A 423,702-nucleotide genomic window follows, 5' to 3' on the forward strand; every position below is an offset into this window, starting at 1 on the left:
TCTTTTGGTGTTCAAGAATTTCTTTCATTGATGTTTTGTAGTTTTCCTTGTAGAGGTCTTTCACTTCCTTGGTTAAGTTCGTAGGTATTTTATTTATTTATTTTGTTTGTTAATTTCAGCTTTTAGATATAGGAGTATCTAAAATATTATAAAACAAGCCATGTACAGGCTTGTTACATGAATATATTGTACCCAGGTAGTGAGCCTAGTTACCCAATAGGTAGTTTTTCAACCCACGCCCCTCTCCCTCTCTCCCTCTTTTGGTACTCCTCAGTGTCTATTGTTGCAGTCTTTATGTCCATGTCTACCTGATGTTTAGCTCCCATATATAAGCAAGAACACGTGGTATTTGTTTTTCTGTTCCTGTGTTAATTTTCTTAGGATAATGGCCTCCCAGCTCCATCCATGTTGTTGCAAAGGACATGATTTCATTCTTTTTTTATGGCTCATAGAATTCCACAGTGTATATGTACCACATTTCCTTTATCCAATCCATCAATGATGGGCACCTAGCTTAATTCCATGTCTTTGCTATTGTGAATAGCATGGTGATGAATATATGAATCTGTGCATCTTTTTGGTATAATGATTTATTTTCCTCTGAGTAAACACCCAGTAAAATGGGATTGCTGGGTTGAATGGTAGCTCTGTTTTAAGTTCTTTGAGAAATCTCCAAAATGTTTTCCATGGTAGGTGAACTAATTTATAGCCCCACCAACAATGTATAAGTGTTTCCTTTTCTTCACAGCCTCACCAACACCTGGTTTTTGACTTTTTTTTTTTTTTGAGGCGGAGTCTTCCTCTGTCGCCCAGGCCGAAGTGCAGTGGTATAATCTCCGCTCAGTGCAAATTCTGCCTCCAGGGTTCAATTGATTCTCCTGCCTCAGCCTCCTGAGTAGCTGGGATTACAGGCACATGCCACCAAGCGTGGCTAATTTTTGTATTTTTTGGCACGCCACCACACCTGGCTAATTTTTGTATTTTTTAGTAGAGACAGGGTTTCGCCATGTTGGCCAGGCTGGTCTCAAACTCCAGACCTCAGGTGATCCTCCCACCTTGGCCTCCCAAAGTGCTGGGATTACAGGCATGAGCCACCGTGCCCGGCCCTTGACTTTTTAATAATAGCCATTCTGACTGGTATGAGATGGTACCTCATTGTGGTTTTGACTTGCATTTCTCTGATGATTAGTGATGATGAGCATTTTTTCATATGTGTGTTGGCTGCTTTTATGTCTTCTTTTGAGAGATGTCTGTTCATGTCCTTTGCCTACTTTTTTTTTTTTCTTTTGAGATGGAGTCTCGCTCTGTCGCCCAGGCTGGAGTGCAGTGGCACGATCTCGGCTCACTGCAAGCTCCACCTCCCGGGTTCATGCCATTCTCCTGCCTCAGCCTCCCGAGTAGCTGGGACTACAGGCACCTGCCACCACGCCCGGCTAATTTTTTCTATTTTTAGTAGAGACGGGGTTTCACCATGTTAGCCAGGATGGTCTTGATCTCCTGACCTGGTGATCTGCCCGCCTCAGCCTCCCAAAGTGCTGGGATTACAGGTGTGAGCCACCGTGCCCAGCCAATCCTTTGCCTACTTTTTAATGGGGCTATTTGTTTTTTGCTTGTGGCATTAAGTTCCGTATAGATTCTGGATATTAGACCTTTGTTAGATACATAGTTGGTGAAAATTTTCTCCCATTCTATAGGAGATATTTCCTATGTTTTCTTCTATGATTTTTATAGTTTGAGGTCTTACATTTAAATATTTAATCCCTCTTGGGTTAATTTTTGTATATGGTGAAAGGTAGAGGTTCAATTTCATTCTTCTGGGATAACATGGCTAGCCATTTATCCCAACACAATTTATTGCTTGTTGTTATTGGCCTCGTCAAAGATCAGATTGTTGTAGTGTGAGGCTTTATTACTGAGTATTTGTTCTGTTCTATTGGTCTATATGTCTGTTTTTGTACCAGTACCATGCTGGTTTGGTTACCATGGCCTTATACTATGGTTTGAAGTTGGGTAGTGTGATGCCTCTGGCTCAGTTCTTTTTGTTTAGTATTGCTTTGGTTATTTGGGCTCTTTTTTGGTTCCATATGAATTTGAGAATAGGTTTTTCTAATTCTGTGAAGAATGACATTGGTAGTTTGATAGGAATAGCATTGAATCTATAAATTACTTTGGGCAGTATGACCATTTCAGTGATATTGATTCTTCCAATCCATGAGCATGGAATGTTTTTCCATTTATCTGTGTCATCTCTGATTTCTTCCAGCAGTGTTTTTTTTACTTCTCCTTGTAGAGATCTTTAACCTCCTTGGTTAGCTTATTCCTAGGTATTTCATTTTCTTTCTGGCTATTGTAAGTGGGATTGTGTTCTTGATTTGCCTCTCAGCCTGGACGTTATTGGTATATAGAAATGCTACTAATTTTTGTATATTGATTTTGTATCCTAAAACCTTGCTAAAGTCATTTTTTTAGTTCTCTTTTTGGTGGAATTTTTAGAGTTTTCTAAGTATAGAATTGAGTCATCAGCAAAGAGAGATAGTTTGACTTCTTTTCCCATTTGGATCCCTTTTATTTGTTTTGCCTGATTGCTCTGGCTAGGACTTCTAGTACTATGTTGAATAGGAGTGGTGAGCATGGGCATCCTTGTCTTATTCCAGTTCTCAGGGGGAATGGTTCCAGTTTTTGCTCACTCAGTATGATGTTGGCTGTGGTTTTGTCCTAGATGACTCTTATACTTTTGAGATATGTTCCTTTGATGCCTAGTCTATTGAGGGTTTTTATTATGAAGAGATGTTGGACTTTATAGAAAGTTTTTTCTGCATCTGTTGAGAAGATCATATGGTCTATACTTTTAATTCTGTTTATGTGGTGAATCACATTTATTGATTTGCATTATATTGAACCAAGCTTGCATCCCAGGAATAAAGTCTACTTGATTGTGGTGAATTACCTTTTTGATGTGCTGCCGCATTCAGTTTGCTAGTATTTTGTGAGGATTTTTGCCTCTGTGCTTTCAGGAATATTGGCCTGAAGTTTTCTTTTTTTGTCATTCTCTGCCAGATCTTGGTATTAGGCTGATACTGCCTTCATAGAATGAGTTAAGGAGGAGTCCCTCCTCAATTTTTTAGAATACTCTTAGTATGATTGGTACCATTTCTTTTTTATACATCTGGTAGAGTTTGACTGTGAATCCATCAGGGCTTTTTTTGGTGGTGGGCTTTTTTTGGTGGTAGGTTTTTTTGTTTGTTTGTTTGTTTTTAACAGATTCAGTTTCAGAGCTTGCTATCGGTCTATTCAGGGTTTCAATTTATCTTCTATCCCGAGTTTCCTTAAGATCATTATTTTGAATTCTTTTTCAAGTATTTCATAGATTTTTTTTTTTTTTTATCTGTTACTGGAGAATTATTGCAGTCTGTTGAAGGTGTCATGTTTCCTTGCTTTTTTTTTTAATGGTTCTTGTGTTCTTACATTGACATCTGTGCATCTGGTACAACAGTCACTTCTTCCAATTTTATGGATTGGCTTTTGCAGGCAAAGATTTTTCCTGTAGTTGTATCTATAGTGATGGTTGGATTGGGTATTTTGGCTTCAATTCTGAGTGGGCACAGTAGTGTAGTCTCCATATGATTTCTTTCACTGTAATCAGTGTCATTGGTGTCTGTGAGTTCCTTGATGACTTAGGCTGAACTTGTTAGTGGAGGCTGTGGCGAGGCTTCGCTGGGGATGGGGACACCAAGTGAGCCATCTTCAGGCACCAGTGGTGGTGTTGGTGAGACAGGCATACTGGTCTTCATGCCCCTGGGAAGCATATGTGGGTGCTAGTGGAGGTGGAGGCCCTGTATGGGCACATTCTGTAGCCTCCAGATGGCATCCTCATGTGCTGGGAGTAGCAGTGGTGGGCTGGGAGACAGGCCTTTGGCCCTTGGCTGGCATGCATGGCACCACTGGTAGCAGTAGTGGCAGCAGGTTGGCTGTGGGGCCCCTGGGTGGCACATGTGGGTGCCAGTGGCTGCAGCAGAAGGTGTCACAGACCTGTCCTCGGGGCTGTGGTCCACATGAGTGCTGAGCACTGGCAGCAGTGCTGAATTTTTTTTGTAAATGAAGTGATTCTTAAGTTATTTCTTGGTTTAATAATTATTATTACTTGTCTGAATTTCTCTTGTGAGGCTGGCTACAAAACTCATTGAAGTTGTATCCTTTGTGCATAGAATATCAGGAATGGCATGAGCCATCACTTCCCCTTCTGCAGTCATGGTAGGTGTTGCCATCTATTACATCTCTCTTGCTCTGGATTTAAAACTCAGCTTCAGGATCCTTCCTACCATAGTGCTTCAGGCATCCACTACTAGTTTATCTGAGTTGTCACTCAAAATGAAACCTATTTTTTCTGTCTTAAGCAGTACATAAAGCCGGGCACGGTGGCTCATACCTGGAATCCCAGCACTTTGGGAGGCTGAGGCTGATCACCTGAGGTCAGGAGTTTGAGACCAGCCTGGCCAACATGATGAAACCCCGTCTCTACTAAAAATACAAAAGTTAGCCGGGCATGGTAGTGGGTGCCTGTAATACCAGCTATCTGGGAGGCTGAGGCAGGAGAATCACTTGAACCTGGGAGGCAGAGAATGCAGTGAGCTGAGATTGTTCCATTGCACTCCAGTCTGGGCAACAAGAGTGAAACTCTGTCTCAAGAAAAAAAAATAGTACATAGTTGGCTTCTAACGTCAACCTTCCTCACATTAAGGGGTTCCCAACTTGTAGTCTACAAGTACAGTTCAAACACACCTTTCTACATGATTTACTATTATCTATAATGACACTCTACTTCTAATTAAGTCTAAAAGGCCTAAAGAAAAAATAATTTGTCATCACAACAATAAGGAAATATTTATTGAGTGCAACTGGGTCAGAAGCTGTTCTAAACACTGTCATGTGTTTTTTATTAATCTCCTCAAGCCCCTGTAGCACAGTATTATCTTCCTGTTTTACTGATGAAGAAACAGAGGCTCAGAGAGCTTAAATGATTTAATACAGATATCTATCTGTAGAATCAGGATTTGTGCTGGGATCTCATGATCTTCCGTGAATATACTCTTTTTTCTTATTTCATTTTCCCTTTTATTCTTCCACACCTCTTGGCTTTAGTGAGAAGCAGCTGGCACTTTCGGAGCTCTGCCAATAAGAGGGTGTCATAACGTCTGTGAGCAGATTGACAAGTCACAGCCTGTAACAGGGAGGGTTCTTCTTTTTCTACTGGAGAGAAAGACATTTTGCTTTTTCTTTTCTTTGTTACTTCCAGATTTGAAGTGATTCTGACTGCCAAAAGTCCAGCTAGTCTAAAGAAAACTGGGGGATTATAGTAACTTGTTTTATTTTAGATTAATTTGGTAGTTGGGTCAGGAAATTAAATAATGCTGTGATTATTTTATTTTATTGAAGCAGGTAATCATGAAGCCAGAGGAAAACTATTTTCAACAAGTTAATCATTGATGATTCACTGGTATTTTTTGTAGTGTTGTGTTAGAAGAATAATCATCACCAAAAATGAATGAGAAGTAGATAAATCCAGCATACATGGAGACAGACACAAACACGCCCAACCACACCACACCCACATATACACATATATAATTATTTATTGAAATAAACATGTTTGAAACTATGAACTATTATTAATATGTGTGAAATATCTTTTTCAAGTTAAAATTTTCAGCCACATCAACTTGAAATGTCTGAATATAACATTTCTCAGCCAAAGTGCCATGATTGCTCCCAAAAGAGCAGAATGTGGAATAATCAGACCACCAGCTCCTCTTCAGAGTTCTAGGAGCAAGCCTAGGGTGGCAGGAGCCCTGGAGTTCAGAGCCAGCTGTTTGAGGCTGGGTCTGATGCCAATTTTGAGGTTGAAATGCAGCTTTACTGTCTGGTCCAGGGAGCGTGGGTGCCAGTCCCAGAGCCCAAAGGTGGAGGGCAAGCACTAGTTATCATGCCAGCCTTTCTGTAGTTCTTCCGGGATCTAATACTAGAGAACAAAGGAGACACGGCCCCAAGCACTGGGATTACAGGAACAGCATAGAACCTGCAAGTGAGGGTAATCTTCCCTCCCTCCTTCATTTTCTTCCTTTCTTCCTTTCATCATTAATCTTTTTTTTTTTTTTTTTTTGAGACAGACTCTCACTCTGTCACCCAGGCTGGAGTGCAGGGGCGTGATCTCAGCTTACTGCAACCTCTGCCTCCCAGGTTCAAGCAGTTCTCCTGCCCCAGCCTCCCAAGTAGCGGGGATTTATTACAGGCACGAGCCACCACACCCAGCTAATTTTTTGTATTTTAGTAGAGATGGGGTTTCACCATGTTGGCTAGGCTGGTCTTGAACTCCTGACTTCAGGTGGTCCTCCTGCCTCGGCCTCCCAAAGTGTTGGGATTACAGGCATGAGCCACTGCACCTGGTCTGATTTCTTTTTCAGCTGTTCACTGTTGGCATATAGAAATGCTACTAATTTTTGTAACATTGGTTTGAATGGTTTGAATATACCATCCCATTTTCTCCTGGCCTATAAGGTTCTGCTGAGAAGTCTGCTTAGTCTTATGGTATTTTTTTTTTTTTTCTTGAGACGGAGTCTCGCTCTGTCGCCCAGGCTGGAGTGTAGTGGCGCGCTCTTGGCTTACTGCAAGCTCCGCCTGCCAGGTTCACACCATTCTCCCGCCTCAGCCTCCTGAGTGGCTGGGACTACAGGCACCTGCCACCACACCTGGCTAGTTTTGTTTTTGTATTTTTAGTAGAGACAGGGTTTCACCATGTTAGCCAGGATGGTCTTGATCTCCTGACCTCATGATCCACCCGCCTCAGCCTCCCAAAGTGCTGGGATTACAAGCATAAGCCACCATGCCAGGCCTTATGGGGGTTCTTTTATAAGTGATAAAACATTCTTTTCTTGCTGTTTTTAGAATTCTCTCTTTGTCTTTGACTTTTGACAGTTTGACTATAATGTGCTGTGGAGAAGATTTTTTTAGATTATATGGATTTGCGTGTCGAGTTTTCTGGATGTCTAAATCTCTTGCTAGACTTGGGCAGTTTTCAGATATTATTTCATTAAATAGGTTTGCTATACCTTTCATTTTTTCTTTGCCTTCTGGGATACTGGAAAATAAATATTTGGTCTTTATGGTGTCTCATACATCTTGTAGACTTGTTTCATTCTTTTTAATGTTTTTCTTCATTTTTGCCTGACTGGGATATTTTAAAAAGACCTGTCTTTAAGTTCTGAGATGTTTTCTTCCACTTGATTTAATCTATTGTTGAAGCTTTTGAATGTTATAATTTTTTTTTTTTTTGAGATGGAGTCTCGCTCTGTTGCTCAGGCTGGAGTGCAGTGGCATGATCTCAGCTCACTGCAACCTCCGTCTCCCACGTTCAAGTGATTCTCCTGTCTCAGCCTTCCAAGTAGCTGGGATTACAGATACCCACCACCATGCTTGGCTAATTTTTGTATTTTTAGTAGAGACAGGGTTTCACCAAGTTGGCCAGGCTGGTCTCGAACTCCTGACCTCAAGTGATCTACCTGCTTCGGCCTCCCAAAGTGCTGGGATTACAGGTGTGAGCCACTGTGCCCAGCCTGAATGTTGCTTTGTATTTCATTTAATGAATTATTCAGTCCTCAGTTCCAGAATTTCTGCTGAATTGACTTTTTTTTTTTTTTTTTTTTGAGACAGAGTCTCACCCTGTTGCCCAGGCTGAGACAATCTTGGCTCACTGCAACCTCTGCCTCCCAGGTTCAAGAGATTCTTGTGCCTCAGCTTCCCAAGTAGCTGGGATTACAGGCATATGCCATCACACCCAGATAATTTTTGTATTTTTAGTAGAGATGGGTTTTTGCCATGTTGGTCAGGCTGGTCTTGAATTCCTGGCCTCAAGTGATCTGCCAGGCCTCCCAAAGTGCTGGAATTACAGGCATGAGCCACCATGCCTGGTGAATTGACCTCTTTATTATCATATAATGACTTTCTTTGTCTCTTTTTATAGTTTGTGTCTTAAAATCTATTTTGTCTGATATAAGCGTAAGCTACTGCTGCTCTTTTTTGGTTTCCACTGGCATGGAATATCTTTTTTCATCCCTTTATTTTCAGTCTATGTGTGTCTTTATAGGTGAAGTGTGTTTCTTGTAGGCAACAGATTGTTGGATCCTGTTTATTTATCCATTCAACCATTGTATGTGTCTTGATTGGAGAGTTTAGTCCATTTACATTCAATGGTAGTATTGATGAATAAGGAGTTACTTTTGCCATTTTGTTATTTGTTTTCTGATTGTTTTGTGGTCTTTTCTTCCTTCTTTCCTTCCTTTCTTCCTTTTTGTGAAGGTGGTTTTCTCTGGTGGTATGTTTTAATTTCTTGCTTTTTATTTTTTATGTATCTGTTGTAGGTTCTCTGATTTGAAGTTGCCATGAGGTTTATAAATAACATCTTAAAACTCATTATTTTAAACTAATGACAACCTAACACTGATTGCAGAAACAAACTACAAACAAGCAAAGAGAAAACTAATACAAACTCTACATTTTAACTTTATTCTCCTTCCCCCACTTTTTAACTCTTTGTTGTTTCTATTTATATCTTATTACACTGTCTATGCCTTTAAAAATTGTTGTAGTTATTATTTTTGATAGGTTCATCTTTTAGTCTTTCTACTCAAGATATAAGTAGTTTACACACCACAATTTCAGTTATAATATTCTGTGTTTCTCTGTTTACTTACTATTACCAGTGAGTTTTGTGCCTTCAGATGATTTCTTTTTTTCTGTTTTTTTCTTTTTTTTTTTTTTTTTTTTGAGATGGAGTCTCGCTCTGTCGCCCAGGCCGGAGTGCAGTGGTGCGATCTCGGCTCACTGCAACCTCCACCTCCCAGGTTCAAGTGATTCTGCCTCAGCTTCCCGAGTAGCTGGGACTACAGGCGTGCACCACCACGCCCAGCTAATTTTTGTATTTTTAATAGAGACGGGGTTTCACCATGTTGGCCAGGATGGTCTCAATCTCTTGACCTTGTGATCTGCCCGAACATCCTTTTCTTTCAGATTGAAGAGCTCCCTTTAGCATTTCTTGTAGGACAGGTCTGGTGTTTAAATCCCTCAGCTTCTGTTTGTCTGGGAAAGTCTTCATTTCTCCTTTTGGTTTGAAGGACACTTTTGCTTGATATACTATTCTAGGATAATTTTTTTTTTCCTTCAGCACTTTAAATATGTCATGCCACTCTCTCCTGGCCTGTAAGGTTTCTATTGAGAAGTCTGCTGCTAGTTGTACTGGAGCTCCTTTGTATGTTATTTGTTTCCTTTCTCTTGCTGCTTTTAGGATCCTTTATTTATCCTTGACCTTTGGGAGTTTGATTGTTAATGCTTTGGGGGTAGTCTAATTTGAGTTAAAGATGTTTTGTGTTCTATATCCTTCTTGTACTTGAATATTGATATCTTTCTCTAGTTTTGGAAAGTTGTCTGTTATTATCTCTACCCTAATTTTTCTCTCTACCTCCTCTATAAGGCCAATAATCCTTAGATTTGCCCCTTTGAGGCTATTTTTTTTCAGATCTTGTAGGCATGCTTCATTCTTTCTTCTTTTGTCTCCTCTGACTGTGTATTTTCAAATAGCCAGTCTTCAAGCTCACTAATTCTTTCTTCTGCTTGATCAGTTCTGCTGTTAAGATACTCTGTATGTCTTCAGTATCTCAGTTGCATTTTTCAGCTGCAGAAATTCAGCTTGATTTTTAAAAATTATTTCAATCTCTTTGTTGAATTTATCTAATAGGATTCTTAATTCCTTCTCTGAGTTATCTTAAATTTCATTGAGTTTCCTCATGATTTTTGAATGCTTTGTCTGAAAGATCACATCTCTCTGTCACTCCAGGATTGGTCACTGGTACCTTATTTAGTTTGTTTGGTAAGTTCATGTTTTCCTGGATGGTCTTGATGCTTGTGGATGTTCATCAGTGTTTAGACATTGAAGAGTTAGGTATTTATTATAGTCTTCACTGTCTGAGCTTGTTTGTACCCATCCTTCTTGGGAAGGCTTTCTAAGTATTCAAAAGGAATCGAGTATTATAATCTAAATATTTGGTCACTGGTGTTTAAATCCCTCAGATTCTGTTTGTCTGGGAAAGTCTTTATTATCTGTGTTATGGGGCACCCCAGGCCTGATAACATTGTGATTCTTGCACACTTATAGAGGTACCATCTTGGTGGTCTTGGGAAAGATCTGGGAGAATTCTCTGGATTACTAGGCAGAGACACTTTTTCTCTTCCTTTATTTTCCCCCAAACAGAGTATCTCTCTCTGTCCATGCTGGGCTACGTGGAGCTGGTTGAGGGGTGACACAAACACCCCTGTGGCCACCACCACTGGCCCTGCACTGTGTCAGAGCCAAAGCCAGCATAGCATTGAGTCTTGCCTGACCTGCAGAGACCACTGCCTGGCTACTGCTGATGTTCACTGAAGGCCCAAGGGCTCTTTAGTCAGCAGGTGGTAAATCCAGCCAGGCTTGTATCCTGTTCATGGCAGCGAGCTCCCACCTCTGGCCCAGGGCAGGTTCATAAATGCCATCTGGGAGCCAGAGCTTGGAGTTCAGAACCTTAGGATTCTACTTGGTACTCTATTCTACTGTAGTTATGCTGGCATCCAAGCTGCAAGATAAAGTCCTTTCCACTCTTCCTTCTCCTTTTCTTATGCAGGAGTGTCTTCTCATGGCCACCATTGCCCCAGGGCCACTGCGAGTACTGCCTGGTTAGTGCCAGTGTTCACTCAAGGCTCACATGCTCTTCAGTCAGCTTGTGGTGAATGCTGCCAGGTCTGGGTCTCTCCCTTCAGGGCAGTGGGCTCACCTCTGGCTGAGGGTGGATCCAGAAATGCCATCCAGAAGCCAAGGCCTGGAATTGGGAACCCCAGGAGCCTGCTTAGTGCTGTATGCTACTGCGGCTGAGCTGATGCCTAAGCTCTATGACAACGTCCCCTTTACTCTTTCCTGTCCTTTCCTCAAGCAGAAGGAGCCTCTCCCTGTGGCCACCAAAGTTGGGAATATGCTGGGTCACATCTGAAGCCAGCAAAGCCCTGGGTCTCATCCAAGTACTGCTGATGTTTATTCAAGGCTCAGCAGCTCTTTAGTCATCAGGTGACGAATCCTGCTAGGACTGGGTCCTTTACTTCAAGGCAACAACAGTTTCTCTTCTGGCCTAGCGTATGTCTAGAAATGTCATCTGGGAGTTAGGGCCTGGAATGGAGGCCTCACGACTGCCTGGTGACCTCTTCTACTGTGGATTAGCTGGTATCCAAGTTGCAAGACAGTCCTCTTTAGTCTCCTCTCTCCTTTCCTCAAGCAAAAGGAAGAAGTCTCTCCTGGGCCTGTAAGCTACATTGTCTTGGAATGGGAAAAGGGTGATTTAAGCATTTCTTTGGCTGCCCCATCTAGTGTCTCACTGAGTTGTGTGTACCCCAAGTCCACTTGTTCTGAGCCCAGAACAGTACCAGGACTTGCCCAGGAATTGCAATCCTTGTGGCCTAGACTGACTTTCATGTTTATTTAGGACCCCGGAGTGCTTTAGCCTGTGGTGGGGGGGCTAGCTGGAACTCAGGTTCCAACCACTGGAATGGATGATTCCCCTCTGTCTAAGGCTGGCCTAAATGTTCCTTCATAGGTGCTGGCCAAATTCTGTCCTAGGTTTCTTTCCACTGTGACAGGGCAGTGCTGAGTTCCAATGCAAAGTCCCACAATCACTGCAGTCCCTCTCCCCAAAGCACACATATTCTCTCTCCATGCCACGTGGCCAGTGCTGGGGGGAGGGAGAGGGGTGATGTCAGCAATTCAAGACTGTCTGTCCTATCTTCTTCAGTGCTTCTTTCCTTTTTTTTTTTCTTTTTTTTAAATTATTATCATTATACTTTAAGTTTTAGGGTACATGTGCACATTGTGCAGGTTAGTTACATATGTATACATGTGCCATGCTGGTGCGCTGCACCCACCAACTTGTCATCTAGCATTAGGTATATCTCCCAGTGCTATCCCTCCCCCCGCCACCCGACAACAGTCCCCAGAGTGTGATGTTCCCCTTCCTGTGTCCATGTGTTCTCATTGTTCAATTCCCACCTACGAGTGAGAATATGTGGTGTTTGGTTTTTTGTTCTTGTGATAGTTTACTGAGAATGATGATTTCCAATTTCATCCATGTCCCTACAAAGGACATGAACTCATCGTTTTTTATGGCTGCATAGTATTCCATGGTGTATACGTGCCACATTTTCTTAATCCAGTCTATCACTGTTGGACATTTGGGTTGGTTCCAAGTCTTTGCTATTGTGAATAATGCTGCAATAAACATACGTGTGCATGTGTCTTTATAGCAGCATGATTTATAGTCCTTTGGGTATATACCCAGTAATGGGATGGCTGGGTCAAATGGTATTTCCAGTTCTAGATCCCTGAGGAATCGCCACACTGACTTCCACAATGGTTGAACTAGTTTACAGTCCCACCAACAGTGTAAAAGTGTTCCTATTTCTCCACATCCTCTCCAGCATCTGTTGTTTCCTGACTTTTTAATGATTGCCATTCTAACTGGTGTGAGATGGTATCTCATTGTGGTTTTGATTTGCATTTCTCTGATGGCCAGTGATGATGAGCATTTTTTCATGTGTTTTTTGGCTGCATAAATGTCTTCTTTTGAGAAGTGTCTGTTCACGTCCTTCGCCCACTTTTTGATGGGGTTGTTTGTTTTTTTCTTGTAAATTTGTTTGAGTTCTTTGTAGATTCTGGATATTAGCCCTTTGTCAGATGAGTAGGTTGTGAAAATTTTCTCCCATTTTGTAGGTTGCCTGTTCACTCTGATGTTAGTTTCTTTTGCTGTGCAGAAGCTCTTTAGTTTAATCAGATCCCATTTGTCAATTTTGTCTTTTGTTGCCATTGCTTTTGGTGTTTTAGACATGAAGTCCTTGCCCATGCCTATGTCCTGAATGGTAATGCCTAGGTTTTCTTCTAGGGTTTTTATGGTTTTAGGTCTAACGTTTAAGTCTTTAATCCATCTTGAATTGATTTTTGTATAAGGTGTAAGGAAGGGATCCAGTTTCAGCTTTCTACATATGGCTAGCCAGTTTTCCCAGCACCATTTAATAAATAGGGAATCCTTTCCCCATTGCTTGTTTTTCCCAGGTTTGTCAAAGATCAGATAGTTGTAGATATGCGGCGTTATTTCTGAGGGCTCTGTTCTGTTCCATTGATCTATATCTCTGTTTTGGTACCAGTACCGTGCTGTTTTGGTTACTGTAGCCTTGTAGTATAGTTTGAAGTCAGGTAGTGTGATGCCTCCAGCTTTGTTCTTTTGTCTTAGGATTGACTTGGTGATGCGGGCTCTTTTTTGGTTCCATATGAACTTTAAAGTAGTTTTTTCCAATTCTGTGAAGAAAGGCATTGGTAGCTTGATGGGCATGGCATTGAATCTGTAAATTACCTTGGGCAGTATGGCCATTTTCACAATATTGATTCTTCCTACCCATGAGCATGGAATGTTCTTCCATTTGTTTGTATCCTCTTTCATTTCCTTGAGCAGTGGTTTATAGTTCTCCTTGAAGAGGTCCTTCACATCCCTTGTAAGTTGGATTCCTAGGTATTTTATTCTCTTTGAAGCAATTGTGAATGGGAGTTCACTCATGATTTGGCTCTCTGTCTGTTATTGGTGTATAAGAATGCTTGTGATTTTTGCACATTGATTTTGTATCCTGAGACTTTGCTGAAGTTGCTTATCAGTTTAAGGAGATTTTGGGCTGAGACTATGGGGTTTTCTAGATATACAATCATGTCGTCTGCAAACAGGGACAATTTGACTTCCTCTTTTCCTAACTGAATACCCTTTATTTCCTTCTCCTGCCTAATTGCCCTGGCCAGAACTTCCAACACTATGTTGAATAGGAGTGGTGAGGTGAGAGAGGGCATCCCTGTCTTGTGCCAGTTTTCAAAGGGAATGCTTCCAGTTTTTGCCCATTCAGTATGATATTGGCTGTGGGTTTGTCATAGATAGCTCTTATTATTTTGAGATACGTCCCATCAATACCTAATTTATTGAGAGTTTTTAGCATGAAGGGTTGTTGAATTTTGTCAAAGGCTTTTTCTGCACCTATTGAGATAATCATGTGGTTTTTGTCTTTGGCTCTGTTTATATGCTGGATTACATTTATTGATTTGCGTATATTGAACCAGCCTTGCATCCCAGGGATGAAGCCCACTTGATCATGGTGGATAAGCTTTTTGATGTGCTGCTGGATTCGTTTTGCCAGTATTTTATTGAGGATTTTTGCATCAATGTTCATCAAGGATATTGTTCTAAAATTCTCTTTTTTTGTTGTGTCTCTGCCTGGCTTTGGTATCAGAATGATGCTGGCCTCATAAAATGAGTTAGGGAGGATTCCCTCTTTTTCTATTGATTGGAATATTTTCAGAAGGAATGGTACCAGTTCCTCCTTGTACCTCTGGTAGAATTCGGCTGTGAATCCATCTGGTCCTGGACTCTTTTTGGTTGGTAAGCTATTGATTATTGCCACAATTTCAGATCCTGTTATTGGTCTATTCAGAGATTCAATTTCTTCCTGGTTTAGTCTTGGGAGAGTGTATGTGTCGAGGAATTTATCCATTTCTTCTAGATTTTCTAGTTTATTTGCGTAGAGGTGTTTATAGTATTCTCTGATGGTAGTTTGTATTTCTGTGGGATCGGTGGTGATATCCCCTTTATCATTTTTTATTGCATCTATTTGATTTTTCTCTCTTTTTTTCTTTATTAGTCTTGCTAGCAGTCTATCAATTTTGTTGATCCTTTCAAAAAACCAGCTCCTGGATTCATTGATTTTTTGAAGGGTTTTTTGTGTCTCTATTTCCTTCAGTTCTGCTCTGATTTTAGTTATTTCTTGCCTTCTGCTAGCTTTGGAATGTGTTTGCTCTTGCTTTTCTAGTTCTTTTAATTGTGATGTTAGGGTGTAAATTTTGGATCTTTCCTGCTTTCTCTTGTGGGCATTTAGTGCTATAAATTTCCCTCTACACACTGCTTTGAATGTGTCCCAGAGATTCTGGTATGTTGTGTCTTTGTTCTCGTTGGTTTCAAAGAACATCTTTATTTCTGCCTTCATTTCGTTATGTGCCCAGTAGTCATTCAGGAGCAGGTTGTTCAGTTTCCATGTAGTTGAGCGGCTTTGAGTGAGATTCTTAATCCTGAGTTCTAGTTTGATTGCACTGTGGTCTGAGAGATAGTTTGTTATAATTTCTGTTCTTTTCCATTTGCTGAGGAGTGCTTTACTTCCAAGTATGTGGTCAATTTTGGAATAGGTGTGGTGTGGTGCTGAAAAAAATGTATATTCTGTTGATTTGGGGTGGAGAGTTCTGTAGATGTCTATTAGGTCCCCTTGGTGCAGAGCTGAGTTCAATTCCTGGGTATCCTTGTTGACTTTCTGTCTCGTTGATCTGTCTAATGTTGACAGTGGGGTGTTAAAGTCTCCCATTATTAATGTGTGGGAGTCTAAGTCTCTTTGTAGATCACTCAGGACTTGCTTTATGAATCTTGGTGCTCCTGTATTGGGTGCATATATATTTAGGATAGTTAGCTCTTCTTGTTGAATTGATCCCTTTACCATTATGTAATGGCCTTCTTGTCTCTTTTGATCTTTGTTGGTTTAAAGTCTGTTTTATCAGAGACTAGGATTGCAACCCCTGCCTTTTTTTGTTTTCCATTTGCTTGGTAGATCTTCCTCCATCCTTTTATTTTGAGCCTATGTGTGTCTCTGCACGTGAGATGGGTATCCTGAATACAGGACACTGTTGGGTCTTGACTCTTTATCCAATTTGCCAGTCTGTGTCTTTTAATTGGAGCATTTAGTCCATTTACATTTAAAGTTAATATTGTTATGTGTGAATTTGATCCTGTCATTATGATGTTAGCTGGTTATTTTGCTCGTTAGTTGATGCAGTTTCTTCCTAGTCTCGATGGTCTTTACATTTTGGCATGATTTTGCAGCGGCTGGTACTGGTTGTTCCTTTCCATGTTTAGCGCTTCCTTCAGGAGCTCTTTTAGGGCAGGCCTGGTGGTGACAAAATCTCTCAGCATTTGCTTGTCTGTAAAGTATTTTATTTCTCCTTCGCTTATGAAGTTTAGTTTGGCTGGATATGAAATTCTGGGTTGAAAATTCTTTTCTTTAAGAATGTTGAATATTGGCCCCCACTCTCTTCTGGCTTGTAGAGTTTCTGCCGAGAGATCAGCTGTTAGTCTGATGGGCTTCCCTTTGAGGGTAACCCGACCTTTCTCTCTGGCTGCCCTTAACATTTTTTCCTTCATTTCAACTTTGGTGAATCTGACAATTATGTGTCTTGGAGTTGCTCTTCTCGAGGAATATCTTTGTGGCGTTCTCTGTATTTCCTGAATCTGAACGTTGGCCTGCCTTGCTAGATTGGGGAAGTTCTCCTGGATAATATCCTGCAGAATGTTTTCCAACTTGGTTCCATTCTCCCCATCACTTTCAGGTACACCAATGAGACGTAGATTTGGTCTTTTCACATAGTCCCATATTTCTTGGAGGCTTTGCTCATTTCTTTTTATTCTTTTTTCTCTAAACTTCCCTTCTCGCTTCATTTCATTCGTTTCATCTTCCTTTGCTGATATCCTTTCTTCCAGTTGATTGCATTGGCTCCTGAGGCTTCTGCATTCTTCACGTAGTTCTCCAGCCTTGGTTTTCAGCTCCATCACCTCCTTTAAGCACTTCTCTGTATTGGTTATTCTAGTTATACATTCTTCTAAATTTTTTTCAAAGTTTTCAACTTCTTTCCCTTTGGTTTGAATGTCCTCCCGTAGCTCAGAGTAATTTGATCGTCTGAAGCCTTCTTCTCTCAGCTCCTTAAAGTCATTCTCCGTCCAGCTTTGTTCCGTTGCTGGTAAGGAACTGCGTTCCTTTGGAGGAGGAGAGGCGCTCTGCTTTTTAGAGTTTCCAGTTTTTCTGTTCTGTTTTTTCCCCATCTTTGTGGTTTTATCTACTTTTGGTCTTTGATGATGGTGATGTACAGATGGGTTTTTGGTGTGGATGTCCTTTCTGTTTGTTAGTTTTCCTTCTAACAGACAGGACCCTCAGCTGCAGGTCTGTTGGAATACCTTGCCGTGTGAGGTGTCAGTGTGCCCCTGCTGGGGGGTGCCTCCCAGTTAGGCTGCTCGGGGGTCAGGGGTCAGGGACCCACTCGAGGAGGCAGTCTGCCCGTTCTCCGATCTCCAGCTGCGTGCTGGGAGAACCACTGCTCTCTTCAAAGCTGTCAGACAGGGACATTTAAGTCTGCAGAGGTTACTGCTGTCTTTTTGTTTGTCTGTGCCCTGCCCCCAGAGGTGGAGCCTACAGAGGCAGGCAGGCCTCCTTGAGCTGTGGTGGGCTCCACCCAGTTCGAGCTTCCCGGCTGCTTTGTTTACCTAATCAAGCCTGGGCAATGGCGGGCGCCCCTCCCCCAGCCTCGCTGCCGCCTTGCAGTTTGATCTCAGACTGCTGTGCTAGCAATCAGCGAGACTCCGTGGGCGTAGGACCCTCCGAGCCAGGTGTGGGATATAATCTCGTGGTGCGCCGTTTTTTAAGCCCGTCGGAAAAGCGCAGTATTCGGGTGGGGTGACCTGATTTTCCAGGTGCCCTCAGTCACCCCTTTCTTTGACTCGGAAAGGGAACTCCCTGACCCCTTGCGCTTCCCAAGTGAGGCAATGCCTCGCCCTGCTTCGGCTCGCACACGGTGTGCGCACCCACTGACCTGCGCCCACTGTCTGGCACTCCCTAGTGAGATGAACTGGGTACCTCAGATGGAAATGCAGAAATCACCCGTCTTCTGCGTCGCTCACGCTGGGAGCTGTAGACCGGAGCTGTTCCTATTCGGCCATCTTGGCTCCTCCTGCTTCTTTCCTTGATATGATGTTCAAACCAGGTACTGTGACTACTCACCTGATTTTAGGTTCTTATGAAGGTGCTTTCTTGGGTGGATCGTTGTTCAATTTGGTGTTCTTGCAGGGGGGATGATTGCTGGAGGGTTCTTTTCAGCCATATTGCTCCGCCTCCTTGCCTGAATTTCTGTTTCTTTTTAATGATTTCTATCTCTTTGGTAAATTTCCCATTTATTTCCTGAATTGTTTTTCTGATTTGTTTGTATTGTTTTTCTGTGTTCTGTTGTATCTTACTGAACTTCTTCAGCATCAATATTTTCACTTTTTTTCTGTGATCTCATAAATTTCTTTTTGCTTGGAATATGTTATTGGAGAATTACTGTTTTTCCTGGAGGTGTCGTATTTCTTTGCTTTTCATGTTTCTGTGTCCTTACACTGATATCTGTGCATCTGGTGTAACAGTCACTTCTTCCAGTATTTTGTATTTGCTTTTATAGGAGAGGACTTATTCCTGAAGATGTATCTATGGTGTTGATTGGGTAGGGCACTTGTGCTTTGATTCTGGGTGCGTGCAGTAGTGTAGTCTCTGTATTATTTCTTTGGCTATAAACAGCAACAGTGATGTCTGTGATTTCCTCACTCGTTTTAGGGTGCAGTTGTTAGTGGAGTCTGTGGTGAAATTTTGCTGAGGACAAGAGCACCATGTAGTCCTGTCCTTGGGCCCCAGTGGTGGCAGCAGCAGGCAGAATGTGCCTGTCCTTAGGCCCCAGGGCAGCGTATGCTGGCACTGGCGTTAGCAGGTCCAGGCTGGCCGATTCTTGGGCCTCCAGGCAGCTTACTCAGCTGCTGGTTGTGGCAATAGTGGACAAGTTCTTCAGGTCCTTGTGGAGTGAGTGTGGTGTGGGCAATGGCAGTAGTAGTGCTGAGACAACCTTCTGACTCCCAAGCAGTCCTTGCTGGAGTTGGTGGTGGCTGTGATGGGCTGGGTAGGCTGGTCACCAGGCCCATAGGTGGCACATGCTGGTGGATTCCTGCTATGGTGGTAGTGGCAGGCTGAGTGAGCCTGACCTCAGGACCCTAGGAGGCTCAAGTGCCAAAACTGGTAGACTAGTCTGAGTGGTCCCCAGGCCCCTGGATGGTATGTTTAGGCATTGGTGGGTGGCAGAGCTGGGATGGGTGGACCTATCCTCAGGCCCCCTCGTGGTGCATGCAGGGACTAACTATAATAGGCAGAAATAGGGTGATTCCCAGGTCCTAAGTGAATGTTCAGGCGGGGGTGTCAGCAGCCCTGCTACTAGGGAGGGTGGGGTTGCTTTCAAGGACAACAGCTGTATGCAGGCAGCTAAGGAGCATACACTTTGCTTGTGCTTCACACACCCCACCCCCCCACCCCCACCCGCCCCGCTGTGGTGGCAGCCTGCAGTGGTAGTGACTGTGGGCAGAGGAGTTTGTCCTCAGGGTTCATGAAAATTCATGATGGCTTTGCTGCTGGGAGCAGTGGGGATGTTGCCAATGGTTTAAGCTTCAGCCTTGGCAGCAGCAGCCAGCTATGGTGGTGGCTGTTCTTGGTGATGTTAATGGGGATCCAGGGATGTGGAGATGCAGGTGCTGTTGGGCCCCCAGGCAGGATGCAAGCTGGTGGGGCTAGGCTCTCAATATAACACCATGATGTGTCTGCTTAGGACTTCGGAATTGTTCGGGACCCAACATAAGCTCCCTCTCTGGAGCAATACTGTTGCGTGGTCTCCAGGCAGCTTCCTATGTTAGTCTCAGGGCGGCCCACAAGGGTCAATGGGCTCCCCTGTGGCTAGGATTGCAGGAGTCTGCTGTGAGAATGTGGACTGCTGGGGATCTCTCACCCTTTCCCCACTTTGGGGAGCCTCTCCAGGCTCCCAGCTGATCCTGGTTAAGAAGGCTGCCTTGCTTCCTTCTTCTTCCTTGCTTTAAATGTTTCCTGTCATTTCTCTGTTGAATTCCAGTGTTCTCTTTTAGATGATCTATTCAAAGTGTGATTATCTATTACTATTTTGGTTCTTCTTTGTGGAGGAGGTGAGTGCTGGGTGCCTCTAGCCAGTCCTCTTGAAGCCCTTACTCACCTATATTTTCTCGTTAGAGTTTTTATTTTTTTAACTCTTACATTTAAGTAGTTGATCCATTTTGTGTTAAAGTCTGCATATAGCACGAATTAGGGGCCCTGATGCATTCTTTTGCATGTGGATAGCTAGTTGTCCCAGCACGATTTGTTGAAAAGACTATTCTTTCCCCACTGAATGGTCTTGGCAAAGATAAATTGACCATAAATATATGGATTCATTATCTAGACCAGGGGTCCCCAACCCCTGGGCTGTGGACTGATACCGGTCCGGTCCGTGGCCTGTTAGGAACCAGGCCGCACAGCAGGAGGTGGGCAGCTGTGAACGAGCATTACAGCCTGAGCCTGTCAGATCAGCTGCAGCATTAAATTCTCATAGGAGTGTGAACCCTATTGTGAACTGCATGTGCAAGGGATCTAGGATGCGCGCTCCTTACGAGAATCTAACTAATGCCTGATGATCTGAGGTGAAATAGTTTCATCCTGAAACCATCCCCTCAACTGTCCATGGAAAAATTGTCTTCCACAAATCTGGTCTGTGGTGCCAAAAGGGTTGGAGACCACTGATCTAGACTCTTGATTCTGTTCCGTTGATCTATATGTCTGTCCACATTATCTTGGTTATTGTATCTTTGTTGTAACTTTTGAAATTGGGAAGTGTGAATCCTCCAACTTTTTTCTTCTTTTTCAAGATGACTTTGGCCATTCTGTGTCCATTGCAATTTCGTACAGATTTTAGGATAGGCTCATTCACTTCTGATAAGAAAGGCAGTTGGAATTTTGATAAGGATTCAACTGAATCTGTAGATCACTGTGGGGAATATTGCCATTTTAACAGTATTGTCTTCTAATCCATGAGCACAGGATGTCTGCATTTACATAGGTTTTCTTTAATTTCTGTCTATGATGTTTTGTAGTTAACCTTAGCTTCTTTGGTTAAATTTATTCCTAGGTATTTTATTCTTTTGGGTGGTAATGTAACAATTAAGAAATTGTTTTCTTAATTTCATTTTTGGACTACTCATTGCTAGTAGATAGAAATTCAACTGATTTTTATTTATTCATCTTGTATCCTGGAACTTTGCTGAAATAATTAGCTGTAGTAGTATTTTTGTAGATTCTTTAGAGTTCTCTATATGTGAGATCATGCCTTCTGCAAATAGAGGTAGTTTTATTTCTTTCTTTCCAATCTGGATGCCTTTTTTCTTTTTCTTGCCTAATTGCCCTGACTAGAACCTGTAATACAATGTTGAATAGAAGTAGTTAAAAATGAACATAGCAAGTCTATCACCAGTAGGTATATGTTAACTATGGAAAGTTTCCTTCTATTAGTTTGTTGAGTATGTTTACCATGAAATAGTATTGGGTCTTGTGAAATCCTTCTTATGTATCTATTGATAACCACACTTTGATAAAAGCTTCAAAAATTAAAGTTTTTGGCACTCTGAGGACGCCCTGATTAAAAACTTCCAGCTGATTTTCAACCAAGTACAACCAAAATTTAGAGATCTTATTTATGTAAAAGTTCAATGCCACTTAGGATACTTTAGTTGATTTCAAAACTAATTTTCCAACGGCTCAGACATTTTGGAAATCTAATTGATGATGGATAGTAAAGAGAAAAAGTATGAACTGTCATACTGAAGCATTGAAAAAAATACAACATCATCTTTATCAGAAAATTTTGTACTGTGTATATATAAAATATATGTAAACTTTGGTAAGTACAGATGCTGCTTCAATCGGTAGAATATCCTGGTTTATGATATTGAGTTATAAATTATGTATGCACCACAATCCACTCAAAATACATTTTTGCTCAATCTAGTAAGAATATAAGTTTTATCACAATGCTATATTCTACCAAATTTGTATTTATATTATCATTGCAAAAATAAATAATTCTATCCTTGATGCCAAATTTTTAATTGAATTTACAATAATATTTACAACAAATGTTTCACTTTTGGCAAAATAAACATTTTAAGACTTAATTAGATGAAAAAAATTGAGGCATTATGGGAATTAACTCATTTTATATTTGAGTCATCTAGTGATGCTGGTATTAAGCTAGGCATCATTCAACTGTTTGCAGTATACTTCTGCTATTAATTTACCTTTTGTCCATGCATGAGAAAACTTGGAATCAAAAATGAGCAAAATTCATTTAAGGGGAGAATCATTTGATCTAAGTGATAGGTAAACACACCTTCTCCAGCTGCATATGGTGTCTTTGGGTGCAGTCTTCTTAAGATAATTGCTAATTTCTGAAGGAGATGCTGATGCTGCTTCTAATTCTCATGTGATCATACTATCACAGAGGTAGATGGTAAATATAAACATTCTGTGCAAGTTGCGTATCCATCAACTTTCTCATGAAATGGAAATTTGATTATTTAATTTTCATTAAATTTTTATTTTTTGAGCTCAGTGCTGCTGAAAGGATTTACTACAAAATATAAAATTGTTGCCAAACAGTGAGATAAATAGTTATAGATTCACATCATGTAATAAATGAGAAAACCAAAATATCAAGAGCATTTGGGAAACTTTCTTTTCATTTTCATCTTTGGTTTACCCTTGTATTTCATGTACACCAACTCCAACAACTTTTCACTGACTCTTCCAATTAGTGGTCTGAATGCTTTGTGCATTGAAAAGGCTGTGGCAATGGCCATGACATAACAGGCGGGCAAGAGTGACACATACTTTCACCACAACCACCCAAGCCCAGTAGTTAACTGGTCCTAGTCACTGGCATAGGAGTGCACTTAGTTTTATCAGTGAACACTCTGCAAACCAATTTTGAAAGGGATATGTTAATTACGTTGTATCATAAAAAGTTGGAAAAGAGATATGAGTGTAGATGGCCATCTTTCAATGTGTTAAAATGAGAAATCTGTTCACTGCACATGAGTCTCACACACCATTACCTGAAACTATGGTGGAAGGTGGAAGTGCAAAGTGGAAGTCTACCAAACCTATCCCAGCTCATTTTAATACAATTGTTGATAATACTTCATTATAAGATGAAAATTCCAGGACATATGCTAAACAAGATAGGATGCCAGGAAAACAGATGTATATTGGGATTGTCTTTGGCAAATCAGGATATATGGTCTCCCTACCTCTAATGGCCTGTGGGGAGCCCACTGGAGTAAGAGAGGACATGGGCAAGGGTTGATCATATTTATTCCTCTCCTTCATGTTTATTCAAAGACCTGAAAAGGATCAAACATTTCTTTGATGCCTACTGGGAATCTAGACTTGTTTCCATGGAATACAGTGACTTTTTTTAATCTTTTAAGTAATCTATAGAGAAATCTTTACCCCTAAACTGAGAGTCCTGAAAAGGGAGGTTACACGTAAATGGAGGTGGTAACATGCCTACAATCTACAATTTTTTATTCAAACTGGACCTCCTGAGCTCCTGAAAATAAGTTTCTCCTCTCTATCCCTCCTGTTCTAAGGGTTGGTAGCAACCCCCTGCTATTGCTAATCTTTGGGGTGCATCACTGTACCCTGTTAGACTTCTCAACTCTTTCCATCAACTCAGTAATCAATTCCCTGTATTAAATTCTATGTTCAAAATTTTGGGAGTGATATATATATTTTTAATTTTACCTTAAGTTGTGGGATACATGTGCAGAATGTTCAGGTTTGTTACATAGGTATACATGTGCCACGGTGGTTTGCTGCACCTATCAACCCATCATCTAGGTTTTAAGCCCCACATGCATTAGGTATTTGTCCTAATGCTCTCCCTCCCTTTGCCCCCCACCCCCCTGGAGTGCCATTTTCTTGATTGAACCTTGGTTGATTCAGATCTCCTTCTCTATTTCCTTTTTGTCATAATTCTTAGGTGCTTAATGTTGCCCACTTCACCCTATTATAGTGTGAAGTGGGCAACATATACAGCTGTGCCAAGGGGTTAGGGCATGATAATGGATTACTGCATGTCCTTCTCAGTATTCAAACACTGCACAGAAATGTATGGCCACATAATGCTCTACCTAAAAGAAGTCCCAATGTTAGACTTTCAGGCTTTTCCTGGGAATTCCTAAAACTTCACCAAGCATATAGTCATTACATAAAGTTGGTCTTTTCTGCTGGGAGACTTCCATTTTCTCAAAATGACCAAAATTTTGGAAGCTGAGAATGAAACAAGATGGGCTCAGAGAAACAATAGACTGAAAACAGAAGAAGTGTTTTTGGCATTTGTTTATCTGAAGTGGACTTCCAAGCAAGGCCTGCTGATTAACAGAATAGCTAAGTCTTATTCTTTAGGGGTATACATGTAGGATGGAGGAGGAATTTGGGTTTCATGGCTGGGGAGAGGGCAGGGATGGGCAAGTGGAGAAATGACAGGGCAAGCAGTTTGTGTTTGAGCTCCAAAGCAATCAGGCTGTAGGGACAACTAGAACAAAGATAGAGGCAGAGAAAGGAGAGGGGCAGGAAAAAAGCAGGAGCAAGTACCAGGCTTTATGAATCCTCAACTGCCTCCAGGCTACAACCTGAGAACAATGGAAACCACTCTTCACCTAGGAAGTGATAATGACCACACTCCAGGATCATCCTCCTCTTAAACAGCCATCCAGAATTTTTCTAGAGGAAGGAGTAATGTCAAACAGAGTGACCCACAGTGGGAAATTCTTCCAACGCTCTAAAAGCAGTCATTACCCAAAATAGGCACCCAACGTGTTCATTTATGACTTGCCATAAATACTAGCATTAGCAAGACAATATTATCCTCGTATGAGTTGACTTTATTGTGCTTCAGAAAGTTACAACATCATAAATATCTATGAACGTGTTATTTCATCTGCTCTCATAATTTGTCTCTTCCAACATGGTTCTGGCCAATTTTAGAAGTTTCCATGTAAATATATAAAAATAATGATAGGAAAAAATGAGGACAGAACAAAAAGAGGTCAAGTATCACATTTAGTCCACAAATATTATGACAGAATATGAAATTGTTTTATGGGTGGTTAAAGCAAACTTTTTATTTTTTTTTTTGTGGTGGTGGTGGTGAAGCTATGTGTATTATCACCAGTCTAAAAAGAAAGGATGCCTAAATAGGGAATGGAGCAGGCATCTTTAGAACCTCTTTTAATCTCTAGTTAATGATGTTGTAAACCAAAAATAAAATTCTAAGGCCCCCCACCCCCCAACCCCAACCAACCATCTGAATGGACTTCCTCCTCAGCCAGGGCTCTTAAAGTGTAACCTGAAAGACTGGTTCAGGCCATGAAGGGAAGTGGGGGTCAGACATGCCTCATTATACATCTCTGGCATTAACATCAATACAGATTTTAAGTCTGATAGAAACATTTTACAACCTATTCTCTCTGAAGCCTGCAAGTTAAAGCTTCATCTGCATAGTAAAACTTTGGTCTCTACCACCAAACTTTCCTTTCTGTTGATCCCAGGTCTTTGGACAAACTCAACCAATTGTCAACAGGAAATGTTTAAATTTACCTATAGCCGGCCAGGCAGGGTGGCTGACGCCTGTAACACCAGCACTTCAGAAGGCTGAGGCGGGCGGATCGCCTGAGGTCAGGAGTTCGAGACCAGCCTGGCCAACATGGTGAAACCCCGTCTCTACTAAAAATACAAAAATTAGCCGGGTGTGGTGGTGGGTGCCTGTAATCCCAGCTACTCAGAAGGCTGAGGCAGGAGAATTGCTCGAACCCGGGAGGTGGAGGTTTCAGTGAGCCAAGATCCCGCCACTGCACTCCAGCCTGGGCAACAAGAGTGAAACTGTGTCTCAAAAAAAAAAAAAAAACAACAACAAAAAAAACGCCCCCCACCACCCCTGACCCCACCACTTCTAGTTGTCCCGCCTTTCTGGACCAAATCAATGTATTTCATAAATGTATTTGATTGATGTCTCATGCCTTCCTAAAATGTATAAAACCAAGATGCACCCCGACCACCTTGGGCACATGTTCTCAGGACCTCCTGAGGGCTGTGTCACGGGCCATGATCACTCATATTTGGCTCAGGATAAGTCTTTTCAAATATTGTACAGAGTTTGACTCTTTTGTTGACAATGTCCACTTTTATAAAAGATTTGGTGGTGGTCTAAAATACTAGGCCCAGAAAATTTATGTACACATAAATGTATCCTGGCACTTTAAGAGTAACAAACAAACAAACAAACAAACAAAAAAACATTATTTTACAACATGTAATACCCTGTGACACCTCTGGAAGTGTGCCATAAAAGAAAATTAATTTTGAAACAGAGTTGGTTCCCATCTATTGTCACTAAAAGTTATTTAGGTGAAAATGAACAGTTTGGATTCTAGGAAGGTGTTAATTAAGGGAATGGGTTAACAATTATTGTTCACTTGAGTTTTCTAAAACATATGCCTTGGGTTTGAGCTGTGATTCTCTCTTCCGTCCTTGAGTCTGGAACCCTCTCCTGCTCCCAGGTTACTTTTCCAGCAATGTGCAACTCTCGAGAGAACTTTCCCAATGCCTTTGATTTCCACATGTGTTGCAAGTTGGGGATCACACAGAATTCAGGTTGAGAAGGTTCAAGTCTATATTTTCAGGAGACACACCAGGAAGAGTTCAGTGGCTGTCTGAATGTCCATCCATGTTGTTTAGGTAAATTGGTGATGGGGTAGATTAAAAGGGGACCTGTTTAGTGGTTTCCTGGCAATTGCTCTGATTTCCTCCAGACTTCCTCTTGACAGCCGAAAGTAGACTCAATAAAATTATATCCAGGAAGGTATGGAAGTGGAGGTGGTGAGGCTATTGATTTGGCGAACACATGGGATGAAGGGGAAGGCCTAGGTCTGAAAAACCTGGTTCTCCCTCCTGAGACCTCTATTTATAAAGATAAGGGATAAGACTTTGGAGACAGGTATGTGCCATATAATCTGCTTTGGAGATTAAGCAGCAACAAATAGGGAATGAAAATGTACCATTCAGTAATGTATTATTTACTCTAAAAGAAACAACTATGCCTTATACTGCACCAGTTCCTTAAACAACTTATTTTATTTTTTTAAATGATGGCAGCTCCAGGACCACACTGGATAACAAATATCAGTGACCAATACCTTTTTAAATGCCTCCTGCTGGAGAGTTTTTTCTCTCTTGTCTCCATTTCAGGGGAAACTCAGCAACCTCTGGGCCCTTTTACAATGCACAATTAGGGGCTTATAAAGAAAGAACTGCTGCAAGAGGTGTAGGTACTCATGCTAGATATTCAGGGAGGCTTGAAGGCTGAAGGTGAGATACAGTGAGCTTACGGAACATGGTGGAACTCAAAGAAGGGTTTCTGAGATAAACACCCTTATTCAAATGCCAGAGACACACTGTTTCTCTAAACAGAAACTCTTAAGGCCCGGCAGTTTTTATGTTGGAGCAAAAGATTTGGGTCAGAACCAAAGTTTTAAAGACTTTTTATTGAAGAAGTTCAAAGATTCCTTGGCCAGCAGCCAAGTGTGGTCTGATTTGTTTGCATTTCCTCTGGGAACTCACACACAAGTGAGGAATTGGCCAGCCACCACTGTGAGGGTCACCCACACCCCTGTGGGCCTTTTCTCCCTGAGCAGTTCCAAGGTGGGGGAGGGAAGCCAGGGGGAATCAGATCCCTACAAAGGCCGAGAGTTCAGCAGCCTGGCCAAGCTGCAGTTCTTTCCTGGGTGAAGAAGTATCTCTCCCAATAGCTGCAGTATCTCTTCCAATACACCAAGATGGTATTGATTAGTCCACAAATGAGACCCCTATGACTCAGGAGGTAAGTGAGAGGCATCAAGGGGAGAGGTGGGAAGTGAAATATCACCTCTTCTTCCCTCCTCCCAGTGATGGTAGAAGGACTTGCTCCAGGCTGGGAGGCATCAAGCATGTGTGCTAATGGGCCAGTTCTGCACATTCAAGATCCCGGAGATGTTAAGTTTATCCAAAAATCTTTCAAGCAATCCTGTCGTTTGCAATTAACTCAGAGGGAGTTTTGAGAAATTTGTCAACTGGATTTAATTTTAAAAAGGGAAAATATATCTTTTACTATGGTTTTGGAAGTTTGAAAAGGAGTTGCTTGTGTAACCACACACGTGTGCACACACAAACAGCATGAAGGTCTCTCCTCTCCTTGGGATTTTGATCACAGAGGTAGAAAATTAGGCAAAGTGTAAAAGGATATGTGATTGTCAAAAGGTGAGGAGTTAGAGGGACTGAAAGAAATGGGTCCCTGGTTCTCCTGGACTGATGGGTCCCAGCATGTGACTGATGCCCATCACTGAGCAGATTTCATGACCTCTTCTTCGGTGAGCTGAAAATCCAAGAGAGAGTGGAGCAGGGAAGCTGGAGGTCACACATATATAACCGCGACAGGGGAAAGGGCTGAGTAGGCAGGAGCTCCAAGAGTGAAGGTGTCTGTTATTGTGTTGAGCAGTAGGAGGGAAACACTTTCAATTCCTGTCCCTCCCAACTAAATGATAAGGGAAGGAGCCTCCATCCATATAGAAGGAAGAGAAGTGCCCTGCTGAGTTCTGGGCATTTGAGTTTGTGGGATGACCAGGGTGTGGCCTGATACCTGAGCTAGCAGCTGGTTGATCTCTCCAGAAGTGAGCTGCCTGTTGTCAGATTAGAGGCATGAGATCAGGGCCAGCCCTCACTTTTGCAGGGTCTTACTCAACCCCTGACAGGAATGGCCTTGTATGCCAGCACCTGTAGTCCTGCCCTGTGCAAGGGGCCTGCAGTTTAGGGAGGCTTGGGAGCAACAACTCCCACACAGGGCTGGGCTCCCCACATTGGTTTTTTTTTTTTTTTGTTCATTGGCTGTAAGTTCCTTTTCTGAGATGAAGCCTTCTTCCCTTTTTTCAAAGAGAGCTTGGTAAGGGAAAGCTAAAGGGATTGGTAGCCCTGTTCAACTTGCAACCACATGGAACCACATGTACATGTTCCTGGAGGCCTCTCCCCTCTGTCCCTGTGTGTCCCTGGTTTCTCTTCTGTCTCCCATCTGGGAGTCTCATGGCTGGCTGATCTGATCCTGGGTTCAACTTTTATAGATGTTGTTTCTCCATTGGCTAAAAGAAAGGTATGTCGCCTGGGGTGCTCTTTCTGCCCCCTTTTGCCTCCAGGTTCCAGGAGTAATCCTGCTCTACACTGGGGTTTCCAGATCATCCTACATTACTGGAAAGGAGGCCTTGGAAAGAAAAGGGCCAAAGAGAGGCCTGGCAGAGGATGATATTTACCTCAAGGGGTAGGGACTCTCTCTGTTTATTCTTTATATATGGGTCAAATATAGTTCTGGAAATAATATCTCCAGATCAGCATCCCAGGTCATTGACCTTAGAAGAAAATTTTTAAACAGTTACTAAAGGTAATTAATTGAGAGGTGAGAAATGGAAAAAATGCAGCAATTGCCAGGACATTAGGGGCCAACTGGTGCCACTTTTCTCATGGTTCCCATGGCTCTTCGCATTGGAAATAACTGCCTAAAGATAGCTGTCCTTCAGGCACTTGCAGCTAGTGAGAATAGGGCTTGCTGACAGCCCCAGGATGATGACAGCATGTGAAGAATAGTGGGGTGAGCACACGCCCAGAGGTTGCTTCCTGAACACAAAGGAAGAAGAGGAGATGGACTCAGTTTCAAAGCTGAAAAGGGTGGGAAGTAAAAACAATTCAGGCAGGAGTTACAATTCTGAAAGCCACAGAATTTGAGATGCAAATGATTTCAAGTGGAGCTCTCTATACTGGGTCAGCAAACTTTACTGTGTCTAAAAATCACCAAGGAGCTTTTTAACTATTCGGGGTCCCAAGCCCCACCTCCAGAAATTTGGAGCTGGTAGATTTGGGGTAGGACCCAGGATTCTGCATTTTTAATAGGGCCATTCCCCATCCCTGGGACCTCTGATGCAGGTGTTTCACAGTTTTGAGATCCTCTGCCCTATGTAATGCCTGAATTCCTTCTATGGCAACCCCAGCACATGGCTATTGACTCTGCATCCTCAATGGGGCTGCAGGATGATGAGGGAGTGGCCAGACTCTGGCAGCCAGGTTGTCCTTAACATTTTGCAGAACCCACTTCCCCACAGAGGCCACCCCTGTTAAGAGGCTGATGAGGCTTCATCTCAAGAGAATGTTGAGGTGGGGGACATAGATGGAGCTTGAGGCTCAATCTAGGATGCGGTTCGGCAAAATGAGTCAGTCATGCATATAAATGGGATTTGCTTGATCTGAATCTAAGACCATAGAGCAGTTACAATATTGAGAAATTCTTATTTGTGATATTTTGGGGAGAAAATCAACTTTTATGTTGCTAATAAGGTCTCATGGGGGTAGAGAGGTGATTGATAAGGTATTGGGCTTCTTTCTGAGATAATGAAAATGTTCAAAAGTTGCCTGTGGTTAGGGTTGCACATATTAATGAATACTCATACACTGACAGGGATTCATTCTGAGAAATGCGTCATTAGGTGATTTGATTGTTGTGCAAACATCATAGAGTGTACTTACAAAAACCTAGATGGTGTAGCTTACCACACACCTAGGATATATGGTAGAGCCTATTGCTCCTAGGCTACAAACTTGTACTGCATGTTACTGAACTATATACTGTAGGCGACTGTAACACAATGGTAAGTATTTATGTATCTAAAATACCTAAACATAGAAAAGGTACAGTAAAAATACAGTAGAAAACATAAAAAGTGGTACACCTGTATGGGGCACTTAACCATGAATGGAGCTTGCAGGACTGGAAGTTTCCCTGAGTGAGTCAGTGAGTGAGTGTTGAGTGAATTTGAAGGCCTAGGACATTATTGCACACCTCTATAAACTATAAACAATGTACGTTTAGGCTACACTAAATTTATAAAAAATATTTTTCCTTCAATAAAATTAACCTTAGCTTACTGAAACTATAAACTTTTAAATTTTTAAAAAATATTGACTCTTGTGTAACAACACTTAGCTTAACACACACATTGTATAGCTACACAAAATGTTTTCTTCCTTTATGTCCTTATTCTACAAACTTTTTCTATTTTTAAAATTTTTACTTTTTAAACTTTCTTGTTAATAAACTAAGAAACAAACACACACATTAACCTAGGCCTACAAAGGGTCAGGATCATGAAGACATCACCAAGTGACAGGAATTTTTCAGCTCCATTATAATCCTATGGGATGACTGTTGTCTATGGGGTCAGTTATTGACCAAAACGTCCTTATGTAGCGCATAACACATCACAATTCAAAAAACCATTGAATTGTACTCTCAAACTGGTGCATTTTATGTTATGTGAACTATATCTTTATAAAGCTATTTCTAAAAAAGGACTGAGAATTCCATAAAATGTTTCATTTGTTGGTGGAATGGCTTCATTAATATATTTTAAAATAATTCTCATAGCATCCTATGATATTTGACTCAAATCAATATTGACTTATTCATGACTTTGCTTATACCCTGTTCTCTGTCCAGAGACCTATTACTGGAGTCTGACACAATTTTGATCTGTAATGCATGTCTCAGTAGAGGGTTGAGCCTAACATTGAACCCCAGCGGGCTCCTGCTGAGTTGGCTAATTGGCTGACTCCCTGGGCCAACAGTGTGTAGTTCTCTGGTGTTTATGGAGTCTTGATTTTACTTTTCATTTTTCTGGCTTAAAGCTTTTCCCCTTTGAAATCCATCAACTAAGATCTTCATTCAAAAGTTCTGAAGAGGATCATTGAGGAGTCATTTTTCAATTCGGAGGCTATTGCTCTGTTGAATAATGAATAGGTTTTCCTTCTAAGAGACCTACAGTGCAGAAATGCCCAGAGCTTCTCTTCTATGCTGCTTGGAAGAACTATGGAACTGGAAGGATTCTTAAAGACCTTGTACAACTCCCTGCTTTTGCAGTTGAGGAAACTGAGGCTTGGAGAGGTGAAGCATAAGGAAATCCCTGGCTAGTGGGCAAGCTAAGACGAATCCTCCTGACCCATGGCTGGCTCCATGTTCTACATTTTCTGTTGTCTGTGAAAGCTGAAAAGACAGCAAACCCCAAAATATCCATCTCCCTCATCTCCCCCAACCCAAAGCCAACAATCTATTTCTAAAATCAAGTTGTCACTATTTCTGAAACACAAAGTAGGGGAAGCCCCATCCCATGGCTGAGAGGAAATGTGACGCTCTTACAGGGAAGCCAGCTGCTGGGAGAAGTGGAAAGAGCCCAAGTCCCTCCTCGGGGACCAGCCCACAAGCTCTTCCTTTACCAGTGACAGAGCCTGAGAAAGTGTTTCTCTCCCTAACATAACCTAATTGCCACTTCCCCACTAGCCTCCGGCACTCACTCTGTGCCAAGCTCTGGCTCCTGCCCAGCTGCTCCTTGAGCTGGGAGCCAAACCCCAGACTCCCTTGTCTCAGGAACTGGTCCAGAATGGCCTTAGTAGTCAGCTAAGAAGAGCTCTATATGAAGGCCTGGGAGGGCTGGCTGCCCAGACTCTGGCTGCCTGGGTGGGCTGCCAGGACCCCTCCTCTGTATAGACCTGCCCCAGCTCAGCAAAGGAAGGACATGTAAGGAAAAGGCAAGGCTACCAGTGGAACTGCAGTGCTGTTGGGGGTGGGTGTGAGTCTTTGCACCAGCTGACCTCTCCTTTTTCTGGGGCTGGAAGGAATTTGATGTCACCAGTATCTTAGAGCCACATGCCTCATTCTTCAGGAACAACCTCTTGGGATCCTGGAGGCATACAAGGTCTCCTGAGGCCTTGGACTTGTGTCTGCATGCCAGCAGATGAGGCTGGAACTGTGACAGAGTGTGAGCACGTGCAGGTGACCTCTTCAAATGCTTCTCCCTTGTTCCTTTCCTTGGGAGTCACACTGCCTGATTTGTCCAGTGGTGGACACTCTTGAGCCTTTGAGGTTTAGTATTAGGATTGCCAGCATAGGTTGGTCAATTTTTAATTTGATTTCTATGTTGATATGGTTTGAATGTGTGTCCCCTCTAAATCTTAAGTTGAAATGTAATCCCTGGTGTTGGAGGCGGGGCCTGGTGTAACGTGTTTGGGTCAATGGGAATGGATCCTCCATGAATGTCTTGGTGCTGTCCTCCCAGTAATGAGTGAGTTCTTGCTCTGAATTCATGTGAGATCTGGTTGTTGAAAAGACAGGTTGTTAAAAGAGAGCATCTCCTCTCTTGCTCCTTTGCTCCCTCTCTTGCCATGTGACATGCCTGCTCCCACTTCACTTTCTGCCATGAGTAAAAGCTCCCTGAGTGCTCACCAGGATCACATGCTGGCACCATGCTTCCTGTACAGCCTGCATAACCATGAGACAAAATAAACCTTCTGTCTTTATAAATTACACAGCCTCAGGTATTTCTTTATGGCAATGCAAGCAGACTAACACATATGTGGTAGCTTCTTTTGGCCAGGTTTCAAAGGGCAGGCAGAACATGTGGCAGCTGACCTGCACATAGAATGCAGACCTATGTGTGCTTCAGACACATGGCTCACCTCTCAACCTTCAAGCCCCCACAAATAAGTCACTGTTTAGGGGAGGGTGACATTCATTCTCTGCAAGCCTCCACATTCGTATGTCGTAGCAATGTTTCTCTAAATTGAGTACTCACAGACCCTGCAAGTTCCCCCTGCAGACCTCTAGGTGATGTCAGACCTTAAACACATGAAGTTAAATTCTTTTCTTTCACCTGCCGTGCTCAGTCAGCATGAGTGATGTTGTAAACACAAACTCAGAAACTCAGACTGAAGCCAGATGGCACCACATGGCTATAAGGTCATTCCCAAATGATGTGGAACATACTTATGTTGATTTTAATTTTTTTAAAAAGTTGTCAGAATGAAACAAAAACTTAAAAACTTATTTTGGAACTCATGGACTCCACCTACCCCTTCTCCCCACCTTGCCCTCAGGACTTTCAGAGATTCATAGATGCTATTTTGAGGAATAGTGTTGTAGAAGATTCTCTCTCCCCTTCCCCTACCCTTGCCAACAAGCAAGACCTCCCTCTAAAGAAAGAGCATGAGCTGGCCCCAGCTTGGGCTGTGGCTCATGTAGCAGGGTCAGATTAAACAAGCAAAATCCAGTTGACCATTCAACTCCCAGTTGGGAGGGCCTTGGCAACCCTCTTCTCGAAGGCCATCTGATTCATAACTTTATTGTCAACATTCTGGTCCATTGTTGGATAGCTCCTGTTAGTGCAATGTTTTCACAGCTAAAGTTGAATTTTCACTGATTGGTTTTGGTCTTGACCTCTGGGATCATGTTGAATTAAAAAAAGAGAAAAGTCCTAAAAATATTGGGGCAAGGCTGGGCACAGTTGGCTCGCTCACGTCTGTAATCTCAGCTCTTTGGGAGGATGAAGTGGGAGGATTGCTTAAGGCTAGGAGTTGGAGACCACCTTGGGCAACATAGCGAGACCCCCGTCTCTACCAGAAAAAAAAAAAAATTAGCCAGGCGTGGTGGTGCATACCTGTAGTCCCAGCTACTCGGGAAGTTTAGGCAGGAGGATTGCTTGAGCCCAGGAGTTTGAGGCTTCAGTGAGCTGTGATCATGCCACTACACTCCAACCTGGGTGACAGAGGAAGACCTTATCTCTAAAAAGTAAAAAAATTAAAAAAAGATATTGGGACAGAGGGCACATAGGCCTGATTTGAGCTCTTTTCTTTTTTAAAATATAAATGGATGCAATAAGTTCATTGGAGCAGCCAATGAATGTACTGATTTGATTCTATAAAATGTACAGATGGGAGAGATGAGAGTTTGAAGAAGCACAGATGGAGAAGTCTTTTCATTTTGTCACTGAGCAGAGACCTGGAGTTACTGAGGGTGTCAAGACCCACAGATGCAAACACAGAGAAGAGTGGTACAGACACATGGCAGGTGGCAGCTGGCAGGGAATGTGTTTCTGCAGGGCTCAGATATATGAGGAAGGACACGCACAAAAGGGCTTGATGAGGATTTCAGCACAAGTCCCTGGTGTCCTCCTGTGGGGACAGAGCTGAGTGTTCAGGGATGGTTGAAGACCCAGTGATGTTTCCAGATGACTGATGCAAGCTGCTCCTGCCACTCCTCAGCCTTAAAGAATGTCACACCCCTACCTGGTTTGCTGAATCAGGCATTGCTGTCTGAAGTCTGTGTGGGGCTAGATCAATTGAGCCATCTTGTACCATTGCTTCTTTTGAAATTACTTTCCCATCACTTTGCAAAATGATATGTTTGTTATTGGGGACCTAAAAATGTAGCTATTCTAACTCTGCTTTTGTGGGTTCTCATATTGAGAGTTTTGTACAGAGCTCTGAGCACAAATTCACATCTAGAGTCCTGCTTTCCAAAGCATCTGCTGGCCTCTGTCACATTTTTTTCAGCCAAAACAGCCTTTCAGGGCCACCAGGTGATGTGGTTAGAGTACTTAGGATAAACCAATAGGACTGTATAATGAGAAGCTAGCTTTGGTCACTAGACTGTTATGTAAAATATTTGAAATTTGTAGGCCTTTCAGCTGCTTGATGAAATTCAAGAATCACTTGATTTAGATGCAAATCGTATGTTTGAAATGTGCACATGGGATTGGTTTTGGCTTTGTATTTTTAGAGGAGTTCTTGTGCCCAGGTAGCCCAGATCCCCACTGGTTGCTGCTGCTAAATCTGGGGGTCTTAGGTAGACAGCCCACTGGCTCCCTCAGCGGAGAGCCTAAGGTAACAGAAAATGTTTTGGTCCACACTCTGCCATTGCACTTGGTGAGATTCACTGGTGGAGGTGCTGATCCTTCCTTGACCAAAGCAGAAAGGACCCAGTTTCCTTAGAGACTTGTGGGCTGTCAGAACCCAACTCAGCCTTCTTCCTACACCATTGTTGTGCTGTGGCCTGCAGAGCCAGGAGAGAACCCAACACCTTCTTTAGCTGAGGATCCTGCTTTCTTCCCCACTGTATCTCACACGGACAGAAGACAAGTTCACTCATTCCTCTTGGGTCCGAGTTCTCTGTAATGGTCCACTTAATGAACAGTGAACCTACTTCTAGAACCATCTTTTGAACAAGAAAACAGTCTTTTGTCAGATAAATACATCAAGGCAAACCTTGAAGACAGCATGAGAAAATCCAGCACTGCTGGACTGGTGCCTTGCAGGCAGGTGGGAAGGAAGGGGAGCCAACTGCCTGTAGTTCCCACCAGCAGTGCCAAATGACCAGCCATCTCCCCAGCCCAGGTGTGCACAGGGCATCATTGTTCAGCCCTTGGGTTTGAGTAGAGGGCTAGGCCATGTTTGTCCAATATGGAGAACAGGGGTTGGCCTTACTCCTCCATATTCCATACTGAATAGCCTTCCTATGAACTAATTCTGGCTGCGTGGCTGAAGAACGTAACTAGATGGTTTGCTATGATGTTGACATGAGAGCCAGCTGAGGCTGAATGGCCAGCGAGGCTCAGTGGACATTGTTTCACACCTCCCCACAAACCATCTCTTGATGCTCCTGCTGGAGATAGACTGTGGGGTGGGATGAACCATAGGGCTGTGCTAGTATGGTATTTTTATATTATCATTAGAAGAGAAGCAGAGGAGGATGGAAGGAAAGGCAAGAGGAGCAAGTCTCTTAATGTGGCACAGTGTTGAAAGGAAGTACATTGTTGCTGACGTTGGTTAAGACTATGATGAAAAGATGTCAGAAGCTGCACTGTGAAAGCAAGGCTGTGACATTTGGAGAAGGTGGTTTGTGTCTGTGGACTAGCTCCCCACTGACCATCTCACAGATCCACCCACTTGTGCTCCCCTGAATCTACCTCCTCTTGGGGTTCGAGTGCAGAACTCTTGCTCTTCATTTTCTTCTTCTTTTCAATCCTGTTATTCTTAACACTGTATTTAACTCCAAGGAATTTTATTTTGAATCACAACTCTAAGATCTCTTGTTTGGAGGGCAGTTTCAATTTATTAATGAACCAGAGAAAACAGCACAAAATGACTGAAAAGCCAAGAAAGATGGGTAGGGGTTCATTCTGCCTGATTCTCCCGTGCATATGGAATAAAGCCTCCCTGAGCTCCATGCCCCTTAGATAAGGGAAGGCTGGTCCTGCAGAGGGAGCACAGTGCTTCTCTGTTTCTATATTGTGGATGGAAAACTCTCTCTCCCCACCCCCCCATGGAAAGTTTCCCTCTGCAGGATCATCAACCTGAACATCTAAGACCTCAAAAACACCTCTTTTTAAAAAAATTATTATTATTATTATTATTTTTTAGAGACAGAGTCTTGCTCTGTTGCCCAGGCTGGAGTACAGTGGCGTGATCTCAGCTCACTGCAGCCTCCATCTCCCAGGTTCAAACAATTCTCCTGCCTCAGCCTCCTGAGTAGCTGGGATTACAGGCGTGTACCACCACGCCTGGCTAATTTTTGTAATTTTAGTAGAGATAGGGTTTCATCATGTTGGCCAGGCTGATCTTGAACTCCGGACCTCAGGCAATCTGCCCACCTCGGCCTCCCAAAGTGCTGGGATTACAGGTGTGAGCCACCATGCCTGGCCAAAAAGACGACTCTTGAAACACATTTTTCCAATTTGCAGCTATACTTTTTCACACCTTTGGATTTCACTTTGTCTGAAGCAGTGCATTTAGAGAGAGATTGCAAACCCAGTCCATTAGATTCTATTGTTCTTTTCTCCTATGCTGCTTAATAGTCTACATCCAGGTTTATCCCCTCACACTCAGAAGACAAAATATTAAGACTTTAAATTAGAGATTCCAAAAGTATGAACATACATCATCTCATCTGGTCCTCACAACAGCCCTGTGAGGCAGGCAGGCAGGCATCATGGTTCCAGAATGCAGAGGACAGAGTCCTAACTGGTTAAGCTGGAAACCAAATCCATGTCCTCTGTCTCCTGGTTTAGTGCTCCTCCCACTCCATGAGATGAACAGCACTCACTGTAATGAACAAAACAGCCTTTCTGCTTAGAATAGATGAAATGTCCTTTGGGCTTGCACACAGGTGATTTTAAGTAGAAACCTTGCTAGAAAGCTTGGAAGAAAAACACACCTGAGCTCAGTTCAGCATCAGAATCAGCATCAGAGGGATGAACAGGAAAGAACATGGACATCTTTGACAAGGGTTTCTGCTTATGTTCTTGATTCTCACCCAGATCATGGTTGAGTGCTGTAACTTTAAAGCAGCAAAGTCCAGTAGGAGGGAAGGCATTTAAAGGACTTTCTCATCTAGCAACTTATTGATTCCTTCACAAATCCTCTTGAGGTTGGGCCTACAGTCTCCATCCAGACTATAGAGGGTGGAGAGGAACTCCACATCGGCAAAGTGGTTAAAGACGTGGTTGATGCGCCCGTGGGTCCTGGGCGTCAGGTGCCGCTGCACCAGTTCATGCACCAGGTCCTTGCACTCATGCAGGAGATTGGAGAGCACGTTCCTATCGAAGGTGTATTCCACCTCATAGAAGCTGACAATGGTCATGGCGGTCTGGTTCAGCTTCTTCCGGAACTTCTCCACAATAACCAGCTCCTCTTGGCTAAACTGGTTGTTCCGGTAGAGGATCCCGATTTTGATCGCCACCTTGATTAAGTCTTTCATGATCTTGTGGGCTTCCTTCTTGTTGTGTGTGTGCTCTTTGGTGACTTTGTAGAGCTCATCAAAGATCTCGCTGCTGGTGTCATCAATCAACATGTTGGCCACAGTTTTGCTGGCTATTTTGCTCAGAATCTTCTTCTGGGCTTGAAGCGCAAGACTCTTTGAACTAAAAACATCAGGACCTATGGTAAAAAAAATATATATAAAAGTTTTAGAAATATAAGAACTGTCTGTTACTTTTCCACAAGTAAAACACACTAACTTGAACTTATGTTCTTAGAGCAAAAACTCATGTCTTTATATTCCCTCGCTCCCTAACTAAACCCCACCCCAGCCTGGTTCCCCCACTTTCCTCTCCACATGATATGCTTTGTTTACCCTTTTTAATCCTCTAAACTGTGCTTATGCTCCTTCCTCTGCTGGAGGTCATCTCCTCTTATCCAGGCCAAATCTTACCTTTTTAAACCTACTTCATTCATAAAGCCTTCCTGATTCTACTAGCTCACAGAGAACACTCTACCACTGCTGTCACGCTGGAAACCATTCAGCTTTGCAAACTATACAGGAGCAAATTATTGCTTAATGGCACGAATGTAGCCCCATTGTCAACCCCATTCCCAGGGCAGACATGGATAGTTGATCATGACAGTCATTTTGACTGAGTCTCAGAACCCACATATCATTGGGTCTAAGAGGTATTCTTTTGCTTTTGAAATATTGAAAATTGGATGGGTCTTTCAGTTACTGTTGCCAGGTAGCTGTTGTGCTGTGGTTGTTATTACCTGTGTGCACATCAATTTACACAAAAGTTGTCAGAGATTTGGGAGAAAGTCAAGAGAAATTTTTGTAAGAAATGTTGCCTCCTGAATACTCTTGATGGCATAGAGAGTTGTACTGTGGGAACACAGACATCAGTAACTCCAAATCAAAGATGCTAGAGATGAGTAGTACTCTGAAGGTGAAGCAGCTTAGGAAAACCAGACCCAATTTATTTTGCTGTTATTTTCTACTTTATGAATGAATGAGAGCAATATATGTTTAAAAAAATCCACAATATTATATGCAAAGAAGTCTAAAAAGCCTCTTTCAATAAGTATAAATAAAAATTCTAACTAATAAGAAAGAAATGGTTCATAATTTATAGCGTATTTTTTTCTTAAGAACACATAAAATGGCATCTTACAATTGATGGTGTTTTGATTTGATGAAATACTCTACAAGGCCACCAATTAGCTGGAGCTGACATCTGAAATGAAACCCACTGGCTATCCTCACTCTACAGTATGTATGTATATTGTTCTTATCTTCCCAAGGAGATTCAAATTGCCCAAGGACAGAGGCAATGTCTCCCACAGCACCTAGCTCGTTCTGAGCATAGGGAATGGTGCTGTTGAGTAAAATACAAGAGAAATGCAGAAGAATAAGAAAGTAGTAAAATACAGTGTACACCAAACTGATACTAAGAAAAACCAATATTCCTTTTGAGAATTGAGGGTCCTGGAGAATCCCAAGAGCTTTTGTCCAGTGCTTTGTGTCCACACAGGAGTGACTGGATAGGCAGAGCAGACAGAGCGACGGCCACATGCCCTGGCTTCTGTTGTCCTTGTCTGGTCCCTCCCTCTCTGCTCCTTCTGGGTCAGCAGAACTAAAGCAGCGAGCACCAGGGGCCTTCCACAGTCCCAGCAAGCTCTCTTCCAAAGTCTGAGACCATAGAATCTTTAAGCAACTTCACACCCAAGTGACCCTGACATGGCCAGGCTTTTCCCTTCTGCCTCAGTGCTAAGAGGAATAAACACTCATTGTGCAGAACATAAAAGGAATGAACAATCTCTCCTGACTCTTCTTTACTATGAGAAAGCTCTGACTTCCTGACTGATGCTATTCCAGAGTTTGAGGCAAATGATATTCCTGCCCAGTCTCATCATCTACCATGATCACTAGAGCTTTGTGTGAATAGCTTTTGTTCTCTGCAAAATCAAAGTTGTTCTCCAAAAGCAAATATTTACAAGCACTAAGCATATTCAGAAGATTGCACTGTATGCTTTGAAGTCAATTCCACAGATGAAGCTTAAAGACTTTTGAGTAATCGTCCTGTCACTGAAATAAGTATATGCCTCCTCAGGTGACTATTCTAATAGGAATAGTGGAATGTAGATGGATCCATTCTAGAATATAAAAAAATGAGTCATGGCTTTGTAGTCACAGCTTCTAAAAACTGCCCAAGAATAAGTCTTTAGACTCTCTAGAAATGCAGCCAACATGCATTTACACAGAAGCAGCAGGTCAACTACATATGCATCCAGTGGCAGGTTGGTGCCTGAGGGCAGGGACTTGTGTCTAAGCCTGATTACCCCCAATGCCTGGCACACTGGCCACACACAGCAGGTGTCGGCTGAGCGAAGGGAGTGCTGGTTCTGTGTCAGGCGCTGTTTAACCCTTTGGGCTGGGTTAAGTGGGCATTTTCCCGAGGCTTTCCTGCTGGCCTGATTCCATACCCTGCTGTTTGTACTGCCAGCATTTCCTCTATTCTGCTCTGGACCAGTTGTCAGAGCTCACATATCCCCATAAGATTTATTTTAAAAATAATTAATTGGCTGGGTGCTGTGGCTCATGCCTGTAATCCCAGCATTTTGGGAGGCTGAGGCGGGTGGATCAGTTGAGGTCAGGAGTTTGAGACCACCCTGGCCAACATGGCTAAACCCCATCTCTATTAAAAATACAAAAATTAGCCAGGCATGATGGCATGCATCTGTAGGCCCAGCTACTTGGGAGTCTGAAACACGAGAATTGCTTGAACTGGGGAGGCAGAGGTTGCAGTGAGCTGAGATCGTGCCACTTCACTCTGGCCTGATCAAAAGAGCAAGACTGTCTCAAAAAAATAATAATTAATTCAATTTATCAACATTTATTTTATTTTGTTTTTTGAGATGGGGGTCTCACTATGGTGGCCTCAAAGCTGGCCTTGAACTCCAGGGCTCAAGCAATCCTCCTGTCTCAGCCCCAAGTAGCTGGGACTACAGGAATGTACACTGTGCCCAGCCCATATAAGAAATTTTAAAAACTGTGTACCTCCTTGAATATTTTAAAACTTGTCAGCAAGTATTTTGCATGTTAAGATTAAATAGTTAGGAAAGATATAATTTCTAGATAATGTAAATAGTGACATTTTCAAATTAGCCTGTTAAATCATTCTTTTAAATGTGTCCAATGTAACGTAAGTACCGTTGTTATATAATACCCATTATTGTACACTTTAAAAATGACATGAACAAGGTCTTCTTTAAAAATTGGAAATGTTACATTTTTTTCTCCTTGAAATTGTATCTCTATTCTACTTCACCCACAGCACTTTAACTTCATGTATGTGCTTTGCTTGAAAATATTTATCAATCCATCATAATTCTCTACAACCAAAGGATGCATATGAATTTAAATTTAAATGAAGAGAAGATTCCAGGGACCATAAATCTCTAGGCAAAAATTAAAAATTTTCCTTTGGAGCGAGTTATCATTTTAATTATTTTAGGTATAATATAAAATATCAAAATTTTGATAACTACTTACTAAACATAAGAAATGAAGTTTTATTGGAAATGCACCTCTAAATAAGAGGGGCAGGGGTGAGGTATGGTGTCTTACCAAAAGAATCATCATTGGCAATGTGAATTTCACATCAACTCTTTGTTTGCCAGGAGGTTTTGTACCCCCAGGGCAAAATGTCCAATTAAAATTTTTTTCTTGGCCACCACACCCTGTAATCCCAGCATTTTGGGAGGCTGAGCTAGGTAGATAGCTTGAGCCTAGGAGTTTGAGACCATCCTGGGCAACATGGCAAAACCCTGTCTCTAGGAAAAATACAAAAATTAGCTGGGTGTGGTGCCATGCACCTGTAGTCTCAGCTACTTGAGAAGCTGAGGTGGGAGGATGGCTTGAGCCCAGGAGGTTGAGGCTGCAGTGAGCTGTGATCATGCCACTGCACTCCAGCCTGTGTGACAGAGTGAGACTCTGTCTCAATAAAAATAAAATAAAATAAAATAAAATAAAATACAGTGAAAAATTAGCCAGGCATGCACCTGTGGTCTCAGCTACTCAGGAGGCTAAGATAGGAGGATTGCCTGAGCCCAGGAGGTTGAGGCTACAACAGTGGAAGAAAGGGAGATCCACCATGCCTTGACCTTAGGTTTCTTCTTAGGTAGATGAGTTTGTATATTAGTATGTACAAAGAATACGTATTGAAGTTGTCAAGAGGAATTTGGATCTATAACTGAGTTCCCTCAAAACTCTGTACATGTTGTGGAATGTCTCTGGACTCTTGCAGTCTGCCCATCTACCATTCTGAATCCTACTTTTCTGCAAGAGCAGCAGCCTTCCATGAAATATTAAGTGTTCCTTGGGATGAAAAGAAGAATTTCTTGATTACATAAATTTAAAAAACACTGATTAAGCAAAATGAAATAGCTTATTTTCTGTGAGATTTTAAAAATATTTATTTAATACATTAAGGTGTTCTATCAATTCCCAGAGAGAAGTGGGTGTGGTAGGCAGACTAATGACCCCCAGAGATATCCACATTCTCATACTTGGAACCACTGGATATGCTGCCTTACTTGGCAAAAGGGAATTTGTAGACATGATTAAGTTGAGAGTGAAAGAGGGAAGTGGGAGAGTGAGTTAGAGAAAGAGATGTGATGATGAAAACAGAGGTTGGAGTGACATGGTGGCTGGCTCTGAAGATGGATGGAGAAGTCAGAACAAAGGAATGTGTCCTGTAGAAGCTGGAGATGGCCAGGGAGGGGATCGTTCCCTGGAGCCTCCAGGAAAAAAACAAAATGGAGCTCCTGCCAGCACCTGGATTTTAGCTCTGTAAAATCCATTTCGGACTTCTGATCTCCAGAAATATAAAATGATAAATTGGTGTCTTAAGCCACTGAATTTGTGGTAATTTGTTACAGCAGCAATAGGAAATGTATTCAGGTGGGTAGAATGAGATGTAGCAGTCTTGATTTTCTTTGATTAGGGAACTATTTTTGCCTCCTGAGTGACCAAATGCCCAGTTTTCCAGCAAGGAGGGCTTTCCCAGGCAGTGGAATTTCATTGCTAAAACTGGAAATGTTCCATACAAATTGGGACAAGTTGGTCATCTATTCCTGAACTACTAGCGATGTATATTTATCATATGAAGAACGAGAAGTAACGAAGATACAACTTAAGAGTGGAGGAAGATTATACCATTTAAGAAGCTCCTATCTCAGCAGGGGAAGCTGAGTACCTACCCATCTTGCCACATTTACCACCTGTTCTACCTGCTTTTTAATTCTAGAGCCAACCTTTTGTCCCTTTTAGACCAAGGTCCCCTTTGTCCCTTGTTTTCTCTGCAATTATTGAGCATTTACTCTTAGTGTGGCTATGTAGCAAGTGCTATGAGGATATCCCGAGAAAAGTATTCAATTGGGTCTTGCTCTGAATATGATCCTGCAAGGAGGCTGGATATTGACAATGAATCAAAATACAGAAACATGTGAAACAGCCCACACTGGCATGAGTGAGAGTAGTTGGGGAAAAGTCCATGGGCTCTGAAGGTGGATTTGCATGTAGGTAGGGACAGCTATGACGTTAGGAAGTGGTTTCTAAAGTCATGGATATAGGCCAGTACTTTTCCCCAAGTCACAAAGTCCCTGGGTGGTTTCCCTGATAAGCTTCCAGCCATCTATCTTGTATAAGAATTTGTTATTTACCTGCAAGTAATTTGGGGTACAAACTTCTACAGTGAGGGCTCAGGAGGGTCACCGGGATAGCATCTCTGAAGCTTTAAAGATCAAAAGTGTCATGTAGAGGAACCCAAATGTTATGGACCACCAAAATTACCAGGAAGGCTTTAAGAAAAGACAACAACCAAGTAGATTTCCATACTCTACCCCAAATTGTCACAAGCTCCCTAAGTGATTCTGACATGATGAATGTAGGACCCATGATTTATAACAGTGTCCTCCAACATGTATCCTATAGAGCACTTGTCCTGTTAGATGCTCCAGGAAAGAAAGTCTTGAGGTCAGTTAAATGAGTTTGTAGATGACAATATATCATGGTTTGCTTTTGATGGTTCACCATACCAGGTAGCTTATTAAGGCTTTGAGAAGTCCTACAGTAAAGATACCTGCATAGTTTTGTTTAGTCCACCACTTCTCAAATTTACTGGACATATACATATACATATGAATATATATATATATGTATATGACATATATATATCACATTCTCTGGTATGCATTATAGGAAATACTGGGATAGGATTGAGAGAAATAAAATCAAGACACTGGTCAACAGAACACTTTCACAACTCTCAGAGCTTAACGGGGAAGCTGGGGAGATACCATTGTTTCCAACATGCATACATAATGTTACAAATGATTTAAGGGAGAGAGAGGGCACTGAGGGAGCAGTCCCATTTGCAAGACTTTCTGCACATGGAAATCTTGGCCTTGCTTTCAACCATCCTTCTGCCTCAGCCTTCTGCACAGGGTGCCTATTGGTGACCCACCAAGGAGGAATACTGCAGGCTGAAAGAAACAGCATGAGCTAAGCTTTGGGAGTCAAGGTCACAAGTGTGCTTGGGATATTTGGGAAACAGGCCTAACTAGTGGACCGTGTTTATTAATGGGGAAACACTAAAAGATGGAGGATAGGTCTTGGTAAAAACTTCTCCTTCTGTATACAAGTCCTAGGAAAGCTCTTTTGGCCAGAGATAATTCTTTTAACCATGTTTGAACAAAAGTTCCCATTTTCCAGGCATGAAAGGTAATGGATTGTTTATAGTACTTCGGAATCTCTGAGAATAGACATAAAAATGTGATTATGTAGCGATAGCAAATTCATCCTGGTAGAAAGACAGGGGGCTTCCTTAAACCAAGATTGATAGAAGAGCTCAATCAAAGATAATATGAAGTCTCTGAGAATAAGGACCCTTCGATCATTTACAAGAAAGGAAACACACCAGGACTATGTTGGGAGAATGGTGTGACAATGGCAGTGAGCTAGTTTGGAGAGAGAAAGCAAAAGATAATTTAAGGGGGGAACTTCACTGCATGGAAAAGTGCTGGGGTCAGTCTGAGCTGCTGCTTTTATAAATGATGTTCAGCCAGAGTACAAGTGATGTTTCCATGTTTCTAGAAAACACTAAGCTCTCCCAGATGGTGAAATGCCAAGCTAATGGTGATAAACAACAGGAAGATCTTTACCAAGCTGGGTGAGTGGGCAGAATAGCTTCAGCATGGTAAGAACAAGGTAATAAATTTTGGGAAAAATAAAGTAAATGATGGTTATAAAACATGACAGGCTCTGAGCTCTCAGCTACAGCCCAGAAAAGGGCCTCTGAGCATCACTCTAGGATGTGGGAGTGGACAGGGTGAGGGGACAGCTATTCTCCCCTCTTTTTCACAGGACTTGGAAACTTCTCTAAGGAGTGTGTGGAAAACTTGAATGTAAGTGTGGATAGCTGTGTCAAAATTATAAAATGGGAAATTATTTGTAATAGTCAGTACACATCAGAATTACTTCATTTCTCTAAATAGCTTGAGATAATGGCAGGGAAGAGAATTAGCTAAAAATGTTAAGCAGAAGTTAAGAGTGAAGATGGTTCCCAGAAGAAAACAATCTGGAGTGCTTAATGGGCATCATTTGTCAAGGCAGGGGACCCAAAAGACAGGGAAGGTGGGAGGAAAGGCCCAAGGGGTGGGGTAAGAGCCCTGGGCAGAGGGAGATTCCTGGTAGTCCAAGTTTCTGGCACTCAATCACTTACACTTAATTGTTAGGGGGAAAAAAAAAAACAAAAAATGGAAGAACTTCAAGCAAGTCTCCTTAAGACGGAGCAGGCTCACAAACTGCTTTGAACTTGAACTTTCTTTCCTTTTTTTTTTTTTTTTGAGACAGAGTCTCACTTTGTCGCCCAGGCTGGAGGGCAGTGGCACAGTCTCAGCTCACTGAAACCTCTGCCTCCTGGATTCAAGCGATTCTCCTGCCTCCGCCTCCCGAGTAGCTGGGACTACAGGTACACACCACCATGCCTGGCTAATTTTTGTATTTTTAGTAGAGACGGGGTTTCAACATGTTGGCCAGGCTGGTCTACGAACTCCTGACCTCGTGATCCACCCGCCTCGGCCTCCCAAAGTGCTGGAATTACAGGCATTGAGCCACAGCGTCTGGCCTGAACTTGAACTTTCATGATGAGCAACCATCCTTCTGCTCAGTTTATGCAGCCAGAAAAGCTGACTGAACCTGTCACGTCTCTCATGCTCCATCTTTCACTACTGATAAGTGGTCAGGAGCGAGTGGTGAGAGTGATGGCCTCCCCACCCCTTCCCGTCTCCTTTTCTGTTCTGTGGGTGAATGATGAGGAAGGTGTATGCTGTAGGGGTGAGGCGTGGTGGTATGCAGGATGGGATATCCTTGACAATGATAAAATGCTTCCTCAAGAAGACACTGCTTCTGCTTTAGGTTTTGGATGTCCCTAAGTAGCTGTGGGGGCAGGACCATTAAGGAACTTTAAGTAGTGTTTTGAAATGTGAACCTAATACAGTTGTGGCTTCCAGAGAGACTCATTGAGTTGTTGCATCTCCAGTGGATTCAAACTAGAAAACATTTTCCATCCCTTGTATAAAACTGTTGTTTGTATATTCCTAGAATTCTAAAGAAAGAACATGGAGCTGGAGGAGGTAGAATGAAATGAAAGCCTTAAGGGATGGTGGGGCCTTTGAGTTAGAGACAAACAAAAAAAAACCTTGATCCTCCCCTCTCCCATGGAGAAATGATCAAAGCTTAGAAGCTCATGAAAAGTGCCTTTATTGGTCCAATTCCTTTCATACGTGAGAGAGGGTGGCACTTCTGAGGCTTACAAAAGGCATTTGGGAACACTTTAAAAGGCACCCATGGTAAAACTTAGATGATTTAGAAGGGTTAGGGAATGGATTTTTCAGACTCAGGGTTAACTTTGCAGCATATTCTTGAAGACTTCTTGGGTCTGGTCCCTTCCCAACCCTCCAGAGGAGCCACCTGCCTTGAAGACAGATACCCCGAGCTTACCCCTGCTTCTGGGAAGTCCTGAGGTCTCCCAAATTTCCACCACCTGCCACAGGAAGCAGGCAGCTTGTGGGACTCATGGGGGACACCATGACTTAAAGGGTAGCAGCCTCCACTAGGCACCACTGGTGGGGTGCAAAAAATGGAACTCTTAGAACCTCTATTTAGGTTTCCTTTTTTGTAATGAGATAAATTAAGCTTTACTAATATTTAATACACAGACAGATTTGGGCCCCACTGTTGTGTGGCATTCTGAGGGATGAGGGAAACATCCCCCACATGGGGTGGGGAGAGGTGCTTAGTCTATGCCTCACTCGTTTGTTCTCTTTCAGCAGTTTTGATTTATTTCAGCATATGTTTATGTGTGCTTGGTTAAACAGACTCACTGATTATATTACTTCATTCTAACTAAACTAGCCCTTGCAAAATAGCCCAGTGATTTCAAAAAATGCCTGAAAGAAACAAAACCGAGGACTGAAGATGAGCCGCTAATCATACAGGCACATGTGAACAGCAGGAAAACACAGAGTGGACAATTATCCTTCCTCTTGACAAGAGCTTTCCCTGCAGCCCCACTTTAAGGGAAAAGTAATGATCTAATCAGATCTGACAAGAAATGGGCCATCTACATTTCAAAAATTTCCATGGGACAACTTGAAGAATGGATTTCAAATACTTTTACTTGCCTTGAGATATTTCCCGAAGGCAGTAGGAAGCCATGGCAATTAGAAAGATAGTTAAATGCTTTGTATTTAAAGATAGTTAAATGCCTCGTGTTTCTGATCTTTAGCTTGTCCTCTAGGTGACAGGGAGAGAGCAGAGTAAGGAACAGCATGGGTGATTGCTGGGGTTCAGGGATGAGTCAAGGATGACGATGAGTTGTTTCTTCTAGCTTTAGAGACAGGTAGGGTGAAAGGATATAGAGGTGCCACCAACTGAAATGGACATCTTGGAGGAGGAGCCAGCCTGTAGGGAAGATGAATTCATCCCTGAGTTCCAGGTACCCATGGGGCATCTGGGTGGAGATAGTGACACCAGCCTGTCTAGCAGGACACTTCAAACCTCACCTGTCCTATACTAGTCTTCCCATTTTCCCCTGCAAACCCTGTCCTTTTCCAGTAAGGAAGAGATGATGAAAAGACCCATCTTCCTGAAATAATTAGCCCACTAGAGATCTTGAGGGATAAGTGGGCTCTTCCTTCAAAATGCAAACACGTCCATTTAGCTGGTTAAAGTGGATTCTCTATTCACTTTAGTCAGAGCCACACTGTATCTCTCTTGGGTGTCTCTCTCCCCTTTGTCGTCCACCATCAAACCACCCCTCCTGTTTTTTTTTTTTTTTTTTTTTTGCAAGACAGAGTCTTGCTCTGTTGCCCAGGCTAGAGTGCAGTGGCACAATCTCAGCTCACTGCAACCTCCGCCTCCCGGGTTCAAGCGATTCTCCTGCCTCAGCCTCCCGAGTAAGCTGAGATTACAGGTGTGCGCCACCACGCCTGGCTAATTTTTGTATTTTTAGTAGAGATGGGGTTTCACCAGGTTGGCCAGGTTGGTCTCGAACTCCTGACCTCATGATCCGCCCCCTCGGCCTCCCAAAGTGCTGGGATTACAGGGGTGAGCCACTGCACCTGGCCTACCCCTCCTCTTCATAAAGAGAATGAATTATTTAAAAATTAGGGTAGGGAGGGAGAGGCAGGCTTGGGTGCAATAGGACGGGGGCAGAGGTTGGAAGGATGAAGGAGTGAATTACCGGAGACAACCAAATGCAGAACAGGGGTGCTGATTCACCAGTCTTCACCCCCTCTGCCGTGTGACCAGCTTTCCTGACTCCAGCTCTGGCTTAGGTGCCCCTGAGATCCTGCCTTTGGCTGGGGCCTGCTAACAGGCAGAGAGCTTTGGCTTTGCAGTTGGTAGCTGCTCAGTCCCAGAGATTCATTCATCCACAGGCTAGGAATGGGGATTTGTGTGTTTTGGGGGCACCAAACATGACAAAATTTCCCAACTCTTTTGGACATTTTAAGGGTGCTGAATAAGAACATACAAAAGCAATGGCAGTCAAAACAGGATGCAATTTCAGATTGCTTCAATGCCTTACATTGAATAATTACACTTGAAAAGCAGCATTTAATTGTCTTCAAGATGAAGACCTTTCCCCTACCCCAATTCCTGGGTCTTGAAGAGAAGAGAGATTGGCAGGAGGAGCTGTAAAACCTTTTAGCTCATTATCTCAGCTTGTTTTAGAGCCTCCAATCCATCACCCATCAGCACTGAGCAATCTGTAACTCAATTAATGATAATGTCAGAGATAAGGACAACTGCTGAGTACAGATTACGCACATGAGGTGGTATATACCATGTATCTGATCCTCACAACAATTCCTCAAGAGAGGGACTGTGAGTTCCATTTTATAGATGAGGAAACTGAGGCACAGTCAATTTAAGTAATTCACTGCAAGCTAAGTGGCTAGTAAGTAGCAAAGCTGCAGTTGGGCCCAAGTTCACCAGACACCAAAGCCTACAGTCTTTGCCTTCCTGCATCTGCCTTCGAAAAATTCCCCTTGGCTCCCTAATGACTGAGATTTCTCACTTATTTGAAACATTAAAGGCCTCAGTTTGAATCTCCACCTACCTAGGGGAGTTGTATTTCATCACTTTTTTAAATACAAAAGGGCCAGTCTTATGTGATAGAACATACTCATCAAGACTTGAAGATAGATGTAGCTTTCATTTTTAGAGGGAATTCTGTATATTTCAACAGTTACATATTAATGTTGCTTTTCATATTGATTTTACAGCCAGCTCTGAAAAGTGAATGAGTGTTTGATAATTTTACTTACCAGAGCTCACTGAAGCAGATACTTGTGAAGCCACTGGGGGGTGAATCATCTCCAAATCAACAGGTTAATTTTGGAGATCTGAGAGATATTTTTGGCTCACTGCAGAAAAGTAACCATCACTAAAAACAACATCTACTTACATGATTTCTTTAAATGAAGCTTATTCATTCCCCCAAATCCCTTGCATCTAACAAATAACTAGTGTCTTTCTGAATGGTAGATTATATTCAGGCATAATAATAATAAAGTGCTTGCTCTTCCATGTGCTTTATGCACAGTTAAGCCATCATATTCTTGCAACAACTGTATCAAGTAGGCACTAATGTCAGCGATAGCAATGGATGCAGCATTTCACATCAAGGAAACCAAGGCAAAGAGAGATTAAGTAGCTTGTCTGAATCCACCATTTAGAAAGTGGCAGAGCTGGATTGGGCAGACTCTGCCCCAGAGTCTGCCTGAGTTCAGTGCTTCAGCCTGCCACACTGAGCTGCGATGCATGGGGTGACAAACATCAATTAGTTTAAATGTTTTCTGAATTATTGCCCACTTTAAGATGGAGATTGAGCAGTATTTTTCCCTCACAAGAATTAATTTTCTGGCCGGGCGCGGTGGCTCACGCCTGTAATCCCAGCACTTTGGGAGGCCAAGGCGGGCGGATCACGAGGTCAGGAGATCGAGACCATCCCGGCTAAAACGGTGAAACCCCGTCTCTACTAAAAATACAAAAAAAAAAATTAGCCGGGCGTAGTGGCGGGCGCCTGTAGTCCCAGCTACTTGGGAGGCTGAGGCAGGAGAATGGCGTGAACCCGGGAGGTGGAGCTTGCAGTGAGCCGAGATCCCGCCACTGCACTCCAGCCTGGGCGACAGAGCGAGACTCCGTCTCAAAAAAAAAAAAAAAAAAAAAAAGAATTAATTTTCTAAAAACCACCAAGTGTTTCAAACATATAAATAGATAAAAATATGTAATGCCTAAAAACATATACATAAACATAAACAAAATAGAAGATAATTTAACAAATACTGTGTAGCCACCACCCAGATGGAACAATTGTTAATATTTTAAATATTAAGCATTTCAAACATATGGCCAAAATAGAACATAATTTAACAAACACTGTGTGGTCACCACTCAGGTGGAAAAATTCTTAATAGTTTACCCTCAAAGACAGGGAGAGGTAAAGCCCTCTTTGCTTTCAACTCCCTCTCTTCTGCTTCTAGCTCCCAGATCAAACTGCACTACAGAAGTTGTATTTTTTTTTCATCTATCCACGTTTTTATGCTTTTGTCTCATTTCATAAGTATGCATGCATCAACATCATGTTTAAATTTCACACAGAAGGTGTCATACTACACAGATCCTTCTACAACTCTTTATTCCACATCCTGTTTTCAAGATTTATCTTGTTTAATCATTTAGTTGCTTATATAAATATATATCTTCAAGTTTCCTCCTGATGGACATTTAAGTTCTTTCCATTTTCTGCAAGGAAAAAGTGTCTCCTTGTGCGCACACACACAACAGTCTCCTGGGGTCTATACCTATAACTTGATTGCCAAGGCCTGCAGCAGCAAGGGCTGCCAATGGCTCTCCAGAGAGACTGCACTCATTTTCACTCCCAGCAGCAGTGTCTTGAGTTCCTGTGGTTGCACTTCCTCATCAACACTTCAAATCATCCAACTTTTTAATTTTTGCCAATCTGATAGGTATAAAATGGTACCTTGTTTTAATATGCATGTTCCTGATTGCTGGTGAGAGTCAATGTATTTGTGTTTATTGGGCATTAAGGTTTTTCTCTTCTGCAAATTGCTTGTTCATATAATTTACTCATTTTTTCAGTTGAATTATATATATTTTTCTTTTTTGTATATTTTGCTTATGATTCTAAGCCTCTGCTGATCACAGGGCTGGCAACTATCTCTTCCCAGTCTGTAGCATTACATTTTAACTTTATTATGGTGTCTTTAATCATACAGAAAGCTATTTTTTTTTTAGATGGAGTTTCACTCTTGTTGCCCAGGCTGGAGTGCAATGGCACGATCTCGGCTCACCGCAACCTCTGCCTCCTGGTTTCAAGCAATTCTCTTGCTGCAGCCTCCCGAGTAACTGGGATTACAGGCATGCACCACCATGCCCGGCTAATTTTGTATTTTTAGTACAGATGGGGTTTCTCTATGTTGGTCAGGCTGATCTCGAACTCCTGATCTCAAGTGATCTGCCTCCTCTTAGCCTCCCAAAGTGCTGAGATTATAGGCATAAGCCACCGCGCCTGGCCAGAAATCTAAAATTTTAATAGTCTAATTTATCAATCTTTTCCTTGATGGTTGGTGGTTTCTGTATCTCATTTTAAAAATTCTTCTCTTGCCATGAGGTGATAAAAGATAACCATATATTTTCCAGAGGTTTAAAGGTTTTGTTTTTCACATTTAGGTCTTTAATCAATCTGAAAATTATCTGTACATATTGCATGAGGTTGGGAATCTTTTTCTCCCCACGATTTATTCTATTTATTGAATAGTTCATACTTCTGCTACCTATCTGGTAGGCCCCTTCTTTTCATATCAGGTTTCTATATTGCATAGATCTGTTTTTGAGTTTTTTACTCTGTTTATTAGACTCTGGTCTATTTCAGTACAAAAACCAAGTTTTCTTAATATAACTCGTAAGTCATGATAGTCCAAAGGGAAGTGCCCCTCCTCACCCTCACTTTATTCTGCTTAGAAACTGTCTTGATTATTCTTGCCTTTATTCTTCCATAGGAATTTTAGGATAATATGATCAAATGCCATGAGCACTCTATGTTGATCTGAAGTAAACTGGGATCCTTTTTTTTTTTTTTTTTTTTTTTGAGACAGAGTTTTGCTCTTGTTGCCCAGGCTGGAGTGCAATGGTGCAATCTCGGCTCACTGCAACCTCCACCTCCCGGTTTCAAGCGATTCTTCTGCCTCAGCCTCCTGAGTAGCTGGGATTACAGGCATGCGCCACCATGCCTGGCTAATTTTGTATTTTTAGTAGAGATGGGGTTCCTCCATGTTGGTCAGGCTGGTCTCAAACTCCCGACCTCAGGTGATCTGCCTGCCTTGGCCTCCCAAAGTGCTGGGACTATAGGCGTGAGCCACCACGCCCAGCCTAAACTGGTATCTTTATGATACTGAATCTTCCTCTCCATTAACATGACATGTCTCTCCATTTAGTCATATCTTCTTCTGTGTCCTTCAATTATGTTTACAGTCATCTCCATAAATCTCTTGCATATCTTTCATTAGATTTACTTCTAGCTACCTTACAGTTTTGGTTGCTGCTGTTAATTTTTTTCTATTACAGTTTCTAAATGGTTATTAATGATGCATAGGAACCCAACTGATCCCTGTATACTTATCTCCAATTGAGACATTTTGCCGAGCTCTGTTATGAGTTCTAATTTATATAGCATCTCTTGGACTTTTTAATGTAGACAACATTGCCTACACAAAATGATTGTTTTCTTTGACCCCCTATTTCTTTTTCCTGCTTTATAACACCGGTAGAAAACATCCAGCACAGTGTTGAATAGCATTACATGGCATCCTGGTCTTGTTCCTAACTTTAACAGGATTGTCTCTAAAATTTCCCTGAGTATGCAATGTTTGCTGTGGGTTTTGATGGATACCCCTTATCAAGTTATCTTCCTTTTATTCCTATTTTGCTAAGGCATTGTTTGCTTTTAAGTAGAAATGTATCCAATTTTAGCAAACAATTTCTTTGTATCCACTGAGATGATCATATAATTTATCTTATAATATGTAAATTTAACCAATTATTCAAAGACTTTTTGATTTAAATCATCATTATATTCCCAGGATAAGCCCTACTTGGTCAATGATGCATATGTATTTACTATACTGGTGAATTCTACTAGTAAATATTGCATTTTGCAACTATACTCAAAAGTGAGATTGGTCTATAACTTTTTCATAGTACTATCTTTGTCAAATTTTGATGTCAGAGAAGACTAGTCCCATAAAACGGATTGAGTAGCTTTCCTTCTTTTTCTGTGTCTGAGAGTGTTTATGTAAGGTGGGGATTAACTGTTTTTTGACAGTTTTAGTAAAACTAGCCTGCATTTCACTCGACATTCTGAGGATATCTTTCCATGACAACAAATGTACTACATCATTGTTTTTTGACAATAGCACATGCCACCATTTTCTCTACTGGTCCCCTCTTGGTAGGTTTCAAACTGTTTCCAGTTTTTGCTATGAAGTATCTGCAGAAAGTAACAACCTAGCAGCAGGCTGCCTGTTGGGGAAAAGGGTGCCTTTTGGCACATGGTAGGATTCCCTTCTAATGCTCCTTCCTAAGTAACAAAGTAACAGGAGATACTGAAGAGGAGCTCCATGAACAGACCTCTGGCTCTGCCCACCGGATCCCATCCCTCCTACCAGAGGCCTGCTTGCCCAATTCAAAGCCAAAAGGAGGCTCAACTCTTCACAAAAATGGTTTTGCCCTAACCCAACTGGCTGAAATAGTCGGGATGACAGCCAAACAGTACCAGAAGTCAAGCCAGCTCTCCCTAAGGGTGCTGCCCTGGCTGCCAGCCATGCCCTGACTCTCGTGCCATAGCTGAATCCAGTGGACCCTCGCCCAGGTGGAAGAGGCACAGCTGACAGGTTGTTTGTTGCCGCTGAAGGTCCCCTCCCACCATGAGCCCCTGGCCAACCCTTATATCCCTCTTGTCAGGGAGGCTGGCCCTCACACCTAGCTCAGTGGTAGCCCTGTTCCTGTGCTGCACTGCGACTGGCCATCTACTTTCCGCATCCGGTGCTGAGTTCTTAGGGATTGATGCTCAGAAGACCTGTGAATCCCCATAAGCAGAACTGCCTACTATGCAGAAGTTACTCAGTATATGTCTTGTATATATGTCTCAGTAAATGAATGACTGATGAATGATTTTAGCGTGTTTGTTCTTGTTCTTTGAGGCTCAGATTCCATCAGTTCAGGACCCACACCTGGAAGGAGGTGCATATTCACAATGTGCAGGTGGAACTGAATGTACTCAAATGCCTTCTGAACTAAGCACAAGGTCCACCCTTTGCCTTTCATACGGAGCTATCTGCTTGGCCCACTTGGGTTCTGCCTGTCTTTGACCCAACAACAGCAGCATCACCTGGGGGCCAGAGGGATTGCCCACCATGCTCTCAGTGTTCAGTTCCAGCAGTAAACCCTTTCTCCATGGCAGAAGCACCCCTCCTTCCTGCCACCCCTGGAGCCTCCCCATTTACGCCCCTTCACACTCATGAGCTATTTTAATATACTCAGGAGCTGTCGGGCTTGGAATAGCACAGTCCACGTTCTGTCTCTCTGGGCAATCCTCTCTCTCTCTGCTGGCAGCTCCCAAACTTTCTCTACCACGGCAGGCACCCAAGAACTCAGGCTCAGAACACCAGACTGCTAACAAGGACACCAGTAGGATGCCACATTCAGAGCCATGGGAGCATGCCAACACCGTAATATGTGAAATTAGTAAACAGTCTAATGCAATAAAAATGTCAGTCTTTGGAATGCTGTAATTTTTGGAGGATGGATGCAGAACCTAAAATGTGCAAAACAATAAAATGGAACAAACTCGTCTATCTTGGAAAAAAGAAACAAAACATGGCCTGTGACAGTGGACTGAGGCTACTGGAAGGTGCTCTAATTAATTAATGTAGTAACATGTAAACCCTCAGCTTAGTGAGCTTAACAACAACTAGACAAACTGTTAGCTGTACTTGAGAGGTCAGAACACACGAGGGAGAAGAAACCAGAAGGTACTTCTGTATGGGAGATGATTTGGCAGACAGCATTATGGCTTCCTCAGTGTTCTACTTGATTTTTTTTTTAGTGAAATATGAATCCTGAACAATGACATTTTTGGATTTCAGTCAATCTGAATGCGGAACAGCAGGAAAGGGACATGTAATATATTGCTTATAATCTCCCTTACATATACTCTGTAGTAAAACTGGTTTTGTTTACGGATTTAAGACAAGTCAAGCCACATTTTTAATATCTGCTGGTGTCATGGTCAATATCTGGCCTGTGGAATGACAGTGTTGAGGGATGTTGTTAGCAGATGGGAGGTGGGATGACACCCGCAAGATCTCCTGAGGTTGGGCTCCTAAGCTCTGCTGGGACCGCTACTGTGATGGAACCACTCTGAGTCCAGGGGGAATCCCATTCACATCACGTAATGGGAGGGGCCAACTAGCTGTGGAGGCTTAACTTCCTGGAAGTTTCTCAGAAATGTGACTTTCTCTCAGGCTTCCTTTCTAAATTAAACTCTAAGGCCACAAATGGCTAAGAATAGAATTTTTTATACTTCATGGTAACGTAAAGAAGTACCACCAAAAGGTTTCACTGTTTTCCAACCAAATCACCAGGTGTGGTCACTCAAAGATGCTGAGAATGGCTGTCCTGCACAATCAAGATGCCAGGGTGTATCCATGGAGTAGCTAGCTCCTCGGATACAGGGAAAACGAGAGAGCCCAGTCCTGGTCCTGACTTTTGCCACTGAGCCAGCAGCAGGAAGTGGAAGACAGAGCCCGGCCTCCAGCCCTGCCCTGCCCCTGCCACCCCCAGCGCACTCACTGTGTGCCATGGGCCCATCTCTTTACCTGCTGGTTTCTGGGTCTGTTAAATGAGAAAGCAGACTAGAAGATTCTGCTAATTTGCTTTCTCAATTTAATAGTAACCCCTTAAGTATGATAAATTGAATTTTTGTCATCATCTGGGCACGCATCAGATGTGCGCTGATGCCTGTGGAGAGGTCCTCCGCGTTCCTCCTCTCCCGTGCTGGATTCCTGCCGCCCCCCATTCTACTCCCGCCATTCTTCGTAAATGGAATCCTCCTGCTTCTTTCTCACTGTGTAACACCTGGGGCATCGACCTTGGAGCCTCCAGCTTTCCTTATCTGTGACTTCCCTCCAAAATGCTGCTCCCTCCCCTGTTTCCCTGGGGCCCTTGACTCCTCCATTAGACCTCAGCCTCCTCTGTCAGTCCTTGGCCTGTGCTCGCCACAGAGCGTGCGGTCAGCAGGCGTCATGCTGGCTCTCCCCAAGGCCTCTTCCTGTGTTGGCCTCAGTGCCCACAGACCAAACCACAGACTGCCAGGCCCCCAGGCCCCGGCAGGCCGCCCTGTGCTGACGTAGCTGTGGGTGGGACTCGTGTCCGAAACCTCAAGGCCAGCCCTTCCCGCTGGTCCCATATCCCAGCTGCCCCGCCTGTCTCCCCAGCCTCTCATCCCGCTTTGCTCAGCGCAGCTCCTCCCTAAGCCAAGCACGCCCTGCTGCCCACCCCGCTCCCATCTTATGCAAGGGGGCCTAGTCAAGGAACCCCCACCTGGCTTCAATTGTTTGTACCCTGGCAGTTCCGAGAGGGGAGACCTTTGATAGAGACAGGAGACAGCCAAGGGGTCCCTTGCAAAACACCCCATTCAAGCCTAAAACAGTCTGAAAGCTGAAAGACCCGACTGCCGGTCCCGTAAGAAACCCGCAACCCAGAGGGAGAACACCCTTGTCTGCCCTCCCTTCCCCGACAGCTTCTCGCTTAATAATATGCACATGCGCACTGGGGGAACAGGGGGCGGAGCCTCAGGATTTCGCGCCTTGGGCAGGGGGAGGAGCCTGGACTCCAGCTCGAGTGTGCTGGCCTGGAATTCAGTCTGTGAGGTGGAAGCCTGTTAGCAGGACCACTTATTTTTTTCTCCGAGAGCTTTCTTTTAATAAATTCTGCTCCCCTCACCTTTCAATGTGTCTGCGGACCTCATCTTTCCTGGTCATGTGACAAGAACCCCGTTTTAGCTGAACTAAGGGGCAAAAACTTCTGCATCACCTTAACTGTCGTGTTCACCGTGGCGTCCCTGACATGTGCTAGGAACTCAATAATATACATTTAAACCTCAAAAAATAAATAGTGATTGGGCAGCCCCGGAAGAGGCCTGAGGAGGGAATGGCCACGGCAGGACAGAGGAGCTGTGGTTTTATTCTTCCCTGGCTTTCACCACAGACTCCTTGGTAACCGCTCTCACCAAGGTCACCAAATAATCTTGTAATTGGCCCTGAGGAGTGTTTGGAAACATGGGAGGGCATTTTCGGTTGTCACAAATATAAGCGGGGGCGGGGGGTTCTAAAGGCTGTTTCCGGGGGGCAGATATGCTAACTACTTGTAATCCTGGAACGCTGAGGGCACCCCGATACACACGGCTTACCTGGTCACCAGCAGCAGGGGACCCTCTGTTGGTCTTGCTTTCCTAACCCCACCTCTTCTGGCCCTCCTTAGCCTCCTCCAGGCCTCCTCCTCCTCTGTCTATGCTTCATGTCTGGGTGTCCTCCTGAGCTCACTCAGGGTCCTCTTCTCTCGCTAGACACTTCCCAAGTGTGAGATGCCACCCCTGTCCCATGGACTGACCCCTGCCCCGCATGTTCCCCAGTCCAGGGGACTCTCCCATCCATAACTGCTTGCCTGATCCCTCCCCCTCCACATTCAACATTTCTCTCAGCTCCTTTCTCCAACCCTCCTGAAGTCCTCTCCTTGTATGATACGTGACTCTGCCACCGGCCTGTGTCCAGACAAGAACCTGGGGACCATCCTTGCCTTATTTCTCTCCCTCACCTCCCATATCTAACGAGGCCTCCGACTGTCTATTCAGCTTCTGTAACATCTTTAAATGCACCTGCCTTCCTCTGCCTCTCTTTCGCTACCTCAGTACAGACCCTCATGGTTTCTTCCCCGAATGCTTGTCTGTCTCCTTGCTCATCTCTCTACCCCAGCTACTGTTCTATTTTCCACACCAGGCTGACAGCAGGCTTCGATGATGCTGCTCCTCTAGAAAAGGCCTTGAGGGGATTCCCATAACCTTCAAGACAGCCCAGACAACTCTTTAGCATGGCACACCAGGCCACTGAACTGACATCTGTCTTCTCTTCACCCTCTACAAACCCTAAGCTCCCAGCTCCAGGCCACAGGCAGGTCTCACCTGCACCAGGCCTGGGTCCCCTTGCACTTTTGCATTTTCTGTCCCTGTGCTGGGACACTGACCTCTTACTCTCTTCCCAGCCCAATTCCTGCTTAGCTTCCAGGGCTCCATTTGAATGACTTCTGACTTCTAGGCAATTTCTTTTTGCAATCACCTGCCCTGTCACTTATCACCTTGTGGAGCAATCAGTCATCCACTAGCTGGATGAGGAATTTTATCACCCACTGGTCTGTGAACTCCTTGAGGGCAGGGACCAAGGCTTATTTATCTGGGCAACTGTAGCTAGGGACTGAAACAGAGAATGTTCATTGCTTGAATGCATGGCTCTCACTCATGACATTTTATTGAAATGCATTCACACTCATGTCAGGAACAATAATGATAATGAGAGCTGGCATGTCCTCCAACCAGGGGCCTGAGACACTCTCACCTGGGAATGGTTGCCACATCACTCACCAGGTTGCTCTGTCACTTCTTTTCTTTTTATTAAGAAAATTATTTTCAAAGTAATACAGGGTACAATTATTTAAAAAGTCAAATCAGACTGAGCATGGTGGCTCATGCCTGTAATCTCAGCACTTTGGAGGCCAATGTGGGAGGTTCACTTGAGGCTAGGAGTTCGAGGCTGCAGTGAGCTATGATCATGCCACTGCACTCTGCACTCCAGCCTGGGTGACAGAGCAAGACTTTGTCTCAAAAAAAAAAAAAAAAAAAAAAAAGAAAGAAAGAAAAAAAAGAAAAGTCATTCCACAAGGGAGGCTTATAACATGATGTAGCATCCCCAGCACACCTCTGATGCTAGCTACTTACAGACAAAATAGTTTAAACTATTTTAGCTGTTTCAATGAATAATTACCTCTCTATATTTAAATTACATGCTTACACTGTTAATTCTTGATTTTATTTGCTTTTAACTGTCTACTACAGAAGGTGAAAACTTAGCTTTCTTTCCCATTCATTTCTCCTTCCACCTTCCAATTTGCTTCTCTTTCAACATTTGGTTAAATCAAACTTCAGCGATGACATTACTATGATTTAGCTATCATTCATAGCCAAGTCATGTAGTGTCCTATAACTTCCATGCCTGCATTTCCTTTCTTATTCATCTTGTTTTCCCAGGAGTTAAACACTATTTTTTAATCTCCTGGTTAGTTTTTTATCTGTCTAGTGCAAATTCATTCCTAAAGTTCGTAGCAGAATAGAAAGTTCTTCTCAATAGGTTCAAACACATCAACTAATCAACTGCTTCCACTTTTTTTTTTTCTTGGAGATATCTCTGGCAGCCCTCTGTCCCCCAACTCAAGTCTGGGCATGTTTCTCTTGATGCCTGACACACGTAGTCATCCTGGGTCCTCCCTTCACTCTTTACCCCTTCTCTCCTGTGTCCATCTCCTGTTTCTTGGATCTCACAACTCCTTTTTCTTAATTTGGTCCTCGGTTCAGTGGAGCACTTGGTCTAGCACAGACTTCGGCAAACCGCCTTAAAGAGCCACAGAGTAAAGGAGAAAAAGGCAAAATAGAGGATATTGTATAGGTACTTAAATAACCATGTAAAGTGTAAATAACCATGTAAGGTGTACTTAAAAATGGAAACACAAAAACAGGTGGCAGGCCAGATTTGGCCTGGGGGCCTCAGTTGGCTGCCGCCTGAGTAAGCAGCTATCTCAGGAAGAGGACATGATAAAGTCATTTTTTGGTATCTAACATATCATACAATGACTTTATTCCAACCACACCCTTGATGGATGGTTTGCCTTGGTCTAGAGCTCTATGTTGGAAATCATTTGCCTTGAGAATTCAAAGGCAGGGCATCATTGTTGTCTAAAGTTCAGTGTTGCTATTTAGAAAACTAGTATACATTGGTAAGGGCCTGTTTTTTTTCTCTCTGGAAGCTTTTAAGATTTTTGCTTCGTGACTTAACTCCAGGAATGGCCACAAGACTTGGCTTTTTCACTGCCTTAGTCCCTCTAACACTCAGGAGGGCTTGTGGGGGTGGGTGGGGGCCCAAGGCAGTGGAAACGGAGAGCAGCATCTGGGCCTGAGATGGGCTAGGGAAGGGAAGACATCTCAGGTGAGGCAGAGAGCTGGGACCAGGGAGATGGGGAGGACAGGGTGAAGTCAGGAGGAGATATTAAGCTTCTGGAGTGTGGACAAGATGGGTAGGGCCCATGGGGGGCCCAGCTTTTCTGGAAGTTTTAGATTCTTTGAGCTTAAAAGAGGCTACCCTCCAGGTGGAGGGGCTCAAGAAAGCTGGGGCAGCCATGACGGGACTCAGTGACTCATGAGAGAATGGACTTGTCCTACAGCACTCCTGTCATGTGCCCCATGACTCCCTGAACCACTGACCAGCTGCTCTTGGCCCTCACCTGGCCTTGATTCCACCTGTGTGCTGTCTTAGCACCAACCTCCACCCTCTTCACATGCTGCTCAGACCTCAGCCACTCTCATTGAGTGATGACAATTTGGCAGAGCTACTTTTTACATAGTTTGTTTTTTAACAACAACACAACAGAAAACAAAACAAAACACTAAGAATGGGTGGAAACAGGCCTCCTCATCCATTCCCTGAGTCTCGGCACATCACTGACCTCCCTCCCAGGATGAGGAGAAATCCTGGGTAGAGGTGGTTGGTAGCAGCCCTTGTGCTTACCACGCTTGCTGGTCTTAGGATGAGCTATCCATCATTTTGGGCACAATGCTCCCTTTGTCCAACAATTTGCTCCTGTCTCAATCATTCTCCCTCTCTTATTCCCTGATCTCTCCTTTTAAAATCACAGTGGTCATAGTCACTCACTTGCAAATAATAAGAAAAGATGGCTCCTTCATAAAGGCACTAAATAAGGGAACTTTCCTGCTTTCAACTTGAAAACTAAGAAAGAGTGAATTTTTTTTTTTTTTTTTAATGAGGGGACTTTTCTGGAAGCGTGAAAAAGCATAGTCAACATAGAGTCATGAGTGACTTGATGGGGCTACGTTCTCAGAAATGCATTAGGGGATTTTGCCATTGGGTGAACATCATACGGTGTACTTATACAAACCTAGATGGTCAAGCCCACTACCACCTAGGCTATATGGTACAGCATTTTGCTCCTAGGCTACAAACTTGTACCGTATGTTACTGTACTGAATACTGTAGGCACCTGTAACACAATGGTATTTGTATATCTAAACATGTATAAGGTACAGTAAAAATGCAGTATAAAAGATAAAAAATGGTCTACTTCTCTAAGGCACTTAGCATGAATAGAGCTTGCAGGACTGGAAGTTGTTCCAGGTGAGTCAGTGAATGAGTGGAGAGTGAATGTGGAGGCCCAGGACATAACTGTACACTACTATAGACTTTATCAACACTGTACACCTAGGCTACATTAATCTTATAAAAAACATTTTTCTTTCTTCAGTGATAAATTACCCTTAGCTTACTGAAACTTTTTTACTTTATAAACTTTAAATTTTTAAAAACTTTTTGACTTTTGTTGTAACACTTAGCTTAAAACACAAGCACATTGTATAGCTGTACAAAAATTATTTTTTCCTTTATATCTTTATTCTATAAGCTTTTTTCTATTAATTTTTTTCTTTTACTTTTTAAACTTTTTTGTTAAAAACTAAGAAAAACACATACATTAGTCTCTGCCGACAAAGGGTCAAGATCGTCAAAACATCATCAGGTGCAAGGAATTTTTAGCTCCATTGTAAGCCTAGGGACTACTATCACGTCCAAAATATCATTATGCAGCACCTGACTGTATAATTTTATACCTGAAAAGGAGTAAGGATAAATCATTTTTCATAATATAAACCAAGAAAGTAAATAAAGATAGACAAAATCCTGGCTGATGGGGAATACCAACTATTAAGGGTGATTGGGGCTAATTTAAAACTGGGTTAAAAATTCTGTTAAATGTGAATCTAAATGGTGGGCACTTCCTTTTCTAGAAGCCTCCTGACTGGGCTACCTCTGCTTGGGAGGCTAGAGGGGAGTAAGGGATTCTGGGGCCACCGTATGATCTCTTATTTTTAGCTTCAAGATGCACAAGGAATCTTCAATTAAATTTCAGTCTAATTCCTTCAGAAATAGATTCACATTATATTTAATATCACACCACTCCTCAATAATAAATTTTTTTGGAACGATGGACTGACGGTGGTGGTGGCAGACCAATACCTCCTAAAAGCTAACAATCCCGTTACAACAGGCTTTTAAATGTCGTTGTATCCCCCTCTAATTTAAAAAGTAATAAAAACACAAAATTAGTATAGGTAAATGAAAATGTGGGAAGTGAATGTCACTCATATCTGGAATAGAGGTCAAGGACAGAGGAAGGGTTGCAGAGGGCATGTGGGTCAGAGCTGCCAAGTGGACCCCCTGCCAGCCAGCGAGCAGCAGCGACGCTGAGTTTCAAGAAAGCCAAGATGGCTGAGTCCACAGGCTCACCCACGGGTGCGTTTAGACTGGGATGCTGCAGTGTCCTTGGCCAGTCTGTAGGCCTCATATTTACAAGCTCTGACCCTGTTCATGGCATGGAGGCCCACAAAGGCTAGGCCAGGTGGGCTCAGAGCAGGAGGTGGTGATGGGGGTGGAGGCACCAGAGAAAGCAAGGGCTGAGGCTAGGGCAGGGGGTGAACAGGGCAGAAGGCTGGATCACCCCAGGCAGGGGGCTGGGCGGAGCCAGTGAGGGGGGCCACAGAGGACTGGAACACAGGGAATTGATGGAAGAGCAAATTTCAAGGGAGAGGACGGAGGGGCCTGGGACAAGCCTGCAGGAGGATGAGCTGGGGAACAGGCACTGCAGCTCACTTGGCTATTGTTTATAAAAGCAAATTACCAGCTGAAAGCTGCATGTACTCACTGAAGACAAATCTGGAAGACTACAAAGAAGACAATTAAAATTACCTATGCACTCATCACAGAGTGGTTTATTTTGCTCGAGCATTAACAAAAAATCTCAAGTGTTTACGTGTGTGACTGTGAGGGGAGATTTCTCCCCCTCTCCATATACAAAGGGGTAGATGTATAGGGGTGTGTGTGTGTGTGTGTGTATGCACATTTATGTATATACGTACATACAGAAAAACAGGGATCACAGATTATTGAGCCTTCTTTGACAATGTTATAATGTGAACATTTCCCTATATCATCAAATGTTCTTCAAATTAACTTTCCTTAACATCTGAATAATATCCCACTGTGTGGAAATGTCATTATGTATTTAATCATTCCATAAATATTTGACTGAATATTCAAGTTGTTTATTTAGGTTTGTTTCTGCCCCCGCCCTGGCCAGTTTTAAATAGCAAAAATCTGCCATTTACTTTGTGATTGGGATAATTTAATCTCTCTGCATCTGTTTCTTCATCTGTAAACTAGGAATGATAATACCTGCTTTATCCATGTCATGGTTTTGCTATGAGAACATGTGTGGAGGAGTTTTCACTGTTCTATGATTTCACAGTCTTTTAACTTCGAGTGACTCGGTGGCTGTCAAGGCCACCAGCAGAGTTGGGAAAAAGTGAGGGAAAGGTGATGGCCTGGAGTGGGTGTGTTGGGGTGTCTCCTAAACAGTGAGGAGGAGGGGTCCGGGGCCTTTAGAAGACAGGATTCTTGCTCAGGAAAGAAGACTGGGCTAGAGTACAACTTTGGGAGCCTTTAGCTTCCCAAAAGCTTACAGCTATTGTTATAAGAATGGATGGTCTTTTCTAATAAAGTATTTTGTCAGAAAAAAGCAAGGCAAGAGCTCCATCTTAAGGGACATAGTTAGGAAAAAGGTATTAATGAGGGATGCAGGAGGAGCAACTGAGAAGGTACAGAGAAACCAGGATTATACACAGAGAAGTTAGAAACAAAGAAAAATAGAGTCACAAAAATTCAGGTTTGATACCTACCAGATACTGCTGTGGGCTCTCTAAAAGTTGACCCTGTATAAATTTAGCTCTGCCTGCGTTGTTTGACTCAGCGAATTATGAAGTTAAATCCTAAAGGTAGAGAGACCAAACATGGATGAACAAACATGCCAGTTTCTTTACAATAAAAAAAAAAATCAATCTAAAGAAAGATAAAATGTAATTGGAGAACTAGTGGCCAATAAACTTTTCTTGAAGCTGGTAGCTATTTAAGCTCAAAGTAAATTAACCTTTGCAATTGTCACTGGGCATCTGTAAAACCTACCAAATGCCTCTCAAGTATTAAAAAAAAATGCATTAATCTTCTGAGGGCTTTGTGGAGGGCTCTTCTGACTAAGAAAGAGAAGTGGGCCTGACCCAAGGGAAGGAGGCCCCTGGGCAACGTGCTAGCGTGGGCCTGTGCTGGTCTGACCTGTGGCAAATGGGCCCAGGATGGAGAAACCTAAGAAAGGAAATGCAGGTGATGGGAGGGAGTGGCAAGAACACAGTAGAAGGTGTCAGAAGGAAAAACAGCAAAAGTCCTTTTGATATCTCAATACCTGGAATAGCTCCGATTCTTTTTTTTTTTTTTTTAATTACATGTTTTGGGGTAAACACAAAGAAGCCATGGGATCTGGCCTCCAGTTCTGGTTCTAACACTGCCTGACAGTGGAACAAAATGTTTTTAGCATCCCAGGTCAACATTTCAGAAACAGGACTCTCATTCTTTTTAAACCCTCCTCTCTCCCTAAATAAAGCTCTCACATCTTTTTCAAATTGCTTTTGGACCACCTTCTTGGAATAGTGCAGTCTTCTCTTAGGGCTCAATCTAATTTTCTTCCTTGTACTGTTTTCACATATTCTACCATGAGCTTGCACTTTTTTGGTCAGAAAATAATGTTACTGACAAGCAATAACTAAGCGACAATGCTTGAAACACAGACCTGAGTCATCCAGCTCTGAATGTCAAGTTCTTTTCACTATGTTGCACTCTCACCTTTTGAATTTTCTCTCCTCAAGTCCTGCTGGTCACCATGTCCTGGGGATTGTATATCTGAAATGATTCTAAATGCTGGGGTGAAAAAAAGGGCTTAGGACCCAGCTTAAGCACACTTTGAAAAAGGGTGTATTTGACTTTGGTATCTCTCTTAACTCTGCTTTTCAAACCTTCTTCTCTCCTCTCTCACCAGGCCCATGTGATCCAGAAGAAGCCCACGGCTGGAGCGTCCTTCTAGGGCCTTCTGCCTAGCAGTGGCTTTGTGCTAACTCTCCCATCTTCCCTCACAGATCGCCCTTTACCATCCCCTGATCTGGATCTGGAGTCAGCCAGTCCTTCCCCATTTTGTTTATAGGCTAATGCAGGGAATGTCTGCAGCTTAAAGCAGGCCTTTGTGGAGGCAGAATGCCCTCACCTAACAGAGGGAGCCTAAGGGTTAGGGTTCTGGGAACCGTGGGAGCTGTGTGGGGGATGCAAGACAGCCTGGTGGCATCCGTGAATCTAATTACGTAGTCTACCTGGTGCAAGAGAAGAGTCTCTGGAGTTAGACTGGCTTCATTTCTACTGACAAGCTGTGCAACCCTGAGCAGGTTACTTAACCTCTCTGTGTTTGGTTTTCTGTTCTATAAATTGGGGCTATTTATAGTACATAGCCCAGAAGGCTGGTATAAGGATCAACTACCATATAAACAATTAACCCAGTCCCGAATACATTGTAAGTGCTTAATTAATATAGGATAAATAAAAAGTAAAACATCATTATACTTTTATGTTCAGTAACAGCCCTCTGGGGCTGACCTTGGGCTGGCAAGGATCATGCCATCTTATTTCTCATCTTGTTTTGCTACAACTTCTTTTTTTTTTTTTGGAGTCAGAGTCTCTCTTTTGCCCAGGCTGGAGTGCAGTGGCACGATCTAGGCTCACTGCAACTTCTGCCTCCCGAGTTCAAGCAATTCTCCTGCCTCAGCCTCCCGAGTAGCTAGGATTGCAGGCATGCACCACCATGCCCAGCTAATTTTTGTATTTTTAGTAGAGATGGCTGGTCTTGAACTTCTGACCTCAGGTGATCCACCCGCCTCAGCCTCCCAAAGTGCTGGGATTACAGGCGTGAGCCACTGCACCCAGCTCACAATTTCTTAAACCCTGGTTTCTCTTATCCTGTAACCCCCAATCCCAGCCTTCCCACCCTCACTTTCTCAGTCTTATCCAAAGGAAACCAAGGAGCCATGACTCAATTGTGGCAGGAAAGAGCTGCCACAGAGGCCTGCTGGGCAGATGGCTCCCCTCACCTACCTCCCGTATTTGACTTCGTATTTGCCCACCTTCCCAGCATAACCCACAGGCTCCAAATCAGGAGTGTGGGATGTGTGTGCTCACTAGCAACAGCTCCTTCCAGAATCTCCTCCCTCATGTGAAACTGGATGCTTCTACTACAAAAATATAAACCAGGAGTCTCCATGAAGCTACGTATGGCTAACATGCTTCCTTTCATGGCCAGAATATTTTCCCAGAAAGCACATTTTACTTCTGAAACACAACCTAGAAGCCAGTGGCTGCCCCTGTGGTTTTTCAATAGTTTAAAGCAATATTGGACACCACCAAGTGTCTCCTTTTTTTCCCAGAGAACTGAGTTACAAAATACTGGTTTCTATTAGGGTGTGTCTAGCACTTTCTGTGCTGCCAAGCCTTCCATTTTTACAGTATGCACACTGGTAGATTTTCCATGAACAGGCTCAAATTTATTCCCAGGCAATGATGCTTAGGAAACCCAATATGAACGTGAAGATTGTTCTAAAGCAGACTCAGAATTTGTCCCATGCCATTGCCTAAAAAGAACATTTCTGATATGTAATAAAATAAAATTTTTCTAGCATACCTTTATATATATATATATATATATATGGGAAGGGGGAGGATATTTGCTCTCCTGATATGATTTTTTGGATTGGATTTTTAGAGGAAACTTGTCTTTTAAATTCTTCTTCTCTATCCTTTTATTTCTATATTTGTATAGAATACAGCCCAAACATCCACCTACATAGGCATTTTACATAAAGAGTTGGAAGCCAAGTGACTGAAAAACAAAACAAAGTTATTTATGTAGTGTCTTTATAGAGATTTACATGTGAATTCGAATGGGAGCCAAGGGTAATGCTGAAGGGAAATGAACCAGTTAGGGAACTATGCTAATAGAAAGTGTGACTAAAATTTAGCTTTGTTGACAAATAAAAAGGCAAGTGCTGTATTTTTTATGAGAAAAATAACATAGGAAATAGAGCTTTCCATGTATATATTCATATACACTCAGTCTTCACCTTAAGAAGCCTTCCCACTAGAATTCCAAATCACATTGCCCTATGCTCCAAATCCTGCACCAATTACTGCTGGTGCTGCCCAGTTTTACAGATCCAGTTTGAGGTGGGTTTTCTCTCCCCAATATGGCTACAAACCTCTGGAAGGCAGGAGCACATCTAAATGCATTTCTGTATACTATCACAGCACCTGGCACCACTCTGAACACAAAACAGCTGATCAGCCAGCATCTACTGGACTGTGTGGATTGAACAGTTGGATTCAGAGCTATGAGGTCTAGAATGGCCACTTTAATCTGGCAACCGAAACTGCCCCAAAGAGGTCTAGACAAAGTTTGCAGTTCAACAACTATCCCCTGAATTCTGCTGGTAGACAGGCCTGCCATCCCTAGTAAACAGTCCTAAAGATCTGTGGAGGCCACCTGTGGTGACCACTGCCATGTGCTGCACGGACTCCCCTTCAGGAACAAAGGACTTCCTCCACAAGTGGCTGGTAGTGCTACCTGCAGAAGCCCTCAGCTGGAGGGAACAGCCTCACTCAAGGTTATTCCTAGTTCCTTGAAATGACTTGCCTTTAATGACTGCTTATTTTGGGGGTGTAAAGGTATAAAGACCTGGCCTCTCACCCCAACTCAGAATAGTTCTGATGAGCCATTCTAGCTCCAGAGTTCCCATGGGCTCAACTGAGGCTGTTGGGTCTACATGGTAGCTCAGCTTCTCTGCCCAGTCCTGCTCCCTTCCCTTCCCCCTTTTTTCCCTTGCCTTCTACAGTTATTAATTCCAAGAGAAGTCCCAAATAAACCTTGTACATGCTGCTGACCTCCATCTCACAGTCTGCTTCCTAGCAAACCAACCCACAACACCATCCATTCATCCATCCATCCATCCGCCCACCCACCCACCTACCTATTCAGCCAGCAACCTGCCACTATGCTTAGGGGACATGGGTGGCATGGGCTGATACAGATGAAAAAGACCCAGTCCTTGTCCTTAGGAAGCTAACTAACAGTCCAGCACAGGAATAACCATAAAGTATGCAATAGGAAGGGCTGGTGTCAAGGGATATGTGGTTGTGGATATGATGCCAGGTAAGGGAGGTGAGGAGTCTTCATGCACTGGCTTAGGCTGTGGTCATCAGTAGACATACCCTGTCTCCTCATCCAATGTCAAGTCCTGGAGGACAGGGTGAACTGTGTCCTTATCTCTCTTTGCATTTCCCATAATTCCTAACACAGAGTCCCAGACAGTACAGAAATCTTAAAACACTAAAACAAAACAAAACACTGAGGGAAAGCCTTGGCATCCTGTCTACTTTATAGGACAGGTTTCTGGCTGCTGGTCTGGCCTTTTAGGGCAAAGTTCTTAGGAGGTTCCTCAAGATGCTCATTCACTTACTATGTCCATAAAATCCCAGGAACATGAAGAAGCACAAGACAAGGTCCTGACTCCGAAAGCAGCTACAGCTTACTCTGTGGATGAGGCAGAGATCCGTGCAAATTTCAACAAACAGGAACAAGAAATGGGAATATGACTAATAACCAAATGGCACATCATTCCCAGGCTGTCCTTGCCCTTAGCAGGCCAGCCCATTTATCTTCAATCTGTCAGTAGACAAAGATTACTAAACAGCCTCTGCAAGGAACCTAGCAATGAGAATCAACAAACCCTCAAACCTCACAGTGCCTCAAAACTAATGCACCTGAGAAACTTAATGTCAAAGGGGAAAAGAATCTTTACCCCAAACACCACTGCTAAGTGCCTGAAGGAAGAGGCAGCGTCTGTGGGGTGGGGGAGCCTGTCTCCTGCATTTCCCTGCCTCCAGAGAACGTTACCCAACACAACATGTCACTGTCTCCTTCAACTCTCCCTCTCCTTTCACTGCTTTTGTACAATCTGTCACCAACTTCTGTTGTTGATTTCTCTGAAATGCCATTTGCACCCTCCCTCTTCCATCTTGCCTTAGTGCCACTACCTTCTCTGATGTTGTGGCCATACCCTGGGAGTTGAGGTGCCAAGTCCAGGCAAATCTTGCATCTCTCCATCTCTGCCAGATGTACATTCTGAAAACTCAGCTTTCATTTGGTCACATCTCTGCTCAAGAATCATGGGGGCTCCAGAAGCCCTGCCAAGACCAACTTACTCCCTGTACTCGCTTAGCTTTATCTCCCAGAACTCCCCAGTATGCGCCCTCTACTCTAGCTGCCTTCCTGTTTATTTGTGTCTTTTCTCAAGCTGTATGACTTCTGGAATGTCTTTCCCTTTCACCTGCCACCTCCTCAACAGGATCCTATTGAATCCTATCCATTCCTTCAGTTGGTTCATGTGGACCAAGCTAAGCATGTAGGGGAGGAGAGGGAGAGGAAGGGCAGAGTTAGGGGCCTGGTGTTTTCCCAGTCCTGTTTTTCTCTTGTGGTTCCCCTACCACATTCTGACTCCATCACATGGAAATGCTTTTCTGCAGCACCGACCCAGGCACAAGGGCACCATCAGCTTGATTGCCCTGGACCATCTATTTGTGGGAGGAAGGAGCTTATCTGCCCTCAGCTGGGTAGGCTGTCTTGATCTTCCAAGCCAGAAAGGGGAAAAAACTGACGTCGCTGTTTACTCTCCTGTTGCTTCTTAGGAAAGACTTAACCACTCCCAAGTGAATACACCAAGCTCTAGGATTTCTGAGAGATGGATGGTGGGTTTGCCAAAGGAAAGAGTGCCAAGTTGGGTCTCTGGAAAGAATCCAGTGTTCCATAAACCTTGCCTCTTCCCTAATCATAGAAAGATCCATAAAATGACAGAAAGGCAGAGGAGAATGCAGGCAGCACAATGACATAGAAGCATCATTCTGTGCTTCCTGAAAAACAGAAAATGCAGATGGAGACAAATTTCATCCTCCGCCCCACCCTCCACTGCAGCGTGTTGCTCTATGAGAGATCTGCTCTGCACGCACAAAGTGGGGGGAACTTTGGAAGAGTCTCTTGAAAGTAGTACAGTAAAAAGTGAGTTGTCTTTGTCCTCTGCCAATAGGTGACTAGAAAGGTGACCATGATGGTTCCTGCCACCTTGAAGGGAAAAGGTTTACCAATGGAATGTGGGAGGTGGAGGGCAGGGGATTGCCTCCTCTTCTTCCACTTGAAGCACCATGAAAGAAGAAACGCTTTCATCTCCACATTAGCAGGTGGACTGAGTAAGGGGTTCTGTTTTTTTTATAACTTTCCCTAGAGGCATAGGAGAAGCTGGTGAAAGCAGCAGGTTGGAATATCCCCATCTTCATGCCTTGTGCTGGAAGATGGATGAAGATGAGAAGAGGTAAACTAAAAAGACCTCCTCAAGCACACACACACACACACACACACACACACACACACACACACGTGCACACACCAGAGATAATGAACAAGAGACTGAAAAGGAGAAAATTCAAAACAAATCTCTTTAGGCAGTTATATTAATGTGATAATAACAGCAGCAACATTAATTGTTTTAAACATGCATTTATATTTTAAAACACTAGAGTTCATTATTTAGCAGTATTCTTACAACAAATAATCCAATCAGGTAATAATCAAAATAACAGCTACCATTTACTAAATGATTACCAGGAACACCTCTCGTGTTATTATACTGAATCTTCATAAACCCCTGTGGTACTACTGTTATCCTCATTTTACAGAGTGGGAAACTGAGGTTGGAGATGTTAAATAACTTGCCCATGAGGTGCAGACTGAAACTCAGGTCTGTTCAATTCCAGAGTCCAGCCTTTTACACTTACAATGTCCATCTTATGGCAGGGCTTTTTCATAAATTCAGGAAATGGAAAGGCATGGATGAGGAAGCAGCCCTTATGTCTCAACTCCCTGTGAGGCAGGTACACACACACATATAAGTACTCCAAGAGGTCCCACTCACTCTGCTGTACTTCTCAGTTACACCCATTCAGCTTTCATAGATACAGGTCCATGGATGAATGTCAAGTTTCTTGTAGAGACAAAGGTCAATCTCTAAGGAGAACACACCTGTTATCTAACCTGTATCTGAATCTGCAACAACGGTTTCCATTTGACAGGATGCAGCCCTAGCAAGGTGGTGAATTAACATCCAGCTTTGAAGCACTGTCATACAGGAGAATACTTTAAGATGGAATATAATGCGTGAGACTGACTGCCATTTAGCAGAATGGCTTGTGACATTAAAATACATGTTCAACGTGTGAGATTCAAGCACACGCAGAAAGAAGAAACAACTGCAGAAAACAGTAAGGTGCAAACAAATAGTGACAGCTCACGAGAGCTGTCTGCCCTGTTCTTCATGGGGCCCATCTGACCTTAGTGATGTTTGCTGTCAGCTACGCAGAGGCCTTCTGACACAAACTGACCGTGAATACAACAGGGATATTAAACACTGGGTCAGGCTGGAGAGAGAAAACAACAGGGTGCAGCAGAATTCTTTTCCTTCCCTTTCACCCAAGTACCAGGGATTCTGAAGATTCTCCTCCCTGCCCCCGGCTTCTCTTCCTTCCTCTTTCTCTAAGCCTCCTTATCCTCCTCCCGCTTCTCCCTCAACCCCTTAACTTCAACCAGAAGAAGAGATAGAGGGTTGGGCAGGGGAGCACAGAGAATGTTGTTCTTAGGATTTTGAGAGAGTTAAGCGTCAGGGTCAATGTCCCCTTCCCGCTTGCGCTCTCGAAATAGATACACACAAAACATCTACTGGAACTTTTAAATGATGAGAGGAGATCCACAAGTCACCTGTGAAGCAAAATCTCAGCACTTTATAGTCACAGAAACATACAGGCATGCAAAGGGCTCATGTTTATGAATTATATCATACCTAGGCAAAGCAGGTGGCACTTGCACACACACAGGAATCCTTAAATACACGCATCTTGGCATTTCCTTTCCGCCAGCCTTGGCCCTTCCCACCCACCCAAAGGTGCGGGCCACAGCCACCCTCTGTGGGGTCTGATGCAGGGTGAAGGGCGTCACTGGGTCCTGGCTACTCCCTGGCTGTGAGAAGTGGGCAAGCCCTTTACTCTATGGGAATCTCTGTAAAATGAAAATAACTGCCTGGCCAGGGGCTGTGAGGATGAAAGGGTATTAATAATATACGCAGGGCACTGTCCTGCTTGGTTCCCGAACCTCTCTTTCCTACACCCACGGCTGGACTGATGGTGCCTTCTGTTACTTGGTCCCCACCGTCAGTACTCTAGTGTGACACTGGGAAGAGTGGGGGCTTAGCCAGGGCCGCGGTCTGTACAGGAGGGTCCCAGCCCGCAGGTCACGGGTCTGCAGGCCCACAGCTAACCTTCAGAGCTGCACAAGCGCCGGGAGCTGTGGGCACGTGAGGAGGGCGAGCGGGTCCTAGGTGCGTAGACCCGTGGGTGGGGGGCGGAGCGGACCGGTGGAGGTGGGCAGAGACCGGCGGCAAGTCGACCCACGGCTGTGGGTGGCTTCCTCCTGTTGCTCAGTATCAGGGAGAGGCGGGGGAGGACATTCATTTTTTTTCTTCCCTAAGTAAGCATCCACCTATTGCTTTAATAACTATCGATTGTGAAAAGCCGGCGGGGCCTCTTAAAGGCGAAGTCGGGAGGCGCGCGCCCCTGCGTCTGTGTTCGGGGACCAGTCCGCGGGGACCTTCTGGACCTTCTCCGCCGGCTGCGCGGCAGCGATGGACCCTGTGCATGGGCTCTCCTAGCAGCCTCGGGAACCGCGGCCGCAAGCTGTGGTTTGACCCCTGCCCCAACCACTCGCGAGGCCTTTTCTGTTCAGAGCCCCCAGTCACGTTCTTGGACCCAGTCACCTGCGCCGCAGCGCAGTCCCGGCGCCCCAGGTTCGAGGACCCGGCCCGCGCTCGGAAAGTTATTTCAAAAGGCAGATGTGTTGCAACCCTCTCTGCAGCAAACTACAGTACGCGGATTCCCGAACCCTTCCCCGCCCCCACCCAGCCCGGGCGACCAGAGCCCGCCGCGGGAGACTGGCAGCAAGGAGAGCCACCCCTAAATGCACCTTCCCTCCCTCCCGCGCGCCCAAGTGCAATGGGGTTGGGGGAAGCCCCAAAGCAAACTCACGACGCGGAGCAATCCCCAGTCTTGGCCTGGAAGGGGTCGGGCTGCTGAGGATCGGCTTCCCGATTTCATGCCCCAGCCTCCCGTCCTCCCCAGCCCCAGCCCACCCGCCTGGGCCGTCGCGGCCCCTAGGTACCTGCGGCGGTCACGGGCTCGCCCTCGCTCTGCTCCCCGGAATCCGAATCCATGCTGCGGGCTGCTGGCTGGGCGTCCACGGCCACCCGCCCGTCTGCGGGGCGCTCGGGCAGCCGCGGCGCACTCAGGGCGGACAGCGGGGCGGCTGGAGCCCGGGCGGCGCGGGCGGCGCGGGCTGGGCGGTGCGCGGCGGCAGCGGCCAGGGGGCGGCTCCGCAGAGGCGAGCGCCGCCGCGCCCCGCTCCCCGCGCCCGCCGGCCGGTGCCTGCGCGCGAGGCGAGCGCAGGGCGGAGGGTGGGGCGCTCCGGGAGACAGCCGGGAGGAGGGAGGGGAGGCGCGAGCGCCGAGGAGCCCGAGCGTCCGGCGCCCGGCGGGCTCCAGGCTGGGGTTAAATATCCCGGGGGCGGCGCCGCGCCTCCCTACCCGCGCCCTGCGTCGGAGCCCTTGGACTTGCCTCGCGCGGCGAGGTTGTGCTGGTCTGCAAGGCCGAGCCCCTTCCCTAGGGTGAGGCCAAGTTTGTAAAATTACTAGGTGAAAAAGAGCTTCAACTCGCGCAGGAAAGGAGAGGTTCCGAGTGTTCCGACTTATGGGGTTGCCAGGGTTCGAGTCCAACTCCTCCGCTCAGAGACCTTGGACGAGACCTGTGTTTGTTTTCTCACTAGGAAGATGAGGGAAGGGGGGCGGGGAATAAGGGAAGGGGAGCGGGGAATAAGGGAAGGGAGCGGGGAATAAGGGAAGGGGGCGGGGTGGGGGGAGATGACAGTTGGACTGTTGTGGAAAGTAGTAAGACAAGGCGTGTGCGGGACCGAGCGCTGGGCCTGGCACCTAGTGACGAAGTAAACACACAGGCAGGTAATGCTAACTCCGGCTGTTTGAGTCTTCTGCCAGCGAGGGCAGGGCAGGTGGGGCAAGCGGTGGTGAAGCGGGTTCCGGGGGCTCGGTGAGTCTGAACACTGGCTCGCCTGGAAGGTTGGAGCCACCCTGCCAATCAAGCAGCCGTGCTATTTCGCGCCCTCGACTAGAGGGGCCAGAATTAATTTTAAAAGCTTTTCTTTGTTGATGGGATTAAACACAGAGTGCTAAACTTCCGTAACACCATCCTTTATGAAAGGAAAAAAAAAAGCATTTGTAAACCTATTTACTAATTAAGAGCCCAAACGAGGGGGGAAATGCACGGAGCACCGAGGCCTTTTTTGTTGTTGTTAATTCTTGGTTATCTATATGCTCTTATTGCCTCCCTATTATAGGCTCCTACACTCACAAAGCCTCAAGCTGGGTTCTCTGCTTGTAAAGTCTGCCCAGAGAATGCAAATTATTGGCCAGAGCAAAAGAAAATCAAGAAGAAAAAGTCTGCTAAAAAGCGCCACTTACTGAACATTTCCCTTTGTGTCCTCATCTAATCTGTACAATGACCCAGTGAAGAATTTAGGTTGCACCATTTGAAAATACTTTTTGGAAGTAGAATATGGTTGAAAGTTGGCAAGTTCATAGAATTCAACTTATTTTCATTCCCATTTTACAGATGGGAAAAGTCTCAGAGACAGCAGATGATGTCCCTGTGGTCTCAGGTCGTCCAGTAGGTGGGTGAACTGGGACTTGAAATCAGGTCTGATGTCCAGATCTGCTCCTGACTGCTATGGTACAGTGTCATAAGTGAGTTTTGGCTTCTGGTCTACCTGAAGGCTGCCGTCTTTAGTGAAGTGTGGGCTTAACAGAGTGCAAATACCACTCTACTTTGTGTTTTCAGAAAACAAAGGATGGCCAAGCTCATGGACTCTAGTGATACAAGTTGGATGGATATTGATGAAATGGTCAAAAGAGCCCCACAGTGGATGTGTTATCTTGGGCAAATGGCTAAACCTCTCTCGGTTTCCTCAAGTGTTGGTGTCTCCTTCATAGGGTGTTTGTAAATAAATGAAATAATGAGTATGAAAGCTATTACCCAATGCCTGGCACACAGTGAATGTTTGATAACTGGAAAGAACACTAATTTTTAGATTGAATGGATCCCATTTAGAAAAACAAAATATTTTAGAGTTGCATTTTTTAATGAAAAGAAAAAAGTGGGGGCCGGGCACGGTGGCTCACGCCTGTAATCCCAGCACTTTGGGAAACTGAGGCGGGTGGATCACCTGAGGTCGGGAGTTTGAGACCAGCCTGACCAACATGGAGAAACTCTGTCTCGACTAAAAACACAAAATTAGCCAGGTGTGGTGGTGCATGCCTGTAATCACTGCTACTCGGGAGGCTGAGGCAGGAGAATCGCTTGAACCCAGGAGGCGGAAGTTGCAGTGAGCCGAGATCGTGCCATTGCACTCCAGCCTGGGCAACAAGAGCAACACGCTGTCTCAAAAAAAAAAAAAAAAAAAAAGAAAGAAAGAAAAAAGTAATGGCAAAATTTGGATACAAGATGATACTCGAAAAACAAATAGCTGGGATCATTTAAAAAGTTTGCCATAATAGCTTTTCAGTTATAAGGTAAAACAACAATGATAGCTTCACAGAACAGAGCATATGGGATTCAAAAGGCATTCAGCTTCCTCTAAAGGTTGTGCCTAGATTCAATAACAGGAAATGTGAAACTTTCCCTGTTTCCTTAGACCTCCTTTCCTTGCACTTCATGGAAGCTTTTTTGGTTTTGCTTTTGTTTTAATGGACAGGTAGCCTGGGTTGCAGTGTGAGGGAGACAGACCACAGAGACATGTATGAATAACAGCAAAAAGGAAACAGAGAAGCTACTGGAATTTGATCAACAGTAAACAATGTACTGAGAACACACATTTACAACACATGTATGCTCATCAGTCGTCAGGTCTTCATTAAGTATCTAGCACATTTTGACCCAGAGATAAATGCTTTGGGCATGGGGGGGAGAGAAAGAACTGGTCAAGGTATCCTGAAAAGTCTTTGAGTGAAGTTCTTAGATAATGCCTATTCATTTACCTGCTCCTATATTCATTCATAGTATATTTCTGCTAAACGAGGCAGACATAGAATGAAAAATTGAATTGAATGTGGAATTAGACAATGGGGAAGAGAGATCCAAACTAAACAAGGTCTCGATTCCAATTTCCTATGATGTACAATCTGTTGTCATGGGACAGCAAGACAAAGGGAAATGACTACTGGCATGCGTGTGAGTTTAATGAGGAACATTAGTGGAACATACCTTATCTCTCCTCCCAGTATGGAAAAATCTGTGTAAGAGAAGGAAGTCCTTAAAATAGTATCCTATGACCATCAACCCCACTAAAACAGTGAAATCTGAGGTGGTGAATCTCCTTTTACAAACCAGTTCTGATATATTTCTTGTGGGGGGGGAAAAACTCTTAAGAAAGAGAAAAAGGGAAAGGGTTTCTGTAGTTCCTCTGTATATTTTTAGAAAAATGGCATCACTTTGCAGACTTGAATCTAGAGTCTGAGGGTTATAAGCCACCTTCCTCAGTGTTTCCACTACATCTTTTCAGCCTGGCAGCTCTTCAGATATACGAGTTTCTACCACTCATTGGTCATTTCTTAACTAGAGTGAACAAAATTGTTGGCTTTTTAAGGAAATTGCCTGTCTGGTGGGTAAAGCGTATCTATTTGTAAGGTGTCAAGAAACAGATAATAAAATAGATCCATTTCTGCTAACACAATAATACTCCTTTAATCTGAGCCAGTGCTATGACTCATCTGCCTGTCTCCTCTTGTGGGATGGAAAGGGAGCTGTCTGCAAACCTTCAGCAGTGGGAGGAGGGAAGGAGATACTTTTCACACGCTAGGACTGCTGCTCTGCTTTGAAAACCCACCAGCTCTAGAACCGCTGTTTTCTGTAGGCTGAAGTGGCCTTTGGTCCTTAGAGGTGAAAGGTTGGCCCTATTTTTAATCATTTGTCTCAAGGTAGACTTTGGTCCCAAGGAAGCTTCTACCCAGAGCTGAGGGGGCCTCCATGGGACTGTAGGTAAGCTGGAGAGCAGGGTCCAAGCTAGCTTGATATCCATCTAACAGAACATGGTGCTAGAAGACAGCCTTGAGAAAGGGAGCTTTCCTATTTCTTTCTTGCCAGTAAAAATAAGCTTTTATTTGTCTCCCCTCTTATTTAAAAAGTAATGCAGATTACTAGAAAAATTGGAAAATACATATAAACAAAAAAGAATATAAATTAATTCGTAATTTTACTAATTGCAGTCACGGTTAACATATCTTTTGAGAAGTTTCCTTCTGTGTGTGTACAGTATTCTGCTTTTGTAAATTGCTTTTTCCTTTTAACAATATGTTGTGAACATCATTTCATCTACTCTTTGATAACATGATTTTTAATAGCTGTACAATATTCTACTGGATGAGTATACCATATGTATTTAAACAATCCTCTATTGTTGAGCAGTTAGGTTGTTTCCAATTTTCTGCTATAATAGCATCAATCAATATCCTCGTGTCTAAATCTTTGCACACATCATTAATCAATGCCTGTGAACTTTCAGCCTCCTTCGTTTTCCTTGGGAGAGAGAAACAAGAAAGAAAATTGCAACTAACAAAATAATTGCTGTATATATCCCAAGACTTTAAGGTTATCAAGAATTTTCATGGGTATAATCTCCACTAGGCAGCAGGTGGGTTATTTGAGTTCATTCTTGCATTTGTCCAGCATCAGTTGAGCCCAGAGGAGGTTTAGGAGAAGAATGCAAAGTTTCCTTCCACACTTTCTTTGTGGGCAGTGTGTCCTCTGCACAGCCCCATCCAAGTCCAGACCCCTTGTAGGAGGCAGAGGGTGGATGAGGCTGGCAACTTTGGCATCCAGCTGTTCTCCTGGGTTCTTAGCTTCTGCTTCCTGAGCTGCCAGCAGGATAGCTTTCTTGGTGGTTAATGCAATTATAGTGACTCAAAAGCACTGATACAAAGGGAGAGGGAAATTGAGAAGGAGAAAGGGAGAAGAGAAAGAGAGAGAGAGAAGAAAACTCTATGGGCCCAACCTCTGTTGTGCCCTAGCCCAACCCTATGGGGTTATTTATAAGCCCTTTAAATAGCAGCACCAGGATCTTAGGTTCACTGAGAGCCTCCCTGATCACACATGGTGTGTGATCTCACTTGTGGCATTCATTTTGGCTATGGGATGTGACTCCACTGCTGCATGAGAGCTGTTCTTACAAGCATCTACACAGCTTGTATGTGGGTACCCTAAGTGACTGTTGAGCTCTGCCCAGTGCCTTCCCATATTCCTGGATCCTTACACAGCTTTGTGGCATAGAAAAGGTCAGTATTATTCCCACAGGAGAGAAGACGGAATCAAGACCCATGAGGTTTCAGCGGCAACTAGAGTCTTTGTGGTTTTCAGGATGATAGGAAAGTACCCAAAGACTGGGTGGGGCAATGTTACCCCAGTTCTCAAAGGGAAGAAAGGAGTTGATTCCGGAAATAACCAATTGATGAGTTTTTTGTTGCTGTCTAGCAAAAATCTGAAACAAACAGGTTTATAAATGGTTAAAGAAGAGAATGGTGATCACCAGCAGCCAACATGGGTTCCTTACCATGTCCTGCTAAAATAACCATGTTAACTTTCTTTAAACAGAGTCATGAAGTATATAAATCAAGATAATTTTATTTGACTTGGGATGTATCAAGTATTTGTTGAGTATCCTCTGTGTTTCAGGTGCAAAATGAAGGGAAGTGACTGTCACAGATACCATATGTTGTGATTTAAGTTTTGAGGAGGTCTTACACAGTTTCCTTGCTGCTAGGTGGATCTGGAGTAGGTTGAACAATCCTACCCAGTGAGCTTTGATTCATGGCTTTGAGTTACCTAGGAAGGAGGTATCCAGTGGAGTGACACAGAGCTCTGCCCTTGGCTCTAGTTTATTCTACTTATTTTTTTTTTTTAAAGACAACAACAAGAGTAGTGATTTAGAGAAAGAATTTGATGCTTGTGCTTATCAATGGTATAGATTACCATACTAACACAGGTAAGAGAAGACAAAATCATATGGGAAAGACATGTGGGTCTTAGTTGTCCATAAGAGCAACATGAGTCAACAGTGGGATAATAGCTGTATTGCTACAATAAGGGCAGGAATAGTTCTTCTGTATTGGAGCTAGTCTTACAGACACCTGGGGTCTTATGAACATCTGGTGCCACATTTTAAGAAGACATATCAGGGATCTCCCCAAGGTGGGGGAATCAAGATGATGAAAGAGGTTTGGAAACCATTCTGTATGAGAAAGTTTGAATGTCAGGCTGGAGAAGGAAAAAAAACAAACAAACAAGGCATGACTGGATGGATGTCCTTAAATGTGTAGAGACTTAGATTCTAGGCTGATGTGGGACTAATGGATAAAAGTTATAAGAAGGGAGAATTTGGATCTTGTGCCAGTCCTGGCCTGCCTGTCCTTGCCCTTTCCATCCTCTGTATGGAAAAGGGGCTGACCCCTACAGGCTGCATTTGCCGGGCCCCTGTACTAGCTGTTTTCTAGCTGGATACAGCCAGTGGGAGGCACTGGCAGAAGATGGGCAGGTCAGGGAAGGAATATTCTCCCCTATCCTCTATCCCTTAATCTTGGCACCTTTGACAATTGCTATATCTCCTCTGTGACTCCAGCTCCTACCAAATGGACCTGCTGTGGTTCCAGCTTTCATGAGGTGACCCCAACCCCTTGGCTCCAGTAACAGCACCTCCTCCCTTTCGTCCTTCAGCCCAGGGTGGCAGTGACTTCCTGCTGCTGCTAATGCCTAGATTACCTCACTATCCTCTGTTTGGCTTCTCAGACCTGTGTAGCCAGTTACCTGCATTGCATGATCTCCTTTGAAAATATGTAAAATAGTGCGGGGCGTGGTGGCTCACGCCTGTAATCCCAGCAGTTTCGGAGGCCAAGACAGGCGGATCACCTGAGGTCAAGAGTTCGAGACCAGCCTGATCAACATGAAGAAACCCTGTCTCTACTAAAAATACAAAATTAGCCCAGCGTGGTGGTGCATGCCTATAATCCCAGCTACTCGGGAGGCTGAGGCAGGAGAATCATTTGAACCCGGGAGGTTGAGGTTGCAGTTAGCTGAGATCCCGCCATTGCCCTCCAGCCTGGGCAACAAGAGCAAAACTCTGTCTCAAACAAAAAAAAAAAAGAAAGAAAGAAAGACAGAAAATATGTAGGCTGGGCGCCGTGGCTGAAGCCTGTAATCCCAGCACTTTGGGAGGCCAAGGTGGGCGGATCATGAGGTCAGGAGATCGAGACCATCCTGGCTAACACAGTGAAACCCCATCTCTACTGAAGATACAAAAAATTAGCGAGGCGTGATGGCGGGCGCCTGTAGTCCCAGCTACTCGGGAGGCTGAGGCAAGAGAATGGCGTGAACCTGGGAGGTGGAGCTTGCAGTGAGCTGAGATTGCGCCACTGCACTCCAGCCTGGGCGACAGAGCAAGACTCTGTCTCAAAAAAAAAAAAAAAAAAAGAAAAGAAAAAGAAAAGAAAATAAGTAAAATATTTTCCTAGTTAGACCTCATTGATACAGACATGTACCAGTGGTACAGGAATAAGAAAGTGTTTTTTAATGATTACAACTAGATGACCATGGGTAGGGGTATTGTGGGAGGCTGGAGTCCACGACTTTTTGGATTCCTTTGGAAACTGAGACATGGAAAGGAAATGATGTGTCCAAGTCCTGGGAGTGGCAGAGCTGAGACTAGAACTCAAGGCTCCTATTCCCCAGACAGGCATGCTTTCATCTGATGCTGACTCTCCTCCTGCGCATGTCTTTAAAAGTATCCTCTCGTGGTTTATGTTAATCATCCTTCTGATCTATGGAAGGGAAAATTGAGTCTCCTAAATTTGTTTTTTTCTTTTAATTCTCTCATGTTTATGTGACAACCCAGTTCAATAATGCTTACTCACTAATTATTTTACAGAACAAATATCGCTCGCCAAGTGTTGAGTGGAACCTTTTGTTCCTCCCTTCAAAGCATTTTCTACTTAGAAAAGCTAAATACATGTTCCAATCTGGAAGGTTCCATTTATGTAAGTCTCTGATTTCATAACATCTACACCCAGTCGAGGGCTGTAGAAGGGGGAAGAAATGTTCAAGGTCACCTGGTCTAACCCCATCACTTTAGATATGAAGAAATAAATCTAGAAAGGTGAAGTGGTTTGCCCAGAGTTAAGAACAAATGGGACCAGAACCCATGTCTCTGGCCCTATTTCAGGATTTCCCATCATATTACCATGCTCCTTTATAGCCCTTCTACTCCAGCCCAGGACAGCAGTGACTTCCTGCTACTTCCTTTACTACATCCAGTTTTCATTTGGTTTCCACCCTCACTTCCCAAATCTCTCTCCCCATTACTGATCTTTCCTCTCCTTTTACCTCCTGTACACCAGTGTTCTACTAGACCATATACATCTGGAGTGGAATTAACAAAAGCAGGACTTGACCAATGCCTCTTTTCAATTTCTTTATCTTATCAAAGACTCTCTCCCCTCTCCTCCCCTTCTCTTCCCTCAGCTTCCCTCCATCTCCTCCCCTTTCCCTTCCCTTTTCTTCTTTTCTGGGTCTTCAAACTTTCCATTCCTCTCTTCTATCTATCCAACATTTTCTTTCCCGCCAAGTCTTCTCTTGGCATTGTCCTTAAACGGATCCCTCCCTTCGGTGTTCAAAGCAATCTGCCTGGTTGAAGCTATCAACCCTTCTAAAAGAGGAATCTTCCATGCCTGGTTGCCATAAGCCTTTGCTCATTCTCTGAGGAGGCATAAGTTAATGTTATCCCTTAGTAAGACACCTGGGCCTCTCTCCATTACTTCTCTGGCCTCTTGACTGTGCCTGTGGGCATCTTAACACCTCAAACATTATTGCAGAGAAGGGAATTCCTTCCATGGCCAAGGATATCAACTTTATTTCATTTCAAATCATTAACAGACATCATCCCATGAGAGTTTCCAGTGTTTTAACAACTTTCTCCTTTGACTGTCACTATCAATCTTAGCTAGTTTTTAGATCTTGCCAAATTTGTGTTATCTAGACATTCATGAGTGGTTAGATTTATTGAAGCTCTTTCAGGATAACATTACAGCATAATGTTTGAGTCACAGTGACCTCATTCAAGTGGACTGGTTCTCCTCTGAAACAGACACATTGACACCATATTTCCAGTTAGTTGTACTGTGAACTGTGGTCTTCTATCCTTCCAAACTCCGTGTTACTTTCTTCTAATGTATATTTTGTCTCAGTCACATAGTTGTCGAAAACCCAGGAACTCGGTTCATCCTCCACATTCCTGTAACTCATACTTTAACTTCTCTTGATGAAATTCGTAAGTCCAAGGATCAAATATTTGGGTTCTGTCCTAGGAAACAAGCATGTGGGACATGTGCCTACTTCCTTAGTATAGGTGATATTGCTGCAAGAGTTAAGAGGAATGAGAGTTACTGGCAGGAAAGAGGAGAGCCTCTGAAACCAGGAATCACTTCCCAACGTGCTCTCCTCCGCTAGTGCAGAGTGGAGGGTGAGGTCAGTGCAACCATTCTCACCTCAATCACGTCTTTCCAACAATCACATCTCCATTGTACTGAAGGTGCCAGCAGCCTCCCAGTTCCCCAGGCTCATAGTCTCCAAATTAGTGCCCTTATTTCTGTCTTCCTTGCTTCCATGCTGCCATCCAAAGTCCTATCAACATCTGATGCTATTTCTACCATGAGTCTCTTGATTTTACCCTTTCCTTTCCATCTCCACGGGCTCCCTCCTCCCAGCTCTTTCCTGTGTCTTGATTGCTGCAACAGGACTCTCTTGGCTGTCTCCCCTTATCCAGCCTTGCCCAAATCCAGCTACACCCAAGCCAGAGTTCGAGCTTTCTCAGCCATCCTAAAGCCGGCCTCTTTACTATCCTGCTATGCTCCCCACTCACAGGAGAGTCCTGAATATACACCAAAACAAAGAACTACCCAGAGTCCACGCAGCAAGGAGTTTGTCATACCCAGCCATGTCCTGCATCTGCGCCATGTCAGTCTGTTTCTGCTCTCTGCCCTGCTCCTGCGTGTCTTTCCCCTGGCTCTCTGTCTGCTGCAGCCTCGTCCCTGATGAGTGCACTCCTGGCCCCTCCTTCCCCCAGCTTAAGGCTGTCTCCTCCCTGCCAGTGGATGCTTTGCTGTGATGGCTGGAGGTTTTGGCTCTCTGACCTGGCCTTGGGCCCTTCTCTCTGAATTATCCTCATGGGACCTTCTGGCCAGCGTGCCCTTGTGTTCCTGGAACCCACATCCTCTTAGCTTTGCCTCTAAGTGAATCAATGTTGAGTAATTTCTGCTGTGTTGGAGTGAAGACACCTGGATTTTTATTCTGGCTGTTCATGAATTTGATGTGGGGCACTAAATAAGAGATGGGCTGCCTGTGCTGGCCCTCTTCAGATGCCAGCTCTGTGCATCCTCAGCTCGCCACCTTGCATGCTTTGCACAAGCCTCCCCGCCCCTATACTTCCTTCTCTGCCAGTTCCTGAGCCAGTGCTGACCAAGTCCCTTTCCCCTCTGAAGATGAAAAGATAAGGGGATGAGTCTTGTTTGTAACGTGGCATCCCTTGTGCCTTGGGTCCCTGCATATCCGTTGACCCACAGTTTCCCCTTTGGCTCTGCCTCACAGAGTGTGGAAACCAGTGTGCTTGGGTTTTGCCGTGGTTTCCCCATTTGGACTCAGGTGTCCTTCTTGGGACAGTAGCCCTAACTTGCACACTGACTCTTTAGGAGGTCTGGTCGTTTCCCATTACTTGAGGTAAGACTAGCAAGTCAGTTTTCATCTCTAGGGAGTTTACCTAACACTACCTGCCATTTAGTGGACTCTTACTTTGCTTCAAAAATTAATTAGATTGGACTTTCTGAATGACCAAAAAAATTTTTTTAACTGCCAGTTGAATAATAGCACCTTTAAAAAATATGATCAAGAACCAGGGAGAAATCAGAAAGTAAAGACCCCTAAGCTATCAGAAAAGGTATCTTTTACTCAGGAGAGAGTCCTGCAGGCTCTCACTCATAGTCTAGTTTTCTTTCTTTACCCCAAAATTCTATCAGGTATGGGAATAGGAGGGCAGGGTAGAGAGGTGCTCCTGTCCACACCCACTTTACCTCTTACTCACCTGATGACTTCCTACTGCAAACAGCTGAAGGCTTTTGACAGTTCCTGGGTGTTAAGGGGAGTGGTTCTTAGAGAACGATGGGCAAGATTTGGAGATGAAATCTAGGTTCCTGCCCCTTGTGTGGGACACTTCTGCATAGTCTTATAGAAGTTCCGGCAGGATTGAAGCCCAGCTGTCCACAGGGGTTAAATAAATAACCTCTCAGGAATGCACCTGGATGGGCTTCCTGGTACTTCCTGGGATCGCCTCCCAAACAACTAGCTCTCAAGTCCTTAACTCAGGGTCAGCTTCTGAAGAAACTTATCCTAAGGCATGCTGCAAGAACGAAAAGCCAAGAAATGATGGAAAGAGAAAATAGCAGAACTCTGAAAAAATACAAACAACTAAAGTATTTTGGGGTCCTGGAGCCCTTTAACAAGGACCATTGGGACACAAGGATATGTGGCATAGTTTCTCTACACACTGAGGGCTGGAGTATTGTGATCTGGGTGGAGTGTATTCTTTTTAAGAGGCCCCAGGAATAAGTACGATATTTGAGAAAAGGTTCTATATGAAAAGTGAACATAGGTTGTGATACTTAAAGGAATGATTTGTTGGCTATCTAGAATCTTGAGTTTCCGAATGCCCCTTTCCCTGACGACCAGGATTTATTGGATTTTTAGTTGAAAAAAATTCTTTGCCGTTAAGCCTCAAAGCTCCCAGTTCTAGCAGTTTGGTGCTTTAAGATTCATTTTCTTTACGTTTTTCAGTCTTTGATGTTGTCCCTTTTCATCTCCTGTTGCATAATGGAGTTAGTTTTTTTTTTTTTTTTTTTTTTTTTTTTTTTTAATCTGCCTTCCCACAGAAGCCCCCTTTCCTTCTTGGTCATTTCAGTGTCCTTTCTTGAGCACCATTATCTCATTCCTGGGGTAAGGGGATCAGCTCTGCATTCAGTATTCCAAAGGCTAGTGCAGTGCACTGAAATTTATACTTCTGCTTTGTTTCCAATCCAAATTGATTATTTTTTTTTCAGTTTTCATCCAGATGTTTGATATCATGTAAACACAGCTTGAAAGTGTTCCTGAACTGCTTACAGATGTATGCCAGTGACACCCTTTCCAAATTATATATAATGATTCTCTGGGTCTATTTATATCCATGTCATAGTCTCTGGCTTGAATTTTAGCTATAAGACTAAGTTGACAGAAAGTGAAAAATTCATGTGTATGGGTAAGTTGTCCACTTGATTAAAGACTCCAGATATTTGGAAATATTCAGGGATTGATGCCATTTTCCACTGAATGCTGACATGTCTGTAACCATGATGTTATGCCTGGATATTCGTGTCCATTCCAAACTCACATGTAGAGGCCTAGCTTCTATGTGATAGTATTTGAAGAGCAGGCCTTTGGGAGGTAATTAGGGTTAGATGAAGTCACGAGGGTGGGACCCTTATAATGGGATTAATGCCCTTATAAGAAGAGACACAAGAACTCTCTCACTCTCTTTGCTCACAAGAAAGGTCAGCTGAGTACACAGCCAGAAGGTGCCCATCTGCTACCCAAAGGTAAAGCCTCACCAGAAACCAATCATACTGGCACCCTAATCTTAGACTTTCCGGCTCCAGAATGGTGAGAAAATTAGTTTTTGTTGTTTAAGCCACCTAGCCTGTGGTATTTTGTGATGGCAGCCTGAGCATGCTAATATATTTGAGGACCCAGATTCTGTTGAGCCATTTAGTTTACAGTCACAGTGGCTCTCAAGTGTGCTGTATACCTATTTAGACTATTCATCTAGTGTTTGACACCAAAAAGATACCCTTTAAGGATCAAGGTCTGTCAATTCTTATCAAAGGCTTTATTGCAAGATACAGTATGTATAAGTGATTGCATAGAGGATGTTGTAGAAAATTCTGTTTTCCAAAGATGGTGGCAACCATATCTCCCATCCACATGCTTTTTTATAATGTGATGACATGCCTTCTACCAAGAAGTGGGGTCTACGTCCCCTTTCTTTGAATCTGGTTGGGCTTGTGACTTGCTTTGCAACCAACCAAATTCAGTGAAAGGGACTTTGGATAACTTCTGAGGCTAGGCCAGAAAAGACTATCCAGCTTTTGTCTGGCTCTCTGGGACATTCACATTTGGAGCGCTTAGCTGCTGCAGAAGAATTCTGATTACTGTCAACCTCCATGCAGTGAGGCAGCCTGGGTCATGTGGACAAGCCATGTGTGAGTGCCCCTGTCCCAGCCAACAGCCAGCACCAGCCATCAGCTGTGTAAGTAAAGATGCTTCCAGATTCCGCCTTTCACATTGCCCCTATGTGAACACCAAATATCGTGGAACAGAGCAAGCTTTCCTTGTTGTTCCCTGTCCACATTACTCTTGCTCAAAATTGTAAGCAAACTAAAATAATAATTTTAAGCTACTAGGTTTTGGGGTAATTTGTTATGCACCTATAGTAACTGGAACAAATGTACATCTCACTGATTCCTCTTGCCAGGAAGATCCCACCCCTGAATCACACTAGTCCAGCAGAAACCTACCTTGCTTAGATCTTGTCTTCAGCTGCTCTTGGGTGTGGTGCCCTGGTTTGTACCAAAAGGCAGGATCAGAGGCAGCTATTCTGTAGAGATACTGTTGAGGACAGAACAGAGTTCATTTAGGGCTTACTGCAAGAAAAACTGCTTTCTTGAAGCAACTGGCATCTTGCAAATACTGTGAATCTTATCATTGCTCAGTTTTCCCTCTTTGCTTTGGCTTCTCTGATGCTTGGGACCAATTTTGGAACCAACTTGTAATAATTAATCTTATCTCGTTGTATCCTGCTATATTTATTTTTGTAGCCCCCTCAAAATACTTCTGGAACAACATGAGGTAAATGGATTAATGAAGGGAACAAATGTCCCTCAAATCACTATAATGTTTGAGATTATTATTAGACTGAGCTAGTTCCAACATATAACTTTATTGCAACTAAAAACCAAACATAATCTATACTCTCTAAAACAAAAATGCAAGAAGCTAAAAGGGGTAGTCTAAGCCAGATGTTAAAAGAAATAATCATCACTGCAAGGCAACACAATATCATGTAGTAAGCAAAATAATGAGATCCTTAGACAGGAAAAATAATATTTCTTGAGCACACACTGACTCCCAGGTACAGATTTTCTAGGTCCTTTAGGTACACAATTTTATTTAATCCTGATAAAACAGCTCCATGGGCTTGCAGCTATCTTATTTTGCTGAAGGCACAGATCAGATCCTGTTCATGTGAACACCATGCAGATGTGATTTTCGTGGAGAGGGGGTTTCGTTGTAATTAGTCATGGCCCAGAAGAAATTCAGTGCCCTGGTAGGGAAGGTGTAGTCACAAGAAGGAATAGTGACATTCCTGCAAGGGACAGTCTCTTACACAACCATTACTTTCTGAGCTCATGCTTTCAGAACAGGATGTTTCATTTTCTTTCTCCTCTTCCACATTATCACCACTGTGCCCTGACCTCCTCTGGAAAATAACACTGCTTCTTCAGCGAGGCTCCCTGGAAACATCTCAGATGTCGGCTAGACTGTGGGTGAGGCTTCTGTCATTCCCAACTCTGAGAGCCTGCTTGTTTCTGGGCACTGACACACAGAGGCATGCCATTTCTCCCCATATATGGACGGGAACTGGGAAATGTGTTCTTGGTACCAAAATAATTCCTCTCAATGGATTCAGTCATGAGCAGATCAGGCAAGCATCATGACCATGGGCTTCTGGGTGGGGCTTGGACATTCTTGCATTTTGTGTCATGAATTGTTCACTGTAATGATACCCTACTTGCTGCCTTCTTGGTGAGGCAGTGATTTTAAGCACCAGAAAGGAGAAACCCTGACCTGTGGGCAAGAACTCCATCCAAGACCTAACCACAAGCTGCTGTTTATCTGGGTAATACTGCTGAAACTATGACTTAAATTCTCAAATTTCTCTAATGGCTTGTCTGTGTAAATGATCTTTTGGTTACTACTGGAGTTATAAGTAGGTATGAAGTGACTCAAGGGGTGATTTGGGTGAGCCAAACAGCTGGACACCTTCTCCCTGCTGGCCATGGCGCCTGAAGTTCTGTCATCAGTGCTTCACATCACTGAATCAAAAGGAATTTTTCAGTGTCCAAGAGTTCCCTAATAAAAATTTTCCTGGATTGATACTTGAAGCAGGTAGATGGGAGTCAAGGTAGGCTACTGCCCTCTGTAAACTCAGCCCTCTCCTCCCCAGTTCCCAACCTACTAGCAACTAGTACCTGTGACCTTCGTAAGGTCCTGGTTTTGTCTGTACCAGTTCAGGATGTTAGTGTCCTTCACATGCCAGCAGATAGGGTTTGGCAGTTCACTCACTCATTATTAAGTCAGCAAATAGTTATTGGGCAGGTCCATCTCAGGGATCAGGCATTTTGGCCAGACTCTGGGCATACTGGAGTGAACAAAGTCCCTGCCTTCATGGAGCACACATTATAGTGTAGGAAGTAGAGAACAACAAGTTCACCGGTAATATACATTGGTGATATGGTGGCAAGTACTGGGGAGACAATGAGGTGGGGCTGGAGAGTGAAAAGGATGGGGAAAGATGTGAATGATATTGTATATGGCAGACAGAGAGGTTCTCTTGGCTGAGGTGACAACTGGGCAGAGAGCTATAAGCAATGAGTGAGCTATTGGGACCAACCAGCATGCCAGGACAGGGAGTGGCTGGGGCAGAGCCCCTGAGTGGGAGCCTGCTTGGTGGGGCTGAGGAACAGCAGGAGGCCCAGGTGGTTGGGTGGAGGCATGGAAAGGGTGGTAGTGAGGAAGTCAGAGAGGTGGAGTGACAGGAGCAGTTACTCCTGATTCCCCAGTTTGAGTGCCTAGAAGGCGTGGAGTAAGCCCTGGTAGAGCACTCACTCGGGGGCTCCATCCTGAGCCCTGGTGACCTGGATGAGGCCGTGGAAACTGCCTGTCGACTCTCTTAGGGCTATAACCCCATCCTTCTCTTCTGTATCAGCAAATATCATCCTGGCTACAGGGTGCTTTCCAGGGCCCTCCCTGGGATGACCTCTATAGCCTTTGATTGGCCACTTCCCACCTGCCCTGCACAAGCAGTGGGGGCAGGCATCTCGCAGGTGGCTCCCCTTTGCCCCAGCCCTATTCTGTCCCAGCTTCTGTGCTACCCCATAACCGTCCCCCACAACCATCCTCCCATCCCTTTACTGAGCTTGGACCTGTTTGCGTGAAATTATCAAGAGCTGTGAGAGCAGTTGTGGGCAAACACCTTCCACCTAGCCCGCCCTGGCTAAGCCTCTCCCGCCCTGGGGAAATGTACTGAGTGCTTGCTATGTGCCAGGAACTGTGCCTTTCATATGTCAAGATTTCATTTAATCTACCCCACTTCTCAATGAGGTAATACTACTAAGTTTTAGCCCAATTTTACAGATGAGGAAATGGCTAAGTAATTTGGCCAAGGTCACACAGCTGGTAAGTGGTGAAGTTTTGGTTGAAACCTAAACCTGTCTTCCCCAGAGTCCTTCTTATTGAATGTGTGCAGGAAGAGGTTCTGAATGGAGAATGATAACAGGGACAGTTCTATTGCTCTAGGCATCAAGGAGCTGATCTATGCATCCTGCTCACATTGTTCGCCCACCAGGAATGAAGATCCTGGAAACTCTCCCATCATCCTCCACCAGTGACAGCTCTACTATTCCAGCAACAAAAACGGCTCTGCTTATCTGGCCTGGAGTTCCCTGATTCCAAAAAGAAAAAATTCTGCATTTGTAGTATTTTCCCTGATGTATAAATATTCTTTTTCCTGGCCCTAATGCCTAGCCTCCTACATCCAACTTTCATTGAATGCCTGGTGGGTAGCAAGGGCTGGGAACACAAAGCCAGTTACAGCCTGGCCCCTGCCATCATGGGGCACCCAGAGCAGAGGACCAAGTGACCTCTCGAGGCAGCTGCCCCATGACCCTGTTTTCCTGATGGAAAAACCACACTGCTGTCTTCCCCCACAATTCCCCTCAGATCTGCAGGTTCTCACTGAGCAACTATTACCTGTCAGGTATGGTCTTGGGCCTGCTGAGGACACAGTGAAAAATGAGACCCTTCCAGTCTTAAGGAGTTAATAGCTGGATTTTGGGGGACAGGAGGCAATGCAGAGCAGGTGCAAGACAAGTACCCCAAACCCTCTGCCGGCAGGCAGACTATAAGGCGTCTTGTTGCTGAGCTATGTGTTTAAAAACAAAACAAAAAGTAAATAAAGACAATGCCATTTCAACAAGAGGAACCTGAAATGAGAATGGAAAAATATTTTAAAATTTTCATGACATTCAAACTGAAAATTATTTTGAATTAAACTGGTGTTTTGAAAAAGTTCCACATTTATCTCACGTGGCTTTTTGAGAGCTTTCTAGTAGATTAGGAAGCTCCTGTGCAACTGGTTAGTTCTGTTTTCACTCAGCCTCCAGATGTAGAACTCATAGGGAAAATCAACCCTGTTTCCAGGAGGAATTACAAAAACATAGATTTGAAGGCAACTTTCTTTGGCTCAGAAAGTATCATTTGTTTTCTGTTGTGGTTTCATTTGGGTCTCCTCATTCCTCAGGGAGAGCCAGGAGAAGGCCCAGTGTCCCCAGAGCTGTGAGCTACTGGGCACTGTTGGGAGATCACTTGGCACTCTGAAGTGCCAAATGTCCTCTCTGCCACCAGGCGTGTTCCTCATAATCTGCTACAGTGCCTAAAATTCTACCATGAGAGGTTTGCTGATTTATTTGACAATGTTTTCATCACACTACCTCTGGAGGCATCATCTCCAAGCAGCAAAACTTTTTTTGCAGGGGGATGATGGTAATGCAATGAGCTTTCTGCAAATGAACTCTTGTACCAAAGGCCCTGGCATACGTAATTCAGATGCGAATTAGGGATCTCCCTCTCCTTGCATTCTAGGTGAGATTCTCTAGACATCTCTCTCTCCCCAACTCTACCTACTTCCACAGGCTGATGAAGCCCCGGGGTGTGACAATCTTGTGGTCCCCTCAGCTTCTGGCTTCTGCGTCCCATTTTCTTTTCTTTCTTTCTTTTCTTTTCTTTCTTTTTTTTTTTTTCGAGATGGAGACTCACCCTGTCGCCCCGGCTGGAGTGCAATGGCATGATCTCAGCTCACTGCAACCTTCGCCTCCTCGGTTCAAGAGATTCTCCCATGTTCAAGAGATTCTCCCACCTCAGTCTCCTGGGATTACAGGCATGCACCACCACACCTGGCTAATATTTTGTAACTTTAGTAGAGATGGGATTTCACCATGTTGGCCAGGCTGGTCTCGAAATCCTGATCTTGTGATCCACCCGCCTCGGCCTCCCAAAGTGCTGGGATTACAGGCGTGAGCCACTGCGCCCGGCCCCCATTTTCTTATACATCCCCCTGATGCAGAGCTCAGGCACACTACAGTTACCATGGGCACACATTGTGGTGAGTGTTTTGTGAGTTTTGTGGAGATCCCTGAAGATTTCAGGGATATCTCAAGAGAGTTCATTCTGTTGCCAGGCTCATCCTTTTGTCCTTTGACTTCTCACACCCAGATTCTCTTGGGGCTCCACATTTCTCTCTCTGCACTTGGACTACCTAACTTCACCTGGCCCGAGTGAATCCCTCTTCCCCGCCAAGAAACACACTCCCTCGCCAACATCCACTCACTGCCTAAGCCTGGGACCGGTCATCCTTCTTTCCTTCTCTCTCTCTCTGTGTCTCATGTCCAAATACCAAGTCATATCTACCCTAAATACCTCTATTTCTTCAAGCTGGATACCGAATTTCAACATGGGAGTGCTCAAAGAATATCTGCTGCTGGGAGGGTTACAGGGCTGGGGGCTCATTTCCTAGCCGTAGGAGCATAGCTAAACACTGCTTTGAATTTAACTTTCTGTTTATTGAGGTGACTTTCGGAGGTGCTTTGATCGAGATTATGGGAAGTGGTTAAAGACCCCTAACCTCTCTGCCATCACTGTTCCTTCTCTCAGTCCCTGCCACCACCATACCCCTGAGGGAGGCAGGGCAACTACACAGCCTCCCACACAGAGTCCCTGCCTTCCTGCTTCTTCTGACCCATTCTCCACACAGCCCCCAGGACTGGCTTTCTGCAAGTTGAATCCAATCCTGCTGTTTCTCAGCTTCAGTGGTCCTTGTGGCCCTTCAGCTAAAAACCCAAATCCATTACACGACCTGCAGGGCCCACCAGTCTGGGCCCACCTCTCCAGCATCAGTCCAGCCTCCCTCAGATCAGCCACGCCAACCTGTTTTCAGTGCCATGGGTGCCCCTGTGGTGTTTGCACAAACTGTTACCTCTGCCTGTAACACTCTACATGCCCTGCTACCTGGTGAAACCCTTTGGATCTCTGCTTACCCGCCCAGCTAGACATCACTCCCTCTGGGATATATTCCTGATGCCCTAGGCTACCGCATAGGGTGCTGGCATGGAAAATTTTTGCTGAAGTTAATAATAATAATAGTCCCTAAGTCGAGGGCTTCCCTCGCTGACTGTATTGCCAGCCCTGCTTTCCAGACAAGCCATTTTGCCCAAAGTTCTATCCCAAGTCTCTGACACAAGCCTGGCAGATCATAGGTGCCCAGTAATTATGTGCTGAATAAATGAGTGAATGAATGAATGAACAGGGTGCCAAAGGGATGTTTCCATGTGAAAACAGATCTCACGATGTTTCATCTGGAAAAGAGACAACATGCAGGGGCAGGGAGGCTGTGCATGATCACTACCTGAGGTTGCTATGAGAGATGCTGGAGGATTAGAAATGAGGTGCACAAAGCCTGGGACCCAGTAAGCTTTCATGGAAGAACACTTCCCCACCCCCGTACCCATCTCCTCATTCCTTCTCCCACTACCCTCCCTGAGTGCATTGAATGAGGGGCAGGAAACACAGAGGTCAGAGAAGCAGGTTTCTGGCCCTGAAAGAAGTTTTGAACAGACCGTTCTGGAAATGAAACTGGATCCTTGTGATGGTGACATCCCTGCCCTGCATCATATGATGTTGAAACAGGGGTGCCATGTGCCAGAAGAGGTGGGCAAGGGAAAAGACCAGATGGCCCTTAGGTTTCCTTCTCTCTCCAAGAAGATGATTCAATTATGTCATCTTTTCATAAAAATCTTCTTTTGTTGCCTTGATTTAAAATAGGTGTAGGGATGCTGCAAATTTAAATGTGAGAGAAATCTCAGGAAAATTATGTTACTAGGAAACCAAAAAGGTTTGGCATTCTTTCAAGAGGAATTTCTATTCTGTCACCATGTATTGTTCCTGAGGTCCTGCCAAACCGAATTCTTTATATGCGGCAAAGTCTTCTTTGGGCTGGATTCCCTCCAAAAATGGCCAAGGCTCACATCTCTGAGCGCCAAAAGCTACTTGTTGGTTATGGCCTTTCTTGCCCTTTTAGGAATTAAAGCCTAAGGCAGGGTTTTAAAGTAAGCTTCTTATTCCAAGCAAGAGTGTGGATTTATTCTGGACATTTGGGCTCTGTCAATAAAACATATAAAATTTCTCCACATTGGCACTATGGCATTTTGGGGCAGGTGGTTCTTTGTTGTTGGGAGCTGCCCTTTGCATTGTATGATGCTGTGGCAGCATGTTTGGCCTCTACCAACTAGATACCAGTAGTACCTCCCCACTTGTGACAACCCAAAATGTCTCCATATATTGCCAAATGTCTCCTGGGGAAGCAAAATCAACCCTGATTGGGAGCCACTGATCTAAATAAAAAGAATGGAAGTAAGTTGTGTAGATGTTCAGTTAGTCTAGGTAACTAACCAAATCGCACCTGGAACCCAGCTTTTCTGACCTCATAACTTGGGCCTAGGAGGTAGGACCTTGATGTGATTAAGATCAAGGACCCAAAGTCAAATGACCTGCATGCATATCCTGGGCTTACTATCTCAAATTCTCAATCTTTGTGAGCTTTAGCTTCTTCATCTGTGAGATGGGCCGATAATTGTACTTATCCTACTGGGTGGTCAAGAGAATTAAATGAGATACTGTTTGCAAAGACTTATCATACCACCTTAGTAAGGCTACAAGTCTTGTGACCTATTATTGTTTGTGACAAAAACTCTGTAGGCCAAAAAAGATAATCTATTCTTTGACAAATAACTTAAATACCTGCATGCATTCCATATTGGACAGCATAGGCTAACTGCTATAACAAACAACCCTGATGTTTAAGCGGCTGAACACAATAAAAGTTTATTTTTCACCCACCCACTAGTCCATCACAGGTGTTTCTCATAGGGCTGCTCTCTGGGAGGCTCAGTCCCAAAAAGTGAGTCAGGAGTCCAGGCTCTTTCCATCTTGTGGCCCTGTCTCCTTTAGGATCTTTCCTAAAGCATGAATGTTCTGTGCAAATTGAAAGAATTCTGAAGTCAAATAAATTTGAGAAATAATACGCTAATGAACTCTTTCTTGGAAATTCAAAGTGCCATTAGCATATGAAGGACTCTGATAAGTTCTGCAGTAAAGAAACCTGTTGGGCTTTGTTTAACCCAGTGTTTATTAAAAAGTTAAACTTCTGGGCCAAATGCAGTGGCTCACACCTGTAATCTCAGCACTTTGGGAGGTCGAGGCGGGTGGATAATTTGAGGTCAGGAGTTCAAGACTAATTTGCCCAACATTGTGAGACCCTGTCTCTACTAAGAATACAAAAATTAGCTGGACATGGTGGCGTGCACCTGTAATCCCAGCTACTCGGGAGGTTGAGATAGGACAATCGCTTGAACCTGGGAGGTGGAGGTTGCGGTAAACCGAGATCGCGCCACCGCTCCCTCCAGCCTGGGCAACAGAGTGAGACACCATCTCAAAAAAAAAAAAGTTAAACTTCTGTGGGTATTGACTTCCCCTGCTATTTAAAAATGCTGTCCTATCGGCTATTAACATCTCCATGGGACAAGCACCCTGTGGGAAATCTGCATGTTGGTTTTGAGCAGAGGAATGACATGGTCAGACCTGTGTTTCAGGAAGGGAATTTCAGAGACAAATATAAAGTAGCTTGTAAAGACAAGTAATTGGACCCAGAAGGTGGCCTCTGTCACAATCTAAGCAAGTGATGGCCTGGCTGGTTCAGTACCCTTTGCACCCTGCTTTTTAAATCTTATTCTGCACACTTTTTCATATCTATTCATATGATTAGACATCATCATTTTAATGGCTTCATGGCATTCCATTTTATGGGTATATTATAAAGAGACTAATACAGAATTATGTTCCTTACAATACATGATTTTTAAAGTTTTAAAAGCTAACTGGGGTTACATGCCCTCAGGACAAGACACATAAACACATTTTGTAGACAGAAAAAAAAAAAAGAAAAGAAAGCAGCTCCATGTTCTGGTGTCATCTTGGAAAATAACTCCATTGTTCAGTTGTTTCTACTATGGTTCCTTTAGGAGCTGTTTGTTCTCCTTTTTATATCTAAACATACTTTCTGCAGAATCATTCTCTGAAAAAACACCCTGTGTAATTTACTTTCAAATAAAAATACGCTTCCTCCTGATATGAGACATTCAGAAGAACCCAATGGCATTACTATGTGATGCTAAAAGGGCATAATCGGAATCTAATGATGATGAAACATCAGAGAAAGCCAAATCTGGGATATTCTACAAAATAACTAGTTATTCTTGCAACTTTTCTATAAGTCTGAAATTATGCCTAAGATAAAATAAATTTTAACGAGAATACAAACATAAACTCTTTCATTTTTATTCCTCTCAGAAGACCTAGACATGCAGCTTGAAGTGTTTGGATGTGGTTGACTGGTGACTCATTAACCTTGAGAAAAATCACAGAAATTTAGCTTTCCTTGTCAGTATTGCCAATAATTCACCATCTTTGGTGTCAGCCCTGATGACACACAATCTTTCAGCTCACCATTCTCTCATGCTTGCCCTCCTCTCACTGAACCTGTCCATCCAGCCATTGGCTCCCAATCATAAAAACACTGCATCATGCCCATATCTACCTGACTATGGTTTTGCATGTACCTGTCTAGGATTCTCTCTGTGTTGATCATAACAGTCAGGATTTTGGAGAATACTCAACATCTCTGGGTCAGATCAATAATTGTAGACATTTTCTTAAGACGCTATTTTTTCCTCATACCCCATCTTACAGTGATGAGATAAAATATATTTAGACTTGAATATTCCCTTCTCTCCTTTTGATTAGGAGAATGTTGTCTTTATACCTCAACTCTTGCTCCCTATATCTCATCCCTTCCCCGACTCCCCAACCCCAGTTAGGAGTGCTTTCATTTGTCTGAAGGGTTCCAGGACTTTTGCGACACAGAAAGGTTGGAACAGAGAGGTTAGAGTGGAAGGGGAACAGCTTAGCCCAAAAATTGAAGTTGATTTTTATAATAAAGTGCAGGAAGAGAGGAGAAAACGAAAGAAGTGAAGGAGGCGATTAGGCATATAGCAAATAAAAGATTATGGAGTAGTGTGTTTGGAGGAGGAGGGGGAAAAACAGGGATTGAAGAAGAATTGCTGGGAGCTATGCATTGGAGAGATGGAAGTAAAAGACAGGAATTTTTCTTCTTTTTGGTTGATTTTCACTGTTTGGATTGTGTTTTTTATTGTTACTCCATATAAAGCCTGGACACATGGATCTGGGATTTATAATGGTTATGTTATTCCCAATCTTTCAGTAGCTTCCTATTGCCTATAAAATAACTTGCAAGCTCTTTAATCTTGTCATTCAAACCCTGTACTCCATGTCCAATCTGGCTCTTTGCAACCTTCCATTTCTTGTAGGAACCCTTTCCTCCAACGAAATTGGCTGACTTCCCATGCTCCCAATATGCCATGTGGTGTGCTCACTCTGTGCCTCTGCTCACCTTCCCCCCATTTGCAGTCTGGCTTAGAAGTCTTTCTTCTCCTTAAAAACTCCCTTCCTAGAACTAGAAATACCATTTGACCCAGCCATCCCATTACTGGGTATATACCCAAATGACTATAAATCATGCTGCTATAAAGACACATGCACACGTATGTTTATTGTGGCATTATTCACAATAGCAAAGACTTGGAACCAACCCAAATGTCCAACAATGATAGACTGGATTAAGAAAATGTGGCACATATACACCATGGAATACTATGCAGCCATAAAAAATGATGAGTTCACGTCCTTTGTAGGGACATGGATGAAATTGGAAATCATCATTCTCAGTAAACTATCGCAAGAACAAAAAACCAAACACCGCATATTCTCACTCATAGGTGGGAATTGAACAATGAGATCACATGGACACAGGAAGGGGAATATCACACTCTGGGGACTGTGGTGGGGTGGGGGGAGGGGGGAGGGATAGCATTGGGAGATATACCTAATGCTAGATGACGAGTTAGTGGGTGCAGCGCACCAGCACGGCACATGTATACATATGTAACTAACCTGCACAATGTGCACATGTACCCTAAAACTTAAAGTACAATTAAAAAAACAAAAAACAAAACAAAAAAAAAACTCCCTTCCCTGGAAGCCTAGGCCTTTCCAGTGTCTCATTCCTTTGTACTTCTATAGCACTTCTTGTACATCTCGCCCTGTAGTTCTCATTCCACCATCTCTTCTCATTAGTCACCTTTTCTTTGTGTGTGACTGGCCTCCCACTGGCTTGATAAGCTCCCTGAGGGCAGAAATGCCTCCCCTGTAGTGTCTAGCTCAGTGGCTGTGGCTGGTAGGCTGCAAACCCTTCTGTGATCTTAGTGGCTATGCCGTCTGACTAAACCACTTCCCACACCCTGAGTCTGGTAGCCAGAGGCTTTCTTAGCTCTATTCTCCCTGTTGAGTGAGCCAAGCACTACCTACACGGCAGCCCCTTCCAGACCTTTGATTTAGTTTAGGAAATTCTAGCAGATATTTGTAAGCAAATTCTGCTCCTCTCCCACATAGTTGTGCCATTGGCCGAGAATTTCACTCATTTTATTTGCAGATTCCACCTTTAAGAAGGTTAATATCATCTCTTCCCATGTATTAGATATGCTGGACCCAGACCACAGGGCTTCAAACACATGATCTGTACTCTAAGGCATTGTGTGCTTGAGATCTGCTTCTATTCATGACATCTTCGGTCCTTATTTATAAATATTCTTCTTTATTAAGGCATTTGAGGTCTATTAAGTACTCCCTATATTTAAAGATAATATTTTATAGCAACTTTTAAAAAAATCAATGTGTCAATATGTTGCTGTGTTATAAATTCCTCCTTTACCTCCTGGAGTCACAGCTATTCCTCGATGTCTTATTCTCCATCTTTGGGCTACTTAGCTTTAAGATTTTTCTGGACTACTTATTTTCCTGCACCAGAAGCTTCAAATGGTTTCCAAGTCAACAAAGGAAAAGTCTTAACTTTGCTTATCTCTCTCCATATCATCCCTCCCTGTTACTCCTGCCTGCCCTTCTCTTTATAATAGGAAAGAAGACAAAGTTTGTTTGTTTTTTTTTCCAGAATATATCTGTGCTGAGAGCAGAACAGACTCATCCAGCTAGGATCTTTCCAATCCTGGGATATTTTCTCAGTGAATTTAGTTCCCTCCCTCCCTTCCTAACTTTTCGAGAAGCAGCCCTTCAGTTAACATGGATCCATCACCTCTATCGGCTTTGTGACCAAAACCCTCTGAGCTGCCCTCTCCTCATTGGTAAGACAGGGACACGACCTTCTTCCCTGGGTAGCTCTAAAGATTAAATGAGATATGACATAATCTAATAATCTAAACTATATAATCAAATGCCTAGTATGGTGCTTGACATAAGGAAGGAGTTGAAGAGATGTGAGGTCTTTTCTCTGTAGGGAAGAAGAAATTTCTTTCCTCATCCATCAATAGGTTCATGCCTGAGACCTTTATAACAAAAGGCAGATTAACAAAAGAAAAGCATACACATTTATTTAATATGAGTTTCATGTGACACTGGAGCCTTCAGAAATAAAGACTCAAAGAAACAGAGGAAACTATATTTTTATGGACAGTCATGCAGAAGTATGATTGGAGGACAGAAGGGTGTGATTTACTGGTAATAAACTGGGGGGAACTTACCATGGCCTGTTTGTTCAGATGCTTCTCTGTGTCTCTGTGTGACATTTCTTTCCTCCAGGTATAAGGAGGATGTCTCTGGAATGAGGCTTTTATGACCTACTTTTAGAAGATTAGAGAATTCTTTCATGGCCTGCATCAGGAGAGGAGGGTGGGAGAAGGCCAGGGAGACCTTCCTGCCACTGCTGTTTTCTCAAATGCCAAGGTGCCATATCTTGGGGTAGTATGTCCTGACCCCCATCATCCCCCTCGTTCTACCTAAACAATACCTTAGAACAGTGGCCCTCAAACTAGGGTTACAAGAAACAAATGGGGTCCTTGAACAAAATCAGATTCCAGGGTCCCATACCTAGAGAGTCTGACTTAGTGGATCTGAATGAGGCCAAGGAATCTGGCTTGTTCGTCAGGCCATGATTCTAATACAGGTGGTTAGTAGATCACGCTGTGAGAGACCCTGCTTTAGAATCATAAAAGTATACAAAGATAGAGCTGGAAGAGACTCTAAAATATTTCATCCTACACCTACTCCCCATTCTGCTGGAGACAGACTGAGGTTAGGTGACTCACCCAAGGTCACAGAGGGAGGCAGTGCAGGGCTAAAACAGGAACTCATGTTCCCTGACTCACAGGGTGACTTGGACTACACCAGGCGATCACCTCTTCTTTATCAGGAAACAATGCCTCTCCTGGCTCAAGCTGAGGTTGCCCTGAGCAACTCCTTGGCAGTGGCTTAAGCTCTCAGCCTTCTTAGTCAAAAGTCCTTCTAGAAACTGTTTTCTGTAAGGATTACTCCTGTATAGCAGCCTACACATCCTTTCCATAGCCTTGTTGAGTGTGTCTTCAGATTAGGAAAAAATTTCTTCAATTATTTCTTTGATTATAGTGGATACTTTTCTGCTCTTTAATATTTTCTTCCAGCATCCTTATTAATTGAAGATTGAAATAATTTTTACTGGCAAAACATTTCTTTGTTCAATTTTGATTGTTTTATTATAAAACACAAATATGGAAAATGTAAAACAAAAGAAATGATAGCTTAGAGGATTGTTATAAGGCAAACATCATTCTAACCTCCTCCCAAGTGAAAAAACAGAATTCTGCCAGCTACCCTAGAAGCCCTTTCATGGGCCCTGTTCCAATGATGACCTCCTCCATCCCTCCAAAAGTAACCATGATCTTGACTTTTATGGTAACCACTTCCTTGCATATCTTTACAGTTTTATCACTCCAATTGTGCATCCCTAGACACTCAAGTTTAATTTTGCTCCTTAAAGAAATCTGATATGTCTTTTAAATCTCTTTCAAACTGCAGATTCCCCTCCATCTCTTTCTTCTTCTGACAGTTTATCTTTTGAAAAACCTGTTCCATTTGACATATGGAGATTTTGATAGTCATGGTTTTGCAAATTGCATTCTTGCGGTGAAATTCAATGTTTCTCCATCCTGTATATTTCCTACAAATTGGCAGCTGTATCCAGAGGTTTGATTGAACCTATATTTGATCCCTTTAACTGGATTGTTAGTGGTGTGTGTTTTTTCATTAGGAGGCTCATAATGTCTGTTTTTCACTTTTTTATCTTATATTAGCAGCCATTGGTGTTTGATGTCTAGATCCAGTAATTCACTGGAGGGTTGTAAGATGGTGATATACTTTTATGTCTTTTTCACTTATTTACTGGAATAATTTTATACAAAAAGACCCCCTCCTCCATCTACTATTAAGATACCTAGCAGTATAGTTTATATAAGAAAGGCAAAACAAATTCTTTAGTCTTTTATGTACCCAGTTTTCAAAATGACCAGCAGGCTCTCTGTCATCCTCTGAAGATGAGTATTATTTTTTCTTAATGTAATTAATTATGAACCATATTTGATTGGTTTCAGTCCATTGTAATGTTTATCCTTATTGAAACTCAAAATGCCCATATTTGGCCAAAGATGATTCCTCAGTCCTTTGACATGAACCTCATAGACTTTGATAGCTTCCTTGCTGTCTGGCATGACAAGGTGTCTGGCATGACAAGGCCTTGTAAGGCTTATTGCGTGTATTTTCTGCCCCAGAACAAAAACAGACCATTTCTCCAAGAAATTGGAGGTGATACTTCAAGTCCTCAATTCTGGGGGCTATATTGGCCATTGGGTCATTATTTATGTCTTTACAGTAGGCAGAGGTAGAAAAATGCACACACACACACACACCCACACACACACACACTTATTTAAAGATAAAACAGCTTGTGATTTCATTTGATGTTCCAAATTCAAAACAAATTAAAGAAAAATTTAAACACATTTTTGTTTTAGGATAATTTTAGATTTATAAAAAAGTTGCAAATGTACTCTGTATGCTTATGGAATAAAATGTTGAAATGTTTGATAATAATCAGGTTTTCTTTTCCTTATAAGTCATTTGCTCTTTTGCCTAGATGCCAAAGCATTGTTTTCCTTTTTTAAAAATTAGAGTCCAGTCATTTTACTATGGTATTCTGTTCCTTTGCTTTAGTTTTTATCTTTAGGCACTTCTATTATCAATTTGTTGGATCTTCTTTGATATCTTCAATATTTGTTTTTTTCCTGTCAAATTCTTTTTGTCTGTTTTTTTAAATTTAATAATTATTTTTTTCTTTTCTCCATCTATTTTTCTTGAGGAATTATTTATTGTGTCTGTTTGCTCTGGTGGTACTTGAATATATAAAAATATATTTATATAGATATGAAACCTTTCACTTTTATTTATTTATTTTAAATTTTATTTCATTTTATTTTAAGTTCTGGGATACATGTGCAGGACGTGCAGGTTGTTACATAGGTAAATGTGTGCCATGGTGGTTTGCTTCACTTATCAATCTGTCACCTAGGTATTAAGCCTAGCATGCATTAGCTATTTATCCTGATGTTCTTCCTCCTCCTGCCCCCCTGACAGGCCCCAGTGTGTGTTGTTCCCCTCCCCGTGTCCATGTGTTCTCATTGTTCAGCTCCCACTTATAAGTGAGAACATGTGGTATGTGGTTTTCTGTTCCTGTGTTAGTTTGCTGAAGATAATGGCTTCCAGCCCCATCCACGTCCCTCCGAAGCACATGAACTCATTTCTTTTTATGACTGCATAGTATTCCATGGTGCATATGTACCACATTTTCTTCATCCAGTCTATCATTGATGGGCATTTTACATATAAAATATATTTTATATTACATAACTTATGCAATATAATTATATAAATAAATACAATTACATATTTTACATATAAAATATATTATATATACAAATATTTAACCATAAATATATACTGTATAAATATGAAATGTTTTTCTTATTTTAAAAATTCTTTTACATCTGTCACTTCTTTCTTTTTTTAGAGCCAGGGTCTCACTCTCTCCCCAAGCTGGAGTTCAGTGGCACAATCATAGCTCACTACAGCTCAAACTCCTGGGCTCAAGCAATCATCCTGCCTTGGCCTCCTAAAGTGCTGGGATTACAGGTGTGAGCCTGCACTTGGCCTTAAAATTCTTATTCATGTTATTCTTTCATATCTTGTATCATTTTCTTAATGTTCCTAGTCTTGTTTTGAAATTGTATATAACAGCTCAGATATTTAAAGTACATTTTTCTGGTATGCTTTTATTTTCTAGAAAGAAGCCATTTTGCTCATCTTTTTAATATAGTAACCGTGGATGGGATTTGACATTGATACTTATCTTTTGCCCATTTTTATATGAATTTAGTTTGTCTGAACTTTGAGAAGGAGACTTGGTTCAGATAGCTTGTCTAATTCGCTTTTCTAACTTCTTTGTTTTCAGGTGGTTTTAAAACATATGGCAGCCTGCTTTCTGAGATTTACTAGCTGTGTTCCCTTCCTTGCATCTATCTGAGCTGCTCTTCAACTCTTTTGACCCTGTCCTGCTTTATTTTTACTCTACTACAAGCAGTTTCTTTTCAGTGTGGAACTGAGTTATTTTGTCCTGGAAGGAAACCCTGGCTGTCAATTTAGAGCATTCCCAGGGCCTCTGGCTGCTCCAGCCTCTTTAGTCCTTACCCCAATATATGACTGGGCACAGCCTCTCCCAGTTTTTGCCTCAGTTGACCCACCAGGCTTCCCAGTGAATATCTGTTGGCTCTCTGGGGGTTCTCTCAGGTCCATCAGAAGCCCTGATGCTGCCCTCTGCTTCTTCTCTGCACATATCCATAACTCACAGATCTGTGGTTGTTGGTGGCTTGTTTCATCTGCTTATGTTTTGGGCTTCCTTGGGACCCCTTGCCACTTAGTTTTGTTGGAAATGTTGTTTATGGGTTTCAGTTTTGTTATCTATTTGCTCTATTTTATGCAAGGGTTCAGGAAGATCCCCAGCCTGCCAGCCTGCCACTGCTGTTGCCAACTTTCCAGAATCTGTTAACTGGTTTTGAAGTTTGTTTTCTTGGTTCTGAAATTTCTCATATTTAAATATGTGGTGGAACCAGAATTAGCACTAATATCACTTATTAATAGACTCAGTTTCAGTTTTCTCACTTGTAAAATACATGTGTTTATAATCCTTCCCAATTTACTTCATCCATTAATTCACTTGTTCAGTCAGTGACCTTTAGTGAGCATCTAGATGCTGGTGAATGAGATAGAATGTGCCTCAAAGGAGTTCACTCAGTGGGGATTAATAATAATATTTAATATTTATAGAGTGTTTACCAGATTCTGGGTTTTATGTGAAGCATCTTGCATATATTATTTATTTATTTATTTATTTTGGAAACAGGGTCTTACTCTGTTGCCCAGGCTGGAGTGCAGTGGCATGATCTCGGCTCACTGCAACCTCCACCTCCTGGGTTCAAGCAATTCTGCCTCAGCCTCCCGAGTAGCTGGGATTACAGGTGTGCACCACCATGCCTGGTTAACTTTTGTATTTTTTGGTAGAGACGAGGTTTCACTGTGTTGGCCAGGCTGGTCTTGAACTCCTGGCCTCAAGTGATCCTCCTGCCTCAGCCTCCCAAAGTGCTGGGATTACAGGCATGAGCCATTGCACCTGGTCTGCATATATTATTTAATTTAATCCTCACAACAACTCTCTAAGATAGGTACTATTATTATGTCCATTTATCAGATGGGGAAACAGAGGAGTAATTTGACTGCTCTGTCAAATATACTCAACACATGTTCATTAAGGCATATGCATATAGTTCTGAGCAAAAATATACAAAGGTTTTTCCCATATATTTCTTATCATTTAGTTGGGGAAATAGACATAAATCCTCAAATCACTCAAATAATATGTAATCACAATAATGATAATTGCCTCATCTATTCACTTTCGTTTTCTTGGTAGCACAATCCTACTTTTTAGTTGTCATTTGAGTGAAAGACACATTCTCAGCATCTCTTGCAGCTAGTTACGGGCATGTGACTACGTTCTGGTCCATGAGCCAGAGGAATGGAACAATCGGAGTGTCTCTTTAAAGGAGAGGAGTTTTGTCTGATCTTCCTTCCTGGGGCTTAGAATGCTAATAATATGTTGGTTGGGATTTCCACAGGCATTGAGCCATAAGTGATTCTGGAAGCCTCCTGTTAGGATGGTGGAGTGGGGAGTAAGAAGGAGCCTGGCCTGGGTTTCCTACTTCTGGACTTCTGGTTATGTGAGAGGAACATATACTTCTTTCTGTTTAAACCACTGTAGGTGGGTTTCTATTAAATGCAGCCAAACCTAATCTTGACTGAGTACCCTTCACTGATACCATTGAAGAGGTGCCAGGGGAGCAGCAGTTAGGGAGAATTACCTGACCAGGTCAGAGAAAGTTTTTCTGAAGAAGTGATGGCCAAGCTGCATCTTAAGGAAGATCAGGAGGTAACTGTTTGAGTGGGAGCCTGGGATGGTGTAAAAAACCTTTTGACAAAGGAATGATTTGTACAGGGTTTTGTGGTGGGAGGGAGGGAGTGTGGCAAATTGAAAGAACTCCAAAAAGGTCAAAGAGTAGCTGGATCTCGACTGAGAGAGAGGGTGGTACTCACGGTGGCTGGAGAAATGAGTTTTATCTTTTTCCTAAGAGCAATGGAAAGCCATGAAGTATGTTGAGGAGGGATGAGAACCCATCATCCCTTGTTAAAAAAAGACTTCATTTTTGACAATGTCATTGTGGCTGCTGTGTGGAGAAAAATTGGTGGGGCAAGAATGTGTGTGGGGAGGCCAGTAGTCCAGGTGAGAGATGATAAACTAGGTTGGCAGGATGGAGCTGGAGAGAAGCGAGCAGGTTGCGGAAATATTTAGAAGACACAGTAACGTCTTCTAAAATAATGAACTGGAAATGGGGATAGGAGGGAGAGGAAGTTGCCTGCACTGCTTGTGGGTTTCTGTCTGGTGTAACAGGATGAAGGTTGTGCTAAAATCAGGGGAGAGGCTGGTTTGGATGATGAGATCATGAAATCAGATTTGGTCTTAATGGGCATGAGGTATTAGTATTCATTTGCTCAGCCTGCTGTGACAAAGTACTACAAACAGAGTGACTTCAAACAACAGAAGTTTATTCTTTCACAGTTCTGGAGGCTAGAAGTTTGAAATCAAATGTCTGCAGGGCCGTGCTCCCTCTGAAGACTCTAGAGGAGGACTCTTCTTTGCCTCTTCCTGGCTTTTGGCGGCTGGTGGGAATCCTTGGCGTTCCTTGGCTTGCAGCTGTGTCACTCCACTCTCAGCCTCTTTCACCACACGGTGTTCTCCCTGTGTGTTGGTGTCTTCTTTTCTTTTTATAAGGACATTGGCCCTGTTAGATTTAGGTCCCACCCTAATAAGTATGATTTCATATTCACTCGTTAGAACTACAAAGACCCTATTTCCAATTAAGGTCACATTCACAGGGACCTGAGGTTAGTACTTCAACATATCTTTTTGGGAGGCATAATTCAAGCCACAACAGTGCCTTTGCACTATCTAAGTGGAGTGGCAAGTGATCAGTAGTCTGTATGGAACAGTAGAGACAGGGCTGTGGAGAGAAGGGAAGACAGCAAGAAACAAATGGTGACAATGCAGTGTGGAAGATGCTGAGATAGGTATATAAAGAAAATGTAAGTGGAGGACTAGGATGCGGGGCTGTGGGGGAGAGGATAGAGGGGAGCCACACATAAGATGTTCACATCAAATCCCCTGCTGAGTAGGATCCTCCCAGGAAGACAAGGAGCAATGCAGGCCTGAGCATGAAGACTTGAGCATCATGGGTAGGCAGGGGACAGTACAGTCTCCAGTGTGGCCAGACTGTAGGGTGTGGAGTGGCAGTGGAGGGGCCCTGGGTCTTGAGGGATTTGGGGTTTGTGCTAAAGGCTCCACATGTAACCCTAAAGGCAAAGGTGAGCTGCTGAGTGGTTCCAGTGGGATCCATGAGAACAGATCTGGATTTTAAACAAAGGAGAACAGATCTGGATTTTAAACAAAGGCTAGCCAGCTCGTGTTGCAAATGGCTGATGAGGTTTTGGCAGAGGTTTGGTGTGTATGGAAGGGCACCTTATCCCACACGTTCCTGACTCTGATTCCTGACACTCATGCCCACCTCAGGCTTGCTGACCATTTGGCCTGGAGGCCATACAAGAGTTTTGGCTTTGTTTATCCATCTCACCCCTCCCCTTAGGAGGAAGAGGGTTTTCCACAGTCATGGGGTGGTGGTGGAAGTGGAAGAGGGGCCAGACATGAACAAGGTGATTCGCATGAAAGCACTCTTTAAACCAGAAGCCTTTCATTCAAATCTGGTTGTAGAGTCAGCTAGACCTGGGTGCACTTTTGTTTTTTAAAGCAGCTTTATTGATATCATTTCCATACCATAAAGTTCACCTGTTTAAAGTGTGTAATTCAGTGGTTTTTTTGTATGCCCACATTGCACAAGCATAACCGTAAACTAATTTTAGAACATTTTCATCATCTTCAATGAAACCCCATACCTGGAGGCACATTCTGCCTCCACCCTTCCACAACTTTGTAACTATGGGCAGCTTAGCCTTTCTGAGCCTCAGTTTCCTCGTCTTGTAGGAACAACATGTTACTGGGAACAGTATCATACAATTTTATGGGCTTATTTAAAGATTGAATGAGAGAGCAAATAATACTTTTAACACAGTGCCTGGCACGGGGTAGGCCCTCAATACACTTCATTTTCCTGAATTAATGTTGGCAGTTGCTTTTCTGTGGATTAGTCAGGAATCCCCCTGAGCAGTTATTCATGAGTCAATGTCACTGCATCCAAACCTCATCTGGAGAGCTCATAGTCCTTATGCATTTACACACACACACAGACACACACGCTAACACACCACACCTCCCACATGCATGCACAAAAATGTTAATACAAGACAGATAACTAAGCAAGCTTTGAGAGAAGTTCTGGAATTATCCTATGCTTGTAAAGCTAACTGCTCTTTAAATATATCTATCTGTATCTGTATCTATATATCTCATGTAATGAATGTCTATAATTTGCATTTTGAAGTGAAAGGGCTTAGTGTCTGATGGCGTCCAGCAGAGCTATCACAGGCAAAATTGTAAATTAGGCAAGGTTGTATTTTAGGTTAATATATATTTAGGTAATATTTAGTTAAATAGTTCAAGGTTATGTTATTATCCTTGAGTTAATAATTTCTTGGGCCAGTCCCATGCACCAGGTTTAGGATGAAATATTTTACATGTATCTTTATCTTTGCCTTGACCCTGAAAGCTAGGTAGGTATTCCTATCACAATGCAGGAATTATTATCACTTCCATTTTGTAGGAGAGGGGAAAGGAGGCCTAGAGAAATTAAGTTACTTACCCCAGGGCACACCTGAGGAAGTGGAGAAGACTGGGTATGGGCTCAGAACCTCCCACACAATACTGGGCTAACCCAGCTTCAGTTTAGGCTATTTCCAGGTGTCGCTAGGAATCTACTTTTAGGAGGCAGGTTAGGTTACTCCCAGAGTTGCTTCCATTGTGGCAGGGGCTGCCACTTTAATATCCTAAGCAATACTCTCCAATCCTGGGATGCAGCAGAATAACCCCAGGGAGCTTTAATAAGATCGAGATTTCCTGGCTCCACTCCAGACTGCTTGCAGCAGAATTTTCTAGGGTGGATCTTAGAATCTGTACTTGTAAACAGCTCCCCAGAAACCATTTTACACGGAAAATATAGAGGCTATAAAATGCAGGCATACAAGAAAATATAAACATTTTACAATTTAAATTTTACTGCAAGCACAGTCATTACACAAATGACAGTTGGCGGAAACAGTTGTAACACATATGGCAGGTGGTGGGTGTGTTAGTTAGATTGGCTCTGTTGTACATATAAACCCATTACACCCTATGGTTTAGCACAATAGAATTGAATTTCTCACTCATATCAAGTCCATGATGGGTGATCCTGTTTGGCAGGCAGCCCTCCTCCAGGCAGAGATTCAGGAACCTGGGCTCTTTCTATTGTGTGCACCGCCATCTTTAATATGTGGCTTCCAAGATCCTTGTGGAAGGGAAATTAGTAGGTAGGCTCACAAGTGGGTAGTTTTGTGGGCCAGGCCTGGAAGGGTAATACTCCACTTCCACCCATGCTTCACTGACTAGAACTGAGACTATGGATATGCACAAGCGCAAGAGAGGCTGGGACATGTGGTCTGGCTGCTCCTATGAGGACAAAGAAACAGTTTAGGTCAACCACTAGCCAGTCTCTACCCCTCAAAAGTTAACATCTTACAAACTGATAAGAAAAAGGCAAAAAAATTCAATTGAAAATGGGCAAAGGATAAGGGCAGGCCTCTCAACAGAAGCACAAATTCAAATGACGAATGAACATTAAAAGATGCTCAAGTTCATTGGTAGGGAAATGCAAGAAAAGTAACAATGGGCTATCAATTTCCACCTGTCAGGTTGACAGAAGTTAAAGGATGATAACACCTACTACTGGTGGGAGGCAGGAGAGAGTTTACTTATGCACTATTGGTAGAAATGGAGATTGCTACCACATTGTGGAAAGCCATCTGGCATTAGCAATTGAAATTAAAAATGCATGTTCTTTCAACCTGGCAATTCCATTCCAGGGAATCTCTCTGATGGAATAAAAGCAGTATGTATGGATAAATAGGTCCTCAGATAGTTATTGCAACATTATGCATAGTGACAAAAATAGAACCTAAAGTTCCCTTCAAAAGGGGAATAATGTAGTGAATTGTAATTATCACCATTATGGAATATTTTAGTTTTTAAAAAGGTGACTAAGAAGTATTCCCATGAGATATTATTAAATGAGGAAATCAGGAGCCAGAGAAATGTATATTATTCCTTTTTTGAAAATGATACATCAAGGGGTAATCTCTATTGTCTTTTTAAACTTTTGTCATCATCATCTTCATCATCATCATTCGTCTATATCTGTCTATATATCTATGTATGTTGATAAGCGTAGAGAAGGTTGTTAACACTGGTGACCTGGACCAAGTTGTGTGGATGAAAGGAAACAGAGGAGGAACAAGACAGTAACCAAGGTCGCCTTCCCACCAATACTGTTTTTAAAGAGGTAGCAATGAAAAAAACAGCTTGTGTGATAAGACATCATAAAAGCTATATATATATATATATATATATATACATATATATATATGTATATATATATATATATATACATATATATATATACCCATGTGACCTTGGACCCGTTACTTCACCTGGCTGGGCCTGTTGCAAGGAAGGGAGATGATTCCTGTGGATTATATATATATATATATAAAATACATACATATATAAATATATATTATATATGAATATATAAAATATATATTCATAATGAAATGCATGGATTTAGGTCATCAATGTATCAATAATGGTAATCTCAGGGTAGGATTTCAGGTGATTTTTTTCTTCCTTTTCTCTTTATATATTGTTTAAAATTTTAGAATAAATATAAACAGATGGAAAAACAGTGAGTTTTTCATGATATAAAAAAAATTAAAAGCTTCCTGAATGATTCTGATAGCAACCAGGCTTCATCACTGGGGTTTGACTTAGGAAGTTCAAAAAATGGAATTTCAAGCATTGGATAGCAGAGTGGTAGAAAACCATTTCTGAGTGAGGGTTCTTGCTGGGAGCCCAGAAGCCACTCTTCATGAATCACTTCCTGCAGGGGACTGGGAAACGTGAGGAATGATTCCTAAGAGGTATCAGTTAGTTTGGGCTTCAGGTGCCAACTCTTAGCATCTGAAAGTTCTAGGTTGGGGATGGCATCTGGTGGAGAAGTTGGTGGGAGGAAAGCAGTGATGCTTGAGGGGTGGGGCAGGAGTTGAATCTGGGCTCTGCCACTCACTACCCATGTGACCTTGGACCCGTTACTTCACCTGCCTGGGCCTGTTGCAAGGAAGGGAGATGATGCCTGTGGATGCTAGGGGTGGCCCGGTCAGCTTTGTGTGTTTATCAGCTTGTTGGAAATATCAGGGTCATAGTCCTGGTGAAAGCCGTTGCTCAGCTCAGTGGGCAATTGGAGGAGCAAGAAGCATCATCAAGGTGAGAAGTGGGGGCTGTCTCTTGAGGAGAGGGGCTGGGGCAAGCCTGGGCTTGAGAGGCCCTAGTCTCCCATCTCTCTTGACCTCTAGACCCAGCTTCTTGTCCTTTTCCTCCCCCATGCTTTTGGTAAATTCTTGTGAGTTGGCATTAGGTGAGTGTTATCAACTGAATGTTTATGTCTTCCTCAAATTCATATATTGAAGCCCTGGGTCACAGTGTAGTTGCATTTGGAGATGGAGTCTCTGAGGAGGTAATTAATGTTAAATGAGGTCATAAGGGTTGGACCCTGATCCAATAGGATTACTGTCCTTGTAAGAAGAGACAACAGAGAGCTCTCTCTCTCTGTGTGCACACACCAAGGAAAGGCCATGTGAAGATGTAGTGAGAAGGAAGCCCTCTGTAAACCAGGAAGAGAGCCCTCACCAGAAACTAAGCCCTGTTGGACCTTGATCTGGGACTTTCCAGCCTCCAGAACTGTGAGAAGTAAATTTCTGTTGTTTAAGCCATGCCATTTTTTTATGGCAGCCTGAGCAGACTAATACAGTGACGCGTTCATTGTAAATAGTAAAATTCCTTTATTTCATTGACTACCAACAATCTGCTGCTCAAGACAGGCATAGAACCCATGACCCTCAAAATGCTCTGCGTCCAGCAGGGAGACAGATGAGTAAACAGAAATGAATGCTCTGCCGGACAGAGGAAGTACAGGATGGTCCCGGAGAAAAGAGAATGGGTTAGACACCCAGTGCATGTGACTCAAGATTTGCTAACTAGGGCTCCTAAGTATGTTTTCTTTGGCCCCAACAGTGTTTAAATAATTGGGAAACAGAACATAAAAATCTAGGTTTCTATTTTTGCTTGAAAAATCAGTTTCTGGTTGCACTGGGCCTGCATTGCCACATGGAAGCCACTGGATGGCGCAAAGGAGCAGCTGCCACCTTCAGAGACACTGTGAGCTCTCAGTTCAGCAGTGTTCCCACTGCTCCCTAATGTTTCCTTGCTCAGCCTGATGCCCTCACTTATGCCACCTGCCATTTGAGATTCCTGATGTAAACTGTTGCTTTTTTTTTAAGAGCTCGCATATGTGCCCAATTAATTGTAGATTTCCTTCTCTATGTTAGTCAGTGAACCAGGTTAACTCAAAGTACGTCCAAAGCTATGATGCCGACACTATGAAGGTCATTTGGCACCATGTTGTACCAGAGACTCTGGAAATTTCAGAGCTGGGAGGGACTTTGGGAATCACACAGTCTAAGCATCTCATTTCCCAATGTGGAAACAGAAACCCAGAGAGGTGAATTCCCCCGCCCCAGGCCACACATCTGGATAGTGGGTAGCAGAGCCAGGAGAAGAACTCTAGTTCTCTGAACCTTGTCTGCTGCTTTCTGCTCTGAAAAATTGCTTTTTTCCTCCTATTATCTTTGTAGAAAAAGAAAAGTAGCAGTTTGCCACGTAGATTTGGGAAAATGTTGTCATGTGATATTTAATCCATGTTCAGGCACTTTTCTTCACACTGTCAGAGGAATTATCAAAAGAAAATTATTGGAAAGTATTAGTCGTGTATTATGGTTTCCAAGCTCGCAAGCACAGATGTCCACTGGCAAAATTGAAATGAAATTGGAATAAATTAAAACCCATTTTGTTTTCCAGCCCCTGGTAATAAAAAATTCTTGCTGCAGATGAGTGATCGAGCCCAGTCTCCTCCCCCTTATTATTAAACAAAAGCAGAACACAATAAAAATAGAAATGAATGCAGAAATCTGCTCCGGTTTCCTCTTTTGTGTACCAATGTTTTTGTTGGTCAAATCACATTATGAAGCGTCCATTACAATGGCTTATCTTTAGAGGCCCCAAAGTAACTAGTGAGGATGTGAAAGATGGTCTGTTGTAAAGCAGGATTATGATAGCCCCATCTCTTTGGGTCGCTTCATCCCCAAATTTGTGGTGGGAAGATTAATTAAGCATGAAATCCACTAAGGAATCAACAAGATGAGAAGCTGTGTCATGTGGTGGGTAAAACTATGGGTTTGACGCCAGACTTTCTGGGTTCAAATCCCAGCTCTGTTATTGGCTGGAAGTCTGACTTTGGGCAAGGTACTTAACTTGTTGGTTCCTCATTGGTGAGGTAAAGATGATGATCCTGGTCCTTGCCTTCCAGAGTATTTTGAGGACTCAGAACACCAAGTCCCAGTGTCTGGCTTCATAACTGTTATCTGGACCTTTGTGGCAAGTGACAAAAACTCTCCCTTTGACCAGACTTTAGTGAGGCTCCTATGAGCCTCTTCTCAACTGGGCCTTGACCTTGGACTTCTTTGTCTGTGTCTGTCCTTGCCCAGTCAAGTTTTAGTAAGAATCCTGCCAAGTCAGTTTAGGGAGAATCCCCCATGCTTGATATCTGATCACATTAGTTTGTGTTTAGCAAGAATCCTGTTAAGTTGATTTCACAAGAATCTCCTATCCTTGATGTCTTCTCTTAGCAACTTTCCATATCCACTAACCCTCTCACTCTGTTCTTGGCTGACAATCCCACTTGTCCTTGAATTTGAAGTTGAACCTGATCTCTCACACCTATTGCAATACTCCATTGCAATAGTCCTGAATAAAGTCTTCCTTATTGTTTTAGCAAGTGTTAGAATATGATTTTCTTTAACACAGAGAAGAGGGTCTTGTTGAGACTGAGGACCCAGGTGAGTTTGGGGGAGTTACTGAGGACCTGGTGGGAATTTTGTTTTTAGTATGATGAGAGTGAGCAGAAAACAGGTGTGAGCAATTGGGGCTGACTGCTGGCTGTCCCTCACAGGATATCTGCAACCTGATTGGGGTCACTGTGGGCCCAGAGTCTCACCCCATTTTCACACATTCAGAGGTTTGATTCATCAGAGTACTCAGGAGTCAAGGAGGTGTTAGAGTGCAGTGTATGAATCTCACAAAAATCCCTGTTTCACATACACTTGAATTCTGAGTATTCTTCTTAGTAGCTATGGGAGCTTGGCCAGTTCATTTAATTTCTAACTCTCAATTTTTCTATCTCTAAATTAGAAATAACAAAATCTTCCTTTCAGGCGTTCTGATGATTTACCACAACATGGGTTGAAAGCCTCAAATAGCTAAGCAGCTAATAAATAGTCATTATTCATTGGGCTCTGGATAACCTCATCTAATCATTAAACTCACAAGCTAAACTATGATGTGAATTAGTTAATTCACAGGAAGTGAAACACTGTCCAGGTACCAGAGACCTTGTGACTGCATTCCACCCAGGCTTTTGCTTTTCTCATCACATATCTTGGGATGCTGGATCACCAATCCAAGGCTGCACACTGAGCTGGGAGCACATGCAGCAAGGTGACCACAGTGTGGGCATCTTGCCCACACCCCACGCTCACTGTACATGCCTGAGGGCTGCCTACTGCAAATACCTGCGACTCTGCCCTGGAGCTTCTTTCTGGCCATGGGAACACCCTCTGCCCACACAAGGAACAATCTGGAAGCACCTTAGAGTTATTGCCCTTAGAGGCGGCCCCCAGCCAACTAACCAATTAACCCCCTAGGTTAGCATAACTCTGAGCTTCAGTTGTCCACTGTAACTTGCTTGATAACAAGCCCCTTATTGACTTCTTTCCCCTCCCTGTCCCTTTCTCCTCCCTATTTCCCCATGCCCCTATCTATGTTGTCTGAGGTCATCTCCCAAATAAAGTACTTGCACTTGAATCCTTGCCTCAAGGACTGCTTCAGTCTAACACAAAGGGTGATGATCCTATAGGTGTTCCAAGTCGTGGTGCAACGTCTGCGGTGGGCCTACACTTCCTTTGGTATGACATCATACCAGCTTCATGTAAGAGGGTAATGACGGTCTCCTTGAAGGAGACTCAGCAGATATCCATGTGCTGTCTCCAAGGCATGGGCTGTGCAGCCGTCAACGATGTGTTCCATCTTCTACCTGCTGCGTCAAGCTTGCCTGTCAGCACTTTCTCCCATTGTCCTGAGGTTCTGAGGTTCTCTTTCAAGGGGTTAATGGCTCTTGCATTAATGAGCACAGATTTCCTGAACTTGGAAGGGGCTAAGCTGGGGGATTTGGGACCTGAGGGTGTTTGAGTCAAGGAAAAGTTACTGAGGACTTTACTTGACTGGACACGCAAGGGAATCTTTGAGAATTGTGTTGAGGTAAGAAATCCAGCATGAGAGTGGAAAGGTGATCTTTGCTTCCTAAAAAGAGTGTTGAGCTGTGGAGAGCTGAGGCAAGAAAGGGAATTTATTTTGTTGAACCCAGGCAGTGTTCGGGTCTCCACCTTCACTTGCATTTAATTTTCACACAGAGCCTGTGGGCAGGCGTTAGTTCCCAATTTCACGAATGAAGGACTGGAGTCAGATGGTTAAATGACTGTCCATGGCCAACTGGCTCGTCTGTGCTGAAGCTGGGGTTGGGGCCTGGAGCCTGTTCCCTTCCCCTCTGAACTCCTGGATTCAAATGATCCTCCTGCCTCGGCCTCCCAAAGTGCTGGGATTACTGTCAGGAGCCCCTGTGCCCAGCCTGAGTGACCTCTCCTGCTTGTATTCTGTGATGTCTTGGGGCTTGCTCTCAGCTGGCTGCCAGCCAACTTACCCAGGCGGCGGGGCTGCATGTCAGCTTGGTGTGGTCAGAAGGGCAGCCTGGCTGCAGAGCTTAGGAGGTCAGCCTTACTCTCATCTGTGCAGGCCCCCTTCTCAGAGGTCAGAACACAGGTGCACTGAGGCTTAGAGGAGTAGGGGCTCAGGTGGAGAACCATGAAAGGGTGCTGCATGGGGTCGGTAGCCCGAGTGCCATCAGACGTTGAAGCTGCTTTAGGGAAGCCTGGGGCTCACCCAGCAGGCCCTCCAGAGGCTAGAAGTCCCTCCTGCTTATCCCAACCAGGCCACCTGGACTTGCCTGTACCCTCTTCTCACACTGTCCCTATAGCCATTCCTCTAAGGACCAGCCTTCTTCATTCTCCCACAGGACCCACATCTCCTGCTCACTTTGCCCATTTATGAAAATGAAAGTACAGTGTCACCTGAGAGTGACACGTGAGCCCTCTCCAGGTTTCAGCACAGCCCTAGGACCAGGGGGCTCTGTCACATGCCAATAACATGAGTGTGTGGGTAATAGTGTCTTTGCCTGTTGTTGCCAAATGCATATTCCTTCATACCCACATATCTGCTTTGATGAGGTCTCCAAAAATGTTTGCATCCTATATTTTAGGATGCAGGGAACCTGTGTGTGGGGGCAGTGTTGGGGGAAGGCCACTCCTTGGTTTTCCCTGTGGAGCTATAAGATGTGAGCCCCTCTAGACTCCAGGATTGGCCATAGCCCAGGCTCTAATTTCAAGAAGATACTGGGCTTCAGACCCATCTGTAGGATAGCCCCAGTGGATACCCCTGAAAACATGTTCCTTAACACCTTAAAGCTTATTTCTCTTAGCTTTGAATCCTTATGATCCCTCTTCGTAACCAGTGTCAAGCAGAGTATTTGGCATGTAGTAGGAGCTTAATAAGTGTATGTGGAACAAATGAGGTTTGGATGACTGTTAAATGTTTCAGTCATGTTTACCATAATGTAAAGGAGTATTCAATTTATTCCAGAAAATATGCAGGTGGCAAGGCTGGACAGGGTGACCGAAGAGAACCCCTGTCAGTTTGGGAGTTGGTCTGTGTCAGACTCTACTTACCCCTCCAATCAGGGATGCCAGCTGCACATGACTTAGCTTTTAGCTAGTGTCAGGAGCCCATACAAGACAGCCATAAGTGGCCCAGCTCAGAAGTTCAGGGGAGAAGGAGGTCCCCACCCTGCTGGTCTCTCAGTCACTCTGGGATCTTCTGAGGAGTCTGTACATAGTCCAGGCATCACTTTCCAGGTCGCTGCTGCTTCCCCTCCTGTAAGCAGCCTCAGAAATGGGATGGCTGCTGTCACTGGTCTCACAGGGCCTCCCAGGAAACTGGAAGGTCTGTGGATGTTTCCCTGGTGATGTGACACAATCTCTAAGACGGGAAAAATGGTTATTGGGGAACATGAATGTCCCCTGCAGAATCTTGGGTGGCAAAGAGAGGAAGGAGAGCAAGTAGGAGCTTGTTTCACTCTGCCTAAGGAATTTCTTTCTCTCTGTCTTAGAAAGAATGAGGCAAAGGCCGACAATCCCATTAGCTTCAGAAGCTGCAGGGAAAAGATTGCCGTAAAGACCACACTGCTCAGCATGAAGTGGGAATTTGGCAGATGAGGCTGTCAGACACGGAGACCATCAGACCTTGAAGGGACCCTAGAGAGCATCTGTACTGGCCTCCTCATTTCAGATGTGTGTTGCTCAATTTCCAAACAGTTGGGGATTTTCTTATCTTTTTTTTAAAAAACCATTTATTAAGATATAATTCACATAGCATACCATTTACCCATCTAAAATGTACAATTCAATGGTTTTGATGTATTACATTAATTTTTAAAAACTGTGGTAGAATATGTATAGCAAAATTTTCCATTTTAACTATTTTAAGTGTACAATTCAGTAGCATTAATTATATTCCCATTGTTGTACAACAATTACCACTATTTCCAAAAACTTTTCATCATCCCAAGCAGAAACTCTTTGACCATTAAACAATAATACCCCACGTCCCCTTCTCTCCAACTCCTGGTAACATCTATTCTACTTTCTGTCTCTATGAAATTTTTTATTCTAAGAATCTCATATAAGTGGAATCATACAATTATTTGTCCTTTTGTGTCTGCCTTCTTTCACTTACCGTATTGTTTCAAAGTTCATCCATGTTGTAACATGAATCAGAACTTCATTCCTTTTTATGGCTGAGTAATATCCCATTCTATATATATGCCAGATTTTGTTTATCCACTCACCTGCTGATGAACACCTGAGTTGTTCCATCTTTTGCCTATTGTGAATAATGCTGCAATGAATATTCTCATACAAGTATCTATTTGAGTCCCTGCTTTCAATTCCTTTGAGTACATATATACCTAGGAGTAAAATTGCAGGTCAAGTGCTAATTCTGTTTAGTTTTTTGAGGAACTATCAAACTGTTTTCCACAGCAGCTGCACCATTTTACATTCCCACAGTAATGCACAAGAATTTCAGTTTTCCACATCCTCGACAACACTTGTTGGAAACATGGAAAATAGCCATGTTTTTGGCTATGGCCATCTTAGTAGGTGGAAAGTGGTATTTCATTGTGGTTTTGGTTTTCATTTTCCTAATGATGAATGATGTTGAACATCTTTTCTTTTTTTTTTTCACTGAATTCAATGTTTTTATTTTTTTTATTTTTTTTTAAATTTTATTTTAAGTTCCAGGATACATGTGCAGGACATGCAAGTTTGTTACATAGGTAAACATGTACCATGGTGGTTTATTGCACCTATTAACCCATCACCTAGGTATTTAAGCCCTGCATGCATTAGCTATTTATCCTGATGCTCTCCCTCCTTCCACCCCCTAACAGGCTCCAGTGTGTGTTTTTCCCCTCCCTGTGTCCATGTGTTCTCATTGTTCAGCTCTCACTTATAAGTGAGAACATACAGTGTTTGGTTTTCCATTCCTGTGTTAGTTTGCTGAGGATAATGGCTTCCAGCTCCATCCATATTCTTGCAAAGGACATGATCTCGTTCCTTTCTATGGCTGCATAGTATTCCATGGTGTATATGTACCACATTTTCTTTATCCAGTCCATCATTGATGGGCATTTCGGTTGATTCCATGACTTTGCTATGGTGAATAGGGCTGCAATGAACATACATGTGCATGTATCTTTATATCTTTATAACAGAATGAGTTATATTCCTCTGGGTATATACCCAGTAATGGGATTGCTGGATCAAATGGTATTTCTGGTTCTAGCTCCTTGAGGAATTGCCACACTGTCTTCCACAATGGTTGAACTAATTTACATTTCCACCAACAGTGTAAAAGCATTCCTATTTCTACACAGCCTCACCAGCATCTGTTGTTTCTTGATTTTTTAATAATTGCCATTCTCACTGGTGTGAGATGGTATCTCATTGTGGTTTTGATTTGCATTTCTCTAATGATCAGTGATGTTGAACTTTTTTTCATATGTTTGTTGGCTGCAAACAATGGACACAAACAAATGGAAAAAAGTTCCATGCTTGTGGATAGGAAGAATCAATATTGTGAAAATGGCCATACTGCTCAAAGTAATTTATAGATTAAATGATATTCCCATTAAATTACCATTGATATTCTTCACAGAGTTAGAAAAAACTACTTTAAAATTCATATGGAACCAAAAAAGAGCCCGTATAGCCAAGACAAAGTCAAAGCAATCTTAAGCAAAAAGAACAAAGCTGGAAGCATCACCCTACCAGACTTCAAACTATGTTACAAAGCTACAGTAACCAAAACAGCATGGTACCAACAGATAGACCAATGGAACAGAATAGAGATCTCAGAAATGAGACCACGCATCTATGTCCATCTGCTCTTCAACAAACCTGACAAAGACAAGCAATGGGGAAAGAATTCCCTGTTTAATAAATGGTGCTGGGAAAATTGGCTAGCCATATGCAGAAAATTGAAACTGGATCCCTTCCTTACACCTTATACAAAAATTAACTCAAGATGGATTAAAGACTTAAATGTAAAACCCAAAACTATAAAAGCCCTAGAAGAAAATCTAGGCAATACCATTCAGGACATAGGCATGGGCAAAGATTTCATGACAAAAACATCAAAAGCAATTGCAACAAAAGCAAAAATTTACAAATGGGACCTAATTAAACTAAAGAGCTTCTGCACAGCAAAATAAACTATCATTAGAGTGATGATAGTGTTTGGAATAGTTTCAGAAGGAATGGTACCAGATCCTTCAGAAGGAATGCCAGCTGGTTATTTGTACCTCTGGTAGAATTCAGCTGTAAATCCATCTGGTCCTGGGCTTTTTTTTGGTTACTACAGGCTATTTATTACTGCCTCAATCTCAGAACTTGTTTTCGGGCAATTCAGGGATTCAACTTCTTCCTGGCCTAGTCTTGGGAGGGTGTATGTGTTCAGGAATTTATCCATTTCTTCTAGATTTTCTGGTTTATTTGTGTAGAGGTGTTTATAGTATTCTCTGGTGGTTGTTTGTATTTCTGTGGGGTTAGTGGTGATATCCCCTTTATCATTTTTTATTGTGTCTATTTGATCTCTGATTCTTCTCTCTTTTCTTCATTAGTCTAGCTAGTGGTATATCTATTTTATTAATTTTTTCAAAAAACTAGCTCCTGGATTCATTGATTTTTTGAAGGATTTTTCGTGTCTCCTTCGGTTCCACTTTCATCTTAGTTATTTCTTGTCTTCTGCTAGCTTTTGGATTTGTTTATTCTTGCTTCTCTAGTTCTTTTAGGTGTGATGTTAGGGTGTCGATTTGAGATCTTTCTAGCTTTATGATGTGGGCATTTAGTGCTATAAATTTTCCTTGTAACCCTGCTTAAGCTGCGTCCCAGAGATTTTGGTACATTGTCTCTTTGTTCTCATTGGTTTCAAAGAACTTCTTGATTTCTGCCTTAATTTTATTATTTACCCAGGAGTCATTTAGGAGCAGGTTGTTCAATTTCTGTGTAGTTGTTTGGTTTTGAGTGAATTTCTTAATCTTAGTTCTAATTTGATTGCACTGTGGTCTGAGAGACTGTTACGATTTCAGTTCTTTTACATTTGCTGAGGAGTGTTTTACTTCAAATTATGTGATAGATTTTAGAGTAAGTGCCATGTGGCACTGAAAAGCTTGTATATTCTGTTGTTTTGGGGTGGAGAGTTCTGTAGATATCTATCAGGTCCACTTGATTCAGAGCTGAGTTCAAGTCCTGAATATCTTTGTTAATTTTCTGTCTCGATGATCTGTCTAATATTGACAATGAAGTGTTAAAGTCTTCCACTACTATTGCATGGGAGTCTAAGTCTTTTTGTAGGTCTCTAAGAACTTGTGTGATTAGTCTGGGTGCTCCTGTATTGGGTGCATATATATTTAGGATTGTTAACTCTTCTTGTCGAATTAATCCCTTTACCATTATGTAATGCTCTTCTTTGTCCTTTTTTATCTTTGTTGGTTTAATGTCTGTTTTGTGAGAAACTAGGATTGCAACTGCTGCTTTTTTCTGCTTTCCATTTGCTTGGTAAATTTTTCTCCATCCCTTTATTTTGAGCCTATGTATGTCTTTGCACGTGAGATGGGTCTCCTGAATATAGCACACCTATAGGTCTTGATTCTTTATCCAGTTTGCCAGTCCGTGTCTTTTAATTGGGGCATTTAGCCCATTTACATTTAAGGTTAATATTATTACTAGTGAGTTTGATCCTGTCATCGTGATGCCAGCTGGTTATTTTGCAGACTAGTTGATGCAGTTTCTTCATAGTGTCATTGGTCTGTGTACTTCAGTGTGTTTTTGCAGTGGCTGGTATTCAGCATCTTTTCATGTGCTTATTGGCCTTTTGTATATCTTCTTTGAAGAGACATCTGTTCAAGACCTTTTGCCTGTTTTTAAAATTTAGTTTTTAAATTGGCAAATACAAATTGTATATATTTATCATATGCAATGTAATGTTTTGAAATATGTACACATTGTGGAATGGCTAAATTGAGCTAATTAACATATGCATTACTTCACATACTTTTTTTTGTGATGAGAATACTTACAATCTTACTCTCAGCAATTTTCAAGAATACAGGTGAGGCTGAGGCAGGAGGATTGCTTGAGCCTAGAAGATCGAGGCTGCAGTGAGCCATGTTCACACCACTGCACACCAGCCTGGGCAACTGAGTGAAACTTTGTCTCAAAAAAAAAAAAAAATTACAGTACATTGTTATTAACTATAGTCACTCTGTTGTACAATGGATCTCTTAAACTTATCTTGTTATCTTTTTGTTTCTGATGCTAGCTTAATCCTACTGTACATGGTCAGAGCATGTACACTATATGATTTCAGTCCTATGAATTGTGTTGAGACTTGCTTTATGGCCCCATGTACAATCAATTTTAGTAAATATAAAAGTTCGGAAAAACAGGAAAAAGTGTATATCATATAGTTGTTGAATGCAAATTCTTTATAAGTTAATTGGGTCAAGTTTATATATTGCAGTGTTTAAATCTTAGATATTTTTGTGATTTTTTTCTATCAATTATTGAGAGAAGCATGTTAAATCTTCCAATATGACTATAGATTGTTTATTTCTCTCTAATTCTGTCTAGTTTTGCTTCATATGTTTGAAATTGTTATTAGTTGCAATCAAATTTAGAATTATCATGGCTTCCTGGTGGATTGGATTTTATCATTATGAATTGTTCCTTTTTATCTCTAGTAATGCTTCTTCCTCTAAGTCTACTTTGTCTGATATTAGTTCAGTTCTAGAGTTTTCCTTAGGTTTGTGTTTATATAATACATCTTTTTCCTTCCTTTACTTGACCTTCCTGCATTGTGATATTTAGATGTGTCTTTTATAAGCAGCATATAATTGGGTTTTATGAAAATTTCTGTCTTTTGTTTGATATATTAGGGCCATTTACATTTAATGTAAATTATTGATGCACTGGATTTAATTCTACCATCTTGCTTTTACTATTTTTTTTTTTTTTTGGTCCCATCTGTTGTGTATTTCTTTTCCTCTTTTTTTGTTGCCTTCTTTTGGAGAAATCAAGTATTTTTAACATTATTATATTTTTTATTTTTGTTGAAGTGAAATTCATCTAACATAAAATTAACCATTTTAAAGTGAACAACCCATGGCACTTCACAATGTTGTATAACCAACACGTCTATCTAATTTCAAGACATTTTCGTCATTCCAGAAGGAAATCCCATATCCGTTAAGCAGTTGCTCCACAATTTTCCCTTTCCCCTGTCCCTGGTAACCACAAATCTGCATTTTGTCTTTTTGGATTATGGACAAATCAAGTATTTTAATAATTCCATTTCCTCCTCTAACCACTTGTTAGTCATACATTATTTTACTGTTCTTTTAGTGATTACCTCAGAAATTACAACACACATTCATGATTTCACTGTAAGTTAGTACTTTTATTGCTTCTAGGGCAAAGAAAGCATTTAGCACACACTCCAATTTTTGTCTCCTCAATTCTGTGCAGCTGCTGACAGCTAAGGTGAGCTTCCTAAACTCTGAAATACCATCCATCCACTTACAGCCAACTGCTTATGAGTCAGCAAGCACTTTGTTGGGGAAAGTGCTGGCAGATTGTTGAACTCACGTCAGTCTGGTTCCCTTCCCCCAAGGTCCTATCTCCTCAAGTCCTGGCTGACAAGGCATCTCTCCAATACTTTTTGTGTGTGTGCGTGGCCTTTTGTATCGTCTAGTTTTTTAAGATATTCTCAGTGGGAGGTTGGTCTTCAACAAGCTGCTCTGCTGTTATTTTTTTATTTTGTACGTTTTATTTTTTGAGACGGAGACTCACTCTGTCGCCCAGGCTGGAGTGCAGTGTCACGATTTCGGCTCACTGCAACCTCCGCCTCCTGGATTCAAGCGATTCTCCTACGTCAGCCTCCCGAGTAGCTGGGATTACAGGTGCATGCCACCAGGCCTGGATAATTTTTGTATTTTTAGTAGAGATGGGGTCTCATCATGTTGGCCAAGCTAGTCTTGAACTCCTGACCTCAAATTATCTGCCCAACTTGGCCTCCCAAAGTGCTGGGATTACAGGAGTGAGCCACCGTGCCCAACTGCTCTGCCATTATCAAGGGCAGAAATCTGGCTTCCTCATTTTATAGCAAGGAAACAAAGGTCTGGAGGGGAGAAGGGGCCCATCTAATTTTAGCCTGCTAATTAAGGCATAGCTGGACTTAGCACTTAGGTCTCCTGATGCCCATTCCAGTGCTGTCTACCATAGCATGCTTCACAACGATGCAATCTTAGTCTATCAAATACTCATCCAAACCATCACTTATTTACTCAAAAAATATTTCTCAAGGACCTGTTCTATGCCAAGCACTGGGCATATAAATTTGTCTTTTTTTATTTTTTTCTGACCGCTTTCAAGATTTTTCTCTTTGTCTTGGTTTTCAGCAGTTTTATTATGATGTGTGTATTATGGTTTTCTTTGTATTTATCCTGCTTTAGTTCCTACAGCTTCTTGAATCTATGGCTTGATAATTTTTTTTGGTCAGTTTTGAAAAATTCTCAGTGATTGTGTTTTTAATTATTCCTTCTGCCTCACACTCTTCATTCTGTTATTTGGGCATTTCAATTACACGCATGTAATACCTTCAAGAATTATACAACCTCCAGGTGGGGATCAGAGGTAGGCAAGTATATTATTTAAGAAATAGGCTTAGCTGCATGTTACAGAGACACAGAATAACAGTTGCTTAAATAAAGTGGTTTCTTTCTCTTTTACTTAACGACTACAGCTAGGCTTCCAGGGAATAGTATGGAAGCTCTTCTCCATTGGATGTTGCCCTCAGCTGCTTGAACCAACATGGTTCACCACCACCTCTCTGGTCTCCTCACAAGGATGGAGAGAGTGAAAAGATAATAAGCTTCCCCTTCAAAGTTTCTCCCTAGAAGTTGTATACCTCACCTTCTTTCTATTCACATCCGATTGAATGAAAGTTGATCACATGGCCACAGTGAACTAGAAGGGAGACTGGAAAATTGAATCTTTCTTTTTTTTTTAGAGATGGCCTCACTCTGTTGCCCAGGCTGCAGTACAGTGGTGCAATCACAGCTTATCACAGCCTTGAACTTTTGGGCTCAAGTGATTTTCTCACCTCAGCCTCCAGAGGAGCTGGGTCTACAGGCACAAGCCACAATACCTAACTCATTTTTAAAAAATTTTGTAGAGATGGGGTCTCACTATTTTGCCCAGGCTGGGGAAATGTAGTCTTTTTTTTTTTTTTTTTTTGAGACGGAGTCTCTGTCTCCCAGGCTGGAGTGCAGTGGCGGGATCACTGCAAGCTCCGCCTCCCGGGTTCACGCCATTCTCCTGCCTCAGCCTCCCGAGTAGCTGGGACTACAGGCACCCACCACCACACCCAGCTAATTTTTTTGTATTTTTAGTAGAGACGGGGTTTCACCATGTTAGCCTGGATGGTCTCGATCTCCTGACCTCGTGATCCACCCACCTCAGCCTCCCAAAGTGCTGGGATTACAGGCGTGAACCACCGCACCTGGCCGAAATGTAGTCTTTATTCTGGGAGATCACTTGTTGGGCTAAAATTTAGGGAGTCTACTGTTATGGGAGAAAAAATATAATAAATATTGGGGGACAATTAGGAGCCTCTTCCACAGCAAATAAACACAATACAAGGCAACAGTTGTTAAGCTGAGGCCTCAGAGGAAGAAGCTGGAAAAAGTGTCACAAAATAAGTCACATTTGACTGGGCATTGAAGGGTGAATAGCAGTTTATTGAGGGAAAAATCATCAAAGGCCATTCCAAACAGGAAGACTGGCATGAGCAGTTGACTCCTGAGTGCAAAGCTACCATACTGTCATCTATTTAACCCCAGTTCCTGGCACATACTATGCTACTATGCTACTATATAGATGTTGTCAAATAGAATCATTTTTGAGGGCAGAAGGAAAGGGAGGGTTTTACTCTGGGGGTTGGACGTCTAGAGGAATCTGAAAGGCAGTTAATAAGTGTCACTTGTGGGGCTGGGGAGAGGATTCATGCCATTGTAGACGCAATGAAATTTAAGGTGAAAATGGGCAGGCCAAGTTGAAATTGCTGTACGGGCAGTGGGGAGACAGCCTGAGCAGAAGTGGGGATTGGAAATGTGGGCTTGGGTGGGAGCTGCCTATGAAGCGTGACCATTGAGGCTGTTAGAGAGGGTGCTTTCTTCTAAGAGAACATATATTGACAGTAAAGAGGATTGAACCTTCTCAAAGGAAGAAAAGAAAGCAGAAAGGACTGCCACATGGGGCAAGCTGTCCCCAGAGGGCTTTCTGAGGCCTCTTTCCTCTCTGAAGGGCTCCCCAACACTTCCCAACTTTATCCTCTCCCCTACACCTGGCCACACCTCCCTTCTTGTGTCTTGATCTTCCCTGGATCCTTGCTAGCCTTCTATTAATAAGTAATTTAATATCATGCTCATTAAACTTTGATTGGTTAGGTAATTTAACTTCATTCATAAAAGGATTTGAAGCAATATTGTGGTTTGATTTTTATTTTATTTTAATTTTTTTTTGAGACAGGGTCTCACTCAGTCTCCTGGGCTGGAGTGCAGTGGTGCTATCAAGGCTCCCTGCAGCCTTGACCTCCGGGGCTCAGGCGATCCTCCTGCCTTAGCCTCCTGAGTAGCTGGGACCACAGGTATGCACTACCATGCCCAGCCAATTTTAAAACTTTTTATAGATATGGGTCCCCCCATGTTGTCCAGGCTAGTCTCAAACTCCTGGGCTCAAGCAATTCTCTCACCTTGGCCTCCAAAAGTGTTGGGATTACAGACGTGAGCCACTGCACCTGCCTTCTCACTTAATTTTTATTATAAACATAATACATATTCATTTTTTAAAATATCAGAAAATATGGTCAAACAAAATAAATAACATTAAAATCACTTATAATCTCTCTCCCAAGATTGTTAACATTTTAATACTGGTGTGTCCATACTTTATGCTCTTTCTCTCTCTGAAAAAATTAATATCAACAATTGCTATTTATGAGCTCTTGCTATGTGCCAGACACTGTTCCAAGTTTTATATCTGTATTTCATTATTGAAACCTCGTAGCAATCTACAAGGTAGTTGCTACTATTATCCCAATTTTCAGACAAGGAAACTGAAGCTCAGAGAAGGCTGGAAACTTACCTAGCATCACTCACATGGTGTTACTCTAACTTTTACATACATAGTGATTTGTTTTTTAACTTTTGATTATGAAAATTTTTCAAATTTATACAAAAATAGAAAGAAAAGAAAAAATGGTGAAGTTTTGTGCAGCCAACAACCCAGCTTCAACAAGCATCAACTTATGGTTGATCTTTTTTTATCCATTCTCCTAACTAGCCCTCATCCCAATTATTCTAAAGCAAATCCCAGACATTATACCACTTCATCTACAACACATGTGCCTACATAGATGAGGCCTGTTTTTAAATGTAACCACAATGCTATTATCACCACCTGTCCAAATGAAAAATTCCCTAAAGTCATCTTTCTACCAGTGTTCAAATCTCCCCAATTGTCTCATCAATGTTTCCCCACAGTTTGTTTGAATCAGGACCACACATGCTCTTTTATGGAGTTGGGGCTGTAATTCATACCCACATTGGTCTTGCCCCAAACCCATGCTCTTTCCAAACACCCAGCTCACATTATGGATGGAAGAATCTGTATGCTTTATATAACAATTGACTTGTTAACATATATGTGTATGCAACCATTTATAAGTTTTAGGTATTGACTTAGGAAGTAAAACCAAGGTATTAATTTGTAATTTTTCTTCACTAAGGAACTAGTAAAAACCATTAGTATAGTCTCTCTAATCTCTGGTGCAAATCTCTTCTTATGACCTGCAGGACTCTTTTTATTTTTTATCGCAAATGAGTTTCTATTCTATTTTTGTCCCACAGTAGATTGTTCTGAGGTTGTTATTTCCTTATATCAGGGTCTTTATTATTATTTTCATTAATCCACACAGTCATCCAACAAATCAATTGAGCATCTATTATTTGCCAGAGAGTGTAATTGACAGATAGGGTCCCTATTCCTGTGGACTTACATTTTATGGGTGAGACAAAAAATAAGTGGACAATAATTAGAATAACTTCAAATTGTGATAAATACCATATGAAAGCAAACCAGGAGTGAATGTAGAAAAATAATGGTGGAAACAACTTTCAAAGGCATTTCAAAATGATCTGCTTTTACTTGCTGGAAGTTCTTTTTAAAAGCAGGCTCCATCATTGGTATTTAAAAGATATTGCATCTTTCAATATGCTTTTTGCTAACTGCTTGCTACTAACTACTTATTACTCCCCAATGGCTTCCCTTTCTTTATTTGTGTCACTGCAGTTTTGCTTCTACAGCTCTTTAATTTGAACACTCAATATTATAACTCCAACATGGCAGTGGTGGGGCCTTCATCCTTGATTTCTTTGGTTAAAAGAGTAACTTCCATATTGAGTCCAAGCAGAATGCAGATCTCCCATGAGGCAAAACATGGTTACCACAATGCTTATTGAGTCATTCCTTTTGGTGATGGTTGTTCAATTTGTGAAAATATTTTTAATTGAGTTGGTACATAGTCATTGAAAAATGCAAACAATATAAAGGTTTATACATGAAATAAAGTCCCTATCAAGCCCCCCTTCTTCCACTCCTCATCCCCAAGTGAAACCCTTAATGGCATTTCAGTGTGCCTTTTCCATCTTCTCCTATGTGTATGAGGTCAGCTAGAATAGATTGTCCAACAGGGCCACCACCAACAGATATGTCTGGATGGAGGGTGTCTGGATGCTAGACTTATTTTGAGAACCTTCTGTGCTGAGTATCCAGAGTCTTCATGGTTATCACACTCCAGGGCACTGTGAGCTTCATTGGTGTTGGCCTACACTGTTAATGTTCTTTGGGAAGTTTGCCTTTTGAGCTGAATACAACTTAGTACAAGCTTAATCCTTGGCAATTTGGGGAGATAAAAATATAATGAAGTGTGTTTATGACCATTTTGTTACTGTAGGACTTCTGGCTATTATCCAGATTGAAATAAACCATGAAAGGAGAGGATCTGACACCAAGTCATCAAGTCTGACAAAACAGGCCATCATTGCAAGGCAATTTTAAAAGAGATGTTCAAATAATATTTCAGCAGGCACTAAAAGTGCTAGAATAATATGAACATGCAAAGGTAAATACATTGAAGAATATTAACAATGTAATTACCGATTATTAAATAAAATGTATTTAATTCACTACTCCCTAAATGCTTTGATCTCATTTTGGGTATATGTGGATTTATACATAATGTTCTGCAACTTTCTGTTTTCACTCAAGAATATCCATATTCAAAACAGTCCTATCTCATTTATTGATAGAAAGCATAGTATCACATAATATGAATATTCTGTACTGTATATAACCATTCCTCTATTGGTAGACATTAAAGATGCCTCTAACTGTGCACTATTATCAATAATGCTGCAAGAAATATCTATGTACAAATATCCTTGAATGTGTGTGTATTCCCAAAGGGTAGATTCCTAAAAGTGAGTTTCTGGGTCAAAGCGTAGATGAAATGTTAATAGACTTGATCAGATTGTATTCTGAAGACATTCAGACAAAGCACAACATATGGGAATGTTCTTTTCAGCTAGAAAAGTCAAAGCAATCTTAAGCAAAAAGAACCAAGCTGGAGGCATCACATTGCCTGACTTCAAATTATACTAGAAGGCTACAGTAACCAAAACAGCATGGTACTGGTACAAAAACAAACACATAGACCAATGGAACAGAATAGAGAGCCCAGAAATAAAGCCGTACACCTACAGCCATCTAATCTTCAACAAAGCTGACAAAAATAAGTAATGGGGAAAGGACTCCCTATTCAATAAATGGTGCTGGGATAGCTGGCTAGCCATATGCAGAAGAATGAAACTGGGCCCCTACCTTTCACCATATATAAAAATTAACTCAAGGTGGATTAAAGATTTAAATGTAAGACCTCAAAATACAAGAATCCTAGAAGAAAACCTAGGAAACACCACTCTGGACATGGGCCTTGGGAAAGAATTTATGACTAAGTCCTCAAAAGCAATTGCAACAAAAACAAAAATTGACAAGTGGGACTGAATTAAGCTATAGAGCTTCTGCACAGCAAAATAAACTATCAAGAGTACACAGACAACCTACAGAATGGAAGAAAATATTTGCAAACTATGTATCTGACAAAGGTCTAATGTCCAGAATCTATAAGGAACTTAAACAATTGAACAAACAAACAAAAAATAACCCCATTAAAAATGGGCAAAAGTCATGAACAGATACTTCTCAAAAGAAGACATAAAAGTGGCCAACAAACATATTAAAAAAGCATTTATCATCACTAATCATCAGAGAAGTGCAAATTAAACCCACAGTGAGAAACCATCTCACACCAGTTAGAATGGCTATTATTAAAAAGTCAAAAAGCAACAACAGATGTTGGCAAGGCTGCAGAGAAAAAGGAAATGCTTATACACTTTTGGTGATAATGTAAATTAGTTCAGCCACTGTGGAAAGCAGGTGAAAATCTCTCACAGAACTTAAGATAGAGCTACCATTTGACCCAAAAGAAAATGAATCACTTGACCAAAAGGACACATGAACAGATATGTTCATTGGAGCAGTATTCACAATAGCAAAGTCATGGAATCAACCTAGGTGCCCATTAATGGTGGATTAGATAAAGAAAATGTGGTACATATACACCATGGAGTGCTACACAGCCATAAAAAAGTGTGAAATCATGTCCTTTGCAACAACATGGATACAGCTGGAGACCATTATCCTAAGTGAACTGACACAAGAACAGAAAACCAGATATCATGTGTTCTCACTTACAGGTGAGAGCTAAACATCAGGTACTCATGGACATTAAAGATGGCAACAATAGACACTAAGAACTACTAGAGGGAGGAGGGAGGGGGATAGGTTTGAAAAACTAACTATTGGGTACTATGCTTGTTACCTGGATCATGGGCTCATTCATACCCCAAACTTCAGCATCATGCAATATACTCATGTAACAAATCTGCACATGTACCCCCTGCATCTAAAATAAAAGTTGAAAAAGAAAAAAAAGTGCTCTTTTCTTTCAATGCTTCCACCATTGGATATTATCAGGCCTTTCATATTCCCAATATGAGGGGTCTAACATAGCACTGTGTTTTAATTTAAATTTCTCTGATAACGACTCTGATATCATCTTTTCACATGTGTATTAGCTATTTGCATTTCTTCCTCTGAAATTTTCTTGTCTATATCTTTTGCACATTTTTCTGTTGAGCTGTTTGTTTATTTTCATATAGATTTGTAGAAGCTCTTTTTGTATGGTAGGGACACTAACTTCTATATTGTAAACATTTTCCAACTGCTTTTGTTTTCAAGTGTTGTTTAATTGTGCATTTTGCTATAAACAAAAAAACCTTTTCATTTTAAGGAGTCAAAAGTTAAGTCTGTTTCTGGCTTCTGGCTTCTGTTTTTCCCAAGGTTAACCATCTTTCTTGGCTGTAGCTGCACCAGTGCCTCCTATTTTTCTACTTCATGCACATTAAGAGATGGGCTACAGCCAGAGATGGGAGAAATGAAGTGGGGTGAGGGAGGGGAAAGAGGAAGAAGGAAGAAGAAGGAAGAGGGAACCCAAGCCAAAGACTCTCAGCAGAACTTGCTAGATCTCCCTTTCCTGGCGCTAACCTTTGAATGGCTTTTGCTTTCCTGGCAGATCTCAGGAAAGCTAATGGGAAGGATGGGAGAAGTTGCACTTGATCAGACTCCATTCCCTGCCACCCTGGGGGGCCCTGTTTGTTGCAACCTCCCTAGAAATGCTCCAGATTTGCTTCTCAACCACAACCCCCATTTCTCAGGGCTCCTCTGGGGTGGAGGTTTGGGCTCTTTTTACAAAAACAAGACAAGCCCTGATTCTCTACCAGAGAATTTCTTTACTGAAGGACATGTTACGCTGCTGGTGTGGAGGTCATTTTAAGTGGTTCATCAACCCACTATATAATAACTTTGAATTGCAGGGTGAGAAAGTTACGCCCTTTCTAATTTGTTTCCTAATCTTTCTGATTGTATCAAGGAGTATTTATCATGGTGGTAATGTTCTCCACACCTCCCTAACTCAAGCTAGAGTCTCTTTTTAACAGACAGAAAATAGGCCTCAGGCTCACATTTTTTTGGCAGACAACTATTTAGTTAGAATTTAACAACATGCTATTGTTCTCATTGTATTTATTTTCTACAGTTATATTCTATTTTTGGCAAATGATTCTGGTAGGGATTTAGAATGGATATATAAAGTTTCCTTTTGAAATATATTTAGTTTTAGAAAAACAGTCAGTAGTGGTGCAGATGGCACTTGAATATAACAAAAGTCATGCTGGCGATTCTCCTCGAGTTGGGGCTTGGGAAACCTAAATCCAAGTCTACTCGGCCTCCCAACAGCTCTAGTCTCCCTTACTGCCCCCCTTACCTACAGGCCTCCACTGCCTTCTCTTTGCTCCCTGGATGCCTCATTCTCTCCTGGCCTCCACCCTCCCGCCCCCAGTCATATCTATACTGACCTAGTCTTGGAGCTCCCCACCTTTTTTTTTCTTTTTTTCTTTTTTTCTTTCTTTCTTTTTTTTTTGAGATGGAGTCTCACTCTGTTGCCCAGGCTGGAGTGCAATGTTGTAGACATGGCTCACTGCAGCCTCGACCTCCTGGAGTTCCTTTCCTAAAAAATTTTATGCTTGGGTGTTAATGGGTGCTACCTGTTCCTAGTCATGATAGGCTCATTTTAATAATGACCTTGGGGAGAGGGTTTCTTAATATGAGAGAGATAGTGGTAAGAGCATATGAGTTCAGTGCTCAGAGAGATCACAGTCTACCTCCTGCTTTGACCAAATATTAGCTGTGACCTTGGGCAAGACGATGAACCCAAAAGAGGAAGGTTAGCATTCCAGGAAATTGGGGCTCTCTATTAGAAGAGAGATGGATTGTGGCAGGATGATCCAATGCCACCCCACGAATGATACCAAATGGGACAGCTCTTCCTAGAATCTTTCAGAAGACTCCATGGTCCCAACTTTCATTGTCCTTCTAACCTGCAGGGAGGAAGACAGCTTTGTGAGGACACAGGCAGAGCCCTTAGAAAGTCTTCCCTGCATAATAGCATTATTTTTAATAGCCCAAACTGAAACAACTCACATGTCCATCAGTGGGAGGGTGGATAAATAAGAGGTACCTGTATGAGGCTGTTCTTGCATCATGGTAAAGAAGTACTCAAGACTGAGTAATTTATAAAGAAAAAAGATTTCACTGGCTCTTGGTTCTGCAGGCTGTACAGCAAACATGGTGTGGGCATCTGCTCTACTTCTGGGGAGACCTCAGGGAGCTTTTATTCATGGTAGAAGGTGAAACAGGAGCAGACAGGTCACATGGCAAAAACAGGAGCAAGAGAGAGTGGAGGAGGAGGTACCACACTTTATGACAACCAGATCTTGCGAGAACTCACTCACTAAGGGGAGGACAGCACCAAGCCATGAGGGGTCCACCCATGTGACCCAAACACCTCCCACCAGGCCCCACCTCCAACATTGGGGATTACAATTCATGACATTTGGCACGGACATAGAGTCAAGCCATATCAGTACCCTAGTTTAGCAATGGAATACTATATAACAATGAGGGTGAAGAACTACAACTGCAAGAAACAGGATGGGTGAAATTCACAAGCATAATGTTGAGTGCAAGCCAGGAACAAATGAATTCTCACTGTATGACTCCTCTGAAGTACAGCATAAAACAGGCTAATGAATCGGTGCTGTTAGAAGTCAGGATAGCACTCCCCGTTGGTGGGAAGATAGTGCCTGGAAAAGGCCATGGTGGACTTCTGGAAGTTACTCACACTCTATTTCTTGACCTGGGAGCTTGTTTCACAAGGGCGTTCACTTTGTGAAAGTTCACTGAGCTGAACACATGTGATATATATACTTTTCTGGATGTCAGTTATTCTTCATTAAAAAGTTTTAAAGAATGTTATTATTATAAAAAATAAGCCCTTTTCACTATATGTGGGCACAGCTCCTTTTGGTGACAGCAAAATGGGGAAGGATTATCCTCTCAAGTCATAAAAGGGAGAGGAAAATGGATTGGGAAAAAGTGGGGGATGGTGAAGAGCAGGGCACAGAGGAGACAGCTGAGGGGCCCGCCTGGTTTGGGACTTGCTCTTAGGAGGGGTTTCCCTCATGGCTCTGGCAGACAGCAAGGTCTAGGGGTCCCCGTGAAACGGAAGTGTGACTGTTTTTCATGGAACTGGTGCCTGCCATGGTTCCTCCTCACCTTCCTCCTCATTCCTGCGGTCCCACTTTCTCAAGGAGGATTGAGATCCAGGTGCACCAGCCAGGAATTTAAAGGTCAGTGAGTCAGAGTCCAAACACCAGAAGCTCAAGTGAAATTGCTGTGGCAGAGTGGAAATTGGCCCACATTGGATTTCCAGGGAGCCTCTGGGTTAATTCTTCCTATGAGATTTGAAAGAATATTCGTGGCTGCTCTAGGCATCTGCTTTGTTAGTTATTTTTGCTGTTGTCTCTGTGGTCTGGCAGCGCTGAGAAGCCTGAGGGCTCCCACAAAGAAGGCAAGGGTGTGCGGACTGGGGAAGGAATTGGGGGCCGGTTGGGCCAGGCTGGTTTTGGAGGGAGAGATGTTTGGGTCCCAAGAGGCAAGGAGTGAAAGAGCTGAGGCCGGGAGGGGAACAGGAGTGTGGGTCCTAGGGTAGGGCCGGGAAGAGCAGGGTGGAGGGCCCCCTGCCAGGTTGGCTGGCCTGAAGGATGTTGTATTTCTGTCCCCAAGTGGTTTTGTTTAAAAAACAATTTAAAAAAAATTATGAAGTTTACACTGCCCCCAATATACATGCCTTACAGCCAAGCCTGTACCTCTCTCATTTGTCACTTGGCTTTGGAACCCCTTGCCTGCCTTCCACTTTAAAGAAATCAAACAGATGGACAAGTCAAGGCCCCGCCACTCCCTTCCTCTCTCTGTGAGGTGGCTGATCTCCAGAACTCTATGCTCAGCCTTGCAGGATATGTTTTTAAATGTTTTCTGCATCCTCCACTGGCATCTCCGGTGGGTGTTTCCATAACCAGAGAGTCCTTTGTGCTGCAGGAGTGATGGTTTGGGCACACAGGCAGAAACAGGAGCTTCTGGGAAGGAGGGGTTGCTCAGGACCAGGCAGCTGTTGGAGGCATCAAGTGCCTGGGGAAACAAGGAGGAAGCAGACAGGTCATGAGGGCTGCAGAACAGCTGCGGGTGACGGCTGTGCAAGGACGGACGTTCCCAAGGAAATGCGTGAGCCCTGTGGTGTGGTCCCTCCTGGTGACCCCATGAACCAAAGAAAGTGAAGTGTCTGGTGTGATGGATGGATTTCTCAGGGAAGCCAGTGAAGACTCTGTAGTGTGCCTATGCTGGCGGCTGTGGGGGGCACAGGGGGTGCAGGGGCACAGCTGGCTGCTTGTTACCCTTAAAATGCTGCTCTTAGCACAGGAATGTGTGCACCTGGGGCTCTCTCCCTGTTCTCCTTGTCTACAATGCTGGGTCTGAAATGTAGAGGGTAGAGACTCGTACTTATCTGGAATAATTTGATAATTACTTAATGATTCCATTCATTGATCCAACAACACTCATCCAATGCTGTATCAGGCACTGGGGAGTGCACAGAGATGACCAGGATGATGTTCTTCCCTCTTCTCCTTTGGGGAGACAGGCCTGTGTTACAAACCCCAGCAAGAGGCCTGCTGTGGGAGAGAGGTCCAGGCTAGCATGGAGGGACCACAGAAGTGTGATAGGCTCCCATGGATGGGATGGGAAGAACTTCCTAAAGGAGAGGGACCGTGAGAGGGGAGGATGTCTCTGGGTCCAAAGAGCTTTGAAGCTGACAGTCAGTAGGAGCGAGGGCAGGAGGGGATGAAATACACCTGGAGGAGGGGGCAGGGAGGGATGAACCAGAAGGGGAGTGAGGCCTTATTGCACACTTGGGGCTTGGCTATCGTGCCAAGAAGTGTGAATGTTACCTGTGGGTATTTCTGAAGTGATGTGATTCAATCAATTGTCCCCCCCAAATTCATATGTTGAAGCCCTAACTCCCCATGTGATGATATTTGGAGATGGAGCCTTTGGGAGGTAGTTAGGTTTAGATATGGTCTCAAGGATGGAGCCTGCATGATGAGATCAGTGGCTTAATAAGAAAAAACAGCAGAGAGCTTGGTCTCTCTCCCCACCACATGAGGCCACAGTGAGAAGGCAGCTGTCTGCAAGCCAGGAAGAGAGTCCTCACCAGGACTTGACCATGCTGACACCCTGATCTTGGATTTCCAAGAACTGTGAGAAAATAAATTTCTGTTGCTTAAGCCACCCAGTTGTGTTTGGGGGGAGTCAAGTGAAGAAGCTGTTGTAATCTTGCAAGTGGGTTGCATGAGGGACTAGATAGGGAGAACGTTGGGGATTATCCAGAGCAGCCACTGCTTTGCATGTTTACCAAGGGCTCCTTGCATGCCAGGCGCAGTGCAGAGTTCTTTACTCGAGCCTTCTTATTCACTCCTCCATAGAAGGGATTGTCGTTCTGGCCATTTTACAGATGAGGAAATGCAGGCTTAGAGAGGTGTAGTAACCTGTGTGAGGGACCAGATGGGTAAGTGGCCAAACCAGGATTGGAAGGCAGATCAGGCTCCACATCCTGCTTTAACTACTCTGCCATTCTAATCTGTGCTGAATTCAGACCTCCCAAGATTCCACCTCTCCTTGAGGAAGGAACATTCCCCAGTCTCCTAAAGGGTCAACAAAATCACAAATGTCTACCACTAGGGATCTGCATGAAGTATGTTCCCTCAAATCACAGCACCCTTTGTCATCATTGCAGGAAAATATGACCTGTGTGTCCAGGACAAAGTGGGAGGCAGGGCTGGGGCTGGCTGGGGGAGGGGTGGCAGGGTGGGCGCTCTGGGGAAAGCAGCTCGGTGAGGGCTCCTGGCTGACTCGGAAGGGAGGTGCCTGGGCGTTGGGAACCACAGACAGGTGCACCTCATTTTGAAAGGCACTGTGATCAGTGAGAGGGGGCAGGAAAGGAGGTATCAGTCCACACTCAGGAGAGCCTCCAAGGCCAGAAGCCAGCAGAGAAAGGGCTTCATGACGGTGATGGCCGACTGCCTGTCATTTGACCAGAACATCTTGGAGCCCCCACTCTTAGGGACCTCTTTGGGCTTCCTCATGGCAGAGTGTATGGGGGCAACTGCAGCCTCAGCGGCCTGAGGGAATCCATGAAACCCATTAATGGGAACTCCTGAATCTTACTACCTTGTTAGCCTCCTCCTGCTTGAGCACAGTCTTAGCAATCCTGTTAGAGTTCCTGCTTCCCTCATGGATTTCTGGACATTTTAGTAGTGTCTGATGTGGTCCTAGGCCTCTGTTGCTTCAAAATAAGGATCTCTCCCCACCTCCCACTGACTCCCAGTTTGCCCCTAGGAGTTGGAATCCTAATTAAATGCATGATTAAAATGTTTTCTCCTAAGGTTCTTAAGCTCCATGTATAACAGGCAATACAACGATGTTTGGATGTGTCACCTAACACCATCCATGAGAAGTGTATAGATCTGAATGTTGTCCCCACTGGGACCACTGACATGGAGTAAGAAATGGAGAAAGAAGGGTGTGGCACCTGCCATAATGGCAAGTCTCTTCTGGGCAGCTTAGGCATCTTGCCGATGTAGTCCAACTCTTGAGGTAGATATTAGTAGCCTCATTTTGTAGATAAGGAAACTAAGGCAAAGTTTGCACAACTGGAAGACAGCAGACCTGGCCAGGGGCACTGACTTCCTGGTTTGGAAGTCCCTTCTATCACGCCCTCTTGTCCCTCTTTTCCCCCCCACCTTCCTATGCTGTAAAGAAGGAAGTACCGCCAGGAATATGGTCACATGATTTATAGGCTGAGATTGGCATCTGGGGAGTTGGGTTGTCTAACAGGAGACCTTAGTTCTTGTTGCGACTCTACACATCCCTCTGGGCCTCAGGTCTGTCATCTGTCAAATGGGAGGGTTGCTCTACTCATCTCCAAGGTCCTTCCAGGAGTGACAACATGACATCCAAGGCCTATGGAAGGTGCAAGGACAAAGCAGCTTGCTTGACCCATTCCTCCTTGGGACTATGAGGCCTGATTTGTGGCTCTGCACCCCCTATCCTTGCCAAGGATGATGCCATCTCCAGATGGGTGAGCCTATACCATAGGCAGGTGCCCTTCACACCCTGGAGTGCCACGTACTATGCCTGAGCCCGGGAGGGAGGGCGATACTGGGGGGTCTTCTCGGGTGGGCCTAGGCTGCTTCCCTAGAAAGAGGAATCAGCAAGGGTGGCTGGAGAGTCTGGGGCTGGTAAAGGGATCTGCCCTCAGGTGTTTTCACCTTGTTCTTTGATAAAGGGGACATATTTTCTTCTTTTTATCCTGTATATAGCCGGCTTCCTAGTAGAAAGTAAACAAGCACACAACAATTAGACAAATAGATATGGTATGGTTCTGATTAGCCAAAGCAGGACGAAGCTAAATTTTAAGGACACTAGGCAGCCACTGACCAGCTGAGAGACCATAGACATGTCATTTTACCTCCGTAGGTCTCAGCTTCCTCCTTTGTTCAGGATGTGTCTGGATTGGGTGATGGGAGGCCTGGCATTCCTTGGCTTCATGAATGAAATGGTGAAGTTGAGTAGGAGCAGGGCTGACTTCCTGGGCGTGCAACCCCGGCAGTCACACAGGGTCTCATACTTAGAAGAGTCCCGTGCTTGGTCTAATGCTTTGCTGCACCACTTTGAAATGCATAATATTTTTTTAGCAAAGGGCCTCACATTTTAATTTTGCACCAGACCCTGCAAATTATGTAGCCGGTCCTGGGAAGCAGTGCCCACTCTCTGCTCTTAGACACTGGAGGCTGAGTGAATGTCAGGCCTGCCCCTGGCCAAGTTGTAAGGTAGAGACACTTGTCCCTGGCCCTTCGTCTGGCCTTTCTGAGTCTTCACCCATCATTTCTTGGAGCTAAGGCCTCCTGCAGACACTGGGTGCTTCTCCAGAGTGTGCCACCATATCCTCCTAGGTGTGCCTGCCTCTGGCGTCACACCATGCACCACCAAGACTTTCCCAATTCTTTGTAGTGAACCTACCTCTGTGCTTGTCCATGCTAGGGGCTTAACATTTATTCACTAAGGTGATTGACTAAATATGTGATCAAATAATATGCGATGAAAGCAGCTCGACAGAGTGTCCGGTGCCAAGGGCACTGGCCTAGGAATCCAGTCTGGGCTCTGATCACCTCACTTCCCTGGACCTCCTTTTCCCATGGAGTAAAAGAGGTGCTTGGTGAGATGGCTGGAGGTCTCCCCCAGCACTCGCTCTCAGACACACCTTGCTGGTGCCTCTGAAGTGACATTGCCAGGTTCATCTCAGCTGACAGGTAAGCCCTGGGTAAGATGTCTCAGCTGATCAAGTGGACCAGAGGGCACATGTGTTCTCCCTGATAGACCTCTGAGGACCCACCCTTCAGAGGGGGGCAGGGATATGGTGTGGGGGCTGAGAAGATGGATTAGGGAGGAGATAAAAGTGGTGTAGGGATGGGAGCAAGTTTCTAAATTCCATTTGAAGTCAATTTGCAAAAGCAGAGACTTGAGGAGCACTCCCCACCCAGAGAAACACCTAGACTGTGAGAGACACTAAAAGTCTATCTAGAATTCCACATTTACAGTGGAGCCCAAAGGAACCAGCTGGGCTCCTGGCCCCTGCCCTCGGGGACTGGCAGCTGAGTGGATGCCCTCCCATGGCACTGAGCCGGCTGGGCGGACACGAGTTTGACTGGCTCTTTTGTCTATAATATGTATCACTTTGCTGTTGAGGCTTTCAAGTGAAGTCATAGAGCAGTTACTGGCAATACCATCTCCTTTATTCCGAGGGGCTATTTATAGAAATTCTTGCTCTTAAGTATATTGGCAATATCTCCTCACAGGAGGGCCTTCATCTCGGCTCACCCCCGGGGGAGCTCTCAATTCCCTTAGTTGTCTTGCTTGTGAAAAAGCAATTTTAATTTCCCAAACAAATTTCCCAAACCTCTAGGGGAAAAGAAATCTATTTCCTAGTAGATTTTAACTGAGCGAGGGCTAAACTGGGGGAAGCAGAATTGTTTTTCAGTTTCCTCTGAGTGAGGTCTCTGGGTCTATGTCCATCCTGTAGGATCTTGTTTGAATGGGAACCAGGCTTCTTAAGCTATCTGTTGTGAATCATTCCCTGAAAAGCAGACTCTGAGACAGATTTGTGTGTGGAAGTTTGACTGGAGTATGCCCTTGGGATCAACATTGGGAAGACAGAGTTGGGCCGTGATGCAAATGTGACAAAGGTTTCAGCCAATCCCACTGGGGGTCTGGATCTAGGATGGTCCCTCAGAGTTTTGCTGTACGAAAACCAGGGGTCCAGGCCTTGCCCCCTGCATCTACCCATCTATTAGATGTGGATTGTCTATGGGAAGGGGTTATCTATTGGAAGGGGACATATCTTTCGGTGAGGCAGCTCTCTGTAACTGAGAGCAAGTTGAAAGTGAGCAAGATGAAAACTCATCTAAGCCATCATCTGCCAATGCCACAGCTGGGAAATCAATGCCTCAGTCCCACAACTCACACTGTTCGGTCCACACAGTGACTTGTAGATATGAGCCTTGCTTCCAGAGTCGGAGATGATGACAATGGCTGGGCCCAGACAACCCCAGCCAGATCAGTGCAGCGGCAGGGGAAATGAGACTCAAAGTGACTGCATGGGATTGTATTCATTTGAAACCTCATTATTAGTTCTTGTTGCCTCAGGGAACCTCAGGAATGTTAAACCCACATGGTGGGGATGAACATATGGCCATCACATCCAGTGTTGTGGTTGGAATCTGGGTCATTATTGCCCTAGCTGTGCACCTCCTTTCCTGGGTGTGCAGAAGGACCAATGTCCCTGACCCCTAACTCTTCCATAACTCTGTGCTTTTTCATTTGCCATTCCCTCTGCCCAGAATGCTCTCTGCTTCACATTTCCTTCCCCCTCCTCTTGCTGATAAACTTCTATCCATCTTTCAGCATCCAGTATGAATGTCACCTTCTCTTGGGAACCTCCCCTGGCCAGCCTCTCCCTGCTGCCCAGCAGAATTGGTCTCACCCTCTCTGGCTCCCCAGACACTCATTAGCCCAGCCTTAGGCAGCTGTCTCCACACCCTGGGTCTGCTGGTCTGTCTTCCTCATGCTGAGCAATTTAAGGTCAGGAACTGAATCCCACCCCTGTTTGTATCTCTGAGCACAGGATAATGCAGACTCCTTGGATGAGCTGCATGGATGCAGGAGGGAACTTTGAAGGATTTTGAGTCAAGGAATAAAGGAGAGAAGTCAGGTTGAGGAGGCATGGTGGATTGAACTGGAAAGAGATCATGCTGCTCAAGCCCAGCAACGAAACTATTTCTTCTTCTCCACCTGGGCTGCCTATTTAAAGCCATCTGTAAAGATGTCCTCTCCTGATTCCACTGGCCATACTGGCCTCTTCTCTCTACAATGCTGCAGCTGCAAATAACAGCAGTCGGTGTCCAGTCAAAACGTGTCGAATAAATGAACGAATCCAGAATTCAGGCCATAAAGGTCAGGGCGTGGCTCCAGGAGGAAAAGGGGTGAAAAATATTTTTTTGGCTTTCTAGACAGGCCTAGATGACAGGCCTTAGTAGCTGGAGAAGTAGCATGGTGGCATGTCATAGGTGAAGGCAGGGTTGGAAAGCCAGAAGAAAGAACCAGTTTCAGGTTGGGACCTAGAATATGGTCAGCTCAAATGGTCCATATACTGGATTGAATGTTGAAGTCAACAAAGCAGGACTGTGGTTAAGGGGAATATATGAAAATAATGTTGGAGAACAGACAGGGATCAGGACACATGGACCAGCTGAGACCACACCTGGTCTTAATCTGTGATGCTTCACTCTAGGTACAAATGCTAAAAGCAATGTTTGAAGATCTTTTAAATGAGATGTGCTTCTAATCAGAAATGACACGCAATTGTGGGTTGGCCTGCTAAGACTGCTTTGGCCCCTCAGTGGCTGTCACATGTCTGTCCTTGGTGCAATGTGACTGGGGGCTCCAAGTGCCTATGGGGAGCCTTCTCCGCTGGCTCCCATTTAGCAATGTCCACTAGGTGGCGACAGAGACTCACTTGCCTCCCCTGCAGAGAGCCTGCTTTTTTGAGATACAAAATTAGCCTCACAATATTCCAGCTCTATAAAAATAGATTCCTCTTTGAAAAAAAAAAAATCCCATAAAACTTCATTATATAAAACAGTGGAAATCTTAGCAAAGATATCGTCAAAGAGTGGAGAAGCCATTTAGGATAAATATACAAACAAAAGATCTAATTATCTCTTTTATCTAAGCAGGCACTATGCAGCCTGATTTTCCGTTTAAGAGCTCATGACTCATTGGGTTCTGGCAGTTTCTCTTTCGGAGTTCTGTCAATCTGTCTCAGCTTCTCTCCTGTGGTTTCATGGAGTTTATTTCTGCCTTTTCCTGAGGTTTGGGACACTACACCGTTTGTCTCTTTCCTCCTACCTAGATTTCCACACAAAACAGAAGCAAAGCCTTGCTCTGCAGGTTGCTTTATCAACCATTGGAAGATGGACAGAGGTTTTTTTAAGCTGTGTGAACAGAAGCAGACAATTTTACTTTGTTATTTTCCCCTGTGCTACCCAGATAGCAGCAGCCACCCTGTAGTTGGCCACCCCCAGGGGCCACAGCCAATTATAGACGTTTCTGTCTCCCAGCTGTGGAACCTCAGGCAAGCCTTTGAACCTCCTTGATCTCAGCTTTCTCACCTGTAAACTAAGGATTAGCATAACACCTCCCTCTTGAAGTTATTTTAAGACTGGATAAGGAGAGGGCAAGGGAGACCGAAAATTGCAAATCACTTTACAAATGTTGTACATCAATAGATCTCTTTTAAAAAGGGGCCGCTCTTGAAGAAAAAGTTGATTAATTTTTAAAAGCATGCTAGCTTTGGAGGGTTCTTGTGGCAAATGCGACATTTGAGGAGGATCCATCTTTGCTTACTGAGTGTGGAGGGGCATGCTCTAGCCCCTCCTATGGAGTCAGGAAGCACCCCCAGTGGCCATTCTGTGAAGAAGCCAACGCGGTGCCCTGAGTGCCTTGTGCCCAGGATTATGTGCCCAACAGCTGCTTCACTGGGAGGAGGCCATTATGAAATCAGTGGTTTCCTGAAGCTGGTCGTGTCCATAATTAAAGAATGTTAAAACTCCGTAGTTGATTTTCCACTTCTGTCTCTGGCGGAAAGCAGGCTATTAATTGTCCCGTTAAACCGGGGTGGTGATGGTCAGCCTAGAGTCCAGAGCTGGCTGAGGCTGGAGTCTACATGGCTTGTGCTGGGCACTACCTTAGCATGGAGAGCACTTTTCACTGCTGTGGGCTGCTGGGGTCTGCCACACAGCATGGCCGTCCAAAGTGCTGAGATTACAGGTGTGAGGCACTGTGCCTGGCCAAAAAAAGAGTTTTTTTAAGGCAGTGCAACGATTGCAAAGGCCACACCCCAAGTGGATGTATGGTTATAACTTTTGACAAGTACTGCAAAATCTTCTTCCATATCTCACCCCTCTATCTCTCTATCTCATCACTAGTATTAACTGGGGCTGATACAGTTAATACAAGTGGAAGCTGTTTTTATTTTTTCTAAGATTTACTTATTGAATAGTTATATGTACAGTCTAAAAGCCAATTTGCTGAATGTTCTATTAATATTTCATTCTATCAAGAAAAGAAAAAAGAACTGCCTGAAGTTCTTTTTGGTATGTAGCCTGAGATTCATTTTCTACCATTATGGTTGGTGATTGTTATAAGAAAGAAATTAAATTCTCTTCCTCCCATTAAGTAATATGCTTAGAGAACCTATAAACCCATTTAACTATATATAAATAGCAATCAGGCAGAAGACAAGATTGGAGAAAAGAATCCATTTGTAATAGCGATGAAACAGATAAAATACCCCCCAAATAAATTTGTCTGCTGATGGCCACGGCTCTCTGAGGAATGGTATTGAGTTTCTCAGCATCACCAGAAGTATTGTTTTCTACTTGAAATTTGAAAGTGTAGGTGCAATAGCACATTGCTACTTTTTTTTTTTTTTGAGACGAAGTTTTGCTCTTGTTGCTTAGGTTGGAGTGCAATGGCACAATCTCGGCTCACTGCAATCTCCGCCTGCTGAGTTAAAGCGATTCTCCTGCCTCAGCCTCCCATGTAGCTGGAATTACAGGCACCTGATACCATGCCTGGCTGATTTTTTGTATTTTTAGTATAGATGGAGTTTCACCACGTTGGCCAGGCTGGTTGCGAACTGCTGACCTCAGGTAATCCGCCTGGCTCAGCCTCCCAAAGTGCTGGGATTACAGGCGTGAGCCACTGTGTCTAGCCCACATTACTATATTTTAATGAAACTTTAGTATACTCATCCTAAAACTCCACATCCATGTTGCTTTATTGTAAAAAAAAAATGTCCAGAAATGGCAACAAATGGGGGCTGGCTCTTACAGGACAGGGCAAGAAGACACAGTGGTCAGCTCTTGTGAAAAACATATTAAAATGCTCTTTTAAGCTACGCAAAGAAAGGAGACACAAAAGAAGCCTTAAGCAATGGAAAGGTCTACTGTTTGAACGTTCATACTTGGGAAGATTCAATATCATGAAGATGTCAAGTCTCCTTAAATTAGTCCAGAAGTTTTTAGGCATGTCAACTGAATCTAAAGTTCACATGGACAAACAAGCAAGCATATTCTTGGACAGAAAAATTGTGAGAAAAAAAAGAGTAACGAGGAGGGAAACATCCTACCAGATATTGAAACATATTATAAATCTATAGTAATTAGAACAATGTGGTACAAATGCATGATTAAATCAATAATACAGACTAGAAAGTCAAACCAAATACATATGGGAATTTAGTATACGATATAAACTACACCCTTAGGGAAAATGCGGACTATTCATTTAATGATATTGAGACAAGTGGATCATCTTATTAAAAAAAAGCTGGATCTCAGGTCTTACACCAAAATAAATTTTAGGTAGATTAAATATATAAACATGAAAAGGAAATCATACAAGTAGTATATAAAAATGGGAGATTTAACTAATAATATCAGAATGGGGAAGGCTCTTCTAAGAAACCACGCCCACACACAAATTAGTAAATTCGACAAAACAGAAACAACAAAAAATTTTGTGTTAAAAGTAACACTAAATCAAAATGAAAAGATAAAAGGCAAACACAAAATTGACAAGGATGCTTGCAACTTGTGTAACTGATAAAGGGCTATTTTCCTGAATATATTTCTCTATTCTATAATTACTTTCTTTAATATATTTTAAAAACTTCTGTAAGTAAGTATGAAATAGACAAATGATAAGAACAGTTATCAGAAAATGAAATACAAATGATTCAAACATGAAAAGATGCTCGAGCTCAGTCTATAATAATAGACCCTTAAAAGTATAATGAAATATCTTTTTTTAAACCCCTATCTGATTAGCAAAGACCAGCAAGTTGGAAAAACAGAGGGCTTTTTCAAAGATCAAGCTTGTGAGCCAAACTAAAGGATTCTGTGCTTTCAAGAATTACACTGTTTAGAGTTTGGACTTTTTGAAAAAAATGTACATGTCTATGAAATAAATTGGCCTTTTAAAAAAGAGTTTGCAGCAATGCTGAAAGTAGTGGCCAAAAGCATGATCAAGAGATAGGATATTCATCTAATCTCAAACCATCTCCCTACAAGCTATTTATCAATTACAAAGTGAAAAATACTAACTGCACAGTGGTGAATCCAGGTAGCCACCATCCTGTCAGGAAGCCCAAACCAGCCACCTGGGGAAGGACTGGGGTTCTCGGCCACACACAACACCCAGTGCTGTCATGTGGGTAAAGGAGTCTTCAGATGATTCCAGCGTTTAGCCTTTGAGTTTTTCAACTAAGGCCCCTGACATCATGGAGCGGAGACAAGCCATCCTTGATGTTCTCTATACAAATTCCTGATCTCTAGAATCCACAAGCATAATAAATGGCTGTTTAACGGTGCTGAGTTTGGGGGTAATTTGTTATGTAGACAAAGCAAATGGAACAGGGAGTGTCTGCCAAATTTCTCCACCATGTTACCATTTTCTCTTTTGTAAGTAATAAGTAATTTGAGGGGAGATGCATTGAGACTGTAAATATTCTGTTTCTCATCAACCTTTCACCCTTATCAAACTAGTTTTGGCAACCACTGATGATTTTCTAATTCTATCATCCCTTCTATATTTATTAGTTGGCTTTTTTTGTTTTTTTTTTTTTTTTTAGACAGAGTCTCATTCTCACTGTCGCCCAGGCTGGAGTGCAGTGGTGCAATCTCAGCTCACTGTAACCTCTGCCTCCCAGATTCAAGCGACTCTCCTGCCTCAGCTACCCGGTTAGCTGGGATTACAGACATGCGCCACCACGCATGGCTAATTTTTTTGTATTTTTAATGGGGACAGGGTTTCACCATGTTGGCCAGGGTGGTCTTGAACTCCTGACCTCAAGGGATCCGTGTGCCTCAGCCTCCCAAACTGCTGGGATTACAGGTGTGAGCCATGGCACCCCGCCTAGTTGGCATTTTTCTATCAGTGTGCTCTCAGGGATTCCTATTTTATTCAGTGAAATAGAATACATTATTATAATTGATGCTCAAATTGTCCCAGATGTAGAAGAGTCCCTTCAGTGGCCCATGGAAGTTCCTTCAAGCTAATCCTGGGTCCTATTGAATGTTCCCCATTTCTCACTGAGCATCTTCTTAGGTTCTTGTGAAATAAGATATCCTAAACTCATCTTGTGTTTCCACACCCCAGTCCTGGAATCCAAGACTTTTCTTCAAGGACTCTTCGTTCGTTTTAGTGGAGAATGGTATTTAGAAACCAAGATCTAAGTGCTAGATGTACTCACTGCTGCAGGTGTGTTATTGCTCCCAGACACTTTTGGTGGACAGAGCTAGGAAATATATTTATCTATTCATCTATGTATCAAAAAACACAAGTTCATACTGGTACCTCTAATTCCAATCCATAAACTCAGAGAACACTCTAATTTTCCCCTTTTTACATATTTGTAACTCTTTTTTCTGACAGTAAGAAACATGGCTCCTATTTTCCTCAATGTATTTATTCATTTGCTCAAGCATAAGATACACAGAAATTAATTTCAGAATTGCTAACCCACACTGCTGAGAAAAGCAAGCCTACTAGTAGAGTACAAAATTTATATATAGTAAAATACACAAATCTTAAATATATAATCTGGTATGTTAAAAAATTTTTAAGTTGACAAATAATAATTTCATTTATTTCTAGGGTACATAGGAATGTTTTGATACATGTAATGTATAGTGACCAAATCAGGGTATCAGTGTATCCATCATCTCAAACATTTACATTTCTTTGTGTTGGGACTATTCAATATCCTCCTTCTAGCTCTTTGAAACTAATAATATGTTATTGTTAGAGTCATCCTACAGTGGCATAGAACACTAGAACTTCTAAGGAACATATGCTCACTCCTGTTAAGGCATAAAACATTTCTACCATCCAGAAAGTTTCTTTCTCAGTCTATCCCCCCCAGAGCCAACCACTTTTCTGGTTTTGTTTCACTATAGATAGTTTTGTCTTGTGTAGAACTTCATATAAATAGACTCATATAATATGCACTTTTTCATAATTGGCTTCTTTTGCTCAGCATAATGTCTATGAGACTCATCTATTACATAGAAGCAGATTTTTCCCGTTTGTTGCTAAGTAGTATTCCATATTATAAATGTACCACAGTTTGTTTATCCTTTTCCCTGGATTTGAGTTGTCTCCAGTTTGACTGTTATAAATAAAGCTGCTATAAATATTCCTGTACAAGTCTTTTTGTGGATATACATTCTCATTTCTCTTGGGTAAAAACTTAGAATTTAAGTGCTGAGTCATTGGGTAGGTCCATGTTTAACTGTAGAAGAAACAAATCTTTCCAAAATTGTTTTACCATTTTACACTCCCACCAGCAATGGATGAACATTCTGGTTGTTTCACATCCTTACCAACATTTGGTGTTTTCAGTCCTTTTATTTTTAGCCATTCTAGTAGATTTAATTTTTATTTCTTTGATGACCAGTGACTTTGAGCATTGGTCCAAGTGAAGTTTTTTAAGCATGGGCATCTCCAAGGCGTGGGTTTGGTTCTACTCTGTTCTCTCTCTTCAGTTGGATTTGCTTCAGGGAGTGGGGGTAGTGCTATGGTTCTTAAGATTTTTAGAATGAAGCTTGAAGAAATGGATCAAAAAGTTCAAGAATGTTCTTTACATTCTTAATTCAGATTTACATAAGTTTTTGTTAATAAGACAAAAATTTTGTAATTAATCACGTGCATATAATTTACTTGGGTTTGTTCTGTTTTGTAAAGCTGATTTCAATTATAGATATTTATAAAGAAAATGAATATCTGGCATTGTTTACATGCTAACACTTCCAGAGTTTTTATGAAAATTATACAAGTAGAAAGATGAATTTTCATAAAATTTTCTTAGCAGCCTTTTTTATTTTTAGAAAGTAATACAAACTGTTCAAGGCTAGCATCAACATATTTCCAGACTAATTGTACTTGGTGTTTTCATACTTTTCTTTTGTGCATTCATTTATTATGCCCACCATATCCCTATTTGGTATTATCTGCATTTTACAGATGGAGAAATGGGAGTCTCAGAGAGGTGAAGCAATTTTTGCCTAAGGTCTCACAGTTGGTAGCAGATCAGGAATTAAAACGAACAGGTCTGGGTCCATGCTGATTTTATTAGGAGTTGTCTGGGTCTCCTCATGAGCCCAGTGTGTTCTTTGACCTTATGAAAGCAGCTTGTTTGTTGGCTTCCTTTAAGTAGCACCATGAAACAGCCTAGGGGGCCAGATCCAGCCAGGGATAGGGAAGGTCTACATTTGGTTACACGGAGGAGTGGAGGACCCAGAACTTTCAGGAAGGGGCAGATGTCTCTGTTGGCTTTTCATGGAGAGGGACTCTTCTACAGAGCATCAGAGGAGATCAGCAATGAGAACTGGGCCTCCTTGACTCTCCTTGGAGAAACAATTGCAGGACTGGGGGCTGGAGGAGGTCCTCTTTTATTCCCAGTTCTCAGGAAACTCTGTCAGCATGGCTAAGGTCTGGGTTGCAATGTCCCAATGGGCTGAATCTATCCTCTGCTTCTGGATGCAGCATTAACAATGTATTGACGGTCTCTTACGTGGTTCTCTGGTCAGATAATTTCAGCTCATTTCAAGGCAATTTCAGTCCATAGTTCTAGGCCCTTCACCTGGGTCCACATCCTGGTAGTAACACTCTTATTCAGCTTTTTCATTCCTTGTTTCCAATTAAAAGGGACAGCTCAGGGAACACCCTCCAGCTACAATTTGCAAATTATTTGCCCAAAGGAAGTTGATATTGGTATGTCTAATAATATACTTGTCCAGTATAGGTGTTTCTCAGACCATGGAACAACTTTGACTGGAATTATAGCACAGAGAGACAAAATAATTTGTGAGGAAAAACTCTAGAAAGTATTGCAAAGAGATGTGACTATATCATTTGTTAGTACAGACTTTTGTAAAATATAAATCTAAGGATAGCTGCATGGATATCATTAAAATACAGTATCATTTGATGATGTAAATTAGTCTGCACTTATAGGCATGAAGTATAAGAGCAATTATGCTGAAGTACATAAGAAATTGTTAAAGAGAATTTGGCTACAAATTGAGAATAAAAATGAAAACACTTAAAAATTATTGTGTTAGAAATGAAATCCTACTTTGTACAGTAAAATCTCAGTTATGTGACAAATATAACCCTGAAAAACATAATACTTGAAAGCATTTTCTTAGACACATAAAGTCTATGGGAAGTTGGGAAATGGAAGTGTGATTTGATGCTTGTCTTTCATGTGTTGGAAGTCTGAGTAGTGTAGTGAAGCCAACAGTGATACTAACACCTTCGTTGGTAGATGCAAAAGGGCGTCTCAGGCAGTGGGAGTTACTGGTCTTAGAGACCAGATAGAAATAAGGGCCAGGATGAGGTTTGGACCTAAGAAGTCCGGAGGGACAGGGTGGGGCAGTCTCAGGCCTGGGGCTTCGATAGGGAGAGAGAGGGAGCAGAGCTATTGTGGAAGTCAGCATTCTGGGCAGACAGGCCTGGGTACAAATACCAGTGTGGGGACCCTAGCACAGTATGGGAGCTCTGGAGCTTGGGGGCTAGTGAAGGAAGCCTGGAAGCAGGAGCTGGGACAGGGAGGCCTGTCTCACCTCTCTCCCGCTCCTCCTTTCCTTCCTCCTCTGGAGCTGGTTGTTTAAACATCACAGGGAAATTTGCACAGCCTGGTGGGTTCTCCCTACAAAGTTTCCAGCTTACAGACTTAGTACAGACAGAAACAGCTCCATGATGTTGAGCCTGTTGCTTGTCACAGAATGGGACTTAGTACACTGGTGACTACGATTAAAAGGGAAAGAGCTTTAAAAGGAACCCTGTAAGAGGGTTTGTTCTGTCCTGGGCAGTGTCGTCTCTGTGACCCCAGCGTGGGTGTTGGGAAACATGCCATTCAAAATGAATAGCGGTGAGCTACTTAGCGGGATTACAATCAATACACACAGGGCTGTTTGCTCTCCTTTCTCGTCTGAGACAAGCCTCAGAGCATCAGGAGGAGGCATTTGCCAGGGGTGAGGACCCAGGTGGGCAGAGCCAGTGGCTGTCATGGTGGACCACTGTCGTCCTGGCCTATTCAGAGCACCCTCACCCCACCCATGGCTTCCACTGGGGATTTGCTCATCCTTGCCCCAAGCATGCAGTACTCACGGGGTACCACATAGAGCCTATCTCCCTGCCGTTCCCCAGCTCCAAGAGATCTGGTCTAGAACTGAGATAGAGAATCTTTCCTGGGGCCAGGACTTTAAAGGGAAAGACTTTCTTAGAGCCAGAGGAGACTATTTGCAACAGGGTCTTCTCAAATATGCCCCTGTGCTATTGGTTTGGGTAAGATCTAGTAGGTCACATCAGTAGTCAGAGAGCTAATGGTGTTTACACATTTTGATCTTCCCTCAGCCAGGGCTAAAGGACTACTAATAGCTACAGGATGTCAAATCCTGCAAGAATAAGAATGTGGATAGTAGAAAGGGAAATTTTAACTGCCGTTAGAATCGTAAAATTTAATCAAGTCCAGAAATTAAACAGCTGAGAGAAGGCCAAGTTTGGGGAAGTGGAATACAGTGAGTTATTCTCCTCACCTGGCCTCTGAAGACACAAGATCAGAGAGTGTTAGTGGAGGCACTGGCAAAGTCTAAGAGAGAGTTAAGGAGAATATGTGGAATGTGGTTGAGTTCCTCTCTCCCTCCCTCTCTTCGGGGAAAGGAAATGAAAGTTGGCAGCAGGGTGTATATATTTTTGTACTACTTGAATTCTTTATCATGCCAGAGCGCTGGTTTTCTATAAATAAAAAGTAACGCTGTAACAGTAACATTCAGTATGACTGAGTTGGGCTGAGATAGCCTTTCTTAAATATTGGCAAACAATGCTAGAAAGTAATTTGGCAACATGTTTCAAAAGCCATAAAACATACATATCCCTTTACTCTGGTTTTACTTTTAGGAATTTATCATAAGGAAATCATCCTTGCAGGATTTTTCTAAATGGAAAAATTGAAAACCACTTTGGAAATACCCAACAATAGGGAAATGAAAAATCAGATCAGATACCAAAATGTGAATGTTGGTCATCTTTGCATGTGGTACAGGACCACAACCTCTAACTTAAGACTTTTTGGGCATCCTGGCTAACATGGTGAAACCCTGTCTCTACCAAAAATACAAAAAAATTAGCCGGGCATGTTGGTGGGCGCCTGTAGTCCCAGCTATTCGGGAGGCTGAGGCAGGAGAATGGAGTGAACCCGGGAGGCGGAGCTTGCAGTGAGCAGAGATCGTGCCACTGCACTCCAGCCTGGAGCCTGGGCGGCAGAATGAGACTCCATCCAAAATAAATAAATAAATAAAAATAAAAGACTTTTTGGGTCAGATGGTGTTAGAATCCAGAATCTTTTGGAGTTCAGAAAGGTTAACATAGACCACTGGGGCTAGGAGAAGTGCCCTGTTATCAAACTCATTAATAGTTCTGCCTTAAAATATAGGATATTCACACTAAGTGGAATAAATGAAAGCTATGAACATTTTCCATCAGTTCAGCTCAAGTTTCCTCACCAAATTTTCCATCTTCAGAGTTCTCACATTTCCCACTTCTGCATAGAGAGTGCCCCAAGGCAAGGCTACCTTCAAGGGGCTGGTGGCCACTGAGCACCCCAGAGGCTCCTCTGCTAGTGAGCAGGTGAACCAGGGACTGTGGCTCTGTTCTGCAGACCTGCCTTTCAGGTTTAAGGGAGCCATGTGACGGGGAAGTAGAAAACCATTTTATTTCACATTTAGCATTTTCTCTGTGCAAACAGCTCTCTTAGCAGCAAACTCCAGAGGGTAGAATCTGGGCATTCATCCTAAACTCTCAACAGACCTTTGAGTTAATATTTGGGGGAGGAGCCAAGATGGCCGAATAGGAACAGCTCCGGTCTACAGCTCCCAGCGTGAGCGACGCAGAAGACGGGTGATTTCTGCATTTCCATCTGAGCTTTGAAGAGAGCAGTGGTTCTCCCAGCACGCAGCTGGAGATCTGAGAACGGGCAGACTGCCTCCTCAAGTGGGTCCCTGACCCCTGACCCCCGAGCAGCCTAACTGGGAGGCACCCCCCAGCAGGGGCACACTGACACCTCACACGGCAGGGTATTCCAACAGACCTGCAGCTGAGGGTCCTGTCTGTTAGAAGGAAAACTAACAAACAGAAAGGACATCCACACCGAGAACCCATCTGTACATCACCATCATCAAAGACCAAAAGTAGATAAAACCACAAAGATGGGGAAAAAACAGAACAGAAAAACTGGAAACTCTAAAACGCAGAGCGCCTCTCCTCCTCCAAAGGAACGCAGTTCCTTACCAGCAACGGAACAAAGCTGGATGGAGAATGATTTTGACGAGCTGAGAGAGGAAGGCTTCAGACGATCAAATTATTCTGAGCTACGGGAGGACATTCAAACCAAAGGCAAAGAAGTTGAAAACTTTGAAAAAAATTTAGAAGAATGTATAACTAGAATAACCAATACAGAGAAGTGCTTAAAGGAGCTGATGGAGCTGAAAACCAAGGCTCGAGAACTACGTGAAGAATGCAGAAGCCTCAGGAGCTGATGCGATCAACTGGAAGAAAGGGTATCAGCAATGGAAGATGAAATGAATGAAATGAAGCAAGAAGGGAAGTTTAGAGAAAAAAGAATAAAAAGAAATGAGCAAAGCCTCCAAGAAATATGGGACTATGTGAAAAGACCAAATCTACGTCTGATTGGTGTACCTGAAAGTGATGGGGAGAATGCAACCAAGTTGGGAAACACTCTGCAGGATATTATCCAGGAGAACTTCCCCAATCTAGCAAGGCAGGCCAACAACGTTCAGATTCAGGAAATACAGAGAACGCCACAAAGATACTCCTCGAGAAGAGCAACTCCAAGACACATAATTGTCAGATTCACCAAAGTTGAAATGAAGGAAAAAATGTTAAGGGCAGCCAGAGAGAAAGGTCGAGTTACCCTCAAAGGGAAGCCCATCAGACTAACAGTGGATCTCTCGGCAGAAACCCTACAAGCCAGAAGAGAGTGGGGGCCAATATTCAACATTCTTAAAGGAAAGAATTTTCAGCCCAGAATTTCATATCCAGCCAAACTAAGCTTCATAAGTGAAGGAGAAATAAAATACTTTACAGACAAGCAAATGCTGAGAGATTTTGTCACCACCAGGCCTGCCCTAAAAGAGCTCCTGAAGGAAGCGCTAAACATGGAAAGGAACAACCAGTACCAGCCGCTGCAAAATCATGCCAAAATGTAAAGACCATCGAGACTAGGAAGAAACTGCATCAACTAACGAGCAAAATCACCAGCTAACATCATAATGACAGGATCAAATTCACACATAACAATATTAACTTTAAATGTAAATGGACTAAATTCTCCAATTAAAAGACACAGACTGGCAAGTTGGATAAAGAGTCAAGACCCATCAGTGTGCTGTATTCAGGAAACCCATCTCACGTGCAGAGACACACATAGGCTCAAAATAAAAGGATGGAGGAAGATCTACCAAGCAAATGGAAAACAAAAAAAGGCAGGGGTTGCAATCCTAGTCTCTGATAAAACAGACTTTAAGCCAACAAAGATCAAAAGAGACAAAGAAGGCCATTACATAATGGTAAAGGGATCAATTCAACAAGAGGAGCTAACTATCCTAAATATATATGCACCCAATACAGGAGCACCCAGATTCATAAAGAAAGTCCTGAGTGACCTACAAAGAGACCTAGACTCCCACACATTAATAATGGGAGACTTTAACACCCCACTGTCAACATTAGACAGATCAACGAGACAGAAAGTCAACAAGGATACCCAGGAATTGAACTCAGCTCTGCACCAAGGGGACCTAATAGACATCTACAGAACTCTCCACCCCAAATCAACAGAATATACATTTTTTTCAGCACCACACCACACCTATTCCAAAATTGACCACATAGTTGGAAGTAAAGCTCTCCTCAGCAAATGGAAAAGAACAGAAATTATAACAAACTATCTCTCAGACCACAGCGCAATCAAACTAGAACTCAGGATTAAGAATCTCACTCAAAGCCGCTCAACTACATGGAAACTGAACAACCTGCTCCTGAATGACTACTGGGTACATAACGAAATGAAGGCAGAAATAAAGATGTTCTTTGAAACCAACGAGAACAAAGACACAACATACCAGAATCTCTGGGATGCATTCAAAGCAGTGTGTAGAGGGAAATTTATAGCACTAAATGCCCACAAGAGAAAGCAGGAAAGATCCAAAATTGACACCCTAACATCACAGTTAAAAGAACTAGAAAAGCAAGAGCAAACACATTCCAAAGCTAGCAGAAGGCAAGAAATAACTAAAATCAGAGCAGAACTGAAGGAAATAGAGACACAAAAAACCCTTCAAAAAATCAATGAATCCAGGAGCTGGTTTTTTGAAAGGATCAACAAAATTGATAGACCACTAGCAAGACTAATAAAGAAAAAAAGAGAGAAGAATCAAATAGACACAATAAAAAATGATAAAGGGGATATCACCACCGATCCCACAGAAATACAAACTACCATCAGAGAATACTACAAACACCTCTATTCAAATAAACTAGAAAATCTAGAAGAAATGGATAAATTCCTCGACACATACACTCTCCCAAGACTAAACCAGGAAGAAGTTGAATCTCTGAATAGACCAATAACAGGAGCTGAAATTGTGGCAATAATCAATAGTTTACCAACCAAAAAGATTCCAGGACCAGATGGATTCACAGCCGAATTCTACCAGAGGTACAAGGAGGAACTGGTACCATTCCTTCTGAAACTATTCCAATCAATAGAAAAAGAGGGAATCCTCCCTAACTCATTTTATGAGGCCAGCATCATTCTGATACCAAAGCCGGGCAGAGACACAACCAAAAAAGAGAATTTTAGACCAATATCCTTGATGAACATTGATGCAAAAATCCTCAATAAAATACTGGCAAAACGAATCCAGCAGCACATCAAAAAGCTTATCCACCATGATGAAGTGGGCTTCATCCCTGGGATGCAAGGCTGGTTCAATATACACAAATCAATAAATGTAATCCAGCATATAAACAGAGCCAAAGACAAAAACCACATGATTATCTCAATAGATGCAGAAAAAGCCTTTGACAAAATTCAACAACCCTTCATGCTAAAAACTCTCAATAAATTAGGTATTGATGGGATGTATTTCAAAATAATAAGAGCTATCTATGACAAACCCACAGCCAATATCATGCTGAATGGGCAAAAGCTGGAAGTATTCCCTTTGAAAAGCAGCACAAGACAAGGATGCCCTCTCTCACCACTCCTATTCAACATGGTACTGAATGTTCTGGCCAGGGCAATCAGGCAAGAGAAAGCAATAAAGGGTATTCAAATAGGAAGAGAGGAAGTCAAATTGTCCCTGTTTGCAGATGACGTGATTGTTTATCTAGAAAACCCCATCGTCTCAGCCCAAAATCTCCTTAAGCTAATAAGCAACTTCAGCAAAGTCTCAGGATACAAAATCAATGTACAAAAATCACAAGCATTCCTATACACCAACAACAGACAAACAGAGAGCCAAATCATGAGTGAACTCCCATTCACAATTGCTTCAAAGAGAATAAAATACCTAGGAATCCAACTTACAAGGGATGTGAAGGACCTCTTCAAGGAGAACTACAAACCACTGCTCAAGGAAATAAAAGAGGATACAAACAAATGGAAGAACATTCCATGCTCATGGGTAGGAAGAATCAATATCGTGAAAATGGCCATACTGCCCAAGGTAATTTATAGATTCAATGCCATCCCCATCAACCTACCAATGACTTTCTTCACAGAATTGGAAAAAACTACTTTAAAGTTCATATGGAACCAAAAAAGAGCCCGCATCGCCAAGTCAATCCTAAGCCAAAAGAACAAAGCTGGAGGCATCACACTACCTGACTTCAAGCTATACTACAAGGCTACAGTAACCAAAACAGCATGGTACTGGTACCAAAACAGAGATATAGATCAATGGAACAGAACAGAGCCCTCAGAAATAATGCTGCATACCTACAACTATCTGATCTTTGACAAACCTGAGAAAAACAAGCAATGGGGAAAGGATTCCCTATTTAATAAATGGTGCTGGGAAAACTGGCTAGCCATATGTAGAAAGCTGAAACTGGATCCCTTCCTTACACCTTATACAAAAATCAATTCAAGATGGATTAAAGATTTAAACGTTAGACCTAAAACCATAAAAACCCTAGAAGAAAACCTAGGCATTACCATTCAGGACATAGGCGTGGGCAAGGACTTCATGTCCAAAACTCCAAAAGCAATGGCAACCAAAGCCAAAATTGACAAATGGGATCTAATTAAACTAAAGAGCTTCTGCACAGCGGGGGAAACTACCATCAGAGTGAACAGGCAACCTACAACATGGGAGAAAATTTTCGCAACCTACTCATCTGACAAAGGGCTAATATCCAGAATCTACAATGAACTCAAACAAATTTACAAGAAAAAAACAAACAACCCCATCAAAAAGTGGGCGAGGGACATGAACAGACACTTCTCAAAAGAAGACATTTATGCAGCCAAAAAACACATGAAAAAATGCTCATCATCACTGGCCATCAGAGAAATGCAAATCAAAACCACTATGAGATACCATCTCACACCAGTTAGAATGGCAATCATTGAAAAGTCAGGAAACAACAGGTGCTGGAGAGGATGTGGAGAAATAGGAACACTTTTACACTGTTGGTGGGACTGTAAACTAGTTCAACCATTGTGGAAGTCAGTGTGGCGATTCCTCAGGGATCTAGAACTAGAAATACCATTTGACCCAGCCATCCCATTACTGGGTATATACCCAAAGGACTATAAATCATGCTGCTATAAAGACACATGCACACGTATGTTTATTGCGGCATTATTCACAATAGCAAAGACTTGGAACCAACCCAAATGTCCAACAATGATAGACTGGATCAAGAAAATGTGGCACATATACACCATGGAATACTATGCAGCCATAAAAAATGATGAGTTCATGTCCTTTGTAGGGACATGGATGAAATTGGAAACCATCATTCTCAGTAAACTATCGCAAGAACAAAAAACCAAATACCGCATATTCTCACTCATAGGTGGGAATTGAACAATGAGATCACATGGACACAGGAAGGGGAATATCACACTCTGGGGACTGTGGTGGGGAGGGGGGAGGGGGGAGGGATAGCATTGGGAGATATACCTAATGCTAGATGACGAGTTAGTGGGTGCAGCGCACCAGCATGGCACATGTATACATATGTAACTAACCTGCACAACGTGCACATGTACCCTAAAACTTAAAGTATAATTAAAAAAAAAATAATAATAATAATAAATATTTTATCAAGGCACATGTTGGATATTTGCCCAATATAAGTTGTTGGTCTTTTCATCAGATCACTGTCTGAAAACACCAGCTCTCTTGCGCCTTCTCTTGTTTATGTACACGTTGGCTCTAGCGTCACTGTTACAATCTCTCTTTATTGTCCTTTCTTCACTAGGTCACACTGCCCTGCATGTGCTCCCCTGCTGCATATACACATTGTGACTAAATATCATTTAGTCTTGTTTTCACATCTGTCTTAAATGTCTAAATCCCCAACTTAACTCTTTCTCATTTAACCTTTTTATAGGTAGAATTGTTTCCCGTATAGAGTTCACTTTTCTTCTCTAGGGGAAGGTAACTTTTTTGAGCTTCCTATTTATAGTCATTAAGGTTCAAAATTTATAGCATTAGATGCTAGCTTGCAGAAAAATGGAAGGGAGGTGAATGATTTTTGCCTGGTTGAAGTGAAAATGCTTCTGTCTGGTAGAGGAGGGAACCCCAAGAGTGATGGTTTTATTGCTATGTAGGGCATTAACTAGTTTCATATCTAATTTAGCAATCTCATTCCCCTGTTCTCTTTTTATCACTGACTCTCTATATATATCATTTCCTTGTGTCATCCTTTGAGCCAGTTTTTTTCATCCTGCCTTCTCTCATTAATGAATTATGTAAATCTTTTGACACATGCTCCTTATATATTTATATGAAAGTTACATTTTTAGCATTTTGAAATTATACTTTGACACCCCCAAATGTGACTGAGATTGAGTTTCTCACCACTCCGGAGAGTCGTCAAAGCTGGATTATTCTGAGTTAGAAAAATGAAGTAGTCTGGAATTCTTGCTCCTGAGTGTGGTGGTTTAAGGACCAGTTTTAAGAGTGGGAAATTATCGGGCCAGGGAGCCGCCCCTAAATCTCTCTCGAGGGCAATGTTTAAAGCTTAAAAAAATAAAATGGAGTGGGTGGGATGGTGTTCCACTGTGCAGTGCATATTACATATTTATTCATTTATCCAATCAATTTACTCACCCACCACACGTTTATTGAGCATCTACTATTTGCTAGGCACCGTTCTAGAATCTAAACGATGGTTTTGGGAAGACAGAAGTGAAAGTTCTGTTCTCCAGAAATCCCCAGAGTAATGTGGTGGGTAGAGGCCTAAGAGGTCAGTGATGTAAGCATGGTGGTCAGTGCATAGAGGGTTATGAGAACAACATGGTGTGGGTGAGAGCATGGGGATCATGGGAGCCTGCAGCACTGGCTCCTGACACATCCTGAGAGGTGGCTCCAACTGAGTCTTAATGTAGGAGTAGGACTTAGCCACATATGAAACTGAGAAAAGACCATTCTGGGCAGAAAAGCATTGAAGAAAGGATGGAAGAGAAAACATCTTTGGATGTGTGGATGTGTACGGAGGTCCTTGTCCCCAGAGCATCAGGTGTGATCAAGGAGTGGCATGTGCTCCATAAATAAGCTTTTATTTATGGTTAATTTTAGGTGTCAACTTGACAGGGCTTGGAATGCCCATATAGCCAGTTAAACATTATTTCTGGGTGTGTTTTGAGAGTGTTTTCAGATGAGAGTAACATCTGAATTGGTGGGCTGAATAAAGCAGATCATACTTCCCAAGGTGGGTGGGCCTTATCCAACCCCTTGAAGGCCTAAGTAGAACAGAATGGCAGAGGAAGGTCGCATTCTTTCTCTTTGCCTAACTGCTGAGCTGACACATTTGTCTTCTCCTACCCTTAGGCTGGGACTTGCACCACCAGAGTGGCTGGTTCTCAGGTCTTTTGACTAAAGTTTACACCCTTGGCTTTCCTGGGTAAGGAGGAAAACTTGCAGATGGCAGACCATGGAACTTCTTAGTCTTTATCATCATGTGAACCAATTCCTTATAATAAATCTCATTTGAGAATCTATCTATCTATCCTCCCTCCTATTGATTCTGTTTCTTTGGAGAACTCCAACTAATACAACTTGTATTCTTAATTGATGTTCTCCTCTACCTCTACCATGTGCTCTTTTTTTTTTTTTCCTTCTATCTTGTGGACATTCCTCTCTGCCAATGGAAGGGAGGGAATGAGAACAATTCTTCTCTTTTCTAATGGCAATTAGGGAAGAGTTAGCATCTTCTTTGAGGGGAAAGAATCAGAAAACAAGCAGCAGCACATTTCTGGTTTCACCTTCAAAGGTCTCTTACACAGAAGAAGAGTTTTCAAGAATTACATGAGCATATTTCCCAGCCCCTCATATTGGAAATAATTTTCATGACTTTGGGGAAAATAACTTGAGTTTCCAGCTCAATTCTCTAGTTCCAGAAATCACAAGGGAACCAGTTTCAATTAACATGTCTAGTTGTCTACTGAGGAGGCCAATGAGGACTGCCGCCAAGAGGCAGTTGGCTGCAGGGACTCCGTTCCCCCAAACTTGGCTCAGCATCCAGCTGACACCCATGGACAACCCACTTTCAATGGCCCAGAACTCTGGAGGCCCACTATATAACAGATGGTGGGGCTGGGGTGGTGAGGGGTGAGGTGGTGTGAGGCTGAGAACTCCTGCACCTGGGCAAGTTGGGAGGAGAAAGAGCCGGCTGAGATCACTCCTCAAGTGGAATAGGATGGATTGACTTCTTTGATTACAGCTAGCACCAGTGTCTGCAGTCTACAGGAAGGGTGCTGCATGTCTCCCACATGTCCAGACGGAGGCAGTGAGAGGAGGAGGGAAGCTGTGCCTCTCTGGATGGGATTTCAGCAGGTTGGAGAGTGCAGGTCTTTTGGGTGTCATGTGTGGTCATTCCAAGTTGCCTCTTTAGGTTCCGTATCAGTTGGGAATTGAGTATGTCTATGTATTAGTTATTTATGACTGTATAATAAATTTAGTGCCTTAAAACAACAATAAACATTTATTATCTCACACAGTTATTATGAATCAAAAGTTTGGGAGCAGCTTACTTGGTGGTTCTGACTCAAGGTCTCCAGTGGGATTGTGCTCAAGATGTTACTGGGGTTTCAGTTGTCTGAGAGCTTCATGAGCCAGGGGCTCTGCTTCCAAGTGTTCATTCACAGGGCTGGCAAGTTGATGCTGACTATTGGCAGGAGGCCTTGATTCTTGGCCATGTGGACTTTTCTGTAGGGCTGCTTGCGTGTCCTCATGACCTGGCAGTTGCCTTCCCCTAGAGTGAGTGATCCAGGAGAAAGCAAGGCAGAACCCACCATGTCTTTTATGACCTAGAAATCACAAATTGTCATTTTCTTAATATCCTATTGGTTACACAGGTCAGTTCTATTCAACATGTGGAAGGGCTATACAAGAGCACAAATCCTCCCAGTGGTCCCAGTGAGGACCACTGGGAGCCACCTTGGAGGCTGGCTACCAAACTCCCCTAATAACAGGCCTGAAACAAGTGATAGGGCTTTATTTTTCTCCTACATAAAATAAGTCTGGAGGTGGAGATCGCTACCACAGGCACCTTTTATCTCTCTGTGCTCTCATCCTTAGGGTTGCCTCATGCTTCCAAGATGGCCTCAGCAGCTCCTGTCCTCATGTCTGAGTTCCAATTAGCAAAGGAAGGAGGAAATGCAAAAGGGCTTCCCAGATGAATCTGCTGTTTCTTTAAGGAGCTTTCCCAAATGCCTCATTCAGTAGCTTATGCCTATATATTATTGGCCAGAATTTAGTTCTGTGGCCATCCTTATCTATAGGGTAGGCTGCAGAATATAGTTTTTCTTCTGGTCACATTGAAACCCTGAGTACCAGGCTTTTGTTGGTGAGGAAGAAAGGGAAAATGGATTTGGGGAAGGCTCCCATTCTGCTCCCACCCCTTATCTAGGTCTTAAGACATCATGAGTCCCCTCCCACTGACATCCCTCCCACCCTTACGGTCCCTGCTACAGACTTGGAGCCCAAAAATGCTCACTCAGCTCCCTACGTTCATTCAGCTGGCTATGGTTTGGTTGTGACCTGGCAAGGAGGTTGTCTTCTAGAATCATCTATGGTTAGGCTTCTAAGCTGTAAAACCTGGGGGTTAGAAGTTACATCATTTAATCCTCATGACATCTCCATAATGTAGGTAGTATTATCCTCATTCTCCAAATTAGGAAAGAGATCCACAACTGGTAAGTGTGAACCAGGGCTTGAACCCGGTCCTGTCTGGCTCCAGAATAAGTGCTGTTTCCACGACATTACTTCCCATGGACTGGGAGGGCTATTTCAGGCGAGGTAATGGCAGTAATAAAAGGACCTTAACAAGCTGTTGATAAAGGGTGTGGTTTGCTTGTTCAGAGTGGAGTTCATCAGTTAAGTAGACTTTTACGATAGTCTATTTTTCCAGGATGTAATATATTTATACTAGGCTTTTGCACAGATTCCCCTTGCTCCTTCTTTAAGGGAAATCCATTGGTTTGCTCTGATTATGTTGCAGGCCCATAAAACAAGGTAGATTCACGTGATAGACTGAGATCAAACCCTGATGGCACAGTCATGATCAGTGTGGCGAGTGGATTCCAGAGGTAGCCTTGTTGTTGTCGGGGCTTCAGGGCAGAAGGCAGTACTATATTATTTATCATTCAGTCATCCATCAAAATGTGGGATTTGCTCTGTGTGTTGTGTGCATGGAGGACGGAGCAAAAGAAGAGAAGTTGTACTTCTGGAATAAATACATGAAAAATTAATGGTTTTTTATAATTTAACCAATATAAATTAGTTGATATGTGGATTGGAAATGGTTCCTGGCCTCAAGGAGCTCATGGTGGCATATCTTCCACCCTCTGGGTGCTCACTGGTGGTCCAGGCTCCTCTCGGTGCTTCTCAGCTCCAGGGAGGTGTATATCAGCATATCCTTGGAGGGGAGCTCTTCCATACTGTCCCCCCGCAACATCTTTATCTATTTTCACTCTTTCCTCAAAGAAGCCACCCACTCTGGAGTTTGCTTACAAAGTGTTGCTTCCCAGCTGTGCATGGTCATCCTGTTGTCTGAAAAGTGTGGAGGGGAAAGGGCATGGTATTATTGAATAACATTCAGATCGATGCTTTAGAAACATGAATTCCAATGGAGGACGCTCTAGGACCCGTCCCCGGGGGCACTTACATTGCTCTTTCAGAAGCTTCCTTAGCCTCTGAGTTTCGGCCCCGACGTTGGCACATCCAGCTGTGTGCATACCTCGCTGCCCAGCTCCTGCACCTCCTCCCAGCTAAGTCGGGAAGGCCCAGCCTGGTGAGGACACTCGGTATGAAACAGAGATGGCTTTGCTGTGGTCTTAACCTCCTTTCTCCTCGGATAGCCTCGACTTATGTAAAATCTCTTTCTCATGACTTTGTGGTCAATAAACCTGCACGTGCCAGGTCTGCTCCAAGGCTCGCAGAGTTTTTCCTCTGGCTCCTGCATCCGTGTCATGCTGAGTGGGCTACTCCCCTGGAAAGTCCTCCTGATGGCAGCCGGGCCTTCTGGTAACTTTCCCCATGCTCTCTGGCTGTCCTCACCATCCACTCCATGGCCTGCACACGACTCTTTTCCTTAATATCATCAGTTCTCTAATGTGAAATCTCAATTGGGTTCTCTAACAGTCATCCCGGGTTCTCAGACCCGCAGTTGGAATCATGTTAACAGCTCCTAAAACTTACAACTGTGGAAACAGCTTTTATTAGTCCATACTTGCTTACAGTGTTATAAACCACAGTCGAATGCCCACAGTGGTAATAAGAGTTGCCGTTTATAGAGAGCTGATGATGTGTCCGGCACTAGCATTTTATATGCTTTTAAACTTCAAGATAACCCTGTGAAGTAGGAGCTACTATTTACAGTTGGAGAGACTGAAGGTCAGGGAGGTTAAGTACACTCCTGAGTGTCACACAGTTAAGTGTCTGTCTGAGTGTGGGGCTCAATACTCCCTGACTGCTGCCAGGGCAGCCATGCTGCATAATATCCCCCTGCTGCAGCAGCTGCGACCTGTTGCCGTCTTCTGAGCACGCCACACCCAGAATGGCTGTGGGTGGAGGGTGGGGGTCCAGCTAAGATCAGTCCAGGTAAAATTAATGTTAAGACTCCTCCTCACAGGACCCAGAACACCAGTCCTGACTTGAGCATCTTTTCACACTGCCATCTTTTTTCTCCCATGTTGGCTATTGGGAGAAGGAATGGCAGGGAGGAAGTCATGGCCAGGAGTTACTTGTGACTGAAAGTTGGCATATTGCTGAAGGTTTTCAACCCTTGGTATAGGCAAAATCATGGTGTGTTTGATGGTGGAGTCGGGGAGAGGGGAAAGCAGTTTGGTTTTCTTGATTTCCTCAAGGGGAGGAGGTGATGTTTGTCTCAGCCTCAGAAACAGCCGCTATCTTTCTTGTTTTCATATCAGCCTGGCTGTGCAGCCAGTCAGTGGCTAAGGGTGTTGCTAAGGCTCTTGAGAACATAAGAAAGAACGTTATCTGTCCAAATAAGATATGGGCCAACTGTAAGGCATTATTGCAAGAGAAACTTGCCTGTGCTTTATAATTCAACATATATGGTAATTCTAGTAGCTGTTGTTCTGTCCTAGGAGGAAGAGGAAGGTTTGTCAAACTTTCTCAAGAAGTGAATTGCAGCACAGAATTCTGTTGACCTGTGTTCAGTTCCCTCTTGAAAATTCTAGGCTGTCAAAAGCAGACAGCTTTTCCAACACAGCTGCATTATCCACGACAGCAAGACAACAATAACTCCCGCTGCCCTGGCTATATTGCTTGGGGAGTTTGTGGGTGTGTGTGTTTCTTATTCTATTTTTCCATCTGGTGACTTTTGTTTTCTTATAAACGGTGCTGTTTAAATGCTTTCCACAAATGCAATCTTGAAAATAAACACATTGAGTGAACAAGAACAAAAGAAGATCCATTCTCGATGCTGATCACTGCTGAGAGGTTTCCTCAGCTGCAGGGAGATAGGAGATGAGCGGATGAGCAGATCATCAGTGTGAAATGCTGCTCACGGGTGCTGTTGGGATTGGATCCAATCGGAATGGCATTAATGGTGCCCTGGCCCCTGTACATACAGAAGGCTCAACAACTAGATACCCGTGAGCTACCAGCGGGCCTTGAAAATTTAGGAAGCTCATCTCCCAGTTGGCAAGTCAAAAAAAGCCCTGGTTTCATGACTTCTGGAGCTTCCTAGTAAAAGAACCCTGTGGCTCGATTGTCACTTCATCCTGCAGAGATTATCGTCAATCTTTTCCCATCTTCTTCAACCAACCACCTCCTTTTGATCACTGCCTTAGTTTGGGCCCCCCCGGAAGTAGATGCTGAGACAGATTTGAGCATAGGCAATTTATCTGGGAGGGGCAGAGAATGTCAGTAGGGGAGGGGGAAATGGGGAAGTGATTCAGGAAGGAAGGCAGCCAACAAAGGATGCAGTTCCACCAGCTCTCATAGCAGGCAGATGGAGCTTAGTCCTGTGGGGAAGCTCTGGAAACCAATATCAAACACACACCTCAGAATATTACCACCCGAGGGAGAGGACGGGGGTGTTTATACAGCAGCTTCCAGGTGCATTGGTAGAAGTCTGCTCCCTAGGGGTGTTAATTCTCCCCCACTTCTGGCTTTCGTTGCATGTGAGTTGAGGGGTTTTCCACAGTTTTGGAAAAAGTCCCAGGCACAGGCATAGAGACACACAGTTTGAAGTTGGCTGAAGTCCACTGAAAGGTCTGAGGGATGTGTCTGGGACACTAACAGCCTCTTTTTTCACCATACGCACGGCTTCAGGTGAGCAACTCCCTGGGAGTTAGAGTGATGGGGCCATGTCTGAACGGTTTTCTCCTCCTAGTATTTTCCATTTTTTTGTTTCACCACCATCAAGTTACCACACATCAGAACTACTCCCCACACACCCCCACCTCCATTCCCTGGGTGTGAGTTCTTGAGAACTGCAAAGAATTGATTCCTTGCCTTTATGGGGGAAGATGCCGAGAATCATGTCTTGACAGCTCATGCATGAACCACCATAGGGACCCCTGATCCCAGCTGCCCCAGGAAGCAGCAGCTGTCTGCTGGCAGCAGGACATCAGTTGTTGTGGGTGGTGATGCTCCAACCCTGGCTTCCTTCTCCGGAGTATGCAGCCACAGAGACGTGGCAGATCAAGAGTGCTGTATCAGTTATGCTGCCTTTAGCGGCAATAACAGAAAACCCCAACTTGAACTGGTTTAAGCAATACAGAAAATGTATTTGATTTCACCAAACAGGAAATTTGAGGTAGAGTGCCCCAGGTTAATTCAGGGCCCCTAGTACTTTCCACCTCCTCATCTTGCTATCTGCAGCATGGCAACTTTGTTTTCTGGTATCTCCATTGTTTGCCAGGTGGCTGCTGCAGGGTCAGGTCTCATGCACATAACACAGGCCTTCCAGACCCAGCTACTGTGGCGTGGAGGAAGCCCACACCACCCTATACAAGGAGACCATAGGGAGAGGCCAAGTGTAGATGTTCTGCCCAGTAGCTAGCTGAGATCCCAGCCGACAGCCAGAACGTGAGCAAGGACAGCTCCAGGTGATGCCAGCCCCTGTCATCCGTCAGTCACCCTCAGCCATTGAGCTTTCCCAGTGGAGGGTCCAGACATAATGGGGCAGAGACAAGCCACCCCCATGGTACCCTCTCAGAGTTACTGACCCACAGAATCCGAGAGCTTAAGAACATAGTGCTTTATGTCGTAAAGTTTTAGGGTGTTTTTAAAGCAACAATAGAAACTGGAACATTGCTCCTGGTGGCATTTGCTTTGTTTCTGAGGAAAATCTGAGGGGAAGTTAAGGGGCTTTCGATGTTCATTACCTGCCACTGTTCATGTCTTAGAGAGGGGCCCAGAATCACTGGTGGATAGAGAAAAAGCTGGCCCGGTGCCCGGACACGTGGTAGGGGCCAGAAAGGCTTCTTTTTCATGGGTAATGTGTTCCATTATCCTGGAGACACCAGGAGAGGGCTTTCCAAGAAAGGTTATTGGGATCAGGCCACATGTTGGAATACCCCTCAAAGGATAGTCTCAAAGGTTTCTGAAGACTCCCAAATCCCAGAATCTCATTACTTCTCCCGAAGCCCTTGCCATTCTGTTCCAACTACCACCGTCTCCTGTCTGAGCTACTGTAAGTGGCTGCTGAGTGATTTCCTGCGTCACCCCTGCCCCACTAGACTTCATTGTCCATGAAGTGACCAGAATAGTTCTTTTACCTAAGCCAGCCCGTGTATTTGGTCTGCTCAGGACCACCTTCGAGTCACTCAGCATAGAAGGCCCCTCTGGGTCTGCACCTCCTGCCTCTCTCCAACACGTCTCTAACATGCGTGCCCTCATCCACTTTGGTCCAGCCACAATGGCTTCCTGTTGCTCCTCAAACATGACAAGTGTCCTCTCACCTTAGGGCCTTTGCACCGCTGTTCCCGCCATCCAGAATGTTCTTCTCCCAAAGAGCTGCATGGCTTATTCCCTCACCTCCTTCAGGTTTTACACAAATGCCCCTAAATGAGGCCTTCCCTGACCACCCTAAGTACACTTGCACACTCTACCCCCACCCCTGGCTCTCTGTATCCTTTCTCTCTCTAATTTTCTCTACCAATCTTATCCCTAGCTAACATACTATATGTTTTACTTATTTATGATGTTTAGTATCTAAATGCTCCACTGAAATTATAGCCCTATGGAAGCAGGGATTTTTGCCTGTTTTATTCAGCCTAGAACAGTGCCTGACACATAATAGGCCCTCCATTAATATATGCTAAATGAATAACATGTCTGACCTCTCCTTATCATCAGTCCTACATTTCAACTTCTGGCTGGACAGTGCTGCCCGAGGTCCTGCCAGCATGTCAGATCCACCCTCACATCCTAGCATCTAGGATCAGGCCTCTCAGCCTCCTCCACACACAGTGGGGCTGATTGGCTTAGCCTGGGTTTAAATCCAGCTCCTTGTCACTTCCCAACTAGAAAGACGCAGTAACATGCACCCCCTCATGTGGTTGCCTTTAGCATGTGATAAATGAGGAATGAAACGACAGGACACGCTGCTCCCTGGGCATCCTGCCTGGCAGAGAACAAATGCTTAATAAATGCCAGCCATTACGACTGCCATCACTAGCTACTTCTTCTCTTAAAAGAAATTCCTGTGCAGGCATGGTGGCTCACACCTGTAATCTCAGCACTTTGGGAGGCCAAGGTGGGCGGATTGCTTTAGCCCAGGAGTTCACAACCAGCCTGGTCAACATAGAGAAACCCTGCCTCTACAAAAAATACAAAATTAGCTGGGCCTGCTGGTCCCAGCTACTGAGGAGGCTGAGGTGGGAGAATTGCTTGAGCCCAGGAGGTGGAGGTTGCAGTGAGCCAACATCATGCCACTGTATTCCAGCCTGGGTGACAGAGAGAGACCCTGTCTCAAAAAAAAAAAAAAAAAAAAAAAGAAAGAAAGAAAGAAAGAAAGAAAGAAAGAAAGAAAGAGATTCCTTATGCATCTTTGTTCCTGTGGTTAAGAATTGTAAAATACTTACTTTTTGCTTTGGTAAATTAATGATAACTTGACTTATTTTTAGTTTCGTTCTATACTTCACCTTGGGAGGGTTACAATGTGTTTTTTAGGTCATGGGAAAATAATAATGATGAATAGTGCTCTGTTGATCAAAAAACCCAAGAGCCACAAGCACTTACTCAATGCATCCTCCACCAGAAGCTGCAGTCTCTCGTGGACAATAACAATGAAAATAGCTGCCATTTATCACATGTTCAGGGCAGAGGTGGTACCAAGAGCCTCACGTATATCACCTTACTTAATTTTCACACTGCCCTTTCCCAACCCAGGAAATAGGTACTGTGGTATCACTGACATTTTAAAGAGGAAGAAATGAAACTTGGGGAATTTGTTAATTTGCCCAGACCACAGAACTAGAAAAGGGACCTAGTTCCCTTTCCTAGGAGAACCTCTATTAATATATGCTAAATGAATAACATATTTGACCTCTCCTTAGCATCAGCCCTACATTTCAACTTCTGGCTGGACAGTGCTGCCTGGAGGTCCTGCCAGCACGTCAGATCCACCCTCACATCCTAGCATCTAGGATCAGGCCTCTCAGCCTGCTCCACACACAGTGGGGCTGATTGGCTTAGCCTGGGTTTAAATCCCAGCTCCTTGTCACTTCCCAGCTAGAAAGAGGCAGTAACATGCACCCCCTCATACGGTTGCCTTTAGCATGTGATAAATGAGGAATGAAATGACAGGACATGCTGCTCCCTGGGCATCCTGCCTGGCAAAGAACAAATGCTTAATAAATGCCAGCCATTACGACTGCCATCACTAGCTACTTCTTCTCTTAAAAGAAATTCCTGTACAGGCGTGATGGGACAGGGAAAGAAGAACCTAAACCTCAGTCCTTCAGGATCCTGTGTTTGCGCCTCCCCAGTTAGCCACATTGTTTTCTTTTTTTGCACCACCAAATTCCAGCAATCCAGTTTGGTCCCTCAGCCCCTGGGCAGCCCATGATGGGGCCCGCAGCTCTGGCCTTGCCACAATCCTTCCCTGCTCACTGTTTATTGCCTTTGGGCCAGGCAGAGTTCCTTCCAAAATCCACTCTGCCTTCCGCTGTCCATGCCAACCCTGGCCAGGAAGCGGAGGACAAGGCCAACCTGGGCCCTGGCCTCACGCCTGCCCTATGAGGTCCACTGGGCCTCCTGCCAGCAGATCATGGTACAGTGAAGAGGGGGCCTTCCTCAGGAAACCCAGGGGCCACGCATCTGAACCTGACCTCTTCCCATGTGATAGAGGATAGTCTTTTTAAATAAGTAAAATCATGGTTCTCATGGAAATGTACAATGAACACATATCAAAGATTTTATTTAACTCCCTAGTTGAACGAGGGAACTGGTAAGATGTTACAACTGGTTCAAAGAAGTCAAAACAACTGCAAGTTTATATGGCGTAAAGAAATGTTGAAACAATTTTATGTATATATTTGAAACTTGCTTTATTATTGGGAGGGGGCACAGAAACCAAAACGTTCTGCTGTGAGATTCAGCCACATTGTTGTATGTAGTTGAAGTTTGTCATTCTCATTGCTGTCTCAAAATACAATGTATTCACCCATTCTGCAATTGGCAGACATTGGGGGCAGTTTCCAATGTATGGTTCCAGCACATACCTTTTGGCCAACAGAGGTGCACATTTTTATGGGGTCTTCTTAGTCTTTAAAAGAAAAGTGGTCAGTTGTTTGGCCAAGACATTTTCTTGACCCAGGCTTAACAGATGAATCAGCCTGTTATCTCCTTTGCCATAATCAGCAATTTTTCTTTTGTACTTTCTCTTCCTTGAAGTGCACCATTCCATCTGCAGGATTCTTCAACATTGCTGAGCAAGGCCAGTGGCTGTCCTGTTATATTTTTAACATATGCAGGTGACTTATTTACATCCTGGCTACAGACTGGCTCAGGGGTGAGGGGACGAAAGCAGCTGCCCGAGCTGGCCGGTGAACCTGGACACTCAGCTGTCCAGCCAGCTGACGCTGTGACTTTCTCCCTTCAGACACTCAGTTGTGTTTTTCCACTCCGGAAACAGTGATTTCTACCCCCTGCCCTTCTCTGTCTCTTGATGGGAAATCTATCGCTAGTTGGCCTCGCTGTCCCTTGCTCTGCTCCTGAAATGGATACTAAAAGCAACTTATTTCTGAACCTGTGCTTTTCAGCTCACACTTCCACATCGTCCCTTTCTTTTGTCCCTTTCTTTTCTTCTCTGCCCGCATGATGGGCTGGCCCTTGGCAAGGTCTTTACTTTCACTGTGTTTTCTTTCTTTCCCCAGAGTCTCCGATCCTGTCTTTCTCAGAGGTGTTTTCATTGTTGCTGTTTCTCCTCCGTCTCTCATCCCCTCAGGCCTCGTTAGTCACTTCCTTACCTGTAAATATTTTTTTTTTTTTTTTTTTTTTTTTTTTGCCGGTGGTTGGGGGGGAGGTGGGGGAGGGGGGTTAGTGGACTTCCTTTCCCCAAAGTGCTCCGCTCTGACTCCCATCAGTAAGGCAGCAAGCCCAGACCCGTTAGTGGCCTTCCTTTCCCCAAAGTGCTCCGCTCTGACTCCCATCAGTAAGGCAGCAAGCCCAGACCCCGGCATGGAGCAGGTCAGGCAAGAGATGTATGCAGTGACTTAATAAATAAAATAGAATGGAATACGAGAACCAACAGAAAAGAAGCATGTAGAGCCGCTGGTCCTGAGGATCAAAAGAGCAGCAAAGATAGGCCTTCAGCTTTGGTGCTGAGCTTCCTCATAACAGGGGCAATCAAAGAAATAAGAGATTACAGTGTTGATAATAGATAAATGATAGAAAATAATTGTAACATTTTTGAAGGAGCGTCTTATTAATTTTTCTGTCTTCTAAACGCTTGTTTGGGTCAGGGCCTTAAGCATAGTAGATGCTCAATAAATACTTGTTTAAAGGATGAGTTAAAAGTAAAATCACGTATTATTGCTGGCTAATATGTATTGAGTACTTACTACATAGCAGGAAATTTCTAATTTGTTTCACCCAACAACCCCAGTAGGTGGGCACTATGGTTCTCCGCTTTTTCAAATGTGGAAACCACAGAGTAACTTCCCCAAGGTCACAGCTCTTCAGCGACCAGGTTATGATGTAAACTCAAGTGCCCGGATTGGAGCCAGCCACTAGGGAATCTGAAATGATGGAGCAAATGAGCATTTAGGGGTATTTTCATTTTACCAGACAGTAATACCAACCTGACTGGCTTTTTACTGCTGGCCCCTGGCAGGCAGCCCAGTTCAGTGAGCAGCCCTGCTAGAAACCAAGGCAGGCAGGCTCCCCTCTACCGGGAGCTGCCCGGCTTCAAAGCCGGTAAACCTTTTCCCTATCTGCCCCCTGCTGGCGGATGTGAGCATAGCAGGGCTCTCTCCCGACTCCTTGCAAGAGCACCCTGGAAAAGAGAGCGAGGCTGAGTGAAACCCCGGCTGCTGCTTGGGCTTCCGTAATTGTAGGGGAGTGGTGAATTGCCATAACCCCAAACTGGGACCTGGGCTCTGACATATAGGAATGTCTTAGGATGGGCTGGTTAAAATTGGTTGCTCTCCTGGCAAAGCTAGTTTGTGTAGTCACTGGATGTGGGGTGGAAACAGTGGGGCTTGGGGGAGGACGGTGGGGAATTAGAGATCATCTTTAAAAGCATTGGAACACCATTCAGGGGGCTCTGGGTTCTTGTCCAAGGGTCACCTACTCCAGCGGCAGGTATCCTGTCTGAAGCTGTGTCCTAATTTGTAAAAGGAGGCATTAGACTACATGACGTCTAATGGTCCTTCGATCTGAAATCTCTACCTGTAAGCTCTTTAAAGATTCCTCTAAGCAGGTCTCCTCGCTGGATCTCACATTCTCTCCCCAAAGGTCTTCCCCAGTGCCCATACCACATCTCCAGCCCTGCTCACCTGCATCCCCCTGTGGCCAGACAACTTGCTAACTCCAGCTGCCCACCCTGACCCCCAACCTGAGCCAGCTTTGTATGAGGTCCCCAGGCCCTGTTCACTAAGAATGGGAATCTTATGGTTCAGAAAGAAACTAGCCTGTGCTTCTTGGTCTTGAGGCCAGTTTGCCTCTCACTTCCTGACAAGTCCAAACCCAGGACAGCTGAGACAGCGAGAGCTATCAAGAAATGAGGGGAAGGGAGCTGCCGGCACTTTCTGTTGAGCAAATGGCTGAAGTTCCCAGAAAAGCTGGAGCGGAGGAACTCTGGGGAGGCACATAAAGTTGTTGTGGTCCAGGAATGGATGCCTGAGGAGCCCAGAAATTCCCAAGGGAAATGTTGTAGGGGTCGGAGTTCCTGTGCCAGCAGGGGTGGGAGGTACAGCCAGCCGTACGTGACTATTGCTATTAATGTGACCTCATGTTCAACCCTGGTGTTTTCTAAAGAAACAAGACTTTCCAGAGAATTTTTGTATTTATTTTGGGGCACCCATATATACACATATATTCAGCCTCAGCAGAGCCTAAGGCAGGGTTCCTGGGGTGAAGGACAAATTATTTTTCTTAGTTTTCAACCCATAGGGACTGACACTTTAAAAAATGCGATAAAAATAAATTATTAGAAAATGAAATGAAGACCACCAAAACTAGTCTCTACTCTTCCTTCCCTTCCCTTTTTCTTTCTTTCTTTCTCCTTCTTTCTTTCTTTCTTTCTCTTTCTTTCCTTCTTTCTTTTCTCTCTGTTTTTCTCTTTCTTTCCCTTTCTCTCTCTCTTTCTTTCTTTCTCTTTCTTTCTTTCTTTCTTTCTCTCTCTCTCTCTCTCTCTCTTTTCTTTTCTTTTTTCTTTCTTTTCGACAGAGTCTTGTTCTGTCACCCAGGCTAGAGTGCAGTGGTGTGATCTCAGCTCACTACAACCTTCACCTCCCAGGTGCAAGCGATTCTCCTGCCTCAGCCTCCCAAGTAACTGGGATTACAGGCATATGCCACCAGTCCAGCTAATTTTGGTACTTTTAGTAGGGTTGGGGCTTCACCATGTTGGCTAGGATGGTCTCAAACTCCTGACCTCAAGTGATCCACCCCTGGCTTGGCCTCCCAAAGTGCTGGGATTAGAGGTGTGAGCCACCATGCCCAGCCTCTACTCTTTTTCATGAGGCAAATCCTCTGGTGATGTGCTTAATGATGTGGCTGTTGTCAAATTGCTGTAAATTTTCTAGACACCGATTTTGTATCTATGTTTATCTCACCAGGAACCCTCAAACAGTTTGCAGACTAGCCCCAGCCTATGGGTACACTTTGAGAAGACCTGGTCTAAGCCACTCTTACTTCTGTATTCTCTGGAGATGAAGGACATCAGTGGGGATAACAATTTTTAACAAATAGACAGTTTCCACAAAGAGGAGAGGAGTATTCATAGCACTTTATTTGTCAACTTTACAAATTACACAGTCACATTAAAGGTACATTTTGTGTGCAGATGACCATGGCATTCTGAGGAATAATTGAGTTTCTCGGCATCACTAGGACTATTGTTTTCCTACTTTAAACTTGGACATGCTTCATGCTTAGGATACCAGACAGTAAAAAGTACGGGAACACTAGCACATTACAAAATTTTTATAAAACTGTACTTTACTCACCCTAAAAGCCCACATCCATGTTACTTTATTGAGAAAAACATGTCCAGAAATGGCCACAAACAGGGGCTGTCTCTTATGGGACAGTAGTCAACTCATCACCTATCTTTCCTATTTTCCACTTATTTTCAGCTTTGAATTTTAATAACTGCATTTCATCCGTTTCTGTTTTGATTTCAGCTACAAAGTGAATTACATTTTTTAAATTAGAAAATAAGGATTTCACATTATATTTAATGTTTTAGGTACATTAGCAATCTGGCTTCAAAATGATCCTCTTGTTTGGAAACACCCTGAAAATATGAAGGAAAAGACAGTCCTAACCCCCTGAATGAAGTGTGATTTTAATGGAATAATATTGGTTTTCAGTAGACATACCAGAACTTCTACGTTAAATTTAGGGATCATACTGTTATTCTAATGATGCTGCCACTGCTTGGAAGAATTTTGGAATGGCTTTTTTTTTTTTTTTTTTTTTGGAATTGCCTTCAGTGGACAATTTTGAAGAGAGATGAATAAGAAATAGTGTTGGGCTGTGCACGGCAGAGGCCACTGGCCTAAAAGGCTCCATGTGAGCCAATGATTTCCTAACTTCCTGTGTTCACAGTGTGCTTCATGCTACTACTGCCTTTATTAAAGTAATCAAGGACCCCAAACACGGCTAAAGACAGTGAAAGTTATGATGAAATTAAAGTGTAGTCACAGTGTAGTTACAACTACATGATGAGGTTGTCTCAGAGGGTTTCCAAAGGCACACATAGTTGTGACTCTATTCATTTAGTCACCTGGGTCACAATTTGAAAAGAGTCCTTGCTGTCCTGATCAGGCTCGCTTTTTTTTTTTTTAATCAAAGACGAAGTTCCTGCATGTCCCCTGGGTGTCCTTGGCATAGCTGCCCTGTGTTCCTGCCCCTTCCTCTTAGGAGTCACAACCCCTAAACACTATACCACATCACACCTCGCACTTAGCTCAACTCCGAAATCATATGTAATAAAATTCATTTCACACGTGGGTCACATGTGGATCAAGTGTGATTGCACCACGGCGAGGGATTTGCGGTACCAGTAGCTGCAGCATAGGAACTGAGCAGCACTAGTCCCAGGTAGCTGGAGACACAGCCTTAGATAGGAGTCTTCCTCAGCATAGCGAACAGGGACACACGTTTCTTTATTGTAAAGCACCAAAATTATAGATACCAGCCAAGCATTAGAGGATTAACTACAACAGAGATATCATCCAGGTACCATGTCCAGCACCCTGGGAAGACAATAATCAACCCTCCTGAAAGAATGTGAGGCCGGGTAGCTGGTGGGAACCTTTGATACACATTAATAAACTTTATCATTACAGTGATATGTAATGATCATATTACATTAATGATTACATTTAATCATTTGAGACTTACGGAAAGAATTGTAGTGGAATCTTTTAGATATGTGTAAACTAACAACATAATTTTAGGATTATACTATGTCAATTCAGGTGTAGGTAAGACAGCCAGTGAAAAATTATGTGAAGCAAATAATTGGAAAACTTTATATATATGTTTCAAAATCTAGCTGAGACCTCCAAGGATAACTGGGCTCCTAAATAATGCCATTTTGCCTTTGATGTTGGGGCAGCCCTGTGGTTTAGGATCTGGCTTCCATGGGTTTGTCTGTGTCGTGCAGACGATCCAGTGGTCTAGAAGTTCTGGCCAACATGCCAAGTCTCTGGCACACATGCTTCAGAGGGTCCTGGTGTGAATCTACTTTAGTTTCTTGTCCCTCCTCTGTCCCATCATGTAACCCACTTTCTTCCTCTCACCTGCTTTCCCTATGTGACATGCCCTCCAGTTTCTTCAGCCCACATCCTCCAGCTTCATCCAGCCATTTTCCCCACCATGGTCATTCCGCATCTGCTGCCCTGTCTAAACCATGGGAAGAGACAAATCTGGAGGAGAGGTAAGGGATGATGGAGGCACAGATCACAGATCTAGGAACTGGGGGTAGAGAGGGGAGAGCCAGTGGCAGAGGGGCCAGAGACAGGAACGGGCAAGAGTGTGAGCTGGGCACTTGAAACAGGGCTTCCTCTCACTTTATAATCTTCCCTGTGCTTCCCAGGGTCTATGCATTTGCACCTGCACCTGCATTTGTGGCCAGGTTCAGGGCACCTTTCCTAATCCATCCCTCAATCACAGCAAAACACCCTCAACTGTTGGCTCCACTTTGTCTCTATAAATGGTACCTCAGTAATATGAACTGAAACAAGTTATTTAAGACCATGGGTTAACAAATAAAGGGTTTTAGCCAGATGATAACAAAATTACTTTGCAGACATATTGCATTTTCCAAGAAACCACACAATATATGTACACCACTCATAAAGAATTTCTTACTTAAAATAAATGTAAATGAACTTGGCTTCTGGGACAACAAACTATTTAGAGCTGTGGTTAATCCCCAGCATTTAAAGGATGTGGGGTAAAAGATGGAGTCCTGACAGTGGCTGTGGGAAGTAGCTTTTCAAGCCCAAGTTGAGGCTACAGGATCAGTTGTTTGGACAAGAGAGACAGAAGCCAGGCTGTGTAGCCAGGTCTGAGGAGTCCAGCTAAGGAAGGCAAGGGTTTGGCTATAACAGGGACATCTCACCAGCTTCTTGCCTAGTCTGGCTGCTGGGCATAGCTACCACTATCTAGATCAGCCTGGGCAACAGGAGACACTGTCTGTACAATTTTTTTTTAAATTAGCTGGACATGGTGACTCGTACCTGTATTTCTAGCTACTTGGGAGGCTGAGGTGGGAGAATAGCTTGAGCCCAGGAGTTTGTGGCTGCAGTGAACTATGACTGCACCACTGCAGTCCAGACTGGGTGTCAGAGCGAGCCCTCGTCTCTTAAAAAAAGAAAAAAGTCAATTTTCAACCACCTCACACCCATCAGGCTGGCTACTATTTAAGAAAACAAAAACAAACAGAAAATTGCACTGTTGGTGGGAATATAAATTGGTATAGCCATTATGGAAAACAGTATGGTAGTTCCTCAAAAAAAAATGAAAAAGAGAATTAGTGTATGATCTGGCAATTCCACTTCTGGCTATATATCTAAAATAACTGAAAGCAGGGACTTGAAGAGATGTTTGTACATGAAAGTTTGTAGCAGCATTATTCACAATAGCCCAAGTGCATATAGACAGATCAATGGATAATAAAATGTAGTATATGTATACAATGAAACATTATTCAGCCTTAAAAAGAAAGGCTATTTGGACACATGTCACAACATGGATGAAACTTGAGGACATTGTGCTAAGTGAAATAAGCCAATAAGGACAAATCCTATGTGATTATACTTACGTGAGGTATCTGGAGTCATGAAATTCATAGAGACAGAAAATAGAATGGTGGTTGTCAGGGGTTTGGGAGGAAGGAAAAATGAAAATGTTTGCTGGGTACAGAATTTTAGTTTTGCAAGATGAAAAAGTTCTGCTGTGAGTGGTATACAACAAGGTGAATGTACAAGTACCACTGAGCTGTATAAAAAATGGTTAAGATGGTACATTTTATGTTATGTATATTTTGTCACAATTAAAAAGTTTTTAGAAAGGGAAAAAAAAAGAGGGTTACGTCTTCCCATCTGTGCATCTCACGACTGTGTTATTACTGAGAGCTCGATGCCAGTCCCTTAGAAACACAAGGATGACTTGAAAACTTATGTACCAATTCATTTCCTCCAATTTCCCCCCTAATGAATAGAACCATAGTTCATCAGGAAAAAAAAAAGTAACTTTAATATAGGCCAACTAGACCAAGGCTGGCCCACGTCCAGACCTCAGAGGAGGGAAGTGCTGAAAAAATCAGCTTCATTCATCAATGGGCAAGGCATCTTTTGCCATTTCTGCCTTGCCTTGCACAGGCAGGCTGAGATACGGTCTTGCTTTATGGTTCAGGAGAGAGGGCCAGAACCAGGCTGGCAGGGCCCTCTGCTGGGAGGCGGCCTCCAGGGCTGAACTGAGATTTAAACCCCATCCCTGGGGTGGTGGCACCACTGCAGAGGCAGCAAACAGCCCTACAGCTGGCAGCCAGTAGCCTGAGCTTCCTGGCAGGGAAAGCTAGACTTTACTGAGCACAGCCTGGACTGAGAATAGGGAGGCCGAGCTTCCAGTCCTCATATTGCCCTAAATAGCTGTGTGGCCATACACAAAACGTTCTTAACTTCTAATACCTCAGGGTTTGTAGATGGTGGATTGTGCCCACTCTAGCCAGAAATTTCCATTAAGCTATGAACGTAGTAAAATCATATAAAGAATTTCCCCGAGACCCTGAGATATGATTAATTTCCAAGAAGAAAAGGTGCCGTTCTTTCATCCTAAAGAAACTTAGTCATTTTTATTTCCAGAATCTGTATGAGGGTCTTTGAAGCTCTGACTCATTTGAGACATTCAGATGTGAAGTCTGGTCTGATGGTAATTTTAAGTGAGGAAGAAAGCTGGTTATAGAGCAAAAGTTTAAAGAGGAAAAGAATACTAAGTGCGGGCATCAGTTATGTCTGTCTTGTGTGATAGTAAAATGAACACAGGACTTCAAGTCAGAAAAGCTTTGTTCAAGTCTCTCTTATTGCCCCTCCCACACCCGCCCCAGCTGTCCTCTCATCCTCCAGGAGCCATTCTCCGTGCAGCAGCCAGAGGGATTATTTTAAAACATATTAGGTCATAACATCCTCCGGCTTAAACCCTCTAGTGAGTTCCGACTGCACTTAAATGGCACATACACCAGCGGTGTTCTGGTAAGTGTTTAACAACTGGCTCTCTTGGAGGAGAGATCTGGGAGAAGAACCTGGGTTTGTTGTATTTGCCAATTATCATGGTGTAAATACTCCCACTATGGCCAATTTCAAGCTATCAATTTGACATTAATCAGCTCTTAAAACCCTGAAAACTTAACAAGTGGCTCTCATGAGCTAGAATGAGCCAGATCCAGCAACTCTTTCTATTTAAAATCCAGCTTCCTTCTGAGACCCTCACGGCCCAGTGTGGTTGTCCATCTTGCCAGCTTCACCTTGTTTCATGTTCCCTCTGATCATGACACTGCAGCCACTCTGCCTGTGTCAAATATTCCGTCTCAAATATACACCCTTAAATATTCCAAGCTTGATCTCACATGAGAGCCTTCTCACTTGCTGTTCCCTCCACCTGGAACTTTCTTCTCTAGATCTTGACTGGTTATTCTTTGTCAGTTTGATCTTAACTTCAATATGTCAGGGAGGCCTTACCTGAGCATCTAATTCCAAAATAGAGCCCCGTCCCCCATTACTATCTCATTACCCAGTTTATTTGCTTCATAGCCCTTGCCACTATCTGAAATGATGTGTTTCATTATTTGTTACCTTATTTGTTAGTTCTGTTTTGACATATAGAGTGCAAAGTTATAGGCACTAAGAACAAGGTCCAGCACATAGTATGTGGCAATAAATGTTTGTTGAAGAAATAAATGATTAATAGGTCAAAAATAAATTATTTCTGCTATAAGATGGAGTTATTTAAGCAGTAGAAAATTCCCAAATTCATTCTGACAACTTATAAAACTGGTTTCAAAGTTTTTTTTTTTTTTCAGTTGACATAGTTTTCTTTTGATGTGGAGAAAAGTATACATGCACTTTTAAAGACCAGATCAGGAACAGTCTTCTCTTCAAAATGAATGATTTGAAAGACCTCTAGGCCAGGGAGAAGGAGGAGGAGGAAGAAAACAAAAATATGTAATTGGCGTATTCATTTTCCTAAGAGCCACGTGAAGAGAAGAGGACCAAAGGAAGAGCAAAGAAAGGAAACAGACATTCTCTGAACATCGTTGCTGCCCCTTACATGCTGGGTTCTAATACTCAAGATCTGCCTAATGGAAGAATCCTGTGGGGCATGTGTTTCACAGATGAGTAAAACTAGGCTGTAGGAGGTTAAGCAACTTGCCCCAGGACACACAGCTGGTAAACAGTAGAATTTAATTCTAAGTAGACCAAGTTCAAACTTTTCCTGATTATGTATCTCCTATATAATAGGAGGTAGGGTGGCAGGAGGGTCTCCTCCAGAGGAAATTCTATGAACAAAGAAACCACATGAGTAATGATGTCAGATACCTAACAGAAGATTTTAATTATGGTAATATCCATTCTTAATTCACTGGGATGAAAGAAGAGACACATTTTCATAGTTTGAATCCTTATGAGTAAAGAGTTTGATGGGAACTTCAGAAGAGTGGAAAAAGCACTTTTTTTTTTTTGAGACAGAGTCTCACCCAGGCTGGAGTGCGGTGGTGCAATCGCAGCTCACTGCAACCTCTGCCTCCCAGGTTCAAGCAATTCTCCTGCCTCAGCCTCCCGTGTAGCTGGGATTACAGGCACCTGCCACCACATCCGGCTAATTTTTGTATTTTTAGTAGAGATGGGGTTTCACCGTGTTGGCCAGGCTGGTCTTGAACTGCTGACCTCAGGTGATCTGCCCGCTTCGGCCTCCCAAAGTGCTGGGATTATAGGCGCGAGCCACCATGCCCGGCTGGAAAAAGCACTTTTAGTTGATCACTGTATCAAAAAAAAAAAAAAAAAAAAAACCAGGATTACAGTGATAATTTTCTAGTGATTTATTTGAGCAGGATAAAATCCTGTTTGGTAGCTTCCATATTTGTCACAGCTGTTGTGGCTTGATGGACTTAACAGTCTTGGGACACATGGCTACTTGGGTTGGGGTGTAGGTTGGGGACATTTATGCAATAGAACAGTGTGCAAGGGAAGACGTTAATTGTCTTCCAAGTGCTTCCACTTAGGGGCATAGAGGAGTTATAATCTGTGCAGGGCTGCAGAAGACCTGCCCCAATAAGGCTGAAGACTCCACGAAGATAGGGTGCAGAATGTGATCAAGAGGGGTCTTGGGTATAAAGCATGAAGATAAAAAAACCTTCTAGACTAGATCAGCGCTTCTCAGCCTTTAACATGCAACCAGAGCGCATGAGGATCTTGTTGCAGTGCAGATTTGGACTCAGCAGGTCCAGGTGGGGCCTGGGCATTCCTATTACAACAAACTCCCAGGCGGTGCTGCTGCGACTGCTCTGGGGATCACACAGCTACACATTTTGGCTCACCTTGCTACTCAAAATGTGGGCCACCTACCTCAGCATCAGTGTGACCTGGGAGCTTGTTAGAAATGCAGAACCTCAGGCGCTACTCACACCCAGAGTCAGAACTTGAATTGTATCAAAATCACTAGGTGATTCACACATTAATGCTTAGACATTACTGCTCTAAAAATTGAGAAGTGCCAGTCTATTCTGGGGGTGCAGTGGGTCAAATGGGGGCCCCCAAAAGATAAGTTTACATCCAAATCCTTGAACCCATGAATCTGACCTGATTTGGACAAAAGGATCTTTGCAGATGTAGATTAAAAGCCTTGAGATAAAATCAACCTAGAATACTTGGGTGAGCCCTATATCAAATGCTGTGTCCTTAGAAGAGAAGGTGGAGGGAAATTTGAGACAGAAGAGGGAAAGATACAGACAGAAGAGGAGGAGGCAATGTGACCACAGAGGCAGAGATTAGAGTGATGCAGCCACAAGCCAAGGAAGCCAAAGATGGCCTACAGCCACCAGAAGCTCAAAGAGGCAAGGAAGGATTCTCCCACCAAATTCCTCTCCAAGGGAGCGTGGCCATGCCGACACCTTGATTTCAGGCTTCTGGCTTTCAGAATTATAAGAGAATACATTTCTGCTGTTTGAAGCCACCCAGTTTGTGGTAATTTGTTGCAGCAGTTTTAGGAAACAAATATAAGGAGGAAGGACTATATCTCATCCACACAAGACTTTGTCGTGATAAAAGGAGGGTGGCTGCCTCCGCTTCACCAGCTCAGAATAAAAGGGTGACCTCAGCCTGAGCAATTCAGGATGGTGAGTGCAGATGGTAAGAGAAAGGGGAAGTGGATAACAGGAGGCTCAGGAGGGAATGAGGGAAATATGCAAGATGGATCCGCAGAGGTAGAAGAAAGAGAAGGACAAAAAGCAAACACACCCCAGGTTTGCTGGGGTGGCATTCAACAACAGGGGCAAGATGGCAAGCTTGGGGCTGGGAGACAGGCTGGGGTTTCCCCAGAGCACAGTCCTCAGAGCTGGTCCTGAGACAGGCTGAGGGGAACTGCAGAAGGAAAGAACTACTAAGAGGATTCATTATGCAAGGAGCCGCAAAAGACCTGCGAGAAGTAGAAATACAGGCTGTTGAGAGAGGTTAGAATGAGACTCAAGAAGGAGAACCAGGAACAATTGCATTAAAATAGGATGAAATGTGCTTTTTTGATTCATTTGGAAATGAGTTAGTCTTGTAAATAGGCATAGTGTTACTTATCCTGGCAACCAATGGGCATCAAATGTGATTATTAAACACAAAATACCATATATTTGTGATCCTTATGAGTATCAGCTGATTATTAAGCTAAGAGAGATTCTTCTGAAAGATGTCTCCTTTGAGACTATGTGTTCCCGAAAGCCAGCTTTTTGGCTTAACTTAGAAAATGTGTAAATCCTCACCAGTTGGTTGTAGAGAAGGGCACAAACCCATGGACTTGTGGAATCTTCAGTTGCAGGAGTCCTAAAGTTCATCTCCTCCAATTTCGCAATGAGCAGGAATATCTACCCCCAACTGCTAGTACCCCTGACCAAGATATATCTGGCTTCCCCCACCTGGCCATGTTTTTCTTGCTTAAGCGTGTAGATTGATCATTCACTGTCTTTCAGTGGCACTTAGTAGACTGCAAAGGCCGCATTTTAGAATGTGTACATGTGGTGCCTATTCTTAGGAATTTAATAGTACTAACTTCTCTTACTGGTTTAAAGATTCACTCTCTCATTCAACAGAAATGTACTGAGAGCATGCTGTGTGCCAGACATGGAGATGAGTAAAACGTGGATGACTAGAGAACACATATGGATCATTTTACTTTGGTTGCTTAATATAGCTGAATCAATAGAATTGGTTTGACTCACCCCTAGCTGTTGGTTGGAAAGACAGGGCAAAGTCTCAAGTCACTGTTCTTGGACTTATTCCCATGGTGGAGTGGCTGGTGTGAGTTATGATAGGAGCCAGAATTCCCTAGTTTCCTCAATACCTCAATTCCTCCAATATTAATACCTAAATTGTTGACCAATTAAACCCTACACACATTTATTGTTATACTATATTTGATTTCCAAAAGGACCAAAGCACACTTTTAGTGTAGCATACAGGAAAGATTATCATAGACTTTGGAATAAGCCAAGAAGTTAAAATTCCTAGCTGAGTGAGTGTAGGCAAGTTACTCTGGGAATCAGTTTTATCAGCTGCAAAATGGGAAATAATCCATACTTTGCATAATTGTTGTGAGGTTTAAATAAGATAACATGGTCTATGGTCTGACTGATTTATAATAATTCTTTCCCCTTCACACTTGCCCCAGGATCACACGCAAAGATGTGTCAACCATTCCTGCATCATCATGGGCAGGTATTTCTCTGAAGCAAGAGTTCATTTCTCCTTGCCTGTTTTTTGGTTGTTTTTGGAGCCACATGAGTAGTAAAAGCAGCTGCTGCATTATGAGAAGGTGTAAGCATGCCAGAGGCATTGGTGCCCAGAGAAAGTGGTCATTTCAGCAGGGAAGGGAGGTATTATTGAGCTCTTAGTGCTTCAGTTGGTTTGAGTATAAAACCAATGCCACTTAGAAAAAAATTATTTGCTTCAGCAAACCCGTTGGCTTGCTCAAAAGTTGCAATAGGAATAAAGTAATTATTTGTGAATGAAATGTGTTCCATCAACATCTCCATCCCCCTGCAGCAGCAAGTTAGGGATACATGCAGGCATACTAGTGTTTGGGGGCTTGCAGTCAGCCAGTTGGTGCACACTGGATGCCCAAATCATCCTTTCAATGGCCAAATTGCATGCTTGACCTGAGAGTGCCGTATACACTCAATTTGCTATTAGGGCTTAGATACAAAGTGGAAAAGATGCTATTATGTTTATGAAGCAAAATAGTAACTTAACATAATGAAGGCATTGGAAATGACTGTAGAGCTCCTCTGGTGTAATCCATATTTACAGAGATAGCTAGTGATATTCAAATTGGTGAAAGGGCATTGAAATCATCATGAGAATGTGCACAGCTATGAAGGGAAGTCAGCCAGGTGAAATCAAACAGCCCTGGACTTGGAGCTGGGATCCCCAGAGGAGTCCTGGATCTGTCGCTTAGTGAGTGGCTTTGGACAAACCACCTGGGCTCTCTGGGCTTTAGTTTTCACTTCAGTGAAATGGGACTTCTCTGCCTTTCTCACTAGGTGAAGACAGGGTGCAAGCAAAATGTTGGATATGAACAGGAATGATGTTAAAGACCTTAAACCATGGGCCCAATCCAGCTCACAGATGAGTTTGGTTTGGCTGGCACTGTGTTTGGTTTGGCTGGGACTGGCATTCAGGAACACGGAACCTGAATGCCTTTAGGTGAGGCATGTTCCTTGTCTCCCACAGGCTCTACTTATAGCTGGTCTGATTGTCCAATTTATGTTGCCTGCCTGGCTCCTATAGGCATTCTGATTTGGGAACCCTTGCAACCTAAACACCACATTATAGTGGACCAGCTTCATGTGTGGGTGAAGTAGGTAGTATCATTTTAGGGCTATCTGGAAAGTACCATCTCCTTTCCCTCCTCCTCTCCTCCCACAAGCCCAGCTTGCAGATGCCTATCAAGCTTTTGTGCAATTCCCTAGAAAACCAAAAGCTTCTACTGTAAGGGAGGATGACATTTTGAAACTTAGCTATGCTTTATAACTTAGGTAGACACATTTAGCAATTTATTTATTTATTTATTTATTTATTTATTTTTATTTTTATTTTTTGAGATAGGGTCTCGCTTTGTCACCCAGGCTGGAGTGCAGTGGTACTATCACAGCTCACTTTGATCTCGAACTTCTGAGCTCAACCAATCCTCCCACCTCAGCCTCTCAAGGAGTTTTTAAAAAATGTTTTGGGAGTAGTTTTTGATCATAGAACCTGAGACACTGGCCATATGTGTTAGGGTATATGTGGATAGGGAAGGGAAACTCTACCAAGCAGGTAGCAAAGGAATAAAAATGGATGGATTGGGGGGAATAATAACCACCTCACAGTATTGTTGAGAGAAGTAAATGACATGACTGTTAAAAGGGCTTAATGTAGTAAGAAAGTACCTACAGTTACTGTTTTCCTGGCCTGAAAGAATGAATGCACTTTCACAACCCTTAGTTCTTCATCTATCCAGGCTTAACTAGGCTAGAAGAGGAAGACTTTGTGCACATGGGTCTGGCTTTGCCTCCTCCACACCAAACCCCTAGCTTATCTCCACTGGAAATAACTATGTGAGGGACTGAATATTTCAATCATATATGGAAACCTTGCCCGAAGAAGAAATTGCATAATAACTGTCAATCATAATAGACTTATTAGCATTTGCCAATTTGGCCAAAATGTAGGCAATTATATGGCCATGATGCAGTCTGCCTTGCACACTATGTGTTTATAGAAAATGACTATTTTTTAAATCCACTCCTTATTTTTTAATGCAGTGACAAATCTGAAATGAACTGAAATTGTGCGAAGCTAGAAATGTTCCTAATGGTGAGGTAATGGCCAAATGGAATCTGATAATTTCCTATTGAGGCAACTGTTGGAATACACTCATTAGTACTACTACCACTTTATACTAACTAAACTTTTACAGCACTTTCCCCTATCTCTTTTGAGAAAGCACCTTGAAACACATTTGGGAAGTAGGGAAGGCAGGTAAAATCATCCATATTTCATAGATGAAGAAACTGAGATATTCCTTGCTTCAAATTCCTTGGGCAATGAGATGGGGAATGAGCAGCTCTTAAAAGGAGTTTACCCAGCATCACAATGGCAAGAGAGCTGGGGAAGTGGAATGAGACTCCTCAGCCTCTCAGCAGGTTAGTCCTGCTGCAAAAAGATGGCGTGAGAGAGGGGACAAGGGCTTTGGAATGAGAGGTGGACTCAAATCCAGGTTGCTCCTTTACTAGTTGAGTGCTTGGGTGCAAGTCCCCAAACCTCCTGGGACTCTGTCTTATCAATAGGCTGCAGGGATTACTGAGGCATTCATACTGATGGGAAAGTTGTCGTGAAACCTAATATGAGATAATAGAAGCATCTGGCACATCATCTCCTGCCGCCCTCTACTGCACAAGAAGAGGTTTGAGATCACGATTCAGCCTAATTACTGAACTTGTCATTATCATGCCCTATGCTCAGTGAGAGGCTGCTGTGTACCAGCACTGTGCTAAAGGGCTTCACAGAAATTATTTCTTGCAATCTTCACAGCAATGCTTATGAGATAATTATTATCCCCATTGGATTGATGAGAAAACTGTGATATGGAGAGATGAAACAGCTTGTCCAAAGCATATTCTTACAAAAAGGCAGGGCTCCACTGCCTCCCTATTCATGGAGTCGCAGAGCTGAAAGGAACTTTAAAAATTACCTGGACTACAGGCACTCAGCTGCCATGCCTTGTAATTAAGACCTTCTTTGCAAGAAATGTTTTGCTAACAAATTAAAATACTGAGGTTTGTGAAACATTTGCTTTTGGTTATAAATCACAGTGGATTCAAAGTTATTCTTATGATAATTATCATTTTCTTATGACTCTCATTTGTTTTGCACTTCGAAATGTTTTCTTGATGGGAGAGAGCAGGGTATACTTAATGGGCTGGACTTGATGAATGGGGGTTGCCCTGTCTAAATACATTCCATTGTCTTGTTGACCTGGTAGAAACAGGGTTATGGCCATTGACTTCCTAGAATAGGCCAATACCTGCTAAAAGCTGCAGAAAGGAAATGAGGAAGTTGAAACAGGTAAGCCCTGACAGGATTGATCCCTGAAGGGTTAATCCCTTGACTTTGTTCTTTGAGCTAAGAGCAACTGAAAGCATCATACGCTCCATTTGACTTACTACTTTGACAAGGTTTAATTAGTATGTCTTTCTGCAAGAATAGGTGAGAGATTCAGTCCCAGAGCCCAGCTGATATAGATTGAAAAGGGTCCCTCTATCCTTCAGTGGGCCAATGGCACATGCTTTTGTGGAACATTAGCATCATGAACAGTGAAAGGTGCTGCTTAGGAATAAAAAGTGGCAATTTCCAAATGGTATTTCTCAATAATGAGAGAGCTTGCTGGATGTGATTATTTTCCACTTGAGAGGGGGAAAATGGGATCTCAATGAAGGCATGGGGGTGTCTAGCATGCCCAAAGATATAGAAGGGTACAATTGTCCTTACAATTTGATAATGATAGAGCCCTTATATGCATGCATTTCACTGATAATTTACACATTGCAGTTCTTTCAGAACTGATGAAAATGGAATCCACAGCACATTGCACATTCAAGAGTGACGGTTAAGCACTTAACAATGGGGCAAAATTCTGAAGATAATAGAATTTTCAAAATGTGTTCATCAGCCTACTGAAAAGCCAATGGTATTCCAGAATTCCAAGGCCAAGCCTCTACAAATATATGGGGTTTGTCTATACAGGCTAAGCAGAGTGAAAAGTTGAACAACTACCCAGGTAATTTGATTCTGGGAGAGTTTGCTTGGATCGTTCAAACCAACACTTCTCCTCTTCCTGTCCCTCCCCCATGTCCCTCACTCCCACCCCCCACCCTTCCACTCCCAGTTTTCCCCCAGGATATTTTTGTACCTGCAAAATAGATATCTATGTACAGCTATATCAAACATGCATTTCACTTTGACTGTGTAGACATAGACATTGGCTTCATATATACAGATAAAATACACATAAATGTCCCAAGAGTATTGGATGGGTGAAGTACATGGATCCAAAGTTGGGCTTCTTCCACCATGCAGCTCCAGCCAGAGGCAACGTAAACAGAGTGTTACTAATTTTCAAGTGAATTAATTGGGACACATTAAATTGCAAATCCTGGCCTTGCTTTTAGGGGTCTAAGTTATTTGGATGATTGTCTTGACCTGACTACATACGTATTCAGGTACACAGGCATAGTCCATATATTTTTAGGCCATATAGATGATCCAAATAATTCCAAGCTCAAATAAATGTTTTATTCTTTACTAATGTCCATTCTTGAATTCTTGGAATACCTACCTCTTTATTTGGTTTCTGCATCAGTTGGGAGTATCTCTGAGCAGGAATGTCTATTCAGAACTGAGCTTGGGAGTGAATACAGGGAGACAGGACAGGGAAATGGGGATGGAAATAGATTACAAAAGAAAGAAAGTAGCTCCTGCTTTCAGGGAGATTACACTGTCATCTTATACTCAGCTTATTACTAGACAGTAGGATGAAAAGAACAGTCAAATGGGATGGCAATGGATTCAATGACAAATATTTACCTATTTGTAAATAAGTTTAATTTTTTAGTTTTTCAATGACATTCAGTAGAGATAGTTATATTGGCTATATAACACAAGTAAAGTGGTGTTTGGAAAGTTCCTCCATTCATTTGATTTCCTTTAGAAAGCGAATTCCAAGGTGTGCAATTTATCCATGACCACATACAATGATTCAATGAACTAGATAATGTTAAATCTCTCAGGTAACTGTTAAATTTTGAGGTAGGATTAAAAAATACTTCAGGGGTTCTACTCTGACCACGTTCTTTACTGATCTGTTGCCCTTGGCTTTGGGGTCATGGGAAGAAAGAGGGAGAAAATGTCGAGGGAGAAGGATAAGGGGATGAGAGGAGTACCCCTTAGAAGTTTGAGCCCATTGGGTTGGGACTTTTCCTCCCCCAATCACTGAAGCTGTAGTAAGAGCAAATCAATGTCACATTTACAGTTATCTCTTGGTTAGCCACACTAATTGAGCTAAGCAAAAATGGGAACATGCCAAAAGGATTTTTATTTGAATTTGAAGTGCATCATGTGAATTTTTTTTTCTACAGCAGACACAGGGCCCTAATAATACTTAACCCAGGCTATTACTAAATTAGTTTGTATTACTTGATGATTATATATAGTTTGTATTACCTGAATCTACAGGTAACACAATGAATTGTAGCACAGGCAAGTGGCTGAGGCATAAATCGACAGACTGGGAAAGAATTTCCTCTGATTAAACTTTTGCCACAGACAGATCATATGTAGACAAACAGGAATTAATTGGGCTTAATTCACAGCAAGGGTCAAATGCTGAATTTCTAAGCATTTCTCCAAAGACTATGAATGTTGCTTTTCCACCTCCACAGAAAACAAAATTAAAGTACTTTAATTCACACTAGCAGGTGGGTTTGGCCCCAGGTACCCTGACATTGGCCTGGTCTTTCTAATCAACTTGAGTGTTTCTGCCCCAGACATAAAAATCCCCTTGGGTTGAGGCAGTAGAGCTCTACTGGGGAACCAGACATACATTTTGTTAATGAAGGCCTATCCTTCTCAAAGCACATTTGGTGGAATCGGGTCTTTATGGATACGGTTTCTTCACCGACTATTTCTCCCTCAAACTCTTGGCCTCTGCTTTTTCTCTTGTAGCCTGGTTCTCTGGTGTGAACAGGAGCAGATGACAAATAGCACCTAGCTTGGTGACAACCCATAGGAGGTATGCCTATAAAATGCCATGGGCCACTGAGTGTTCACTGTGAGGATGACACTATTGGCAAGGATGGATGATTTGTATGTGAACTACTGATGAGAAATGCTCCAGAGTGGGTACTGACCAGCCTTCTCTAGTGTTCCAGACACCTGTCTGAGTTTCTTGGGGTAAAGATCATTTCCAGCATGTTTTTAGTCTCATCTGGGTGCAAGGACAAGTCGTGTATCTTCTGTATGCTCTCAACACACTGTCCTTGCAATGTCTTCACGTGGAATCGTCTCAGAAGTGTAACGAGGATGGCTTTCATCATCACCATGGCGATGTACTTTCCTGCACAGCCACGGGGCCCAAAGCCAAATGGCTGAAAGTACCTATAAGGAACCTATGAAAATGATCAGACAGTTAGCCAGAATATTAAAGGCTAGAGTCACTCAGTCTCTGTTTGATTCATTCTGAAAACATGGGTCAGTCAGAACACTGTTTTGGGGTTATCAGCTACAATGCCCTCCATCCCCTCAGATGAACAACTGGAACTCAAGCCCTTTCTATGTCCTATTTCATTCACCCCCTGTGTTCTGACCCAACCTCAGAGAGTCCCCAGTTTTGCCTTTCATGTGCTGGGGTAAAGCAATGCAAACCAAATCTTATTACAGCAAGTGTTAGTATAATCAGGTAGCTCTGTGGAATAGCCACAGATTTACTATTGTTTTATAAGTCACTAAGGCAAAGATTATTTTTGTGTGACACCATATAAGAGATAAAGGCAAGCAAGGATGTAGATTCCTGGCCTATTCAGTGCCAAGCATCTAACTATTTGTAGTTATGCAGAAAATTAATGAGGACCACAGCTGTCTTGTCCACATTTGGACTTAGTGCCTGGCATATAGTAGATGTTCAATAAATTTTTGTTGATCAGTTGACTGATTTACATAGCATTATCTGGATTGCCCGTGTAGAAACAAAATGAATTAGAGTACTGAATTATTTAGCATCATGTTTCTACACCATATGCAAATTGAAAAAAGGGCACTTAGGGAACTGCGTACGTAATTCAGATTGAAAAACATATTGCCTAAAATTTGACATAATGAAGGTGGAATCTGTAGTACACATCAATTATAAAAAAAGAAAAACTGTCTCTCTTCTAATTATTAAGTCCTATTTAGAATGGGACCTACTGCTCATGGGGCCATTTGATGAGCCAAAGGCACTTTGCAAAAACCAAATCTTTTGGTCTCATTTGATTTTCATCTGAAGCAGTAGTGGACTTTCCTTTGCTCAGATGGTGCTATAGCTGAATGTGATGACATGATGACAAAGTTTAAATGGAAAAGTAGGTTGGTTGGGTTAAACAAAAATCACTTCATTTTAGCCAAATGAAGGGCCCAGCTTTTTCACATTTTGACCTATTTTGTGGCCACCATGTAGATACTTCTTAGAGCTGGAGACCCAACATCCTTGAAGGCTTGAGGATGAATACGGGAGCCCTGCTCCAAGCTAGGGGACGTGTGTGCTCCTGGTGAGGTGGCAGAGGGAATGAGTAAGAAAAATGAAGTATTTATGGTGCAAACACAAAGAACCAGAGAGGATTTAACAGTTGACATTTTCAAGAGTGGCACACTCAGTTTTAAGGAAGGGCTCTTACATTCTTTGCAAAATTTTCAAGAGTAAATTCATTGGGTTTGGGGAAAAACTCGAGTCTGTGCATCCTTCCAATATTCAGGATAATGTTTGTCCCCTTTTTCACTGGGTAGCCATCGATTACATCATCTTCTAAGGCTTTGCGCATGACCAAGTCCACGACAGGCTGGTACCGCATGCTCTCATAAATGAAGTTTTCCATCACTTTTAATTTTTGTATATCATCAATCTTTATGTCTCTCTCACCTGTGGAAACAGATAAAAGGAACAAAGAAGGTAATGTTAGTTTCCATCTGTGATTGGTATTAAAGCTTCTATTTTTTTCCACAGAACCGTTTGCTCTTGGTTGAAAAAAATTGTGGCTCTAATTCTAATGCACACCAGCAACCAGGGCCAAATATGTTATGCTTGGGCCACAGAGTGTTTTATAAAAATTCAGATATGAAGCCAATTACCTTAAAAACTGGTGGAGTTTATAGAAAAGTCTGAATGTCCAGAAAATTTGGTGATGCTGAACTTACATTCCCACATAGCAATAATGGGCTGACGCTGAGTGGCCAATTACCTGTTTAGAGGGGGCATACATCATACAGTTCCATCTAGACCACACCCAATCTGCTTCAAACATTCATCTCATGTGCCTGCTTTCTGAAATCTTTGAGTTTTTGTTCCCTACTCTAAATTGTAGGGGACATTCATTTCCTCTCTTCACTTACGAGCAAACTGGCACCACAACCATCCCAGAGATGATGCACAGGCTGCTGCAGAGTCAAAGTGAGATGGCAGATTTGATCTATTTCAATGAAATTTTCTCTTCTGGTTACCTGTGCAGTCATCTGCCCATACATGTCACTGATAGTCCCTCTGCATCTCATCAAGAAAGACCTGCAGTAGAGTGACAAGGATGTTCTCCCCACCACGACAAAATAGGTGCCTCAGATCAGCCCTGGGTGAGCTGGGGATAGATGGACACCCTCACTGTCTCAGATTAGCCTGACACTGGTCAAAGAGACTTAGATTATTCCCAGACATGGTAAAGCTTCAGAGATGCCACTTTTGCAGGATGAAAAATAGCCCAGGGTCCTGAGGCAGCCCTGTCTCATATACAACGAAGCCACTGAGGAAAGGTCTAGTTTGGTCAGAGTCTTCTCATGGCCCTTCCTCTTACATACTGCCCTTGGCACACTCAAGGGTCTAATGGGGCCTGTATAGCTGGGGTTGGGAGGTAGAAAAGAAGATGATGGAGAAGGTGACCAAAGGTGCTCACTAGGAAGTAGTTAGCGAGTCTGTGTGTGGCACACAGGAGGGAGCATGGACGCTTGCAAATGGCTCTGCTGCTTTTCCATCTTTGCAGAGGCCTTTTGAAGTGTCAGGGGAACATTAACATGTACACGTACATTTCACCTCTCAAATAAATGGTATTCAATATGTATTAAAGGCTTATGGTTTCTCTGAATGCCCTCCTTCGGTCTCTCTTTACTGTATTGAGCTTGTTTTCTTTTTCCCACCAGACCATGAGCCCCGTGAGTGCAGGGGTGGTGTTGGCTTGTTCAAGGCTGTAGCCCTGCACCTGGCACAGAACCTGAGAACCTGCTAGGAGGCACTCAAGAAAACATGCTGGAATTTGGATTCCAGATGTTATTCTGTATCCTTGCTATCTACCTTGCCTGGAAACTTCCCACCTGTGTGAGGCATCTGCAGATCCCTTCTCTCCCATATTTAACCCTTCGATGAAATTTTCCCTTACGTTTAACTATTTCAAGGAGCACTCCAATGGTTTGAAAAAGATGATGCCCTTCTACAACCAAATAACTTGTTTTGCAGGGTCTGTGTAAAGTCAAGAGAGGGAAGTCCACATTCTGTGATCTCTCTTCACATCTGTAAGAAATGTGTTCCTAAAAGATTACTTATGTGAAGGAAGTGTCAAATGAGGAATTCTGCTTTCTCCCAGAAAGCAAGTTTGATTTCTTTCAAAGATGGCCTTGTTTCTGTAGAAGAGTGGAGCAGGATGAAATTGAAGCAGAGACAGAGTAGTGAGGCGGTAGAGTTGGAGAAGACCTGAGTGTGGACCTGGAAGCTCCCCTGCAGAGGGCAGGGGAGAGGAAGGGGCTAGCATCACTGGATTGGAGTGGAGAGGGAAATGTATCACTACCCTGTCTTTGCTGTCATCCTCTCCTCTTCCTTCTGCCACAAACTGGAAGTTCATTTGTGAAGGGGCTGCTTGAAGCCCAGAAACAGTGCTATAAATGATAGACTATCACTTCCCTGGGACGATAATTTCCCTGGGAGAGTCCACAAAAGTCTTTTGTAACTGACAAGGTAGGCAGAACATTGTATATGATCCCATGTTTTTGTAAAATGGACAAATCCAACCATAAATATGTGTTTGTGGGCAAATAGAAAAAGATTTTAGCAAATACACAGCAAACTATTAACAATGGTTGCCACTGGAGAGGGGAGATGAGGCTGGAGAGGAGAGCGGAAAGGATTGGGGGATGTCACTTACTGCTTTACACATCATTCTGTGATTTAAATTCCTCCCAATGAGCATGCATCATTTTTATGATTAAGAACACAGAAAGAGCTATCTTTTCCGTCTATCTGGTGTAATCAAATGTGACAGAATGTCTTGCTTTATTGTTTGGAGCAAATTATAAAAAATTTCATGTTTGATATCAGATTCTTAGGACATAAGAAATGGACATTCAGAAGAAATTGTTTTTAAGATGTATTATTTATTTGATAAATTCTTACCAATAACAGTCTGGATTTCCTTTATTATTGCCTCTTCAACATTAGGGTGCTTTGCAATGAGAAATAGCATGAAGAACAAAGAGACAGACATGGTGTCAGGAGCTGCGATCAGCATTTCCAATATGCACTGGTTCACATTCTCTCTTGTCAGGTCACCACGTTTCTGAACAATTGGAAGATGGGAAAAATTTGGAAAAGTGAATCAAAGTTTCAAAAAATGAGGGGAGGTGACACTCAAGGATCAACAACCTCAACAAAATGAAATCATAGAAACCACATGTCTCTGTGATTGACTGTGGACATTTTACATGACAATCTTTAGCTGAAAGATGAACGATTAGGCCGACTGTCTATGTATATGTAGTGTCTTTGGCCTCCCCCAACTTGTTTTCATATTTTATACTGTTACACAGAAGAGTCACAATCTTAGCAGTCAGTCTTACTAGAATGTTCCAATCTTAAAAGCCTTACTGAAATATCTAATGTGTGGGCTATTTGGATTGGGATTACAGAACTGCTAGAGAAAGTATTTAAAAGCAGAAATATGCAACAGTTACAAAAGGGGATCTTTACACACCTCTACACAGTCATAACATATGTGGCATGGGAATTACAGTTAGTTCAGGTCAGTACCTCTGCTAAAATCAACTCAGTGGCAAAGTCCATACATTCTTCCAGTTTCTCTTCTGTGGAAATCCTGCGTCTTTTTTCTGCTATCAGAACTTCTATGGCATCTTTCAAATCCTTGCTGGAAAAAAAGTCAAAATATTGTCTATTTTTACTCAGTTTAGACATCTAGCGAAACAGATTTATTTGCCATGTATTTAGGTAAAATGATCTGCTTTAATTGAAAACATTGGTGCTTATGAGTAAGTGAATTACTATTTTATTTCTTCATAAATACCCTTAAATTACATAGACCCTACACTTCATGTTAAGGTGCCAGAGTTAGCTAAGATTTCTGGATACTGGTAGCGAAATCAAGCCTGTGACTTCTAGTTAAGGGTTAAAAATTGATATCAAAAGGCTAAATCTAACAATGTTTTCCAATTTCTGATTTGGCAGGCACAATGTTTAAATTAAAAAAACAAAAACAAAAAAACCTGTGAGTGCTGTCAGGTGCTCTTCAGTTTGCCACAGGAACCTCCATTCCCTTGTCTTACATTCCCATAGCCTGCTTTTTCTTTTTTTCTTTTAACTGAGACAAAGTCTCAATCTGTCACCCAGGCTGGAGTGCAGTGGCATGATCTCAGCCCACTGCAGCCTCTGCCTCCTGGGTTCAAGCCATTCTCCTGCCTCAGCCTCCCGAGTAGTTGGGATTACAGGCACCTGCCACCACGCCCAGCTAATTTTTTGTATTTTTAGTAAAGACAGAGTTTCACCATGTTGGTCAGGTTGGTCTCAAACTCCTGACCTCAGGTGATCCACCCACCTCGGCCTCCCAAAGTGCTGGGATTGCAGGCATGAGCCATTGCACCTGGCCCCCATAGTCTGCTTTTATTTGCCTAGTCCTGAAGACAGTTGAGTTTGAGATTCCTGTTCTAAACAGTAAACTCCAGTGACTAGGTATCATTCTTGATATTTATTCTCATGCCTTGTTAGTTTCTGCCACATTGTAAACACTAATATGTGTTGAATGAATTACCAGCTGCATAAATATGTATAGGCATTTTGGCAGTGTGGTTGAAAGAACACTTGGACGGGGTGGGGTCAGGTCCTAGTTCAGGTTGTTCTCTTTCTATGTAAGATACTTTAAGTCTCTGGGCCCTACATCCTTTTAAAGTGAAGGGATCAGACTGGATGAAAAATAAAGTCACCTTAATCTAAATTCAATTTTTCTTATCTCTGTCCTTAAGTGTATGTGTTCTTTGTAAGTGTATTGTTCCCTTATCTCAGGGAACAATGTTCTGTATTACGTTAAATGTACAATAAATCCATCTTCCAAATTCTAATTGACATGTTCACCTATACACTTAAATACCCTACTGATCCACACATTCATCAAATGTTTGCTAAGCATCTCTTATATACAAAGAACAGATATTCACTCAGCTGGGCTGTGGTGCCCTCTTCCTAGTAGGCTGAGAATGCTCATAGCATTCCCATCTGGGCACTAGCCCCAAATGGTCTGGGAGGTGTTGGAATGCCCCAGCCTCTAAATTCATAGAGAGCTCCTTGAGGGAACTGCAGAAACCTAAGAGAATCCGTTATACAGACTCATACAATAAATTTCTGTGGGTCCAATGGCCAAGACCAAGGCTAAACTAATGACTGAGAACTATGTAATGAACTCTCCAGACCACCACTACTGCCAACAACTCTGATCACAGGGAAGAGATGAATCTTTTATCTATTAGTTTTCAAGTCACAATAAGCTCTGGTGGAAATGAAATGTATAAAGAACCAAGTGTCTAAAACATTCACCTAGTACTTATCAACCATGAGAGAATAAACAAAACAACATCAAGTCGGCTTCTTCTCTAGAAACTAATATTATCGAATTTCAAAATCCACAGGTAGAATAAAGTCAGGTCTTCAGACAAGCTTGGGGACATTTAGAGATGGAGAACTTGAGATGGTTAGGAACATCTGAGGAAGATATGAACACAGGAAAGGGAGAAACTAACATATTTAGTACCCTCTATGTGCCATGCTCTATGCTAATTGCCTTACTTATATGATCTCATTAACCTATGCCCCTACTCTAGAAGATAGGTTATATCTTATTTTAAATAACTTCCCAAGGCCATTAGAAACAGGACACAAAACAGGAGTTCCTGTTTCTAGATTCCACAGGCTTTCCACTGGTGGTTAGAGGTAGCAGTGTTTAGTGACTGGCTACCTGTACTCTACAAGCCCATTGATTAGCCTGTAGGCCACTGGGCATTTGTCCAGTTTTCTGCTGGATGATTCTAAGACCAAAACAAAGTCATTTAATGACAATTTCAGGACCCCCAAAACACAAGATACATAATTTCAAAAACCCACACACATTTTATTGAAGTTAATTGTACTCATTAAGAAAAAATTCTATTGAGACTATTGTCAGTTCTTACAAGTTGAATTATGTTAAATTCATTCAAAAACAACACAACTATAAATTGATTCTGTAGTTCCAGTTTTTTAGTTGTGCAAAGATAATTTTGACAGATATTAATGACAGGATCAGTCGACCCTTCTCTTCAACTCAAAATACACTAGTGTCCTAGTTACCAAGCTGAAGCTCCCAGACCACACACTCAGCCCCCTTGCCGAGAAGCTGCCCAGCCAAAGGCTTCATTTACTCTCTGGTCTGGCCAAATGCAGCCAAATTGCTGTAAAAAGTGTTTCATCAGCAACTTAATCAACAGCTCCCTTGTGGGCTCTAGAGAGCAGAAAAGTTACCTGAGAGGCCAAGAAAAACAGCAAAGACACAAGGGAAAAAAACCAATCCAATTGTACTCATAAATCTTCCAAAGTTGTATTACTTACACAGACTTCTCATACTTTTTGTATAGCCAAGAAATCTTAAAGAAGATGTCTGGTTTGATGAGGAGAGCTTGCCATGCATCAAAATAACCTTGGATTTTAACCACGATAGCACTTTCTGTAGGAAAAAAAAACACACATACACAAGAAAGAGCAGTTGAGCAAAATGTGAGCCTAAGAAGGTTGCTCTGAGCAGAAAACATTCCCTGCAGATTCTCCTAACAGTCTGGGGGTTCTAAGCTCAGCAAGATTCCATCTTCAGTAGGAGTTTTAGCCACGTGAATACCACTAGACAAATCAAGCACTGATTTGTTCTCCTTGCCATCCAAATTGGCCTACTTAACCAGTGAGTTGCCAGTTTTCAAGTTTGTGTTTTCAAGTTTTCAGCCTAGAATTTCACATATTCTCCTTGGGCTGAGCTTTCAACTAGCTCCTGTTTCTCTGTACAAATGGAACTAGTAATTATGGCTGTTATGGCCTTCACTCTGGTACCTGGGAGTGTAAAAAGCAGAGCCTGTTAGGTGGCTAACAACCACATTTTAACTTCATTTGGTGCTGGGTAAGCAGAGCCATGAAGTGGACAGTTTATCTGGATTATACACTTAATAGCTTCTAATCATGTTCTCATGGTGCTTTATTCATTTTTCCCCCATAACACTCATCACATAGCTTTCATAGTTATTTATATTCAGTCCAGAGTGTAGAATTCATCTTGTGTTCTTTAATGCCTTGTCCTAAGCCTCACATACAATCAGCTCTTAATAAATGCTCTTTAATTAAATTGAATACTAGAGGAAATAAACCCTTATTTTTTCAAATTATACCAGATAATATACAAAAGAGAGAACAGACATATATTTCCAACTGCTAAATACCAGTCACCATGCTAGGCACTTTGTGAAAGAGATTTTTAATTTCATCTTCATATTCTTGCCATGGGCGTTGTGGTGTCATCCTTTTGCAGTGGAAGAAATTGCAATTCATAGAAATTCGGAAGCTTGCCCAAAACCATACAGCCAGTGTGGCTGACAGGCAGGCCCTGAGGCTGGAGCTGCTTCTGTCTGACCTCAGGACCATGTCCTTTTCTCTTTTCTTGCACTGGGTCCCTTAGGCAAATTGAGAGTTTAACAAGGATCCCTGTGAAAAGGGATTATGTAACTCTGTGGGTTGCACAGGTTTGCCAGCATCATAGTCTGCATCCAAAAATGAATGGAGAGATTTACAAATCCTTTTATATGATCCTTCCTAATGAGGCAAGGCTAGAGGGGGACCTGGAAATCTAGACTTTTAAAATACACGCCTGTTTCACTTTAGAAGTGATGTCTGTAGAACAGGCACCCTGGGAGTGGCATCCCTGCCTGAAAAGAGATCAGGTGAGAAAGTGTGACTAAAACTTCTTCAAGTGATTGTGGGCTCCCATCCAAATGGCCATCAGATGAAGTGTCTCCAGCTCTTGTATGGAGTAGCTGGAGTAGGGGAGATGCGGCAATAGGGAGGGCTTATAGCTTGTCTATGTGCCCAAGTGTAGTATACCAGGTAGCATGTGTTCCAGTTCAGCTGGTTGGGGCAAGTGTTAAAAGTACGCATTGTTCCTCCGCCTGGAGTGTTCTTCCCTCATATCTGCCTGTGGCTTGTGGCCTCACTAAATTCGAGCTATGGTCAAATGTCTTCTCTGCAGAGGCCTTTTCTAACCACCCTCTCCATGACATCTGTGCCCACACACACTGTTGCCCTCCTTCACTTCCTGTCCTCTTGCCCTGCTTCATTTTGCCTTCAAGGCACTTATTATTGCCTAATATTTTATTAGATATCTATGTCTTTTCCTGTCCACATCACTCACTGGAATGTAAGCCCCTTGAAGGCAAGAATTTTATCTGTCTTGCTTACTGTTATGTCCCCAGAACCTAGAACAGTGCCTGGCATAAAATAAGCAATCAATAAATGTTTGATGAATGAATGTATGAATCAATGAACACTGGTGTAAGTTAATTCAGGAAAAGTCACATTGAGTTGTACATACTTAATGCCAACAGTAGAATGGAATTAATCCAAATGATTAATTTTCTATTGATACATAATGGATATACATATTTAGGGGTAACTGTAATATTTTGATAAATTTGTATAATGTGTAATAACCAAATCAGGGTAATGAGGATATTCATCACCTTAAACATTTATCTTTTCTTTATGCTGAGAACATTCAAATTTTCTCTACTAGCTACTTGGTTGTACATAGATTATTATTTATTTTCTTCACTACACTGATTTTTTGAACACTAGGTCTTGTTTCTTCTATCTGCCTGTATTTTTGTACCCATTAATCAACTTCTCTTCATCTCTTCTCTCCCCACTACCCTTCCCATCCTCTGGTAACCACCAAACTACTCAAATGATTAATGTTTGTTTTTTGGTGGTGGTAGAGTTGCATGCACATGTTTTTTTTTTTTCATCAGTAGAGTGATTTGGGGGGATTTATAGGTTTTTAGGGTATATTCACTACTAGGGTTACAAAATGTATGAAGTCACAATATGAGTTATGGATTTAAGAATCCTGTTTAATAATAAATTCTGTTCCTCTTGAGGCAATGTAAGGCCAATGCTTATGGATAAGAAGTAAAAACAAAACAAATTCTATTATTCAAGGGCATAATAAGCATTATGTCAACTGTATAAATATTTAGTGGTAAATAATGTTCTAAAAGACACCTGAATGGGCTTGTGAATTTTTCTTTGTGTACATGTATTACTACCTTATGCACAGACTACTAAAATGGAGACTAAAACATTCTTTAAGAGTAATACATAATATAAATGACTTTAAGAAGAAAACAAAAAGGGTGTATCAGAAAGAATGCCAATTCTTTTATTCCTATACTTTCCAGGTTAGTGTGTGGATAAAGGTCACAATGGCAATAAAAAATGTAACCCATAGAAAACAGTGTAAAACAATTAGATACAAGTCCAGTGAATTCCATTCCTGTCAGGTGTTTGGTCATTAGGTTAAAAAGTTATCAAATAATTCAATGACTTTTGCACAATGGCACAACTTTTCAAGAACTAGCTGAAATATTGGCATTTGTACTCAAGTTGCAAATTGGTTTAATCCTGCCAAAATAAAATCAAGTTCTATGAGTTTGACATGAGCATGCACATGTTTTAATATTCATTTCTGTATCATAGTGCGGAAAGTAGTCTTATGAGTGAGACATCTTGTTAAGGTTATAAATAATAAATGGCAAACATGTATATACAGCAATTTTTAATATTGTTTGGCACACATTAGATACTACGTTAATGGCAGCTAATATCGTCATTTCCATCAGCATCAGTATCACCAGCAATATTGACATTTTTATCATATAGGCACAATGTTTTCATGTTTAGTAGCTTTGAGGGAGGAGTGTGTGTATATATGTGTGGGTATGTATGTATATATGTATGTATATATCATGCCCAAAAGAACAACTGGAAATGGTTAAATATATAAAGTTGATTGGTGGTAGGATATGTTAATAACCAAACGAACTAATCACATTTGTTAAGTTTCAACTGTGGGTAGAATTCTATTTCCTAGAGTAATGAGGAAAGATACAAAAGGCTAGTAGATGCTGGCCCCTACTTTATGGAAATTTATATTTTATAAGTGAACAAAGCAGAAACACTAGGGAAAAAAACGAGGAGTACTTAGAAATGTTTAAACAAGAGCAATGTAGAAAATGGCATGTGATTCCTTTGGTCTGTTATCCCTCCTAGCTCCTTGTTCAGTAAAGGACAGATGGTCAAGATGTGAGAGTGAAAATTTCAGTACCGTCCAAAGGGATCCTCAAGAAGAGCGTGTTAGAGGTGTCCAGCATGACACGACGCAGAAGGGTCAACACGTCCACATAGCCCGATTCATTGGTCACCTCCTCCAACCTGTCCAGATGTGTTTTGAGGGATTCAGCACAGACTGTGACCATACGAACAAGGCCGGGGCCTGACAGAGCTGCAGAGTACACATCAGAGAATCAGCCATCACGAACTCCAGGGCACACACACAATCATGCCATTTTGGCTTTTTATGTTGGAGCTTAATTGTCCACAATTTTTAATTTAATAATTGGGTGGAAGTTTTCATAATATTTTCGTATGCTTTTCTGTGGTCTCCTAATTTTACATAAGCATGTACTATCCTATGGTTAAGAATGAATGAACGGAAGGAGATAGGGACAAATATTATTTTAAACAAACTATTAAAAATTAAACTTTTTTTCATGCTCTAGCCAGCCATTTATGAGATTGCAAATGAAACATTTAGTACTTGTGGTCATAAATCACAAATCAGTGATTTTTTCATATTTATTGCATACATTTCCCTCCAAAGATGATTTGGATTTGCCTAGGGTCATATTTATTTTGCGTTTCAACAGGTGGCAGGATATTATTGGAAAACTGGTCAAATTGGATCCTATTTGATCTAAGGTGCTTCCTGTTTAAGTGTAAAAGGCTAGTTGTAAAAATCCCCCAAAGTGCCCTTCTCTTAATTTTGATTTCTCTTCAAACTACTTCCAGGTTTATTTTACTCAGCCAATGGCATGACAGCTAAGCAATTCCTTGCTTGCTTACCAGTCTTCCCTCACTGAACTGAGAGCTCTTTAAGGACAGTGACAGCCACTCATTAGCATTGCACTTCAAGCTGATGGTCCATGGGGGCCTTCATACATATTTTTTCAATAGAGGAATGAATGAATGAATGAATGAATGAAAATAGAGTAAACTGGCTTTGATCTTACTCTTGCCCTGTTCATATCTGAGCAGTGGCTGGTGGGTCCTGATGGTAGGTGGCCTACACAGGAGGGTTTAACCCTTAAAGTGCCCCTTTCTCTCTTTGTGTTACGTTTCTTTAAGCATCTTTTAGGAGTAATCTCTTTTTAAGTCTTTTATTATTCAGGTTTGCTGTTAACATCAGAGTCTTTGAAATGAGATGAAAAATATTGGGAAACTTTGTAGACGTAACTCCAGAAGAAGACTATCCTCTCTCTCTCTCTCTTGCTCTCTCTCTCTCTCTCTCTCTCACACACACACACACACACACACACACACACACACACACACACTGGGTTAAGCTGCGGAATCCCCATGCCTAAAGGTATACTTTGCAAATAAGAAAGGAGGCCTGAGGACTGGTCCTAGACTTTTGAGATTTCCATACATCTTGGAAGGAAGGTTGAGGAAGGAGCAGGCTTTCTGACCATAGGAAGGACTTGGCAGATATGAAAGGCCAGGATGTTGTTCTCTGGGTGACTGCCACTTCAGCAAGCAGGACAAATGACTCAACCCTTTGTGTGGAAGGGTTGGCTTAGAATGTCACTTGTGGTTTTCTCCCAGGCCGATGCATGATTTGCCTCTGTGTTTAAAGAGCTTGAAGCCACATGCCAAATTTATGGGCAAAAATGTAATAACATGGCTTATAGGCAGTGGTATGATGTAGATATGATTTAATTTTTAAAATATGCTAAAAAGTATTGACTCTATCTAGTGAAAAGAAAATTGGGCAACAATCAGCAAATACCATCAATATGGACACATTTCTCGGCAGTTTTGGGAAACACATGCTATTTCTTCACCCCTCGCCACCACCCTTCCCTACCTCCCAAGATGGGTCATTGCCTAAGTTGCACTTAACTATTTCTCTACAGACTCACCCAGTAAGTCAATACTTTCATTAATGTTACTGATTTAGATACTAAAACTTGTGCCAAACTTTCCACTATATCAGGAAAACCAACAGGGAGTCTAACTCCAAAAGGAGATTCACTGAAAAATGCTTAGGACCCTCATTGATTATAGAAATGTCAGACACCACAGTGAACTTTCCAATAAGCAATTATCCCCCTATTTCCTGAGATTATGAATTTGGGTCCAGTTATGTAGCACTTTTTGTAGAAACCCTGATCTTGCCTATAGAAGGCTGTCTAAAAAAAAATCACAAAGATGTTTTGCTTAATTTCCAAGTACTATAGGCTCTACTACTGTAGGGTCTACCCTTTTGACATTTCTTGAAACCACAGCCTCCCCTCCACCCTTCCTGCATCACTGCAGTAGCTCCTAAATGTTCTCACTGCTCACAATCCTGCTTCCTTCCAATTAGTCATTCTCTCTGCTACCAGAGGGATTTTTATAAAATACAAATATGTTTATGTTATTCTGCTTAAAATCTTTAGTGATTCTCCATAGTTTTTGAGATAAGCTCAATTCCTTGCCTTAACTGAGAGGTCTTTGGTGATCTGGCCCTGCCCTCCCCTTGGCCACGTCCCTGAATGTATCTGCACCAGGCACAAGGACTTACCGACAGGGCCCTGGATGCATCATGTCTATCTATTTGTCTGTGCCTTTGGTTATCCTATTCTTTACTCCTAGAATATTTGTCTTTTGTTTTCTTAATTAGCTTCTACCTTCATTTAAAACTCATTATAAGCATCCATTCCTCTGAAAAGTCTCCCCTGCCCCTCAATGTGCTTTAGATGGCCTGTTCATCTGTACTTGGCATCACTCTGGGCACACCGCCAGCATTACCATCACCTAGGGTAGTATTTGGTGATGTGCTGGGCTGCCCCTTCCTAATTCAAACCTCTCTCCCCCATTATAAGTTCCTGGAGGGCAGGAACCACATCTTGTTTGTCATTGTATCTTGGTACCTAGTTCAAAGATGAGAACGGTGGGGTGTTAAACAAATGGATGAACTTAGAGATTCTTTTAATTAGCTCTTGCATGTCAGGGTAGAGGATATTGGTATGTGAAAGTTAACTACTACTAAATACTAGTTCACATATTCCTAATACACCTGAGCCAAATGAAAAAGTCAAATGTACATTTCTACGGGATCTTATAGCATTATTTCATTTGTTCTTCACAACAGCCCTAGAGTGCAAGTTTCATAACATTTATCACCTTTTGTGGATAGGGGAACTGAAGCTCAGAAAGGCGAAGTGACTTGCCTAAGGTCAGATAGGTAGCAAGTGGCAGTGCTGGGACGCAAACCCACAACCTGTAATACTAAGTCCTATACGTTTTCCATTAATTCATTCCATAGTTTTATAAGGTATAAGGAGATTTATCTCCCCCAACATGAGTGATAGGCAGAATAATAGCATCCTAAATTTGTCTGGGTCATAATCCCCAGAACCTACTAACATGTTACTTTACATGAAAAGGGGGACTTAGCAGATATGACTAAGGTTAAGGACCTTGAGATGGGGTGGGCCAAACCTAATCATGAGTTCTTAAAGGCAAAGATTATAGGCTGACGTCTGTGATCCCAGCACTTTGGGAGGCTGAGGTGGGCAAATCATGAGGTCAGGAGATCGAGACCATCCTGGCTAACACGGTGAAACCCCGTCTCTACTGAAAATACAAAAAATTAGCTGGGCGTGGTGGTGGGCACCTGTAGTCCCAGCTACTCAGGAGGCTGAGACAGGAGAATGGTGTGAACCTGGGAGGTGGAGCTTGCAGTGAGCCAAGATGGGGCCACTGCACTCCAGCCTGGGTGACAGAGCAAGACTCTGTCTCAGAAAAAAAAAAAAAAAAAAAAAAAAAAGCAAAGAACCTTTCCAAGCCGAGGTCAAAGCCAGAGAGAGATGGGATGACAGAAGGTGGGTCAGAGAGATGTAATGTGCAAAGGACTCAACCCACTGTTGATGGCTTTGAAGTTGGAAGAAAGGGCCACAAGCCAAGGAATGTGGCTGGCCTCTAGAGCTGGAAAAGACAAAGAAAGAGAGTCTCTCCTAGAGCCCCCAGAAAGGCACATAGCCTTGCCTATGCCTTGGTTTTCAGCTCATTGAGATCCATGTCAGACTTCTGACCTACAGAACTGTGAGATAAATGTGTTCTTTTAAGCCACTTAGTTTGTGGCAATTTGTTACAGCAGCAATAGGAAAGTGATACACTGGGGTCTACAGCAAGAGTTGTGCTGAGTCCTGGTGAGGGAGGGCAGCTCTGAAGGCTGGGCTCAACACCCAGTGGGCAGAGGTACTGGCATAGCTCCCCCCATCTCAGCAGGCACATGGAAGGCGGCTACCTAGGTTCACAGCACGGGCTGCTGGAGGGAAGGCTGTGAATAGACAGGGCCAGACCTAAAATCATCTAGCCCCAGATTCCACCACTGACAAGGTTTCCAGGGTATGATTATCTTTCTTTATGCTTGATAGTAATGTCAAGGGTTAGTCGTGTGTATTCCCCAACAGTTTCATTTCCAGCATGATGAGGTTAAGGGGGAAAACCACTGGATAAGGAAGCTTGCAACTGGGTCTCAGCTCATTCATTACTCCCTATTTTGCCTGGGTGAAAATCATAACTTCGTTGGAACTTTATTTCCTCAACTGTTAAAATCAGAGGCTAGATGACAGATATGGTCCCTCTCAGTTCTAAAATTATCTAATTTCATTCACAAATTGCTTCCTGCTAAATCATCTGGGCTGTCAGTCAAGCACTCAGCAAACACATTGTTTGGCCGTGTTTAAATCAAACATATGGGTGACATGCTAAATTCTTAACTGAAATTACTCTAAATATATAGCTACATCTCTTCTTTTGCCTATAAAATTGCTTTGCACATCAATAAGAAGAAAAGAATTTGTGGTGATTAAGAAATATAGGCTTCAGGGCTATATTCCGGGCTATCATTTACTAATGTTTGGACCTTGGGCAAGTTACTTAACCTCATTTTCTGTGAATTGTAGGAGATAACAACATTTACCACATGGGGCTGCCATTCAAGTGTTTAGAACAATGGCTACAACAGAGTAAAGGCATAATGAATGTTAGCTCTTCCTCCTTTATTGCAGTAGAATTCAAAATATGATTTCAGACTAGGAATGATAGCTCATGCCTGTAATCCCAGCACTTTGGGAGGCCGAGGCAGGTCAATCGTTTGACTCCGTGAGTTTGAGCCCAGCCTGGTCTCAAATATGGCGAAACCCCATCGCTACAAAAAATACAAAAATTAGCCAGGCATGGTGGTGCACATCTGTAGTCCCAGCTACTCGCGAGGCTGAGGTGGGAGAATCGCCTGAGCCTGGGAGGCGGAGGTTACAGTGAGCCAAGGTCGTGAGCCAAGGTCACTCCTGCCTGGGTGATAGAGTCAGAGCCTGTCTCAATAAATAAATAAATAAATAAATAAATAAAATATTTTAAAAATATGATTTCAAAAAAGGCACATTCATAGACAAAAAAGATTGTAGCTAACTAAGTACCTGCTTACCTTTCATAAAGAAGGGTCGAGTTGTTTTCCAGAGCTCTGGATTGTTGTTAAATATGATGCCTTTCTCATGCATACCGATGCACTGCAGCCCAAGTTTGCTGCCGAATCGAGAGCTGTAATGATTGTGCTTCATTATGTGGAACATACTTGAGGACCTGAAAAGACAGGAAACTTTGGTGTCAATTTTTAAGGGTCAGGAGAACTCCTGGTGGTACATTTTGACTAGGAGGTAGCTCTCTTAGCAAATGCATGTTGCTCCAAATGCAATGTGCATGATTTCTAGTATTCGGGTTGAATAAGCACTTCTGTTAGCATGAGGACATCCTTCTCCAGTTGAATCATTTCTACCTACTGACTCCCTGTTTCAACATCACCAAAGATAGAAAACACACACACACACCCATATACCATTCCTTACTTCTCTTTCTTCTCTAACCTCACCAAAATACTACCCACTACTGGAGTCAGAGCTGCAAGGCTGCTAAGAAGCTGAACCCTCCATACCACCAGAGCCAGAAGAACCTCCAGCCTCCCAGGTATCATCCAGCCTCACTCCACAAAGTGCCACCCACTACAAGAGTGAGCCACAGAATCAGAAGTTTGTGGAATTACTAAAGTCTTGTTTTCCTATTTTGGAACCAGCAGTTTTGCCTAGTACCACCCAACTCCAGTCTCTAATCAGGCCTGCCCCCTCCAGTGGAGTATCAGTCAGGGCTTGAAAAATATCTCCTTGGGCACTTCTTCTAGCCCTGAGCTTGGCCAGCGCCTGGCTGGACTGGCATGCAAAGTTCACTGTGGTAGTAAAGGAAGCTATTTTGGGGCTCTGCCTTCCATCATGACTCATCAAAGTCTCCAGGGTCACAGAGTTCTCCCACGACACAGGATGTGATGAGTCATGAGACAGGGCAATTTGCATGATGCTCAATTATGCAAATTCAAGATGCATTAGATGTCATTGGTATTATCTTGATTTTAGATGTTGTTGTTACTTTCTTGGTGAACTTAATATTTATACAAAATTTCATGTATTAATTGCAACTTTGGTCCTCCCTCTCCTCTGGTCTCCTGAAATTTTGTTTCACAGCTGCAAATTCTCCCACTATGGAGGTTTTCAGAACAAATAACCCTCAAAGATTGCAAGTGGTTACTATAATATCTGCAATTGGTTCTCAGGTTGGAGAGACTTGCTCCTCCATCTCCTAGTTGACACTTGGCTCCTAAAAGGATACTTTTGCCTTAATGAGGTTGTTCAGTTAATGCCTGTTGAAATACATTCCCAGAGGACTCTAGACCAAAAAAGCGCTGCTCTGGTTCAATGTATTAGGTTGTGGGCTAAGTATTAATCCAGCTCTCACATCTGCGATGTGTTCCATAGTCCTATTTAAGCTTTAAAAGTAAGCCCCTGAAATAATGGTAGTGTCAAGAAATTAGAACAGGATTATTATTGTATAATAATATATAATATATAAGGTGTGGTAGTGTGTGCCTGTAGTCCCAACTACTTGGTGGGCTGAGGCAGTAGGATAGCTCGAGCCCTGGAGGTTGAGGCTGCAGTGAGCCATGATCAAGCCATTGCACTCCAACCTAGGTGACAGAGCAAGATCCTATCTCAAAAAAAAAAAAAAAAGCAGAGTTATTGTATAAATAACTTATTAATATTTATTTCAGGAAAAACCACCTATTTTCAAATAAAAACACTATTAAATATTCTCTTGATCTGATTCCAGATAATATTCATCAAATAATCCTAAGTTTTGGACATGTTTGCCTCTCCCTAGCAAAAATAAATAAATAAATAAATAAAAATCCAGATGCTTCCATTTGTATTCTGGGGAATTTGTCTGACGTTTCAAATTTTGTCATATATAGAAAAATTATGCTATAGGAAGGAATGAAATTCTTACTAATTAAAATATTTGAAAACTCTAGCTTTACTTACCTTCCCCTCCATCATTCTATAATTAAAGCAGAAATTAAGTAATTTATATATTCTTTATTCACAAACTAATATTTAAAAATTTTAAGCACTTAAAGGACAAACACTATTTTTCTGCTCTGACCCTGGGGCTTTTGCATACTGCATTAATCATATTGGCCTGTCCATTTCATTTAAGAACTTGCTAATCAGTTTTAAAAAGAGAGTAAGAAACTCCAAACATAAAACAAACCCAACGAAATATTTGCTAGTTATTAGTAATAAAGAGCCAACCTTTAAAATTCTTGTGTCCTTTAGGGGGCACCAACTTCTCAGCTATTTTGAATCCAAAGCTCAGGCTTGTTAGGGACAAAGCTAATCAGGCCGATGTGATAAAGCAAGGGATGTGTGACTGGCCACAGATGAGCAATTTAAAACAAGGTCACTTACTAAAAGTAGGCTGGATTTATCTAACCAGAGTAAATCAGAAAAGTGAAGAGAAGGTCAGTGATGAACTAAGGACCCCAGCCCAGAGCTCCTCCTGGCAGTCAAGACAGGCCTGGCTCTGGCTTGTGGGCCAGCCTGCAATACTGCCAGAGGCAAGTGTTATACTGATTATTTGGGAGAGTGAGGATTTCTTAGCACTGAGGAGAGTCCAGCTGAGTCCCCAGCCTCAGCAGGGACAGTGCACAGCGTTGGGTGTCTGATCACTAGGGTTATTATCCCTCATTAAGCATGATTGAAGATAAAAGACATCTCCAAAGATGGCAAACCTATTGTCTGTTCAAAATGAAAAGTAGTCAGGGAGTAAGCTCTTAGGTGATGAGAAGAAAGCCACCTGAGTTCTGGGATTAAACAATTCACACACTTGTGGGCAGATTCAACAGTGATGAGGAGGCAATTAATGGACTAATTGGTGCCTTCTTTTTTTTTTTTTTTTTTTGAGACAGAGTCTCACTCTATCGCCCAGGCTGGAGTGCAGTGGCGCAATCTCAGCTAATTGCAAACTCCACCTCCCAGGTTCAAGCAATTCTCGTGCCACAGCCCCCTGAGTAGCTGGGATTACAGGCACCCGCCACCACACCCGGCTAATTTTTTGTGCATTTTTAGTAGAGACAGGGTTTCACCATGTTGGCCAGGCTGGTCTCAAACTCTTGACTTCAAGTAATACACCCACTTTCACCTCCCAAAGTGCTGGCATTACAGGTGTGAGCCACTGCACCCGGCTGGTAACAAACATTTAAAAACACTTGCCTCATGTAGATCTGTTCCATCAATCCTATCACCTTTTCACTGTCCTTCACTTCTCTAATATCCTCACTTACCCAGCTTAAATTCTAGGTGACTACAAGAGATAAACAATCTTTATAACAGAGGAATCTCACTGTAACCACCTAACCAGTGATCAAATTTAACATCAGTGCTAGTGGGACAACCTGTTACTCATCTTCTGATGTGATGTGATATGAAGTTCCTAGTACTACTGAAGTGTTATTGCAAAAATGTGCAACCTTAATCTAATTGAGCCTTTAGACCCAATTTTCAGTTTATAAGAAATACAGAGAATAGATGAATATAGTAAATGACACCCTGATGAAACAGTGAGAGAAATTCAGAATGTGGGATATGTTATAGCTGACCTGGTCTCTTCAAAATGTCAATGTCACAGGGGGAAAAGTGTGGCAGGGGGACGGCTCTTTCAATTTTCCTACTCATTTGACAATTTTCTTAACAGAAAGTTGGGAAAAAATTACTGTCAATCATTAAAATTAAAATACCCTTCCCTGAATCCTCAACTCCCTTGACCCTCTTCTTACTTTGTCATGGTTGTCTGATAAGACCACACTCTAGCTAAATCCAACTCTTAGCTTATTCTGTGCTTGCACCTGGCAGTTGAAGTGGGCTGGGAAAAAAAGAAAAACCACACATGCGCACACATGTGTGCGCATGTGTGTACGTTAGCGCACACGTGCCTGCTGTCAGGTCTCGGTTAAATTCAAGTGGGCCCTTAGTGTCGCTGGCAATGCTACTGCATGTCCCCAGCCCATTCACTCTCTCACTCTTCTAGATGACTATTATATTCTCCCTACTCAGCCCCAGCTGAAGACTTTATTTCCAATTTTCCCAAGAAAGTGGAAGCAACTACAAGAGAATCTCCACAATCCCCAACGACCCGGACCTGTGCCCATATATTCCACCTTCCCTCCTATTACTATGGAAATTCCATGTCCCTATTCAAGGCCAACCCATCCACTTGTCCCCAGGGACCTCTTCACATCTCACCTAGCACACTCTTTCTCTTCCATCAACAATCATTTGATTTTCCTCCATAACTGACCAGTCCCCCTACAACTCACATGCTGTAATTTCTCCTATTTTAAAAATCAAAATTCCTTTGCCCACACATCTCACTCATCTACTGGCCCATTTCCTGCCTTCTTTATGGCAAACTCCTTGGAAGACTTGTCTACACTTGCTGCCTCTGATTCTTCTCCCCCGATTCTCTTCTCTGGTCAGACTTTTGCCCCCACTAGTCCATTGAAACTGCTCTTGTCAAGGTCACCTGTGACCTCCCTGTTGCTAAATGCAGTACTGAAATCTCCATGCATTCCCTTGCCCCATCAGTGGTATTTGACATGGTTCACAATTTTCTACTCCCTGATATGGATTTTTCACCTGGTTTTCAGACATTACACTTTCCTGGTTTTCTCTTCTCGGTCTAGCTGCTCTTCTCAGTCTCTGTTGCTAGTTTCTGACCTATTTACACTAGAGGGTCTCAAGGTTCAGTTCTCTCTACTCAATCATCCCACTCAGATGTCAACTGGGCATGTCAAATCTAACATGTCTGGAATGGAACCCTAATCTCTCCCCTTCCCAAACTTGCTCCACCTATCTCAGGACACGATGTCCCCATTCAATGCAAAACTGGACAGCACTTTGACTCTTTTTTTTTCTCTCACACCCTACATCCAATCTGTCAGCAAGTCTGTTGGCTTTGCCTTCAAAATATGTCCAGAATTTTCCCTCATCTCTTATCATCTCTACTGCTACCACCTGGACCAGCCACCATCACCTCTTGCCTAACTGGTCTGTCTGTCCCCATCCCTTGTCCTCTTGCACCTATTCTCAACAGAGCAGCCAGAATGATTCTGCTGAAACATAAATGAGTCATATGTGTCAGTCCTCTCTCAAATTCTTCAGTGGCTTCCTTTCTTGCAGGGGGTAAAAGCCGGAATTGTTACAATGGCCTGCAAGGCCTGACGTGATTTGGTACCCTATTGCTTCTCTCATCTCCTGTATTCTTCCACTCAGGTTCTTGCCTTAGAATATTGGCACTTGCTGTTCCTTCTGTCTAGAATGCTTTCCCGCCAGGTCTCTGCATGGGCTACTTGCTCATTTCCTTTAGGTCTTTATTTAAATGCTGTCTTCTCAGTGAGGGCTGCCTGAACCACCTGTTTACAATCACACCTGCGTCTCTACAACTGGTCCTCCCCCATCCTCCTTCCCTATTCTTTTTCTATGTAACACCTATCTGCCTGATAAGTGTGACCAACTATCCTGGTTTGCCCGGGACTATGCCAGTTTCAGCACTGAAAGTCCCACATCCTGGGAAAGGCCCTGGTCCCAGGCAAACTGAAACAATTGGTCACTCTACTGATACACTATATATTTTACTTGTTTATTGTTGACCTAGTGACGACATATTGCTCCATGAGGTAAAGGAATTTTGGCTGGTTTGTCCACTGCTGTATTCCCAGAGTTTAGAACAATACCTGCTGCTATACATAGTAAGTTTTCAAGAAATATTTAATGGATGAAGAGCCAATAATGACTATTACAACTTAGAATCATTCAGTGCTTAGTATATAATAAATTCTCAGTAAATGTATATTCACAGAATAAATGAAGGAAGCCCCTGTAAATGATGTGTAAATTTGCACATTATTAAGACAGATGTAAAAATATAACCCTAATTAGTATGTTAATTGCTAACAGATATGCAAATATAACCCAAATTAGCATGCTAATTGCTAATTTCCCTTTATGAGTGATACATAAATTTTTTTTGTATTCATGACAAAAACTAATCTAGGGACATATAATGGACATATAGTGTCATACGCAGCACCTACAGACCTTCATTAATTTAGAGTACAGCTGCCTGGGTAGCTGCCTGGGGAACGGTGCACACATCATCTACAGCTCACCAGATGGACCGTGCCTCCACGCCCCCAGTGGCACACGCGGCATCTCAGCAGCGCACATGCCTGACTTCTCCCCTGAAGTTCTGCAGCCCCTACTACTTTGGGACGAAGCTGGTTGGAAAAGTTGGACCATAATTTCTACACAGTTGTAATGACTACAGACCTCAAACTTTTCAAAAGAAAAAAAAAATCTGGCAAACTATTCAAATAAAAATAAAAATCTTTCTGAGGTCCAATGGGGTCTTTTCAAGAGGTACGGGGAGTGCTGGAAGGGACTTGAAGAGCAGGCAAGGAAAGGAGATGGGGACAAACATGTCCTATTCCCGCGGGGAGCTCAGCCTTTAACAACAAAATTGAACTGCTCTGAGGCAATTAAAGAGAACACAAAGACTCCAACAAGTGAAAAGCCTGAGAGGACAGGAAAAGGAAAGAACTGGGAGAGCTGATGGTAGTGTGGGTGGGTTGTGGCTGCGTCTCAGCGTGCACCAGCGCCTGAGTCGGTCGGGGTTGTTGGAGTCAGTTTCCTAATTAAGACTAGCGGAGTGGTCAGATGCCACCCCCACTGTAACGAGCAAGCACTTCAGGAATTGTCTTTGGAAATTCACGGACTTTTTCTGGAGATTTAAGAATCTAGCATCGAAATATCTAGTATCTCAGAATGATTTCTGTCCTGGTACTGTGGTCCTTTCTCAAGTCTATCATTCTTTACTCCAGTTCTAGTCTTAAACCTCCACCACCTTAGCATAAGACAAAACCAGTCCTGCATCGCTGCTTCCTGTAACCCCGGGGAGAGGCCCTCCTGCCCCATGAGCTTCCTCCTCCACCCTCTCTCTAGATGGAATGTTCTCAAACTCCCAGGGGAGTATTAAACACCACTGATGCCTGAGTCCTACCCCCAGAGGTTCTGATCTAAAAGTGGGGGTGTGGCCTGGGCAGTGGGGCTTTGAAAAGCTCCCTGGGTGACTCTAAGGTACAGCTAGGGTGAGAGGCACGGCACTGTGCTAGATCCTGGGCAGCAGGTAGATATCCTTCTAGATAAATATCCTGGGGGTCACTTCACCTGTCTGCTGAGGGAAAGAGGTGATGGGGAAGGCAGACCCTGGGCTGGGGAGAGCTGAAAGGCAGGTGGCTGTGCGGGGAAATGAAAGAGCAGCGGCAAATGTCCCTACCCCCAAACCCAAACACCAGTGCTTCCAGGATATTTGTGAGACCATAGCCAGTTGTAAAAGTGACTCAAGTACTGATTTTTAAAATGAGAACGTATCAAGAACGTATCATAGTCACTTAAATTTGGCTGACTAGAGCCTAATAGACCAGGAGAATTAAAATAAAAAAGTAATTATGATCTAGTTCTTAGAGCAGTGGTTCTCAAACTCAAGTGTGCAGCAGAATCACCTGCAGGCTTTGTTAAAACACGGATCGCGGGTCCTACCCCAGACTGTCTCATTTAGTAGGTCAGGGTGGGGCCCAAGAACGTGCATTGCTAACAAGTTCCCAGGCTTGTTGATGCTGCTTGTTGAAGGACCACACTTTGAAAACTACTGCATTAGAGTACTTCACAATGAACCCAATGAAATGATGTTTCCACCTGAAGCCATTTCTGTTTAGTTGTGTGAGGTCTGCCTCAGCTACTCTTAAAAGTGCTACAACACAAAACTGAATGAAACAAACAAACAAAAATCCCAGGTCAAAAAAATTCTTTTTGGATAGTTTGAAATATTTAGAAGTATTAAAATAATACCAATTTCTCCCCTGCTCCCTTCTTTCAATATCTGCTTCAAATATTTGGGCTTTGAGGATACCGTGGTATTTTATGAGATGATGTATGTAATCTTGACCTGAAAAAATTATGTAGTTTAGAAAAGCTTCACTTACTTTTGAGCTATAGTCTTTGTATCTGAATGAATAATTCTAACAAATTGGTAAAACACCCTGGTCAGCTTTAGTTTGTGGGTAAAGCGCTATCAGGGATTACGAATATAAACATGCGTTAATGAGACAATGTTTGCAGATAGCTTTGCTAAAAGTCTACTAAAGCTGGCTGAAAGTCTAGGGAAATACGCCATCTTTGAAATTCTCCATTTTCTAAGATCAATAAACAAGAAAACAAGTATTTCACCAAACTAGTTCCTTATAGTCAATTCCTATTTAGTTAACCATAGAGCTAATTCAATCTGCTAGTTATCCACAAAATATAATAATGCAGAGAGGGAGGACACTATTTTTTTAAATGGGTAATATTGTTCCTGATTTATGTAAGATCACTCCACCGGGATACTCGCATAAAGTCATAAATGGGAAAGCAGCATGTGAATTACTTCTTTTTCTACTGTCTTGTTCTTTTATTTTCCTTTTTCTTTACTTTAATCGGATTCAGCCAAGGTCGGCTTACCATCTGCTCTTTTAGAGGTGCTCAGTTGCTTGGCAGGAGAATAAATTAGCAAATTGCTAATCAGATACCTCTGCCTCAGGTTTGTTTTATTTTTTAAAAGACAGGGTCTTACTCTGTCACCCAGACTATAGTGCAGTGATGTCTCGGGTTTTATTTTTGTTTTCTGTGGGTTTTTTCTTTGTTTGTTTGGCTTGGTTCTTTTTAATGTTTATTTGTGGTTAAGACCAAAAAACTTGGGAAAGCAGAAAAGATAACACCTCTCCCTAAAGTATGTTTTGTCAAAATCAAATTATCTGGCTTCTAAGTTTCCACATTCACTGCTCACAGAGATTGTAAATAATTTCCCAACTTTCCAGAGTTAGTTATTTATGTACTGCTGGCTTCAATTCAAGCAAAACCCAATTATTCTGTTTGCAATGTTAGATTTCTGGGGATTGCTCACTTCATTTCAGTGGTAAAAATATAGCGTTAGAAACAAAGACATCAAGATTCAAAATAAAGTTGTCTTAAGTGGAAAAAACTCCAGCCTCGATTTAAAAAGTATGTCTTCGATTATGAACAGACTCACTTGCTGATAATGAGTGTTTCCTCTCCAGAGATCCAGACTCGCATGAATTCTCCATATACCCGGTTGTAGTAGTTGCAGGCACTGCCGATCCCCATCCACAGGAATCTGCCGTGGGAGATGAGGGGTCCAATTCCCATGCAGTAGCCAGGACCTAGGACAGGTGTCAGAGCATAAGCAACATCTTAGTTACACCAAAAATTGCAACTGTTTTGTGTTACTCCTGTTTTTGTTCTTTTATAGCTAAGTGTTCTTTACATGTGATGTATATCTGTGAATCACGAATAAAGTGATTTGAAACAAAACAAAACAAAACAAAAGCCTCACGCTTAACATGAGGCTCTTCACTTCTCCATGAGTAAAAAGGAGTTCAGTATCCATACCACACTAGTTTTATTTGGTCTCAATCATTTCAGTCTGAATGAACTGGGGTGTGTGTGCTAATTTCTTCCCAGGTTAACTGGTATCAGTGAGTTTCTAATACAAGTCAATTGGTGCATTTGGTAGCAAACATGGAAACACTGATGAGTGACAATCTGGCAGATCTGTTTGGCGCCTAGTTTTTTCTGGAAACTTTTGGTTTGAGTGCCCCGGTTGACACAATGGGTGGGTTAAAACTGGTCTGTAGTTTTGTAGGAAATCTTTCAACTGAAAGAAACAAGATCTACAAGGAGAATGTCCAATCCAAGAACATCTATTTCTTTTGTTACCCTCAAAAAAGACTCCGTTTAAGAAAAGGCTCTTAAGCTAAATCTCATTAGGCAAAATAAAGCTAAGAGATGGGGAGTCAGGCAATGGGTCTTTGAACCTCTAGATTGGAGTTTGAGTCCCATGATCTGGTTTTAGCCGAGAGTAGTGGCTGCTTACAATCTTGCTTATGCAGAGGATGGCAGAATTGTAAAGAACATGCGTCCAGGGAACAACTGGGGAATTTGGTGCTGCTTATATCAGAGAACAACCTTGGTAGCTTGATTTTACTGGTGTTGGTAAAACGTTAGATTAAAAAGTTTTAGAATGTTTTCAGGAGTTGACAAGTAGCAGTTTTTCTAAATCTTTCTCCTTTAATTCCATTCTGTCAGTGAAATCATTCTGAAGCCAAAACATGCCTAACTACGTGAAACAGCATTCTCACCTTACGGGCAAAAGTTGTGTAATAATATACATAGTGTAAGCTTTTGCTTGAATCATCTGAATTGGATGTTTAATCCCAAACACAGCAAACAGTGTTTAGTCTTTTACTTTGTAATAGCTGAGTTAATATGAGCAAGACTGTCAGCTCTTTTTTCCCTTTAAATAAAAGATCTTTGCTAATACCTACAGAACCAAAATATGGTCTAAGGTTATTAATCTTGTGATTATTTTAGTAACACTACATTATACAGTAGATGACTGACTTTGTATTAAAATAATTTCATTAAGCTCTTTAAAAGATTTCCACAGCAGATTTGATTGAATATGTATTTCCTTAAACTGTCATTAGATATATTAACTTTTAATCAATTAATATATGCATAATATAATATCTCACTGGATATTTATAGCTTGGCACATTGTAGATGCTCAACGAATGTTTCCTGAATAAATTTTAAAAATTAATTAGGCATGTGTATCTAATATAAAGGATGAAGTTTTAAATGCCATCCTTTTTTTTGAGACAGAGTCTCGCTCTGTTGCCCAGGCTGTAGTGCAGGGACATGATCTCGGCTCACTGCAGCCTCCACCTCCCGGGTTCAAGCGATTCTTTTGCCTCAGCCTCCCGAGTAGCTGGGATTACAGGCTTGTGCCACCACACCCAGCCCGCCATGTAAAAATCTTAATATTTGGGACCTGCCATTCAAATGTAAGCTGTGACGCAGGAGAGATATATCTACTGAAAAAGGGAGATTGAACCTTGTGCTTAGATTAAGAACCTGAGTGTTCTAACCAGAAGAGAACCAGAGTTTTGAGTCCCTAGCGATCAATTGTATATCAGCTTAATTCATCCAACAAACAATTACTGGTATAGATACTACTGGTATAGACACTAAAATTAGGGACTGGAGATGTTATAAGTATAATGGTCCCCATCAGAGTCTAGGGGCAAGAGAGGAGAGTATGTGAAAAATAATTACTAAATAAAAGAATGTTAACACAGTGTGACCTTTTCATTTACGTGTATATCTTAGGCCTTCTACCCACCCTCCAGCTGGAGAGAAGAATGCTGGAGGAAGGTAGAAACTTTGGCAAAATATTAGGGAAATATTCTGGTTGTAGCCACATTAAGCTGATCGTTGCTTCTCAGATTTGGGAATGCTTATCTAGGCATGCAATGATGGTGGGAGCCTCTTTCACACCCTAAAAGAAGCAGTGAATACTTTGCTGCATTTTTGTACAGAGACAGCCTCCTTGGAGCCAACAGCTGGGACCTCTCCCCAGCTGTCCTAATCAACAAGCTGTTGCTTTCCACGCCTTACAGATGTACACCATAGAGAAACCTGTGTGCACATATACATTCAGAACAGCCCTGTTCACAATAGCCCCAAACTAAAGACACCTCAAGTGTCCCTCAACAGTGGAACTGGCAATTAAACCATGAGATATTTATATAACTCAATACCCTATGGCAATGAAAATGAACTACACCTGCATGCCACGATGTGGATGGATCTTAGAAACATACTATTGAGCAAAAGAAGCAAGATAGAAGAATACATAATGTATGAATTGACTGCTAAAACCTTTAAAACAAGGCAAAATTAACCTGTATTCTCTGGGATGTGAAATTATGTGGTAAAATGATAAAAAAAAAAAGCAAGGGAGTGACTGTCACAAAATCAAAGACAGTGTTTTGCTCTGGAGTGAGAGAGAGAGAGTGATTACAAAGGCACACGAGGAGCTTCTGGAACAAGGGTAACATCCGCTTTGTCAGGCTGCATTGTGATGGCAAATTTGTCACCGCACTGTCCAGTTTTCTGTGAAATATTATCTTAAGAAAAAGAGGAATGTCAGTTGCCATGCTTTTCTCCCCCCTAGTTCCCTGCTCTGGGATGTGGTACCCCGGGCAGAGCATGGCATCTGGAGGGAGAGGACCCTTGTTTAGAGCTGGGGATGGCTATACGTCCTGGGGGAAGGGAGAGCAGCCAGTGCCAGGTGACTGTGAGTCCTGACCCAGATCAGTGGTCTGGGAGCAATTTTTCAGAACTGAAGCTTCCAACCCCGCCCCCCTCCCCCGGCCACTCCCCCTTCTCCGCAGAATGACCCTTTCCTCAGGACTTTCATAGCCCCTACCTGGCACTAAGTCAACCACCTATGTGTGTTTCCTTGACTGTCTTTACTACTTTTATATAATCCCCTCGGGGCAGAAACCACATCTCTTTAATCTTTTCACACATCCTCCTGCCCCTAAGCAGGAAAACAGGGCAGCCTGTTTACTTAGCAGTAAATACGGCTAGAAGAAGCTTAGATATGAGCCCCAGTTTCATCATTACTAGTTGTGTGACTCTTTGAGTCTCAGTTTTGCCAACTACAAAACAGACACAAACACACCAACCTCACCAGAGAAAATGGGCACGAAACTGCTTTGTAAATTATAACTCACTTAAGGGCTTTAAATCATTATAAGTCCCTCCAGCTTTCACTGTTCCTGAGCTTTCCTGACTCTGTGCTTCCCCTAAACCTCTAAAACCAAGAACCTAGAGAGCCACTGATTAAAGGGAGCTGGCAGGAGCTCAGGAGTATTGATCAGCAAAAGCCACCCCAAACAAGGCCAATTTTCTTATCTTCCCTCCCCCAACCAGAAACCATAGGATCTCACAGTCTGTGCTACTAGTGGATTCTAACTAGACCTTCTGTTTTCAAAAGGAAAGTGTGAAACTAGAAACTACCTGTCTAGCAAAATGATCATCAACCTGGGCTTTAGGACTTCCTGGTGGTCCCCCTACATTCCCACTTTCTGTCCAGCTGGGGAGATGACAAGCCATTTCCCTTCACTGGGCTTTAACCATTCACTTGTAAAACGACAAGTTTGAACTCCATGGCTTCTCATGCTTGTCATAGTGTTTTGTCTGGGCAAGGCAGATCAACTCCCTGGGTCTCAGTTTCCCCTTCTGTCAAATGAAGGAGTTAGGCTCATATTTGTGGCTCTCAACCTTGGCTGCTCATAAAAAATCAGGAAGGGAGATTTTTTTAAAAATAGCAACCCCAAACTAGCTGAGCTCCTACCTCAGACAGTGCTGAGAATCACTGTGCTACTTGATCTGACTGTCAGTGGATCAGCATGATGGCCCTGGCCCAGAAATGGTGGACAGAGTGAGGTGCTGCCTACTCTCCCACTGATCCAGAGCTTCAGGGCTGCTGGTTCTCAGGCTTGTCCTAACAGGCTGACCTCCTTGGTCAAGGGTCCAAGGAAATTCCACCAGTGCTGATTAACATAAGCATCTGCGGGGACTTTTTAAAAATGCATGTTTCTAGGCCTGAAGAGTCTGAGTCAAAAAGTCAGGAGCAGGGTCCAGGAACAGAAATGTTAACAAGCTCCTACCTGCTGGGTGTTCTTACATAGACTTAAAAGCTTGAGAACCTGTGGCTCACTGGATGGGCAATGCTGCGTGGGCAATGCTGGACTCTCCTGGCCTGATTGTCTGCTAACACAGACAAATTGGAATTTAGCACCTGAGCCTATGAAGGGAAGAAGAGGAAAAAAAGGCTCTCCACCCCCACCACTTACTCACCCCACCCCGACCATTCACTGACCCTGACCTAGAAGCCCCCTTGGGAGAGGAGAAATCCAGTGAGGAAGGGCCACACTGGGGAACAGAGTTCAAGTTAAAGACCATGAAACAGTTGTCCCTTAGCTCTGAGCCTCCCTTCTCTAGAGTTGACCCTGTCAGGGAGCAGAGAACAAAATTAACTAAATGTTCCTTTAAACTGGGCATTAAAGTAATCTAAAATATCAGGCTGAATCAGGCAGAGAGACAGGCAATTATCTGGAATGTTAAAAAGAATCCAGACACAGAGCATTTTGTGCTAGCCCCATGCTCCCACTTCTGATCCCACTGAGACTAGGCCCACCACACTTACCAGTGTGTAACTATGCTCTTAAAGTCTCATTGGATATCTTATGGAATTGGGAACAGATGTGTCTGCAATGAAGCATTTTCACTGAAACCTAAAGAAGCAGTCTGAAATTTCAAGTCATTCTGAATTAATCTGATATCTGATCATTGCGGCTTTAAGGGTGGAAGGGTGGGGTTTTCTATTGGGATTATCTGAATAATTATATTATTCTCTGCTTTTGATTGAACCACAGATCTTGTTGAAGATTCTCCCGGGGTATGATGTTCCAAGAGCACTGGAGTGGTCCCCATTTTTCTCCCACTACCAGGCTCCCATAAGGGTCGAATGGGATCCAGACAGTGGGAGAAAAATGGGGACCACTATCACCACATTCCCAAGAATAAGAGAAAATGATGAGTGGAATAAAGAGAAGGGATAAATACAAGACAAAGAGGGGGCATGGCGGAAACAAAGTGAAAGGGAGAAGAAAAGCAGTGAAGAAGATGTTCCAGAGACATTTTCACCTTCAGAGCAAAATTGCAATCTATTTTTTAAAAGTTAACCAGAAAACCCTGGAATTTTACTTTACTCCACCCCATCTTGAGCTTGTTTTAAAGGGTACTTGTGCCAAGTCTACTTTACGAAAGCACAGCACAGAGTGGAAGGGTTTATCTAAGATATTTTTTAAGTGCTTTCATTTAAAATGTGCAGATAATTGGTCTGAAAATTTTCTCCCAAGTCCTCATTTGCTAACACAGACATAGTCTTCAGAGATCTTTCCAGGTTTGCTTTTTGTCCTTTTGCAAAATTTTCTTTACCATCATGGACCAAAATCCCAAGTAAATAATCTCCTTAGATACAGAAATAAATGACTGACTTACCTGGTATTGAGGATGTGCCCTCATAATTCCACACCAAGAGAAAAAGGCCAGTGAGGAGCAGGACTGGCATGGTGGCAGCAGGCATGGCTTCAGGCACGATGCTGGTGATGTTATAATGTATCGGGTTCAGCATTTCCAAAACCATCTTGTGTTCCTTGACCTCAGAGGGGGCAATTTAGAGTCCTGTGGAAATCAAAGGGACAGAAAAATTACAGAATCCCCTAAAAGGTTCATCTATAGCTCCTGTTGCTTCAGAGGGTGCTGTACAGTACAGATTCACTTACTGTTTTATAATGTGATCAGACATTTAGGCAAGACTAATTTATGGTTACAAGTCAAAACAAGGAAGCCCAAGAAAGATCTTTTGGCTTGAATTGCAGCATTTCTGACCTTGGTAGAGTCTCAGGTTCCTTTAGACGCTTGGTCTGATAGAACCTTATCATCTTGCCCTTGAGTGGGTAGAGTGACGTGCATTCCCAATTGAAAGCCAAATTTCTTGCCAAATTATAAGAAAATAAAGCTCATTCCAGAGGTGGAGTCATTTTGTGACTTCATCAGCAGGTTTTGTTTAGGCAATCTTCTTCCCTTGAAGCCAAATCAATTTCAAAACAAAAAGGCAATCTCCCAACTCCCCTTTTTGACCAAAATGACTTTTTTGATCAAAATAGTAAGTTTCTACAGTAAGAACACATTTCTTGGGCATCGTTGAGGTCTTCTCAGAGCCTTCCATCAGTTTGTCTATTGAATTCAAAGTGACTCACTCAGGCCATCTCTAGTGACTTCAATGAAGATCTAAAATCTCTTGTACCATGGGCCAGATTAAACAGTATCCCTAGGGACCGGCCAACGGTAGTGTGGAAAAAAAGAATTGCAGAGGAAGAATAAGGGAGAAGAGAATGAAAGGAATGGGGAAGGAGGAAGAAAGAGAGAACAGGCAGAATAGGATGCCACCAGCAATAGGCTCAGGTGCCACTCAGGAACCTCATTCGAAGAGCAGCTAACATCCTGTGCAAGACAATCAATTTACAGTCTGATGTGCTGGTTCTGCTGTGTTTTTCAACATGCCATTGAATCTGTCTTTTCAGCCAGGTTTTGTAATCCCTTTACTCTCAGAACAGAGTTTCAGGGATGGTAGGTAGTCTGTAGCTGAAGAGGTGTAGGTTGAACAAACTTGTATAGTGAGGAAAGAGTGAGTCATCATTAAATGCATTTTCAGTGGCAGATGACATACTCCAAGGTTTGCCTTTACTTAGACAGGGCCTAGAGTTTCTGTGACTTGCAATGGCTCTCAATCAGACTTGTGCTGGGTTTCACCTGTAATAAAATTCTAGATTCACAGCCAGGGCTTCTAACTGGATATTGGGGGCTCTGTGTATTCCTTGAAACACTGCATAAAATATTGTAATCGGCACATTCTAGTGGAGAAAGGCCATAACTTTCATCAGATTCTTAAGGAGTATGTCATTATATTTCTCCTCTGATCTATATGAGATCTTAAAGTCCAAAGACTGATTTCTGTCAACTACAAAATTTTTACAACATAGTTGAATTTATCCAGTTGTTTCATCATTTTATGTTATTCTACCATTTAAATAATCATTAATGCTTGGGTGCAGGGCACTGAAAATGCACTGGAAAGGTCCTTTGAGATTCTCTCCTGAAAGCACATTGTGCTTATGTTGAGCAGTTTTGTGGTTGTTTTTTTTTTAATATATATAAGTCGAAACTAAAAAGTCAGCCTTGTGTCTGTTATCATCTGGTTCCTTTGTTGATGACAAGCTATTTTTAACAGGGTGAGGTTTTAAATTTCTAGAGTGGAATTTGACATCATTCTGAGTAAGTTCTATGTGACTTTCTGACAGTTGGGACCCTTGAAGTTTCGATTTATATTGATGAAACCTGAAACCATTGTTCAAAGCATAAATGAGGAAAGTGGTTGCAACAAAAAGGATGAAGATGTCCCACAGGAAGTGATCCCAGCAAAAAACTTCACATTATAGGAACTTCCAGAGGTATTTCACAACACTGAAAGCAAAGAGATAAGATGTTGCAAGCTGATGCAAATTTATAAAGGACTATGGCAATTCACTGGCATAGAAAAGATGTTCCCTCAGTATCGTAAGTTATGCAAAGAGAAGAAGGCAAGCACTTTTAAAAAACCTGTTAGTAAGTTTATTTTCACAAAGAAAGAAAACACTTAAAATGTTGCATTGTTTCTAATGTTTCAAATTACTGTGTCCTAAAATATTTTACTATTTTTGTTTGTTTGTTCCCCTACACACTTATAACCTATGGTAAGAGTTTCTAATGCTTTGACAACAAATTTTAAAGGTCACAGAACAGTTTTAATTTTTCTCTTGATTTTTAGGATTGCTTTGCACGGTTTTAGCTTGCATGGTCATTTTTACAGCCCCATACTGCCATGAAAAGTGAGGACTGTTTGTGTGTCTAAAATGTTTAACAGAGTTAAGAAGCCTCGTTTCTCATCTTCCTCAAAAGTATGTCATAAAGATCCCCGACAAGAGCATCACTTAAAAATCCAGCAGGGTAAGAATATATTTTATTTTAGTTTATTTTATTTTTATTATTATACTTTAAGTTTTAGGGTACATGTGCACATTGTGCAGGTTAGTTACATACGTATACATGTGCCATGCTGGTGTGCTGCACCCACTAACTCGTCATCTGCATGGGCAAGGACTTCATGTCTAAAACACCAAAAGCAATGGCAACAAAAGACAAAATTGACAAATGGGATCTAATTAAACTAAAGAGCTTCTGCACAGCAAAATAAACTACCATCAGAGTGAACAGGCAACCTACAAAATGGGAGAAAATTTTTGCAACCTACTCATCTGACAAAGGGCTAATATCCAGAATCTACAATGAACTCAAATTTACAAGAAAAAAACAAACAACCCCATCAAAAAGAATATTTTTTAACACCTAGAAAACATGTGCTATGTGTCAGATATTGGTCTAAGCACTTTAGAAATATTAAGCCATTCATCTTCACGACAAGCCTGAGAGCTAAGTCTAATTATCCCCATTTTACAGATGGAGAAACTGAGGCCTGGGGCAGTTAAGCAGCTTGCCCTAGGGCACCCAGCTCATATGTGACAGAGCTGGAATTGGGGCCTAGGTGGTCTGTCTCCAGAGCCCATGCTCTTTATCATGCCATTTTGCTCCCTATTATGGGATTTAGTCCCCACATTCATGGACTTTTCATTCATTTATGTTCACTCCTGGGCTATTTAGAATGATTCCTTTTAAAGGATTAAGCTTTATGGACCTCTGAATGCCACAGCTGGAAAGGTCCTTTGAGATTCTCTCCTGAATGCACATTGGTTTTCCTGTTCAGTGGAACATTCTAATGGGCCACGTGGGTAGGTTAAACAGAAGCCTTCAAATAGTGGTACAGGAATATAGGAAGGTCCTAGAACTTGCACAGAGGTTGTTTACATGTCCCCTCGGCCAGTAATACCCTCCCCTCACCCCCAAACACACATGTACATGCACATGGCCCTCAGGTGCTATGCATTTGCCAGGCCGTCTCAAATGCCTGGGTCTCCACTGCCCTCTCAGGGTCATTTTCTTGGGTCGCACCATTGTTATTTGCAGAGTGGTCTCTGCCTGCTCAGCATCCCACGTTGGCCTGGCACCAAGCAGGGACTCTGGCCACTTGATGCACTAGGCCTGTGTGCCTGTGCTACGTGGAGCCTACTAACAACTTCATTCAACGCCCCACCAACCTCTGCGTAAGAAAACGCGAGTCCTACACCCAAAGTCCTCAGCCTGAGTCAGGGCAAAAACCTCTGGGGACACAGCAGAGCCCAGGTGTCCTGATGACCTGGGGGTCTGAACACATTCAGGGTCCCACAGTGCCACGAAGGACTCCCAGATCCCCTAGTACAGCTATAGCCCTAACCCTAGCCTGCCACAGGGAGGGGAGGCAGGCCCTGGCCTTGTGGAACTTCTGCCTAGCATGACCAGACCCTGCTAAATCCTTTTAGCGTGGGGGCTACTGGCCCAGCAGGGAAACAGACCCAGCCACCCTGGATGTGAGGGCTGGGTGCCAAGCTTGCACTCCCTCTTATTCTCTCCAGCAAACCTGGCCCATCCCTCTTTCACACCCCAGCTCCTGGAGAAATGCATTTTTTTCTCTATCCATTTCCTCATCTCCTGACTTCTGCCTGATCGCACCAAAACCTGTCTCTGAGAGCTGACACGTGACCTTACTACTGCCTGATCTGTACCTCTTCCCTGTCTATGTTTGTTCTTGATCTCATTCTGTGGCGTTGGACCCATTTGGCCATTCCTCCTTCTTGTATCTGTTCTCCAGTGATGGTTGTGGCAGGCTTCTCTCATCGTTTCTATTCCTCTACAGCTGTTCTTATTCCTCCGTCAGCCCCCATGCCCATGAGAGATCATGAGCATCTCTCCAGCCTAAAGCGTTTGCCCTCTCTGCTTTATTCTCCTTTTGAGAACTCATTATTTTCCTCTCTTAAGCTCTTACTTCTGTGAAGGCACCTCCCCCTATTCCCTTCTTGCCTCTGTCTTCTCCATGTCTGAAGCACTGACTGCCTAGTGAACTCCACTATGCAGATATTTCACCATTACTCCATAGTTACGTCTAAAACCCAATCTGTCAACCTCCTCCTGACCTTCTCCCCCTGTCCTTACTTTTTTATTTTTATTTTTATTTATTTATTTATTTATTGAGACAGAGTCTTGCTCTGTTGCCCAGGCTGGCATGCAGTGGTGACACAATTTCAGCTCACTGCAACGTCTTCCTCCCAGGTTCCAGCGATTCTCTTGCCTCAGTTCCCAAGTAGCTAGGATTATAGGTATGCACCACCATGCCCAGTTAATTTTTGTATTTTTAGTAGGGAGGATAGGGTTTCACCATGTTGGTCAGGCTAGTCTGGAACTCCTGACCTCAAGTGATCCGAGTCCTAACCTTCTTATACATCATTACCCCATCATCCAGCTTCAAAATATTGGTGTTTTGTACTTCCCTTTTCCCTTTACTTTCCTACCATATCCCTTCCCATCCCAGCCTAACCATATCCAGTCACAAAGTTCTAGGCATAGTCCCTAATAATGTCGTGTCCCTGTATCTCAAGATACGTCCCTGTATTTTTTTAATCTTCTGGCTTATATGTTAATTTTTATAATGGGCCTTAACCCTACCCTCTGCTCTATTCAAGATCAAAGCATATCTCAGTGGTCAGTTGAAGGCAAATTCCTGGCTTCCTTCTTTGCCAAAAATTACCCTACCTCAAACTCTCTAAGATTAATTGCTCTCAAAAGCCTCTGTTGTGAAAAATCTACTGAGAATTCCTGGTGGACCCTCAATCCTCTCTTGGCAGTCCCAAGCTCTAGTGTCTTCAAGGGCAACACAGGTGACATGAATGTGGAGGGTGGGGAATGGACTGCAGCACAGCCCTCCTCTCAAAGGACCAGGCATGATGCCAAACAAACCATCTCTCCATGAGCCCAGTGGAGACTCCAGCCCATTTGCCGCCATTACTTAGTATCTGAACCAACTGTCACAACCTTCACGGAGCTACACACTGGGAGCTAGTCACTTGTGTTCTTTTTGCAACTACCTTTGTCTAGCCATGCTTTGGTGCCAGGCCATAAGCTACCTCTGAGTGACTTTGTAATGTCAGCCATAGGGAACTCACCATTTTATCTAATGAAAGGATGTTGTCAAAGACAATAGGTAAAATCACTTATTTTTATTATTCTGAGTGGATGTATGTTTGTAAATTTCCTCACACCTCTTACAGAGTAAAATGAGGCATTAATTCATGAAAAGTCAAATTCTTCCCTCTGTTTCCTCTCCTTCTAGAAGGTGAATTCCCAAAGGACAGGGATCTGTGTCTCTCTCTTTCAGAACTGTATTCCGCTTCTAGAACAGTGTCCAGGCCTTCATACGTGCTTGTTACAAACCTGTTGCCTGAGTTTGCACTGTCTCCAGCTTTGTCCGGCTTTTATTCCCCATTGTAAACTCTCCAAGACCCTCCTTCTCAGACCTTCTCTTTCACTCTGTTCTGCACATTGCTGCCAGATTTGCTTTTTGACTCAGCTTACATCACGTCAATCCTCTGCTAAAAACCTTTCTTTGCTTCCAGTTGTCTACAAGACTTTCAAATTCATCTTTTTTTTTTTTTTTTTAGACAGAGTCTTGCTCTGTCACCCAGGCTGGAGTGCTGGAGTGCAGTGATGCGATCTTGACTCACTGCAACCTCCGCCTCCCAGGTTCAAACGATTCTCCTGCCTCGGCCTCCCGAGTAGCTGGGATTACAGGCACCCACTACCACGCCCGTCCAATTTTTGTATTTTTAGTAGAGACAGAGTTATCATCATGTTGGCCAAGCTGGTCTCGAACTCCTGACCTCAGGTGATTCACCTGCCATGGCCTCCCAAAGAGCTGGGATTACAGGTGTGAGCCACCATGTCCGACCCCAAATTCATCTTGACCCAGCCTTATTTCTTGGTTCTCTCCACTCAAAGTCTGACTCCTGCTTTACCACAACATCTTACCTGCTGAGTTCTTCCTCCTCCATGTTTCCCTGCTCATCCAGTTCTGCCCCACTGGTTTCCCAAGACAAGCCTGCTTCTTCTTCTCCTTGCCTGAGCCATCTCTTACCTGGTATAAATACTCCTCCTCTTTTTCTCTCCGACATGGGTCTTGGACTACTACTGCTTTTGACTGCCAAGGCACTATATAAATCAGAGCCTTGGAGGGTTTCATTAAATAAACATTTATTAGGAAGCTTGTCTGAGCAGGGTACTACATTCAGACATTCAGTTTTCTTTCTAGACGCGGGAGGCAGTAAGACAAGCAAACTGAAGGTGCTGCTAGCTAGGACATCTTATGAGAATCACAGTTCTCTAGGAAGACATGTAGAGCTGCCCATGAACTTCTACATCAAGGAGACACAGAGTATCAGGACTGGAAAGAAATGCTGTGATCTTCTAATAATACAGTTCTCTTCCTTTAAAAATGAACCACTTACATGAGATCCAGGGAAGGTCACTTGTCAATAGTTACTTAAAAGCAGGGAAGGTTCACCCAAGTGCACATTCTGTGATATGATTTCCATCCCCTGGCACTGGGGTCATGACACTTGAGGTTCCAGTTATTCTTCCTAGCAAGCTTCCAGTGATTCCCTGGGACATTCTTCTTCTGGAGCAGGAGCAAGACAATAGGAACCAACAGGAAAAATGCAGCTAGATACACATGGTGTGGACTACCTTCAGGGCAAATGCCTTGTCCACCCTATAGTTCCCATCCCTGCTGTGGTCTCTGACTGACCATTTGTGTGGAATGAGCAAAAAGCCCTGAAGGCACCAATGGGAGACCTCAGCCCCTAGGGTTTTACCCACATAGGGAAGACTATTGATGGTGTATGAAAGGTACCTGCTGCTAAAACCCACATTTCACATGTGTGTGAAGACCCAAGGCTCTTGGGCATCCATCAGGCAGGACCGTGGCTTTCTCACTCACCTCTGAGGTTCCGTGACTTCTAGCACAACACCTCCCCAGGAGGTGCTCCATGTGGGTTTGTAGAATCACTCCTTTCTTCACAATGACTTATTGGCTGACTACCAGCAAGCCTGGGACTTGGGAACATTGGCAGTCAAAAGCAATAGTAGTCCAAGAGTGCCCTTATCTCAGCTAGCCTATTTGCCTGTCTGATGGTGCTTCTGGTTCCTCAGATACCTAATCTATTGTCTTCCCAGTGGGCTGCATCTGATAGAGTCTCCCAGAGAAGTTTTTCTGAAACACAGTGAGAAATGACTGTTTTAAAAGACTTCTTGATTATCTAAGGCATTTCAGGCCATGAGACAAAGTGGGGGCACTATTTGGGGAGCCTATTGAATTGGGGTTGATCCCCCAGATCCTATTGCATTGGGGTTGCCTGACACCCAAACCATAGTTTTTCTCACGAGGAGTCTGACCTCGCCTTATGGAGGAGGCAGAAAGGGCCAGTTGGGGATTGTTCCAGGAACAGCAGTCATTTTTCTAAGAGGTTTCCCATGACTTCACTTTTCAATTCAATTTTGTAAGACCTAACAGGTTACCTGGCCCCAGAGTAGATAAGGTAGTGGAATTTTCCAGCCAAAACTGGGCTTTTAACCTGAGGAAGGAAAAGGCAGAAGTGACAACAGCACAGGAGCAGGCTTTAGGGTCAGATGAGCTGAGTACAAGACCCAGAGACCACATCACAAGAACAGGCTTTGGGGCCAGATGAGCTGAGTACGAGTCTCAGAGACCTGTTCACTTCCCAGGCCTGCCACGCCCGGGCTGAGGGGGAGCACTGAAACTGCCTCGGGACACTGAGGTGAGGGCGAAAGGGAAGCCTCCGGAGCCAAGTGCCAGTGGTGGTGTTTGTCGTTCCTCCGGCTTTAAGGTCTCTGTGGCACATGGAGTTGTGGGATTCCTTGCCTCTGGTAGCAAAGACGGAAGGTCCCCAAGTGGATACACAATCCTTAGGGCAGCCCAGGTGCCGCCAGCCAGAGAGGCCCCCTGAACCTCTTTCTGTGGTGAGATCCAGAGCCATGCCTGAGTCTTGGCATCCAAGATTTGTCACACTGCGGTCCCAAGTGGCCTTGCTTCCTTCTGCGCATCTACCTGGATATGATAAGTTCTTGTAACGGCAGAAACAGGGAATGTCTGTCAATATTTCCACAACATAAGTTCCTCCAGAGCAAGGACTCACACCTCGCTTTTCTATCTAGCTCCCGGGGGCTACCACAAGTGCTTCACACCCAGTAAGTGCTCAGTAAATGTTTGTGAAGTGAAGTGAACCAATGGTTAGCCTCTTAAGCCTTTTAGGCCTGGGGTCATCAAAGAATGATACATTCACATATCCTCAGAGGGATGTTTGCCTTCTGCACATCTTAGCAGTGATTCCAAATGCCAAGTCCCAGCAACTCAGTGGCCCATAGCTACCACCCAAACAGTCAGATAGCAGCAGCACTGCTGGCCTTTCCTTGAGAGCTTATCTGTTGTTTAATGAACAGACTGTGAGGCCATAGAGATGTCCTAGAGCAGGGACACTCTGGCAAGGAAGCTCCTAGCTGACCCCAGAGTGCTGGGGCCACCTAGCCTCTCTGGACGTCCATTTCCTTATCTATAAAATGAGGGGGTTGAGCCACAGGGCCCCTCTTATCTCTGTATCTCTGTGTCTGCTGCCCAGCATTCTTACCCTTTGTCTTAGCTGCCCCTCCCCAGCCCTTCCCTGTGCCTTTGCCCTGCCGCCTTCCTTGGTTCTTTTCTTCCACGTTGTCTTAGGCCAGCCAGTGGTGCCTGTAGGCCCAGGTATGCAGAGATACACTGAGACGTCAGGGAGGCTGGGGTGCATGTGGCCCACTTTGGCCAACTTCTCTAGCTCTTCTCATTTCTTTTAGAGTCCCAGACCCATTCTAAGGATCCAGTGAACGTGGTGGAATCTTGCTCTGGAGAAACACACTCGGGAATCAACATGCAAAGTTTCAGTACAATTCTGGGATCCCAGACCCCCTAAAGCCCAATCCAAAGACCTCAAATGAACAACTCCTGGGCCCAGTTCCTTTCTCAACCTTCTGCCTCAGGTGTCCAATGTCCCAGAGGCTCTTTCCTGATTAAAACCACCTTCACTGACTGATAGAAAGTTGTTTCCAGGTTATAAGAGAATACAATTTCTCTTGAAGATTTTTCATTTTAACTAGACCCCAAATTACAGTTGATAATGGGGTGTTACATTTTTCGGTCCACAGAATCAGTGAGAAACGTTTAAGGGGAAAGTGAGGGGCAAAATTGGTACCCTGATATCCCATCTGTGGGCCCTCAGACTGACAGACTCACACTGTGGCCCTGAAGAGGGCATCAAGGCTCATGGAATCTCCAGGTTTCTGCCAAGGAGGGTTCCAGTGCATGGAGGGCACACGGAGTGTGCGCCTGTGGAGGCCACTGTCTTCACCTCCAACACTGAGTAAATCTACAATATCCTAGCCACTAGCCACTGTTTTAGGCTCTAGGCTGTAGGAATATGGGGAAATGAGGTTGTTGCTCTTACGGAGTTAATCTGGGGAAGACAGATTGCACAAGTGTTCAGAGGCATAAACAGCTATGAAAAGAGAGGAGAAAGTGACTACCCTAGGAAGGTCACCTATGGCTTTATGAGTAGGTCTTGAAAGAAAAGCATTACTCTGCAAGATACCAAGCTGAGGAAGGGCATTGCAGGTAGAGAGAATGAGAAACTAATTGGCTGGGGAAACTCAAAGCTGCTTCTGCATTCCTCCCCACACCATTCACATTCCTGTGTCCAGGGGGACCCTCTATCACTATGTCCACTGCTAGATCTCTACCTTAGTTTCCTCATTAGAAAAAAATGGGGGAAATAGTGGTATTTCTTGATGTGGTTACTAGGAGGAAGAAACGAGATAAAGCCTGTTAGGGCCTTATCAGGTGTCTAGCATATAGCAAAACCTCAATAAACTTATTATGATTCAGTCTCCAGCAAGAGCAGAAATAATAATGGACAGTCCCTGGGGTAGCTGGAAGGAACAGTTTGGACTGGAGTTGTGCCCTCAGGGGTCCCTAAAGAGCTATATGCCTTTGAAAAGGTTACTATATCTGTCTTGAGAACATGGAGCAGGTTGGGGAGTGGGGTAGTCGTGTAGCTCCCAATACATCCCTCTTGTCACAGCTATATTAGGGGATCATGTGAGAGCCACGAGGTCACTGAACACACTTGTTGGGATTCTCAACATTTGCCTCCAGTGCCCCTTCCCACCCACACTTCCTTTTATGTGTCATTTCCCCACATTTTCTATCCACCTACTATCCTCTGCCCAGTCAGAGGATATTACCTCATCAAAATAATTCATATCCAGGGGCTAATCCTTCAACTTGTTCTCCCTCCTGGGATATTTTCATTGTAACATGTACCTGGAGAAGTTCCTAATTATCATTAAGCAAATGTTTGGCACACTCTCAGCTCTAGGGAAGCCTGCAGTCTACTATTGGGAGAGAAAACTAAGAAGCTTGGTACTGTTGACAAGTACAAAGAGATATTAGCATACAGACGAAAGGAGGCTTCACGTGAATGATGGGACTTGTTCTGGGCCTTGAAATGTGGTTGAGATTTTGATGGCAAGTAGAGGAGAGGTATTTGCAATGCTGGAGGTAGGAGTGCATAAAGCAGTTGGGGGATAACAAAAATGAAGAGGCTAGATTTGTGTTAGGAAGCAATAATATCTATTGTGGAAATATAAGTAGAAAGGCAGTTGATGAGGGACAATACAGGAGAGGCAGTGCTCTCTTAGTCGACCCCAGTTTCTAATTTGTTCATTACCTCCCATTCAGTGATACGAGGAAAGTAAAGGAGGTTTTGAGAAAAACAGAGCAAACTCAACTAGCTAAACTGCCTGTGGGTGCTGATAGCAGAGGCCAGGCATCTTCAGAAGTCTATTATCAGCCTTGCAAATAATTTTAAAATTTTTCATCTAATTTAACTTACGTCTCATAGTCGACAAGAACTAGGTTTGATTATCCATCTTTTCTACCACACTTGGTTGCAAATGACCTTTGACTGCTTCCCAAATTAAGTCTATCTTCAGTGATTGATTGAAGGATTGGCCCCAGTGAGATATCTGTATGTGACTTTTTACTTCTGAGACTTCAAGCAGTCTTCAGTTCTTCCTTAATATTTGACTGTGGCCCCACCCCCCTCCATTTTTGCCATTTTTGCTTCTTAGAATACCAATTAGACAAACATTCAGTCTCATGGATCCATCCTTCATATTTCTTGCCTGGTTTCTCATATTTTTCATCTCTTTTCTCTTTGTGCTACATTCTGGGATAATTCCTTGATTGACTCTCTCAATCCAGTTTGTCATCTGTTTGTCCTTTCGGGTCGTCCATTCACATTTTTATTTCAAAAACTAAAATATTAATGTCCACTATCTGTTTATGTTTTTATGGATGCAATATCTGTTTGTGTCTCTGATGCTAACAATTCAATATATACTTGAATATATTGAATGTTTTGAATGATCAGTAAGTCTCCTCAGGTATAAACTCTGTTTACAACTTGCGGTTTCCTTTCAAGGTGTTGGCATTCCTCAAATGCACAGTGATTACTTAATATGTGCTCATTTGTGGCTGAAATTTCCTGTTAGTTGGCTAACAGGAAAAATGAGATGAGATGGATCGAAGGGAGCTGTGGGGTCCTATGGGAGGATGTAACAGAAAACCCTCCAGAACCTCAAACAGGGTCATGGGCTCCCTTAAGCTGAGTCTTAAGGGTGAGTGAGTGTTTGCCAGGAGAAGAAATGGCCAAGGAGTGACTTATTCCAGGGAGAGAGAACAGTGTGTTCAAAGGCCCTGATGGTGAGGGAGGCAATGTTCTTACCCAAAGTAGGAAATCTCCCTCTTTCCAAATTATGTAGGCATTATTCAGTAATTGGGGGCAAACGCTATTTGTTCTAAGGGTCTCTGGAACAGCTGATCAGTAAATTCCCACATGGTTTCTACCCAACAGGGTATGGGGAGTTGAAGGGAGGGTAGCCCCAGTGCAGGTGGGCTTGCCCTAATTGATGTGTTCACCATTTCTCATTAAAGTCATTTATGACATGGGAAACAGAGAACGGTCCCTTGTCTCTACAAAAACCCAGTTAAAGTAATTAAAAGGAATCTTTACTCAACAGAATATTTGAAAGCAGATTACATTTTCAGTTTGTTATGCTTACAAGTGGCTGAGGAGGGGAGGCTCTCTGATGTTCCACTCTTCAGAACTGGGATCAGCACCACTGTTGAAAGTCAGGAAGCCCTTAACTGCTGGAATGGAAACTGTCCATGATGCCCAAGTTCAGTGGAGACAAAATCCATGGCTTGCTTGATATTAATCCCAAGTTCCACATGAAAGCTGTTATCAGCGGTCCTGAGAAATCAGCAGGTGGGGCAGGCGGGGAACTCAGGGAGCTTTTCCACATGCTAGGATATGATTTAAGTAATGAGATTACTTCTGAACAAGCACCCTGGAGGTGACAAGCTTTTTAAGGATGGATAAATAATGTGTTTGCTAAAGAGCTCTCTTTTCACACTCTTGACAGTACTATAGGAAGCAGTCATTTTCTCACACTGTGGGAACTATCCTGAAAATGATGGCCCCAGAAGTGACAAAGTTGCCCAAACAGTTCAGCTGAATTCAGAGTATCATTGCCCAATTTTATGGGAGCCCTAGCTTTGCTCACATAGAACCAGACATTTATTTAAAGGTAATGTTTTCCACCAACAAATGCTTAATGGGCAAGGCAGAGTATCTTTATCACCACAGCAGAATCAAAAGTGCACATTCCTGGAAGAAGCGTGTCTGTACAGCTTATTAATAAACAGCATTGGCTCTAGAGAGCCTGCTCTTCAACACCACCCCCTCTACCTAACCTTGGGAATATCTGAAATGGAAAAAATAAGGACAAATTCTTCAGCAGGCTTAGCTGTACAATCTTTAGGTCTTATGGAAACTATACAAGATTCCTTTTACAAAGAAACTCAAACCAGGTTTAACAGCCTATATTTAAGAAGCTTCCATTTCTGCGGAAATCTGAGGGCAGCCAATGGTTATTCAGCCCACTGCTATGACCTGAGAATTGGGGAATTGGTGGATGTATGACAGGAAGATATACACCCTGACACCTACCCCATGAGTGTAGCAGGGGAGAGGTGGGAGTGGGGGTCCTGCACAAGTCATTCTGGGGTCACCGCTAAACATTCTGATCCGCAAAGGCCAATAAAATGCTGTTAAAATGGCAAGTGGCAAATACCAAATATACCATTTAATAGACCTGTAACCTTGGCTGGGCAAGTGACTTAACCTCCCTAAGCCTCACATTCTATAACCGGGTAATGGAAGTAGCACCTGCCTCCCAAGGTTGCTGCAAGGATTTTAGAGCTCATTTCCATAAAACACCTAACACAAAGGCAAACACATGTTTGCTCCTCAGTAAGTGATAGCTAATGTTAATGGCAGAATCATATCCTTCAAAAACAAAGCGATCATACCCTTCAAAAAACAAAGCGATCAGGAAGAAGAAAAATATCCCACTGAGATCTATGCTTTGAAGAAAGAGGTGTAGTCAGATGATGGGTGGGCAGTGGGTAAGGAATCATGGGCAAGTCTGCCTAAGACTGTCCCAATTTATGCCTGTTGTCCTGGCACCATTATTAATTGCACCCCCTCCAATCTTAAGTGTCTCCTTTTGGATAATAAATTGTATGGTCACCTAATTACATGTGAGTGGCAAGGGTGCTTTAGGCAGCAGCCTCCCCCTTTCTCTCTGCCTGCAGCATCAATACTGCCCTCGTTGCTGCTGGTAAGAATGAGCACAGCTACCTTTTATTGAGTGCCAAACTTCACCTTATTATATCTAAACCTCACAATCAGACCCATGAAGTAGATTCTATTCTCATATCCACTTTACAGATGTGGCTTGGCAATATTAGGTAACTTGCCCAAGAGTTCATATTCCACCAAGTAACCAAGTGTAAACCTTGTGGTCATGGCCCCAATTCGCTACACTTCTGGGTTGGAAGTAATAGCAGGCCTAGGTAGGCCCTCCAGGCTGGGGCAGGACGCAGGAAGGTGAAGGGTAGTGATTCGGTAAGGACAAGAAGAGCCATTCTGGGATTTTCCCTTAGCAATCAAACTGGTCTCCCACAACCTCGAGGGCCCAGACCACAAACAGCCCTAGGAAGGGTGAAGCTCACAGGACTGTGGGCTCTTGGGTTGGCAGCCAAGAGGAGCTTTGCCTCCATGTCATGGCGTAAGGAATCCAAACAGGCCTTGGCTTCCTGGACATTGTGCTCCAGCGCCTGAGCCCAGGTCTCCAGGATCAATCCCACACAGCGCTGCTTCCATTGCAATGCTTTCCTCCAAATGTTATTTCAAAGTGCTGAGCCACTTAAAAACAGCAACAACACATGAAGGTCAAGTTTTTTTTTTCCCCTAACTTTTCAAGGTGGCCTGTGGAACATAATAACTTTTAATTTTTGGATCCTAGTGCTACTTGCAGATCACAATGGGCATTTTGTGTGTGCAAATGTGTACATACTGGTAAATGTACATGCATGCATATACTTCTATGCATGTATTATCACAATAATAGCTAACACTTATTAAGTGCTTACTCTGTGCTAGGCACTATTCTAAGCACCTTTTAGCCAATAGTCTTATTTAATCCTCATATTGACTCTGTGAGTTAGCTGTTACCAATGAAGTCCAGAATAGAAGCAACTTGCTCAAGGTCATCCAGGGATTGAGTGGTAAAACAGGACTCAGAACTAGGCTCTGTCCCTTTGACTGCCTCTTGCTTTCTTTTCTCCCCTCTCCTTTGTGCTGGGCAGATAACATTATATTTATACCCTACCTACTTGCAAAGGACCGGAGGCAGTAGGTAAGACTCTGGGATGCTGCCAGTGGCTGTAACCATTTTCTCTCCTTTTAGTTTGGGTTGCACACTTCCAAATCACAGTTCCTAGCCCACAGCACTTGTTGTTCTCTCCAGCCTGCCGACACCTCTCCTACCATTGCTCTCCTTCATTGTATATGACTACATTTGGCATTTGGTATATATCCTTGGTGACATTTCTAGCATATCTTTATTCCAACAAAGCCCAAGTGCTTGTTTAATTTTAATGCATGAGACTTGACTCTCCTATAAACTATCCTGTATGTGCCTCAGCCTCGTTCCAGCAGGACTCCTACTAGCCAATGCTGCACATTTATGTGTTCTAGAAGAGCCTCTGCCTTCAGGAGGATCCACTTTGGAAAAGGCCCTCCTTCAGCAGAGCTTGGACTGGAGTCCAGGCCCCTGCTCCACATTCCTTCCCCCATCTATTCCCTCCCATCTCCAACCCCTGCGCCAGTCTCTGGAAGAACTAACAGAGGTGTACGATATGTACCTATTGCCTGAAATTCTAAGGTAAGGTCTGTTGAAATTATTACAAAGATTTACAAAAATGAAGGAGTCTTTTAGAGAAGACTTTTCTTTTTAACATGTAAATCTGATTTATTTAATTTGAAGAGTTTAAATCCAAAAAAATGGGGAGCCAGCAATACCCAAGGAACCAAAGTTGACCAAAGTGAATGCCACTAATGACACATTCGACAAAAGCTTGAGAAAGTGGGAAAGTCTTAGGAAGCTGGAGGTTCAGTGTTGCCCCCATCCCTCCACCATCATTGACAAACTGTGGCAGTTTAGGCAAATCAGGAAATCTCTCTCCCAGTCCCAGAATGAGCATGTGTAAAATGAGACTAATGATCCTTGCCCTCCCGCCATTCAGGATATGATACGTCATTACAGGAGACAACAAGTAGGAAAGCACTGAGAGAATTGTGAAGTACTGGGTAGAGTTGGGACTTACTGTGATTATTATCACCAAGGACATCTGTCTAGTAATCATCAAAGCCCAAAATATTTTTTTTCCTTGAAAAATAATGGTGTATCCGTTACACACAGTGATCAGTTCCTGGCATACACTACATTTATAAATAATTGTAACAACCACATTATTCTGTCTATATGCAAGAAAACATGGTATAATGAAAGAACCCAGAGAGAAACCAGATTGTTTTCAATTCTCCAGTTTCAAGGGGGATTTGGGGGAGTGAATCGGACACTGCACCTAGCTTCCTTTGGCTCAAGTCAACCAGCTCTTTTGCCAAGGAAGACTTTGTAAGCTTTTCTTGTTGAGTTGCCATAGGTTGGATGAGGTGGCTAAGGAAGGGTCAGGGGAAGGGAGGGTGAAGATGGCATAGTCTTATCAGGGCTGAAGAAACCAGGCATGGTAAGACAGTTCTCTAAATGCAAACGGTAAACCTTGGAGCTAGCCTTCCTCAACATCTTTAACAATGAGTCCAAAGAAGGTGCTAGGGCTGCACCAGACTGATATTCTTCAGAGGTAGAGAGAAATGCTAGACAGATGGGGAGAAGCCACAGAAAGCCAGTATGAGTGGGCAGAGAAAAGACAAAGATAGGTGACACATTTTGTGAAAAAATTGCCCCAAATTACATTTATGATTCATCCATTTACCAGCTTTCCTAGAACCCTGAACACCAAAAAAGTGCAATGCATGGTGTTAGGATTCCAGTATTGGGGAGAGAAGGACAGGTAAGAAGAACACTAAATGAATATTGTTTTTGCCTTTAATGATACATCTAGAGAGAAAGACATGAACACAGATAAAAACAGCAAAGCTTTATGTGATAAAATGCCGCAGGAAAGGCATATGCCAATTATCAAAGTAGACCAGTGAAGGGCAACAGGAATCAGCAACTGTCTCCCAGTGAGGCAATCTTTCTTGTCTGGTGGAATCACTAGGATTTTGCTGAAACTAGATGGTGGCATGCTCTAGGTGATGATATACGACACAGATTCAGATGTATTTTGAGTGTTTTCCCAGAAATACTGGTCCTAAAGGGCTGCTGAAGCCTTAGTGATGTTGGGAAATTTTTGGAAAAGCATTAAATGTGAAGTCAGGGGAAAGCATTAAATATAAGAAAGCCTATAGAAGCTAACCCACAGCATATCTGAGGTAAACCATGCTATCATATGCATCCATTGTGACTAAAAACGTCTGGTTCCTTTTAAAAGGCTAAAGCAGGCCCACACAGATAGCTTGGAAAGAGGTTAATTGGAACCAGCTGAGACGGACTGAGATTACCACGGGTTTTCGGGATATTGAGTCATTTAGAAGTCAGAGGTGGTGTCTCAGGCTATCCCAAAGTTAAGAGATTGTTTACTTCAAAATCAAAGGAAGTGAGAGACAGAACTAGATGGATTTCCTAGGCCGACTAAGAATTCCTAAGCCTAGCTGGGGAAGGTGACCGCACCTACCTTTAAACACAGGGCTTGTAACTCAGCTCACACCCGGCCAATCAGGTAGTAAAGAGGGCTCACTAAAATACAAATTGGGCTAAAAGCAGGAGGTAAAGAAATAGTCAAATCATATATTGCCTGAGAGCACAGAGGGAGGGACAATGATCAGGCTATAAACCCCAGGCATTCGAGCCAGGTGTGGGCAACCCTGTTTGGGTCCTCTCTCCTTGTATGGGAGCCCTGTTTTCACTCTATTAAATCTTGCAACTGCACACTCTTCTGGTCCGTGTTTGTTCTGGCTCGAGCTGAGCTTTCATTCACAGTCCACCACTGCTGAATGCCACCATCACAGACCCACCATTGACTCCCACCTCTCCGGATCCAGCAGGGTGTCCACTGACCTTCTGATCCAGCGAGGTGCCCATCGCCACTCCCGATCGGGCTAGAGGCTCGCCATTGTTCCTGCATGGCTAAGTGCTCAGGTTCAGCCTAATCGAGCTGAACACTAGTTGCTGGGTTCCACGGTTCTCTTCCATGACCCACGGCTTCTAATAGAGCTATAACACTCACCGCATGGCCCAAGGTTCCATTCCTTGGAATCTGTGAGGCCAAGAACCCCAGGTCAGACAACAAAAGGCTTGCCACCATCTTGGGAGTGGCCCACGACCATCTTGGGAGTGGCCAACCACCATCTTGGGAGCTCTAAGAACAAAGACCCACCCGTAACAGAAGGAGCAGGCCAATGTCATCCAAGACCTTGCAGTTCTATAATCTTATCAGAGAAATGAGTAATGGGTATTATTAACACGACCTACCAAAACTTCATAAAAAAGCAAAAAGAGGAAGATAATGCTTTTGGTCAGTTAATACTAACTGCAAGTCAAGGAAATAAAGAAAGCAAGTGTGTTTCTTCAAATGTATGGGTTTTTTAGCCATTTCATTACAGATGGCACAATGCCTTGATATAGCTAACTGCATAAGCACTCGTGTTGCATACAACTGGAAATAAAACTGACCACTTGACAAGTGCTGTGGGGGTAAAGAGAACAGAAAGAGTTACTTTCGCAGGGTAGTCAAGGAGAGTTTCAGAGAGGTCATGGTGGAGGAATAGAATTCCAAGGAGAGAAGTGTGGGGCAGGTCCTCCCAGGGAGTAAGAATAGCATGCAAGTGAGGGCCCATTGGAGAGGCCGATGGGTGAAGCAGTAGAGTCTTCAGGTTCTGGGCCACTTCTCACTGCCCACCATCTCTCCCCCAATCAATTGTTATTTCATCTCTGAAAGTCCCTCCTTTCCCCTTTCCTCTCTGTTGGGAACAGGCCCCCAAATCTGGCCATAAACTGGCCCCAAAACTGGCCATAAACAAAATCTCTGCAGCATTGTGACATGTTGGTCATGGCCATAATGCCCATGCTGAAGGTTGTGGGTTTACTGAAATGAGGGCAAGGAACACCTGGCCCACCCAGGGCAGAAAACCACTTAAAGGCGTTCCTAAGCCACAAACAATAGCATGAGCGATCTGTGCCTTAAGGACATGTTCCTGCTGCAGATAACTAGCCAGAGCCCATCCCTTTGTTTCTGTAAGGAATACTTTTAGTAAATCTATATTCTATAGAAACAATACTTATCACTGGCTTGCTGTCAATAAATATGTGGGTAAATCTCTGTTCAGGGCTCTCAGCTCTGAAGGCTGTGAGACCCCTGATTTCCCACTCCACATGCTATATTTCTGTGTGTGTGTCTTTAATTCCTCTAGCGCACTGGGTTAGGGTCTCCCCAGCTGAGGTGGTCTCAGCACTCTCTATTCTCAAGGCCATCCATGAGCTTTCATCAGCCCTCTCTTGAAACAGAATCACAACAAATAACCCTGCCCCTATTCTCTCCTCCTACCAATTTTTCTTCCTTACTGCTGACAGTTAGTCTTCCAAAATCTATAGAGTTTGCCATGTCATGCCTGGACTCACAGACTTGAGGCCTCCTCACTCCCCCAGTGCTAGGGTTATTGATATACGATTTCCCCATTTCTGGCAAAAGAAACTACTTGACTTCCTGTTCTGCAATAAAGAAAATATAGTTGCACACTTAAATTTGGAGAAAAGGCTGCAGTGACATGTCCTAGCTCTTAGAAAATTTCATGATACTTGCTTTGGCCTTTGGCAGACAGAGCATGAACCCATTGGGTAGGAATTGACATTGAAGCTGACTCAACGGATTATGGAAGTGGTGAATAAAAAAAAGACAATGCTTGCACTCCTGGAGCCTATAGTCTAGGAGGGGAGACAAGCAAAATATAGATAATCACCCAAATAAGTACTTAATTTCAGTTCTGTAATGGAAAAGTTAAGATTTCAAGAAAGATTAAACCAGGGACCTAAATTTGGCCACTGTAGAGATGGTATTTAAGGTCTTGAGAGAAGCTGAAATTGCAAGGCAGAATATGTTGTGATATGAACTCCCAAAGAACTCAAGAATTTAGAATTTGGTAGGAAAAGGAACAGACAAAAAAAAAATCCTCAGAAAGAACTGTCATAAGGTGTAAATAAAACAAACAAAAAACCCCTATTTTATCACTGAAGCGGAAGAGAGAGTGTTTCAAGAAGGAAGATATGGTTAACTGTATAAAGGGCTGCTGAGTGGTCAAGTCAGATGCAGGCAGAACATTGACATTGGATAAACTGGTGACCACGACAAGAGCAGTTTCTGCAATGTGGTGAAGCAGGAAGCCAGAATGGAAAGGAGAGGAGGAGATAAAGTAGAGGCAGTGCCTATGCATAATGGTCAAAAAGCGTGGCTGTTAAAGGAGAATAGACAGAATGGGTGATAACTTGACAGAGGTGTGGAGTTAGGGAAGTTTTCACTTGCTTGGCTTTGTTTGTGAGGGTGGATTCTTGCATATATTTGAGTGCTGAAGGGAAAAATCCAGTAGTGAGGAAGAGGTCAAAGATTTGGAAAAGAGAGGGTATAGCTGACAGAACAAGAGCCCTGACCAGGGAGGAAGGCATGAGATCCAGGCACCTGTGGAGGGACTGTACTTTGCTGGAGGCAGTGATGAAAGGAGAGGACAGGAGCAAATCCAATGGACCCATCCAATCCTCCCAGGCTGCTGCTCTGGGAATAAAGGGGTTGCAAGCATTCCAACTCTGAGAGGAAGAAATGAGATTGTGATTGTGAACATGGAGGGAGCTTCTAGAAAAGCACAGTAAACCTGCTAGGCAGTGTGGAGGTCCCAGCTGAGTTTGGAGAGCATGAAGTTGGAGCCATGCCAAAATGCCCAGTTGTGTCACATTCTCCAGTAATTCTGATCTGTTCAGGCAACAGGCATGAGTAAATCTGGGAACAACTGAGAGGTCAACAAAGGATTTAGTGGTATTTTTAGGACACTGTAGGAAGAACCATGGCCTCTGAGCTAGATACAAAAGAAAATGAAGATAGGAGGAGATTTATGGACATAGGCAAAGTGGAGGGACCATTGGCTTGGAAATCTCATTGAGGCTGGAGAACTGCTGTAGAGAAGGGACTTGAGCAAGGGAGCTGGAGGGTGGTGGCAAGAGAATGAGATTTCAGAGGAGGCACAGTTTCTGATGATGACAGGTTCACCGCTGTGTCCATGTGAGTGTGCTGAGGTGAAAGGGCAAATAACATCACTGACGGTGCAGTCATCATGGAACTGGGTAGTCAGGGCATTGGTTGGATCAGCCACAAGGACATTCAGTTACTTAGAATGATGGCAGGAGTCGGGGGGGAGGGTAAGACCCCGAGAAAGATACCAAAGCCTTTGGTTAGTAGGGGAGACAGGGTGAATTGGTGGATAGTGTGAAGTGAACCTTACAGGAGATTTCAGTCTTTTAGAAGGAAAGAGTAACGACGGTCAAGGGACAGCAGTGAGTTGCCTGGAAGACACTAACACCAGCTCCCAGCACTGAAATTATAGAATTTATTATTGAAAACGCAGGGCAGAAGGAAAAAATGGAGTCTTCAGGGGCCAGCCCCAATATAGTGAAGAGAAAGAGTTGGAAGGATCACCGGGGAACAAGAAGAGTTGGATGCAGCTGGGGAAACAGGGAATAGGAACTGGGGTGGGGTGCAGGCAGAAAGTAGTAGCAGTCCCTTGGTTACAGCGGTGGCACACCTCTCAGTGAAGTCTGATGTTACTTGATATCCTCAAATGAGTCCAATCAGTATCAGTTTGGATACTTCATAGAGATCAAGACCACCCCCAAATTAGGATAGATGTGCTTTCCAGGTCATGGTTTCTGACACTCTGAAGGTTCTTCAATGTATGTCACTTCAAAGTGCACAGATGTTAAATTATACAAAACCAATGTAGGGTTGGGTCACCAGCTTTACAAAAATAACACATAAGTAATCAGACATTTGAGCCAATTACACTTTCTTATGTTACATAAATCCTATTTCATCCACTTTTCCAGTCTCATCCCCTGCCACTTGCCCTGCGCTCCATGCAGCTCTATCAAACTGGGCCTAACTTCCCAAGCACACTGCCCCGTTTGGGCCTCCAAGGCTATGTGTGTGGCATTCCTCCACCCAGTATAGCCTGCCATTCTGGATCCCACCTCCCCTGGCTGCGGGCAGGTCAGACAGCGTTCCATGTCCTCCCTTCCCTCTGAGATGTTGACCTGTTTGCCCTTTACTCCCTCCCCACATTAAGTCAGCTGAGCATTTTTCATTGCCTAAGGGAAGCAGAAAGCAGATGGAAAAAATAAATATTTTGAGTTTCAAAATCCAGATCCCATAAAAGTTAGGCAAGGATTGGCCACAATATTGGCTTGAACAAAAGGGATGGGGACAGATAGAAAGTCTCCTCAGCCCGGAGGGAGGAAGACAGGCTGAGGGAGGCAGGGTGCTCCTGTTAGGGCTCTCTGTGGGAACCCAGGCAAAAGTGCATTGCTCTCAGATTTCCCAGTCCTGACTGCAGTTTCCTATCATTCACCCACTCGACCTGCTCACCTGTCTTCTTTTGGCTTATACTGAGTTTTACATTTGCTTTCGTTGTCTTTATTTAAAATTTTGGATATCTTAAAGTCCAGATTACAGGCCTCTTTTAAGAAAAAAATCAGATCTGGCTCTAGAGGAATCACATTACCTTGTGGCAACAACCAGCTGTCCCCAAGCAAGGACTGCCCTCTTTCCACAGGGCAGGGGCTCTCCGCTCTCCTCAGTGCCAACCGTTCCCCCACAGTTTATTATACTCTGGTCGTTATCTGCCTGCCCTTTTTAGCTGTTTGAGCTTCATTCGGATCCCTGGATGCCCACTGAGCCAGTCAGGCTACAGGCTAGAGGATATGCCTGGTCTGGATAAATCTAGTGATAGCTCCAGAAACATAGCAAATCTAGCTTCCGCCAACCTTGAGGGAAATGGCTGGCTTCCTTTGCACAAAGGTAAAAGAAGCTTCTGTTCTCTCCCAAAGTCTCCCCAGCTGTGCAGCCCAGAGCCAACTGAGGAAAGATTTTGCTCTCACCTCACAAAAAGCTTCCAGATCCAATCAACCCTACTCTGCCAGGCTGGGAGAAGAGCAAAGAGAAATGAACACATGAGGATGTGTGCCTACAAATCACATTATGTACATGACACATTCCTCTCCTTGCAAGGCACTTGCATCTCCACGGACAGAGCAGGGCAAGCACTGGAGCATCCTAAGAGGTTAAACTATGTACCCAAGGTCCCACAGCTAATTAGTGACAGAGTTTGGAGCCCAGGCCACCTGTCTCTCATTCCAACCAGTGCCCCCTAAAGATGCGATTGCTTCGTCCTGCCTATGGAAGGAGGACTGAGTGGGAAGCCTCCCCTGTGGCAGGAAGAGAAGCACCTCCCTCCTCATCTAGACGAAGGTGGACAAGCTTCTGCCAGTCCTTCTTCAAACCTCGGAGTCGAGGATTCCTGCACAATTTCTATCAGGCCCTAAGCCTTTTAGTGGAACTTTCCAAGTTTATTTTTATTTTGAAATTCCATGGGTTTACTTCATTTGTAGCACATGTTTCCTAAAAACAGCTCATCTCTGCTCTTGCCCTTTTAGTATAAGCTCTCGAAAGCAGCCCCGGACCGTGTGAGAAAGCTGGAGGCAAAGAGCTGACAAATCACGGAGGTCCCCTAATCTGTGGAAGGCCCCAGGGCAGGGCACGGAAAGCCTTCCCTGGTCTGGTCTTCCCTTCCGCTCTTTTGGTGCCGTTGAGTCGTTGTCTGACTAGAGGAGCTTTCATTCTGGAAGGGAAGGCATTGCCAGTGAGCTTTACACATTTTACTATGCTCTCCACGATGTGACTGTTGTCATGGTTACTTTTTTCACCAAATTGAGACCCTCAGCCTTATTCCACACTGGAGAGGAAGTCAAAGAACAGGGCAGTCTGCATCCAGAAGAAAATCTGAGGTGGGCAGGAACTTTCCCTGCTTCTACCCAGACACATTCCCTGCTCTGGAGAGCAAAGCTGCCCTCCCGTTTCCTGCTTTTCATGACAAAGATTGGGTCTCTGTCACTCCCAAGCAGGGCGAATCGAGCCAGATTTTTGTTGGACGCTTTCAGGAGCAAAACCAGCTCCTCGTATTGTGTCCCATTCACAGCTGGAGCAGCTCGGGCACTAGGCGAGGCAGGGGGTGCGGCGAGCGGTCTCCAGCCGGCTGCCTGCGGTCGGTGCCGCCCGCAGAATCTGCGCGGCCCAGTGCAAAATAAAAACGCGGGGCCCCGCGTTCAAAAAGCAGGAAAAAGCCTTTCCCTTTCTCCCGTGGTCTTTCTGTCCACCTGTCTCGGCAGGGTTTATTTGCTAGTTAAGTTGCGCTGGCTTGAGCACAGGGACGCTGGCGGGCCAAAGGCCGACCCTCACAGGCGACCCAGCGTGGCGGCGAGGTCCCTTGGCTGTACGCCGAGGTCTGCGCCGCCCCCACGTCCGTGGCCGGCCACTGCCCAGGGCGGAGGGCAGCGGTGTTCGCCGGGTGGGGGCCCAGAACCTGTCCCAGGAAGACGCAGGAGACGCGACCGGGGTGAGACAAGAGTCCAAGCTCTCAAGCATCCACTGTGTTATTGCACTTCACTTACAATACACGAATTTGAAGGAAAAATGATTAAGAATTTCATATGGTGACTGCAGAGCATTCATTAGATTCCAAGCGGGACCCCTTCTGAGCGCGGGACCCTATGGCGGATTGCCATTGAAACCAGCCCTGCCGGCTCCCCATGCCCCGGGGAAGGGTCTTCCCTGTGCCCACCCCAGCTTAGCAGGCGAGAGCACTGGAAGGAGCCTGAACGCCACAACTGGTTGGCACTAGGCATTGCTCCGCCTTCGCCCCTCCCCACCCTGGGGAAGAAGCAGATACTAAGTAGATAAATATGAAAGCAAAGTACCATATCACTTTCCCCTAGGTTTCCTCCAGAGCACGTGTCAAATCTTTTTACTGTAGAGGTGGGGTTGCTTTCCTTCCATCAGACCCACCCTCCCCCATCCCATTTAAAGGACTTCGCCAAAGCATAAGTAACATGCAATAAACCTCAAATATTTAAAGTGTACTATTTTATGAGCTCTAACATATACACATGCACTTGTGAAACCATTACAAAATCAAGGTGGCATTTAATTTCCATCACCCACTTGTCACCCATCCTTCCTCCACACCCATCCCCTGATAACCACTGATTTGCTCCCTGTCATTATTGATCAGTTCGTGCTTTCTGGAATTCTATTGTCATAATCAAACAGTCTGTACTCTTTTTCATCTGGCTTCTTTTACTTAGCATATTGATTTTGAGTTTCATTCTTATTGTTCATATCAATAGTTTGTTCCTTAACATTGCTGAGCAGTACTCAATTGCATAGCTATGCCACAGTTTACCCATTCACTTCTTAAGGAGCATTTCCATCGTTTCCTTCCCCCCCCCCCTTTTTTTTTGGCTGTTTCAAGCAAGGCTATGATGGATGTCAGTGCACAAGTCTTTGTGTGGACATATATTTCACTTCTCTTGAGTAAAAATCTAACAGTGGCTGTATAGCAGGTGTATATTTAACTTTTTAAGAAACTGCCAAATTATCTTCCGAGGTTCCACTGCATTCCCATCAGCAGTATATGAGAGTTACAGTTGCTTCACATTCTCAGTCTTTGAATTTTAGCCATTCTAGAGGTATCTGATTGCGATCTTAATTTGCATTTTCCTGATTATTAATAATTTTGAGCATTTTCAAATGAACTTACTGGCCATTCATATATCTTTTATGAAGCATCTGGCCAAATCTTTTTTCCCATTTAAAAAAATGGGGTTGTCTTATTGACTTTTTTAATATATATATATTCTGGATTCGAGTTGTCTGATACGTGTTGTTTTGAATACTTTATCTTAGTCTGTGCTCTGCTTTATTTTCTTTGTGTCTATTGAGGATTAAGTTTTAAATTTTTGATCAAGTTTGTCAAGTGTCTTTATGGCTCCTACTTTTTTTGTGTTCTGAGAGACCTTTGTCTACTCCAAGGTCACCTCCTCTTTTCTTCTGTAAGTGTAATAGTTTTAGGTTTTATATGTAGGTCTATGATCCATTTTGAGTTAAATTTTGTATATGGTATGAGGTAAGGGTTAATAGGGTTATTATTTTTTCTTTCTTATGGATATATCCAGCACCGTTTTTTTGAAAAGGCCCTTTTCCCCCCTCAAATTGAATTGTCTTAGTACTTTTATTAAAAATTGGCAATATATGCATGGGTCTATTTCTGGATTTTCTGTTCTGTTCCATTAATCTATATGTTTATTTTTTGCCAACACAAAACTATTTTGATTACTATAGCTATAGTAGGTCTTGAAATATAAAAGCAAGATTAGTAAATTGGAGGATGAGCTCTCCAACTTGGTTCTTTTTTTTTTAAATTACTTTATGGGGTTGCCATGGAGGTGGACTGCTCAAATCTCCTTAAAACAACAACAACTACCACTACTACTACTATTTGGAGCATAGTTGACAGTTCCACCCTATGGATTCACCACCATGTTCACAGAAAGGCCATATTTCTCTGGGTAGCTCCTAAACAATGACAAGCATGCTAAGGGTACTAGTGGTAGCCCATTCCAGCCAAGGCAGGACTCTTCCAACAGGCAATCTTTGCTTGGGGGTTCCCTACTGCTGACTGAAACTGTCTCAGAGCTATACTGTTGTCTGAAGCCCTTTCCACACAACTCGCCCTTCCCTCTCTTCTTTCACAGATTCCAGACTACACTGGGGACTGAAAGCTTTTTGGCCTACTCCCGCTCCCTCCCTTTTTATCTTTCCCAGTCATTTGCCCCTGTAAACCTCTTGTATGTTTAATGCAGTCTTGCCAACTGCTTCTTAAAGGTTCCTAACAAACACACACTGAAATTCTACCCCAAAAAGTCTGCTGAAATTTTAAATGGAAGTTTACTGGCTCTATAGATCAATACAGCCAATTATCCACGAACGTGATATATCTCACCATATATTTAGGTCCTTTACAATTTCTCTCAGTAATGTTTTGTAATTTCTGGTGTAGAGGTCTTAGACATCTTTCTTTAGATTTATTCCTAAGTATTCTTTGGTTTTTTTTTTGGTACTACTGTGTTGAAATTGTTTTAAATTTTTTATGTTCCAATTGACTGCTGAGAGTATATAAGAATACAATTGGATTTTGTATGCTAACCTTGTATCCTGAACTGAAACCTTGCTGAATTCATTACTAGTCCCAGTAGTTTGGTCTCTGCTTCCTCCCCTACCGCCTTAAGCAAAAGCTTTTGGGGGATCCCGGTGCTCTGGTAAAACTGGGATGTGGGTAGCTGGAGCTCCTCCAATCAGTATCCCTATCCCTACCTGGAACCCCTTCACCCTAAAAACAGCTTCTAGAAGTTGCTGAAGAAATCTCATACTCCAAGTAACACAGTATAACCAGCCACTGTTCTAGGGAAATTGGTATTTACTGAACACCTCCCCCATATTTTATAGGCATCTTATCTCATTTGAGTCTTTAAAATTAAAAAAGGAAACCACTGTGTGAGATAAGTAGAAGTAGCTCCATTTTAAAGATGAAGAAGTAGAGATTAAATCTCTTTGACAGGGTCTCAACAGTTGGTTTCTTTCTGAGGAAAGACCAAAATCCATCCGTCTGACTCTAGAGTTCATGCTCTTTCCTCCCACCGCAAGCTGACTATCCCCAGGCTACACAGGCAGACAGATTCCAAAATGGGTTTCTGCTGAGGCCCAAGTCTTTAGACCGACTGTCTTGTGTTCATTCAGCACGTGGCCCTGTGGGTCTTGAGGCCTGACTAGGCTCTGGGATTCCACCCCCACAACAACTGCCACCCAGTCTGGTTTCCTAGGTTCCTGTTCCTCCCAAATTGCTTTCTGAGGGTATCAGTGGCCTCCCTCTCACCCTGTCTGATGAACTATGTGCAAGTCTAAGCATTTTTTTTTTTTACTTCTCTGCTGCCTTTGCAGAGAACGTCTCCTTGGAACCACGTGGCTCAGTTTGTTTCTGGTTCTCTTCTCACATCTCTGTTCACTTCTTATTCATACTCTGTCCTGATTCTTTTTTATCGCCCTCTTCTTAATCACCCAGGTCATACAGTCTGTGGTCTCCAGATCTTCTGTTCTGTCCCTCTCTCATTCTTAGAGATGCTCTTTCAAGCACCTGTGGGAGCAATACCCCTCTAACCAGGCCTGCGAGTCACCTAAAGTTCTGACTACCCAGTTAACCCTAATGTACCCATAAAAAATTATAACACCTTGAAATTTCTAATAGTTTAGCATCCAAATGATGTTTTCCAGATCGTTCCCCTGTCTTCCTGTACTCTCAGAAGAGTACATCTTTTCTGAGACCCAACGTGTCTTGATTTATAGTTTGGGTGACATATTTAACATCTCCAAGGAATACTCTCACTTGGGTGGACAATTTACAAGATCTAAACCTTGTTGACAAACTAGCTCCACCACAGTTCTACCTAACCAGGTAGCTAAGCCTTAGACTTCTCTTTAGTTCTAGGGATCCCACCATCCTTTTGGTTTTCTTTCCTTCTTCTCTTCTCCCATATCTACTCACTGAGTCAAGCCCATTGTTTTCTCTGAATTAGTCTGAGGTCAGGCTGTATCCTCTGTGGCTACTGCCACTCTTTGATTGATTAGTCCAAGGATTTCCAAAGACTGATCTTCTAGTTCATATTATCCCCCCATCAGGGTCAATGTTACTTTGACAAAAATCTTTTCCTCTGGCACTTTTTACATAATAGGTGTTCACAATCTGGTGATATTAAAAAGCCAGCAGTGTTTGCATCAGCAGATTTTGTACCAGTTCTTCGTTATCTGTTCACTACATCCAAACTCCTTTGCTTGGTTTTTAGGATTTTCTACTATTGTCCTATATCACCAAGTTCATTGTTTATATTGTGCCTCAGTGTGGAACTCCTTCATCCAAGAGAGAAACACCAGGCTGGCTGACACTTTTGCACAACCCAGCACTCTCTCATCCATGCTTGTGCCCATTGTATTCTACACACCGTGAGTGCCAACTTTCTGTCCATCTTCGATTTTTCCCTTCAGTTTTAACCTCAGCCATATCTTTTCCTATCCTCGTATTTCTTCTCCAACCCTTCCCAACCTTCAAGATACGTGTTCCTGAGTAAATCTCTTGTGTGCTATTAGACTAGCCCCAAAGAGCAGAAGTTCTCAAATGTAACTGGAAATGAGCTTCATTAGGCTATGAGCTTCTTCAAGACAAGGATCATGTCTTATTTAACTTTATAGCACCAGCATCTAGACCAGTGCCAGGTACATCGTTTGAGTGCAATAAAATATACATTTTATAAACAAACACCACTCTATGGTGTTGGCCTCATTGGCAGAAGAGTTTGAGCTTCCTCATCTGGAAAATGGTGCTCAGAATATCGACATCATAGGTAGTGAACACTAAATAAGAAAAGCTACATGAAGGTCTTAGCACAGAACCTGGCACAGAGAACTGTATATTAATGAGTTCGTACCTTCACATTATGTTTTTAGAACTGTCATCAGAATTGCAGAGTTCCTATAATTGCTCCTCTACAGCAGGGTAGTTTTGCTAGAGCCTCCTCTAGAGTAGTACCAAACTCATGTATGAAGTTTGTAATTATTATAGGGGAAAAAACTGGCCCAGCAGGAGAAAAATCCACAAGGACCACTGCTTACAATGCCCCTGGTTATGATTTTTGGTGTGGAGTTTGGCTGTGACAGTTGAGATAGACAGATATGCAGATATACACTGATTCGTCTTTTTCAGGGATTCCATAAATGCATACTCGGTTAGGACAACAGGCTTCATAATGGGAGGGACCATTTTTCCATTTCTTTCCTCACTTTTTTTTTTGAGATGGAGTTTCACTCTTTCGCCCAGGCTAGAGTGCAGTGGCATGATCTCGGCTCACTGCAACCTCCGCCCTTCTGGTTTCAAGCAGTTCTCCTGCCTCAGCCTCCTGAGTAGCTGGGACTACAGGTGCACGTTACCACACCCAGCTAATTTTTGTAGAGACAGGGTTTCACCATGTTGGCCAGGCTGGTCTCGAACTCTGGACCTCCTGATCCACCCACCTCGGCCTCCCAAAATGCTGGGATTACAAGCATGAGCCACCACACCCGACCCCCTTCCTCACTTTTTATACAGGAGAGAAACTATATGATCAATAGGCAGAATAGTGTTTGGACACTCTGATGTGTTCATTTTAACACTGAACCTTACATGTTTATATTCAGCAGGCAAAATAAAAATTTTTAATCCAGGGAAGCAGTTAGTTAAATCACTCTCATAGATTTAATAACTTTCATAGTTTTGGAGTGGCAGTTATCCCTAATCTAACTATGCCTTTAGTTTTTCTATCTGTAAAATAAGGGTAATAGTCTACTCTCACCCTCTTCTTAGGAATAGCAACTATTATGGTACAGAGGAAAGAGCACTGGAATGGGAGTCAAGAGAACTGAGCTCTATCCCACCTTTGCCTAGCTGCACAGCCCTTGGGAAAATCACTTCAACTCAGGCCCCTCACCTCCGAGAAGTCCAAACTAAGCAACCTCTAAGTCAGTTCCCAGAGTAAGAATGCTATGCTTTTTAAAAAATGACAGCCGGCTGCAATGGCTCATGCCTGTAATCCCAGCACTTTGGGAGGCCAAGGTGGGTGGATCACCTGAGGTCAGGAATTTGAGAATAGCCTGGCCAACATAGCAAAACCCCATCTCTATTAAAAATACAAAAAATTAGCCGGGCATGGTGGCAGGCGCCTGTAATCCCTGCTACTTGGGAGGCTGAGGCTGGAGAATTGCTTGAACCCGAGAGACGGAGGTTGCAGTAAGCCAAGATCATGCCATTGCACTCCAGCCTGGGCCACAGAGTGAAATTTTGTCACACACACACACACACACACACAAAAGACATAAGTGGCCCTCTTCTTCTACCCAGAATTGCCAGATAAAAGGAGACTTCCTTTGCACCAGGTAGAGAGTGGGACTGGGCACGTGCTGTCCACGGCAGGTGTGTGGTGTCAATGTGCCAGCCATATACATCAATAGTACCACACACCAGGCAAGAACTCAAGCAGGGTGAACATGTCTGTTTGGAGACAAGGACCCTAGGGAAGTAGAGGCATGAAGATTACTTGCACAAGGATTATTACCGATTTTTGTACAAAAATTGAACCTATTACTGGGCATTCTTTTCAGACTTCCTGAGCTGCCCATCAGCCCTCTGACTCATGACTAGAGGAATTACCCATAGATATCCCTGAGTGGGGAGGGAATGGAAAAAGAAATGGGAGGTTGCCTCTTATGCCTCTTGGGAGCGTTATTCCCTCCTCTGAGGATGAACTGAAGTGTAACAGGTGAAGAGCTCTCTTCGTATTCACTTGATGGTCATGCCAAATGCAAGGCAGACCACCTCAGAATCTGTATCTGCCTACAAATACCATCATATTTCCCAGTTGTATGAAAGAGCCACAGTGTTTCTAGCCAAAAGACTTGAGTTTAAATCCCACCTACATGAACTGTCTGGCTTTAGGCACGATGCTCCAGGTGTCTGAGTGATGGAAGGATCACAAGAAATAGAGATGCACAGAGTGTTTATTCTAGGACTGGCTACAGCCTCCCTGGCCCTCGCTCCTGTATACATCATCTCCTGCCCAAATACTATTTAGAAGAAGATTTTTTTTTAATAAACTCTCTAAGATTGATCCCTTTGTCAGGGGTATTTGAAGAAGAAAGAAGGGGCAACACCATAAGCCAGAGGGGACAGCATACCGAAATCCTGCAACGCTGGGGAGAAAGCTCTGCTTTCTCTATTGTCATCTCACCCCCACTCTCAGGCCTGCCCCAGCCACACCTGGGCTCTCCCTCCTTCACCTTAACTTGGTGACATGTCACTTGGCCCATTCTGGATTTGGCTTCCGCTCCGCTTGTGGTTTGGCTTCCACTCTGCTTGTGCAGTCCCTAACTGTTGTGGCCCGTGTCAGGGTGGGAGGGGACATCCAGGAAGCCCTGTTCTCAGAACTGTTCACACAGAAAGGGAACCTCAAAGAGTCCTACCCCACTTCACTTGGGATGTGCATCATGGCAAGAAATGGTGCCATGGCCTGTGGCCACCACGGCCACAGCCTAAATGAGCACCCACCTCTGGCTCATAGCCAATGGCAGCCTTGAAAACACAGGACCTGAGTCACTCCACCCAACAGAACCAGTGGTTAAGGAGTCTCTTCTGTGAAAAGATGCCTAAATCTTCACCTCCAGCCCTACTCAGAGCTTTTGCTTTACTAAGACCAGAGGGATTATTTAGTGTCAGTTTTAAATTGCTACTTGTGCCATTCTGACACAAGGAAAATGCACAGGCTTGGGAGTCAGACTGTCCTGGGTTGAAATCCCAACTTTGCCATTTACTGTTTAGGTAACATCTGGCAAACTGCTGGATCTGGCTTAGGCATGTGTGAAATGGGGACACGGAGACTTCTGGACAGTTGCTGTAAAGGTTAAGCAAAACTGCACGTTGTAAATTGCCCAGTCCTCGTCAAGCACCTAACTCAAGAGTGACTGCTCACATTTTTTTTTCTTGTTTCCTTCTCACCAGAGAAAGACTAAATTATCCCAAGTATGGTTTATTTATAAGAGTTCAAAAATTCTGCTGAAAGGCCAACCATGTAGTTATTGAACAAGTTCCTGCCTGATTGTTTCCGTTCAGGTAGTAAAGTGTCCAAAGTAAATGGATTCATTTGTAACATAGATCGCCCCTACAGCAGGACTGCTTGACAGTGTGCCTGCTAGCTGCTGTGTCCCCCCGGCCAGCCCCACACCAGATTCCAGCCTGAGGTTTGAAGGAAAAGGGCCGTCAAGTTTGTCTAGGACTTTTAGACGCTAAATGAAGATTATGATGGAAACTGTCCTTCACAAAATTAAAACTATCCTTTTTCCTAGGAAGCTCTCACTGATAGAGAGGCTTGTTTTGATTTCCAGATTTATATTGAGACCATTTATATGCAGGCATGTGTGTGAATGTAAGTGCGTGTCTCAGAAATAACTAATCCTAACACAGCAGAATGATTTGGCTTAGTCTATAGCAGCCAGTCTAATCAGAGTATTTCATAGTCTATCTCACATCTTGCAGGAGTTTGTCCATCTTCGTCAGATGGCTCATTATGCCAGCCAAAATGACAAGCTCTACAGGCCCACTGACCCCCTTGTTTCCTCATGTATAGATAAAACTCAGAACACATGAACTCGAAAGACACAGTGACTCGATTTGCAAAGTCCCAAAGAACCACTGCAAAAACTTAGCTGCCACTTGCAATATAAATGTTACCATACCTTTGCTTTCATGTTAACTACCCTTCATATTTTAGGAAACTACAGTACAGTTAAAACTGAAAACATATCCAGACATAGCAAACACAAGTTACATCTTGTAATTATTTATGCAAGTTCCTTAACTTTAAAGCCACAAACCATTTCTACAGTAATTACCACACTGCAAGTACATACAATTTTAGTTCTGAAGGACAAACCTATATGCTTCTCTGTGATTTCATAGTGCATTGCTTTAAAAAATTTCTGCAATTCAATCTAAAACACCCAACTTTCTAACTTCAAGCAAAGTCTCCACAAAAATGAATTCTTCCTGCCTGAAGTCGGTAGCAGTAACAGAAATACAAGTCATAAGCAGCTTTTAAAATCAAACGTAATCATAATGTGCTATTGAGGTGCCTTTGCTTAGAGGAGCAACTGTAAGTCCCAAAATTTGTGGGATTGTGTTGGTTTTGAATGCCCTGACCCATTACCAAGCTTTGTATTCAGACAAAGCATCCCATTTTCTGGTTCCAAGAGAATGTCAGCATACAGTTCAATTTAAAGAGGTATTTGCACCTCTGAAAGGGCACAAAAAAAAAGAGAGAGAGAGAAAGAGAAAGAAAGAAAAAAGAAATAAAGAAAGAAAAAGAGAGAAAGTGGTACAAGCAGTTCTTATAAAAAATAAAACTATGTGTCACTATTTCAACTTGTCTTTATTGAAACTGCAATTTTCTAGTCTGTTTTCTTAGATCTGCAGTATCTCTGTGTAACACTGTTTCCAAGCTCAATTAGGAGGATTTTTATTTCATCCCCATAAAATATCTCCTTTTTTATGCCCTTTGAGTGCCCCAAGTGGGTTTATAATTACGCAATCTTTATTGAAGGAGTACAGATGAAGTAACAATTCTCATTTCTAATTCCAATTTTCTGGAAAGACATTTAAGTCTTCAATCCCTGGGTACCTGAAAAAAGCAAACAAGGTACAGATGCCTGTAATTTTTCCTATTTTTAGTTTTGGAACGAATCTTTTCTTACGGCAATGAAAGCAAATGAAAAAACCAGTCCTTGAACACTTGCAACAAAAGACTATCACTTTCTACTGGAATTGACATTGGATTAAAAAGCTAAAGTTTGAAAGTAAAATTATTTTGCTACTCTTTAAATATTTAAGCAGTATGAAAATAAATTAGAAAATAAATACGCGTATTTCCCTAATAGTGCACACCACTTGGGTGACATTCTGTATACTCCTATTTTTGCCATGATGTGGATTTTTTTCCCATCAAATGAAAACCTACAGAAATAAATTCTGAAACAGATAGATTGTTCCCCTCCTTCCATTCTCATGCCAATGAAATATTTCAAGTGAACTGTTTTCTGATCACAAATATCACGTTTTTTTAAAAAAATCAAAAAGCAGTTATTTAAAAGAATACATACTATTATTAAAAGTTAGTCAAGACCAACTAATAAGACCTCAAAAATGAACATATTTCAAAGAATTTTGTTCTCTTCAATAGTTGCATGAGTTTTTTTTTTTTTTTTTTTTTTCCCCAGGAAAATGTGCAAATATCAAGGTTACCTGGGTCTGCTGGTCACTTCTAGTTTTTGGACTCTTGAAGATGGTGAGTTTTGCTAATGATGCGCGGCTGTTTAAGAACCAGGTGGCTTTTCTGGCAATCACTCTTCGTGTGCCATCTTTTATAAAGGTGCTTCTTGTTGCTAAGAGATCAGTTGCTTAGAGACCAAACCATTAAAAAAATATATATGTCAGGGGCCAACATAAATTATAGCCAAATTTTGTCATTTCAGCTCGCCCCCTGAATGTTTGGCTTTTGTAATAGATCGTAGCGTACCAAGAGAAGCTAATTACTAATCACAAATAGAAAACTGACCATGAGGAGGAGAAAAGATCTGTGCGTACGCTCCTGTGAACAGAGAGTAATATCATGCCTCCCTTCCATGGAGTTACATAGTTGCTGGGCTCTCTGAAACTTTGGCTCCTCGTAGGGGGTCCTAGACATATGCCGTAAAAATAGATTCATGCACACACATAGATACCTGTCCCAGGAAAACTTGAATGCAGGGTGGAGTATGAAGATGTGGGAATTGTGGGGCTACTTTACAGTCTTTTTCTAAGGAAAATTAAAGAAAAATGCACTGCTTAGGAAAATGTATGTCGGAAATCCGAAGTGATCTTAGCCTTTAGCCAGATGTTTTATGTGTGAACGTGATTGTCACTGCATCAGGTTCAGTTGTGTACACCTGGGGTTCAGGGGGTGCTTGGGTAAAAGTCTCTCTACCTTCTATTTTCTCTCCTGTACTGAGATATGGCATCCTCTGAGGGAGGAAATACAATCGGTTAAGTAAGGTAAGGTTTGACTTGGGGAGAGGAGCCTTTCTCTCTTTTCCTGGTGACACTGCCCCTTGAGACCCTCCTCTCAAATTTACTGTCGGCTAAATACTGTCCCACATAGGGACATTTACATTTTAGGAACACATTTTTAAATGAAAGACTCAAGTTCCTTTAAGATTTAATGGAATAGTGGCATTCCAAGCTTCTTAACAGGTAGGATGCAAGATCTTTGGAGGCAAAATAAAGCTGGATGCGAGCCTCCACTGGATAACTCCATAACACACCTCCTTCCTGCATTTCTCCTTTTTCTACCTCCTCCATTCTTCAAGGTCTCTGTGACTCTGTCCTGGGTGAGAAGAAAGCAAGCAAGTAAGAGACCAAAGACTTGGATTAAAAGCAAGATGAGAAGTAAAAAGAGTACCTAGTGATTTAAAGATTTGTTCCCTTCCTAGCCTCCAAAGTGCTTGCCATTCAAGAAGCCTTCATGCCCTCAGCTTTATTGGGAGGGCATCCTGGAATGAACCCCACTGCGCAGGAGAGGCAAGGTGAGGCCTGGGGGCTGGGATGGGAGCCCAGCAGGAAGATGAGAAGGTTCCCATTCCACTCTGTAGTGCTGGTCACTGTCAGATTGGCATCAACCCCCACATCTCCATCTACAAAGTAGGTGGAAGACCCACAACCAACTTGAATTTGAAGTAGAGATATATGCCAGAAAAAAAGAAAAGAATGAAGACCTGGGCAAGTGGGATGTGGCTAAGGCTCAGAAGAAATTTCCTCAGCAAGAGGAAAAAAACACTGACTTCCCCCAAACCAAGCTATGAGTGAAAACTGACACATGCACCGATGACATATACATTTCCCTTAAAGTCTCTTCCTTCTAATTCCCCAAATTTCTCTTTGTGGCTTATATTTTGGGATAGAAATGGAAGCAGAAAGGGCTAATAGGGAATTAAAGGTGGAAAAGGCAAGAGAAATAATAATGTCTGGGTATACAGTTGCTGCCTAGCACCTGCTAGGTGAAGGAATGAGAGAGAAAAGAGGAGGCTGAAAGAGAAAGAGGCTGTGAACTCACTTTATGTTCCTTGAGGGCAGAAACTGTTGTATTCTCCTCTTTTCCCAATTCCAAGTGTTTGCATGGGGCTTTTGCATTTAGAATGCGATTAAATGTTTTTGTTAACTTCGAAGTCAAAGGAGAAACAGAGAGAGAAGGGATGGGTCTAAGGGGGTTGAACTGTTACTCCATCCTAGACCCCATGTGACTGGCTCCCTCCATAAGAGCCCGCTCTGCTCACATTTGTACTTTGGACTTAGATCTAAAACTAAAAGCCTGCCCTTCTTTTTTTTTTTTTTTTTTTTTTGAGACGGAGTCTCGCTCTGTCGCCCAGGCTGGAGTGCAGTGGCACGATCTCGGCTCACTGCAACCTCTGCCTCCGCCTCCAGAGTAGCTGGGACTACAGGCGCCCGCCACCATGCCCGGCTAATTTTTTTTGTATTTTTTAGTAGAGACGGGGTTTCACAGTCTTAGCCAGGATGGTCTTGATCTCCTGACCTCGTGATCCACCCCCCTTGGCCTCCCAAAGGGCTGGGATTACAGGTGTGAGCCACCACGCCCAGCCAAAGCCTGCCCTTCTTCTTATCTATCCATCCTGGTCTCCCCATTTTAGGGGGGCTCTGGTTTGGCTCTTTCTGCCTTGTGGCCATTTGCCTTGGACTCTTAGCTTTGACCTCTAGGACATGAGGTCCTACACCTCATTTTGGCCACTTCCTACCTATCAGGAGGTGACTTGGGCACCATTCTGGACACTAGTCCTTGGCAGGCTCCAGGTTCTCATCTACATGGGTGGAGGTGGGGAGATACTGTGGTCTGTAATGAGCCACTGCCCTCACTCAGTGTGGTGTGGTGAAGAAAATAGGCTTGGACCCATGAGGGCTTGGCTTACAAATGTTCCAACTTGAACCTTGGAAAAAAAATTTTGGTACAGCTGTAACTGTGTCAACGAATGTAGTCCAGTGTCATTTTGGGTCTTGCAGTGTGGCAGGTCACTTGTCCACAGGTACCTGGACCACAGCACTCTCACATCCTGACCAACCACTGCTGGGAAGCTGCCCAGCCCACATGAGCTCCATATTCCAGTCTCAGGAATGGGAAGACAGCACAGTGAGAGATGCCAAGCTCCGGGGCATCCTCTGTGGAATTGACTGCCACTGCAGGCCCAGGCGCCCGTTACTGGGGAAACCAGTGTTCCCTGATGCCACCCCCACTGAGCATCCAGAGACCCTGATGCTATCTATTGCCTACTGCCCAGCTGCTGCTAACTCCGCCAGGACTTGCTCTTTCCCAGTGGAAAATTCAGCAGACAACATTTCTAGAAATGCTCACACAGCCCCCTTGCTACACAGCCCCTTCTACTTTAGAAAGGACCCACTCCTACCCCAGGAAGACTCCAGTGTAGTGACCACAACTCTATTCTGTTTCTCCAGGAAACTGTTCTTAGAAGAGGCCTGAAGAGAAACATGACTGACTAGGTAAGATTAGAGGCTATACCAGATGTTTGGGTCACTCTCTGGAGGTTCCTGGGGCAGCAAGTAGAAGCTCAGCCAGTACTACGCAAGGGGGCTTTTTCCAAGCCCTTTCAGGGGCCATGTCCTGGACAGAAACCTACCCTGAGGAGCCAGAGCACTGCGGGCAGGAGAGGAGGACCTGCCTGGAGAAGTCACATCCAGACATACAGCCCGGCAGCTCCTATGGAAAAGCAGGACTTGAGCAACAGGGGGCAGCAAAGCACAACCGCCTTCTTCAGCTGAGCCCTAGGGCAGCCTTGGGAGGCAGGCAGTGAGGGGCAGGAGAGTTGGCCCCCCTCTCAGGGGACAGCTGCTTGGCTGGCCAGAGGTAATGGCCAAGTTTGAATCTGAAGTAGAGATATATGCCAGAAAAAAAAAAGAAAAGAATGATGCCCTGGGCAAGTGGGATGTGGCTAAGGCTCAGAAGAAATTTCCTCAGCAAGAGTAAAGGGTACACTGACTTCCCCCAACCCAAGTTATGACTGAAAACTGACACATACACCAATGACATATACATTTTCCCTTAAGTCTCTTCCTTCTAATTCCCCAAATTTCTCTTTGTGGCTCATATTTTGGGATAGAAATGGAAGCAGAAAGGGAAGGGCTAAGAAGGAATTAGAGGTAGAAAAGGCAAGAAAAATAATAATGAGAATAAACCAAATAAAGAGAAATAAACCAAGCTTGCCCCTTGTTGGTTCCCTCTCTGAATTCTGAAAAATCCTTGTCACAGTCCACAGGGACCTCTGGAATGAGAAGAACTGAGACAGAGAGGCTGGAGTAAAGGAGCAGCAGACCTCCAGACACATGATGATAGTTACCCTTGCTGATTTCACCCCTTTCTCCGGTCTTACTTCATCCTTGTAGATGGAGCCCCTAAGATACAACACTTCATCTTCTTGTTGGGAAAAAGCTGAGTGTTGGGAAAAAAAGCTGAGGCAGGGCTTGCATGTCTGACATAATGTCCAGGGCTCAGTGCATAAAACCCCTCGTGGCCTCTGGAATGAGTCTAGACTTGCTGGCTCCTTGCTTCTAGCTTAAACTGGAAGAACATGCTCCCTATTATCTCAAGTAGCAGAATATGTTCCATATGCTTCAAAGGAAATGCTAAACTATCACAGCTGTAGATCATGTGCTTGCCCTTTTGACCCACACATTCTCACCACCTGTTTCTTTGTTTGACCACCAATAAATAGTCTGGGCTTCCAGAGCTCAGGGCCTTCACAGCCTCCATACTTGCGTTGGCCACCTGGACCCACTTTCTCTCTCAAACTGTCTTTTCTCTTTCCTTTGACTCTGCCAGACTTCGTTGCCCCAAGGCCTGGTGTTGGATCTGATCACCCCAACATTCCTGGCTGCCCAACGTGGGGCGACAAAGGCCCTGGTGAAGGAACACTAGAGCATGTGAAAGCAGGGGATGCATTGTCAAAGGACACCCAAGGATGACTAAAGGAAGCTTGGTGGGAAAGCTGAGGGCTCGGAAGAACCAGGGTAACAACAGGACAAAGTGAAAGCAAATATTCTGCTTATTTAAGTTTCTTAAGGCATTTATTATGAAGAGTGGGGGTGAAAGTTAGTACTCAGAATTTGTTATCACTCTTTAGTACGGTAAAGGAGTTTTGCCCATGGTTCCTGGAACAAGGGACTATGGAGTTGGATGAATGGGAGATAATTGGCAGAGATTTTAAAAAGGCGTATAAAGATGGAGCAAAAATTCCAGTTTTTTTTGGTCAATGTGAGTGATAATAAAGGCAGCTTTTGAGCCATTTCAAACAGATGATGAGGTAGATTCAGATGAGGAAGAGGAGGACGAGTGTAAAGAACTAATTTCAGATTCTGAATGTGAGGAACAGAAACCGGAGGAAATTAAAGAAAGGGAAACTGAAAGAAGTATGTTTTACTAGCCCGTTGGCTCCACCTGCTGAATTAAGTGAATGGCCACCTCTTCTCTCTCCCATTAATGGGCGAGAAAATGAATTAGCTGAAAAACACCACTCCTGTAGTTGCAACATTAAAACCTGGAGCAATTGGTGGTGCTATACAAAATTCTATTCAAAAAGCTAGAGCCGAGGGAGACCTTGAAGTATGGCAATTTCCCATTACTATAATCCAGCAAGGAGGGAAGGAATTCAAGCAAGCCATTACTCTGAATACGTTAAGGCTTGCGATGGCATTGGAGGTAACTTACATAAGGCTACTCTTTCAGCTCAGGCTATGGCTGGATTAAGAGTAGGAAAGAATATGCCCCATTTCTCAGGCTCTTGTTCCAATTGTCGGCAATTTGGACACAAAAAAGGAATGTAGAAAAGGAAATCAAAAGGCAAGAACTACTACCGTCAATCAACAGAAAAGCCCTGGTGTATGCCCCCATTGTAAAAAAGGCAATCACTGGGCAAATCAGTGTCGTTCTAAAGATGGACAACCTCTTTCAGGAAATGGGAAGAGTGGCCCACCTCAGGCCCCTCAACAAACCGAGGCATACCCGGCACAGCCAGTGCCCTCACAAGCGTACAACAATTGTCCCCTGCCACAGCAGGCAGTGTTGCCATAGACCTTTGCAGCACAATTACCATCTCCCTGTTTCCTGGGGAGCTGCCAAAAAAGGTCCCTACGGGAGTTAGAGGACGCTTACCCTCAGGAACAGTTGGTCTATTACTTGGAAGGTCTAGTCTAAATTTGAAAGGTGTTGCTGTGCATACAGGAATAATTGACTCTGATTATACCAGAGAAATTCAATTAGTTATTAGTTCCTCAACTCTGTGGTCTGCCTCCCCAGGAGAAAGAATTGCTCAGTTGCTGCTGCTACCCTAAACAAAACTAGGAAGCAGCACAGTGAAAGAACAGGCGACTTTGGTAGTACTAATCCTGCAGGAAAGGCTGTATATTGGGTTAATCAAGTGTCTGACAAAAGACCTATTTGCATAGTGACTATTTAGGGAAAGGATTTTGAAGGACTAGTAGATACTGGAGCTGATGTCTCTATTATTGCTCTAAATCAATGACCCCGACACTGGCCCAAACAAAAGGCTTCCATGGGTATCATTGGCGTAGGAACCGCCTCAGAGGTTTTTCACAGTTCCTTGATTTTACCATGTCAAGGACTGGATGGCCAGGAAGGGACAATTCAGTCTATTATTACACCTATTCCTGTCAATTTATGGGGAAGAGACTTATTGCAACAATGGGATGCTGAAATATCTATTCCTATGGATCAATATAGTAATAATAGTAGACAAATGATGAGAAATATGGGATATCGACTTGGAGAAGGACCAGGAATATAAGACACTGCATATGTAATTGCATTTAGCTTTATTAACATTAAAATTTTTAAATTTACAAAAAGATCAACCCATAACTGCAGTGAAACAACACCTAACAGGACAAAAGGAAAATAAAAAGGCTGGACAAGATACATGGTGGAGGAATGCACATACAAAGAGCTGGGAAAAAGGAAAGATAATTATATGGGGAAGAAGATTTGCTTGTGTCTCTCCAGGTGACAATCAGGTGCCTGTGTGGGTGCCCACCAAACATCTGAAGATCTATCATGAGCCACAGCATCTAGCGGACCCACCTGTACAGTGCAAATTGAAGGTTTGAGAAGCCTCCATTTGCTTTCTCTGTGCCTTCTATTAGAAGGGGCCTGTTTCTCATTATCAGTGGAAAGTTCTACCTCATGGAGATGAACGAACCGTGTGGGTGCAATCCCCATAACATGGGGACAGATCAAGAAAACCGCACAGGAAGCTGAGAAACTGCTGGAGCGCCAGGGTTTTACCTACAGATGCTTAACGGACCAATGCTTTCTGACTGAGTGCCTCTCTACCCTGAATACAAGAGACCCTAATAGTTAGGCAGGAGTATCATTGCCCCCATTCAGCATGGACCTTCATCCTGAAACCCCTAGGATTAAGGGTCCTCTTGTAAAAGGGAAAGGGGAGATACGTGGGAAGCATTCAAACCAGAGCGACTCCATTTTGAATAAGGGCTAAGAACAATGAAGTTGGATCACCAACTGGCAATCAAAGGCTGCACAGCCTGCAATTGCCTTGCTCAATTAATTTAAAAACAAAAAGAGGCCACCTTTTATGCTAGTAATAATGATAGCTGTGGCGGTTTTACAAAAAAGAGAAGGGGAAAATGTTGGGAAAAAGCTGAGTGTTGGGAAAAAAGCTGAGGCAGGGTTTGCATGTCTGACATAATGTCCAGGGCTCGGCGCATAAAACCCCTCGTGGCCTCTGGAATGGGTCTAGACTTGCTGGCTCCTTGCTTCTAGCTTAAACTGGAAAAACATGCTCCCCATTATCTCAAGTAGGAGAATATATTCCATATGCTTCAAAGGAAATGCTAAACTTTCACAGCTGTAGATCATGCACTTGCCCTTTCGACCCCCACATTCTCACCACCTGTTTGATCGCCAATAAATAGTCTGGGCTTCCAGAGCTCAGGGCCTTCACAGCCTCCATACTTGCGTTAGCCCACTTGATCCGTTTTCTCTCTCAAACTGTGTTTTCTCATTCCTTTGACTCCGCCAGACTTCGTCACCACCAAGGCCTGGTGTTGGATCTGATCACCCCAACATTCTTTTTTTGGTACCAGTCACCACAGTCTCACTCCTAAACACCTTACTTGCCCCCCATCCAGACGGCACCAGCTTTGTCAGGCATCTGCGTCTCCACATGCATACCCACCAGTTCTCCAATAACCACCTAAAGGGAAGGCCAGACCCATTCTACCACTTGGGTTCTTGGGAAAGATTTGCCCTCTCACCCGCAATGGGCCTGATCCAACTCTCCAGGAGAAGTCATCTATAACAACTCTACTCCTCTCTCCTGCTGGATCGCCCCTTCTCTCCCTTGCTCTCTCTTTTTACCCCTGCCACAGAAAACCTGGCTTCCTTCCTCACCCAAATCCCCAGAGTTCTGGTCAACACCTCTTATTTGCATATAAATATTCTCTCTTCTACCTCTCCACACATCATAGCTCAAATCTGGGACAGATGCACATCTTTAGATGAGGGGGGCTAAAATAAAAGCCAGGAAGCACTCAATTAAATTTCTGTCTTCAGGCACTTGTTTGTCTGTTTCGTTTGTTTGTTCTTTTCCCCTGGAAGGTTGATTCCTATCTGACCCACAGTATGGTACCATCAGCCAGTATGGTACAAAGTGCTTATTCCACTTAGCTCGTTGCATTTCAAAGCCAAGTGTGCCCTGACTACCAAGCATGTCCAAAGCCCATGGTGTAAGGAAGTCTCCTTGGACAGCACAAAGGGAATCCTCCCCAAGAAAAACGAAGACCCTTCCACCATGAGTACCCCCTTAAGAAGATACCACCACCTCCTCCATTCTACTCTCACCCCACTCAGGGTTCCCCAGCTGTTTTCATTCTGCAGATCTGTTGCTTTGTACCTGTGCAGCAAGGCAATCAGATGAAAATCACCCATAAAGAAATAAAAGGCAGGGACCCAAGCATAGGAGGATACATTGGCTGAAGTACAGGTGAGAAGTTGACCCCTGACCCAGGAGATCTTGAGAGAAGTGAGCCACAGCAGATTCAGAATATACCTCTAGATGGCCTCTAGAGGGGACAGGAGGTCACTCTAGTCTTGCTGAGGCTGATTCTAAAAGAAAGAGCTTTTGGCTGAACCTACCCAGCACATTCATCTGTGAGGTGGGTGGCATCAATAGAGGGCAGGGTTGGCAAGAGTGGAGCCGCCACCAGGTGTCCCACCTGGACATGACTTATCCAATGACAGCTAGTGCACATAGTGATGAGCTCAAGATCTAAAAATCTAATCTAAAAATAGGACTTTAGGAATGAGCAAGAAAATTTATTAGTCCTTCCCTTCTTGCCTATCTTGTTCTTCCCAGCACCCCTGGACAAGCCCAGTCAAAACAGTGGAAAATATATCCTTTAAGAAAAAACAACCGAGGCTCCTCAGTCAAGGGAGAAGAAAGCTAAACATTGCTGCGGGGTTCACCCTATTGTCTCCCACAGGCATTACTAACGCAATGCGAACCTTGATACCTGTGTTCTCTGGCATATCAGGCAGGTCTGCTTGGAATTGGCCCGGAAACAGAGCCCACTTGAATTTGGGGCTTCTTCACACCAGGCTGTCTCACATGCTACAAGTGCCACTTCTGAAGCTGTGTGGGCCTCGTCAGCACTCCTGGGCAGCCACAGCTCAGACATTGGTATCGCTGCTGTGCAGAAGGCAGCCTCTCCCATGCAGGCTTTGTCTCCTGGGCCCAAACACCTTTCCCCCTCCCTCTGCCCTGGCCAGGTCTCCATCCTACCCTCAAATGCCCTCACCTTCCCTCATGCCCTCCAACCAGTTGTTCAGTTAAGACCCCCAAAGTAATTATTCAACTGAGTCCTGGTTTTCTTCAATGGTCTGGGGCTAACACTATAAAATGGAACAGAAGTACCACCTCCTTGGTGTCTGACCTGAAGCAGTCCCAGGTTGCCAGCCAATTTTATTGGCAACTAAAGTCTATGTGCATCTTACAGCTGAGTTGAAGGTGGAATGTTCAAAAGCTCAATGCCTCAGTGGAAAAATCAATGGGTAAATAAATCTGATATGCATAAGCTAAAGAGTATTACTGGAGTAAAATATGAGAATAGAGAGCTGCTTTTGTCTAATACTTTCAAAGCACCATGAGTTTGACTAAATTTCTTAAGGCACTGGAGTCTCTATTTTCCCCAGTCTAGATCTCCTACAGCAATCACAAACCTCTCAAGAGTAAGGACCATGTCTTACTCATCTTCCTATCCCTGGCCTGCTGGTGTTGGTAGCGCTCAGCAGTTGTGCAGTGATTTTTGAATGAATGAAACCACTTACCCTTTGCCTCCTGTCCCCAGCCCCTACCATCCCTGGCCCTCATCAGGTCCTGACAGCTGAGTTACCTGTGTGCTCAATCCTGCCATACTCCCAGCCCAATCTGGAGACAGGAATTCTTGTTCAAGCTGCCACCGCTCTGCCCACTGTCCAAAGCAACTCACCGCCCACCCCCCATAGTCCACCCCTGGGTTGGCCACTAGTGTTCCACAGCTGCTACTTGAGTCACAGCTTCTCCACCATCCCACACCCTTTGGGGGTTCCTGAAACCTGGAGTCTTGCACCTCAGGTTTCACCACCGCGTTCCTGCTTTATCTAAGGGAGTTTCCTCATTTCAGATAAGCAGTCTGGTAAGTGCTCCATCCTCTCACCCTTTGGCATGCTCCTGTGGCCCACTACAGAGAAACTCTCCTCTCAGCCTCCTCCTTTGTTCTTGTCCCCACTCACTCTCCCATCCTTGCTTTTTCCTAAAAATCAGAGTCCAGATCTGACCTTCTGGCCCCACAAGCCTGCTCCTTGTTAAACGCAGACTGTTCTCAGGCATGACAGCTGTGATCTGGGCTCTGCCTTGCTCCTCTGGTGAGACACCCTTCCCCCATATCCTACTGTCCATTACAGAATTGCATGGGGGATGGCTGTGCCCTTTGCCCTCCCAGCCGGCCCCACCCATAGCGACTAAACCAACACCGATGAGACAGCCCTGCCGTCTCCCAGCCTAACTTGCCAAGCTTCATTATGAGCAAAAGATCTGCAATGTGGCAGTGACCTCCCCGCAACATAACTGCATTCTGACCTCCTTCTTGCAGTGCCAAGAGAAATGATGGTGAACTAAGTGCGGGGTGTGGGGTCGTTCTCAAATGCGGTCATTGCTACAGAACTAGGGTTTTTGGTTAGTTACATTCTTTGTGGAAGGACAGGGTGGTGGGTACAGGTCCCTGAGAAGCAGACATGTGGAATTGTTTGAGACAATCCTACTCCCTGTGGTACTCTCTCTATGTATATATTTCAATGAAGGTAATTTACCTCATGCTTTCCTAAATACATAAATCTTTACATTTCAAATGCCTTGTTAGACTGTACTCAAGATTCCAGAGACATTTTAAAATAATTCATTTTCAAATCATAAATTTGGGAAAAGGGGGCCTGGGATAAGCAAGTTGACTGGGCCACTGCTTATGCCATTCCCTGCACAATTCTGGGCATGGAGCAGCTCTCCTAGAGCCCCTGCCCCTGACTCCTGCTCCAGGCTTCACATTCCCAGACCCACACTCTCACCCACAGGGACGTGAACTTGGCTCTGCTTGTCATCATTCTGGGTTTCTTCCCATGGGAGGCTTTTAAACCAACCTGTCTCACATTGGCTGGGTCCTTTGGGGCCTTCTGCAATGCTACAATGGCAGGTGTTTGCCTGCAGCTTCCCACTGTGCCCCCTTTTCTCCCCACTCTCCAGCCAGCCAGGGTTCCTGGGCATCCTCTCCCCACCCCTTGCCAAATAATTTGAGGCAACCTTGTTAATCTTCTCTACAGCTATTTGCGTTTGAAGCCTGTTTGGAGTGAATCAAGGACTGAAAGCTCACCCCGTGAAGGGAATTTTTAATATTTAACCTTGAAGGGTGGGGAGATGAGAGGGGAATGGGATAGAGAGGGAGGGGCTGCGGAAGAGTCTTCTTCCAGCTCCCCAACATCCTACACAGCATTCATGCTACCAGTCCCAGCAGAGGCTGGTGAGGGCCAAGCCTGAACAGCACCCCCAACTTCCCACCATGCCTCTGTCCCCCACTAAATGCCAAGCCTACTACTGAGTGAGTGGAAGTGATATAGCAGGCCTGAAACTGAGGTTGAGTTGCAAAACCATCTTTTGAGTGTGGTCTCCCCTGGGGTCACAGCCCCAGTGAGCCCTCACTTCCCTAACTCCTTAGAGTTTCTATTTAAGATTCTGTTCAGTTTCCCAGGAACTACCTGGGACTGAGGCATTGTGTTTCCCTTTGCACAGTGCCTGGCATATAGTAAGCACTCAGTAAATGTTAGCTATTAATAATAAAAAGAAGAAACCCTGGATAGCATCCATGGGGTGCTTGCATAGATGCTGCTAGGAGCAGCCATGGTGGTGAACAGCAAAGTTCGCAGCACATGGTGGACCATTCATTTACTGTTTCTGAACTGGAGGAAGTTTTGGTTCTTTAAAGTGGAAAAAGAATGCCTTCTGACCACATGATAACAGTAAGAGCCCTTTTTTATTCCTAAGTCTTCAGAAGAGTGAAAAAGGTCTTCCATGAACTGGCTACACATCCTGTTCAATGCCTAAGATGGAGATTGACAACCAAACCTCACCTGTTTTCTGCCTTGGCTGTGAAAATTCCAATTGGCCAGGTGATATAGGGAGCTTTCAGAGGACCTGGCACTTTGTATGGAAAGGGGTAAGTGTAGGGAGGTGTGTCAAATCAATTAAGCAAGTGCTAGTTGCAAGATACATGCCTAAAGCCAGGGAAGAGAAAGATGAAGAGTTGCGGGGCCACTCTCAGAATTAACGTAGAAGCCCAGGACCACTGCATTGCCTTCTTCCTTCCCTCCGAGCGTCATGTTGCTCTATACATAGGGGTTGAGATTTTGCCTCCTTTTCCCAAGACTCTGGACTTCCAACTGGTCCTCTAGTGCTGCCCTGGCTTTTAAGCAGCTTGGCTGGGGCCCAGTCATTGATCCTCTTGCCTAGGATCTTTGCCCTGAGGACCAGAGCCCAATGCCCAAGTACAGGTGAAGCCCCATTTCACGTTGAGCATCATTATGGCCCTAAAGCATTGCCCCAACCTCCAGATTGGAGGCTTTGGGATAGACACGGGCTACCCTGGTTACCCCATCCCATTGGATTCTGTCACTGAGGTCCCAGCATGCCATGTGATTGAGCCATCCTAAGTTTGGCAGAAAACTAGGTTTGAGGCAGATCATTAAAAACCTTGAAAGTAAAGGTATGGAACTGAGAGTGGGGGCACTGGCAGTTTTTGGGTGGGAATATGATCTGAAACATGCTTCAGGCAGTAGTGGCGGGCAGAGAGGATCGGGTAGGCAGAGACACTGGTTGCATGGGCCCAGATGACATCCCTTAATATTGAAAGGACAGGACCAACGTGAGAGGTGTTTCCAGAGAAATGGGCTTGCGGAGGTGTAGAGGAGGAGAACGTACATTATTACAATGAAAAACTAGATGATTCCAAGCCCACTAGAGAGGGGAAATGTTCATGCTAATAAAAAATGGGGAAGGAGACCAGCATTTGACAAGTGCTTATTGTATAATGAGCATTGGTAGCATTCACAGAACATGAGAAAAAAGGACTTCATTTCAAAGGCCACACAGAAAAGTGTACAACTAGGATTCCAACCTAGGTGTATGACTCCAAAGTCTTGATAATTTCTCTAAAGAAGCCGCAGCAAGACCAACGTAGAGAGGGAAGATGACAGCCTTGAACATGTTGAAATGTGGGCATTGAGGACTGGACATAGATGAGACTGGCTGAGATGACTCTGGGAGTCTGTTGCAGAGTGGTTATCATGGAAACCCCACGAGTAGGTCAAATCTCCAACACAGAAGATAATCAGGGAAAAAAGCTCAGGCTAGAACCATGAGCAATACACTCAGCTTAGGCACTAATGAAGAAGCAGAAAAGCAGCCACGAGGGTAGAGGTAACTTGGAGAGGGTCATTTCACTGGAGTCCAAGGAAGAAAGTAGAAAAAAAGGAAAGAGAAGCCATCAGCTTAGAACACTTTACACTGACAAATAGGGTGGGAAAACAAGAAAAGGCTGGCTACTTTAGCAGTCCAACACACTGTGACCTCTCGTCAGTCAGTCACTCAGTCAGTCAGATGCAAGGCAGAGAAGCTATTGAGACAGCAAGTCTGGACTCTTCTTTCAAGAAATTTGGCAGTAAAAGAAAGAGGAGAGACCCAATAAAGGTGGATGAAGGTGAAGGAACTCTCCTTTGGACCACCCTAGCAATCAAATTGGACAGGCAGAGTCACTCGGCTCTCAACCCTGGTGATAGTCAAAGAGAGAAATCATCTCCAACTAGGGTTAATTATTGGCCCTGAACAGACTACACTTTAGTGGCAACCGTTTTATAATGTTTCTCCTTTCAGCCCCAACTCCTTGCTGGTAGTGAGTTTATAACCACCACCAGCCTGCAGAATAATTTATTTCAACACAGTGCTAGGCTCCTGGACATCATCCAGTCCAGTCCTCCACTCCCCACTGCAATGGGATTGACCCAGCATGTGACGACAAGGTGCCTTGTGGATCCCAAATTTATGGAAAGCTTTCAGCATTTTCGCAAACTGGCAATCATCTCTGTCACAGGTTTAGTCTGTCCCTTGGCATATGCTTTTCAACAGTCTTGAGCCTTTGAATTGGGAAGGCAGCTGTCTGGGGAGAACAATGTCAAATAAACCTCAGGGGAAAGCTTCCTTCACTTGCACGGGGGCCAAGGGAGCTGAAATCCTGCCCCTGCTTTCCTGCCAAGCTTTGTATCCATCCAGATGGGCCACCTTTTCCTCAACTGCACAAAGGAGCACAGGGTAGTGGGGGTCCTGCCTATACATTTACACTGGGGGAAGGTCGGGGTCCTTCTTCATGGGCAGAAAGTAGCTTTTTTTTTTTTTTCCAAGAGATGCCATTTCCTTTGACTGGGGTCCTTTAGTGGACACAGGTCTGGTCCCCAAACACCAGGTGCTCTGATTCTCTGCTTGGCATTGAGGGGCATGTCTGGGAGAATATGGATTGAGTGCTCCACTGCCCATGGTGTCTTGGGTAGAAAAGGCCAGCCTCCAGAGGAAGTGACTAAATAAAGCAGGGGGAAGGACCAACACAATTGGCCGAGCTGTGGGAACAAGGAACAAGGCTTAAGAGTTCAGTGCCTTATAATGGACTTTGGGGATTTGGGGGAAAGGGTGGGAGGGGGTGAGGGACAAAATAAAACACATTGGGTACGGTGCACACTGCTTGGGTGATAGGTGCGCCAAAATATCAGAAATCACCACTAAAGAACTTGTTCATGTAACCAAACACCACCTGTTCCCCAAAAACCTATTAAAATATTAATAAGTAAAAGAGTTCAATGCCTGGTAAACAATATTGCCAACTGTAGAATTTGCACAATTGTAAACAAAATATTAGCAAGTGTGAGCTAAGAACTCCCTGGAATGAGCCAGTTGAGACCAGACTACAAGAGGTTAACTCTTATTTTTAAATGGAACTACATTTAGTCAAGAACCACTTGTGTAGGGTATGTCTTCAAATCAGACACTGTTGCCATTTGCCAGAGAAAATGTGCTTTAATTCCTTGATGCCAAAGAATGCCTGATACGCTCTCGCTCTCCCTCTCCCTCTCCCCACGGTCTCCCTCTCCCTCTCTTTCCATGGTCTCCCTCTGATGCCGATCCAAAGCTGGACTGTACTGCTGCCATCTCGGCTCACTGCAACCTCCCTGCCTGATTCTCCTGCCTCAGCCTGCCCAGTGCCTGCGATTGCAGGCGCGCGCCGCCACGCCTGACTGTTTTTCGTACTTTTTTGGTGGAGACGGGGTTCCCCTGTGTTGGCCGGGCTGGTCTCCAGCTCCTAATCGCGAGTGATCCGCCAGCCTTGGCCTCACAAGGTGCCGGGATTGCAGACGGAGTCTCGTTCACTCACTGCTCAATGGTGCCCAGGCTGGGGTGCAGTGGCGTAATCTCGGCTGGCTACAACCTCCACCTCCCAGCCGCCTGCCTTGGCCTCCCAATGTGCCAAGACTGCAGCCTCTGCCCGGCCGCCACCCCGTCTGGGAAGTGAGGAGCGTCTCTGCCTGGCCGCCCATCGTCTGGGATGTGAGGAGCCCCTCTGCCTGGCTGCCCCGTCTGGAAAGTGAGGAGCGTCTCTGCCCGGCCGCCATCCTGTCTAGGAAGTGAGGAGCGTCTCTGCCCGGCTGCCCATCGTCTGGGATGTGAGGAGCCCCTCTGCCTGGCTGCCCAGTCTGGAAAGTGAGGAGCGTCTCTGCCCGGCTGCCATCCCATCTAGGAAGTGACGAGCGCCTCTTCCCGGCCACCATCCCATCTAGGAAGTGAGGAGCGTCTCTGCCCGGCCGCCCATCGTCTGAGATGTGGGGAGCGCCTCTGCCCCGCCGCCCCGTCTGGGATGTGAGGAGCGCCTCTGCCCGGCCGCGACCCCATCTGGGAGGTGAGGAGTGTCTCTGCCCGGCCGCCCCGTCTGAGAAGTGAGGAGACCCTCCGCCTGGCAACCGCCCCGTCTGAGAAGTGAGGAGCCCCTCCGCCCGGCAGCTGCCCCGTCTGAGAAGTGAGGAGCCCCTCCGCCCGGCAGCCGCCCCATCTGGGAAGTGAGGAGCGTCTCCGCCCGGCAGCCGCCCCGTCCGGGAGGGAGGTGGGGGGATCAGCCCCCCGCCCGGCCAGCTGCCCTGTCCGGGAGGGAGGTGGGGGGGTCAGCCCCCCGCCCGGCCAGCCGCCCCGTCCGGGAGGGAGGTGGGGGGTCAGCCCCCCGCCCGGCCAGCCGCCCCGTCTGGCCAGCCGCCCCCCGGGAGGGAGGTGAGGGGCGCCTCTGCCCGGCTGCCCCTACTGGGAAGTGAGGAGCCCCTCTGCCCGGCCACCACCCCGTCTGGGAGGTGTACCCAACAGCTCATTGAGAACGGGCCATGATGACAATGGCGGTTTTGTGGAATAGAAAAGGGGGAAAGGTGGGGAAAAGATTGAGAAATAGGATGGTTGCTGTGTCTGTGTAGAAAGAGGTAGACATGGGAGACTTTTCATTTTGTTCTGTACTAAGAAAAATTCTTCTGCCTTGGGGAAAAAAAAAAAAAGAATGCCTGATACATTGTATAATGAAACCAGAATAATTGAGCTACTTGTTCATTACAAAGATCTCTAGCTGAATACTCAAAATTCTTCAGCAGCTGAGTGGGCTTGGAGCGAATTAACAACGTGTTTTTTTTTTTTTTTTTTTAATTAATTTGAGGTAGGACACAAAATATACAATAGAATTTTTTGTGAAGCACTGCTGAAGGCTTTTTACTCCAAGAAGGATCATACATTATTCTTTGTTGACAATGCCAGGGTGATTCAGAAGGACAAGTAAAATGTTAGCCAAGGCAATGCACAGGAGCGCAGACCAGCCGCACTCCAGCCCCTCTTCTCTCAGTTTCCTTAGGATCCTCTATTACCCGCTCCCCTCCATTCCTAGGCCCAGCCTGTCATTCCTCTCTATGGAGTTACTGCCAGATTGCCTTGCCTCACTGTAACTGGAACATCAATTTTCCCCATGAATCTGTGAGCCCTGCAAAGTCAGAGACTGTGCCTTGCTAACACCCTAGTCCTCAAAAGCACACAACAGAGTACTTGACACCCAGGAGGCTCTCAGGAGGCATTGCTGTTGAGTATAGAAAGCTAGAGTTAGGTAAGACATTGTGGAATATCATGGAAAAATCAGTTGAATGGAATATAATGGAAAAACCAAGTCTAAACTCAGAAAGACAGATGTGGGACAGCACTGAAGCATGGTCTCAGCATCTTCCCATCTCCTGGGCAGATAAAAGGACATTCAAGTTGAGCTGGGTCCCTCGGGTCCAGTTCTGGATGGCTTCGGGGAGCCAGCCAAGCCCTTCCGTTAGGAAGTCCTGGCAGCACGGAGGTCTGTGGAGGGCAGAGAAGAGTGAGAAAAGAGAGAAGTGACACAGTCAAATGTGGCCAGACCAGGAAAGGCAGACAAAAAGAATGTTTCTGGGAGCACATGAACGTTCTCAAGAACACAGACAGGTTGAAGATGACCATGACCAAGGACAGACTCCTGGATTTCCAGAAGCTGCTTGATGATTCTTCCATAGATTCCAGAGAAGGGAGGCTAGAAGCTGGATGGCAGGGAGGCCAGAGAGGCTGGGGCCTGGGAAAAAGATTGCATCTTTCTAGAGCCAGCATGAAGGGGAATAGGCAGGGACAGCAGCAAGCAGAGGCAGGCAAGTCAGTTGGGGGCCAGGGAAGGGGACAGACACGGGAGTTTCATTTTAGCAGTAACCCTCTGGGCAGGGGTTTTTGTAGAAGAGGCCTTGAGAGAAAGAGTCCGAGGAGAAGAGGAAAACTCCCTGAGACCTGAGGGAAAGAGAAAGAAATGGATGTCGATTTGACATGCTTTTGTGAGTGTCCCTCTCCCAAGTCAAGGTGGCAGGTGGGGGCATGACAGGGTTGGAGACCTTCACAATCACTTCTCTGCAGTGTGGGCCCGTCTCTAAAAAGAACAGACAGGCAGTCATATGGATCCATGGGCCTTTGTCAGAAGGCACTGGCACCTCTAAACTGGTGATCCCCAGCGCCAATCCATGGGGCCAGTGTACATCCGCGGGAAACTCGCTAAAATTACAGAAAATGAGGTACATTTTTCATAGTGCTAAATTCAGTTTAAAAAGTTGTTCCTTTATGCTGAGATTTATTCTCCTCACTTTTTTTGGTATTAAAATGCTTCATGTTTGCCGAACATTAAACAATGATGGTAGATCAGAGTTTGAGTTTTTTCCCTCAATGTCCTTACTTAGCAAAATTTAAAAATGGTGTTCTTAGTGGGTCCTTCCTCCTACCACCATTTATTTTTCATATTCCTGTTTGTAAAATAAATTATTGGGGAGCAATTGTTCTAAAACTAATGTTTACAGACCTTTACAGTTTTAAAAAGACAATTTTAAGAAAAATGAAGTATTTTTGAACACCAAAGGGTAGAAGTTTCTGGTTTGCTTTCCCAGATAGGATTTACAACCTCATGCCAGTGTACCAGTTGGATTGCGAACTGTTTTCTGTGAGGCCCTGGTTAAAAATGAGCAGGAGGCCAAGACTTTTTGACTCAACTGTTTCCAAAAGGGCCAAGTGACGACTTTTGTGTCCATCTCTCTCCAGAGACACCAATGAACAGGTTTGAGGTGGGAACAGGTTCGCGCAGCCCTAGGATCCCAGACCTTTAGACCTGGAAGAACTTGAGAATTTATCTTGCCCACATTATTCTGATGGAGCAGATTTACTCAAAGCCATGCAACCAACTAGTGGCAGAGCTGAGACAGGCCCAGACTCCAAACAGCCCGGCCAGCCCTCTCCCTCATCTCCACATGCCCCCATGCTTAGGTTTACACCAGCCTCCTCTTTAACAGATGAGCCTCAAGCCAAACGATAGCTGCTTTTGCCCAGCATGCTAGGTCCACCGGGGGAGACAGAGTCCCATGGAGTAAAGTGCATTTTCTCCTTTGTCATAATGGCTGTTTGCCTCAAGCGTTCAATGCCTTCCTGATTGTGTGACTCAGAGCTGCTTGCTGCAGCCTCTCATTCCCCTCCAAGAGGGGCTTCTCTTTCAATGACCCAGGGGTCAGTTCTAAGACCCAGGCTCCCATAAGCTACCTCAGCTTCCATGATTTCAATAAGGCTTTCCTGCAGACACCCCCAGTGCTCTGCTCTGCTCCCTCCCCTGTCTCCCTCCCTGCTCAATGCCTACTGCAGTAGGGGTATCTTGTTTCTAGTAAACTCTACCTGGTGTGGGTCCCAAATCTCCTATATTGGCAATAAAATTCTCATTGTAGTCTCCTTGTAGTCAAACCTGTTCATTGGTGTTTCTGGAGAGATTCACTGTAGGCATGACACACACACACACACACACACACACACACACACACACACACACACACACACCCTAGGCCTGATGGGGGCCTAACACAGTAACCTTACAGTGTGACTGTAGGGGTATTATAAAGAGGGGCATTAGGAGAGGATTTAGGCTACTCTGAGGAATGGGGGAAGATGTAGGAAGGCTTCACAGAGAAGACGTTGGAGCTGGGTGTTGAAGCAGGAGTTAGATGTGGGGAGAGGACCTTCCAAGTCTGGCTCCCTGCCCCTGGATATTGAATTAACCCCAGAGAGCAAAGCATCAGCTGAAGGGGAGTACTGCATCAAGAGGCCAGGAAGACTCACCAGCTGGAATGCCGCCACTGTTCAGGTGGCATAAAAACCAAATGGTCCTTCCTTACTGATTTGGATATGCCACCAGCTGATATTTCAGAGTTATCTGTCCACTGACTATAAACTGAGATTTAGCACCCTGATGTCATTTAAGTTACTCTGTGTCTGGTGCTTGTTTAATTAACTTATTTAGATTTTGTACAATAATTTAGTTTTATGGAGCCCATGCTAAGAAAAATAAAGTGTGATAATCGAAGCTCATTGAAACAAAGAAATCCAGAAACATTCTACTGATCTTTGTGGAAAGAGCATTCACATAGGAATCAGGAAGAGTTGGCTTCCACCTCTAGATCAGCTAAGTGCCTCAGCCCTAAACCATCATCCACTTTACTTTCTCATCTGTAGAAATTTTCTAGGGAGGGAAAAAGCAGACTAGATGGTTTCTAAGGACTCTTCTAGCTTGGCCATTTTTAGGATTAAATTCAAGGGATTCCTTTTGTGAACAGCAGTCCAAAACATTCCCTTCCATGCCCATCAATCATGTTTAGCATTTGCTTCTGAGGCTCCGAATTTCCTGGCTTTCTGAGGAACTCTTAGCATTGGTAGTTTGTTGACTTAAAAATAGCTCAACTGCTGCTGATCATCATCCCACATTAGCTACTGCTGAGGAGAAGCCAGCAGGGCTGAAGGAAGTTAGAAAAAAGGAGCTGCGTCTGGGGCAAAGAATCACCCCTGGGATAATGGGATCACTGCTTTTCCTTAAATGAGCAAAGCAGGCCTGAGCTCATTGCTAATGTGAGCTTGCCCACATGGCTAGTGGGAAGTTGGGAGAGGAGTGGCTGGGACCAGGCACCCCATCTGCCACCCCCATGCTCCATGAAGTTTTGCTGGAACCGGCAAGGCCTTTTTCTGCCCCAGAGGGCTTCACAAAGAGGTGAGGGGCCTTCCGCCAAGAGAGAGGACCCTTCCTTCCGAGGTCCTGTGTACTCCTTTCCATTGTTGATGGGCATCTTCTGTCTGAAGGGCTACTGGGCTTCTTGCCACCACCAGAGCTTCCATCTGATCTCAGGTTTACATGGCTTTCTGTTGAGCAAATAAATTCACACTCATCCCCGCCTCCAACAAGACAAAGGCGATTCATTCACAGGAGCTGCTGCTCAGCTGACAGATGTTTTGGCCTTCTGGTCCTGAAGTCAGACATGCTGCTGACCCCAAAGGTGAAAGGCTCTGTCACCCATTCTAATCCCCCTTGGCCAGTTGCTACCCAGGATCATCCAATAATTTTGACATTTGTCTTTCCTCCTCTACTCCTGCCTCCACAGCTCTTAGTGGCTCTTAGAGCTGTTTCCAGCGTGGCCTTTGGTCAGGACAGCTGGAGAATGGAAAAGATGGGCCATGTGATCAGGGCTGCTTTGCCACAGCTGCTCAAATTCTGTGTTTGCAGACCTAACTGTGCCTTTGCAAACAAAAGGCCATGAGGAGTGTTTTCATGCAGTTCCCCACACACAGAATGAGCACCCTCAGTGAGAAGTTCCTTTACAGGAATTTAATGGCAGCTGAAAAAACAAGTGCCACCTTTCTGGCTTATCCTAGCTTCGATGCTCAGCAACCTTCTACTCACTTGTTCACAGCCCAGCAGGGGAGATAAGACCTTTGCTAAACACCCTCATTTTAGAGTGTAGGGGAGCACCCAACCAAATGGTTGTTGAGTCCAGAAGAGGGCACACTGACCTCCCACTGGACACTCATTGAAGGTTCTACAGAGGAGGCGACATTTGAGCTGAGCCAAGAGGAGAGGTAGGATTTCACTGGGCAGAAATGGGGATGGGAGTGCTTTCATTCATGCAGTTACATTTGTTTGAAAGCAAGAGAATGCACAGCCAATCTGAGCAACAGGAAGAGTGAAACGGCAACCGGTAGGCAGGACCAAACCATTGTCAGTGTGCTTCCACAGCGTGTCTATCAGCTCCCCTCAGAGTCCTGAGCCACCAGGAAGTACTGACCCCAGTTTGAGTAAAACTCTTATTTAGATGATTTTCTTCATAGAAATCCATTAAAAGGGTTTTGAGGAGGAAGTGACTCCTAAGGAGCCTTTAAAAAGAGAAGGCAGATCCATGATCTCTACTTCTTGTCTAGGCTCTGTGGAGTCTTTCAACATTTTTCTACACAATTTACTGGGTTTTATGCTCATGACCTAAGCTACAACTCACGAGAGGGCCGCACGCAGCCTATTAGCTTCTCAGTGAGGAATAAGACTCTCAAGAAATCACTTTGGTGCATTTCAACTGCTTTCATAGGAGAGATCATCTCTGGGGCAGATGATTGGGTGTGATAGAGGTTTGAGTCACCTATAGGAGAATTGAGTGAAACTGACTCCTTGTTCCCCAATCAGTTGTCAAGGCAGAGAGTTTCAAAAAGAAGACCACAAAGGTGCTGCTCCTCCCACCACGCCTGCCAGGCCTGGAGCTCCAGAACCCCCTGTGCCAGCAGCCTGAATGCAGCATGTGAGCAGTACCAGCAGCAGCTCCTCCTCCAACCCTATACTGGGAACCAGCCTCTCCGCTGCCTTTCCCTCCTACAGCAAACACGCTTGCCCCCAAATTACACCGCCATTCTATGCCTTTCTTATTGTATCAAATGCTTGAGGATCCCTGTTCATGCAAACTATTTAGTTTAAAAATATATGGTAATGAGGACATTCCTCAAAGAAAATTGTAACCCACAGAGACATAAAACGGTGGTAGGCCCCAAACTGAATTTGGACACCAATATTATTGAAGGCCAGCAAAATGTTTTAGGAGAAACAGCAGGAAGGAAAAAGAGGCCAACAGAAGTGAATAGGAGGCTAAGAAAGGGAACTACCTTTCCAGGGAAGACAATGGAACCAGTTCACAGGGTGGTGAACTGTCAGAAGGGAAGTCAGATCCAAAGGTGACTGCCACATTAAGCATTAAAGAGGTATTTCGCTGGGGCTTGGAATGATCAAAGGAAAACTGGGCTTTTGAGGCAACCTACTGGGGGCAGACAGAAGCTGGAAAGACCAGCTGAAAGAACAGCTATATGAAGAAATCCCCAGAAGGCAGGTTTCTCATACTGGACTTGGCTATGTTGCCTCCTCTCTCTGATACCCTGAGATTCTTTGTTCTCCTGTATGGCTGTTCTTGCCCCTCAAAGGCAGACATTGAGCATAAAACTGAGATAGCACAAAGCTTCCTTTCCAAGTTAGATCAATTTAGCCTTTCTGGTCCTAACTTGACCAGAGGCAGGCTTCATCTCATTTGGGATGCCGGGGCTACACCTCCAAGACCAAGGCTCCTTCTGCCAAGGCAAGTACATAAAAAGTGAAGTAGAAAATGAATGCTTTTCCCCTCCCAAGGGGTCTTAGGATTGGAGGCCAGAGCCCTGCATACTGACCCCTATTTGGGCTGACCCCCCGCGTGCCTTCCTTCCCTACTTTTTCTGGCCATCCAAGACGTGCTAGTGCTCTCTCTGGCCTGGGTCTTCTGCTCGTCATCCTTTGATTGACTAGACCTGATTTGTCTGTCAGCTTCTATTTTATCAAATATCACTGGTTGCTTTGTCTTTGCAAGGCTAGGGTTACTGCTGGCTAAATTCAGCCCACTGGGAATGATTAGAATCCTCGGAAAATACTGGTTATGCTGGGATTTAAAAACAAAAGTCCAAAGCATGTGGTGCCACCAAAGATAAAACAAAACTTATTCTTGAAATTTGCACAAATATTATAAAAGTTAAGATTTTCATAATTATTTCCCTGTCAGAGAAAAAATATTCACAAGATTCCTTCTGTAACCTCCACAAAATGTAGAGCTGCAATTCTAAAATAGCAACAGTGGGGAAAAAAAGAACTGGGTATAATAAAGTGTAGGCTTCTTAATCTCCCCCTTTATCACCCAGTTACCCCTTCTTGATCATTTTTGGGGGGTTCTCATCAAGTACCTCACTGTCATGTTCTTGCCATCTAAAGTCACATTCAGTCTTTTTTTTCACCTCTACCTGCCATCATACTCTTCAAAGTATGTGTCCATTCTGGCTCTGCTGACAGGCATGAGCTAGTCAATAATCTGGAACTATTGTAAATTCAATTGAGCAGTCCTGGGCATATTCACTTTTTGGGGTTTTTCCATCTGCCATTCTCCTGTGAAGGAGCATTATTCCCCTGAGGGAATTCGCTGACCAAGAGGCCTTGCCTAGTCCCAAAGGTGTGTCATTGGCTCCACCTGCGAATCACAGACTCATAGAATCATGGGGCTGAGAGTTGGTTTAACTGCCCTCAGAGGGCCCTTGTCAAATCCAAGTCTGAGTTCTCAACTTTTAGCTAATTCAAAACAGTGGCCTATTTTCATCAGGGCAATGGTAGGCAAGATGTTAAAGCAGGCAAAGCGTGATCCTTGGTGTCCTCTTACTAGAGAAGGTGGCCAGGGTTTCCTCAGCCTTTTACCCTTCTCTGGCTTTCCCCTCTCCCCACTGTCCTCACAGATCACAGCCTCAAACTGAAGGTGTCTGGCTTCATAACTAGCACCACCTCCAATCTCTGCCTGTGGAAAGTCCCCTGCCATCTTTCGAGGTCCAGCTCAAACGCGACCTCCTCTGGCAGGCCTTCTTTGATGTCCAGCCCACGTCTTTCTCTCTTCTGAAGTCCCACAACCCTTGAAATTGCCCTGGGTTGAAACTGTACTCGGCACTTTTTGCCAGTAGACAGTAAGCTCCTCAAAGGCAGGATCCATGTCTGATTCATCTCTGGGTCCCTTGTAGGGCTATGCCCCATAAACCCTCAAGGAGGCTTGCAGGCATGGCTTGGGGAGGAGTAGGCTGTGAGGAGCTCAGGCTGGGAGTCTGCTTCTTCCTGAGGCTAGTAATTTCCCTTCCCTCTTGGTCTCCCAACCCTGAAGGACCGCTCTTTCTCTTTCACAGTCTTCAGCCAACTGTCACTGGGGGACAGAATCCTTTGGAAGGCTTCAGCTGTTAACAGTTTAGAATGTCGCTGTTCCCAGGAGCCTTTGCACTAAATAGTGGAGATGGGGTGGGCAGATGTGGAGGGGTGAAAGAGGTGAGTGAGGTTGAGAATCTTCACTCCCCAGTGACCTGCACTCTGATTAGAGAATTTAGGCAGGACAGGCTGGGCCAGGGAGGCCTTTTGAGGGTGAGAGAGCTAGTTCTTGACACCCTTCCAATCATAGCCCCTTAGTACTCTGAACTGCTTTTCCTCTCCTTCTGCCTATGCCCTTTAAAAAAAAAAAGATACATGTCCTGGAACATGCTAGTCCTTAAATAAGTAGTAATTAGTATTGTCATCACTATAAAGTCAAGAATGAAAACAACATAAACATGTGAAAATACACACAGCCCAGGCTAAACACACAAGTGCTTAGAGATGCCAAGTAGGAGATGTAGGTGGGTTTTTTTTTTTTAGGCAGAGCTTCTGAAAGTCAGTGTCCATCTGGGTTTTGAGGCATCTGCCTTCTTAGTGGAAAAAACTGTCTGAGCAAATACAAGGAAGTGAAAACCAGCAGGTTGTGTGTACACAAGAATGGCTAATAACTGAAGAGATGGTCCCTCTAAGGGGCAGATAAGTAGAGCTGATTAGATGGCAGGAGGCAGTGAGAGGGCAGAGAGGAGCCAAGTTGAAGGAACACCTGACAACCAATTCACCTTTGGCTGCAATTGCACGTGTCCATGCCTCAGTAAGAGGAAATGTCTTCTAGGAGCCTGAAAATCCCGGGCTGAGGATGATACATGGGACCTCATCCAAAGCAGCAAGTATAAAGGAAGAGGCAAGATGCAGGATGCAGCAGGGTGTTCAAATGCAGAGAGGAGGGCAGTAATAGTGGTGATAATAGTGGTTTCAGCCTTTGACGCTCAACAATTGCAGCAAAAAAGTTCAGAAAGATAAGACCAGGGAGAAAAATAGACGATCAGGGAGGAGGAAGTCATTAGAAACAACGGTGCTCTCAGGGCACTTTGGTTTAAAATATTGACCTTGTATTTAGTATTTTGCTAGTGATTTCAAAAATTAACATTTTTATTGTTTTTCTGGGTTGGAAGGTATACTGAGGGCTTGACAAATGTTGAGTTGAAGTTCTGGGCTGGCCCCACTCCCTGGTGCTAAATTTGCACAAGTGATACCCCTTATCTTGGGGGTGTTGTGGAAACCATTGCTTCCACCCCACTCATCTCTTTTTAGCCCTTAGCTAGTCAGTAAATCTTGACAAATTAAGTCCTCTTTACATGGCTTGTGCTTCTCCCTACAGTGTCACTAAGCTAATACATGCTGTAAAGTGTGGAAGGGAGCCAGCAATGCTTTCCAGAGATAAAACTCTCTCCCTATTTTTTTCCAACCCAAGCCCACTCCCATGTCAAGTTAACCATGGTTTTCAGTGGATGGTAAGATTATGGGAAATGTTTATTTCCTTTAAGCTTTCTTCATTTTCCAAATATTAATTCCATAGCTAACTTTGTTTGTTTCAATGAAAGAAAAGTAGGTTGCAGATTATTGGAGATTATTGAAGTTATTCTTAGAAAGTCTTCTGAGAGAATCCTCCTAAGTCATGAAATTCCCAGTGACTTGACCATGTCTCTTTGTCTCTTTCAAGAGAAAATCCTCAGCCTAATATTCAAGGTTTTTAATTTATTTTTTTAAATGATGCATGACAAGAAACCCTACAAGGTGAGCTTTAAAAATGCGTTTCTAAATAGAACATTTGCCATTCATCCCTCAGGTAATTGTGTCTCTTCCTTTTTTTTTTTTTTTTTTTTTTTTTTGAGACAGGGTTTCACTCTTGTCACCCAGGCTGGAGTGCAGTGGCACGATCTTGGCTTACTGGAACCTCCGCCTTCCAGGTTCAAGCGATTCTCCTGCCTCAGCCTCCCGAGCAGCTGGCATTACAGGCGCCTGCCACCACGCCCAGCTAATTTTTGTATTTTTAGTAGAGACAGGGTTTCACCATATTGGCCAGGCTAGTCTCAAACTCCTGACCTCAAGTTATCCGCCCACCTTGGCCTCCCAAAGTGCTGGGATCACAGGCGTGATCCATCGCGCCCGGCCACGTCTCTTCCTTTCAATGTAGGATGTCACTCATGAGCATCAATTCTTCACTGCATTAAGGAATGTGTGATTTTAGAAAGTGCCTGAGTATAGAATTGTGAGGGTGTGGCCTATGTCTTAGGCCTTGGAGAAACTCAGCTAGCAGAGAAGAATGGAGAAAGTGGTCATAACGTTATGATTGTCTCAAAACTAAATGCAGATAATATGACCTTGAGCTGTGAAGCACAAGATGCCACAGAGACAGGGATGTGGGATGATGGCAGTGATAGACAGGGACACAGGATGAAAAGGGCTTTGGGCCTAGTGAGACCCTGAGCAGAGGAGCCAGCTGGTACCATGAGATAATAAATTTGTGTGTGTGTTTTCGTTTGTTTGTTTTGAGACAGAGTCTCACTCTGTCGCCCAGGATGGAGTGCAATGGTGCAATCTTGGCTTACTGCAACCTCTGCCTCCTGGGTTCAAGCAATTCTCCTGCCTCAGCCTCCTGAGTAGCTGGAACTACAGGCATGCATCACCACACTGGGCTAATTTTTGTATTTTTAGTAGAAACGGGGTTTCACTATGTTGGCCAGGCTGGTCTCGAACTCCTGACCTCAGGTGATCCGCCCTCCTTGGTCTCCCAAAGTGTTGGGGTTACAAGCATGAGCCACTGCGCGCCACCTTGTATTGCTTTAAATTAATAAGCTTTGGTAATTACATAGCAACAGAAAACTAATACAGTGAGTAAAGAGGGAAGTAAATGTTGAGGACCGAAAGGATGCTACATCTGGGGCGCTATGAGAAGCTGGGAAGCAAAAAAGCACCCTGGCTGGCTGGAGTCATTCTGTCAGAGGTGTTGAAATATAGTCAAGCAAAGAAAACCTGCTCTCCTCCTTAGGAGAGCAGCACTTGAATCCCCCTGGCAGGGATTAAACCCAAAGTCTCCTTTATGAGAGGAGTGCTCAGGTGACTGGTGCTGGATATGGCTCCATGACTTCTACCCAAGAAAAGCTTGGTAGGGAGAGTGGACTCAAGACAGAGGTGAGGTGTACACACTCGGGTACACACAAGCACTGCCATTTTGTGGTGCATTCCCAGTTCTTTCAGAATATTGGAGAAATAAAAGCACAGCCAGTTTATTTTTCCTCCAAAAGAGCCAATATTTGGGTTTTCTTTCTTCTTTTTTACATTTTTGGAAGGGTGACAGCAGTTTTTGTTTTTTTGTTTTTTGTTTTTTTTCTAAAAACTAGTGAATCATTTTAATGTTTAAATCATAAAGGATTCAGAGGGACTATTTCTTTAACGTTGGAAATAATTGGAAGTTATGTAATTTGCACAGAAAGAACAAATAGCTTAAAAAAAACCCTTTATCTCCTTTTCTTGCACCATCTCAAGGGCCCTAAATCCCCACTGGAAACATTTTTAATGACAAAGTTATCTTTATGAAATTGCAAAGTTCTAGTAAATTAAATAATAGAATATTAAGTACCTATTCTGTGAAAAAGCACGGCACTGTGCCATGATGATGTCTATAACACAGAAGCAAGTTACAGACATAGAAAGACAATTAACAATACAGGATAATTGTACATGGCACAAGGAGTCCAGACAATCAAAGGTGGAATTGCTAAGGAGGAGGGAAATTATCTAGAGTCCAGGCAACCAGACTTAAGCCCTTCTTGGAAGGAAGGATGACTGTCCATCAGTGGTGAGGAATGAGAAGAAGAGAACTGAAAAGGCACGGGTAAAGTTGGGAAGATCAGAAGGGTCTAGACATATTGATGATAATAAGTAAACCAGATAATGGCAAGCCAGAGATAATAAGTAAACCAGGTGGTATTCACAACAGGAAGTAGGGGAGATGTTTGGAAAAGCAATCAGTGGTGGAAGTTTTGATCGCTGAGTCTAGACCTTTCCAATCTGCAATGGAAAGCCACTGGAGGCTTTTGGAGCCAACGAAAGCAAACGTGCCATGAAGATCCATGATTAGTAGTGTTTGGTTTTGTTTGGATTGGTGGCAGGGAGCCTGGTGAGAGTTGATGGCACTGATGAGGACCTAGCCAGGGCAGTGGCAATGGAAAGGAGAGGAGAAGGTGGCATTTGAACTACTATATACAGAAAAATCAAAAGGACATGATGCCACCCTAGAAAATCTATTGATGTCACAAGGCTTCAAAGATTTTGGCTGAGACCTTGCTTCTTTGAGGGGGGACAAGTGGTCTCAGGTAATCTTCTTTCTCTTTGCAGAAGAATATAATTTTAGTGTGCTTACTCTAACATTCTTACAGAATTAGCTCATGACTAATTAAGAGTGTCAGAGATTTAAAAAATTAGTCATGTCTGGCACAGAGCATGGTAGTGGTGTGAAAGAGCTGCCCGGAGCAAGTATGTGACAACTTTTAAAGATGCTCTTTGGGTGCAGGTTGGTGCCAAAAGTGCTGCTCGAGCTATGAGATTCCATGGGCTCCCGTATATCATCATCTTTGGTTCCCAGCTAAGCTGTCAACTTCTGGGTTTGCCTCAATTTCCTTCTCATGGAAATAGGGCCTCAAAAGAGGAGCACCCTGAGAAATGTATGTGATTAGCCCTAATGCCAGTTTCATTTTCCCCCACCCAACCACTTGACATTGTTCTTTCATCCTCTCTGCAGCAGTTGTGAAACTGAGCCATCAACTGTGCCTAGAGATCACTGAAGTGAAGGACCGGAGACACTAAAGCTAAGAGTTAACGTTTATTGAGCATCTACAGTATACCAAGCCCTCTTCTAGAAACAAATGAACACAAAGTTCTTGGCACAGTGCCTGGCACAGTCAGGCTCCATCAAGTTTCATTTCCTTTCTCCCTGCTATTAAATGAGAAAGAGGGCATGAGGAGGTGGGAGTAAAGGAGCCAGAAAGGGAAGGTAGGAGACTGGCAAGAAGAAGCTCTGGCTGCTCTGGGATGCAACATGCAGGTTCCCGCAACCCTCCTGGAGTAGGAGGAGAAGCTGCCCCTCACTGACCACTCAGGAAGGAGAGAAGCTTCCCATGTCAACGCCCCCAGCTCTCATCTGGGTCAGAGCCAGCAATGAGGACAGGTGGGAGAGTAGAAGGAATGACTCTTCTCCCTTGGGCTGCCTCTGATCCCCACCAAGTCGGTCCTCTGTCCCCAACTTACCCTCCTGGTCAGAGGAAAATGTCCTGGGAAATAATCCCTGCCTTCTCTTGTTTTTTCTTCCTTTGTTTCATAGTTAGTTTCTGCATCATTTTAGTTTTTTTTAAAGAGGGGAATAAGCACTTGATTGAATTATATCCCAGGGAGGTATAGGTCTGAAGAACCTGAGATCTGGCTTCCCAGTGGGCATCTTCCTCTCTTGTGAGCCCCCAGACTCTGCTGTCAGTGGTAAGGTCTCCTTTCCCCAAACTCCTCCCCAGTATGGCTCACATGTCACTTAGAAGACTGCTGGGGCTCTAGTGGTATGAAGAGGTACATATTCAGACCCCAAAGTCTTAGAGGCCGGCGCAGTAGGTAAACTAGATAAACAGAACCCACACTCAGGAGACCTGGATTCTAGTCTACAATTTGCCAGCTAATACCTTGAGAAAAATCACGTCACTTCTGAGTCTCGGTCTCCTCGTCTACCACACAGGAAACACAACACTTATCACACAGGCCTGCTGGATTGCTGTAAGGGTGGTAAAATAACTCATGCACAGGGTACCCTTGCTGACACACGGCACCTACTTGTGCTCGCTAAATGGCTGAACCCTGATTCTTCCCTCCCACATTTACTTCCTTTCCCAGATCCAATCCTCTGGCATTACATCAATGCAGAAAGAGAAGGTAAGTGCTTTCAAAGAGAAAAGGCAGCAGAGGTGGGCTGGGGGAGTGTTATGGACTGAGTGTTTGTGTTCCCCCAAAATTCACATGTTGAAATTGAATCCCCAGTGTGATGGTATTATGTGGTGGGACCTTTTGAGGTGATTAGGTCATGAGGGTGGAGCCCACATGAATTGGATTGGTGCCTCTGTAAGAAGAGGTACCAGACGGCTTTTTAGCTCTCTTTCTGCTATGTGAGAATACAGCAAAAGTTGGCAAAGACCCTTGCCAGAACCTGTCTCTGCTAGCACCCTGATCTCAGATTTCTAGCCTCCAGAACAATGAGAAATAAATGTTTGTTGGTTAAGCTACCCGGTCTATGGTAATTTGTTATAGTGATTTGAACTAAGACAAAGATATGGTTAATCTGCTTTATGAAGGATTATCTCCTTGGCAGATGGCCCCCAACTCCCCCACTCTTTATTTTTAAATATCAGATTCTATCTACTAAAAGTGCTATCTGAACACTCTCCATTGTCTTCACTTCCCTTTTGAGTTCTGGAGCCCCAAAACAGACTGTGTTCTCTAAGTCTATGTTTAGTAGGCAAGAAGACTGTTAAAAACAGGTAATCTAGGCATTTGTAGAGTTCACAAAACAAAAGGAGAATTTTATATACTGTTTTTTAATATATAGTGCTTTACTGTTGGTTCCGCTCAGAGGAGAGAAACAATGATAGAAGTTTCTAGAAGGGCAAAGCTCCAGAATCAGGCTAGAAATTGCTCTCTGACAAGGTGTTGTGGTTCTCAGATCCACAAGATGTCTTGGGAAAGAAGCTTTCAAGCTTGGATCTTAAATTTTTACTGAAAATCCCTTTATTCCACTCGCCCATGAGCTACTTGAGGGTGGGCACTATGTCTTAGTCATTTTTGTGTCTCCAGGATATAGCATATGGTGGGCACCCACTACGTCTTTGTTGAATGAGCATTGTTTTAAGTGTCTACCCAAATAAGGTAGAAAACTTGGAGCCATAGACTCCTGGGACCTGCCACCACCAGGCCAGGGAATATAGGATTCCCAAATACAGGTTCTATTTTGGGATTCTGTCCGTGAAAGTCCTGGGGAAGCACTAACCAAAAAAGATGAATTCCAACTGTGTTGCTCAACTTCTAGTTCCAACCAAATGGAAGGCATGCATTGCACACTATCTCCCTCACTGATTACAACCAAACACTCTTAACAAAATACAAAAAAAACAATTAACTGAGGTCTCTGAAAAGTCCTCTAAAAGCAGCTAGATTGCGAAAAGAAGTCAAAATTTGCTGAATGACCAATATGGTGATGGTGAATTTCCTGGAATTTGTTTTCTCCTGGCTTTGGCCCAAGGGTGAGCTGAATCATGAGACCTCCCAGCAGTCATAGACAGCAACAACCCCAAGAAATGGCCCATCTTTCTGGATAGATAATCTGGAAAAGGGGCCTCTGCAAGACAAAAAGTGTGGGGAAAATCTTTGTCTTTTTTTCTCTCTCAGCTTGGACACACAGTCAGATGCAGCCCCCAAACTGTATCGCCATCACCTTGGCAGCAGCTTGAGCACTAAAATCTCAAGAGAAAACCTGTCCCTTTGGGTACAGAAATTCAGAAAAGGGGTCCCTGTTATGTCAAAAGTATCAGGGGAGTCCTCACTTTTTTCCCCTTGCACTTTGCTCTAAGGTCTGGCCAAGTGGCATGAAACTTTGTGACATCATCAGCGGCTCCAGCTCTGAGAGAAATCCATCCTTCTAGCCAGAGGACCAGGAAAAGGAGCTGGTCCTTTTCCGGCAAGACGGAACTCTTGCAGAGGAAAGAGGGGGAGAAAGGGATTCCATGTAGGAGCCAGCACAAGTCCTGACCTCACCTCCAAGATGTGCATGTGTGGAACACAAACAGCATTAACAAAGGCTTTGAAAACTGAGCTGACGTTGAGACCACTGCCTACACAAGATGAGACAGAGCTTGCTGTTGAACTTAACGGGGTTGATTACCTGCTAAAACAAAACAAAACTCAACATGCTTTATGATTTTAACAGGACCCAGAGTCTCATAGTATACTATATGAAATGTCCAGGAAACAATTTAAAACTACCCAAAGTGATAAGGACCAGGAAAACATGACCAGTTCTCAAGGGAAAAGATAAGACAATGTTGGAACTGGAAAAAAAAAACTCCGAAGCATCTATTATAATCATCCTGCGTGACATAAAGGTGAATGCTCTTACAATGAATGGAAAAATAGAAATTCTCAGTCAAGCAATAGAAATTATATAAAAGAAGAACCAAATGGCAATATATTAGAACTGAGAAACACAATATCTGAAATAAATTCACTGGATGGGCCCAATAGCAGAATGCAAATGACAGAGGTAATGTCAGTAGACTAGAAGGTAGATCATCAGAAATTATCCAATGTGAAAGATAGAAAAGTGTTTGAAAAATAATGAATAAAGCCTCGAGGATCTGTGGGACAATACCAAATGGTCTAATGTTCATGTCATTGGAATCCTTAAAGGCAAGGAGAAAGAGATTGTTATAGAACAAAATATTTGAAAAAACAATGGCTGAAAACTTCCCAGATTTGATGACTGACATAAATTTAAGATTCAAGTAGCTCGTTAAACCTCTAACAGGATAAATGTAAACAAAACTGAATGTCCCACAACTCCCTACCTTCCTACCCGCCAATGCCCTCCTCCTCACTTATCTGGACTCTGAAAGCATCTGAGCTTTTGACCCTGGGGTAAGGGAAGTAGCACATGAATAGGAGTCAGACCTCTGGGGATTTTAACCCTGGCTCACTGACATGTGTGAGGGCTGGAGAAAACCAGTCTTTCTGCCTGGGCCTCAGTTCCTCACCTGAAAAAAATCTCAGGGTTGAACTAGACAGTCTTCTAAGCCCCTTCAGCTCTAAAATACCACCCTTTATGAACTCTTATGTGAAATTTTTCTGTTCAAAAATAATATTATATATCAAACCCTAATGCTATGAAACAAAAAACTGCTTTTCTGCCAAGAGTCTTTTCAATCCTTATAATGGTGCAAGTGACTGAAATGAAGATGGTCACAGAACAGAACCAAAAATGGAGTTCATAGCAACCAGAATGGAAGTCAGCTTTCCCAGCAGCTTCCGGCAGAGCCCTGCAAGCACCATGGGAAGCCTGGAATTCATTGGAAAGGACAGGAAGCTCTGTAGAAAACTTTTCATTTTCAATAAATGCATTTCCAATTTCATCATGTTTTCCAGATGCTAAGGCACAGAATATAATGCCCCATTGCCTTGGACTCTGAGTTTGGCGTCCAGTCTGTCAGACTATGTTAACTCACCCATATATGTAAACACATTAACAAGCACCGTTTGCATAGCATTTTACAGTTTACAGAGCAGCTCCAGATGCATTACATCATTTCATCCTCCCAACCTCTGAGGTTGCAATCATCTGTTTCCTCAGAAAAAACAGTCTGAGAGAAGTGGAGGTTTTCCTCCAGACCATCCAGCCCTAGCTTCTCTGGCTTCCAAATTTGTCCTCTTTCCCATCACCAAGAACCAAAGTCCTGGGTAATGCCGGAGCCACGCTGTGAGCACCAGCCTTTGGGCCAGGGGCCGATTATCCCACATTTGCAGAACAGGCTGGAGAAGATTCAGATCTTCTCAGCTCATTTCTCCAGATAGAAACATGTTGCTGAGAGCTGGCTCCAAACCCTTCTCTCCCGCTTCCATTCCCTCCTTTGCCCTGAGGCAGATGGCTTGGCTTGGAGAGGCTCTCTGGTGTTAGACGCAGCAAGTTTTTCTTTCCCACACCCCATATATGATGGCTCTTTTGAAAATATCTTTCCTCCCCTCCCTCCAGCTGCTTGTGAGGGTGCAGGGCTTTAACTCAAGCAGACTTGGGGATGGATGGGACTCCTTCAGGTTTCACTGTTGACTGGCCTTGAAGAGCTTTGTGGCTTGGCCCCCACTTGCTCTCCTCTCTGCCAAGGCGTTGTGGTTCCCTCCCACTCTTGCACCTTCATGTGGCCCCCACTCTGCCCTGGTGTGCTGGAGGTCATCTTCCCTCCCTTCATGAGCCATTTTCAGCTCATTTTTTGGGCATATTGTCTCTTCATTTGCAAGAAAAAATACAAAGTAGTCTCTGTGAGTGTGATGATTCTGAGTCATTGCATACTGTCATCATTCTAGAACAAAAAGATGTCAAAAGGTGAGTGGATTGATTTCATCTGCAAGGGAATAGGCCTTCTCTTCTTTGTTTTATTCTCTTCTTTGTTTTACCCTTGATGACTCATTCAACCTGAATCAAAGCTGAGTAGTCTTGGCCTTCAAATAGGAGGCTGGGGTGGTGGGGAGCAGAGCAGAGGCACCACCTAAACTGGGGCCATAGGCCTGAACCTTAGGAGCCATGTTCTTATGGCATGGAGCCTGCAGAAGGGGCTGAGAAAATAGAGAGGTAGCATGCAGAGCCCTTGCTCACGTTTGGACCTCGGTTTTCCCATCTATAAAAAACTTAAGGCCAGGCACAGTGGCTCATGCCTGTAATCCCAGCACTTTGGGAGGCTGAGGTGGGGGGATCACTTGAGGTCAGGAGTTCAAGACCAGCCTGGCCAACATGGTGAAATCCCATCTCTACTAAAAATACAAAAATTAGCTGGGCATGGTGGCGGGCATCTATAATCCCAGCTACTCAGGAGGCTGAGGCAGGAGAATCACTTGAACCTGGGAGGCGGAGGTTGCAGTGAGCTGAGATCATACCACTGCAGTCCAGCCTGGGCGACAGAGTGAGACTCTATCTCAAAACAAACAAAAAACCTCAAAAGGATCACACAAGAGCAGGTTGGGAAAGGGCTGGGGTGCGTGGTCTCAGTGTAAATATTTCCCTGACTGACTGTGCTTTCCTACCTTGGAATTGGAACCTTGATTCAAGAAAGGTTCAACGCTCACCTGGCTTAGGAACCTGGAGAGATGGAGAGAACAGGCTTTGCTGTCAGACAGACTTAGGTTTGGATACTCCCTCTCCTCCTTCCTCGCTGTGTGACCCTAGAATAATTACCCAACGTCTCTGAGTCTCGGTTTTGAGAGGGTGAGTAATTATTCTAGGGTCACACAGCCAGGAGGGAGCAGAGGGAATATCCAAACCTAAGTCTTCCACGGCCTTGGATTCATGTAGTCTCCCTGATGGGTTTGCTGGCCTCACTCACCAGTGCGGCCTATGAGGCAGGACTCTGCAGGAGCCTAGAAGTAGTGAAGCAACACCCTGGGACAGCAGCTTTCAACATGGGGACTAGACCACAGCAGGAGGCCTATGAGAATAAAAGTATTGATTTTGGGAAAGAGGGACTTTTTGCCTTTATCATGGTGGAAGCCAGTATCTGTGGAGTCTCAGGCATGTTGGGCTTTTAGTGGTCCACAGACCCCCTGAGGTTCCTACATAGGTGGCCCGGGGGTCCATGAAAAGCTCTGTGCCATTCTGGGAGAGTGATGAGATTCATCTCTGTAGTCCCTCCTTTCAATAAGAGTTTTAGTAACACCCCCTGGAGAATCAGTTCTTTGGGACTCTCCCAAGAAAACCATGACCAAATCATGCTAAACAAATCACACACTGTTCTGCCTTAGAACTCTAACTTGCATCATTGTTTAGCCTGGAATGTCCTCTCTACCCACCAAAATCCTACCCATGTCGGAGACCCAGCTCCAATTCTAACTCTTCTAGAAAGTCCTTCAAAATCTCTCTAGCCCATTGCAATTTTTCCTTGCTCAAAACACATGGTCATGCCACCATTTTCTTCCTGGAGAATGGCTATTGCTTTTGTTTGTCAGCCTCTGTCTTTGTTTCTTCATAAGTGTTGGTTTCCTCCATTTTCCTCATTTCCTACTTCCGACCCAGTCTCCAAACCTGTTGGTTGTACCTCTTAAAGATGTCTCAAATTCCTCAACCTCTCTGCACCTCTCTGGGCTGTTTCCTGGTTCAAGCCACTGTCCCTGGCAACAGCTCCTAATTGACCTCTCTGAATCCGATCCTGCTTGCTTTCATCCACTCTCTACCCCGAGGCCAGAGGACTCTAACATACAAATCTGCTGCTTCAAGCCCTTTATCTCACTGGCCTTGAGATAACACAGAAACTCTCCAACAGGCCTTTCAAAGTCCTTCACTTACGGGCCCCTGCCTACCTTGCTGGTTGTGTTTCTCAACACTCCCCACCTTCACCACCACCGTCACCCAGGCCTGCTGCAGTCCGGTCAGAAGGTTATGCGTGCTTCTGCACATTCTCTCCATGGGGAGTACACTTCCGTCCCAACTGCCAGACCCCTCATGGTGCATGCTTAGCTCACACATACTCAGTCTTCGGGTTTCCACTGTAATGATATCTCACCCACTCAGCCTTGCCCACCCTACCCCAGTCTACACCCAGAGTACCCCCTCCCCTCCCCATCACTGCAATCTTCATTTCATTTTGTAGTTGCTTGTTTACTTGCCTCTGTCCTTCACTAGACTACAAGCAATTTTAGAGCAAGAACCATATCTGCACAGTTTACTGTTGTATACCCAGTTATATGGTTCTTGCTCTAAACCCAGTGCCAGGCTCAGTGTCTGCTGTTGGTAGAGGCTCAAGAAATAATTCTTGAATAAATGAATGAAAAGTAGAATGAACCTATACATCCAGGCCCTCAAGGGCAGTGACTATTCCTCATGCTTCCCTGGATCTCCCTTCAGTGCCTAATTCAGGGCCCTGCAGATTCTGGGTGCCAAGGAAAGGAAGTGATTGTTTGCTCTTAGCAAAAAGGCCTCGTTATTTTAATAGCACGCTCCTCTATTTCTTCATGTTTCCCTCTCTTCAGATGGAAACTTGAACTACGTGCTGGCAAGAATGTGGCTGACAACACGGTGACCTGGATCTGCCTCCAGGGGTGCTGGCAGAGCAGGGCTCTCACGCAGGGTTAGGAGATGCACAGAATTCAAGGCTTCCGAGTGACAGTTAGCAGAACCTGAATGGGCTGCTCATCAAGGAAAAAGCCCTGATGGAGTCCAGGAACTCAAGTCCCAGTTCTGGTTCCTTCGCCATTCAGCTGTGCCATCATGGGCACATCACTTAGCCTCACTGGAGTTCAGTTTCCTCAGTAGTAAAATGTGGTAAGGTAAGGGGAAGGACTAATAATTTATCTTCACTTACAACTCTGAGTTATTATTCTATGAAAAAAATATGTTGGCTGGGCATGTTGGCTCATGTCTCTAATCCCAGCACTTTGGGAGTTTGAGACAGGAGGATTGCTTGAGCCAGGAGTTCAAGACCAGCCTGGGCAACATAGCGAGATCCTGTCTCTACAAAAAATAAAAAAGAAAAAACATGTCATCATATTTCCACTAGAGGTGAAGAAAAATTGGGCTGTTTTCAACCTAAAAGTCAGGACAATTAACTTATCTAAAATGAGTTAAGTGTTTTGTAATAATAATCTCATATATTAGATAGGGCTTTAAACTTCTTAGTGAGTTTTTATATTTTTGGTTCTTTCAGTAGCTGTGGCAGAGGCACTGTATGGGTTGTGAATATCTGTTCTCCCAGTCTCCCCTATCAATTTTATTAGAAATGGCAATATGGCCAGGTATGGTGGCTCACCCCTGTAATCCCAACTCTTTGGAAGGCCGAAGTGGGTGCATTGCTTGAGCCCAGGAGTTGGAGAGCAGCCTGGGCAACATGGGGAGACCTCTGTCTCTTAAAAAAAAAAAAAGGAAGAAAGAAAAGAAAGAAAGAAGGAATGGCAATATGTGCAGTTAAAAACTATATTCCCCAGCCTCTCTTGCAGCTGGATATGACCATGTGACTAAGTTCTAGCCAAAAAGCTATAAGCAAAAGTGTCATGTGCAGCATTTAGGAAGCCTCCCTTAAGGAAGAGAATGCATGCTTTGCCCTTTTCATCCTTTGCTGGCTAAATGAGAATAAGATGTCTGAAACCCAGGCAGCCATATGGGACTATGAGGTAGGGTGCCAAGAGTGCTGGTGTGGCAAGACAGAGGGAGCATGGGTCCCCAACACAAGGAGCCACCTTCCCAGTCCTGGGCTACCCTCCTTTTAGGATTCTTTTGGCATAAGGGAAAAATCACTTCTTTTTTTTTTTTTTTTTGACAGAGTCTCACTCTATCGCCCAGGCTAGAGTGCAATAGCACATTCTCAGCTCACTGCAAGCTCTGCCTCCCAGGTTCACGCCATTCTCCTGTCTCAGCCTCCCGAGTAGCTGGGACTACAGGCCTCCACCACCATGCCTGGCTAATTATTATTTTTTTTGTATTTTTAGTAGAGACAGGGTTTCACCATGTTAGCCAGGATGGTCTTGATCTCCTGACCTCGTGATCGGCCTGCCTTGGCCTCCCAAAGTGCTGGGATTACAGGCGTGAGCCACTGCGCCCGGCAAGAGAAAAATCACTTCTAACTTGCTAAATAAATATTATTTTTGTTTTCCTGCCCCAAACCTAATCCTAACTGAGAAAACAATGATCTGCTTTATGCAAGCCCCTGTGCAAGATGCTGCAGGGGATGCAAAGGTATATGGGCTTTAGATACACAGAGATTTGGGCAAGAACATTCACCCCCACACAGAATGCAAGAACATTCTGTCTAGGGGTGAAAGAAAGGCCCAGAAGAGTTTGATATGGCAGAACCATGTGGGCATGAAGAGGACTCATGGGAGCTGTGGTGAGGGAATATGATGGAAGGTTCTTGAATGCCAGGCTAATGAGGCTGGAGTTCATCCTGTGACAGAGCAGATAATCTTGTTCCAATGTACAAATGAAGAAGCCCAGACCTCAATAGGTTGAAGGACTTGTCCAAGGTCACCCAGCCAGGGAGTGGCAGAGCCCATCTCAATTCTCCTGACACTTGGTCCAGTGCTATCCTTCAATTCTGTGCTCTTTGAGAGAATCTGGGGCAGACGGAGTATAAAGATTTCACACTTTGACACAGCCAGGGAACACGACTGTATCTCCCCACCCCCATCACACCCCAACATGTTCAAGAGGGGGCTTTGGGTGTTGCTAGAAGTGTAGGATCTGGACCTATCCTTAACTCAGAGCACTCTCCCTGGGCCTCCTGTGTAGCTCCCCTCACAAGGCTGTCACAGCTGGGGTGCTATCCCACTGTGTAGTAAGTACCAATGTGTCTAGCACAGTGCTCGGTGCTTTATGTACATGATCTAATTTACTGCCCTCAACAGTCTAAAAATGTAAAAAAAAAAATTTACAGGTGAATATGAAGAAACTGAGGATCTAAGAAATGAAGCCACTTAATTAAAGCCACTCAGTTGATAGCAAAGTGGAGATGCAAAGCCATGTTTGTTCAGCTCCAAAGATAAGTTCCAACAACCACATTCTAACATCTTCCTGATCCCTGCCAAAGCACAGAACAGTCTCTTGTCCCTACTCAGACTCCAAGGACTTACCTGGTTTGATGGGCTGACCAGTGCCAGGGACCTCCTGTCAGGCTCCAGTTGGTCACGTTCTACTTGGAGCCAGGAGCCAGTTTCCCATCACATCACTCATGCCCCGCCCATGACCCCACATGGGTCAGGGATCTCCTGGAGAGGGGGCAGGCCTCTGCCTTCTGTGACCTCAATCTTCCTGGGACTCTTAGTCTTGGTTGGTCATGGGGCAGGGGTGTCAGAGTTTTCCCAATCTAGTTTCTAGATTTCACAGATTCCAGAGGGCTGTTTCCTGGGATCAAGGACACTTTGTTTTTTGTGTCCTGACTGTGGCTGTCATGGTTAGAATGCATTCATTATGAATCGAGCTGACATTCTTTCAGGAAACAACTGGTCATTAGAACAGAATCTTCTCTCATTACCAGCATTTGGAAAGTTGAGTTTCATTTTGTCGGTCATTCAATGTGCATCTTTCCAATAATGTGGTATGTCCAGCATTCCAGCATGAACCACATATTTCCCCAAGCTGACCATACAGCTTTCTTCTGGAACTTTCACAGGAAACACCCTGAGATGTAGCCTGCAGAGCTGAAGACGACAGATGAACCTCAGCCCCTCTGCATTCATTGCGCAACTATGAGGGGACAAGCACTTTGCCCTCAGTTGTCGTCAGCCCACACTATTCCTGTCTGGCACAGCCTTCCTTCCCATTGGCCAAACTCTCACCATTCCTTTTCAAGCTCCGCCTAAGTGTCTCACCCCTACACCCTTTCCCTTAATCAGGCTGAAGTTGGAATGTGTTCACCCAATTTTATTACAACTAAATATATTCAGCTTAGCCTAAGCTTTAGCAGATTTTAATAGTTATTAATGGAATATTCATCTATTTCCCTATACGCACTGTAATCAACATTCCCATTCTCAAATGCACTACTTAAAGTATCTGAAGATCAGACACTTTAAGTAATTTAAATTTATGACAAAGTTTTCTGAAGATATAAGCAGATCCTGTTAGATACAGATGCACATACAATTCTTATGAACAATTTCATGCACTGTAGCATGATCAAAATATCTGACCAGAGCCTGTCACTGCACCTTGTAGACATTCTTACAAACAGCTCTTATCTAATCCTCATAACCCATCACCTGTCACCCATAAGGGACAACTAAACCATGGATCCACATGATTACTGAAGGCTTGTTTCTTCATTGGCTGCAGGAATCTCATGAAAATCATGTCTTCATATATAGCAAAACTTTGGGCTTATGCATCCTTCTAGGAAGAATAAGCAGTTAATGGGCATGAAAGGCCTTTGAACCCTATGTAGCCCTGCACGTGTGCAAGCTGCTCTTTTAAGTGGACAGCAAAAGACAGTGGCAGACGTCAGGCTGGGCTCCAGATCCAGCTCTACCTTAATAGTCAGGTGATCTCTATCAGGTCATTTGTATTCTCTGAACCTCAGGTTTCTTGTCTGCCAATGGAAATTATAATAATGCCTGCCCTGCTGTGAAGTTCAGATGAGCTCATGGATGTGAACACCTTCTGAGGGTCACAGAGCGACACTTGAATGCCAGCCATCATTTGTTCACGTATATTAACTCTTACTTTCTACAACACTAGGAGATAGATATCATCCCCTCCTTTCACAGATGTGGAGACTCCAATGAGTAGACCTTTGAGGATCTGACCTTCCAACTCAAATCTCCCCATCCAATGCTCTTCCCCTCTGTGCTCAGGCACCATCCTCGGCTCCCATCCCTGCTCACAGCTGCATCATGTGCATACTGTGAGCATCACATTGTATAGTCTTACCTTAAGTCTGGGGTCCAATCAGTTGTCAAGAGCCACACACTGGGAAGAGGGAGATCAAGGAAAACCAGCCAAGCTCCTCCCAATATGAGGATGTTTGCCAAGTTCCAGGGAGCACCTGCTACCCCCAGCCCTGGGTGAAGTAAGCACTGGAGAGAACAGACAGGATACAATGGCATTGCCCTGAGAAGGCTTTTTATCTGGCTGAGGCAAGGACTTAGAGACACAGGTAAGCAACAGTCAAGTACAAAACAGCACATGGTTAGGTGCCAGGTGAGTGAGGAGACCAGATGGACATTTCAGGTACTCCATGTAAAGACACTGGCAATTTCTGAAGCTCCTTGTGGCCCCAAGAGGCCCAAAAGCTGTCTCAATCTGGGAAGACACCAAATCTGTATGATCTCTCCTTTTTCCTTAACCCCACTTCTCAGGTCCTCCTCTCAGCCCTGTTCCTTCCTGTCCCCAAAGCTCTGCCTTATCCTCTTCCCCTCTAACCCAGTGCTGTCCAATGGAGATAGAATGTGAGCCATGTAAGTAATCTTAAATTGTGTAACACACATATTAAAAAGAGAAACAGGTGAAATTAATCTTAATATATTTAATTCAACCCAGCATATTCTAAATGAAATTATTTCATCATGTAATCAATATTTTAAAAATGATTGAGAATTGTACATTCTTCACATCAAGCTTTCAAAATCTGGTGTGTGTTTTATCCTTACAGCACATCTCAATTCAGACCAGCCACACTCCAGTGCTCGACAGCCACCTGTGGCTCACGGCCTGTACTGGACAGTGCAGCTGGAACCCAATGGGTGGGTTCTCTCCACCCTGTGCCTTCAACCCATTCCTGTCTCCCCACTCCAGCCTGCTTACTTCATCCAGGGCCTTGCTGTCTCTTGCCCACACCCAAGCTACAGCCTTTGAACTTCCCAACCACCCTGCACACTGCTGGCCAAGCCCCACATAGAAGTCATCTGTGACCCACCAGTGCCTCTCCATTGCACACATAATTCAGGCCCTTCACAATCATCACTGATGGACCCTGTGAGCACCCCTCCCCATCCACCCACCATGCCCCTAGATCCCCCATGACTGCCTACTGTTGGGGGAGCCCACCACACTTTCCTTCCCAGCCTGTGCTCACCCTGCTCCCTCTGCCACAATCCAATTTCCCTCATGATGCCCTGCCCAGTGGCCACCTTCTCCAGGAGCTCCTTCCCCATCTTTCGATTCGAAATCACTTACGCCATCCTTAGAGTCCTCAAACCAGTTCATCCACCCCCTCTGGCCCTAATTTCGTCTGCACATCTAGGGGTAGATTATCTCTGGGATCTTTAAGAAAAGACCTTCTAACTTGATCATATCTCTCTCTGTCTTGTAGATGATTTTTTAAGGTCCCACTTATGTCCCTCACTCATCTACAGGCTCCATGAAGTCAGATATCAAACATTTCCATTGCTACATTCTCCAGGCCTAATCTGCATCCTCCCAGAGTGGCTCTTCAGTGAACATCTACTGAATTGAACAGACATGCACAGAGCAGATGGACAGCACTAGGGACTTGTCCTCTGGCCCCAGAGGCCCATGAAAGAGTATCCAGGCAGGCTGGACTATGCTGGGAAGGGGGAAGGCCTGGGCCCTCATCGAAAGGGAAGGACCCCAAAAGGAAGAGAAACCCATCAACATCCTGTTAACTAAACGGAGAGAAATGCTGTTTAGGGGAAAAAAAAAAAAACATAATAAATAAAATTCCTGAGAGAAGCTGCTAAGTCAGGGAGCACCACACTCATCCCCTTCTGCAAGAGAATGAGAAGATGGAGCTACAGCTCCCGTCCCACATCAGCATCTGGTGTGGCCTTCCCGCCACGGGCCATGGGTCGGACCTGGCTCCACAGACAAAGGGGCTGCTTAGGCTGGGCTTGAAATAGGCTGAGTGAAAACCTGCGAGCCCCTGGCTGCTTCCCTGTGCATGGAAAGGAGCTGTTGGTGAGTATGGAGATCTCTGCCCTTGTCAGAGGAAGGCTTCCTCATCACAAGGCAGGGCAGGTGTCTGTGCCCAAGAGCTGAGCAGAGAACAAGCAGCCAGTGGAGGCTTTCGCCTGAACTGTGCAATCCTTACCTGATTGGGAAGTGCAAGTGACAATTAATAAATTAATAGCGAGTCACTTTATGTAAATACCTCTCTTTTTGTACACTATATTTAGAGAAACAAACTGCTTTGGCATTTAGAGATAAATTTTATGTAAGAGTTTATTGCTGCTTCTGCTGTTGTTACTGTTCATCATCCAGATAATAAAAGCAAACTAGAAATACTCAAATGCCAGTACCACCTCCAATATATAAAATATATCCTAGGCCCCTTTCAGTCATCACATTCTTAACTTTTAGGAAGAGCCCTTGTCATAATCTGATGCTTGACAAAATGTTTTCCATCCTTGCATCACCCCCACCCCCGCTTCCCCACTAGGATTTTGCAAGTGCATTTAACTGTAACAATCTTGAGGGAACACTAACTCACTGGGTGGCATTGGGCCAGCCTCTACTGTGCTGGGTCTCACCAGCTGGATTCAGCACCTCTCAGTTTCTCTCCCATTGTGGAGACTTTTTCAGCTCCATGAGTCCATAACCTGTGATCCCATTAGGAAACAATGCAGTTGCTAGAATTTCATGTCTGTAGGGAACACATCCACTTCTGGCTGAACTGTCCCTAAAATGCTGCTAACACAGAGCTTCCAAACTTTCAAGCCTCAATAATGGCTCCAAGGAATTCAGTGTTTTCTTCTGCACCAAATGAATGCTGGAGCTACAGGAAGGGCCCTGGACAAGCCTTAGTTGGCTTGGTTTAAAGAAGGAACTTGACCTACTGCCTTCTTCCTGTTTTCCCTTGCAGTGGCCTCCAGGGCCACTGTCTCTGGGCCTCTCCCCAAACCCCTACCACTATGTTATCACCACCCTGAGAGTCCAGGCCCTTGGGTGGCCCACAATTGCTCACCATGCCTGGCCTTTCTCCAGCCCTCTCTCTCCTTGCCTGCTGAGAAGCTCCTTCTTATAGGAAGCTGCTCTCAGGTAGGGAGTAGCCACACTCAGGCATAATACTTCCTAAAGAATTTAAGTGCAGATGTCCTATAGAAGGAAAAAATCAACTAAGCTTCCGAAGAAAGTAAAGTAAATAGTAGAACTTGTGGGATCAATGATAAACGGAGATGGAACTGTTTTATGGCATGAAAACCTTCCAGCACAAAATTTTTGGATTTGGATGTGTCTCTACTTTTTTTTTTTTTTCCAACCATGTGGTCTTGGGAAATTTATTTAACCACTGTGAAATTCAGTGTCTATGCCTATAAAATGGCTATGGAGTCACTGATCTACCCCCACAAGATAACATGAAAGTGCTTGCAAACTGTAAAGCTCAGCACAGACCTCAATGTCCATGCCCTGCCCCCAGCACCCTGCCTCCTCCTCTGCCAGGGTGTCATCTTCATCTCAGCCCTGACACTCAGAGCCCTGGAAAGAAGAGGGAGGGATGTACACCGGCGCTTTCCCTTCCAGCCTTCCCATACTGCATCCCCTCCCCACCTCCCAACTCACCACAGGGATTTCCAAATGTTGCTTTGTGTGTGCGGATTTTTCCCCCCAAGAACACTCCAAATTTCTGGAATCCACAGGCTGAATTTCACCACAGGGTTTCTGACACCGCCTATGAAAGGACAACGGGACTCTGTGCCAGGGCGGAAGGGAGGAGGGTCTGTGTGGAGTTTTCTACGTCATGGTTAAAATCAGGGGACCTGGGGATCTTGCTTTTTTTCCCTCCCTATCCAAAAACATGTCCCTTCTGACAATATTCACAGAATCTCTCAGCTCCCCCTACCCAAAGACTGGGCAGTGTGATGACAGGCTTGGTCCAATTTTACAATCAAGCAGCACTTGGAATGGGGCTATTCCCACACATGAAGGCCAGTCAGAAGACACCCCACCAGCCCCAAAAAGAGTGGACACACTAATTTATGTAAAGGTAGACATTTCTGGTCATTGCCAAAGATGAATATTTTATAAAGGCATAACTTCTTGGGAATTATTCTAGTTATTTCTAGGTACCATTAGCCTCATATAATAACAATTTGTTCCCAAATAAGTTTAGGAATTTTTCCAAAGATGCTAACATAGAAATAAGAGTGAATAAAACAAAGCCGATTTATAGGCTACCAGAACATTGTAAAGAGAGGGGCCATCACACTGATTGAGCCCCACTCTGATGAATTAAGTAATGTACCCTGTGTGACAACATAACAGACCAATGAGGTTAGAACCAGTTCTTCTAATCCAGGCCAGCTCCTGGCTGGTTGAGAATGAAATGGCAATAAAATAATATAAACTAAAACATAATTATTAGCCAAAAATAAAAGGCAACTTTAAAACTGGTTAAAAACGAAATGTCTACTTAAATCCAACTAGCAAACAAACACATAGAAATTAAAATTGAGAAAAAGCAATGGAAGATGCAAATTTTAGACAGGTAGAGTAAATGTTAACAGGAAATCCTTTAAGTTGTCCACTGATCTAGAATTTTTATTATCAGTTCTAGGGACCCTAGGGGTTATAATTCTGAGGTGGAAGTGATTTTATGTTGGGAAAACAAAAGTCAGAGGCAAAACAATAACAAAATTCTGGGGTGTGTTACAAATTAAAGTCAGAAGTAGATCTGTAACCTCATTTTTGGTGAAAATGAGAAAGCAGGATAAATAAAGAAAATACTTCCTTTCCCCTCCTCACAAAGGGAACAAAATACCAGTTACAAGAAAAACAAAATAATTAAGAGAATTCCTGAACCAGGTAAAATTTCCAAGTTTAGGGCACACGGTTATGTGCCTGTAGTCCCAGCTGCTTGGGAGGCCAGAAGATTGCTTGAGCCCAGGAGGCTGAGGCCAGCTTGGGCAAGAAGCAAGAGACCCTATCTCAAAAAACATTCCCTGTTTGCCTAGGGTCAGTGTCCAAGCCAAGTTGCTACAGGGTGAAGCCCTTATAGTGGATCTGAATGGCAAGCTGAAGACAGATGTCCTGTGGGTGTTCTTCACTGGCAGGGTGTAGGAGTGGTGAGGACTGAGGAGTCTGGGAAGAAAGATCCCATTGTAAGGACTTGCAGCCCATAGATATTCGCCTCCCCTGCCACCCACTTTTTCTGCTCTAGCCTCTTGGGCTAGCAGAGTATGACACTAACCATGAGGATTGAGCTTCATACTTATCCAACAAGTACAGATGCTCCTCAACTTACCATGGTGCTACATCTCTATATGCCCATTGTACGCTGGAAATATTGAAAAGTTGAAAGTGCAGGCCAGGCGCCATGGCTCATGCCTGTAATCCCAGCACTTTGGGAGGCCGAGGTGGGCGGATCACGAGGTCAGTAGATCAAGACCATCCTGGCTAACACGGTGAAACCCCGTCTCTACTAAAAATACAAAAATTAGCTGGGCGTGGTGGCACATGCCTGTAATCCCAGCTACTTGGGAGACTGAGGCAAGAGAATCGCTTGAACCCAGGAGTCAGAGGTTGCAGTGAGCCAAGATGGCGCCACTGCACTCCAGCCTGGTGACAGAGTGAGACTCCGTCTCAAAAAAAAAAAAAAAAAAAAAAAAAAAAGGGCATTGAGTCCACCTAACCTACCAAATATCATAGCTTAGCCCAGCCTACCTTAAATGTGCTCAGAACACTTACATTAGCGTACAATTAGGCAAAATCAAAGCCCATTTTATAATAAAGTGTTGAATAGCTCTTGTTATTTATTGAATATTGTACTGAAAGTGAGAAACAGAATGGTTGTATGGGTACTTGAAGTACAGTTTCTACTGAAAGTGAACTTCACACCATTATAAAACTGAAAAATCATAAGTTGAATCATTATAAGTCAGAGGTGTCTATAATTAAGATAATTCCTGAGTCCTCCCCAAATGTTCCCAGTTTGATTAGGGTAGGTGTCCAAACCAGATTGCCACAGAGTAAAGATTTTTCTTACTGAGCACTGTCAGCTTAATGCACAGTTTACCCCTGGACCTCCCAAGGCCCAGCTTCCAAGTGGCCAGAGGCGAAGCTCTTCTAGAAAAAGAAAGGAAGAAAATTGCATGGGCTGCCTCAGATGTCCAGAACTCCAGAACAATGAAAATGAGACTGAAATGAAACTCACAGTAACCCAACACAGATCTTACAGTTAAAGAATTCTTGCTGTAGAATTTTCAACTACGATAAAGTTGAGAATGTGGCTCAACTTTAAGCATTATAGTAGTAAATCCCAGGGATCTAGACTTTCAATTTTCTTTATCAGATTTGTCCAAAATCATGCTAAGTACCTAAAGAAAAGAACAATGTGTATATGACATAGTGGTGTCCTTGAAACTAAAAAATTACAAGTTATGGAATAGAATGGAGTTGTATAACAGAAAATGTTCTTTTTTAAATTCATTGGCCAGTAACATAGAATTTTGAACCTGGAAGAAACCTTAATATGAGACCCAGGTTTAGGATAATGATACCATCTAACAAAATGAGACACAGGGCTTTGGAAGGGGCCAGGGCAATGAGAGACCTGAAAGTACAAGTGTTTTTAACTTCGTGGTGTATCTACTATAAACACATCACTGTGTAATTCCTCTGAATCGTTGTTTACTGCATTTCATTGAACCATAGGCTTTTAAACCTGGAAATATGAACTAGCTTGCCCATGACCATACAGGTAGTTGTGGGGAAAGTCTGGGGTCAAGCTCAGTCTTTTGAATCCAAACCCAGAACTGTTTTCCCTACTCCCACTACATTTCCAATGACTCTGCATGCACCACTAATCATCCAAAAGCAGCTCGTATTTTTGGTTTCGGGTAGTCAGGTCTTAATTATCTAGCATCTTGAAAGAATAAACATGAGTAACATTTAGAAGTAAAGTCACCTAGGACTTAGTCCAGCCCTAAGGCCAATGGGTGATCCATGGTGCCATATGCCAGGCTTGTTACTGCCCAGATCTCTCCTGTTTGTGTTCATCACTGCTCTCCATTTCTTTCAGAATCAAGCGCCAGGGCTAATTAAACTCCTGAGTAAAGCCAAGGCACCATTAGGGGCTCAGTTGGTGAGCTGGCTGGTAGAAAACACAAAGCAGTCTCCTGTGTTTGATTTCCACAGACACTGGGATTAAATGAGTAGAGCCATCTAATGTTCTCACCCCCCAAATCATGCATGCATGCATTCACTCATCCATCCATTCACTAATTCATTTGACATTGTTCTTTTTTTTTTTTTTCCTTTGAGGCAGAATCTTGCTCTGTCATATAGTGGCATGATCTCAGCTCACTGCAACCTCTGCCTCCGGGGTTCAAGCGATTCTCAAGGATCCAGTGTCTTCAGGATCCAGGGTCCACAGGTCCCTTGGGGCCAGGCTCAGCCCAACAGACAGATGCGTGTTCTTCACAGGCACTAGTTCAGTTGAAATAGTGGCTCTCTGCCACATCAGACTCAGTGTCCCTTCTTATAACACAAGACTCCGTCTCAGAAAAAACAAACAAATGAAAACAAACCAACAACACATAACTTGTAACTCTCCTTTTGTTATGCTCAAATGAAACCCATAGATAATATATCTACCTACACATAAAATTTCCTCCCAAAATTCATAATATAAAAAAAAAATGGAATACACTCACTGGGTTATAATCAAGAAAGAAAGAAAAGCAATTTTATAGAAAAATAAGTATTTCAGTATCTAAAAAATCTTGTACATGACTACACTGGAAATCCTACTAAGTAGTTAGATGTCTGCACCTATGTGTAGAGTCGCCATGAATGCAATAGATTTAAATGCACACAGAGTCACATGTGTTTTTAGTATGGCTCAAACACTGTGATTACCATTGCCATTTGTAACATGATTTTCCAAAATGGTGAACAATCTTCATAAAGTCCTGAACAAATATGTACCATCTTCACTCTATGCTGCATTCCTGAAAAATTCAGTGTATTTTAAAACTGCAAAAAATAAATCCTGTGTGTTTATATATAAAATGGGGTTGGATGCTAGATCCACCTATGTATAAACAAGTTTTCATGGACATAAACATTGAGCAGGACATTTGAAAGTGATGAGGGACAGTCACTTGTGATGTGGATGGTCCTGACCACTGCAGAGCATCTGACATCCCCCCCTACCCATCCACTAAATGTCAATGGCATCCCACATTCACCGTCGTAACAAACTGTGATAGTAACAAATGCCTCCACAAATTTCCAAAGATAGCTCTAATGGGTGGAACCACCCTCACTGGGAATCCTGAGTTACAGGGCAGGGGTGTGTGTGTGTGTGTGTGTGTGTGTGTGTGTGTGTGTACATGTGTGTGTACGTTAAGTGTGACTTCCAACAGCTGGAGTTGAGAGTCATCTGATCCCCCTATTGCTCCCTGTGATGGTTAATTTTATGTGTCAACTTGACTGGGTCATAGGGTGCCCAGATATTTGGTCAAACATTTTTCTGGGTGTGTTGGGGAGGGTGTTTCTGGATGTGATTCACATCTAAATGGAATGAGTTGGAGTAAAGCAGATTGCCCTCACCAATGCAAGTGGCCTCAAAAAATCAGCTGAAGGCCTGAATAGAGCAAAAAGTTTACTGTCCCACAAGTAAGAGAATTGCTGCTGCCTGACTGGCTTCAAGCTAGGATGCTGGCTTCTTCCTGCCTTCAGATACAAACTGAAACATTGGCTCTTCCTGGGTTGTGAGCTTGCTGGTCCTCAGACCAGGCCTACACTCTCGTAGGTCTCCAGCTTGCCAACTTACCCTGCAGACTTTGGGATTTGTCAGCCTACATAATTGCATGAGCCAATTCCTTATAATAAATCTCTTTCTGTATACAACCTATTGGTTCTGCTTCTCTGAAAAACCCCGACTAATACACTCCCACACAAGTCTGAGCCATGTTCTTGCCCTGGCCTGCCTCCTCCCTTCTCGTCACTGACTCTGGGATGCCGAGCTCTTGGCCACAACAGCCCTTGGTTCACACTGAGATGGTCTGGAGCACTCTAACAGGAGGCTACTGCTTCACACATAGGGCCCCACTCCAGACTCAGCAGGAGCCAGGCAATGGCAAACCAGAGGGGCAGGAGACACTAAAAAGGCACCCTCTGAGAGCTGACTGCCCCCAGGATTTCCACCCCTTTTCAGTGTCTATTTGGATAGTAAGGCTAGGGGCCTTTTGAGAAACAGCAGAAGACATGGGTATTAGTAGTGCCCCCCAAGAGGTATAATGGGAAGGCCAGCAAGGCCAGGGCCACTGATGGAGGGAAATTTTACAAGGTAAACATGTATAGAGAACTCCCTTCAAATACCACCGGGGATGAAGAAAGTTTCCCAGTGGAGAACCATCTGTCAGTGGGCAGAGGGTGCTGCTGGTATGAAACTGATCACTCCTCTTCAGCGAGTGAATCCTGTGGTCAGGAAGCAAGATCTCAGAAAGAAATTGTAAGGGCACTGCCCTCTATCACACTTTCACTCATTCAAAAATGTATTGAACATCTACTACATGCCAGGTATGCATGAGGTTCTGGGAGTATTAGATGAGCAAGATACAGGAGTATTCCCAAGGAGTTCACAGCCTAACAGGGAGACAGACAGGGAGCGACAGGCCATTGTGAAATGACCAGATATACACCAGGATGGGTAAATACAATTACAGTGGGAGCACACAGTCGGAGCAGCTAGCCCTCCCTGGGATGTGGGGCTGGAGGGCTCCCCAGAAGGGACATCAGATGTGTGTTTTAAAGAATAAAGTCAGCCAGTCAGAGAAGGGGAGAAGAGGAAAACAGGCAGAGAAATGAGCATGATAGTGGCAAGGAGCAGGGAGGGAGCAGGCACCTCCCGGAAGCTGGAAGAAGGAACGTGAGGCACAAGGGCGGAATGGTGAGAAACAGGGCAGAGAGAGAGTAGGCAGGGGTGGGGTTGTGGAGAGCCCTGTGTATGAACATATCACATGGACCGAAGAATCGAGTCTGGGCTCACAAACTAGCAGACTGGGAGTAGAAGGTGCACTTGGAGAAGTGGCACAGCGACATCGTTGAGGTGTGTTGTGGACCCAAACTAAGGTGCAGGACAGAAAGGAAGAGGAGGAGAGAAGGGGCATAAGAAATGTCAAGTGAGGAAAGGATTTATACACATACACCTGTAAACATGCACAACTGATCAGTAAAATATGAAAAAATCTTGCTATCATTAATAAAGTGATAAAAAATAAAATGATATGGTACCTTCTTCTGTCGTACATGGAGTTACACCACTGGTACTTGGCCCTTTGAGTCTAGAGCTCCAAAGAGAGCCCTGGGCAACAGGCAGGGTTTGGGTATGTGGTGGTCAGAGGCCTCGGCAGTGGATAAAATCACCAAGGAAGAGTCAACAGAGTGAGGATGTAGGGCACAACCCTGGAGAACACTAGCAGTTGGGTGCACAGAAGTTGAAGAACAGTTCAAGGAGGCTGAGAAGGAACAGTCGGAGAAGTAGGAGGAAAACCAAGAGAAAGTAGTGTCATGGAAGCTCAGAGAGGAAGGAATGTCAAGGAGGAGGAAGTGATGAAGAGCTTTGAAAGTTGCAGAGACTTCAAGTAAGATTGACCTTTAGACTGAAAAGTTTTCATTGTATTTTGCAAATAAGTCATCAGCGACCTTGGCAGGATGGGTTCAATGTTTGGTGGGAGAAGAAGCTACATGGCCGTGACGTGGCGAATGAATGAGGGATGAGGAAGCGCAGATGAGGAGTATAGCCACATTAAAGATGGCTGGTTGACTTTGGGAAGAATAAGGTTGTTTTGGAGTTGTAAGGAGACCCCCAGAATTGAGTTCCTGTTTTCTCCACCACAATTCTAAACCAATCGGGTGGTAGGATGAGAGCAAGGCAGATGGAGATCAAAACGTCAGCTTTATTAGGGATAAAGCTGACATTGGAAATGGTAACATTAAATGTTCAGCAACATTTTTTCCAAATGAGAAAGACAGACCCACTCATCACAGGCAGCACTGAACACCCGAGGCCTTCCTGCAGAGAGGCTGCCCCTGGAGAGCTGGAGCCACGTGAGAGTAGACTAGAATGAGAGCTTGCTGATAAGGCTGGCTACGAAAAGGAAAGAGGAGAGGTGAAGAAGATGAGTCAGCCAAGACATTCCTCCTCTCTGGGGAGAAGAAAAGGAGAAGCGGAAAGAGGACAAGGGGCATTTTAGGGAAATCTCTCCTCATGGAAATAAGGAATGGGGGCAAACCTGTAAATACTGACCCAGAAGGAGATAAGTATAGTTAGCATCTTTTTTTGCATCTTTGCAAGAGCATATGTATTTGTATGACCCAGAATGGTTATTTATGTGGTAGGACTGGATAGAATGGGGGCGAGTTCAGGGGGGCGCGACTTCTTGCTCTCTGTAAAGAAGAAAGGTACTGAAATCACACATGGCTTTACTATTTTTCACATTTGATTTTTAACACATACTGGTTAGTGACTTTTTGCAAATTATTATCATTACATAGCAACTCTATCTTATTCAGTGCTCTTTACATTTCATTTTGCTGGGTATTAACAGAGTAATTCTTTCCTGCTTTGTTATTTGCATTTGCCTGGTATTTTTTCTTGACTTTTTATTCTCAATTTTTATCACATTTGTTAAATGTGTTTATTTCTTGTATGTGTGTGTATATATATATATATACACACATACACACACACACATACATATATATATACAAGAAAGCATATAACTGTCTGCTTTTTATTTTACCAAATCTAATAGTCTCTTTTAAGAATAATTCTATTCACATTTAATAATACATTGAATTTTATTGCTTCTATTTTACTTAATATTTATTACTTATTTAAGCCCCCTTGATGTTCTTTATATTAATTAGTTATCAAGTTTCTGTTCAATTATTTTCTTTCTCTTCTTAATTTGGGAGCTCTAGTCTAGTTTTTCATTCTACCAGGTCCTTCTCCTTTTTGTCACTGGTAGTCAAACTCATTCTTTTATTCCATTATACCAACATAAGAGTCCAACTATTTCCCCAGATTCTCTCCTCTCCTGCTGTTCCTCCTCCCCCAGCATGAGGCCTTTAGGACGCTTTCACTTCCCACTCTCACACACCAATGTGAGACCTGTGGAAACTTCACTTCCCCTCTTTCTCCTTTAGAACTTTTTGTTCCAGGCTATTGTTAACATTTCCCTTGAAATATGTCTCTTCTATTTTCAGCAATTATATTACACATTCCTGAACTGTCTATTATTATCTGTCTGAATTTAACTGACGATGTGTTGTAAGGCTCCTTGCTCACCACTAATTTTTTTCTCCCTTTTCCTCCTCTTTCCATCCTGTAGCCTTTAAGCTGATTCATCTATTGTTTGGTTAGATCTTAACACCCTTTTATCTGGTGGAAGATATGGGTGACAGGTCTTTTCCTTGCATATTCTCAACTATGTTTCCTTGACCCTGACAGAGGAGTGGGGTCTTGCTACAGGATTCTTGGTGTGCAGTGTTTTTCTCTCAGTAATCTTCACACGATTGGCCTCAATCATCCCTACTTCAGGTGTCATAGAAGAGAAAGTTGATGCCCCCATGATCCTTCTTCCCCTATAAGTCACTTGTACTTTCTTTCTGGAAGACTGTAAGATTTTCTTTTCATCCTTAGACTTCTGGAATTTCTCAACCTATGAATCATTTGTCTTGCCCATAACTTGCCAAAACCTTCCAATAGGCAGACTCAGGCCCTTTCTTAACTTGGGAAATTTACTTCCTATTAACTACTACTTTTCTTTCCTTCAGCTACTGAATTTGTCTGCAGATCTTGTCATTTGGTTCCAGAAAGTCTTTTTGTGCTCTACTGGAATGTTTATGTCCTAACGTTAATATTTTAAATGTATTACTGTTCCCTAGTGGCTTGGTTTCATGTGAGCCTCTTCTAAGAGCATTGCTGTGCCCCCTAAGTATAAGGGTAATGTTTTCTTTTGTCTGCTCTCTGGGCTCAGGGCCAGCAGCTGAGGTGCCTTCTCAGAAGGGACAAAAATGGTGGTTCTCAATCCCCTATCAAGTCACTGGCGGGGAGACTCTCATTTTCCTGTTTTCTCACATCTCCCAGGCTCAGGAGTAGAGATAGACTCAGCACACCTGTACAACTCCCTTACCTCATCCAGCCAGATCCATCTGCCAGGATACTCACTGATGCCCAGATACTGGTGCCCTCTTATGATTACAGAATCGGGGGTGGTTTGGAGACCATGTGTTTACTCATACAGCTTTAAGAAAGTAGCACATGTTTAGGGTCCACAGTTTGACCTAAAAAGTCACATTTTCTAGAACTCAGCACTTTCTTGTTTCATTTGGAAAGGTGGTTTTAAAGGCTGAAGTTGGCCCTGGTGGAGGTCAGAGATCATACGTGGTTTCCATAGTGACAGAAGCCAGTGCAAGTCTTGGCAATAAAAGGTAAGCTTCTCTTAGCCGGGGCCACTCCTCTGGTCCCTGGCTTGAGTCTCCAGGCTCAGCAGATGGGGTGTCATCTTCTCCAGGCTTAATATTGGCAGGAATCCCTTTTGGTCACTCCCAACCAGTCTCTCTGGAGAGGTGAGGCATATCTATTCTAGCTTGTTACTCTGCCTTTGCAACCCAGGAATGAAAGGTCTTAGGCTATCAGGCCCCAAATTCACTTTTTTTTTAGGACCTATATGCACCTATTCACTGCAGAGATGACAGTTCCCCTACATGGTTTTTAGGAAATCATGTTCTTACATCATTGATCTCTTAAAATCCTCCTTAATCTGCTAGACCAGGCTTGGCTTTCTTTCCTGACTAGCTTACACATTCTAGCATTCAGTGTCTGCTCCAGGTTTGTTTTTAAGCCTTGGAGCCAAGTGCCAGTCTGAGCTGTTTTCCACTCCATCACTTTGAATCATTTCCCTGCTCTATTGTTTCACTTCCTGTCCATCATTTTGAGCATTCCTCAGTGGCCCAAGATGGGGGCCAAAAATTTCCTACTTTTGATAAACAGGGCATGGGTGAACGTTGATGAGGTTTCAACAATGTGACCTTGGGCAGATCACTTAAACCTCCTGAGCCCTGACTTCCTCATCTGTGAAATGCTTATAAAACCTGCCCTGCCCCGTTCACAGGCTTATTATGGAACTCAAATGACATGAGAAAGCACTTTGAAAACTGAAGTGCTCTACACATGTAAGGCTTTGTTTTATCTTTCAAAAACAGTGGCTCGAGTTCCATAAGTGGAGCTTTGCAGTATTAACTTACTTCTGTGGATTTTGCAGTTTCAAATTCATGAGCCATTCTCATGATTGCACAGAATCCACTCTTAGAGCTTCCTTTACATTTTCATTGTTTCTGAAAACAATCACTTTTTCATTTATTGAAAGGCCATCACTCCAGGTGAAAAAGGAAAAGATTTCTTTCTACAGCCTGTCACGGTTACAATTTAAAGCCTACTAATGTTGGAATGGCAGATTCAGGTGGTTGATGTGGTAGATGTGGAGATGTGGGGACCTGAGGGTCCCCCTTCAAGAAAGGACTGACTGCCTGGCTGCAGAGATTAAGATTAAAGCATGCTTCAGCTGCAGAGAGCCACCTGGCCCCAGGTCATACCTTCCCAGGGCATCCCACATCTGTCCTGTGACTGAGTGAGGTAGGTAAAAGCCCAGTCACTCTGGCCTGACACAGGACACTCTGATGAGCAATACACAATCCAGAGCTTCCCAGTGGGTTGGCTGAGGCTTTGCAGGGTTGGACTGTGCTGGATTTCTCCCTCTGCCCAATCCTGCTTCTCCTTCTTTCCTTCATAGGTGCTGATCCCTAATAACCATTTTGTACTCCAAATTCCATCTCAGCACTTGTTTCCAGAGAATCTGATCTGTGACAATTGGGTACACTACACTAGAAAGGTGGAGTGGGGTGGGGTGGGAGGGCATGTTTGTTGCAAAGAAGGAGAGAAAACAATGGGAAGTGGGGATTTGAAATGGCATCACCTTCACAACCACAGACAGCTCCACGTCAAACAATGAGTGGGCAACTCAAAGGTCTAAGACACTGCTACTACGATAGGCGGAAATCTGTTGTTACCAGCCCGACTTGGACCAAAATCTCACAACGGAAGCAATATCATCTATTCTTATTCCCAACCCTAGAGATAAGCAGATTTGGTGCTCTTACCTGGAAGCACCAAAGGCTAACTTCCAAGAAAATGCTAACAACACACTGTGTTTTATACAAAAACCCCTACTAGTATCAAGATTGGCTAAATGATCTAAATTTAGTCACGGTTCTGTTTTTCAACTACCTTTTTACATACAGATGAAAGAGAAAGTTACATTTTCTAGAACTCAGCACTTCCTTATTTCCAGGTGGTTTTAAAGGCTGAAGTTGGCCCTGGTGGAGGTCAGAGATCATACATGGTTTCCATAGTGACAGAAGCCACTGCAAGTCTTGGCAGTAAAAGGTAATCTTTTAAAATGAAAATCTGTCATCCATCTACCGACTCCTCCCCATCCCACACACACGTAAAACTCCTCATTTGTTTCCCATTGCTTTTACAGTAAAGGCCTCAGCCCTACAAGGAAGGTCCCACCCACAGAGTCTGGTCCCTGCCTTGGTTACAGCCTCATTTCACTCCCTCCTCCTTGCTCCTGACGCTCCATGTGGCACCGCATTGGCTTCTTACGGTTCCTCAAATAAGCCATGCCATCTCCTGCCATAGGGCCTTGAACGTGTTGTTCCTCCTCTCTGCAATTCTCCTCACCCCTATCTTCGCCTAGTTTACAACTCAGCTTCAGGTGCCAACACAAGCATCCTTTTCTCAGGGAAGCCTTCCCTGAACCACACATCCAACTCTAGGACAGGCTCTTCAGTGATATGATCTCAAGGAACTGCATTCCTTTCTTCCAGAGCATTTGTCTCGTGGCCGCATTTAGAATTGCACCCTCATGTCTAATATTGTTTGGTAAATCTGTCTCCCCACTCCAGGCTTCAGGAATGATGCCTGGCTTTGCTCTCCATGCTATTCCTGGCTCCTGGCACAGTTCCTGGCAGATAGTAGGCACCCAATTACCATTTGCTGAGTAAATGAATACATGAAAGAATAAAAGAAAGAAAAAAGGGAGAATTGCTGACTTTGGTTGGATGGTGTGAAGTTTCTTGGGGTTTAACAGTAGGAATGGGGAGTTAAAACCATAAGAGGCTGAGTGGAAGATGCATGTGGTGACAACTTTTAGGGTGGCTCTCTCCCTAATCACCAGTGTGGTGGAAGGGTGGTGGGGCAGTAAAACCATCAAAAGTCACAGTGTAGCTGTCAATCTCATCACTGAAGACAAGAATACCCAAGTGCCAGGCCAGGAAAATTATTTACTTCACAATCAGGAAGAAATGCTGTGGAACTAAAGTTGGGGTATATTCTTGAATTTGATTTTATTCTCCAGAGCCCTAAAGTTAACCAGCTGGAATCATTTTTAAGGACCATTCTATTTAACTTTTGGAAATGAAGCATCTGCCTTTTAATGGAAAAACTACTTCTCATTGTAAAGATAGCACACAATGTTCTTGGCTGCTTTGGTCTCCAAAAAAAGGGAATTGAGATATCTCCCTGTGTCCGCATTATATCCTGAGCCTCCTGTGTCAACAAAACAGGCCAGATTGATAGCTTTTTTTTTTTTTTAATAATAAGTAAAAAGTAGCAGCCCATTCTGTGAAGTATCAGGCAGGGCAGGCTATGCAGGCATATCTGCCTCTCAAGAAATCTCAAGAGGCTTAGGGATTCACACTGAAAGGCTCCATATAACCAACCTCAAAGCCATGGTATTCAGACGAGAACCCAAGTTTATCGTGCATTCAAAAGTTCTGTTCCTCAAAAAGCATCTACAAAGTGTGATTAGCTAATGAATCCATTAATCAAATATTCCTACTTGGCACAAGTCCCTGCTGTGAGAGGACAGTTAAGATAGGTCCCTGCCTTAAGAATATTGTAACCCAACTGAAGAAATAGGATGTGGAAGAACTAAGATGTCGATTAACAGCACAAGGCACAGAAGAACTAAAGTGTCAACTAACAGCACAAGGCACACACAGTGTAAGTCTCAGCCAGTTCATATGGCCCATATCCAACAATACCAACCCGTGTTGAACATTTATTATACAAGTGCTTTACAAGTATTTTCTTATTAAAGCTTCACAACCCTATGAAATAGATACAATTACAGTCTCTTTAAAGAACTTGAGTAGCATATCTAAAGTCATGCAGTTAAAAAACAGTTTCAAGGTCAGGTCTGATTCCAAAGCCCAGGTGCATAACCACAGAGCCCCTGCAGCTTGTAGAGCTCACAGTGCTTGGGACTGGCCTAGGAAGTCAAGGCTAGATGAGGAAGGGTACTCGGAGTTAGGCCTTAAAGTGGGCAACACTGAAATAGGCCAGTGATGGAGATAGGTCACTGTGTGGCACTGCGGTGGAAAGAGGGTTGGAGAGAGAAGATAGAGGAGAAGAGGAAAGAGGGCAGAGCATGGCAGCTGCTTGGGCACAGCCACTTTAGGGTGAGAGATGAGTGAAGATGTCTACCTTGTAGGCCATATCAACATGTCCCCCTTCTTCTGTGAAAAATGCCATCATCCCACACAGGAAGAGTTGGAGAGGGATCTGACAGTGGAGTCTGGTAGGAAAGGAGTCTGGCTTTTCATTTGCGCTTCCTTCTGCCCCTCTTGCCCCAGAGCAATATCCCAGGCTTTCCACCAACCCAGCCCACGGGGTGGCCATGCTACAAGCCTTTTGAGTCCTGCATCCCAAGAGGGGCAGCTTCTTGGCCTGAAGTTGTCTAATAGAGCCTGCCTGGCTCCAAGCAGGCCTCATCTCTGCTCTGTCTACTGGATCTGGGCTCTGAACTGGGGTGGGAGGTGGGGAAATGGGGAGGCTGGTTCAGGCTACCACTTCCTCTCCTCACCATTGGATAGCCAGCCTTTCAAGGAAAGTAGGGGGCCAGTTCTGTGGCATAGAACAGTATAGTTCTTAGGCCCTCCTATTTCAGAAAAACACTCAAGCAGTGTTTTCCCTCTGCTCTCACACCACGACAACAGTCATCAACACAGAAGACTTCTGCGACCAAATGTAGGGGATTTTCCCCCACACACCAAGCAGCGGGCACCAGCTGGGTGTCCTCCAACTCAGTTCCAACACTATCTACCTGGAAAGAGTGTCTGATCCCACAGGTTGAGGGCTCAGTCAGATTAAGAGATACATACGCGACGTCTGGAAGATCCCGAGCACAGGACCTTCCGTCCTGATAGGATAAGTTCTTCTTCACCTTCCTGTTTGCCTCCACGTGTTCAGCCCTCCAGAAACTCCCTGAACCCTGTCCTTTGGGCCTTTTATGGAGATTTCATTTGTTGTCCATGACTGAAGCATGTGATTGAACAAAATGTGATTGGACAAAAAGGGTATGATCTAATCTCAGCAAGGTCTGTCTGTCCAGATTCTTCTTCCTCTCTTTGTGCAGCATTCCTTCCTCCAGGGTATGGGGCATGACCTCCTCTGGAATGAGGGTCTTATGACCCACAATCAGATTATAGAGTCCCGCCTTGGGTGGATGAAAGGAGGGCAAAGAAGGCCAGAGAAATATTCTGTTTCCTGAGGCCTAAAGCACCTCTACATTATAGCAAAAGACCTCAGCAAGTGTCATGGGAGTTATGGACAAGAACCATGGACAAAAATCTATATACATGTAATCATAAGATCACACCCCCCACCACACACCACATTGTTCTACATAGAAGTGCCTTCACTATACAGCTTTTCATTTATTCATTCGTTCATTCACTCATTTATTCAACGGGTAATAGTGAATTCCAAATCAGGAACTGTGCTATGTGTTGGGGGTGACATGGCCCCTAGCCTCAGGAGGCTTCTATTCCATGGTTAATGGTGGGTATTGCTGAGAGATGATCAGTCAACAGTAACTGCAATGAATGTTAGGATAAAGAGAAGCCCAGAAGGCTCCACGGTGTTCCAGCTGCTCACAGGGTAATCTGCCTGTCTTTTTTACTTCCGTATCTCCAATGCCCATTATCATACCAGGCACAGGAAGTGCTCAGTTAAGTGTTTACTGAATTAAATGAAGATCTGAATGATGCTGAGTGTCAACCCTCCCTCTCAGTGGCTCCTCCCCATTGGCCCTAAACCTGATACCTGGATGAAAAGAGATAAGGATACATGACAGTTCTTCAAGTAGGTCACAGAACGTTTGAGTTGGGAGGAAATGGACAAAGCTTTTTACATCACTGCCATCCCCTCCCAGTCATCATATCCCCACAGTGGGGGTACTTTATGAAACACTTGGACCTTCATGCTTTCCTAATTTCTTCTTATCCTGTATGCTCTTCTAAGAATACTGAAGTTGGTCAATGTTCCTATTAAAACTCAGGAATCTAAACTTTGACTCAGAATTTCTGATTGAGATGTCACTTCAGTTTCCTTGTGCATTCTCAGAGGCTCTACCCTGGCTCACCCTGGAGAGTAGGGGGCAAGAAGTCTGATACTACTCAGCTTTCTCTCCTGTGCCAAAAAATCCTACCTGCAAGAATTGGTATGTGTATTAGTCCATTCTTGCCTTGCTATAAAGAAAAGCCCGAGACTGGGTAACTTACAAGAAAAGAAGTTTAATTGGCTCATGGTTCCACAGGCTGAACAGGAAGCATGGCAGCACCTGCATCTGGGGAGGCCTCAGGGAGCTTTTACTCATGGAGGAAGGCAAAGCAGGAGCAGGAACATCTCACATGGTGGGAGCAGGAGGAAGAGGGGCCAGGAGAGATGCTACACACTTTTAAACAACCAGATCTCATGATAACTCACTATCATGAGAACAGCACTGAGGGGATGGTGCTAAACCATTCATGAAGGACCACTCCCATGATCCAGTCACCTCCCACTGGGCTCCACCACCAATACTGGGAATCGCAATTCAACATGAGATTTGGGTGGGGACACAGATCCAAACCACATCAGAATGTGAATCTTTGGGGAGTAGATGGTTACAGAGCTCCTACCATTAAGTCAAAAGGAGCTTGCTCTCTGATCATTTTACTGGTCTCCCTCAGGTGCTGAAACAGTGTGGTCTCTGATAGAGGAAGTCCTTTCTCTATAACTGCTCCAGCTGGCTCATTGGCGGGGAGGCACCTCTTCCTTGAGTTATTGGGCTATGGAAACAGCAATCCTGCCTTCTGGTTGGGTCTCCCAAATGGGAGACATCCAAACAGAGTGATTTTTTTTTTTTCTTAAACAATGTCAAACCCGAGGTTCTTAACATGGGGCTTGAAGATTGCTGTCTACGTTAGTTTCCCATAGGTCCTGGGGCCCCAGGGAAGCAGAGCCATTCTAGGAGAAGCTGAGAAAGATCTTGAGTGAAGAGGTTCTCTGAGGAGACTCAAAAGTGACTCTGCATTTGGTTGACAGTGACCCTCGAGGCAGAGCAGGTATTGGGCAACATAAAAGTTGTGAGGAGTAAATGAGAGGCATGGGAAAACATGTTTTCCTAGGGCTAGGTAAGAACCCAACCATGGCCCAGCTCTCCAACCCTTAGGCCAGAAAGCACCTCCTCATGGTCTTGGGACATGCTCAAAGCCTCCCAGCTGAGTAGCAACAGAGTGGCTTTAGAACTAGGTCTCCTGATTCCTGGGGTTTTTTTCCTCACCATCCTGCCATTTTCCAGATATGGATCTCATCGGAGAGTTCCTGACTTGTCAAATCCTGGAACTCTCCTTTCAAGGACGAGTCCTGTTGGCCAGGCAGTCCTGGGCTTTTCTGGTTCTGATGGGTGGCCTTTTTTGCCTTCCAGTGCCAAGTGTCTCCTTGCCCCTATCCATCCCCTTCCTGGGAAAGATCATCTGGGGTCTTCAGTGGCCTCGTGGAGCCTCATGGCCATGGTGGGGAGTGATGCGCAGCCTGGTGCTCGGGCCAGGACCAGACCTCCCATGGACAGTGGGCACGTGCCTTAGCATCTGGGCATGCTGATCTTTTTCTCCAAGAGGGCAGTGTGGGGGTAGAAGGGGGTGGAATCCGGAGACTTCTCTCCATAAGAATTCCTGCTCTCCCCCTCAGTCTGACCCTTGCTTTGCCTGTCTGGGCCACGGCAATGCCCTCAGGCAGAGCAGTGGGAAGAGGAGGAGAGGGTTTGCTCAGCTGGCGGGACTCTGGGAGCACGAGCCCTGCCAGCCCCTCCTCCGCAGGCTGCCTCCACTGGCTCCTCTCCTGCTTCTGCCCGCCTGTCCCTCTGGGCTGCTCGGGCGCCACCACTACTGTCCCCATCCCGCCCCGCCAGCTGGGCCAAAGGGTGACTTGACTCACGACGCTGCCACCAGCCCACGGCTTGCCCGAGGCGTATAAAGGCTGCCAGGGCCGCAGGCTGCCAAGCCCTGCCCTGCCCAAGGCGCATAGAGCATGGCCCGAGGCGCTGAGGGAGGCCGTGGGGACGCGGGTTGGGGCCTGCGTGGCGCCCTGGCGGCCGTGGCGCTGCTCTCGGCGCTCAACGCTGCGGGCACGGTGTTCGCGCTGTGCCAGTGGCGCGGGCTGAGCTCGGCGCTGCGGGCTTTGGAGGCGCAGCGGGGCCGGGAGCAGCGCGAGGACAGTGCCCTGCGCTCCTTCCTGGCCGAGTTGAGCCGCGCGCCGCGCGGGGCGTCCGCACCACCCCAAGACCCGGCCAGCTCAGCTCGCAACAAGCGCAGCCACAGCGGCGAGCCCGCGCCGCATATCCGCGCCGAGAGCCATGACATGCTGATGATGATGACCTACTCCATGGTGCCGGTAGGCGGGGTCTCTGTTCCCCGTGGCGCCCCGGCCAGGTGGGCGGCTGGGGGTGTGGGGCGAGGACGCCGACGCCCTCTTCTCCCCTGGCCAGGCTGCGAGGTGCTGCGGAGAGGGCTGTGGGCATGAGTAGCTGGGGATGTCACCTTGGCAAGCACCTCAACCCACTGGAGTCTGTTTTCTCATCTGTGAGGTTGGGGACAGGGTGAAGGAGGGAGTCTCTTCTACCTCTGACATTCTTTGAGTCCACATGTAAACGAAGGGCGAAGGCAGTGTTTCTAAGAGCCTATTTTCCTTCTCAGCTTAGACAAGTTTTCGTCTCCTGGTGTGAATGGAGCCGCAGCAGCCTTGGGGCTCCGCCTGTGCCACTGACCTGTGGGTGGGGCCCTCTGAGAGGATGGAGGCGCGTTTCTGAAAGAGCGTAGGCTTTTTCAATAAAGGGATTCTTTCCCTGGCATCAACTAGTGGTCTGGCTTTTCACCTGGCATCGCCTCATTCCTGCGAGATGGCCGGCCTAATTGTTTCCGTTTAAGTGAAAACAGCCCTAGTTTTACTGCCCACCTGGGACCTAGATGCTGGGAAAGTTGCCCCTGGATCTCAAGCAATTCCAAATGAGGGACGTCAATATGGTGCAATTTTTTTCTTAAAATGCAGTGTCAAAGCTGAGGTTCTTAACATGGGACCTGCGGATTGGTCTCCCCACTGGGCTCCAGGGAGTACACGGAACTGCAGAAATTGCCAAGTGTGTGTGCCTGTGCCCTCCTGCCCATGTGGATGAGGGTCTGCAGCTTTTCACTAGATCTTCAAGGGGTCCCCCATTGCATGCCTCCCCCAAAAGGTTTAAGAAACACTGCTCTGAAGAAAGTCTTCAAAGCCTCAAAGATTTGTTTTCCAGTGTTAAGTTTCTTTGCTTTTGCCGCTTTTAATTCAATAGGTATTTAACAAATACTATTAGATCACATTGCAGTTCCCCATTCCATTTCATTATTTATTACAATTGCAACAGTCTTGTTTCACTTTATAATTAGAAAGATTTCGGCTATTACCTCCAGTCAAGTGTGAGCCATACTTCAGAATCCTAGGTATTTGAAAATAAATTGACTTAAACTTCCGTTATCACAGAAGCTTTTAAATAACTTACATGAGCTGAAATGCTTTTAAAACTACGTAAAAGTACTACATACTTCAAATACATCTTTTGAGAGAGATCAAGTTTTCCATTCCTCACTTCATTTGTTTTTTAAATTCATGTTATCATTTAAAAATCTGGACCTAAGCAGAAGTTTCAAAAAAGGACTGCTATAAGATGAAAAAAACCTCCTTAGGGGAATTCATTCTCGCCCTTTCAGCTCTCTACCCTACATTTTAAGGCTTTTAAAAAATCCTCAAAAAGGGATACATCTGAGCATCATTGTTTTACATTTTTAATCCTGCTTTTAAGGTAGAAGCTTTCGTATCCGAATTGCAACCTATTCCGTCACTAACAAATTGAATGGAGACACTCATCTCTGTGTCAAATTAACTCTAGGTGACCTCGCAGTGCTACCACTAACTCTGTTACAGGTCAGAGAGCAGAACTATCACATGTGTCAGACTGGATATTATTAGTAGATTATCATCAACTAACTCATCCCCCACCTGCAATGGGTATGTTTTGACCTTTTAGAGTCATGAGGGCCTGTCCCTGAGGCTAGGAGAAGGCAATCATCTTACTACTCACTTTCCTCTTGGGAGCAGTTCTCAAACAGTAGGCTTAGGAATCAGCTGGAAGCATATTACAGTGCAGATTCCAGGGCCTCTCCCTCAGACCTATAGAATCCTCTCCAGAATCTGCTTTATTAGAAGTCCTCTGACCCTCATCCCCCCACCTCCTATGCCATTGGTGAGTTCGGTGCAGATGGTCCAGGCACCACACTTTAAGAAATACTACTCAGTCTCTAACACTGAGTCTTTATTGTGCACAGGAATATCTTGGGGATCTTGTTAATATGCAGATTCTGATTCAGATGGTCTAAGCTGGGGCCTAAGATTCTGCGTTTCTACCAAGCTCCCACTGCTACCAATGCTACTGGCCTGAAGACCACATTTTGAGTAGTAAGGTTGCCTACTGGAACTATTTGGGGAGCTTTCAAACTTACTGATGCCTGAATCCCATCCCCAGAGATTCTGAATTAATTTGTTAGGCCACAGCCTGGGGATGGAGTGCTTATTCTCCAGCAGGAAGGACCTTGGCATAACTTCCTATCGATAGTAGCTGTGTTAGGCATCACACTCCCACCAGACCCCATCAAGGCCTTTGCTTCAGGACGAGGAGCCAATTTTATTACTGAAAAGCTTTTTAATTTATGACAGCAATATTCTTTCCATTCAGCTTCACAGTTTTCCTCATCTTTACTCTCTGCTTTTCTCAGAACAATTATTCATATAAGAAAACAATTTTATAAAAAACATCATTTGGTAGCTCTTGGAGAGAAGTTAAGAGAATGATCTAGTATATATCGTGGAGGCAAGTGTATACACTTCTTATAGGTGAAGGCTACACCTTCCCTGGCCCTTTTATACACCACCAGATCTTGAATGAGAGTGAGATCCAAGGTCCTCACTGTGAGGTCTTATGTCCTTAGAGGTCTAGGAACGAAGAAACAAACTCTATGCAGACTAATGTCAACATTTCAAAAAGCCTTCCAGAATGGTTCATTTATCCAAGATGAACCTCAATTTAACTGATACTTTGAGTTTCTCTACTGTTGGCTGAAAATACATCAACTCAGCATAAGAATTCTGTTTAGCTGAGCACATTCTTACCAGAACCTGGTTGGCAGCTGTAAATGACTTCATTAAAAAGGCAAGATAATTATTAAGTACAGTTAATTTGACACAGCCAAGAAGCACATTAAATCTTTAAAACCATGTGCATACTTTTGGGAGACAGTAATAAGAGGAGCCCTGGATGGGGCTTGGAAACTACTGAATTAGGCCAATAAGGAAATGGGGATCTGGTGAGCGGGGAGAGAGAAAATTTGACCCATCTGCTACTAACTCCTGTGGGAGATGCTACTTCTGTTTACTCTCTTTTTCTCTGACCTCCTCTCATATTCTTTTTGTTCTCTTCCCATCAGCTACCCTCTCTCATTCCTCTCTTCCTGTCTCACATTTGCTGATGTTCTGGTAGCTTTATCATCCTGTCTTTACTTGTCCAAAATCTAGGGTCAAGCACCCAGAGGGAGTTTCATAAATATTTTCATAAATTAAACAAACATAGAGAAGATATAAGACACTGAGACTGGTGATTACGTATCCATGATAATTGTTGTCCTTGAGGGACTGTATGCATTTCTACGCCCAGGATATTGTTCAAAATGTCCTTGGCACCTCTCTAACAAGAAAATCAGCCTGGCTACTTTAAAGCAGGAGTTACAATTCAAATGTTCTTTTAAGGAAGGCAAATATGATTCCATAATAGTCAAATGATGAAAAGGCATTTGATAAAATTTAACATCAATGCTTGATTTTTAAAACATGCAATAAAATGGGAATCAATGTATTCTTTCTTAACATGATAAAATGTAATTGTGTCTCACCCCCAAAACTATAGCTTTCCACTGAACTGTCAAATCCTGGAGATGGTCCTACTAAAATCAGTATTAAGACAGGGATGCCCACTATCACCAATAGTATCTCGAATTGTCCTAGGAGGACCAGCCAGAGCAACAAGACAAGGGAAAATGGTCTAAATATGTTAAGAAGTGAGAGTCTGGCTATATTCAGATCATACGATTATATACCTGGAAAATCTGTTGATAACCTACTACTAAAAATAACAGAATTCAGTGGGAAACAAGGTATTAAAATATTACTAAGAAATCAATAGACTTCTTATACCCAAACAATCATCTGTTGAAAGATATAATGGAAGAAAAGATGTGCAAAACCTGTGTGTGTATCTATATACTTACCTTTTGTGTTAAGAAAGGGCTGGGGGACCACTCTTGTAGAACAGAAAATATTTAAACCAAATGGTAAAAATAGTATGTTTTTGGATAGAAAACTTAGCATCATAATAAGTTAACTGAAAGTTAACTTAGAAATCTGATGTCATCCCAACATAAAACTATCAATAGATTTTTTTTTCTGGGATTAGACAAACTGATTCAAAAGTTCACATGGAAAAATAAGCATTCCTGGCAAGGAAACCGCTGAAAAAGAACAAGGAGGAACACTAGGTTCTACAAGATATTAAAATATAATTAAAGCCTGAGTAATTAAAACAGAGTGGGATATGAATAGATAAACCAATGGGACAGAGTGGAAAGTTCCGAAATAATCTTAAATACATATGGCAATTTAGTACATGATAAAGACAGTATCTCACACCAGGGAGGAAGAATGAATTTAATAAATGATTTTGAGACAACGGGCAAGCCCTCTGGGAAAAGATAAAGCCTGGAAAAGAATAGTTTTATTCTCACAATGTGTATAACAAGCTCTAAATGGGTCAAAGACTTACATTTTTAAAATATGAAACTAAAGGAAAATATGAGTATATCATTTTTAATTTTGGAATTGGGAAGCCTTTTCTTTCAAGTTATAATTCAAAAGCCAGATGCAAATAATAAATAAACAAATGTGACTATATTTTAAAAGCACATGAAACAGCAGCAAAACTTCGGCATAGCAAACAACAACAAAAATGAAAACACCACAAACAAAAGCAAAAGATAAATAACAAACTAGGAGGCCGGGTGTGGTCGCTCACGCCTGTAATCCCAGCACTTTGGGAGGCTGAGGCAGGTGCATAACCTGAGATCAGGAGTTCAAGACCAGCCTGGCCAACATGGTGAAACCCTGTCTCTACTAAAAATACAAAAATTAGCCAGGCATGATGGTGAGTGCCTGTAATCCCAGCTACTCGGGAGGCTGAGGCGGGAGAACCGCTTGAACCCAGGAGATGGAGGTTGCAGTGAGCCGAGGTGGCACTACTGTACTCCAGCTGGGCGACAGAGGAGGACTCCATCTCAAAAAAAACAAAACAAGCAAAACAAACTGGAAAACTCATATCATATCATAGATACATAATCTTTCTAATACACTTAATGTTCCTAAAAGTTGATTAAAAAAATTTAATAGGAAAATCAGCAACAGAAATGAGAATCCAACAGGAAAATGAGACAGTTCTCAGGCAAAGAAATACAAATGTCTCATAAGCACATGGGAAAAGATCTCTTCATTTAAAAATGTAGATTTCAACTACCCCAAAATATAATTTTCACCTAACACAAGCTTGTGCAATCTGTGGCCCAGGATGGCTTTGAATGTGGCCCAACTCAAATTCATAAACTTTCTTAAAACATTATAAGATTTTTTTGCGATTTTTTTTCCTTTTAGCTCATCCGTTATTGCTAGCATTAGTGTATTTTATGTGTGGCCCAAGACAATTCTTCTTCTTCCATTGTGGCCCAGGGAAGCCAAAAGATTGGACACCCCTAACCTAACAGAAAGACAAAACTACAAAAGTTTGACAACACACTGTATTAGGGAAGCTGAAGAGAAACAGACATGCTCTTGCATTGCTGTTCGGAGTGCGGAATGATGGAACCCATACAGAAGGCACTTTGGCAAAATCTGGAAAAAATTACAAATACTCTTTGACCCAGCAATCTCACCATAGATTTTATCACCTATGAATGACATATGTACATATTCATTGCAGAATATTTGTAAAAGCAAAAGACTGTAAATAACCCATATCTACCAATCCAGTACTAGTTAAATTAATCTATACACCCACTGGAATACTAAGTAGCTGTAGAACAAGAATGAGGAAATTCTCTATATAATAAGAGTCAGAACAATCCCCAGGATATATTCTAAGTGAACAAAGCAAGGCAGAGAAAAGTATATATTGTATTACCTTGTGGAAGCAAGAAAGGGAAAACTAATCAAAGAAATTAACAAAAGTGCTTACTTTTGGAGGGTATAAGGGAGGAATGAACCCCTCACTGTATAGCTTTCTGTATCATTTTGACTTTTGAACCATGTGACTGTGTTACTCTCTTCTTTATGGGAGTAAAAAGGGCCTTGTACCCCAGGTAATTTGGCAGCTGCTCCTAGGCCAGGGAGCAATAGAGCACGGTAGGGACTGCACCCACCTGAGGTTCATCTGCCTTGTCTAAAGGGGAGGCTCCCGCTGATGGTGACTGTACAAGAACCGGAGCCTCCTGCTTCCTGTGCCTGATATTTTTTTCTTTTCTGTTCTGTTCTTTTCTTTTTTATTTTTTTATTTTATTTTATTTTTTTATTTTAGAGACAAGGTCTTACAGTGTCGCCCAAGCTGGAGTGCAGTGGAGTGATCATAGCTTACTGCCGCCTTGACTAATTGGGTTCAAATGATCCTCCTGCCTCAGCCTCCTGAGTATCTGGGACAAGTGTGTGCCACCACACCTGGCTAATTAAAAAAAATTTTTTTTCTTTAGTAGAAATCTCACTATCTTGCCCAGGCTGGTCTTGAACTGCTGGGCTCTAGAAATCCTCCTGCTTCAGCCTCCCAAAGTGCTGGAATTATAGACATGAACCACTGTGTCTAGCCTGATTTTTTTTTTAAGAGAAGTACAAAATCTGTTTTTTTTAATGTGAAATCTCCTGGCTTTTAAATATTGACAGCAATTCAAAAAAGTTCTTTTTTTGTTTTTTTAGTTGGCTGACAGAATGTTGGCCAAACAACACTCACATTGTTAGGGGCCATGTTAGGACTTCCAATCATGCATTTGCAGAAGTCTCATCTCAGAATCATGAGTGGCTTTGAACCCAAAGGGCTTTATTTAGCTTGACCACAATGCCTTTATTTACCAGCCTGATTCTGAAAGTATAGTAGTTACTGTGTCATTGTGATTGTTGCTATTACTGATTGAGGTCGATGTGGTTTTTTGCAATGGGTTTGGTTTCAGTTTTTTGTTGTTTTTTGCTGTTTCTAAAAATCAATTCCATCTTCGGTGGACGGAGATTTCCTGTCACTACGGCTTTTCAAAAGCATGTACTCCCGATTCTTAGGGTAGTTCCCAGCAGGCGATTACAGCTGGATTAAGCAGTAACACATTATTATAGCAAACAGGTAGCTTTGCATTATGACTGCTGTAAGCTACACTGATATGAATCTAGAAATTCTATTGTTTATAGAGAAAAAAAATCACATTACCTACAGTCACAGCTCCTGTTTGCAGTGCTATATTTCCTTAAATTGGCTGTGCCAGAGTTTATTTCCCTTTCCCACTTCCTTGGACTGGGTTATTTCCAAATGTTGTAAAAGCTGAGGATTTAGACTGGGGTCAGCAAACTATGGCCTGTAGGCCAAGTCTAGCCTGCTATTCTACTTGTTTTTGTACAGGCTATGAAGAATGGCTTTTACATTTATAAATGGGTGGGGAAAAAACAAAAGAATAATAATATTGTGTGACATGTGAACATGATATGATATTCAGATTTCAGTAACCATAAATAAAGTCTTATTGGGATACAGTCATGCCCATTTGTTTACAGACTGTCTATTGCTGCTTTGGCACTACAGCAGCAGGTTTGAATAGTTGCAGCAGAGACCATGTGACCCACAAAGCCTAAAATAGTTTTTGTCTCGTTCTTCTCAGAAAAACTTTGCCAGACCTCCACTTACATCGTAATTCCCTGGAACGGCACTAGGGCTGATTTTTTTTTTTTTTTTAGACAGAGTCTCTCTCTGTCACCCAGGCTGGAGTGCAGTGCTGTGATTTTGGCTCACTGCAACCTCTGCCTCCTGAGTTCAAGCGATTCTCCTGCCTCAGCCTCCCGAGTAGCTGGGATTACAGGCGCTTGCCACCATGCCCAGCTAATTTTTTGTGTGTGTTTTTAGTAGAGACGGGGTTTCACCGTGTTAGCCAGGATGGTCCTGATCTCCTGACCTCGTGATCTGCCCGCCTCAGCCTCCCAAAGTGCTGAGATTACAGGCGTGAGCCACCGCACCCGGCCTAGGGTTGATTCTTAGTAGCTCGGGCTACTAAATCAGGGGTGCTCCAGCCTTGGTTAACTCTGGGGTCTAACACCTCTCCCAAGGAGATGGAATGCAAGACAGAGGCACCCTAAGAGTGTTGTTCCATGTACAGTGAGGCTGTAGGGCTGAGCCAGGCTGCTTGCTGGCTTCCCAAACTGAGAGCAAACAATGTTAGGGGAGCTTTTAGCCATCTATTATTCCCAAATGTAGGCCTTGTTTCAAACTCTATCTGTTCTCTTTGATTGAAGGAGAGAGATGCATACCACACTAGGTCCTGTGGGGTGAGGGGTTGGGGGAGCTGATGAGAGATTAGAGGCCTGATACAGGAGGATTAAAAAAGAAAGGGTGACCAAAGTCATAAACCCCATGCAGAGCCTGGGAAGTGGGTTTCCGTGGCCCTTCTCACTGCAGCGTGTGCACACGTGCATTTAGGACGTCAGTGCTGTGTACTCTGAGCACACCTGACACTGTATGCTTTGTTCCCATGTCAGAAGCCATCTCTAGGTATCAATTAAGGTTTGGGAGAGAGCTTGCAGCCATATCTCTGCTAAGATTGTGTCTAGTGGTGTTGGTGATGGGAACACACCTATAAGCCTAACTCATGTCGCAGGCAATGATGGTGCACAAGGAAGACAGGAGGGAGCTGGCCCCTGAGATCCATTGCATACACACAAATAAAGCATTCCTTGTAAGAAATTATTGGCATGATTCTCTAGGGACATATATAAGAAACAGGCGGGTCAAGGCTGATCATCTGGACCCATGAAAATAGAGCAGTTGTGTTGACCAAATGAATGGCATGAAACCATCAGGACCTACTCTCATGTCCCAGAACTATTAAAAGTCTCTGGTCTCTTTCTATGCAAAGCAGCAGAGGTGAGGGCAGTAGTAATGAGCCTCCTGAGGCTTTACAGACTGAGCAGGGTAGAACCTTCTGGGGCTTGGTGAGTTCTCGGCTCTTGTCTTTTTTCTTTTTTTTTAAGTGAACGTAAACTCAAGATTTTTTTGTCTTCATAATAAAACAAAAGATGACACTTAAAATGAGATATCTTGGCCCTTTCTCTTCTTATCTCCTCCCAGTTCAAAATGCTTGCATCTCTTGATAGCTAGCCTTCTCTTAGATCTGTTTAGAGACAGGGTCTCACTATGTTGCCCACGGTGGACTGGAACTCCTGGGCTCAAGTGTTCCTCCTGCCTCAGCCTCCCAAAGTACCGGGATTACAGGCATGAGTCACCATGCCCAACTGCTCTTGTCTTTATGCACACTATTTCACTGCCTTTCCCTCAATCTTCCCTGCCACTATGCCGGGGAAAAAATTGATTTTTGTCTTGGAACTCAGAGTCACATTAAAAGTACCTGAAAACTGTCTCTCCACTCTAGGGAGACAGCAGTACCCTGTGATCAGCTGATTATTTAGTAGCTCTGCCCACTAGACCACAGGCTGAGAGATCCTTTGGCAAAGGTCCCTCCTGGTGTGAGTTCCAGAATAATTTCTCAGATCACAAGTCCTTCAAAGCCAAGGGCTGGTTCATCCTTCTCAAGCTCTCATGCCAGGATCTCCCTATGGCAGTCACAGGCTCACCTGCCCATGGTACTGCTGCCACCTTCAGCCCTCATGTACCTGTCCTTAGCTCAAGCAACCTGGGATCTTTCTTCATTGTTAAGTTCCCAGCCCCATTCTCTCTCCCTAATTCTTTGAAGTATGTGGTGGTGGTAAGCAGTGTGGACTTGGAAGTCAGATGGATTCATATCCTGGACCCACAGCTTGGTAGCTGGGTGATCTTGGGCAAATCTTTTAACTTCACCAAGCCTCAGTTTCCTCATCTGTATGACTGAGAAAATAGTAACTACCTCATTAGGTTGTTCGGATGTTTAAGGGAGATCATATAGGTGAAGTGCACTGCCTGGTATAGTCAGGTTCTCAATAAGTGTTCATTGTTGCTGTTATTAAGATTTATCATATTCTTAGTTGATTCAGGCTGCTATAACTAAATACCATAGGCTAGGTAGCTTATAAATGACTGAAATTTATTTCTTATGGTTCTGGCAGCTGGGGAGTCTAACATCTAGGTGCCGAAAGATTGGGTGTCTGGTGAGGGTCTGTTTTCTGGTTCATAGATGGCACCTTCTCACCTTCCACCATGGTGGAAGGGCAAGGCAGCTCTCTGGGGCCTCATTTTTATAAGGTTATTAATCATTTTTATGATTTTATAAAATCATTTTTATAAGGTCATTAATCCTATTTATGTAGGCTTTCCCTTCATGACCTAGTCACCTTCCAATATCCCCACCTCCTAATATCATCACATTGATGATTAGGTTTCAATGTAGGAATTTGGGGGTACACAAATATTCAGACCATGGCACTCAATATTGCTTTGCCATTAGCCCTTTTTGCCCTATGCTCCTAGTGTCTTGTTTCTGGGTTTACTCTTTATTTCCATTTCCTTCAGGGTGCCAACTTGTCTGTTCATCTGTGCTTTTATCAGCTGCTGCTTTGGGATAGTATTTGGCCTCTTAAAGCCTGGATTGGAATCATACCAACCTAAATCATCTTGGCATTGACAACAAAACAGAGTTCCCCTTGATATGGCAACAGGGCTTCTTCAGAGATTCAGGATTTCACAGCTCCCACCCCTCTGAAACTGCCTTAGCAAAGATTATAATAGTGTGAAAATTATGACAGTGAAAGAAATCTGACCTAACTGGCTCCATCTTGCTTTTAACCTCCAAGCTTCCCTCGTTCTTTCCTCAAAGTAGGCTGAACTAACTTTGGAAGGAACTTATAGTTTAACTGTTTAACAACGTTGATATCAGCCCCTCCCCAAAATGAACTCCCTCCTGGCTTGGGAAGCACAGCACCTTTGTAAAACAAAAAAATTAGCCACAAGATTAGAAGTTATGGCTTAAGAGTCAGGCAGCCAGAGGCCACAAGATTACTAACCTCCCCAATTGCTCCTATAGATAACATGACTGTTGTAAAACATAAGATTGGTATTCAAGGTATTTTTTAGACTCTGCATTCTGATGGATCAGCTGGCACCACCAACACCAATAAACTGGTTCATCTGTCTTGTGGCCCCCATCTAGGAACAGACTTGGCATAAGAGGAGAGCTTCAACTCCCTGTGGTTTCATCCCTGACCCAACCAATCAGCATTTCCCATTTCCTAGCCCCCTCTGCCTGCCAAACTATCTTTCTAAAACCCTAGCCTCTGAACTTTTGGGGAGGCTGATTCAAGTAATAATAAAACTCTGGTCTCCTGTTTAGCCAGCTCTATGTGTATGAAACTCTTCGTTGCAATTCCCCTGTCTTGATAAATCGACTCTATCTGCACAGCAGGCAAGATGAACCTGTTGGGTAGTTATGCCTCTGCGTGACCACTGATGATAAGATTTGGCACTCACTGAAAGGCAGTCATCTTCACCACTCTCCGACTGGCTCAGCTATTGTTAACTTCTGTTGATTCCTGTTGGTGGCATTCCTGAAAAAAAATTTGTATGCTGGCATTTGGAAAATTGAGAAAATGTGAGTGGAAGGTAGAGCAAAAACAGGTAGAGAAAGAACAATTTTACTTCTTAGGGGTCTTGTGTTCTCCAGGATATTGTTGCCAATGTGGGAACTATCAGAACAGTCCTCGGATTTGATTAAAAAAAAAAAAAAAAAAAACCACAGTCAATTAAAAAAAAAAAAAAGACACTCTTTTATTCCCTCTACATTCCTCAAACTCACCACCACCACCACCACCACACACAAAAAAGAAATTCTTGGCCAAATCTACTTGACATTCAAGATTAATTTACATGCATTTTATCTACAGACTAAAGGTCATGTTGTTTAAAACAAGCTGAAGCTTTTAGGTTGTAATTAAGCTACAAAGGGAGCATTTTGCAGCCCATCCGTTGCTTTTATGTAGATCTTTAACAGCTCTATACTTTAAATGGATATAATCTGCTTCTAGTTTATCTAAAGTTGAAGACACACTTTTCTTTTCTGAAAGGTAGCCTTAAAACAACAAGGCCAACTAAAGATCGTTCAAAATGCAATTTGTGGAGTTTGTTCTGAATCCGATAGAGCAACCCCTTCATCTGCCACCCAGAAAAAGTCTGTGCTTGCCAAAGTGCTGGGAAACTTGGAGGTCCTGCCTAGGCTCTATATAAAAACTGTGAAGTACTTTATAATGAGTTGTGAATAAGTGTACTCCAAAATGTTGAGCTGGTGATGGCAAAATAATTCCCTGGTTTTTTTTGTTACTCAGTGGGTGAGTGTTGGAGTCTGGTATCCTTTTTACTGGAAGGTGGAAAATGCCTACCCCCACCTAAGCCACATTTGGGGACCTTGGAATCAGTCTCTAAACAGGAAGACCTTTAGAGGAAAATCCTTCACAGTGACTGTGTGGAAAGCATGGGGGCACTGAAGAAGAGAGAAAATAAGTCCTCACTAAGGAAATTGAACTCAAAATGGGCAATGGAGAGTTGTTGAGACTGGGGCAGGCAAGGAGGGTGAATCATTCCAAGTACAGGCAATAATATGAGCCAAGGTCTAGGGATTGAAATGAAAATGGTGCAAGTCAGGAAGAACAAGAAGCCAGACAGGCCTTCCTGTACTGGAGAGTTTGGAGTAGGGAGAAGGGAACTAAGGTTGGCTGGGTTAGAGAGAGGCTTGAATTTCTACTTTTGAGAAATTGAGAATGAACCTAATGAGGAATTGGGAGCCATCGTAGAACCTTTGCCAGGGAAGAGTCATAAAGGCTGTGGTTTTATAGGAGGACAGATCTGTTGGTGCAATGCAGGAAAGACTGGAAATGGGGAAAGACTGAAGCAAGAAGAAAGTTAGAAAGTTATTACATTAATCCAGGCAAGAAACAATTCACGTATGGCTAAGATAATGGCATTGGAAATGAAGAAGGGTTATATCCTAGAAATATCAAAAGAGAAGCTTGAATTAATTTTGCTAACTAATTGGATATAAGGAAAAGTGTTACTGGAAAGAGGTCCTTATCCAGACCCCTTAGAGAGGGTCCTTGGATCATGCACAAGAAAGAATTCAGGGTGAGTCCACAGAATAAAGTGAAAGCAAGCTTATTAGAAAAGTAAAGGAACAAAAGAATGACTACTCCAGAGGCAGAGCAGCCCCAAAGGCTGCTGGTTGGCTATTTTTATGGTTATTTCTTTATTATAGGCTAAATATGGGGTAGATTATTCAAGAGTTTTCTGGGAAAAGGGGCAGGGATTTCCCAGAACTGAGGGTTCCTCTTCCTTTTAGCCTATATAGAATAACTTCCAGCCATTGCCATGGCATTTGTAAACTGTCATGGTGCTGGTGGGAGTGTCTTTTAGCATGCTAATGCATTATTAATTGGCACGTAATGAGCAGTGAAGATGACCAGATGTCATTTTGAATGCCATCTTGGTTTTGGCTGGCTTCTTTACTGCATGCTTTTTTCTTTTTCTTTCTTTCTTTTTTTTTTTTTTTTGAGATGGAGTCTCACTCTGTTGCCCAGGCTGGAGTCCAGTGGCATGATTTCGGCTCACTTTAACCTCCGCCTCCTGGGTTCAAGCGATTCTCCTGCCTCAGCCTCCTGAGTAGCTGGGACCACAGGCACGCACCAACACACCCGGCTAATCTTTTGTATTTTTAGTAGAGACGGGGTTTCACCGTGTTAGCCGGGATGGTCTTGATCTCCTGACTTTGTGATCTGCCCACCTTGGCCTCCCAAAGTGCTGGGATTACAGGCGTGAGCCACCACACCCGGCCCTACTGCATGCTGTTTTATCAGCAAGGTCTTTGTCACCTGTATCTTGTGCTGACCTCCTGTCTCATCCTGAGAGATGAGAGGTGACTTAGAATACCTAACCTCAGCCGGGTGTGGTGGCTCACGCCTGTAATCCCAACACTTTGGGAGGCCAAGGCGGGCGGATCACGAGGTCAGAAGATCGAGACCATCCTGGCTAACATGGTGAAACCCCGTCTCTACTAAAAATACAAAAGATTAGCCGGGCGTGGTGGTGCGTGCCCGTGGTCCCAGCCACTCCAGAGGCTGAGGCAGCGGACTGTCTTAAACCCGGGAGGTGGAGGTTGCAGTGAGCCGAAATCGCGCCACTGCACTATAGCTGGGGAACAGAGTGAGACTCTGTCTCAAAAAAAAAAAAAAAGAATACCTAACCTCCTGGGAAGGCAGCCCAGCAGGTGTCTCGGCCTTATTTTACCCAGCCCCTATTCAAGATGGAGTCACTCTGGTTAGAACACCTCTGACAAAAGGAGCCACTTGGTCCAGATCCATTTAACATCAAGGATGGTGGTGCTATGGACAGAAGTGAGGAAACATGGAAGCGGGCTACTTTAGAAGTGAGGATGCTGAGTTTGTTTTGGGACTGAATATGACATTAAAAGAGAGAAGGAAAACTGAGATAAGAAAGAATATTCAGGGAAAGGAGAACATCCTGCTTCCAAGGAGAACTCTGCCTTCTCCATGTAAGAGGACTTTCCAAATTAAAAAGTAAAAGGCAGACCGCAAAATGATCTAAGCCTTTATAATGGTAAAGAGCGTGGGCATTGGAATCATACTGTGAGTTCACTTGTGGCTCCCCATCAGCCGTGTGACCTTCGGCAGGTCACTCAACCCCCTGCATCTCAGTTCCCTCAGCTTTAAAAAGGTGGCGATAGCAGTATCTAACCTACAAGTTATCATAAGAACTCAGTTCAATAATCTATGTAAAGTCCTTAATACAGTGCCTAGAACTCAATATATTTTCACTCATCAATATTATTTTAGTATTTTTCAAATGCTGCCATTCTGTGTTTCAGGGAATTTGGAAGCCTTGTAATAAAAAGAATTTGGAGATAAATCAAAAGAACTTGCCAGAAAAACAGCAGATTCTAGAATGACCCTAAAGTTTGGAATCTTGGGTGACTGGGACAACACACAGACCTCTAGAAAAAATACTGTTTTCCAGATAGGTGTTTTGATAGTTAATGGGGACTAAAAAGGAAAAATGTATTTTGGATATTGGATTTAGGGAGATTAATTATACTAAGCATAATTGGAAAATATTTGACTGTAGTTGGGCAACCCTTCCAGGTCCCCTTCCACCACATGGAAGCTTTACTTTAGCTTTCGCTTTCCTTTCACTTTCACTTTAATAAATCTTGCCACTGCACACTCTTTGGGTCCACGCATTTCTCTAATTGAGCCGTAACACTTGCCACTGTGGTCCACGGCTTCATTCCTTGAAGCCTGTGAGACCATGAATCCTTCAATTGAGAAAAACCTTTGATCGGGAGAAGACTTCTCGTCTCATTTCTGGGGGCCTGTCTGGGATTTCTCCAAAGCGGTGAGTAACACTGGACCCCTTTCACTTGCTATTCTGTTCTATCTTCTCGCTAGAAATTGGAGGAAGACACGAGGCACCTGTCGGCCATTTAAAAGTGACAAGTGCAGCCATCTGACTTAAGACACAGGTGTGAGGCTTTCTGGGAGAGGGCTCTCTAACAACCCCCAGCCCTCTGCGCTGGGAGCATTGGTTTGCCTGGAACCAGTTCCACCTTTTTCTACCTTTCCTGAGAAAAGCCAAGGGCTGACTAGAGGCGGAAAACTGTCATCCCGAACTCCCAGCACTGACCCGGTTGAGATCATGGCACAGCCAGAAGCCTCTACTCTGCAGCCGCCCATGCATGCATTCCATGCCTCCTGGTTCTAATGTCCTCAGATAAGACTTTCTTGAGGCCCTATCCTCTAGGATCTTTCCTACCCCTGAATTTAAGAATCATCTTTGGGCTAGGAGCCTAAGTTGAGGGAGGTGAAAATCCAAAGACCCTTGCCCATGGTGCCCCCATGGGCACAGACCTGTCCGTGCCCTGTCCCTCGTACCTGTCCCTAGGGACCTGTCCCTCGTACCCTGTACCCTAGGCACTATCCGGGACATCAAAAGGCGTGTCAGTGGCTGATAGAAGGCCTAGGACATTTTTCCTTTGGTGCCCTAAACTTACTCCAGATTATAGAGGCTACTTTAATTACCACCTTTCCCATCTGGGATCAGCGATTAAAACTGTAGAACTTCTCCACTCAAAGCAATGAGACTTATGGGCCGAAAACAATATAATAGATAATAGGTCCCCCCAATTCAAGTCCAAAGGTCAATGAATATTCTTAGGAGGGCAAATAGGTGACAGAAAATTCAGGTACGAAAAGCACTGTTCCAACCTTGGTCCTCCAATTTGCCAGTGCCTACCCTAAAACTGTTGTGCTTCAGTGCCATTTTCAAGGAATTTATCTTGCTGGGACAGCTCCAAGCCCAGAAATACGCTAACTGGTACCTGGTCTCTGAATTTAAAATACACCCCGAACCTAAGACTCACTCTTAGATGCAAAGGTAATTGTGGGCACGCTGGTAAGGAGCCACTAAAATCCAGCAGTCCCGGTCCCCTTTTCTGTGTGGCTAAAAAAGGACAGGAAACAAGTGCGGGCAAAACTGCTATGTCGGTAAGCACAATTAAATTCATTAAGCAGGGTTCCATGGGTGATTGCACACCCTGGAAAGAAAAGGACACCAGAACCATAGGGGATGCCCTAGGGCTAGTGCTCACTAGGGGATGACTAGGGGTGTGGGCACTTCTATGTTCTCCTTTCAGATGGGAGACGTCCCTCAAAAGCAAAACCACCCCTGAGGTGTATTCTGGATAACTGGGACCAATTTGACCCTCAAATGCTGAAGAAGAAGTGACTTATATTTTTCTGCAGCACCACCTGGCCACAATAGCCTCTTCCCGGAGGAGAGACATGGCCACCCGAGGGAAGTAACTATAATACCGTCCTACACCTAGGTGTCTTTTGTAAACAGGAGGGCAAATGGAGTGAAGTGCCATATATACAGGTTTTTTTCTCACTAGGGGATAACCCACAATTATGTAAAAAATGTAATTTACATCCTACCGGGGGTCCTCAAAGCCTACACCCATACTCAGGTCTCCCCATGGCTCCCCCTCCCACTAGTAAGGACTCTCCTTTGGCCCTAATGGCCCAAAAGGAACCAGACAAAAAGATAGTCAAGGAACCAAAAGCCACCAATGGCCCTCAATTGTGCCCCCTCCAAGCCGTGGGAGGAGGAGGAGACTTTGGCCCAGCACGAGTGCATGTCCCTTTTTCCCTCTCAGACTTAAAACAGATCAAACCGGACCTAGGAAAATTCTTAGATAATCCTGATGGATATGTAGACGTCTTACAGGGATTAGGACAATCTTTTGATTTAGCATGGAGAGATACTATGTTGTCGTTAGGTCAAACATTAACTCCCAGCGAAAAAGAGGCCACAGCTAAGGCTGCAGGATCCCTGGGAGTTTGGGGATCTCTGGTACCTAAGCCAGGTAAATGATAAAATGACATCAGAAGAAAGGGAACAATTCCCCACAGGCCAACAGGCGGTTCCCAGTGTGGATCCCCATTGGGACCTCAATTTGGAGCATGGAGACTGGAGTCACAGGCATTTACTGACTTACATACTAGAGGGATTAAGAAAGACCAGAAAAAAGCCAATGAAGTACTCAGTGATGTCCGCCATAACACAGGGAAAGGAAGAAAACCCTATGGCATTTTTAGAGAGGCTAAGGGAGGCATTAAGAATGCATACCTCAGCCAGGCGCGGTGGCTCATGCCTGTAATCCCAGCACTTTGGGAGGCCGAGGAGGGCGGATCATGAGGTCAGGAGATCGAGACCATCCTGGCTAACATGGTGAAACCCTATCTCTACTAAAAATGCAAAAAAAAATTAGCCAGGCATGGTGGCAGGCACCTGTAGTCCCAGCTGCTTGGGAGGCTGAGGCAGGAGAATGATGTGAACCCGGGAGGCGGAGCTTGCAGTGAGCCTAGATTGCGCCACTGCACTCCAGCCTGGGCGACATTGTGAGACTCTGTCTCAAAAAAAAAAAAAAAAAGAAGAAAGCATACCTCTTTGTCACCTGACTCTACTGAAGGCCAACTAATTTTAAAGGATAAGTTTATCACTCAGTCAGCTGCAGACATTAGAAAGAAACTTCAAAAGTCTGCCCTGGGCCCCGAGCAAAATTTGGAAACTCTATTGAATTTGGCAACTTCGGTGTTTTGTAATAGAGATCAGGAGGAGCAGGCTGAACGAGACAGATGAGACAAGAAAAAGGCCTCCACCTTAGTCATGGCCCTCAGACAGACGAACTTCAAACTTCGGTGGTTCTGAAAGAAAGAAAGGCTGGGCAGGCAACCCGCCTAACAGAGCTTATTATCAGTGTGGCTTACAGGACCACTTCAAAAAGGACTGCCCAAACAATAAGCTGCCCCCTCGTCCATGTCCCTTGTGCCAGGGGGATCACTGGAAGGCACACTGCCCCCGAGGGCGAAGGTTCACTGGGCCAGAGGCCACTAACCAGATGGTACCACAACAGGACTGAGGGTGCCCGGGGCAGGCACCAACCCATGCCATCACCATCACAGAGAGCCCCAGGTAAGTTTAACCATTGAGGGCCAGGAAACTAACTTCCTCCTGGACACTGGCACGGCCTTCTCAGTTTTACTCTTCTGTCCCGGATAACTATCCTCCAGGTCTGTCACCATCAAAGGGGTCCTAGGACAGCCAATACTAGGTATTTCTCCCACCCCCTAAGTTGTGACTGGGGAACCTTATTTTTCTCACATGCCTTTCTTATCATGCCTGAGAGCCCTACTCCTTTACTAGGGAGGGACATATTAGCTAAAGCAGGGGCCATTATATACTTATTGTTCACGACATAGGTAGCTATCCCCTGTGTGGAGGGAGGAGAGGGCTGAGCAGGAAGTAGGTTGAGAAAACACTCTTACAGATGTTTTTGCTCTGTACAAGGGATGCCACAGGGCAGCATTTGGAGATAATGGTCTTAATTCTTTTGTCCATTCCTCCCAACATCAGACGACTTGGTTAACTATGATTTCTGACTATTGGATGAATGTAAGAATGCTTAGATAAAAATCAGAAAGTATCTGAAGTTGTTTTTGAAGGGAACAATGTGAGTACAAAATATTGCTGTTGGCGGTTACTGAAAGATGATTCCAGCAGTACTCCTGCTTAGAAACTCCATTAGAGGCCTGGGGAAGACAAGTGATTCTCAGCTCACTTCAAAACACTCATCCCTTCCTACCCTAACTTCTTCTGCACTTATTTGTGTCATACAACTCAAACTTTGGTTTTCTACAATTTTGGCCTCTAATTTGTCACCTTTAGTCACCTTATCTCTTTAAATATGTCTCATGGTTTTTTGCTATGCCTCTACTGAAGTATTTGATGAATACCTCTTGACTATAGACTGATCCATGACTTGAATAGTGCATATATAAATTTGGGTATCTGCCAGTTTCTGAACCTGGTTTCTTGCCATACTAAGAGTTTTAGAGGTGGGTCCTAGAACATTAAAAAAATCCCATCCTAGGAATTCGTGCTACTCACCAAATAGGAGATGACATCAGGTATGGGTAAGACTGACTTAGAGAACTGCTCTACCAATCAAAGATTCATTCATTCAATATGTAGTCACTGAGCACCTATTATATCCAAGGCACTATTGTAGGTACTCAAGAAACAGCGTGAACAAAACATATATATATCCCTGTTCTCTTGAGGTTTATGTTCTGGCAGGGAGGAGACAAAAACCAAAGCAAATAAGTAATTTATCTATAGTGGTAGAAGGTTGATAAGTGCTATGAAGAACAATAAAGTGGTTGGGCGTGATTGCGCATGCTTGTAATTCCAGCTACTCAGGAGGCTGAGATAGGAGATTTGCTTGAACCCCAGGAGGCAGAGGTTGCAGTGAGCCAAGATCATGCCACTGCACTCCAGCCTGGGCAACAGAGCAAGACTCCATCTAAAAAACAAAAAGAACAATAAAGCAGAGAGGAGGATTAGGGAGGGGTAATAGGAAGCTGTAATTATAAGTAGTGTGGCTGGGGAAGCCTGACTGAGGAGGCAACATTTGAGCAGAGACTTGAAGGAGATCAGAGAATGAGCCATGTGGATATGTGGGGAAAGGGCCATTTGGGCAGAGGGAATAGCAAGTGCAAAGGCCCCGAGTTGAGAGAGCTCAGGGAAGGAGACTGGAGCAAAGTGAGTGGGAAGAAGAGTAATAACAAAGGAGGTCAGGGCCGGGCATGGTGGCTCATGCCTGTAATCCCAGAACTTTGGGAGTAGAAGGCGGGCGGATCACCTGAGGTCAGGAGTTCGAGACCAGACTGACCAACTTGGAGAAACTCCGTCTCTACCAAATATATACAAATTAGCTCAGCATGGTGGTGCATGCCTGTAATCCCAGCTACTTGGGAGGGTGAGGCAGGAGAATCGCTTGAACCAGGGAGGCAGACGTTGCAGTGAGCTGAGATTGTGCCACTGCACTTCAGCCTGGGTGACAGAGCGAGACTCTGTCTTAAAAAAAAAAAAAAAAAAAAAGAAAGAAAGGATGTCAGAAAGATGATTGGGTTGGGTGGGGGAAGGAGGGACAAGAGACCAGTTCATGTAGAGCCTTGAAAGCTATTGTAAGGACATTGGCTTTTATGGGGAATCTTTGGAGGGTTTGGGGAAGAAGAGTGACATGATCTCACCTGAATTCTCAGTGAATCACTCTGACTTCTCAATGATGAGAATCTGGCTTCTCAATGATGAGAATAGACTTTGTGGGTGGGCAAGTTAGGTCGTGGAAGTAGGGGGGCTATTTATATAGCCATTGCAATAATCCAGGTGAAAGATGATAGTGGCTTAGACCAAGTGAAAGCAGTGGAGATGATAAGTGGATGGGGTAAAGATATGTCTGATAGTTGAGCTGATAAAATTTTCTGACAGTTTAAATGTGATGTGAGTTGAGCTGATAAAATTTTCTGACAGTTTTAATGTGATGTGAGAGGGGAAAAAAATAGAGGAATTGAAGGACTTCAAGGTTAGTGGCTGAGCAATGGGAAGGAAAGATTTGCCATTAACTGAGATGGCAAAACTGCAGATAGAACAGGTTTAGGGGGAAGATGAAGAGTTCAGTTTTGAATGTTGTTACATTGAGATGTTCATTAGATGTCCAAGGGAAGATGTCATCAAGAAGTAGCTGCATACTTGGGTCTGGGAGGGGGTGCCAGCTGGAGGCATAGTCAGGAAATCATGGAGATGCTAAGCATGATATTATTCATTACTTGGACTTAGGGAGGCTTCATCAAGAGTCTGTCTATTCCTTATGAAACCCAGACTGTTATTTTTTCAAGTCCTTTATAAACAACAAAATTCAATCAATCAACTGTATTGTGAGCCTTTTGTGCCCACAGATTTTGCCTTATTTTTAAAAGCATAGGGCTCGGCTTATCATGTGTTTGCTGATGAAAACATCGGTACTTCTAAATCAGTGAAAAATATCTTGGAAAGAAGCTTAAAAGAAGCCTTTTCGCAACCAAGTAAAATGTAAATCAATATAACAAACACTCAGCGCCTGTTATGGGCATGTGGGTGCACACTGTGGGTGCTGAGGAACAACAAGAAAGGAACCCTCAAGGAATTCACAGGCGAGTGGGAGGGAAAAGAAAAATCCTCAAACACTTACGACACAAGCAATAGATAATAGGACCCTAAGAGGGATATGAATAAAGCCCAGTGGGCGATCAGGAAGCGTTTCGAGAAGGAGGCAGCATACCAGTCAAATCTTGAAGGATGGGAGAGGGGAATGCCCTTGAAGAGCAGGTGGTTCATTTTAGCTTGAGCACGATACAGGTAGATGCAAAGATGTCCAAAGATTCTTTATTTTACCTTTGCTTTTGAAAATTATTTGGACTATAGAATTCTAGACAGAAAATGTTTTTCTTTCAGCACTTAAAAATGTTACTCTACTATCTTCTCACTTGCATTGTCTCCATTGAAGAAGGCTGCTGTTATCCTTAGCTGTGTTTCTCTCTGTGGAATGTGCCATTTTTCCTTTGGCTGCCTTTAAGATTTTCTCTTCATCATATGTTTTAAACAGTTGTATGTCATTTTCTTCATGTTTCTTGTCTCTGGAGCTTCTTTAGCTTGTTGAATCTATGGGTTTATAGTTTTAATTGAATTTTGGAATTTTTTTTGCCATTGGTACTTCAGAAAAGTTTCCGTCCTCCCTGCCAGCACTGGACTCTAATTACACGGGTATTGGGCTACTTGAAGTTGTCTCATAGCTCACGAATACTCTGCTCACTTTTAAAAAGCATTTCTTCTCCATGTGTTTCATTTTGGATAGTTTCTACTGCTATATCTTCAAGTTCACTAACCTTTCATCTGCAATGTCTAATTTGCCCTTAGTCCTATCCAAAATAAGCCCTGTACTTATTTTTTCTTTAGAGACAGGCTCTCGCTCTGTCACCCAGACTGGAGTGTAATGGCACAATCATAGCTCACTGCAGCCTTGAACTCCTGGGCTCAAGTCATCCTTCTGCTTTGGCCTCCCAAAGTGCTGGGATTACAGGTGCGAGTCACTGCACCTGGCCTGGTTTACTTTTCATATCAGACATTGTAGTTTTCATTTTTAGAGTTTGAGTTGGGTGGTTTTTATATCATTTATATTTCTGTTTAGCATGTTCAATCTTTCCTCTAGCTTCTTGAACATACGAAAATGGTTAATAAAAATAGCCATTTTATTGTCTTTGTCTACTAATTTTTTTGTATCATTTCTGAGTGGGTTTCAATTAATTGATTTTTCTCCCTCATTATTGGTTGTGTTTTCTTGCTTCTTCAAAGATCTGGTAATTATTATTGACTGTTAGACATTGTGAATTTTACCTTGTTGGGTGCTATAGCTCAGTGAGGCACCCTTTAATTACCAAGGGGAAGAAATAGCCTTGAGTAAGTTCCACATGGCTGACCATACCAGAAACTACACATTCTAACCTCATGCCAAAAATGTCCTACTGTTTATTTAGCAGTCAAATAAGAATTCAAAGCACAAAAACAACAGAAGATAAATACAAGTGTGAAGCTGGTACTTCAACAAATGGCTCTAAAATTGGAGAATCAGCAGCCTGGAATTAAGCCAGACTAGCTGGGAAAAGTATTAGAGTCTTGGTAGTTCAAAGGTGTTTTTTAAAGAGGAGAGCCCAACTCTTGATGGATTGGACCACTGACACCAAGAAGGGGCTGCAGGTGTTTGATTATGGTGACAGTAATTTTTAAAAAATATGTTCATTTGTTATTTAAATTTTTTTCATTGTATGAGATTTTTTCATTAATTTTCTTTATTTTTAATTGGAGCTTTTAATCTTTTCTTTACTAATTTGCAAGTGCTCTTTATATAGGAAAGTTATTAATTTTTTGTGTATAATACACGTTTCCATATTTTTCCTGTAATAACAATTATAATGTTTATTGAGAATGTACAACATGCCAGGTGTTATGGTAACAGCATTAGGTATGTGTTTCAAAAAGGTCTTTATCTTATCCTGATAATAACTCTGTGAGGCAGTCATTATTATTATTATCATCATTATCATTATTCCCATTTTACAGACAGGTCATCGAGGTTTGGAGAGGTTGAACATCCTGTGCAAGGTCACACAGCCAGTGAGTGGACGAGCTAGAATTCAGAGTATGTCTGACTCCCAAGTCCACGATATTTACACTACACCTTTGGCCTCAGGTGTTGTCTACATTTTGTTTATGGGCATTTTGGGAACGGATTGGACGTTTTTCATTTTCATGCAGTCAAATCCGTAAAATCTTTCATTCTTGGGTTCTTCTTCTGCTTTTATGTATAGAATGTTCTTTCCTACCTCAAGATCTCAAGATCAGGTAAATATTCACCTGCATTTTCTCATAAATACGTACAATTTCAGTTGAAAGCTATCCTGTTACATTTGTATGTGTTTAAAACAGAGATAAAAAGAGCCTGTCCCCTTTAAGAAACAATTGTCCAGAATAAGTTGCAGGACTCACAAATAGGCAATTCGCTACCAAACAACTTCTTAAAAATAAAGTAAGGGCAAGGATGTGAGATTAGTAAATGGATTTACAGATGCTTCTTTTTTTATGACTGGGGAAGAACTGTCTCAGGGTCAGCTGCAGTAGTTAAGGAGATAGAACGTCAAGTTGTCACTGTGTGTGTGTCTGTTTCTGACCGGGGAGAAGAACAATCCAAACACAGCCATATTGGGAGAACACGGTCGGAGGCCACCTTTGGGAGTGGCTCAGGATTTCTGGTTCTGGAACTGGGTCAGCCAGTTCATGCAAGAAGGAGGCCTTGCTGCTGGCAGCTACCATCTAACCAGGCAACTGAGGGAAAAGCACAAGGACTTGTCATTACTGAGTGGCGGTTGCTTGAACTGAAGACTGGGCAAGGCTGAAAACCTGGGGCTTGATAGAGCCTGTAGGGCTCCAGGTGGGAAAAGGGAAAGGTTTAGGAAGGTGGTTATAATGACCAATGACAACTTACAATTAGTGCATTAAGGCACTTATCCGTTTACACCTGGTTGTTTCTATAAGTCTTAGTAAGATTTATTCAGATTACATTTTGAATTCAGTTGTCAAACTGAGCTGGTGATTAGACTTTCATGAATATCTTTATTAAAATAGCATGAATTCAAATAAGCGAGGTGGCTCACACCTGTAATCCCAGGACTGTGGGAGGCTGACGCAGGATTATTTGAGCCCAGGTGTTTGAGATCAGTCTGGGCATCATAGGCAGACCCCCATCTCTACATTAAATTTAAAAACTAGCCAGGCATGGTGGCACGTGACTGTGGTCCCAGCCACTCAGGAGAATTGCTTTAGCCTGGGAGGTCGGGGCTGCCACTGCACTCCAGCCTGGACAACAGAGTAAGACCCTGTCTGAAAAAAAAAAAGTATGAATTGAGGATTTTTCAGAAAGCAGAATTAATTGATTGACATTTAAATCATGACCAAATGTGTTTCGATAACAGTACAAACATGCAAAGAGTGTTTTTATAAGGACTTCTTAATTTAATCCTCATAGCCACTCCTTGGGTAAATACTGTCACCTTTCCTATTGCATTTCCTATTTCATCAGAGAGGCTGGGAACCTGTCCAGGATCTTGCTGTGGTTAGTAAGAAGAACCTCCTAGGCCATCTGCGGCCTCTGCTGGCTTATCCAGCCTTCCCCTTGACCTGGGGTTGGATCCTGAAGAAGAACACCTGGTGGGGGAAATCCTCCTTCGGGGACTTCAGGCATGCATTTTCAGATGTTCCCAATGCTAATCATTGTCACATGGAGTTTTTCTCCAAAGCCCTGATTTCAACTGAAAGTCATTTTGCCAGAGACATTGGCGTGCAGGCGTTTGCTGGAACTGCCCCTTCCAAATGAGATTGCTGAGGAATCCTGAGCAGAGCCCCAGCTCCTGTGACTGCCGTAGCCCTTGCGTGCAAGAGGGCTGGCCAGGGCTTGTGGGTGGACTTCAAACCAACACTTGGTAATTATTTGTTTAAGATTTTATTAGAGAATCAGGGCAATGATGGAGGCGGAGCGGGAAGGAGCACTGCTAGAGGTTCCACCCAGTCTCCACCAATTCAGTGCAGCTTTGCAGACTCGATTCAGCAAAACAAATGACTCGAGAATAAGCCCTACCCCTTGAAAGGCAGGCTGGCGTCCATCCCCATCCTAATCCACTTAGCAAAGCAGGAAGATCTAGTGAATACTATGGTTTCCCCATTGCATTGCATTTTCAGTGATGTCTTAGCCTCCTTTACATATCAGCACCCCAGTGTCAGCCTGGCTGACCCAGCCCAGAGCAGCCCTGGGTGCAGCCACGCAAGTGCCCTGACTCAAGATAGTGTGAAAGGCTTGTGTATTATTGCCCTACAGACCAGGCCACATCAATGGTCTCTGGTTTTGCTGTGATGTTGATAGAGACAGGAAGGGGATAGCCATGTCTCAGGAACCCTAACTAGATAATCCTAGCATCTCCAAGGTCCTGTTTTCTAGGGATTATTGGAGTAGCTGCAAAAATAAAATTATCCTAAACAAGCAGGCACAAAGAGAAGCAGGTATCCCCATGAGAGATTTTCAGTTTCTGTAAACAAAGTGACTGCCTGTCTGAAAGGAATAATATCATTGCTTGGGGAGCACATTCCCTTCCCATTTGAGCAAGTAATCAATGCTGAAGTCTTTTTTGAGTACCTACTATGTGCTTGATGCCATTCTGGTGCTGAGAAAGGGAATGGATAAGTGAATGTGGCAAACAGAAAAAGGACAAAATAGCCTCTACTATTCAGAGTCTAGTTGAGAAGTCAGCGTAACAGCGAAAAAGTGAGCCAGTGACTGGCCACGCTGCTGGGCACAGAAACGGGCAGTCAGTAGGGACTGGGCTTTTTGGAAGGCTGAGAAAGATTCTGCTGGACTCTGCAGATCCCTGGCAGGATGAACTGATAGAACACTTGCCCCCCAGGCCGCTGATGTGGGATGGCAGAAGATGGCTGGACAGGCTCACTTGAGCTGTTAAATGCCTGCGGCCCAACACGAGCTGGGGCCTAGGAGTCACACCCCAGAATTTCACTGTCGTGTTTCCAAGCAGCTGCATACAAGATATAAAAATTAGGTCAAGTTAGGATTTTAAGAGTTTATTGTGCATACAAAGAAATGTTCATGAACTAAGAGACCTCAAACTGGAAAGTGGCAGAAAGTCTCAAATTTACAGCAGTTACAGCTCAGTTTCAAGAGCATAAAGGAGGAAGCGTTTTGGCCTGTTTCAGGATTGGATGTCATATATTCTTTCTTAAGGCATATGACTATGTAAGCTGATTTGCCTATATCCGTTGGTTTAATTTCATTGAATCATGCTGATAAGATGAAAAGCTTACTGAGTGTTCTGTTTATGTTGAAGGTTTATGTTTTGGGGGGCAGGGAATCAGTAAGAGCTAAGTTTTGGTTATGTGGCTATGAGTAATTGGCCTTGGGTACTAAACTGTGGCCTCCAGTTTTATTTATTTACATTTAACAAAGGCAAGACCCACATTCCCGTTGGTGTTTGCAGAGTGCCCTCACCAAGTCTTGGCCCCTGTGTGAATTCCTGCCTTTCCCAGAAATGAGTCCAGGGTGTCTGACCTCAGCTTCAGATCCCATGAAGGATTCTTCTAACATCTGCGATCTAACCCTCCAGTGACAAGCAGGTGGACCACCACATTCATAGCCCCATCTCCCCAGTCCAAGCAATCTCAGCCAATGGTAAGGTGAATTATCATCTCCTGGAGCTTTTTCTAACAGGATCATTTGCATGCATATAATAACAGCAGTTTGCATAATTAAGGAGAGTCATACAAAGTATTCAGTTTTCTAAGAGATATGGAATTTAAGTTACAAAATAGATCAGACCTGGAAGATGACTTAGCATTTAAACAGTGTTCCAGCCAGCAAACTGTAACCTGTGCTTGGAGAACTTCAGAGAAACCATGACAGGCCTCATTGTTTTAGTAACACACAAACCAGAGTAGCTGATGATAATGAGCAGGTTTGCTCTCTTACTTTTGTGTGAATTCATTCTGAGAGTAAAAGGTGAGAGAAAGGGAGTTCAAGAGAGCAGCCAGCCAAACACTGTGAGGTTTCGAGTTCCAATGAGCAGTAGCAGCTTACCACATTTAGCTCTATTCATTCTGATGAGAAAGACATGCTTTTGATTTAAGCCTTTTACCTACACACAGAAATTGGCACATTTTAAATTACACATCTATTAGTAAAAATTTAATATCCTGTTTATATGAAAAGTACACTAAAGCAAAAATCTGTGTTTCAAGTTGAATTCAGACAATTCCTTTTGCAAAGCCTGAGCAGTACAAAAAAGTAGCAGTAGCTCACGTCTATAATCCCAGCATTTTGGGAGGCCGACACAGGAGGATTACTTGAACCAAGGAGTTCAAGACCAGCCTAGATAACATAGAAAGATTCTATCACTACAAAAAGTAAATAAATTAGCCGGGCATGGTGCCGCATGTCTGTAGTCCCAGCTACTTGGGAGGCTGAGGCAGGAGGATCTCCTGAGCCTGGGAGGTTAAAGCTGTAGTGAGCCATGTTCATGTCACTGCACTCCAGCCTCAGTGACAGAGCAAGCCACTGTCTCCAAAAAAGAATAAAAAAGAAAGTAGATGAAGGGGAAATAGTCTCAGCTCTGGAAGCAAGCTAGGTGAGCCTAAACCAGCTACTCCCTGCCTTCTTTGGGCATCAGCTTTCTCATCCCTCCTCCCCACATCCTCTGAGTGTTTCTCACCACCTCTTACCCAGCATCCTCTGATGGGATCAGAGTCTGAAAATCATCTGTCATGTCCAACCCTCTCATTTTACAGACAAATAACTAAGGTCAACCCCACCTGTTTACCCAGGGCAGCTCCATTTTTATTTGCTTTATATTTTGGGATTTGGTGCTTATATAAGGAAAATAAAAGTCTTATGGCTAATGAACAATTTGAAAATCACTGGACTTTACAAGAGTTCTAGTTCATTCTGTTCATTTGCCTAGAAACAACAGAGATCTGTCCAAGTAATTTCAAGTGATGGGGGTAATCGTGAGAACATGATGTTTGGGTTCACACAACACTAACATGCTTTCCATTCTCTCTGGATTACTAAAAACACAGAAAAGTAAAAAAAAAAAAATCACTTATTATTCCAACATACCTTTACAACCATCTCAATTAAAAAGTGAGAAAAAAAAATCTGCCAGGTACAGTGGCTCACGCCTGTAATCCCAGCACTTTGGGAGGCTGAGGTGGGCAGATCACCTGAGGTCAGGAGTTCCAGACCAGCCTGGCCAACATGGTGAAATCTCATCTCTACTAAAAATACAAAAATTAGCTGGGTGTGGTGGTGTGCACCTATAGTCCTAGCTACTTGGAAGGCTGAGGCAGGAGAATTGCTTGAATCTGCCTCAAGCCGGAGGTTGCAGTAAATCAAGTTGGTGCCACTGCATTCCAGCATGGGCAACAGAGTGAGACTCCATCTCAAAAAATAAAAAATTAAAAAAAAAAACCTATCCCCTTCTTATTCCCTAGTCTCAGTCTCTAGGGGGAAGAATATCAGTTGTTTGGTTTCATGAACCTCCCAGCTTTTTTGTGTACTTATACAAAAACATCTAGGGATTATTTATCAACCAAAAAGTTGTGTTGCATTATGTGGCTTGGGCTGCATTTTGCTTTCGTCACTTAACACCATGCCAAGGCTGTCTTTCCAATAGTACATATAGATCTATGTCATCCTTTAAAATTTGTTCAACAAGACCCTTATTGACAAACCTTTGCATGTTCTGCCACACAGTGTTGCATTGAGCATTTTTGTCCAGATATCCTTGTATACTCTTCCAAGTGGGATTCCTAATTTGTAGCATTTTCTTTTTAACAGATACTGCCAAGTTATGTCCCATCTCTGTTTAGTTTGAATTAAAACAAGCTCAAGCCATCTGATGCCAGGTCAGCAAGAAGTCTGTTCTTTTTCTCCTGGGGCCTCTTCCTTGGCCAAGATCCCCAAGAGTTCTGCTAATCCAATGAGAATAGTTCCCTTTTCAGAGAAAAAAACTGGAAAAGCTGGTCAGGCTGCCAGTAGGGCCCATTTGGGCTATCTTTTCCCCTAACGCTATTGTATTAGTCCACTTTCTGTTTATTATAACAGAATACCTGAAACTGGATAATTTATAAGAAAAGAATTTTTTTTTCAAGATGGAGTCTCACTCTGTCACCCAGGCTGGAGTGCAGTGGCTCGATCTCAGCTCACTGCAACCTCTGCCTCATGGGTTCAAGCGAGTCTCCTGCCTCAGCCTCCCAAGTAGCTGGGATTACAGAAGCATGGCACAATACCCAGCTAATTTTTTTCTATTTTTAGTAGAGACAAGGTTTCCCCATATTGGCCAGGCTGGTCTTGAACTCCTGACCTCAGGTGATCCACCCACCCTGGCCTCCCAAAGTGTTGGGACTATAGGCATGAGCCGCCGCGCCTGGCCAGGAATTTATCTTTTACAGTGATAGAGACTGAGAAGTCTAGGGTTGATGGGCTGCATCTCGTGACAGCCTTCTTGTTGGTGAGGATTCTCTGAAGAGTCCCAAGTGAGACAGAGCATCACATAGCAAGGGATTGAAGTGTGCTCACTCAGGACTCTCTTCCTCTTCACATGAAGCCACCAGTTCCACTACCATGATAACCCATTAATCCATGAATGGATTAATCCATTCTTGAGGGCAGAGCCCTCATGATCCAATAACCTCTTAAAAGGCCCCCTTTCTCAATACTGCCACATTCAGGATCAAGTTTCAACATGAGTTTTGGAAGGGACACTCAAACCATAGCAGCTACCAAACGTTCAATGCTGAAAACAAGTCGCCATGCAATGTAATATGTCCCTGTCCGTTGCTGCATTGATCTTCCCACCTGGGAGATGAACCTGATGGGCCCCATTGTTTCTTCTGGGAGATAATTCTCACTCCTCAGTGATGCTTACAGCCAACAGGGCATTCATCCTGAGCTCTCGGGGCTACTGCTTATTATTTTGCACTCAGGTTGACAGCCCATCGTTCCCACTAAGTCTGTCCTCCATGCTAGCGTGGCTGGGTTGGACTTTTTCCTGTGCTTCACCCACCCTCTCCCCAGCACCACCAGATTCTCATATCATGAACTGATTAGCAATTTATTGTCATCTTCTCTCAGAGAAACTCTTCCTTAGAGACGGTTGATGTGCTTTCCCACTTGAACCACTTCTCAGCAGAGAAGTTCCAGGCCTGGGACCGGGCACTATTCTAGACACAGGGTACCTTAGTCTCTTTTGTGCTGCTATAATGGAAAACCACAGATAGGGTAATTTATAATGAGCAGAAATTTATTTCTCATAATTCTGGAGGCTGGGAAGTCCAAGATTGAGGTACCAGAATCTAGTGAGGGCCTTCTTCCTGCATCATTCCACAGCAGAAGACAAAAGGGCAAGAGAGTGAACTCAAGCCCCCTTATAATCAGCATTAATTCATTCATGAGGGTGGAGTTCTGCAGACCTAAATGTCCTCCTTTAGGCCCCACCTCCCAACACTGTTATGTTGGGGATTATGTTTCCAACACATGCATTTGGGAGGACATATTCAAATCATAGTACAGGAGATGCAGACAAAACAAAGAAGTTTTTCTGCTCTCAAAATGCTTCCTTTCTCTGGGGAGCAGGAGTAGGTAATAAATATGTAAGCAAGATAATACAGTCATTCCTCAGTATCTGTGGGGGATTGGGTCCAGGACACCTGTGAATACCAAAATCCGCACACACTCAAGTTCCTGACGCTGGTCTTGTGGAACCCAAGTATATGAAAAGTCAGCCACCCATTTCTGAGAGTTTCGCATCCCTCAAATACTGTATTTTCAATCCATGTTTGGTTGCGGATGCAGAACCTGTGTATATGGATAACTGACTATATTTACTGATAAAAGTTCGTGTACAAGTGGACCCACACAGTGCAAACCTGTATCATTCAAGGTCAACTGTACTGAATAATGATAAGTGCTACAAAGACAAAAGGCCAGATGAGGTGATGGGGAGTGGCTGTCTGGGCTCCCTTCAGTTGAGAGACAGGAAAGCCTGACTTGAGGCATCAGTGAAGCTCACCATGTAAAGATGTGTGGCACAGCACGCTAGGCAAGGCCAAGACCAGCGACGAGGCCAGTGCGACTGGAGCAGAGTGACAGTGATGGGCAGGGAGGGGGAGAGCACTGGGAGATGCCCTACAAGGTGCGGGGGCAGGGCCACAACATGGATGGGTCATGCCTAGTACCCCCAGGACAATGACCTCTAAGGACTCTTCCAGCTTCAACCTTCTCAAGACCTCCCTCAAGACTTAAGAGGCCCTTAATGCAAAATATGACTCCTTAATTTGACCATCTAGATTTTGTGACTTTCAATTGGGAGTTTTCTTATTTTGATTCCAATTTTTAATCATTATGACCAGAAAAAAGTTTCTAACTTTATGGCCACACCTTTTCATATCATATATTTCATCTCAATACAATCTTATATACACAGCCCAATTTCGTTAAAAGACTATTCTTGAGTAAAGATTAACATAATTTACTGGTAAATATCTCAATTGACATTTAGCATACAAATGAAATCAAAAGGTCAGGAAATGAAAACTGCTTCATAGTTTTTACAGAAGCTGCACCTGCCCCAGATCAGTGATTAGTACCAAACAGAAAGGCTAATTTTCCCTATTGTTGCTTCTGTTGTTTCCAACCACCCCTTCTGCTGTGATCCCCCAGGCAACAAATGAAGCCATTGTGAAGTCTTTTCTGGTCCTCTCAATGGGCAATTACACATTTTTTAAGACAATAAATTTTGTTCCTAGTGCAGCTGATTACATTCATTTATGAAAATGACTAAAGGCAGTGAATCAATTTTTTTTCTGTCTGGTGATGTTAAGATAATCACCAGAGCCATAATAGAAAGTAGAGTGGACCTGGAATCAGGAAACCTGGAGTTCAGTCCCATTTCTTCTACCAGCAAGCTGTGTGATTTTGAGTAAATGATGGCATCTCTCTAAGCCTCTATTTTCTTATCTGAATTAAATGGATAAGTGTACTCCAACTCAGAGAGCTATTGGGGGTGAGGGGACATCCAGAAGTCTTCCAAGGCATTGGTAAACTTCCATTTCATTTCATATATATGTGTTTGTCATATTATTCATCGTTAAATTATCTGTACACATTTCTTTTCTTTCTTTTCCTTTTTTTTTTTTTTTTTTTGAGACAGGGTGTTGCTCTGTCACCCAGGCTGGAGTGCAGTGGTGGGATCACTGTTCACTGCAGCCTCAGCCTCCAGGGTTCAAACAATCCTCCCACCTCAGCCTCCTAAGTAGCTGGGATTATATATGCATGCCACTATATCCAGCTAATTTTTAATTTTTTCATGGAGAAAGGGTCTTACTATGTTACCCAGGCTGGTTGGGCTGAAATCAATCTTCCCACCTTGGCCTACCAAAGCACTGGGATTACAGACATGATCCACCACACCAGGCCCACATTTTCTACATGTGTGATATGTATGAATATTTCACAATAAGTTTCTAAAGCAGGCAATAAATAGCTGTTGACATACTTGACAAAAAGTAAATACAATATAAGTTTTCCTCTGGATCTCCTAACAGAATAAATCTAGATACAATACAAAAATTATTTTCCCCTCACATCAAAACATGGCATTTTGAAAAATAGTTTAATGGAAAGAGTAATCAGTGAAATTTTTGAAAAAGACAATGATTGTATCATGTTTAGTACAGCTCCCTTCCACCCTGGCCCTCCATTTTCCCCTCACTTGAGGTTTTCTAAATCTACACAAATATTCTGGAAAGATAAAGAGATTATCTTAAAAGCAGCAAGAGACAAACACATAGAAGCATTTCTGTGTGCAGCACTGTTTTACATGAACAAAAGTATGTTATATGTGCTGCTCTATATTTGCATTTTTTCATTTATCTTAGAGATCTTTCAGTAGCAGCCTATGAATTTAGCACAGTCAGATTTGTTTTTTCTGAAGCTCGCTGGAGCAGTGTGGAGAATGGGAAGGGGTATACGGTGGGTGTGAGGCAGCCAGATGTTTTCCTTATTCCCATTGGTTTTGAAAACGTCAGGCTAATGCCATGCTGCAGTGACCACCTGCCACAGGTGGTCATCCAGTGGGGAGTGTCCACATGGCATGAGAATCACTGCCACCCAGGGGCAGTTTCCACGTGCCAGGGACTGAGCAGGTGCATTCCTCAAGGCCAGGTGCTTATATTATTCAGAGGAGGAGATCAGAGTTCCAAGAGGTTAAGTACTTCATCTGTGTTCACCCAGTTAATAGGTGCTTCCTCCCAACCACTAGGCTCACCACCCCTTTTATTCAGGCCCAAAAATTGAGCCCTTCAGATGCTGTGGGGGCTGGCTCATTATGGTGGTGAAAGTTGGATTTGGCAATTCCCTCGTCATCCTCTGTCAGAATTCCATAGAAATTCAAGGAAATTCTCTTGATGATGTTGATAGATAAGCTGCTGATAGCGAATATTCTTAGATCTTTTAAGGGTTTCTTTCAAGTGTTATGTTAACTACAGTCATATGTCATGTAACCACATGGATACATTCTAAGAAATACGTCATTAGGCAATTTTGTTGTGTAAACATCATGGTGTGTACTTGCAGGAAACTAGATGCCATAGCCTACAACACACCTCAGCTATGTGGAAAAGCCTATTGCTCCTAGGCTACAAACCTGTACAACATGTTACAGTACTGAATGCTGTAGGCAACTGTAACACAGTGGTAAATATTTGTGTATCTAAACATAGGAAAGGTACCATAAAACAACAGTATAAAAGATTTAAAATGGCTCACCTGTATAGGACACTTACCATGAATGGAGCTACAGAACTGGGGTAGCTCTGGGTGAGTCAGTGAGTGAGTGGTGAGTGAATGTGGAGGCCCAGGACATGACTGTACACCACTGTAGACTCTATAAACACTGTACACTTAGGCTACACCAAATTTATTTTAAAATATTTTCTTTCTTCAACAAATTAACCTTAGCTTACTGTGACATGTTTACTTTATAAAATTTTAATGTCTTTTACTTTTTGACTTGTAATAACACAACACAAACACATTGTACAGATCTACAAAAATACTTTATATCCTTATTATGTAAGCTTTTTCCTATTTTTAAAATTTGGTGTTTTTTGTTTGTTTACTTTTTAAGCTTTTTTGTTAAAAATGAAGACACAAACTCACACATTAGCCTAGGCCTACACAGGGTCAGGATCATCAATATCACTGTGTTCCATCTCCACATCTTGTCCTATTGGAGGGTCTCCAGGGGCAATAACATGCATGGAGCTGTGACAACAGTGCCTTCCTCTGGAATACCTCCTGAAGACCTGCCTAAGGCTGTTTTACAGTTAACTTTTTTCTTCTAAGTAGAAGGAGTACAGTCTATAATAACAATACAAAATATGGTGATGTCAAGATGTCAGCTGGAAACTTTTTAAAAAGATTTTAAAAAGGATAACATAGTAAATGCACAAAGCAGTAATAGTCATTTATTATCAATTATTATGTACTATACATAATTGTACGTGCTATGCTTTTTACAATCTGCAGTGTGGTAGGTTTGTTTATACCAGCATCACCACAAACACGAAGTCATGCATTGCACCAAGACACTACCCCGTGACTGGACAAATGAGGTTTGCAGCTCCATTGTAATCTTATGAAATCACCATTGTGTATGATTCGTTGTTGACTGCAGCATCACTAGGTGGGACATCACTGCGTTTTCCTTGAACTTCCGCGGGTTCTCCTAAAGTTACTTGGTGACTTTTTATGATTGCTTTCTGCTCGTCTGAATAAAGGATGAGCCCAGGGCCTGCTGCCCACTGTCTGCTCTGATGACCCTCTCTCCCCTGCAGATCCGAGTGATGGTGGACCTGTGCAACAGCACCAAGGGCATCTGCCTCACAGGTAGGCTGGCCGCTGAGCAGAGCCGCTCACACAACAAGGACTTGTGCCGCTGAAGGCCCGTGGCAGAATGAACGCCTAGGGACACTTTGTTATAAAAATACATGTTGGTTTACTTTTACCAGATGTTTTTAATGAGCTGAAAACCCATTGTAATATGATTATGAAAAATAATATTTTCAGTATTGCCATAGAAATATAGCCATGGAAAATAACTAGGACTTGGGTAATTAGAAACGTGTGGTACCTTGAACCAGAGCCACAGATTATTTTCTTATTCCCATTAGTTTTTAAAAGGGGAAAGAAAGGAAGGGAAAAGACCTTGCTAATTAATACAGTTCTTTTATCAGAAGTACTTATTGGCCAGATTGGCCAGGTGTGGTGGCCCAAACTAGATGTTGCGGAGTGCTAGAGCAGTCCCCTCTGACTTTAAAACATTACCATGAGACCTTGAAGCCACCTGAAGCTTTTGCTGGATCTCTCAGTTGATGGTCCCAGTCTCTGGGGAGGCCGGGCTAGAGCTTCTCAGGGTTAAGGAACCCTGCACAGTTTGCATCAGGTTGTAGGAAGCCTAGCCTTTTTCCCCAATATTTCCCCCACCTCCCTCTCATTACCTGCCTTGCATTAGGAGTGCAATGTGAGTTTGCTGAGTGAATAAACCTGTGAGTATATGGGTATGTGAATGGAGGTGAGATGGTAAGAAAGAAACTCCCCTCAGGAACCCCACATCCAAGTCTGACTCTCTTTCACTTATTTTGGCCTCAGAGAGAAAAACTATAATTCTGTGACTTCTTGGGAAATGCTAATTGAATAACTCAAGTCATATTCCGGCCCTCACTGAAAATTAAAGATCTTCAGAACAGCTTGGTCCTTTACTCTGAAACTCTTGTAGCTTAAGCATCTTTCTTCCATCTCTTGAAGTCCTTTTTCAGAGTTACATGCGACAGTAATGAGTGCTAGAGAAATGGATGGATGGAATTACAGGCACAAAAGCCTGTTGAGAGGCACAGGAAAAGCCTCTTCCTTTTTGATTTTTTTAATATAGACCTGAGAGCCAGGCTGTACAGTGAATGCATGGGACGGAGCTATTGAGACCACTTAGGAGAGATTGGCAGAGAGTGGGGAACGACGTCTGCACTGGAAGTGGGTTGAGTAGGTTTTTCTTTAGCACTTTGAAGTGCTTTTCAAAAGACAGCACCTTCTCCTTTCATGCCAGCTTGAAATTGGGCCTCCTTTTGCACAGAAAGTTCTTCAATTAAAATTAGATGTGAAAAGTACAAGTTGCAAAGTGAGAGGATCCTTTGGGATAGACCACGAGGCCTGGATTGGGGGCAGGGTAGTGGGCAGCAAGGTGAGTGACAGGACCCAGGAATGAACTGGGTAGCTTCAGAGGGTGGACACAGAGCATTGGTCTCGAGCCCTAAGAGGATGCCTGGCAGGAAGATGTGCCAGAGCAGAACCTGGGCTTGGGGACTGGGAACAAGGTTTAGCTTCCCACTGGATTCATCTTTGAAAAAGCAGGCACTCATAACTTGAGGCTAGTCCAGCTGTGACCAGGTAACCTGGCTCCCATTCCTCTTCCTTGCCCAGCTGTTGCTGCTACGGCAGTCAGGACAGATGCTATGTGATTCTGTGCAACCTTTAACATCTCAGTTGGATCGTGAGGGTAATCCCCTAGCTAGAGTAATTAGTTATTCTGCTAGTACAGAGTTTGTCAAACAACACATGCTTTTCTGAATGCATCTTACTCTGGAGCCCAGATTTCCTTGGGGACCCAGAAGCATATCTTCTGGGAGAGCAGGCATCTTGAAGAAGCCATGTTATTGGGTTATTCTTCACTCACTGCATCCTCTTCGTGTGTATCTGTTAGAAAATATCTAAATCATCATGTTACTGAACTGCGTATTGGGGCAGAAGCACTACACATTCTCCTTGCAGCCAAGTGACCCTAATCCAGTTATGATACGTGTCTCTAGTCTCTTATTCTATGCCTAGGCAAATATCAATCACGGATCAATGCTGCTGAGCACAGCCTCATAGCATTCTTTTCTGCTGTTCCAGAAAGCCAGCACTAATTGACTGGAACTGGCACTTCTCTCTGCAGACTGATTTGTTTTTGGTGTTCATGGCCATCACAGACCTCAAGTTTACATAACTGGGGCATTGTGAGCCAATTTTAGATTTCAAGGGAAAAAATATCTAAGTGGCTCAGCTCTTATCAAGCATCCACCCAATTTTAATCGATTCTGGTTAGGAGTGTGGGATGGGTACAGTTAGCATGAGCTACATAATTTGCAGGGCCCAGTGCAAAATGAAAATGCAGGGTTTCTTGTCCAAAAGAAGCAGGAAAAAGGCTTTCTTCTTTCTTCCACAGTCTTGACCTGTTTTGGTGTGAGTTTTTATCTGCTACCTAATGTCATACTCCATGAAGCATAGAATACTTATGGGGCAAGTACAGACCCTCACAGGCACCAGGGATCCTTCCCTGTGACTCAGGCACGCAGGGCACCACTCAGCCCCACCTTTCCTGCACTTGTGCCCCAGCCCCTACCAGAGTGGAAGGTGGCAGAAGTTACTGATGGGGCAAGGAGTACAGAGGACACATCATGGGGCAAGGGAGCAGGTGGCAGTTCCTAGGAAGGTGGTGGGAGTTGGGACCCCACCAAGCCCCCTGTGCATACTTTATTGACCCATTGGACTTCACTTACACAAATTCAAAGACAAGATCACTGGGAATTTCTAGACGGCGACTGCAGAGCATTAAGCCCACACCTGAAGCCCCCTTGTGAGGTGAAACCCTATGCACCTGCATGGGTGGTAGGCCCAGGACACCAGCCCTGCATGCACTATTAGCATGATCATGGATGTCTGCACATATTCCTTGAGGATGTGCTATTCAAGAAAGGGAGAAGGGTCAGGAGCTGAGAAACAGTTTTCTAAACACCCAGTTGGCACACATCATGGCATTTGACATTATTTGACACATGTGGGAGCTCTTCCAGATGTCAGGCCCCTGGAGAGCCAGGCTGGCATTCTGAGAGGACGGAGGACATCCCGCCATCACCATAACTCCCTATGCCTCAGCACATTTTATGTCTGCCCGGACTGCTGAGCTCTCTGGGGCTGTCTTCCTTTCTCTTCTGAAATTCTCTCCTCATCTAGCTGCGGGGAATTAGACCTGCTGGATTTCCTCCTCCAAGTGTCTTCTGACAACTCTCTCTTTCCTGGTGCCTCTTCTCTCACTTGCCTCTCCCCAGGTGGGGTGTGGCCCTCCCGCTCTTCCATCCCCAATTCTAGCCTAGACTTTTTACTCTTGCCTTAAGACTAGCAGCTCTGGACCTTTTTAGGATCAAGAACCCCTCTAAGGATCTGCTGATGGTGACTGATTCTTTTCCCAGAAAATTTTCACACCACATCAGAGGGCCCATGACCACCTCCATTCCAGTCATCTATGATGCTCGGATAAAAATGCAGATTATTGGGCCTCACTCTAAATCCAAACTGAATTAGGAACCCCAGATGGGGCCTGGGTATCTGCATTTACTAGGCATTGCAGGCGATTCTGTGGATTCATATGAGAGGAACTCTATCCATAGGGCATCAGTGGAACTCTTGCAGGACACCCTAATCTAATCACCACAGTGAGAGCCTTGGCCACGGCTAACGTGTCCTGAATATACAGCTTCAGCCGGGAGCTCTCACCAACAGTACTGATGCATGGACGTGGTTATCAGACTGTCGTGAGAACTTTTGAAACCTACTGTGTACAGGCAAGTCTTGTGTCTTACAGTCAAATTATTCTTTCCACCAGTCTCTATATCCGAATTTGGCTCCCTCTGTCGTCGCGAACGATGATTAATTGATTTCCTCTGACCTCTGTTAACTGGCCACCTCACCCCCTTCCCAGTACGTGTTCGCCATCTGGTGGTAAAGTCATGGAGACACAGGCTGTACTGACCCTAGAGAATGTGGTACCATTTTAGCCAGCCATTTTTGCCCAGAGTAGGACTGTTATGTATTGAAAGCATATCCTCAAACACCTATTTCTCCCAAAAGTCCCCACGCCTGTCAAAATAGCCTCTATCCATCTGTATTGCAGGCCCCCTGTTATCTGAATGTCCTCCTCCTTTGCCTCCTACCCAATCAGATGTGGATTCTTGCTCATTCTGCTGAAATACCTCTTGAATGTCTAGCTTTCTCTACAATTCTACAGTCAGCTCATTTATCCACAAGCTTGTCACTGAGTTGACAGCTACAAAGATCCCCTAGGGTTTTTTTTTTTTCTGCAATGCCCATCCTCCATGTCTCTCTTCCTGTCTCTGTGTCACTGTCTCTCTCGTCTTGTTGCACCTAGTTCTATCCATCTACCAACGACAAAGAGGCTATCAAACCCACACTGCTTTCACAGCATCATCCCCCTGCCTAAGAACCTCCCATGGCTCCCTCCTGCCTCACAGATACCATCTACACCTCCTGGTTTGACATTCAAGTGCTTCTGCCACCCACCATACCCAGGTCCTTCTTCAGCCTCATCTCTACACACTTGGCCAGTCCTCTAACTTCCTCCCACCCTGAATCTTATAAGTCCCCACCTCTGTACCTTTACTCCTGGTGGCCCCTTCATGGAATGCCAGACCTCATCTGCTGCCATCTTAAGCCCCGTTTCTTCAATGTCGTGGCTCCAGGATCATCTTCTTGAGATGCCTTCTCAGACCACTGCATGCCCACACTTCCCCAGTACCCCTTGTCAGGGGTATGGGAGTGGAGACTTCACTGTAGCTCTCTCATACTGCATTATGGTTTCAAAGAGTCCATCTTTCCCACGTAGACTGTGAACACAACAGGATACAGGCACCAAGATTTCTTGGTGGAGTTTGATGCACATAATAACTGCTTAGCAATGCTTGTTTTGTGAATGGTCACAGGCTTAGATTTATGGAAAGACCTCACCATTCCAATATTGGTAATCATTATATGTGGTCTAAAGAGGCGGGCAGATCACGAGTTCAGGAGATCGAGGCTATCTTGGCTAACACAGTGAAACCCTGTCTCTACTAAAAATACATAAAAAAAAAAAAATTAGCCGGGCGTGGTGGCGGGTGCCTGTAGTCCCAGCTACTCGGGAGGCTGAGGCAGGAGAATGGCATGAACCCAGGAGGCGGAGCTTGCAGTGAGCCGAGATGGTGCCACTGCACTCCAGCCTGGGTGACAGAGCAAGACTCTGTCTCCAAAAAAAAAAAAAAGAAAAGAAAAGAAACAAAAGGAACTCAAGTGCTCATGTTACAACCTCATTAGCTTGTCTGAGTACTCAAATAGAATAGTCGACAATAAGACACCCCTATTTGTGGGAGCAAAATTCATGTGAACCCCTTAGATCCTTGAGTAATTACATGCTAAGGAAGGTATTTGTTACCTGATCTGGGCTCTCAATTTTTCTCAGGCTATTTCATGTAACAAAAGAGAAATCTAGCCAGCCAGCTTTCACTCCCGACTCCCCCCAGTGGCTCAGATGAGACAAGCTAGCTAGATTACAGCACTTGGAGAACTCCTGGGACGGCCAAATCTCAGCCCCACAATGACAGCACCATCATTTGCTAACCCCCATGCTAGGGCTGCACTCATGGCCACCAGCATTGTTACTGGCCCTCCGTTTATTAGGTTGACTGCTTGAGAGATGACTAATTTATCAATCTAGAGTGAGGACAGCTCAGAAATTAATCTTGGTTCATTGAAACAAGCAAAAGTGGTTTGATTGGCAAATGGGTCTTTGTTGAATTGCTTTAAAGGGTCTTTTGGCCAAATATAACGAGTTCTAAATACAAGGTGTCAAATCCATTGCTTAGGGTCAGTAGATAATTAGGAGATTTGAAGGTCGGGGGTGCTCTTTGTTTTCTGGGTTCGGTGCTGGTTTCTCAACTAAATTTTTTTTCCGTTGTAGGACCTTCTGGACCACCAGGTAAGAGCCCATGGATTTTCTAGTTCAAGGGGAGGCTGTGGGTGGCCAGACCCTAGGATCTCCCTGTTGGGACAGATGCGGGGAGGGCAAGAGCCTGGAGGCAGTCCTGGCTGTGTGTCTCCTTCTTTGTGCCCCTCACCTGAGGCTCTGCCATCACCATCCCCCCACTTGGCACTGCTTCAGCCAGAGAAGGAAGGAAAGAAGTGGGAAAGGATGTGGAAAAGGAATTGATGCCTGCTCAGTTTCACTGGTAAAGGAAATGACAGTAACTTCAGTGAATAATTTTTTTTTTTTTTTTGGTTAATGTCCCTGTTTCTGTGTTTTGATGCAGGACCTCCGGGAGCCGGCGGGTTGCCAGGACACAACGGATTGGATGGACAGCCTGGTCCTCAGGGCCCAAAAGGAGAAAAAGGAGCAAATGGAAAAAGAGGAAAAATGGGTATTTTTGGCAACTCTTCTAATTAATTTCCCTGTTATTTATCTCCATGATTGCATTTGGGTCGACTAAAACTGTGTGCAGCAGGGGTAAGGTGTTTCATCTCTGCACAGTTTAAGGCCGGTTTAACTCTTACCTAGAAGCCATTGCGTTCCGGGATACCAAGGGTATACTTCTTGGTCCCACCTTGACAGATGTTTATTTCAAACTGGAGAAGCCGTCTCCTGGGAACTGACTCGCACCCTTCTGCTGCAGATGGGAGGTGGAAGGAGCAGGAGCCCACAGCCCTGGGAGGGGCATTCTGTGGGCCGTGTGACAGCTGGTGCTGGTGCATGCTCTTTCGAGGCTCAGCTCCTGCCTTGCCCTCTATTGCCTCCTCCTGCCCAGCGAATCTGTGTTTGGTTGAAAATCAATGAACTGATGTTGGCCCCTGGTAAGGCATTTCTTGGCTAGAGGAATAGCTCAAACTGCTTGAGTGGAAAGGCAGCATCCTGGCCTCCCTGTGGCCGGCACTCAGGTCAAAGGGTCTCCTCTTCAGGGGCTACAGGATAACTATGAAGATATGGCTGGCATCTCGGAGGAGCTTCCTTTGCCCTGTTATGAGCAGGCCATCACCACTGGAGAAAAGGCCCAGAAGCACCAAGGCACGAGATGTGCCCAGGGAGCAGTAAGAATCAGGGGCTGGTGCAGGGCCTGGCAGGAGGCTGGGGCACAAAGGGGAAGATTCTGAAGGGCTCTGAGCACCAGTCCTGGGGAGCCGGGGTCAGGGCAGATCCACCTGAAGAAAGCTGGCACATGCTGTGGTGGGAGCTCAAAGACAGAGGGTAAGAAACTACTCAGGAGGCTCCTACGAAGGCCTGGCTCTCAGCCACCCGTCAAAGCCACTGCTGAGGGCAGAGGGAGGTTGTTTTCAGCCGGAGACTCCACTGCACCATCTTATTTTCAACCTCTTGGCTCTGCTACCCAAACTCACTTGGACTGGCCCTGGACGAGAAGAAATGGTAGAAAATTCTTCCAGACAGCAATTACTCCTTTGGTCACCTCCACTCTTATTCTCATTAGCAATTGAAGTAAGGGCCAGTGGAGAGGGAAAAATTGTCGAGCACCTCTGACACTTGGCAGTGCCTACCTGCTTGTGTTCCAGAGGGCAGCTTCAGAGAAAACGGGCACACACCGTCCAAGCCAGCTCAATCCTCAGAAGGCCAGTAATTACCATTGGAATTACACAGCAGCAATGGATCGTTCATATAGGATAATAATTATAATTATACATGAGCATCGCTGTAGAATAATGATGCCTATTGGCTTATCCTGGGAAGACTCCAAAAATGTGATTCAGTCCTGAGGCCTCGGCAATGGGCATGATGAGGGCAGGCTCAGGGGCAGGAGGGCACCCTGCTAGAGCTGGGTGTGGGGCACGTAGGAAAGGGGTGGTTTTCAAAAAGGCTTGAGACAGATCCCTGGCCTTGAGGATGTGCTTCGCATGCAGCCTGCAACCCAGGGAGTGCAGAAAAGAAAAAGTGCATTTGTTTATGGAGCACATATTTGTGTGGCAGGTACCATTCTAGATGCTGGAGATTCAGAAATAAGCCCCCCTCCTCCACCTTCACGAGGCTTACATCCTAGCTGGGAGAGACGGATAATAAATAAGATAAATAAATAGAATATATGGTCTGTTCCATGGTGATAAATGCTGAGGAGAAAAAATATCATAGAAAGGGGTGGGAAATTTATGTGGGGTTAGAGGTGGTACATTTAGATTGGGAGGCCAAGTAAGACCTCCCTCAGAAGGGACCTTTGAGCAAATACCAAGAGGAGGTAAAAGAGGGTCTCAGGGTTTCTGGGGCAGAGGGCTCTGGGCAGAGTGTGTAAGCCACCAGGGTACCTGGACAGTTTAAGGAGCAGCAAGGAAGCCAGGGCAGCTGGACAGAAGGGATGAGTAGCTAACCTAGCCTAGTTGAGATCAGAGAGGTAACCAGGCCAAATCAGGTCAGCCCTGGGCATTTTAAGAACTGTGATTTGTACTCAGAGAAAAACGGGGAGGATGTGAAGTGGAACAGTGCTATGCCTGACATATGGATGAGAGGATGGCCTGACAGCTGTGCTGAGAGGCTATAGGAGGGAAGGGAAGAGGCTGGAGCAGAGGACAGCAGCAGAGAAGGGAGAAGGTGTTGGATTCTGTTTGTCACTGGAGGGTGACCCCAATCCTTGGTTTCTGGGAGATCTCATAGGAACTGCAGCAAAGACACCCTTCTCTACAGCAATCTCCCAGAGAGTAAGGCTTGCGGAGGTCAGCAGCATTAGACCGCGAAGCCTCCACTCATACTGAGAGTGGAAGTTGAGTCCCCGAGGCCCCCATGAGGAGTTCATTGTCCCAGGCCAGGGGAAGTGGGAGACTAACCACCAAAGGCTATCTGAAGAGCCCAGCTCGATGGGATCGCTCACTTCATGGGCCAGCTCAGGCTGCAGAGCGAGAGCCACATTGTCCTGTTCACACTGCTGAGGCCCCGAGGCTGCACTTTCCCTCCTCACCCACTCCTGAGCCCTGGGACAGATTCCCTTCATACCCAGCACTTGCAGGAAAGGGATAGGGAGGAGGGACCAGAGGCAGCAGGGCCACTGAGGGCAACAGGGTTCCTTCTGAGGGCCATGAGAAGCCCCAGAGGGCCGTCAAGTGGGAGACAGTGATGGGATCAGATCTGCTTCTCTAAATGCTGCTGTGGCTGCTGCATGGAGAGCGCACTGGAACCGGCAGGCGAATGAGCCAGAGTAGAGGCAGGGAGACGGCCTCCGTAGGCGGGGGACAGCGGGCGGGGGCGGAAAGACCCACAGGGATAAGTGATATTTAGGGGTGAAGCCAGCAGTTCCCAGTGGACAGTGGATACAGGGAGTTGGGGGTCAGGTAGGCATCAAGACTGACCCTAAGGTTGCTGTCATGCTCGACTGGATGGATGGGTAAGCTGCTCCTGCCTGAGGTGGGGAGCCCCGCACTCAACTCAGATCTAAAGGGACAATCGTGGACTCCGCATGGGATGTGCTGAGTTTCAGATGCCCTGAAGTATACAGGAGGAGGTGGGGCAGTGGCCTTGGAAAACAGGTCTGTAGTCAAAAGAGGCCTGGGGTGAGATGTATATATCAGGGAGTCATTGAGGCACCTGGGCATGTGGGCAGGGGTGAAGTCACTTAGGGAGAGAGCTTGGCAGGAGAGGAGGGGCTGGGTTTCAGCCCTGAGAAGCTCCAACCTCAGGTGACAAAGTAGAAGGGGATGAGTCAGCAAAGGAGACTGAGGAGGGGACTGAGCAGCAAGACGAGCACCAGGAGAGGGTGGGGACGTTCATCAACAAATACTTATTCAGCAGATGTCGAGTGCTATTGGGGAACTACAAAAGACACAGGCACTGTTCTGGAACTTTCCATCTTTGGTGGAGAGGCCAACATCCACAGTCAACAGCCATATCCACCTACCATCTCAACATGAGATGTATGTTTGAAGGGAAGAACGAGGTGCTCTGAGGTACAGTGATAGAGAGGGAGGGCAGGGAGGTAACAGCTTTGGCCAGATGAGAAGGGAGGGCCTGGCGCACACAGAGGGTGCGGTCACACAGCCAGGCGAGGTTGGAGGCTGGCCCTAGGCCTTTCCAGAGCTTTTGGATGAGCAGCCAGCTCCCAGGATGGCACTGCAGGTCCTCACGTGGGTACGCAACCTTCCAGGCCATTGCTGTGACTGTAGAGAAGGAAGGGCTGTCATTTAAACTGAGAGTTAAAGGATCATTCGTGGTTTGCCAGGCAGGGGTGGCATAGGAGAGGTGTGGGAGTGCATTCCACAAAAAGGGAACAAGTGTTGTTTCCAAGAAAAGGAAAAAAGCCTGTGTTCTATTGAGTTAGGGACCCATTTAGGGTGGGGTGTGCCCTCTAGCAACAACCTTTGGAACCATAATACATAGCCAGCATTTACTGCCGGACACTCCACTAAGGTCTCCGTACACTCAGCTCATCTAGTCCTCAGAACAACCCAAGGGCATGAATACTTTTGTTAGCCATATTTTTTCCAGATGAAGATACTTCTCTCTTTCTCAAACAGGCCAAGCTCACCCTTGCCCCAGGACCTTTGCACGAGTACTGCTAGGGACCCAGAGTAGACTGGGGTGGGACTAGGACATAGTGGCCTGTGCCCACTGCCCAGAATGCCCTCTTCCTGACTTCCCCTGTCTTCCTGAGCAGGTCTTAGCTCAGATGTCACCTCGTATACAAGATCATCCTTGGCCTCTGTGTCTAGCCCCTGTCTCACCTACTCTGTCACATCCCCTGCTCTTTTGAAATATTGACCCCTTCCTGAAATCACCCCATGGTGATTATTTGTTGTTGTACTGACAGTCTGACTCCCCAAGTGGGATCAATCAAAATATTGATCTTTCCCTGAAATCGACCCACGGTGATTATTTGCTATTGCGCTAATGGTGTGACCTCCCAAGTGGAATCAATCAAAATATTGATCCCTCCCTGAAATCACCCCCTGGTGATTATTCGCTGTTGTGCTAATGGTCTGACTCCCCAAGCGCAATCAATCGAAATATCCCTTCCTGAAATTACCCCATAGGGACTATTTGCTGTTGTGCTGATGGGCTGACTCCCCAAGCAGAATGTGAGGCCTGTGAGAGCTTGGCCATGTCTGTCTTGCTTAGTTCCTACCTTCAGTGCCTGGAACACACAGCCAAGGAGCTCAATAAATTCATTGTTGAATGACTGGATATAACTTGTCTAATGTCAAAAGCTAATAAGTGGAGGAGGCAGGACTTGAATCCAGGTTTCTCTGACTTCTGGACACCTGCTCTTAACCACAGTGACACTCAATTTGCGTGCTCAAGGGGCTTGGGCCCTGTTGTGAGAGCAGGGTTATTGGAGGTGCCGAAGAGCAAGAGCGAACAGGAAAGAAGCCTGGGCCCTGAGCGCTGGTGCAGTTAACGATTGAGAATATAGGGCTTCAGACACGCTCCAATCTGAGCTCCAAGGCTGAGTCTTCCTGGGAGGGCTGGGAGGGTTCCAGCCTTTCAGAGAGGCCTGCAGGACATTGTTGAGAACACACAGTTCAATGAGTATAACCTGCCAGTCAGAGACAGTTGATTTTTGTCCCTCTCATTCCCTGCCTTCAAGGCAGAGGGGAACGGTGAAAGGAGTTCTAGTAGCTCTTGCCTTTACCCCTTACTGGCCCTGAGGCCCTGGGCAAGTCACTCCAAGATGAGGCCTTGACCTCCTCATCTGTAGCCAGAAGAGGTTGGGTTATGACAACTCTAATATGGTTTCTGGTTTTAAATACTCCACTATAGTGTTGGTCAATGAAGGCAGGGACTATGTATTATAGATTTTATTATTCATGACATCTCTTAGCTAGGGCCCAGCTAAGGCCCAATAAATAATTGATGAATGAGAATGAATTAATGAATGCATGCATGAATGAATGAATGAGAAGACTAGAACATTGTGTCTGTATATAAGGGCTTACAATCCAGTTGAAAGAGAAGATATATCGTGCAACAGCAGGTACTCAGTAACTATTTATTCTGGTTGGAAGACTGCTCTATACTTCATAGGAGGCAATACTGCCAGAAGAAAAAGCCAAACTTCCCTGTGCAGAAGATGAGCAAATAGGATACTGTGCAGAGGATCCTATTTGCAGAGGATGGATTGTGCAGCAGAACTAAGCATAAAGGACGAGAGAGAAGAGTGATCAGCACTTTGGAGATAAGTAGAGGAGCGGTGGGAAAGGCGGGGGAACAGGGCCCAGTCCCAAGACACGAATAAGGAGGGCTTTCATTTCTGTTTTTTATGAGAATTTGATTTTTCGAGACGGTAACTGCAGCAGCATTAACCGCAGGGAGAGAACAGAAAGGCCTAGGCTCACAGGTTATGAGGCTACCCCTGGGTACTAGTGGGGACCCTGGCTAGATTGGGCTAGGACTAGAGGGTAATGGCCTTCAAAGTAAGGTCAGGGGGTTCAGCTCCACATATGCAGGAGGCAACCAGGAGCCATTATAAGACTACCCTGATAAAGCCAGAGTTTAAGCTCTGTAGCCTAACGGTTGCTTCCAGGAGACTGAAACATCAAAGCTTCTCAGGTTCTGACCTTAGAAAAGCTAAGAATGTTAGTGGAATAGCTCAGAGCCAGAGCTGGAGCCAGATGGTTTGTGTCTCGGCTCTTCCGCTTACTAGCTGTATGCCCCTGGGCAAGTTATCACTTTGTGCCACAATTTCCTCATTTGCAAAATGGGGACAATAATAGTATTAACCTCATAATGTTATTAGGAAGATTAAATGAGTTAATGTATATAAAGTGCTTAGAAGAGGGCTTGACACATTGTAAGTGCTATACTGGTGTTAGCTATTATTGTTGTTGTTTTCAAAAGTCGGGAAGGAGAAACTTTATTTTAGACCAAAAGGAAATCTAAGTGGAAGTGTTCTGTATTCATTTGGAAACACTAACTTAGATCTGAAGAGAAGAGTCAGAACTGAAAGAGACCTAAATGTCAATTGTGCAACCAGCATCTTCTATGAAGTCTGATGTTCCATTGCCTCAAAAGCAAGCAGTTTCTTTCCTTCCAGCTGCCTCTCATTTTCTCACTTAAGAGTTAATGCTGCAGTATCTTCTCTAAAAGTGAAATTCTTATAAAAACAGAAATGAAAGCCCTCCTCCGTATTTGTGTCTCAGGACTGGGTTTTGTGTGACACTCTCTGGCCCCTTTCCCCCGCCTTAGCAACAAATGATACTGCTGAAAATAAAACATCCTCCCTCACCCCATGTTGTGAAGATGAGAGTTGACCTCAACCCCGAGATATCACACAACTCCAAACTCAAATGCTGATGAAACTGTTTGTTTTGAGTGGGCGACACCAGAGAAAAACAGTAGAGAGCCACTCCTAGCACAAGTTACACAGGCAGAGTCCGGCCTTTCTTCTCTGGCAGAATGTGCCAACTCAAAGCCAGCCAGGGGTCCAGATCACATAGTGTCATAGTGTCACTGTGCACGGCTAGCATCCCTGACCTTCCCTGGGACAGGGCAGGGTAGAAAATGCCACACACAGGTTCCTGATGGTGAATCACTAGGTGATATTTAATTTCTGACATATCACGGCGAAAGCACAGCCAGGGCAATTTTACTGACAAAGACGAGGGGATGCTTTGTCAGCACTATAGTGGACAAGAGGGCAAAGGCAGACTCTATGTAGACAAAATGTCCCCCAACCCTTTCTTAATGAAAGCCATAAAATGATCATGCATTTCCCAACCACAGTAAAACTACAGCCTCAAGCAAAGGCCTTGAATAGTGTTAAATACCTGACCCTGTGGGGGGCGCATTACAACAGCTGCCAGGCAGCAGGAACATTTCCCTGTTTCACATATGGCCTTTCCGAGAAAGAAAAGACATAAGAGGAAGAAAGAAAAGAAAGGAAGGGGAAATAAGATGATGATGCAGAAGGCTGTTTGTGACTAGAATAAATGCCTGAAAAAGATATCCTTGCAGGAACCAGCAGATACCCTTTCCCTGAGCACTGCTAAAACTGGGTCATGTGAGACCTTTCGAAGGTGTCAGTTACACTTGGTGCACTGTGCAGGCTGGACTCTATGGCAATGCCCTCGTTTTTTGTCTCCTTCAGATAATGTGCCAAATTGCCTATTTAAAACACTGACAAAAGAACGTCTTCTCACAAAGAGGGCCGGGCAGAAGGGCTCTTCTCAAGTGAGTGAACCACTTTCCACCAAGATGGCCTGATGACTGAGGGCCCGGAGGAGTCAATGCAATGGGATTTTGGTGCTATTGTGAGGGAGGTATTACAAGCCATAACCCCTCAAAGAGGCATGATTTGACCCCCATATCACTGAATCCATGGCACAGCCAGTGCTGACAGTGGAGGGGCCCCCTGCTCCTCTTCACATCCTCTTCTACTGTGCTCCCCCAGTTCCACTGGACGGGCAGCCGCCACCCAAGCTTACCACTGGTAGTGGTGAGGACCCTGGGGCTTCTGATTCCCAACTGTAGCTGAATTTCATAGTTTTCACTAAGGTTTTTTTTTATTGGTTGGTTGAAATCTAGCAAATTGTTTTTGTTCACTACAGTTTTCTTCTAACAGTGATCGACACTTTGAGGCTTTTCCATGCACTGCTGTCTTCCTTAGAATAGTCTGCAGACAGTTCCTTGAATATGGAATATGAACATGAATATGGAAGAGCAGAAACCATTTTGAATATTTATTACTCCTCTGGGGTAAATGAAAGGTGCTAAGAGCTCCAGGTTTACGTTTTAGGGTAGGGGTCCCCAGCCCCCAGACCCATATCGGTCCATGACCTGTTAGGAACTGGGCCGTACAGCAGGAGGTGAGCGGCAGATGATTGAGCAAAGCTTCATCTGTATTTACAGCCACTCTCCAGTGCTCACATTACCGCCCGAGCTCCCTTCAGATCAGCAGCAGCATTAGATTCTCATAGGAGTGCAAAGCCTATTGAGAATCTAATGCCTGATGATCTGTCACTGTCTCCCATCACCCCCAGATGGGACTGTCTAGTTGCATGAAAACAAGCTCAGGGCTCCCAGTGATTCTACATTATGGTGAGTTGTATAATTATTTTGTTATATATTACAATGTAATAATAGAAATAAAATTCACAATAAATGCAATGCATTTGAATCATCCCCAAACCATCCCTCCCCACACCCCGGTCTATGGAAAAATTGTCTTCCACAAAACTAGTCCCTGGTGCCAAAAAGGTTGGGAACCACTGTTTTAGGGAATAATTAATCTGATAGCAATGCAGGGCATTTGGGTGTGAACTGTGGGGTATCACGTTAATTGATCCATATCTGGCAATAGCTTTGTACAGTATTAGAAACAACTTCCCCTCTCAAGGACCCTGTATAACTGTATACTCAAGAGTTCTAGTAGCCTTTTTATAGATTCCTTGAGATTTTCTACATAAACAATCATGACATCTGCAAACGGTCTTCATCCTTTCCAATCTGTATGCCTTTTAGTTATTTTTCCTTGCATTATTGCACTGGCTAGGACCTCCAGTAGAATGTTAAATAAAAGTGATAGGGTTAGATACCCTTATCTTGTTTCTGATATTAGGGAGAAAACATTCAGTCTTTCACCATTAAGGATGATGTTAGCTGTAGGTTTTTTTGTAGATGTCCTTTTCCAGACTGAGGAAGTTCTCTTCTATTCCTAGTTTGTTGACAAATTAAGAATGGGTGCTAAATTGTATCAAATGCCTTTTCTATATCATTGAGATGATCATATAATTTTTCTTGGTTAAATTGCTAATATGCTGAGTTACATGAACTGAATGATTCAAATTTTGGACTCTCAGCAGGCACAGAGTCAGGCAGTTAAATCACTGGCAGTTAGGTTTCATCCTTTAGAAACTTGTGTTGAAACTTTGTAATGATGGGTCCACCGCAGCCTTTAACCTGGGGCTAATTTAGCCCCACTACTAAAACTAGACTTTTTCAAGGACTCTACCCAGTATTCAGTATTTGATGAGATTTCCCCATGGTGGCCGTGGGAATGAGGACTTTTTCCTGTGTGAGCCCTGATAATTTTATAGTGAACAGTCTGTGAATTCCTTTCCCAGCCCTCTGGAATTCCCTCATGTGTAGAAGTCATCCTTCAGTCACAGGTTCAAGGGAGCCCTCTGCAGATCTGCAGGGCTGTTTCACGCAGCTGTCTCCTCTCTGCTCTTCTATCTTGCAAATTCTAGCCGTCTCCTTCTCCCCAAACTCTGATTTTTGGCCCCTCAACTTAGTGAGATTGACAGGCTATTTGAGATCCTTCTCCCTGTGCCACTGGGAACTACCTCCCAGCAGTGAACTGGGACAATCCAAGGGTGCTTTCACTGCTCAGGGTCCAAGGCTGACACAAGCTGTTACTTAGACCTTGACTGGTTTCTAGCAATGTGCGGAGGACAGCAATTTCTGTAGTCACAGCTCCCTGTGAACAGAGGCAGAAATTTCACCCACTACCTTTTGTTCACCATCCCTATTAATGGTTGTCTTAAAGCAACTTTACCTGTTTTGCTATTGTGATTGAAAGTATTTTGCATTGGAATGTCACAGAAAAGGGCATTGGAGATGGAATCAGAGGTGCTTTGCTCTCTGACTTGGCAGCATCTGTTATAACCACTGTAGGCCTTAGTTTCAATATCTATAAAATGAGAGTAAGGATGACTGCCTAGCCTACCACTCCAATATGTTGTGAGGAATAAACTAAATAATGTATTTAACACTCACTATTATGGCAGCAGACACACACCTCTGAGCATCATGGTTGCAGACTTCTCATTAGGCCTTCCTTACCTTCTTTCCACTGTTGCTGCCATCGCCCCCTCTTGTGGTTCACTCCTCTCTCCAACCTGTTGGCTCAGCCAAATTTCTCTAAAAATAATCCAGCAGGCCGGGAGCAGTGGCTCACACCTGTAATTCCAGCACTTTGGGAGGCCGAGGCAGGCGGATCACCTGAGGTCAGGAGTTCAAGACCAGTCTGGTCAACATGGCAAAACCCTGTCTCTATTTAAAATACAAAAATTAGATGGGTGTGGTGGCTCACGCCTATAATCCCAGCTACTCCGGAGGCTGAGGCAGGAGAATTGCTTGAACCAGGGAGGCAGAGGTTGCAGTGAGCCGAGATCGCGCTACTGCACACCAGCCTGGGTGACAGAGCCAGAGTCCATCTCAATAAATAAATAAATAAATAAATAAATAATCCAGCAGAGCCACCTGGAAATGCTGTTCTTTAATGAACGTATGGTCACACTGCTGCTCTAAAATGGTTATGAAATGCTGTGTGTTTGGTATATAAAACTGCTTCCCTGGAAAGCACAAAGCACAGTAATATAAAGTGGTGTGCCAGAACTTTTTGCACCATAGGCTAATATGTCTTTTGTTTTTTTGGTCAGGGATACCTGGAGCTGCAGGAAATCCAGGGGAAAGGGGAGAAAAGGGAGACCATGGTGAACTGGGCCTGCAGGGAAATGAGGGCCCACCAGGGCAGAAGGGAGAAAAGGGTGACAAAGGAGATGTGTCCAACGACGTGCTCCTGGCAGGTAAGAGGGGTACGCTGTGGCTCTCTTTGAGGGCTTGTGCGCCCAGAGAACTGCCTGGCTTCCAACACCAGGGCTGCTCCTGTGTCTTCTCTCCTTTATGGCCTTATGTGGCCATCTGTTTTGCAGCATGTTTTGGAGTTCTATGCTTTCAAAGAGGAGAAACATGAGCATGTTACTCCATGTGGCAAGACCAGATCTGGGATCTAAGTATAAGTGGTTCAGGTAATTGGGTCTAAAAGCCATGACCCAATTTCAATATTTCTTTTCCAAGATATATTGAAATCCAGCACAATCCAGAATAAGACAAGTAAGCAGGCAACTTACGACACCTCAGAGGACAACTGACAGGAAGCACAAGCGTTTGCTTCACTGATGAGGTTGAGCCATCCTCAGACCCTGATCCTAATGGCCTTTTTTCTTAGAATTGGGGCAAAATATTGTTGTGCCAAGCCCTGGTCGACCTCAGTAGGGATGGCAACAGATTCAAGAGCCAAAGAAGAGACCCAGGGCCAGCAAATGTGACATGGGGCTTTACTGGGGGCTTCATAGAGAGGAGAGAGTCCAGTGGTGGCAGGCTGGACAGGAGAACCACTTTAGGACAAAAACAGCCCAGGGGCCTTGGGCTAGATGAGCTAACTCTCTTACGTGCAGCCCAGGGGCGGTGGACTGAGCAGCCACTTGCAAACAGCATGCAATTTACCTGGCATTTTCGCTTAACACCTGTACTAGTCTGTTCTCACATTACTATAAATTACCTGAGACTGGGTAATTTATATATTTAAAAAAAGGTTTAATTGGCTTATAGTTCTGTAGGCTGTACAAGAGGCATGATGCTGGCATCTGCTCAGCTTCTGGAGAGGCCTCAGGAAACTTGTAATCATGGCAGAAGGTGAAGGGGGAGCAGGTACATCACATGGCGAGAGTAGGAGTGAGAGAGAGAGAGCAAGAGTGGGGTGTGAAGTGCCACACACTTTTAAATGACCGAATCTCGCAATAACTCACTTATTACCAAGGAGATGACCCAAGCCATTCATGAGGGCTCTGCCTCCATGATCCAAACACCTCCCACAGACCCCACCTCCAACACTGGGGATTACAATTCAACATGAGATTTGGGTGGGATATCCACACCACATCAGCCCCCTCCCCTTAACCACCTCCACCTGGCAACCTTAACTTAACCCAAAACTCAGGGCCCTAATTGCCTGCACGGCCCCTGTTCCGTGGGATGGGCCAGGGGCGCAGATGTTCCTCAAAACAAAGAACAAAGCTCTGGGTTGGCAACTCCCAGATTCCCTAGCTCTGAGCAGACATTCAGATGCATCTGCCATCCAGGATCATTCTAAGGATACACTTCAGTTATTGCCATCAGGGGCATTTCCCCTACAAATACAGTGGCTGCTTTTCCAGCTCAGGGGAAAAGCAGACAGTTGGTATTTGTGGGAGAAGAGGGTAAGGGGCAGAAAGCCACAAAGACAATAGCACAGAGGAAAGAGCAGGTGACAGCTGACTCTCATGGAGGAGCAGGAGGCAGAAGAATTTTTAAAGCACAGTACTTTGGAGATCACCTATATGATAAAAATATAACATGTGAACATAACTATATAGTCAGTAAAGATTTAGCAAATACCAGAGAACACCATTTCTGAATCAGAGACTTTGCTAGTAGCTGGAAATGAGGAAGACTTATCTGTCCTCAGGAAGCTAGGATGATGCTAAATGTTCAGAATAATGACCCTGAATCAGTTGCCCATCCAACCGTCTATCCATCCATTCAGACTTGATTGAGTGCCTATTGTTTACCAGGCACTGTGCTTCGACCCACGTATCAAGGAAAGATTGAACTGGGTTTAGTACATTTTGTTTCATTAACAGCAGATGTTGCTATGCAAAACATGTATAATTTAAGACGTGTTTTGACAGGGTAATATACATAAATGTGTTTGAAAAATATAAAATTTTATTACACTTCTGTTACGTAGGAAATCTACACATCCAGAGTACCATGTTCCTCCATGCTGCTGACCAAGTGAGGGGTGATGACAAACCCTTCAGAAAAGCACCATCCCTTATGAACCCCAATTGAAAAGACCAGGTCAGAGCAGAGGGTGTCCCCTGGAGGAGAGTGGAGAGGGCGTAGGAGGTTGGGCCACATCTGCTCTGCCTGCAGATCTCTGCCCCTTCCTGGTGGACAGAGAGCTGCCTCCAGCTTCTGTGGCCCCACTTGTCCACTTGTAGAGAGAATGAAAAGGTCTGGCTGTGAGGAGGCAGCTAAAGAGACCTTAGCTGACTACTCTCTTCCCTTCTTCCCACCCTCTCTCCCTTCTTCTCTTCCTCCCTCCCTTTCTCTGTTCCTCCCTCCCTCCCTCCCTCCCCTTTCCTTCCCTCTCTCCTTTCTCTCTTCTTCTCTCCCCTTCTCTGTCCCTCTCTCCCCTTCCCCCTTCTACCTCTTGCCTCCTTCTCTCCCTTTCTCTCTCTCTCTCTCCAGGTGCCAAAGGTGACCAAGGCCCACCCGGTCCACCTGGGCCCCCAGGCCCTCCAGGTCCTCCAGGGCCCCCTGGAAGCAGAAGAGCCAAAGGCCCTCGGCAGCCAAGCATGTTCAACGGCCAGTGCCCAGGTCACCACCTCTCCCCTACGGGGCCCACCTCTTCTGTCAATTATTCCAAACTCTTGGTCTGCTCCCCAGGCTCTGTGACCAGATTTGTTTTAATAGAGGGAGGAGGGTTTTGTCCAAAATGAAAGTTCCCTTCTTGCAAACTTCTCACAGGAGTTCTTTGTAGTCTGCCCCAGGGCTGAGGACCAGGGACAGTTTTAGAATTAGGCCTCCCACTCCCCTTCCCTCCTTCTGCTTCCTTCATTTACCAGCAGACCAGTCCTCCTCCTTGCTCTGTCCGCCATCCCTCCCCCCTGAAACAGTATGGAAAGCTAAGCTGCTAACTTTTTGCACTCTTGAGAAGTGAGAAGCTTGAATGATGCTCAGGAGATGAAGGGGAAGTTTGGATTGGTTAGGTCCTCACGAATAGTAACAACAGTGCTACATTAAGCCAGGCACAGGGCTATGTGCTTATTTAATTCTCACAACAATCCTATGATATTGAAATCATTATTGTGTCCAACTTACAGCTAATAAAACTGATACCCCAAAGAGCTAAGGAACTTGCCCAAGGTCCCTCCAGGAGTAAGTGGCGGAGCTACGATTCAAACCCAGCTCTGCCTAACTGTAAAGTCCCAGCTCTCAGGGCATCTTCCATTTAGATAGAAATTCACACTTTGAGACCTGACCCAAGGTCAAGCCAACCAAGAGCAAGGAATACTTGACCTCTGGTGGACTTGTTCTTTAGCCAATTTGTGGCACAGTGGCCACAGGGTTGAAAGCTAACTGGAAATCAAGGATTTTATTAATGGAAAATACTTCTAGGGTGATGCTAGGACTTCTCTCCCAAAGGGGTGACCTAGGATCCGTCATCTAACTGAAACTATGAGGAGGGCCACTTGCGGCCATCTCCTCAATGGCACTCATAAGGAGGATCCTCACTGGAATTTCTCAGCCTTGCTGTGGCCATTGCTGTCATTTTCCTAAACAGTCTTGAGTTCTGTTTGGTGCACTGTTCTTTCTGGAAGACGTTTGGGGGCGCACGGTCAGCTGTCAAAATGGGCGAATCTGTGCTTTCGAAGATGGCACCATCCCCCTCCCCAACTCAGTGGAGCCTGATTATAATTCTGCAATGTGAGACCACGGCACAGCTGCTCCTCTGCTGGGCTGCCGTGCAGTGCCTCCCCAGCCATTAGCATCGGCCCTTTGCTCAGCTTCCCTTGAAGAATGAACTGAGCGAGACCTCCCCTGAGAGAAGGGGGCTCTGACCCGAGCTTTTGCAGAATTCTAATTTGCCACAGGCTCTGCCAGCCAGTGACGGCCCTTGTCTGGAGAAGCAGTCTCCTGGGCTTAGCCTAATCTACCAGGGGGCTGGATCGGCAGGGGCTGGATGCAGAGCAGGGAAAATGGCTTTAAATGAAAGGCATTATCTTCCATTCTGCCTCCTAGAAAGGAGTCTTTGGTTGCCAAGCATTTGCATCTGAACTTGGCCCTCTCTCCTGCTCCAACTCCACATCTTTAATACCCTGTAGTTCCCTAAGTGGAAACCCCAGTTGAAACTCCGGGGGCAGCAGGGTTGCCCATGGGAAGTTGTAACAGATCCCCGACACCACTCTCATCAGGTGACAGAAGGACTTCAGGGAAACACAGGCTTATCCAGCTAGAAGGAAGCTTAGAGATCATGGAGGGTCGGGCTCCCTTATTTTACTGATAAAGGAGCCCTTCAGATTACCCTCAAGATTTCCATCAAGCAACCACAAGGTGATTTGAACCCCTCAGGATTTGAGTGGGCCTGAGGTTCAGTCCATGTCCTGTCCTCTTCATCCTGGCCACATTCATCCTCCTCCCTCCTCTCCCTCAGGTTTGCTTCTGCTGCCCTAAGGCACCTCTTCACCAAAGGTCTAAATTCAGCCCATTCATTAAGGGGGACACTGATAACCTGAGGAGGATGAGTCACAGCTCAGCTGTAGCCCCAAGCCAAATTGAACCAGGCCCCTGTCAAGGACCTGTGTTTCTCTAGGCTCTTAGACAGAGACAGTGGGGAAATGGTCATGAGGGGACTCCCATGTCTCTAGGCTGGATGGAATCTAGATTACTTCTTCCTCTAAATCGGTGTTTCCCTGCCTGATGTCTCTCCCAGGAAGATGCTGCATAAAGTGGACCACCCCATTCTCTGGGGCTGCTACTTCACAGCTTCCACCAGCTTCCCTGAAAATGAAAATCCTTCCAGAACAATGCAATCATGATAGTGATGCCACCTGCCAGACAGGCCAGGAAGGCATCAGCAAGCCTCTCATTTCCCCAAATTGCTGAGGCCTTGAACAGGCTGGCTCAGGCCACTTTGTTGCTTTTACTGACGTCCTTTTGGGATTGTATTATCTTAGCAACTGTACTCCTGAAAAGCTTCCTGGGAACTCAACAAGCAGGGCGAAGAATTTGGAAGGCTATGATTTGGAGTTGCTTGAAAGCAAGCAACCAAGGAATCTGGTGATCTATTGCAAGGGATGTTTATGAGACTAGAGTCTGGAATGAGGTGGGGAAGAGCAGCAGCTATAAAGTCCAACAAATCTCACTGTGCCAACCGTATCGGCTCTGATGATTATTGTTGTCATTTTAGGTGAGACTTGTGCCATACCAAATGATGATACCTTGGTTGGAAAAGCTGATGAGAAAGCCAGTGAACACCATTCCCCACAAGCAGGTATAGAAACAAAGCGTCCTGTCTTGAAATTCAGAAATTGAATACCTTCAAGTCATAATTGGCAGGCAAGTGACTTTCTTTTCTCTTCTTTTGGCAGAATCCATGATCACTTCCATTGGAAACCCAGTGCAAGTACTGAAAGTGACAGAGACATTTGGGACTTGGATAAGAGAGTCTGCTAACAAGAGTGATGACCGGATTTGGGTGACAGAGCATTTTTCAGGTACTTGCACTCGGCCTATGACCCATATCTGTGTGGTAACTGTATTTTTCATCTGTTGCCTACCTTTGGGCGTATTCCATTTGTGTGTGTCTGAAATCCCCGGTAGCTGGTGTAATAAATGTCTCTTTATTTTAGAAAGACCAATAAGTGGGCAGAAAACTTTCTTCCTTTGAACATGCTGGTGGCAAGCCTTGAAGTTCAGGTCACAGGGGCATGAGGAGGGTAACCCAGATATCGCCTGTTTTAGGACAAGTATCCAGAAGGAAACAAATAGCATTATGACTGCAGGCCTCATAAACCTCCAAACCATAATGGGAAAAAAATGTCAGAGATGAAATCCTTGTACACCATCCATCTTTCTCTAAGGTTGCCGCCCTCCCAGAAGAGTACTTTTGGCCATCTTTCCCAGCCACCTGTTGGACAGAGAGCCCAGGGAGAAGGTGAAGTTCCACCTTGCAGTCACACTCTATCTGAGCAGGTCCCTAGTTGTACTGTCCCAAAGAGATGTGGTCAGGAATTGCTAGTGGTAGTAACAGCGGCCTCATTAAAGGAGGGGTCTGGCCATAATCACTGGTTGGAGAAATAGCTGAGAAGAAATCAGTTCTTTATTTCATCAAGGCCAGTTATTCAATTGGGAACCTGGTAATAACTGCCCAGATTACCAGGATTCGGGGACTCAAAAAGAAAGTAATATTGTTCATTAGTAGTGGCTGCTGCACAGTGCAGGAAGAGGTGGGAGGAGGCAAGAGGTGATTGCCCAAGCGCCAAGTATCTGCTATTCCTGTTGAAGGCCTATGCCACTCTCATAGAGAGTTTGATAAACAGTATAGAGTGGGGTGGGAGAGGGTGATACATAGTTCTCCCAGGAGCAGCCAGGCCAGTTCAATGCCTACCACATTTGAAAGACATTTCAGAAATCCATATGGAGAATTGGACTTTGAGCTTGGGAGTCTTAGACTCTTCACACTGGACAAGGGACCTTAGGGAACATTTCACTCTCAACTTCCCGCCTTTGAAATTCCTCCCAAGGACTCCCTCCCAAGCTGTGATTGCTGGAGGTAGGTAACAGCCTCTCCCTGGCTTCCCTCCTACAGGCATCATGGTTAAGGAATTCAAGGATCAGCCCTCACTTCTGAATGGCAGTTACACGTTCATCCACCTTCCATACTATTTCCATGGCTGTGGGCACGTTGTTTACAACAACTCTCTCTACTACCACAAAGGGGGTTCTAATACCCTAGTGAGGTAAGTCGCACCACAGCACCTTCTCACGCCTCTCAGGCAGCACCTGTGCTGTGGTGCTTTTGTGAGCAATTAGGGGTAGGGACTGTGTTTTCATCATCTTTGTGTCCCTAGGGCTGACACACTGAGGTCAATCAGGGTTTGTCGACTGAATGAATCACAGGATATGTTAGTGAGCCCCATGGCCCAGCCCCTGCCTGGGGTCTGCATTTGTTGCTGGTCTGGACAGCCCGAGGAAGGTCAGAGCCAGGGAGAAGTAGACCTGGAGTGGTGACGGCCGCAGCTTCCCCATCCTCTGAGAGAGAAGCAGCCCGAACTCATAGCTCCCCCTGGTGGAACGTGCTGCTGCTCCCTGATAAAGTTTTGTTTTGGAAAACTTTGGGTGTGGGGAATTTCGTGTCACAGCTGAGATCATTGAAGACTGGGGAATGAACCCCTAGTCAAGCGTCTCTGCCTTCAGATCCGTCTGTCATCCTGATGGAGTCCTCCCAGGCCGCCCTCTGCTCTCCCATAGGGAAGGGAGGAGGGTCACCTGGGTAGACACTGCCCAAGGCAGCCGCTGAGCCTTCCCCACAAGAATTGCTGAAGTTCTGTCTTTAGGGTTCAAGAAGAGGAAATCAAGCTCTGGCCTTTGGAGGCAGAAGCAGGTCATCTTGGGCAAATCAAGAGAGCAATGAACCGAAAGCCAGGACACCTGGTTTCTGGCTCCAACTCTTGTGCCTCCTCTATGGCCTTGGACAAGAGACAGCACTTCCTGTGTCTCCCTGTCCTCAACTAAAAACAAAAAGATGGACTACAGCCTCTGAGTCCTTCTAGCTCTTCCACTATCTGAAACAGTAAACCCAGTATTATGAATGCCACAGTCCTACTCATTCAAAACAAGAGACAGTGACTTTGAGGGAGGACTGGGTCCCTTCCCTCTCCCTCATCCTTCTCCTACCCTTAGTGAGGTCCAGCTTTAACAACCTTTGGCATTTGAATGCTCAGGTTAGAATGGGGCGAGTTTCCTAGTGTAATATGCGATATGATCAGACACATCGGACACTGGCGTCAGCCGCGGCAGGAAGCATCCCCTCCTTTGCCTCTCACTCCCATCTACATGACACCCCCATCATCATCTCTACACCTCCCTGGCCACCCCATTTGGGCAGTCTTGTGCTAGTAGAAAAAGACAACTGACCTACCACCTGCTCAGTAGTCCCCCTCTCAAGACACACTCTTTCCTCCGATGCTTCTCACTGAATCTTGTGGTTCCCTGCTGCCATGTTATATAGGGCTATTGCCACACGGAGGTGGCGTGGGGGGCAGTTCTGCGGTGGATAACCCCCATAGTGAGAACTGGCCTCTTCAAGGAGGTGTATCTTCTAAGGAAGCTAAGTTTGGATGCAGTGGTTAGGAGGCTGTACTGCTCTATGCCGCGCCACGGACTGGGACCTGACGGAGAAGCAGAGCTGAATTCGACCCTGTAATTGCTGGGAGAGATGGGTCTCACCAAGGAATGCAGCTGTGAGGTGCCAGGACTAGACGGGGCCAAATGGCAGCAGTAAACCCCAGGTATTCAGAGGAAGGAGAACTCCTGTGTACTGAGATGTGCAGGGACCTTCCCAAGCCTCACTATTCTCTAGTTTCTTCACGGTTTCTTGATAGACTTCAAGTCTGTTATGCTCAAATGCATATCCACAGATGCACACAGTTCATGTTTCTTCTGCTGCTCAGTGGCACCCTCTGGTGTTTTCTTTTAGCCTAATGTTCCTGAATTTTCATTCCTGGAGTTACGTACCTTTTGAATTATAATTCACTTTTACAATACAGCCTAGAGTTGGAATCTGTCAAATCATACAGCCTCCAGGAGCTAAGGGGCATGAGATTCCATGCCATAGTTTAATGTATCCAGCCACTTACTTCACAAGAAAATGGTTTTCACAGTCATGACTTTGCAACAGCCCTTCTCACCTGCTGACTTTCTTCTTAACTTAGCAGGCTGTGAAACTCTTTTTTTAAAATTTCAGCAGGGAGTAAAGGAATAACCCCCACACTTAGAGTTAGAAACCCTAAGTTCAACCTCTGGCTCTGCCTCTTACTTGTCTTCATGGGCCAGTTGCTTCTCATTTTTTGCTTATAAAATGAAAAGATTGGACTAGATCCTCTTTTACAGCCCCCTTGCAGCTCTAAGAATCTTTGAGGGGGCATTTCAGGAGGTCAACAAACATCTGGGCATTAGTGAAGTGGGGGTCACATGGCTAGTAAGTGGTCACTCAGATGCAAATTCATTCTGACTTTGGTGATTATTCTGACACCACACCACTGTCTCCCTGTTGCCTCTGCTAGCACAGCCAGTCATTGTCTCTTACAGCCTCACTGCTCACAGCATTGCCCAAGGACCAGCAGAGCAGGCATTACCTGGGAGCTTGTAAGGAATGCAAAATCCCAGCCCTCACCCCAGACCCACTAACTCAGTTTAATAGAGGAGCCTAATAAACCACCTGTCCACAGAAACGGTGATTCATGTCTACTTTTCTTTGTTTGCATATTTCAGATTTGAATTTGGCCAGGAAACATCCCAAACTCTGAAGCTTGAAAATGCCTTGTATTTTGATCGAAAATACCTTTTTGCAAATTCCAAAACTTACTTCAATCTAGCTGTAGATGAAAAGGGCCTTTGGATTATCTATGCGTCAAGTGTGGACGGCTCGAGCATTCTTGTAGCACAACTGGATGAGAGGACATTCTCAGTGGTGCAACACGTCAATACCACGTACCCTAAATCCAAGGCTGGCAACGCCTTCATTGCCCGAGGAATCCTCTATGTCACAGACACCAAAGATATGAGGGTCACATTTGCCTTTGATTTGTTAGGAGGGAAACAGATCAATGCAAACTTTGATTTAAGAACTTCCCAGTCTGTTCTTGCCATGTTAGCATACAACATGAGAGATCAGCATTTATATTCATGGGAAGATGGCCATTTAATGCTTTATCCTGTGCAGTTTTTGTCAACTACCTTAAATCAGTGATGTGCTGCATTCGGCTCCCTTCAGCAAATTTCAGGGGTTTTCTGGGACCAGTTCTCCCCCAACAGGAAACTTGTTTTTTTAACGTCAGCCAGATATTTAGAAAATAACCTCAAAAGTGTTTATATGGTCAGTGAGCCCCGCTTAGTGAAATAGCAACAGATTGGAAGTTGAAATGGCTGAGATTTGGTGATCTCCCCACAGCTGGCTCTGCAAGTTACCTCTTTCTCCTTGGGCCTTAGTTTCCCCATTGGTAATCTGAATTGGCTAAGATGATTGGGGAGATTTTCTGTACCTGTAGGTAATTTGGTGATTCTTGGTGGCTGCTCTTCTCACAACTTTTATGTATCTGCTTCTGTCGTTTAGCTTTTTTAGCCACATGCTGACCAAATTTACCTTTGAGTTGATAAGTCCAGTGGCTTGAGTAGTGAATCCCTCAGTGCTGACTTATATCTTGTTCTTTGAAAAAATGCATTGACTCTTTAAGACATCTAAAGTATCACATTATCCATAATTTATTGCTTTTCTTTGCATCTGCACCTGCCACCACAGAATAACCATTACCCTCAGCTGCTGATTGGGCAGCTCTGAGATTAGCAAAAGCCAGGGACAGCTACATGTTCAGGTTTTTTTTTTTTTTTTTTTTTCAATAAGCTATTTTTTTTCTTTTCTTATTTTAAATAGAGAGAGAGTCTTGCTATGTTTCCCAGGCTGGTCTTGAACTCCTGGGGCTCAAGTGATCCTCCTGCCTTGGCCTCCCAAAATGCTGGATTACAGGCATGTGTGCCTGGCCCAGGTTTCTTAATAAAACAGAATCATGATCTTCCAGGTTCCCCCCAGTTTCTGATCATGTTGATTTGTAGCTGTGGATCATGAACACTGAATCCTCAGATCACTCTGACTTCTTATGCTTCTCCTGTGGATCCACTATCAAAGTACTAAATGCTGTGTAAGTAGACGTTAATCTGGCTGGAACCATGGGAAGCACTTTGCAGTGTTCAGAAGAGAGGCTCCATTTGTGGCTATTATGTAGAACTGGGCCAGAGCCAGTCCATTGCCTGTTTTTTTAAATAAGGTTTTACTGAGCACAGCCACACTCATTTGTTTATGCAGTACGGCCTGACATTGCTTTTGCTCTGCAACAGCAGAGTCGAGTCATTGCAACAAAGAGCATATGGCCCCACAGTGCCTAAAATATTGACCAGCTACCCCTTTATGGAAAAAGATTGCTGACTCCTGATAAAGAATATAAAGTGAGCCTGATTCTTGAAAAAATCAGAACCAGAGCCTGTTTTGTTTTGTTCTAAACTAAGAAGCCGCATAGGATGTGACTTGCGTTTTGAGTAGAGGGGAAGGCTGATAACGGCGTAAGATGAAGTGGCCCTCCACAAAGGCTGGTTAGGGGACAGTTCTTTCTCTAACATAGTTTTAAAGGATGTGATCTGGTCCCCTTGGATGCCAGGAGAGAATCCAGTTGAACTTGCTCCTAAATGCTCTTAAATATGCATATTTTCTGCCAACTCACTTCTTTAAACATCTTTCAGCCCAGCGCTGCGGCCCCGGGAAGGGCCACTGCGAATAGAGAGGAAGCTGGAAAAGTTCCTGGGGCTCTGCAGCCAGGAAGGGGAACCAGGGCAAATCTTATGTAAAGATTTTTCAGCAACTTGTCCCAATTTGTGTGTATTCTGAAACTTTCTCTTTGGGACCAAATTCATTCTCAATGGCCCTGAGTTCAATATATTATTAACAGCAGTATTTTAAAACTTAGGGTTGAACTGGGCATGGTGGCACATAACTGCAATCCCAGCTACTTTGGAGGCAGGGATGGGAGGATCACTTGAGGCCAGGATCTCAGGACCAGCCTAGAGAGATCCCATCTCTAAAAAATAAAATATAAGAAAATAAAACTTAGGGGATATACAGATTTAAATATTCAAATCTCCCTGCTCCCCTGAAAGTCCCCAGGCAGCTGTCAATGACTTGTTTGTTGTGTTCTCAATATGATGGCTATTTGAAACTTCACCTACTTTTCATTAGATTGGTTGTACCATGTCACCTTAGCTTTTAAAAATACTCTTTTCAGATTCACGTTCTCTAACAAAGAGTCTCATGTTCAAGATCAATATGTCTAATAAGTGCTGGTGTCCTTTTAAAGTATTTAAATATATATGTTGCTGTTGCTGAATACAGGAGACCAGGTTAGGAATATAGTTTCATAATAATAGTACATACAATACTAATTGTATATAAGGTAGCAACCAAAAGAGGTTGTTAATTAGCACATATTCCTTTTAGAAAAATGTTTCAGAAACCTCAGTCTTGATATCTGAGCTATCTGGGCTCCCTTACTTGTGAGTAAGGGATCATGCTCACCACTGGAGAAGCTTACACCGGGACTTTTTTTCTTTTTTCTTTTTTTTTTGCTATGACAGAGTAATGCTAACGTAAGGACAACTGAGTTTGATCAGTGTTTAATCGCAGTGGGTAATCTTATCTGATTGTCTTTAAAAGTGAAAAGGATTAAGATTTTATTCTTTCTTGTAAACATTACTTGATTTTTTAAAGAAGTTTTGGGCTCACTGCTAAAATAGAGTATACAACTGAATGTTTTTAAGTCAAGATACTGTTTTAGGAGTTTACCCTCTCATTTATAACCAAAGTTGCTCTAAAACACTTTCCAAATATCTGCACTTCTGATGTCAGAATCAAACCAGATAATTCTCTAATTCTTCTTTAATCTAAAGTAGATAGCTTCCCACTGGAAAGTAAACAAAACCATCCCTCCCAACCTCAAAGCTAGGCCACACTCTATTTCAAGGCATTTTCTTTCAGCTGATAAGGTGTCCTCCTGAAGCCAAGTAGGTGGTTCTGGTCTCCAAGTATCGTTAAGCACAGGTGCTATGACAGAAAAAGTTCTGGGGTGGAAGTTTTAAGATGAGGAGTTCTGATCTTAGGCATCTTAACAGTCACAAGGTGAAAAGTCAAATGAAACAGTACAATTCTTGATGAGTGAGGTGTCATCTTCCAACCACACAGAGGACGTTTTGGCTATGATCATCTGATGGCAAGTGAAGGAGAAATGAGTGATAGGGCTTTGCGTTTTCATCCAGATGCTGTGGCCCTGTGTTTCACAGCATTAAGAGCCATAATTTCCAACCTGCACAGATCCTGAACAACAAATGAATAACGATGAATGTCTTTTTGGTTGTAATTTAACAAGTCAAATAAAATAATCATTGCTGAGCACAATCACATGTTGAAACAAGTGTGTTGTTATTTTTACCTCTTGTTAATGTATACGTAACATTTAAAAGAAAAAATCCAAAACAATATTGTGGTAGAATTATATTAGTTGCTCCTCTGTGGAAACTCAATTTGCTAGCTCCTTCTGAATACAGTACTGAAAAATTGTTGATATGGACTGTCTCTTCTCTATAAGAAAACATGAGCGATGGAAATCTAGTACTAGAACTGGGTTATACGTAGACATAAATGCAATCAAGCTTTGCCAATTCATCAGCATGGGCAAGGCAATTGAGGACATAATATTTGAGGCTAAAAATTGAAAGAACAAAAATTTAAAACTGGATTTATGTGAATTTGGGCAAGTCTCTTAATCCCTCAGAGCCTCTTTCATCTATAAAACATGTCTAAAAAAAAGTAATAGTATTTACTTCCTTTGGTTTTTCTATGTGAAATGCTCTGATAATTATACAGTTTTTGGCAAATTATAATTGTTACTTTTATTGTTCCTCCCTGCAGGGAGCCAGAGTGACCCTGTTCTTTTTTTCTTTTCTTTTTTTATACTTTAAGTTCTAGTGTACATGTGCACAACGTGCAGGTTACGTATGTATACATGTGCCATGTTGGTGTGCTGCACCCACCAACTCGTCATTTACATTAGGTATATCTCCTAATGCTATCCGTCCACCCCACCATCCCATGACAGGCCCTGGTGTGTGGTGTTCCCCACCCTGTGTCCAAGTGTTCTCATTGTTCAATTCCCACCTATGAGTGAGAACATGCGGTATTTGGTTTTCTGTCCTTGCGATAGTTTGCTCAGAATGATGGTTTCCAGCTTCATCCATGTCCCTACAAAGGACATGAACTCATCCTTTTTTATGGCTGCATAGTATTCCATGGTGTATATGTGCCACATTTTCTTAATCCAGTCTATCATTGTTGGACATTTGGGTTGGTTCCAAGTCTTTGCTATTGTGAATAGTGCCACAATAAACATACGTGTGCTTATTCACATGGTGTCCCTAACCATTTCTGCAGCCCTAGATAAGGCCATAAGAACAACAGGGGCTGCTATAAAGACCCTGTTGTTCTTATGGCTTATCTAGGGCTGCAGAAATGGTTAGGGACACCATGTGAATAGTTTCCATGGGCTGAGACCAAGGACCTGGTAGATCAGGTAACGCTGTCACAACGCCAAAAAAAATGGTCCCTTAGTTATACAACATATTTACATAAAACTCCCCAAATAATGAAAAAATGGTTCAAGTACCTGTTACCTTGACCTATAGAGCTTCTTTCTAACCTTCCCTAGAAGTGCCTGTTACTGGACTTTTGTAATTGAAATATTACAAAGTGAAAAAGTCCAAGGAGAAAATAATAGTCTCACCCCTTTAAGTGGACCATTCAGACCATGCATGTGATTTTAAGATCCCTAATCTTCTATCTATTCACTGTAAAGGTTTTAAATAAGGATGAAATTTGTCTTTCAGTCCCGCTACTGTTTCCTCCAAACACTCTGCTATGATCCAGCTCAACAACTGAGTTAAGCTTTAATAAAGAAGTGGTTTAAACTACTTCTAAAATCAGATTCTTGTGTCTAGCAACATGGCATTGTCAATGTCCCAAGCCGCTTGCCCAGAGGCCACATCCACAATTGCAGGATGAGAAAAGGTCAACACTGGATGGGACCCCTACAGAACACTCGATCCCACTGTCATTTTAAAGTCTAGGAAAGTGAGACCAGAGGAGATTCATGACTAATTCACCCCACGTGCAGCTTCAGTGCCAGAGTCAAGAGGAAACACTGTTCCTGACTTTATGTTTTCCACCTCATCCCACCGCTTCCAAAGATTGGATTTGGTTCTTATAACTGGAAAGTGGAAAAATTAACTTTGAATGCTTTTTAGGGCACTCCTTTTTAAAAAGCTATGTCTAGAGAAATATGCCAAACCCAGCCTCATCTTGCAGAGAAGTTCCATCACTCGGTAATGCCCAGCCTCACCTTCTGGAGCAGATACACACGCCCAAGTCCAGCACTACTTGTTACTCTCAAGATTACCACCACTGGACAGCCCTTCCTGGCCCAGTGCTTTAGAAACATCAAAGTAGCTGCCACTTGGTGCTCATCATCTCTATGCTGTGGTGTCTCCTGGGCAATCTGCACACGTGATTTCACTCAATCATGCCCAAGTGGAAAAGTCCTTAGATATCACCCCTTCCCTCTACGTGACGTTTAAATCCTCTCTACAAATGCAGTGAACACTGCGATGCACTCACAACTTGGATTCTACTTCAGAAAAGACATTTTGCTTTTGGTGCTGGAAGTGCTGTCAACATATAGCCTTCAGCTGTCAGCCCCTACAGAAATGGTCAGAGCTGCAGAGAGCCGCTTTGCCCAAGGAAGCGCCTCATCATCCAATGACTGATCGGTGTGAGAGTGTAAAGGCCTAGACATCTCAGCCCACCTTGGAATTACTCTAAAGAGCAATTCTAGTGCCAGAGTACCCCATGGTTCAGCCAAGTCTGTCACCGTGCCTGTAGATTGACTTTCTCTGTCCTTCCTGCTTCTGGCACCTCCTTTCCACAGGTGTTGATCCTAAGGGCTCTTCTTAATGACATCATGCTGACTAAACTCCATCTCAGAGTTTGCTTCCCAGGGAACCCAACCTGTTGTAGAATTGCCACATAAAATACAGGATTCCAAGCTACATTTTAATTTCAAATTGACAGAAAAATTATAGTAAAAATATGTCCCAGATATTGCATGAAATATACTAAAAAATGTATTTGTTTATTTAAAATTCAAATTTAACTGGGAGCCTTGCATTTATATTTACTGAATCTGGCAATCCTAACCAGGTATGATCCCAGAAAGAAGCCACTGAAATGGGGCTTTGGTGCTGGATCACTCACCATCCTTCCTTCATTGAGGACCCCAGGTTGGTAATAGATAAAGCACAAATATCACCTGGGACAAGGAATTGGTCTAATTGCTCAAACTTTCATTGGTGATCAACTGGCATGGTATAGCGGTAGAAAGGAAGGCATTAGCTGATGTGATGTGTCAGATGTTTGAGATTTGGGCGAAATAGGGACTGAAAGGATAATAAAATCAGGTGGCTACTGCTAAGCTTGATTGGCCCACTGAAAACAGATAAAAAGCTGAGCGTGACTAATCACCAATAGAAAACTGAGTGAGAAAGCTAAGGGCCTCCTAACCCGCTCCTTACACCTCCAGCTTATAAAGAGACTCTTGTCTCCTGCAGAAGGGGAGAAAAATCTCAGGATCAGACCCTGTACTTAAAGATCAGAGTTACCAACCTCCAAAGAAGATTAAACTCCCAACAAAAGAAGACCTGCTATGCCAAGGTTAGAACATGAACAGAGACAGACTGGGGCTCTGACATATGGGATAAGATGTCTGTGTTGGCCACTTCCAAGTTGCAGTTTGTGTAGACTTTGTGGGCATTTGGAAGTAAAGGGGAAATTCAAAGATGGGTTAAATCAAGTTTGTTGGCAAACTTTTTCTATAGAAGACCTGATAACAAATATTTTAAGCTTTGTGGGCCACACGGTCACTGTTGGAACTACTCACCTCTGCCATTGTAGTTGAAAACTATAACATGTAAATAAATGAGCATGGCTCTATTAAAACTTTATGGACACTGAAATTTGAATTTTATATAATTTTTACATCTCACAAAATTCTGTTTATTTGACTTTTTCTTTTGTTCTCAAACTTTTGACAAGCATCTTTGACTTTTAAAAAATATTTACACAGTAAAAACTATTTTTAGTTTGCAGACCATACAAAAACAGGTAGTGGGCCAGATCTAACCTGAAGGACATAGTCTGCCACCCCCTGGGATAATCATGCTACCTCAAATTGTACTTTCCATTAAGAACATTGTTTTGGCCATTGCTAGAATATGGGAGCCACTGTGCCAACTTAAAGATAGCTGCACACATAGGGTACAATAGTTTTTACTTTACTTTCTCCAAAGAAGCTAGGAAAGAAATACTATGGTGGTGGCAACATCAATGTTGTTCATGTTATTGAGTGCTGACCATGTGCCAGGCACCATGCTAAATGCTTCAAGTGTGTTAACTCGTACAATTCTCATGGGAAGCCTATAAGGTATAGTCTTTTTTAAATCAATTTTCCAGATTGAAAAATTAAGAAGCTCACCCACTGTCGCTCAGTTTGTAAGTGGTGAAGTTGGGATTCAAATTCAGGCAGTCTGACACTAGAGTTCATGCTTTTAGCAACCACTCTTACTTGCCTCTAAGAATACCTACGATTCCTCTATGCTTTTTGGCTCCCTCTGACCTTTCTATTGTAGTGATAAGGGTTAAAGACATCCACATAGGAGGAGACTCAGCAAGTCCTTTTCTGTTTTTTTGTCTTTTGGTCTCTCTTGTCCTTAGGAGTCTGACAAGGTAATGTGAGGTTGGCAAGCTGATCCCTTTGGTAAAAGATGGATCTGTATTTCTATTTTCACCCTTGCCATCTCTCTCTCTCTATCCCCCAACTTGTGCTCTGGAATATACTTTTGCTAATACTAACATATGCACTCCAGCTTTCTTTTGGTTCATGTTAGCATAGGATATCTTTTTCCTTCCTACTATTAATCTATGGGTGTCATAGTAAAGTGGGTTTTTTTGTAGGCAGCATATAGTTAAGCTTTGTGTTTTTTTTCTTTTTTTACCTAACAACTTCTGCCTTTTAATTGAGATATTTAGACCAGGGATTAGTAAACTACAGCCTGGTGGGCTGCCTTTTTTTTGTACTAATGTTTTATTAAAATGCAGCTACATCTATTTGTGTATCGTCCATGGCTGCTTTTATGTCATAATAATAAAGTGATATAGTTGCAACAGAAACTTTACCGTCTATGAGCTTAAAATATTTATGATTGGCCCCTTTAAGAAAAGGTTTGAAGACTCTCGGTCTGGACAATTTACATTTTTTTTTCTTCCCAACTCCTTAGTTTAGACCATTTACATTTCATGCAATGGATATGCATTTATTGATATGGTTGGTTTAAATCTACCACCTTGTTATTGCTTTATCTGTTCTTTGTTCCCTTTTTTCTTTTTCTGCTGACTTTTGAATTGACTGTGTTCTAAAATTTCACTTTATTTCCTTTCTTGGATTTTTAGTTATAATTTGTGTAATTGTTATTTCTGTGTTATTTTACTTTAGGGTTTATAATGTGTATGTTTTTTCAGAGCCTTTTTAAAAACTAATTTTTTGGAAGGAGGTGGAGCAAGATGGTGAAAGAAGCCTCCAGCAATCATCCTCCCCACAGGAACATCAAATCTAACTACTATCTACACAAAAAACACCTTAAGAAGCCAAAAAATCAGGTGAGCAATCACAGTACCTGGTTTTAACTTACCACTGAAAGAGGCACTAGAGAGGGTCTGAAAGACAGTCTTGCATTGCCAATGCCACAGTGGCCCCATGCACAGAGAGAATCTGTCCTTGGGGGAGGGAGAGGACAGTAATTGTGGGACTTTGCATTTGAACTCAGTGCTGCCCTGTCACAGTGGAAAGCAACACCAGGCAGAAATCAACTAACCCCATAGAGAGAACATTTAGATGAGCCCTAGCCAGAGGGGAGTCATCCCTTCCAGTGGCCAGAAATTGAGTTCCGCAAGCCTCGCCGCTGCAGGCTAAGGTGACTTGGGTTCCAACTAACCTTGAGAAGCAGTCTAGGCCACAAGGACTACAACTCCTAGGTGAGTTCTAGTGCTGTGCACTTGGAGCCCGTGGACTTGGGGGGCATACAATCTGGTGAGATACCAGCCGGGGCAGCCAAGGGGGTGCCTGGACCACCTCTCCCCCAGGCTCAGGCCACACAGCTCACAGCTCAGAAAGAGACTTTCCTTCCAGTTGAGGTGAGGAGAGGGACGAGTAGAGAGGACTTTATCTTGAAACTTGGAAACCAGTTCAGCCACAGTAGACTAGGGCACTGGGCAGTGTCCTAAGACACTCATTCTAGAGCCTAGTTCCCAGGCAACAATTCTGGACATACTCTGGGTCAGAAAGGAACCCACTGTCTTAAAGGGAAGGACCCAGTCTTGGCAGGATTTATCACTTGCTGAGTAAAGGGGCCTTTGGGCCCTGAATAATCAGCAGTGGTCGCCAGGTAGTACATGTCGTGGGCCTTGGGTGAACCTCTGAGACTTACTGGCTTCAGGTGAGACCCAGCACATTCCCAGCTGTGGTGGCTGTGGGGAAAGACTTCTTGTTTAAAAAAAAGCAGAGGGAAGAATAAAGAGGACTTCGTCTTGCAGCTTAGCTAACAGGTGGGTCATAGTGGGGTGGAGCACCAAGTGGGTGCCAAGGGGGTTTGGGGTCCCTGATTCCAGGCCTTCACTCACAGACGGTATTTCTGGACCTGTCCTGGGCCAGAGGGGAGCCCACTGCTCTGAAGCGTGAGTCTCAGGTCTGGCAGCATTTACCACAAGCTGACTGAAGAGCCCTTGGGCCTTGAGTGGACATTGGCAGTAGCCTGGCAGTACTCCTCATTGGCCTGTAGCAGTGGTGGCGATGGGAAGAGACTCTTCTTGTGGAAAAGGGAGAGAAGAGTGAGAAGGCTTGTCTTTTGGCTTGAGTGCCAGCTCAGCCACAGTAGAACAGAGCACCAGGTAGATTCCTAAAGTATCTGACTTCAGGCCCTGGCTGCCAGACAGCACTTCTGGACCCATCCAGGGATGGAGGGAACTCACTGCCCTAAAGCAAAGAACACAAGCCTGGCTGGCATTGCCACTTGCTGATTATAGAGCTTTGAGCAAACATAAGTGGTAACCACATAGTCATTACAGTGGGCCTTGGATGAAACTCAGTGCTGTGCTGGCTTCAGGGCTCACCCAGTGCAGTCCCAGTGGTGGTGGCCATAAGGGTGCTTATGTCACTCCCTCCCCCAGCTCCAGGCAGCACAGCATAGAGATAGTGACTCCATTTGTTTGGGAGAAAGTAAAGGAAGAGAACAAGATTCTCTGCCTGCTAATACAGAGAATTCTGGATCTCATCCAGGTCCACCAAGGTAGTATCTTTGATTCTGCACAAGCCACAGTATTGTTGGGCATGGAGTACCTCCTAATGCAGATACAGCTGCAGTGACCAAAGACATAAATCACAACACCTAAGTCCCTTTGAATACCTGGAAAGCCTCCCCAAGAAGGACAGGTATGAACAAACAACAACCATAATAAATACCTGTATTAGTCTGTTCTCACACTGCTAATAAAGACATATCCAAGACTGGGTAATTCTTAAAGGAAAGAGATTTAATGGACTCACAGTTCCACATGACTGCAGAGGCCTCACAATCATGGCAGAAGACAAAGGAGACATGGCACATCTTACATGGCAAAGGCACATCTTACATGGCGGCAGGCATAAGAGGTGTGCAGGGAACTCCCCCTTTAAAACCATCAGATCTCATGAGACTTATTCACTGTCATGAGAATAGCATGGGAAAGACCCACCCCTATGATTCAATTACCTCCTACTAGGTCCTTCCATGACATGTGGGAATTATGGGAGCTATAATTCAAGATGAAATTTGGGTGAGGACACAGCCAAACCATATCATTCCACCCCTGGCCCCTCCCAAATCTCATGTCCTTACATTTCAAAACCTTTCTAAGTCCCCCAAGGTCTTAATTCAGCATTAACTCAAAAGTCCACAGTCCAAAGTCTCATCTGAGACAAGGCAAGTCCCTTCTTCCTCTGAGCCTATAAAATCAAAAGCAAATTAGTTACTTCCTAGATACAATGGGGGTACAGGGATTGGGTAAATACACCCATTCCAAAAGGGAGAAATTGGCCAAAGTAAAGTGCCCACAGGCCCCATGCAAGTCTAAAATCCAGCAGGGCAGTCAATTCTTAAAGCTCCAAAATGATCTCCTTTGAATCCATGTCTCACATCCAGGTCACACTGATGCAAGAGGTGGGCTCCCATGGCCTAAGGCAGCTCCAGCCCTGTGGCTTTTGTGAACCCCCAAAATTTGAGATAGGTCTCAGTTATTTTAGAAATTTTATTTTGCCAAAGTCGAGGACATGCACCCATTTGACAGTTTCAGGAGCTCCAGATGATATGTGCCCAAGGTGGTTGGAGCATAGCTTGATTTTACACATTTTAGGAAGACATGAGACACAACCAAAATATGTAAGATAAACACTGGTTTGGCCCAGAAAGGCAGGACAACTCGAAGCAAAAACAAGACAACTCGAAGCAAGGAGGGGCTTCCAGGTCACAGGTAGATAAGAGACAAAAGGTTGCATCCTTTTGAGTTTCTGATTAGCCTCTCCAAAGGAGGCAAACAGATATGCATCTGTCTCAGTGAGCAGAGGGGTGACTGAATAGAATGGAAGGCAGGTTTGCCCTAAGCAGTTACAGCTTGACTTTTCCCTTTAGCTTAGTGATTTCGGGGGCCCAGCGTATTTTCTATTCACATTTTCTCCCCTTTTTAAAATCTTTTGGAGAAAGTGTTTTAGAATAAAATGAGTCTCTCTCTGGTCTAAGATTTCATCTGATCTCTCATGTCGAGGATGGTGTATTCCTAGATGGGTAAGTCCCGAGTTATTAGGAAAGCTCATTTTTAGCAGGTTATGAAGTCTCGTGTCCTGTGAAGAGAAAATAGGGGGAGGAAGGGAGAAAAACAACAAAAGAACAATCCTGAAAAATCAATATAGGCCACATTACTCTCAAGTCCATACATCAGTAGTCAGGTATGAAAGTGGCTTATGTATGTAAATAGATTGCTGTTATTTTCTTCTGAAGTTTGTCTGGCTTCAGTTCACAGGGCTTTAAGAAAGGACAGCTTAGTTTTCAGTGACTCTAAATTAGGAAAAATGGGGAAAAAAGAAGGAAAAATAATTGAAAACATTATTTTGAAGACTTGTAGCCCACAAAAAATAGAACTTGGTTCAAACTCTAGAAAATAATAAAAATCAAAAATAGTTAGGCAAGACCAGATTCTAACAGGTGTACTATAGTTTTTGAAACATAATTTTTCCTCCCTTCAGTTTCCCAGTTTTACTAAAGGTAAATCATGGTAGTATCTATTTGCTTTATTATACTTGACCTGATTATTTGTATACAGTACAGCAAGAATAATTATTTTTTTTTTTTGGTGCTGATTTTAGATGCTTTTTTGTTTTGTTTTGTTTTGTTTTTGTTGTTGTTGTTGTTGTTGTTGTTTTAATTTTTTTTTTATTATACTCTAAGTTTTAGGGTACATGTGCACATTGTGCAGGTTAGTTACATATGTATACATGTGCCATGCTGGTGCGCTGCACCCACTAACGTGTCATCTAGCATTAGGTATATCTCCCAATGCTATCCCTCCCCCCTCCCCCGACCCCACCACAGTCCCCAGAGTGTGATATATTCCCCTTCCTGTGTCCATGTGATCTCATTGTTCAATTCCCACCTATGAGTGAGAATATGCGGTGTTTGGTTTTTTGTTCTTGCGATAGTTTACTGAGAATGATGGTTTCCAATTTCATCCATGTCCCTACAAAGGACATGAACTCATCATTTTTTATGGCTGCATAGTATTCCATGGTGTATATGTGCCACATTTTCTTAATCCAGTCTATCATTGTTGGACATTTGGGTTGGTTCCAAGTCTTTGCTATTGTGAATAGTGCCGCAATAAACATACGTGTGCATGTGTCTTTATAGCAGCATGATTTATAGTCCTTTGGGTATATACCCAGTAATGGGATGGCTGGGTCAAATGGTATTTCTAGTTCTAGATCCCTGAGGAATCGCCACACTGACTTCCACAATGGTTGAACTAGTTTACAGTCCCACCAACAGTGTAAAAGTGTTCCTATTTCTCCACATCCTCTCCAGCACCTGTTGTTTCCTGACTTTTTAATGATTGCCATTCTAACTGGTGTGAGATGATATCTCATAGCGGTTTTGATTTGCATTTCTCTGATGGCCAGTGATGATGAGCATTTTTTCATGTGTTTTTTGGCTGCATAAATGTCTTCTTTTGAGAAGTGTCTGTTCATGTCCTTCGCCCACTTTTTGATGGGGTTGTTTGTTTTTTTCTTGTAAATTTGTTTGAGTTCATTGTAGATTCTGGATATTAGCCCTTTGTCAGATGAGTAGGTTGCGAAAATTTTCTCCCATGTTGTAGGTTGCCTGTTCACTCTGATGGTAGTTTCTTTTGCTGTGCAGAAGCTGTTGAGTTTAATTAGATCCCATTTGTCAATTTTGGCTTTTGTTGCCATTGCTTTTGGTGTTTTGGACATGAAGTCCTTGCCCACGCCTATGTCCTGAATGGTAATGCCTAGGTTTTCTTATAGGGTTTTTATGGTTTTAGGTCTAACGTTTAAATCTTTAATCCATCTTGAATTGATTTTTGTATAAGGTGTAAGGAAGGGATCCAGTTTCAGCTTTCTACATATGGCTAGCCAGTTTTCCCAGCACCATTTATTAAATAGGGAATCCTTTCCCCATTGCTTGTTTTTCTCAGGTTTGTCAAAGATCAGATAGTTGTAGTTATGCGGCATTATTTCTGAGGGCTCTGTTCTGTTCCATTGATCTATATCTCTGTTTTGGTACCAGTACCATGCTGTTTTGGTTACTGTAGCCTTGTAGTATAGTTTGAAGTCAGGTAGTGTGATGCCTCCAGCTTTGTTCTTTTGGCTTAGGATTGACTTGGCGATGCGGGCTCTTTTTTGGTTCCATATGAACTTTAAAGTAGTTTTTTCCAATTCTGTGAAGAAAGTCATTGGTAGCTTGATGGGGATGGCATTGAATCTGTAAATTACCTTGGGCAGTATGGCCATTTTCACGATATTGATTCTTCCTACCCATGAGCATGGAATGTTCTTCCATTTGTTTGTGTCCTCTTTTATTTCCTTGAGCAGTGGTTTGTAGTTCTCCTTGAAGAGGTCCTTCACATCCCTTGTAAGTTGGATTCCTAGGTATTTTATTCTCTTTGAAGCAATTGTGAATGGGAGTTCACTCATGATTTGGCTCTCTGTTTGTCTGTTGTTGGTGTATAAGAATGCTTGTGATTTTTGTACATTGATTTTGTATCCTGAGACTTTGCTGAAGTTGCTTATCAGCTTAAGGAGATTTTGGGCTGAGACGATGGGGTTTTCTAGATAAACAATCATGTCGTCTGCAAACAGGGACAATTTGACTTCCTCTTTTCCTAATTGAATACCCTTTATTTCCTTCTCCTGCCTGATTGCCCTGGCCAGAACTTCCAACACTATGTTGAAGAGGAGTGGTGAGAGAGGGCATCCCTGTCTTGTGTCAGTTTTCAAAGGGAATGCTTCCAGTTTTTGCCCATTCAGTATGATATTGGCTGTGGGTTTGTCATAGATAGCTCTTATTATTTTGAAATACGTTCCATCAATACCTAATTTATTGAGAGTTTTTAGCATGAAGGGTTGTTGAATTTTGTCAAAGGCTTTTTCTGCATCTATTGAGATAATCATGTGGTTTTTGTCTTTGGCTCTGTTTATATGCTGGATTACATTTATTGATTTGCGTATATTGAACCAGCCTTGCATCCCAGGGATGAAGCCCACTTGATCATGGTGGATAAGCTTTTTGATGTGCTGCTGGATTCGGTTTGCCAGTATTTTATTGAGGATTTTTGCATCAATGTTCATCAAGGATATTGGTCTAAAATTCTCTTTTTTGGTTGTGTATCTGCCCGGCTTTGGTATCAGAATGATGCTGGCCTCATAAAATGAGTTAGGGAGGATTCCCTCTTTTTCTATTGATTGGAATAGTTTCAGAAGGAATGGTACCAGTTCCTCCTTGTACCTCTGGTAGAATTCGGCTGTGAATCCATCTGGTCCTGGACTCTTTTTGGTTGGTAAACTATTGATTATTGCCACAATTTCAGAGCCTGTTATTGGTCTATTCAGAGATTCAACTTCTTCCTGGTTTAGTCTTGGGAGAGTGTATGTGTCGAGGAATGTATCCATTTCTTCTAGATTTTCTAGTTTATTTGCGTAGAGGTGTTTATAGTATTCTCTGATGGTAGTTTGTATTTCTGTGGGATCGGTGGTGATATCCCCTTTATCATTTTTTATTGTGTCTATTTGATTCTTCTCTCTTTTTTTCTTTATTAGTCTTGCTAGCGGTCTATCAATTTTGTTGATCCTTTCAAAAAACCAGCTCCTGGATTCATTGATTTTTTGAAGGGTTTTTTGTGTCTCTATTTCCTTCAGTTCTGCTCTGATTTTAGTTATTTCTTGCCTTCTGCTAGCTTTGGAATGTGTTTGCTCTTGCTTTTCTAGTTCTTTTAACTGTGATGTTAGGGTGTCAATTTTGGATCTTTCCTGCTTTCTCTTGTAGGCATTTAGTGCTATAAATTTCCCTCTACACACTGCTTTGAATGCGTCCCAGAGATTCTGGTATGTGGTGTCTTTGTTCTCGTTGGTTTCAAAGAACATCTTTATTTCTGCCTTCATTTCGTTATGTACCCAGTAGTCATTCAGGAGCAGGTTGTTCAGTTTCCATGTAGTTGAGCGGCTTTGAGTGAGATTCTTAATCCTGAGTTCTAGTTTGATTGCACTGTGGTCTGAGAGATAGGTTGTTATAATTTCTGTTCTTTTACATTTGCTGAGGAGAGCTTTACTTCCAACTATGTGGTCAATTTTGGAATAGGTGTGGTGTGGTGCTGAAAAAAATGTATATTCTGTTGATTTGGGGTGGAGAGTTCTGTAGATGTCTATTAGGTCTGCTTGGTGCAGAGCTGAGTTCAATTCCTGGGTATCCTTGTTGACTTTCTGTCTCGTTGATCTGTCTAATGTTGACAGTGGGGTGTTAAAGTCTCCCATTATTAATGTGTGGGAGTCTAAGTCTCTTTGTAGGTCACTGAGGACTTGCTTTATGAATCTGGGTGCTCCTGTATTGGGTGCATAAATATTTAGGATAGTTAGCTCCTCTTGTTGAATTGATCCCTTTACCATTATGTAATGGCCTTCTTTGTCTCTTTTGATCTTTGTTGGTTTAAAGTCTGTTTTATCAGAGACTAGGATTGCAACCCCTGCCTTTTTTTGTTTTCCATTGGCTTGGTAGATCTTCCTCCATCCTTTTATTTTGAGCCTATGTGTGTCTCTGCACGTGAGATGGGTTTCCTGAATACAGCACACTGATGGGTCTTGACTCTTTATCCAACTTGCCAGTCTGTGTCTTTTAATTGCAGAATTTAGTCCATTTATATTTAAAGTTAAGATTGTTATGTGTGAATTTGATCCTGTCATTATGATGTTAGCTGGTGATTTTGCTCATTAGTTGATGCAGTTTCTTCCTAGTCTCGATGGTCTTTACATTTTGGCATGATTTTGCAGCGGCTGGTACCGGTTGTTCCTTTCCATGTTTAGCGCTTCCTTCAGGAGCTCTTTTAGGGCAGGCCTGGTGGTGACAAAATCTCTCAGCATTTGCTTATCTGTAAAGTATTTTATTTCTCCTTCACTTATGAAGCTTAGTTTGGCTGGATATGAAATTCTGGGTTGAAAATTCTTTTCTTTAAGAATGTTGAATATTGGCCCCCACTCTCTTCTGGCTTGTAGGGTTTCTGCCGAGAGATCCGCTGTTAGTCTGATGGGCTTTCCTTTGAGGGTAACCCGACCTTTCTCTCTGGCTGCCCTTAACATTTTTTCCTTCATTTCAACTTTGGTGAATCTGACAATTATGTGTCTTGGAGTTGCTCTTCTCGAGGAGTATCTTTGTGGCGTTCTCTGTATTTCCTGAATCTGAACGTTGGCCTGCCTTGCTAGATTGGGGAAGTTCTCCTGGATAATATCCTGCAGAGTGTTTTCCAACTTGGTTCCATTCTCCCCATCACTTTCAGGTACACCAATCAGACGTAGATTTGGTCTTTTCACATAGTCCCATATTTCTTGGAGGCTTTGCTCATTTCTTTTTATTCTTTTTTCTCTAAACTTCCCTTCTCGCTTCATTTCATTCATTTCATCTTCCATTGCTGATACCCTTTCTTCCAGTTGATCGCATCAGCTCCTGAGGCTTCTGCATTCTTCACGTAGTTCTCGAGCCTTGGTTTTCAGCTCCATCAGCTCCTTTAAGCACTTCTCTGTATTGGTTATTCTAGTTATACATTCTTCTAAATTTTTTTCAAAGTTTTCAACTTCTTTGCCTTTGGTTTGAATGTCCTCCCGTAGCTCAGAGTAATTTGATCGTCTGAAGCCTTCTTCTCTCAGCTCGTCAAAATCATTCTCCATCCAGCTTTGTTCTGTTGCTGGTGAGGAACTGCGTTCCTTTGGAGGAGGAGAGGCGCTCTGCGTTTTAGAGTTTCCAGTTTTTCTGTTCTGTTTTTTCCCCATCTTTGTGGTTTTATCTACTTTTGGTCTTTGATGATGGTGATGTACAGATGGGTTTTCGGTGTAGATGTCCTTTCTGGTTGTTAGTTTTCCTTCTAACAGACAGGACCCTCAGCTGCAGGTCTGTTGGAATACCCTGCTGTGTGAGGTGTCAGTGTGCCCCTGCTGGGTGGTGCCTCCCAGTTAGGCTGCTCGGGGGTCAGGGGTCAGGGACCCACTTGAGGAGGCAGTCTGCCCGTTCTCAGATCTCCAGCTGCTTGCTGGGAGAACCACTGCTCTCTTCAAAGCTGTCAGACAGGGACACTTAAGTCTGCAGAGGTTACTGCTGTCTTTTTGTTTGTCTGTGCCCTGCCCCCAGAGGTGGAGCCTACAGAGGCAGGCAGGCCTCCTTGAGCTGTGGTGGGCTCCACCCAGTTCGAGCTTCCCGGCTGCTTTGTTTACCTAAGCAAGCCTGGGCAATGGCGGGCGCCCCTCCCCCAGCCTCGTTGCCGCCTTGCAGTTTGATCTCAGACTGCTGTGCTAGCAATCAGCGCGATTCCGTGGGCGTAGGACCCTCTGAGCCAGGTGTGGGATATAGTCTCGTGGTGCGCCGTTTCTTAAGCCGGTCTGAAAAGCGCAATATTCGGGTGGGAGTGACCCGATTTTCCAGGTGCGTCCGTCACCCCTTTCTTTGACTCGGAAAGGGAACTCCCTGACCCCTTGCGCTTCCCAGGTGAGGCAATGCCTCGCCCTGCTTCGGCTCGCGCACGGTGCGCACACACACTGGCCTGCGCCCACTGTCTGGCACTCCCTAGTGAGATGAACCCGGTACCTCAGATGGAAATGCAGAAATCACCCGTCTTCTGCGTCGCTCACGCTGGGAGCTGTAGACCGGAGCTGTTCCTATTCGGCCATCTTGGCTCCTCCCCAAGAATAATTATTTTTTACATAGGCTTTTAAATTGGCTTTGATGGAACCTTGTTCCATGGTAGGAATCTCAGACAAGACTTTTTTTTAAAGCCCAGCGCAGCCATAGATTTGTACCATGAAGTACTTATAAGTTGGGTGAACTCCTCTCCTCTTCAAGTTTCTTGATAAACTTGGAGCCCCTGGGCCTGTCAAATAGTGACATTTTTTACTTACCACAGTCAGGAACCCTGTACAGGGACTGTGTAGATAAAGATATGAGGCCAGTTTTTCCAAGGGACCTTCATTGGAATTGTAAGTCAAGTTTGATTCCTTCAAGGAAAGCACACCATTCCAGTCACAGCCTTGGTAATAACCACTTTCTCCAATTGTGTCCTGTTACAAATGAAAACCGATTGTTATTGCACTTATGTGAATAATGGTATTGTCTTAAGAATACTCACACATGGTTTTCAAATATTGTAGAAATCAGGTAGAGAGAAACAAATATGCTCCAAATTTTGTTTATAGGGGTATACTTTAATTACTAAAAGCTGTAAATAGCTTAGAAGAAAAGTTTTCTTGACTCAGAAAAACAAAGGATCAACAACGTTTTAAGCAAAAAGTTAAAAAGATTACTACTTTTAGACTTGTATTAGTTTAGTTCATGCAGTTAATTCCTGTACTGCTTGATATTCATGAACATTTCAGCTCTCCATGAGTCCTGAAAGTTTTTGCCTCTATTCTGATGTCACAATCTCCAAAGTTATCAGAAACCTGCATTTCAGAGTACCTGTTAGAATTTTATAGCTGATTATAAAACCACCTCCCAAAGAGGACTAAAACAAGATGACAGTTGTCCATGGATGACAAAAAGATTTAGGGCAGCCATAGTCAAACACACAATTGACAAGAAAATTTGTTACCTCTATGGCACACAATAATTTAACATAATTATTACTGATAATGTATACTGTATTATATCAGAATTATAGGAGTTTCCCGTAATTTTGGAACACATACCAATAACATAACTATACAAATACAGCTCAAAGAAAACCAAACACCATTTCATATTTGACAATGTTTCCTGTACAATTTTATACCAAATAAGCCAAACTATGTCATTTTAGGACTTTTGGGAACCTAATATCTTAAAGGATTAATTAGGCCAGAAAAAGACATAATTTATAATTTGATCTTGGAAAGTTTTCAACTATCAAAGGTTTAAAACTCTTGTTATCACAAAATAGGATCATTCATTTAACCAAAGTAATAACTCAAGGGTTTTTTTTAAAAGGCAAAAACCTTCATTTTTTTTGGAGGAGACTTAATTTTCCAAACAATAAGCCCTAATAAAAACAGCATGCAGCCAATTAAATTTGTTTTTCAAAATTTTATAAACTACCTATAAAATTTTAATCTTGACCATAAGAAACAACTTCCATAAGCCTTTTATAACATTTATATCCTTTATTAAGAAGTTGGTTAATGCTTCAAGAAAACCTTGTTAATCTGACACAGGGGCCCATACACTGGTCTTGCATCAGAGTGCCTTTGACATTAATGATTTCTATATAATAGAGAAACTGAAGTTATCTTTCAAAATTGGCCCTTACAATCTTCTGTGCCCACTTCTTCCATGATGCCCCTGGGCCTTGAGTTGAATAGCTTTAATTTCTGGCCCTGTGTCTTAGGAATGCTGTTTATTTTGATTGACGTCACCATAGGAATGCAGTTTGTTTTGATTGACATCCTCTGTGGGGCCTGAAGGTGAGGATTTAATTGCTGTCAGTGTTTAAGATTTGGCAGGACTTGATGTCCTTTTTAGACCCAGGGGTCAAAGCCCTGTAACTCACTGTAACAAGGACTTTAAAAGCATGTACAGAAAGATACACAGATGTAATAACCTCAACTAAATTTTTTTTACATCAGGCCCAATCTCTAGAATGACCATTATACTTTTTTTTAATGAAAAACAACTTGATCTTATAAGTTTTTGGTTTTTTTAAATAAATCCTCTTATTGTGATTTACATAGACCATTCATGACATGGTTAGACTTTCTGGTTTGTCCTGAACAATCTTCTTTCTTAACCAGTCATTTTATTCTGGGACTAAATTTACCATACAATATTTTGTTCTTACATAAAATTATCGATCTTTAAGCTTTCTTACCCACCAAAACTCTTTACTTTTATAATTTTCTTTACATCTTTCATATTTCCTGGTTCCTTTTAACTTGTTTCATATATAACCTTTAAATCAGCTTTGAATTAGACAAAAATTATTTGCCTTTTTAAAAGGACACTTTTTTTAGTAAGAATGTTTTTCTACAATATATTTGTGTAGGAAAATACTCAAATAATGAAATATGTTATTTAATATAACCTTAGATTCTAAACTATAACAAGTTTATCTACAAGTATTTATCCCATACATTTACCTAATTATTTTAATCATTTACTTAGATTAAATGATGACTATGCAGTTTTTATAAATAAAGCTATGAAACTGTCATTGCAAAATTATAACTGAGACAGTGAAAAAGATCTGCCCTAAATGACTGTCTTGCTTCTAACCTCAAGCTGTCATTGTTCATTCCTGGATATAGGCCAAACTAACTTTGAGAAGGGCTTAGTTTATAGTTTAGCTTGATACAAAAAGGATAACAGTCCTTTCCCAAGGCAAACCACCTTACTGCCTGTGTACTCGACTGCCTAAGGCCACAGGATTAGAAGTTAAGATAATTTTACTAAATTCAAGATGTAGCTATTTTCATTAAACCAATATTAATGTCTTATTAAAAATTACACAAGCAAAGATCATTCTGTTTGGGGCTGTTGATAGTTTTGTAACCCTTATGCCAAATGTTGATACCTTATAATATTTGGCAAGGATAAGTATGAAACTGCTTGATTAATAAATGTAAACAAATACATCTGCTGGCAATTCTTAAGACATTTCCGATATTGATCAATAATTTTAAAGCTAGCTTATTAAGATTTTACTTAAGTCATGTAAATTTGAAAAAGGATTTGACCAGTTTTTCCTTTAAGATAAAGTATTTGATTTAGGCACTTTTATTTTTTAAAGCCAATTAGAGCTCTTCTATATATTTTCAGTAGTGAAACATTGTGTACACAACACTTAAATACATAGATGTATTAGGAATGCCGATAAAAGTACAATTTATAGATTCATAAAAACCTTTTTCCCTCTATCTTAGACTTTCAGATTCTTCATAACCTCTTTCACAACCCTAGGCAGTTGTCAGGTAAATAGCCTTAAATTTGCATATTAAAGGAAACAAGGTGAAAATCAAATAGCAAAATTTACATCATAAGGTACAGAGAGAAAAACTGGTGTGCTAGAGGGAGATTAAAGATGGATGTCAAATCAAACATAAAATTATAAAAATCTATCATATGATTGTAAAAGGAGACCAATTATATTTAGACAGGGATTACCTATCTTTTTTTTTTTTTTTTTTTTTTTTTTTTTTTTTTTTTTTTTTTTTTTTTGAGACGGAGTCGCGCTGAGTCACCCAGGTGGAGTGCAGTGGCGCGATCTCGGCTTACTGCAAGCGCTGCCTCCCAGGTTCATGCCATTCTCCTGCCTCAGCCTCCCAAGTAGCTGAGACTACAGGTACCTGCCACCACGCCCAGCTATTTTTTTCTATTTTTTAGTAGAGACGGGGTTTCACTGTGTTAGCCAGGATGGTCTTGCTCTCCTGACCTCTCGTGATCTGCCTGCCTCGGCCTCCCAAAGTGCTGGGATTACAGGCGTGAGCCACCACGCCCGGCCAGGGACTACCTATCTTTTAACTATATCTCTAAACTTTAGGCAGAACCCACACTGAATCGTGGGTTTCCAAAAAGGGAGAATCGTTATGAGGCTAGATCACATGATGTTACAATGCACTTAAAATTTTTTAAACAAAGGCATTTCTAAGTGTCTATATTACACTCTAATTTAAAAACCCAAGTATAGCCTCTGTTGCAATAATTACTTTAGTTAATCAGGTAACACAATACAAAAGCAGCTTAAAAGCTGAGATGAACTTGTCTATTCACAATCTTGGGGTTCCATAAAGAAAAACAGGTTCCTCCCCGAAAGGGAGTCTGGTACCTTCTCCATTTTCTTTAAGGAACCCCAGGCTATTATAAATTATTTTAGTTCCCTCATGCAGCAGAGGGTGCAAGAGAAAGAAGAGACAGCAGAAGTATATGGAGAAAACAGAATTCAGTCAACTAGAAGAAAAAAACTTTTGCTCAAAACAAGGACAAGGCCCTAGGAGAGAATAAAAAAACATGAAGGCCTTTTAAATACACACACACACACACACACACACACACACACACACACACACATATCCTGGATGTGTTAGCTTTTAATTAAGCTGACTTTGTCCATTGAGCTCCTTTTAAAAAAAAAAAGTCTTTTTAATCTCATTACCATATTTCAGCTAGGACAAATTGCTGCTATTTCAGAAGTACCAAGTATCAAACCAGAAAGGGCTTGATTTAGGAAAAAAACCCAAGCAACCATGGTGGAAAAAAGACAGAACCTTAGCTATTGAACTTTAGCCAAGACAAAACCCCAATTCAGCTACTTGCCTAGGGATGGGTCTCAGGCTGAAGACTGCTCTCTACCATCCTAGAAGCAGGAAAAAAATTCATCTTCCCTGCTGGAACTGAGCTCAAACTCCATAAAGGAGTTACCTGCCTTCCATCATCATGGAAGCAGGAAAACTTGCCTTCCTTTTTGGAAGTAAAATTCTTTTTTTTAAAAGTAAAATTTTTTAAAAGTAAAATTAAAAAAAAAAAGGAGTTGTACAGCAAAATAAACCTTAGATCTCAACCAGATTTGGGGAAATCAGGGATTCTCTGGAGGTGGTGCTCCCAGACCTCAGCAAATTATCCTATTGGTTTGAGCCATAAAGTTAGCTCATGCTGGTACCAGGTACCGATAGATTTGTCAAAGGCCAGGGACACCTCCACTCAGAATCCCTCTGTGGTTACCAAAATGTAAACCCCAAAAATCTGAGACGGGTCTTAGACAATTTAGAAAGTTTATTTTGCCAAGGTCAAGGATGCACACCCATGATGCAGCCTCAGGAGGTCCTGATGACATGTGCCCAAGGTGGTCAGAGCACAGCTTGGTTTTATATATTTTAGGGAGACATGAGACATCAATCAGTATATGTAAAATGAACATTGGTTCAGTCCAGAAAGGCAGGACAACTCAAAGCAAAAGCGGGATAACTTGAAGCAAGGAGAGGGCTTCCGGGTCACAGGTAGATAAGAGACAAATGGTTGCATTCTTTTGAGTTTCTGATTAGCCTTTCCAAAAGAGGCAATCAGATAAGCATTTATCTCAGTGAGCAGAGGGGTGACTTTGAATAGAACTTCTGCCTGTTACCCCGTTCCAAAGTCACTTCCATATTTCCAGGTATCTTTTTTTTTTTTTTTTTTTTTTTGAGACAGAGTCTTGCTTTGTCACCCAGACTGGAGTGCAGTGGCATGATCTCAGCTCACTGCAAGCTCCGCCTCCTGGGTTCACACCATTCTCCTGCCTCACCCTCCCGATTAGCTGGGATTACAGGTGCCCACCACCACCCCTGGCTAATTTTTTTGTATTTTTTTTAGTAGAGATGGGGTTTCACCGTGTTAGCCAGGATGGTCTCGATCTCCTGACCTTGTGATCCACCTGCCTCAGCCTCCCAAAGTGCTGGGATTACAGGCGTGAGCCACCTCGCCCAGCTTTCCAGGTATCTTTACAGCGGCATCTCACTCTATCATGTGAAAGAAAAATAAATCTTCAGTCCCCCAAGTCACTAAGCTAAAGAAAAAAGTCAAGCTGGAACTGCTTAGGGCAAACCTGCCTTCCATTCTATTCAGTCACCCCTCTGCTCAGTGAGATAGATGCATATCTGTTTGCCTCCTTTGGAGAGGCTAATCAGAAACTCAAAAGAATGCAACCTTTTGTCTCTTACCTACCTGTGACCTGGAAGCCCCCTCCTTGCTTCGAGTGGTCCCGCTTTTGCTTCAGTTGTCCTGCCTTTCTGGACTGAACCAGTGTTTATCTTACATTTGTTGGTTGATGTCTCATGATGTCTCATGTCTTCCTAAAATGTATGAAGCCAAGCTGTGCTCTGACCACCTTGGGCATGTATCGTCCGGAGCTCCTGAAGTGGTCATGGGTGCCTGTCCTCCACTTTGGCAAAATAAACTTTCTAAATTAACAGACCTATCTGATTTTTGGGGTTCAAAACTGGCACCAACTTACTCTCTTAGTCCATTCTCATGCTGCTAGTAGACATATTTGAGACTGGGTAATTTATAAAGAAAAAGAGGTTGAATGGACTCAAAGTTCTGCATGGCTGGGGAGGCCTCACAATCATGGTGAAATGCGGAGGCAGACCAAATGCACATCTTACATGGCAGCAAGAAAGAGAGCATGTGCAGGGGAACTCCACTTTATAAAACCATAAGATCTCGTCAGATTTATTCACTATCATGAGAACAGTATGGGTAAGACCAAGCCCCATGATTCAGTTACCTCCTACCAGGTCCCTCCCATGACCCATGGGAATTGTGGGAGCTAGAATTCAAAGTGACATTTGGGTGGGGACACAGCCAAACTACATTAATACCTAACTCTTCAATGCCTAGACACCAACAAACATCCACAAACATCAAGACTATCCAGGAACACATGACCTTGCCAAATAAGCTAAGGCACCAGAGACCAATCCTCGAGAAACCAATATGTGACCTTTCAAACGAATAATTCAGAATAGCTGTGTTGAGGAAACTTGGCAGAATTTAACACAGAAGAAATTCAGAATTCTATCATGTATAACAGATTGAAATAATTAAAAAGCAGAAATTCTGGAGTTGAAAATGTAATTGACGTACTGAAGAATGTATCAGTGTTTTTTTGTTTGTTTGTTTTTTGACATTGTGCCTCACTCTGTCACCCAGGCTGAAGTGCAGTGGCACGATCTCGACTCACTGCAACCTCTGCCTCCCAGGTTCAAGTGATTCTTGTGCCTCAGCCTCCTGGCTGGGGTTACAGGCATATGCCACCACACCAGGCTAGTTTTTGTGTTTTCAGTAGAGATGGGGTTTTGCCATGTTGCCCAGGCTGGCTTCAAACTTTTGGGCTCAAGGGATCCATGTGCCTTGGCCTCCCAAAGTGCTGGGATTACAGGTGTGAGCCACCATGCCTGGCCCAGAGTCTCTCAACAGAATTGATCCAGCAGAAGAATTAGTGAGCTTGAAGACAAGCTATTTGAAAATACACAAAGGAGACAAAGAGTGAAAAACAATGAAGCGTGCCTACAAAATCTAGAAAATAGCTGCAAGCTGGCCAGATCTGAGTTGTTGGCCTTAAAGAGGAGGTAGAGAGATTATGGTAGAAAGCTTATTCAAAGGGATAATAAGTGACTTCCCAAACCTAGAGAAATATACCAATACTCAAGCAGATTTATAGAAGATTATAGAACATTAAGTTTTAACGCAAAGAAGACTACCTCAGGGCATTTAATCAAACTCCCGAAGGTCAAGGATAAAGACAGGATCCCAAAAGCATCAAGAGAAAAAAAACAACATGCAATGGAGCTCCACTATATCTGACTTCTCAGTGGAAACCTTACAGGCCAGGAGAGAGTGGCATGACATATTTAAAGTGCCAAAGGAAAATCTTTTACTCTAGTATATCTGGTGAAACTGTCCTCCAAACATGGAGAAATAAAGACTTTCCCAGATAAAAGCCAGAGGATTTCATCAAAACCAGGTATGTCCTACAAGAAATGCTAAAGGGAGTACTTCAATTAGAAGAGGATGTTAATGAGCAATAAGAAATCATCCAAAGGTAAAAAAAAAATGCAGTGTTAATAAGTACACAGAAAAACAGACTATTATAATACTATAATTATGGTATATAAAGTATTTGTATCCTGAATAGAAATATGAAAAGATAAACCAATAAAAAATAACGTCAACTTTTCAAGACATAGATAGTATAATAAGATATAAGTAGAAACAAAAAGTTGAAAAGAGTGGGGACAAAGTTAAGGTATACAGTTTTCTTTTTGCTTCTTTTGATTTTGATTGAGTTTGATTATGCAATCAGGGTTATATTATTACCAGTTTAAAAAATGGGTTATATAAAATATTATTTGCAAGCCTCATGATAACCTCAAATCAAAAAACATACAACAGATACACAAAAAATAAAAAGCAAGAAATTAAAACATCCCATCAGAGAAAATCACCTTCACTAAAAGGATGACAGGAAAGAAGGAAAATAACCAGAAACCAAATAACAAAATGGCAGGAGTAAGTCCTTATCAATAATAACATTGCATATAAATGGACTAAACTCTCCAATCAAAAGATATAGGCCAAATAGATTTAAAAAAAAAAAAGACCCAATGACCTGTTGCCTATAAGAAAAACACTTCACCTATAAAGACACACACAGGCTGAAAATTGAGGAATGGAAAAAGACATTCCATGCCAATGGAAACCACAAAAGAGCAGGAGTAGCTATACTTAGACAAAATAGTTTTCAAGACAAAAACTATAAAAAGAGACAAGCTCACTCTATAATTATAAAGGGGTTGGCTGGGTGGAGTGGCTCATTCCTGTAATCCTAGCACTTTGGGAGGTGGATCACTTGAGTCCAGGAGTTTGAGACCAGCCTGGGACATATGGTGAAACCCTATCTATACAAACGCCTGTAGTCCTAGCTACTTGGGAGGCTGAGATGGGAGAATCACCTGAGCCTGGGAGGTTGAGGCCATAGTGAGCTGTGATCATACCACTGTACTCCGGCCTAGGTGACAGAGTGAGACACTGTATCCAAAAAAAAACCCAAAATGAAAAAGGGGTCAATTCAGCAAGAGGATATAACAATTTAAAACATACATGCAGCTGGGTGCAGTGGCTCACACCTGTAATCTCAGCACTTCGGGAGGCTGATGTGGGCAGATCACTGGAGGTCAGGAGTTTGAGACCAGCCTGGCCGACGTGGTGAAACCCCATCTCTGCTAAAAATACAAAAATTAGCCAGGCGTGGTGGTGGGCACCTGTAATCCCAGCTACTCTGGAGGCTGAGGCAGGAGAATTGCTTGAACCCAGGAGGCAGAGGTTGCAGTGAGCCAAGATCGTGCCACTGCACTCCAGCCTGGACAACAGAATGAGATTCCATCTCAAAAATAAATATACCTGCACCAACACTGGAGCACCCAGATAAATACAGCAAATGTTAGAGATAAGGAGAGAAGTAAGCTCCAACACAATAATAGTTAGAGCCTTCGACATCTCACTTTCAGCATTGGAAAGATCTTTCAGACAGAAAATCAAAGAAACATCGTATTTGATCTGCCCTATAGAACAAATGGACCTAATAGATATTTACAGAACATTTCATTTAACAGCTACAGAATATACATTTTTCTCCTCAGCATATGAATCATTCTATGAACTTTCCTGTTGGAACTGCTTTTCCTGCTTTGCATAAATTTTAGTATGTTGTGTTTTCATTTCTGTTTGCCTCAAGATATTTTAACATTTTCCTTTTAATATCTTCTTTGGCCCATGGATTGTTTAGGAGTATGTTGTTTAATTTTATTGTATTTGTAAAGCTTCTGAAATTCCTTCTATTACTGATTTTCAGTTTCATACCATTGGGGTTAGAAAAGATATTTATTATAATTTTAATTTTAAACTTGTGAAGACTTGTTTTGTGGCCTAACCCATGACCTATCCTGGAGAATGTTCTGTGTGCACTTCAATGTGTATTCTGCTATTAAATGGAATGTTCTCTTTAAGTCTGTTAAGGCCATTTGGTCTAAAGCATAATTTAAGTCTAATGTTTTCTTACTGGTTTTCTGTCTGGATGGTCTGTTTATTGCTGAAAGTGGAGTACTGAAATCTCCTACTATATTGTATTGCAGTGTATATCTTCAAATCTATCAACATTTGCTTTATGTGTTCAGGTGCTCTGATGTTGGATGCGTATGTATTTACATTTGTGATATCCTCTTGATGAACTGACCCCTTTATCATATAATCTTCTTTGTCTCTTATTGCAGTTTTAACAGAAAGCCTAATTATCTAAGTATACTTATCTTTTTGGGTCTCCAGTGGCCTGGAATATATTTTTCCATCCCTTCACTTTCAGTTGATATGTGTCTTCAAAGGTGAAGTTAGTCTCTTGTAGGCAGCACATAGTTGAGTCTTTTTTAAAAGAATCCATTCAGCCACTTGATCTTTTGATTAATCCATTTATATTCAATGTAATTATTGATAAAGACTACTGCCAATTTGCTGATTATTTTCTGGTTGCTTTGTAGGTTTTTTGTCTGTATCTTTTTCTTCTCTTGCTGTCTTCCTTGTAATTAGATGATTTTCTGTAGTGGTATACTTTGATTTCTTTTTATCTTTTATGTACCTATTATGTTTTTTCTTTTTATCTTTTATGTATCTACTATGTTTTTGCTTTATAGTTACCAAGAAGCATGCATAAAGCATCATATAACAGCTACTTTAAGCTGATACTTTGATTGCATACAAAAACTCCACACTTTACTCTCCCTCCTCACATTTTATGTTTTGGGTGTCACAACTTATATCTTTTTATATTGTGTATTCCTGAACAAATAATTGTAACTGTTATTAATAGTTTTGTGTTTTAACCTCTATTCTAAAGATATAAGTGATTTACACACCACTATTACCATATTAAAGTATTCTGACAGTCTTTCTTTTTTTATTATTTAAAAAATTTTTTGTGGGTACTTAGTAGATGTATATATTTATGGGGTATATGAGATGCTTTGATACAGGCATGCAATGTGAAATAAGCCCCTCATGGAGAATGAGATTATATAATTCATCCCCTCAGGCATTTTTCCTTTGAGTTACAAACAATCCGATTACATCATTTAAGTTATTTTAAAATATACAATTACATTATTATTGACTATAGTCAGCCTGTCGTGCTATCAAATAGTAGGTCTTATTCTTTGTTTTTTGTACCCATTAATCATCCCCACTTCCCCCAAGACCACCAATACCCTTTCCAGCCTCTGGTACCCATCCTTCTACTCTCTATGTCATGAGTTCCATTGTTTTGATTTTTAGATCCCACAAATAAGTGAGAACAAGTGACGTTTGTCTTTTTGTGCCTGTCTTGTTTCACTTAACATAATCTCCAGTTTCATCCATGTTGCCGCAAATGATGAGATCTTATTCTATTTTATGGCTGAATAGTACTCTATTGTGTATATGTACCACATTTTCTTTATTCATTCATCTTTTGATGGACATTTAGGTTGCTCCCAAATCTTAGCTACTGTAAACAGTACTGCAACAAATATAGGAGTGCAGATATCTCTTTGATATACTGATTTCATTTCTTTTGGGTATATAGCCGGCAGTGGGATTGCTGGGTCATATGATAGCTCAATTTTTAGTTTTTTGAGGAACCTCCAAACTGTTCTGCATACTGGTTGTACTAATTTACATTCCCACCAACAGCATACAATGGTTTCCTTTTTCCACATCCTCAACAGCATTTGTTATTGCTTGTCTTTGAATATAAGCCATTTTAACTGGGATGAGATGGTATCTCATTGTAGTTTTCATGTGCATTTCTCTGATGATCCATGATGTTGAGCATCTTTTCATATGCCTGTTTGCCATTTGTAGGTATTCTTCTGAGAAATGTCCATTCAAATCTTTTGCTCATTTTTTGATTGGATTATTGGATTTTTTTCCTGTAGAGTTGTTTGAGCTTCTTATATATTCTGGTTATTAATCCCTTGTTGAGGGGATAGTTTACAAATATTTTCTACCATTCTGTAGGTTATCTCTTCACTTTGTTGATTATTTCCTTTGCTGTGCAGAAGCTTTTTAACTTGATGTGATCCCTTTTGTCCATGTTTGTTTTGGTTGCCTGTGCTTGTTGGGTATTGCTCAAGAAATATTCGCCCAGACCAATGTCCTGGAGAGTTTCCCCCAATGTTTTCATGCAATAGTTTCATAGTTTGAGATCCCTAAATTTAAGTCTTTAATCCATTTTAATTTGAGTTTTGTATATGGCGAGAGATAGGGGTCTAGTATCATTCCTTTGCATATAGATTTCCAGTTTTCCCAGCACCATTTATTGAATAGACTATCTTTCTCCAATGTATGTTCTTGCCACCTTTGTCAAAAATGAGTTCACTATAGGTGTGTGTATTTGTTTTTGGGTTCTCTGTTCTCTTCCATTGGTCTACATGTCTGTTTTTATACTAGTACCATGCTGTTTTGGTTACTACTATAACTCTGTAGTCTAATTTGAAGTTAGGTAATGTGTCCTCCAGTTTTTGCTTAAGATAGCTGTGGTATTCTTTTTGTGGTTCCATATACATTTTAGGATTGTTTTATCTATGTCTATAAAGAATGTCATTGGTATTTTGATAGGCATTGTATTGAATCTGTAAATTGCTTTGGGTTGTATGGACATTTTAGCAAAGTTTATTCTCCCAATCCATGAACATGGAATATTTTTCCATTTTTTGGTGTCTTCTGTAATTTCATCAGTGTTTTAGAGTTTTCATTATAGAGATCTTTCACTTCTTTGGCTAATTCCTAGGTATTTGATTTTATATGTGGCCAATGTAAATGGGACTACTTTTTAATTTCTTTTTCAGATTGTTTGCTATTGGCATATGGAAATGCTACTGATTTTTGTATGTTGATTTTGTATCCTGAAACTTAATTTATCAGTTCTAATAGCTTTTTGGTGGAGTCTTGGAGATGTTTTTTCAAATACAAGATTATATCATCAGCAAATAGGGATAATTTGAATTCTTTCTTTCCAATTTGGATGCCCTTTATATATTTCTCTTGTCTGATTGCTCTAACTAGGACTTTCAGTAGTATGGTGAATAACAGGGGTGACAGTGGTCATCATTGTCAAACTCCAGATTTTAGAAGAAAAGCTTCAGTTTTTCTGTATTCAGTATGATATTGTGTGTGTGTGTGTGTGTGTCTGTGGTATATGGATTTTATTATGTTTGGGGTATGTTCTTCTGCACTCAGTTTTTTTAGGGTTTTCATCATGAAAGGATGTTGAATTTTGTCAAATGCTTTTTCAGCATCAATTGAAATGATCATATGGATTTTGTCCTTCATTCTGTTCATGTGATGTGTCACATTGATTTATTTGCATATGTTAAATTATCCTTGCATCTTCTGGGATAAATCTCGCTTGGTCATGATGAATGATCTTTTTAATGTGTCATTGAATTCAGTTTGCTAATACTTTGTTGAGGATTTTTGCATCAAAGTTTATCAGAGATTTTGACCTGTAGTTTTGCTTTTTGGCGGTGTTTTGTCTTTGTCTGGTTTTAGTATCAGGGTAATACTGGCCTCATAGAATGAGTTTGAAAGTATTGTCTCGTCCTCTATTTTCCAGAATAGTTTGAGGAGGATTGGTATTTTGGTAGAATTCAACAGTGAAGCCATTGGGTCCTAGGTTTTCTTTACTGAGAGAATTTTCATTATGGCTTTGATCTCGTTACTTGTTATTAGTCCATCCAGGTTTTAGATTTTCCTAATTTAATCTTGGTAGGTTTTATGTATCTGGAATTTGTCCATTTCTTCTAGATTTTCCAGTTGATTGGCATATACTTGTTAATAATAGTCACTAATTATCTTTTGGCTTTCTGTAGTAGCAGTTGTGATATCCTTTTTTTTTTTAATTTCTGATTTTATTTGAATCTTTTTTTGTTTTGTTTTGTTTTGTTTTCTGAGACAGAGTTTCACTTTTGTTGCCCAGGCTGGAGTGCAATGGCGTGATCTTGGCTCACCACAACCTCTGCCTCCCGGGTCCCAGTTCAAGTAATTCTCCTGCCTCAGCCTCCCAAGTAGCTGGGATTACAGGCATGCACCACCATGCCCAGCTAATTTTTGTATTTTTAGTAGAGACAGTGTTTCACCATATTGGCCAGGCTGGTCTCAAACTCCTGACCTCGTGATCTGCCTGCCTTGGCCTCCCAAAGTGCTGGGATTATAGGTGTGAGCCACTGCGCCCAGCCCCTCTCTTTTTTTCTTAGTCTGACTAAAGTTTTGTTAATTTTGTTTAACTTTTCAAAAAATGAACTTTTTGTTTCATTGATCTTTTATGTATTTATGTATTCAATTTCATTTATTTCTGCTCTGATCTTTATTATTTCTTTTCTTCTGTTAATTTTGGGTTTGGTTTGCTCTTGTTTTTCTAGCTCTTTAAGATGTATTGTAAGCCAGGCATGGTGGCTCACGCCTGTAATCCCAGCACTTTGGGAGGCCAAGAAGGGTGGATCACTTGAGGTCAGGAATTCGAGACCAGCCTGGCCAATGTGGCAAAACCCCATTTCTACTAAAAATACAAAAATTAGCCAGGCATGGTGGCACACATCTGTAATCCCATCTTCTCAGGAGGCTGAGGCAGGAGAATCATTTGAACCTGGGAGGTGGAGATTTCAGTGAGCCAAGATGGCACCACTGCACTCCAGCATGGGTGACAAAGTGAGACTCTTTCTCAAAAAAAAAAAAAAAAAAAAGTATCATTAGATTGTTTATTTGAAGTTTTTCCTCTTTTCAGATGTAGGCACTTATAGCTATAAACTTACCTTTTTTAGTTGCTGTATCCCATAGGTTTTTGTATGTTGTGTTTTGATTGTCATTTGTTTCAAGAAATTTTCATTCTCCTTCTTAATTTCTTCATTGACACACTGGTCATTCAGGAGCATATTGTTTAATTTCCATGTGTTTGCATAGTTTCCAAAATTCCTCTTGTTGTTAAGTTATATTCTATTGTGGTCAGAGAAGATGCTTGATATGATTGCAGTTTTTTTTAATGTTTTAAGACTTGTTTTGTTACCTAACATACGGTCTATCCTTCAGAATGATCCATGTGTTGAGGAAAAGAATGTGTACTCTGCAGCCACTGGATGAAACATTCTATAAATATCTATTAGATCCATTTGTTCTATAGTGCAGATTAAGTATGGTGTTTCTTTATTGATTTTCTGTCCAGAAGATCTGTCCAATACTGAAAGTGGGGTGTTAAAATCTCCAGCTATTACTGTATTGAAGCCAATCTCTTTCTTTAGCTCTAGGAATATTTCCTTTATATATCTGGGTGCTCCAGTGTTGGGTGCATATATATTTAAAATTGTTATGTCTTCTTGCTAAATTGACCCCGTTATCATTACATAGTGACCTTCTTTGTCTCTTATTATAGTTTTTTTTCTTGAAATCTATTTTGTCTAATGTAAGTGTAGCTACTCCTGCTCTCTTTTGGTTTCCATTGGCGTGGAATATCTTTTTCCATCCCTTTGGTTTCAGTCTATGTGTGTCTTTACAGGTGAAGTGTGTTTCTTATAGGCAACAGATCAATGGGTCTTGTTTTTTCATCCATTCAGCCAGTCTGTGTTTTTTGATTGGAGAGTTTAGTCCATTTACATTCAGTGTTGTTATTGATAAGTAATAACGTACTCTTGCCATTTTATTGTTTGTTTTCTGGTTCTTTTGTAATCTTCTCTTCATTTTTTTTCTTCCTATCTTCTAGTAAAGGTGATTTTCTCTGGTGACATAATTTAGTTTCTTGCTTTTTCTTTTTGTATATCCATTGTATGTTTTTTGATTTGAGGTTACCATGATGATTTCAAATACTATCTTATAACCCATTATTTTAACCTGATAGCAACTTAGCACTATTTGCATAAACAAGCAAAAAGAACACTAATAAAAGTCTATGCCTTAACTTTATCCCCCTGCTTTTTAAATTTTTGTTGTTTCTATTTATATCTTATAAATCTTAACTGTCTTGAAAAGTTGTTGTAGTTATTATTTTTGGTTGGTTCATCATTTAGTCTTTCTACTTAGGATAACAGAAGTTTACACAGTACACTTACAGTGTTATTCTGTATTTCTCAGTATACTTATTATTACCAGTGAGTTTTATACCTTCAGGTGATTATTTATTGTTCATTGATATTTTATTTTCTTTCTGGTTTGCAGTACTCCCTTTAGCATTTCTTGTAGGACAGGTCTGGCATTGATTAAATCCATCAGGTTTATCTGGGAAAGTCCTTATTTCTCCTTCTTGTTTGGAGGATATTTTTGCTGGATATACTACTCTAGGGTAAAAGTTTTTTTTTTTTCAGCACTTTAAATATATCATGCCACTCCCTCCTGTAAGGCCTGTAAGGTTTCCACTGAAAAGTCAGCTGGCAGAGTTATTGGAGCTTCATTGTATGTTATTTATTTACTTTCTCTTGGTGCTTTTAGGATCTTTATCCTTGACCTTTGGGACTTTGATTATTAAGTGCCTTGATGCAGTCTTCTTTGGGTTAAATCTGTTTCATGTTTAATAACTTTCTTGCACTTGGATATTGATATATTTCTCTAGGTTTGGGAAGTTTTCTGTTATCCATTTGAATAAACTTTCTACCCCTATTTCTTTCTCTACCTCTTCTTTAAGGCCAATGAGTCTTAGATCTGCCCTTTCGAGGCTGTTTTCTAGATCCTGTAGGTGTGGTTTATTGTTTTTTATTCTTTTTCCTTTTGTCTCCTCTGACTGTGTATTTTCAAATAGCCGGTCTTCAAGCTCATTAATTCTTTCTTCTGCTTGATCAATTCTGCTATTAAAGGACTTGGAATTCCTCAGTATGCCAATTATATGTTTCAGCTCCAGAATTTCTGCTTAATTCTTTTTAATTATTTCAATCTTAGTTACATTTATCTGATAGAATTCTGAATTCTTTCTGTGTTATATTGAATTTCTTTGAATTTCCTCAACACAGCTATTTTGAATTCTCTGTCTGAAAGGTCACATCTCTGTATCTTTAGGATTATTCTCTGGTGGTTTACTGAGTTTATTTGGTGAGGTCATGTTTTCCTGGATAGTACTGATGCAGTAAATGTTCTTTAGTGTCTGGGCATTGAAGGGTTAGGGACTTATTGTAGTCTTCACTGTCTGGGGTTATTTGTAGCTGTCCTTCTTGGGAAGACTTTCTAGATACTTGAAAGGACTTTGGTATTGTGATCTAAGCTGTATCTGCCTTAGGGGGTAACCAAAGCCCAGTAACACTGTCATTCTTGAAGACTTGTAGAGGAACCGCCTTGATGGTCTTGGATAAGATCCAGAATTATCTAGTTTTCTGGGCAGAGACTCTTGTTCTCTTCCCTTAACTTTCTCCCAAACATACAGAGTCTCCGTCTCTGTTCTGAGCCAGCTAAAGCCGAGGGTGGTGTGACACAAGCACCTCTGTGGCCACCACCACTATGACTGCACTGCGTCAGACCTGAAGCCAGCACAGCACTGGGTATCCTCCAAGGCCGGTTGCAACCACTCCCTGACTACTGCCTATGTTCACTCAAGGCCCTTGGGCTCTATAATCACCAGGTGCCAAAGTCAGTCAGATCTTCGTCCTTCCCTTCTGGGCAGGGACACTGCCCAAGCCCTAGGTGGGTCCAGAAGTACCATCTGGGAGTCAGAGACTAGAGTTAAAAAACCTTAGAAGTCTACTTGGTGTTCTATTATATTGCAGCTGAGCTGACACTCAAACTACATGATGCAGTCCTTCTCACTTTTCCCTCCCCTTTCCAAAGGGAGAGGAGCCTCACCCCACAGCCACTGCCACCCCAAGCCATGAGGAGTACTACCAGACTACTGCTGATGTTCCTTTAAAGCACAGGTTTTCTTAAATCAGCTTGTTGTGAACGCTGTCTGGCCTAAGACTCGCCCTTCAGGACAATGGGCTCCCCTCTGGCCCATGGCAGGTCCTGAAATGCCATCTAAGAGTCATATTTTGGAATTGAGGGACCCCAAGAGCCCTCTTGGTGCTCTACCCCCCTGTGGCACTGTTGGTACCTAAGATGCAAGACACTTTTCCCTCTGCTTTTCTGAAGCTGAAGGAGTTTTTCCCTGTTGCCACCACAACTGGGAATGTGCTAAGTCTCATCTGAAGCCAGCAGGTCTCAGAGGCTTACCCAAGGCCCTCGATGTAATAGTTGGGTATCACTCCTAGTAATTCAGGGCCCAAGGGCTCTCCAGTTAGCAGCTGATGAATCCTGCCAGGACTGTATTCTGTCAAGACAATGGGTTCCATTTTGGCCTAGTGTGTGTCTAGAAATGTCATCTGAGAGCTAGGGCCTGGGATAGGGGCCTCACGACTCTGAATGGTATCCTATTGTGCTCTTGCTGGGCTGGTATTTTAGATGTAGTAAGATACGGTCCTCCCCACTCTTCCCTCTCTCCCGAAGTGGAAGGAAGAGGTCTCTCCTGGGACCACGAGCTGTGTAGCTTGGGGTTAGGGAAGAGGTGACGCCAGCACTCACTTGACTGCTCCAGCTGATGTCTCATGTGTCCTCTCCAAGTCCACTGTCTGTCTTGGTGTAATTCAGCACTAGGACTTGCCTAAGAGTTGCAGTCCTTATGGCCTAGACTGCCTTTCAAGTTTACCTGGAGACACAGAGCACTGTTGCCCTCAGTGGCAAGGTTTATAGGTACTCAGGTTCAGACTGCTGGGATCAGCGATTCCCCTCTGGGTAGGGTTGGTTTAAATGTTCCTTCCATGGGTGAGCATCAGCTGAGTTTGGTCTGGTTTTCCTTTCTGCTCTAACAGGACAGCCCTGAGTTCATTGCCTCACAATTGCCATGTTCTCCTTCCCCCAGTGCCCAGAGATCCCTGGCTTATCTCACTTAGCATAATGTTCTCCAAACCCATCCATGTTATCATGAATGATAGTATCTCCTTCCTTATAAAGATTGAATAATATTTCATTTGTATATATACCTCATTTTCTTTATTCATTTGTCGATGGACCCTTAGGTTGATTTCTTAAGATGACTATAGTAAACAGTGCTACAATAAAGATAACTGCAAACATCTCTTCAACAAACTGACTTTTGAGTAAATATCCAAGAGTGTAGTTGCTGAATAGTAAGTCTTCATTTCTTTAGGGTCAGTTGCTGGTGCTTTATTTTGTTCTTTTGGTGGTGTCATGTGTCCCTGATTGTTCTTGATTCACGTGGCCATGCATTCATGTCAGAAAGGGACTGATTCGAGTCTTTGCAGGCTTGCTTTGGTTGGGCAAGGACTTCATCAGTCAACCTGTCTAGAGATTCTGGCCACTATCTGCTATGGCCCATGGGCAGGCTTGCTTCTTGTGTTCTTGGGCAGGCGGGCCTGGTGCCTAGGTCTATGAACCCAGATTCACTGGAGTGGACCTGTTGATTAGGTCCATGGGAGCTGATCTAGTGCTGGGGTACATACAGCCTTTGACTTTGAATCTGCAGGGTCTAGCCAGGCAATGGGATGATCCTGGCATACAAGTCCACTGGGAGAGACCTTGAATCTGAGTCTGTAGGGCTAGGTCTGGGTCCTGAGTCTGCAGGGGCTAGCCTGGTACTGCGTCTACTAGGACAGGTCTGAACCTTGGGTCTGCTGGAGCGTGGGTTTGTAAAAACTGGACTGGCACCGGATAGGCCTAGAGCCTGTGTCCACACATGCCAGCTTGGGACTGGGGTTTGTGGGTGCTGACCTAGTGCTAGGGCCTAGACCTAGGGCCTAGGCATAGAGCCTGGGACCATGGGGGCCAGCTTTGTGCTTGGAAAACCTGGAGGCTGGGTCTATGGATGCCAGCCTGGAGTCTGGGACTGCAAAGGCCAACCTGGAGCTAACACAGACTGATTCCTGAGGCAGCAGGTGCCAATCTGGTGCCTGAGGATAGGGGTATCTACCTGGTGCTGGGGTGGGCCTGAAACCTGGGGTTATATGGGCCAGCATGCACTGAGCTGCTCTGGAGCTCAGGACTGCCAGGGCCGTCCTGGTACTGGGGTCAATGGCTGCCAATCTAGTGCTGGAGCAGGCCTACAAGATGGGTCTGCATGTGCTAGCCTGAAATCTGGGGTTGTGAAGGCCCAGCCTGGCACTGGGGCAGACTGGGTCCCTAGTCTGCAAGGACTGGCTGGAGGCTGGGTCCATGAATGCTGGCCTGAGGCTGAGGAGGACCTGGAAACTAGGTCTACAAAGGCCGGTCTGGAGTCTGGGGTTACAGGGCCAGCCTGGAGCCTGAGGCTGCTGGTGCCAGCCAGCCAGGTGTTGAGGCAGTCTGGAGCCTCAGGTCACTGGGGCCATCCTGGCAGTGGGACAGGCCTGGAGCC

General features: G+C 43.5%; 3 protein-coding genes, 5 long non-coding RNA genes and 3 other non-coding genes across 33 annotated transcripts, besides 72 other annotated features; 7 read left to right on the forward strand and 4 right to left on the reverse strand.

Moving 5' to 3' along the window:
* Positions 11,201 to 11,401: a silencer, noted in NCBI's record as "peak2335 fragment used in MPRA reporter construct". NCBI's record gives its function as "represses an SCP1 promoter by STARR-seq MPRAs in K562 erythroleukemia cells {active_cell/tissue: K562}" and the evidence as "EXISTENCE:reporter gene assay evidence [ECO:0000049][PMID:32103011]".
* Positions 17,751 to 274,175, forward strand: MIR4713HG (MIR4713 host gene). The gene is made up of 3 exons (NR_146310.1): positions 17,751 to 17,944; positions 258,246 to 258,313; positions 273,877 to 274,175. It is a non-coding gene; the product is annotated as an MIR4713 host gene (long non-coding RNA).
* Positions 24,266 to 24,797: an enhancer, noted in NCBI's record as "NANOG hESC enhancer chr15:51336200-51336731 (GRCh37/hg19 assembly coordinates)". NCBI's record gives its function as "activates a minimal SCP1, AML or CMV promoter by ChIP-STARR-seq in naive H9 embryonic stem cells {active_cell/tissue: H9 hESC(naive)}" and the evidence as "EXISTENCE:reporter gene assay evidence [ECO:0000049][PMID:30033119]".
* Positions 36,864 to 85,539, reverse strand: TNFAIP8L3 (TNF alpha induced protein 8 like 3). 2 transcript variants are annotated; one of them, NM_207381.4, is made up of 3 exons: positions 85,268 to 85,539; positions 74,807 to 74,950; positions 36,864 to 38,706 (listed from the first exon to the last, which is right to left on the reverse strand). In NM_207381.4, the coding sequence occupies exons 1-3, from the start codon at positions 85,437 to 85,439 to the stop codon at positions 38,144 to 38,146; spliced, it is 879 nt and encodes a 292-aa protein (NP_997264.2). In that variant the 5' UTR covers positions 85,440 to 85,539; the 3' UTR covers positions 36,864 to 38,143. The 2 variants fall into 2 exon arrangements, with proteins under 2 accessions (NP_997264.2, NP_001298104.1); NM_001311175.2 differs by lacking the exon at positions 85,268 to 85,539 and having other exon boundaries at positions 74,807 to 75,169.
* Positions 57,034 to 57,590: an enhancer, noted in NCBI's record as "H3K27ac-H3K4me1 hESC enhancer chr15:51368968-51369524 (GRCh37/hg19 assembly coordinates)". NCBI's record gives its function as "activates a minimal SCP1, AML or CMV promoter by ChIP-STARR-seq in primed H9 embryonic stem cells {active_cell/tissue: H9 hESC(primed)}" and the evidence as "EXISTENCE:reporter gene assay evidence [ECO:0000049][PMID:30033119]".
* Positions 57,855 to 58,149: an enhancer, noted in NCBI's record as "tiled region #8572; HepG2 Activating non-DNase unmatched - State 23:Low, and K562 Activating DNase unmatched - State 8:EnhW". NCBI's record gives its function as "activates a minimal TATA promoter and a strong SV40 promoter by Sharpr-MPRA in HepG2 and K562 cells {active_cell/tissue: HepG2 | K562}" and the evidence as "EXISTENCE:reporter gene assay evidence [ECO:0000049][PMID:27701403]".
* Positions 59,196 to 59,355: an enhancer, noted in NCBI's record as "active region_9403". NCBI's record gives its function as "activates an Ori minimal core promoter by ATAC-STARR-seq in GM12878 lymphoblastoid cells {active_cell/tissue: GM12878}" and the evidence as "EXISTENCE:reporter gene assay evidence [ECO:0000049][PMID:35858748]".
* Positions 74,191 to 74,921: an enhancer, noted in NCBI's record as "H3K27ac-H3K4me1 hESC enhancer chr15:51386125-51386855 (GRCh37/hg19 assembly coordinates)". NCBI's record gives its function as "activates a minimal SCP1, AML or CMV promoter by ChIP-STARR-seq in naive H9 embryonic stem cells {active_cell/tissue: H9 hESC(naive)}" and the evidence as "EXISTENCE:reporter gene assay evidence [ECO:0000049][PMID:30033119]".
* Positions 74,644 to 74,693: a silencer, noted in NCBI's record as "silent region_6431". NCBI's record gives its function as "represses an Ori minimal core promoter by ATAC-STARR-seq in GM12878 lymphoblastoid cells {active_cell/tissue: GM12878}" and the evidence as "EXISTENCE:reporter gene assay evidence [ECO:0000049][PMID:35858748]".
* Positions 75,206 to 76,745, forward strand: LOC124903491 (uncharacterized). 2 transcript variants are annotated; one of them, XR_007064631.1, is made up of 2 exons: positions 75,206 to 75,308; positions 76,052 to 76,745. It is a non-coding gene; the product is annotated as an uncharacterized LOC124903491 (long non-coding RNA). The 2 variants fall into 2 exon arrangements; XR_007064632.1 differs by lacking the exon at positions 75,206 to 75,308 and adding an exon at positions 75,600 to 75,656.
* Positions 83,638 to 84,841, reverse strand: LOC124903492 (uncharacterized). Its single transcript, XR_007064633.1, has 2 exons — positions 84,740 to 84,841; positions 83,638 to 84,166 (listed from the first exon to the last, which is right to left on the reverse strand). It is a non-coding gene; the product is annotated as an uncharacterized LOC124903492 (long non-coding RNA).
* Positions 101,415 to 101,709: an enhancer, noted in NCBI's record as "tiled region #3311; K562 Activating DNase unmatched - State 12:CtcfO, and HepG2 Activating DNase matched - State 9:DNaseU". NCBI's record gives its function as "activates a minimal TATA promoter and a strong SV40 promoter by Sharpr-MPRA in K562 cells, with weaker activation in HepG2 cells {active_cell/tissue: HepG2 | K562}" and the evidence as "EXISTENCE:reporter gene assay evidence [ECO:0000049][PMID:27701403]".
* On the reverse strand, positions 188,320 to 318,859 carry CYP19A1 (cytochrome P450 family 19 subfamily A member 1). 11 transcript variants are annotated; one of them, NM_031226.3, is made up of 11 exons: positions 318,758 to 318,859; positions 304,079 to 304,187; positions 223,031 to 223,213; positions 217,122 to 217,272; positions 208,042 to 208,196; positions 202,612 to 202,788; positions 198,804 to 198,918; positions 195,966 to 196,080; positions 195,333 to 195,495; positions 192,583 to 192,824; positions 188,320 to 191,319 (listed from the first exon to the last, which is right to left on the reverse strand). In NM_031226.3, exons 3-11 carry the CDS (start codon positions 223,173 to 223,175, stop codon positions 191,071 to 191,073), a joined length of 1,512 nt encoding a protein of 503 aa, NP_112503.1. In that variant the 5' UTR covers positions 223,176 to 223,213; positions 304,079 to 304,187; positions 318,758 to 318,859; the 3' UTR covers positions 188,320 to 191,070. The 11 variants fall into 11 exon arrangements, with proteins under 11 accessions (NP_112503.1, NP_000094.2, NP_001334177.1 ...); NM_000103.4 differs by lacking the exon at positions 304,079 to 304,187; NM_001347248.1 differs by lacking the exon at positions 318,758 to 318,859.
* Positions 208,715 to 209,009: an enhancer, noted in NCBI's record as "tiled region #2939; HepG2 Activating DNase matched - State 8:EnhW, and K562 Activating DNase unmatched - State 5:Enh". NCBI's record gives its function as "activates a minimal TATA promoter and a strong SV40 promoter by Sharpr-MPRA in HepG2 and K562 cells {active_cell/tissue: HepG2 | K562}" and the evidence as "EXISTENCE:reporter gene assay evidence [ECO:0000049][PMID:27701403]".
* Positions 208,715 to 209,029: a biological region, named in NCBI's record as "Sharpr-MPRA regulatory regions 2939 and 12041".
* Positions 208,735 to 209,029: an enhancer, noted in NCBI's record as "tiled region #12041; HepG2 Activating DNase unmatched - State 9:DNaseU, and K562 Activating DNase matched - State 5:Enh". NCBI's record gives its function as "activates a minimal TATA promoter and a strong SV40 promoter by Sharpr-MPRA in HepG2 and K562 cells {active_cell/tissue: HepG2 | K562}" and the evidence as "EXISTENCE:reporter gene assay evidence [ECO:0000049][PMID:27701403]".
* MIR4713 (microRNA 4713) lies at positions 222,453 to 222,527 on the forward strand. Its single transcript, NR_039863.1, has one exon. It is a non-coding gene; the product is annotated as a microRNA 4713 (primary transcript).
* Positions 223,131 to 223,388: a promoter, noted in NCBI's record as "259 nt promoter". NCBI's record gives the evidence for it as "EXISTENCE:reporter gene assay evidence [ECO:0000049][PMID:1331779]".
* Positions 223,131 to 224,313: a biological region, named in NCBI's record as "CYP19A1 promoter II/1.3". NCBI's record gives its function as "regulatory_interactions: CYP19A1".
* Positions 223,191 to 224,168: a promoter, noted in NCBI's record as "B promoter fragment; -867+103". NCBI's record gives the evidence for it as "EXISTENCE:reporter gene assay evidence [ECO:0000049][PMID:16322405]".
* Positions 223,309 to 223,570: a promoter, noted in NCBI's record as "-278 pII promoter". NCBI's record gives its function as "cyclic AMP responsive promoter; drives expression in ovary" and the evidence as "EXISTENCE:reporter gene assay evidence [ECO:0000049][PMID:7768959]" and "EXISTENCE:transgenic organism evidence [ECO:0001131][PMID:10830289]".
* Positions 223,352 to 223,388: a protein binding site, noted in NCBI's record as "FOXL2 conserved site". NCBI's record gives its function as "positive regulation of promoter activity" and the evidence as "EXISTENCE:protein binding evidence [ECO:0000024][PMID:21188138]".
* Positions 223,389 to 223,550: a silencer, noted in NCBI's record as "162 nt silencer fragment". NCBI's record gives the evidence for it as "EXISTENCE:reporter gene assay evidence [ECO:0000049][PMID:1331779]".
* Positions 223,395 to 223,426: a protein binding site, noted in NCBI's record as "S1 site". NCBI's record gives its function as "negatively regulates promoter activity" and the evidence as "EXISTENCE:protein binding evidence [ECO:0000024][PMID:11973645]".
* Positions 223,396 to 223,425: a silencer, noted in NCBI's record as "S1 element". NCBI's record gives the evidence for it as "EXISTENCE:reporter gene assay evidence [ECO:0000049][PMID:9606955]".
* Positions 223,411 to 223,426: a protein binding site, noted in NCBI's record as "hexameric element". NCBI's record gives its function as "positive regulation of promoter activity" and the evidence as "EXISTENCE:protein binding evidence [ECO:0000024][PMID:7768959, PMID:9865725, PMID:9973254]".
* Positions 223,411 to 223,431: a protein binding site, noted in NCBI's record as "nuclear receptor 1/2 site". NCBI's record gives its function as "negative regulation of promoter activity" and the evidence as "EXISTENCE:protein binding evidence [ECO:0000024][PMID:9973254]".
* Positions 223,411 to 223,431: a protein binding site, noted in NCBI's record as "nuclear receptor 1/2 site". NCBI's record gives its function as "positive regulation of promoter activity in breast adipose" and the evidence as "EXISTENCE:protein binding evidence [ECO:0000024][PMID:11927588]".
* Positions 223,412 to 223,423: a protein binding site, noted in NCBI's record as "5' half of S1 site; nuclease protected region". NCBI's record gives the evidence for it as "EXISTENCE:nuclease protection assay evidence [ECO:0001106][PMID:9865725]".
* Positions 223,453 to 223,480: a silencer, noted in NCBI's record as "S2-1 element". NCBI's record gives the evidence for it as "EXISTENCE:reporter gene assay evidence [ECO:0000049][PMID:11016753]".
* Positions 223,484 to 223,506: a protein binding site, noted in NCBI's record as "p450arom pII(-214/-192); CRE2 or CLS". NCBI's record gives the evidence for it as "EXISTENCE:protein binding evidence [ECO:0000024][PMID:11994385]".
* Positions 223,484 to 223,506: a protein binding site, noted in NCBI's record as "p450arom pII(-214/-192); CRE2 or CLS". NCBI's record gives the evidence for it as "EXISTENCE:protein binding evidence [ECO:0000024][PMID:11994385]".
* Positions 223,487 to 223,512: a protein binding site, noted in NCBI's record as "CRE(-211/-199)". NCBI's record gives its function as "mediates induction of promoter by prostaglandin; modulated by binding of Jun and Jund" and the evidence as "EXISTENCE:protein binding evidence [ECO:0000024][PMID:21393445]".
* Positions 223,487 to 223,512: a protein binding site, noted in NCBI's record as "CLS (CRE-like sequence)". NCBI's record gives its function as "negative regulation of promoter activity" and the evidence as "EXISTENCE:protein binding evidence [ECO:0000024][PMID:15688015]".
* Positions 223,490 to 223,509: a protein binding site, noted in NCBI's record as "CLS (CRE-like sequence)". NCBI's record gives the evidence for it as "EXISTENCE:protein binding evidence [ECO:0000024][PMID:9426158]".
* Positions 223,514 to 223,543: a promoter, noted in NCBI's record as "exon 1.3 promoter; B1 sequence". NCBI's record gives the evidence for it as "EXISTENCE:reporter gene assay evidence [ECO:0000049][PMID:8662988]".
* Positions 223,516 to 223,546: a protein binding site, noted in NCBI's record as "-245 to -231". NCBI's record gives its function as "mediates induction of promoter by cyclic AMP" and the evidence as "EXISTENCE:protein binding evidence [ECO:0000024][PMID:18182446]".
* Positions 223,541 to 223,562: a transcriptional cis regulatory region, noted in NCBI's record as "distal NRHS (nuclear receptor half site)". NCBI's record gives its function as "important for induction of promoter by cyclic AMP" and the evidence as "EXISTENCE:site-directed mutagenesis evidence [ECO:0005528][PMID:14580722]".
* Positions 223,558 to 223,578: a protein binding site, noted in NCBI's record as "C1 site". NCBI's record gives its function as "positive regulation of promoter activity" and the evidence as "EXISTENCE:protein binding evidence [ECO:0000024][PMID:19022561]".
* Positions 223,568 to 223,594: a protein binding site, noted in NCBI's record as "CREaro". NCBI's record gives its function as "negative regulation of promoter activity" and the evidence as "EXISTENCE:protein binding evidence [ECO:0000024][PMID:11245431]".
* Positions 223,568 to 223,594: a protein binding site, noted in NCBI's record as "CREaro". NCBI's record gives its function as "mediates induction by cyclic AMP" and the evidence as "EXISTENCE:protein binding evidence [ECO:0000024][PMID:10545204]".
* Positions 223,595 to 223,614: a protein binding site, noted in NCBI's record as "p450arom PII(-322/-303)". NCBI's record gives its function as "mediates induction by cyclic AMP" and the evidence as "EXISTENCE:protein binding evidence [ECO:0000024][PMID:11280806]".
* Positions 223,624 to 223,643: a protein binding site, noted in NCBI's record as "site 2; includes -350/-337 element in PMID:18182446". NCBI's record gives its function as "mediates induction by cyclic AMP" and the evidence as "EXISTENCE:protein binding evidence [ECO:0000024][PMID:18519709]".
* Positions 223,774 to 223,800: a protein binding site, noted in NCBI's record as "AP-1(-498/-492)". NCBI's record gives its function as "mediates activation of promoter by prostaglandin" and the evidence as "EXISTENCE:protein binding evidence [ECO:0000024][PMID:21393445]".
* Positions 224,157 to 224,313: a promoter, noted in NCBI's record as "promoter I.6; contains SNP (rs1045959) which affects activity". NCBI's record gives the evidence for it as "EXISTENCE:reporter gene assay evidence [ECO:0000049][PMID:21319151]".
* Positions 224,221 to 224,227: a transcriptional cis regulatory region, noted in NCBI's record as "-935 AP-1 site". NCBI's record gives its function as "mediates induction by leptin" and the evidence as "EXISTENCE:site-directed mutagenesis evidence [ECO:0005528][PMID:12734209]".
* Positions 247,129 to 247,762: an enhancer, noted in NCBI's record as "H3K4me1 hESC enhancer chr15:51559063-51559696 (GRCh37/hg19 assembly coordinates)". NCBI's record gives its function as "activates a minimal SCP1, AML or CMV promoter by ChIP-STARR-seq in primed H9 embryonic stem cells {active_cell/tissue: H9 hESC(primed)}" and the evidence as "EXISTENCE:reporter gene assay evidence [ECO:0000049][PMID:30033119]".
* Positions 262,445 to 262,824: a promoter, noted in NCBI's record as "-299 to +81 promoter". NCBI's record gives the evidence for it as "EXISTENCE:reporter gene assay evidence [ECO:0000049][PMID:12351690]".
* Positions 262,705 to 262,724: a protein binding site, noted in NCBI's record as "GATA (-196/-191) site". NCBI's record gives its function as "important for promoter activity" and the evidence as "EXISTENCE:protein binding evidence [ECO:0000024][PMID:12351690]".
* Positions 275,359 to 289,610, forward strand: LOC124903493 (uncharacterized). The gene is made up of 2 exons (XR_007064634.1): positions 275,359 to 288,517; positions 289,225 to 289,610. It is a non-coding gene; the product is annotated as an uncharacterized LOC124903493 (long non-coding RNA).
* MIR7973-2 (microRNA 7973-2) lies at positions 294,295 to 294,370 on the reverse strand. Its single transcript, NR_107013.1, has one exon. It is a non-coding gene; the product is annotated as a microRNA 7973-2 (primary transcript).
* Positions 294,297 to 294,372, forward strand: MIR7973-1 (microRNA 7973-1). The gene has a single exon (NR_107012.1). It is a non-coding gene; the product is annotated as a microRNA 7973-1 (primary transcript).
* Positions 298,786 to 299,265: a promoter, noted in NCBI's record as "-310 to +170 promoter". NCBI's record gives the evidence for it as "EXISTENCE:reporter gene assay evidence [ECO:0000049][PMID:7776980]".
* Positions 298,786 to 299,471: a promoter, noted in NCBI's record as "-515 to +170 promoter". NCBI's record gives the evidence for it as "EXISTENCE:reporter gene assay evidence [ECO:0000049][PMID:7776980]".
* Positions 298,791 to 298,810: a protein binding site, noted in NCBI's record as "Sp1-like site". NCBI's record gives the evidence for it as "EXISTENCE:protein binding evidence [ECO:0000024][PMID:7776980]".
* Positions 298,857 to 298,873: a protein binding site, noted in NCBI's record as "RORE". NCBI's record gives its function as "positive regulation of promoter activity" and the evidence as "EXISTENCE:protein binding evidence [ECO:0000024][PMID:19439415]".
* Positions 299,073 to 299,097: a protein binding site, noted in NCBI's record as "GRE". NCBI's record gives its function as "mediates induction by glucocorticoids" and the evidence as "EXISTENCE:protein binding evidence [ECO:0000024][PMID:7776980]".
* Positions 299,144 to 299,167: a protein binding site, noted in NCBI's record as "I-4-Runx2-2". NCBI's record gives the evidence for it as "EXISTENCE:protein binding evidence [ECO:0000024][PMID:20231365]".
* Positions 299,178 to 299,195: a protein binding site, noted in NCBI's record as "I.4-Runx2-1". NCBI's record gives the evidence for it as "EXISTENCE:protein binding evidence [ECO:0000024][PMID:20231365]".
* Positions 299,224 to 299,243: a protein binding site, noted in NCBI's record as "GAS element". NCBI's record gives its function as "mediates induction by JAK/STAT signaling pathway" and the evidence as "EXISTENCE:protein binding evidence [ECO:0000024][PMID:7608217]".
* Positions 299,445 to 299,462: a protein binding site, noted in NCBI's record as "AP-1 arom site". NCBI's record gives the evidence for it as "EXISTENCE:protein binding evidence [ECO:0000024][PMID:8923461]".
* LOC112268146 (uncharacterized) lies at positions 300,191 to 302,808 on the forward strand. Its single transcript, XR_002957708.2, has 2 exons — positions 300,191 to 301,302; positions 301,872 to 302,808. It is a non-coding gene; the product is annotated as an uncharacterized LOC112268146 (long non-coding RNA).
* Positions 309,377 to 309,577: a silencer, noted in NCBI's record as "fragment chr15:51621311-51621511 (GRCh37/hg19 assembly coordinates)". NCBI's record gives its function as "represses an EF-1alpha promoter that drives an FKBP-Casp9 reporter gene in an ReSE screen in K562 erythroleukemia cells {active_cell/tissue: K562}" and the evidence as "EXISTENCE:reporter gene assay evidence [ECO:0000049][PMID:32094911]".
* Positions 318,784 to 319,102: a promoter, noted in NCBI's record as "-242 to +76 promoter". NCBI's record gives its function as "drives expression in placental cells" and the evidence as "EXISTENCE:reporter gene assay evidence [ECO:0000049][PMID:2171939]" and "EXISTENCE:transgenic organism evidence [ECO:0001131][PMID:15677755]".
* Positions 318,784 to 319,253: a mobile genetic element.
* Positions 318,784 to 319,361: a promoter, noted in NCBI's record as "-500 to +76 promoter". NCBI's record gives its function as "drives expression in placental cells" and the evidence as "EXISTENCE:reporter gene assay evidence [ECO:0000049][PMID:2171939]" and "EXISTENCE:transgenic organism evidence [ECO:0001131][PMID:10200304]".
* Positions 318,784 to 321,269: a biological region, named in NCBI's record as "CYP19A1 promoter I.1". NCBI's record gives its function as "regulatory_interactions: CYP19A1".
* Positions 318,883 to 318,888: a TATA box. NCBI's record gives the evidence for it as "COORDINATES:motif similarity evidence [ECO:0000028][PMID:2171939]".
* Positions 318,939 to 318,943: a CAAT signal. NCBI's record gives the evidence for it as "COORDINATES:motif similarity evidence [ECO:0000028][PMID:2171939]".
* Positions 319,022 to 319,043: a protein binding site, noted in NCBI's record as "-183 to -162". NCBI's record gives its function as "mediates induction by retinoids" and the evidence as "EXISTENCE:protein binding evidence [ECO:0000024][PMID:9528950]".
* Positions 319,023 to 319,102: an enhancer, noted in NCBI's record as "-242 to -166". NCBI's record gives the evidence for it as "EXISTENCE:reporter gene assay evidence [ECO:0000049][PMID:1372865]".
* Positions 319,029 to 319,052: a protein binding site, noted in NCBI's record as "NRE". NCBI's record gives its function as "positive regulation of promoter activity" and the evidence as "EXISTENCE:protein binding evidence [ECO:0000024][PMID:21757507]".
* Positions 319,032 to 319,049: a protein binding site, noted in NCBI's record as "HARM-a". NCBI's record gives the evidence for it as "EXISTENCE:protein binding evidence [ECO:0000024][PMID:1517227]".
* Positions 319,054 to 319,071: a transcriptional cis regulatory region, noted in NCBI's record as "ERE-208". NCBI's record gives its function as "mediates induction by estrogen/estradiol" and the evidence as "EXISTENCE:site-directed mutagenesis evidence [ECO:0005528][PMID:19299445]".
* Positions 319,077 to 319,101: a protein binding site, noted in NCBI's record as "GC box". NCBI's record gives its function as "important for promoter activity" and the evidence as "EXISTENCE:protein binding evidence [ECO:0000024][PMID:9817601]".
* Positions 319,136 to 319,165: a transcriptional cis regulatory region, noted in NCBI's record as "-305 to -275 estrogen site C2". NCBI's record gives its function as "mediates induction by estrogen" and the evidence as "EXISTENCE:site-directed mutagenesis evidence [ECO:0005528][PMID:12839940]".
* Positions 320,906 to 321,269: an enhancer, noted in NCBI's record as "-2408 to -2047". NCBI's record gives the evidence for it as "EXISTENCE:reporter gene assay evidence [ECO:0000049][PMID:8132535]".
* Positions 320,959 to 321,002: a transcriptional cis regulatory region, noted in NCBI's record as "hATRE-2". NCBI's record gives its function as "positive regulation of enhancer activity" and the evidence as "EXISTENCE:site-directed mutagenesis evidence [ECO:0005528][PMID:8132535]".
* Positions 320,976 to 321,002: a protein binding site, noted in NCBI's record as "oligo-e". NCBI's record gives the evidence for it as "EXISTENCE:protein binding evidence [ECO:0000024][PMID:7626451, PMID:7635140]".
* Positions 321,075 to 321,099: a transcriptional cis regulatory region, noted in NCBI's record as "hATRE-1". NCBI's record gives its function as "may negatively regulate enhancer activity" and the evidence as "EXISTENCE:site-directed mutagenesis evidence [ECO:0005528][PMID:8132535]".
* On the forward strand, positions 321,918 to 393,628 carry GLDN (gliomedin). Of its 11 annotated transcripts, none has more exons than XM_017022125.1 (10): positions 321,918 to 322,310; positions 357,712 to 357,763; positions 363,699 to 363,716; positions 364,048 to 364,155; positions 375,098 to 375,244; positions 377,733 to 377,861; positions 380,455 to 380,538; positions 380,636 to 380,761; positions 381,856 to 382,006; positions 393,490 to 393,628. In XM_017022125.1, exons 1-10 carry the CDS (start codon positions 321,948 to 321,950, stop codon positions 393,536 to 393,538), a joined length of 1,227 nt encoding a protein of 408 aa, XP_016877614.1. In that variant the 5' UTR covers positions 321,918 to 321,947; the 3' UTR covers positions 393,539 to 393,628. The 11 variants fall into 11 exon arrangements, with proteins under 11 accessions (XP_016877614.1, NP_861454.2, XP_016877610.1 ...); NM_181789.4 differs by lacking the exon at positions 393,490 to 393,628 and adding an exon at positions 384,540 to 388,263; XM_017022126.3 differs by lacking the exon at positions 321,918 to 322,310 and adding an exon at positions 322,312 to 322,348.
* Positions 366,362 to 366,862: an enhancer, noted in NCBI's record as "H3K4me1 hESC enhancer chr15:51678296-51678796 (GRCh37/hg19 assembly coordinates)". NCBI's record gives its function as "activates a minimal SCP1, AML or CMV promoter by ChIP-STARR-seq in naive H9 embryonic stem cells {active_cell/tissue: H9 hESC(naive)}" and the evidence as "EXISTENCE:reporter gene assay evidence [ECO:0000049][PMID:30033119]".
* Positions 370,727 to 371,582: an enhancer, noted in NCBI's record as "OCT4-NANOG-H3K27ac hESC enhancer chr15:51682661-51683516 (GRCh37/hg19 assembly coordinates)". NCBI's record gives its function as "activates a minimal SCP1, AML or CMV promoter by ChIP-STARR-seq in naive H9 embryonic stem cells {active_cell/tissue: H9 hESC(naive)}" and the evidence as "EXISTENCE:reporter gene assay evidence [ECO:0000049][PMID:30033119]".

The sequence above is a fragment of the Homo sapiens genome, chromosome 15, assembly GCF_000001405.40.
Source record: "Homo sapiens chromosome 15, GRCh38.p14 Primary Assembly".
In the NCBI taxonomy this organism is placed as follows: domain Eukaryota; kingdom Metazoa; phylum Chordata; class Mammalia; order Primates; family Hominidae; genus Homo; species Homo sapiens.

Excerpts from the sequence above, each read along its gene's own strand:
- CYP19A1 (NM_000103.4), bottom strand. The coding sequence starts at position 223,175 with ATGGTTTTGGAAATGCTGAACCCGATACATTATAACATCACCAGCATC. Across the intron at positions 198,919-202,611 it reads CTTGAGGATCCCTTTGGACG|AAAGTGCTATCGTGGTTAAA; the intron begins GTACTGAAATTT and ends TTTTTCCTACAG. Across the intron at positions 191,320-192,582 it reads TTGAAAATTTTGCAAAGAAT|GTTCCTTATAGGTACTTTCA; the intron begins GTAAGAGCCCTT and ends TCATTTTCATAG.
- TNFAIP8L3 (NM_207381.4), bottom strand. The coding sequence starts at position 85,439 with ATGGGGAAACCACGGCAAAACCCAAGCACACTGGTTTCCACACTCTGT. Across the intron at positions 74,951-85,267 it reads TCAGAGGGGAAAGGGACTTG|CCGCCCCGCTGTCCGCCCTG; the intron begins GTCAGCACTGGC and ends CCCGGGCTCCAG. Across the intron at positions 38,707-74,806 it reads CGAGCCCGTGACCGCCGCAG|GTCCTGATGTTTTTAGTTCA; the intron begins GTACCTAGGGGC and ends TTTTTACCATAG.
- GLDN (NM_181789.4), top strand. The coding sequence starts at position 321,948 with ATGGCCCGAGGCGCTGAGGGAGGCCGTGGGGACGCGGGTTGGGGCCTG. Across the intron at positions 322,311-357,711 it reads TGACCTACTCCATGGTGCCG|ATCCGAGTGATGGTGGACCT; the intron begins GTAGGCGGGGTC and ends TCTCCCCTGCAG. Across the intron at positions 375,245-377,732 it reads CAACGACGTGCTCCTGGCAG|GTGCCAAAGGTGACCAAGGC; the intron begins GTAAGAGGGGTA and ends CTCTCTCTCCAG.